The sequence below is a fragment of the Antechinus flavipes genome, chromosome 5 (assembly GCF_016432865.1).
Source record: "Antechinus flavipes isolate AdamAnt ecotype Samford, QLD, Australia chromosome 5, AdamAnt_v2, whole genome shotgun sequence".
NCBI classification, from domain to species: Eukaryota; Metazoa; Chordata; class Mammalia; order Dasyuromorphia; family Dasyuridae; genus Antechinus; species Antechinus flavipes.
The window spans coordinates 214800152-215338165 of record NC_067402.1 but is presented as its reverse complement, the minus strand read 5'-3'; the positions used below and the strand labels follow the sequence as shown (position 1 = coordinate 215338165).

Sequence of the window (538014 nt, the reverse complement as noted above, 5' to 3'; positions counted from 1 at the left end):
TGGGAATGGGCTTCAAGTATGTAGATTAATGAGAGTGGGATAAACAGGAAACATACATTTGAAAGACTATAAAAATCCTCTAAATTCAGATAGAAATAAAAGGGCAAGTGAAAAGGACTGGGGCATGTTAAATAACAGGAGGACAAGGAATCAGGAGAGATAAGAATAAGAAATGCACACAATCATAATAATAAAAATCAGGAATTCTATATGGACTGACTACAAAGCAGCCACTGGAAGCTTAAAGAGATCTCAAATGACTGACAGGTAGAATGTGGTGGGAATTTCATTCAGCTGCATCACCTCAAGGGGTTTTCAACACCTATCCTGATTGAATATCCTGCAGTGCTGCAATACATAGATCCCTAAGATTGGAATTGCAAATGCCTGAGTTCCAATCCAGACTAAGTCATTTCTAGCTAAAAATATCTTGTGATTTTAGAGGAATATGTAATAGTAAAAAAAGTTTATATGCTTTACATATTTTGAATTGTTATCAGTATGACAACAAATTTATCATAATTCTATACTCAGAATTTATAATCATATTAGCAGTTTAAAATAACTAATTCACAAAATATGAATAGATCACTAGTTTTTAGGATCAAAATAGCTGATGTTTTTAAATGTTAACACTGCTTCTGGGAAAGTCTCAAATATGGTGAGATAATTTTTTTCTCAGTGATTAGGCATAGTAATCTTCTGCCAGGAATCATTAACCTTTCTTAGATTCATTAATGATTTTATTATTTTTCATGAGTTTCTTGATCCTTGGAGCAACAACTTTCCTTTTGCTCTGGCTAGCTATATTTTAAGTCCAGGAATGAAAATGATTTTAAATAAGAGGGTAGTTATTATGGATAAAATAAAATAATGACAATAGCACTTTAAAGTCTACAATGAGCATTCCTCAGAACAGCCCTGTGAAGCAATGAAAGTTTATAAATGAGGAAACAAGTTTCCCTGAGAGGTTAGACAAACTTGCCTGTAATCACACACTAAGTAAGTTCTCTAGATTCTAAATTCAATATTTTTTCCTCTACCATCATCCACAATCAACAAAATCAATAGATGACCATTCTATAGAAACAATTCAGAAGAAAAATCTGCTTACTTTTTATAATTATTGGTAGCAGATAAATTTTTAACCAAAAGAAAAAAATGGAGGCAATTCAAATACAAAAGGCAAAATAGATAATCTTGATTACATGAAATTGAAAAAAAAAAAACTTCTACAAACAAAATGAATGCATCTAAAATAAAAGGGGAAATAGTCAACTTGGGAGAAAATATATCAAATATATTTGATAATATTTTTTTCTATCCAATATGTAGAGACAATTAAGAGTAACATGTAAAATCAAATCTAGGTCCCAATAGATAAAAAGCCAATGGACAGGAATAATCAGTTTCCGAAACAATTAAAGAGTATTGATGATCATATTAAAGAACTCTTCAAATCACTTATATTGCACATTCTGGAGCTTTTTCCCCAAAACCTTAAATTGCACTGACAAGCATGGTACTTAGGACATAGATTGCTACTATACTTACTCTTAGGATTTTAGAGATATTTCTGAGGGGTCAAGGGATATATTTTTTTTTTATTTTTCCCAATTCCTTGCCACTACAAAATAATCTGTTGCAGATATTTTTGTATGTGGGTCCTTTTCTAAGGGATATATTTATAATATGATGTCTCATTAGCCCCCATGATGTCTTCTCCCTATGCTCAGTTGCTATCAATTAGTGAGTAAACTTATTTAGTTTTTACAAAAAGATATCTATTAAAGTGGTATTGTATTAACAGTTATAAACCTCCCCCCGCCCAGAAAATTCTATTCCATACTCTTCTGCCAATATATTCCATGATTAAACTTGGCAAAAGAGTAATTACTAGCTCCTGATTACTATAAGTTCTTTCACTCCTTTACAAGAGTAAAGTTCTCTTTACATGACACAACTCTTCTTCTGGACCTCTTGTAGAGTCCAGAAGCTCCTTTTTCTTGTGGGGAGGTATGTTTTGTCTTTGTATACTAGTGAAGACATCATTTACCCTTTTCTAAGGGTGCTTCTAGAAGTAGATACTAATTGAAACCACAATATTTCTGTCCATCTAATATTCACAAAGTTCTCCTCTAATAGAGGAGAAAAGGTGAAAGAGATTCTCTTGTCCTTCCCAGAGGATTCATTCTTAGGGGTTGGTACAGAGACATCCACTATTAAACTTTTAAGACGTTCAAATGCCTGAATTTTGAATTAGTTTGTTATTTTATTTAAAATCTACAGGGTTAGATCAAGAATACATAACCAATCTAAATATACATGTTGTGCAATTTCATTTTAACACATCTGTTGATTTTCAAGAATTCATAAACAGATTGAATTTTTTGCTATTAGTATAATCTTTCATTGATTCATACACCAGTTTTATTGGATTTATTGAATTTAGTTTAAATCAAAGAGGATTTTTTGAAGTCCTCTTATCCAACCACTTCTATTGTTTTTTCCTATCTCCCTTTGCCTTACTTTACAAAATCTTACAAAACACATCCTTACTATGACACCTCAATTCTCTCCCAGCCCATCTTTCTGGTACTAAACACCTTCTCGTCTTCTCTCAACCTTGACCCATTAATCTCAATGCTATCCTCTTCTCATGAACCCCAAATTCTTTATCACATTCCCAATTATATCCAGCTAAGCTACAGCCTTGGGTTACTCTTACCATTATTCACATACATGCTGTTGTTAAAAAAAAAAAAAAAAAAAAAAAAAGGTCGAGAAAACCACACAACTGTTCTAAATAGATCCACCATAACATTATGTTACACAGCCTCAATGGGGCCGTCATTGATACTAGGCAATCCTACAAAACTTCTAATCATCTCACTATTTGACTCTTCACAGAAGTTCTTCCAAACCCTTTCATCCCACCTGAAACCCCTCAAGGCTATCATTTCTCCCACTTTCTCATCTGAGAACTCTATGTCAGATTTTATAGGGAAAAGATAGAACCTATTCACCATGAGCTCCTTCTCTAGCCTTTTTTTCTCATTTCCTGTCACTCAGATTTTTTTTTTTATATCACTTTAGCCTTCTCCCTGTTTTATATGATGAAATGGCTTTATATTTTATCTAAAATATCTCTGCTTGTTCAAGCAATCCCATTCCATCCCATCTTCTCCAAGGGATTTCCCCCTTTTGTTATCTCTATTCCTTCTCTTATTTTCAATTTCTTCATGTTCACTGGCTTATTTCTTACTGTCTACAAATATGTCCGTGTCTTTATCCTGAAACAACCAAAAAACAACAAAACATGATCAACAGGCATGATCACGGGCAAACTTATACTCTGACTCATCATGAATTCTTACCTTCCCATCTCTCAGTGAGACTGTTGAACCTTCCCTTGCAGGGCTGGAAATCTTTACTTATTCTTTCCCTCAGAGATTACTGATTGCCAGCATGCCTAATCCCGGACCTAAAGGTGTCTCTGGCAAATGTCTCATCAAGCAGTGTTTCTTGTTCAACAGACCACCTGGACATAATTGTGCAAGCAGCTCAAGCTTATAAATTAGAGTGTCAGACTGGTGAATATGGATAAAGTCTTATAGGATAGAAAAGTAGATCCTATGAAAACAGGACTTCAAGTGCCAGAGAATATTCAAAAGGTCCTTTGAAAGGACGAGGAAGGACATTGGCAAGGTCTAACCCTAGTACTTTGGAGAGGGCCAGAATATTTATGTCTTGCAGTCCTGGTGGGGAAGGCCACTGGATTTAGGAAGGGAAAAGAAGGAAAGTTGATTATTCCAGACTCTGAATCATGAAATACCAATCACTTGGTCAACCTGAAATCACCTTAGATCTGATCTTGATATTCGGTACCAAATGCTGCTGCTGCTACTTAGAAGTCACTCATCTCCCCTCTTTAGTCCAGACCCCATTAGATAAGGCCAGCTATATGCCTCTTATCAGCCTGAAGCAGTTCCAGAAGATGAGACCTTCATCTCTTTGCCACAGATGAATCTGGATCTGACTGTTTAAGGTGGCTCCTTGTGGAAAACTTGGGGAAATTCTTCTGTAGCTCTGGTACCAACAGCTGATCAAACATACTTCCCTTTTAATTCCCTTTATTGCATCTTTGTATTGTTACTTTTTCTACTTTAAGCCTATATTTTATATATAGATATATTTGTATACATCTTGTAATTTTATTAAGTGAGATGTTTTTAATATCAAAACTGGGTTTTATGAACGATCCCTGCTAAACAAAAAGGGGGATATGTTAGGGACTTTTCTTCTGAGAATTGCCATGTATGCCATGTCAGCTGGTAGGGTGGACCTAGGAGGTAAAAAGGGACTTGGCCTCTAAAGCAAGAGGTTGTGTCTTTGTGTTAAAGGTTCCTTGAGATGGCAAGGGGTGTGTCCTCTTGCTAGATCTTTTCTTAGGATGCAGCACTAACTCCAGGTGTCTCCCTTCTGTGGATCCATCTACACAGTGCTGAGTGGGCTAGGCACAGAGTAATCCCAGAGGGGAGTAAATATAAATAACCAGCTTTGAGTCTATAGGCAAAGGAGGTAGAGAGAAGTAGAAAGAGGCAGAGATGTAAAAAGATTCAGAGATGAAGAAAGAGAGATGCAGAGACATATATACACTTGTTCTTGCTTCCTTCTAACCCCTGCTGAAATTACCAATAAAGAAAGGCTGTTTGGCACCTTAACATCGGCCTATCTTCATGTGTTTCCAGGGGAAGACTGGTATGTATGGCCCTGGCAATCAGTAGCCTCAGTGGGAGCTTACACAACACAAAACAACCCAACTCTCACCTGTCCCTTCCAGTCCTGCCAATTGTCATTCTATATCTCTTCTTCCTTTTGTAGTTAATGCCTCAAAAAGTCCATCTACAATAGGTATATTGACTTTTTTCTCCTTTCATTACTTTCTTAACCTCTTATAATCCAATTTCTAACCTTATTCCATCAAAACTATACTCTCCAAAGTTACCACTGATCTCTTAGTCACCAAAATCACTGACCTTTAATACTATTGATCATTCTTTTCTATTTGATACTCTTTTCTCTCTAAATTTTTGGAATATCACTATTTTTCTCTTCTCCTGTCTATCTACTAGTCATTGTTAATCTCCTTTGTTGATCTTCTTCTAGATCATCCTCACTAACTATAAATGTTCCTCAGGGGTTTATCCTGGGTACTCTTCTCTTCTTTCTCCATTTTACTTCACTTGGTCATCCTAATAGTTCCCACGGATTAATCGTCATTTTGATACTGATAAGTCTCAAATCCACTTATCTTGCCTCATCTCAACTGCCTTTCAAACATCTCGAACTGGGTGTCCAGCTGACATCTTAAAATTAGAATATTCAGGTTACAATTCATCCTTTCTCCTGAATCTTCTCTATTATTATAGAAAATAACACCATGCTTCCAATCCCTCGGGCTGAAAACTAGGAGATATTCTAGAATCATCATCTCATTTTTTAAGCCAAAATCTATCTATTTCACCATTGTAACTTGTCTTAATATACACCTCCTTTTATACCCTGATATTGTCAGAATTCTAGTGTACTAGGCACTCTTCACCTCATGTCTGAATTGCAATAGCCTGCTGGATGCTCTTCCTACCTCAAGTGTATCTCCATCTTCATTCAGCAACTAAAGGGTGATTTTCCTAAAGTTCAACTCTAATCATTTCACCCCCCTACTCAATGAACACCAGTAGCTTCCTATTATCTTCAAAGGAAAAAAAAATAGCATTCAAAGCCCTTCATAATTTAATGCTTTCCTACCTTATTAGGCTGCTTTACACCTAACTCTCTGACATATATTCTTTGCTCAAGTACTACTGACTCATCTCTGAGCATTCTCTCCGATTTTTTCCCATACCCATCATGTTCCTCATCTTCTGTTCCCACTACTGATCTCCCAGGCTTCATTTGAGTTTCAATTAAAATCCCATATGCTATAAGAAGCCTTCCCCAATGCCTCTTAATTTCACTACCTTCTTTTCGTTAATCATTTCCTATTTATTCTATAAATAGCTTTCTATGTATTTGTGTGAGTATATGTGTGTGTGTGTGTGTGTGTGTGTGTGTATGTTTATATGTGGTCTCCCCTCATTAAATTATAGGCTCTTTGAGGACAAGAACTGTCTTTTGCCCTTTCTTTTATATTCTAGCACTTAGCACAGTATCTGATACAAAGTAAGCATTTAATAAATGTTTATTGATTGATTTATTACAAAGAAGCATGAAAAGAATTAAATGAACTGATACAAAACAAAATAAATTGAACTAGGAAAGTATATAGATATAGACATATATGGAGATATAAATTTTCAATGACAAATGATGAAAAAATATAAACTAAATGATTTAAAATCATAATGACAGTTTTGCCCCAAATAAATATAAAATAATATTTTTCTTTCTCCATGATTTTGTAGGTATGAAAGTACATAACTGTATAAAATTGTCTTTAACATCAGATTTTTTAATGATTGTTGATTCAAGCTTTAATGATCTTTTTCCCTTTCTCTTTTAAAATTCTTTATTGAAAAGGATCTTTCTCTGGAAAATTTAAGGACAGAGATATATGAGATAATGTAAATGATATAAAAATAAAAATAAATAATAAAAAAAGAAGAGGAAGTACTGCAGACATTACAAAAGACAACCCAGTTCACTGATCTCATATTTCATTGTGGGCCCATAGCATTTTTCTGTACTGACTATCTACATCTATCTCTATATCTTTCTATAACCATAAGCATACTGACATCTATATCTTTATATCATCTATATATCGAATTTCTATGCATAACTATCTATATCATCCATATCTTTATCTGTCATATCTATCAAACTATCTATCTCTTTCTTCCTTCCTTTCTTCCTCCCTTCCTCCCTCCCTCCTTCTTCCCCCCATGTCTCTCTTTCTATCTCTCTGTTTCCCCTGCCTAATGAATATCTTTACAGAGTTGCCTGTTCAAATATATCTCATAATATGAACAATAATAATATTTAGCCTCTTTTTTTTTTCCATTTCAGGATAGCTATGCTATCTACATTCTTTGAGTGATTATGGAGGTCTAATTTAGGAGAGTGTTTATTGTTCCAGGATTTGATACAATTCACACAATTATTATTACCAAACAAGATTATGAAGACCTGACCATCTATATAATCTGTCTTCAATGTAGATACTTCACTTTTCATTCTCTATGAGTGTCAGTCATTGTTACTAAGCTACCTTTTTCCCATTTATTAAATTGCTTGATAACCAGATAATAATCATTATCTCTATTGTTAAATCTAGTTATAATTTTATTTCATTTTATTTATTTTTATTATGTCCATTATTTTTAGAAATTTGTATTTGTTTAAAACTTAAATGCTACTGTATATAAAGTAATAACAATGTTTCAGGATGACTAGTTGAGAATGACTTTGCTATTCTCTGTAGTACAATCATCCACTACTACTCTGAAGGACTCATGATGAAAAATTTTATCCATACCCAGAGAAGGAAAAGATTATGTCTGAATACAGACTGAAACATTCTTTCTCTATATATCTTTCTCTCTCTCTTTTTTTTCTCTTGAAGGTTTCTACTTTCATTAGGGTGAGAAATACATGATTTTTTTTCACAACTTGACTTTTGTGGAAATGCTTTGCATAACTTCACAAGTAGTTTCTTAATTGTGTGTGGGAATAAGAAAGAGAACCTAGAACTCAAAAATGTTAGAAACAAATGTAATTTTTTTTTGTTTTGAATGTAAGTGGGTGAAAATATTAAATAAATAAAACCATTCCATAAAAAACTTAAATGCAAAAAAAAAAAAAAAAAAAAGGAAAACATAGGGGAAAAAAAAGAAAAACAAAAACATTGTCATGTGCCAAGCAGAACTAGGGAAAGATTCAAAATATATGATAATAAATTTCCATTTCAAGAAAACATACATGATTATAGAAGATGTTATATGTATGATTGTCCATTTTTTCTTTGCTTCCTTGTAGATTTTATTTTGTTCTCTGCTATTTTTTTTTTAATTTTATTCTCCCTCTCCCCCCATTCTTCTCTCCCAAGCAGGCTACAGTTAAACACATATGTATTTTTCTGTATGTATACATCCAAACACACACATATATGCTCACATCCACATACCTACATACATCTATATGCACACATACATATACATAGACATATATCTAAAACAATATTGATATTGTTTAAACACATATAATATAGATTTCTCTCTCGGTTGTATCTTTAAGTTTGTCTTTCTCTGAGATCAATGATTATTACCTCTACTTTTTTCCCCTAATAAATTCTACTGTAGAATTTAGAATAAACACTGTTATTGTGTTTGTGTCTCTTATTTCCTATTCCTTTTATCTCTTCTACTTTAGTTTTACTCCTTAAACTTGCCTTGCTGTTACCTCCCCTGCCCTTCCAAGATCTCTCCCTTATCTTCTCCCCCTAACCCTTTCCCTCCCTCTTTATCACATTTTCATTAAACTACACATCTTATCCCATTCCCATTAATCTAAACATTCTTCTGTACTATTTTCTATACTATTATAACTATTATCTAGTTATAATTTTAACATAGGAGTGTGAGACATTTTATTATAGCAGAATCCTTAAGGACATTTTACTCTCTTGATTCAAATTCAAATCAACAAAGAATAAATACAGAAAAATCATTTAGTGTCAATATATTTTAGTCAGTATGTGACTATAAAGTTATGATCTGTCAGAGAAGAGTTTTTTAATACCTTGACTGTTCCTTTTTCAAATTTTTATCAAGCTTTCTCTTGATATTCATGAAGCATACTATCTTTTTTTGTATAAATGAAAGAAAAGTAAACATCTAGATTAACATTCTCTTAGTACATTTTTTTTTTGGTAACCAAAAGGTCACAGCTTGTTTTCCCCAAGTTTTTGGCATTCTCCTGTCTTTTAGTTAAGTGGTGAATTGATCCTTCAAGGACTTAAAAATTATATTGTCTTCACAATGTATTGTCCTTTCCATATTTGTTTGCTTTGGTGCCTAGTTTTCATATTTTGGCTTGAATGTTTGATATTAGAACATAAATGTGGCTGTTCAGTGATAAAGAAGATAATTTGTTCTAAAACCCTTTAAAAATCTTATTTTTAGTCTGATTATTGTAAACATTTAATTTTAAACCTTAAAATATCATAAGGATGATTTGGCTTAGTCATATCACTTGCTAAACTTTCTACAAATATATTTTCCCCTTCACTGCTTATCAGGTTTATGACATATTTTTCAGTTTTTCACCATTTCTTCTTTAAGGTCTCATAAAGTAATATGCTAAAGCAGAGTTGTCATTGAATGTCATATATTTCTGCTTGTCAAGGAAAACAATTATTTGCTTACTGAATGATTGCTAGGCTCTTCTGAATTCCTTGTTGTGAGACTTGAAAAATTTGGAGGAATCACCAGAGTTTTCATAATAGAATCCCTTAGCTACCACATCCATAATTGCCATAATCCTGACAGGCAATTTACACAATCCAGCCCACTAGTAGACTGACTTCACAGTATAAGTGTTGTATCCTTCAAGAAAGGGAGCAAATCATCCATCAGGTACACTACTTCTCAAAGTTAACACTTTTTCTAGAAGTAGTTGGAAGAATATTTGTAGCAGCTACTTTAAGTAACTTGTTCTTCACTAAGATTAAAATGATAAAGGAAAATGTTTGGAGAGGGAATATTTAAAATTTTGTTCTTGCTACATTCTCTGAATAAATATCCTTTTTTAAAAGAAATCAGTTGAAATTTTAAAAAGCTGTCTCTAGGCAAAACATTGGAAAGTACCTGGTAAACTAATAATACTTGAATATTTTAATTATAACTCAGTCAATGTATTCCCCTAACCATAATTTCTTCATCTCCTAACTATGTACTTCCCTCTCCCACTGCCATACTACCCCTAACTCATCTATCAACTATTTTTATATCCACTATTTTATTTATCTCCTTAACCTAGCTATAAAATTATAAACTGACCATTTGGAAAATATGACAATGAGATCTGTTTATATGTTGAAGTTCCACTTTTTCCCTTGTGTACACAAGTAATAAAAATGCTAAGCCAGAAAAATCCTGGGGACTAAATTAATGTTTTGACATTTGCAATATGCTATTCTATTCTATCAATGTACCACAATTTATTTTGACATGCCCATATTATTGGACATTTAGGTTGTTTTCAGGATTTTTTGCTTTGTTTACAATTATATATAATTTTGCTACAAAATGTTCTAAGTAGATAGCTTTTTTTTTGTTTTTTTTCTGACAATATTTTCAATGTATATTCCTAACAATGGAATTAGTGGTCAATGCTGATATGTTTATTTTTATAACATATTTCGAATAATCTGAATATCATGAAGTATGGTATTTTCCATCAAGCAATTAAAAGTCAAGAAATGTTGAAAATGGAACTTTAATTAGATTTTTATTATTTTACCACTAATGATAACTAGAATACTTGAAAACTTATGAAGCATGTTCTGAGTCTGTGGAGGGTGAAATATAACTTCATTTGAATGAGAATTTAGGAATACAAATCTAAACATTACTTTTCTCTGCCTGTGCAAAATTCTGAAATGTCACTTTACATCTTTATGTATAAGATATGGTAAAATGGCACTTTATATGTTACCTTTCACATAGAATATATCTCAGAGTGCTATCATTTACATAACCTGTTTTTTTAAAAATCTATAGGTTCATGTTGTAAAGCTCTCTTAAAATTCTTACATAAAAAATTGGTAATAATGAGTGTGTAAGAATTATTCAGGGACAAATTGATGAATTTGACATTTTTTCCGATCTCCATAATCTCTTAAACCTGTGCAAAACATAAGATATGCAGCAAAAATAAAATAATTATAGCTTTTTTCATGGGCTAGAAGACCCAGAATCCAAAAGAAGATTTTTAAAATCCTGCAAAATTCAGGAACTGATGCTTATTGACCCGTGACTTACTCAGCATTCTTCCCCCTACCATACTACCAGTTTAAGGCTGCCATAGTAGACCCAAGGATGCAATACAGTTTTACAGTATACTACTTGGCACCCTAGTCCACACTCCCTCTTTCCAGCGACATGTAGAACCCAGTTCTAAGATAATGTGGAATGTTAGAGGGGATGTGGGAAAACAGGGACACTAATACATGGTTGGTGGAATTGTGAATACATCCAACCACTCTGGAGAGCAATTTGGAACTAAGCTCAAAAGTTATCAAGATGTACATACCCTTTGATCCAGCAGTGTTACTACTGGGCTTATATCCCAAAGAGATCATAAAGAAGGGAAAGGGATCTGTATGTGCAAGAATGTTTGTGGCAGCCCTCTTTGTAGTGGACAGAAACTGGAAACTGAGAGTATGCCCATCAATTGGAGAATGGCTGAATAAATTGTGGTATATGAATATTATGGAATATTATTTTTCAGTAAGAAATGACCAACAGGATGATTTCAAAAAGGCCTGGAGAGATTTACATGAACTGATGCTGAGTGAAATAAAGCAGGGCCAAAAGAACATTACATACTTCAACAATAATACTATATGATGACCAATTCTGATGGACCTGGCCATCCTCAGCAATGAGATGAACCAAATCAGTTCCAATGGAGCAATAATGAACTGAACCAGCTACACCCAGCAAAAGAACTCTGGGAGATGACTGAGAACCATTACATTGAATTCCCAATCCCTATATTTTTTCCCACCTGCATTTTTGATTTCCTTCACAGGCTAATTGTACAACATATCAGAGTCCAATTCTTTTTGTACAGCAAAATAACGGTTTGGACATGTATACTTATTGTGTATCTAATTTATACTTTAATATATTTAACATCTACTGGTCATCCTGCCATCTGGGGGAGGGGATGGGGGAAGGATGGGAAAAATTGGAACAAGAGGTTTGGCAGTTGTCAATGCTGTAAAGTTACCCATACATATAACCTGTAAATAAAAGGCTATTAAAAAAAAAAAAAGAACCCAGTTCTAGGGCTCAACAATCACCTTGGTCATAGCCTCTCAGAAACAAAAGTCTGCCAGGGACTGCAATCCAGAAGCACCTGAGCATTTTTGAACTGATAGTGCCAGAGAAAACTCTGGACCACTAATGCCAAGCCAGAGAACTGAAGAATAATAAGATTTATTAAGAAGGATATAATACTATCTATGTGGGGAGCTGTACAACATTACACCAAACCTGGGGGGCAGGGAGAGAACAATATCCAGCTGGGACTAGCTCTCAGCCCTCAAAAATCACTTGAGTAAAAGACCTAGCATGATGAACTATGAATTATCCACTGTGGGAGGATGCTTTGAGATCCAGCCCCTAAGGAAACCACAATCAGAGGAAAGATAGTCATGAAGTAAGTGATAAAAAATAAAGGAGAGAAAAGACAGAAAGTAACAAAGATTTCAGGAAGAAAAAGAAAATACAAAGACCTTAAACACAAAATGATAAATCAACAAGAAAAACAATGATACCAGAAGAATATATGACTACCAGATTTAGTAAATTAGTTCAAGCATCTGAATAAATGCTGCCCACCTATTCTTTATTCAAACTCTCCAAACTCGATGCATGTTGTTTTGCTCCGATTTAAAGAAACACAATATGACTTTGTAATGAAGATTTCAGAAGATTTTATTAAGGAAGGATATAAAGTATTGATAGACGTACTTTATATTAGGAAAAGAAGATGAATTGGTCACATGGCAAGGGCGAGAGATTACAAACAAGTTGACAGCTTAAATATTCCACTGATATCCTCATGATGTCTAGAGAAAGATGGAAGGTAGAGAATGAGCAAATGAAAATGTGTGTTGGTAAATCTCCTATTACAAACTGACAGAAGGATATGGACAAGATTATACAGGATTATAAATTGTGGTACATTTAGAATAAGAAAACTTGCTTACTATTTGTATGACAACAGATTTTTCTCTTTACATCTCTGAATGTCAGTTTCTTTTCATTCAAATTGGAATTATAATTCTTCCTAGGACTCTCCTATGTAAAACACTGGGTAAATCTTATAATGCTATAAGCAAAAATGATTATTAACTAGATCAGTCAATCAGCAAGCTATTGTTCTTTTTTTTTCACACTTATTTTTCCCCCCCAAGGCAATTGCAGTTAAGTGACTTGCCTACGGTCATACAGTCAAGCAGTGTTAAGTGACTGATTCTAGATTTGAACTCAGGTCCTAACTTTAATCTGGTGCTCTCTCTACTGTGCCGCATCACCTAGCTGTCCCAAAGCTACTGTTCTTAAGGAATTTACAACTTATTGAAAGACAACATGTACATATATAAATATTTGTTACAGGACAGGTCTCTCCCCTCTAACAAATATACTGGTTGTGACTTTGGGAAAGCTAGTTATTCTCTTTGTGACCTAGGTCAGAGGCATCAAACACACAACTCCTGGACAAAAAAGAGAAGTGGAATCAAGATGAGGGATGAGAGAGAGCCACATTCTGCTCCAAACAACTTTGAAATAATGTCTCAAATCAAATTTCAGGTTAGCATAGCCAACAAAAGGGTGGGGTGAGATAATTTTCCAGTCAAAGAAAACATAAGAAATTGACAAGAATAGTCTGTGGCACTGAGGGTTGAGGGGAAGTCTGTAGAGAGTCCTCACAGACCTCTGAGACAATAGCAGCAACAACAATAGCAGCTTTAGGAGTTCTCAAGTGACCAGAGACCAGAAAAATGTCCTTTCTGAGCATAATGACAATTGCTCAGAAAGAGATTACAAGGAACCCTTTGCTGGGCAGTTGGAATAGCTGGTGCTGAGTAGCATCTTTGTTGCCCATACACAGTTCTGGTTCAAAGTTCCTGGGTGGGCATGAATGCTAGTGGTACAGAATAAAAGTGGAAAGAAAGAAAGAAAGAAAGAAAGAAAGAAAGAAAGAAAGAAAGAAAGAAAGAAAGAAAGAAAGAAAGAAAGAGAAATAAAGAGAAAGAAAGAAGGAAGGAAGGAAGAGCGAGGGAGGGAGGTAAGAGAAGAAGGGAGGAAGGAATAGAATGGAGGGAAATATCCAATTAGTATTCATAGCTGCAAATATAAATGGGAAGAGGAACATGTTTTCCACTCAATAATGAGCATTCTCATATCTGGTCACACTGTACACATCCAAGTGATTCTGAATCACCAAAGTCATCATTAAAACCCTACCTCACCCTCAACAATTGATTCTTTATTCTTATCCCTCTTAAATCTCTTACAAAGTTTCAACCATATACTATCCATCCAATTCCATTTTGCCTTCAGGAATGTGTTTCATAAATAACAAAAGTCCCATCATCCTAAATATTTTCTTCTTCCATTCCTTCCATTTTTAGCTAGACTTGCCCTTGATGACATAGAATCTCCAGTCAGTCTTTACATTATGGATTATATTTTCACTTATTATCTTTGGTTCATTGGCCAAAGCAGGGAAGTTGGGTTACTTTTTATTCCCTATTGCCAACCAGATTTTCTTCCTACCCTCATTACTCAGTAACTTCTCCTTTGAGGATCATGCTATATACTCCCCAATCAAAATTTTGTAACTGCTGTCTGCAAAATCCTAGATCACTCTTCTTGCTTTCCCAATAAGTTTTATATGTGGTTCACAATTTTTCACTCCTCCCCAATTCTTGTCATCAAACTAAATGACTACAACATACATACTGAGTCTTTCTCAAGTACTCTCACCATGCTGTTCTTAAACCTATTCACTTTCCATGACCTTTTCCTCCTCCCTACCTCAGAGGTTATTCATCATCTTACTATCATACTCCAGTGTACCACTTGTACATACAAAAATTTCAAATCAAAAAAATATAAACATAATTTCTTGCCTTTTCACCTGTCCCTCTACCTTCCTTTACAAAACCCCACTCATTATCTGCACTATGAACTTTAATCCCTTAACTCCTCAATTCTCTTTTTTTTTTCAAGGTAAAAGCAGAAAGGAATTTTATTATGATGTCACTAGAAAGGGTGTCTCCCTCCCCACAAGCAAGTTAGACAAGGAAAGGCAAGGTCCAGTTAACAGACAAGAATTATAAAACGCCTGGGCTAACATTCCCTATAGGCTGGATCTTTGCCTGATTAGTTAGGACAAATGACTTCACATTCTAAGTCATAAATGAGGAAAACCTAGTCACATCTTTAGGATTACTTACTTATCTTATATGGGAGATTCAATGCTAAGATGATCCTATCTTAGTCTCACAAAAAAAAAAAAAATGTCCCTCTCCTTGTAAACCATGTGATCTCTGCAGAAAGAAACCTGGCCCTGGGCCAACATTCACTCAATTTTTACAACACTTTTTCCTTCTTGTAAAATAGCTTTCACAGTTCACTTCATTCAGGGAGCATTCACCATTGGGAGAAGAGGTAACTGCTCAATTCTCTTCCAGGCTAAGTGTACTAGCCAATCTCTCCTTTTCTTCATCTTAATCTTTTGGTGAATCATTTCAACTCCACATTGTTCTCTTTTGAGTCTCTAACTCCCTTATCATTTTAGCAGTTGTGTCCTGCTAATCCTCAGTTTTGGATTATAAATGCATTCTTTGATTATATACATATAATATTATACATATACAAGGATGAAAAAAATCATACAACTGTTTTGACTGTACCTACAACAAATTTTTGTTTCACAACCTCAAGTGGGCTTTCACTAGTGACAGACAATCTTATTATTCTGTGTTAGTCTATTCATTATCCCGCTCTTCATAGTGACTCTTCCAAAACTGTTTGTCCTTCCTCAAACCTATTTCTTCTTATATTTTATTAAAAAATATATATTTAAAACATTGATTGTGAGCTCCCTCTTTTCTTTTTTTTTCTCATCTCCTATCACTCAGATACTTCCCACCACTATCTTCCTCTTTATCCCTGTCACAATAAATTGTGATAAATTGGCTTTATTCATTACCTAGGCTAGCTTCTTTATCTACCTAAGTAATCCCATTCCATCATGTATCCTTCAACAGATTGCTCCTTCTATCATTCTCACTCTTTCACTCTTTTTTTTCAATCTTTCTCTCCTGGCTTCTTCTCTGCAACATCTTCACATTATCCTTCCATCCCCACTAAATGTGGTTCTATATCTCTCTTCTGTCCTTTGAAGCCAACCTCTTTGAAAAGGTCATCTATAAATGTTTCTACTTTCTCCCTTCTCACTCTCCATTAATTCCTTATAATCTGGCTTCCGATTTTATCATTCTACCAAAATTCCTCTCTCAAAAGATCTTTAATATGATCCAAAATATTTCTTGGTTGCCAAAATAATACCAATTCAATTAAACCTTTCCCAATCTTAATTATTCTCAAGTTTTTAAATAACTTTAAAACTATTACTCATCCTTTTCTCCTTTATACATTATTTTCTCTGGATTTTTTTTGAACAACACTGCTACCTATTTCACTACTCCTTTTCAGTCTTCTTTGCTGGATCCTTATTGAGGCCACACACACGTGTTTCTCACAGATTTCTGTCGTAGGTCCTCTTCCCTCCATTCCCCCTTTTTACCACTTCACTTGGCAATCTTATCTTCTCATGTGGATTGAATTGGCATCTCTTATGTTGATAATTCCTAAATCTACGTATTCTAATTTAATTTCTCTTCTGACATCTGATCTTGAATCTTTAACTGCCTTTCAGATATCTCAAACTGGATTTACAGTAAACATCTTACTTAATATGTACAAACTAAACTCATTCACTTTCCCCCTAAACCTCCCTTCCTCTTCATTTCTCTATTACTATTGAAAGCAGTAGCATTCTCTCAGCTCCTCATGCTCAAAACCTAGGGTATCCTTGACTCCTCAGAAACCCCACTTTCCCTACCCCAGTGTGTCACTTGTTGATTTTATCTTTGCAACTTCTTTTGTATACACCTCCTTCTCTCTTTTGACACTACCAACACTGTGTTTCAGGCCCTTACCACTTCATCCCTGAACATGTCTGATAGTTTGCTGGTGGGTTTATCTTAAGTATCCCTCTACTTCAATCCATCCAATCAATTCAGCTACCAAAGTAATTTTCCTACAATGTAGATCTGATCTTGCCTTTCTCTTATTTACTAAATTGTAGTTGCACCCAATAAACTCCAAGATCAAATACAAAATCATTTAATTGATATTCACTTGCTCTTCATCTACTTATATTTCATAACTTAGCTCCTTACTACCATTCCAGTCTTTTTACATTTTATTTCCTGCCACATAAACTTCAATCTAATGAATGTCTGAAGTTGGATTTGAATTCTATACTTCCTGATTCCTACATTCTATCAACCTAGCTGCATCTCTTAAATTATAATGTAATTCCATGAGGAAAAAAAATTGTAGCAATCAAAAGCAAAAAATAAACAAAAAAAGGTTGGTTTTTTTTTTTCAGGATTCCATCAAGCACATCAGGTGTGTTATACCTTATACCTCTACTCACCACAAAATATTCTATCAAAATAATATTCATATCTAATACATAAAACATTGATGAGGAAATTACAGTGAAATGTGATTTATTTATTGCACAGGCAAAATGTATTTCCCATCCTAAGTCTATATTATCCCAAACATTTCTTTTTACATAAGATTTAATAAAGGTCTCAATCTCTGTTTAGTCACTGATCATTTCTCACAGTGGTCCAAAGAACCCCAGTAACACAAGCCAATTTCACATGACAAATGAAGGTTCAAAATGAGATGCATTAAATTAAGAAAAAACAGGAATCAAATGAAAAAGCAGAAATATCTACTCTTGTTTTCCCTTTCATAGGACCAAGAAGTGGTAACTCAATACTTTGGATATAAAGTAAGGAAAACTATCTTTTTACTTTCTTCATGACGAGTTTGCAGTAATAATATAAGCATGGTGTTAGTTATTGATGTGCTCTGCATCATCTGATATTGAATCCTTTTGTTAGCATACTAACATGTAATTAACTAGCTGCATGCTTGGCAAAACTCCCTATGTTGAAGGAAATATGAGAGTGTTAGTACGTTAAATGCAGTTTTATAATGAGAAAGAAAAAGTCTATTATCCTGAAAAGATGCACAGAGAAGTTTGTCTGCATGTTAACTTGCCCTCTGTGAAGCACTGAAAAGAAAAGACTATTTTAGAGATATCTATCTCTCTTTTGTTCCTTTGTCTTGTACAAGCTCTCTCCATGTCCTTCTCTCATCTACTCCTCTTACACACTCTAGTTTTCCTTTAACACTCACTCAGCTACTGGTGCCTCCCTCTTCCTCAAATTATATTTTTTCTAGCTATCTTTTATTTATTTATTTATTTTTACTCTGAACATATTATATTGAACAAGAGACAATAGATCAAGAATTCTTAATTTTTTAAGGGGAGGGAGAGAGACAGAGACAGAGACAAAGTGAGACAGTCAGATGAAGAAACAGAAACAGAGAGAAGGGAAGGGACTAGGGAGAGGGAAGAGAGATATGAACAGCAGCTTATAAAAAAAAAGTTGTTTCTTGAATTGATTAAATGAATAATATTTGATGAAATGGGGTGAGTATATAAAAAACTAACTGATTAGCATAAAAAGACAACATTTTGGTAATTAATAAATAAAAATTCAAACATACTTGGAGTGCTTTAAGATCCTGAGTGTAATAAGAATGAATATGGTAATGAGTCAATTGCAGTTTAAGGGGTGACCACCTTTAACAGACTATATATTAGTGTGGTCAAGTAGAAAACATATACACATGTTTATATAACACACACATGTTTATATATTATATATGTTAGTGTACATAATACATATATGTGTGTATGTGTGTGTTTATATATCAACATACATATATACCAAAGTATATAAATAAACATGGTTGACTGGTTGTTTTATTTCATATTCAAGGTGAACCAATATGATATCAGTATGTTAGAGTCAAGTTACAGTGTATCCAGCTGTGACTGATCAGACTAATATGAGCTCATGATCTTCTGCCACAGGTCCAATACACATAGTTCCTATGAACATTTGTGATGAACATTTGTGATGTTGTGTGCATCTCATGTTTCTTTTTAGCTAATTCAATTCCATTTTGCTCATAGGGCATAGAAGCCTCTCTGATGGGGCATTATAGGTGAGGCAGGCAGTCTTGTAACAATGCACTCATGTCACTCAATCATTTCCAAAGTTTTCAGAAAAACCTTGAGAGTTTCCTTGTGTCACTTCTGATCTCCATGTAAGCACATGCCTTGCTTGAATTCTCAGTAAAATAGCCTTTTGGGCAAACATACATTTGGCATTGAAACAACATAGCCTACCCATTGGAGTTTTCCTCTCTGCAGTAATATTTCAAGGCACAATAGCTCTGTAGACCTTCCGTTTGTTAGCCAGTCTAATACCTCTCCTCTCCCATACTTTCCTTCAGAGCCTATGAGCTAATTCTGGCAATGTGTATGTCAATCTCATTATTCATGTGGACTTCCCTAGAAAGTATACTGCCAGGGTAAAAGAACTTATCCACAGCATTCAAAACTTCACCATTTACTATGCTCATTTGATGGTTCCATATATGGATGGGTGGTCGTGACTGATGAAGGATCTATGTTTTCTCAGTGTTAATTGTTAGGACAAAATAAGCACAAGCAGCAGAGAATTGACCTATACTTTGTTGCCTGTCAGCTTCAGAGGCTTCATTGATAATAGATATAGATATATATACACACACATGATACATCTATACATGTACATTTGCATGTTTGTAAATTTGGTTAAAGATCTGTTCTTTATCTACTCTTCCACCTAGTATTTAGTATTTAGTACCTTTAGTATTAATCAATATTGACAATGATTAATATTTAACAAAAAATGGTAGATGGGACTCTAGAATTAAGACTGAAGTTGAATTTTTAATAATCAATAGAGAAATAACCAATCATATTTTTAGATTATCTTAGAATTGGTAGTAATGAATATGAATATCATAAGCAGTCTAGCAGTAAGTTGAGGTAGGCTAATGGGTGACTGTCTCATTAGGCCACCTCTAAGAATGGTCAATATTTAAACCCTGCTTCATATAAATATTTAAGCTTGCCAGTGGAACAAATTGAAAGGAATGTAGTGAATTTTGTTGATTCACTTGTTGATTGCTTAAAAGCCACCAAAATTTCATTTAGTTCCTAGAATGTGTGAAACACTATGGTAGGTACTACAAGAAATCCAAGCATATAGTGTATGTTCATAGTAATTATACCTAAATAAATCTATTTTTATAATTTGACATTTTCATATACTGAATTTTTCTTGAAGTGAGACATAGCCATACCTCTGTAAATTAGCTTCAGGTTTATTAACCTGCTCATGTAACTCTAGATGACTTATAGTATAATCAAGTTTGTAAATTGACATTAAAGCATCTCAGACTTTAATCCCCAAATCTTGTTATTAAGCAGAATCAAATTCAATGGATTTTTGACAGAGTAGCTCTATTACTGCCACCAGAAGTGTTTTTCTATAAGAATTCTCATTGGGAAATAAGAAATTAACAGAAATGGGGCTATATAGAAATCAATTTAGACCACTTTGAACATCATGTCAGATTTTATTAAACATTTATAAAATGATCTGCATAAATAAGATTAAAAAACCTTGCTGTCAAACAAAAATATTACTATCCACAAATTTGATGTGATATAAAAAATTACAAGGCAGATTTCATTTCATTAATTCAAAAAAGTTTCAGTGCAATTACTCTTCTCTCTAAAACATCACTGGATTATAAGTCTGGTCAGTAAGTAACCTAAGAGCCATATAACTAAAAAGGGATAATAGTCTACTTTATAATAGCCCTCAGCTATCAACCAAAGAAACTTTTGAGTTGGATTTCCCAAAGGTATGAGTGATTGGATATTTCACAAATGAGAAGTTAATTAGTAAGAAGAATGTTCTGGAAATAACACTGAGGTATATTGCTTGTTAGAAATTATTGGGGAAAGTGGTCATACTGAAAGACATTGAGATCCATATCAGGAAGAGGAAACAAAAGAATAAGGTACTGATACTCAGTTGTGTGACCTTTATAACTGAGATCTGATCATTCTAAGACTTTTTATCCCACTCTCTCTGAATTGCAATCTAATGAAAACCTTCCCATTGATGCCATTTTTAGATTTACATGATTTTCTAAAATTGGGTAAGAATACTGTTGGGTGGATGAATAAAACCATATCCTTTGTGTCTTCTCTCTACAGACTATGGTTATTTCAGAAGTTTCTAATAGAGATCTTAATTATTCAAGTTGTTAGGGGAAGTTCTCCACAAATGCACTACATATAAGTATTTAAGTATAAAATAAATCCATTAGATGCTAAGCTTTTTATATTCCCCACTAAAATATTTGGCTTCAAGCCAAGTTTTCCAAACTTGGATCAGTGTAGCAAGTTTGCATCTCTAAAGTATCTTACTCCAGGATAACATCAAGGTGGTTGATCTTACTAAACAAAATGTTATAGAAGCTCATTTAGCACCTGGAACTAAATTCTCATTGTTCAGAAACTCCTGAAGTTACCTTAAAATTCAGTAAGTCTAACCTTTGGTTTCCTTTATAGTAATAACATCTTAATCATATTTAAACAAAACTTTTTATGCAATTTTAATTTAATGTCTTTCTCACATTCCAGATGGAAAAACTGAGGCCTAGAGAAGGGAAATGGCAATCAAGCAAAACACTACATTGTAATAAACTAGTAATGGAGAAACAGGTGTAGAACAATCTGGTACCTTTTTGTAACATGACTCATAATGGCATGAAGTTGCCCTATTGCAGAGAGTCTGTTTTGTTTTCCAATGAAGACATTTAATTACTAGAATTGCATTGGCAGAATTTTCTTGTAAGCTGGGCTCAGCTATCATTTATAGATCCTAGATATAGCTTTATACAGATGTCTACATTGCTGAACTGTGATGTCTGTCTTTCACCTACTTAAATTAAAAGATATATGAGGGTCAAACAATATGAATAGGCGGTTTTCAGAGGAAAGAAAATAAGTTATGAGGAGCCATGTGGGAAAAAGGCCCTAAAACACTAATAGTTAGAGAAATACAAATTAAAACAATTCTAAAATTCCACCCCATACCCATAGAATTGACAAAATTGGGGGAAATAAAGAAAAATGTCATGTTGGAGAGGCCACAGGAAAACTAGTACAAGCTGTAATTCCACTTTGATCTATCAATACTGCTACTAGATCTATAACCCAAAGACATTAAAGAGGGAAAAGATCCATATGTACAAAAGTTTAGCAACAATTTTCATGGTGGAAAAGAATCAGAAACTGAGAGAATATTTGTCTATTATATGAATGGGAAGACACTATTTTAAGAATGGTTTCAAAAAAATCTAGAAAGACTTGTATGAAGTGAGGCAGAATGAAGTGAGGAAAACCAGGAGTTATAAAATATCAAATTCTTCTAAAGACTGAGAACAAATCAAGAAGACTCTTGATGAAATATCATGAATAGCCCCTCCTTTGAATAGAGAGGCAATGGACTAAGAATAAAGATTGAGGTGTGTTTCTTTTTGGATGTAGCTAATGCTTTATTGTGTTTTGTTTAACTACATGTTTTCAATGGGTTTTGTCATTCTTGCTTTTCTTAAGGTGGAAGGGGGAGAGGGAAAGGAAAAGAATTTGGAGCTGAATATGACATTTAATTTTAAATAAAGTAAATTCTCTTAAAATTGTACTTACTACTTATAATTTTGATTAAAGATTTAATAATGGAGAAATGAGTGTAAAAGTAGCATTTTAATATGCAGAAAGAAGACTCCATCAGTTTTTTCTTTGCAGGTAAACAGTATTTTTCATCATAAGTCCTTTGAAATTATCTTAGAGTATGGCTGGGTATAGGGTATGTTCAGGGAAGGGACTACTGCCTATATGTGAAGACTGCCAATCCCTTTTCAGGGTTTCTTTCCACCTTTGAAATCCACCTGATCCACCCAATTCTTTTCTGAGGTTCTAAGAAACTATAATATGCACAGGGACCACATTCCAATAAACTGTTTTAGCAAATGGACTAAATCAAGTTGAGGATAACCAAGAGATATATAGTGAGTTTGGTGTATGTGTCTGTCTACTCCAAACATACAAAGGCTTTCTCTTACAGAATGGGTGGTTGAGAATAACTTGTTCCAATGATCATGAAATCTGCTGAAGGAGGCACTTTAGAGTGCTTAGAAGTTGGTTAGACACTGAAAATACCAAGGTCATCTATTGCATTCTGAGTCATCACCAGTCATCTTGACTTTATCTTGTCACTCTCCTGGAACATCTGAGGTTATCTCTAGTATGTCCTAATCACTGGACCCAGATGTCTCTAGAGGCTGAAGAGTGTTCATAAACCTGCTTCACTTAGATCAATTCATTTACACATCATAGCTTCACCTTCCTGATGCCTTCGATTCTCTCTGAGAATGAAAGGCAGACAACAGTATTGCACTGGATTCTGATGAATCTAGCACGCAGAGTGAGGATAACAACTTCATAAAATTCTTCCTTATTTAAAATCCAACTTGTGTATAAATAAAAACATCACCCATACTCTGAATGAGGCAAGCATTATTTTTAACATCACAAGTCTATGATCTGATGCAAAATGAAGTAAGAAGAACTAGAAACTCACTATGCACAGTAAAAGCAATATTGTAATTTTGATCAAGTGAGAAAGACCAATTGCTTTGATCAGATATAATGATGAAAGACAATTCTAACAGACAACCAAGAGAAAAAAAGTTAACTGCCTCCAGAGACAGAATAGATTAACTTCAAATGCAAATTCTTTGGCCCTCAGTTTCCTCATTTGTAAAATAGAAATAATGATACTTTCCTGAACTAACTCAGGATTGCTGTGAGCTTCAAGTGACAAAGAATATGAAATTGCTTTGAAAATATTAAGGACTATACCTAGGTAAGTCATTTTTACTATTACTATTACTATCATTATTGTTATCATTATAGTTTTTTTTTCTTTTTTAATTTTTAAAAATTATAATCTTTTATTTTCTCCAATTACATGTAAAGACAATTTTAATATTCTTTTCAAATTGTGATTTCCAAATTCTTTCTCTGTCCTCTACACTTTATTGAGAAGATAAGCAATTTCTGCTCTGTAAGGAATGACCAGCAGGATGAATATAGAGAGGTTTGGAGAGACCTACATGGACTGATGCTAAGTGAGATGAGCAGAACCAGGAGATCATTATACACTTCGACAACGATATTGTATGAGGATGTATTCTGATGGAAGTGGATTTCTATGACAAAGAGACCTAAATGAGTTTCAATGGATAAATGATGGACAGAAACAGCTACACCCAAAGAAGGAACACTGGGAAACGAATGTGAACTATTTCCATTTTTGATTTTCTTCCTGAGTTATTTTTACCTTCTGAATCCAATTCTCCCTGGGCAACAGGAGAACTGTTCGGTTCTGCAAATATGTATTGTATCTAGGATATACTGCAACATATTTAACATATATAGAACTGCTTGCCATCTTGGGGGAGGGTGGTGGAGGGAGGGAGGGGAAAAAACGAAACATAAGTGAGTGCAAGGGATAATGTTGTAAAAAATTACCCTGGCATGGATTCTGTCAATACAAAGTTATTATTAAATAAAATAAAATTTAAATTTAAAAAAAAAAGAGAAGATAAGCAATTTCATACAGATTATACTTGTCATAATCATAATTTTAAAAATCATTTAACTACTTAGACTGTATTTACATGTCATAACTCACTTTTTTCATTTTTTACTTTTTGCAACATGATTAATATGGAAAAATGTTTTGTATGAATTCACATGTATAATGGATATATTGTTTGCTTTCTCAGTGGGGGAAGTGAATAGAATATAAGAAAACACTTTTGAGCAAAGAAATAACAAATATGTTTTTTGCAATTCTGGCTTCTCAAGTGTTCCAGTGACAGGACCAGACAAGGCTTCATTCCCTCTTATTCCCCTAGTTCTGCCTCTCTTTTGAAAGTAAAAGAAATAGAAAGTAGTTGTGTGAATATTCAAAAGAGCCCATTTGCCCACCAAGAACAGAGGAAGGGAAAGGAAGAAATAAGAAACCCATTTTTGTAAACTGATCAGCCTGTTCCCTAATCTGTTGCTTCCACTGGCCTGCAAGATAATCTGGAATGAGCTGCTGACCCTGCTGTTTATCATTCCCTGAGCTTTGTTGTCTCTCTTAGATTTTTCAGAAAAAAATTGGTTCTGAGCAGTATCTTCATGGGTCCTTCATTTCTCTTTCATTCTATAAACAAATTTCAAGTGAATATTTAATGCAATCTATTTAGTCAAAACAGTAAAGATCTTTTTAATAATTTTCAAAACTTTAGTTTTGAACTTTAGTAGTGAATATAGTGGATCCAGGTTTAATATTCCTGGAAAATACTAGACTACTAGAATAATAACTAAATATGATGCCTGGGACTTTTCTTTTTCTTTATTAATTCATATAGCCTTTACCCATTATGCTAATACAAATAGTTCTGTTACCCACTTTATCACAAGGTGCTTATGCTATTGCAGTACTCCTTCCAAATTCAACTCTCTCCCCTTTCTTCTTTGTAGGAAAGAAAAAAAAAAGCAGCTATTCTATTTCATTTCCAATTTGTCCTTATATAGACTAAGAGTTTTATTATCTGCCCAGCCATATACTCTATTATTCTTAGTTTCCAAATCATCCCTCTCTTTTATTATTCTATTCTATCAATAAACTGACAGGAATGCCATTGGACCTACCAGTTCTAGATCATTTGACAGAATACACTCTACCAGGTGTTCTGGAGAAGTGTATTCTGTCAAATGATCTAGAACTTCTATTTAAAATTTCCCTTATAATCATATCTTTCCAGACCAAACTAGATTGTAACTGAAAGAAAAAATTAATTTATGTAAAAAAATCTCATGCAATGATAACTTATTTGAATTTAAACATGCGGCTTCATGTGACTCTGTCTCATAATAATGCATGTCTATTTCAATATGCTGATAGATTCCCCAGCAGTTACTGTTCTCTAATAAGATAATCGTGCAATCAATGTTAGCTTCTAATTTCTTAATAACAGAAGTTACTTTTACTTTATGGATTACAAAGATGCAGAGAGGGCTTTTTAAAAACTAGTTGAGTCTATCCAACAAAGATTAATATCCATTCCATCTGTTTCCTTAACATAGTTGGTGGGGCAATCAGTATAAGCCCTTTAGGATTTGAGAACACATAACAGAATGAAATCTTAGCAGTTTATTGGTCTAATTGTCTCATTTTACAAATGAGGAAAACAGATCTAGAGAAGTTGAGTAATTTGTTCAAGGTTACATAAAGAAATAAAAAGTAGCAGAGCTGAGATTTTAGTCAATATCTGACTCCAAATCTAAGGCTCTTTCTACTGAACAATGTAGCCTCCTAATTTTGGTTGGTTATGGTTCTTTGTTCTCAAAAAGGACCAAAATAATATCTCTATATTAGAGTCAAGTTACAATGTATCTGACTGGGTGATCAGACCAATACAAGTTCAGAATGCTCTACTGCATGTCAGACACAAATAGTCCATATGGACATTTGAGGTGGATTCTCTAACTGCCCATCTTAGTTTTTTTGAACCACTTCAATTTTGTTTTGCTCATAGAACACAACAACTTCTCTGTTGAGTGCATGCCATGCTGGGAGGTTCTGTGACAGTATTTCCCATGTCATTCAATTGATTCCAAAATTCTTCAGAGAGACCTTGAAAGTGTCTTTTTTTTTCCTGACCACCACATAAGCATTTGCCATGTATAAATTCTCCATAAAATAGTATTTTTGGCAAGTGTGTGTCTGATATTTGAACAATAAATAGCCAATCCAACCAAATTGTCTTCTCTGTGGTAGAGTTTGAATGCTTGGCAGTTTTTGTTCTTTTTTTTTTGAGATAGGACATCTATATCTAGTACCCTATCCTGCCTGATGATCTTCAGAATCTTTCCAAGAGAATTCAAAATGGAAGCAATTCAGTTTTCTGGCATGGTGCTAGTATACTGTCTAGAGTTCACAGGTATATAAAAATGAAATCAACCCAGTGACTCTGTAGACTTTCAGTTTGGTAGATTTCCTTCAGAATCTCATAAATATTGAGCTAGTTCTGGCAATGTGTGTATGTCAACCTCATTATCACTATTGAATATATATGTTCATCATCCATGAAAAATATACTGCCAGGGTAAGCAAACTTATCTACAACATTGAATACTTCTCTATTTGCTATATCCCACAGCATGCTTGGCCAAGTTCTGGGTAATGAACAAAGCTTTCACACTTCCCCATTCACCAATCAAGTGAAACAAAGCGGAGTGCTTCCCTGTGCTTTTTAACATGATGTTTTCAACCATATTGGCAAACATCTTTAATAAGGAAAAACATGGAGTCAAGGTCAGCTACTGCACTGATGGCAAATTCTTCAATTTGAAAAAGCTATAAGCCAAAGCTTAAGTGGAGAGGATGTTGGTGCATGACTTTTTATTTGAAGATGGTTGTGTAGCCTCCAAAGCTGAGGTGCATCAGGGTATGAATTGATTCTCTGCTGTTTTGTTTGTTTTGGCCTAACAATTAACAACAAGAAAACAAGTATTCCATCAATCAGCATCACATCATCTATATGCAGAAGTTGTTTCCTCCTAATTTTACAAATAAGAGAATTGAAACTGAGGGAGATTATAACCTCCTTGAGATTGCACATGTAGTAAGTAAAATGCAGAGAGGGTGTTAAAAACCATCTTCATATTCCAAATTCAACTTATCACTACAATAAGGTTCTCACAATTAGTACCCATAATTTAAACTGATACAAGTATTTCCCCTCTAAACATACAGACATATGTACACACAGAGACATACGTAGTTAATAGCATCCCTATTAATGTCCATGAAAGTACTGATATGATTGCCTAATGCCTCCAAATACCCTTTATAGATAGGACACGGAAAATTCAACTGCTACAGCTTTGACTTTTTACCCAAGACTTCTGGATCTACTGAAAGCTTTCACCAATACTTTTTCCTAAAATTCTATGTGAAATACACTTTGACAACGATATTGTATGAGGATGTATTCTGATGGAAGTGGATTTCTCTGACAAAGAGACTTAACTGAGTTTCATTGGAGAAATGATGGACAGAAACAGCTACACCCAAAGAAGGAATACTGGGAAATGAATGTGAACTATTTGCATTTTTGATTTTCTTCCCGAGTTATTTTTACCTTCTGAATCCAATTCTCCTTGTGCAACAAGAGAACTGTTCGGTTCTGCAAATATGTATTGTATCTAGGATATACTGCAACATATTTAACATATATAGGACTGCTTGCCATCCTGGGGGGGGGGGAGGAGGGAGGGAGGGGAAAAAACGAAACATAAGTGATTGCAAGGGATAATGTCGTGTAAAAATTATCCTGGCATGGATTCTGTCAATACAAAGTTATTATTAAATAAAATAAAATTTAAAAAAAAATTAAAAAAAAAATTCTATGTGAAAGCTCAAGGATATTTGTCCTGAATGAAAAATTGACACAGATACTTTTGAATATTCCTATTTACCATAATGATTACACAATGAGGAAAAGACCAAGGACCACATTGTAAGTACTTTAGCTAAACTAATTTTTCCATTCTCAAAATTTCCCTTCCCTACAATCATTCTACTCATTCTTACCACACATTCCTTTTCACCCCAATGTTGTGGCAGGCATGTAGGCTGTAGATAAAGCAAACAAAACCTTAACTGCTACAGTGCTTTCTATAATGTTTCTTCTATGTAGTTCTATACTTCTATCAATAATGTATACAAGGATTTGTTTGTTTCTTAAAACTTTGTAATTGATAGGTTGTCCACTATAAGGAATATTAATAATTGATATTGCTTACTATAGAATATGTACATGCATACTCATTTATACATAGTTATATTAATAATTAAGGCCTTTTAGTATCTTTATGTAATAAAAATTTATTCTCCTTACCCTATGAATTCTGAGCTAGTATTCCTGTTATAAGAGGGGAAGAGGATTGTAAATATCTCTATGAAATCATTGATTTCTCTCCCTGAGACAACAAAGCAAGGCCATTCTATAGGCATCAATCATGCAATTTTTAAAAAATAACTTTTTGTTAACCTTTTCTGGGTTTGTTTTTTACATCATCATAGTTATTTCAAGTATTCTTCTCATTTCTTTCCAGAAAGCCATACCATATGAAAAACTGTATTTTTTAAAGGTGAAAAAAACAATCAGCACAACTAATTGAAAAAGTCGAAAAACATGTGCAATATGTACTGTTTGTGGATTTCCTACTTCTAGTATGGAGTAGGTTGGGGTGTCTTCTCATATCTCTTCATTCAAGTTCTATTTAGCCTTTATAATTTTGTTACATTTATTTTTTTTTTATTTTGGTATGCTGCTATTCATTCCATTTACCTTGCCGTATTACTGTATATATTGTTTTCTTGGTTTTGTTTATTTTGAACAGTTTAATGGAGTTCTTAAAATAGCAAATAATATCTATTTTTTTAAAAGAATGTGTTATCTGTAATGAGGATAAAGTAGAACTCTGCCTAATTACATCAGGAATGAAGCAAGGATATCACCCATTATAATTCAATATTATACTAGAAATGCTAGCTATATCAATAAGAGAAGAAAAAGAAATTAAAAAGAATAAAAATAGGCAATAAGGAAACAAAAATATCACTTTTTAAAAATAATTTTATGGTATAGTTAGAAAATTCTAGAAAATCAGGTAAAAATAATTGGAATAATTGACAACTTCAGAAAAAGCTTCAGGATATATAGAACAAATCAACATCAACTATTAGCATTTCTGTATACTATCAACAAAGTTCAACAGAAAGAGAGAGAAATGCCATTTCAAATAGTTGCAGAAAAACATATTTGGGATTCTATGTGCCAAGACAAATCCAGGGAACTATATGAACATAATTACAACCATATAACTAAAGTCAGATGTAAACAATTGGGGAAATATTAATAGCTTATGAGTATGTTGTGCTAATAGAATAAAAATGACAATTCTACTTAAATTAATTTACTTACTGAGCACTATCTCAAACTTCCAAAAATAGTTTTTAGAGCTAGAAAAAATAGTGACAATATTTATCTGAAAGGACAAAATGTCAAAAATATGGAAATCAACAAAAATGCAAAAGAAGATGACCCAGCAGTAGATTTCATACTAGTTCTCAAACCAGATCTCAAACTTCAAACTGTATTGTATAGGAGTAATTGTCAAAATAATCTACTCCTGATTAAGAAATAGAGTGGTGATCCAGTAGAACAGCTTAGATTCAAAATACACAGGAATATATCACCATAGCAATTCAATGTTTGACAAACCCAAATAACTAAGCCTTTGGGACAAAAATTTAATATTTCCTGGGAATAGTGAGAAATAGTATAAGCCAGAATCTCAAACCATATACTAAGATAAAATCAAAGTGTGTACATAATTTAGACATAAAAAGTGATGTCATAAGAAAATTAGGTGAGCATAGAATAGTTTACCTACCAGGTTTATGGATAAGGAAGAATTTTTGACCATATAAGAGAGAGAAAGCATTATGATATGTAAAATGGATAATTTTGATCATATCAAATTAATTTTTCCACAAACAAAAGCAGTTCAACGAAAATTAGAAGGAAAGCAAAAAACTAGAAAAATATTTTATAGATCCATTCTTTGATAAAGTTGTTATTTTTCAAAAATGTAAATAAATGAGTCAAATTTATGAAAAAAAAATGCCATTTCCCAATCGATAAATTGTTTTTCCAATGAGATATTTTACATTTTTCCATTTTTCATTGTTTTGGTTTTGGTTTTTATATTTTGATTTCTCATAGTCATTAGCTTACATTTGCTTAATTTAATTTTAAAGGAATTATTTTGCTCAGTGAGCTTTTGAACACCCATTTGACCAATTTTGCTTTTTAAGGGTGTTCTTCTCTTCATTAGATTTTTGTATTTCCTTTTGTCCCAATCTCAATTCTCTCAATTTTTCTCTGACTTCCTTACTTGATTTTCAAAATCCCTTTTGCACTCTTTCATGGTCTGAGGTCAATTTTTATTTTTCTTGAAGTCTTTGGATGTAGGCGCTTTGACTTTTATGTCTTCTTATGAATATGTTTTGATATTCCTTGTTACCATATTAACTTTCTATGGTCAGAATCTTTTTTGCTGTTGTTGTTACCTGCTCATTTTCCTAACCTCTTACTTCATCTTTAACTCTTTTTTAAAAGTAGGACTCTTTTTCCAATGTGGAGGATGCACTGTCCCAAATTCAGGGATTTTGTGCTGTTTTCAGGGATTATTTTAGGTACTTGACTACAAGTTCTCTATTCTGCCCAGGAATTGTTAGGAGTGACCCTGCTCCATTGTAGCTATATGTAGTGTTCTAAAGCAATAGAGTCCTTCCTCAGAGCTAGTAAAGAGATTTCCTTTGAGTTGAGGCCTTCAGAAGTTGTCACCATCCATACCCATCCTGGTGTGCTAAGTCCTTTCACTCTACTGATAAATCTTTTCTGCTGACCTTCCAAATGTCTCTAGGATAATAGATCTAGCAACCACCAGTGCTGCTGCTGATTCAGAGGCTCAAGAACCTATTTTGTTGGTATTGAAGTCAGGCTGGGACTGTGCTGGTTCAGCCTGCATTAAAACTGCATACTGAGCTCTCACTCTGGTGTCCCAAACCTTTTTTTTTTTGACCTTCTAAATTATCTTTAGCTAGAAAATTGTTCTATTCCATCTTTTTGTGTGTTCAAATGCCCTAAAATCTATTTAAAGGAATTTAAAGGAGTTTAAGGGAGAGCACTGTGAGTTCTTGCCTTTACTCCACCATCTCAATTCTACCCTTACCCAATTGATAAATTGTTGAGGATTATGAATAGTTTTAAAAAGAAGAAATCAAAGCTATTTATAGTTATACAAAATTCTCTAAATCATTATTGATGAGAGAAATGCAAATTCAAACAAGTCTGAGGTGGTACCTCATAGTTATCATATTAGGTAATATGACAAAATGGAAATGACAAATGTTGAGGGGTTGTGGAAAAATTGGTATGCTAAAACACTATTGATGGAGTTATGAACTGATTCAACAATTTTGGAGAGTAATTTGGAAATATGCCCAAATGACTGAAAACTGTTCAAACCCTTTAGCTCAGCTATTATGTCTAAATACTTATAGCAGTTCTTTTTTTATGGTGGCAAAGATTTGGAAGACGAGGGAATATCCATTAATTGGAGAATAGTTGAACAAGTAGTGTCACATGATTGTGACAGAAATGAGTACAATAATAGAAATATTATATGATGATCTACTGTGAATGACTTAAGTAGCCTCAGCAATACAACAATCTGATTGGTTATTGTCCTTTTCAGAAAGGACCAAAATGACATCACTATATTAGATTAGGTTATATATCCATCTGTGGCTGATCAGACAAATTCATACTTGGAAGGCTCTAGCATTGGTTGGGCACAAATAGTCTAAATGGACGATTGGAGTGAAGATATCCAAATTTGCACATCACACATTTTTTTTTGAACTACTGCAATTCTGTTTTGCTTATAGAACACAGAACCTTCTTTGATGCATTACATGCTAGTTCTTTACCAATATCTTTCATCTCAAACAATTGAAACTTTGAGAGTATCCTTGTTTTGCTTCTTTTTTTTCCTAGTAATTAAAAAATTAATACACATTACTTTATGAATCATATTGAGAGAGAAAAATCAGAGCAAAATGGAAAAACCACGGGAGAAATAAAAAAACAGGGAAAAAAAAGAAGTGAACATGCTATGTATTGATTTACATTCAGTCTCTTTACTTCTTTTTCTGGATACAGATGGAATTTTCTGTCCAAAGTATATTGGGATTGCTTTGGATCATTTAACCACTGAGAAGAACCGAGGTTTTCATAGTTGATCATTGAACATTTTTGCTGTTATTGGTATACAATGTATTTCTGGTTCTGCTTGTTTTGCTCAGCATCAGTTCATGTAAATCTTTCCAGACCTTTCTAAATTCAGCTTGTTCATTTTTATAGAACAATAATATTCCATTATCTTTATATACCACAACTTGTTCAGCCATTCCCCAACTGATGGGCATTGACTCATTTTCCAATTCTTTATTACCACAAAAAGAACTGTTATAAACATTTTTGCACATGTGGGTCTTTCCCTCCTTTAAGATTTTCTTGGGATACAGACCCAGTAATGGCACTTTCGGATCAAAGGGTATGCCTTTTGGTCATAGTTCCAAATTGCTCTTCAGAATGGTTGGATCATTTTACAACTCCACCAACAATACATTAGTGTTCCAATTTTCCTACCTTCCCTCTAACATTTATCATTAACTTTTCTTGTCATCTTAGCCAATCTAAGAGGTATGAGGTGGTACTAAGAGATATAGTTGTTTTAATTTGCCCTTCTCTAATCAATACTGATTTAGAGCATTTTTTCATATAATTATAGATGATTTTAATTTTGTCATCTGAAAATTGTCTATTCATATCCTTCACCATTTATCAATTGAGGAATGACTTGCAAAATAAATTTGACATTGTTCTTTATATATTTTAGAAATGAGACTTTTATCAGAAACATTGGCTGTAAAGATTTTTTTTCCCGGTTTTGTACTTCCTTTTAATCTTGTTTCTGTTGTTTTTGTATGTGCAAACCATTTTTAATTTAATGTAATTGTATTGCTTCTTTTAACAATTATGTTAGCACTTGTCTTGCATGAGTTCTTTGTAAAATAGTTGGTTGCTAATGTACCTTTGACATTTGAATAATATGGCCAACCCAGTGGACTTGTGCTCTCTACAATAGAGTTTGAATGCTTGGCAGTTTAGATCAAGAAAGGACTCAGTGTCTGGTATCTTATCTTGCTAAATGATCTTCAGAATCTTCTTAGGACAATTCAGATGGAAGTGATTCAATTTTTTCAATTTTCTGGCATTGAAATCAACACAATGGCTCTATAGAACTTCAGTTTGGTAGGCAGTCTAATATTACCTCTTCTCTCCTATACTTTTCTTTGGATTCCCACAATCTCTAGCTCTGACAATATATACACCAATTTTGTCATCTATGTGAACATCTTTGAAAAAATATATTGCCAAGGTAAGTGAACTTACCCATTTCCTCATGTAAAGTCAGGGTTCACAAGTGGCTGAAGACTTTCTCTCTAGGTTTGGCCCCCATATCAGAAAGAGATCTGTCTCTTCTAGCCCCATGGATATGTACCCTCCAACAACAACAATAGAACAACAACAACAACAATAAAATAGGGTGTTTAATAAAACTCCACAGTATTTAAAATTCCCCATTTGTTGTAATTGATGGTTCTTCATATGCATGGTGTGGTAGTGGCTAGTGGGGAAGCTGTGTTTGGCCCAAATTATCAAAAGCATTAAAGGACAGATTTATTTATTCTTAGTTGCATCTTAGCTTCAGAAACTGCATTAAGGGCTTAATCTTCAAAAAAATCATGCACTGACTCTCTCTCTACTTTAGTATTGGTTTGTAGCCTTTTCAAATTAAATAACTCACCATCGGTGCAATAGCTGACCTTGATGCTTTTTTCATCCTTGTTGATGTCTAACAATATTGTTGAAAATATCATTCTAATGAAGTCCTGAATAAGTAAGTGGTTGGCAAAGAAAGCCTGGAATACTGCTATTATAATACAATGAATGGTATAATCAACTTTTCTTGCTAATCCTTTTATGGGTTAGTCTGCCAAACTCCTCTACGGATTTAGCCTGCCAGTTAATGGCATATTCCCACCTTTTCATATACTGTGAGTTCCACTGGGGAAATTGTCTTTTCCATTGTGAATTGTTAAAAACTCTTTCTAATGTTCTTCCTCTACTATTTCATATCTACTTCTCCTGGTATTTATTTTATCTTTCATTTTGTTTGTAATCTCTTATAAATAAAAGTATACTTTGATAAAAAGAATGGCATTATGAATTTTTCATGTGCCTTGTGCCTCATATTTGAGCTAGGAATTGCTATCCCAATTCCATCATTTGGTGTCCAACATCATCAATTCTAAGAAGCAAAGGAAAAAAACACAATCTTGCTTGAATTCATTGATAACTAGGAAAGTATGAAAACATCAACCATCATTCAGAATCTGTTCAAGTGCATCATCATGAAACTAGCATACAATACTGATGAACTTAAAACAACTAAATTTTGCCATAATTTGCTGTCATGATTAGCAGTATTAAAGACATTGGTGTGATCAACAAATGTGTACAGACCTCTGTTCTGCTCCTGGAATTTCTTATGGAATTGTTGGGCATTAAATACCATATCAACTGTTCCTTGGCCCTTTCTGAAGCAATTCTGGCTTTCAGGCAGATGACCATCTTGTAGTGAAGAATCACTCTATTAAGGAGAAACCTGGCAAGAATCTTACCAGCAACAAACCTATCCTCCCATAATTGCCATATAGATGGTCTTATGACAGATTATTTCCTTTACTTTTACAGAGATGGACAATGTAGGTGTTTTTTTTTCCCTGAGACAATTGAGGTTAAGTGACTTGCCCAGGGTCACACAGCTAGGAAGTGTTAAGTGTATGAGGCCAGATTTAAACTCAGGTCCTCCTGACTTCAGGGATGGTGTTCTATCTACTGTACCATCTACCTACACCTAATGGAGGTATTTTTTAACTCCTGAGGAATTATCTCTTCTTATCATAAAATCTAGAAAATGTCAGTCATCCTTTGTGTAAGCAGAGGACCCCCTGCCTTGTAAAATTCTTCAGGAATAGAATTAGTATCAAGTGTTTTACCACACAAGAGGAATTGAATGGCATTCAAAACCTCTTTATTCAATTGGAAGTTCAGCTAGAGAGTGGTTGATTTCATATCTGGGGTATACAGTCAATGTCTTTATCATTGATTGATGATGGTCTGTTGAGAAGACTATGGAAGTGTTCAGCCAATATATTTCCAGGATTATGTCCTTATCAATAATAAATGTAGATCCATCAGCACTGAATAGTTAAAATGCATCATAAGTCTTTGGTCCATAGTCTTCAGGCATTATAAAATTGCTTTATATTGTTGCTATCAGCATAAAACTTAAATTTCAATTGTCTTCTTACTGAACCAAAAATTCTGCCTCATTCTTAAGTTTCACTTGTACTTTTATTTTGATGGAGCTAAACTCTGCCTTCTTAGAGCTGGATGAACTATTCTGGTAAATCTTGTGGAGTTCTAATTTTTTGTTTACCAGTATCTGTAATTCCCCCAATTTTTGTGAAACCACTTTTGAAGTTTGTAAGTATTCTAACCTAGATGAGTAACTGTGATGCAGAAAACCAAATTTCTAAAAACTGTCTACTCCTTTTCTGCTCCATTGTTGTCAATCATGTGTTGGCTCAGCTTCCCTTTCAAGATAGCATCAAACTCTAAACGGTTGACATTAAGTTTTCAGGTAGTCATCATGTCATGATACTGTTGCTTTTTTTGAATACAAATATTTAACTTGGAGAGGATAGGTCTATGACCAGTCCAGCACTCTGCACCCCATATCACATTGTTCAATCTCACATCCTTTCTCTCTCTTCTCCTTACAATAACATAATCTATTAAATGTCAATATTTATTATGAGGATGCATCCATGAAGTTTTACTATTTAATTAAATGGAAGACAATATTGGTCATGAGGTCACAAGATGCACCAGGCCATAGTAGTAAGTGACCATTGCTGTTGCCATTCCCCTTTCCTTTATTCTCAAAGATCTCTTGCCATGTCTGGTAATCTCTGTTGACACTTACATTAAAATCATCCAAAATTGAAGGCTTGCCCTATTTTTGGCTTGTTGATTGAGCATTTTCAAATCTTCACAATTTTTTTCTCTTACATCATCATGATGGGATTGTATTCTCTGATGATAGTGGCTTGGTGTTTATCTACAAGTGGAAATTTCATTGTTATGAGCTCAATATTAACTCTTTTTGATAGACACACAAGCTTGTTGACTAGATTATTTTTTATTACAAAACTTGTGCCAGATTCATGCTGCTCTCCTTTACATGGTTCACTCCAGAAAAAAAAAAAAATATGTATCCAATCTCATCTTTTGTAGGTGGGCTTTTGTTTGCTAAACTTGTTTCATTCAGGGCTGGGATATGGACGCAAATTTGTTTGGATACAATATCTGCTGAGTTTTCTTACAACAAGAACTGTTCTTTCAGGTTCGCCGAATTTTGTACAAATGTGCTCACAATATATGTAACAATAGTGAATAGAATTATGTTTGTAAAAGTTTTTGTACATTTCTTGGCATGTGTTTCAACCATAGTTAAAATCCTCACTCAGTGTGGTAAACATGTCAGTAAAATAAACAGACAATTCTTAGGACACCTTTTCTAGTCCTTTCCTCACAACAGGAATACAATCCTTAAAAGACTGCTTAAGGCTGATTTAAGAAAATCCTGGAAAATCTTATATGAACTGATGCTAAGTGAAGTAGAATCAAGAGAACATGGTACACATGGCAACAACAAGATTATGTGATGATCAACCATGATGGATTTGACTTTTTTCAACAATTAGATGATTCAAGGCAATTCCAATAGACTTGTGATTAAAAAAAAAAAAAAAAGCCATCCACATCCAAAGAGAGGACTATGGAGATTGAATGTAGATCACAGCATGGTATTTTTACCTTTAGTTGTTGTTGTTGTTGTTTTGTTTTTTTTCTTCTCATTTTTTTTCTTTTTTGATCTGATTTTTTCTTGTGCAGCCTGATAAATGTGGAAATATGTTTAGAAGAATTGCACAGGTTTAATCTATATTGGCTTGCTTGTTGTCTAGGGGAAGGAGGAGGGAAGAAAGAAGAGAGAAAAATTTGGAACACAAAGTTTTGCAAAAGTGAATGTTGAAAACTGCATATTTTTTTTGAAAAATAACAAGCTGTTAGAAATTAAAAAGAAAAGACTTCTCAGACATCTAGAGGACTGCTGAATCTCACTGATACTTTCACTGAGAAGACACTATGTATGAAAGGCAATATATCTTCACTTGATGCTTCATCACTTGTCTATTGCTACAAAATTGTGAGATAGGTAAAAATGATAAAAATGGTATAGAATAATACTCCATTGCAATCATGTGCCTTAACTTCTTTAGCCTTTCCCTAATTGATAAGCATCACTTCAATTACCGATTCTTTGCCACCATGAAAAAGAATTGCTAGAAATATTTTATCCAAGTAAGTCTTTTTTTTTTTTAATTCGATCTGTTTGAAATATAGATATAGTAGTGGTATTGCCAGGTCAAAGGATATGGACAGTTTTACAGCCTTTTGGGCTTAGTTCTAGATTGTCCTCCAGAATGATTGGATAAGTTAACAACTCCAAAACAATTTATTATCTCTTCCAGGATTTGTCATTTCTGATATGTGTGATGTTTTACTTCCAAGTTATTTTAATTTTAATTTCTCTAATCAAAGCTTATAATGTTCGGGCTAGCTCTCTGGAGGGCCTCAGGATCAGTCAGAGTCAGATTCAGTCAAATTACTTGGTCTTTAGAAAGAGAAGTAAAGGAGGCAGGCAAGCTTCCACCAAACTCATCAAAGATGAATCCTGGACTCTGGAATCTGAAGCCTGAAGACTTCTCTGTCTGAGAGCACTATGTCCAAGAGAATTCTCCCTCTCCCAGCCCTTAAATCCTTCAGTACAATTATCTCACTACATCGCATTGAGCATGTGCAGCCATAAGAACCATGCTGTAATTCAAGTATAATCTTTTCAGAGTTCCAGCCTGCTCCAGTTCTTGTCCCATAACCTGAAGTATTTGGGTTTATCAAAAAGTAGATTATTATAGTCATTGATTATTGTGTTTTGTGTACCTAACTATTCCATTGATCAACAACACTATCTCTTAGCCAGTACCAAATGGTTTTGATAATGGCAGCCTTTATAGTAGAGCTTTAGATCTGGTATGGCTAGGCCACCATTCTTTGCATTTTTTTCATTAATTCCCTTGATATTCTTAAACTTTTCTTTTTCCAGATGAATTTTGTTATTTTTTTGTAGCTATATAAAATAATTTCTTGGCAGTTTGATTGTTATGGTGCTGAATAAGTAATTTAATTTAGATAGATTTGTCATTTTTATATTACCTCAATTTGCCATGTGCAATTGATGTTTCCAATTGTTTAGATCTGACTTTATTTTTATGAAAATGTTTTGTAATTGTATTCATATAACTCCTGGGTTTCTCTTGCCAAAATTTTATTTTATTTACCATTATTTTAAATGGAATTTCCCTTTCTATTTCTTGCTGCTGGGCTTTGCTGATAACATATAGAAATGGTGATGATTTATGTGGGTTTATTTTATACCCTGCAACTTTGCTATAGTTGTTAATTTTTTCAAGTAGTTTTCATGTAGTTGATTCTCTAGGATTCTCTAAGCATACCAGCATATCATGCAAAAAGTAATAGTTTATTTTCTCACTGCCTACTCTAATTCTTTTTATTTTATTTTATTTTTAATTTACTTTTAACACATTGTTTTGAATCATGTCAGAAGAAAAAAATCAAAATAAAAGGGAAAAAACATGGGAACAGGAAAAAAAAAGAAGTGAATATAGCATGTGTTGATTTACATTCAGTCTCCTGAGTTCTTTTTTCTGGGGTGCAGATGTCATTTTCCATCCAAAGTCTATTGGGATTGCTTTAGATCACTAAACCACTGAGAAAGAACTGTCTTTCATAGTTGATCATAGCATATTCTTGCTGTTATTATAAACAATGTATTCCTGGTTCTCTTGTTTTAGTTAGCATCAATTCATGTAAATCTTTATAGGACTTTCTAAAATCAGCTTGTTCATCATTTTTTATAGAACAATAATATTCTATTACCTTCCTATACCACATTCAGCTTTTCCCCAATTGATGGGCATCTTCTCATTTTCATTATTTAATTGGGAGTTTTCAATTTGTTCTTTTTCCTAGATTTTTAATTGCATGCCAAATTCATTGATTTCCTCTTTCTCTATTTTATTCATATAGTTCTTTAGAGATATAAAATTTTCCCCTAAGAACTGTTTTGGCTACATTCCATAGGTTTTGGTATATTGTCTTCTTATCATTCTCTTGCATGAAATTATGGATTGTTTCTGTGATTTTTTTTTGTTTGACCCACTCATTCTTTAGAATTAGATTATTTAATTTCTTTTAATTTATCTTTCCCTGGCCCTTTATTGAATACAAACTATATTCAGTTATATGTTAAACTATGAAAAAGAAGCATTTACTACTTCTGTCTTCCTACATTTGATTGTGAGATTTTTATGCCCAATTACAGGGTCAATTTTTGTGTAGGTGCCATGTACTGCCAAGAAAAAGGTGTATTCCTTTTTGTTCCTTTTAAATTTTCTCCACAAGTTCAGCATATCTAGGTTTTCTAGGATTCTATTAATTTCCCTGGTTTCTTTCTTGTTTATTCTGTGGTTAGATTTGTCTGATTATGACAAGGGAAGGTTGAGGTCCCTCACTAGAATAGTTTTGCTATTTCTTCTTACAACTGGCTTAAAATTTTCTGCAGGAATTTACCTGCTCTGCCACTGGATGCACACATATTTAGTATCATTATTATTTTATTATTTACGGCACCCTTTATCAAGATGAAGTTTCCTCCCATATCTCTTTTAACAGCATCTATTTTTGCTTTTTGCTTTATCTAAGATCAGAATTGCTACCCCTGCCTTTTTTATTTCAGCTGAAGCATAATAAATTCTGGTCCAGCCTTTTACTGTTAGTCTAAATGTGTCTCTCTGTGTCAAATGTATTTCTTGTAAACAAACAACATATTGTAGTATTCTGTTTTTTAATCCATTATGCTATTCACTTCCATTTTATGGGCAAGTTCATCCCATTCATATTCACAGTGATGATTACTAGCTCTGTATTTCCCTACATCTTATTTTCACCCTTATATACTTTTATTCTTTTTCCACCCTATCCTTATTGGTGTGTGTGTGTGTGTGTGTGTGTGTGTGTGTGTGTGTTTACCCATCCCACCCAATACCATATCTCCTATCACCTCTCCCCCTTCTCTTACTAGTATTTTTAACCACTCCATCCACTATCTTATCTTCTATCACCCCTTGAACTTTTGCCTTGACTTTTTCCTAGTGTTTTTGCTCTCCCTTCTATCTTGCTGCTGCTTCTTCTTTTCCTTTTTCTCCTCCTACTTCTCCATATAGTTAGATAAATGTTTATAACCAACTGAATAATTATTATTCATTCTTAGAGCCATAAGGGATGAGATCAAACTTCAAACAATGCTCATCCAACCTTCTTTCCCTAGATAATAATAGGTCTTTTGCACTTTTTCATGTGAACTAATTTCCCCATTACACCTCCCCTTTCCTCTTTTTTCAATACAGACCTTTTTCCACTCCTTATTGTCTTTTTTCTTTGATGTCATCACATCAGAGTTCATTCACAATCACACCCTCATTCAATGTGATGCCCTCCTCCGTCTGCCCCAGTGACAGATATAGTTCTCAATAGTTATAAATATCATTTTCCCACCTAGAGATGTAAACAATTTAATCTTTAAATAATATATATTTCCACTATTTACTTTTCTATACTTTTCTTGAGTTTGTAGATTAAATTTTCTTTTTAGTTCTGGTTTTCTCAATAGAAATGATTGAAAGTCTTTTACTTCATTGAATCTCCATTGCCCCCCTGAAAGATGATGCTGAATTTCACTGAGTAGTTAATTCTTGGTTATAACCCCAGGTTCTTTGCCTCCAGAATATGGTATTCCAGACCCTTTGATCCTTTATTGTAGAAACCGTCAAATGCTGGGTAATCTTGATTGTTGTTCCTTGATATTTAAATTGTTTTTTGCCTGACAGTTTGCAATATTTTTTTCTTTGAAATTCTAGTTGATAGCAATGTTCCTTGGGATTTTTCTTTTGGGATCTCTTTCCAAAAGTGACCAAAGGATCCTTTCAATCACTGTTTTCCCCTGTGTTTATAGAATATTGGAACAATTTTCCTTAATGATCTTTTGTAAAATGATATGCAGGCTCTTTTTTTGATCATGGCCTTCAGGCAAGTTAATAATTTTTAAGTTATTTCTTCCGGATCTAATTTCTAGATCAGCTATTTTGCCAGTGAGATATTTCACATTTTCTTCCACTTTTTCATTCTTTTTAGTGTGTTTGACTTAATCTTGATGTCTCACAAAGTCATTAGTTCCATTTGCTCTGTTCTACTTTTTAATGTGTGATTTTCTTCAGTTATCTTTTGTATCTCTTTTTTCCATTTGGTTAATTCTACTGTTTAAAGAGTTGTTTTCTTTAAACAATTTTTTTTTCTTTCTTTTCTAAGCTGTTGACTCCCTCATGTATAGTTCTCATTTCCTTTCTCATTTTTTTCTTCTCCATTTTTTGCCTTTTAAAATATTTTATGAGCTTTTCCAAGAAACCTCTTTTGGGCTTGAGATCAATTCATATCACTCTTTGTAATTTCCTCCGTGGATATTCTGCCCTCATCTGAGTTTGTATTTTGATCTATCCTTTCACCATTGTAGTTTTTCTATGATCAAGGTTCTTTTCTGGTTGATGCTCTTTTTTTTCTTTTCTTTTGGTATTTCTCTTTTTTTATTTTATTATCACCTCTACTTCTGGTGTGAAGGGGGTGCTGTCCCAAACTTTCTGTGCAACTCGGGGCCTTGGTTTATACTACAGGAGCCCCTTATGTTTGCAGAGGGTAGCTTTGCCTGCTGTTTTTAGGAAACCGTTTAGTTTCCCAGAGTTTTCCTTCTCAATTGGGACTAGAGGCTGCCCCACTGATCTGCTCCTCAACTGAGTCCCATCCGAAGGTATCGTTGCTGACTTGCTGTGATTAAGACCCTCTCACCAGCTTTCTCAGAGTCTATCTAAGTAAGACTGATCACTTTTTTCACCCAGTGAGACTGATCTTTCTTGAAATTTTTCAATCTATTTTGAGCAGAGAGTAGATTCATTCCATCACACTCTATTGAGAGGCTTGGTTTTATAGGATTTTTGAGGGAAAGCTCAAGCAGCTTCCTAGCTATATTCTGCTATCTTGATTCCACCCCTAGAACTTCAATTTCTTTTTTATTTTCTTAGTAATAAAGCCACGAACAAAGCAGTAATGTTTGAAAGACTCCTATTTCATTAAATATTGATTTCTCCCTCCAAAATATTATACTAAACTTTCCTAGGTAGGTGGTTTTCTATTGTAATCCTAGTTCCTTTGCCTTTCAGAATAATATATTCCAATCCCTTCGATTCTTTACCATGTAAGCCACGGATCTTGATTCTGACTGTGGCTCCACAATATTTATGCAATTTTTTTTCTTTCTGGCACTTTACAATATTTTCTCTTAAATCCTAGTCAAGGTGCTATGAAATTTGGCAATAGTATTTCCAAAAGTTGTCATTTTGGGATCTCTTCTGGGAGGTGATCAGAGGAGTCTTACAAATATCTATTGTACCCACTGGATCTAAGAAAACAGGACAATTTTTCTTTGGTAATTACTTGAAAAGTTATATCTAAGGTATTTCAATCATGGATTTAAGGTTTTCCCAATATTTAATTATTTCTCCTCAATCCATTTTCCAGGTCAGCTGTTTTTTCAATGAAATATTTCACATTTTCTTCTTGTTTCTTGAATTCTCATGAAATCATTAGGTTCCATTTTCCCAAGTCCACTTTTTAAAAATCATTTTCTTTAGTTAACTTCTGTACCTCTTTTTCCATTTCTTCAATTCTGTTTTTTAAGGAATTCTTTTCTTCAATGAAGTTTTATACTTCTTTTACAGTTTGGTCAATTCGGTTTCTTTCCCCAATTTTTTCCTCTACCACTCATGTTTTTCTTTAATTAACTCTTTTGGAATTCTTGCTGGCTTTCAGTACAATGAACATTTTTAAGATTTTGGTTGTTGGAGTTTTACATTATTCTCTTCTTCAAAGTTTGTGTCTTGGTCTTTCCTGCCACATAATAGCTTTGTATAGCAAGTTCTTTTCTTCTTCTTTTTTTTTTGTTTGGTTGTTTTTGCTCTTTTCCCCTGCCTATTTCTTGACTTTGAACTTTATATTAAAGTTGGGTTTTACTAAGCATGGGGTAAGGAGTCACTGTAACAAGCATCAAACATTTTTGTGCTATTGTTTTTAGAGCTAGTTCTGAATTTGTGCAACTTCCAAAATGGTGTTATATTTAGAGAAGTGTAGTTATTGCTCTTCTCTCTGGTCTTTAACCAGGAAGGGTCCCTCCTCTCTATAGCTGCAAGTGCTAGTACTCCTCTTCACCCTAGAACTTTAACCCAGAGCTGCTTATAGGCAAAAAAGTTGCAAATCAGCTTCAGCTGCATTCAGTGCCAGCCAATCTTCCCCTATAATTTCCTTCTGACCATTCTCTTTTTAGTCTTTGGTATGAGAGCTCCTAAAGCTGCTGCTGCTGGTGCTATCATGGCCTCTTCTAAGATCCACCCCTCATACTCCTATGCTCTGGGCCTGCATCCACCCCTATGTTACATATTTTTCTTGAGAACCTTCCAAGTTATCCTATGCTAAAAAAACAAAAACAAAAAATTTCCTTTCACATTTTTCTGGTTTTATCTGCTCCAAAGCTTGATTTGAATCATCATTTTAAAGTTGTTTGAAACGAAATGTTTGGAGTAGGTTCTGGCCTGCACTCCTCCATCTTGACTCTATCCTTCCAAATTTTAAGGACTTACATAATTTTTATCTATAGCACAACCAGTTAAGTCTTCAATAGCAATCACTATTCTGCCAATGTGATGTGTAAAAGCTGAAAAGATATTGCAAGAGTCAATTAATTCTTGTCCAGCAAATGTAAATTTAGTCACTTAGAATAGGTAGTCAGAATAAAGAATTCATGAAGAACTTTAAGCAATAGATATATTGTTCTTTAAAGTTAGTAATCAGGGATCCCATGATGAAATGATGGCCCAATTCTTTTTGAACCAAAAAACATCATGAGATCTGAAAGGCAAAGAATCAAATTGAAAAATGATTACAAATCATCCAAGAAATGTTGTTATCAGGCAGATTACATTCACAGAATAAATATTCTAGTCTTGAAAGTATTGTATGTTAAACTTTATCATTCACTCTGTGAGAAAAACAAATGTCATAATAATGTTTTATTTATAAAATGTTTTGCACTTTTCCAAATACTTTTATACTACTGAACTTGTTCAGTCTTCACAAAAACTTTGTTAGATAGGTAACACTAACATTACTGCTATTTTCAAGGAAAGGAAATTGAAGCTTACTTTAAGCGATCTATTTAAGATCATGGAATTAGCAACTGGCAAATTAGAATATCACTGCCTTCTAACTCCAAATCATTCTAAGTTCCACTGCCTCTCCACTATTAGTGTTATTCTCTTAAAGTCAGAAAGAAACAAATTTTCCATTCAAGAGAAACCTGTGTGACCTTCAGCAAGTCACTTGAACTCTGCTTGTCTGTTTTCTCATCTATAAAATGGGAATTATAACAATAACAATAACAATTTCTCAAGGCTGTGTGAAATTCAAATGAAATATTTGTAAAGCACTTAGAACCATTCATGGTACATAGCTGGTACTAAATAAATGTTGAAAATTATCTCTACTATTACTATATTTAGCCCACATTTGTTTTTTCACCTGTGGGGGGAACTACCAGTGTGGAAACTGGCTCAGCTTATGTGGAGAAACAATTAATCTGTCATATTCATAAAAACTTTCGTAGCCTGCTGAGACATTAATCGACTTTTCCATGGGACTTCAACTAGTATCCAAATCAGTTCTACTTAACTCTAATGTGATGCTGCTTCTCAAACATGTAAATGAAAAATCCTCTTGAGATTCAGACTTTTCTTCCCCTTCAAATCTTATGGAATCAAGAAGTTATGAACTTGTGCAAACTTAAATGTTTACATCATGCAATTAATAGTATTTTAAAATTTAAAGGGACTTTACAGTCTAGTTGGATCCTCTTTGTTTACATTTACAGATGAGTTTTAGAGAAGATGAATGATTTGGCAGAAATGACATAACCAATAAATCACAGAACCAAGACAAGAACCAAGGATTTTTGACTCCTAATTCAGTATTCACTCCATGAACTTTATTAGATTATTCAATGTAGTGCTTACTACATTGTTAATAAGTGGATATAAAGACAATGTAAAAAAATAAGAGAAAGAGTTTGAGATGGTAAAAGGGAGAGTGCTTCAAGATAGACATTGATCAGAACTCAAAACAGATTTTTGAGGAGGGACAGGATTAAAAAAAAGAGAGGAGAATAAACAAAAGCAAAAATAATGGAGGGGAATACATAGTTAATAATCATAATAGTGGATGTAAATAAGATTACCTAATCCATAAAATAGAAGCAGATAGTATAATTGATTAGAAACCAGAATCCTAACTATATGTTGTGTAAAAAAAAGACACTTGAAACATAAAGTTATACACGGAGTCAAAATAAAAGGCAGGAGCAGAATCTATTATGCTTCAGCTGAAATTTTAAAAATTGTAATGAAACAGGATCTGTAATCTTCAGGTGCTTTTATACCTTCCCTCTAACCCTAAATATTCCAAAATATCTCACCTTAAATAAAGAGTTGTTTTATAATGCTACGTGTGGTGTCTTCATTCCAGCCGATTGCTTTCACTGCTTGAGTAATCCTACTAAAATACTATTCCAAATATACCATTCATTTACTAATAAGGTAGAAACTCCTGATCCTGGTATTTGAGGTACTCCATTAACAGGTTCTAATTTATTTTTCTGGATCGAGTTTTTTTATTCTATTTGATAAACTACAAATTCCATTATAATTAGACTGCTCTTCATCCACTCTTCTTATTCTTATTCTACCCTACCTATTGCTTCTTTTAGTATCCATCTTCTTAAACTGTGGGTTATGACTGAATGTGGGAGTTGCAAAATTATGATTTATTTTATATATATACCCAACATCACATAAAAATTGCGGGGAGAGGAGGGAGAAAGGATCCTGAGTGGAAAAAATTTAAAAAGACTTATTATTAAATTTTAAGCTTTTGGATAGCAGGATATGTATTTTACATCCTTAATCTATATCACCGTACCTATAGGGAGTGATAATAAAATAAAAATAATAATAACAAATATCTAGCATTGATATAACAAACTAATGTTTGAAAAGCACATATTTTGTCACATTTGATCTTCATAACACCTCTGCATGTTAAGTGTTATCATTATCTTCATTTTAAAACTGAAAAAAGCAGGGCAGCTAGTTGGTGTAGTGGGTACAGCACCAGTCAGAAGGACTTGAATTCAAATTTGACCTCAGACATTTAACAATCCCTGGCTGAGTGACCCTGAGTAAATCACTTAATCCCAATTGCCCTCAGGGGAGAAAAAAAAAGATGAAAAATACTGAGACTGAGAGATTCCCAGTAGTGACTTACCCAGCATCATGAATCTAATAAATATTGAGGCTGGATTTGAACATTTCTTCCTGAGGCCAATGCACCTAATTGCTTAATAAATGTTCATCAAATTGAATAGATTAAACAATGCTTACTTTTTTTATAATGAATAAATCTCATGTCACAGATGACAAAAATAAGAGAAGACAAAAACACAAAAGAATTCTAAATGAGAATTCATAGAGATTCTCCGAGTTTAAACATTTTATTTTAAATAAAATAATTCCAAAGTTCCTATGCCTTTTCTCTAGTTATACAAAACCAGACTACTGCTGCATCTATTATCACTATAGTCTTGTTTCTTATGTTTTATATTTTAAAAAATCCTTTGGATCCCTCCAAATTATATATACATATAACTTATTCAATATTTGAATTTAGTAGAGGGAAAAAGACTTTTTATCCAGTGTATATAAATTGTAAAATCAGGCCACAGCAATCTTGCTCACAGCTGCGAGCTAGCTACAATCTCATTCACAGTGGGCTCCCACTACATGGTTGGTACTATTCTGTTTTCATTCTGGCTGAGAATGTTAGAGGTTTGAGACATTTGTCCCCACTATATACAGCCCAAGATCAATCCATTTCTCTTTTCTCTTCCCCACCTACCATTCAATCACACATGGGAACTAACATACATTTTCATGTTATTTCCTATTTATCTTTGCCTATTGTGATCGTATAAGATCTTGTCATAAATGTAGGTTCATAGAATTTTAGAATTGCCAGGAACCTTAGAGACCATCCAGTCCAACTTGGACATGAACAAGAATCTACTATTATCTTCCAAAGATGATCCTCCATTTTTTTATTTAAAAACTCTAGTAAGAATATACTGCCTCCAAAGGCTACTCATTACACTTCTGTATAACTTTAGGCAAGTCATTTAGTGTCCCTAGATCTCTGTTTTGTTATCTATAAAATAAGGGGTTTGGCTTTTGATGTTAATTTGAATTATCAACCTTTGAGCCTAGTTCATATATGTTCTTTAAAAATGATTATCTTGGATTTGGCCCAGCAGTGAGATATTTTGAGATTACTTAATATTCTAATGATACTTTTGGATATGTATCAAACGTAAATTTTTCAAAAATGCCATCTCTGCTTTTATCTGAAACACTGACAAAAATGTTAGCCAAGCATGGTTACATGCACCGTGATAGTGTAATTGCAACTACCCACAAGGCTGGGTCTGGCAAAATCCTTGAGTTCTGGAATTCTGGGCTGAAATAGACTATGCTAATTGAGTCCACACTAAATTCATTATAAATTTGATGAGCTATTAGGAACATATACTACTACCAAGGGGTCTATGGAGAAGCAAACCAATCCAAACTAGATATAGAGTAAGTCAAAGCTGGTCAGTGCATGAATATCTTGAAATTCCACCATGGACAAGATTGGCACATTGAACTTGAAGTGTTGCTAAAATCTTAAATGCATTAAAAACTAAATTTATTATCTTTTCCCCAAAACTATTACTCTTTCTTAACTTCTCTATAATTTTTCAGTGAAAAAAATTTTTAATGCCAACAAAATATATGGCATTTGGAATTCTATATTATAAAATAAGAATTTCCCCCATTTTTATATGCTTATATTCCTACTCTGAAGGCTCTAATTCAAACTACTCATTTTACAGATGAGAAAACTGAAGTCTAAGAACATTAAATGACATTCAAGATCACACAAGAAGGAAGCATCAGAGGTAGAATTAAAGTCCAGATCCTGATCATAAAGCAAGTGGTTCTTATCATTATGTAGGGCTGCCTCTATGATAATTTTCTCAGAGTGGATATTTTGTGCATTGGTATAGAATAGTCTTTGACTTTGTAGATGGCCTTCATAAGTTTCTGTGGCTAAAAAGGAAATCACATGGAAGCCAAATTCTATTTAGGAATCTCTCTGAATTTAGCTAGTAGACTGTAAGCATGAATGATAAATATTCATTTTCTTGGCTCCATCTTTGAAGGAGTTCCAGGTTTTTTACATGTTATTCTATACCAGGATAGACTGAGAAACCACAGTCACTTCTAAGTTTCATTGAAACAAGCACTGAAAACAGGTCTTTGAGTGAGAATTGTTAAATATAAAGGATAAAAATTAAGAAAATCTAACCAAATACACTCATTTCAAATGTAGAACATAACATAAAAATGGCAAATGTCAAAAACTTGAAGTGTTGAGATACTGTTAATATATTGAATAATGAAATGATAATTCAGAAGAGACATTGAAGAACATCTACACTAGAGAAAAGACTGGATTTCAATTCATCTATTCATCTAGACCTGTGTCACCTTGGGGAAACCATTCTATTTCTACAACTTTGTTACTTCTTGTGTAAAATGATAAAGTTCAAATAGGTGATCTCTAATGTCTATTCCAAGTCAAAATATATGACCTATGAATTTAATCTAATTTAGACCTAATCAACAATTTTCTTTATACTATATCTATAGTTTTCATTGAAGACTTCTTTTAAGATGAAATCTTCATAGAGCAGCTATAAACAAAATCCAACCTAATTAAGGATAATTATAAAGTCTTGCTCTTAGGTTAAAACACCAAAGTTTTAACTTATACAATAAAAACAAATATAAAAACACATAAAGCACATCATAAGTACAAGATAAAGAAGATCAGGTTACTCATATGCAAAGTCCTAGGGATATTACTCATTGAACACAGCCTCAATATGAGCTAAGTTAAAAGCTTTGAGATTGCTTTTAAAAATTAGTGCACCCTAATTTTAATTAAATTTTTAGTGGAAGATAAGGGGGAAAAAATACCAACAAGCATATCTGTGTCTGTCTTATATTGTCTGCATTTTTCTTTTGTCTTGGCAAATGCTGCTAACTTCTTTCTGTGCCCAATCAACCAAAGGAAAGAGTATATTTTTCTCAGAAACCTTAAGAATATTTGAAAAAAGTCACTTCTCTTCTTCTTCTTCTTCTTCTTCTTCTTCTTCTTCTTCTTCTTCTTCTTCTTCTTCTTTTTGAGTTAAGTGACTTTCCTAGGGTCATGCAGCCAGGAAGTGTTAAGTGATTGATTCTAGATTTGAACTCAGGTCCTCCTGCCTTCAAGGATGGTGCTCTATCCACTGCACACCTAGCTGCCTCTTCTCTTCTCTTCTCTTCTCTTCTCTTCTCTTCTCTTCTCTTCTCTTCTCTTCTCTTCTCTTTTCTTCTCTTTTCTTTTCATTGCTCTTCTCTTCTCTTCTCTGTACCTCTTTTCTCGTCTCTCTATCTCTGTCTTTCTCTTTCTCACTTTCTGTCTTCTCTGTGTGTGTCTTTCTGTCTCTGTCTCTTTCTGTATGTGTCTCTCTCTGTCTCTGTATCTTTTCTCTGTCTCTGTCTGTCTGTCTGTCTTTCTCTCTCCCACCCCCATTTCTAATTTGGGAAAAAAGAAAGGGGACAAGAAAGGAAGGAAATCTTTACTTCCATTATATTGGAATTTATGGCATTATGAACCAAAAACTAATTTTTTTGACTGAATTGTAAAAACTTTGCTGTAAATTCCCAAATTATGGTAACTATTAAAAAGTTTTAATAATCTTTAAAAGTTTGAAGATAAAGTTACATGCATATAATCTTGCATCTCTTCCAATACAATAGCAGTATGGAAGTATAGAGTATAGTTTAGTTTAGAATAATTCAGTGGGATTTAATTCTTTAGGTTAAGTGGATTGTTGGACTAGTATATGGCTGGAAATGAGATGAGAAGAACTCAAGTTGACAAAATCTAACAGTTTTTTTTTCCCCCAATCACATGCAAATATAGTTTCCAACATCCATTTTTGTAAGGTTTTGAGTTTCAATTTTTTTTTCTCCCTTCCTTCTCTCCCCTCTCCAAGACAGTAAACAATCTGATATAGGTTATATGTGTACAATTATTTTAAACATATTTCCACATTAGTCATGTTGTGAAAGAAAAATTAGAATCATGAGAAAGGAAAAACAAAAAAAAGTGAAAAGGCTTTTCTGAAATTAGTCTGCTCATCATTTCAATCTTTCAATTTTATTAATCTCTTTCTTGATTTTTAGAATTTCTGATTTGGTATTAATAGGGGGTTTTAATTTGTTTTTCCTCCTAGTTTTGTAGTTGTATGCCCAATTCATTGATCTACTCTATCGTATACATGTAAATATTTAGAGATTTACACATATAAATGTAAATTTATAGAATTTGCCCTAAGAACAGCTTTGGCTGCATCCCAAAAATTTTAGTATATTGCTCATTATTTTCATTCTGTTGAATGAAATTACTTGTTGTTTCTTTGATTTGTTGTTTGACCTATCCATTCTTTAGGGTTAGATTATTTAGTTTCCAATTGCTTTAGGTCTATTTTTCTACGACCCTTCATTACACATATTTTTCATTGCATTATGGTATGAAAGATATGCATTTAATATTTATGCTTTGTATATTTTATTGTGACATTTTTATGCCCTAATATATTTTGTGTAGGTACCATCTATCACTGAGAACAAGGTATATTCCTTATTATATCCATTCAATTTTCTCCAGAGGTCTATCATTTATTTTGTAGTTAGATTTATCTAGTTCTGAAAGAGGTAGGTTGAGATTTTCCCACTAGTTTAAAAGTTTAGTCTTCTTGTAACTTACTTAGCTTCTCTAACAATTTGGATGCTGTACTACCTGGTGTATATATATTTACTATTGATATTACTTCATTATCTATGGTACTCATTAGATCTATTTTTGCTTTTCTTTATCTGAGGTCAGGATCACTACCCTTTTATTCTTCTTCAGATGAAGCATTATATATTCTGCTCCAGCTTTTTACCTTTACTCTGTGAGTATCTCTACTTCAAATATGTTTCTTATAAAGAACATATTATAGCATTCTGACTTTTAATATACCCCACTTTCCACTTCTATTTTATGAGAGAGCTCATACCACTCACCTTTACAGTTATAATTGTATTTTTCTCCACCCAATTTTTCTCTGTTTATATTTTCTTTCTCCTTTCACCCTTTCCTTTCTTGTCAGTGTTTTGCTTCTGACCCCCACCTCCTTCAATCAGCCCTCCTTTCTATCAGACACACACATCCCTTTTTTCCTCTTTCCCTTCCTACTCCCCTATAGAGTAAGACAAATTTCTATACCAAATTAACTGTGTATATTATTTCATCTTTGAGCCAAATCTAAAGTGATTAATGTCTTAGCAATGTTTATCCCCCTCTCTTCTTTCCTCTATTGTCATAGCCCTTTTATGCCTCTTCATGAAATATAATTTAGACCATTTTACCTTCCCTTTCTTCTTCTCCCAATACAATCTTTTTCCATCCTCTAAATTTCTTTTTTTATGTTATCATATCAAAGTCAATTTATACATATACCTTCTGTCTATATAAATTTCTTCTAAGTACCCTAGTAAAGATACAGTTCTCACAAATTATAAATATCATCTTCTCATCTAGAGATATAAACAGATTAAGTTTCAAATAACATTTTTCTTTCCTATTTACCTTTTTATGTTTCTTTTGCATTTGAATTTTTTTCTTTGGTTCTGATCTTTTCATCAGAAATTATTGAAAATGCCCTAATCCTCCAAATATCCATAGATGTTCAATTTTTCTGGGTAGTTGATTTTGGTTGTAATCCAAGCTCCTTTGCTTCTCAGAATATCATATTCTAATTTCCCTCCTACTCTCATTTCCAGTCCTTTAATATGAGAGCTGCTAACTCCTGCGTCATCCTGACTTGTGGTGGCTTGATATCTGAATTGTTTGTTTCTGGCTGCTTGCAGTATTTTCTCCTTGACTTAATAATTCTGATATTTAGCCACAATACTGCTTGGAGTTTTCATCTTGGGTTGTCTTTCAGGAGATGATCAGTGAATTATTTCAATGACTATTTTACCCTCTGGTTTTAGGATATCAGGGCAATTTTCCTTGAGGATTTCTTGAAAGATATTGTCCAGGCTGTTTTTGGATTGTGGCTTTCAGGTAGTCCTGAAACTGTTTCCCAGGGTGATTGTTTTTGCAGTGAGATAATTTTTTTTGTTTATTTCTTCTTTATTTTTTAAAATTTTATTTGACTAATTATTGATGTCTCATTGAGTTATTAGCTTCTACTTTTCCAATTCTAATTTTTATTGAATTATTTTCTTTGGTTAGCTCTTTAATCTTCTTTTCCATTCAATCAATTCTCCTTTTAAACAAGTTGATTTTTCAGTGGATTTTTTTTTCCATTTAACCAAATTAATTTTTTAAAGAATTGTTTTCATTAGTGCATTTTTTCCCATTTCACCAAATCTATGTTGAAGGTATTTCTTCAATCAATGTCTGTGCTTCCTTTCCCAAGTTGTTTTAGATAACTCAACAGAGTTAGGTTCAATTAAGAAAAACATGAGTAATGAGTTCATTAGGTGAAAAAAAGAAAAAGTTCTACCACATTTAAAAAAAAATAAAACATGAACTAACTGGAAACAGTAATCCCTTGGGAAAATTGAGATGATTTTATCAGAATTTGTCTTGAAACTAAAATGTAACTTGGTCTCATTTTTAGTGAGATATGTTCTCTTATTAAGAAAATTGTGGAAAATCAGAAGCTGATGCAAAATCTGTGTGACCTTAAGCAAGTTACTTTACCATTGTTTACTTCAGTTTCCTATTATATAAAGGGGATAAATAACAATATCCATTTCTCATATTTATTTTAAGATTCACAACAAATGCAAGAAAGTGCTTATGGTACCTGGCACATGACAAATATTATATTAATGTTAGCAAATTGTAAATACTCTCTATTAGCCTTCAATGCAAATGATATAAAATGACAAAAAATAATAAAATGAATGATTTTCTATATGAGATTATTTGGAAATGTATTTAATTGAATCAAAGCTATCTGCATGGTAATAAGTTTGTTCATGTTTTAAACATATGATTATCAGGCATATTATTGTGTTTCTAAATTTTTTTCTTATATCATAAAATTTGAGGAACCAATGTATCAGAAATGCTATTAAAAACATAACTTCTCTTTTAATCTAGAAGCTGTTAGATTATTTTGAACTGATAGACAAATAGGGTAAAATTTTTAAAAAACTGTTAAATTATGAAATTTTATCTGTTAGTAAAATATAATTCCAATTGGTATGGTAAACTTTAGATTCAAATTTTTCAAATTTGCCTAAAGAGTAAATAGGCAGTACATACTGGAGACTTTACTGTAGTCATTTTCTCTTGTGTTTGAAGTCAATTATTGGGTATTTATGTATTCAAAATACAGTTTTTATTAATTTATAAATTAAGGTTAAATAAAATGTGCTTATATTTTTTTCATTGTTAATTATTATTAAAATATGAGAAGAAGAATACAAACTTAGTCCTAAACTGGGATTAGTGAAATTCTACTATTTGAGGTAAAATCTCATGGGACTATAACTTGATATTGTTTTAAATTTTGATTCTGGATATGGTTGTCTGAAGTGTCATTAAACCAATAATTCACCATTATAGGGAAATGCTATGTGCTGCTCAGTGGAAGTGCAGTCTGAGAGCTGAAATAGGTAGCTATGTTTGGGAATGTTGAGGGGATGACTTTGGTGTGGGCTAAGTTAGAATCATCTTGACTCAGTTTCCTCATATGTTATTTTCCTTTCTGAATAGGAAATCTTCCCACCTGTTTAATTCCAAATCTGGTTATAAAATCATAAATAATGTGGAATTTTGCTACATGATTGGCTATTAAATATGATTCCTGTTTGGAATAAAAATAGAGCTAAAAGAGTTTTCCTCCTATTGTGGCTTATGGTACTTTAAAATGCAAAAATCTTATATCTTAAAAACATCCCTCCTCCTTTCATAGCAAATTTGTATAATCAAGGAATGTGAATTTTGGAAGTATTTGTAGTTGCAACAATAAATGTATTAGCATATTAATATTTAAACATCTCTGAGTTACTATAATATATGTAAGTATGCAAGGATTGCAAAGATTCAAGTATAAAACCATTTACTGATTTCAATCTGAATTTGTTTGTCCTAAGCAACTAAGTATATGAGTATATAGTTTCACCATGCCCTTGCTTCTAGTTATATTTGTATGTATAAGATTAGGTTCTTGAAGTATCTCATTCTGATATGAAAATGTCATCAAAAATATGAAATTAAACAAAGATGTAAAAGTTTTCCAGTTAAATAAAGATATAAAAGTTCTCTAAATTAAATAGAGTAGTAAATGTTTGAAAGCATGATCAGACTATTTAGATTTTGGATATGCATATGTATACTCCTGGCTTACACATGTTTCTAATGAGATATGTAGACCTTGATATAATAAGTTCTCAAAACTAGACTAAGAATCAAATCAGAAAAGCAGCTCTATTAGGAGAAATTCCCTTTAAAACTTCTCTGAAAAGGAGACCTATTTCAGGATGTCCAATAGAAAATGTTTCCAGGAAACAGATGACTAAATATGACATTTGGGATTGAAAATGAAATGTTCTACTTAAACAGCCACTGGGATTGGATTACTTGGTTACAGTGAGAATTAAGGTTATTACTTTGATCTTTTGGTTCATCATATTTATGTTTCCTGAATTTTTTGGTGACTTTGGTGATAGATTAGTCTTCCCTTTCAAATTAATACATGGTAAACCCCTAAGAAGTTTAATCTGCAAGAACCTGAGAATTATTCAATAGATTCTATTTAATAAGGTTTACTGCTTTAAGGGATACATCAGATTATAATCCCTTTGATAAATTGTTTGACTCCCTTTTTTTAACCTGTGGGTTCAGAGCTCTTGAAATTGCTGCTGCTGTGGCTACTGATTCCATCACCCCAAAGCTCTACTGCTTCTTTACTGGTTTACAGCCTTCACAGGACTGCATTGCACTTACCCCAGTAGAATCTTTCCTGTTTGTCTTTTGTCTTGGGGCTGGGGAAGTTTTTCACCTCATCCTATTTTGTGTTTTCTGTCACTCCACAATTTGTTTTTAGTTAGTATCTAAAGTTGTTTGAAGAGGAACTTGGGAGAGCTCAAGTAAGTTCCTGCCTTTTCTCTGCCATTTCCATTTATCTAATGCTAAGCTTTTTTAGGAATAAAGAAGTTTAGGTTCTGACCAAAGACTGTTTTTGGAAAAAAAACATAAAATATTCTGGAACAGCTTGCTATTAATACTGTTTAGTTTTTTAATGCTTTGGCTAATCAGAAAGAAAAAATAGACTTTTGTTTAAGATTATCTAACTTGATTTTTTTTTCCTTATTATTGATTATAAGAAAGTTTTTGTGACTGCTATTCTGAGTTCTTATGCCTACTGAGGGGCCCTGGATCCAATTTGTTAGGCAATTGCTAATTTTGTTAATAATTGATATGCTCAGATTTCCCTTTTGGTGTTTCTTTTATCCCTGACAATTTACAGGCAAATGTTCAAAGAAATATTCCATCATTAACTGTGGTCCAGTAGTGGGTAGAATGGATAAAGGCTTAATAGTCCTGATATTAATATCCAGACAATAGCCAAAGGTTGACTAGTTGTCACTGGTAATGTTTCAGGGAGGGAATCAGCATTTATATAGTGCCTACTATGTTCCTGGCTCTGTGCTAAGGACTTTTATGAGCACTGGCCTATTTGATCCTCACAACATCTCTGTCAATGTAGATGTTATGTTATCATCCCATTTTACTGTTGAGGAAACCAAGACAAACAGAGGTTAAGTGTCTTGCCCAGGAAAACACAGCATGTAAATATCTGAGGCTAGATTTAAACTGATTCCAGGCCCAGAGCTTTATCTACTATGTCACCAGCTGCCTCTAATTGATAAAGAATTATGAGGACTTAGAAGCTACTAGCTAGAAAATAAAGAGAATAAGGAAATATGTTTTTAAACAAAACAAAAGAAAGGACAAAAAAGGAAGGAAAGATAAGAAATAAATGAAAGAAATTTGCTAGAATAGAGAAAAAGTTTACTAATCCCTCCCTACAAATGTGTGTATATATATATATATATATATATATATATATATATATACACACACACACACACACACACACATATTTATGCACACCTGTGTATTAACAAATATATGTGTGTGTGTGTGTGTGTGTGTGTGTGTGTGTATAGTAGTACATTGGGTGCATATACTTATGCACACACATACACGTGCGTAATACATATTTATACATATACAAATGTGTAGGCATAAATAGGCAGATAGTGAATATAGAGCATGGAGAAAAAAAGACCTGAGTTAAAATCTGGCCTTAGACACATCAGCTTTATGATACTGCATAACTGACTTAACCTTTGCCTCAATTTTCTCATCTGTAAAATGTTGATAATAGCACTTATCACCCAGAGTTGTTAGGAATAAATGTAATAACTATAAAGCACTTAACACAATGCTTGGGACATAGCAAGCTCAAAATAAGTATTAGCTTATTATATGTATTCATATAACCTGTACATATACATGTGTATGTATGTATGTATATTTTATATATATATATATGTACGTACCTATATATCTATGCAAATTATGTGATATATATATATATGCTTAATATATATGTCTAATCCATGCACATACACAAATGGACATCTGTGTATGTGCATGGATTAGACATATATATTAAGCATATATATATAAAATACATAATATACATACCCACATATATGCAGCTGACCTTTCAAGTTCTTCTTTGAGTTACTGTGCTGAATGTTTACAAAACATATCCTGACATTCTAGTTGTCCTCTTGTTTTCTAAGAAAATACTGTGTTCTTGGACAGTAGTTCCATGGAAAACAGTTGTTACTGTTCTTCTATCTGTTTTGAAAGTCTTGGACCTTAAGAAGTTACTTCATGTACAGTCTTATTTAAAAGAAAAAGATTAAAGAATTAAAGAAAACAAATTTAAAAATGAATAAATAGATAAATAAGCTAGATTTGGAAAAACAACTATCAAAAAATGAATGGGAAATACAATCCCATTCATTTTGGTAGTTGTTTTTCCAAATCTAGCTCATTTATCTATGTATTCATTTGCCTAGTAGCTCATTTATTTATTTGCTTTTCCAAAATACTCTCTCTGAGAGAGATTGCCTTCTGAACTCTTGGAAACAAACCAGAAACAAAGCTAGTCCAAAATCATATTTTTAATCATGATGGACAGGTGTTAAATAGTTTTTTTAAAACCACTTATTCTTTGAAAGGAATGGATAGAAAAACTACATCCTTAATTCAAGTCTGCTATTTTATCTTCTGAACAACTTTAAGGATCAATTTTAGATTAAAGACAGGAAAAACTGATTTTCTTAGTTGTAGAAAATTATTATTTGTTCTTGCAATTTTCATCTTCTTTAAAAGAAGTTTTCCTTCAGTCAGCAGAAATTATACAGAAATATAATTATATTTATTTCAGTGAAATAAAAAAGGGGGAAGTTAGAAAACATGGGGCTGCTTTTGAACTAAACAAAAATGTAAATTATTGTTATTCTTATAATTATTCACTTTCCAGTTAACTAAATGTCTTACTTTTCTAAGGTTTGGGCAGCAGCAAGAATGGCATAGGAGACAGCCACTCACTTTTGTAATAAAAGAGATTTGACTTGTCTTATTTCTGACACATATTAGCTTTGTACAAGCCACTTAACTACTCGATACTCCTGGAGAATTCTCAAAGTTACAAATTAGTTTCTGTTCTCCCTCAGGAAAGGAAAATTTTATATATACCATTTAAATCTCAGATTTATGATTTCTCACTCGGAAAAAAAAAAAAAAAGCCTTTTGAAGGAATCCTATCATTTAGTGACCTCAGAATTACAAGAAGGAAAACTATTACAAACTGTTTCCATTGCTTCCTATAATTTATTTTTTCCATCTCTCTTCCATTATCCTTTACTAGAATGATTTGGTTGGGTGCCTGAAGAACCTAGTGCGGACTACTAATTCTATCTGCAGGCAAAGAACTCTTTTGTTCACTCAAGATCCCAGGTGTCTCCTCTTCCAGCAGACAGCATAATTTTTGCTGATCTTAATGGTCTTGCTTTATTCACCTAGATGTCTAGAAGGTGCCGCAATACACCTGTCTCTCAAATTTATAGACCTTGCAGATCAGGATTGGGGTTTCTCTAGTTCTCTCTCTGCTTTGCCTAGGGGTTGCCTATGGACTAGCCCTCAGGTCACCGCTAAAATCCGGAAAAAAGTGGAAGCGAATGTCCTTAGTCCGTGGAAAGTCTGTATGTAAGATTTGAACTGGGCATGCTCAGTTACTCAGGACAGGTTTGGGGAGGTAGTAGGAAGGTTTTACACTGTAGCCCTGCTGGCCCATGAAGCCTCTCTTCCTTCCCTTTTCTCTCTACCTCCCTCCCGCCGCCTGCTGCCCTTCCTTTTTTCTACACACACACACACACACACACACACACACACACACACACACACACACACACACACAACCCAGGAGGCATACACAAGGGCATTCACCAGTCCTCCACCTCCCCTCCCAGTCTTTGCCTCCTCCTCCTCCTCCTACTTTGGCTGCGGCTGGCGAGGACACGTCAAGGGAAATAAATAAATAAATAAATCCATTCACCCTGTGACAGCGAAAAGAACCGGCTGCGGCGGGGGGGCACGCAAAGAGCCGAGCGCCCACTCACTCACCCCGAGCTAGAGACCAGGTAAAGTAAGTACACACCGGGTAAAACGGGGAGGAGGAGGAGGAGGAGAAAGAGGAGGAGAAGGAGAAAGGAGACTTTCGGTGCTCGCAGATGCCCTTAAAGAGAAGGGCTGCGCGCGTGTGTACTAGGAATGCCCATTGTGTGCACGTTGTGACATATATGCTACCAGAGTGCTGGGAGGGGAGTCCATATATAGACAAAAAGCTGAAGCTGCACCCAGAGGAGTATGCGAGTGTGTGTGTGTGTGTGTGTGTGTACGCTCACAGCCAGCACGGGGGTCTCAGCCTCAACATTGTTTCAATGGGCGCGCTTGTAATAGGAGGCAAGGGGGTGAGGGTGGAGGGGTGGCGTATAAAAGAACCGCCAGTCTTGGGTGTGCTCCCGTGGGCGCGTGTTTGGTGCAAGGATAGGGCCCCCATCTTGCTGGGGGATGGTGGTGGAGGTTGTGGGGGATTTTGCACCGGAGATTTCCTAGCCTTTTCTCCTCAAGACTCACGGTTTCGGCTCCTACTCGCCAGCTAGACTTTGTGTATCCCGTCTTTGCATCTCACAAGCATCTTATAACAGAAACCGGGACGTAGGCGGGCAAGGACGACGGCTCACGAGGATGGCGCCGGTGCGGCAAAGGGGAGGAGGGGTAGTGCTGGTGCTGGTGCTGGAGAGTTCATTTTCAGCAAAGACTCGAGTTGATTGGGGCTGAGAGAGAGTTTTGGATGGAATCTTTTCTTTGCCTCTACTAGAGAATGGGAATGGGGGATGGGGAGTTGGTGGATAGAAGGTGTGCGCCTGGGATGAAGGAGAATCGACCAATAGACTGAGGAGCCCGGAGAGAATGGGAAGAATGACTAGTGACACTGACCCCGGCGGCTGCCGCAGTAGCCTAGGAAGGCAAGAGTTGCTCCCGCCGGCTCCTCCCAATCAGGACCACGAGCTGCCATGGGGCCAGCTGCGCGGAGCTGGCTGCCCCCATCCTGGCCAGGTGGTTGTGCTTCTCACGTGCGAGTGTCCTCATCTCTCAGGCGATTGTCGCAAGGCCTATTGCCTCCGCCCCTTTTTCCCCCAGTCTGTCTCGTCTACTTCTCCGCCAACGAGGAGATTGGGTGCCTTGGCCGTGGTTGGCAAAGGCACAAGTAAGCCGAGTCATTCCGGTGGCCGCCTTTTTCCGTTAAGGCTGGGACGGGGATTTTGAGATTGCACTAAAGAGGGTGGGGAATGGAAGAGAGGGCAAATGAGGAAAGGTTTCTGGAAGGCTGTTCCCTCTCCCGCCTTCTTACACACACTATCTGCCTGCCTTCCTGGCTCTAGAGGCTGGGCTAGTCTGGGCCAAGGGCGGGAATGCGCAACGAGCAATGAGTTTAGCTGTAGGTTATTATCTCATGGACCCCTCCCTCGGGCTGGCCAATAGGAGACGGCCCATGGGAGTTAACGGGGAACTGATGATGAGGACATGAGAACAGAGGTTAAGAAAGAGGGAGACCGGGACATTGGATGCCCTTTTCTTGGCAGTCAGACTGGGGAACCTTATGGCTATCAGCCCGATCACCGAGTTCAGACGGCAGCAAACTTGTACGAGGCATGTTGGGATGGATTTGCTGTGTCATTGAGACCTCAAGCACTGGGGCAAATCGAGAGCAGGAATGAGAACACAAGTCTGTTTGATTCAGTGAGGCAACTAGTCCAATCCTCTGTCTCTAAGATACGACTGTGCCTAGCCATGTCAAACCCAAAGACTCGTTTGAAAACGGCTTCTGAAAAAGGAGATTCTGTAACCACCCTCAGCAACTTAATCCTAACTCGAAAGAGTAACGTTTCACAGGCTAATAATCTCAAATTATGCATCAATTCAATTCAACTAATATTAGCTACTATGGGTAAAACACTGCCCTATTTTTCTTATGCCAAGTGGGATCCTAGGGAATTTACATGAGTTTGATGAAACTTTACTAAATCTCCCTTTTACAATGAAGCTGAAACTGAAATATAGGAATCAACCATTATATTCAACTTAATCCTGAACAAAAACAGGAACAAAACACTTTGGGAGGAAGGAGAGGTAAATATTATATCCATTTTAAGGAGAAGTCAAGTTTTCAGTGCACAGGTAAGTCAGTGATGGATAAAAATAGGATTTAAATAAGGTTTCCTGATTGTTAATTCTACTAAATGAACCTGCCTCTTATGCTATTGAACTTTCAACCCAATTCTCCTTCATTTCAAAATGATACTTATCTCAAAAGTCAATGTGAGAAATAAGCAGTGGTAGTAATAACTAATATTTATATTTGCACTATTAAGAATTATGAATTTTTAAAAAATATATATTTGTCAAGTACACAGCATTATAGTGTTATAATTTCCATTTTACAGATAAAGAACCTGAGTTTTGGAGAGGGTTAAGTTACAGATGATCCATGGTCACATAAGGAGTTGTTAAAGGAGGAAACTACTATTTGAATCAAGATTTTTATGCCTAATTCAGCACTTTAGGAGAAAAAAAAACCTCAATTGGATCTTCCTTTTAACAAAGTTTATACAGGAATTAGTGCACAGAAGCTTTAGAATGCTGGAATTTTCAAGATATTAAGCCCATTTTTTTTTAACTTTTAGATGAAACAATTTATAGCAGGAGGCCCTTAGGAATTAATTGAAGCAACAAGACAGAAAATGTTCTGTTTTCTGTGTCTCAAGGGAACATGTACTGAGAAGTCATAAAAAGGATACTTTCCACTAATCTTTCTGTAATTCCTGACCTTCTGATGCAAATTTCACATCCTGAGATGCTGTAACCTCTAAAAACTTGGGAAGACTACTTTACTTTTCCCCCTTTCACCCTCACTTTAAGTGTGTCAGCAACTCACTGCATGACTGCCCTTCCTTTTCAAAGATGTGCTGAGTTGGAGCCAGAAGCTTCTTTGATTCAGGCTTGAAACTGAGTGAAAGTTTGGCCTAAGGACAGAGTTTGGAAGGCTCACCAGAAAGTCGTCTCCACCTTGTGCTTTGGGAATAAACATTGTCTAGCACACAGGCAAGAACTGTGCTCCTTGTATGTTGATTGATTAAATAAATGCCTAATTTGTACAAGGTAAGCTTGAAAAAAAGAATCATTATTTTGTGCCTAGTTTAACCTTTGTCGGAAAACTAAGAACTTTTGAAATCATGATTTTCTCATTAGCCATCACATGATGTTGTATTGTGCAGTAAAACATTCAATGAATATGCTTTCATTGATGTGGTTACCTAGGACACACTGCGCTTTCAGATATTGGATTACATTGGATCAAGCCAAAAAACTTACAGCTTTAAGCTTCTATGTAGTAACTAAACTTTCCTTATGCATAGGAACCCATCTAATGCCCTTGAACAACTACCAAGTTTCTGTCTTAAATAAATGACCACAGTTCTACTCAATCATAATAAAGAATGAATAGTCTAATAAATACTGTCATTCAGGCTGCCTAATTTAGTTTGCCACAAGCACTTCAAGGGTCTGTTAATTTCATTGGTGCCAGCAGTATGCCAATTGATGCTGATTGAAATCCCTCCACAGCCTAGCAGATGTTTTTCAAGAGTAGCTGTGTATAGCTGAACCATCTATTACCCTGTAGCTAATTTAGTAAGTAGGGCAGCTAGGTGGTACAGTGGATAGAGCTTTGGGCCTGCAGTCAAGAAGGCTCAATTTACTGAATTCAAATCTGATGTCAGACACTAACTGTGTGACCCTAAGCAAGTCATTTAACCTGTTTACCTCAGTAATCTCAACTGTAAAATGAGTTGAAGTTGGCAAACTACTTTATTATCTTTTCCAAGAAAATCCCCTATAGGGGACATGACTGAGAAATGATTGAACAACTTACTAAGGAACATCACCCCAGTTTATATTATCTATGAAGAATTGATATTCAGTCTCATTACTTGCTTTGGCTTGGTTAGATCTGATCAAGCTTGGAATCCTTTGTCCTGTCCTTAAATAACAATTGCATAAACAGTAAACATTTACATAGTTCTTTAAGCACTTTACAAATATTCATATATTAAAAAGTGCTTTTTCTAAGCATTTTACAGATATTCATCTGATCTTCTTTACCACTCTGTTAGTTGGTACAATTATTATCACCATTTCATAGATAAGGACACTCAGACCAAGCAAGTTAAGTGACTGGTGCAGGGTCACACACCTAGTAAATGTCTGACACCAGATTTGAATTCAGGAAGAGTCAAGATCAGAATGCTAACTACATTGTACTATCCAGCTCCCTGTCAAAAAAATCAGTTGCCTCTAGAATATAATGAAGTGCTTCACTGGAAGCAACGAAGAAGTAAAAATAATGTGAAAAATAAATTACGAATAATAGGTGAAAAAAATTAATTACAAGTCAATATAAATTAAACAGGTTCTGATGAAACCAAGTGAGATATGTATAGGTGCATTTGGGAAAAGTGAGGGAACAAATATTCATATTATCAGGAAAGTTAGCCATACAAACATTTTTGAAAATGACTTGTTTGATTTAATTCCAAAAATGCTTTCGCAAATGTTCCATTGGGCAATCGTTGAAATCCCAAAAAAGTTCCTGGAAGCCTTGCAGGGCATATGAGTGGCAGCTATGGGCAGCTGGTCTGATGAAATTTTGGCCAAAACTTTTGAGCAGTTATTTTAACCATCCCCAAAACAAAATGTGTATGTGTTGCAATGCTCTAAACTAGAAATTCCATTTTGGAAATGTCACGGTTTTTTGTTTTTCTTTAAGACCCTTTCCATGGAAAATAAAGGTCAGGTTTTGAATGTGCATATAAAGAAATCATTTGTTTTTTTTAAATGTGCATTTGAAAAACTGGTAGATTACAATGGTTATTTTCTTTTAAAGATTTTTGGATCTTAATAGCACAGTGGAATGAAATTTTCAAAACTGATTTCTACTCTGGGTACAGATCTCTGATGATAATTAATATATCTCATATCATATAATATTAATTACTATTAATTGCCATTAATATAAGTTAATGTAGTCTAGCAACATGGTATTGTGAATAGAAAGCCTAACTCTCAGGCAGAAAGACCTAGTTTCTTGTCCAGATTCTTTTATTATCTATGTGACCACATGTAAATCACTTAACTCTGCTAGGCTTCATGGAGCTCCTTCATAGTTAATTATTGTTAGGCTGTGTTCTGAATGATGGAGAGAGTTCCTATGTTTTTGGTGTATTTAAAGTATGAAAGAGGTAAGATTAATAAGAAGAGGCTAGATGAGAAGCAGCTAGGTGGTACAGCAGGTAGAGCATTAACTAAGGGGTCAAGGACCTGAGTTCAAATTTGACTTGGACACTTAATAGTTTTGTGACCTGGGTAGGTCACTTAATCCTAATTGCCTCTTCCATACCTTCTTCCCATTCCCCCCCCCCAAAGAGTTCAGATAAGATTATGTTTGTATAAGTTTTCTAAAATAAGCATTGTGGAAACAGAATATTTTTTATTAGATTATAAGCTCTTGGAAAACAAGGAATACTTAGCACAGTACTCACACAGAGAACATTTGTAATATAATAAATGTTTATTGAATTGAATTGAACTTTTAACAAAGTGATTTTTCAGACATTTTAAGATGCTAGAATTCTTTCTAGGAGAGACATTGTTTATTATTAATGACCAAATTAATGTTCAGAGTTATGAAATAAAAAAAAATCAGGCAATAAAAATGTTACACATATATGCATACGTATATATATATATATGTGTGTGTGTGTGTGTGTGTGTGTGTGTATAGTTATATTTATGTATATGGTCAAGATTAAACTCATTGTATTTGAGGATAAATCCCTTCCAAAGAAAAAACATTCTTTATGAAAAGGAGAAAAATGCCCATTTATTTTCTTTTTAACAGAATGAGAAATACCATATTGTAGGAAAAAGGTTCTTAGATTTGTTATAACACATGGGGCCTCAAGGTTCTAATTCAAAGAGTTGATAGTTACATGAACTTGGGCCAATTTCTTATCCAATTTGACCTTCAGTTTCCTCAGCTATAGAGCATGGATAATAATGCTCACTTGGCCTATATAATTTTATCAAATAAAATGTATATTATAGGCTTTATTTTAAAAAATGGCAACAGCATTGTATTCCTATAAGCAAATTTTTTGCCCATAATGCAGTGTTTTGCCCATAATAGATAATTAATACATATTAGTGGACTTGAAATCTTTGTCAAAGAAAAAAATTGTTTTTAGGCAGATTATAGTATTTTGCCTGAAAAGAATTATATATACATATATATGTAATACATTTGTAATATTTATGTATATGTAAATATGTAATATTTGGCAAAGCATAGAATAGCATTTTTATGTCAGGGCCCACCCCTGGTCAATAAGATGCCTTGGCAACAAGAAGAATCTTAACTACAAAAAAAGTCCAAGCACAAGAATTGCCTGATTTTGCACAAAGCACAGATTTTTTTAGAAAGGAGAATTCTCCCTTAGATTACAAAGGCAACCCTAGGAAGTCTTGTTTGGTTAATAGACCTGGAGAAAAGAATTATTACCTGTGAACTGGGATGGTCTGAGTGGCTTGGGAAATTAGACATACAAATCAGAGAAAGAATATGTATGAAAGAGTATCTAAAGAAAGGTGCTTTCTAATACTGGCTTGAAGGAAGGAGAATTTTAGGTCTTTCCTAAAGATGGAGAGAGAGCATCTGAGAAATGAAATACTCAAAAGGTACTTGAAATAAAGAGATATGTGAGTACATTACTAAATATGTGCAATACATTGAAATCTTTAACAAAGGTATGTTTCTGGTAAAACTCATACAACTTAGGGATGCTTTGAACTAGCTAGATGGTGCAATATATAGAGCATTTACATTAGAGTCAAGGAGACTTGAGTTTTAATTTAGTCTTAAAGACTTACTAAATATATGATTTTGGGCAAATCACTTAACCCCTGTTTATCTCAGTTTCCTTATCTGTTAAATGGAAATAATAGTAGTACCTACTTCCTAGGTTTGTTGGAAAGATTAAATGAATCGTAAAATGCTTAGTATAGTGCCTGGCACCATTTAAACTTAATTATTATCATTATTATTATTATTATACAATAATATTTTAGGTAATTCATTGTATAAGCATTTGTTTGAGCAGGTTTGTGGCTCTAGCCCTAATTTTTGAAGGTACCACACTGCAGTTTTCTCTTTCTTTTCCTTATTTTCCCCAGCCCTACTCTCTCTTCCATCCTCTTTTCCTTCTGTTCCATATTTCTTCCATTCTCTTCTATTACATTCCCATTGACTTTCTTTTTTCTTCATCTTTCTTCTATTTTACTTACCCATGTGTCTTTTTTTTTTTTACTGAGGCAATTGGAGTTAAGTGACTTGCCCAGGGTCACACAGCCAGGAAGTGTTAAATGTCTAAGGCCAAATTTGAACTCAGCTTCTCCTGACTTCGGGGCTAGTGCTTCATCCACTGCACCATCTACCTGCCTCTTACCCATGTGTCTTAATCTATAAATATGACCTGTTTGATCTTGGTGAAAATATTTTATATCTTCAAACTCCAGTTTCATTTTCTATAAATATGCTAGATCTTTAAGTTTTGTTGTAGGTTCTAAAACTGTAAAAAATTTTCTGGGGCAGGGAATTTTTCAGTTGTGAATCATTGTTTGCATTGGGTTACAATACAGGCTGGAACACTACTAGTGTATATACAAAGTTAACTATTGACTAAATGTGAATATAAGGACCTCACAGTTAAGAACAAAGTTCTGTGACACAGGATGAAATTCATTGACAAAAATTGTTGCTGCATTGGTATAGACACCCAAATACCTACTTAGCTCACAAAATTTTAAAATATTCCTCTAGGAATATTATCTTAACAAGGGAATTTATGAGACAAGAATTCTTAGTTCAAACTGGATTGTAATATAAACTGTGGACAGACACATTAAGTTGCAGCTGTAGACAGAATCCTGATAATCACACTCATAGTTAGCCTGTGAATGGTGACACAAATAATCCTCAAATTTAATTCAATTTAAATCAATTAATATTTTTATATATTTTTTTTCAGGCTTATTTTCAGATTTTTGTTGATCTAAAACTGAACAGTTTCCATGTTTCTGAAGAACGTGTCAAAACAATAGATAGAAGAGGATGAAGGATTCAGAGGAAAGGCAAGGACATTTAGCCACATTTTTTATAGACTACAGAAAAGTTTCAATGGATATTTGGTTACATATCCATAAGGAATGCCTGCCATTAATTAGACACATTAATAGTCCATTAAAGAAAATTTTCAGACATTTGTTTTAAACATAGTTGAAACCTCTTTGAATCATAACTGCTTGTTTAATTTATTATTATAACTTTTTACTAAGATTTTCCTTTTCTTAGTAAAATGCATATTAACAGACATTCAAATCAGGACTTATATATAAATTTGTTTCTGTCAAATGACATTAGTAACTTTAGTTTTCAAATGTCCTGAAAAGGGAAAAAAGTGACAGTTTCTTAATTATTCAAACTAATTAAAAATTAAATCTTTTTAACAGCAATTTAATTTATAAATTATATAATTAAAAATTATATTATAAATTAAACTAGAAAAGTTTATTTTAGTAAATCATATGTATTCATGATCAAAGCACTTATGTTTCCTTCACAACTTTTCCTTAGGAAGCAACATTCTTGACCGGTGTGGTGGTCTGCAAGACCTATTCCCAAGGTGGTTAAGACTATGGGATTGTTTGAGTTCAGGAATTCTGAGCTTTAGTGGGGATAAAGCTGATCAGGCCTCTACATTAACTCTGACACCCATAGATAATGAGTCCTTAAGAGTAAAGGGCCACTCTTTGTAGTGATTAGAAACTGGAAATTGAGTAGATATGATATATGAATGTCATAGAATATTATTGTTCTGTAAGAAATGATGAGCAGGAAGATTTCAGAGAGGCCTGGAGGGACTTATATGAACTTATGCTGAGTGAAATGAGCAGAACCAGGAGCTCATTATACACTTCAACAACAATACTATATAATGATCAATTCTGATGGTCATGGCTCTCTTCAACAATGAGATGAATCAAATCAGTTCCATTTGTTCAATAATGAATAGAATCAGCTACACCCAGTGAAAGAACTATGGGAAATGAGTGTGAACCACTACATAGCATTTCCAATCCCTCTGTTTTTGTCCACTTGCATTTTTGATTTCCTTCTCAGGTTAATTTTACATTATTTCAAAGTCTGATTCTTCTTGTGCAGCAAAATAATTGTATGGATATGTATACATATATTGTATTTAACATATATAACATATTTAACATGTATTGGTCTATCTGCTATGTGGGGGAGAAAATGGGGGAAGGAGGGGAAAAGTTGGAACAGAAGGTTTTGCAAGGGTCAATGCTGAAAAATTACCCATGCGTATATCTTGTAAATAAAAAGCTATAATTAAAAAAAAAAAAAAAAAAGAGTGGAGGGCCATCAGGATACCTATAGAAGGGCAAACTGGTCTAGTTTGGAAAAAATGAAACTGGTTAAAGTTTGTATACTATCAGTTTTGAGAGCGGTTAAAGCCTGGACAAGATATTGAGACCAGCTTTCAAATAAAACATAACAAAACAAAAACAGCATTCTTTACAACTTTATATTCTAGGAGCTAAATTAAGTTTAAGTTGTCTCCATCTTCCATCAATTATTATAGCCTTGTCTCTATGGGCAATATTTATGATCTACATAGAATGTCAGAGTAACTGAGTATGCTGTATAAAAATTATCAGAATGCCAGACTTTTTTCTCCTTTTTAGGACCCTAAAGATTTGAAGCAGGATGATCCTTTATAAAATTTTAGAGTTGAAAATGACCTAGAAGTCACCTACTCAAATGCTGTCATTATATAGATATAGGAACTCCCACTAAGAGAATTGAAATGTCTTTTTTGAAACAACTGAGTAGTTCTCTCTCTGGATACAAATGACATTTTCTATCCCAAATCTATTTAAATTGTCTTGGACACAAAGACACTGAAGAACTGAGTTTATCATAGTTGAAAATCATATAAGCTTGCTGTTATTGTGTACAATGTTCTACTCATTTCATTCAGCATTAGTTCATTTAAGTCTTTCCAATCTTTTCTGAAATCAGTTTGATCATAATTTCTTATAGAACAATAATATCCCATTACATTCATATACCATAACTTCTTCAGCCATTCTCCCATGGATATCTATTCATTTTCCATTTCTTTGCTATCACAAAAAGAACTGCTATAAACATTTTTTGCATATGTGGGTCCTTTTTCCTCTTTTATGATCTTTTTGGGATATAGACCCAGTACTGACACTGCTGAATCAAAAGATATGCACAAAAATACATATTTTACAAATATGCATATATACATCTATATGTTCATTATTGTGCTAAACCCTGCAGATAAAAATTAGAAAATAAAAAAGGATACCTGCTCTCAAGGTCTTACCTACCAAATGGGAAAAACAACACATTACAAGGAGTTTTTTAGATTACTAGGTCTCTTGAGTTTTCTCCATCAATATTTTAGAGGAGGTAGTCTAGGTGGGTTGATTTGACTGGCATGATGCTTCTTATCTCCCGAAGGGTGTTTTGATGTTTCAGCTTGGTTAGCTTGCCTATTTTTAAAAATATATATTTTGTTGCTTTCATTAACATTCTATTCTATTTCCACTATTGCCATAGTATACTGTTAGTGTAATTCTAACTTCTCAGTTTAAACAAACACATCTTGCAATAGTTTCCTATTATTTATATATAGAATATGCTTAGTCTATTTTCCAAACTTGTTTTTTAACTTCACTTTATCTTTGTAGCTTTATTTCATGCTGTTTCTTTCCACATAGCCTTTCACTGAAGGCAAAATACTGCTACTTGTTTTTTTCCCAAAGATTCCCTACATATTTCTGTCTTGTCTTTCCTCATATTGTTTCTTAATCACTGATTAGGCATTGCCTCAGTCAAATCTGTTAAAGACTAAGGTCTGTCACTGCATTCAGAGCCATCTTTAATCATCCAGATCTGTATTTTGTTATTGGATCCAGATATCTTTGGAGAAGAAAGTAAAGCTGGAAACTTTGCATAACCCTACTTTTACTTAAATCCAATTCACTTGCATGTCATGCCATTACCTCCTTGATATCATGGCCCTCTCTGAGAGCAAAGGACAAACAAAAACAATAATCTCTCAATATTTTCTTTGCCCATCTCTATTGCTGAAATTGTAGCTATTACTGGAGGCCCAACTCAAAAGCTGATACCTGGCAGATAGTAATACTTCAATATTTTATCTGTCTAATCAAATCTAAATATCTCTCATCTATCCATTAGTCATTCCAAAAATCATTATTTCCAAGAAATATTCCTTGATTTTTACAAGAAGCAATCTTTTTATCTTCAGTACTCTGATAACATTTCATTCCTCTTCTTTATACTTACCAAAGTCTTTTTAATTAATTAATAAGCATATAAATGAGTATATACAACACATATGTATATATATTTATACATGTTGTTCTATAATAAAATATTGTTCTAAGACAAAAAACACTGTATAAACCTTAGATCAGCAAGAAAGTTTAAGTTATTATTATAGGAATGCCTAATATTTGTTGAATTTAATTGAATTAAAATATGCTAGTCAAGAACAGATTAATACATTCTGTAGGAAATAAAATAAAAGCTTGACCCTTTCAAACAACAGCAACAGCAACAAAGAACAGAATTAAAAGGATGAGAGAAATGCCTACAGTGTTTTATTTTTTTTTAACACTTCATTGTGTATAATCCTCTTCTCAATAAGATTAATTCTATGAACTGTGAATGATCAGATTAATTCTGGTAACCCTCAAATCAGGCAGCTTAAAATAACAACTGAACTAGGAATGGGTTTAAATTAATCTGATTTTTGAGTATTGTTTGCCTCATTTGAAAACTTGATTAAAGTGCATCAAAAGGTAGCATCTGAATTAAAATTGAGAAGAAAGAAGACAAGTTGTGTTTTAGAAGCAAGGTGCTGCAGTAGAAAGAGCTTTATTATTGAAATCAGAAAACCTATTTTCAAATTCAGGTTCTTTCTCTTACTAGCTAAATGGCCATGAGTCAAGACATCAGCCTTAGTTTCTTAATATGTGAAATGGGGCAATAATTAAGTAGTATTTATCTCAAAACTCTGATGTGTAGATAATGAGGTTAATATGTAAATAAGTAACTTTTAACTGTACTATAAGTTAAACTATAAAAATAAGTATTAGCTGTAGCTCATCTATACACTGGCAACTCTTTTACCTCTAGAACACTTCATATTTCTCTCATGTTTTTTTTCTTTTTTTCTAATTTCTTTTCTTTTGGTATATATTTTATTCCATCTATAAGATTGTAAGCTCTTTAAGATAACAGTCATGAGTACATCTTGTTTATCTTTCTATCTTCCCTAGAACCATGCATAGTGGACAACACACTCCTATATACAAGTAAGGCAAATTGCTAACCTTGCAACTTCTTTGGGACCATGTGAACTTTGTAACCATCATTAATTTTTTTTTAAATTCTAATCAATACTATATTTGTTAGTCATCTATTTTGTTTATTCCACTGTCATCCATTTTACTTTAATGTGTGGGCTTTTAATTTAACCCAGTATATGTCTTTTCAAGTTGCCAGGCAGGAAAGTTTCATGGGTCTTGAAATTGTAACTCATTTTTCACTTTCAGAGATCTTCAGTTACTGATTTATCTAGAACTAATCTCAACTGATCCCAGAAATCCTTTGCATATTATTGCTAAATGTTTACAAGTTAATATATGATAATAGGACATGGCATTTCCTGATGTCATCTTTTTTTTAATTATTGACATTTAATTTTTAAATATATCCTATCCTTCCTAGTGATCATAGCTTCCCAAGAGCCTAGTTTTTTATGTTCACATCAATTATATTCTCAATTCTACTATGAACCCTATACCTTTGAAAAATTCATTCTTTATCTTTACATGGAGATATAGGGCTAATAATATCTATTTACTATCTATGAGTGGGGCAAAATGAACTTTTGGTCTTCTATATGTCAAGAAACATCTGTTCTTAATTCAACAGACATTTATTTAGTGCTTTCTATAAGTAGAGCACCATACTCAGGGCACTAAAGAAGATACAAAACTTAGCTTAAACAAAAATATCTGACTTTGTGGAGGTTATAGCAGGCAGCATCCTGAAGATATATCCAGCTGCTGGAGGATATTTACTTATTATATAAATAGATGACCTATGTTCAGATAGATGCTGCCTTAAATGCTTCCTACCTGTATGACCTTAGGCAAATAATTTAAGTAGATTTCAGTTTCTTTTCTTTTTTTCCTTCTTCTTCTTCTTCTTCTTCTTCTTCTTTTTTTTTTTTTTTTTTTACTGAGGCAATTGGGGTTAAGTGACTTGCCCAGGTTCATACAGCAAAAACGTATTAAGTGTCTGAGGTCAAATTTGAACTCAAGTCTTCCTGACTTCAGTGCTGGTACTCTATCTATTGTGCCACTTAGTTGCCCCTCAATTTCTTTATCTGTAAAGTTGGTGTGTGTTTTGGGGGTGGGGGAGGAGACTAAACAGAAAAGAAAAAAGTTAACCAAAGCTATCTGTTATTTTGATGGAGTAGATATAGTCCAGAGTCCAAATCAGGAAGGGATGCCCTGTAGATAGTTGAGTTCTTCAGGGTTTCTTCTTTATAAATGACATTGTTCTCATTGAATCGATCTCCAGAACATTTCGAGCATTTTGGAAAAGTTCTCTCATAACTCAGCATGTAATTTGGCCTGTCTACTCACAAAGGGAAAATCAAATGAATGAAAAATGTTTTTTTGCTCAGATTTTGACAAGCATTTGGATTGACATTTTGTGGAGCTTGTCCAAAAGTATGTATATCTGGAAAAGACAGTACAGATGGAAAAGGAGATGAGCCCAGAACAGGAAGAAGAGAGTTGCCGAGTTGCCTGAACTGCTGTCTGGAAATTGCAAAGTTCTTTTATTTTCCCCAAGCTTCTTATGAAAATCAAGGCCCATCTTTTCAATGCTAATATTTTATTGGTTTTACTGTATAGCAATGAAACATAAAATACCATTATCTCCAAAGAACTAGAGATGAGTATTATATAGAGATAAATGAAGAGGTGAAAGGAAATGTAAATATTCTGCAATATATATACATATATATGTATACACACACACACACACACACACACACACACACACACATTGAAGACTGCCAAAGAACAGGTATACATGGTGTCATCAAGGCTTTTCATGATGAGAAAGTGAATTTGTTACATGGAAAGACTTAAAAGTTGGAATATTTTAGCAATTTCAGGATAAATCAAGGAGGGTTTTCAGGATATTGATGGACTTTTCTCATAAACTTTGAGATGACTGGGCAAAAGTTGTATCAGATAGGTATGTACAATTGGTCAGCAATCTGCATATATAGAGGATAGTTCTAAATCAATGAAATAAAAAATACATTTGAATGCTGCCAGAATAGAGTGAACCTTGGATTGTAGAACTATTTTTTTGCAAGCAATATGGCCTGGTTTACTTATGAGGGTTATTTTGTTTAAAGGAAAAAAATATATAAAAAGCATTAAAATGAATATAAAATCAATCAATTGTATATGCTGTATAAATCTTTGGCTTTTAATGTTTTATTCATTATATAGCAAATATTTTCAAGTAAAGTCCTCATTAGATGCCTTATAATGGCATGGAGGTAACCATGAAGTTTCAAATTAATATATATATTTATATACAATAGCCAGTTAATAAATGTTTTTAAATTATTACATGAATGCTTGTAGAGTAGAAACCTCACCAGATCCTACAAATCTCTGCAAATTTTTTTGATAGAATATCATTATCAGTTAAAAACAGATCATGAATCCTTAATATACTACTATATTAAGTATTGAATTATATACCTGTATTAATAATTATGTGTATTATAAAATAACACAAAATAGAAATTAAAAAGGATGTGAATTAAGAGGAAATAATATTACATTTTAGAAAGCCAAGGAAAATGTAGACTTAGAGTGCTTTAGGAAAATCGCTTTGATAATAGTACAGAAGATGGTTTACAAAGGTTGGAATAGAGAGATGTCAGGAAATACAATGTAGAGACTATTACAAAAGTCCAACAAAAGATAGTGAAAGCCTGAAACAAGGTGGTTCTTCTTTGAGTAAAAACATGAACAGATTAGGAAATTTGGCAGTAGATATGATAAGATTGAACAACTAGTGGGTTGATAGTAAAGAACTGAACATGTCACTGAAGTTGTGAAGCTGAGTAAATGGAAGAATAGTTTGGAAGAGGGATAGTTTTGAGGAGGAAATAAATTTTATAATGAGTATTGCAAAACATTCATGTTTATTCATTCTGTGCCATAGGGAGTTAGGGTGCTTATTCACTAGTCACTGTTCTGGAAATAGAGCTGTAATTCAGAGGAATTTCTGCAACAGCCATATCAAGATGATCTGAGGAATAAGGTAAATGGCACTTACATAGCTGCTATTGTGGTTGTTGGAAAAGGTGGTAACTTCCTGAAATGTCTGGTGTGTGGTAAAAGAATGGTTGGTTAGTAATGTATAAAGGAAAGGGAAGCATTGTAAAGATGATGGTATTTATGTTTGTGTTGGAGATAAATCCCATCTATGATTTATTATCTTAGGTAGTTTGTATACATTCTTTTTTTATTCCCAGATTGGTTAATCAAACAGCTTCCCAGGAGTCCCCAGCTTCTGTTGCTCCAAGGGATTCAAGTAGAAGCCTTTCTATCTATTTTTTATAGAAACTTTTTTTTTTACTTTTTCAAATTTCCTTTTAAATCCACTTTTTTTGATGCAAAATTGTTGATACCATTTTCTTAGACTGTGAAACTATATTCATTATAGTTTCTTAATTATTTAATTTTTTTAAACTGAAATTTTATAATGTTGTAAACAAGGACTATTCAGTAGCACTAAGTTATAAAACTGAAATTATAGAATGACTAGTTTACCATTATATTAGAGAAAAGTTCTAGTCAACAGAAAATCATTGGAAAAAAATTTGAATTCCCAGGACAAGTTCAATGTGTGGGAAAAGGTCCAAATTATATTTTTATTTGTAATATCCTTTTAATTTTTTGCTTAACTTTGATTCCCTAACTTTCATGATAACTTTTTCTCACTACACAGTGTGTATGGCACATTTTCTAGATCTCTTCTCCTAGAGGATAAAAAAATATATACCTCATTATATGTAGATCTATACTATCCTCTTCAATCTAAATCTTGCCTGTCAGTTATATGACAATATTTTATTCTGGTTGGTACAGGCATCAGCAGCATTTCATCCTATAATTACTGGTAGATGTATCATTTAATTTCATTAAAGAACTATTTATTCAGATCTCTTATCCATACTCTTTTGTAGAATTTGGAGAGAATTTGTGCTGTGAAGGAGAAATAATCTTTGTTTGAAATGATATTGTGAATTTCCTGTATTGATCTTATTAAGTTAAAGTTGACTTCTCTTTTTGTGTAAAATTGGATTAAAGAAGGTTTACTAGCTGTATTCTATTTATGAAAACTAGCTTATGGTCTTCTAGTACTTTGTTACATATCCCAATACAGTCTATTAAGGCAATTATTAACTTCCTATTATATACTTTTTTGCTGTATTTAAGCATGTACACTTATTAAATACAATCCTGAGTTAGAGCCATCTTACTAACAACACACTACTTTTACTTAGTACTTTACAATTTATAAAATATTTTGTTACCTTTGTCTTATTTGATTTTCCTAACCATCATGTGAGGCAGGAATTGTGACCATTTTACATGTGAAGAATTGAAGCTTACTTAGATGACTCATACTTATGTCTATGTCTTGTCTGTGGCCACACAGCTTGTGATAAAAAGGACAAATTTATATGAGATTTTAAAGTTTAAAAAATCCTTTCCTCACTGAGTGGATGCCCATCAATTGGAGAATGGCTGAATAAATTGTGATATATGAATATTCTGGAATATTATTGTTCTGTAAGAAATGACCAGCAGGATGATTTCAGAAAGGCCTGGAGAGACTTACATGAACTGATGCTGAGTGAAATGAGCAGGACCAGAAGATCATTATATACTTCAACAACAATACTATATGATGATCAATTCTGATGGACGTGGCCCTCTTCAACAATGAGATGAACCAAATCAGTTCCAATAGAGCAGTAATGAACTGAACCAGCTACACCAGGGAAAGAACTCTGGGAGATGACTCTGAATCACTACATAGAATTCCCAATCCCTCTATTTTTGTCCACCTGCATTTTTGATTTCCTTCACAGGCTTATTGTACACTATTTCAAAGTCCAACTCTTTTTCTACAAAAAAATAACTGTTTGGACATGTATACATATTATACTTTAACATATTTAACATGTATTGGTCAACCTTCCATCTGGGGGAAGGGGCAGGGGGAAGGAGGGAAAAAGTTGGAACAAAAGGATTTGCTGAATCAATGTCAGTGCTGAAAAATTACCTATGCATATATCTTGTAAATAAAAAGTTATAATTAAAAAAATAAAAAAATCCTTTCCTCACAGCAAACATATTGTATAGTAGGCTCAGAATTGTTTTGCCCATTTTACAGATGGAGAGAATGAAGCTTGAAGATAAAAGCCTTACCTGACACTGTTAATAATCAAAATTAAGATTTAACTAAAATGACTGAACATCAAAAATATATCCTCTACTTAGTTTTGTTGATTCTACCTAGGCAACATTTCTCTCATCTATCCCTTCTCTCAATTACAAAGATGGTATCCTAGCTCAGGTCTTCATCATCTCTTAGTTGAACTATTCTAATATCCTCCTTATTGGTCTTATTGCTTCAAGTGTCTTCTTTCTTTTTAATCCATCCTCTGCACAACTGTCAAATAATCTTAAAAATCACTCTGTTTGGTTCTTCTCACATTTTATGTATTTTTTTGATGCAATCCTATATATGAACAAGCTTCCACAATACAACATATGTATCATATGGTCATACATATACTTCAAGAAAGAAAAACTCATTCTTAGCTTAGCATATCATAATGCAAAGAGAACTGGTCCAGAAGACAGGAATAACAACCTTTATATTCAACCTTTTGACATGTTATCAGTAAGATCTTTGGTAAGTCATTTAAAGTCTGAGTGTTTGTTAATTAGATAAATGCACATTAAAACATCTCTGAAGTTCTATCTTACACCTATCAGATTGGCTAATAAGACAGAAAAAGAAAATGATAAATGTTGAAGGGAATGTGGGAAAATTGGAATAGTAATACACTCTTGGTGTACTTGCGAAATGATCCAACCATTCTTGAGAGCAATTTAGAACTATAACCAAAAAGCTATAAAATTGTACATGCCCTTTTATCCAGCAATACCATTACTAGGTCTGTAAGTCAAGGAGATCATTAAAAATAGGGAAAGGACTCACATAGACAAAATATTTATAGTAGTTATTTTTGTGGTGGCAAGGAATAGGAATTGAAGGGATGCCTACCAATTAGGAAATGGCTGAAAAAGTTGTGGTATATGAATAATAGAATACTACTGTACTATAAGAAATGATGATTGGGTAGATTTCGGAAAAACCTGGGATGACTTACATGAACTGATGCTGAGTGAAGAGAACAGAATCAGGAGAGCACTGCACAGGAACAGCAACATTGTGTGATGATCAGCTGTAATAAATTTAGCCCTTCTCAGTAATACAGTGATCCAAAACAATTTCAAAGATCTATGATAGAAAATGTTATCCACATCCAGAAAAATAATTATGGCATCTGAATGCAGATAGAAACTTTTTTTTCTTTTGTTTTTGTGGTTTCTTCCTTTTGTTCTGATTCTTCTTTCACTATAAGATTCATATAGAAATGTATTTAAAATGATTTTACAGCTGTATCCTATATTGGATTACTTGCTGTCTTGGGGAATAGGGATGGGAAAGAAAATGGAGAGAAATTTGAAACACAAAATCTTACAAAAGTCAATGTTGAAAATTGTTTTCATAGGTAACTGGGAAAAAATAAAAAGTGAAAAAAAAAGTCTCTGCTTCTCTGCTTCCTAACTATTGGTTTGATAATACTGCTTTTTAACATTTTGCCAAGAAAACATCCAGGTCATTCATCTACAATTTATAAGCTCTATTCTCTTTCCATTTTTTTTTGAAATTTGGGACATCTGTCTTCCTCTAATCCTCTGTTAATTTTCAGTTTTCCAGCATCTCTCAAAGATCACTATCAGTAGTAATTTATCACATTTGTTTTCAAAATATAAAGATATGGGTCATCTGTTAAAGGTGATCAAATTTCTCAAAGATTGGTTAGATGCTCTCTAGTTCCTTAGTTAATTAAATTATAAACTCTCTATTAATAATATTTATTCTATCCTCTCTAATCCAAAGATCATTGATATTGGCTAAAAAAATAGAAGAAAGATTAAAAATTAAATAGTTCTTCTCTCTATCTTCAGTTTTTTTCATCTTTTCCATTTTGAGCCATCATCTTATCTCTTTTTTTAAATTATCCTCTTTCTCTCCAAATAACTAAAAATTTCAACACATGCTGACTTTAAGCACTTTTGTAACTCTTCTTGTAGAATTATGTCATCTGTTTAGCTTTTCTTATCTGTTCTTGATTCTATCTTGTGTTCATTTATTAAAATCTAAGTTGATTGATGAGTTTTCTGTGTATCCTTTTTAGTTTCTATAGATAACTCCTACATTTAGTTCCTTATTTAATCTTCCTTAACTCACCTCCCCACCGCATATCTTAGGAATTTCATTTTTGAGTTACCTACTTTTGATCTTCCTTCACACACAAATTCTTTTTACACTTTCCTGATCTCTACAAAAACAAAATTTTCACTTTAAAATTATTTGAGAATGTAAAGTACATAAGCATGCATTAACCAAGTGCAATTATACTAGTAGTCTTCCTGCTTTTATTTAAAGGAATTGACAATAGGGCCCCAGGGAAATTCTTTTCATATGATTTCAAAACTCTACCTAGGAACCTATTAAATGGGTAAATGGCACATGATAAGTAATCATTTAATATGCCAAAAAAGAAAGATTATATAAACTATTACCGATTCAAATAAAAATTTGTCTCAGCATACTCTAGTTTCATTTCTATCAGGAAGGCCTTTTGCTTCTTTGATGTAGAGGATATCTCTCTCTCCACTCCCAATAAACAGATTTTCAAGGGAGTCAAGATTTAAATATTAAAATTACTGTGTCACAATATTATTGAAAAATAGAAATATATGTCACAAGACAAAGAAAAATGAATAAATGCTAGATGAAATACAAAATCCCATTGACTCTCAAGGGAAAGATAGAATGATATGAAATTATGTTCAGATAAATGGGTATCAGAATTTTTGATTATGGAAGTAAAACACTTAAGGAAAATTGTGAGATTGAGGAAATGACCCTACCTGTTCATTACTGAAGAGGAGCTGCAGTCATGAAATTTTTAGAGATAGAGAAATTAGGAGGTTAGGATATTGAGAGGTATATCAACATGAAAACGCCTCCAATAGATGAGAAGGAAAGAAAAACAGTGAACCAAGCACTAAAATCCTTAAGAATGGAAAGATAATGACCTGGTTTTCCCAGAAAACGGCTACATGATTTGTCTGGGGATGAAAGATTTCCAGAGTTAAAGTCAATGGGAGAGAGGTTGCTGAGGGATGATGGCTAGGGATAAGCTCATAGTAGAAGAGGAAAGAGCATTTTACCTTTTCCTTTGGGGTCAATGTGAACGTATAGTTAGTTATCAAGATGATGGCCAGAGATGTAGCATTATGTATAGATGCATATATATGAAAGAAATCTGAGAGGAAGTGATCTAAAATCAAGGGAAGATTGTGCATTATTGAACAGAATTCCAAAGGGCATAGTAGAATAGTAAACAAACTTGGAATTGGACATGGAAAAGGTAAATTTAAGGAGGACAGGAAGAACTGATAGCCATTTATTCCTGGGCAGCTGGAAATTAAGTAGGATAGCGGAAGTAAAGGATGGTGAGAATTTGTTGTAGGTAGAATTAGCAATAGGTGAAGCAGAAAAAAAAATGGAAGGAAACAGAAAAGATGAATAGAAAGATGGAAAAGAAGGATCCATCAAGTAGTTTTATAATATACAGAAAAGTAGCTGGAGATCAACTACTTTCAAGACTGAAGTTAAACCAAAGCAAGATTTCATTCTGTAGAATATCTGATTTGTAAAAGACTTAGAAATTATCTAGTTCAACATGTCACTGAATAAGAACTCCCATTGTAGTCTACACAGCAAAAGGCTTTCTAGCCGGTGCCTAAAGTATTAAGGGACGCATTACTTTAATCTAGATAACATCCATTATTTGGATGTTATTCCTTTTACCAAATTCCTAGACTAAAGGTTTGAAATTATATAATTTAGACATTAGCAAATACAATAGTATAGGATACAAGAGTCAGACTTCTACATTTTATGAAAGAGATATTCTTGTCTGAGGCAGCTTGAATGCAAAAGCTCTTGACCTAACAAGAAAACACAACTAATGGCAACAGCAGTAAAAACAGTACTTTACATTAAGTGTAGCATTTTTGAAAAAAGCCCGATTGTGTCACCTTGAGTAGTCCACTTAAGCTCTCTACATCTTTGAAGTCCCATTGCAGAAATTTGAGTACAAATGAAATTAAATCCAAAATGTATTCTTCCAGGTTTGGAAGACAAACTTTATAATACTGTCACTCTCAATAAGTCACTACAGATATTTAGAATACACATACACACACACACACACACACACACACACGTATTGTATCCAACCCAAAAACTGATTTAGAAAATGTTCTTTTATACATTCTTTAAAAAAAATCATAATTGACAACTATTATATAGTATTCACATGAAGTTTTTTTTTTATTAATACTTGAGTCTGTTCTGTATTGTACCCTATCTCAATCAACCTATTAAAAAGCTTTTTATTAAATGTCTATCATGAGCCAGCCACTGTATTACTCATTAGTAGTAAATTTTTCTAAAAGGTTAAAAAATTATTTTAAAAAAATGTTTGAAATATTTGTATACTTTTTTTCAGACATTTACATTAAATCACTCACAGTGAATGGGTGAAGTGCCTTGCTTCCAATTTTAAAGTATTAGATGTTTGCATTTCTCCCTCCCTCCTTCTTGTTCCCTTTCTCTCTTATTTATCTGACACACACATACATATATGTATCTATGTATGTAAGTACATATGTATAATATATAAATTCAGTATAGCAAATACAAAATATATAGGTTTGTATATGCATATACAATATACATATAGGTAGACATAAGTGTATATGTGGTTGTGTACATACCTACATATATAGACATACATGCACATACATAATTGTGTATACACACATGTGCTCATGTATGCATGTATATATATGTATGCCTCTGTATATGTATATGTGTGTATATATATATGTATATGTACATATATATATATATGTGTGTATGTCTTCAAACATATACTCCTATGTGTTGTAGGTAGATATATTTGAAAATCATGGAATATCTTCTTCTAGACTTTACCCTTTTCTCTCAGTAATCTGTAGAAAATATGAAAAGTATCAGATTATTTTTTCTCTAAAAACACATTATACATTACATAGTAATATATGCTGAGTCTATATGTAGAAATAAGGAGTTTTTTTTAATTAGAATATGATTCATCCCCTCCACAGTTGGTGTCTTTCTTTTCTCCTTTTCTAAACCCTCTACAATTTGGCTTTTGATCTCTTTATTCACTTAGAACTATTTTCTCTAAAGTTACTAAAGATTTTTTTATTGCCAAATCTAACTGGCACCTTCCCCCAGTCCTCTTCCTTGACCTCTTTGCAACAATTTCTATTGTTTATCACTCTCTCCAATTTATTTTCTCTTTTCTGTATTTGCTTGGCAATTTTTTTCCTTATGTTCCTATGATTCTTTTCAATATTTTGCTTTCTAAACATTTTTATTATGAATTTAATAAATAAATTCCTTACATATTCCTTACATACAAAAGACTTTATATGAAATAATAAATTTCTCTTATGTGCAGCTTTTTAAATTAAATTGCACATGATAGTACTACACCTGAGTCTTTTCTGAATTTCTCTTTTGTGTACTTTTAAAATGTTTCATTAAAGCTTGTTTTATTTCTTCTTTTTTGAAATCCTCTCACCATCTACCTATTTCTTCTCATGCACAAATTTCCTCTTCATCTACCCCTCATTAATAAAAGCCCTACCTCGTAACAAAAAAATATATAGTTAAGCAAAACAATTTCCCACATTGGCCATATCTGAAAACTTATTTCTCATTCCTCACCTATAAATCCTCCATCTGTCTGCCAAGTTGTGGAAAGTAGGAGTTGGTGTAATCATATTGTTTATTTTGAAGTTTTTCAAAGTCTTCTTTTACATTATTATAGTTATTGGATATATGTTTTTTCTTGTTTTTGATCACTTCACTCAACATTAATTCATTTAAATCACCCTAGATTCTTCCAAACACCATCTCTTGCATCATTTTTTTAATGGCAACATGATACTCAATTAGATTCAAATACCATAATTTTTAAAGCTATTCCTTGATTGATGGGAACTTAATTTCCCATTCCTTGCCACTACAAAAAAATGCTACTGTAAATATTTTGGTATTGGGGCAACTAGTTGAGTGGTAGAGTGGTCTAGTGAATAGAGCACCAGGCCTGAAGTCAGGAGAACCTGGGTTCAAATCTGGTCTCAGACACTAAACAATTCCTGGCTGTGTGACCTTGGGCTAGTTACTTAACCCCAATTGCCTCAGCAATATATATATATAGCTGTGCATAGGGGATCTTTTCCTTTTTCTTTGACCTTTTTTTGTGGATATATGCCTAGAAGTTGTATTTCTGGGTCCAAGAGTTAATAGAATTTATTGATATTTTTTAAAGCATAGTCTATGTCTCATCTAATGCAAATATAACTTGAGGATCTGTTCTGAGCTCTCTTCTTTTTTCTTTGTAAATTAATTGACTTGGTGACCTCATCAGACTCTATCTTTATACAGATGATTCCCAGATTTATAAATCCATCCCTAGTCTGTAGCTTGAGCTTTTAGCTTTTATCACCAATTGCTTATTAGACATTTCAAATTGTATGACAGGTTCATCCCCATAAGTCTAAAACAGAACACATTAACTTTACTGCCATACTCATCACACTTCTGAATTTCTTTACTAATGGCAAGGTTTCTTTCATTTGTCTAGTTACTCAGGCTGACACCTTATTGTTGTCAGCTTCTCATTTTTGCTCAACCCATATATCAAACAATTTGCCAAATCTTCTTGCCTCCATCTTGAATTTTATCTATAATTCTTTACTTATTCCCTTTCATATATTCTATGACACAATTATATTGTCCTTAATAGACTAGTTCCAAATAAGTATTGCATCTCTCCTAGCTCTGTCTTATATTGTCCTTTTGTGTCTGAAACACCCGTATTTCCTTTTCACTTATGCCTCTTGGAATTTCTGTTTTCATTTAATAGTCAGCTGACAGCCTTCTCTGTGAAGCCTTTCCAAGTCCTCATATGTACTAGTATCTGCCTTCCTCAAACCATTGTTTTATTCATTTAAAACATACACACATACATGCATATATTTTGCATACTCTACATATTGCATGTGTATGTGTGTGTCTGTGTGAAACATAGATCAGTACTTATAACTTAATTTTCTATAATATCCTTTTTTCTCATATAATTTCTATTAAGTAAATTTGGGGATGATATAGTATTTGTGAACATGGTGTAGTGATTTAATTTTCCTTTGATTTTGTATACCTCAGAATGATATGATCACACAACTGTGATGATGTTTGATCTCCTCTAGTATATGAAAAAGTCTTTAAAAAGTCAAATGGCATGATTAAAATGAAATCAAGTAAATTTGTTATGTGAGCTATCTATTCATGAAGAAGATAATATTGGAAGTTCCTCGCTCTAATTACATGTGCAAACATTATTATCATTCTACTTATATGTTGCCAAGCTGCCAGTCTAAGTATGCCAGTATGGCCTTTCTTCCAGGCAGGAGGAAAAAAACAAATATACTACTGAATAAATGTAGAAAATTTTAAAGTTTACATACTTGAATTCAAATGAAAATAATATTTAAAAGGCAAAGTATGAATACCAATACATAAAATAAACCATAAAATTATAATAGTGTCCTGAGGTGAAAAATGGTTGCCTTGGCACTATATATGTACATGAGAGGAATATGGTTGTTTTATGTGACCTATGAAAATCAGGTGGTAGCTTTCCATTAAAATGTTAATATTTCTTTTTTAAGGTAACTATTTTAGCTGCTTATTTATGCCTACATTTATCTGGGTTTGTAGTTTTTTTTAACTTATGCTGTTCCTTATTGAAATAATTGTACACTGTTAATACTTGAAGAAAGGCTTGCTGCATTGATGAGTTTCCTGTTATCTTTTGCACATTCAGATGATCACAGTCTCATAGATTTGGAATTGTAAAGAATTTTGTAAGCCATTGAATCCAATTCATTTATTTTCCAGTTAAGGAATCTTATTTTTCAGATAATAAATCTGAAGCCAAGAAAGTTTGTGTGATTTGCTCAGAATCACACAGCTTGTAAACGTTTGAGACTGGCTTAGAACTCAAGTGTTCCTGATTCCAAATACAGCACTTTATTCACCAGGCCATTGAAGACTTCAGTGAACAATATAATTTCTGTTTAATATAATTTTTCTTAATAAAATTAAAGAAAATGTACTTATAATGTAATTAAGCTGATTAAACTATTTCTATATCATAATTGTCCCTAAGTATGTATTTCTTTATAGCAAATTTTCCTTATGAAGGTTTGAAAACAAACAAAATACAGATTTACAAGGTCATAACTACACTGGATCATCATTCCATTTTGAGGCTCCACGAGAAGTCCCCTCTTCCACAATAGTTCCATTTTTATAGACCTTAAAGTTATCTTACAATCCCTAAACAAAACAATATTTGAGAGATTCTATGGTGTAGTGCAATTCTTTGTTCTTTTGCTTTTGAAGTTTCTGGTATTAGATAATTCATTTAAAATCTTCATTTTCCTCATCTATGAATGGAGAAAATGTAATTTAAAAAAAAAAGAAAGAAAGAAAGACCATTTATCAACAAAATTTGGTCAAACTCTGCTTACATGTGCAAAGCAATATAGCAGAAACTAGAGATACAAAGATAATATTTTTTAAAGTACCTACCTTCAGGAATATTGTATTTGGAGTGGAACATCATCTTGGCAGGAAGTATCCAATGTAGAACTCTTGTGATCAGTTTCTAGTTCTGATAATATTTGTGATAACATTAGTAAAATTTTTATAAATGACTTGGGTAGTCATAAAGGGTACACATTTTGATATATATATATCTAATGTCACACAAAGCTGGGAAGGGCTGCTAAAAAAAGCAAGATAATTCAAAAGGATATTAAAAGAATTAGAACAGGTATTCTTAACTGGGGTACACAATTTTTAAAAAAATGTTTTGATGTTTTTCTTTCCATGTAATCATTTTTCTTTATAATTGTATGTATTTTATTTTAGAATGTTAGAAATTTATTTTAGAGAAGACACTGATAAGCTTCATCAGATTATTAAAAAGTTTATGTCACAAAAAAGGTTAAGAGTTTCTGAACTAGAGCATTAGACAGAATCAAATAAAATGAAATTTAATAGGGTCAAATATAAAGTCAAATTTGGGAATAAAAAATCATTTGGAGAGGTATTGTTAGATATTTTTCTGGGATTCTAGTGGATAATTACTTGTCATTAGAATGACATCCAAAAAAGCTAATACAATATCAGACTGCATTAAGGAGACAGCTTCCAGAAATACAGAAATGCTAAGCAAACTGTACTCAGACTTGATCAAGCCTCATCAGGATTATTCTGTTCAGTTCAAGAACATTAATAAATTGGAAAGTTTCTAGAAGAGAGCAAGCAGAATAATGGATTATAAATCTCTGATCAGAGGACTGGTTGAAGGAATAGGGTTGTTTAGTCTTAAAGAAGGCTCGAAGTATACATGGATAACTGTTTTCAAGTACTTGGATGATTGTCATATTCAGGATAGATTGAGGGCTGATTCTGGAGCAAAGGGTAGTTGCTGCAAAAAGTTAAATTTAAGACTGATATCAGAAAAAACAACAATTTAACAATTATAAATATTTGTCATTTATGTTAGATTTTTATGTTATGTTAGAGTATATCCTTTTTGTATATAACTTGGATATATGACTGCTGGTATACCTTTTCACTTTCTGATTCTATGATTACACATGTAGATAAAATAACTGATTTTTGTATAGTAGTATTGGGATCCCTGAAAGCATTTTAAGATCCATTTTAGGTGCAGAAAGCATGATGGATGTTATGTAATTCCTTACATACTTTCATGATTTTGTTTTTTTTTCTGTTAGGGCTCTAAGTTGGAAAGATTTCCATATTACATAGCTTGGAGATTATAAATATTGATTATGACATTATTTAGAACAAATTTTGATGTTAATATTTTACATATTAGTGTTATATCCACATTATTTGGGGCAAATTAGATCAGTAATAAGGGTCCAGATTCCTAAATTCTCAAATATATCTTAGGGTCTATATTCATAATATGAAGATTTGCCATGTATATTTGTTAAGCTTCTGATGTATAATTCTTGCCACCATGACATATTTTGTTGGGAATTTGGTAGGTGATAAATTTCTGCAGCCAGCAATGACATTTTGCACAATTTCTAACATTTCCTTGCATAATCTAAATTGAGTAATATCAGTTGTGAAGGCTTATGGAAAACTGTGTCAAAATTTGGTTGCCCAGAAAATTTTATCAACATTGTACATCAATTTCATGACAGCATTCTTGCCCAGGTTCTGGACTGTGGTCAATGCTCTTGGACTTTCCCAGTCACCAGTGAAATGACTTTTTATGCTTTTTAGCATGTTGTTTTTAGTCATGTTGGCAAATTCTTTCAGGGAGGAAAAATATAGTATCAAGGTCAGCTTCCACACTGATGGTGAATTCTTCAACTTGAAAAGCCAAGACTAAAGTGGAGGGACTGTTGATCCATGATTTTTTTGTTTGCAGATAAGTATGCACTCATTGCAGCCCCTGAAGCTGAAATGAAGCAAAGTATGGATCAGTTATCTGCTGCTTGTGCTAATTTTGGTTTAATAATTAACAATTGTACTCCATCAGGTAGCATCACAATATCCATATGTGGAATTATCAGTTACAGCAAATCGAAGAGTTTTGAATGCTATGGATAAATTCATTTACTAGGCAGTAAACTTTACAGGGATGTCCACATTGATAATGAGGTTGAAACACACATTACCAGAGCTAATTCAGTGTATGGGGGACTCCAAAGGAAAGTGTAGGAGAGGAGAGGTATTAGACTGACTACCAAACTGAAAGTTTGCAGAACCGTTGTGCTGAACTCATTATTGTATGCCTGTGAAACCTGGACAATGTACCAGCGCTATACTGGGAAACTGAATCATTTCCATTTGAATTGTCATAGGAAAGTTCTGAAGATAACCTGGCAGGATGAGATAACCAGACACCGAGTTCTTTCTCAAACTAAACTGCCAAGCATTCCAACTCAACTGCAGAGAGTACAACTCCACTGGGCTAGCCACATTGTTTGAATGCTAAATGTACACTTGTCAAAAAGACTATTTTATAGAGAACTATACAGGGCAAGTGCTTAAGTTGGAGGTCAGAAAAAGTGACACAAGGACACTCTCAAGGTCTCTCTTAAAATTTTTAGATTGGATTGGATGTCATGGAAGACACTGGCAAAGGACAACACAGAGAGGTGAGCCCATATCAGAGAAAGTGCTGTGCTTTATGAGCAAAACAGAATTAAAACATGAGGTGCACAATTAGACAATTTATCTCAAATGTTCATATGGATATTTGTATGTGATTTTTTTTTGTTGCTTTTCAGTCATGTCTGACTCTTTGTGACCCCATTTGAGGGCTTCTTTGTTTTTTGGTTTGTTTTGTTTTGCAAGACAATTCGGGTTAAGTGGCACACAGTTAGAAAATGATGTGTCTGAGGTCAGATTTGAACTCAGGTCCTCCAGACTCCAAGACGGGTGCTATATCCACTGCAGCATATAGCTGCCCTCTATCTGGACTCTTTGTGCTCAACCTGTGGCAGAGTATTCTGAGTTTGGAGTGGTCTGATCAATCAAAGTCAGACATACTATATCTTGACTCTAATATAGTAATGTCATTTTGGTTCTGTTCAAAAATGAAGGACAACAACCAACTAATATATTTCTTAAGGATATATCATCAGCTGACTTCCTGACATGTAGTCCTGACTTGCTACCACAAATTTCTGATTCTATAATAAGTTTGCATGACTTAGCTATTTGTTCAATGATTTAAAAAAAATACATTATTGGTTGAATTCATGTGAATGTCACTAATGGAGGGTCTTTTGATTCCACTCTTGGATTTTAATTATTTAATAAGCTGCTTCTGGAGATTAACCACTTTAATATCACTTGACAAACTCGTTAGTATGTACTTATTGTGATCCTTTACAGTTGCCCAGTGAAATATTATCTGCTTATGCTAATTTTTTTCTGTTTTTAACTTGATCAAATTGAAATAATATTTGTAAAAGGCACTGGATACAGTGCCTGATACATAATAGACGTAGTATAAGTGCTATTTACTTCTCTTTGCTTATTTCTCATGTGCTCTAAGAAAGTATTAATTTTTTTCTTGCTTTTTTATAAAATTTTATTCATTATAAATTTTTAATCATTCTATAATTGTCTTTTGGTAATGAACTCTACTTTTCATTAATATTATGTAGGTTTTAGTTATGGCCCATTTTATAGATTATAAAGTATATACTAAAATGGGTATTGTGTAGGTGTTAATTGGTTTACCCAGTTCTGCTCTATACACTTTGGTTTTGTAGGGTAACAAGTCTCTTGACATAGACTGCTTCAGCTTTCTCCTTTACAATTTTTTGCTTTGTGTTTCTTACCTGAAGAATGCCAAAGTATGTGTGCATTCATTTAATTGGTATATATCAAGAATTCATTGAATTAAAATCATATTTTACTCTTATTAAAGAAAGATTGCATAAAAAAGAGAAGATATGATTATTCTCTTTTGGTTGAGACTTAGAGTTTGATGTCATCCATTTACATCAAGTGATCAATAAAACATTTTGGTACAACTCCTTTAACTTGGAAGATGTTCTATTTAGGATAGGTGATGATAGGGCTAACTTGATTGTGTTTAAGAGAAGTGATGATGAATTTAATATCTATTTATGTGACATGGTAATAGTTTTAAAGCTAGGAAGAACCATAATAGATTTAACCTGTGCCTCAGAATATGCAACAATTTTTATCAATTATTCTTGATAATGTTTTAAAAGAAGAATTATTTTACACGTAGATATGTATATTATTTTATTAATGATACTTATGATAGTAATGTTTTTATAATCTACTAATCAGGACTGGGGTGAGGAAAATATTTTCTAAATCTTAAAGTGCTTTAGTAAATATGGTTCATTACTGAATGTCATTTGAACCATCACATAGAATTTCTAATTTAAACAAAACATACAGAGTTTGATTCTGGTAAAAAAGTTAATTTTATATAGTATAATTGGGAGGAAAAAGGTTGAATATAGCTACATAATGCTCATCTAAGGCATATTCACTTTTCAATTCAGGATTTAATTTGTTCATTTTTTTTTTATTGTTGCAAAGTCATATTGAATAGACCAGGAAAAAAGGTTTCATTCATTCCAAGATTAAACTGGTCTTGCAACACTAATTCCTTGTTCTTTTCTAAAGGGAAAAATAAAATAAAAAGATTTGAAATAAATATAATGTTGAGAAATGTCCATGTTTTCATGGGGTTGGTAACTTCAACTCAGCTTTCTTAATAAATCTGAAGAAAATATCAGTTCTGTTATTCTAAATACTATCTTCTAAGTTCTCATTAGGAATTAGGGTAAATATATGAGGCCACAAGAATTTAGCTCATCATGTCTCATTTAGATGAAATAAAAAATGCTTCTGTTTTATCATAAAATTATTAACTGTAGCACATATTTTAAAATAAAATATTATATTTATTTCTTGCAATTTTAAAGTATATTTAAATTTTATTACTATTACTAAAAATTTTAGAAAAAGTTTTTCCTGTAAATTGGTCTTGAAGCATTTTAAAGCATAATCTGAACACATGTGGTTGTTGAGTCACTTTATTCATCTCTGCCTCTTCAATTTGAGAGTTTTCTTGGCAAAGCTATTGGAGAGCTTTGCCAATTTCTTCATCTCATTTTATAGATGAGAAACTCAGGTAAATAGGGCAAATCATTTAGATTTGTCCAGTTAAGTTGAACTTGACCTTGAAGTTGAACTTGAACTCACGAAGATAAGTTTTGCTATTTTTAAGCTTAGTGGTCTATCCACTGCATTACCTAATTGCCCTCTAATATGAACACATACTATTCACTTATTCATTGAAAAAATATAGATTGCATACCTGTTCAATGCATTCTTCTAGAATGTTTGGGAAATACCAAGATGAAGAAAAGTACTACATAAAGTACTACAAATGAATTAGAATCCAGCTCTGTTATTCAAGATAAGACATATCCACAAATAATTAGGTTATAAGACAAAAGATAGTTTCCTATGAATTTTATAAAATAATATAAGAGAATATGGAAGAAAAAACTTTACCTGAGTGATAGTTAAGATCAAAAATACTTATTGGAGGAGTTGTTATTTGGCAGGAAATGTGTTAGGCTGTGAAGGAAAGTTAGAATCTCAAGCAGTTCACATGATGGATGGGAAGCTAATTTCATGTAGAACTAAGACCATAAACAAAGAAACAGAGCTGATAGAGTATAGGGTTTAGTGAAAGAAGCAAAAAGACTATGTTGCTTTTGATATGTAAAGACTGAAGATAGATGGACAGTGGGAGATAAGGCAGAAAATTATAAACACCTAACATCTTAGAATTTAAAGAGTTCTTAGCAATAACCAACTCAAACTCATTCATTTTACAGTTGACTTTTGTAAGGCATAAAAAGGTTAAATGTTTTGAGCTAATTAATGGTAGCACTATAATAGAACTCATGTCTCCTGAGCTTATGTTGATTTCTTTTCCAGACACTAATTAGCTGTGACCAGATAATATAAGGCCTTGGATGACAGACTTAGGAATTGCCTTTCTATTAAGGCAATTGGAAGCAAACCATTTTTGATCAGGGGGGTGGTCACAGTCAGAGTTGGATTTTGTTTATCTGACAGCAATGTATAAGATGAATTTTTGCATAAGAGAGATTGGAAATAGGAAGATCATTTAAAGAATATTACACTAGTCAAGGTAAGAGCTAATGAGTACAATCTAAATTTGAATATCTGCGAAGTAAATGGAAAGCAAGGAATGGGAACAAGATAAAGTTATCAGATAAGATCCGCAAAGACTTTGTGACTGTTTGGATTTGGATATCAAGAAAAAATGGAAAGGCAAATATAATTACAAATTTGCAAACCTATGTGAATGAGAAAAATTGGACTTTTACTGTGAATATAGAACTCAACAGGAGAAACTGTTTTTGTTTGCTTGTGAAAATATTGAATTTAGTGTAGAGCTTATTGGAGTAGCTATTTGAAAGAATGCTTAGAGATGAACACATTGTGTGTCCCAATCTGGTAATGTTTTATATTATTAAACATAAACACAGACTGTTGCTCCTAGAATCCCTTTAAACAATAAGAGCATATTTAAGGTTATTCAATACAACCAATTAAATTAGCCTTATTACAAATAACAAAGTTTCCCAGGCCTTCCACACCTAAGAAATTTCACTTAACATCTTTCACTTGTTTTTCTTAATATTTTTCTCTCTGCCTAGATCTTAAGTGAGAATTTCATACATGAAAAAAAAAAAAATAGAGTGTACCACCAGGAAATTTATCTTGTAATACTTAGAAATGTTATTTAACAAATTTGTGGGGTTTGTTTTTATCCTTAAGGAAAAAAGAGGTAATTCATAAGAATTACTTGATCTTTAAATGTAGAATATATAAATGTATTCCTGTTAATTGCTACTAGGTGAGTTAACTTTTAAAAATAAAATTTAGAAATGCACAGCTTGTAGTTTATTCTTGGCTATTATTTATACTCTGATATTTCTTAAACCATGTTTTATATATTAACCCATAGGAGTTTATGCATAATTGTTTGCATGAGTTTTATGATTCTATATCAAGCTCTTAATCTATACAGCTAATACATTGAATGAATTTATTTTACTTTACACTGTGGCTAGAAACTAAAGAAAATGCTTTCCATATAAGATACAAGCTTTGCTATTTTATATTTCTTATTATGTAATAATAATAACAGTAATAATAGATATGTTTATAAAACTTCAAGCTATTTTTACAGTATTATCCCATTTGATCTTTGTAACATTTGACACTGTTGATCTAATTTACACTTCAAATATTTTGATGACATGGAGCTGAGAAAGAAAACCAATAGAATATATCAAATAATTTGTATATAAGAAGTGATTTCATCAGGCTGAAAGTTTTACACTTGATTTAAAAAATTATCCCTGGAAACAGATCTTGCAGCTTTGGTGGCTTATTATGCTTAATATAAGGCAACAGTAAAATGTATTAACCAAAAAAAGGTAGTAATTTAGAATGCTTTAAAAAATATATGATCCAGAATGAAGGCATTTGAAGTTACCTTACACTCTCTTTGGGTCAGTTTTATATTCAAGTCTAAGCTAGGTGGCACAATGAATAAAGTAGTAGTCCTGGAGACCCTCTTCCTGAATTCAGATTCAACCAGTGACATTTACTAGCTGTGTGACCCTGGGCAAGTCATGTAATTCTGTTTGCCTCAGTTTCCTCATTTGTAAAATGCAAACCATTCTAGGATCTTTGCCAAAAAGACCCCCAAAGGAATGATAAAAAAATCAAACATGACTGAAAAAAATGAAAAAAAGAAAATAGAAGCTGGAGATATTCACAATAACAATGAGAAAGCTTAAGAGAAATATAATAAATTCCTTCAAATATCTTAAAGATTTTCAAATAGAAGTAGACTTCTAAACTAAAAGATCAGACATCACACTGATGGGTGAAAACTGCAAATTTGACTCAATATAAGGAAAGAAATTCTAACAAGTGTCCTTGTAAAAATAAAGCAATGTGCCTTAAGAGGTAATGTTTTCTCTCATATTGGATGTCTTCAAGTGGAGGATGAATTCACACCTTTTGAAAATATCATAGAATAACCTATAGGTTGCTTTGCCAGGAAAGAAAAGTAGGGGACATGTACCTTAGTGGAATCTGGAAAATAAATTTTTGCCAATTTTGAAGTGATGGATCCCTTTGATAATCTGGTAAAATATAGGAACTGTTTCTTAGAGTAATCTTTTGAAATGCATATAAGAAAATAAAACTGCTACAAAGACATAATTTTATTGAAACAATTATAATGTTTTCTGTTCTAGAGAGAGGACATATGCTTCAGATGAGGATTTGGAACACCTGAAATCTTTTGAATTTGCATTTAGATCTTATACCTCCTCTATATACAACTTTTTAAGTATGTTTCCTAAGCGTGACTAAAACAGGGACCCCTCAGATTTTTTCAAATAGTGGTTGAAGACATGCGACAATATAACCCAGAAAGTAGAGTTGAGGAGCAACTATTCTACCTAGGATGAAGATCCAGGGGATTTTTTTTTAAAGGGCAACTAGAATTCCTAGGTAGATACCTTCTCTCTGGTTTTAGCAGGGAAGTTATAGGAAAGAAGAAAAATGCTATACAAACTGGCAATCTAGCTTCTTGATTGAACTTTGAAAGTCCAAGGGAGACAGAGAAAATAAATAGAGTGGCTATAGGACTTAATCATTACTTTAAGAAAAGGGTAAGAAAGAAGCATGATGGTAAAAAAAAATATATATATATATATATATATATATATATATATATATATATATATATATATATATATATATATATAGTGGACAGGTAAGTACTGAGATAAGCTGGGAAGGCTTTTAGTTGCAATGGAACAGTGAAGACAAGAGACATAGCCACATCAGTGAAAAGACAAGGATGTCCATGCCTTTGCCAATGTAATAATTTCCCCAAGGTCCCTATAAAGAGGCCACATTTCTCTCTTCTCCCCAGGAAAGGGTTTCAGGGAGGATTTACCTTAGAGGAATAGAACTCAATGAAGTAGTAAGGATAATTGATCTGGGAGTTTGGAAAGCAGTAATTGTTGCTGAAAAACCTGATGAGAGCATCCCTCTTCCCCTGTTTGAAGTTTCCTATTATTAATTTAGGAAAGTGGGGCTATCCTAGTCTTACAGTTTGGTGTTTCAAAACCAGCCTTTAGACTGTTTTTATACAGCACAATTTAATAACTTTTTGGGATATGATTCAAAAATAATTTACAGATTGGCTGGACCAATTCACAGTTCTGCCAACAGTAGTACACTAATGATTCTTTTTTTCAAAAGAGTTATGTTTATTCTTTTTTTCAAAAGAGTTATGTTTGTTTGTTTGTGGGGCGAGTGGTGGAAGGTATTAAGGAATTGACAGATGAGAATAAGAAAGACCCTAAGGAAAACAACAAAATAAAAGATAGAATGGTTGGTACTTTTAAGAGAAGTTGGAGCAATGTCAAATAAATTCCTTGCCTTCGTTATTTTGGTGTTATCCCTTTTTTTCCTTTAGGGCTACTCTTTTTGAAACAAACCTAGATCTATTCCACTGTCTTAATGATGTTTTTCCTCTTTATTTCAGCTAGATATGTATTATTCACTTTCTTAGAAATCCTAACTATATCCATTTGGCATTAATCATATATTGTTATCTATTATAATAATGGTCTGTATACATAATTATCTGTGTAAATATTCTGATTTTCTGATTTCTAACGCTCCTCAAGGGCAGATAGTGTAGTTTCTATGTAAGTCCTTCTGCATTGATTTGCAAATGCAATAATGCTTACTGATTGAATGAAAAATTCTAAACTAGATTAGGGCCAACTATAGGTGACTTAAAGTTTTTCCTCTTTGGTCTCAGTGAAGATTAGGATGCATTTTTGTTCTTTGTTTCTTTGGTGTAATTCGTACATAAGTCAAGCTATTATTATGTGCAGAGTATATGAAAGGAGAAAAATGTCTACCTTTCCTTAAAATAATTTATTGTCTAATGGATTCATTTTAGGAAAGGCTTAATATTCTCATTGTGGATCTTGGGATCTACTAGAGCTCAGCTATAGGATAACATACCCATTGAAGACTTTATGCTGAAAAAATGAACAAGTCAATCTTATTTTTCCTATGCAGGTTTCTGCTCCTCTTCCTACCCACTAACAAAATTATGGAAAAGCTCCAACTTTATTTCTTTTATATAAGACTAGTCTGAATCAAAAGATAAGGGAAAAAATAGAACCAATACTCTCTAAATATATTACCCTCAGTTGTGTTTGCTATTGTTAAGATTTAATGCATACAAATTTAATTCACACTAGTGATGTTATATGCCCATGATAATGTTTTTCCTTAATAAACTTTTAAGTGAGAATGTAATCTTATGAGAAATTAGTTGAAGGTTGAACTAAGTCTGATATGAAAGTTAGATGATTAACTTCAGTGCTTTCATGATATTATAAGGGGGAAGGTCTTAAGTATTTTATCATAGAGTTAGTAATACAAAGTACATTTTTCTTCAAGGGCAAATGCTGCAAGAACATTTGCCTCTAAGTATATTTGATTTCTTTTCTAAACCTTCAAAACTTCTGTTACTCAAATAGCAGGCATTTTTAAAAAATCTCCTAAAAATCCAAGCTACTCTGATCTTTAAGACAAATTTGTAAATCCATTTCATTCAACTAGCCTAGGCTTGTAAAAAATACATTTTAGAAATGTTCTTCTATAGCCATTAACCTATTATATTGATTTTTTGGCTTTAAAAATATAAATATAGAATGATTTGAAAAGAGTTTCAAGATTCAGGGTGAAATGGAAAATGTTGGCAGAGTGTCTCCAAATACAATCAGTTTGGTTTCCTGGAGAGGTTTGACATGCCACAAGGTTATTTTTTCAACTCTTACCAGTAATTGGATTTATTTTCTTCTTGAATTTGGGCTCAATAGCTCAGGCAAAGAGATGAGCTGTTCTCTAGCTAGAATAGGCCTTTGGGAAGAAAAAAAACATTCCATGCTGTGCTTTTGTTTGTAGCAAAATGTCAAGCCTGCTACCAACTGAAGACAAACCTACAGTATTTTGAGATATCAAAATGGCAACAGATAGAAGCATCTTGCTGGAGAAAGAAAATTGAAGCTGGAAATAAGAAACCCCTATAGTGTAGTGTTATATTTAGTATGTAAGCTTCTGTGGAATTCATATTTTATGCTGGCCAGTATACACTAAGATATAGATTTTTTTCATCAGTTCTTCTTTTCCTCTTTCTCCTCCCCTCTCCCTCTTTCTCTCTTCCCTCTTTTCCTTCCTTTCTTCCTCCCTTCCTTCCTTCCTTCATTTCTTCCATGCTTCCTTCCTTCCTTTCTCCTTTGCTTCCTTCTTCCCTCTTCTTGCTTTATAATATGCAATATGATATAGTAGGAACAATATTGCCCTGGAAATCAAGATATCTGCCTTCTAATCCCAACTCTGAAATTAGCTACCTATATGGCCTTGGACAAAGAATTTCAACTCCTCTCTTTCTTTATCTGTAAAATTAGTTAATTGTTCTTGATAATATCTATTATGCCTTCTAGCATTGGTACTTTGTGATTCTAAGCATCTGAGTTAAATCTTTAAAAAATAGGTGAAGTTTTGATATGCAGAGAGTGTGCAATAAAGCATTTTTTCAGGTAATGATGAGAGGGGTTTGAGTAAAGGATAGAAGGTAATAAAATATGGGTTTTGTATAGGGACATCTATTTGTTGAAATCTATAGAAGAGATGTGATTTTTCAGAAATGACAATATGACTATGTCATTCTTCTGCTCATTAACCTCCAGTGGTAACCTTGTTTTCCCAGACAAGGATAAAACATCAACTCTGCTTGACATTTAAAGCTTGTAATAAAATAGTCCCAACTTTTCCACTTATTCTGCATCACTTCTGTTCTTGAACTCTACAATCATGCTGGCATTCTTGATTTTTATATTTATAACACTATATTTCCTCTCTTGTGCCTTCAGATTGGTTGCCTCCACTCTACTCCTATATTTCACTTCTTTTTTACTTTCATAACTTAGAATACTTAATTTCTTTTAAAACATCTCAAGAGCCATCTTCTAGATGAAATCTTTACCCCTTCCTTCCTGCTACTAGTTTACTTTTTCCAAATTTTCTATATTTATTTCATATGCATTTATATATTTATGTAGTCTTCCTGTTTGAGCTTCTTGAGGACAAGGATTGTTTTATTTTTGTTTTGGAATCTCAAATAACTAGTACAGTGCCTGGCCCATGATGCCATGTGCTTAATAAATGTTTTTGAATGATTAATGAAGGAGATAAGGCTGAATTTCAGTATTTGAAGTCAGTTTTCTTTTCAAAGTGTTTAACATGTATATTTAATATGTTTAACCATGAAATAAAGGAAAACAGAAAGGGTTCTATAAAGATTGTTTGCCCTGTTTTCATTATTATCTTTATGTTTACTAGTGGAGTTTTCTCAGTTGCTGATAGCAATAGGACTATTCCTTGGTCCAAAGTTGGATTTAGAACTCATTGATAGAACCTGAATAATGTATGAACTAGTGGTCTCACTTTGAGAATAGAGGCAATGAGAGAAAACACTTCCTCTGTATATCTGTGACAATAATGAGAGGTGAGTAGTGGAAAAAAAACAAAATATAACATGGATTCAAATACCACGCTACTTTAGACAACTTGTCTATCTTCTATGCATTCAATTCTATTCATTTGTAGAATGAAATGGTCGATTTAAATGAACATTAAGATTCTTTCCCGTTCAATAGATGCATGCACACAGATTGAAATGAGCATCTTTATTCTGAAAGTTTATATTAGAAAATATACTGATATTTTTGTTTATCAATAATATTGCCTAGCAATGGCTAAAGTAACAACAGAACTGGACTTCTGGACAGTTCAAAAGTAGATCTAAAGTTGTTTTCCACAAAAATTGATAATGTAAGATAAGATCACACGTATGTGGAACCAAGAAATTGGGCAAAGGACAGATGTGTTTTACTTTAGTTTTGAAAAATGGCATAAACTTTTTACATAATATTCTAGATATATTTTATTTCCAAAAGGGGAAGGCATTTCTTGTGTTAATCTTTGAATTTCTACAGGATTCTAGACTTCGCAAAATGGAAATCAAGTTCAGTTTTTGGAGGGCAGAATTCCCTGCTCTTTATCAGGCATATTTGAATTTATATAAAAAAATAAAGATGTGAACATGTAGAAAAAGCTCTAGACATAGAAGAACTGAGTTTGAATTGTGATTCTGTGACAATGCACAATTGGTTTTATTCTCCAGGCCATAGTTTCCTCATCAATAAAATTAAGTAGATGGACTCAGTGTCTTCATTCAGAAAAGGCTGTATTTATAAGGAAAAGAGTGGTTGAGGTAAAGTTGGAGAATATGAGTTCATATTTTCCCTGTGACACTACTACCTGTATAATTTTATAAAACTTTCTCTGCCTTTGGTTCTCTGTCATAAGAGGAGGCAGTTGGATAAGAAGTCCTATAACAGCTCTTGGTCTATTATTCTATGATAATTTCTAGATCTAAAGCTTTATGAGTCTAATATGTCATATGTATCTTAACATAATACAGATTAATCGGGATGACTAAAATCAGACTTAAGTTTAGTTAGGTCATTAAGTTATTAATGAGTCTTTCAATGGCAAGTTCTAGGTGACATCTGTAATATATGATAGCTACAACATACATTTAATTTTAGCAGTACTCTTAATGCTTAAAAAAATGGGGAATCTAATAGAAAAGATTACCTTTTCTTTAGGTGAAATTTTATACGGTATAAAAAGTTTTCATATGCATTACATCATTTTGAACTTTTGATCTCTCTCTCTGGGATGAGGAAAACAGATATGAAGAGGAAGTATGTTTTGTTAAAAGAGCCTTACAGCTAGAGTTAGCAGATTTGAATTTGAATTTTGGCTGTTAATTACTAGATTCATGATCTTAGACAAGTCGTTGTAACTGTTTCCTATTCTGAAAATAGAGATGGTCTCTAAGATTATTTTCTGCTGTAAATCCTATTATCTATAACCTTTAATTTCTTAATTAGAAAACTGAGATTTTGAAAGCTTCACAGATTTGCCTATAGTCACAAAGGCAATAAGTGGTAGAATATAGACTAGAATGCATAGTATTTACTCCAGAATTCTATCTGCTATATCAATCTTTTAGGTTGACCATGAGGTTCTCAAATTGTCTTTGGATAAATTTAGTGATCCATTATCCTGGGGCCCAATATGAAAAAAGTTCTAGATATTTCATAGACTGAGTCATTGTCTCAAATGAAGGCAGGTTGTCCAATTCAAATGACACCAGAAGTAGGATTAGTTGTCAAATGAAATTGTGGTTCCAGGTTTAGTGGTAGCCGAATTCTTCCCATATGCTGAACATAGAAATTTGGGCCACAGATATATGTGAAAGTTTGGCTTTGTTTTGTTTTTGTGGGATGAAGTATTGGAAATAATACTCAATTGAAAATACAGAGATCTCTCTTTTCTAGTTTTCTCCACCAGTGATGACTTCTGTGATTTGGGGGATAATTCTTAATCAATCTCAAAGGGTTTTTTCATCTATAAAATGAATATACCAATAATTCTTAGGATTGTCAGAAGGTTTAAAGTTTGAAAAGTATTATTATTTATTCATATGAATATGCATGTATTGCATAAGAACTCATTGCTATTGCCATAGGAATTTGCTCTTTAATTTCCTTCTTGCTTTTGTCTTTTCCATCCTTGGACTTTGTTCCCAAATGGCCTACAAGTTTCTGGTGGAACAATGGGAAATGTATTTGTGATCAGAAGATATAGATTTAAATCCTAGCACTACTGCTAATAGTCATTCCTTGCCTCAGCTTTCTTGTCTATAAAAATAAAAGGATTTAAATAGATGACCTTTTCCCCTAGAATTTTGTGAAATATTGGTCTAATGATGTTGAAGATAGTTATACTCAAGAAAGAAGATTATGGAGGACCACCTCTCCTCCGTAAGAACCCTCTCAAATCCTAGTTAATCATGCCTGCCCCTAGTGATCTAAGCATGATCAATTATTGTTTATACCAAATATTTTGATCTCATAATATTCAATGAATTTTGATATTATGTTAGGTAGTTTGGGGAATTCAAAGAAGACAAAGTATCTCCTCTCATGGAGCTTACAGTAGCACTTAAGCATAGTCACCTTCCTTATCTTGCACTCTGCATTGTAAGGCTCTTAAGAATAGTGACCAGGGGATCACAGAGTTTAGAATATTATAACAACAACAGCTCTGCACTTAGAGTCTGAAGCAAAGTCATTAAAAGGATTAGGCAAATTTAGCTTTTTACCTACGGCATATTTAAATTCTGCTTACAATAATCTCTTTCAGTTTTGCATCTATTCTTTGGTACCACTGGGAAAGTTCCATTAAGATGATTGGGGGTGGGGGCAGATTTTTACAGGTCTTCACCCGTACAAAATTAGCTAGAGGTGGTAATGATCAAATATCTCCTCTTCTATTTCCTGGTGCATCACTACGACAATCTTTAGCAAGACATTCAGTCTCTCTTGTTCTCAGTTTCCTTATCTCTAAAATGAGAATGATTTCAGTGGTTACTTCAAGCACCCCAAAAATGATTCATAATTTTAAATGATAACATTTCAGAGCTCCAATGGACACCTATATTTTACAGATGAAGAAACTGAGATCCAGAAAGAATAAAGGACATAATAATACTAATAAATCATGATAACTAAGATTTACATAATGTTTACTATTATTGTGTCAAGATATAAAGAGAAGTTGAGAAATGTTAATTTTTAATTGGAGAATTTATTAAAGTTGACTTTGGCCACACCGGATCAGTATCCAAATTGCATGGCCCGGATCAAAAGGTTTTTTATAAAATCTAAAGAAACCATTAAAAAAGTTAGCCTGCTTCCTTCTCTGATATATTTGCAACTGTTTGTTAAGGAGAAAAATCAAAGACGGGGGCAGGGAGACAATAGTCTTAGATGAAATTTCTGCTGCTAATATTATACAGAAGGGAAGAAGACAAAGGTCTTTTAGGTGTGCAAAAGAAGTTGGGTCATTTTAAGTTCTCAAATAAGCTTTTCTGGGGGAGTTGGGGCTATGGTTGTAACACTATGTGCCAGGCTAGTACAGTACAGAGCTCTTTACAATTATTAGCTTATTTGATCTCACAGCAATCCTGGGAGGGAAGCACTATTGTTATCCCCATTTTACAGTTGAGGAAACTGAGGCAAATAGAGGTTGTTTGCCCAGACCCACCTAGCTAGTAAATAAATGAGGTTGGATGTGAGCTCAGGTCTTCCTGATTCCAGGTGGTGTAGTCACTTGGCTGTCCAAATTTGTTTGAAGTCATAGCTGATAAGTGACAGACTTCAGACAAACCCAGGTTTCTTTACATTCAGTTCTGTAGATGATATCAATTCTTTTTTGAAACTCACCTAATTTTAAATTCAAAACAGGTTACCTAATTTTTTAATTAATAAGATACTTTAAAACATTCTTCAGTGGATTGGTTTAAAGATAAGATTAAAACTTAGAAAAGTAAAGGGAAATGATGAGACCAAGATTCATGGTAAGAGAACTATTTCAAAAGACCTTGATGCATAGGCTGAATAGGCTTTTGCTAAGTCTAAGATTCCACAAAGGTCAGGATGGATTTTCCTTAAAAGTTATTGAGACCATCCTTTGTATTTAATTGGCTCAAGAAACTGAGGCTAAAACTACTGGTGCCTTCTGGTGGCCAATTAAAAAAAAATGATTGCAAGAAGAATCAGGACCTCCTCTCTCAGGCTAACAATATTTCCAGCATAGCCAACAGTTTATCAGAGAAGCTGTGCCTACTTAAGTCAATGCTGCATTTTTGCTGAATATCTCTTCCATTATATGGTTAAGTTCTCTTTTTAACTCTTAGCTAATCTACAAGTTTCTAATTTTGTTCCACCTGAACCACCTGACTTGCCTAAGTGAAACTGGACCTATGACAAAGGTAGATAGAAAAATTATCAGTGGAAAGAAAAGATGAAGGATCATTAGATCTTGATGTTTTAGCAACCTACTCTTGTCCCATTTTGTTGTTTAGTTAGTGTGAACTTTCTTCATGACCCCATTTAAGGTTTTCTTGTGGCAAGGGCACTGGAGTAGTTGGTCAGTTCTTTCTCTAGTTCATTTTACAAATGTGGAAGCTAAGGCCATTATGGTCAAGTAACTTGCCTGAGGTCACACAACTGCTAAGTGCCTGAGGCTTGATTTGAATTCAAGTCTGATTCCTGGCCCAATATTCTATCCCTTTGCCATCTGGATTCCCTTACAATTCTTTACTTTCTCTTTATCCTTAGACCTTTGATCAGAGTGGATTAGCCAAAATAATTATTCTTGAGTTGTAGAGATAAGACTGGTGTAATATTACCTCATAAAAGTGAAATTAAAGTGGTTCTATATCTTTGACTTGGCTAATATACTTGGAACAATGTAACTCTTCCTTACTCTGTCCCATTGCTGGTTTTATTAAAAAATATGTAATGTGATAAGTTTTCCTTATTCTGGGCCTCAGGCTAGAATATTCTTTTCCCATTATTTATCATGGTCCTGGAGCTATTAACTTTTGCCATTAGAAATTACACATATACTAAAGGTGTTATGACTAGGATATATGTGCTCCAAATTCTCATTACATACTGATGACCTCCTCCTATAAATTGTGGATTTCTAGTTTTCAGCTTACTACTTGTTTTCCTTAATTGGAAAATTCTTTGTTATGTCCCAGTACAAAATGGACTGTCAGAATCAGAGATTTTGCTCCTTAACATTGACATTGCTTTTGTGAGTTATTTCCCCAATTTCTGTTGGAAATTTTATTGAAACAAATAAATCTATGTGTGTGTGTTTTTTAATAAAGAAATTCTGCTTTATCTAAACCATATAAATCATGAAATGCGTAAAACCAAAAGAACAATCTTAATAATTTTGCCATTGAAGAAAATTGAAATGACCTTTTAGGTCTATATACTGATTCCTTAGCTCTTGGCTTCCTTTTAAAATTCAGATCTGTCCATGGTTACTGCTTTTTGTAGTTGCTGCTTTCCTATCCTCCTTGAATCTGTCATCTGAAGATAACTTAAAAAATTGGTACCTAAGTACAGGATTAAATTCAGTAGGATGAAGAAACATGAATTGCAAGTTCTTTGGATACCTGATAGCAATTCTAGAATTTTTTCTTTGTATATCTATACTAACAAATGGGACCTTTCGGGGAAAACATGATCACTTGGTTAATAGTTGTGCTAGATATCCCTTCTCCTTTACCCATGGTAAAATATAGTATTTAATTCAGTAAATATTATCTAAGAGCTTATTATGTCCAAATATTTTATTAAGTATTGGGTTAAAGTCAGATATATATTATCTTCAAGTAGCTTACAGTCTAAAGGGGAAAGGATAAGATAACTATGAAATAAGATAGAATATAAGTGCCCAAGAAAAATCTAGACAAAAACATTTGAGAAGAAAGATCATTTTCAGAGTAAAGGGACAGGCAGATTATGAAAGGTTTTGAGAAAGAACCAGAACCCAAACTGAACCTTGAAGAAAATGATAGTTTTCAGCAAGTATTAAAGACAGAGAGAACATAATCTATTCTTAAGAACAATATGCTCAGATTTATGAAGATTAGAGAAGGCAGGTCAAGAATGGATTGTGGTAAGTAGCCCAATTTGAGTAAAACATACAGTACTGAAGTATAATAAACAAATGGGAGCAATGTGAGATGATAATGGACAAGTAGATTGCAATTAGATTATGGAGGGAAGTCCTTGAATGCCAAGACTAAAACCCATTTTTTCTTTAAGATTAAAGATTCCAATAGAGAGATTACATAATTAGGTAGTATGTAAAAAATGAAATGGACAGGTGGTAGATAGGAAAGAGGAAGACTGTTTAGGAGGCTAATGTAATTGAGCCAGAGGAAAAGAAAACCATAGTTTGTGTACTTCATTGGATGGAGTTCATGAACCATTAAGATTGATTTTAGAGAAGAAGGATGTAAAAGATATTGTATAAGTAAAATGGATAGGCCTTGACAATTAATTTAATCAAGCAATCAGTAAGCATTTTGTTGTATACTTTATTTGTGTTAGGTACAGTACAAGGTGCTGATAGCATGTGAAAAGTGAATTAAAATGGAGAATACAGAGATGATTCTAAAGTTTCAAGCTTGGGTGACTTGGAGGTAGGGGTTGTTATTTAGTGATAGAAAAATATTATAGATTGAAGTTTTTAAAAGGGGACTGCTTTTGTACATATTGAGTTGAAGGACATAAAATTCATTCATTTGAATAGGTCTAGCAGGGTATTTGTATTGTGAAGTTGGAGCCTTGGTAAGAGCTAGAGGCTGGAATAATTGAAGCTGATAAAATGAATAAAATGACTAAAAGTGTGAATTGTGGAGAAAGAGAAGGCCAAGGCTCTTGGGGGATGTCCAAATTTAAGAGCTGGGCAGAGGAAGAGGAGACAGTCAAAAAGATAAACCCCAATACTAAAGGGATTCTAAGTAAAGCAATAATTCATGATTATACTACATAGCAAATACTGAAACTTTCTTAATGAATAGAGAAAACTTATGCTTTAAACAAACAGTATAAAATTTCCAGGTAAAACAGACTGAAAATCCTTGATGTATTCTGATATTATTTTAAAAGAATAATTGAAATTGTACCAGAGAAATATTATCAGAAATATATTAGGAATATATTTCATTAATATTAGAAATGAAATTATAATAACAACTTTTTAACACTATGTTACTATGTTTACTATACTGTGTACTATACTATATGTACTATACTATGTTACTATACTATGTTTAATCCATGTTTTACCCTACACAGTCTCAGTAAGAACTGATCGGTTGAATGTAAGAGCAATGAAGTTGCCTGAATAACATTTCCATAGAGTGAGCTTGAACATAGATCCAAAAGATTCAGCATTTCTAACAAGATTACTGAAAAAAAAAAAAAGATTTATATGCTTTAGGAGTTTTCCAAGGATTATATTCATGTAGAACACTGATTTATATAGATCATTGGTAAATGTTTTGAAGGTTCCAAAATAAAAACCTTATTCAGGATTTTGATGTCTCCAAGATCTTGAACTTGAGTGTTATTTTGTTCTCTTTTGTTATAATAAAAAGTCATTTTCAAAAAATATTATACTGTGCTTTTCCTTTCATGATGTGACTTGCATATATACTTCATATTGGTGTGAAAAAAATTAGTAGGTTCTTGAAGATTTTACTATTACAGATCCCTATTGTCCTATGTTTGTTATCTAAAAATCAGTCTGGCTAAGTTTGCAAATAAATAATATTCAAAAGATTATTTACTAGATTCTGGGTTTTCAGCCTCGACTGTTCATGAAGATTATCGAGGCACAGAAAAATTGTGTGTGTGTGTGTGTGTGTGTGTGTGTGTGTGTGTGTGCGCGTGCGCGCGCATGCGTGTGTGGGTTATGTGTGTAAAAGGAATAACCACTCTAATGAAATAATGAATCTTTCAAACATTAAATTTATAACTTTTCTTGCATCTAATTATGGTCTATGCTTTGATACTCTGATGGATAATTGATCACACTGATGTCAATACTCCTTCTCCTAGTATAGAAGTTAATATATCTACACATCAACTGTATGGTTCATTCCTATCTTCTTCCATAAATGCTACATGGAAGATCTATTCAACAATCTCTGTTGTGACATCCATTATCTTATATCTTCATAGATATAAGAATCACCATGTCAGGTATATGTCATCTTTACCTCTGCCTTATAGAATCTCTTATTTGTTTTTCCTTTCAAAACATTCAGATGCTGCCCGCTAAATAGAGTAATTCAGGAGAGTGTTCTGGATCTTTCCTTTCACTTTTATTAGTACTTTTTCTTTAAAGTACTTTTTAAAATTGTGTACTATATATGAACTTAGTTTTCCACTTTTTGAATGTTGTTCCAGGAGAAAGGAATCTCCTTGAGTAGAAGATGCTGTTTTTTTCTCTTTCTATGAGATAAACCTAACTTTTCAAGAGGATGGGGATTTGTGATTCTTCCCAGTAGAATTTAGCTCTCAGTTCTGACTCCCTCCTCCTTTTTGAATTTCTCTTTCAAAAAGACAATTTGCTAAGTTATTAGTGATATGACCTTGGCCAAAAGGAATTAACTTTCCACAAAATCAGATACTTCTACATGCATCCTATGTGGAACATTTCCTCTTAGCATAGAATCTCTATGCAAATAAACAATACATAATACTAAGAACATAATGCATAATAAAACATTGAAATATCTACCAAGCTGCTATGAGCCAATTAAAACCCTGTGTGTTCCTCTACACATAGAATCATTTTAGAAATAGAAATTATCAAAAAACAAAACAAAACAAAACAACAACAACAACAACAACAACAACAACAACACAGTTCACTAAATCTGTGCTCCTGCAAAAGGACCAAACAGTGTATACATCACAAATTCTGGAATATATAGAATTTGAGAATCCATATAAATGTCTTCTATAGACTACATTCTGGAGAATGTATAGCCCAAGGAATCATAGGTGGGGACCTTGATATCTGATATGAAATGGAGTTTAAGGTGTTTTGGTTGTGGCTCCCTTGTCACTGGTAGGGACCACTGATTACTTCAGACTATAGCTAACTCAATTTTGAAATAAAATGAGAGGAACCAGTGACATGCAGCACTTCTACTGTCAAAATTGGCATTTCTTTTAAGCCTTGCCCTTTCCCACCCTCCCAGTCTCCTTGCATTTTCTGTATTTGCTTCAGGAAAGTTCAACAAAGTTCTTTCTTCTAGCAGGTTGGAAGCAGAGAGAGAAAGATACTCAATATATTTTCATCTCTAGGACTAACCATGAACATATCAGGAGCTTAAAATGTTAATTAAATTGAAGTGAACTGAAAGGCTTTGTCATGTCTTTCCGTATTTTGTACAAATGCATTATCTTTTCTTCATGGCTCCTACCAAATAACTTCTCTCTTTTCCTTTTAAAAAGTTTTTATTAAGTTTTCATTTTTATTTTAAACTTAATGATCACCAAACACAAATATTCCAAAATGCAAAGAACATTGAAGAAATAAACATTTATTAAATTAAATTAAATTTTGTAACAAATGATTCAACAAAACTCCTCTGTTTTTTCTGTTCTTTTTTGCTTTCTTTTGTACATTAAAAATGTTTACTTGATAATTTTTTTGGTATGTCTATCACTAAATATTAACTTTTATACCCCTAGTTGAATGTCTCCCTTATAGCAAATATGTGTAATCTAGCAAAATAATTAGTGCATTGAGTATGTCTGAGAATGTATATGCTATTCTATTCTTCTAGTTTATGTCTCTCCCTGCCTCCTTCTTTCATGATACATTTCTTTGGTGATATGTGTAGTACCTGGTGAATCTTACTGTCTATTCTTCCATTTTTGCTCTCTGCAGATGTTACCATGACAGCACTGAATGCTTTTAGCAAGCATACAGCTTCCTATTTTACATAATAATAATTAGAAGATCACTAGACAAAGATGTTTCTTTCAATGAGATTGTCAAGGAATCTTACATGATCATAATGTGTGCCTGTGAGATGCATTATTGAAGAAGAGTCCTTAAGGATGCATTTTGTTTTCCGGATTCAAATGCTTGTTGGGTCATCAATATACTAATTATTTCTCAAACTTCTTTTCTATAAACCTCTCTTTCTATCATCTTAAGAGCATTGTATACAAACCTGTTATAGCCCAGATCTGGTAATTCTGTTCTTATCAGTGATTAGGCTCTCTTACTAAAGAAACACTGGTAAGTTGGTTCCATTTTTATGGCAATCTTTTTTTATTTTAAATCTTTCATCTACAAATGATTTTTTTTTTCTGGCATAGAGAAACATATATAAAGACTTTCCCTTTTTGATTTCTTTGTTTCTTTGGTATATTTTGATCAGTGACACTCTTGATATGTTTGTATTACACATTAGTTTTATTTTTGCATGACTATGACTTTTTGGGGTTTTATGACAAATTTTTCATAGATTCATTTTCTACATTTTGAGGTTGTTTTGTGAAGTGACATTATCTATAATTCTCCATCATCTGTTTTCATAATGTTTTCTAAATAAGCTCCTCCTCTCTTCTGTAAGAACATGTATTTGCTTGTTAGTTCCGAGTCTATTCTTTTAATCTTATTATAATGTTTATTAAATCTATGCTATCACCTGTACATTAGCTTGCTCTGCCACTCATCTACTAGACCTTCTAGCTTCTACTTTCCTATCACAACTGTAGGATAAGGACCAGATTTTTCCTTGACTTTCTCATCTTGTCTTCTCCCTCCCCCACCCCATTTTTTTTGAAAGAGTGAAAAAGTTAAGTTTTAGTATCTTCATGCTCCTGTCATTCAGTAAAACACCATAATATTCTCATGTCTTCAATGAACTCAGGTACTTAACTGCTTTCCCCCTCCTCCACTTTATTGTGTTTTAGTTAGAGGTAATTTGTTTTCTATCCCATTTTATTATAAAAAAACAGAATGATCTCAGGGATGGGAGAAAATGTATAGAAGGATCAATACAGCAGGGCAATTGTGAGTCTAATGCTTCTTCTCCAAATAACCCCTAGCATTCCATCTGACCCATTGTTTTGCAAAGTTGACTGGTTTCAGCTTTCTTGAGTTTCAGATGACAGCTATTCTGTTAACTCTACTTGTGTCTTTTAATCATGCAGATTGAGTGTTTAAGGAGATAGTAAAGGGAAAATGACTTTTTCTTCCAGCCATATTGAAAATAGCACAGTATCTTTAATCAAATCATTAATCATTTAATCAAATGCTTAAGTCATATTGGGGAGAGCAGTTTTTTTGTTGCTGTTCAGTCATGTCCAGCTGTTAGTTATTTGTGACCCCATTTGGGGTTTTCTTGGCAAGGAAAATGGAGTGATCTGCTATTTCCTTCTCTAGCCCAAGTACACAGTCAGTAAGTGTCTGAGACCAGATTTAAAATCGGGAAGATGCGTCTTTCAAGTCTTTCAATGACTTTGAGCTCAGCACTCTATCCTCAATGCCACCTGCCTGTCCTTGGAATCAATTTGGCTGCTGAAATTTATGGCTGTATTACTTTCTCCCATAGTACGGAATCATAAAAGAGTTTACAATTAGCATCAAATATAAAAACAGTCAAATCACCAATGATGTTAATTACTACGCTGTTTCCCAAATCACTTATCTATTGTAGGTGAGACTTCCTTTGACTAGGTTATAACTTCTATTCTGAATACTGTTTAGACCATTTTCTCTATTCTTCTTTTCAAGAATTAATATGTCAATATGATAGATATGACTAGATATAAATATACTCATATATATACATATATATTCTATATATGCATGCAGTACATATATGTGATATGCTACTAGAACAGAAGAGTAAAAATACATATGTATATATGTGTGTATATAGATACATATATGTATATTTAGAAAATATGCAAATATATTTATATAAGAACGTGTATGTGTGTGTATGTATGATTTGATAACTAAAAATTACATTAAGACTTTTGGAAAACCCTGTAAACACACATAAATATATACATATCTGAATTTATAAACACATATTAGATTAAAATTTGGGGGACAAAGCTTCAGCTAGTCTGAATAATAACCAAGTGTTGACATCTACATTATATGTAATTTCCCTAGAGACTTTACTCCAAAATTACTAATTGCCTAAGCCTTTGAGAATGAACTAGCCCAGGGAGAGATCTAACTTTGCCTTTCTTTGCTCCTTACAAGAACTAAATAAAGTTCAACATTTTGCTGCAATTTTTTTTCTCCAACCAAGTATTATTATCTTAGATTTTCCAGAGTAGCTTCAAAACTTTAATAACAGGTTATCTATCAATGCAGTGACTATCGTAGCAACCTCAATAAGAGTCATGTATAAGAATAGAATAAGGGAGCAGAAGCAATTGAAGATTAGAGGCATAATATGAGAGACCTGTGCTTCTTTAGAGTTCAAACCTGAGATCTACATATACTTTTGAATTTTCCACTCCTTCCCAATACTGCTACCTTCCTTTTATTGATTTCCAAGTCTCTTTCCATATTTCCTTACTCCTACCCCTTACTCCTTTCAGGAGATATTGCTATACTTCATAAAACACCATTTTCCTGTTATTTTTATATCAGGTCTCTTTGCTCCAATGTTTGTTCATATTCAGTTAATACAATTCCCACCTAAGCCCTGGCATTCCCTTAGGTGAGAATTCTCCATATCTAACTACTCAGATCCAGAGAAAAATACTTTTCTCTTGCCATCTTTATGTCATAATTCAGTCAAACATTTGGAGTTCTTTTGGTTGCCAAATGGAATTGAAAAAACTGATAATACATTTTCCACTTAAAAGGCTCTATAATATAAGTGCACAGAATGCTTATAGTTCAATCTTTGCTTTGAAAATCTGTTCTTTGAGTCCTCATTTGGGGAAAAAAAGGTGTTGGTAGGTGGAATAGATGACTATTCTTCTGGTTTTAAATCCATACTAATATTAACTTACAAAAGAAATAGTTGTCCATATCTAACATATATAGGACTGCTTGCCATCTAGGGGAGGGGGTGGAGGGAAGGAGGGGAAAAATCGGAAGAGAAGCGAGTACAAGGGATAATGTTGTAAAAAAAATTATCCTGGCATGGATTCTGTCGATATAAAGTTATTATAAAATAAAATAAAATATTAAAAAAAAGAAATAGTTGTCATTAGATATTTCTTATATATGTCTCATCTTTCAGAATTGACAGTTGTATTAATTAGTCATATCAGAGCACTTGGAGTATTACACAACTTTTTTTCTCATTCTTGTTTTTCTCCTCTAACTTGGTGTTGATTTTTCACTTCTGCTCTCATTACTCATCTGGAACTGACTTTTGAATGAGTAAACATTTATTTACTCTCTTTAATATAAAGCCCATTTAATTTTTCTTTTATCATAATGGATTTTTTTTGCCTTGTCTTATACCTTCTGATGCTCTTCTTAAAGGGAAATATTCATGTAAAAGAAATGAATAGTTTTTTATTGATCTCTTCATTTTTACCTCTTTTGTTTTTAAGACTAAATCATATTTTTCCAATGTATTCCATCTTCCTTTATGCCTCACTTCAGATTGGAGACATCAATTACCTTGACATCATTTAGGAGATCTTGCCAATTTCTTAATAGAATTTCATTACTTCTTCAGTCTTTGCAACAGATGTTGTCATATAGAATGTGATGATCATGATAGTGATCTTTTTTTTGCTTATAATCATCATGAATATTTCAAGGAAAAATGGCTAAAAATTCTGGAAAATAATTTAATTCAACAGAAAAATTAATTCAAGTCATTTACTAAATGCTATTGTTGTTCCCAAAAACAAACCCCAAAATCTGAAATAGTTTTCGGAAAAAAATTGTTAGATCATCTGGAAGAAAGAACACCAGAAAGAAGGGGTAGCTTTCTTCCAGATTCTGGAAAGGATACACTATATAGAATTTTGACAAAAATATTATTACACATGAATCATATGAAGGAAATCCAAAACAAAAACTTGAATGAGCTCAAAATAAATCCTGGGTGTGGAAAGTCAAGACAAGAATATTTTGAGTAGATTCTGGACTGGAGAATCCACAATTCCTTATAACCATCTACAGCATTCCTAAAAAAACATTACTGAGGCTGGGACAAAATTTTGGAGGTAGATAGTCTCCTAGCAGGTAAAGTGAGGTCATACAATATTAAGAAGTGGTAAATAATCATCCATGCTACAGAGGTTTCAGTATTTGCTAATCAGTGTGAATGTGAAAAAGAAAATCAAGGAATTCTAGGAATTGAAAGAAAATATCAGGAATCTGTTCTTATCCATACCCGAAAAGAGTTTCTAATATAACTATATGGTCATCAACCTGTAATGGTCATTGAGCTTCCACTGGAAGACTGTCAAAAATAGGCCATTCTCCTAAGGATTCCTAAGTCCTAAGAATGGACCTTAGAGAATAGGTCCATTCTATTTTTACACTATTCTAGTTTGAAGAAGTTTTTCTTGACATCAAGACTAAATTTGTCTTTATAATTGTCATCTATTAAACCTGCTTTTCTCCTCTAGATTTAAGTTGAATGAACTAAGTTGGTCTTTCACACAAGAGCTATTCAGTTACTAGAAGAATGCTATCATGTTGTCTTCATCTTCTTGAGTTTCCTTTTCTCTTGGCCAAATGTTCCCAATTTCCTCAACAGTTCTCCATATGAAATGAGCTCAGATCATGACATTATTGTGGTTGATCTCATCTCTATAATCTCTAGCATGACAATAAACTTTATAAGATACATTATTCAGAACTGAACAGCAAAAATCCAAATGTGGTCTGCCTGGATAGAATACAGAGATCATCACCTTCTCCTATCTGAAAGCTATATCCTTCTTAATACTGCTTAAGATAACATGAGATTTTTGGGGGTGCTACATCCTGCTTCTGGTTTGTGTTTACACTAGAACAAACTTTCTCAAATCTTTTTTTTTTTTTTTTTTTGGTGGGGGAGACCAACTTCTCTCTAAGTATGTTTTGTCTTATACAGTATTATTTTTAAATCCCTAAAGTAAACTTTACATTCTATTGGGTGTCATATTATTAAATTCAGCCTAATTCTTTAGTCTAGCAAAAGATTTTCAAAATAGTCCCTACCCTAATTAATAACTACTTTTATATACATTTATATACATATGTCATAAATATACCTTTATATACTATATGTACTATGTAATATCCATGTGAAAACATATATGTATATATCACATACTCATCTGTGTACGTGTTCCAAGTAGCATATGTGTGTATACATATAGGTATGTATATGCATATACTTTTCTTTTCATATATAAATATATATATATATTCACATGCACACATATATTAAAGTTTCAAAGTGGCATCTAACTGAATCTTTAGGAAAGTTAGGAATTCTAAGAAAGGTGCGAGATACATGTTCAGGGAATCAGGAGATGATTTTTTGAAAATTCAAGCCAATAGGAAATAAATTAAATATGTACACAGAAGATAGAATATTGAATTTCTTCCTATCTTTAAGAAAATTGTACACTTCCACTTATTTCCCCAATTTTTTTATGTAGCCTGGCTTCATTTATAGTGAGAATATAAGTATCCTTTATCATAATAATAGCTAACATAAAGTGCTTTAAAGTTTGCAAAGCACTGTGTGTTTGTATGTGTGTGTGTAAAACCTTTGTCTTAAAGTCCTTTGGGATGAGATTTTTCTCATTGGTGGAGATTAATTATTCAATAATCTAAGTCTGTGAAAGTGGTGGAGTTGGCTGAACTCAAAAGAGAAGATAATCTATACCTGAATTCTTTCTGGGAGAAGCTGCTGAAGGCAAAAGCTCTGGGAACATGTGGAAAGTAGTTTTCTCTCACTGATTTGCTATAGAAGAGTCTTTGGAGAATTTCCTGTTTGGATGAGATTTGGGACTTTCTTTTTTGGTTGAGTTGAATACCTCATTTCCAGTGTCAGAGCTCATTTACTTTGTGAATTGCCTGGTATATTCTCATATGCATAACTTCTTTGATTTCTGATTTCTATAAGCTTGGATAAATTGATTTTTCTTCTTTGTTATTTGGTAGGTGTGTTCTTTATATAATTGTCATTTTGATGGAAAAGGAGTCAAGCCTGGAATATATGGCTTGGGGGATTCTTTTCCCATGAAGGGAGAGCAATCAGGAGCTCAGCTTGAATCTAAAAATTATTTCCTCTACATTTACAGTATTTATGGAGGGAAGGAGTAGAAAGATATATTTCTAGCCCAGTGTTCTCTTTCTCTGAGGAGAGCATAATGGTCTATCTTTGGCCATTTTTTGCTCAGAGAAAGGTTAGGAAAGAAGTTTCTAGAAGTAACCTATATTCAGTCCAGTAGAATAATATAGGAAAAGAAAAGCTCATTGACAATTATTATCACTAAAATAATGTAACAATTTAAATCTCCTTATCTTGTAGACAAACTTTTACTGATCTTTACTGAATAAAGTATTCAGTGGATAATTCTATAGGATAATGATTTATGCATAATAATTCTGCCTATGTCAGTTATTTTAAGGGCCCCTTCAATTTTTCATTTGAATGAAAATTGTAATTAAAATTTTTTATACTTGGATCTCTAGTTAGAAGATGTGGTGTTTTTCTTCTTTAAAATATAATGGTTCTCTGTGGGAGCAAGTTTCTTGGGGAAGTTTTCTGGAGGCAGCCTTAGTTTCAGTTAAAAGTAATAATCACTCCAAATAGCTGATAAAAGTTCAAATGTTTATTTCTTATCTCTTTCCTTGGACCTGGTTATCTCTCTGCTTGGTTCCAGAAGCTCTTGCAGATTGTCCCTTGCTTCCGCCTCTGCTTTCTTCAGCCTCCAGCCAACACAAAGGTGGAAGATAGAATGAATCTGACTTCGCCTCTGAGTGAGGGCTTCTCTCTGAACTCCCTTGCCGCTCACCTCTCAATCTTTTCAGCTGAACTAACTTGACTGGCTCAACGAAGCTCTATTTATGCTCCTTCTCTGAGAGTGGGATTGTGGGATCCGAGAGTGGGATTATGGGTTTCTTCTCAGAGTGCTCTCTGGCACCTAAGAGCTTCTTGCTTATATGAGCTCTGTAAAGGTGTGAACACAAGCATTGTTTCCATCAGTATTAGCGACTTATCACCTTGTAAGGATTAGCTCTAAGGTGTGAACCAATAAGTATTGTATCAATTCCATTGAGTTAACACTAGGATTCTAACAAAAAGGGATTTTGGAAATCACCTAATGTAGTACTCTTTTTTTTTTTTTTCAAATGAGAAAACTAAGGCTCAAAGAGGAAAAGTACTTGTTCAAAGCTACATAGCTAGTAAACAGCCTACTCAGTCAGGTTTTTTTTTTTTTTTTCACTTCAAATCTAGTGATCTTTCAATTCATATCACTGCTTATCCATTAAAATCGGTTTTAAAACAAAAATATGCTATGCAGTCTGTCTTCCATCTACCTTTCCCGTCTCATTTCATGTTATTTTTAAATTCACTTTTCATTTCAGTCAAATTGGCCTAGTTTTTATTTTTATACAATATCTATTTATATAAATGATCTTCCATCTTCCTTCTGCTTCTTAGAATCCTTCAATTATGTACCACCTCCTGTAGGAGGCATGTTTTGATTCCCTCTGGATGCAAGCATTTTCCCTATCAAAGATATTATATCTATAATGTAGGAACATACATACATGTGTGTATATGTGCATATGACATGTAAATATGTGTGTTGCACACCATTTACATGTGTACAGATTATATCGACTAGTATTGGGATCAATAAATTTTGTGTGTGAGTGTATATGTGTATTATGGGCCCATTTTAGCAATTGGCTAAATCTTATGAAATCTTAAAACAATATTTTTAAATGTATAAAATAAAATACATAGGATTACAAAAGAAACCAAATATATTAAAATATTGTTGTCAAAATGTTTAAAATAAATTCACAGATCTCAAATTAGAAAGTTAGATATAATAGAATGTAAGCTCTATAAAGGCAGGTACTAGAGATACACAAACACACATACACTGTGTGTGTGCACATATGTATGTATATGCATAGACAATGCAGGTATGTACACATACTCACATACACATATGCATATGTGTTCATATATATTTACATTGCTTAATCTTGTACATAATTGATGATTGAGAAATGCTTTTAGTTGAATTGAATAATATGCTCATTAACTGAATTATTTAGATTAGGAATTCTTATGTCACTAGAAGGTGACATATGACTCAATAAAATCTTAAAATGCTGTTTTATTTTGGACTGTATCTGTATAAATACCTAAACTTTTTAGGAAGTTATAGAAGAATGATATATTGATGTAGCCAAGAATTTTCAGGTCTTTATTAAAAATTGGCCATTTTATTTTATTACACCATACTGCAGCTTTTAAATAGCAAATCAAGAATTTAAATTACTCTAAAAAGAAGAAAAAAAAAAAAAGAAACACACCAGGAACCCAAATTTCAAATCAATTTAAAATGACTCTTGGTATCAAAAATGTGCTTGCCTTTGAGATTTTAAAAGTATCATAATGAATAACAGCTTTACAGTTTAAGATCTTTATCCTTTAGAAAGCCTTGAGGATGCTAGACAAATTGCCTAACTTGGTTTATGTGAAGGAAATATCAATGGGTAACATATTGTGACTATTGTACGCAGCTGCTTGCAGAATTCTAGGAGGAATTCAAGTTAGAGCGTCAGAAGGTAGCAGGTGTCTTTGAATGTATCTTAGGTATTTTGGTTATGTAGTCTTTTTAGGTCAGGATCTCTGGCTATGTATCTATCTGGTGAATGCCATGATACTGAATATTAATTTTAATTATTAATTATTATTAATGATTACAACTTGAGCATTTTATACTTAGTTCAAGTCAAAAGTGGTTTGCTTCAGATAATAAGGTAATCAGATCTTACTACATGTAATAAACAAATAGTGCTTTTTATTCCTAGGGCTTTTACTGACTCAGTGTTCAGACAGTCCCAGAAACATATATTCTTATACTGTTAGCTTTTTCACACATACACAAAATGGAGATAATAATAATTATATGTGGTCAAAGATCATAGTTAAAATCAAACACTTTATATCTATTGAATTTTAAAGAAAATAAAAAGGATCATAGGGACTCAATCATATACTGCCCACCTCCCCCTCCAAAAAAAAAAAAAATCCCGAGATACATCTGCTTGTCAATAATTTTATACATATATGGATATCAGGTTACAAAGTAATACAGATTTTTAACTTATCTGCATTTATACTTTTAAATGACTTCCAGCTTTTATATCTTTTTTTCTGTTAACATTTGAGTTGAATTATATATTTGCTGTTAATGTTGGAGTAAGAAGAATACTTCTATGTTTCAACTTCTGCTACCATTTTAATGGCATGCACTATTATTCTATTTGAGTCTGCAGTTGAAGAGGTAACAATTCAGTAAGCTATGTATGAACAAGTTTTATGACCCTAACACATTCTGATCTTGACTCATCTCTCTTTAGATATATGTTGATACTAGGTTATAATTCATTTTTTTGTTGTTGTTGTTTCAAAAGTTCAAGGCTAATTATAACACATTTAGATATCTGCCATCATTTTTTATTGAGTCTTTCATTTTATTTCTGGTATGGAATTCCTTATTCTATTCATTTCTAGTTGAAAAAAATGTGTTTCCTTGCATTTTTCTACTTTCTCAATGTTCTCAATGTTTTTGTTCCTTTTTCACCACTCTCTAGTTTTATTGACATGCTGGGCAAATAGAAATCAATATTATGGATTTCATGTTATCTAAGTATATAGCTACAGACCAGGGCTTCTTAATTATTTTTCTTTTAGATAGTCTGGTAAAGTATATGGACTCCTCAGAATAATGTTTTTTAAATGCAAAAAGTTTCATATACATATATATGTATGTGTGTATGTAGTGACAAAAGAAACTGATTATTTGAAAAAACAGTTATCAGAATACTAAAGAAGGGAAAGGGACCTGTATGTGCCAAAATGTTTGTGGCAGCCCTGTTTGTAGTGGCTAGAAACTGGAAAATGAATGGATGCCCATCAATTGGAGAATGGCTGGGTAAATTGTGGTATATGAATGTTATGGAATATTATTGTTCTGTAAGAAATGACCAGCAGGATGAATACAGAGAGGCTTGGAGAGACTTACATGAACTGATGCTAAGTGAAATGAGCAGAACCAGGAGATCATTATACACTTCGACAATGATATTGTATGAGGATATATTCTGATGGAAGTGGATTTCTTTGACAAAGAGACCTAACTCAGTTTCAATTGATAAATGATGGACAGAAGCAGCTACACCCAAAGAAAGAACACTGGGAAATGAATGTGAACTATTTGCATTTTTGTTTTTCTTCCCAGGTTATTTTTACCTTCTGAATCCAATTCTCTCTGTGCAACAAGAGAACTGTTCAGTTCTGCAAACATATATTGTATCTAGGATATACTGCAACATATCTAACATATATAGGACTGCTTGCCATCTAGGGGAGGGGATGGAGGGAGGGAGGAGAAAAATTGGAACAGAAGCAAGTGCAAGGGATAATGTTGTAAAAAAAATTACCCTGGCATGGATTCTGTCAATATAAAGTTATTATTAAATAAAATTAAAAAAAAAAAGAGAGAGAATAGAAAAAAAAAAAGAAAAGAAAAAAAAAGGAAAAAAAGTTATCAGAATAGATATATATTTTTTAATTCATAGATCCCAGGTTAAAAACTTGCAATAAAAGGTACTATTTGTCATGGTATAATACAATAGAATTCATATTGGTTTAAAATCACATGTTCTATGGGAAACCAATATTGATGAAGCTATTATTTCCCATTGACACTCCGGGCCCAAAATGGTTACACCACAAATTCAGGTAAACTGTTGATAGGGAGGGAAAGAAATTGGATTCACATAACTCAAAATAGGAAGTAAATTTGAGGACTTTTTTTTTTTCTTACTTGCTCTTATCTTTTTTTCCCTTTCTTTCTTCCTTGTAATATAGGCCATTCTGATGATCACAGATTTTCCTTCTCTTATACTTTGGTAAGTGTGTCCTTATTTTCTTTTGGAATGATAATTGGTATCAGCTTGAGCACTCTGTAAATACTGGAATGCTTCTTCACAGTTTCATTTTCTGACACATTTAAAGACTGCTTTGCATGCTACCAGTATTTAAATGGCTGAAAGTCTCTAAAAGTGCATTGCTATTCTTTAAATAGACTTGGATGCTACTCACACAAATAACAAGGGCTTCCATGTCACCTTCAGTTACCAAAATGTCTTTAGGCATGCCAAGTATTTGTACTTGTGAAAGTTTTTCAAGGATTTTGTCCCTTTTACCACATGACTGACAGGTACTCTGAAGGTTATTTGGCAGTTTCTATTGAAAGTAAGTCTTGCCATGTATGAACAGCTTTAATTAACCACTTTTCATTTTGGCAACCTGAGCTTGATATTTTGAACATGTTGTCTAAAAGAGGATATTCTGGTACTTAGACAAAGTTCCTTCTGGAACCCTTCAGTTGCATGCTGAGCAATCTGATGGGAAGGTAACTATGTTGTTCAAAAATAACTTGGGAATTGGGGACAGAAAAAAATAAGAAGGCAACACTAGTTTATACATGGGCCTGTGTATATTAGGCCAAATTCACCCAATCATTTAGGAGTTTCTCAAAAAAAGGGAAATTTAGATTCATTGATTCAGTCAATTGACATTTATTAAGCAACTTCTACGTACCAAGCACTGTGCTGTACTATGTATTGATATATTAAAACAACAACAACACAATCACCCCTGACTTTTAGGGACTTGTTACTCAGAGGAATAACATATACATTGATCTATATATAAAGTTATTTGTGAACATTTTTCTTTCTCCAATAGAATGTGAGATCAAGAACTGTTAATGATTTTGTTTGTATTGCTAAGTAGCTAGCATAGAGTCCAGCAAATAGTAAGTGTTTAATTAACATTTATTGGTTATTTTGATATACAAAGTAAATCCAAATAATTAGGAGTAATAACTAGAGTTGTTAGGGAAAGTATTTTGTAGAAGGTGGATCCTGAACGAACCATTAGAAAGAATTGGGGAGTTCCAGAAATAGTCTTGGATAGGGAGGGAATTCCAGGCATAGAAGGGGGAATACATGTGCAAAGAAATGGAGGTAGGAGAAGAAATGGCATGGGATGGAATAATGAACAGATTGAGTTGGCTATAAAGAAGGGTTTGTTATGGGGATTAATATGCAATAAGCCTGGAGGTAGTTTTGGATGAAACAGAGTATTTGTATTATCTTATATCTAATAGGAAGTAACTTAATCTTCCTAAGTAGGGGAATGTTATGGTTAACATGATGTTTAAGAATATTAATTTGGAGGCTGGGTGGAACTGAAGTAGAAAGCATGCCAAATTTAAATGAAATTGGGAATTATTTTAAAAATAAATAAAAATAGAGGCAGCTGGGTGGTACAGTGGGTAGAGTACCAGCCCTGAAGTCAGGAGGACCTGAGTTCAAATTTGATCTCAGACACTTAACACTTCCTAGCTGTATGATCCTGGGCAAGTCACTTAATCCCAATTGCCTCAGCAAAATAATAATAATAATAAAATAAATGAATAAATAGAAATACAATAAGACATAGATAATGCTGACATATGGTGTTCTAAGCCATTATTTATCTGATAATTCAGTGGCTCCATTTTTATTTGAGTTTAACACTACTGGTATATAGGATAGATTGAAAAGGATAGAGACTTGTGACAAGAATATATATTGAGAGGATATTTAAGATACTTACAAGGGTATATTTGGGGTACATTTGAAGTGAAAAACACGATGAGATCCTGAATCTGGATAGTGTGCATAGAAAGAAAGAAACAGATTAAAAGGTATTATAGAAATAGAATCAAGAAAATATAGCAGCTGATTATGTAAGGTATTAGAAGAGAGTAAAGTGTCAAGCTCTTTTAAATTGCTCTTTTAAAAAAAGGAAGTTAGAAAGAGGAAAAATAGATCATTTCCCTTTTACAGATGAAGAAACTAAGGCTCAATTTAATTGCTTGATTGTTTAATAACATATAGCTAGTAAGGAACATAGATAGATTTCAATCTCAAGGTCTTAACTCCAAATTCAATGCACTTTCCATTTCACCACATTGACTATACAATGCTTGGGGTAGCCAGGTGGCCCAGTGAATAGAATACCAGTCCTGAAGTCAGGACTACCTGAGTTCAAATGTGATCTCAAACACTTAACACTTCCTAGCTGTGTGACCTTAAGCAAGCCACTTAACCCCAACTGCCTCAGCAAAGAAAAAAGAAAAAACAAACATACTCTCTGAATACACAATGCTTATTGTAGTCTTATTCTAAATAAAGCAGAATACTAAGCATTTTGATTGTTAACTATGTGCCAACCACTGTAATTAAATATGTACTTGCCCTCAAGGAATTTATAGTATAATGAAGGAAATGCAATCTATATAAAAAAAACCCAATAACATAAATAGGAGATATGTATATAGATAGATGGATATGTGTGTGTGTGTATAAACATATATATATATATATATATAGAAAGAGAGAGAGAGAGAGAGAGAGATTTATAAAATGGGTGTGTGTGTGTGTGTGTGTGTGTGTGTGTGTGTGTGTGTATGAAATAGAAGGTAACCTTAGTGGGAAGAGTTTTAGGAATAAGAGGAATGGAAAGATCTCTCTACAACATGTGATATTTGAGGTGAGTCTTGAAGGAAGCCAGAGAGTCTAAAAAGTAGAGATGAAAAGGGAAATATGGAATACAACTAGTACAAAAGCATGGGAATAACAGATAAAATATCTTATGTGAGGAACAACAAGTAGACCAGTGAAGCTGTACTAAAGTGTGTGTGAAGGGCAATAAAAAAACAAGGAAACTGTCTAGATAGGAAGGGCCTGTCTGGAAAGAGTTTTAAACAAAGGACTTCCTGTTTGATCCTAGAGATTATAGGAGATACCAGTTCCATTGAATGAGGATAATCACATGGTCAAACCCACCTTTAGGGAAATCACTTTGGCAGCTTTGGGGAGAGAGGGACTGGAGGAGTGGGGGAGGTTAGATTGGAGCGAGGAGAGATCTGAGCCAAAGAAACCAATCAGAAGCTTATAGCAATAATCTATCTAGACAAGAGGTGATGAGGGTCTGAAATGGATGGTGGCTGTGTGAATGGAAAGAAGGGAATGTATAAAGGATGTTGTGAAACAAGGAAAAAAGAAAGAACATTTTAGAATGTGCTGATTTTATTTGAACAATATAATATACAATAAAAAAATATATGCTATACAATAGACACATACATATTTGCATACAAGTATGTATGTTGCATGTATGCATACATTATATACATGTAATATGCATGTATTGCACTGTAGACAAAACTGTCTTCTCTGTGTGTATATATACATATACATATATACCCATGTATCCTTTAATACTTTATAAAATTATGTTATCAAAGAATTGTTTTAAAATAAATCTCTATGATTATTATCAGTAAATGTTTCATTTGTACAACTATTTTATATATCTATAAACCTAGGGCAGCATAAAAATTTCTCAGGCTAAAAGGGGTTGCTAGTAGAAAAAAAATTAAGATTATATATTATATATATGGCATAGTCATAAACCATATTCTATCATAAATTAAGCATTTAAATAAATGTCCATTTTTTCTCTTTGGAAAATCCTGAAAGATATCATGTTGCCTTAGGGAGAGTAGTGTCATGCTCACAGTTGCAGAGAAAACAATTTTGGCAACAATGTTATTGAGCTTCTAGTTTACTAACTTTATGATCATGGGTAATCCACTTATCTCTCTCTCTGCCTCAGCTTCCTCACTTTTAAAATAAGGTGCCTATAGTCAGCAAGATCTATTATAGTTTATGAGAAAAATGAGAAATATATATATATATATATATATATATATATATATATATATATATTACAAGCATTAAAGTACTACATGAATCCAAACTATCATCAGCAATACCCACTCTAAGTAGCAAAACAGGCCCAAGGAAGATTCATTTTAAAGACAAACATTTAAATTTTAGTTAATGGGAATCAAATGTCCCAACTTAAAAAAAAAAAAACCCATAAACTCTGCTACCTTGGGTAAGTCACTCTCTGGGTCTCAGTCATCTGCAAAATGAGGGAGTTAGACTTAAAGGATTCTCAATTCCTTTATAATTCCAAATCTATGCTCTTAAGATTCCATAATCCGATAAATTTACTTTGAACTTTTTTTTTTTAGGAATAATTCTATTTTTAACACTAATAGAATGGGTTAGATAAATATTATCTCATACTTTGATTGCATGTGTCTGAAACATGTCTGTTTGCAGCAAGTAAAGTTTAATTGAATTTTATTTAGGTTTCAACAAAAAGGCCTTTTACATAGAACTAGGGAACAGATAATAGAAGGGAAAAGATGTATTAAACCTAATGGTGCTTTTGACTGGGAAATCATCTTGAATCAACATTGGGATAGACGACATGGTAGTGTTATGGAATGGCATGGCTTTTGCATTGAAGGATCTGGCACTTGTGTTTTATGGACAAACCTTTCCTATCCGGGTCTTATTTGTGTAGTGAAAGAATCAGGCTAGCGTTTTCTCAGCTTTCTTCCATCTGTAAATTCTAAGCATACAAGACGTTTGTCTGAGATCTTTTACCTTCCAGCTTCTTTGCATAGAAAAGCTAGTTATTTTCATTTTCATCTGTAAGTCAGTAAAGTTTTAGAGATTTTGCCCCAGGATGCTGATTTAGCATGAGGCAAATGTAAATAAATAATTTTAAAAATACACGTGCAGGAAACCTGTTGCTCTAATCGTAGCACATAACTTTAGACCACATCCTTTTCCTGTAATCTTCCTCCCACCTCTCTCATGCTTTTCTTTATTTTTTTTTTGTTTTAACCTGAGATTATATATGCGTGTGTGTATGCATATGTATATAATACATACGTATATGTATTTATATATATGTGTGTACATATGTATATGTATATATAAAAGTCCTAATGCTTTTGTTTTTTATAATTATTTCTTGTTATTACTTCCCTTTCAAAAGCATCTCCCTTGTAACAATAAAACAGTTAGAAAAAGCAGGAAGCAATATAACTATATCTTATAATCTATGCAACCACCTTTATTGAGAAAAGGGAATTATATTTCAACACCTCTCATTTCTCCTTCAGTCACCCCTTCGCATTCCCTTCTCCCTGTGATCTCCCTTAAGAGCATTGGACCTTAGTCACATTTTCATTTTCTCTTTGTGACATGACTATATTCCCTTTGTTAACAGAAACAAAACTGATAGTTGTAGGGCTTTTGTATGGCTTTGCCTGCCACAGCTCCCTAGCCATTACTTCATTTTGTTGTCTGAACTAGAGATTACATCCTACAGAATTTAACTCTTTCATCTCCATCATATTTTTCCTGCAGTCATTATTTGTGCAGTGTCCTCTCTGTGTATATATTGTCATTGTTGAGTGCCTGAAATTTCTATCACATTCAGCCAGGACACTACAACAATGCTTTGCTTCAATCCCTGGACATCTCCTCATCAGCTTCCTTGTCTCCAATGTACCTTTTTGGCTTTCCTATATTTCCAATTCTGGAACCACAATCAATACTTATATTGCTTCTGGAAAAGGGCTATCATTTTACTCCCTTCTGGATTTACTCACTGTTCCTATTACTTTCCAAATCCTTTTGTACCACCCCTTATATACTGACATTTTTTAAATTAGACTATAAGCTTCTTGAGTTTGGGAGTCATTGTTACTTTTTTATTTGTACCCAAGGTGTTTAATACAGTTTTAATACATGCTTTTTATCCATAATCTCATTTGTTCCTCACAACAACCCTGTATGATGAATATATATACATTTTTTCATTTTTAAATATTTTTTTTGTGGTGAGTCTTAAAAATGTTACTATTTCCATTTAACAGATGAGAACACTGAGACTGAGAATTTAGATGATTTATTCAAAGCCCCTCAGGCACTATGTGTAGCACCCTATCCACTAAGGTCATCTAGCCGATCCTCTCATGTCAGTTTACTTCCTTTGCCCACTTCCTGTTATCTTTTTATATTCCTATAATTACTCTTTCTTAAGATCATGTTTTCCTTTGTGCCTTTCCTCCTTCTCCAGTTAAGCCTGCCAATACAGAGCTCCAGGGAGTTGTGCCCCAATAGAAGTCATCACCTTTCAAGTCCCTCTGTACTTTCTCTAGGGTCCCCAAAGCCTAGCTACTAAGCTCTTCAGAAACAAACATATCTTTCCCCTTGTCTCATTAGTTAATACAAAGGCTAGCCATTTTTATACCTATTATGCTCCAAAGTAGCTCTGTTGACAGTTCTAGAAATGGTGGAATGTATGGTACAATAAGCATAGAGAACTTTAAATCAATCTAGCCCTATCTCCATTTTATAGGTGAATACTTTGAGACTCAGAGAGATTAATTATTGCTTAAGGTCACACAGGTCATGAATAATAGAGCTAATATTTAAATTCAAAGTGTATGTCTCTAAATTTAGGACATTTTGTCTAACGATTACCTTGTCTTTTCACAAAAATGAGGAGAAAAAGTGGGGTTTTGTTGGGAAATCCATAGGCAGACATTATCAGAGATATGTTTCTTTGCCCTAGATTATAATGAGTTACTTAATTAACTGAAAAGATAGGAATGAATACTACCATATAGCCATCAGGAGAGAAAAATAATAACATTATTTACATAAAACTTTATGTTACTGAATAATACTTCAGTTAGTCATTTAGGCAATCAGTTGATAAGAATTTATTGATACTTACTATTTCTACTTCATTGTGTGTGTGTGTGTGTGTGTGTGTGTGTGTGTGTGTGTGTGTATACACATACATATACACAGTTAATGTGCACACACACAGAGGCAATCTCTTTTTTCCCCCGCATACATACATATGCAGATGTGTGTGTATATATGTATACATACATATACATCTATCTATGTTTATGTCATATATAGATAGATGGATAGATAATAGATTTATCTGTATTATTATGTGTATTATCCATTATTAGTATTATCTATCCATCTATCTAGTTCTTGCCCCCAAGAAGTTTGTAATATTATAAGGAATTATATGTAAATAATTATATATATAAAACTATATATGTAAAATAACAATTATATGTAAATAACTATGTATATGTAGAAGATGTATACAGAGTCAATGAAGATAATGAAAGGAAAAGACTTTGGGGCAATGGGCAGAGAAATGCCTCATGCAGAAAGGGAGTTGAGCTTGAAGGAAGTCAGAAAACTGAGATGTAACAATGAGGAGGCAGAGCTTTGCCCACATGGCCAGTAGACATTACAAAGGCAAAGAGAGTTTTGAAGGAGGAACAACAAACAATCCAAGATAACTGAGTTACACATTATATGGAAGAGACTAAGATATACAAATAATGCAAAGATAGGAAGGAACCAGGTAAAGCTTTTAAATGTCACAGAGAGAAATTTGTATTTGATTCTGAAAGGAATTGGGACAGGCTAGAGTTCAGTAAGAGGTGGAGTGGGAGAAGACAGTGATAAGATTGGATCTATTCTTTAGGAAAATCTCCTTAAAAGCTTAATGTAGAATGGGTTGGAGACTTAAAGCAAGGAAATCTATCAAAAGGATATTGCAACAGCCCAGGCTAGTGGAAATAAAGATGTTAACTAGAATTATGTCTTTGTAAGCAAAGTATGTGTGTGTGTACATATTACATATATAAAACGTGTATGTACACAATATATACATATATGAACATTTTTATTGGCAAAATTGGAAGTATATTGTTTATGAGATGAGTGAGAATGAAGAGCTGAAAATGATATCGAGGCTGTGGAGGCTGACTGGGGAGGATGCCCTTCATAGTTGTAAAAATTTCTGAAGAAGGGGAAGTTTGAGAGGAATATGATTAATTTTGTTTCAACTTGTTGAATTCAGAGTACCTATAAGGAAATTTAGTTTGAGTTGCATGATTAGCTCAATAGAGAGACTATAATTGAATTTAAAGGCCAACAAATTATTGCACAATGATGATACTTGAACCAATGGGAGATAGATGGGAGATAATTGAGAAAGGGTGTCAAGTACAGAGCATAGAGAGACAAACATTTAGTGCGTGCAAGAATGAGGAACCAGAAAAGGAACTGAAAAGAAATGGTCAGACAGAGAACAATGTTCACAGTTCTATAATGTTAATGTCATGAAAACCTTGATAAGAGAGAGTATCCAGAAATTGATAGTGTCAAATGTTTAAAAGAAAAGATAGGGATTGAAAGAAGACCATAGATTAAGCTAGTCAATCGGCTCTTAATAATTGTTGAGAAGCCAGCTTGAGTAGAATAATGAGGTGGGAAATCAGATTGTAGAGTGTTATAAAGACAATGAAAAGAGAAAAGGTAGAATCACTGTTTAAAGATAGCTTTACCAATGATTTTGATAACAATAACAATAATTTAATATATAATGTTATATAATATATAATATAATGTTTATATATCAAAATATAATAATTATAACTAATAATAAAATAATAATAAAAGGTAGAAGTAGAGGATCATAATTAGTGGGGATAATTGGGTAAAGCTAGGGCTTTGTAAAGATGAAAAAGATATGGATATATTTCACTTCCATTTTCTCATTCTATAGCCCCGGAAGTATATATACTACAAAGAAGATTATCTTTACTTTACAGGTGAGGAAACTGATAGAACTGGCATTCATATTGAGATCATCAAATTTCTAGGCCAATGCTATTTTCACTCTATTGCCGGGTTATACCTTATAGCTACAGGCCCAAGCCCATGGAAGAGTTGTCTCATACAGATGGTCACCAGTTTCAGAAAGGTTTCTTAGCAGTAGAGCTATTATGGGAAATTTGAGTACTTCCCAAAACATGGGTTTATGAGTAATAATGACATTGCCAGTATGTAATAAACTCAGAAGCAAAGATTGTGGAGTATACAAATTTTAAACCATTAGAAAACAGCAACCTAGAATCTTTTGGGAATGGGGCGGGGAGGGGGGGACACTTGGAGTGGGAATATAACATATCCAATTATTTTTTGATAATTGTCATGTAACCAGGTAACAAGGATTGATGGGTTTGCTTGAAAGAATTTAGTAGAAGAAAGGTAACAACAGCAACAGATATTTTTAGATTGGAAATCTGATTCCATAAAGAATAACAAAAATAATATAGAATTTCAAAGCTAAAGAACAATTTAAAAGAATAGTATGTGTATGTGTGTGTATCTACGTAGATACCCATATACATATATGTATATATACATTAAAATATATATAAATATATATACAAAACAAAAGAGCACAGCTTTAAAAATATAATGCTGATAATTCTAAATTTCTATTTTTCCTGAAAATATTTATTTTAATATGTTGGTGTAATATAGCATTTGCAATGCACTTTATGTATATTTCATTTGTCATTCCAATTAATGTTTCCATATCATTTAATCTAGAGAACATTAAACTTTTATTTTTAATTTCCTATCTTTCCTTTTAAGGCAATCATGTAAAACTAAAGGACTACTAATCCATACTTAAAAGTATTTAAATATGCCCAGACATATTATTTTACAAAACAACCTATTACTATTATCTGTGTTCTATTGTCCAGCTTTTGAAACTGTAGTTTGCAATCCCACATGGGGTCTCATAACTGAACATGAGAGTCAAATAACTAAATGAGTTACAGCATAGAAGGCATATAATAAAATGTAATGGTTCCTAAAATAATTGACTCCTTTAGGCCATTATGATATTACTCTTTGATGTTATATATAAAATTATATATTTCTGAAATAGTTCCCAATTGCATTTTAATGTGGAAGTATAGGGGGCATGTTTTGATATCTCTGTTTTAAAAGACTTAAAAACATATATCCTAACATATATCTTTTAATTCTTTTTTTATCCAGATTCATCCAACTCATTTTTTATGCTTATTATATGATCACTTTAAAAGATAGGTTCTTAATTTGTTAGACTGTGAAACTCAGGTGTTTTTTATAGAATTTTTCTCTATTAAAAAAAATACCCTATTATTTCAGAGTATGAAGAAAAGACTTGCCCTTTACATATGGTGCTACATGTGATGTAGGTATGTGTATCATGACTAATTGCATTTTGAGCCTTTGGGCCTTTGTTTAATAGAACAAAAAGCCGAATGAATAATATAAATTACTCCGATATTGTTTGAAAAATTTGTGAAGGGGTTAATTTCTGTTAATGACAGTGATATGAAAGACCACAGAAGAAGTCAGCTCTCCTCCTACACCCTGGCAAAGTTCTAAAAAAGGACAACAAGGCAAACAGTGATTAAGAAAATCAAAGAGAAACCAAGATGAGCCCAGGACTTTACAAAAGGATGGAGAAGCTTGTGAATCCTGAGAAAAAAAATCCTATTTGGAAAGCCCAAATCTGATAATACATGTATGAATTGATGCAGAGTGAAGTGCTTAGAGTTAGAACAACAATTTATTTAATGAATACAGTCTTCTAAAGGAAAACCTCTATAAAAACCATCAAGACTAATCAATGATATAATGAGTTATGTTCCCAACACTAATGATGAAGCATGCTTTCTATTTTGTGTCAGGAAGATGATAGATTGTAGATTTAGAATGAAACATGCATTTTTAGAAATGACCAATATGTCCATTTGTTTTGCTTGCTTCTACTTATTTACTATAAGAGAAGATTTTCACTTAAGAGGCAAGGGAAATTGTGAAGGGAGCCAGGGTATAGTGATCAAAATGCTCTTTCCCCCAATAAAAGAAGGGAAAAAATACATCCATGAAACATTTGAAAACTATACAGTAGAGAATGGCAGGAAATTTGGAAGGAGCAGAGAAAAATAGGACATTATGATTTTTGTTAAATATGTTAAATTTGATAAATTTAATACATTTTTTTTAAAAAGCCCAATAAGTTGCATGCTGTGGAGATAGATTCATGGTTTTATATAATATTTATTTTATGTTCTTTACATTTGGGGAAAAGTTCATGTTTGTTGAAATTTGTTAAGTTCACAATAAAATAAAAGTTATAGGCACATAGCTATATAGTATAAGTAGATTTTTTAAAATATATGTATATATGTGTTCATGGAGGGATATTTGAAGATTTTTTAGAATGCACACTTGGTCATGAAATGGCATAAATCTGTACCCCCTAAAATGAGGAATGAAGATTCATTCTATAAAAAATTAAAAGGTTATTAGATTTCATAATAGTTAAACTGAGCTTTTTAAAGTGAGAAGGGTATTCAAGTGTTGAACCAACCACCTTTTTTCTTATTGGAACAGTCCCACAACCATTCCCATCTCTTATTCAGCTGAAAGAATGGATGTATGAATGGTTAAAGACAAAGAGAGAATACATATTCTAAGAGTGGGGTATCACAGGAATGGTATTGAATACTGGGGTGTTTTCACAGACTGAATAAGAGAGAGGAGATGATCACATCATGACTGCACCACCATACCAAGTATATGTATTTCCTGGAATTTTGTTGCCCTGGAGGAATATCTGTATCTCATATGTACAGATCTCTTAAAAAAGGAAATAGGGAAGGTTTGCAGGACTAGATATCTGTTTGAACCCCAAAAGTAGGTTTATCAAGAGATAGTATATAGTGTTCAACAAAGGACATTTCAATGTTTAGGATCTGCACTGACTCATAGAATTCTTAGAATGAGAAAGGTTCTATTGCATTTTGCCCTGAACCAATCTTATCTGTGACATGTTCTTCCTTCCTAGTGAGGCATTTTATGAATATATTGACAAATTTGTTGTTAGGTAATTTTTCAGGCATTTCTGATTCTTTGTGAGTCCATTTGGTTTTTTGGGGGGTTTTTTTGGTTTTTTTTTTTTTTAGCAGAGATATTGGTATAGTTTGCTGTTTCCATCTTCAGTTCATTTTGTAGATGAGGAAACTGAAAGAAACATGGTTTAAATGACTTTTCCAGTGTCATCTGAAGCCAGATTTGAACTTGAGAAGATGAGCCTTCCTGAATCCAGGCCATCACTAGCTGCCCTGTTATTGACACATGTAAAAATAAATGTAATCAGTATGGTGGAGGATTCAGAGACTATACTAAATGAGGATTGATGGGGAAATAGAGTGATTAACCTGGAGAAGGCATAAAAGGAAAATGATAATTATATTTAAACATTTGAAGAATTGTATTGGACATAATGAGTTTGAGATGGCTACAGGACATCTAGTTTGAGATATGCAAGAAACAATTGGAGATCTGTGACTGTAATTCAACAGAGAAACTGAACTGAGAACTATCAATATAGTGATGATAGTGGAATCCTCCTATGAAAAAGAAGCATTTGTTCTGCATAGACCCAGAGAGTATAATTAAGTACTATGGATGGAAGCTGCAAGAGACTGATTTTAACTTTATATGAGAAGTGCATTCCTAAAACATGAATGAGTGAGTTGTCTCAGAAGTGTGACTCAAGTTTTTTTTGTTTTGTTTGTTTTGTTTTTTCATTTGAGGTCTTCAGACAGAGGCTAGATTACTACTTGTCAGGGAGGTTGTGAAGGGGATTCTTGGTCATGTATGGTTGACTAAATGACACTTGAAATCCTTTCTGATTCTGAAATTCTGTGCTTTGGTTAATCTCTCATTTTGTGATTTATTATAAAGCAAAAAATAGACCCAACAAGGAAAATAAAGATATCTACCACTAAGAAAATATAATTTTTTTTAATATTAGCTTAACTTCTTCAAGAAACACACCTTGAACTTGAATTCACTAGCTGTTTTTTACCATGCTCCCCATTTTTCTTCATTCTTCTAATGTGTTTATCTTTATCATTTTCCCATATATTTGCATTGTTAGATATTTGCTAGTGTCACTCTGAATCATAGGACTTAAAGCTAAAAACAAAATTAGAGTATCTTGTTTAACCACCTTATTTTGTAATTAAACTGAGGCCCAAAGAGACAGCTGTCTATTTGACCAAAATCACATCAAGTCTTTTGTCTTCTCCTTTTCTCAGAGCAGCATGATGTAATGCAGAGGTATCAAAAACATGACCCATGTGATGCCCTAAACACCCCCACAGATGGCCCAACCCAGTTTTAAATGTAATTATAAAATATTTAGCAAAATTTTAAAAAATACAATAAGATAATAACAAGTAAAATTTCAAGATAATAACAATGTCATTTTTTAAGTCAATATGTATCCCCACTGGGATCCTCATACATGAGTCAATGGTTCTTGTTTCTGACTGAGTTTAACACCACTGAGGTAACAGATAGAAAACTGGTTTTGAAGCCAGAAAGACTTGGATTTTAATCCTGTCTCTGCCATACAATTAACCTCAATGCTCTGAGGAATTCTCTAATAATATAAGTTGTAAGAAGGTATTAACCTGCATTAGAAAAGGGAGTTGTGTCTCCTAAAAGTCCCCTAAAGTAAAGAAAGATTTCCTATTACAATATATTTTATACAGAGCTGCATTATTTTTTGTCAGGCATTTGCTAATAAGGTCCTGTTAAAATTAGCTTCATAGTTTTTTGTCTACCCTAATTATGGTATCATATATAATATATTCACTCAGTATAGAATGATTCAATGGATACATGCAGATAAATTCATGTGGCCTTTAAGATGTGTAGTTTGAAAACACTGGGAACACAATCATGATCTCATATAGGGCAAGTCATTGTCTCTTTAGGCCCTGGTTTCCTTGTCTGTAAAATGAATTCATCAAGTGTCCATTAGATGCCTGCTGATGGGCAAGGTACTACTGTACTGTGTGAGGAGAATACATATATAAACTTTTTCCACTTCTCATCCCCTAAGGAACTACTGGGGCGAGAGAATATGGACTTGGAGAAGGAAATGCAAAATATGAGTAAAATTAAAACTGAGCTACTATAAATAAAAATGAAATAGAAACCAACATTTTTAGAGGAGAAAAATTGAAGTGAATTGGGAGCTAGAACAGTAGTTAGGAAGACTTGGGTTCAAAAAATGTCTCATTTGCAAGCCATGTAACACTGGGATAGTCACTTAAAATTCCCTGGGCTTGTCATGTGTAAAATGAGGTGCTTGAACTGGATGACCTAAAAGGTAATACTATTTCTAAATCTGTGATGTTAGGTTTTGAATCAGGAGGCCCTGGATTCAAATGTTACATCTGGGACTTATTAACTTTGTGACTTTGGATAGGTCCTTAAGTTTTCCAAATCTCAACTTTCTTATCCATGAAATGTTAGAGGAGAGTGAGAGGAGAACAAGAATAGGAAAGGTCTCTTTTAAGGGGTGGTACATAGTGTTGTGGATAGAGTAAAGTCTGGAGGCAGGAAGACTTTCTCTTCAGTCCAATTGATCTCAGACACTCAGACAAGTCACTTAACCCTTTTTTTCTCATTTTTTTTTTATCTGTAAAGTGAAGTAAAGAAGGAAAAGGCAAATCATTCCAATATCTTTGCCAAAAAAAAAAACAAAAAAACAAAAAAACCAACCAAACAAACAAACAAAAAAACCCAAATGAGGTCATGAAGAGTCAGACATGACTGAAAAACTACTGAATAACAAGTTCAGGTGGGTTGTGAAAGGAGGCAGAAATTCCATGAAACAGATATAATGAAGGGATATATCTTTGGAATAGTGGACACTCTGTGCAAGCATGTGATGGCAGGAGACACAATGTTGGGTACAGAGAATAACAAGCAATCCTATTTAGCTAGACTTAGAATGTATAAAAAGGAATAAAGTGAATGAAATTTATTTGGAATGAGAATGAGTGTCATCCAGAAAAATTTGTCTTTTTATCTTAGAAGCATTTTTTTTAAAGAAGAGGAATGATATGATTAAATTTGTATTTTAAGAATATAATTTTGGCACCTTTCATGGAGAATGGATTTGAGATTGGAGAGATTAATTTGGAGATAATGCAATAGTCTAAATTTCAGGGGTCCTCAAACTTTTTAAATAGGGGACCAGTTCAGTATCCCTCAGACTGTTGGAGGGCCGGACTATAGTAAAAACAAAAACTTTGTTTTGTGGGCCTTTAAATAAAGAAACTTCAAAGCCCTGGGTGAGGGGGATAATCATCCTCAGCTGCCACATCTGGCCCGAGGGCTGTAGGTTGAGGACCCCTGAATGCATATATCATACTATGATATATGTTTTAAAATATTTACAGCAGCTTTCTCTCTCATAGAAAAGGAATTAAAATTATGGGGATGAGTGTCAATTGGAGAATGTATGAACAAGTTGTGGTATGGAAATACTTGTTTTAGTTCATAAATTAATAATAAAATGAATACATTTTTAATAATAGCTTTTTATTTTCAAAATACATGCAAAGATAGCTTTCAACATTCACCTTGCAAACCCTTGTCTTCCAATTTTTTTTCCTTCCCCTATGTTATCCCATATATATAACCCCATATATGTTAAACATATGCAATATTTCCATACATATTTCCACAATTATCATGCTGCACAAGAAAAATCAGATCAAAAAGAAAAGAAAGAGAAACAAAACAAAAAGCAACAAACAACAAAAAAAGGTGAAAATACTATGTTGTGATCCATGCTCAGTCCCCATAATCCCCTCTCTGAGAGCAGATGGTTCTCTCCATGATAAGTCTATTGGAAATGGCCTAAATCATCCCATTGTTGAAAAGAACCATGTCCATCAGAATTGATCATCACATAATCTTGTTGTTGCCATGTACAATGGTCTCCTGGTTCTACTCACATCATTTAGTATCACTTCATGTAAGTCTCTCCAGGTCTCTCTGAAGTCATCCTGCTAATCGTTTCTTATAGAATAATAATATTCCTTAACATTCATACACCAAAACTTATTCAGCCATTCTTCAACTGATAGGCATCCATTCACTCAGTTTCCAATTCTTTGCCACTACAAAAAGGGCTGCTACAAACATTTTTGCACATGGGGGTTCTTTTCCCTTTTTGATGATCTCTTTGTAACATAGACCCAGCAGTGTCTGTACTAGGCCTGTATTCCAAAGAGGTAATTATTAATATGAATACATTTAAGAAATATAATTTTCAAAAAATCTAGGTGAAAAGCTGTGAGGATCTGAATCAGGACAGTTGTCATATAAGGGAAAATAAGAGAGTAATGATGAATAGTATTGTAAAAGTGTGGATGTTAAGGTTTAGAATTTGATGAGATACAGGGAGAATCAAGAGTGACATTATGGCTAGATGCTGCGGTGAATAGAAGCATGACTATATATGAGAACTGAAGGAAAAGATTGAGCTTGAATCTGCCTCTCCTTTTAAAGCATCTCACCTCCCTGGTACTGTTATCAGGTAGGAGAGGAGTAAGATACCATCCAGATTTTGCTGTATCATACTTTCAAAGCTCTAAGTCATTTCACTATTGAGCCAGATACTTTTCCTCAGAAATATGCAGGGCTTAGCATCTATGGAATCAGCACTCTATGGAATATATTTACACATAGTTACTTATTGATTAAACAGAATTCTACTACATGCCTTCACATTATTCCTGTGTTCTTTTTCTATGAATAAGTCAAAGAAGAAAAAAAGAATACTAATGCTGAATGGCAAGTCTGCTAAAATAATTATATTTAACATTAATCCAATATCTAAGCCTTTTGGAGTGAAAGATTCACTTATCCAGATTAGCATAATTTGCCCATGCATTCCAACACGAATATCCATCCAAGGGAATTTGAAATAACATTTATAGAATTCTTGAATGAAAATTTTATATATTAAAATATAGTTCTGGAGTTGACATAGTAAAATAGCAGCCATTGTGTTAATTGTGGGGTTAACATAGTAAAATAGCAGCCATTGTGTTAGTCACTTTTTTGACTACTTCCCTTAAATGTCTCCTGGAGAAAATTTATAGAGACCTTTTTCTTGTGGTCAAAATCATCTCAAGAGTAAGTCATAGCACTATTTCTTTAGGAGTTGGAGGAGATGAGATGTTGCTCTTTGAATGAGTTCATTGCCCCAATCACTTCAAGGGTGACAACTGATGATGTGAAACAAGTGATGATCTGGTCAAAGTTTTGCTTATACCCCCAATCTATTTGCCTAAGAAAAGTCTTTTTGTCCTTTACCTAATTCAGTTTCAGACTTGTAAATCAGGAGATAGTTTTTAGACCAGTGAACATAATTTCTTAACATTTTTAATTTTGCTAAAAAGAAGGATTTTTAAAATATATATTACCATTCACAGAAGAAGGTAGGAAGGACTTAACAGGTATTTTCCTATTTGTACAGTAAATGTCTAAATTTAACCTTTACACTGAAATGAGTCAGGCAGCTCAGAGGATGTAGTTCCTTTTTTTTTTTTTAATGGAAATTTAGTGTAAACTCTCTATGTGTGAATACTGAAGCAAGAGTAGGTTCTGTGTATAGGTCACATGTGTTCTCCATTATAGAAGAAAGGGAAAGATGAGATCAGTACACCTTAGCCAAAATATCTCATTACTCTTGCATAGGATGTTTTAGCCACTTTTCTAGCGAACGGGTTACTAAAAAGTCACCACAATGATTTAATTCCATTAACTTTCCTTTTTAATTTCTTTTTTTATCCTTAAAATTTTATATCTTTTTATTAAAAATATAAAGCAGTCTTTGTTACTTGTTCTTTCAGTTTCAAATGTTCTCTCTATCCCTCCTTTCCCCACTCAATGAGAAAGCAAGAAAAACAATATTTATTACAAATATGTATAGTCATGAAAAACAATTTTTTTATTTGTCATCTTAATTTCACTAATTTTCAATAATTAGTCATTTCCCTTAAATTCTTATCATACTGAATCTCAGTAACACCTTCCTTACTTTTAAAAGTGAACCAAATCATATAATTTTTCTGGTACATATACCAATTCTTAACTCAAGAAGTGAAATCACAATTTGCTTGGTGTATTATTACTCCATTTTCATTCCAAGGTGCTTTTCACAGAATGCTTTGTAAAAAGGCATTTTCTCAGCTCATATTTGCATCTCATATAACTTTATAGCATTTGCTTAGATTTGCTGAAGAATACAAATTTATCTTTCTTATTAATAGGTGATTAGTTATTGGCACATTGGGTTTTATTGAGTTGGAATTGCCAGGACTTCTTTTTCCTTTGTACTTTATAGGAGAGAGTTGCTGAAATCAGTCATACAAATTTTTCTCTCCCTGTGATCACCAAAGTAGGTAGTCTTGTGGTAGTTCTGGCTAACAAGCCTTTGGTTCTCGTGACTTTTAGAGACAACTTTAGCTGCTGTGTACAGTTTAAATAATGGTTTTGTTAGTGAATATCTAAAGGTACATTAAGCTACATTCTGTCATTTAAATAGCACAAGGAAAGTTATTCCTGGTTGCCATAATAGTATCACATGCTCCATGTTTCCCTGGTCTGGATAAAACAGGCCCACAGTAGTCTGACCACTTATTCAGCTGACAAGGTATACATTCTTGTCTATTTTTCTAGACCATTAGTCACTCATTTTTAAGTGCAGTTCAGTCAAGTGTTGGCAGTTTGCTTCCAAAACAAACACATTGAATCTGAGGAAAGGAGAATAGGAACAGGTATTTAAAAATGCAAGTCCAGAATATGTATTCAGTTATTTTTAGCTTTATTACTAATGCTCACAACTGCCATGAAATGCCTAATCATAGATCAGACTTCTAATGAATATTTTGTCCAAAGAAATTAATTATTCCCAAAGCCCAAAGAATTATGAGAATTTGTAGGCATGATTTGATAATGCTGGAGGCTAAAGACAAGACTCTTTGCCTTTATAATTATTTTCTATTCTACTTGAGAAACAGATTGATAATGAATTGTAAATATTTTTTAATATTGATATATTTACTTAAAATATATCTTTGTTAAGTATTGCAATAAAATAAACTAAATCAATGAACTTATGTACCTATTTCTGTTATAAATGCAGTATTATCTTAGTCTTTTTTTCCCTTGTCAGAAATTTAAAAATTTTTTTTGTTATTGTTCATAACATTTCTCTGGAATATATTCATTTAGCATATTTCAAAAATACTTCTGTATAAGCAGAGTTTTATGCAAATGTCTTTATAATCATTCACTTGTGAGCTAGGAACATTATTAAACAACAATGCTTGTGAAATTAGATATCTTAGATTTTTATTTATAGGAAACTATTGTACATTTCATGAATAGAATTTCTTGTCACCATTGGGTTTTGAAGCTACAGGAGAATAATTCTTCTGCAGCTTTTCTGTGAAATCTATATTAATTCATGCTGGTTGCAGAAGTTTTAAAGATCATGTTTTTTGTTTGTTTTTTGTTTTTGTTTTTGTTTTTTGGTGGTGGTGTTTTTGTTTTTTAATTTAATCATAATTAGGGGCATTTAGATATTTTAACAGATTAATGGAGTGTTGGGTCTGGAATCAGAATGCCCTGAAGTCAAATCTGGTCCCAGGCACTCACTAGATGTGTGATTTTGGTCAAGTCAATCTGTTTGCTTTAATCCACTGGAAAAGGAATTAACAAGGGACTCTGATATCTTTGCCAAGATAACCCCTTGTGAGATCACAAAGAGTTGGACATGAGGAACAACAACAATTGGATAAGCGATTTGACATTTAGTTTGACCTTAAGAACTTGAGAAACCCAGATTCTTGCTTTCATGTTACTCTTCCTTCATGCTGTTTAACCTATTTAATAACCTATTAAATAATATTCTTTGAATCTGTAAACTTTTCCAGAATAGTTCTAGAATAGAAGCTTACATTTGTGCTATTGGCTTTCCATCAAAGTAAGTACAAATCTGGTTACTTTCTTTAGTAAGGGAGAGATTGCCCATTCTATCAGAAAATTTCCCAAAGAATTAAAAGAAAAATGCAGACACTGGCTTACATGTAGAAATTATTAGGAAGGAAATCTTGATGACTTTAGAAAATAAAAACAAGCATTTGTTAATGAAATCTTTCTGTACTTTAAATATATAATTGCCATGATCATGTGGAAAGGAAACTGGCTCTGGCCTCAGAGAACTTGGATACAGATTCTGCCTCAGACTTGTGTCATCTGGGGCCAGTCACTGAATCTTTCTGGACCTCAGAGGACATCTGGTTCAGCTTCTTTATTTCTAGATGAGTAAACTGAGATCCTAAGCTTATCGCTATTATATATTAAATTGTTCTTTATGACATGCATATTTCTTCATTTAATCCTAGCGATAATTCTAGAAAATGAATAGTGTAATAATATTTTTACCATTTCATGGATGAGAAAACCGAGACTCAGTGGGATTAAATTTGCACCTTACTAGTACATGGAGATGGGTGCTAGGTTCAGGTCTTCTGACTCAGAATCCAGTATTCTCCTCACCAAGTCTTCTTAAACTTCCCACTCATTAAATTTTTATGTGACCTTAGGTATAGGTATATAAAACAGGTATACAGATATAAAACATGTACTGTAGTAAATCATAATTTTATGACTCCCACATTCAGTTATGAGATTCCATATGGGGTCAGGAATCAGTTTAGGAAGCTGGGCTTTACATTGTTTTATGGAAATATGGCTAAAATGAGGGATTTTGACACTGGCAAACATTTATTCATTATGAATTGTATACTGGGTACTCTAATAGACACTGGAATTAAAAGTACAAGTAATGAGAAAATCCTTGAAAGGATTTTACATTCTAATGGGGAGGCAAGAGTGGTATATGAATATATAATATGTAATGTGTGTATATTATATCTCCTACTTATTTAACAGCCCAATGTATACACATACATTTACTTATTTATATGTATATTATTCTCTACATATTATTCCATACTCAGAACAAAAAGAAAAAATATATAATTTAATTAAGTAAATATATGTATTTATGTATTTATATGCATTATATATGTGTTCCTGTTGCCATCACATTAGAATGTAAACTATTTTCAAAGTTGGATTTGTAATTCCTGTCTCAGTACTTACTATTAGGGTGTGCACACACACACACAACACAACCCATGTTCATGTGCAAACATGTATATTATACATGTGTGTATAAACACATTGCATATTAAATATAATTGTGGGAATATGTAGATTAAATGAAAATAAATGTGTATATCTATAAATGTACATATATACACTTTACATATTGAATCTAATTAAAAGTCTGCATATATTAAAAAAAATAAATATGTATATATATATATATGGCATGTGTGTGTAGTAAACACAAAAATAGTTAAGAAGAGAGTGCACTACTGGTTAGGGGGGAATCCATATCAACTTTATGCACAGGGTGAAATTTGAGCTAAGTTTAGAAGGAAGATGATTCTTTGAGACAGAAGTGAAAAGGAAATTCATTTCAAGCATGAAGTTGGGGGGGTCAGGGTGGGGAGGGACAGTGCACATCTGTGCAGATGGTAGATAGTATTCTGTGTAGCTGGTAGAAGGCCAGTTTGTCTGGATTACAGAATGCAGGAGGGGAAGTGATGACCAATGAAACTGAAAGTTATAAATTGGGCAGGTTGTGTAGGTTTGAAAGCTAAACAGAGTTCATAGTTTTTTCCTAGAGGCATAGGACCCGTTGGAATTGATTGAGTAGGGATGTTGCATGATTAGATCTGAGCTTTAGGAAACTTATTTTGGAAGTAGTACGTAGGCTGCATTATAGAGGAAGAGAGACTTAAGATGGGGGAGAATCATTTAGGAGACAGCCCCAATAATATAAATTATTAAGTCATTAAATAAATATAAATCAGGTAAGTAAAGAACTTTATATTTGTTTATTTTGGGTGAAAGTAATATGATAGTAAAAACAGATAATAAAAATAAAAGGAGAAGAAAAAAAAAACAAAACTTAAACAGTAAATTAATTTAATGTTTTGACATTCTAGTATTGGTATTTTAGCACAAATCCAACCTTCAGTTTTTGCATCTCAGTTCTTCTGTACTCTTGTGGGATCTCACCTAGAAAAAAGGATGTGTGAAAGGAAGGACAAAGTGAGCCAGAACTTAAATCACAAGAACCCAGTAATGACCTTAGTGCTGGTGTCAAATCCTACAACTAAATCTTCTGGCATCCTGCCCTAAAGTCATTTAAATAACTGAAACAGAGAGTACGCGGTATAAGCAGAGAAAGACAAGTCCAGAGGAGATGACTAAGAGCAATCAACAATTCCAGATATGCTTTTTCCCTCAGCATTTTTGCACATCAGAAGAAATAACTTTTCTTCACTTCATTTTGTTTCAGTCTTTCTTATATAGGGTGTTATTTGATTTGTTTGTTTGTTTATTTTTTTTTCAGGCCTTTATCCTAGTGCAATGCTTTCCTATGAAGTACATTAAAGCTGAATCTTGGAACAGATCAGACTGCTTGTGCCTAGAGAGCTAATCTGTGAGTAGGTCCTTTTAGTTTATCACCATGATGTTCTTTTATCAAATTTTTCTGAATCCAGTTCTTTACTTAATTAGTGGCTTGCAAGTAAATGGCATTCTTGGCCTAGCTTAGGAAGTTGAGCCATGGTAATATAGGGTGATAAGGGCTGGGAAATCTATAAAAATCTAATTTTGTCATTTTTCTTATGATTGTTGTTAATAAACTTTTATTCATAAATAACTTTTTATACATAGAGATGATCCAATTATTTTTATACAAACCCTTCAATCCATAAATAATGTTCTGAGTCAATCAAGTCATACTTATATACCAATAAAGACTACATACAGTAACATTAATAAAAGTTACATAGCAAATTAATAGTGTTGCAACAAGTGTATTTTAAAAACCTATTAGAACACAAACTATATCCTACAATTTTCACCTTCTTATCTCAAAACTGATCTCAACCCCAGACAGGTTCAGAATTGTTTTGGCCTGACAGATATTTACAAATCAAAATCTGAGTTCAGCTGTCTTAAAAATAGCTCCAGATTGTGCCTCCAAAGATGGGGACTGGAACTATTCAACTAGATTGTAGTTAGCAAAAGCTTTTGGAGGGACCCCTTTGACTTCAGAAACCTTTTTCTAGAACATTTTTTAGTACATGTTAAAAAAATGTATTTGTTAATGTATATATAAATACTTATATATATATACATATATATAAATATGTAAGTTAACATATATACATATGTTAATACATGGCTATTACAAATTCTGGTGTTTCATTGAATCTGCTAACTCAGTGATATGGATATTCCATCAATTGGTTCAAATGTTTATTCATGTTCTCCCATGCAATCAAGCACCAAAAAAAAAAAAAAAAAAAATCTATCCAGAGTGACAGAGGCTTCATTCTAATCTTCTGTGCTTTATGGGAGTTTTATTATAGAACTTAGACTATCTATCCAATTTTCTATGCTCTTGATAATGGATAGCTTACCTCCTTTTCTGCATATTTTGATATTTTCAACCACATAGAATCACTGGGAAGAATTTTTTGGTTAATCTATATGTTTTTACACATTGGAACACTTTGGATTCCTTGAAAGCACTGTCTGGCTTTTTCCTTTTAGTTAGTCTTGGCTGTAACTCATTCTCCATAGAAACATATTGTCCATTTGCAGTTCCTATTCTAAATAATGATGTATTAACTTAATAAACTGACCAACCAAATACATTATATCTGGACTCTAGGCTTTGGGGTTTCAGTTAGGTATGGTTATTATTTATTTGTTTTTTCTACAGGATTGTTGTGTTTTGAGGCAAGAAAAAATTTGCACAATATTTTTTAATTTTTTAAAAATAATAGCTTTTTTTCCTCAAAATACATGCAAAGATAGTTTTTAACATTCACCCTTGCAAAACTTTGTGTTCCAAATTTTTCTCCTTCCCTCCCTCCCATCCCCTTGACCGCGAGTAATCCAGTATAGGTTAAACACCTGCATTCTTCTAAACATATTTCCACATTTATCATGCTACACAAGAAAAATCAGATCTAAAGGGGGAAAAATTAGGAAGAAAAAACAAGCAAATAAACAACAAAAAAGGTGAAAACACATTTAATCCCCATAGTCCTCTCTCTGGATGCAGATGGCTCTCTCCATCAAAAGTCTATTGAAATTGGCCGAATCACCTCATTGTTGAAAAGAACCAAGTCCATCACAATCGATCATCATATAATCTTGTTGTTGCTGTGTACGTTGTGCTCTTGATTCTGCTTACTTCATTTAGTATCAGTTCATGTAAATCTCTTTAGGCCTTTCTAAATTCATCCTGCAGATCATTTCTTATAGAACAATAATATTCCATAATATTCATAAACCATAACTTATTCAGCCATTCTCCAACTGATGAAAATCTACTCAGTTTCCAGTCCCCTGACACTACCAAAAGGGCTGCTACAGATATTTTTGCACATGGGAGTCCTATTCCCTTTTTTATGATTTCTTTGGGATACAGTAGAGATACTGCTGGATCAAAGGATAGGAACAATTTGATAGCTCTTTGGGCATAGTTCCAAATTTGTACAATATCTTTTGAAAATAGTAGAATTTGAAGTATCTCACTATGTCTAAGGAATTCTTTGAGTTCTTATGCTGAACATTCTCCATGATAATTACCAATACCTTTGGAATTTTTTATTTTAATGTCAGTAGTCAATAATGTTAATGTATACCAAATTTGACATATATATATATATGTGTGTGTGTGTGTGTGTGTGTGTGTGTATTCATGTATGCATATGTGTATATGTGTTTAATCATAATAGTAACAATAAATATCAACAACAGCTAACAATATATAGTACTTACTTTGTACTAAGGGAACTAGTTGGCCCAGTGCATAGAGTACTAGGTTTGGAATCAATAAAATATTTCCCTAAGTTCAAATCTGGTCTCAGACACTTACTAGCTGTGTGACCCTGGACAAGTCACTTAACCCAACTTACCTCAGTTTACTCGTGTAAAATAAACTTCAGGAGGAAATGGCAAACCACTTCAAGTATCTTTTCCAAGAAAACCTCAAATTGGATCACAAAGAGTGAGACATTCCTGTAAAATGACTGAACATGTTCCAAGCATTCTGCTAAGCACTGTGTAATTATTGCTTCTTTTGATTCTCTCAAGTAACCCCGGAGGTAGGTCTATTCCTATTTTACAAATGAAGAAATGGATACTGAGGGTAAGTGAGCTAACCAGAGCCACATAGTTAGCAAGAATCTGAGTTCAGACTTGAACTGAGAACTTCCTGATTTCTATTAGCCCCACTTGCCCCATCCCTAATATAGGTATTTATAGTTTGAGGACAATGATAACGTCCCTTTACAAGTACAGATCAAAGTCTTGCTCTACCCAAGGAGGTTGTGTATTCACAACATTCCCTAGATTAAATCACCCACCATCCTGGAATTTTTAGTGGCAATAAGCTTCTCCAAATAAGTTGGGTCAGTGTCTGGTTACAAAACATCGTGTCTGTTTTGGGGAGAAACTGAAAGTCTGTGATTTTTTGACATTGGAATGAGATTTAATGGCAGACACACACACAGAGAATGATAAACATCTGTGTTTAGGTTTAGGGCATCTTTTTCAGGAACAACTACAGATCATCATTTTCTTTGCTTAAAAATGGAGAGTTGCTTGAGGTACTGAGAATTTTAAGAGCCTGGTCCAGGAACACACAGAGAGAACAATAGAGTGAGAAACTGAATCCAGTTCTTCTTGCTTCCCAGACTAGTTCTTTCTTTTCACTAAGCAATGCTTGCTTGGTACATATAGGTGTGGTTATAAGATTTTATTTAAAAATAACGTGTGTGCACTTACATGTATATGCATATCTCTTCATTTATATTTACATATATAAACATGCATTCTTTTTTCTCTCTTTGTATGTATGCAAACATACTCTTTTGATATATTATGAGAAGAAAGGAGACAGAGACAGAGTCTGGTGGATATAGTCAAAGATACAGAGATAGAAACAGAGAGAGGGAGACTTGGAGAGGTGAAGTAAAAAGGAGATGGAATATGAGTATGAGAGAAGTACAGAATAACAGTGAATTACCATCAGGAAGATAGTTACTCTGGGACTTTGGACAAATAACAATGTCTTGTGTGTTTCGGGCATCTTTCTAAAATCATAAAATGCAGAGGACTTCCTGGTCTGTATTCATGGTACATAAGTTTCCTATACTAAAGAAATCAAAGGTTGAACTCAAAAAACAAACATAAAAACATGCATATGTATACATGTGTCCAGGTGTACATTTGTGTGCATATACATGTGCACCCCAAAGTACAAAGAAATGAATTGAGCAAAATCATATACTTCTTCAGTACTTATTCCCACCTACTTACTGATTACTCAGTTTCCTTCCAGGATAGATTGATGTCTTTTCCAAGGAAAAGAAGTGTACTTATTTCTAGATTGCTTAATGTTCAAGTTAATGTTTACTTTTCCCAGTGCTTAAATATAAAGTTTCAGCCTTCCCACATGCTTTTAAGTAAAATACGTTGATTTATATACTTCAACATCTTTTTTCCCTTCCTTCCTTCTTTCCTTCCTTCTTTCCTTCCTTCTTTCCTTCCTTCTTTCCTTCCTTCTTTCCTTCCTTCTTTCCTTCCTTCCTTCCTTCCTTCCTTCCTTCCTTCCTTCCTTCCTTTCTTTCTACCCTTGCTTCTTTCCTTCCTTCCTTCCTTCTTTCCTTTCTACCCTTCCTTCCTTTCTTCTTTCCTTCCTTCCTTCCTTTTTACCCTTCCTTCCTTCTTCCTTCCTTCATTCTTCCTTCCTTCCTTCCTTCCTTCCTTCCTTCCTTCCTTCCTTCCTTCCTTCCTTCTTTCCTTCCTTCCTTCCTACCCTTGCTTCTTTCCTTCCTTTTTGATAAGGCCCATGATGTCACTGGTCTGAGGAATTCCTGTTAAGATGTATCCCTCTCCTAGTGCAGATAGAAACTTGCAACCTTATAGAGTTTCTGGCATCAGGCACTGGCATATGGAAGGTTAAGTGATGTGCCTAAGGTCACCCAACCATTTTGTTTCAGAGGCAGGATTTCAATCTAGGCTTTCCTAATGAAGGTCTAATATATGATAGAGTGAAAAAAAAAATAGCAGTTAGCATAGTCCTTTTCAATTATTGCATAATTTTCGTTTAATTTTAATGTTTAAAATTCAGAGTAAAAATGATCTCATAGACTAATCATGTTGTATCAGCCTTTAAAGGCTCAGAGACATTATTGGGCTCAGGATATTTGAATTCATGTAATAACAAGCCATATTACAAAAAATTCTACTTTATTTCTAGAAACTTAAAACTATAAAAGTTGAAATATAAACTCTAAATAAATTGGAGAGATCGTTGTGATAATGACTTTGTTTTTTCTTTTTCTGAAGCAATTGGGGTTAAGTGACTTGCCCAGGGTCACACAGGAAGTGTTAAGTGTCTGAGGCCAGATTTGCACTCAGGTTTTCCTGACTTCAGGGCTGGTGCTCTATCCACTTTGCCACTTTGCTGACCCTTGATGATGACTTAAAAAAAAAAAAAAGTCCATTGGAAAGGCAAAAAATGCACTGCAGGGTAGCCTGTAAATAGAGGAGAACATATTATCTTTTTTTCCTGAGCCCAGCTGGATCCCTAGGAAAGGATAGCTCATTGATAAGGTTGGTGTCTGTGGGCAGATGGTAAAACAAAGAACAATGAAGCTCCTGGGCTCCACTTCCCAGGAAAAAACTTGGAAAAAAAAAGTCTGTTTTACCTAGAGAAAATACTGACTGTTGGAGAAAAAAGTAAATCTATGATTAAAATCTATCTCAAATGAAGTGACTTAAAGAAAAAAATACAGTGCTTTGGGACTGATTCCATGTGCCAATGTCTTGTAATTAATATAAAAGGTTATGATTTTATGTGGAGGAGTCTGTAGAATTTAACTGGACAATTTTGTTTTGTAGAAGTTTTATTTTTACTTTCTATATCTTCAATTAATTCTATTTTGGATGAGTTCTTATTTTCATAAAAAGAATATCAAACATTATCTTATATGAGTAGTGGTCTAGTCAGTAGATTTAATGTTCCCTTAAATACCATTACCACATTGCTTGTGCATTTCTAATGTTTTTTGTAATGTCTTTAGAACCGAAAGAACTAACCTCTTTTGATTTCACAAATGGTAATGAAAAATCCACAGCACATTAAGCTGCCTTTAATAGTCCCAGTGGCTATAGCAACAGACAGCCACACTATACTTAATCATGTTATTACAATATAACCCACAAGTAGGGAGATTTTCATGACAGTTATTAGAATATAATGTCACTCCTTCTGAATCAACTATTTATGATGAAAGTTTGTAGCAACATGCCCCCTTTTCTTCAAAGCTATGCTTTCAAATTACCTTTTCACTTCAAACCTACTAGTATTAGTTTTAGACATGCCTCCCTTTTTTGTGACCAGGTTTCTGGAGAGGAACAGAAATATAACCTCATGATATGACCTTAGTCCTTAAATAACAGACTACAATGAGGAAGTAGAGTTAGGAGGTTCTTTGCTGTTGGCTATCAGACTTAAAAACAAAAGTCCTGGATTCATCTTATCTCTGATGCTTTCCTGATATTTGACCCTGAGCAAAACATTTGATTTTCCTAATATCCTGATAAAAATGGGTTTAAAATCTATCCACCCATTTCACAATGTTATTGTGAAGAATGTGCTTTGTAAATGTTAGAGTGCTAGATAATTGTGAGATTTTGCTATTTTGCCAGTGTCCAGTAATCAATAGTGGAACTATAAGACTAGATTTAAAAGACTTAACTCTGATTAATACAGTGACTAAAAATGATTATGAGAACCAATAATAATACATGATACCAACCTCCTGACAGAGATGCGATAGATTTAAGATGCAGAATCAAATGTACATACACACACACACACACACACACACTCAATCATTTCAGTTGTGACCAACTCTTCAATTCTTCATGATTTCATTTGGGGTTTTTCTTGGCAAAGACACTGGAGTGGTTCATCATTTCCTTCTCCAGCTCATTTTACAAATGGAGAACTGAGGCAAACAGGGTCATGTAGCTAGTAAATGTCTGAGACCAGATTTGAAATAAAAAAAATTTAGTTTTCCTGAAACTCTAATAAAAAGTTTTTTATTGGTATTGTTGTTTACTCATCTGCATAATTTTGGGGGGGAATTTGGTTTTCTAATTGGAGGTTGAGGGAAAGATAATAGATTTTATTAAATTAAAAAAGCAGTTTACTTGAAAACATATAAGGCTATCAGGGTCATCTTCATGCATTTAAAGTAGACCTAAGGACCTTAGTTCAAATAGTTGGTTGCACTGGAAGATGAATTGAATTGGAAATCAAATTCCCTAGGTTCTAGTCCTTATTACTTACTTATTAGCTGTGTTACTTATGCTTTAGATTTGTCTTTCCTAATCCAGTAATACTAATATTGTACTAAATGATCTCCAGGTTCACTTTTTAGCTTTGAAAATCTGGTTCTCTTCCCACCTCCTGCCAAAAATGTATATAGTAAGGAGACTATATACTATGTAAATATAGGCTAGATTTGAATAAATGAAAAGGAATGGGGAAAACAATGCAGACAGGGAATAAAATTCTTTTTATTTTTATTTTTTTGCTTTTGCTCAAAAGAACGCTTCATCATCAAAGAGAGCCATCTGCAATCAGAGAGAGGACTGTGCAAACTATGAATTACAACATAATATTTTCACTCTTTTTGTTGTTGTTTGCTTGCATTTTATTTTCTTTCTCATTTTTCCTCTTTTTAAATCCAATTTTTCTTGTGCAGCATATCTGTTTAGAAGAATTTCACATGTTTAACATATATTGGTTTACTTGCCCTCTAGGGGAAGAGATGGGGGAAAGGAAGAGAAAATTTTTAGAATTCAAGGTTTTTCAAGGGTGAATGTTGAAAAATTATCCATGCATATGTTTTGAAATAAAAAAAAATTAATAAAAAATAAAAGAATACTTCATCACCTGGAAATAACACCAGAAACTTTTATCAACAAAAATTCTATTAGAGTGAAACCTAAGAAGAGTCTATGTGTTTATTTCTTTTTCAGAAATGCAAGAAAAATTTGGCCATTATGCTAATAATTTATAAATGGTATTTTTAGGGTAACATTGGATCTCATTAAATTCTCATTTATTCCATTTGCAAATCTGTGGATTAATAAAACAAAGATTTGTTAATTAACCAAGGTGAATGACATATGGCTTTCAAAATGAAAAATATGATGGAAAACAAACAAAGATATTCTTATTCGAGATTTCACTAATTTTTCAATTTTCTATCATGAAGGTGAATAATATAAACTAGATCTATGATTTTGTTTGGAGAACTTTTGGGCAAGGAACTCCATCAACGCAAATTTGCCACATTTTATGACAACAGTATTTGAAGTTTGTTGAGAACAATGAGAAGTTAAGCTTCTTGACCACAAACACAAACTAGGATATGAAGGAGATGGGACTTTAACCCAATTCTTAACTGGATTTGATGCTGACTTTCTATTCACTACAGCATGTTGTTTCACCTCTATCATGCAACAACAAAGGAAAAAACAGTGAATATTTGTGTCATTAATGCACATATTATATAACTTGTAAATATAGGTGGCTGTAAATGCCCCTTCAAAGGTGGCCTAAATTATGACCAAGTACCTTCAAAGCATGATCTAATAATCCCTCTTGAATTGAATCTGAAGGGATTGCCAGGAGGAACATAATGAGAGGTTGGAGCAAGACTGCCTCTGAGACTGACCTCTGAGAATGACAAAGTGTAAAAAGCTCCTTATCAAAAGAGTCCAAAAACCTTAGTTTTCAGCTCTATCATTATTAACTCTCAATGTGACTTTGAGCAAATTATTTACTATTGCTGAACTCAGTTTGAATTTCAAAATGAATTTCAGCAAAATGAATAACCTGGACTAGATTATCTTTAAAATTACTTTCTTTTCTAAAAATCTATGATTCAAAGAAGATAATCTTCTGAGTATGCCATGTCCTGGAAATTAAACTTATACTCAACATTATAAATCAAACAAGAGCACAGAAGAGCTGAATAAATCAAATACATAGGTATCACTTACCAGTAATAGTGTTCTGATGAACTTTGTAAAAAATAGACTAGTAAAATTTAGATTTTTGCTGATTTCAGACAAGTGTCTGTCCTGATATTGGCAAGATTCTTTTTGTTAGATGTAAGTCACTTTTTTTTTTTTTTTTTAGATTTTATAGCAACAGGTTGATAACATATCAGACAGTAGACATAAAAGCCAATTTGTTAATGTATAAAGGTAATTATATATTTATTTCCTTACAGAAAATATTAGTACAAACATTTGGTAAAGTCAGTGAATTCCTTTTCTCTCTCCATTTTTAGAAGTATTCAGTTTTATAAAATTTTACAGAGGCAATGAAGATTCTCTAGTACATGAATTACAGATGTTACCAAAAAAAGAGCAAACAGGATAATGCTCTTTGGCTTTCTACCTAAAGTGGCCTTGGTAATGTGAAGGGCATCATCTCAGAATCCATATTTATGAAATCACTTAAGGTTATTCAGGTGAATCTTATTAATCTTTTGTATTTTCTAAGTAAAGCATGTTTTGATGTTTATGCTGTGAAATGAAGATAATAATATTACCTACTTAACAGAGTTGTTGTTAGGATCAAGTAGGATAATATTTGTAAAGGTGCTTAGTTTCACATTTGACACATAGTAGGTACTATACAAATACTTATTCCTTTCCTCTTAATTGCCAGTAATTCACTGACTTTTTTTTTTAAAATGGTAATTTTTGTTAATGTAATAATGGTGGAAATGGATGATGAACAGAGTTGTTCAGCTACTCCTTTTTCCTTTTCCTCATTCCCAATAACTTGGTGCATAAAATTATTTCTCCATATAAATGTTCTTCTGATATGGAAAATTTAATCAAAGAATCTGTAATTCTCTGTCTCTCTGTCTCTGTCTCTGTCTCTCCCCCTCTCTCTTCCTCTCTCTCATTCTCTTCCTTCTGTGTTCTTAAACAATAACTAACAGTGCTCTGATAAATCAGACAACATTAGATCTTTTATTTTTTTCCCTCTTTTCTGGGAAACTCTTTGAATATGTGTAAAAAAGTGTTTGGCCTAGTGCCTGGAATATAGTAGGTTCTGTGTAAATGCTCCTTTCCTTTCCCCTTTCTCATTAGTGATACAATTTGGCTATAAGGAAGATAATTTTTAAGTCTGATAAGAATTAATGTTTTGTGTCACCCAAAGGTCAATAGAAAAGTCTACACTAGTTATGAATATGTGAAAAGATATTACTAATGAAGAACTGGACAGGAGAAGTAGCATAAAATATCAGAAAATATTACTAGAATTTTTAAAAAAGCAACTTTTGCCCAGGAATGTAATGACAATGAGTGATAATCAATTAATAAAAAGCTCATTTACTCTACTGGTATATAAAAGTATCGAGACTTCCAGAGCAAGCCCTTTAGATATAGGACAGACTTCCTATTTACTATTTTCAAGGATCATTAATAAAATTTATGCTGGAGGAAAAAGCACAGATACAAAATAGTCCGCATTATTGGTAGGTATGCCCATAAGAATGAGATTGCTATTCCATTCAAGTTCAAAGCATTAATAATGATGACAAAGCAGCATATCATCATTAAACAACTGAATTTAGAATCAGAGACTTAGATTCAAATCCAGGCTCTATATTTAGCACCTGTGTGACCTTGACAAGTGATTTAATCTCACTTCTTTTTAATTTCCTCTATATATTCAGCAACAAATGTTATAAATTCTTCAATTTATCTATATAACTCAGTCAAAATAGTTATCAATCCCATTTAAAGCATATACAGGCCAAATTTATAAAAATACCTTTCACAAAGTTATAAAATTCCAAAGAGGGACAATATTTTAATAGTCATATATTACAATCTTCTTATTTCACAGATGAGCAAACTACGGCCCATCAAACTTTAGGGACATGTTTGAGCTCACATCATTCAAAAAAAAAAAAAAGCTTAGGGAAGTAAAAAAGTTTTCTGATTCTAAACTTTTAGTTTTTGTTAAACCAATTTTGAGTCATAAATCAGAATTAAAAAGAAAATTATATTTGTATATATTAATTTCCCCAACATTTAATAAAACACTTTAGTCATAGAAGGGCCTTAATTTAATTCTCATTAACTGTGTAACTTACCTGAATGTCCCAAATAATTCCTTCAAAATTCTTCATTTTGGTTATGGAAATCTGATTGGAGAGGGATAATGGCAGGGCATAGATTTGTTCAGATTTGGATCTAAGAGTCCTTAATCCTAAAGACATGCTAAATTGTTGTCTTTCTTTGCACAAACTTGCTCTATTGACTCTAGCATTGTCTTCTGAGACTGGATGACAGCCTATTTGGCAGAGGTTTCTAAATGGGTCACATGCTTACTAATTACTTCTTCAGTTGATCAGTTGCATTAATGTTTCTCTTGTTAGCAAAAAGAGAAATGTCTCCAAATGGTGGGACATTTGTATTTTGGTGAGATAAAACTTAGTGCTTTCTATCTACATGGGGCAATTTGTTCATTGAGGAGGGGATTCTTTTTGTAAGGAAATTTAACCAAATATTTCCTCTTTCTATTTTTTTTTTTTTTATCTGTAGTTCTAACAACAGAAAGGAATCAGTCTCCTTTTCTGGCTTAGAGTTGAGGAAGTATTAGTTCAGGACATCAGGGGAAAATAAATCAGAAGTTCTTTCTTCAAGTAGGCTAGGAGTCCTAAGTTCCACCCTCTATCTCAAAGGCTATGTTTTAAAAAAAGAAGATGGATTCTGGGCTCATATCACTTTATGGATGTTGAGATGACTGTAGTCTTCATAGGAAAATCAAAGGTAAGTGAGTGATAAGTTTGGCAAGAAATATGAGAAACTTTTTGTTATATATATAGTTATATATAACTTTTTTGTTATTTTTTTCCTGAGTATATTTCCTCTGTTTCTACTTAACTTTTATGATTTTGACAATGGCAACCAAAGCTTCAATATACAAACCATCTCCTTTAGGTTTTTCTATTCTAAAATTCTCATATCTTTTATTCAGAGGGGTTCATTATTGCTGTTATTATAATTAATTTCTTAACCCCTTTTACCCTCACATAAAGACAAGGTGATTAATTTTCAAAATTTCATTTAAGATAGAAAAGAAGCATTAAACTTGGGAATAATACCTTATATAATTTAATCATATAACTCCTGGCTTGGTTATTAGAGCTCTGGGCCTGGAATTAGAAAAATTTAAGTTTAAATCCAGCCTTAGATACTAACTTTGTGACTTTAGATAAGCTGCCTAACCTCTGTTTTTCTAGACTATAAAAATTGGCAATAAGAGTACTTATCCCTCAGAGTTGTGAGAATCAAATGAGACAATATTTGTAAAAGTGTTCAACACATTGATTGACACATAATGGGCCATATATAAATATTTATTTTCTTCACCTTAATTGCCAGTAATTCACTGGTAAATAATAAATGAGAAAATTTTAACTCTTGCTAAATAATAGTAATGAGGATATGTGGTAAGCAGGTTTCTTTAATTATTTCTTTTTTTCTTTTTCCCTAAGGATTAGGTATTAATGAAGTCTTTCGATGTAAATGCTCCATCTCTGTCTTTGAAAATTTTATTCAAAGAATCTGTAAATATATCTATATCTAAGTAGATATAGATAGATAGATAGATAGATAGATAGATAGATAGATAGATATAAATTTTGGCCAACTCTGAACCCAGACACAATCCTTTGACATGACAGTATTAAATCTATTTTTCTTCTCTGAAAATGCTCCCTCTTCAATGGACTCCTTTCAAATACATCCAGACTTTAAAAGGCCTATGATAAATGTTTATAAAGACAAAGTTAATGTCTAATAAACAGACTTTCCCTGTGCCCAGACAGATAGCTTTCAGATCTCTAGGAGAAAGCCAAAGGGGGAATAGGTAGTGTATAACTGACCTGGATGGATGTAGTCCAGGGAGGTTTTGTTCATACAACATATGGACTGACATTCCTTATTCCTTTGACTCAGTGGGTAGATCAAGCCTCATTCTCCGGCTTGGTCTCTTTCTTTCTAGTGATTGCTTCTGATTATGCTTCTATTTTCTCAGCTGTATATGTTAGTTTCCATGGCCTTCCATTTTCCAGATCCATGCTCCTTTATCAAAGGTTCCTCTTCTCTTGCTTTCACACGGGATGATTTCTAAGGGCTACCTGGAGGCCTAGCTTATGATTATTAGTCATATTGAGTTGTTTCTCTTCTAAGTCACTTAAGGGGCCTATCAAATGTTTCTTATAAAAGATGAGGCTGCATTTTTAGTTTAATGCCTTGTTATCAGTTCTTTTTCTGTGATTAACAACTGAGCTTTCAAAGATCAATTGGAAGAAAGAGTATACAAACTACTTAGAAACATTTTTCTTTCATTCTGGTGGATTTTTGATGTTGCTATTATAAATTCACATTTTACATGTTTAGGTTGAAAGTCTTTCCAATTCCATGATATTTCATTCTCATTATTGTCTTCCCCATAAATCCTCCTATAATAATAATAACAATAATAATTCATAGGTAATACTGAGGTTCTCAGATTGGTCCTGACCATCCATCCCTTTCTCTTATCAGATGGTCAGATCACCTCTCTTTTCTTTGACAATGCCCTTATTTATGCTATTTTCTCAATTTATTAAGTATTTCTCAAGTGCCTACTTCATAGATGTAAGGTGATCAATAGGTGCTAGAGATATAAAGAAGAATTAAAAAAATAATACTGGTTTTTAGGGAGTGTATTAAGGAAAGGGAATATGCTGTATAGGAGGGATAGTATGGCATACAGTAGAAGGGATTGTGAATTAATTCTCAAATAAGGAATACCAAAGTTGAAATTGTGTCTCTGACACTGAGTTGCTTTGTGGTCACGAACAAGACATTTTAGCTTTCTGTTTCCTCATGTATGAAATGAGAATAATACTATGGATACTACCTGTCTTAAAGGATTATTGTGAGACCCAAATAATATCATGTAACATGTGAATAGGGTTTTCTATAGTTAAATAAGATAGTTTGGGAGAGAAGGCACTAATAGTTGAAGAAATCAGGAAAAGCTTTACCTTCATCTTGAAGAAAGATAAGAATCTAAGAAGTAGTGCTGAGAAGAAAATGCATTTTATGCATGAGAGCTGACTGGTACCAGGGTCCTGTGTCTGGAAATGGAGAGTCATGTGTGAGGAACAAAGAAAAGGCCATTGTGACCATTTGTTAGATAGATGCCAGAGATTAGGTGTTGTGGTCTGTGATCCTGGAATTGATTGAAGCTAATTGTTCTCCAAGGTATTCAGGCATATGAGGAAACTAGCCCTGAAAATTTAGTCTCATTAATGCATGCATACTCAACGGAGTTAACTAGCCACACACATGGTAAAGGTTATTGGGGAGAAAATGAATGAACTGTAATACATTTCACAATAAAGCAGTAAAAAGAATATTGGACTGGGCACTGGAAGATTTGAATTTTATTCCTGGCTCTGCAATTTTCTTTGTGACCTTAAGAAAGTTATGTCATTGCTGGAGGCTTAAAGTTTTCTCCATAATAAAAGGAAGAGTATGAACCCTAGGTCTCCCATATTGTTTAATTCTGTAATTCCAGAAATATCTGGGAGAGCATTCACATGTTAGGCAAATTGTTTGAAGAAATGTCTCTATAAGCTTCAGGGGGAAAAGATAAAGGGAGTGAATGATAAGGAGCCGACTGACTGAAGGAAATAATGGGACGCCCTACTTTGCCTAGGATATAATTTAAATTTGAGTTTGTCAAAGTGGTAGCATGAACTAATAGAACTTGCCAGGACAAGTCTTTCAAGAAGGTAAGTGTACCACCTTTCCCCTATCTGACAGGAAAGAGAATGAAGGGCATGAAGGCTCTTGAGAAATGTATGTAAGTTTGCTGCTGGCTAAAGGTTAATGATTGGCTTCTTTTGTCCTTAGCTTTGAGCAGCTGAGAAAAGTGGCAGTCTCTGGAGAACTCTCTTTGTTCAGGTAACTTTTGAATCCTATAGATGATATTCTTGTTAGGACTGAGTTGGGATTTGGGTGTTTGTTTAGTTTTACACTCCATCCATTTCAACTTTCTTACTGTCATAGGAAAAAAAGTCATTATTTTCCAGTTAATAGAGAAAAGGTATGTTTTCTTTTTCTTTTTTTTTTTTTTTGGGGGGGGGGGTGGGGGAGGTGGGGCGTTATTTTGTTTTTTTGTTTTGATTCCTAGAGGTAAGGCTTTGGTGGAAGGAAGATAACTGTGTGTCTGTTTAAGTAAGTTTTGGGATATCTGAATTAGCTAAAATCTTAGGTCCTATGATATGTGAATCTCAGAGTTAAGGATATGGTAACAGGAAGGAATCTGCAATTCTTGCCTAAGTTTCTGAGTTTCAGCTGTAGGACAAGCTGTTGTGTATATAAATAGTATAAAATTATTTTCTGAATTGCTTAATTGTCAAGTCTTGTTTGGGATGAGAACCAAAAAAGTTTTATCCCAGAACTTTCTGTACAGAGGATTGATTTTTTTCCCCTAACATTAAATATTTGCTTTGTATTTCATTCTGGTTAATAATTTCAAAAGTTTACCTAATTTGTTACATTTTAAATCATGTTTCTTATAATATTGAGTAAATAGTTTTGCTCAACAGTGATAAACAAAAACAAAAATAATTAGGTTTAAATATAATTTAGATAATTTGGTTTTATCCTATTAAAGAGTCACATCCATACAGTTATTCTGATCAGAGAGTAAAATTTTTTTATGTTATTAACATGGTTCTTTAATGACTGACTTGTAAACGTAATAGACAATAAGCTATATGTTTGTGTTATACATACTTAAATGTATGGAGGGAGAGAGAGAAAAAGTCAGAGAAGTTTGGTTTCTATTACCTTTAGAGGTTCTATAATATAAGTGAAGAGAATAAATTGCAAGATCTCCCAAATTCTTGAGTTCTGTAATTCTGGAAATATACCACAAAACATTTACAATACAAGCAAACTGCTTGAAGATATATTTTGGCTTCAGGGGGAAAAAAAGATAAAGGATAAAAATATGATAATCTAAGTTGACAGATGGAAATAATGGGAATTGCTACTCTAGAATGTAATTTTAGGTACTTTTATTAGATAGATGATCTATATAAAATATTATATATTTACATATATATGTATGTATATATATGTGTGTATATATGTATGTGTATGCACATATATGTATATGTATGCATATACACATATATGTAAATATAAAATATGCCTATTATTTAGAGCTATTAAGTCTCTTTACATGTGCTATCTTATTCTCTTCTGAATACACAATGCTTGTAGATACCTGTCTCCAAGGCATAGGTGAAATATACTCATCAATTGGCAAAGTTTATGAAAAGTTAAGCATGTTCCAAACTTGACTATTGTTACCTTGACTCATTCATCTAGGGCCCAAGGACAAAAATATCTTATTATGACTGAATTTAGCCTTGGGTAATAAAAGCAAGTAAAACATCAGAAACTTAATAGTCAAGTTAATTCCTTAGTGGTTCCACCCATGAATTTCCAGTTATATTTTTTTCAAGTTGAATTTAGCCAATAATGATTATTAATTCTTAAATTTATTGGGAAACAAATGTAGTTGTGTTTCTTAGGGAACTTCTCTATTCTTGTTAATGGAAAAATATATGTGGTCTTTTGGATTTTAGAATTATTTTAGAATTCATAAATTCATAAATTCAGAGCTAGATCTGTAGAATGAAAACTTGGGATTAAGTCTCGACTTTCCTACTTAGTAGCTGATTAAACATTGATAGATCATTTAAGGCCTTTTGAGCCTCATTTTTAAAATCTGCAAAATCAAAAAATTAGACTAAATGACCTTTAAGATCTAAGTTTATTTTAAAAATCTGACTTTTTTTGTACTTAGGGGAATTTGTGGATTTATTTTGCTTGATTATGCTGATTCATTTGAAAGCATTACATTGAGTAGTTCATTCATTTGCTTATTTATTTGATAGAGAATTGATAGGATAAAAAGGGTAGTAAGTGTTTAAAAAAAGGAAAGTACATCAATGAATCATTGAAATGTACAAAAGGGAACAGAAAATAGTTCTGCTGGAGAAACAGGAAAACTGGACACCTTTGTAATTAAATATTATTTGTATTAAACTTTGTAATGAAGTAATTTGTAAATATGTACTCAATATACTAAAAAATCCAAATAGTATAAGAATGATTCAGAATTTCATATGCAACTCTTTCACTGTTCTTTGCACATGGAAATGTTGGTATGTTAATGCTTGTCAGATTAAAATAGCAAAAAATAAAGATGTAATTTTTAAAATTATGAACCTAATGGTTTTAAACATGTAAGTACATTGTTGCTTTTTAATATACAACTAATGTAGTTTAAACTTTTCAATAGAATGCAGTGTCTGTAAGTTTATCCTTTAAACTATATATGACTGTGTATGTTACTATGAACTATGTTATCCAGCCTTTAATTTTAAGAAGGATTACACAAGACTGGATACAGTAATCTGGCCTATTCTGATTCTGTTGTTGATCAAAGCAAGTTGACATCTTATTTTACAAATTAAAAATTTCAATGGGGAAAAATGCAACAATTAATTGAAATTTTAAAAAATAGTACATATATATATATATATACACACACATACATACATACACACACACACATACATACACATATACACACAGAGGCACCTCATATTTGAGGTGTTGTTGAGCCCTTTTCAGAATTGCTCATCTACCTTTGAGGACTATCTGGCACTCTCACTCCAAGAAGCTATAACATGCACAGTGATTACCCCCTAGTAAACAGTTTGGTCAGAATGGCTAATAGATTGAAGGTAACATAGACGATTTCAGAAAGCTTGAGAGACTTACATGAACTGATGCTAAATGAAATGAATAAAACCAAAAGAACATTTTATACAGCTACAAGATTATGTGATGATCAATTGTGATGGACTTGTTTCTTTTCAACAATGAAATGATTCAGACCAGTTCCTATGGATTTGTGATGGAGAGCGCCATCTGCATACAAAGAGAGGACTATGGGGACATAGCATTTTCATCTTTTTTGTTGTTTGCTTGCTTGTTTTTTCTCTCATTTCTTTTCTCTTTTAGATCTAATTTTTCTTGTGCAGCATATGTGGAAATATGTATAGAAGAATTGCACATGTTTAACCTATATTGGATTACTTGCTATCTGGGAGGTGGGGAGGGAAAGAGAAAAAAATTTGGAACACAAGGTTTTGTAAGGTTGAATGTTGAAAACTATCTTTGCATCTATTTTGAAAATAAAAAAAAAAAACTACTATTAAAAAAAAAAGAAAGTGATGGCCCTCAAACCCATTAGTGATTTTGGGGGGATCCCACTTTTTATAACCCAATTTGAGGTTTTCTTGCCAAAGCTGCTGGACTGTTTGCCATTTACTTCTCCATCCATTTTATAGATGAGAAACTGAGGCAGTATGGCCATGAAATCACCATTGATATCATCTAAAATTTATGATCTATTTAATATTATTTGATAAGTACCTACTATGTGCTGAGCACTTTACAATGATTTTATTTCATACTAACAACAATGCTGTGGGGTAGATGCAATTATCTCTATTTTACAGTTAAAGAAATAAAGGTTAAATGACTTGGCCAGACTCACACAGCTAGCAAGTTTCTGAGGCTTGTTTAAGATTAAAGTCTCTCTGATTCCAAGCTCAGTGTTCTATCCACTATGCCACCTAAATGACAATAGAGTAAAGCAATAAATTTCAAACTACTCCTGAAGGAATGCATAAAAACATTGGGCTTTTCATCCTCATTAGTGTTGCACATTGGAAAAAATGCTCTGTTTGGCACTGAACACTTTGTTCCAGTTTCTACTGTTTGGAACTTCGATATTAGCAAATTACTTATTTTTTCAAATAAATGTAAAGATAATTTTCAACATTTATTTTTGTAAAATTTTGTGCTCTGAATGTTCCTCCCTCCCTAAATTTCCCTCTCTCCAAGACAGCAAGCAATATGATAATGGTTAAAGGTATACAATCCTTTTAAACAAATTTCCATATTTGTCATATTGTGCAAGAAAAGTCAGACCAAAAGGGAAAAAAAAAAAAAAAAAAAAAAAACTAGGAGAAAGAAAAAAGTAAACAAGCAAAAAGATGAAAATACTATCCTTCAATCCACAATCACTCTCCATAGTTCTCTCTGGATGTAGAAGGAATTTCCAAACCAAGTCTATTGGAATTGTATTGAATCACCACACTGTTGAGAAGAACTCACAATTGATAATCACATAATTTTGTTATTGTGTACAGTGTTCTCTTGGTTCTGCTCACTTAGCATCAGTTAAGGTGGGCTTTTGTAAGCTTTTCTTTCTTTATTTGGAGAGTCAATTGGAGTTAAATGACTTCCTAGGGTCATATAATTAGGAAGTGTTAAGTGTTTGAGGCCTAATTTGATTTCAGCTCCTCCTGACTTCAGAGCTTATTGCTCTATACACTGACTGCCCCATCTGAAATTAGCCTGCTCATCATTTCTCATAGAACAAAAATATTCCATTTTCTTTATATAACATAACTTATTCAGCCACTCCAAAATGAGGAACATCTACTCTATAAACTTTTGCACATATATGTCCTTTTCTCTTTTATTATCTCCTTGGGATAAAGACCAAGTAGTGACAATCCTGGGTCAAAAGTTATGCAGTTTTATAGCCTGTTAGCCATAATTACAAATTGTTCTCCAGAATGGTTGCATTAGTTCACAATTTCACTAACATGTATTAGTGTCCCAGTTTTCTCACATCCCCTCCAATATATATTATCATCTTTGTTGCTGCCATAAGAGCTCAAAATATTTGAGTCCTTTGATCTCAGAGGTGAGATGAATGAGGCTTGGAACTTCGATGTTAGCAAATAACTTTTTTTCTCTGAATTCTTTCCTCATCTGAAAAATGTTTTCTTCATTTAAATTTGTAAGGGACTGCCATGGCTAATTTGGTAAAAGGGTCAGGAAAAAAAAGAACTTTTTATGTGTAACACAGTGAAAAGCAGTTTGAAGAAGCCCAAACATTTTTGAAAGAAAAAAAAAAAAAAAAAAGCAGCTCCTTAGTTAAAAAGTACTTGAGAAGAGAAAAGATAGAGTAGTCTCTGAGAGTGTCAGAGAGAAAGGATGCCATTCACAAGAAAAGGTGCAGGCAGATTGGGAAGCTGCCCATAAATAATTTAAAAGTAAATCAGAGTAGGTTTGTGATGTTGACTGAGGTGCCATATTCATAAAGCAAATCTGTTCATCTCTAGTTCTAAACTATTTTTTCACACATCAACTTTTTTTCTTTCTTTTCTTTTCTCTTTTCTTTTTTCTTTTCTACTCTGAGATCCACTATCTCTTACTAGGGACTTCTCCCAGTTTCCAGGCTTTTGCTGACCATACAAAAGAATTGTTTGTGAAGATCCTCAACAGAATTCAATAACTTAATATTTGTAGAATAGAAAAAACAGCAATAAGATAATAGGGAATTATCTATTTCTTGCACAGATGGCTCCAAGGTTCCAGACACAGGGTTTACATTATAGATTGTTTTTACTTTTAACTAAACATAGTACCAGTAGAAGGATTATATTGGGTATCTATCTCAAAAGCCTAAGATGATAGAATAGTTAGACTTCTAGGTTTGAAGTTAGCAACAGGGAAATTGAAGAGAACTTCTAGGTGAAGTCATCTCTCCAATGATAGAGTGATGACTTTTCATTAGAATATAAATATTTCTTGCATTGAAGAATTAATTTCTAGGGTCATAGAGCTGACATGTAAGAGACAGGGCCTGAACCCAGAGTTTTCTGTATTTGCGGCTGACTTTCTATAGACTATTTCAAACTACCTCCTAGAGTTAGGAATATGTTGCTTCAAATAATGCCCCTGACACTCACACTTTGACTTTTGCCTCAGTTGCTTTTTCCGTGGCATGAAACTCCCTAGAACTAATCTATCAAACTATTGTAATGAGATCTATATCTATATGTCTAGATGTATATTTATATTTATACATGTGTCACAGTTTCTATGAGAAAAATATAATAGATTTTTCATCCAATCAGCACTTTAGAAATGGGGATCCTATCTATTACCTAAAGAAGTAAAACATTTTTATTCTGTTTTTTAAATGAATTATGAGGATACTAGTATCTTTATCTATAAAGAGAGATATCTATAAGGTAAGTTTCCTTATCTATAAAAAGCATAGAGATACTAGAATCCCTGGTTTAGCTCTGGAAGGGACTTTAAAAATCAGCAAATCCAACCCTCTCAATTTCACATTTCATATAATTAACCTTCTTAAAAATTAAGAGTTTTAGTTTCAAAGATGACATAAGCCTTCTTGTGTGTTTTCATTCTTCTAGGATAAAGCTTTTTAAGAGTAGAAACTTCCTTATTTAGGTTTTAGTATTGGATTGCAAGAAAGAATTCATCCAATACTTTCAAAGGAGTTATCTTATTCATATAGGCTTCTCTTTTGTTCCTTATCTCTGTCTTTCTTTTCTTCATACATTCTTGATCCCAAAATGAACAAAAATGAACAAAAATTGTACAGTTGTCACCTAATGCATTTTGTGAAATTTCTGTTCAACTGATCTGTTGCAATTTGGTTGCATGTTTCTTTTTTAATGCCATTATGTAAAAATCATTGCTAATTCAGTAGTGAGAGATAATATGCACAATAAAAGTAGATAAAATTATTGAAGGTAAAATTAAATACCAATGAATATTAATGTGATAGGAATTCTGTAAATTAAGGAGTCATGATATCATATGATACTACAAGAAATTCACATTGAAGTTCTTTATTCATAAGCCCAGTATTTTATATTGCATTTAATAACTATTTGGTTTACCATTACATATTTATTCTTATGAAAATGTTTTATTCTCAATGATTAGGTCAATAAAATGTCTGAGAATGAAAAATCAGAAAATTGAAGTGACTTTCTAAGGTCACACTGGAGGTTACCAACATGATGCATAAAATCACAGAATCTGCTGATTCTGAGGTATTAGGCACTTAGCATTAAACAGTGGACATACTAAAAAAAGAAATGTCATTCTCTTTATAGAAAATATTTCAAGATGGCCATGACTTCCTAACAAATACTGTGTTTATATGAAACCTAAACAAGAAACCTGTTCTATCAATTCAATAACACAATAGTAGTCAATTGAGTAAATAATTCAGGCAAAACAATTTGAGAATCTGCTAGAGAAACTGAACTGATTGCTTAATTTAGTTAAAGTAGGAAACGGAGTGTGTGTGTGCACACATGTCTGTATAAGTCTGCTTGTGCACATGTATTAACATACATGATTTAGGGGACATGCATTTAGTTTCTCCTGAGCTGCTTGAAGATAGGATACAGGATTCAATATATCTCATTATTTTGTTATGTTTCTTAGAGTTCCTATTACAATACTCTTCAACTGAAACTTTGGCAATTTTGGTGCCAGGGGCTAGCTTTAGGAAGTTCCTGGAGGAATATTCACCAAGTAAATATTCAAAACAATTCTTTTAGGAAGGAAAAATTCAGTTGAGAAGGTTTAGAAGGCCATAAGGTTGAGCGGGGGTGGGAGGTGGGAAGAAAGTGAGGAAAGAGATTCCAGGATGTCAATTAATTTTCTGTTTAAATTTTTTTTTTGTTAATTAGATACAAGGTTCTATTGTTTTTATGCTACTAAGGAAATCTAAAGATGGTTGTCTTTTAAATAAAGACTTCTTAAACTTTTTCCTCTTGTGACCTCTTTTCAACTGAGAAATTTTTATGTGACCTTAGTTGTAGTTCCACATTCAGTTATGAGACCCATATGGGGTCACAACACACACTTTAAGAAACATGAGTTACAATTCTGCTGAACATAGACTACAATGAATGTTTGGTTCATTAGTTATTTATACATAAAAGTATAATTCATTTTTATTTTTATATTCACAGTCCCTTACAATGCAATGTAAGGACTTAATAAATTCTTGCTGCAGGATTGATTAATTGATTTGATTAGGGTTTCGGTATAACAACTTATAAAACCTTAACAGAAGGTCAACTTTAAATGTGAATGTCTTTTAGGACATCAAACAATCAACATCCCTTTTATTTTGATATAAAATAGGCTTATATTCCTTGTGTGAGTTGCTGAATATTAAAATCATTTGAATTACAATACAACTCGGCCATACATATAATATCTAATAGTGACTGTTGCAGCATCTTTTCTGAAGGTGTCATAATTTATAAATATGCAAAAATTAAAGAATACACTTTAAAGTTAGTTTTTTATATTTGTCTAAAATTTTATAATTTTTATCATACAATATTTAATGTGCTCCAAAATTCAGACAAAACAGTCTTTTACAATGGTACAAGTCATTTATAATCAAGATGAGAGTCAGAAGATGTAGGCTTGACTATCATTTCTTTAACATAATAATTATGTGACATTAAACTTGACTTTTCTGTTCCTTGGTTTCCTTATCTATAAAATGGAGGTGATTCTCATGGAACTATGTGCCCTACAAGGTTGAGATTAGATTCTACTGATATTGTAAAGCTTTTCAGGCTTGTAAAGTAAGATATCAATATTGCTATTATTGTATGAACTTCTCATATAAATGGGGATAGTTTATTTTAAGCAGAGTTTAATATTGCTTTAGATTTCTTTTTGTTGTTGTTGTTTTGTTTTGTTGTTGTTTTCTTTTTAACCAGTCCTTAAAAGAAAGTTCAATTAAATATAATGAGAAGATGGAGTTTTGTTTTTTTTCCCTTGCATTAAATAATGCATGAAATGAAAGAGGCAGACTGATTTAACTAATAGAGAGCTGACCTCATAATCAAACAGTGCTGGCTTCAGTTCTTTCCTCTGAAACACACAGAGAGATTGACAGTTCTAGATATAAACACATGCACATATTTTTATTGTTGTGCAGATGTTTCAGTCACATCCAACTCTTCATGATCCCATTTGGGTTATTTGCTTGGCAACGATACTACAAATTCCACGTTTTTTAAAAAAAAAGAAAGAAAAAAGAAAAATACTGGGGGCAAAATATTCTCCACTAGTCAATAAAAACTCCTTATACTGTACTTTCAGCTGCTTTCAGCATGATATAAGGAACTTTAACACATTTTGTATCTATTTCTGATATTATATTTGTCATCTGCTTATTCTTATGTGAATATGATTTTTTGTGTGTGTGTATGTGTGTGTGTGTGTATGTGTGTGTGTGTGTGTGTGTGTGTGTGTGTGTGTGTGTGTGTAAGACCTAGTAAGACAGTTTCAAATGCTGGATCTCAGGTATATAGAAAGATGACCAATCATGGAATCAAGGGACCTGGGTAATACTATATTTGGAGCTGACTACCTTAGGAATCCTGCACAAATCATTTAATCCCTTCTAACTTTAATTTCTTCATCTTTCATTTCTTAGCTTGTAAAATGAGGTGGTTGGCTTAGATAGCCTAGAAGGTTCCTTCAAAATCTGGATCTATATTCCTAGGAACTCGGCAAGCTAGGTATGTGACTGTGAGATCTCAGTTTCCTCATCAGCATAATGGGAATAATAATAATAACACTGCCTACGTCATGGGTTTACTTTAGCTTGTAAAAACAAAGTTTTAGATAAATATAAATTCTTACTATTGCTTCTAATATATGAAAAAGATGTGGCATATTCTGATGTGATGAATTCAATTAATGGATCACGAATTAATGAATTTTTAAAAAATTAAAAGTATACTTTGGGGTTGGACAAATTTTGAATGCCATTGAGTTTACATCTTTACACAGCAATACTTAAAGGCTTAGAAACAATTTGCCTGTTGGACATATGTGTCACTTGTAACTTTGTAAAATTTATCTGGTGTCCACATTCACATAAACAGAAGATCTAGTAATACTGTTAAATACCTTGTCTATATTTATGACTTATTATAAAATAAATCCTGTAAACTGACCTTCAGGAGAAAGTGAAAAGAACTTCCTGAGAGTAGCTTCCTGCAATATTCATATTTGTGTTTCACTCAGGGAAAGCATGACTCATGACTTTTTGCTACTGAGCTGATTAAGCCTCAGTCTTAAAGAGGATGGCTCAAACATTACAAAGACTGATGTTCTCAATGCCCTATGTGCACCAGTAGCATTTTCCCCGATTTCTTGGGTTTCTAGGTGAAGATGATTTACTTGATTTCTCAATTAGGTTTTGTTGTAGTTATTTTTCACTAATGGTAGCAAAAAATACCATAAATGATTGTATATTGAGTGCTTCGAAATTTTGTCACAACTAATCCTATTAAATTCTACTTTGTTAGATAAAATGTTTTCTATGGATGTGAAGTTCAACTTGGGTTGAATTTGCACTTTTGATCTTTTAAGTTGTACCTGTTATAGTTTTAATTTAACTTTAAACTTAAATTTAAATTTAAACTTAACTATAAACATAGGTTTTGACCCTATAATTGTTTAAGGATCATAAAATCATTATAAGCAAACTATTTAATTACAGAACATATGCCTTAAAAAGGAAATCTTAGGGGGCAGAGGTAGAATGCTGGCCCTGAAGTCAGGAGGTCCTAAATTCAAATTTGGCCTCAGACTCGTAATACTACTCAGCTGTGTGACTGTGGGCAAGTCACTTAATCCCTATTGCCTCTGCAAAAACAAACAGGAAATCTTAGAAAATTAGACTCAACCTCTGATGAATGGGTTCATATTTCTTTGAATAGCAATAAAGTACTAATTTTCTTTTTGTTTTGTTTTATGGCTCTTTAATATAGCTTGAATTTATGTAACAAATTTTCTTCCTTCAAGGAGTTCTTAGATAGTTATCAGGGTAAAGATTATTGCCTTAACAATGTGGTTAGGGAGGTTTCAAGTTAGTAGAAAATCTAAAATGAAGCCTTAGATCTTCTGGCTCTTGAAATTTAGATTCTTCCATTTGGTACATGTATGAATTTAGAGGAGATGCCTAATCATTTTGAATTTCAGTTTACTAATTTTTAAAATGAGGAGCTTAGATTAATTTCCCCCCAAAGTTCTTCCAACTTTAAATTCTTTCATGCTATACTTTTCATAGTGTCGCATAAGAAAATGCTATATACTTCAATTATAGTAACTAGGAAGTATTTATTAAACTCTTAATAATTTTAATTAACTGTGTGCTAATGAGAAATACAAAGATAAAAGTAACATAGCACTTTTAAAAAGAGACTATAGTATAATGTGGGGGAGTAGATACATAAGGAAATTGCTATGATATGAGAAAATATGGGTAAGTTAAAAAAAAAATCCAGAGAAATTTGAGGAGAGACGTCAGTCAGTCATCAAGAATTTATTATGTATACACTTTGTGTCAGGAATCATGATAAGTGATAAAAATACAACAAATGAAGTAATCCTTACAGGGATAAACAGCTAAGAATATTAGTAAGAAAGGTATAGTTTAGCTGAGAAATGATGAAATATTGAAGTCAGATCATTGCAGTGGGAGTGGGAGAAAGGAGACAGAGCCCATAGCTATTGTAGAAGTATCTCCCAAAAGAATTCATAATTGAATGAATGTGGTCAAAGAGAAGGAAGAGTGAAAGACAACTAAATTTAGAGAATGGCAGACTAGACCAATTGCAATTCCATGAGAAGTAAAAAAGCAAAGGGAATTTAGAGATGAAACTAATGAGGTTAAGATGAGATAAATTTTTGAGGTGTGTTGAATTTGAAAAGCAAGAAGAATATTCAACTGGAGCTATCTAGCAGATGGGCAAAGAGAAATAAAGATTTGAAAAGAGATGAGAAGTTAAAGCAATTTGATAGTCAGCAAGATCCACATAAATATATGGAAGTAGGTTAAAAGGAATGCTTTTAGTAATATTAAGGATCATCCTTCTTTTAACAGCTGCAGAAGAGGAACGTAGAAAGGAGATTGAGAGTAGGTGGAGTTGCATTTGCGCATAGAGCATCAAGGAAGTCAAAGAACCAGAGGGTGCCAGAAGCAGAAGGAAGATAATAGCTTATGATTCTTTAGAGATACTAAGGAAAAATATATACAAAAGGTCATTGGATTTTATGATATGTAGATGTTATTTGTGACCTTGGAGATATGTTTCAATAGAATCAGGAAAGCCAGATTGCAAAGGAATGAGAAACCAGTGGGTGGTAAGGAAGTACAAATAAGGAGTGCTAATAGTTTACCAGATTTCATGAATAATCAGAAATTGACTACATAATAAATAAGAACATCTAGCACCATTTTCTCTTTGAGAATAAATCATTTTGGTTGTCAGCTCCAAGGATGCATCATTGCCTGTCATTTTTTACTGTCATCATTTACTGTTATAATTCCAAGTGCTTCAAGAAGTACTCTTGGAACATTAGGTTCTAAATGAGTGTCTCTTAAATTTGAATTGTCCTTTCTGATTTGAAGAGGATTTTCCTGGACATGAAAGAGAAAAACCTTTCTTCTAACCCATCCTCTTTAGGGAAATAGGTTGCTGTTGTTGACTGATACTTGGATCTTACATTTAAATAAAATTTTATAAACAGTTTGTTATCTGATTCTCAGAACTACCCAGGAAGGTGGGAGTAATGTTGTCTTTATTTTATGGAGGAGGTTATTGAGACTAAGGAGGTTATATGACTTGCCAATAATCACATACCTAGTCATTGTGTAAATTGCTCAAGGCCAGGAGCTGCTGTATTTTCTTTTCATATCTCTAATCTAACAATCGGTTGATATAACCATCTTTAATCTCAATTTTTAAAATTTTCTGATGCTAATCCAATCTTTCTCTCCATTATGCTACATTGCTTTTGAGAAGAAATGTTCTTTCTTGACCCTAGATATCTATAATCAGTTGCAAAGAAGTCTTATTTTGCTTTAAGTACAGTTCTCAGAACTGCCATAGATTTGTCTCCTATTGCCACATATTCCAAATATGTGGCCTTTTTCTCATAACTCTAGTTCAGCAGTTCTTCCTAGTGTTGCCACCACACCTAGGCTAAGTGAGGGTGGAGCTGAATGTTTTCAATCTAATGACTTCAATCTGCACTTTCTGCTGCTCCTAATGTATTTACAAAGAGCCAAACTACTCTGCATCTCTAAGTAGGTGAGCAATATCCTTAGATGTAATGTGGAGGGGTGGAGGGAGAAGGGAAGAGTACTCAAATTAGTCATAAAAGCTGACTTTGAATCCTAGTTCTTCTACATTCTAAATGTTTAACCACTGGCAAGCTGTTCATACTCTATCATTTTCCTTATCTATAAAATCCAGAGACTATCGGATGTTACTAAGAACCTTTACAATTTTGATAGTCTATGTACCAGCTAAAACTCAAGAAAACCTCTCTAATAAAACCTGTGCTAGACTAAAGGTACTCTCCTAGGTGCTAGAAAAAGAAAAAAAAATTAAAATAACAGGGTCCATGACCATTAGCCCTTTATAAGGTTATTCCAGAATTAAGTTCAAAGGCCAAATTTTAAACATATAAACACACACAACATTAAAAAATAAGACTAGATCCACCAAATTTTGTCATAAATACCTATAAAACAAGGAAAAGGAAAAACAAAAAAGAAACTTAGATTTTTAACAATGGAGGTGAATAGGAAGCAACATTGAACCCATCTTTCACTGCCTCCACCTAGACACATACTATTTTACACCAAGCACGAATCTCCTATAGAATCTCTTTTCCTACTGCTGCTGCTTCTGTGACATTATTTCTAATACTCACTACAGAGGAAAGTATCCTTGAAACCAGAAAGATACACATGGGCTTGGGTAAGTCATTTAATTTCGTATTTGTCTAGTCAACTATAAGGTTTTAAGTTATAGAAAAGATAACAATCTGCACTATTGGGAGATTACTCATTTGGGAGTTCAGTATAGTATATACCAATGAAATCATGGATCTAATTCTTATCTATCCTTCTTTTCTTCTTTCCTCTTCCCCACCTCCTTTGTTGTTTTAATCCTCCTGCTTTCTTTCTGCTCTATAGTAATATAATTGGAATTCCAAGGAATTTGAACTATATTTCATTCAGGACAGTCTCACTGAGGAGTCAAATGGCTCATTGCCTGGTTGTATTTAATATCTATTCTATAATATTTCTGTGATTAGGTAGTATGTGTTACTTCACTCCTTTTATTGAGTTGAATAAGATTTACTATTTTAAACTGAATTTAATAAGTAGATCTTATGACCTTATCATGGCCTTTAGATTATGATTTAATTTATAGTCCCAATCTCTGTTTTAGAATTGCATGAACAGCGAGTTCTTTGTAGAGGCCACCACTGTAAATGTTTTGTTGTGATAATTAAACTTGCATACTCTACCATAGTGATGACTAGAGGAAATGAGCTGCTATAAACTCATGGATAAAAGCTTTGGTGATTTCTCTGTAGATTTATGCATTCATGTAAGAAATATTTATTGAAGGTTTGATCCATATAAGGCTAGATGCAATGGGGAATCAAAGGTGAGTATAACATGAAGTCTTTAAAATGCTGAAAATTAATTTTAAAAATATTTTCATCATGAATTTATCAAACATGAGTACTTCAAAATACAAAGAGATGAGGAAGATTGTTTATGAAACCATAAACTTCCCTTTGTACCATTTTAAAGTGAATATAAAATTTAACACCATAGTGACAAAACTCCCAGCTTGTTTTAATTCCCTTCTCAATTTTTTTCTCTTCCGTGTTTTTTAATGTTTCAGAGATTTTATATTTTTTTCTCTTTACATAATTGTCATTGTACACCAACCCCAACTCACCTGTATATAAAAAAAAAAAAAAATCCTCCCTTATGACAAATTCATCTACCTGATGATCATCCCTCTCTCTTGATCTACCTGAGTTATAATACTGTCCTTATCTGAAAACATATATTTTCTGTACTTTTTGTCTCTCATCTCTTTGTTAGGAGAGAAATATGCTAATTATTGGTTTTCTGAAGTCATGATTAGTCCTTACATTCATCAGAGTTCTAAGGTCTTTCATAATTGCTTTCTTCTATTCCACAAGAGCCATTTCATAGATTGTTCTCCTAGTTTTACTTCCTTTTCTTTGTCTTAGTTCAAGTGTCTCTGAAAGAGTCAACTTTGCCTTTTCTTTTAGTGCAAGATATTCTATTACATTCATAGGATTGTAGATCTACATATGAAAAAGACCTCAGACAACATTTAATCCACTCATTTGACTAGTGAGGAAATAGAGTAACAAAAAGGTAATGCTGTTTTGTACATGGTCACACAGATGCTTAGCATCATGGGCAAAATTTGAACCCACACACTGATCTCAGAGAATTATGTTTTCTACAGTATTACACTGATGATTTATACAATAATTTGTTTATCAATTTCCCAATTATTGTATTTTTGCTATTTCTAGCTCTTTGTTACCATCAGATATGTGGAAAAATGCATATATGTATATATGTATAAGCCACACAGCTATAGCAACATATTACTTGTTGAAACATCTACATCTTACATCTTTTACTACAATAAGTTCCCAAAACATATGTGACTAAAAATGATATGTATTTTGCATTGCATACTTGTATGATGTTATATAAAATAATACATATAAAGCAATATATAAAGTATAATTATTTTCCATAGTGTTTCAACCCTACTTTCTATCCTGTTTCTCCCTTTTCTTTTTCTCTTTCTCCCCCTATTTCTTTATAGGATTAGATAAATTTCTATACCCAACTAGGATGATTGTTATTTCCTCTTAGCACCAAAACTGATGAGATCGGGGTTCATCGCCCTCACTTTCCCTCAGTTGCAATAGGTCTTTTGCGACTCTTCATGTGAACTAATTGTCCTTATACCTCCCCTTTCCTCTTTTTCCAGGACAGACCTTTTCCCATCCCTTAATCAGAATGGTCTAATATTATAACTGTTCTTCCCCTCTTTGCCTAGCCCAGAATCAGACCACTTTTTCTTATTCTTTATGTCTGTTTATGATCATCCCTCTCTCTTGATGTTTGGTTTCCTTAATACATTAATCTTCCCAAATCAACTAAAAAAAAAAACAAAAAAACCTTTCCTTCTCCCCCCCCCCCCCTATTTCCCTATTGTCTTAACATATTTAGATAGTAAATGTGTGTGTGTTCAGTACTCCTGCCATGTTCAGATAAGAGTAAGAGTCACGAGATACTCATTCCACCCTTCAATCTTTATAATCTGGGAGGGAAAGACCCTAAGGGTTTCTGGTAAAACAGTGGCTATTTGCACTCACACTGAACCTGCCTTCTTTCTTTCCATACTTTCCTCTTATTTTTCTCTCTTTTCTTCTTTCTGTCATTTCCCTCCTTCTTCTTTCTCTGTCCACACAGTGAACCATATTTTTACCTGCAGGAACTATGCCCTGGGAATATAAATTTTGATCACTGAAACCTCCAAAATAAAGAGATTCTGTTAGAATATGTGTCACCTTCATTATGATGTTAGCATTAAAATCCCTTCCTTAAGTTTCTCTTATGGTATTTGCCCTTCAGAGGTACTTCCTAGTTTTTTGTTTGGTTTTCTTTTGTTTTTTAACCAGGAATGATTAAAAGTCCTCTCTTCTTAATCTCTCCCTAGTAGAGTTATACTTAATTTTGTGGGATTGGGGGTTGTTTATTTATTTGGGTTTTGTTTCTGTTTCTGTATTTGCTTTTATTTTTTAACCTTTCAGTATATAGTATCCCATGGTTGCTTTTGTTGTTTTCTCTTTATCATGGTTGCTGCACAATTTTGTATGATGTTTAAAATTGATACTTGGTATTTATATCCATTCTTTCTTGATACTTGCAATATTTTGTTTTCCTAGTTTGATTTGAAACTATCTTGGCTAGTCATTTTCAAACATTTTCAATTTAGGATTTTTTCAGAAGGTAATTCTTGGATTCTTTGTATTTTCATATTGCCTTCTGGGTGTAATATATTTTTGCAGTTTTATGATTTCTTAAAATATAAATTCTTGTTTCTTTCATTTTTTAAGGTAATCAGATCTTAAACTTTTCTATGTTAGTTGCTTTTGATAATATATAATTGAAGTTCTATTTTTTCTGTTCTTTAATATCATTTTGTTATTTCTTGTTGCCTCAATGAATAGTTGAATCTATTTTTTAAAAATATTTTTTTAAATAGTCTATAACTTGAGTAGGTTTTCCACATTTTTCCTCCTAGGATGGTTATTATTCTTCCATTTATTTTTCTTCAATGGCTCTAATTTCATTTTTTTATCTCTTCATTTTTCCATTCACTCTTGGAATTATTTTGGTAAACTTTTTTTCTCTGAGATTCAGCTTATAATTATTATAGAATATTCTTTTCTTCTGAATTTAAGTTGTGAGCTCTTCTAAATATGTTTCTTTGTACTATTAGGTCTTGTCATCTTTTTAATCATATCTTCAGCCGAGGAGTTCTTGGAATGGTCAGGCTGTGCCACCATACATGCTCCATTGGGTGGATAGGCTTAAATCCGGTCTGTCTTGTTGCCTGAATGTTGTTCCTGCTGCCAGGAAGCAAGACACATTTCTTTAGTGGTTGACATTTCCCTCACAAAATTCCAGAGTGCTTAGAAGAGCAAGTACTGATCTATCCTTTTTGCAAAATAAGAAACTGAGACTCTGGGAGTTTGTATGGCTTGATTGACTTTATATAAGTAGTGTCCAAAATGAGAAATAAATGAATATTATATCCCAGATACAATCAAACCTAAGAACCTCATTATTTTTAGAAACTTGAAGAATAACAGATATATAAGTTGGATAAATAAGCAATAAATATAAAAGGAAGCTACATTTCATAAAATAAAGCTACATTTGGTACCAAAAGATTCGGAGGTTCAGCCCTTAATTATGTATGTTCCCATACATAGAAAGTACTGTTTGAATGTAGCAAGTTAATGGCTTATAAGGAAAGCATGTGGCAACATATGTCTAGTGTGTGCCCAGAATGTTTCTGTACTTCCCTGACAGATCTGGTCTTGCTAAAGCTTAAAGATGTTACTACACTAAGGGCAACTGAGCTAACTCTTCTTTCCTTTAAGATTGGTGCAATCTTAACTAAAGCATAAAAAATGAAGAAAAAGTGGAGACTTTGGTTTTTTTGTCTTGTGCTCTTTCTTTTAAGATTTTTAATACCAGGATGGACTCTTGTACATATGAAAGAAACAATAGAGATAATTTATTTCTTTTCTTCATTTCCTGAAATAGTCACTTGATTTATTAATTAGTCATTTGACCAGTCAAGAAGCATGTTCTACATCAACTATGTGCCAGGCATGTGGTAGATGTTAGAGATATAAATGCAAAGAAAGAAACTGTCCCAACTCTCAAGAAACTTATATTAAAATAGGAAAAAACCAAGGACATATCAACTAGTCGATAAATATTTAGAGTCTCTTAATTAGAAGATGTTTTGCAGTATACTGGAGATAAAAATAAAATAAATAAAAACTACCCCTACTCACAATTACATTCTAATAAGTGAGAATTATGCATAAAATGCATGGAATATAAACAGATAATGAATCAATATTAATATATGGGATTACATGTGGGAGAAATAAAAAATGTGGTTGTAATAATTGGTTGGGACCAGGAAATGAAGGTCTTGAAAAACCACAGTTCATATACTAGAAATAGATTAGAGCTACTGGAGTTTATTAAGGAGGAACGTGATGTGCTTTGATCTTTATTTAAGGAAAATCACTTGAGCAGCGATATTGAGGATGAACTATAGTGGGGAGAGATTTGAGTTATATTTAACTTTCAATTCATTATGCCTATCAATACCAAATTAATTCTAAATGATGAATTGATATTAGTACTATCACAACTTATCCTGCCCTTTTCTACCACTGAGCTATAATTTCCAAAATGATCTCTTCCATGATCTCAGGCTGTCCAAATCCTTCTCTTCCATGAAAACCAGGTTCAAAGGCAATGAGTTCTTTTCTAATCCTCCCTTCTATGCTCCCCTACCCCAGTTAAAAATGTTCTTTCCTCTCTGGAATCTCTTTTGTCCCTCACTTTTCCTATGGAATCTTTTTTGAAGTGGGGGAAAGGGAGCCATAGAGGAAAGGTGGAGAGTAACAGGGCAGAACCAATTTCATCATCAGTATAAAGAACTCTATAGCATAAAAACTCATTCTGCCAATTTGGTAAGTTATCTGTGGTTTACGAAGCAATCTTCAGTTACTGTGATGAAATTACTATTCTGGATGAAAACAAATTTTAATTGATGTCAGGCACAGTGGCAAAAAAGTGGCCTAGGTCATTCTCCATGGTTCAGTGATTTGTTCATGGTTGTATAGCAAATGTAAAAGGTAATAATTGAATTCAGATTTTCTTAACTCCAAGGCCACCCTGCTCTCCACTATATGATTCTTCCTCTTTGCTAGATTATATTTTAATTTTACTAAAATTATATGGGCATATCTAGCATGCTACTAGCAGATTTTAATCTGCTTGAGGAGGACTGCTGTATTCTTTAGGCCCAGTACAGTGCCACATACAAAACAGGCACTCAATCAATGATTAAGCTGAATTTTAGAAATATTTTAATTGTGAGATTCATGAAATTCCACACTTGGCTTTTTGACAAGACATTCCCACATTTTTCTAACATTAAAATACATTTAACATTTATTTAGCACTAAATTGCTGTAGTGTATACTGGTGCAAGGAGTGTTGTACATGGAAAATTAAGAAAAATACAGATCCAAATTGTCTCTGACACTTAGTTGCTATGTATTATATTCATACATTTACAGTCTTAAACTGTAGGATTTAAACCAGGCCAGGATTTAAACAAGGCCCTTTGATTTATATTCCCTTCTTTCTTATATGCCATAATTACTTTCACTGAGCTTGGTTTCTATATCTCTAAGATGGAATTTTTTTTAAGGTATGTTTTACCTAACTCCTGTGACTATTCAAATGAAACAATGTGTTTAAGGTGCTTCTTAAAACAAATATAGATGAGAGAAAGAGATGGAAAAATAGATATATAGAGATAGAGAGATAGATAAATAGACCTAGATATCTAGATCACAAACCATGGAATCATAAAATCACAAAATTTTATAATTGAAAAAGATGTTAGGGCATATCTAAGACAATACAGAAAAATGAAATAATTTGATTAAGATATCTAAATATCTTTATCTATCTCTATTGAAATAGATATCAATATAGAAATAAATTATTTTTATATGAAATTATATAGGTAATATTAGCATACTTTGGTGTGAAATATGAACTGATAGACAAATATGGAATGCCTAGCTGGTAGCTTTACAATTTATATTTTTGTATGAATTTACAAATAAGTTTTAAATTTATAAGCCTATTACGTATATATATATAATATAAGATATTTATATCTATATATAGCATATATGTGTATTAGTATCTTTAGACTGAAGAAATGAAATTTATATATAAAGTACCATAAATATTGAGCTACATTTTTACTCTGCCTTTTAAAATAATGTTAATGTAATTTACTGTGTATATAAGACAATTTAAAAACAGAGATAAACTTTTGTGTTTGGATGCAAACTTCCTTTAATTTGAAAAATATGAAAGTCTGTTCCAGTGTTTTTTAGTGCCTGATATAGGAGAACAGTGTTCAAAAATTGACTAAAACCAGATTAAGGATTTTGTAATTTGATTTTATAGTATCTAAATTTGGATGATTTGGAATGAAAAACAATTCTAGCTACTCTTGAGAAATTAAAATTCGGACTTTGGAAATGTCTTATAGATGAGTGTTAGGCACATAGACCTTTGTACTTATACAATGAAATTTCTCTATATCATTACTGCAAGCAAATTTTTTTCCCATTTAACTCATATTTTTAAACATTAACACAAAATTATTCAAATAATGACTGTTTTTTTTGTTGTTGTTGTTGTTGTTTATTGTTGAGTGGCTGGCATTTTCTCATGGAATATTTTTTTCCTAGGTGTCATACTATGAACAAGTCAACAATACAAAGGCAATGTAGAATCATAAAAATCTGAAACTAGGAAAAAAGTTATAGAATAACCACCTTAATTTTACTAACAAAGAAATAGATCCAGAGAAACCAAATAATTTGCTTAAGAGAAATTTGGCTAAAGTCTTGAGGCTTGAATTTCTTTTTGTTATTATGAGCTATTCAAACATCAAAAAACAAATGTTTCCCAAACAAATAAGAAAAGAAATAGCACTGCACATGAAACTGAGAATATCAATTTCTAAATCAATTAATTAATCACTATCAATTTATCTACACTTCCTGGCACAGAAAAAAAATGAAAAAGAATGAAATACTTGGAAAGAACTTATATATTTCCTGGAGAGACAGCAAGTACATAAATGATTATATGTAAAATAAAGTGAAGGCTAAAGACAAAATAAAAGTGGATTCTTTGATATACACTAACTATTCCAAAAAAAAAAAAAAAAAAAAAAAAAAGCTAAATTCTTGTTGACTGATTGAGGAGAATTCTGGGCAATCTTTCCAAAGAATTTATAGCCCATAGCAATGATTATCAAGATTAGTGTACTTAGGTAGTTTTACTTATTTCTTTCAATAAGGTATTAAACTTGAGAATGTTCAATGAGTCTCCTTTAAAACCCAACTGATGTTTCATTGCATTTCTTCTTTTTTACTCTCACAATGGCATCTGGTCTGACCCTGCTTTTTTCTAATTCTCTGTGCCCTTAGACTTTATATAGTATTTATTTTGAACTTCTCTATTGTACTTTTCATGTATATTAATTTTTATAGTTATCTGTGCTTGATGGTCCCATACTACTTAAGCTCTAAGTTTCATATGAAGTAGTAATATAGTACCAGAAATAATAATATGGAGTAGAAATATGAAATGAATTTGGGAGAGCATAATCATGAAATAATATTATAAAAATAGTATAATAGAGATTTGGTTCATAGCATAAAGAAATTACATCAGAGACATCCATCACAGGTAACAGAGATTTGCTATTACATAAATAGCTGGGCTCAAAATATAATAAGACTCATACCAAGTGAGCAATTTGCTTTTGGCAGGGCACAATTTTTTTTCTTCCACTAATTGTATTTATTTTTAATACACATTGCTTTATGAATCATGTTGGGATAGAAAAATCAGAGCAAAAGGGAAAAATCATGGAAAAGAAAAAAAAAAACCAGCAGAAGAAAAAAAAAAAGAAGTGAATTTAGCATGTGTTGATTTATATTCAATCTCCATAGTTCTTTTTCTGGATGCAAATGGCATTTTCTCTTCAAAGTCTATTGGGATTGTTTTGAATCACTGAACTTTGAGAAGAACTTGCTGTTATTATGTCCAGTGTATTTATTCCTGGTTCTGCTTGTTTTTCTTAGCATTCCAGGCTTTTCTAAAATCAGCCTGTTTGTCATTTTTTATAAAACAATAATACTCTTTTATCTTCATATATCACGACTTATTCAGCCATTCCCCAACTGATAGCATCTACTCAATTTCCAATTCTTTGTTAGCATAAAAAGAGCTTGCTACAAACATTTTTGCCCATGTGGATCCTTTTCTCTTTATGATTTCCTTGGAATACAGACCCAGTAGAGGCACTGCTGGGTCAAAGGGTATGAATAGTTTTATAACCCTTTGAGCATAGCTCCAGATTGCTCTTCAGGATGGGTTGGATCATTTTCACATTTCACAACTCCACCAACAATGCATAGTGTCCCAGTTTTCCCATATCCCCTCCAAAATTTATTATTATCTTTTCCTCTCATCTTAACCAATCTGAGAGGTGTAAAGTAGTGATTCAAAGTTGTTTCAATTTGCATTTCTCTAATCAATAGTGATTTAGAGCATTTTTTCATATGATTAAAGATGGCTGAAAATTGTTTGTTCCTATATTTTGGTCATTTATCAATTGAGGAATGACTTATATTCTTATAAATTTGACACAGTTCTTTACATATTTTAGAAATGAGACCTTTATCAGAACACTGGCTATAAAGATTTTTTCCCAGCTTTGTATTTCCCTTTAATCTTGTTTCTGTTAGTTTTGTATGTGCAAATCCTTTTTAATTTAATGTAACCAAAGTTGTCCATTTTACCTTTCAGAATATTCTCTACTTCTTCTTTGGTCATAAAATCCTCCCTTCTCCAAAGATCTACTAGATAAATTATCCCTTGATCTCCTAATTTGTTTATGGTATCACCCTTTGAATCATGTACCCATTTTGACTTTATTTTGGTAAGAGTACAGTTTTTTTTTTTAAGTCTTAGAGGAGCAGAGGCAGGATCTATATAGTGACAGGAAATGAAAGGTCAGAAAAGGATCCAGAAGGAACTAGATGAAATCCACTTAGCTGATGAGGTCCTATCTAGAGATATGCCAATCAAGACAGTCAGGGAAAGTTAACCTCTTTTTTGCAATTATGGTTGATAGAGTTCACATTATGACTATCTTTTTTGTTTTGTTTTGCTGAGGTAATTGGAGTTAAATGACTTGCCCAGAGTCACACAATTAGGAAGTGTTAAGTGTCTGAGATCAAATCTGAACTCAGGTGCTCCTGATGTCAGGTCTGGTGCTCTATTCACTGTGCCACTAAGCTGCCCCATATTAGGGCTATCTTAATTATGGTTTGGGGAAGCTGACCTTTTTGTGTACTGATAATAGGAGCAGGATGGACTTGTTTTGGCATTTCCTGACAAGGAAACAGAATAAGTTGCCTTTATGTTCACATGTCTTATGGGTAGGAAACTTCATTGGTGTCTTATCTAAGGTTCAGCTCATTTTTAGCACCATTTCAGCACTAGGCAATCTCTTTATACTTAAGAAATGTTTGTTGAGTGAGTGAACTAAGTAAAGAAAACTTCAACTACAGAGGGATGATCATAAAAGGAGAAAAAGAAAAAGTAAGAAAAAGTGATTTGGTTCTGATCTAGACAAAGAGAATAATGAAATGTAATTTACTGTGATTATTACTAAATAGTAATAATAATTTAAAAAAAGTTTCCAGATGTTTAGAAATAAGTAGGGTTTACTTTCTTAGATCCAGATCAATCATATTGTAAAATATTCCTTTTATGAATTTTAACTATTTTAACCCTGCCATCTTCCCTCCAAGTTTTGTTCTTTCTCAAACAAATAAAAGCATAGTGTTTCCTAGGTCTAATGTAGCCTAAAGGCAAGAGTTAGACTCAGTCATCTAGATAAAGTAATTGTAATTAGAGGTTAGTCCGCAAGGTTTTGATCAATATTATAAAATTAATTCAAATTTCTCAGACATCCCATTTTTATACCTTTCTTAGGAAGGTATAAAATCAAAAGGAATTCAAAGGAAGGGGCATGGACTAATAGATAAGAGTCAGCCAAAGATTGAATGAATCATCATTGTAAATGAAAATGCAAGGCATTTTAATATGGGATGTCTAAGAAATTTTAATATATTAAAATTAGCTGCTAAAATAATTTTAAAAGCATAACATAAACTGAAAACTAAAAATGTGTTTAACAACTAACAAGAAGTTAAAAGATAAACAATTACTTTTGTGTCAATACTTAAAGTATAATCATACAAATTAGATGAATGAACAACAGGTGATCTCCTTTCTGTGACTGCTGTATGTATTCCTTAGAATAACCCCACATTTCTAAGGTTAAAATACAAAATTAATCAATGTAATTATTTCAATTTCCAAACTCTACTAAAGGTAATCTTCCCCTCCCCTCTTTTCCTTGGTTATCCTTTTTCAGTTAACATTTACAAAATCAGAAAAAATAGAAAAAAAAAACATTAGAGACAAATTAAATCAACCTCATTATTTTCCGGAAGAAGAAAGTGACAACTAGAGTAGATAAGGTTATCTAGCTAAAATGTGGTAACGATATGTTTAGAGTTTAGGTATTTTGGTTTGATAGTTGAGTGATCACTTGTTCTTTTTCTTATGAAGAACTAGCATATATTATTAAACCTAAAGTTTATATTATTGCTATTTTGTGAACTATGCTTATTTGGTAGTCTTCTGTCAACCTTTTATTTCTGGAGTTCAGAAAGATAAACAATTAGCTCGTATCCATGCATTTTATTCCTCCTAAGAAGGCGGGGATGCATTGGAAGATGAAGTTGGGATGAGCATAGACAGCAGGAGTTAATAAAGACAAAAACCACAAGGATGGAGACTTCAATTAATGATCAGGTTATCATTGAATTAGGCTGTTTTTTCAGACCACTTATACTGGTTGTATTAGGTTTGGCTACTGGGCTGAGGGTTGACATAAGCCAGTCTAAGTAGACTCTATAGCACAACTGGAAAAGTTCTAAATCTGAGAAAGGATATTTTTAATGTGCAAATACTGCAAGGAATTTCTTTGTGCCCAATTTAAATATGGAATATTTATGGTTTGTCTCCTGATTTCCAGCTCTGTTGGTTAGTAAAAATCATTAATTGCCTCAGTTATTCTTAGGTAAAGCTATTTAAATATTGGAATTATTTTAAAAATAAATCATTAGTTTTTTATAATGTTATAAGTTGGAAGGTAAGTCAAATTTGGATTCATTTATGTGTCGAAAAAAAGAATATCTGTCATAGTTTAATTCCAATTACATAACCTGACTAGTTGTCATTGGGACTTAAATAATACACATGAGTTTGACAATGACTTTCCTTTCTATTTTGGAAAGGTCAAAACAGAGTAAAAAAGCTAAATGATGCTTCATGGGGAAAAATATTTTTTCTAGTCAAATTTTAGACCCCTTGCTAGGCAGTTTGAAAAACATGTGGTATCTAAAAGATATTTGGTAAACCCAATGTTAAATTCCACTATTCTTCAATTGAATTTCTGTATCTATAATTATTTTATATAGAATCAGATTTCAGCAACATAATTCTAATCTGTTCCTGAGAGGAGCAGACTTTTCTAAGTATTCAGAAGGTCACGTTAAGTGACAGGAAGAGGAAGAACATCTAGGAACTACTATAAAACCTTACAGAACTATAACAAAGATTGCATTATTGATATTAATAATCATTATTTATATAGTGGCTTAAAAGATAAAGAGAAAGCCACTGGACCACAATCCAGAAAACAGAACAAAATTGATCTGTGAAGAAAGAGACCAATGTCTCTTGTCAATAATTATATCTTCATAGAGCTCAGACCTATTTCCCTCTGAAGTTTCTTATTGCTAGCTTGTAAAAGCAGAATTAGTCTTGTCTTCTGAGCTGTTATTCCTGAGCTAACCCTCCTACAACAAAGCTTACTGTGATGTCTGGAAAAAAAGGAAGAGCCAAGTTTGGTCTTAAGACTCAGCATTTAACAAAGATGCCATGACATCATTGTGCCTATGCTGTGCCACAAGATCTTCTGAGACTTCCCTTTGTTTTCATGGGCATGCCTCTATGTGAGAACATAGGACAGTGACAAATCAGAGCATCTGGCTGTCCTGTATGACAAGTATACTAACAGTACCAGTTTGGATCCGGTCCACAGTCAGGGCCCTGGGGCATATAATTGTCAACCAACATTCTACCCTCTTGCTGCTTTGCCTTGAATTTTTATTTACAATGATGATTCATTCAATCTTTGGCTGGCCCTCTATTTATTAGTCCATGTCTCTTCCTTTGCATTCCTTTTGATTTGCTTAATTTATCTGCCTTTACTCAGTAAAATCATAATTTTTAAGGAGTTGAAATAGATTTGCAGAAAAAACAAAGTAAAACTAAAAACATTAATCACTTGTAATATATAAACCATTCATTCCACTTATTTCCTTGTTTTCCCTCTTCCTATAGGACCTCCCCCACTGCCCTTTTTAGGATAGAGTAGATTTCACTATTGTACAGTCTACTAGTCATAGCATAGCAACAGTAAAGCTGATGAGGAAGTTCATCTCTTAATCTAGCATTAACCCTGTCTACATAAAATGGAAAAGGGACATATACAATTAACTGACAATTGATTTAAGGAGAATAGTAGAAACTTTGGTAACTCTCATGATCGCAGGTACATGGGCAAATAGGAACAATGGATTACTTCTCAGGGATCTTAGTAACTCTCTTCGCCTGGGATTCTAGAACTTTATATCAGGGCACTTGGAATGTCCCTTTAATCCAGCCTGAAATGAATTATTTGAATGCTGCAGAAACTAAGACCCCAACTGTTCCAAATCTATTGCTGAGAGACAGGGGGTAAACATATCTCAGCTTCTACTGTATTATAATCTCTGTCCTTTACTTGTGAAATCCATCCTCAAAGTTTCACTTTTGCTTTCTGAAGCAGATTGGAAGGCCCAAGGGGTAACAAAAGATATATCTGAAAATCAGGTGTCATGGGCTGAGCCTAATTCAAACCAATCACTTGGATTGATAATGGAATATAATAAGACACTTATAGATCTTCAGTGATTAACAAAATATTTACTAGCCATACAAAAGAAAAATATTCAATAAATACGTTCAGTGAAGATACCACTTTAGTTCAGTTGAGCAAAGCTTCCTTGTGTTGGTCATACTGTTGATCTGAACCCAGAGAAATTTATGTCTCAGAAGGTTGTTGAAGCTATGCCAGTTCAAACTGAAGATAAACTAGCTACAGCTTAGTACATGTGGTATGAACCATCTTGGCAAGGAGTGATTTTCAAATTTGAGATAAGCAAAGAATCATTTAGATGGTAGAAATACAGAATGATCTAATGAAGGCTCCAAGATTAAATATTAATAAGAAATTCAGAAAACTCAGAAAAGATGCAATTATTTCTTACCTTTTTTTTCAGTTGGGTAACCAGGAAGTGAAATCAACATCCTAAAGTGGCTCATGACTACTCAAGTTTCAAGCAAAGTTTCATTGTCTTTTAAGGAAAAGACCTAGCTGAACCTGCATGCAATAAGGTCTTAGGAAAAAGCTAGCTCAGCATTCAGGGCATGGTCCTAGGAAATATTGTTCCTATTTTATCCCATCCCTTGGCTCTGGAGTCATAAAGATCTTCTAGAAGACTTATCACATAAGTAATTTATGGACTATTTTTCTAAACAATCCTGACCTTAGAATTTTAAGGACACGAGCATAGGCAGAATTTAAGAAGGAAAATTGAGACACAAAGACAAGGAAAGGACAACAATTCAGATGATCACTCTAAAAGTATAGTCTGAATATAGAAGAACAAAGATCAGAAATTCTAATCTTTAATTCCCCTCTTCTGAAAGAACAAATTTGGATCTAAACCATATTGTCCATATGATAGGTAATGTCAAATTTTTGCATTTATTCACAACGTAAAGAGGTGACAATGGTCCAGAGAATCATCAAGAACAGAGAAGCAATGAAAATGATGATTGTGTGTACAATCACTGATCTTTATTGTGGATCGAGGTCATAACCAAGATCCTATTACCCTCTGGAATCTAAACTTTGAAAATGTTGGGATTAATCGTAAATTACCATATATGACCAATCATAAAGAGTTCCTAGCTCTCTAGATACCTCTCTTGTCCCACCTTCTTCCAGAAGAGTATGGTAGACAAATACACCTGCTTTTGGTATCAGAGCAAGATGTCTCCCAATAATAATAGCCTCTCCTTCCAAATCTCCTCCAATTTTCCAATATCACTGAATATTGCTATAGGACCAATGTGAAAGGGCTCTGTTAATTGAAGTAACATGATGTTATTTAAATTACATAACACTGCAAAAGAGGGAGAGATCAGTATGAAAAGGACTTAATGTAAAAGATAAAATTTAAGTTAAAAATTTAAGAACAAGTGTTATAGTCATCTTTTGGCAGTTCAGTATAGTGGAACAAATGCTGGCTGATGTAGTCCACACATAGCACATTACTTCAACTTTCCTTCATCTCTCTGAATTAGAATTGACTTCTTACCCTACCACTTCAGTAAGTTAGTGTGATGTATCATTAAATGTACAAGAGACTACCACTTGAACTCCCTCTCTAAGGATGTGAGGCATAATTTTATTGTTCTAGTACCTGATTCCCCATCAATATATTTCCTATTTGGACAAAATCAATCACAGTGACACTATCAGTTCTCAGCAAGGAATTACCTCTTTTTTTAATCATCACAACTCCCACCCAAAACCTATCTGTCAGGTTTGATTACATGCTCTCATCTTTGTATTCTATGTTTTATGAGTAACTTCTCTTTTTGCCTCCTGCGCAACTTTTCCTAGTCTCTACTTTTACTCTTTTTACTTCTTTCTTCATATGGTCTTCTACCCCTTTTAAAGTTTCAGTGTTCCAGATCAGAGTCTACTAGTAAGCAATGAATCATTTCTATCATGACATTATACTCAAAAAACCAACCTTTTAGTCAGATTTGTTTCCAATAATCCCTATAAAATCCTTCAACTGTGTTAGCTATAGTGTAAAAATTCTGATAGCAGTGAAATTTACAAATAAGCTAATGGCTCACCGTACAATACAGCCATCTTTAACTCAGCCAGTTTTCTCCCTTCAGACAGGTTTTCTTATTATATTTATTTGGAAGGAAGTGTTTTGTCATTTTCTCAAAACATTCTTTCTCTCCTTTTTTAATCTGAGAAATTGTTTCTTTTCAAACTGATTTTTATTAGTGTTCCTTACATATTTTTTTCTATCTTTCATGAAGCTTTAAATTCAGTGTGGTTTCTTTACCAAAATAGATTTCAAATCTTTACCTCAGCAGATAGTGTTTATTTGTTGTTTTTGTTAGAAGATTAATCAAAGTGGAAAATTTGAAGAGTCTTTCTGATATTAAAATCATTAACTAGTCCTCAAATTAAAGACATACAGTTCATTGCCGGGCCTTTACTTAGAGGTTTTTCTTGCTGAGTAAAGACTCCTACAGCTTATAATCTGATGTCATATCCTTCAAGAATGCAGTCTCTTCTATACCATCATAATGGACATTTCAAGGAAAGCCTATTTAAAACTTAAAAGGGAATAAGTATTTATGAAATACCTATTGGGTATTAGGCTCTACTAAGTACTTTGCAAATATTATCTCATTTGATTTCATTAAAATATTGTATAAATGTGAGCTACTATTATTTCTTCATTTATTAAGTGCCTGCTATGTGCCAGATACTATGCTATGTGAACTATAAATATCATTTAATTTTATCGCATTAAAATACTATATAAATATGAGTTACTATTATTCATCATTAAGCACCTGCTGTGTTCCAGTTCTTTACAAATATCTCATTCTCATTTAAAATACTGCATAAATATATATGAACTACTATTATTTCATCATCTCTCAACACAGTAGACAAAAATGACATGTTCATATCTCTAATGATGAAGTTAGTGGAACAGGGACACACTTAAAACAGAACTTTACTGATTAAGACATATTTGAAGAATAGGCAATAGCCAGGTATCAATCAGATGTCATATAAAATGAAGTAAGGTTATTATAAACAGAGAACAGATATTAGACAAGATATGATAGGGTAGAAAGAACACTGGGACTATGAATTCAATTTGTGGTTGTGCTATTTACTGGCAATATAATAAACTGGAGCACACCCTCTTATTAACACTTCTCACATGTGCCACTCCCCAAAACTACTCCAGATTCAAGGATATGAATTAGGATATACTCAAATAATAGTTTTGAAATCCATACCAATGTGTTTAATTTTGCCTTTCCTCTGGAGGACACAAAACATTAAATAATGTAATGAAAAGAAAAAGTGGCCCTTTTCCCCACCATGAAATATATAACACAAATACACATGCACACATTTCTATACTTATCATACTACCAACTGGGGATGCATTTTAGAAAAAAAAGTTTGGGAGCAAGGAGGACACATTTACAAGCTCCACATTTGGCAATAAATAAATATACTATGACATATGCTAAAAACCCATATTTACCATGGAACATATGTGGAAGACACATATGAAGGATTTGTGTAGTCCAATCTGTGATGCTACAGGACTTTTGGTGGCCTCTGGTTATTTCCTTATTATTCTCTAATGAGTGTCATACTTTCATTCTTTCTTTAGGTTGGTCATTTCTTCTGGATTTATCTTTTGTTCTGGACATCTCTAAATCTCTAAGTTCTCAGACCTCAATTTTAGTGTTACAGCTCTTCAAGATCTTCTAAACCTATCTCTCCCTGTCCTCCTTTTCCTTCTCCCTCTTAACTAGGGGAGAAGGCAGATAGTTTTTCAATGCACAGCAAAAACTACAAACAACCATATCTAGGAAAGTGAAGCCAACAAAAACTTGGCAAAGTACTCTAGATTAATATGTTTTCTATTATTTTGACTGCTTGTCTTTGATAATAAATATGTATTCCCAGTTTTGTGACCTCTCTGACTTAGAGTTAGAAATTCCTTGAAAATGCTGTTTAGTCTCTTATATGGAATTCTATGCCCTATCCTTGACCCATTTTGAATAGCTTTGCCAAAAGAAAAAGAAAACCATAGGAACTTTGTAATGTTGGAAACAATTAATTTCAATCATCTCTGATTAATATGCAAATAAAACTGAATAGGAACAAAAGATATCATTTGCCTCTCACCTGCAGGTCTACATTTATTATGCATCCTTGACAATAAAAAACAAACAAACAAAAAACCCTAGCCTTCCCCCACTTCTCTCCAATCTGTGCAATACAGAATCTCTCTGTCATCTTTCAAAGATGAAATATTTAACTGTTTGGAACTCCTATTTATCTTTTTTTTGGCTTATTTTGTTTGTTTTAAATAGAGTTAAAAACTATTTTAATGCTTTAATTTGGCAAAAATAATTAAATCTATTCATGAAATTCAAAGGTCTTTCAAAACTATAAAATCTTATATAAAAGAAAAGTATCATTTTTTACCAAAACATGGTTTAGGCAGTCTGTAACTGTTAAGGTCTATGAAACTTTAGCAGCTGATTCACAAGACTGGCCCACTACACTTCTTGGCCAGAGAATTCCTATCTACCGTGTGTTGTGGAGACAGTATCAGAAACCATAGCTACAACCACTGATCAAAAGACAAACTTCCCTTGTGTCTATTTGGACAGGACTGCAGTTCATCTGGTACTGGAACATTTTCATTCAAATATACTTTCCCTAAGAAACACAATCACCCTCTCCCTTTCTCCCTCTTCCCTCTCTCTCTCTCTCTCTCTCTCTTTCTCTCTCTCTCTCTCTCTCTTTCTCTTTCTCTCTCTCTCTCTCTCTCTCCTCTCTCTCTCTCTCTCTCTCTCTCTCTCTCTCTCTCTCTCTCGCTCTCTGTGTCTCTGTGTCTGTCTGTCTGTCTGTCTTTCTCTCTCCCCCTCCCTCCCAGCCCCCCGTAGCTCCTCTTTCTCTCTCTGCATGTATGTGTATTCCCTCTTTGTCTTTTTGTTTGTGTCTGTGTCTGTGTCTGTGTGTATGTGCGCGCGTATGTGTACAAGTCCAAATGTCACTTAATTTATGAACCTCTTTGACTGGGAAGGTTGTAGTGATAGCAATAGGAAAGCTATTAGAGAAGGACAGAGAGAATATTGAATTCAGTTTTGGTCATGTTAAGTTTGAGATGTCTATGGTATATCCAGATCTCAGACATCCAATAAATGGTTGGGATATGACAATAGACGTTAGGCGAGAATTATTGATAATATAAGTTGTGATGTTTTTCAGAGGGTAAATGGGAATGGGGGTAATTCTAGAGTTACCATTAGTCAACATTTTTGTGCTGGATAAAGGAAAGAAACATTTTTATGACCTCTAAGGGCCCTTCAAACTAGTCATTCTGGGTGTTGTCTCACACACCTTAGAGAGTAAGATTAGAATTAATTTAATAAATCAGTAACATGTCCTGAAATAAAGTTTGTTAGTCATAGGATAGTCCAGGATAATATACAAAAGGGGAAAAATGTGCACAAATGTAAGTTCTTTATTAACTAGTTTAAAAAAAAACTCTGAAAAATAAAGGGATGATAATGAAAAACAAGTAGTACAATGCTATTTTTGGACACTGAATGATATCTAAATTTATTTTTTTAAGTAGGAAATAAGAAATAAATTCTATTATACTCTGTAGTAGGGAAATCCTTATTAGAAAGTCCTGCTATAAGTTCCTTAACATTTCTTTACATGTAGTTTGGATTCAACAAATATTAAATTAAATTAAATAAAATATTTTAAGAGATGAGTATCATAAAGAAATGACAATATACTAAGTATATTGAGAGAAGGGAGAGAAACTAACATTGATCAGAGAAAAGACATTAGATGGCCAGTTTACTAACAGTTTTAAATTGTGATATATCATTTTATATTATAAAAATTATTCTACTATTTTTAATATTCCCTTAAAATCAGGATTAAAAAGTTTGATTAACATTAGAAATTTGGTTAGCAAAGACTCCTAATAGCCAGGGATGATTAAAAATTAGAATTTCTTTCCTTTACGTGTCAGATCTTTTTATAGAGCAGAGGTTCTTTTGGGGTTCACAGCTCCCTTGAGCAGTTTTGTGAAGCCTATGGACACCTTCGTAGAAACATTTTTAAATTCACAAAAGAAAACATATAAGATTTGGAGAAAACCAAATGTATTGAAAAAGTACACAAAAATAAAATAAGTTCAAAGATCCTGCTACATTTTATTGTTCTCTCTTTTCTTTATTCTCTTTAAATTTTCATTTTGCCCTGTCCCTCTCTTAATTAGTTATAATGCTTGTAGTGAACCCTATTTAAACTTCTCTTTGATTAGTTGGTCAAAGCATTGTTCTATCATTAAGAAATACTAGCCTTAGAGTTTTTCAATAGATCTTTCTGGTTGTCTTCAGCTGTAACTGATAGCATCAGATCCTTTAAGAGTACCCTTCTAGGTACATTTGACCAATAGTTCTGTCAAGTAACAGCTGGTGGTGGGTGAAAAAAAATCCATTTTCTAATTCAAGGTGAGGGAAGGAGGGAAGCATGAAAGAAAAAAGATACAGGTGTGCTTTTAGAAATTAGGGCATCACATAAAATACATTGTTTTTGTTATTCTTGAGGTGTTTCTTTTGCTTGATGGACAGAAAAGTCTAGCTTTAGGAATGAGTAAATTACCTACAGTGAGTTGTATAGATCTTTCTAGTTGATTAGGAATGTTAGAAAAGTGAACTAAAGTTCCCTTTAATTAGGTCATAGAGGAAGCATGAATTGATCTCATGTGGAAAGTCACTTAGGAATCAATGAGAGAAAAGAAAACCAAATTGGTCCATTAATGGTAAGAAAGGCTGAAACTCAAGGATCAGTTGTTAGTTTCTGTGTTGGACTCCATATGGAGTAGTAGTGCTCTTTTTTTTTTAAATCTATACCCTATTCTTCAACCCCATGATCATTCACGACCCCCATCCCTTTGCCCAGTGTTTTTTTCAAATTTTCTTTCCAACTATGAAAGCTACTTTTTAGAGTTGCCACCACTGTCCATACAAAGCTACAGAGTAAATTGATGAAAAGTTGAAGATAAATGACAAAGGTTTCTCAATGTTTTATGTTTTTTTATTATAGACATATGTTTCCTTAGAAATTTGTTCCAAACTATTTAAAAGATTTTCCTCCAGAAAAATTTTGTTTTCCTAATTATTGTTGTTTTAAGTTAAATTCTTTTGACAGGAATTTTTAAGTGTATCCATTGTTGTTTTAAATACATCCATAACTTTAAATACATCCATAACTTTTAATCTTTCCCCAGTAAATTTTCTATAGTCTTTTGTAAGGTATTTATAATTTGTATTTATCTTATTCTACCTTTAGTAATATTTATTTTCCTATCTCTGCTGTGTATTATTTATAAGACTCTAAAAAAGACTAATAATAAGGCAAGTGTCGGGAAAAAAAATTGTGGTGTGTTTTTTGTTTTTAATATTTGTATACCTAGGGCCTAGTTCAGTACCTTGCAAATAGTAATTTCAGAGTCTAAATTCATTCAAAGCAGCACCAACATGATAAGAGTAAAGGAAGGATCTTGCCTGAGTTCTCCCCCTCCAACTACTTTTACATAATGACTCTAAACAAATTGACTCCAAAATGACTCCAGATACCTTTAAATAATGATTCTACACAAAATTTAAACAAAAAGAGGGAATGAATTTAAGATATGAAAGTTCTGGTTTATTTATTTACTTGTTTTGGTTCTTCAGTATTGGAGCTGTCACAAGTGGTTTGAAGGGCTATCTCATTTTATATATAGGACTTTCTAAGTTACTCTTAGAAAGATTAGTAAATTTAGATGGGAAAGGAGATTTTTGTTTTTCATATCACTGCTTCCTTCTCTATTTGCAAGGATATTAATAAAATATAAGGAATTAATAAATATTTAGGGGCAGCTGGATAGAACAGCAGTCTTGAAATCAGGAGGACCTGAATTCAAATGTGACCTCAGACACTTAACACTTCCTAGCTGTGTGACCTTGGACAAGTCACTTAACCCCAATTGCCTCAGCAGAAAAGAAAAGAAATATTTAATGGGAATTTGGGCAAGATACTTAACATCCCTTAGCCTCATTTTCCTCAACTGTAAAATTAGTACAATAATAGCACCTACAGCCTAAGATTGTTGTGAGTATCAAATAAAGTAACCTAAAGGGGAAAAAAATGAAAATCTTAACTTGCTACATAAATGTGATGATGATGATGAGGATGATGGTAGTGGTGGTGATGGTGATAATGATGATGATGATGACACATTTTACAGAGACTTAAGTATATCAGAGAATAAAACTATAAAATAGTTTAATGAGATGAAGATAATATCTGCTCATGAGTAATTTTATAAAGGCAGAATGGTATTCTAATCATATTAAACTTATTTTAAGCAAAAAAGAAGTGACAGCTATTTTAATCACTTTTATTTAAATATATACAATTTACTCCAAATTGTCTTGAATATTTGAAAGATTGTCAATGTTACCCTGATATATGAAAATATGAATTTAATGAACCAGATGAAACAAGTGATTATTCAAATTAAAAAGGAATTCCTCTGATTATGAGAAGTCACTTCAGGTTTCCTTTAGTGCAGCAACCTCCCTACTTACATTACATCCCCATTTTGATATTCCCTCCCCTCAATCTACATATGAAAGCACATTTAAAAATCTATTTTGTAAAGTAAAATTCAGTTATACTAATCTGTTGCTCTAAGGAGAGATTTCCTGGAATGATTTTTAAAAATTTAATGTAGATAGTAAAGGTCTATGGGAACTGTTATGCACTAAACAAGCCCCTTGTCTGGATCCCAATTGGGTTTAGGCAGTACTGCAGAGAGAGAGCCCTGGATTAACATAGCTCACACTGGAGGAAATAAATAATGTAGATCAAGGGTTCTTAAACTAGGTCTTTTATACACATAAATATATATACATACACATATGAAATATTGATATACACACTATATATTCAATATATATTGAAATATGCTTTAAAATATATACATGTGTTTATGTGTATATGTATGTATTTTAATATGTTATTTTCCTAATGATTGATTGTATTTGCTTTATTTTGCTTTATGCATTTGAAAACAATATTCAAAGAAGGGATCCATAGATTCCTTCAGATTCTCTAAAGTTACAGGACAAAAAGGTTAAAACTCCTGTTTGAAACCAGTGACTTCCAATATTTGGATTTAGGATACCAAGGATCCTTGAAGTTATTTAGAAGTAATCCTTTGTTCTAATCACTATTACATTAATCTTTAACTTCAATAAAATAGCCAGCAGGATTCAGTATAGCAAAGGTGATAATAAAGTAAATAGCAGCTTGAATTTATACAGCACAAAAACATTTGCAAAGCACTTAACATTTATTATTTTGCGTGGACCTGACAGCCACTGAGTCATTTATATTTTACAGCTATTATATATATATAACATTATAACTCTTTGGCAACCATTCCAACTGGTTGGATCAGTTTACAGTTTCACCAATAGTGTATCAGTCTTCCAATTTTTCCACATCCTTTCCAACATTTGTCTTTTCCCCCATTGTCATTTAGTCGATACCTCAAAGGTACTTCAGAGTTGTTTTCATTTGCATTTCTCTAATAAAGATTTAGAGCATTTTTTTTCATATGATTCTATTATAGCTTTGATTTCTTTTTACAAAAACTGCCTTTTATATCCTTTGACCATTTATCAATTGGATAATGATTCATATCTTATAAATTTGATTCATGTGGGTATGTGTGCATGTGTGTATCTATTTGGTATTTGAGATATGAGTCTTTTATCTGAGAAACTGACTATAAAATTTCTCTCCCCTTTCCCAATTTTCCATTTTCCTTCTAATGTTGGCTACATTGGGTTTGTTTATGCAATAAAATTTTAATATAATATAATCAAAATTATCCATTTTATATTCCACAATCCTTTTTTTTTTTCCTGATGCAATTTGGGATTGCCCAGGGCACACAGCTAGGAAGTGCTAAGTGTCTGAGGTCATATTTAAACTTAGGTCCTTCTGACTTCAGGGCTGGTGCTCTATTCACTGCACAACCTAGCTGCCCCAATCATTTCCCTTTTTTATATATAAATTCTTTTGTTATCCAAAAATCTGATTAATTAAAGTATATTTCTCTATGCCTAGGTCTTGTATCCATTTTGACCTTATCTTGGTAAATGGTATGAGATCGATGTTTTGTACCATGTTCCTGCTAAACTGTTTTCCAGTTTTCCCAACAATTTTTACCAAATAGGGAGCTTTTATCTCAAAAGCTTAAATATTTGCATTTGTTAAATGTGAGATTACTATAATTATTTACTACTATGTATTATAAATCTAATTCCACTGATCCATCATTCTGTTCCATAGCCACTATCAAAGAGTTTGGTTTCTATTGTCTTATAATACTGTTTAAGATCTGGTACTGCCAGATCTTCTTTATATCTCGCTCCCCCCCCCCCCAATACCATTAGTTCCTTTGATATTCTTGAACTTTTCTTTTTCCAAATGAATTGTGTTATTTTTTTCTAGATTAATAAAATAATTTTTCATAGTTTATTTGGGATGGCACTGAATAAGTTCATTAGTTTATATAAAATTGCCATTTTTATTGTAGACTTGGCCTACCTAAGAACAATTAGTTTTTCACCAATTTATTAAATTATTAATATTTAAATTTCATTTTATTTGTATAAAAAGTACATTGCCAATCTGTTCTTATAATATTGTATATTGTTTATAATTATTTTACACTTATCTTAAATGAAATATCTTACTATCGTTTCTTGCATGACTTTGTTGGTGACAGAGAAATGCTGATATTTTAAGTGAGTATATTTTAAATCCTGCTACTTTGCTAAATTATTGTTTCAACCAAATCTCTAGGATTTTCCCAGTATATCATCATACAGTCTGCCCAAAAGACAAAGTTTTATTTCCTCATTTCCCATTCTGATTCCTTTAGTTACTTTTCCTTCTCTTATTGCTATTGTACAATACTGAATAGTATTATTGATAATGAGCATCCTTGAATCGTTGATTTCTCAGTAAATTTTTATCTCATGGACTTTTATCAATGTATATTAATAGTATGATAGTTATCTTGTGTATGGTAGGAAGTCTGTGAAATTTGTTGATATTAAAAAGAAAGAGATTGCCATACTCAAAAAGATCAGAGGACACTTCTTTAAACTTTAAAGACCTTTGTTGCTTGCAACAGCATTCCCTAGTATATTCTATGAGAATATATTTTTGTACATACATAGGATGGCCTTAGAATTGATTGCCTTAGAATCATTTTTATATTGTTCTTTTCAATACAGGATTTCACAAAATAATAACTCATATGTCTATAGTATTTTAGAGATTATATATACTTATGGCTAGTATCTAAGAGCCAAAACTCAAAGTCATGACTCTTCTGACTATAAATTAAATGATCTCGGTGATTTTGTGTTACCTTTTTATGATACATTTGAATTGGGTTTATTTACCATTTACAGTTTATTTGCTGAAGTAGTATGATTTAAATCAGAGCCATTGTCTAAGTAAAAACATCACATGGGCCATAACTAAGAACAATGTAATAGTATGGCTCAGGTTTATTTGCTTCCTCCTTGCTGGGTTTCTCCTCTAGTAGGATAGTCATTCATTTAATTTTAAACTTAAATGGCAACTTCCAATAGATCTGACATTCAAAGTAACATTTTCATAGTATTTTAAAGGGAAAGCATTTTAGTGTTTTTATATAGAGCAATGGAAGCTAACCAAAATATTCATGGAAACAAAGACTCTGGAGCTAGTGACATAGATTATTTTAAGATTTGACTATTGAATGGCTAGTTGTTATCACGTTAACATAGTTAAATGTGTGGTTTTGAAAATGATACAAATGAAAACAGTATTTGTGCTTTTCCCTTAAAAAAAAAGTCTATAATTTTTATTATGTATCCTTACCACTTTTATTGATACTTATTTTTCTACTTGTTCTAAGAAATTTCTAAGGGTGTCAGATTTCTTTAAAATAAATTCATGTGATATAATTATTTTTCCCCCCCTGAGGCAATTGGGTTAAGTGACTTGTCCAGGGTCACACAGCTAGGAAGTGTTAAGTGTGTGGGCCAGATGAGAACTCAGATCCTCCTGACTTCAGGGTTGGTACTCTAATAATAATTACTTTTTAAGCAGATGACATCATATGTATAAACATTTATTTTTTCTTTTTTGTCAAAATTTTACTGTTAATTCAACAATCAAAAATATCTCAAGCTATAAAGAATAGAGAATAGTATAAGGAACTATGAACTGCCATATATAATTGCAGCAACTCTTTTGGAATCAATTTCTCAGCCCCCATTTCCCCTATAAGCCCAAGACCCCCAAATGTATTGAATTGCTTGTTTCAGAATATTAGAGATAATTCTAGTCTTCTAATACAATTGTTCATAAATCTCTATTTAGCGTACCCCCATATCAATCGAACAAATGACATTAACTTTTAGAAATGAATATTTACAGAGAAGTTACAGCAAAGTGCTGTCTTATAAAATATATAGGTTCAAACCATTACCTTAAAAACCTTCATTATCCTCTGTCCCTTGGGAAAATGGATTGAAAAGCATATATTCAGGAAACTTGTGCAGCTAAAAGGTACCTCTGGACCTGAAAGTAATTTTCTCATTGTTGAGTTCCTGCCAAGTTAACTTCTGGGTGTGGTGTACTGATGGACAAGCTGCTTTCTTTATTAGGTTAGTGCAGGTCATTGTGCCAGTAGGTTGGGTCAAGCAAGCTGCTCTTTCAAAGTTCACAGTTGTGTTTAAGTTGTCAAATCTAATGAACTTTTCTCAATACTCTTAAAAAAAATCTGTTTCCTTTAATTGATCTCCCTCTTTTTCTGGATTTTCTAGGGTTTTTGTAATAGTATTTATAATACTCCCAGTTTCCTTAATACTTGTCTAAAATCTATTTCAGTCTCCTTTGTTGGATCGATCTTCATCCAAGTCCCACCCATTAACTATGAATGTCCCTCAGCTGATCCTCTTATAACATTTTTTTCTTTCCTTTTTACCTTTTTGTGCTTCTCTCTCTCTCTCTCTGTCTCTCTTTCTCTCTCTGTTTCTTTGTATTTGTTTTGTATTTGAAAATCAAATTTTCTGTTCAGCTCTAGTCTTTTCATAAGAAATAAATGAAATTCAGTTATCCTTTTCTCTGAAAGATAATGCTTAATTTTGTTGGATAGCTGACTATTGACTGCAATCCAAGCAACTTTGTTCTTCAGAATATCATGTCTCAAGCTCTTTGATCCTTTAAATGAAAGCTACTAGGTCCTGGATAATCCTGATTGTGACTCCTTGATATTTGAATTGTTTGATCTTGTGGTGAAGAGAGCCATCTACATCTAGAGAGAGGACTGTAAGAACTGAATGTGGATCACAACATAACATTCTCACTCTTTTTGTTGTTATTTGCTTGCATTTTGTTTTCTTACTCATTTACTTTCTTTTTTGATCTGATTTCTCTTGTGCAACAAGAGAATTGTATAAATATGCTTATACATATTGGATTTAACATATATTTTAACATGTTTAACATATATTGAATTGCTTGCCATCTAGGGGAGAAAGTGGGGGAAGAAGGGGAAAATCTGAAACACAAGGTATATGCAAGGGTCAATGTTGAAAAATTATCTATACATATGTTTTGAACATTAAAAAAAAATTAAAACACCAAAAAAAAAAAAAAAGATATTTGAATTGTTTCTTTCTGACTGCTTGCAATATTTCCTTCTTGATATTATAATTCTGAAATATAACTCGCTGGAGTTTTCATTTTGCGGCATCCTTCAGGAGGTGATCTGTGAATCTTTCAATAACAATTTTATCCTCTAGTTCTGGGATATTGGGCCACTTTTCCTTGATGATTTCCTGAAAAATATTATCTAGGGTCTTTTTTTTAAAAAAAAAAATCATGGTTTTCAGGTATTGCAATAATTCTTAGATTATTTCTCCTGGATCTGTTTTCCAGGTCCGTCATTTTTCTGATGAGGCATTATTTTGTTTTCTCCTATCTTTTCTTTTTTTTTTGGTTTTGTTTGATTGATTCTTGATGTCTCATTGAGTCATTCACTTCCATTTGTTTAATTCCAATTTTTAGTGAATTATTTTCTTTAGTTTTTTTATCTCCTTTGTCAAGTGGGAAATTAAACTTTTAAATGAGTTGTTTTGTTAATTAGATTTTTTTTTTCCATTTCTTAAATTTTGTTTTTCAACAAGATGATTTCTTTTTCAATTTCATCAAATCATTTTGTAAGGAATTACATGCTTTTTCCACTTCACTAAATCTATTTTTAAGGAGTTTTCTTGAAATAATTTCTGTGTGAAGTGAGTGCAAGGGATAATGTTGTAAAAAATTACCCAAGCATGGGCTCTGTCAATAAAAAGTTATAATTATTTAAAAAAAAATTCTGTGTTTTCTTTTCCAAACTCTCCTGTAAAATTCTCATTTCTTTTCCCCATTTTTTCTCTAACTCTTTTAAAATCCTTTTTGAATTCTTCCAAGAAAGCTTTGTGAGATAGAAAACAACTCATCACCCTTTGAGGCTTCATCTGGAGACATTTTGCTTTTAGTGTCCTCAGGGTTTGAGGTCTGTTCTTGTGTCTCTCCATGAAAATTATTTGTGGTCAGATATCTTTTTGCTTTTTTGTTCATTTTTAAAGATTGAGGTCTGCTCTTAGGGCAAAGGGGAGATTGTCCCAAGCTTCCTCTTGATGACAGCTTCAAGCTGTCCTGGGCTGCTCACTTCCTTCCTGTGCTTGGTGGGCATGTACAAGTCCCACAATATTTGGGGGATTTAGAGGCTTACTATTTGCCTTTTGTAATTGTGTTGGATGTCTCACAGCTAGTTTGCTGATCCACTGGCTTCTGAGTCGGGACAGAGTTGCCAACACTGTTGTATTTTGGCTAAGAGCCTTCGGATAGATTTCCCTAATACATGAAACCACTCTGTCCTGTGTAACCTCCTCATGCCTGCACTCAGCTACACACTTAAAACAGATTTTTTCTAAAGTTCTTCCAAAATATCTTCTGCTGGAAATTTGTTACACTCCAAATATTTGTGAGTTCCAAGTTCACTCCAAAACCAGTTAGTTCAGAGATTTGATCTAGTGTTGATCTGAGGGAAGCCAGAAGAAGCTCAAAGACCTGTCTACTCTCTGCCATTTTGTTTCCATTCTTGACTCTCTTTTCTAATCACTATTATATCTCACTTGATGATACCATCAGCTCTAGTAAATTAATTATCATTATTATACATATGATTCCTTTTTTTATGCAACCATAACCATTCTTCTGACCTCTTGTCTTATGTCATTAAATAACTATTGGACTTTGTGAAGTAATATTTTGTTGAAATCTCAAACTCAAATTATTTAAGATAGAATTAATTATACCCTCTTAAAATCTCCCTTTTTAAAACTTCCCTATTACTATCAAAGGCATCTCTATCCTCCAACTTTCCATAAATTATAACCTCAGTATTTTAAGTCCTCACTCTCAATCACCTTACTTATCCAATATATTTCCAAGTCATGCATTCCTTCCTTTACAAATGGTCTTATATGCATCCATTTTTCTCCATTCATATAGCTGCCACCCTAGGTAGATCTTTATCATTTTATGTTTCAACTATTGCAGTAACATTTAAGTTGGTCTCTGCCTCAAGTTATTCTTCATTCCATTCCATTATCCATTCAGCTTTCAAAGTGATTTTCCTAAAGTGCCACCTGCCCATGTTACCTTCCCATTTCCATGCTCCCCATTAAACTCTAGTTGCAGGGGTCCTCAAACTACCCCTGGGCCAGATGCTGCAGCTGAGGACATTTATTCCCCTCACCCAGGGCTATGAAGTTTCTTTATTTAAAGGCCCACAAAACATAGTTTTTGTTTTTCTATAGTCCAGCCCTCCAACAGTTTGAGGGACAGTGAACTGGCCCCCTATTTAAAAAGTTTGAGGACCTCTGCTTCTAGTGACTTCTTAGCTTCATTCTCTGTTTGTCTTTAAATTTCCTTCACAGTTTGGTCCATTTCTACATTTCCAGACTTACTATGATTTTTCCCCTCAGCCTATTTTATTATATAGCCTTGTTCCTCACATATGGCACTCTGTCTCCTAACTCTATGTCTTTTCACTGGCTATCCCTCATGACTGTAAAATTCTTTTCTTCTTAACTTGACAAGTTCCCTGGCTTCTTTCCTTCTTCAAATCACACCATTGACAAGAGGACTTTCAAGAACCCTTATTCCTTTTTCTCCCCATTCCCACCCCTCAGTCCTGATGTCTTTCCTCCAAGACTGCTACCCATTTACACTATATACATCTAAGTATGTATGGTTGTTTTAGCATGGTGTTTTATTCACCTTCCACTACCCCTCACACTGTAATGTGAGCTCCTTGAGGGAAGGAAACTTATTTTTATTGTTTTGGTTTTTTTTTTGGATTCCTAAACCATTTAGCAGTGTCTGGCATATAGTTATCTCTCTACATAGGTATATATATATATATATATATATATATATATAATATATATATATATATATATATATATATATCTTTCTACCTGTACCCACATTTTAATTTTATCTTAATTATTAACATTTAAGTCTAGAAATCAACATAACAATAAGTTGAAAACTGTTTTATGTTGATGGCTGATCTGTGAGATATAAATACAGTGAAAACTTAACAATGGGCTATCACAAATATCTTTAACTTGCTTTTGTCATGCCCCTGGTCAGTACTGTTTCCATTAGGATATAAAACTTATCACTTAGACTTTTCAGATTGCTCATCATATTTTGATGAGTCCAAAAGGAAAGGGTTTGTTAATAACAGCTCTTGTGGACTACCTTACCTAAGATTAAGGAATTATATCCAAATTTAGCAGAGCTGGAGGTGACTAGTCCTGCTATCCTTCAGGATGGACCCATAGGTCCTAGGGCCTCACCTAAGTCCTCAAGCTAATCCTAATTATCAACAAGGAAAATCCAGTCAAACTGGGACAGAGGAAATACACACTCAAGTGGCATGAAACAAATGCTTATTATAACTAAAAGAAAATTTTTTTCCAAGCTTTCAATTATTTGTGTTCCTAATTCCATATGTCCCTCATATCCACCACCATGCACAAACACACATTATTATTTGGACTTTCATATCCATGAGTAAAGAAAATTTCAGGTGTGGATTTTACCAACTCAGATTAGCTTCTAAAACTGAGTTTTTTGGAGCTGTGAATTGTTATGACCATATTCACATAGCCAATATATGCCAGAAAGAGAATGTGAACTCTGGTCTTCTTGACTTTAACATAAGCCTTCAATTCTCTATATCATGTTACTTTTCTACCACATATATGTAGTGAAATCTTAACTATTGACTTGATCAAATCAGTTTGTTATATTTCAATAATGAGGCAATATATAGTTCAATAAATACTTATTAAGCATCAGAGTTTTAAAGTGTTATGGAAAAAAATGGAGTTTATAACATAATTTGAAAGCCTGTATTAAAGATTTTTTAATTATGTTATCTTTTTTTTTTTGTGGGTAATATAAAATAAACCAGATGGTAATATTTCTAAATCCTCACAATAGTTAAAATTTTTTTAAAAACCCAAAAAAGTAGTTACAACAACAATATACTTATGTATTTTCTCTCATGATAAGGTAGAGGTATATAAAAGGATATGAAAGATTTTATGACTTTGACATAAAAAAAAGTCATTCTACCTTTTAGTTCCTTTCCTTCTGACTTTACAGTTTTCATAATAAGAGAATTAAATTCAATGCATAAAAGGACTTGGAAGCTTTAAAATAATCTAGAAAAGACAAAGAGTAAAGTCTACTTTAATATTCCTGGGCATACTTTAATAGCTCAGAGAATTCAAATTCATAGGATTTATTTCCAGTGCTGCCACTAATTCATTGTGTGAACCTCGATAAATCACTTAACCTTGCTATGGCCTTAGTTTCCTATCTGAAAAATGAAAACAATAGCAATATTGACCGAGATTATTAGTGTGCTTAAACATTAATATTTATAACATAATTTGAAAGCCTTTATTAAAGATTTTTTAATTATGTTATCTTTTTTTTTGTGGGTAATATAAAATAAACCAGATGGTAATATTTCTAAATCCTCACAATAGTTAAAATTTAAAAAAAAACCCAAAAATTTAGTTTAAACTCATAAATGAGTAATAAAAGACAGTTTGTTTTTCTTTATAGTTGCACAAAAAAAATTTCCAGGTGAGGAGTTTAAACCTTAAATAACTATGCTTATATCCTGATCACAGTATAAAACCCATATAACATATACAATTGCTTTAAAGTTTCCACTGGCACATTTCTGGAAAAATGTAAAACTTTTTTTAGCCTCAAGCAATCAGAAATATGTATACTTACATATATAATAGCTATATAGAGAAAAGATTGTCTAAACAGGAGAGGTTTTTTGTTTTTGCTTTTTAAACTGGCTTAATCTATAATCAGCATCTATCTTTGTCATTCTCTTATTTTTTCATAAATTAATGATGTATTTTTCATATTCATACTCCATTCTCAATCTGCTGACTTCTCATTAAATCAGGAGGCTACTTTGCATATTGAAGGCAAAGGCCAAACAAATTTGTCTTTAAAAATAATAATTTTCTATTCTGTTTTCAGGGAAAAGCAATCTGCAAAAATGGAAGCTCTGTGAACATGAGGAAGATATAAATACCTCTTCACAATATTTCTTTATATGCTGTTGTATTGATGGTTGATTCTGGCAGTTGGTGATCACAGAATATTAATGATGCATTTGGCAAAAAGCATTCCTACCAGACTGATCGTGACTGACTGGAATCTGCAGTGCATGATACCAGGAGACACGATTTGTCTTCACTTACAGTTCTTCATTTGACCTTGTTGCTAGAGACGGCTTCCTTTTCACTTTTGTAGCATTTAGTAGGGATAGGTTTTGTCTTCCAAATATATTCCCATAGAGAGGAATTTAACATTTTTAAAAATTTTAATTTTTGCGTGTTATAAACTTGACAAACAATAATAAAGATGAGCATTACTAGTTATTTTCTCACTTGTAGCAAATTACCCATTTGATTTAAATTAGGTGCTTAAGCATTTACAATTTGCATATGAAAAATTTGGCTTTCTGATAATTTCAGACTCTGGCCGATGATTTTTATTGATGATTAATTGTGATTACAAATGATTAATTTTATTACAATTTTTTATTAACAGAAGTTTTAAAGTAAGTCATTTAACTGTAGAGGATACTGAGTAGTAACTCCATAATGCCACTACATTTAGTAATATTTGTTTTTATTTATTGTAGTTTTCATAGTTTGCTTTGATCTTTAAAATGTGGAAATGCATTTTCTTTTATCCATTTTGCCCTTTTTCCTTTGGTACACATTGCTTTCTTTCCAAATTAGCAATAAAGCCAACCTATTTCCATTTTTTTTTTTTTGTTTATCTGTGCTTTTCCTTGATCATGCCAGCAAAGTGTGGGCATAGAAGTATAATATTTAATTCCTTTTTTTGCATAGATGTTTGAAAGGATCATATAAGTCATCTGGAGGCTGAAAAGAAGTTCTCAAATGTAGAAAACACTGTGACACCTGCCTTTTCAGTTGGAGAAAATCCTTAGGGTTTCCTTATCATTCTAAGGGTTCTTCAACTTAAATATTTCAGGAAATATTGACTTTGATTCTGTATTAATTTCTATGTCTCTTTGCCCCATTCTCTACAGTGTTTAACCAAGTACAATTCATAATGAGGATTTGATATTTTTTTTATTTTTGAGAATTGAGATTGGAATTGTTAATCCACACCATTTCCTATACATAGACAGTGATTTGTATCTTGCAGCATTCTTTCTTTGCTTGATTGCTTCCAGGTGCTAGATTTGCCCTTCTCTTTTAACCAGTTTATGGAGTCTACTCAGACCTGGAGAGTCTGAAAAAACAAGAGTATGTTTTTTGAATCAATCCTTATTTTTCTTTCTTTCATTCTTTTTAAATGATTTAGGAAAAAAGATGATACTTTTTTGTTTAGTTGGAAAGAGAGAAGGAAACATGCTATGTGATCCTACAGTTTTAATATGTTTCCCCTATAAAGAAATATATCAAAAAATGTGACACATAATAGTAAGAAAAATTAATTTGACTCCCCTAAAAGCTAGAAGTATCAATTACTTTTCTTATGCAGCATAATCTAAAGAAATATTTTTATTAATAGGTTCACTGAATTTCAAAAAAAAGCAAAACAAAACAAACAAAAACATTTACGCTTCTATATCTAAAACACTGTTTTAGTTGCTAAGTGTATGAAGACAACACTAAAACCAGTATGCACCTTTAAAGAGATTACATTTCATTCAAAATATATGATATTTTAAAAATAAATGAATCCAAGGACAGGATATACTAGACAATTAATGTGTTCCCCACGTAATAGAGTTGTTCTATATACTGTAGGTAGTAGATGATGCTAGTTCTGAACTCATGGCTTGAGTTTAGAAAGTATACTTGAAGCCTTAGGGTAAATGGGATTTTATGGTGGGGAATATTAATAGAAGAAAAGAGGGTTAGAAGGAGAACCCTGGGGAATTTCCCCTTTAAGAAGAGAGGAAAAGGTTCAAGAACAAAGGAGGAAGAGATTGAACAGGTAAATTTGTAGTAAGAGAATTGACAGGGTATCTACAAAGATGGGAAGAAAGATTATTTTTGGAATGTTACTGGTCAACAGTGTTTAACTACTTTCATCTTTTCAAGTACAATATATTTATAATCCTCCTTTCTCAGGCATGTGAAACTTTTGTGAATAAAAATAAATTCTTTTAAAATCTCAACATCTATCTGTAAAATGAGGATAATAATCATTGCCTACTCTCCATAAATCATTGAAATACTTCACACTGAGTGATTTTAAATTTCCTGGTTAAAAGCATCATGAGTCATAAATACTACTATAGTTGCTATAATAATCATAATTTGCTGTAATAATCCTTTGTGGATGTGCGGCTCCTTTAAAAGCTTTTGCAGGAATAATGTTTACTTTCCTATCTTGTGCTACTAAAGAAGCTACTTTCATGTTTCATCATTGGGCAAATAAGCAAACTCTGATGTGGAAAATAATATTTGACCCCATATCCCTGAGGGTGACTTGAAGATTACTGGAAATACCTTGTACATATTTAGATGTATAACAACAACAAAAACTCCACTTGTTTCTATTATTATAGCAATTTGTTTAGCTTTACTGTTAGGCCTCTAAAGACAATCTCTGACAAAATAAATTGGCATTGACACATTTGAAGCATTAGGTTGCTCTTCCTGCCACAAGTAATAACATTCCCATTGATAAATCTCCACAAATGGAATGGGGAAAAAATTGGATGGGGGGAAGGGAGCAGGATATGAGAACTCAAAACTATCTGCAAGTTAAAAGAAGTTAACTGAGGGGTAGGAGGAAATGCAGGGATGAGGAGGAGGATTACTACATTCGACATTGGAGAAGCAATATTGATAATGAAAACTAAGGCAATTCAAATAAAATGTATCTTTCTTGATTTTTTTTTACTAAATGTCATTTACAGTGTATGTTTTAAAATCACACACCCATCCACGTATTGATAAGCTTTAAGATGTTTGTGAAACTAAATAGAATTCAAGCTATGTCCTTTTAGGAGAATCTACAGTTCTGTATATTTCTCCTGAAGAAAAGTATTTTTTTAATGTTCATATAGAAAATAAAACTGAGGTTGAATATCCCTAAACATATTAACAAAATCATTTTACTGCTTGACCTGAAGGATACAATTAGCTAAATAATATGTAGATTAATCAATTAAATAACATATAAATTATCCATTATTTATAAAAGGTGCTAAACTAAACTAAATTTGAAAGTATATTAACATTTACTTAATTTCATGTAATCATAAATGTCTAGATCTTGGTAAAAGATCTGGTCTGAAATGATTGAATATTTTCATTTAATAAAAATGGTCAAAATTTTAGTTTTGGAAAGTTTAATAATATACAATTCATCAGCATTGCTTTGTGCTTTTGTGCCTTTTCCAAAACATAAAAATATAATTTTTAGGTTAGTAAAGTACAATTTAAAATGAATATCTCCTTTTCTTTTGTAAATTTAGGATTAAGAAAATCTTAGTTTTATAACTGTTACTTTGATTCAGATATTTTTAATTTCTATTAAGTATTTCTTTTTTTTAAATTCAAAGTAAATCACTTAAATTTTATTAGGTTACCAGATTCAGAAACACAATTCTCAAATAAGTTTGCCATATGCCATTTCTGGTAACTGAAATGTTTAAATATTACAAGAGCAGAGTAATCAGTGTAAAATTCAGTATTATTAGGTAATACTATTTTTGTCTTTTAGTCTTTCTAATAAAAGAGTTATGGGAAATTAAAAGATAATTTTAAGATATTGTTTCTGATTTTTTTTATCATTGATATTGTTTTCCAGCTATTTGAATCATAGCAAAGGACACCAAAATGCCACCAGCAGCAAGTGGTCCCCCTCAGTATCCACCCCCAGATGGAGGATGGGGCTGGATTGTGGTGCTTGGAGCTTTCATTTCCATTGGATTTTCCTATGCATTTCCTAAAGCCATCACAGTGTTCTTCAAGGAAATTCAAGAGATATTCCACTCTTCCTACAGTGAAATAGCATGGATATCATCCATTATGCTTGCTGTTATGTATGGAGGAGGTAAGATTTTTTGGAACAAATAGCCTTCTTATTCAATTGGTAATATCCGTTTTATACTGTATTCCTTTGAAAGTCTAATTGTCTTAAACTGATTTGTTGTATTCTATGTTCTCTTAAAAACAAATTTGATTAGAACTAAATGTCATTAAGTACCACAGTAGGTGGAGTGTCAAGCCTGGAGTTCTGATGACCTGATTTTGAATTTGTCCTTACACACTTACTAGCTGTGTGATCCTGGTGGGCAAATCATTTCACTATATTTGTCTCAATTTCCTTATTTGTAAAATGAGCTGGAGAAGAAAATGGCAAACCACTCTAGTATTTTTTGCCAAGAAAAACCCCAAAATTGTGTCATGAAGACTCAGACATGACTGAAACAAGTGAAATTGTTGACAAGAACAAATATTATTTAGTACAGATGAGCAGTGCAATGGATAGAGCACTGGACCTGAAATTAAAAAGACTAAATTTCAATTCTGACCTCAGATGATTATTAGCTGTCACTTCAGACAAGTCATTTAATTTTTGCCTGAATAAAACTTGAAAAAAAATGGTAAACTACTTTAGTATCTTTGCCAAGAAAATCCTATGCATAGACAGTTGGTTCACAGGTATAAAGAGTCAGACATGACTGAATGCTTCAACAACAAAACTTTATTTTAACTTTGAAATCTCATTATATATATATATATATATATATATATATATTATATATTATATTATATATATATTAAGGAACTCTAGCCTGAAAAGTAGTTGTTTGGGAAGGGGGGATAATTAATAGATTATAATCAACTTATCATGCATACAGAGTTCTTTGTGAGGAGTGATAAAATTGGAGTGTTATAGGCCCCGTTTTGGTTTTTTATGTGTGTGTGTGATTGTGTCCATTTTGTGCATTAGTTGTCCCTGAAAATCTAATTCTATAAGGTCTCCTTTTCCAGAATTGGAGACTATAAACCATATTTCTATGTTCTGTTCCATAAAATGAGTACATTTTCTGATATACATATGTGCATGTGTGTGTACATATATATGTATATATATACATATATATGCACACACATATATATGTATGTATGTATTGATACATTTCACTGATCATATGTCAGAAAAACACAACACTGAGCATTAAGGCATTATCATATTGGTTTCTCTTAATGACCGTTTTCCCGTGAAACCAAAATATCTTCAAAAATGTTAAAGAATGTAGGCAAATATACATCTATATATGCATAGATGTGAATATATATGTAACTGTATATATACATATATGTGTTGTTGAGGCAATCAGGGTTAAGTGACATGCCCAGGGTCAAACAGCTAGTAAATGTCAAGTATCTGAGTCAGATTTAAACTAAGTCCTCCTAACAATAGGGCTTATTCTATAAGTCCTCTATTCACTGCTCTATTCACTGTGCAACTTAATTATTTTATATAGACTGATATAAGATCACTTAATTTCAGAATTAGAGTTCATTTATCCTAATAATAATGATATTAATAGTGCTTACTATATTTCTGATGCTATGCTATATACGTTATAATTGTCTAATTTAATCTTCACAGTAACCCTAGGAGGTAGGTGCTATTGTTTATCTGCATTTTTAAAGACTAAAGCAAGCAAAAGTAAGTTATTTGCACAATATAACATTGCAAATTAATATCTGAGGCTGGATTTGAACTTAGATCTGATTCCTATATTATCAGTCTATTTACTGACCTTCCTAGCTACCTTGAACTAGGACTTATTGAACAGAATAGAAATTAAAATTTCTATTACCAAATTGTAGGTGAGTAGCTGGTAACAAAGCTGGCATGAAGATACAGATTTGCTAATTTTATTACATTATGCAGGCTTTTACTCTCATATACTCTCTATATTGAAGGAAATCAGAAAGAATAAGGAGTAGGAGAGAGAATTCTAGTCAAGGAGGACCTGCACTGGATAGGCTAGGAGATAAAAGTATTAGTAGGGCAGTGTAATAAGTTGAAACATAAAGTATGAAGAAAAATAGTAGTGTAAGAAAAGTGAGAGGCAGTAAGGGTCAGGTTGTGAAGAACATTAATTGTCAAGTAGAGGACTTTTTCTACAGCTTATATAATGCTGTTGTCTGAAGCTATATTTGAACTCAGGCCTGGCAGTCTATCCCCAGTGCCCAGGAATATCTTTGTCAAATTGTAACAATTAAAAAGGTTCGAGAGATAAAGTTTCTTGATAATTTAATCATTTTATTGGTAAGGCCAGCACATTATTAATCAAGGATGATCACTTGTCCATCTGTCTTAGACCAAAGACAATTATGGTAGCTGTTCACAATTTATATATCCTTTGAAGAATAGGTGTTCAGTGAGGAACTGAGAGTGACATCATGTAATTCTCTGCACCAAGACCATCTAGCCTTGGACAATGTATTCAAAGACAATAATGGCCAACCCAAACCTGAGCAAAATACAATGGCTATTCCATTTGGATAGGGTCTGAACAAAAAAAGTTAGACTATTCTGATTATCCTTCCTGAAGGATATTATCCTATCCTGAATGTCCTTCCAGAGACCGAACTATTTTAAATAAAATCAGGACTTTAGACAAATGGAAAAACTCTGGATATCCCCAATCACTGTAATTATTTGTCTCAATATTATAATGGGGTAATTATGCTTTTCTTTCATAACTTCTACCATGAGATAGGCTAGGCTGAGTATGCCATATGTAGATGCACATAAAACTTATCAAAACATATCAAAATACTGCTGAACATACAAGATATGAATATATAATTAATCACATGCTAATTTTAACTTTCATAGTTTTTGCCATAGTTTTTCAATATCAGAGACCTTCATGTCAGAATTTTCCAAGAATATGGTAGTTTAGTTCAATATACACCTTTTGGTGAAATAAATGCTTAATCTCTTGCAGCTGGAGATTTTAATTTAAAAGCTGGGTCTTAAATATGTAGCTATTATTCCATACCATCACACAGTGACAAAGCCATGAACTTTAGATGTTAATAAGTACCGCTTCTATCACTTGCATCACAGTGATGTTTGGTCTGCTCCATTTAAGTACAGGGAAACCTGTGTGAAGATTTAAGTGTGTTGACCGAATTTCAGACTTTGGAGATCTAAAATGATGAGAAGATGAATATTTGTATCTTAGATGTGAAGTGAAGGTTTACCAGAGAGTAAATTAATTTGTTACATAGCAGTTCTTTTAATATTACTGAACAATGACATCCAGACTTGGGACATTACCAGCTCTCTCTCAACCCAAATATTAAACAAGAACAGAATTTTCTTTTTATTCTGGTTTACTCAACTATGATATGGGGTAATGACTCCTGAAATATTGATGTTTCATAAACCACCATAATTGACTAAACTCTAGAGAAATTTAGTAAAACTTGAATAGGATACATGTAATTTTGTGACTTTGGACATGGTTCCAGTCAAATAACTTTCCCTGAAACATAATAACTATATTCAATAATAAGCCTGTTATAAAATGCTCAGTCTAATATACGGACGTTAGACTTGTTACTCAATGCCAGTATTGCATCTCTGATGCTGTGCCATAATGGTTTCAGATAGCTTTAAAAACTGAGCAGTGGTTATGAATGAAGCACATTTTGATTGATTGTAGAATGAGTACTTTATTCTCTTACTATCTGAAAGACTTCCATTGATAGCAACATTTCATATTTTTGAGGCTGAAATAAGCCTGAAGCCGCCAAGGTGAGAAGGCATAGAGTTCTATGAAGGGTAATGAGTCTATCTAACAAGTAACTGAAAGCTTCTCTTCATCATAATGCTAATTAAGTTAACCTGAAGAACAGCTAAGATCTGACATGCTCATTAGGGCTTAGCATTCCACTTATTAATCACTGTGGCGAGGTCACCGGGTAAGATGGAGGTATATGCAAAGTCCTGGCCTATGCTTACAGGGGTAGAGCCCCTCACTGTAATTAGCTGGCATCTGTGTTTCAGTAGCAAGGTATCACCTTCTACTGTATGAATAAAAATGTATCTAATAAAAACCCTTAGTAAGGACAGAAAAGAATGCAAATTATGTTTATCACTTACTTCATAGTTAGAATAATGCCATTAAATTATAGCAGACCATCTGGCAATCCATATGGTCTCCTGGAGTTCTGGTTAATTTCAGCAAATAGGTCAAGCACGGTGATCACCCCATTAATAAAACACTAAGCAGAGGTGGAAATTTTTTTTTTTTTTTTAGCAGATTTCAAGTTCTTGCATTTTGTTGGGACAGACAGCAAGAGCAAGTACATGGCATTATCTTTTGCTTTAATGTTTGTTGTTAATTGATGGGATTGTTTGCTCTGGAAATGGACTGCTATGTAATTATTGAGTATAGGTATCAGGCTGCCAAGGGCAGTGTGAATTCCTCATGTTGTTCAGCAGGATCTCTGTTCTGACTTGGAAAAATCAGCCTCTCTGGAGATGAGAGGTAGCTTAGTCTCCATGGTAACCCATTCTTCTGCCTCTCTTGAGTAGTGCCTGCCAATTGTGCTAAATTAAGGGAGATGGTTTTGTGATGGGCTCTTCCACACAGGGGACTGAGCATGAGACCACCTAACTTATTTTCCTGGAGGCCAAGGAACAGGATGTTATAGGCGCAGGAGGTCAGTGTGAAAAGCACATGCTTTAGTATTCATTGTGTGTATTATTTTCATATCATAATGTGACCTTATATTCTAGATATAGAAAAGTGGTCATGACTGAAGTATTTTGCATAATGTTGCCTTCTTAGAAAAAAAATAATAACCTAATCTTATGTAACTCTTAAGCAGATTTCAGGCTTTTCTTATGCCATATTTTAGCTTTTTAAATGCCTACTTTAATATATTAGGCAATCTTTTTAATAAGCATGTGTGTTTGGATGTGCGTGTGTATATTTGGGCAAGATGTGACCTGAATTCTGGTCTTACTAAGAGAATTTCAATAAGCATATATTATATAACATGTACATATATACATGGCATCTCAGTTGTCAAATTTATTCTATTAAAGCATAAAATATCACTATTATTATGTATGTGAATGTGTTCATATGAACATGCAGGGATGCATACATGTATATATACATGCATACACATGTATGAGTGTGTCTGTCCAAAAAATTTTGGTGTAGTTTGTAAACAGTATAAAAAGGCCTTTATTTGCAAATTCTGTCTTAAGGAATTATAAATGATAATTTCCATATTTGTGTTATTTATCTTATATGTTTTGAATAATAAAATATTGAACACTAAATACTAATACTAAAATACAAAATACTAAGATAGAAAAGGGAGCTAAATGGTGTCATTCACATTACCAAACACTTAGAATTTTCAATTAAATGTCCTAAGATACTTGGTGGGAACAAATATGTACAGTATATTTTCAGTCATTTTGATAGCAGTATACTTGGGAGATTATGGAAGGAACCTGATGGTGTACATTGGAACCCTCTTCTTGTCTCCTTAGAAGTACTGGCATTAGCAAAGTAAATTATGAGAGACTTCATATCCTTGATTTCTTCTTAAATCCACTACAAATCCTGATCTCTATCTGGTCACTGGACCCAGATGGCTCTGGAGGAAAAAGTAAGGCAGATGACCTTGCCCAGCCCTCCCTCACTTAGGGAGACATAGGGAGGATCTAATTCAGATCAATATGTTAGTGGAAGACAAAGTCTTGTATTCACTTCTCACATGGGCTTATGCTATTTTCCTATGTGCTACACATTCAACCATTTCTAGACATCATGCAAATGTATGAATCTTGCAAAGATTGGTTGAGAACTACGATAACACAGTGTTATTTATTATAACAATTAAAAAAACAACTCAAGCACAAGCCCTGCCAGCAATAATGGCTTGTGCTATATCTGTATGTTAAAATAGTATAAACTCACAAATTGTTATCCATGCTGATGAAAGGATAAGAAGGGAGGACTAGATAGTAGAGTGTTAACCCAAAGTAGTATCTTCAAACCCCAGCCAAGTTATATAGCATGAACTCAGAATTTATTTTTGACCAAGATTGAATTAGCTCTTTGAAATAATCAGTAATCAATAATAATAATAATAAGTATTATTTAGCATTTGAAGTTTATAATATACTTAACAAATATTATCTCATTTTATCCTCACAAATACTTTGCCAGGAAGGTACTATTATTAATCTCATTTTTCAATTGAGGAAACCAAGGCAGTTAGAGGTTAAATGATGACATAGCTCTCATACCTATTAAGTGTTGAAGGTTGTATGTGAACTATCTTTGCAACGACAGGTATGGCATTCTACCCATACCACCTAGCTATTTTGTTCTTTATTTGAGACAGCATATGATAGTTGATTTTGGAGTCAGAAAGGACTGTGTTCAAATCCTGCCCCTGGACATAATAGCTATGTAACCTGGGACAAGAAAATTAATCTCTGTGTCCCAGAAAGCTCTTTGTTTCGCTAAGTTAAAGTTGAGTTGCTGATCCACACTAGTACAAGGAATTATCATAACATAGATGAAATTTCAACCTGGATTAAAACAATATTTTTGTCATTTTGAAGGTTTTGTTAATTTAGCATGCTGTTGTTTGTCCTTCGTTCTCAAATTGGACCATGACATCAGTAAGGTGGCATGCAAGTGAATTCAATTAAGTGAGGGTGGGCTGGGCAAGGTCATCTGCCTTACTTTCCCCTACAGAGCCCTCTGGGTCCAGTGACCAGATAGAGATCGGGACAACTGCAGATGGCCCTGGAGACCTTGGTCTTTTTAAGCTAAGGTATTCAACAAAGCAAGCATTTAGCATGCACAATTTTAAGGACTAGTAGCCATTAAATTCTATAGGTCATTACTTTTCACATGCACTTCATTATATTTTCTATATGATAAGTTTTCTTTTTGTCATTAACATTATTACACAGTTTTCATTATTAAATGAAATCTTATGCTCTGATTTGATTTCCTTTTGTTCAGATTAGAACTTTTATTATGGAAAAGGTTAGCTACAACATGGGACTTTAATTTTTAGAAGATTTAACCTGAACTTATGACTTACAGTCCTGAAATTATGGCCATCGGGGATTTCCCAAAAGCAAACATGTACCACGTAGTTAGGCAGTGTCTAATGATTATAATTTTCCATTTATTGGTATTCCACACCCAGTGGAATATGATTAATGATTAAGACAGAGCTCTCTTACTGCAGTCCAAATGTGGAACAATAAAAGTTCCTTAGTCACTAAGACCTAAAAATGAAGTTGAAGAAGAGGAAGGATGAAAGGATAAAGCTGCAAAGTAAAAAGATTTATGTGAAGGTCCTCACTTAATGAGAGGGGAAAGAATTATTATTAGGAGAATTCAAAGAAAAGAATATAATTGACTTAGATGGAAAAGAGGAAAAAATAGGAAAAAGTTGCATAAACAAATGAGAGTTCCTTTGACTTCTGTTTATCCTACAAGTGGATCAAGCATTGTGGTTCACAATCATGGTTCATGTGAAAGTTTAAGAGTGATCTACAGGCAAATAGTGTGTGTGTTCTCAAATAAATCTGGAGAAGATTCTTTTCAATAAAATAAAAAAATACTGGAACTTCAGAGTGAAACTTTCAATGATATTGCTGGTAAGATGGAATGATAGGGGCCATGGAAATCTATCAGCAAACATTTGTTAAGCACCTACTACATAAGTCATTGTGCTAGTACTGGGAAGACAAAAAGAGACAAAAGATGGTTTCTACCCTTATTAAATTCATATGAACCAAATAACAGATAGATGCTCGCTTTGCTTTTGCACAAGAACTGGAATACAGAAATTGTTTTGTTATAATGTGTGGCCACCTTCCTTCATGTGGCATGTTTCTGTCACCCTCAAACACAGTGCAAAAAAATCTAATAAACTTTTTTGAACTTTCCTGAATCCCCTGTTCCTTGTTGTCAGGGACAAACTTTTTTCCCCCCAATCAGACTATGTGAAGTGTTGAATTTTAATAACCTCATTTAGAGCGTCCTTGAACATGCACCAGTTATCATCAACTTTCCAAATGCCTCTTGGGCTTGAGGGAATATTTCACATTTAGTTTAAAATATATGTGAAACATCTACGTAGAACTAATTTGGTGTTTTCAGATAAAGAAAAATCAGTTGTAATGAAATGACACCGGAGTAATGAACTGTAAGCCTGGCTCATGACTCTGTATCATACAAAAAAAAGGTATATATATATATATGTATATGTATTTCTAGAGTACCCAGAATATTACTTAGAGTTGCTCCTTAAATCAAACCTAAGATGTCAGAGGGACTAGATAAAACACTTCAAAGGCAGCATAACCTTTGCTATTTAAAGATAACTCTGCTATTCATTCTAATACTACTTAACTCAAAGCTAGAGGCTATTCATGAGTGTTTTTGAAATAGCCTTCTCAACATAACAAAATCACTTGGGCTTCTGCACAATAAACATTTCAAAATATGCATGTGGGAGAAAGGGGGAAAATTCTTTCATTTGTATTTCTTTTTAAAAATGGAATAATTTAGAGAGCTGCTTTTTTAATGCTTCTAGACTTAACAGTAGCTTTTTCAATTTTCCTTTAAGCTGATTATTTTCACATAAACTTAATGGGCCAAGGTCTATTGAATGGGTGATTTAAAAAAAAGATTAAATGTATGAAAATAAGTTATACACACACGTGTGTATATATACATTTATGTATGTGTGTGTGTATATATATATGTATATATGTATATTTGTGTGAGTATATCTCAGTTTTTATTCTCTTTTCTAATGATACTTGTCATTCCTTGCCATTCTTTCTCCCTTGGGAATTATGGAAACACATTTCTCATAGAGGCCAAATTTCTACCTTGATTTTGATTTCAATATATGTCACTGTATATTTAAAACATGTTTGTTTACCATTGACTTTTCAGAAGAAAGTCTAAAGGAAACTGAGCTTCTTAGTGATATGTTTTCAAGTTGAACTCTATTCTTTGAATGATACTATAATATAAAGCAATTTGTTTCTGTGTAACTTTATATTTGCCTGGCTTATCATAGGAAATATTATTTTTAGTGCTGATATATTTTGCTTATTCTTGAAGACTAAAGACTAAACTGAAGTTGCTAATCCCTTTATGGTTAAACAAAAGTTTACACATAAATAAAGACACTATTCTTGTTCTGAAGCTTACTAAAAAGAGGAGAATAAACGAATAATGTGGCTGTACATTTGCACATGTCACCTTCCCTCCCAAAACTTTAACTTTACTTTGAGTAGAGAGGTTTGCAGCAGAGAGGTTATGGATCAGAGAAAAGAGGAAATATTTTATCTTTTAAAATTCTGCCTATCTAAGACAAATACCTACAAACATTTGGTATCAGTTGCCTCTGAACCTTGTTTCCAAGGTTTGTATTGATTATTTATAACTGTAAATTATATATACTTATATGTGTCCATAGCTTTTTATGAAAGAGTAATACACACACACACACACACACACATATATATGATTTTTGTGTTTGCCTAATTGCCTAGACCTCTACAGGTTTTTATATTTGATCATTTTTATATTTGGAAAATTAGAATTATCAACTGAAAATTAATTTTGGATTATATGTTGGCGTGATAGACTATCTTCAATGCTCTAAACACAGCAAGACATTTGGGGATTCCTATGATCCAGATAGATTTCATCCATTCTATTATTCTCTATTTATTCCTCCTTTTCTCACTCCCCAGGAAAGTTTTTCCAAACCTCTTTTCTCTTTTTCAAGTCTTGTACCATCACTCCCTTCCCACTCACAGCTAAGAATTTCTGCAAGAAAATGCCTATTTATGCTGAGTGCCCTCTTGTAACTCTACTTTTCACATCTGCTTGGTATTATCCATTGTCTTATTCAAGTCTTTTGTGAAGAGGTAGATCTCAACGAGAACAATCAATCAACATGAACTCTTAATTGTATTTCATACTCTTCTTTTTGTCCTCTTCCCTTTCTGCACTCTTCCCATTCCCTGTGTCTTTCTTTTCTCTCCCTACCTTCTGTCTTTCACCATTACCCTATTCTTAAATTTTTTTTCACTAGACCATACCATTACTTTTTACATCTCTTCTTTTTCTTAACTAAAGTCCTAGAAAAAAAGTTATTCATTCTTGTTACCTCTATTCTTCTATTATCACTCACTTTATGACCCTCTTTAATTTGGTTTTCAACTTTATCATTCATCTGAAGTTCATCCCTCCAGTTTCCAATTATGGCTTAACTGCTCAATATGATGCCTTTTGTTGTTTGTTTTGTTTTGATCCATATCCTGTTTGATCTCTCTGGAGCATTTGAAACTGCTAACCAGCCTTTTTTTCTGTATATAGTCTCCTGTTTAGGTTTTCATGATATTGCCCTTTGTTAAAGAAATCTGATTGTTCCTTCTTAATCTTTGCTGAATTATCACCTGTATTACATCCTGTAAATAAAAATCTACCCTAGTGTTCAGTACAGGTATCCCTTATCTTTTCCATAAACACTAGGTTACCTTATCATCTGTCATGGATTTAATGAACATCTCTACACAAATGATTCCCATGTCTATATTTAGCATTAGTGTCCCTTTTGAGTTCAAGTCCAATTGCCTAGCAGACATTTCCAGTGATCATCTCAAACTCATTATCTCCAAAAGAGAACTTATTTTCTTCTCCTCTTCTTTTTCCCACCAAACCATCTCTCTTCTGAACATTCCTGATTCTGTTAATGACCTCATCATCATCTTTTAATTGCCCAGGTTAAAAAAATTTCCCATTATCCTTGGCTAAGTTGTGCCATTTCTCCCTTTAAAGAATCATTCACATATGGCACTGATTTGCCAATCTCACTGCTGTCACAATTGTTTAGACACTCCCCTACCCCCTTCTCTCATCTGTGCCCTTTAGGGCACTTGTACACTTGCCTCATCTCACATCTTGTTCTTCTCCAATATAAACTCCATATAGTTGCCAAAGTCAAATTCCTAAAGTTTGGATATCACTGTTAGACTACTGTGCAATATCTTTTATTGATTCCTTATTTCTTTTAGAATCAATCAAATATGAATTACCTTCCTTAGTGCTTAAAAGTCTTCAGAATGGGGCTCAAACTATCTTTTCAACATTGTTATTTAGTACTCTTCACCTACTTTATGATCCATTCACATTTCACATTGTATTCCATCTTCTCTTTCCATGGTTTTGCACATATTGTTCCTCATGCCTGATGGAATGCTTACACCCTCACCTTGACATCTTAAAATCCTTTATTTCCAACAAAATTTTTCTTAAATGCCAATATCTCCCTTAATTCCCTCATGTTACTGTTCTCTTTCTAAAACTTTTATTGATATGTAGATACCTGATATGTACTTAGATATGTATCTTTCTGTCCTTAAGTAGGATGGATAGTCCTTGAGGGCAGGGACTATTTCCTCTTTCTCATTTAATCACTATGTGCCTAGCATATGGTAGATGCTTAATAAATGTATATTATTTCTTCCTTTTTTTTCCCTAACACTGAACAACCAAGCTGACAAGTCATCCAGAATTGCATTATTACCAGTTCTATTAACATTAATGATCTAGATGTTAATTGACAATTCATACAAGCAGTGATCTTGGTAGAAAAATTTTTATATGCTTGATAACTATATTTTCTAAGGGACAGATCTATTAGTATTAAAATCTCTGTATAATAGGGTGGTTTAGGGAATAAAGATATGGAAGGAAAATCTGTGGTTCCATGTAGATTCAACCTGCAAAGATCAATGTGACTAAGGGAGCATCTGGAACATCTTAGTGATACTGTCCCTAGTACAGGGGTGCAGAATGTCCAGCCAGTGGGCCATATAATGCCCATGGAAATCATTTACTAAGGCAACTGAAGGCGATGGTGAGCTGAAAACTAGGTACAACAACTTGCCACTGCTCGAGTTCTATAAGATGATAATTTTATATGATCTGTGAATGATGTTACAAATAGTCAAATGACCATTGACTGAAAAAAAGAGTCTCCACCTTTTCCCTAGTGCTACCTAAGCATGATTCCTGAATCTTCTTCCTTTTTATTGTCTCTGTAGTTCTGCATCATAGTGATTTTCTTTTCATCTCTTCCCTGAAAAACGAATGAAAGGAGCAATCAAACTGATTTTAGCTGCCCAAGCTACAATTCTGAAAAACCAGTCTAGTTTATCTTTGCTTCTAAATAGTAAATCATTTAATATAACAATAATATTATTTATATAGTGTTTTAAGGTTTGCAAAGCATTTTGTAATTTCTCCTTTGCTCTTCACAGTAATCTAAAAAGAATGTGCTATTATCATTCTTATTTTTTTCAATAGATAAAGAAATTGAGTTAGACAAAAGATAAGTAATTTACTCAGAATAATACAACTACTAAGTATGTGAGGATGCATTTGCACTCACATCTTTGTGATTTCACAACCTTTGTTCTATTCACTGCATCACCTACCTACCCCAACCGAATAAACAAGTGCTGTCACAGTTCACATACAAGACTGATAGTATATCTCAAACAGAATGGTGCTGCAGAATGTCCAGGGAAGGACAACTTTTACAATCAAGTAGGTTATGGGAACAGAAGTCACAATAATTGTAGTCAAAATCCATTAAGGCATGAAGGGTATTGATCATGGAATCATAGAACTCTTTCTTAAATATCCTAGAAAAGGGAAAGTAGTCATAGCAGGAGGCAGCACAACAATCAAAACATTGAAACTTTGAAAAAAAGGTGAATTTCGAACAAATAAAAGGTAATTGTTCTTTACATACATGACAGAAAGTGGGTGAATTCATTATCCCAAAAGGTGATTTAAGATATAAATAGAAAAACACCAAATTAGGCTATAAAAAACTTAAAGATGATGTAATTGTTCAATGAATTTATCTACTATATTCTATGTCGCTGTCTTTATTAACATATTATATGGAACATTCTCCTTCATGTACTTCTCATCTATAGATGTCTTTCCTATAATTCAAGATCTAAATGAGATGCCAAGATCTTTCACAAAAAACTTATTTTATCTTCCTAGTCAAAAATGACTTTCTTTCCTCATATTGCATCGCCTGTCTCTCTTTGAAGCATATAGTGAGTTAAGAAATCTTATTATTTGTGACCCTGTCAAGTAGGCAGAGCATTCTAGACAGTGGGTGTTTAGTTTTGTTTGAATGCATATTGATTTATAAAGCTTGTACATTCATACGTCAGCACAAATTGTGCAATGTGGGAAGTTTCACCGGGAAAAGAATTGCCTCATACGACTCAGTGAAGATCATGAATTGCACAACAAGTAGGGAACATTCTTTCTGGAGACCAGTTGTTACTAAAATATATTGAAACCATATTCATTTGTTTTCATCTCCTGTTTCATTATTTGCATCTCATTGTTTTTCCTGCTACTTTCCCTTTTTGACAACTGTTTTTCCTGTTCTTATTTCATGCTAATATAACAATTCCATTTTCCTTATTCCTAAGTAATTACATATATATATATATCTTTAGAAGCTCACATGGAGATCTTTAATCTCAGGGAATCTTTAATAAAGTTGCTTGAGAATCACTGATTTATAGTGCCACCTCACCTTGGTGAGAATTCAAATTTTTGTTCTAAATAAACTTAATAATATTAAAGAAGGGACTCTAGAGGCCTTGAAATGCAGAAGAGTGAGCTGTGTTTAAGTCTCACTAGAATACAGCTTTCTCCTAGATCTTTCTAACAGAGAGGATTAGTTTACAGTGGAATAGAGAGTATGGTAATGCAGTAAAATAGTGTTGTGTTTCACCTCTCACCTTAGCCAAAGAACATATCTGATGTCTTACCTGAAAGATAAGCTTTTCATCATATGTACAGTATTAGTTTACAGGAGCACATATGTATAAGAAAATAACATATAAGTGTTTACCCAGTCATACATCAGTATCAAAATCATTGTTGAAAACTCCTAAACTCAATTTTCTAATTAAAGTTAATGTGAAGTCTGCTGATTGGCTATGAGTGAATAAGTCATTTTAACTGAACTCTCTAACTTGATTAATTATTTTGCAGTTCATTCAAATAAGTAAACATATGTTATGTTTTATGAAATAAAACAGCTAAGAAAATAAAGTTTCTTGCATACTAAGTGAAGAGCATATATGAGATATTTGCCAAGCTACACCATGCAATATGTCTAACTTTTCATGAATTAAGCTGTGAGTTTATAGAGGACTTAATTATATAAAGCATTGGTGACTGATTAATAAATGGCAGTCAGAAAAATTACATCCAAATATACTTTAAGCTGAGAAAATGTGCTTGGCATTTTAGAAGTATTTTCTTTCAAAGTTGGAGGTATTGAAAAAAGACTACATATGGCTAACATTTAGCAATGACAGGGAGTTTGACAAGTGTGCCATTTTCTTTTGTGAAAATGCCTTCTCATTTATTTAAATCATTTCCTGCCTCAATTGACTTACTGTCTTCCAAAGAGATTCATGGATTGAAGTTTTATTTTTATGGATAGAAGGAAGCAAGTTTCCATTCCAATTTAGCACATTAACTAGATCCTAGAGGCTGTAACTGACTAACCTCCAAGAAACATCTAGTTTCCTAATAGAAGGGGAGAGTAAATTAGGTGCTTTCAATGGATTCATTTTCCTTCTTTTCTCAAGAAGTGCAATATCTGGTTTACCATCTTCCTCTCTACTCTTAAGTTCTTTCACTGTATTGAAGGACTTCAGATTACATATTGATGTTCCTTTTCTTACTAGTTCATCAATCTCTCTGTACCTTGTAGAATTTATATCTTCATTCTACCTTAGACCCACAGATGGAGTCACATATTTGATCTTGTACTACACATATTCAACTTTTCAAACTTTAATAGATTAAAACTAAGATTTGGGGGGCACACTGCATACAGCTGATTTTTTTTTGTAATTTTGTAGTTACTGTTCATTAATTACTTACTGATCATTAAAAAGCTATAATGATATTCTAATATATTTATGCATATATGCATATGTATATGTGTAAAATATAATTTTATTAGAAAAAAAAGTCAAACTTTTTTCCCTGAGGCAATTAGGGTTAAATGATTTGCTTAGAGTCACACAGTAAGTGTCTGAGGCCACATTTGAACTTGGGTCCTCCTGACTTCAGGGCTGGTGCTCTATCCACTATACCAACTAGCTGTCCCCCAAACTTTTAAAACTACGTAGTACCATCTTCCCACAGGTTCATATTCTTGTATTCAGTTTCTACATTTCCTTTAAAGATATATGACATTTTTATATTTCAGAGATTCTTCTACAGTCTCATAATTATTAGGAAGAAAAGTATTTACATGTTTGACATGTGCTAGGCATGGAGTTTAGACACTGAGAATAGAAATACAAAAAATGAAGCAAACCTTAGCTGAACATCAATTGTATTCTAATGGGGAAGACTATCATACTAGGTATCTAGAGAAGGTAGTTTTAGTCTGAGGAGTCCCAGAATTTGTTACAGTCTCACCTTCTCCAGTAGTGATGTTAACTTTGATTACTTTTCCTCAAAAGAGAGGTGGAAAGTGGAGAAGGAGGCAATTAAGTGGCAGTACATTTATCAAGGTACTTGGGTTTCCTGTTAGATGGCTGAATGGAATATGAAACATGGTTAGGGAATATTTAGGTCTAATGAGCTTAGTGAATTTATATATACTCAGGCAGCATAACTCAATTCCAGCTCAAACTGATTTGTCTAGTGGATTAAATGTTGGGGAAGGGCATGGTCTCTGGAGATCAAATCTAGAGGGTCACTGTTCTAGGTGAAGATGAAGTATTCAATTACAAGCCAAATGTAAAGGTCTCTGATATTACCTGATTTACTGATGGATGGATAAGTAAGACAGTGTCTTAGGTAGATGTTTTTGATGAGGTCAAGCGACTTGGCTCATATGAACTCAATCTTCAATCAATTTACATTTATTAAGCCTTGTACTATGTAGGCATTTTGCTAAGCAGTGGGGATAAAAAAGAAAGACAAAAATAATCCAAAACAAAACAATAAGAACAACCAACCACAGAACAGTTCCTGCTCTTAAAGATTATAAATACAAATAGGAGACAACATATAGATAAATAGGATTAAAATAGATTCATGCAGTGTATAAGAAACATAATTTTACAGAAAAAGATATAAGTGCTATATGAACCAGAAAGGCTTAGTGTAGAACAAAAACTTTGAGCTGATTCCTGAAGGAAAACAAGAAAATCAGGAGACAGAGATAAGGAAACAGAGGATTTCAGGAATGGAAGACAGCCTGCAAAAAGAATGATATAGCCATTATCTCTTAGGCCTCATTTTCCTGGAACAAGGCTGAGTAAATCTTCCCCTCAGATTTTGAGGGTTACTTCTAAAAGGATGGGATTTTCTCAAATGTCTTTGGTTTGATCCAACATTCCAAATGATCCTTCACTATTAATCAAAAGTGACTTATTGCATCACTTCTATTTAAACAGTTAACACCAGTTTGCTTTTAGAAAGGGTATTTACTTTGAAGCTTATCTTGAAAACAATGGGACAAACTCATTAACCTTGGGGCACAATTTCTGCTATATCGAATTGATCTCTGGGAAGAGTAGGTTCAGACTCAATGACTTATCTACCTATAATTGATCCTATTGTGTTAATATACAATTGAAACATCACTGACCTCATCTCAATTACACTTAGCTTGAATTCCAAAGGAATGTAGATGTGTTATTGGGGCATTTATGCTAAAGCCTGGCTAAAAACCCAGTGTGAACTCAACTACTTAATACTCCCAGATTACTTACTCTTCAAACCTTTTCAAATTCACTATATCAAAGTTTCCAACTTTACTTAAAGAACAAATTTGTGGGATCACCTACTGATGTTGCCTTACATAATTCTCTCACCAGAGTCAAAAGAAGAGGTACAAGCAAGATAAGAAAAATTCTAGATTAATCAGACTTTTGAGGGCACCTTCACTCCATATTCCCAGTTCCACAACTTCAATCAATTAAAGAGGCTTTGTCTATGATAATCCAATTATAGAATAACAGATCAAAACCAATTGTAGAATGCCTATAAATGCTCCAAAGTCTCTCTAAGGCAATCCCATTATATCCATTATAACTCTCCTATAAGTGAGTTTCCCAAGCTCTTACACGTGGGTAATTACGTTAGTAATACTCTTGCTATATTCAGAAGGGCTGGGATCATTGGCTTGCTCTCTGTTGCATGTAGGAATGGGAAGTGAAGGAGATATAGTGCTATGTAAGAGGAATAACAAATCGGTCAGTATCACTAGACCATAAAGTTCAGTATATGGAATGGAATAATTGTGAGAGGGCTAGAAAGATAGGAAGAGGCAATGCTGAGAAGAATTGTAGATGCTAGAGGGGCTTTTGTAGTTCATAAATGTAATAGAATCTAATCACTAGAGTCTGTTGAGCAGGAAGGCTAATTGACAAGAACTATACCTTGGAAAAATGACTTTCGTGGCTGTATGAAGAATGTTTTAGAGTAAAAAGAGATAAGAAGCATGGAGACTGTGTGCATAGGTGAAGAATTTACAGATTAAGCCCATATTGATCAGAGACTGTTAGCTAAAGTAGATCAAGCCTATAGGCCCCAGTCATGTGATTTTTAGATAAGTCCTGGACTGCATTCCATTGTCCAAAGAAGAGATTATATGGCCTAAAGAAGCTGTATATCACCTTGTCTACTGCATTCCACTGACCAAATAGGGGAATAAAGATTTATTCCAACACACATATAGACCAATCACAACATACTGCAGGGGTCCTCAAACTATTACCCTCAGGCCAGATGCAGCAGCTGAGGATGTTTATCCCCCTCACCCAGGGCTATGAAGTTTCTTTATTTAAAGGCCCACAAAACAAAGTTTTTGTTTTTACTATAGTCTGGCCCTCCAAAAGTCTGAGGGACAGTGAACTGGCCCCCTATTTTAAAAGTTTGAGGACCCCTGAATAGGGGGTGGGATTTTGGAGATTCTTTGTCTGAAATGTGTAAAAGCTGTGAACATTTTCAAGGGAGTGGCTCTCCTGCTGTGAATTTGGCTCACAGACCAGGATGGGGTCCACTTCTGGAGATTCTAATAATTCTGCTTTCTATGAGTGATCTCTGTATTAGTCAATTTGGGTAGTCAAATTGGGTATTGTCCCAATAAGACCAATTAAAAGCCTATTATAATAGTCCATGTGAGTGACAGAGAGAAACTAAACTAGATTGATGGCCGTGTGAGTGGAAGGAGGGAGATACATAAAAGAGATTCTGCGAAAGTAGGAATAACAAAATTTGGCAAATAATTGGTTATATAAGGTGAATTTGAGTAAAAATTAAGAAGATGACACCAAAGTTGAGAGTCTGGGTGACTGGAAGAATGAAGGTGATACCTTCAAGATAAGTTCAAAAGAGGGGAGAGTTGGAGGAAAAGCAAATGAGTTTTGAGTTTGAATTGCCTACCAGACATGTGGTTTGAGATGTCCATAAGGCGATTGGTGGTGCAGGTCTGAAGTTCAGGAAAAAGACCAGAATTTGGATATACTGATGTGTGATAATAAATTGATAATTGAATTGGATGAATTGGTGGATAATTGATGTACTGTCAATAATCATTGAAATATTATGGAATATAAGAAAACCAATATAGAACTAGAGTAGGAAAAAATGGGAAAAGAACAAAATTTTCAAATTATAGATTTATTTCAAACATGAGGAGATTCTGGAACGGATATTTATAGAGTTGGTTAATAAACAACTATAAAAAGAAAACATTGATTACAAAAAAAGCCAGTATGGCTTTCTCAAGAACAAGTCATACCATTCTAACTTCAGACCTTTTTTTTTTTTTTTTGAAAGGGTTCCTAAAGTAGAAGATTCAAAGTACATGACTGATATACCTTTCTGCATAATATCTTTTTTAGCCTTTCTGGATTATTTAAACATTTTCATTCTTTTTATGCTATTCTGCACTATTAAAAAATGTGCTCAGTTATTCTATTGCTCTCATTGGTATTGTTTGGCCACATTACTTATTCTTTGTTCTCTTAACCTTACCTCATCAATCCCTCCTTTAGCCTTTTAGACACTTCGGTTGTTTTCTCCCTGAACTACCTCCTACATGTGGTTATTGTTGTAATTTATTTTTGGAATGTTGACAGCTTATTTGGCTCTGTTCAAACCCTAACATCTTTCTTTTTAGCGAGTTGACAAAAATGGCCATATTGTGCCTAGTATGGTCTCAGCAGGCAATAGAAATTACACTGGACCAAACTAACCCTATCAGACTCAGGATTTGTTGCAAAGGCCTAACCATTTATTCAGTTTTCTAGATTCAGCAAAATCCCTTGTCATTTATATTTTGCCTTCCTTTCTCTTTCCATTTTTCTTCCCTCCTTCCCTATTTCCATTTTTTCTTCTTTTCCTACTTTCTTCTTTCCCTACTTTCTTCCATTTTTCATTTTAAAAATCAACTTCAAACATAATAATAGTTATTATTCAAAAGTAATGACTTGTTTGGAAATAGCTAACTAGCAGAGTGAGATTGTGCTTTTCACTCAGATATAACTGAAATGGCAAGAAGTTTGGAGGAAAGCAATGTAAGCAATGAATATCAATATTGCTAATTATGTGAGATTTAAAAAATTAATTTATTTTAAACTTAAATACAAAATAAGAAAAGAAAAAATCTTATATTCACAGCAAAACTTAAGAGAGGATTCAACATATAAAAGCAATAATTCCATTTCAGGAAAGCTTATGTAATAAATACTACATAATATGGTTAGAGCTATCCATCTTTTCTTTGCTTCTTGGTAGTTATTTTTTATTCTCTGTTGTACACTTTTTCCTTTGTTCTTTTTTCCTTTTCTTTCTTCCCCAATCCTCAAGAAGACTACAATTAAGTATAGATATGCATGTGTGTGTATAATTTGTATGTGTATATATACATAGATATCTATAATCATACACATATATATTCATGTATTTCTATGTAAGTCAGTACTATATTTCTTCATCCTCTATTTCTCTGAAAGTGTATAACATCTTCTAAATCCATCAACTCATCATTTCTTATATCACAGTAATATTACAATCTTATATTGTCTAATTATTTTAGTCTAAAACACTATATGGCTGACATTTGATATGATTTTTCTATTTTTTTCTCTTGATTAAATCTATTTTAGCTTTAACTTTGTCTGAGATCATAATTACTATCTCTGCTTTTCTCTTAATAAATTATGTATTTATTTATTAAGATAAGTAATATCTTAATAAATAATAAATTTAACTGTTGATCTTTATTTGATAGTTGTGTAAAATGTGAAAAATGTTGTGTTTGTTTGTGGTGAAAATCTAGAGAGCTTGAAATTGTTTAACCTACTCTGCTATTTTCCCAGAATCCTCTCAAGGAAGGTGATTAAGGAAAAAAAAAAAGATAGTTCTAAGCTGCTTTCTTACACCTGAACTAATATTTATAGGATATGTTTGAATATTAGATAGTTTTAAACTCAAGTAAGGATTAACTGTTACCTTCTGCCCCAGGATGCAGATAATCCTGTCTATGAGGTTAAAAATTATGTTCATTTTAATTGATTTCAACTCAATAAATATTAAGTACCCATTATTCGTAAAACTCTGTACCAGACACTGGGAACGCATAGATAAAATGACACTCCCTCAAAGAGCTATTAATCTACTAGAAGATACAGTTTTTATTTAGGGAAATATAAGTGTGCAAAGTCATTAAAAATACTTTTGAGATAGAGAAGGACATGTGGAATGATGAAAGACCTTATAATGGAGGTGATATTCAGAGTTTCTCTTCCAACCTATGCACAGTTTGAATGCAATTATTAGCACCCCTTTCCTCTAAATAGCATAAAAAGAGATGAGAACATAGAGCATTTTAAAAAGTTTTCTGCTCCTGAATAGGTCATATCTCAAGTTCATTTGATTAGAAACACAATCTTTAAATCTGATTATTGCAAATTTTCTCATTTTTCAAAGTTTTCAGATTTTATTTCAACTTTCAGACTTTATTTCCAATTTAAATTTTTTTTGTTTATACTCAAATTATTTTAAACAAAAACTCGGGATGATCTATTCAGGATTCTGCTAAATATTGTCTTCAATTCTCTATTTTATCATTAATATTTTGCATATAATTTGAATAATTGATTAGCCTGCTTTTCCCTATAAAGAAATGGATCTTTTAAATGTTATCTCCATGTAACAATTTCATTTAATCTATAGTGGCTTATGATGTAATAGGCATAGTTACTATTGAGGAAAATTATTTTTGAACTAATTATTTTTTGTGATGTTTTGCTTAAAAAAAAAAAAAAAAAGATCTGATCACCACAGTCCATTCCAACAAATTTATACTTCATTTATGTGATAAAAGCTTCCATAGCCTTTAAATTTAAGGTAGCATTCTAAAGTTAATTTTATGTTAAAGGAATTAGTTTTATTTTATTATTGATGAGGATGATAGTGGTGGTGGTGATAATTATGATAGGCATTTATATATAAACACTTTTCAAAGCACTTTACACAGGTTATTTCATATGATCCTGACAATAACCTTATGAAGTAGAAGTCATCATAATTACTTTTGCAAATGAGGAAACTAAATTCTGAGATAGGTATAGGGCCCTGGCTTTTATTGTTCTGGGAAGCTTGCCTCTGGTTTTTAAAATAAAATGGTAAGAAGATGAAAGGCTCTTGTCCTTTAAATATTTGACCACTTTATTTTGAACCATAGAATAAATTTTTCACCCGTCATTTATAATTCCCTTGCTAACATAAGGCATTCTTATATTATTCCCACACACACTATGAACCACATATTATGAATTAATTGCTCTTTACTCAGAGTACACATTGCACTGTCCCAAATCTGTGCATTTTCTGGGGAACCATCCTGTGCTTAAAATGTCATATCTCTTCTGTTCTTGAATCCCTATTCATCCTTTAAAGTAAAGACTTCTCTAATGCCTCTGGACAGAAATAATCTTCCCCTTAGACCTCACACACTTCACTCTATAACAATTGTTTTTGTAGTTGCTATTGATGTTTTGTTTTGTTTTGTCTAGTCACATTCTAAGTCACTTACCATGTAATTCTCTATCATAGATATCTATATCAGTCTTTTTTTTTCTTACTTGAATTAAATCACTATAAGGGCAAGAATTACATTTTAGCTAAACTTTGTATCCCTTCCAACAATTCAATTCAAATCTATAACTAATAAACACTAAATATGTTCCAGACATTCAACATTGTACTTTGTTGATAACAGGTTCTTTTTTTAAATTTTATTTTTCATTCATGGAATTAAACAAAATTTTCCATAACATAGTACAATAAAAAAGATGATTGCTCATGACACTACAAATCTACCTATTCCAACTTGCTATTCCCTACAAATATACAACAATGTTATCATGTAAATTTTTAACACACATTATCATGTACCTCTAAGTTAAAGGAGGGTAGATAGGGGACATGTGGTTTGTAAAATTTAAGGTGTTTTAGAAATATAAGCTATTATTACTATTCTTTAACAATAATAGCAACAATAATATTTGGTTTGTCTATGATGAAAATTAAATAGGAGAAAGCTTGGTCCTACTACTCTAAGGCTATTTCAAGTCCTCCTCCCAATTATCTGATTGGAGCCTAAATCAAGAACACTGTTTTCATTTTCCTTGAGGATTTGTTTATGAAAGATTATTTTTTAAAGTTAATTAATTTATTTTTAATATGCATTGCTTCATGAATCAAGTTGGGAGAGAAAAATCAGAACAAAAGAGAAAAACCAAAGGAGAGGGGAAAAAAAAAAAACAGAAAAAAGTGAACATAGCATGTGTTGATTTACATTCAATCTCCATGCTTCTTTTTCTGGATGCAAATGGCATTTTCTGTCTAGAGTCTATTAGGATTGCCTTGGATCACTGAACCACTGAGGAGATCAAATTCTATGAAAGATTATTTTTAAACCAAAGGTACAGATGTACATCCCTCCAGTCTCTATTAAAAAGTCTATTGAGGAAAAATAGTTGTATCATCCTTAGTGTTGGACAGAAGCACAGATCTCAAAGGATAAAACATTAGTTGAATTATTAGAAATGCAAAATAGGAAAAGTTGTCCCCTTTCTCCCCTCCTCTAGAGGCTCCTTTGTAAGACCAGACAATCTCCATAATACTCCACCTGTAATAAAATTATTTTTATTACATCTATTTTATATTATAAATACATATATATATATTAATATATATATATATTACATCTCTGTAATAAAAATCTGTTGATTCCTTATTTTTTATGGAGGTTTATGAAATCAGAAGTGTCTATGAGACTTGAGTCCTAGGACAGAGGCCCCCAACTAGAAAGTCGGGAATTACCTGTATCTTGAAGCCTTGCTCTTTTTCAAAGTCAGTTATCTTTGTAGTATATCTCCTGTTCTGGTCCACACCCTCCTCTTCTCAGTTTACTAGAATTCCTTGTGCTAAAGAGATAATCAAGTTAAGATGCATTCAATAATTGCCATACCCTACCCTCTCCCTCGGTTTCTACCATCAGTAATACCAAAGTTGTAGGAAAAGAAATTTTTCATGGAAAAATGGGAGAGAGATTTTATATTTGAGAATTTCAAGGAATGAATTAGCATATCTTTGTATTTTTCATTATGTAATTGCCACATTACCAACATTTCCTGTTCTTGTTTCCTTTTATCCTCACTCCAAAATAAGAAATTTGCTTTAAAATATATGTACATATGTATATGTATGAGTTACATGTAACTCATTATGTTTGCTACTGTATAACCCATTACTGTAGAGGCAGTAAGGTGGTATAGTTAGCAGACAAGTTGTGGAAGAGAGAGTGCTGAGTCTGGAGTCAGCAACAACTGAGTTCAAACTCAGTCTCTGGTACTTGATAGCTATGTGACTCTGGGCAATTCACTTACTCGGTTTTTATTTCAATTTCCTCATCTGTCAAATGAGCTAGAGAAGGAAATGGCAAATCCCTCCAGTATGAATGCCAATAAAACTTTAAATTGGATCTCAAAGAATCAGACATTACTTAAGTGATTGACCAATAAAAGGGGCTACAGTCAGGAAAACCTGAGTTTAAATTTGGCTTCAGACCCTTCTTAATGTATGCAGAAGTCACAACTTCTGTCTGCTTCAGTTTCCTCAACAATAAAATGGGATAATACTGGCCTCTACTTCATAGGGCTTTTATAAGAATCAAATGAGATTATTTTAGTACAGGGCTTACCATATTTGGCACATAAATGTTCTCTTCCTTTCCCTTCCTGAAGAAACCAAGAATAAACCTTAGCATTTCATAATTAATATTGACAGCATTCATTCATTCATTCACTCATTTGGTAAATGTATATGTATACACACATATGTATGGATGTGTATGTATGTATATATATATATATATATATATATATCCATGCATATGTGTGTTTATCTATCTGTCTATCTATCTATCCATCTTTCTATCTTTGCATGCCACTGTGTTAGATGCTATTTAACAAAGGAAGCACATTAGCAATGAGAGAAGGACTGCTATTTTGTATCATATTTTTATATATCTGCCAGCTACCTCTTTTCCTTGTGGTTTGACCTGATTTCTTTTTTTGACTTGGAAAAAAACATTTTATGATTTATAGTGCAGATAAAATTAAGTTGTACATTTAAGCTTATTTCTGGAAATTATCATACTTTTACCACATGTTAAAATTTTAGGATTTTTCAAAAGAGAAATAGAACATGTCTTTTATTTATTAGATTAAATGTTGAACTTAGGCTAAAATGAAAGTTAGCCTATTTAATCTATTTAAAAAGTCCCATGTAATGGATAGAGTACTATGGAGTCAGGAGGACCTGAGTTCAAATCCAGCCTTAGACACTTAACACTTAAGCACTTAATAGCTATGTGACCCTGGAAAAGTCATTTAATCCCAACTGTCTCAAAAGAAAATTTCTTACATCTTTCATAAAATCTTTAATTTACTCTCTCTCTCTCTCTCTCTCTCTCTCTCTCTCTCTCTCTCTCTTCTCTCTCTCTCTTTTTCTCTCTCTCTCTGTCTTCTCTCTCTCTCTCTTTTTATACTAAATACACAGACTCAAAGTGCTTAATTCTTGTGAGCATCTATTGGAAAATGAGTTACTTTAAATTGCAAGTATTCCTGAATGCCATATTTTCACTGAAATATCCCAAAGAATACATTCATAAATGTTTGACCCTCAGCAAGGTACTTTGCTTCAGTTTGCCTCAACTTCCTCATCTGAAAAATAAGGGCTGTCATGAGAATCAAATGAGATTAAAAATCATAAAGTGTTTATCACAGGCTTGCCATATAGTAAGCACTTATATAAATTTACCTGTTTTTATCTTATTATCACAAATAAAATGTACTTTAAAACAACCTCAGCAGAAGGAGTGGAAGATTATTTCTATATTGGAATCAGTAGTTTGTCCCCCTGTACCAACAGTTTAAATATAATACAGATACTTGAATTTTAGAGAGTTACAGCAGATAATAAGGAAAGTGTACCTAGCTTTCTTCTGTTGTTTCCTTAAAGAATATCTAGAAATTGAGGGAACAATGTGAGTTGGTATTGGGCAAAATATCCTGTGGGAGAGTTAATAAAAGCTGTATAATAAATTTGCAAATACCATTGAGTAGACTTCCCTCCTAATAACTGTAGCAATTTCCTCTTTTCCCTCCACTTAAGTCCAATAGAAGTCCAAACAACAGTATCTTAAATGAAGAACTGACGCTGGTAGTTTTACATAAGGGAAAGATGACACTTTTAGTAGGTAGGGAATTTGAAAGAGAAGTACATAAATAGTCAAATATCTAATGTTGTATAAGAATATCTTCAAGAATCATTTGACTAAAAAAGAGAATTCAGAAAAAAAATTATATAGGTAAGACAAGGCCTATATACCTTTTGGATGTCAATTTCATAAACCTGAATGTCCACTTATTTAGCTAAAATAATTATACTTTTAGAACCTAAAAGGCTTTTGATTTTTTAGCATATTTACACAAGCAAAATGAATTGCAATATTGTTCTCAAAATTTCATGTCCCATTAGCAAAATGGCATTTTTTTCTACCTTATTTATCCAGTTTGTCAGGTCATGGTCTTAATTTCCCATTTAAATTTCTGTGGAGACAAAAATCAAAAGAGGGGGTATTCATAAGAAATGTGTGAAAGGGCCAAAGCATTCTATTTTAGCAAAATTGTGATTTTGTGCTGTTAAAGAGTCATGTATAATATGTTCATTATGTCACATATTTCTGTGATATTTCTTAATATTCAGGTTGAAGTTTCCATTTCTATGATGCCAATAACATAGCACAATGTCACATCCTATATAATAACTAAATCTTTAAACATACACAGAATCTTATACATGATACAAAAAGGAAAGAAAAGGGAAAGGAAGCAAAATTGTCATTTACAACTCATGAATATACTGTGAATGCTATCTATGAGCTAGGCAATTTAGGTGGCAAACCGCTAAGGTATAAATAGTATGCCGCTTCTCAGGGTACTGGGTTGTCATTTTGATTTGAGGCATACTTAATCTCTACCTTGAAAATATAGTTTTTATATTGGAAGAAAATAGTTTTTTTCTACAAGGAAGCCTAAATTATATTCTTATACCAAGAATGTAAGAATTCTATCCTTCCTAAAGTTGGTGTATTTCACTATATCATTTTCATGTGCTCTGGCTGAAGTATATCAATATAGTTCCTCCAATGAAAGGTGGTTTCAGTAATGTATGATGTCTTAGCATCATTTATAACACAAATGATGAGGAGCCTGTGGCTTAATGGCCACTAATTTATTTTGAATTTATGATGCATTGCAGCCATTAGAAGTAAGCTGCTTTACATCCCTTTATAGGGAATATGAGTTTTGTCTGTGATGGGTTGTTTTATTTCTTGATGTCAAAATGGAAAAAAATCCCATTTTAAAAGCTTCCTCCTCCACTCTTTCACCCCACAAAAGCAAAAGTCTACAGTAAAGTGAGATTATGGCAATGTTCTACCAATTCTCCATATACCTTCCCATTTAATCTGTTTTCCCATGACTTACCTTATAGCACCACATAGGATATTTTAAAATTAAAGTTGTCACTATAGATGTAACTTTTTTTTAATTATCAATTTTATATATAACAGGAATAGAATTAGAGGAATTTTCCAAAGTAATTAAAATACTCTGCCCTTTAATTAATGTAGTCTATCATAAGAAAAAAATATATGTTAAACACTTCCAAAATAATGTCAAAGTAATAAATAAGTAAACAAAACATTTTCTCTATGTTGGTTATTGTACAAGGTACAGTGTGAGGTACAATGAAATACAGGGCATAGTCCCTGTCTTCAAGTATCTTACAGTTTGATTAGCTAGAGAGTAAATAAATATATAAATGTAGGTGCATGCATATATTATATATGTGTATATATACACATGTATATATGTATGTATTTAATTTATGTAAATATGTAAATATATGTTTGTATGTATATATATTATATACAATTTTAGTTTTATACAATTGAAGGCAATGATAAATGAACTGTCACAAAACACTACAGTGATTAATTGCCAAAGAAATGATACAGACAATAAGCGCTGCCAGAGGTATGATACAGATGGGAAGTGTTGCCAAAGGTCAGAGGGAGAGATCAAATCAGATTAGTATGACAGAGATGGCTGTAAGAGGAAATTTGAACTGGGTTTTGACTTCACCTAAGATTTAAAGAGGGCATTCTGGACTGAGAAAAAGGCAAAAGCAAAAACTTAATAGTGGAAATGCCCTAGGAGAGTGATTATGTCACTTTATTTTATGTCAAATATTGATAAGGAAAAGGAGCAATTTGACTAGAAAGATAAAAGAGATAATAGGCATGATTTCAGAGTACCTTGAATGATAATTTAAGGGGAAAGAAGATCAAAATTTGATCAAGAAAGATAAAGCATCCTTCCAAACCACTTTTATAATCGTTTCTCATTTGGATGAACTTCTTCCTCCTCTTCCAAGTTGAAAGCATAATAAAATAATTGCAGCCATTCTATCTTACTGTAACATGAAGTCATGACATTTCCCACACATTAGGTCCTAAGTTGTAAAATAATAAATCTTTAAAGAAGGAGCTTCTGTCCTATTAACTGTCTTCCTGCTCCGGTTGTCTATTAGTAGCTATTCAGGATGATTACAATTTCATATATAGATGGATTTACAAACGAACAAACCAAGGCACAAATCAGTGACTTGCTCAAGTCATGGCAAATGGTAATAGACCTCTACTTTTTGTTTACTCAATGGAGGCAATCCATTATTCATTCTCTCTGTCCTAGTAAAAATTGAAATATAATTCTTAGAATGTTAAGATACTAGAGGGCAAGGATCTGGTTACTTACTTGCATTTGTATTGTCCACTGCTTAGTATAATTCCTTTAATATAAGAAACAATAACTTTGTTTAGATTTTTTTTAATGTGCCATTTTTAGACACTTTTAAAATGTGTCTTTTCAGCAGAGTCTGACTCTTTATGACCTCATTTGGGGTCTTCTTGGAAAAGATACTGGAATGATTTATCATTTCTTTTTTCAAATCTTTTTAAAAAGGAGGAAACTGAGGCAAACAGGTTTAAGTGACTTGCTCATGGTTACCCTGCTAGTAAATGTCTGGTGCCATATTTGAACTCGGGAAGGTGACTCATTCAGGCCTGGCACTCTATCTACTATAGCCTTTAAAATGTGAACCTTTTTTGAAACTACAAAGGGGCTGTTTTATATTATGTAGCATTTGGCAAATCAAAAGTGAAGAAGTATGATTTATATTCATTGTTATTATTATTAGGACTATCCTCATAAGAAAAAAAACATAGAATGTTGCATAATAAAAAGTACACTGACCTGCATTCTCCTTCCAGCTCTGCCTCTAAACAGCTGTATGACTTTTAGATGTTGGTTCATTTAGATGGACTATCATTCAGTAATCCATAAAATAAGAATGGAATTAGGTGATTTTAAAATCCAAAATGGCAACTTAAGTTTTGGCTCTCTTCCATTTAGTCACTCTCTGGTAGGCACCTTATAGATTATAAAAATCAAGTTCAAGACCACAACCTAATTAATAACAAAGCTAGGACTAAAGAACTCAGTCTTCTTCTCTTTCCTTTTACCATTTACAACCTGTGTTTTGGTTGTTTCCTATTTTGTTATAATGATATAATGATAATAAGAATGAGAATAATAACTAGCATTTATCTAACATTTTAAGATTTGCAAAATGCTTTATAAACATCCCAGTTTAACTTCACAGCAACCTTGGGATAATAGATACTGTTATTATCCCCATAGTACAAATGGGGAGACTGAAGTGTCAGAGGTTATGCCTTGGCCAGCTAGAAAATATATGAAGCTGGATTTGAATTCAGATCTTTATGACTCCAGGTGCAGAACTCATATGACCTAGTTGCTTCTATATTATAAGTTATTATTATTCTCCCTAATAATAGTACACATGAGAATACAGATTAATACTAAATTATTACATGAGATACTTATCACCAACAATCAAATTTTGATTTAATCATTCAATCATTCAGTGATATTCAATCATTCCCTTAAAGAATCCAAAGCCTCAACCTTTTTATATTTATCATTTGAAGGAATTGCTATATGTACAGTATCAATGTATGGTATCATGTTGATACATCAAGGAACTAATCAGAAAGCAGACTTGCAATATGGAAGCAGGTAATTGCTAATGGTCTCATTTTGGAGTGAAAGTAGTACAAGAATGGAGATGAGACTTGATGGACATTTCTCTATTATTTTCAAAATTTAGCCTGATTGACTGGGGCTATTCTTCTCCCAGCTGGTACTCTGAAATACAGGCTAATTTTTTTCAATTATTAAAGTATATACAGTTTTTTACATGTGTATACTATCTTTTTTTCCTCTGAGGCAATTGGGGTTAAGTGACTTGCCCAAGGTCGCACAACTAAGAAGTGTTTAGTGTCTGAGATCAGATTTGAACTCAGGTCCTCCTGATTTCAGGGCTGCTACTCTATCCATTGTGCTACCTAGTTGACTCCACATAGTACCATTTTTAAGAAATCTGCCACCTTTTCATTTAAAATAAACTGCAATTGGGGGATTTAATGAAAAATAATTCATCATTGTCATTCACAACAAAAAATAATGTCATTTAGTTGTGTCTGCCCCTTCATCAGTCCATATGGGGTTTTCTTAGCAAAAATATTGAAGTGGTTTGCCATTTGACAGAGGAGGAAACTGAGGCAAACAGGATTAAGTGATTTGCCTAGGGTCACAGATTATTAAGTGTCTGAGGTCAGATTAAATAATAACTAGCATTTATTTGGTCCCTGCTATATGCTAAGCATTTACAATATTATTGCACTTGATCCTCATAACAACCTTGCTAGATAGGTGCTATTATTTCTCTCACTTTATTTATTCAAGATCATAGAATTAGCAAATATCTCAGTTTGGATTTGAGCTCAGATCTTCTCAATTCCAGGTCTAGTGCTCTATTTACTGTACCACATAATTCATTTTATAATAGAACAGTATACATACTTTGTTATACTGAATTGTTTCTGTATTTTCAAATCACAATTTCTATTCCTCTTTACAAATTTCTTGAGTCTTTAATTGAATATAGGTTGAAAGCAGAGAAAGGCAGAGACATGCAGACATATTATGTCTTTTTCAAAACTAGAAAACTCTGAACATCAAGAATCTTTCCCCAGCTAAATGCCCTAGGAACTAGACCATGAATCCTACTCCATCTTCTCCTCAGTCAGCCTCAGCAGGTTTGTTCATTTATTTAACAGACAAGATCCCCAGGCATCTCTGAAGCTCTCTTATTCTTGCAAAGACTCAGTGGCCTACCGACAGCCACTTTGTGCTAAACCATGTGCAGTGAGTTAATTATGGGGCAGCCAGGAGATTCCAGCCACACTCATTTTGCTATCAGCCATCACAGAGCTACCCTACCCCCATCCCTACTCTAGAAGTACTGAGTAGAAGACAGTTAGAAAGGAATATAGCAAAATGACCTAAGAGGTTAAAAAACCAAAGCGTGGGTTTGAAATGAAAACAGGGACTGACTATGGGAGTGAAAAAAATGTCAGGGGGAGCCAGCTGAGGAGGAAAAGGTAATGACAAAGGATGAAAATCTTAAAGTAAACTGGTAGATTATGGAGAACCACAGGTGGCTAATGATTATGCATTTCAGAGTATCATTATGAATTTGCTTGAACTATCTGGTCTGAAAGCAAAACTAAGTGGGAAAGAAATTTAACCTAAAAGAAAATTACATATGCTGTTTAATAAGATGAGTATAGCCCTGGCAATTAGATTACTTGCTCTTCTGTCAATTTTTTTTCTTTTTAGAAGTAAACTACAATAACTAATTATAGTTTACCAGGCAGTATTTTTTTTTCTGTCAACAGAAAAGGAAGCAGATTCTGGGGATGGGAGGTAGGACTGGAGAGGGGTCTTCCTTTCTCTTGTATAATATAGAGGATAGGGATTAGACTTGTGATTTCATTTGAACAGAGAATGGCAGTCAATCAATTTTCATAGGGATCTATCAAGCTACCAATAGGTAGCATATTCTCTACATTTTACAGTTTTAGCATTTCCTAGTATATTTAATGACTAAGGGATACTGGTTGGAACTATGCTTCGTTGGCTGTGTGAAGGAGGGGGATGATTAGGAGGATTAGGATTGAGGCTAGTAGGGCCAGTAAACCACCTAGTTTATTGGGGATTGAGAGGAGGATGGTGTGTGCAAATAGATACTTTTATCATTCTGATTTTATGAGAGGGGGGATATTTAGGGGTTTGGCAGGTGAGAAATTGTCTGGGTCTCTTAATAAGTCTGGTGAGAATAAGTATAGAAGAAAGAGCATGAGGAGAAGTAGGACTAGACCTAAGGCATCTTTAATGGTGTAGTATGGGTAGAATGGGATTTTGTCTGAGTTGGGGTTAATGCCTGAAGGGTTGTTGGAGCCTAACTTCCAAGGATTTAGGTCTTAGCTAGTATACTGTCCTATAGTTCATGCTGCCTCTCAATGTGCTATGTCTAAATAGAGAGAGATATGTGGGTGGTTTTTTTGTTTTATTTTTTCTTTTTCTATAAAATTATAAATGCAATTAATTTAATCCAGTTTCATTGAAAAGTTTCTCACTTTGATTATGTTCCATTACTTACCTCATACTGAAAGGATGCATAAAGATCTCTCCACCCACAAGAAATGACTTGTGTCTGCAATTAGTTAGGCATGCTGAAAATTGAAAGCATAGAAATTACACCCACAAAGAAGCAAGCCCTTGTTCAGAATGGAGTTTAATATGTAAAAGACTATGTTGGGAGTGGAATAATGCTTGATTGGCCACAGAACACATTATTAGAGGTGGGGGGTGGGGGGTTAGGGGGAGTGGGCAAACTTTGCAACTTTACTCAATTTATTTGTAATGCTCCACTAATAATCAACACTGCAATAATAAAAAGAGACTTTGTGAATTTTGGTAAAAAGATTTGACTAACTGAGCAATTAGAAGTTAGTATTACAGGGAAGAGAGGGAAAAAAAAGAACAAAAAAAGTATCTCAATATAAATTGAGGAATTGTTTGTACTTTTGCATACAAAAATATTTTAAGTAATGCATTAAATAAATAAATATCCCTTCTAAATTAGCCTCATATTGCTTTAAAAATTACTGATGATATTGGCAGATTATGATAATTCTTATTTAAATGCACTTTTCTTTACAATTTAGTTTACTTGAGTCAACTATCTATATAGTAAATCATACAGTAGTATAACATGAATATGATAAGAAGAGTCAATCATCAAAGTCATTTGGCTCCACTATAAGTGTGATATTTTAATAGAGTAATATTGGGCTAATAGTATGAAGAATAGACTATGAGGGCTCAGCTTTGCCACTTCCTCAATATCACCTTGGGACCTTCACATTTAACTTCTACATCACTCTACAATTATTGCTCTAGAAAACCAGGCTTTGGATCATAAGGTTTTACAAAGGTGCATGTTATTTTGGAAAAATAAAAAGCTATAAAAAATAAAATGAAAGGAAGAAAAAAGAAGAGATCCGATAAAAGGTCCCAACATTATCCCACTAGCCTTTTTTTTGGCCTTTAATTACTGAATGCATGTATTCTCAGATAATCTGAAACCCTAGAAAAACCGTAGTTAAAAAGGTCAAGGTCTCCTACTTCATCCTAGACCATCCCCACTCTTCCTGACCTTTGTCTTGCTACTAGGTTCAGATAACTCTGGAGGAGAGAGTGGGACTGCTGACTGCTCAGTTCTGCTTCACTTAATCCAATTCACTTGCTGGTCAATACACAATCTTTCTGATGTCAGTGGTCCTCTTCTAGAAGGAAGGATGGAAGGAGGAACAGCTACACTTAACTCATTAATTTTTGTGATAATGCGAGTCATGCTTTATAACTACAAAACCTTTTTATTTACAAGTATTAATATTAGTATTGCTTATGGCAAAGAATAATACTTGGCTGTGAGCATAGAAAGTTTAATAAGCACTGTGCTTAGGCTGTAAGTCATAGATGATTTGCTGATTTGTTCAGCGAAAGATTTTGCTCTCATTTTCTACAGAGATGAAGTCATAAATATGGACTTAAATCATTATTCAGTTGAGGAAACATACATTAAATGCCTCCCTTTTGCAAAAAATCTTAGAGGGAAAAAATGTAGCATAATAGTGCTGTACTTGGAATTAGGAGAATTTGAGATTAAATCACACTTCTAGCATTTGCTAGTTTATGATTCTGGGCAATACACTCAATCTCCAAAATTCTTTATATTTCTTTATATGTAAATATGTATATAGAATATGGAATATAGAATATATATGGAATCTTTTCTTGATTCCAGCTTCAAAACTTAGATCCTACGATGAAATATTTGCCAAAGTTAGGGTAAATAAAGGAAGAGGATATTTTCATACTTACCTATAAAATTGTTTCTGAGCTATATAATTTAAATATCTTTATAAGTAGAGAACCAAAATAGTTTTTTTAATCAAATAATTTGAGGTACTACACCATGAAATGAGGCTTTTTAACTCAAACATTTCTTTATATGAATAGGTACACCTTGTTTTTTGCCTTTTCTATTAATAAATATAAATGTTTTATCTTCTCTACCTATTTCTATTTATATGAGTATTATCAAGTATTAAGTCATTTAAAGTACTTTTAAAAGTCTATATCATTATTCAAATTATTGTTATTTATATAAAACACTAGGACATTCATACTTTATAGACATCTATATTTTGGGCTCAAGAGGGCTTTCACAAGTATATAAAAGGAAACATGTTTATAATCCATTTGGAATAATTTCTGGGTAAATAATTTTTTTATACCTTGATGCTTTGGTAAAGAAAAATAAATAGATGCATATATAAAAAGACAAAAATTAATGGAAGGATATAGACCTTTGGTTAATAGTCTCCTTACTGAATTCATTTAGGATTATAGTATCTTTATATTCTAGAGGTTTCTTTAAAGTGTTATTTTCTAACAATAAAGTAATCTAAACTCTGGTCATGCTGGTTTTCTAATGAGATTAAGTGGTGAATCAAGAAAGGTAGTCTGTGTTGTTCATGGCTGGAGAGAAATTTAATGCCATATACCGTTTAAAAGTCTGAAATTGTTCCAATTTTTGGTTACTTAAATAGCACCTTATCTTTAGTTTGAAAACAATAGTATGGACTGGGCAGGGACAAGGAACATACAAATAAAATGAAGCCACATGTTTATATTAACATTTTTCTCAAATAAAATTTCCTCAGTTTAGGTGTGAAATTCTATTGTTTGACCTTGTAACTGTTGCCTAGATAGTGTCTTAATAAGAATAGATTAATGAATAAAAAAAGAAATAAATCAATGAATTGTGGCAATGAAGGTTTTTAATTCCTATACTGCCTACCATTTGAATTACATAACCAAATGTTTAATAGCTCCTTTATCACATGTACTTTTTAAAATCTGATTTTGACTTTTACTTGATTCATATTTGATATGACCTTTGGATAATGTCTTGTTTCCAAGTTCACTTTTGCAGAGTTAAGATATTAGGATTTTTCATAATCTATAAAGGCTACAAATTCAATGAAAAGTCACTTAATTTCATGAGACCAGGGAAAATCAACTAAGAATTATTAAATTCTAAATAGTCAAGATTTAGTCACTCCTTTACTCTTTCATTTATACTTACAAACATCTCTCAACTTCTGATAATTGTTTGCTAGTTTCTAATGTTCAAACTGAAAATATTTAGCACTTAAGTTACACTTGGGGGTTTTCCAAATATTTTGGTATCTGCAATAGAACATGTGCAAATCTCAGATCATGTGCTGTTTCTATTTCTAGCAATTTGTAAAACAAAAGGGCATGTGCTGCTTTGATTAATTATGTACCATTACAAATCTATTTAAACAAATATCTTTTGTAAGTCTTTTGATTTGTTTGTGTAATATAGACTTTTCTTCTTCACAATTTACCATGAAGATAAGAAACACATACAATTAATGTTTCTCGATACATTGTAGTTTTGTTTTTTGTTTTTTTAATTCTATTTTACACGTTGACATGATATTTGCTCTTTTAAACCAAGAAGTCACAGCTGTTGGTAAAGATTAATATTTACCAACATATATAACCAACATATATAAAAATGTTATTTTTTTATAATAAACAGATAGAAAACTATGTCCTTAATTCCCCTGAACATAATTACTAGATATGAATTGGTCCAAGTTGTCTAAGACAGTATAGACAAATCCACAGACTTATTTTTATTACACTTTGTCTTTTCTTATATTTCCACTGCTTTGCCACCATTCCAACTTCCTTTACTTTCCCAAACACAATACGATTTTTCTTCAATGAGCAAATAAACTACTAGGACACTGTGTCTGGGCATGGCTCCAGTACTCATGAATCTAACCGGGGTCATGACATTGGTCATGTTATCTTGGGAATAGATGTCTAAGCATTTTCCTATAGCTCAAGATATGTTTCTCATTTATTAATGCACTATGCTAAATACTAACACTATAACTAAAGTGGAATTATTCATGACTTTTGTGAATTTACATTTTACTTGAGTTATAACATTTAGACAAATAAATAAATACAAGATAATTTGGGGAGTGTGTATTCTAGCAAATGTGACAGTAATATATATTCTCTCTTCTCCCTTCCTTGCTTTGAATCCTTTTGGCTATCTGTAAAAGGCTATGAAACCTCTCTTAAAATGTTGCTTTAAAGGGGATACAATAAAAATACACATTTCTACAAGGGAAACCAATTATGTTGAAATATAATTACTTATACACACACACACACACACACACACACACAACACACACACACACATATATAGTGTATATATGTATATGTATACAATGAACAATTTCATGGACTCCAGATTAAGAATCTCAGAACTTTAGGGATTGGGAAAACTTCATAGAAGGTATTGTATCTGTGCAAAATGAGACTCAAAGAAAGATAAAGATTTGGAGAGGTGTTGTTGAAAAGAAAGTGTATTCTCAGCATAGGGATATGTATGAGCAAAGTACAATTGCTCTAAAATATGAAGTATATGGAGGATGGTGATACACAGGCCATTTATGTTTTATCCTATAGACAGGAAGTCAAATGAGAAGTTATATCATTAGATCTGTTCATATTTTCACCGTATGTTATAAATGTGGCTTCGTGATGAAAATTAAACTCAATTCCAAATTGGGAAGTAAAAATAACTAACAATAGTAATAATAACTAATAGATTTTGGTAAAAGAATTTGGACAGTTCTCAAAGATACAAACTATCAATAGCTATAAGACAAACATTCCAAATTCCTCATAATAAGAGAAATACAAATTAAAACAACCAAAATATTAAAATAACTGATGTTCTATTTCATATCTAATTGACCAGGGTGACAAAAAAGGAAAATAAAAATTATTGAAGGGGATATGAGATGACAAACAGTTCATTGGGAACTGTGAATTGGTCTAGCTATTATGGAGAGCGATTTGGAAGTTAACCTCCCAAAAATTATGAAACTGACCCCATAATATCACTACTAGCATGCATCCTGATGTAAATAAATGATGTGAGAAAAATCTCTTTATTCCCTCCTAAATAATTACTTTTCTGGCTCTACAAAAGTCATTCACTCTCTCAACACTCTCAACAAGGCTCTTAGCTTTATGTCATAATTCTCCTACTCTCTTTTTTTGTAAACTCCAATCAAGAGTTGGTCCTTCTCTTTCCTTAGGCCTCTACATGTACATTTGATCCTGCTTCTTCTTTGGATTTACACAATTGACACTTTAAGTCCCTCAGCACTTTTCACCTAGATTATTACAGTGGTCTCTTAATTAGAATATTGGCCTCAATTTGTTGACCACTCTAATCTATCCTCTGCCAAAGTAATTTTGTTTTAATGCATATCTTAATCATGTTTACTTTTCCTACTTAATTAAATCTTGTGACTTCTTATTTCTTAGAATAAAATACAAACTCCTTTGCTTAGCTTTTAAAACACTACAAACCCAATTCGAAGTTATCTTTCCAGATTCAGTGGACAACCTTGATCCTTACTCTGCGTTTGAGGCAAACTGGATTTTTCTGGACTGGAGTCACAAGATACATTTGTTGTCTGTGTACTTTTGCACTGTCTATTCACAATGCCTCATTATTTCTATTTTACTGAGTCAGTCTCAATAGATGGCAGCTAGATTAAAAAAAGGCATAGGAAAGGAAAACAATGTGAGTGTTGTGAAAATGTGAAATTGGCTAAGGACTGAGAAAAGGCTATTGGATTAAAAGTTTTAAAAGGCCATTAATAACATTGGAAAAGGCAGTTTCAGGAGAGCAGAAGAAAATAGCAGTCCGCAGTTAAGGAGTATACTTTAGCAACTGGGACAGGTATATATTGCATATACTTGCATATTCACAAAAACACTTAAAAGCAAACATAGGTTACAAAAGAGTATGTTGATTGAGTTTGCAACTGCATTGTCCTCCACATAGAGGTGAGCACTGAGTAACTGAGTAGTTGGTGAAGTGGACTTATTAAAACACTGTAAGGGAATCTGAGTTGATAAAACATGTTACAAGCAGATTGGATGTGTCTAAATTAGTACATATTCTATTCTTTGTGTTTTATTTCAGCAAACTTTCCTGGCCAAAGATAAAAGACTGGAATCACATAAATATAGGCTATCTAAATTTGAGTTTAGATGGCAGAGGGAAAATTCAACAAAATCTAAGTCAATGGGAAAGTTTCTTACCTATGAGGCTGCTTTATCCTGTGAAAGCTGAATATAAAAATGGGACTAAATGAGTTTTCTCATATTTTTTTTTCCTAGTTTTAGTTAAGTTATAAAGTAGCAAGATGACTTCATTAGCATATTCCCTTCAATTTTAAACATGATTATGAAACTGATTGAAGAGCAGAGATTATAAAAAATTTTCACAAAAGCATTTTACTTTTACCCTTCATCAAGCTACTTTAGCCCATGTAAGCTAGGATCTTCAAAGAGAGAAGATCAGGTTTTTCTCAAGTTCTCTAACTCATAATGACTCTCATGCCAGAGCATAATTCTGAGCAAAATCTCTAAAACAAAGTTTGGTAATAAATCATGTGTAAGATGTGGCCTAATGGATAGATTAAAGAAAAGTATTCAATTATACAAAGTAGACCAGGCTTAATACAACTATTTCTTCTATCACACACACACACACACACACACACACACACACACACACACACACACGCTAAACTACAAGAATCATTAGATTGTAAGCTCCGTAAGAGCCAAGACTATTTTTTGTCCTTTTTATATCCCCAACTCTTTTTTCTTTTGTAAATAGCACCTTATTTTTTCCTATTAAATGTAAAGCTAGTTATCAACATTCATTTTGTAAGATTATGAATTCCAAATTTTTCTCCCTTCCTTTTTCCCTTCTCTCCTTCCCAACTCAGTAAGTAATTTGATAGGGTTTATACATGTGCAATCATGTTAAACACACTTTGCACATTATTCATATTGTGAAAGAAGAATCAGAACAAAAGGGAAAAGTCATGAGAAAGAAAAAATGAAAAACCAAAAAAATGAAAAGTTGGCTTTGAGCTACATTCAGCCTCTATAGTTCTTTCTCCTCATGTATCCACCATTTTCCAACATGAGTGTTTTGGAATTGTTTTGGACCATTTTAGTTCTGAGGAAAACTATATCTATCATAGTTGGTTTTCCTGATTCTGCTCATTTCACTCATTATTAGTTCATCATGTAAGTCTAGGTTTTTCTGAAATCCACCTGATCATAATCTAGTATAGCACAAAAATATTCCATTACGTTCATTTACCACAACTTGTTTAGATATTTCTCTATTTATCCATCCATCTGTTTGTCTCTCTGTTTGTCTGCCTGTCTATCTAGCCGTCCATCCATCTGTTTGTCTATCTCTAGAACAGGTCCTCTCCCCATTTTCCCCTTTTTGCCCAACAGCTTAGGTGCATTAAGTTCCTTTGTAAAATTTACCATATTCAAAGGAAAGAGTGAAAGTAGAAAAGAGTAATAATTATAGGAGAGGATGCATGAAAATACTTAAAGCAATGTTTTTTGTTTTTTTTTTTAATAACTTTTTTATTGACAGAATCCATGCCAAGGTAATTTTTTACAACATTATCCCTTGAACTCTCTTCTGTTTTGATTTTTCCCTTCCTTCCCTCCACCCCCTCCCCCAGATGGCAAGCAGTCCTATACATGTTAAATAGGTTACAGTATATCCTAGATACAATAAAGTATGCAGAACCGAACAGTTCTCTTGTTGCACAGGGAGAATTGGATTCAGAAGGTATAAATAACCCGGGAAAAAAAACAAAAATGCAAGCAGTTTATATTCATTTCCCAGTATCCTTTCTTTGGGTGTAGCTGCTTCTGTCCATCCTTAATCAATTGAAACTGAGTTAGATCTCTTTGTCGAAGAAATCCACTTCCATCAGAATACATCCTCATACAGTATTGTCGTTGAAGTATATAATGATCTCCTGGTTCTGCTCATTTCACTTAGCATCAGTTCATGTAAATCTCACCAGTCTCTCTGTATTCATGCTGCTGGTCATTTCTTACGGAACAATAATATTCCATAACATTCATATACCACAATTTGCTCAACCATTCTCCAATTGATGGGCACCCATTCATTTTCCAGTTTCTAGCCATACAAACAGGGCTGCTACAAACATTTTGGCACATACAAGTCCCTTTCTCTTCTTTAGTATTTCTTTGGGGTATAAGCTCAGTAGAAATACTGCTGGAGCAAAGGGTATGCACAGTTTGATAACTTTTTGAGCATAGTTCCAAATTGTTAAAGCAATGTTTTGCAAGTTAGTGTATATATCAGAACTGAGGAATAGAACCCTAACCAGAGAATGAAAGAGCCAGAAGTTTGGTATTTTCATATTTCATCAGGATCTATGCCTGAAGGAAGAAGAAAGGAATAAGCATTTCTATGATACTGCATATTATGCCAAATGGTTTTACAAATATTGCATTTAATCCTCACAACAACCCTGTGAAGTAATTACAATTATTATCTTCATTTTAACATTGAGATAATAGAGGCAATTAGAATTTGGACCAATCAAAATCATTCAGCTAGTTAGTATTTGAGACTGGATTTGAGTTCTGGTCTGTCTGATTTTTGGCTCCTTGCTTTATCTAGTACACCTGAAGTCATTTATTTCTCATTTGGTTCTTGCTCACAAATGGTTCTTTCAGACAACCAGTGTTCTTCTCACACAAAATTTGAGAGATAACAGGTTTATAGTGGATTGTATTCAAAGTCAGAAAAGCTGAGAGCAATTTTTTCCATGCCGCTTACTATCTGGATGATCTTGGGCAAACCATCCTATCTGATCTTCAATTCTATCTGTAAAATGAATATTAGATTAGGTTATCTTTCAAATCGCTTACTTAGAGCTCATAATCTTGTCAGATTTCATTGCTAAATTTCCATTCTCTTTTCCTATTGAGCTATCCTTCTGAAACCCTTTCCATATTTTGTCAAGGATCCTAAGGCTCATGTTGAGAAATTCTTTTAAGTTTTCTTTCTAGTTTCTCTTGCTACTATACATTACCTTAACTAGAAGCATAGCTTGATGATTTTTAAATCTCTTTTATCCAAAGAACTTTGAGAAAGTTCAGTCTTCTGACTGTACTCTGGTTCATAAATTCCTAGCCTGATAAACTAGAAGCAAATTGGGATTTAACTATGGGGTTATTTATTTATTTACCTCTTTATTCCTAAAAAAATTTTTTTTAAATATTGATATTTTTTTGATTACTTTATATATACCTATCTGTGTAGACCAAGATCAGTCACTTTTCTCCATTAAAATCATTTCTATAATATTTGCTTATGATTTTAATAAATTAATTCAAGAAGAATCATTTATATTCTAGAACAGAACTCATTGGCCCTGCTTTTATATTTAGGAGAAAATGAAAAAAAAAAAAAAGAAATAAAGAAAGGAAACACCTGTTTTGTTTCATTGTTTATTGAATGACTAAGAGAAAATTGCATTTGCATATGCACATATGTTTTGTGGACATTTTATGAAAATCAGAATATTTATTGAGTATTAACTATTGTGCAAAATACTGCTATGTGACTATAAACTCTATGAGATCATGACTTTGATTTTTTTTTTTTAGTTTTCCCACAATACTTAGCACTGTGTTGTTGTTCAGTCTTTTCAGTCATGTCAGATTCTTCCTGATACCATTTGGAATTTTCTTGGCAAAAATAGTGGAGTGGTTTGCCATTTCTTTTTCAAGCTCATTTTACAGATGAGGAAACTGAGGTGAATAGGATAAAATGACTTACTCATGGCCATATAGATACTAAGTTATCTGAGGCCAAATTTGAACTCAGAATGATGACTCTCCCTGACTTTAGGCTGGGGATTGTACCCACTGACCGACCTAGTTGTGCTACTTAGTACCTTGTTCTGCACACATAAGATGTTCAATGAGTACTTGATAAACTGAATTGAATGTCATACATAAGCATTTACCTTTGTGCTTTTGATAGCTATTATGTAGATGATGATGATGATGATAGTTATTGTATTTATAAATCATATTTAGATCCTTTGCATATTTGTTATGATTCTAGGGATTGTTGTGTTGTTGTTTTTTAAGCTATTGTCTTGGTGTTCTTGTAGATGTTTCTGGATAAGCACTAGTCTAATTACAATTATTTCCCCCCTTTTCATACTATTTTCTTCCAAACAATGGAAATGATGCTTAGGATAAGGCATATTTCTTATTGGTATACCACATAGAAAGAGATAACTAAGTTAGGGAATATAGATACCTTACTTAGAAAATTTTATTGAACATTTAAATACAATGGTAGAGGTGGTTTATTATTAGGAGGTAAAATGAAACCTTGATGCTCTCATAAATTTTCTCCTTTCGTCAATAGCAAATCATATGAAATTCAAAAAAAGAAAAAAAAAGCCATTGCACTCACTTTGTCCAACTAAACTCCCTTTAATTATTATGGCATTTATAAATACTTCTTTTTAAAGAAAGGCCAAACTAACAAAACACCTTACCTCACTCAAATTAAATTTTATAACAGCCCTATACTTTGATGCCAGATTGAACCTAATTATTTTTCATTTTCTAATTACCCCTGAACCATCCAAATCTGACTCCTACTAGCACCTGTTAAATGATTTTAAGTTTTAAAAGCACACAATACACATACACATACATAGAAACAGACATCTGGTATAAGATTTTTTAAATTTTGTGCTCATAGAATTATTAAATTGTAACTTTAAAGTCTGAAGAGACCTTAGAGTTCAGCTCTTCTAATTCAGTCAATTTACAGGTGAGAAAAAAGGTCTATCGAGATTATCAGCTTCACAGATATCCTGCCTTTAAACCATTCTTCTTCCTACTATGTCACAGTTATATGTTTGTATGCCTGTGTATATACATTATATGTATATGTTTATGTCATATTTCTCAATGTTTTAGATTCAATCCTATGGATATAGCACCCTAAAATGAAAAAAAAAAAAATACTCATTAAAGTTGAAGGGGAAAAGAAAGGACATGTAAAACTTGAGAGGTATACACATAAGCATAATAAATATATATCTACAAACACATAGATGTTTCTATAGTAAAGCAGAAATAAGTATGGGTTTAGAATAAAATATATACTATATTTATATGTGTTCATGTAGACATATATGTATGTTTGTGTGCATGTATATATATATGTGTGTGTGTATGTGTGTAAACAATATATTCATCATCATCATTGCTAACATTAATATAGTGCTTTCTATTATAGTCACTATTGAGTTATGCTATGTTGAATTCTATTTTGTTTTAGTAAACAAGATTTATTGGCACTGTCCAGTATTTGCTCCATAAATTTTCACTACTGTGACTTTATCCATAGTCTTATTCTAAATTATCTCACAGTGTAGAGTAGGATAGAATCAGTTTTTTGTTGTTGTTGTTGTTTTTTGTTTTCCATGCCATGCTGTTGATTTGATCTGTGAGTCAGGGCCAAGTAGAAAGACATGGGGCAAGCAAGCAGCAGAATTTTGAAACTAGGCAAAAAGACTGAAAACTAGGTTGTCAGTTGTGACAGAGGCAGAACAAGAATGAACACAAAAACAGAAAAAAAATCATGTGTCAAAAATTTAGCTAATAGGTCTAGGTAACAGATATAGGGCTTTAGCAATAGCAATAAAGACAATGCATGGATAGAGTTCTGGTCCTTGAGTCACATTTGAACTCAGGAAGATGAGTTTTCCTGACTCCAGGCCAGGACTCAGGCACTTACTAAATGTGTGACCCTTGGTAAGTCACTTAACCCTGTTTATCTCAATGTCCTCATCTATAAAATGAGCTAGAGAAGAAAATGGCAAACAACAAAGAAAACCTCAAAAAGAATCCCAGAGTTGAAGATCAGAACTGGTCCTGGAGTCAGAGGAACTGAGTTCAAATTTTATCCTAGGTACTTATTAGCTCTGTGATTCTGGAAAAGTCCCCAAATTGCAATTGCCCCTTAAAAAAAAAAAAAAGTCTAATATGGCTGAAAAATGACTAAGTAATAAAAAAAAAAAAAAAAAAGTCCCAAACAGTCTTTAGAGCCCTTTGAAACTCCCTATTGGATCAATGGTTCTCAAACTTTTGTTTTCAGTATCCCTTTATACTATTAAAAATTACTGAGGATCTATCCAAAGAATTTTTTGTTTAAATGGGTTATATTTTTATACACACACACACACACACACACACACACACACACACCGCATCAGAAATGAAAATTAATTTTGAATTTGTAGACTCTGAAATGGTTTCAGACACCCCAGGATTCTCTGGACAAGACTTTGAGGATCAGTGTTTTAGAGGAACCAATCTCAAAAAAGAGACCAGCCATAACACCAGCCCATAACCTTCATATAGAACATCTAAAAGATAACAGTAAAGTGATGAACAGTAGGGCAAAGAACTGGATAAGTTCTAATGGTGTTTACAGGCAAAAAATAAACATCTTATAAAATAAACATGGGTGATTAATCTTTAATGGGAAATTAATGTGGTTTTTTTTAAATGCAAAGAAACTGTGTCACACATTACAATGATGATGTGACAATGATATAAATAAACTGAAGTACTGTTCTGTTGTTCTAAGAACCTGGGTAAATAATGAAATGAGTTTAGGACTTATAAGTGGGGAACGTCTCTTTGACAACTGCATCTTAAAATTGTTAAATACCTCATGGAGTACTGAGCCATGGTCAATCAGCTGACTTTTAGTCAAAATGTGTGCTAGGTATTGGGGATAAGAACTCAGGTTCCTTACTTCCTAAAGAAGTATATAAATATAAAAATATATGCAGCATAAATATAATTTTATACTCATATTATGAGGAGAGTATTAGCATTTTGTTGATGAAGAAAAATTTCATTTAGAAGATATATATATTAGCTGCATTTTAAAGTAAGTGAGGAACTCTGAGGCTGGTGTAAGAAAAATGATCATTTCAAGTATGAGGAACAGCTAGTATAAAGGCATGAAGATGGAAGATAGAACATCCTATATGAAAGATGGAGAGGGGCTTTCAGTTGCAGTATGCAGGAGAGAGAATAGTATCCAATGAAACTTGAATTGTAGGGTTTGTATGATGCTGTGTAGGGCTATATAAAAAGTAACCAGAATATTTTAGATTTCATCTAAAGGAAGTTACTGGAATTTATTAAAAGTAGGGAGGGTAACTTGGTCAGATCTGCCTTCAGAAAAATTACTTTGACAATAGTCTGCAATATGGACTGAAATGAGGAGATATTTGAGAAGGGATAACCATTTAGGAAACAGTTGCAATAATTTAGATGTGAGGAGATGAAGGACTAAAGTAAAATGGTAGCTGTGTGGGTGAAGAGAGGGCCTCATAAGCTAGAAATGTTGTGAAAGTAGAATCAGGAATATTTGAAAATTATGTGTCTATATAGGGTGAGAGGTCTAGGGTAATACTGAGATTATGAATCAAAAGGTAAGCGAAGTTTAAAAGCAGGAAAGATTTTTTGGGGAGGGATAATGAGTTCAGATTTAGTATGCTAAACATAAGGTGTCCTTGAAACATTCAGGTGGAATATTCAGTAAAAAAAAAAAAAATTATGATATGGAATTGACACTCAGAGGAGACACTCAGGCTGGATATGTAGGTCCAGAAGTCATCCAAAAGGATGATGGTAAAACCTTATGTGAGCTTATAAGATTTCAAAAGGGAGAATACCAAGAGAGAAGAGGGACAAAGACAGAACCTTTGGGAACATGCAATTAGAGGGAATGATGCAGATGGGAACATTCAGAAAAGTTTGTCAAGAACAGTTAGAATAGTGTTAAGAAAATCCAAAAAAAGGAATGAGGATCCAGAAGGAGAGAGGGGAAGGTATTCAATATCAAATGTAGTATTGAGTCTGGGAAAAGAATGAAAAAAGATTTGGCAATTAACAATATCATTAGCAGATGAGGAGAGAAGTTTCAGATTAGTGAAGAATTAAAAGCCAGAAAACAGACTAGTGAGAGGGGAGGAAGAGTCAATCTGGAGTATAAAAAACTTTGTCAAGTAGTTCTCTAAGAAAGGGAAGAGAGATACAGTACAATAACTTCAAGATATTTGAAAGCAAAATCTGCACAGGGGAATTTTCCCACAAATTTAAAAGATCCATTTTGTCTTACAGTGATGTTTCTTACATATCAAAGAAAGTTTTACAACTAAATCCTGTCATGAGTCCAAACTTCCTTCTCTAGTAATGGGAGTGGGGTAAGGGAGCATGAATAGTTTATTCACAGTAAAAGTAAATTCCAAATATTGTCAAGCAAAATCATATCACATGGTATGAAGGACAGCTATTAAGACATTGGCAGTCCTTGGATAAAGATTCTACTTGCAAAGAAATATTGAAAAATATTTATTATATAATATTTAATCAAGAATTTTTTTTCTGTGACAGTTTTTAAAGATCCCTTGTAAATCATTATCAAGTATTTATTGGGTTTTTTTGCCCTATTTATATGTAGGTCATAAGTTAGAAAAATGAGTCATTCATAAAATGTTTTAAAGTTTACACAGCGCTGGGATTTTTTGTTTGTTTATTTTTGTTATTGTTGTTGTTGTTCTTAATTTTTTAGTAATGTTTCTAAGAAATGAGCAAGGAGTAAATAGTCATCTACTTGATGTAAATGAGAAAACTGAGTTTCAGTCATCTCATGGCTAGTAAATGTCAGAGACAGAATTCAAATTTGTGTTTCCTGACTCGAAGTCAAGGGTCTTTTCACTATATCTTGAACTAAATCTATTTTGGAAAATTGGTTCCTTAGTTATCAAATCCTTATTGAGTGTTCACTATGTACCCAGCACTACATAAAATATAGTTACTGTTGAGGAATATGCAATCTAATTCAGGCTAAGACTGCCAAAACTAACACAATTATATGAAGCAATTAGAGAGCAAATACATTCCAGACTTCATGTGATGTACTACAATTGCAAATAGAATTCCTATTTGTAGGAAAGGAGATTGGCATTCCTAGAATAGTTCAGAAGCCTACATAAATAACATTGAATTTGAAAATAGGATGGGCAGAATCTGCATAGATAACAGAGAGGAACAAGAACTGCCAAAGAAAATTTCCTGACAAGACCACACAAGAAGGAAAATGGAGGCATAAACATTCTGTTATGTATGTAACTGAAATAGAGTACAGAGTTCATGTTGAGGATTTGGTAAATAGATGCTTTGGAGCAATACTTGGGACAATTAGGGGTATGGGGTATCCCAGAATGAGAGTCAGAAAGACTCATTTTTTGTGAATTCAACTCTAACCACAGATACTTGCTAGCTGTGTGACACTGGACAAAACACTTAACCATTTTTGTTTCACTTTCCTTATCTGTAAAAAGAGAAAAACAAAACAAAACAAAACAAAAAAAAAAAAACAAAACAGGGGAAAACACACTCTAGGATCTTTTCCAAGAAAACCCCAAATGGGGTTGGACATGAAATGAACTGAAATGAGTAAACAAGCAACAACATGGGAAAAACATGGCTAAGCAGAAGACGTTGGACACTGTTGCAAAGTCAAAAAAGAGGTGAAAGATGACATGACAGGCCTAGTGTATAGAGAAAGATTAATCTGATAATAGATTCCAAAATAAATTAGAAAAAGGGGAATAGGAATTCAAGAGATAGACTAGAGGCTATTCCAATAATAAAATTGTAAAGTGATGAGCAGCTGAAGTGAGGCAAGGCTAAGAATATAAAATAAGGAAAATTTGCATAATATTTCACAAAGGTAAAGAGGTAGATCTCCACAACACAAACAAATAAACAAAACTGTATGAATGCTATTTACTAGGAATTTCAAAGACTTTATCAGTGGAGCTCCTTAATCTATCAGTATGAGCTCTGAGCTAATGAGTTGAAAAGATCTTAGGTATGGACCTCATACGAGACAGGATTTGAGAGGTAGCAAAGAGTAAAAGATGATTCCAAAGTTGACAGATTGAATAATGAGGAGGATCCTGGTGGTACAACGGAAAATAACACTGATTCTGGAATAAGAGGATCATGTTTAAATTCCACCTTGGACAATACTATCTGTGTGACATTGAGCAAATCCTTAATTTCCCTGGGCTTTAATTTATTTTTCTATAAAATAGAGGAGTTGTCCTATCCTAAATCCATGATCAATAGAAACAAGAAAGTTGGATATAATCCCAATAGGGTTATAAAGACTTTTAACAAATGATATGATTACTATAAGATCTAAGTTTGTGTTGTGTTGTATATTATTTGACATGACATGATATGATAGCACAACATAATATAATCTACAGATATGTCACATTATGGATAGAGACTTGACTTTGGAATCAGTAAAAGACTGATTTAAATTTTGTCTCAATTTTGACATACCACCTGTGTGATTGCTGAGTCAAACTCTCAGGGGCAGCCATTGGTAGCTTCTCTATCTTGGAATTCCCAGAACCAATGAAAACATTAGTTTTCAAATGAAGGTCAAACCCTTCATCTCTTAAATGTACATCAAGATAGTTAAATAGAAATATATACTCATAGGAACACATTTCATCACTCCGATAAATCTGTAATTTCAAATGTAGTTGCTATAAAGAAAAACTTCCCTAGTCAGGTAGTCACATTTTAGGGAAAGGAGGAGGAAGATGATGGAATAAAGATTATCAGGAATAATTGTACAAGTAGAAAAAAAAATGAAGAGGGTAGTGGTATGGAACAAGGAGAGAATATCAACAACAAGTAATGTCCATTGTTTCAGAAGGGTCAAGGAGCATGAAAACTAAGAAAATCTTGGGATATGGCTGTTTATATTTCACTGTTACCCTTCAAAAAAGCAGTTTCAGTTTATCAAGGGGTCAAAGAATAAACAAGTAAATAAGGTAATATATAAAGGAAAAATGGATTACTATAGGAGTTTAGCAGTGAAAGTGAGGAATTATATGGATAAATTGAAGAGAGAATAAGGTTATGGATAATTACTGGGTCTTTTTAGTTTTTTCTGTTTTTGGTGAGGGGAGTATTTTTTTTTTTAATTTTAGAACTTTTTGTTGTCATTTGGTCATTTTTCAATGACTGTTTTCTGACTCTCTGTGACTCCATTTGGGGTTTTGTGGGCAAACATACCAGAATGTTTTACCATTTCCTGTTCCAGCTAATTTTACAGATGAGGAAACTGAGACAGTGTTAATTGACTTGGCCAGGGATACACAGTTAAGTGAATGTCTGAGGCTAGATGTCTGAGGCTAGATTTACACTCAAGAAGATGTCTTCCTGACTCCAGGCCTCTATCCATTGTACCACCTAGCTGACCAATTTTAGAACAGAGCAAATCTATGCTTGTTTGTAGGCAGAGGAGTCAGTAGAAGGAGATAGACTGAACAAGAAAAAGAAAAAAAACAAGTAATCATTGACAGGATAGAAAATGGTCCTGGAGGAAATGAAAGAAGATGGGATCAGGATAGGAGGTTGGGGGGAAGGAGGAGGGAGATTTCCCAATATTAGCCTGAGTCTCTTTCTAAAGTTAAACGGAAATACCAGAATACACTTGACAAGAAAATGTAATTTAGGTTTCAAAACTAATTTTTTTTCCTTGATTGACTTGGTAAACTAAATTGTATCTTACTTTGTTTGGGAAGTGGGATATTTTCTGGCATTTTGATTCATAAGCAATATCAGATAGTCTTGTGGGCTTCTAGGCAGTAACCTATTAAACTTGTCTGAAGAAACTATAAAATTATTTTCATTTTTATTTATTGACTTGAAACTTGTCTCCTAACAGTATTCCTAGATAATATAAAGTGGAGATAGGGATCTATTACTTAAACATTCTTTAAATACTTAAAAACCATGAGAGCACAGCTATTTTAGCATCTTTGTTAGATTTATTATGCATAGACTTTTTTTTTTTAATTATAGACAAATAATGAGAGATACAAAATTCTTTTAGCATACACTAGGAATGAATCATTTAACTAACATGTAATTTCAAAAGACCATTTTTTTTTTTTAAATCACAGTTCTCATTTTATCAATTTGATTTAAATTGCATTAACAAGCACTGTAAAAAAGGGAAACAGGGCCAGGCCCTCAAACATTTGCTTAAATTGCTAATCCTAATTATTCAGGGCTAATGGGGAAAACCTAGACTGTGGATTATCAGTAATTCATTAACTATGTAAATTAAGTGTTGATTTATAGACTACATTCAAATTTACTAGTAAAATATTTAAACTGAAAGTACTTATAAATAGAATAATTAGCACATTTTAAATTATTTTTAAGATTCTTAAGAGGGAAAAAAAAAATAAGTACATAATCCTGATCCCAGGCAAAAGCATTCTGATTCATTTCTCTAGTATTAAAAAGGTATTTACTAGAGGTGTTTTTTAAAGCAAATTTAAGTAAATTCAAACCTGTTTGTGATGTATAGTGAAATGGAATAACTATTTTCAAATTTATCTCTATCATTAAGCTTCTGCCCTTTCTCTGCTCCTTTAATTATAACTTGATTATATATTTGGGTTTATACTTAAAAAATGCCTTACCCATATTGTCTCAGTTCTCATGATAGCACATAAAATAGGTAGTAAGTATTGCTTCAGTATCTAAACTGTGAATTCTTAACTTTTGTGTCACAGACTTCTTTGGGGAAGTTTCCCCCTTCTGGCAACATAGATGGATCCTTTTTGAGGACAATATTTTTTAAATACATAAAATAAACTATATAAGATTATGAAGAAAACCAGTTATATTGAAGTGCAGATATCCAAATAAAGATGTTCAAGGATCCTAGGTTAAGGAGACCTATAAAATGTTCTAGTATATTTTTCCAATGGGGATATTTTCTTCCCCTCATTATACCGTATACATGAACCCCTCCTCCAGGCCAAAGTAAAGGATTCCATGATTCCCTTTGAGAACACAAAAGCAACAAAGCACTAACAATAAATACTCTTGACTTGGTGACCAGTTCCATTATTGTTATTTCAGACTTGTCAATGAAAGAATGGATAAAAGAGTTTAAGTAATTTGCCAGTCCTAGAAGCCCCACTCAGTCCTCTTTCCTTTATACCAAGCTAGCAACCTAGAAACACGGATAACATGGACACTAAGGTTTTAAAAGCACTTATTTTATATTAATCACTGCTAAATCCTGGAAATACAAAGAGAAGTGAAAATAATATTTGCCCTCAAGGATCTAATAGTTTAATGAGAGAGAAAACAGTTAAACTATTATGTACAATGGATCTAGATACAGGATAAATTAGATATAATCTTAAAGGGGAGGTATTATAATTGTGTGGAGGAATCATTAAGACTTGAGAAAGAAGTGGAAATTTTGCTTAGATGTGAAGAAAGCCAGGTAAGTCAGAAAGTGGATATGAGAAGGATCATTCCATGATGATCAATTGTATCTTCATAAGGAATAGTAAAGAGACCAGTATCACTGGATTGTAAAATATATGTGAAGTGAGATGGAAGAAGAGTAAAAAGAAAGGAGGGAAATAGATTATGAAGAATTAAAAACAAACAAACAAACAAACAGAAAACCTGAATCTGGAGGTGACAGGGAATCACTGAAGTTTATGGAATAAGGGAATGAGGTTTAGGAAATTTAATATCTGAGTAGAGAAAGGACTGGGATGGGGCAAGACTTAACTAGTGAAACCAACAAGAATGACATGACAATAATTCAGACTTGAAGTGATGAAATTCTGGGCTTCAGTGGTAGCCATGTTAAGTGAGAGAAACAGAAAGAAATGAAAAAATGAAGCAAAAATGATACAACTTGACTAGATACTGTATTGGGAGGGTGAAAAGGAGCAATCTATACCTGGAATGGTGCTGGTATCCTAGATAGTAACAGAAAAGGAAGAAGAAGGGTGGAAAGAGGATGTGTTCAGTGTTAGACATAATGAGTTTGAGGTGTGTCCAAGACATCTAGTTCAAAATGTTAAATAGGTAGTTAGATGTAAGACTGGAAATCAGTAGAGCAATTAGGTCTGGGAAATAGATCTGACAATTATATGTTCATAGGAATGATAATTACCATGAGCCCCAGGACAGATACTAGAGAGAAACTCAGTGAGGGTGATGAAGAGAATAAAGATACAATAAGGACTCTGACCAAAAAACAAACAAACAAACAAAAACAAACAACAACAGCAACAAAACAGTTTGGAATAGTGTGGTGGAAACCTAGAGAAAAGACTATCAAAGAGAAAAGGATCATTGAGATTGTCAGAAGCTGCAGAGAAGTTAAGAAGGAAGGTTCAGAAAAGGCTATCTGATTTAACACGTTAGAGATCACTGGTAACTTTGGACAGAACAGTTTCATTTCAATGATAAGATCAGAAACCAGACAGCAGAAAAGTAAGACTAGATTGATTGACAGATCAAAGGGGGTTGGGGAGAAAAAGAAAGAAGGGGAGGGGAGGAAGTAGAAAAAAAGAAAGAAAAAGAAAAGACTAAGTGGGTACAATTGAAGAGAAATAAGAGACTAGAACTATGATTCTCTTGGTATGGGGAACTCCCATGAGAACTCCCTCTATCAGTACAAGTCATTGTTTTTTTCTGAAATTCATTTTTCCCCCCGAGGCAATTGCGGTTACGTAACTTGCCCAGAGATACCCAGCTAAAAAATGTTAGGTGTCTCAGGCCACATTTGAACGCAGATCCTTCTGACTTCAGGACTGGTTCTCTATCTACAGCACCACTTAGCCAGCCCCTGAAATTCTTAAAAGATGGGAAGAGTGGAACAATAATAATTGTCATAATAGTAAGGCATGATTTTTATTCTTTAGAAAATGACAAAACTAGAAGTTATAAAGTGGTCTTTAAAAAATGGAAGGGGAACTTATTTAATTTTTTTTTTAAACAAAACAAAGCTTTTTATCCAACTACTAATCAGATAAAGTACTGTCAGTAGGTCAGGTAAAGTACTGTCTTCCATTTCTATTCTCATCCCTTTGCTTTTAAAAATACATTATGGTGGCCTTGGTTCTGTGACACATGCTTTTAGTTTTGGTTTTTATGTTTCTTCTGATTAAAGATAAAAAAAGAATATGATGTTGTATATTCCTGTATATTTGGAAGCAGATGGGAAATGTTAACTTATTTTAGATGGAGTTAAATGTAAAATCTGATTTAGATATGTTCATAAAGGGATGCATACAGGTTCACAGCTGGAAGTTAGAGGTTCATATTCACTGAAATGTGAACAATGAAACTTATTAGATTTTGAAACAATGCACAACAAAGTTGTCTGAGATTCTTTACTTTTTTATGGGATTTCTAGTAGAAGCTGAAAAATGTATGGAACCCTAATACTTTTAGAAAATATTTTCTTCATTAGAAACATCATTTAGTTGATACATGCAATGATTTACAAACTCAAAATCAGAGCTAAAAGTGACCTTGGAAAATAAATAACTAGTCTAATATAAACCTAAATAAGAATGCTTTCAATAATGCAAATTCAAATCAATGAATTATAATAGGAAAAAAGTCACATCCTAGTCATTATCTCTTGGGAATCAAGTCCCTTTTGGGCACCAGTCTCTTTTGCTTCTCCTTCTACCTCTACTTCTAAGTCTCTTTTGCCAGATACTCAGCCACAACACTTTCTCTAATTATATGTATCTTATATTTGGATTTTACTAGATCTTTGCTTTCTCATCTTAGTTGGTCATCTCATCAGCTCTCATGGGTTTCATTATCTCTCTATGCTGATGATTTTCAAAATTAACTATCCTGCTTTTATTTTTCTGCTGACCTCCAGGGTCCCATCTCTAATTTTCAGATATCTTAGATTAGGTGAACATAGGTATCTTAAACTAAAAAATCCGTACAAAACTGAATCATTTTCTTTTCCCTTAAATCCTTTTCCAACCTAATTTACTTCTTATTGTTAATGGTACTACCATCCACCCAGAGCCCCAAATTTAGAACTAGTCTTCCTAGCACCTTATCCCTTATCTTAGACTCTTTATTCTGGTATCATTCATCCCCTTGCTGTTCCTTACGTAAAGATAATTCATCTCTCAGTACAGAGAATGATTTTTTTAATACATTAAAATTCAGTTGAATTAGCCTCTTTTTTTTTTTTTTGAGAACATCTTAAATGGGCATTATCACATGTCCTAATATCTATTGCTATAGGAAATATATTTTCATTCATTTATATTGATTATTTTTAAGGATAATTTTATTTAAAAACAAACAAACAAGGTTTGAAGTTGGTAAAGTGTTTTGTTCCCCCTTTTCTCCTCTATCTATTTCTATCTTTGGATACAAACATTCCCATTCAGATCCATTACTCTCCCAGGCATCCAGAGTTCTTGACTGCCCTCTGCTTGCCCAGCATTCATTCAACTTTAATTTGCCCTCTTTGGGTGCTCTTGATGAATAATTTATGCTTCAGTGACTCACTGCCTGATTGCTGACTCCATTTAAAAAGAAAAAAAAAAAAAAAAAAAACCTTGCAGTCATGTCCCATTTACTCATTGCCTTATTAGGTGACCACTGACCATTGTTAATGATTGGTAAGGATTTGATAGTATTCCTTCTAAAACAGGAGCATGCCCATGTATTGCATGTGCACATACACACCAGTTTACTTTTAGGAAGGGTATTTAATACGCTCTAGACCAGCTAGATAGTATAGTAGATAGAACACTGGGTCTCGAGTCAGAAAGACTTATTATTATGAGTTTAAATATAACTTTATATACTAACTAGTTGTGTGATCTTGAGCAAGTTACTTAATTGTGTTTGCCTCAGTTTCCTTCCCCTCAAAAGACCCTACACACATTCTCTACTATATTACAGAACACCTTTCATCCTTGAAATTCAATTTACCACTGTAATTCTCCCACATGCTGTCTCTGTAGTCCTCTTATGATTGACTGATTCTTCCTAAAATCTCCAGCTGACAGTTATCTTCCTTATCAATAAATCTGGTCAAGACTCCTCTGTTCTAAACCTTTAAATGGTCTTAATTTGGCAACAGTCTGCCAACACTTGACATTTCCTGTTTTGTTTTGTTTTTTAATGTAAAAAGAAATGTTTTATTGATGAACATTCTACTTTTGAGGTTTTATCTTACACCACCACCTTCTGTGTCCTCAATGTTCCAACCAAAAGGACTATTCACTTTTATCTATATATGTTTTATCTATATATATATTATATACTCTCCTGGCTCTGATTTTGCCCATATTAACAGTAGCGTTTCAAATAATCTACTCTCCAACTGTTGAATTCCTACCTAACATTTAAAGCAGTTACTCCCATTTCTAAGAAAATGTATCCAAACTCCTGGATTGGATAGTTTTCTTTAAGTCAATAATAGTCTTCTTTATGATATGACATAATACTCGATTTTTGCCATTAGATTTTATTTGTTACACTTACAAGTATGTGTGTGCATTTGTATTTCAATAAATATATACATATATATATATGCATGTGTGTATGTATTTTTTGTATACACATGTGTGTATGAGTTATGTCTTCTAATATTAAATTTCAAATTCCATAAGGACAGGGACTGTATTTTATTTTTATGTCTTGAATATAATGAGGTTCCCCAAAATCTAGAATATGAGAAATATTAAATGCTATTTTAACTGATATTGATAGTAATAGCTGTAAGTTCAATTAGATTTGGCCCCAAATGTTGTTTTTTTATTAGAGATTAGTGAAAATAAAGTTTTTTTTTTCCCCATTAGATTTCATAACTCCTTTAAAATCTGTGCCCAGACCCCTTTCTGGCTATTTTAAATTAAGAATCTTTGGTTTAGGTAAAGTCTTATGTATTAGGCTCTCCTGGGAGTTACCAGAAGGCATAGAAAACTTCAGAAGATTATGAAATAATGAAATCAGATAAAAAATTCAGAGATACCATTCTGAGTACCTGAAGCTCTCCCCAGTCTTTTGAATACACCCATATCAGTTGTCAGAAGACCATATAACAAAATTCTAAGTGTATTCAGACACTTTTAAAACTATAGTATCATAAATTCTCTACTCATATTTCCAGATTCATACTTTTACTGTTAGGGCCAACAAATATAGCACAATGCAGTTATTCTTTGGCCCTGGATATTCGATGGTAGATAGTCATGAAAAGCAACCATTAAGGCATCCAATTATGAAACTTAAGGGAGCTGACAAAAATGTTTTATGTGTGTCCCCTTACAAGGTAACATTTTCCAAAGGGATATATTTACCACATATTGTTCTCTCTAGTAAGTCCAAGGGAGAGTGGATAAGATTCATTTTGTGTTTGGGATGTGAAACTGTGATTTCCCAAGTGATTTTATTCATAATGAGGGACCTGATAAAGTTAAACTGTTTAATTTCTATATGGGAAAATGATTCATGTAACTAAGAACTTTATCATTATTTGGGTTGTTAAATTGAGTTTACATATAGATGACAGCATGGATATGAGTTGATTATGTTGGAATAATCTTCAAAAAAATGAAGAGGTGAATACATGGGCTCATTAAGAAAAGGGGACAGGGAGAGGTAGAATCAGGAAAATTTTCTTACATAAAAAAGGCTTGCAAGAAAACTTATACTGTGGAGAGAAAAAATGCTTTGTTTTGGTTTGGTTTTGCTTTGCTTTTCAGGATGGGAGAGGAGGGAATGGGCAATGCTTGAATTTTACTCTCATCTAAATTGGTTCACACATACAGAATTGTGTATAGAAATCTATCTTGGCTTTGGTGGAGTGAGACTGTTATTTTTGCACATCTCTCCCTCACTTAAATCCAATTCATTTTGAGTCATGACATCTCCTTTTTGATGTCTTGGTCCTCTTTGAAAATAAAAGACAAACAACAACCCTATAGAGAAATAGAGGGGAAGGGATTAAGAAAATGGTTGAAGGATAACAAAAGAGATGACAGATTAAGGAAAGCAACCATTAGAAGTAAAATAAATTTATGAGGATAAATAAAAGAGAAGAAAAATAGGATAGAAGGAAATTCACAATTAGTGACCATAACTGTGAATGTAAATGATATGAGTCCATCTACAAAACAGAAATGGATTGCAAAATGGATTAGAAACCAGAATCTAACAATATATTCTTTACAAGAGAAACATTTGAAACAGAAGGGCATATACAAAGTAAAAGTGAATGGTGGGAACAGAATTTAACATGTTTCAGAAAAATTAAAAGGTAGCAATCATGATCTCAGACAAAGCAAAAACAAAAATAAAACTAATTAAAAGAGATAATCAGGAAAACTACATTTTGCTAAAAGACACTCTAGATAATAAAGTGATTTTTTAAAAACACATTTTTTAAACAAAAGTCTCATTTCTTAAATACTAAGGAATTGAGTCAAATTTATAAAAATAAGAGGTATTCCCCAATTGATAAATGATAAAAATATATGAATAGGCAGTTTTCAAAAGAAATCAAAGCTATGTTTATATAAAATGCTCTAAATCATTGTTGATTAGAGAAATACAAATTAAAATAACTCTGAAGTAGCACCTCATATCTACCAGAAAAGATAAATGATGGAGGGAATGAACAAAAATAAGTACATTAATAAACTATTCAATCATTCTGGAGAACAATTTGAATCTATGTACACAGGTCTATTATACTGTGTATATCTGACTTGGCAATAGTAGCTCTACTAGGTCTCTACCCTAATAGAGCACAGTAAAAGGAAAAGAACTATATATACAAAAAAATATTTATGGCATCTCTCTTTGTGTTAGCAAAGAATTAGAAGTTGATGGGATGTTCATCAATTAGGTAATGACTAAACAAGTTGTGGCATATATTTATGATTGAGTGTTGAAATTACAAGACAAAGTGCTTTCAGGAGCAAAAAAAATATTATAAGAACTATATGAACTGATGTGAAGTGAGAAGACTGGGAGAACATTGTGAACAGTAGCAACAATCTTATAATGGTCAACTGTGAAAAACTTGGCTACTCTAATCAATACAATAGTTCAAGGCAATCCAAAGGATTTATCATGAAAAAATGATGAAATCTGAGTATAAAATAAAAATATAAATGTCTCCCCTTTTTGTTTTCTATTCCTGCAATGTGACTAACATGGAAATGTTTTGCATGATGTTACATATATAATTGATTTCATATTGCTTACTTCTTCCATTGGTGTGGATGAGGCAGAAAGAATTTCCTTTGTGCCTTTAGGAAGTCTTGTTTTATCACTAACAAAATTCCCTTATTCTTCGACCTTTTCGTCTTCTTGTCTTTCCATTTTATACATATGAAAACTATTCTCTCTTTAGAAAACATGTCCTTCACCACTTTTTCTAATAGCAGATGGACTATCTTGCTCATGCCCTCTAGCATTTTGGACTAAAGGAAGTCAGAATGTTTCTTGCTCATTATTGACATTTCTGTAATCTCACTCTCCTTTGATCACTAAATAATCTATCCTCTTGAAATTTACTATTTCAATTTACTCAGATAGGAGATGCTTAATAAATGCATGTTGAATTGGATTTAAGGATAAATACTAATTTCAAGAACTTTTACTTTTTAAAAAGGTGATAGTAACAAGATATTTTGAGATATGGTACTAAATTACATTTTATGAAGTAAACCATTTTCTTGAATATAAACAATGTTTTTTGAACTTTAAAAATAATATTTGAAAAAAATAATCTTTTTTTATCTTCTTTTTGCTTTAGGTCCAATAAGCAGCATTTTGGTGAATAAATATGGCAGTCGGCCAGTAATGATAGCAGGAGGTATACTATGTTCTTTGGGAATGATTTCTGCTTCTTTTTGTAATAGTGTAATACAACTTTACCTCTGTGTGGGATTTGTTGGAGGTAAGCCTATTTTTCAAGTTTTCTGTTTAGTTCACTTTACTTATATTCTATTCTCTGCAGTCTTAAAGTTGCTGCCAATTATTGTGTTTTCAGTTATTGTATTTATCCCTGGGAATTTTCCATTATTAATAATTTTATTCGAACTTGTTTTATTTTTATTATGGGAGCTGTCTTGGTAAGACTGTATATGGAATATTGGGAAGAGTCAGTAATTTCAAACCAGTAAACTATACTAGGAGGAAAATCATAAGTCTGTGATTTGATATGTCAGTCATTCAATCAATCATTCAGTCAATCAAGCATATAAGATTTATTAAGTATGTACTATGTTCCAGACAGTATTCTAGGATATAGGAGATACAAATATAAAAATGAAATAGTTGCTGCCTTCAGGGAACTTACATTCTTTCAAGGGAGATGACATTTATATAAATAACTGTGTAAAATATATCCCAAATTAACATCAGCTAATTTTCATAAGTAGGCACTAACAGTTGGACACATCAGGAAAGGCTTTGGGAAGAGGTAATATTTCATTTGAAATTTGAAAAAAAAAGAGGTATTGAAAGAGATAGAAGCTAGGATACTAAATATGGAATTGGGAAGACATTGACTTTAAATCCTGCCTCTGACACTTAAGGATCTTTGTGACCTTAGATGGTATAGAAGTATCTTTATACTTGAGCTTTCTCATCTATAAAACAAGGCACTTTTAATATATTACCCCCTGATAGCTTTCTCAGGTAGGTAGGTGATACAGTGGATAGAATGTCACTTCTAGAGTCAGAAATTTAGATCTTCGTGATGTCAAATCTGGTCTCAGAAACTTATCAGCTGTGTGACCCTGGTAGGTCACTTAACTATTTGCCTCAGTTTTCTCATTTGTAAAATGAGCTACAGAAGGAAATGGCAAATCATTCCTGTATCTCTGCCAAGGAGACTCCAAGTGGGGTCATGAAGAATCAGTGAGGACTAAAAAAACTAAACAACAACAACAAAAGCTGATTTTTCAGGTGTAAATTTATAATCTTATAATGTTGGGCTTGATATTAAACTGAAAAAGTTGAAGCCATTTTTCTTGGGCTTCTTTTCCCAGCCTCACCATCTCACATTTTACGTTCCAATTGGCACCAATGGCACAAACGCCATCTGGTCATTGTTTGGGACCTGATTGACTCAGGTTGAATGTAAATAGTCATTTCTGCTTTGGCCAAAAACTTTGAGGGTCTTCCCTTCCCAGATTCTAGATCTTTTTTGGACTAGGTGAAAGGGGAGATTCTTCTCCTTAATTGCTACCTAACCTTAATCACTGAATGGGTGTAGCCTCAGGCAAACTGAGATCTGTTGAAGACCTTAGCTTTAAAAGGCCAGTCTTCCATTGCATCCAGGGCCATCTGTAGGCATCCTGATCTGTATCTGGCCATCTCCAGATAGCTCTGGAGAGAAAAGTGAGACAGGTGATCTTGCAGAGCTCTCCCTCACTTAAATCCAATTGGCTTGCCATTATAGCATTGTTAAGTTGGGAAAGGACCCCAAAAGGTTGGGGTTGCAGACTAGTATTGTGAGGTGTCTCAAAAGAATTTGCAGGTTTGAACCCATCAAGGGGCAACGTTTATTGTGCTTGTAATGCCAATTGAAGCAGCTTAAGTTAAAAAAAAAATAGCAAAGAACCAGGGGCAAGAAGACAAATTCATAGAAAAAGTTGGAGAGACCAAAGCTTCCTGCTACTTATTTCCTAATTTTATGGCCTAGAGGTAGAACTGAGGAATTGGTCTATTTCCTATTGTCCTAGAAATTTGGTTTCACTGACCAGATTATCTATCTGACAGTCAACAATGTTTGTAGGACTGTCCTAAAACCAGAAGACTTTAGAATCAGAGAGGTTGTTAGAACAAAAGCATGCTAAGGTCTGGGAACCTTAAAATCATTGCTACTATTTCCCCTAGAAGCTGTACTCTATCTGTATCAACTCACTGATGTCATCGTCATCTTCAGGAATGAAGGACAAACAACAACTGATTTATTTCCCTACTATATTCTGGTGTATTCATATTGTATTAGGAAGAGGTGGCCTTTATTGCCAAAGGAAATCTTTCTGCAAGCACAAGTGATCCATTCCTTTCCATCTACTCCAACAGATCACTCCCTCATTATCCCCACTCTCTCATTTATCTTTCAATTTCTCCTTCTCTACTTGATGTTTCCATGCTATTTCTAAGTATGTCCATATATCCCCCATTTAAATAAATTTTAAAACAAACTAACAAAACTTCCTTTCCCATTAGCTAGCATCCTCTCTCTCTCTTTTCATGGCTAAATTTTTAGCCGTAGCCTTTTTTTCTGATATCCTATCTCACTTTAACTGCTTATTTGGTATCTTGAACTAGATGTCTTATAGACCTCTCAAATGTAATCTCATTATCTTTTCCTACAAACCAACTTTTCTGTTATTGTCTAGGGAATTATCATTCTCCTAGGAACTCAGACTTACATACTAGGTATCATCTTCAACTCTTCACTTGTTATGCCTGTTTCCCTACCTCAGTTTCCTTGAATTATTCTGCCTCAGTTTTCCTGAATTGTTCTGCCCCAGTCTTCCTGATGGCAACCCTCCTTCCTGGACATTAGGACTGGGAGCCCTGGCCACTGGTACAAAACTCAGATGGCTTATCTCAAGTATTTGGATATCTTCTGCCTCAGACATCCTTGCTTCTAGAATTTATGATCCTTGCTCCTTACCCTCAACTCATCAGAACTGAATTTATGGTCCTTTCCTGGAGTTCCTGCTCACCAGTGATCTACCCCACCCCCTTGCCTTTTTTCCCTCCTTGCTGGAGCCCTATAAGAGTCTCTGGAATCCTTGCTTGTTGTTGGATGCTTTGTGATAATAGTCGCATCCACCCGGCTGGCTAAGATAACTTGACCAGTCCAAACTCTCCCTTTAATAAAATATTAAAAACCTCTAATCTCTATCTTGCCTCAGTTTCTCCATTCCACACTCTACCTCATCTTCTATATCCAATCTGTTATAAAGATCTATCAATTTTACCTTTATTCCCCTTTTTCTTCCAACACTAGCACTGTCCTGTTTCAGATCCTCATCATCTCATGCTTATACTCTAGCAAAATCTTTCTCTCTGATCTTCCTGGCTCACATCTCTTCTCACTCCACCCACCATTTATGAACTATCAAAATGATCTTTCTAAAGTGTACATGTCACGTGTCATTTCCCCATTTATTAAACCCTAGTGTCTACTTATCACTTGACTGATCACATCTTTCTTTTTACTTTGATTTACTGCTTCTTTTCCAGGATTCTTGCCTATTCTTACTCTTTTCCACATATTTTACCATCCTTTGACTAGTTTTGCTCTTCTATGTACAAGACACATCATCTTCCACCTCTTGTATATTTTCACTGATGGTTCTTCTATACTTAGAATGCTCCCCCTCTTCCTCTCTAGTTTGGTTTCCTTCAGGTTTCAACTAAAATCCTACCTTGTTTAAGAAGGCTTTTTTCATGTATTTGAGATTAACTACAACTTATTCTATGCATATGTATATTTATTTATATCTATCTATCCACATATGTATGTGCGCGCACACACACGCACACACACACACACACACACACATATATTAGAGAGACAGTAAAGATATATATGTATATTGTGTGTGTGTGTGTGTGTGTGTGTGTGTGTGTGTATAGTGTGTCTGGCTATGGCTGATCAGGCCAATCACACTTCAGAAAGCTCCACCATAGGTTGGGTACAAATAGTCCAAATGAACAATTGGAAAGGAGATGACACTACATTTGCACATCTCACATTTTTTTGAACTACTGAAATTTGTAATGTCCAGGTTAGCTCTCTGGAGGGCCTCAGGACCAGTCAGATTCAGGATAAATCAAAGTCCTCGGTCTTTAGGAGGAGAAGTGAAGGGGGCAGGCAAGCTGCACACTCATCAAAGATAGATCCTGGACTCTGGAGTCTGGCGCCTGAAGCCTTCCCTGCCGAGCTTGCTGCAGCAGAGAGACTCTGACTCTCTCCCTCAGCCCCCCAATCCTTGCTTCTGATTACCTCACCACACCACACTCAGCAAGCACAATCATGAGGAGATCCATCACATCACCATATCATCTAAGTATATGTTTATAGAGCCATTATCTCATAGTGAGTAGGTACTTAGCCTTAAGTGCTCTGCAGTCTTAGATTCAGGTACACCTTTTCAGAGTTCCAGCCCCCTACAGAAATTTTGCTTCCTAGACCACAGCACCATCGTTGATATGGGCATCCCATGCTGGACAGTTCTTTACACTGTCTCCCATGTCATACAATTAATTCCAAAGTTCTTTATATATGTGTGTGTGTGTGTCTGTATGTGTGTACATATAGTGGATATATGTTGGAATCTTTACAAACTGCTAACTCATTAGAGTTGATAGATTATTGACCTGATCTTACAAGAAGATGTTTTGGGCAGAACCCGAAACAAGGTACTAAGTAGAACTAATTGATACAATGCTTGTGTTTGCACCTTTACTCATTGGAGTTCACACGTTTGGGAAATTTTAGGGTTTAGTATGAGATATCTGAATTCACACCTCCCTTGAAGCTCTTAGGGCCAGAGAGCACTATGGGAGAAAACCCATAATCCCATTCTCTCAGAAGAGTCATATATAAGCCAGTGAAGAGTAATTCATTTCAGAATATTTTCCACTTGGCTGGCTTATAGATATATACACAGTGTGAGTATATATATATATATATATATATATATATATATATATATATATATATATATATATATAATGTGTGTGTGTACACACACACACACACACACACACACACAGTATATGTGTGTAATATATATTGTCTACCTCATTAGATTATGAGTTCTTTGAGAGTAGGGATTGTTTTCCCCCCTCATATATAAGCAATAAATGTTTATTGATTTAGCTAACTTAAGTGTGTTTCTAAGAAACAGAGATGAGGAAGGCATATATTATAAATATGAGGGAAAGACTGTGTAGGATAACAGACTGAATATTACGTTGAGTTATAGCAAGAAGTCAACTTTGTCTGAACCATAAAGTGTGTGAAAGATCATAATTCAAAGACTGAAAATAAAGATTAGAAACATGTTCTTGTCAAGAAGGACTTTAAATGTCAAGCAGATGAACATGTACCCTAAATCCCAGGTATCTTCTTTAGACATTTACAAGTTAAATGCTTAGCATAGGTCACATAGTGATGTTAGAGGTAAGGTATGAAACCAGGTTTTCTTAACTCCAAGCTGTAACCTCTGACCTCTAAACCATGTTCCATTCAAAAGTTGTAGATGTAGTATTAAAACTCTCAATCAACTGAAAAAAAAATTGTCCAACTGTTGTTTATTTAGCATAATATACAATACACACATAAGCAATTTTTTTTTGCTTTGTTTTTTTTGTTTTTTTTGTTTTTTACTGAAAGTTGTTTATTCTTTAGTTAATTTTGTTGGAATATTGAATTTGGCTTCATGGTCAAGCAAGGATTTTCTATTTTCTCTTTTTTTTTTTCAATTTGCTCTTCATTCAGGCCACCTGCAGTTTTCAAATACATATTCATTAAAAAACAAATGTGTCCAAAGAATATATTTTCTGGAGAAACTTAAGTTTAACATTTAAATTATTGCTGACTAAATTCTGAATAAACAAATAAATTCTTTAGTCTTTGGAATTGCTCTGCAGACATTCTAGCTGCATGATTTTGTCACATTATTTCATTACAGAAATGATTTAAAATTTTTTAAAGCATTAGAAGGCTTTTTATTAGAAAGCAATTATTGCCTACATTTAAAAATAAGTTATTTTTATTATTTTTCACTTACCTGTGTTTCTCCACTTATTTTGTTTTTGTGGACTCAATTATCTAAGCTTGTAAATTTTGAAAGCCCTAACATATATATATTTATTATAATCTGATTGTCAGTTATGTAGAGCAATAGATAGACTTATGAACTTTGACTCAGGAATACCGGAATTCAAATTTAGCCTCAAACTAGCTTTGTGAAGACTGGGAAGAAACTTAACCATTGCCTGCCTCATTTTCCTCATCTATAGAAAGGGCATAACTATATTAATTACCTTTTAGATTATGAGGATAAAATGAGAAAATATTTGAGTTTTACAAATCTTAAAGCCTTGCTGTTTGTTCTAATTATCATTATCATTATGTAATTAATTAATATTATTAGTTACCAATCTGAATTGCATCAAGATTTTGATCCTGAGAATATAAAGAAGTTGCTTCACACAGCTACACAACATAATTACAAAATTCATTTGAAAGAATATCTAGGATATAAAATGAAATATATTTTTAAAGTATGAATGAAGGGGAGATAGTTTTTCTAGACCTCCAACAATAATATAAAGCAGTAATCACAAAAAAGCAATTTTTATACTAGATTTAAAAAAAAGAAAGTAGAATAATGGAATAGAAAAGGTAAGAAAAATGAAAAAATAGTTGAATTCAATAACTGGTATTTGGTAAACCTGTGTGTGTGTGTGTGTGTGTGTGTGTGTGGGTATACATACACATATATCAACATTTTATTTCTGTGCATATATACACATATATAGAAATATATCAATTAGAGACATATTGAGATATATCAAGGTAGAGATAAATAGATAGAAATTAAAAATTAATTCACTTTTAAGGAAGAGCCCAAACCAGCCATGATTTTGACTTCATTTCTTTCCAGACTCTGCTATTGTCTTTTTGGACTGCTTTCTCTTTCATATTCTAGCCTCTTTCTCACCCTAGAAGATACTTCTATCTTTGCATGTGATTGGTTAGTTTCTTCAAGAAACTCCATTTTAAGGAAAACATGTTCACTCCTTCAGTTCTCTCTGGGTTCTACTCTGTCAAATCCTAAAATAAATCAAACTCATAAGTGGAGGGAAAAAGCATCCTTCATCAAGATAAAAGAATAGAAACCTGCCATACTGGGGGATGTCCCACTAGGAGACCTACATAAGAAAAGTGCTTATACTTTTAGGAGAAAGAGAGGAGGGGAGCATATTATATAGGGAGGTCTGGTCATTAGCTGCCAGCTGGTCTTGGCAAAATATTGATCAAAACAACTGGAGATGGCCCTGTAATCACTGGAAGACCTTTTAGCCTTTTTAAGTTAAGATTTTAGCAGGTCCCAGTTTAATGGAGGCAACTTTCATTCATTCTGTGATTAAGATTGTTTAAAAACTATGATTAATAGCCTACTTGAGTCTTTTTCTTATGATATCTGAGAAACCATCAGGAAGTGATGAAAGCCAATAGATTTTGGATTTTTAAAATTATGATTAATTTTGAGGAGGACTTTTTAGTGATAAGTCCTGAGAGAGTCATTTAAAAGGATAATGCTTGATCCTCTCCAATATCTCCAGATTTCTGGAACTGGGAATATGCACAAGAATACCAAATGTATTCCAGATGATTTTCTGAGAAAGGGAGGCTATATCAGGTTTTTTTTTTAATTAAAGCTTTTTATTTTCAAAACATTTGCATGGATAATTTGTCAACATTGACCTTTGCAAAACCTTGTATTCCAAATCTGCCCCCCCCTTTCCCTCCACTCCCTACCCTAGATGGCAAATAATCCAATCTATGTTAAACATGTGCTATATGAGTTTTAAGGGAAGCATACTCTTATTACTGTGGGATTGTAACTCTTGGGCTGGAACCTTCAAATGAGGGGAGTCTCTGAAGAATGAGCCCCTACATAGTCCTCCGAAATTCTCTCCCACAACCTGGACAATGGTCCCTTTGCTCATATATCTCAACTACAGTACGTGTGCCAGCCTAGAAAAATCTCTAGTTTCCACTTTTCAAATTGTGAATTTGGTGAGTGATTCTAAATTGAATATACCTAAGCTGAAGCAAATGTATCATGACTTTGAGATGGCTCTTATTTAGGGACAACTGATGGAAAGATGAATTTCCTACTTTGGAGAGAATGATCAGTAACTTGAAGAGGAAAAGGCACCATAGATTGGCTAATCGTAAACCAGAGTTGACTGAGTCATTCTCTGTGGTTGTTCATAACCTCATTAATATGGTAAACCACCAAAGGAAGTAACCCCCTGGCTGGAATTATGGGCGGCAGGTCCTAAGGAGAAGAACACTGATGGCAATGTTTAGATCTTGGCTCAGGGAACAAAGCAGTATCTGAAGCCTGGCATAGGTGCCATAGTTTAGTCTGGCATAGGAGAATAGTGATCAGCCTTTGGCATTGGAACATTGCAGAGTTGCAGCATAGTGGGGCAGTGGAAATACTCAGCACCCTTTGGTCTTTGCGTTGATATAACAGCAAGAAATGAGATGGGGAATAACAGGAGCCCCAGTGACAATGAACAGTGTGGTAAGCTGTAACTTTGACTCTAATGTCAGCAGCAATGAAGGCTCTAACGGCAGTGGAGTAGGTAATAACCTGTACCCAGCAGAGTGTGTTTTGGCTTGGTTAGCAGCAAAGATCATCTTGACCTGTGATAAAGATTGGCTCTGTGGTGGACATTTCATCACCTGTGTTGTTCCCCTGGTGATTCTAGTGTTCTTGTTCATTCTTATTGCTTTGTCTCAGGGGACCTATTAAAACTATAAAGATTTGGAATCACCATATGGATCAGTATCAGTAAGATCCAAGATTCACTCTTTTTTCAGGGTTATGATAAAATTTGAGATTCAGAATATTATTCTCCTGTATATTATAACTTATTCAGGGAACTTCAAAATTACTTTTTAAAACTTTTTTCTTCTCTCTTTTTTTTTTTTTCATTTAATTAAATTCCTTTTTTAGCAACCTTCTTGAGCCATTTAAATGATAGAAACTCCTTGACAAAGAAGTATATTTCTTCCCTTCCCCTCAACCCCTCTCCTAGCTGGCAAGTAATTCAATATATGTTAAATATATATATGTATATATTTACAATATATAAATAATATAGTTTTTATATTCAAATATAAAGGAGTGAGATGGGATAGAAGTATCTCAAAGGCTCTATCCTACACAGATGACTAAGAGGGGGATATAGATAAATAGATAGATGGGTAGATAGATAGAAAGAAATATGTTAAAGACATCCTTAAGATTTAATTGGGCCAAAGATCTAAGACTCAAACCATTTGTATAGTTTTTGGTGCCCTAAGCACAAAAGAACCTTCCACAGTCCCTTACTTTGTTTCGAAAGCCAGGAGACTACCCTAGCCAACAAAAAGCTGGGGAGTTTTATCTAACTGAATCAATACTATGTTTTTGCTACCTATCTTTAAAGATTGATGTCCATAACCTGAAACTCTAGATTGACCTGAATTGTCTTACAATATCAGTCTTCTTTCTATATTTTTTGATGATATATAGATATGGAAGATTAATATGCTCTAACTTTATCTCTCAGTCTGTCTTTTTCTGAATATGTGTGTGTGTATACATTATATATGCAGATTGTATGTATGTATGGTTTTGCTATACATGTATATATAGATTTATGTGTATATAAACATATATATAATTTTGTTGAATGACAATCTCCTTTTCTATGATGTGTATTTGGGGATGTGTGTCTGTGTGTGTATTTGTGTGTTTTAATAAAAAAACTTGGTGGGAGGGCACTAGAGAAATGTAAGTGATGAAGAAACTAAAAAATATCAAATTTATTTTAAAAAATATTTCTTTAAATCGATATATTTTACTTATGCTTATGCCATTTATATATACCCAGAGATCATGCCCCATACATAAATTATGTAAACAGATGTTAATGCCCCCCTAATAATAATTCTGGAACTAAGACATTTGAATAATTAACTCACATATTTTTAATTCTCTAAAAAGAACCATAAAGCGATTACAAGACTTTTTTGTTTTTTTGGTTTTGCTGAGGCAGTTGGGATTAAATGACTTACCCAGAGTCACAAGACTAGGAAGTGTTAAGTGTCTGAGATCACATTTGAATTCAGATCCTCCTGACTTCAGGACTGGTATTCTAACCACTACCCCATCTAGGTGCTCCATGATTACAGGTTTTTAAAGAACATTTTATTTTAAAATCCAAAGTCCTTTACAATTAAGAACAATAATCACATAAAATCATACCAATATACACTAGTACCATAGTTAAGTTTAATGACACTTTAGAAATATATCAGATGCTACATAAAAACATGAGGAATTAGTTGTTCTCAGGTCCTTGAAGGCTGTGCCAACAGAACATAATAAACTCCAGTGAACTCTGATAAGCTGTAAGTGACAGGCTCTGGGTCTTTATCCCAGAAGCAGACTAATATTTTTAGAGAAACTCAGTGCCAGATGATAAGCCATCAAAAGATATTTTTCATTAAAATAATTCATGCACATATCTGAAATTTATAAGAACTATGATAAACATAAGGTTAATACCCATACTAAGGAAGTTAAGAATATTTTGCAGTATTAGAGAGCATTGGTATTGTTGTCCCTTTTAAAATTCATTCTAGGTAACATCATTCAAACATGAGTAAGAATTTGAATTCCTCTCTTTATATGAAATAGTAATATTATAAGATTTTGTGTGCATAGTATTGAATTTTCCCAATGTGTATCTAGTGATAAAAAAAACTTTTTAAAAGCCTATTTTAAAAATTCCCCTTTGACAAGGAGCATCAAAAATGATTATATGTGGGACCCAATTGTCTTATCCAATTTAAAGTTCTTCAAATTTCCAATTTTATGAAAATTATTTACCTTTAGTCTTATTTTGTTTTCTTCTAGGTCTGGGTTTAGCTTTCAACCTACAACCTGCCTTAACCATGATCGGCAAGTACTTTTACAAGAAAAGACCCATTGCTAATGGATTAGCTATGGCTGGAAGCCCTGTATTCTTAAGTACACTAGCACCTTTCAATCAGTTTCTTTTCAATCATTTTGGTTGGAAAGGGAGCTTCTTGATATTGGGGGGGCTCCTTTTGAACTGTTGTGTGGCTGGGTCACTCATGAGACCTGTTGGACCCAAACAAACTCCCCCTAAAAAAGATGTCGAGAAAGCAGCAGGAGATGCAAGTTTACAGAAAAAAAAGAAGAAATCAGCATGTGGAACTATCAATAAATATTTAGACCTGTCCCTTTTCAAACACAGAGGGTTCTTGATTTACTTATCAGGAAATGTTATTATGTTTGTTGGTTTTTTTGCACCAATTGTATTTCTGGCACCATATGCAAAACACAAGGGAATTGATGAATATTCTGCAGCCTTCTTGTTGTCCATCCTGGCTTTTGTAGACATGTTTGCTCGGCCTTCCATGGGTCTATTGGCAAACACCAAGCTGATCCGGCCTCGTATCCAATATTTCTTTAGTTTTGCAGTTTTGTATAATGGCATTTGTCATCTCTTGTGCCCTCTGGCAGAAAGCTATACAGGCCTGGTGGTCTATGCTGTATTTTTTGGCTTTTCCTTTGGTATGGTCAGTAGTGTACTCTTTGAAACCCTCATGGATCTTGTCGGTCCCACAAGGTTTTCCAGTGCAGTGGGACTTGTGACCATTGTGGAATGCTGTCCTGTTCTGATTGGACCTCCATTAGCAGGTAAGTTCATTTTTTGAAAACTTCAGAATAATGAGAAGGGAGATCCCTTCAACTTTCTCATTATACAGATGCACAAAATAAGTTTAAAAAACCCCGTAAATTGGTTAAAAACTCAAAAAAAGTTAAAAGCAGACCCAGGACTAGGATTATTCCTTCTCATTCCTAGTTCAGTACCTTATTATAGCCTATTCCATAGTTGTATTCTTCTAAAGAAGAGAAATTTGACATTTTTATCCATTGCTATAGCCTTGCAGAAAAGTTCAAAAAAATACTTTGGGTCTAAAAATGATCTTAGCAGTCCATGAATCATTTCAGTAACCTTTCCCTCACCAGCTACTGAATAATAAACACTGATAGCCTAAAGTTATCTGGTATTGTGATTAGTGAGTATTACATTTTAGATTTTATTAAAATTCTTATACACTATGATCACTTTTCATCCTAGCATAATTTCTTTTAGGATCTATCCCTAACTGTTCTTAATTATATGTCTGTTTAACTATATCACTACTCATTACTTTTTTGTTTTTTTTCATCTTATTTTCAAATTTCCTATGTTATTCAATAGATTTAAAAATGTATACATTAGGGAAAAAACCTTTTTGTCCATATGTTTCATTTTTGTACAATTAAAGTTTTCTCTTTTGTTTTTTTAAATTAACATCCATTGAATTCAATTGAAATTGAATGAATTATTAGAAACTACCAGTTTCATTTGGAATTGAAATTATTTTGATAAAGATTTTCATATGAAATTTATATATAATACATACACATGGATATGTGCACAATTTCAGTAGAGCTGAGTAAAACTTATTGACTTTTCCTTATTTGAGTTAACTTTAATACAAATTGGCATTTTAATCTTGAAATGTGCCTTTTAATCATAAGATATTCATTGAGGGGCAGGTAGATGGCTCAGTGGATAGAGTACCAACCCTTAAATCAGGAGAACCTGAGTTCAAATCCGGACTCAAACACTTAACACTTCCTAATTGTATGACCCTAGGCAAGTCCCTTAACCCCAGTTGCTTCAGGGGAGAAAAAAAAAAAAAAAAAGATATGTTCATTGAATTCTTTTTCAAAAGGTACCATCCATTTACATGTGAGTTTAAATTACTCTGGGGCTCAAAGCACATTTTATATATAATAGATAAAAGAATAAAAAAAGTTCCTAAAATATTTTTCATGTGATAAAGGCAAATGATTATATTAAGCTAAACAAAATCAAATAGTTATAAAAAGTAAATCCTCATGTTTACTTTGAAATATCAACATCTTGTTTTAAATTCATATTTTAATTCTATAGAGTATGTTATAGATGTTTATATATGAAGTTGGATGTTGTCATGTCATAATTAGATTCAGATACTTGTGCTATTTTTCCACACCAATCTGTCTTTGTCTCTTTGTCCCACTGTCCATGTTTTATTGGTATTGGAGAAGGAAAGATTTTTATCGCACTTATTGTATTGCTCATCTTATGTCCATAAGTCAGATGGGTTAATTTAAACTATGCGACAGCATACTTTTGTATTTTTTAATCTCTGATCCAATTGACATCAAACGATAAATTAAAAATGTGTAAGAAACCAGGAACATTAAATAAATTAGGTTATTCAGACTTTAATTTCTTTCTTCTAGTATTCTAAGCTGTAGAAATTCCAATTTCTCTAAGTAACATGACCCTGGTTAATTATAACCAATTGGCATAGCTCCCAAATGCTTATCATTAACCTTATCTATCCTTAACAATCACTCATATTCTTTATTAATTTTCTTCTTAATATGGGTTATATAACTCCCAAAATATCAGCCCCAAATGAAGTTAGTCTTGCTTCTTTTTTTGTTTCTTTTTTATGCAATGCCAAACAATTTATTTGACTCTAATGAAATGACTTTGTTGATTTAACATCATATAAGTAGTCTTATCATTCTGACTCAACAATGATGGAAATAGCAAAAAAAGACATTTCAGGAGTCTTTCAGTTGAGATCTATGAATCCTTAAGAGATTCATGAATAAATTTCAGGGAATCTATGAGTTTGGTTGGGAAAAAATATCTTCTTACTTTCCTTCCTCCCTCTCTTTCTTCCTTCCTCCCTTCCTCCCTCCCTTTTTTCTTCCCTCTCTTTCCTTCTCTCATTCTCCCCCTCCCTCCCTCTTTCCTTTCTGTTCGTTCGTTTGTTCGTTCTTTCCTTCCTATACCTCTTACAACCATGGTTCCTTGAGCCTTCTTTCAATTAGTACTGATGAGTCAAAATGTGAATACCAGAAAAGAAATGAGAGATTCTCCTATGGCAACTAAAATACTATCAGAAAGTAATCACAAATTGTTTTTTTCAGGTACAAAATCATAGATTCTTAACTTTTCTAAGAGAATTCAATGTTAATTCATCTATTTCTTGGAAAAGAAAAGATTTTTTAAAAATTAATTACAATGTGTCCAATAATTAATAGTTCAGACTTTATTTAGACTCTAGGAGAGTGGTCCTACTATCCACTAAAGTGGTTTGTAATTGGTAGAAAGTTCCCTTCCCAATAACCTTTACATCTTCCTAAAATACCTTCTTAGAAATTCCACCCATTCTGTCTAGTTTTGTCTCTATGGCCAAACAGAACAAGCTTTTTTACCATTTAACAAGACTGCCATTCAAAATTTAAATCTATGACTACTTCCCATGCTCTTTCCCTTCCCACCCTAACACCAAATATTCTAGTATTCTTATCTCCAGGCTGAACATCTTCAGTTCCCTCATCCAAATCTCATATAAGATGAACCTTTCATATCCTTAGGGGACTTCTTTTGAATAGGCTTCAGTTTTTAATCTCCTTCCTAAAATGAGGCACACAAAACTGATACCTTTGCTGATAATTTAGTCATTTCACTCTGGCCTTTTCACCATAATAGCATGACAATTCTGTATTTCATCTCAAAAAATGCAATTGCATGCGTTGGTTACTTATTTTATAATCTATATCTATTCTATTTATCTATCTATCGATCTATCTAATCAATATCTACATCATCTATACTTAGATGATATGAGAACCAGATGGCACAATAGAGTATCAGGAAGACCTTAATTTAAATCTAGTCTCAGACATTACTGGCAGTCACTAAATATGTTTGCCTCAGTTGATTCATCTGTAAAATAAGCTGGAGAAAGAAATGGCAAACCATTCCAATACTGTTCCCAAAAAATGGGGTCACAGAAAAGTGGACACAACTGAAAAAGACTTAACAATAACATCATCCATCTATCTTCAATGTACAAAAATCTATATGTATAAAATTATTGTCATCATTACCGCTGCTATTATTATTAGTGAATCCCTAAGAAACATTGAAAAAGGTAGTTCCAAAGAGGATACTACATTAGTTAAGCTATATTCCGTCAAAGTCCCCACCTCTTTTTAACCTGTATTTTATATATATAATATATGTGTAATATGTTCCATTAATATTGCACCTAAGGTTGGAAAACCAAATATTTTCTTCCAAGTTTTATTTGACTGGCCAGAATCATGCAAAGTAAATCTGAACTGTGTTAGTCTATCAGATCAAAATGCCACTTAACCTAGAGGGTAGGGATGGAGATTTCTTGAAAATCTTAAGATACTTAATATAGCATTTAAGAATCTTATTTAATAAAAACAAAAGGTTAGAAAGGGGGAGAGACTTTGAAAATACCTATATATAATAAATTTTATTTCCTATGAATATAATCTAATTTATGTAGAGTATATTTGCCCTGTTAATGAATATGTATGAATTAAAAGGATTTATACATTAAAGTATCATCCTTTTTTAGTATTAATTCACATGGGAAATATTCAATATAAAGAATGTTCCAAAAAGCATAGTGCAATTTTGAACTATTAAAGCTTTAAAACTACACTAAAACTTGTGGGATACCCTGCATTTATAACTGTAAAAAGTTTGGATTTTAAAATGTTACAATTTTCCAGTTGGCCTTTATCTAATCTCACACATATTCTTTGTATTTCAGGTAAACTGGTGGATGATACTGGAGAATATAAATACTTGTATTTTTGCTGTGGAGTGATTGTGACTATAGCTAGCATATGGCTGTTTGTTGGCAATGCTATCAACTATAAGATGTTGGCAAAGGAAAAAATGTTAGAAGAAGAAAAGCAGAAAACACTAAACTATGCTGATTCCAAGGAAGTGGAGCCTTTGACCAATCATGAAAATGATGAAGTTTCTGTCAAAGCTACCAAAGCACTTGATGATCCTTCAGAAAGAGAAACGAATATTTAATGAGAATTATCACTCAGATATCAGTGTTTCCAACTTCCCTTAAAATACAGGGCAGATATTTTTGTTGTAATACTCAGCCATACTTGTTGATAGAGATAGAATTTTGTCCAGTGACAAGATTCTACTTGGTTTGTTATCGAAGACTTTTTTTTTTTCTTTTTTGTGATTTTGGTGGTGGTGAGATTTTTTTGTTGTTATTGAGTTGCAAACATACGAATGAGTCCGGCCTTATTTATGACTCTGAACTCTGTGGGTAAGATATTAATTTAAAGTCTTCCAGTGACAAGTGAACTTGGTCACAAATATAGAAGTAAATTCTCATTACTACATTATCTGCTTCATGTGCTACGTGAAAATATTTGTCTGAACCCTCAGGATGATACTTATTCCTATGGATCTCTCTCCTCCACAATGTTTTTTTTTTGTTTTTTTTTTTAATGCATAACGTAAAAGAATAGGAATGATTAAGGGATGGGGGAGATTACTACAAAGAGTAGTGAGGATAAAACCAACCATAAATCTATGTACAACGCAACCAATAACATAATATTTGTAGGATTTTTGTTTGTTATTATAAAGTACAATATGCCCAGGGGGACAAAATGGATGTATTATTTTTGCTTTATCCTTTACAGTATAAATGTTAAAATCAGGAGATGAATTCAATAATTCTTTATTCTAAATGCAATTAATCATTAACTAAATAATAGTGTGTGTCTATGTATATGGGTGTGTGTATATACACACATATATCACATATATGTGTATACTAATCTTTGTGAAAAATTATGAAATTAACGTGCTAAAACAATTACTTTTGGGCCCATATGATTAATCCAAATGTTTTTAATGCCAGTTGATTATGACCTAAAAAAAATATCTTTTCATTTTTAATCATTAAAATGATCCAAATAATGGAATCAAAAAAGACAGGTAATCAAGGAAAGTGGGTAGGAATCAGCTAAAGTAATATATTTAAAATAGATTTAGGTCTATAATGGCAAGAAATAACAATTAAGGATTTCTGTTGAATATATTAATAATATCAGGTTAGAATTTAATTTTTATTTTCTGATGAGTCCATTGACATCATATAGTATAATCACCTGTCATTTGTGTTGACAGAACTTCCTTAAGGCCAAATTCTGACTTTTCCCCATAGCTCAAGGAATTTTCTGTTTTGAAGATGAGTAATCTGATTGGTCCTACACTGGGTCGAGTCCAGTAAATCTTCCCAGTGTCTCAGGCACAAAGGTAGCTATCTAAAATGCCTCAACATGATAGTACTGGAAAATTCAAATCCTGTAGCCATCAGACTCAGATAGCTTATGCAGGCAACTGAATAATAGAGTGTCAGGTTCTAACCATTTCAGTTGTCACATTTTGATTTTATAGATATCGCATGGAATATAAAGATGAGAACCTTGTGTTGTTGTTGTTCACATTTAGGGATTGGTTTCTCATCTTTGAATCCTTGTAAGATTTCTCAAAATCTATAACACTATTTTAAAGAAAATTAGATATTAAGCTTGTTGTTTAAAAGTCTCTAAAATTAAAAAAAAATAAATTAGGAAAACTATTAATAATCTGACCATTTCGGTTATAAATATTAACTTCTGTAGATCAGAAATTTAGTTTAATATTATAGTTAATAAAATATTTTATGCTTTCTTATTGGGATAAAATCACCTTACTGATGTCAAATAGTTTCCTCCCTTTTCTTTCTTGCACTTAGGGAATGTGATTATTCTGATAGACAATAGGAAAACACCTACATATAAATCCTTTTGAAATAGTGAACAGGAAGGATGTGATTCATAAAATATTTATGTACTGTTTATGCAAGATACTTTTACATCTTCTTTAGGAAGATATGTGAAATTTCACATTTAATTTAACTTTCACTTTTAAAAATAACATGTAAGAAGTGTTAGCATACAAAAGAATATATAAGTTAAGTAAAACAAGATGTGCCAATATCACAACTAAACAAATCAGGGAAAATTTGGCAAGTATGAAAGCGTATTTAAGTGAGTTGTGTCTGATCCTGATATTCAATTTAGCTATTTTCATATATTTATATTTTTATATTCTACTCTGATTTGTCATAACAGGTGCAGAATCACAAATTATCTTTCCCCTCTCTAGACTTAAACATCTATGCTGTAAACAAAAACCTCATTTGTTCTTAATCTCAGAAGATGTATGATTAAAATAATATGGATCTCAAGCCCCATGTATAGGAGCTAAAAACCCCAAGGTAGGCTATTCTTGTCTTTTCCATCATCTGGAAGTGGCCTCTGTTGCAATGACCTAAATTTTCATTGTTCCCTTTTTGTTTCCCTTTCCCCCATGAGAGGGAAAAGTTTTTATAATTTGCTCCTACTGATCAGTTTCTAGTTAAACCCACACACTGTCTTTAGTCATTAGTTTTTGGTTCCTACCATTGTTTTTGTTTTTAAACTTTTTCGAAAAATGAGAAATGGAATAGAACTATTGTCCATCTGATGGGCTGGCAAAAACACACTTGCACTGCACAACAGTACAAATATGCACATATAATCCCCATTCACAATTGTAATGGGGATTAAAACTGAACACACTTGAAATGGTGGTGTAGACATACCCACTGGGGCCAGACCTGTACTAGGATAGCCCAAAGTTATTCCATAAGGATTTGATTAACTTTATTTGATTTATAGTCTAATTATTTTATTAGAATCAGAGCAAGGTGAATGAAGAATGTAAGCCAGGGGTATTCATCACAATATGTCTCACAAGGGGACAAATGGAAGAGTTTTTGTGACTGAACCAATACATTGGTCATATTTCCCCCCTAGTTTGAAAGTTGTCAGTTTTTAACTCTGCAGAATAGTATGTGGAATGAATCTACTTTGAGTCCTATTTTAAAATTTATTCTGTCATTTTCTGATGCTAAGAATAAAAGGTCATAAACCAGAAAAATTGATGATTTCTGTTTATGCCATACCTCTTTGCATCACATAGGAGAATTATTTGATCTGGAACTTCCAGAGTTGCTATGGAAAAGTTTCTTTTTTTTTTTTTTTTTCTTTTCTTTTTTTTAGAAGCCTGGGGAAACTGTGAGAGAATTGAGTTCCTTATCTATATTTTCAGAAATAACACTTTTACTACACACAAACCTTCCCTTAAAGATATGTTGTCTTTTTCTTGCATAAAAATGGCACAAATGAACTACTGTCAACTGAATAGCAGGACAAGAAGTTTGTGTCTTTTTATAAGGTTGCACTGATCAATCCATTGGGCATACTGCTGCCCAATCCTTTTTGTGACCCACAGCACAAATTTGAGACAGATAGTCAAAATTATAGTTTGGAAAGAAATGTCTTTTCCCTCTGTCTGCTTATAGCTACTTGGTTCACAGACTTTACCTCAGTCTCATGTTCTTTCTGAGCCCAGGTATCCATATACCTGACTTTAAATTTCTTCAAAATAGTGATCTATTTAAGTTTATAATGCTAGAAGAATCACAGTTTCAACCCCTTTTACCTATGTATATCTGAAAAAGCAACATTGCTTTAGTGAAACTGTAAAATATCATGAGAATTTAAGTATAGGAAAAATTTAAGGCAATTTCCCTTTTTTTAAAAAAAATATAATTTCTTTAGGAAAGTCAAGAACAAAATATCAGAGCAGCTATAAGAAAAATCATATAAAAATTGATCATAGCATTGTGCTCACTGCATTAGACATTATAGCTGAGTACAAAGAGAATTTCAGCCTTATGTGGACCAAACCACAGGGCATCTAAACCTAGTGTTAAAATTGAATGAAAACTATTTAATTACACAACAAAGAATGATTAGCAAATATGTGCTCCAAATGCCCCACTATTCTGCTATAATTTATAGTATAATTTTTACTTAAAAGTTTGCTGGAAACTAGATTTGCTGCAACCCAAATATATCATTTCTAATTGTGAGCTTTTCTAGGAAATGCAAATGTTCCTGCCCTAATCTCTAAATAATGCTAACGATGAAAAAATTGTCATGTCATTTTTTATGTAACTCCTTTTCCCTCATTAATAACAATGACTTGTATTTATATAACCCAAACATCATATATATTTCCCTGGGGCTGGATTTAGAAGAAAATGTTATTAATTTTTATGATTATCTAATTTTCCATATTAATGGCAAATAGCTTATTAGCTGTTTGTTGTGATGCAAAAAAATAAAAACTATTCATTAAAGAATGTTATCTTCTATGCCAAGTTGTACTCTTAAGCTCTATGTTTGATACTCTTTCCAACAACAATCACAACAGAAAAAGAATATATTGTTTAGGCAGTTTAATTAATTTCTCTGGTATACATGAGTTTTCAATAGTTGCACATAATTTATCCCTTATACTACAGCTCAGTTTTCATGTTCTTTGGAATGTATATGTGTTTTGTTTTGTTTTGTTTTGTTTTAATTTGCTTCACTGAAATTGAAATTTTCATTTACTTTTATCTTGTTAACTTTATGTAAATGTTGGAGTTTAAACGATACCTTAGAAACTATTCAGTCCTGCATCCATCCTATAATTTTCACATGAGAAAGACTCAAGCTTAGATTTATGATGTGATTTGCCTAAAAGTAATATAGCTAACTTAATGAAAGACTCAGGACTACAACTCCCAATGCCAGAGTCTCTTTTCCTAATACCCCATCTTATTATCTATTTAAAAAGTGGCTTTGTCCCTCCTCACATGCTTTAAACTACTGCTAAAGTGTTTAAAATAATTTTCTACTGCTTGTCTATTCAAAGGATTTACTGTTGTTTCTATTACTGTATTCTCTTCAAACTAATATAGAATTTTAATACTTAGGGCCAGAAAATCACCTAGAAAAGCATATAATGCAGTGAATATTTTAATTCAGCAATTATTTATTAAGCACATGTTATATGCAGAATAATATATTAAGGAATAATTACATGTAGTAATTTCACTGAGACACGGGGTAGTTCAATTTTAATTCTATTTCATTCAGCAAATTTTTATTAAATTCTCAGTATATGTCAGCCACTGTGTTAAACTCTGGGGCTACCAAGACAAAAATGAAAGCAGGATTTGTTAAGAAAGTTGTTTTCTATTTGGTGATAACCATAAAATTGTGTGCTGAAGTAACATTTGTGCATTAAGTACAAAATTTCAAGTACCAAAGAGACAGTGGTATATCCACACAGTAACCTCTTCCCTCCCTTCTAATTTTCTTTCATCTTTCAGTTTTTTGTTTGTTTTTACATTCAGATGGAAATGGTCTCCTTCTTTGACAGTTCTTTGGACTGAGTTAGCTCTAATTGTTAGGAAATAATTCCTTATACTGAAGCTAAGTCAGTCTTTTTACTACTTCCACTCATTGTCTCCAGTTCTTTCTTCTACAGTTAAACAGAACAAGTCTTATCACTTGTCCCCAGGATAACCCTTCAAATCTTTGAAAACAGCTATCATTACCTTTAAAGTATTTCCAGAGGAAGAAAATATTTTCTAATATCCACAATTTTTCTAGTCATATGTACTATAGAATTCTTATAAATTCATAGAAAGAGATCTCCTCTAGTTAAATCACCTCTGTGGGGAGGGTCGGGGAGGGGAAAGAGGGAAGGGACTCTCACATGTGATAAAAACTCAGCTAATATTTAACAAGCTTTTGCATGAATATGCTTTTCTCTAAATATATGTTGTCACAAATCACGATTTTTTATATAGCTAAAATAAGTTTGTCTCAATGAACACATTCTCTCTCTGTATACACACATATTTTTCTTTACTATTAAAATGTGGAAGCCACAATTTTCAAAAAAGGGATTTACATTTGTGATAGTAACTTTTTTTTTGTTTTTCCATGACCAACATTCTCTTTCTACTTAAAAATCATAAATGTTGGCATTTAATGATAAATATTATTTTCATCACTTAGAGCTTCTTTAGAAGCAGTAACATTCTTAATATTCATAATATTTCATCCTGTTTGAGATGAACAAAATATAATCCTGGAAAGAAACTCTATTTGGTAAACTGATGACTCCCTTAGAAGAAGACATTTATTGTATTAATTCATATATAGGTTGTCACTAAATAAAGATTACACTCTTAGCATGAGTTCTTTAAAAGGGGAAAAAAATATTTAAGCATACTCTAAACAAAATATTGGTTCAAAGTCTCATTCATATTTTTATTTAAAAAAAGCAAGCAATCTATATTTAGACTAATGTAATTTCATTAAGTGAGCATTTTCCTTCAAATGGTGAATTAAGTATCCTGAGACAATCCCTAACCACAATCCTTAAACTATTTCTCTACTGCCTAGTTTTCTTTTTCTGCCTCATCTTCTCTTTATCTTATTATTATGTCTGTTTTTTTCTGTCATTCAGAGAACCAGATCAGTTAAGACAGTAGAAGCTCATCACCAAAGGTTTGCTTATAAAACAATGGGTATTTTTCAGTATAAGGAATAATTTTCCTATTTATGTGCAAGGAGCTGAGAATGCTTTAGAAATAAGAATTAGGACCAGTTTCTTTTCTTATGTTATGCAGTTATATAAAGACAGATAAAATGGTGAATGGAAGATGTTCTGATAAAAACAGAAGCCAAACTTTTTTTCTTTGGCTTTTTCAGTTCCCTCAGATAAAATGGATGGTATCCCTAAATAGATAGGTAAACTGGCCAGCAAAACTTACAACTATAGTGCATTTAATATATCAACAATTTTAATTTTTGGTTCACATTCAGAAATGTTGAACCTATAGTATGATATCCATAGGAAACTTACTCAAAGTAGGTAGCTCAGTCTATTCAAATATGTGTATTATATATGGAGATTGAGAACAATCAAACAAAATACGGTTATTAAAAATCTAGGTAATCTTCCAAAATAAATTAATACCTTATCTCTTAAGGAGTTGATGGGCTCTATTAGTTGTTATACTGAGATTTTCTAGTATACATTTAATTCCAAAGGAATAACCATTTTTTCCCAGATAAAGGGGAATCCCTGAGTTACAATCTGGATGTCTAGAGATAAGATAAAGTTACAACCTGTGTGTTATTTGAGAGTTCTCAAAAATTTCACATGGTGAGGTAATCCCAACAATCAGTCATTTAACTTCAGGCATCATAAGTTTATGTCTCTTAATTTCTTTATTTAGTATATTTTAGTGAAATATCTGCTTAAAGGATTCCAAATATGTTTTTAAAATATGATTTAAAACAAAATTAAAAATAGAAAAGAATGAGGATGATTTTGCTAAAAGTTTTAATAGGGGAAAAAATAGTCATGTTATTCCATGTATGAACTTGCTCAGTGAATAATGTTTACCATCAGGTTTAGGCTTGTTCTTAGATTCTAAGACTGAATGTAATAAAGGTGAAGTTGAGGGCTAAAGAAAAAAAAATAATAATTGTGAAAGAGGTCACTTAAATTAGCCTTAAATCTCCATTACTTACTAATTATTTGTCATTATCATGCCTGCCTTAATTTTCCAGTCTTTAACTTCCTTCTTAGGTCAAAGCCCAACTGATAATTTCCAAAGGTTAAAAAAAAAAAGTTGAATTTTAAGTTAGCTAGTCCTTATGGGACGGATATCTACTCCCAGCTTCCTGACAGGTTCTTTATAGTGAAGCTTCCCCACTTTGTCCTTGAGGTAGCTTGCTATAGAAGTAAGGGCATGAAGTCTAGGGTCACAAAATCTGAGTTCAAATGCTAACTGTACTACTTGCTGCCTGTGTAATTTCCTTATCTGTAAAATTGAAAGAATTAAACTAAGATTTCTTTGTTATTTCCAGCCCTTGGTCTATAATGATCTTTATCTTCCATGGAGAAAAATGTGATTGAAAAATCATTCCTTTTTTTGAGCAAAGTAGGAGAGTAGCTATCATTAGAAAGATTACTTTTACAATGTATTGTTCATTCTAATGACATATCTGCTTTGTTTAGAGATGCATTCAAGTTTGATTTAGTGAAAAGACTATTGAAGTTGGAGTACAAAAACATAGCCTCTAATCCCTGTTCTTCTTTGCACATAGTAGGTATTCTATGAATATTAGTTATTTTTATAATTATTGTTATCTAGTCTTGGACAAATTACATCATCTCTGTGATTTAGTCTCTGCTTTATAAAATGAAGAAAACAATTTAGACTATTTCTTTCAAGAATGGAATGCTGATATAAAAATTGACTTTATGGTTCTTAAATGATAGAATCATTTTTTTTTAATTATAGCTTTTTATTTACAAGATATATGCATGGGTAATTTTTCAGCATTGACAACTGCAAAACCTTTTCTTCCAATTTTTTCCCCTCCTTCCCCTCCCCCCCTCCCCCAGATGGCAGGTAGACCAATACATGTTAAATATGTTAAAGTATATGTTAAATACAATATATGTGTGTGTATATATATATATATATATATATACATACATACAGTTATTTTGCTGCACAGGAAGAATCGGACTTTGAAGTAATGTACAATTAACCTGTGAAGGAAATCAAAAATGCAGGCAAACAAAAATAGAGGGATTGGGAATGCTATGTAGTGGTTCGCATTCATTTCCCAGAGTTCTTTTGCTGGGTGTAGCTGGTTCTATTCATTATTGAACAAATAGAACTGATTTGGTTCATCTCATTGTTGAAGAGGGCCACATCCATCAGAATTGATCATCATATAGTATTGTTGTTGAAGTATATAAAGAAAATGATAAGAGTTCTTAACAAAAGTTGACCAAAAAATTCTTAACAAAAATATTTTTAATTAACATTTTATGTTCATATATTACCAAAAATGTGTGTGTGTATGTTATATAGATATGTATACATATATAATTATATGTATGTGTGTAAAACTAAAAGGTCTACCCTCAAGGTAAATAAATGAGGCATTACTTAATTCATTTTAAGTATAGTCTTTATGAGGCAAACATTTACAATTCAGTAAATAATTATGAAGGAACATATGAAGTTTTGTTCTTATGAACAAATGTTATGAAGTTTTGTTCTAGGGACAAGACATTGTGCTAGGCAATGGGAGAAAAAGATAAAAATAACAAAAACAAAACTCTCAGTTCTTAAGAATTTTGTAGTCTAATTTGGGAATATACAGATATTATACCAGATCAAATTTGAGAAGAGGAGACAAAATTATGTAATAATATGTAGTTACACATAGTGTGTGTTTGTGTATGTGTGTGTATGTGTGTGTGTGTGTGTGTGTATACACAGACTTATGTTGGAAAAAATTGTATTTGGGCTTAGATGTTTTCATTTCTCACTGATAATTTGTTAATATCATTCGTGCCTTAATTTTCACATTTTCCATGATTATACCAAATAGCAACCATTCTTGTATAGTGGCTCATCTACTTGGCTCAGAAAGACAGCACCCTTCTGTTCTGATTTATTAGAAAAAGGGAATTGCTAAAGACAGACATGAAACTGGTATTGAATAGTAGCATGTTAACCAGATGTGAGTGCAGAAGGGTGGCCTCAGAACCCTAAAACTAGTTATAAAGATTTACCTCCTGCCTTAACCTTTCATCCTAGGGAAGGTGAAAGGAACAATCCTTATCCATTATAATTTACCATAGGATTTAATCTGAAAGGGATCGTTTATTCACGTTTAAATAGAAATATCTCCTCAGCACAACAGAGAATGATTATTTTAAATCAAATCTTGTTAAACTATCTCCAGGAAAGGTCACCCTTCAACATTAAGGAACTCATGCCTCACTACCATTGACCCCAAGCTTTCTTCCATAAACATTTCCTGTCACATAGAAATGAATTGAAGGTCCCTAATTCATTATTATTTTACCACAAGAAACTCCTTAGCAATAACAGATATATAGCTAATATTTGTAGAAAAGAAAAAATAAATGGGGAGGGAAAGAGAAGATCAGATTTAGAATGTTCTTTCTAGTTATTTTTTTCTACGTTGAAGTATTCTTAAAGACTGTATCCAAGTAATTTAATCAAATAGAGATAACTTTTATTGCTGGAGTTTTTCCAACAACTTAATTACTCTTCATTGAGAAATTGATCATATGGTTATGTGATCAATTTCATTTGCATAAAATAGCCAGAAATACTGTTTTGCTAGGAAAGTGACCTAGAATTAATCAAGTTATGTAGATTCACCTGATCTGTCATGGATTTTTACCCTTTAAAATTCTTTTTTTTTTCCCAAATAAATGATCAGAGTTGATTATGTCTCCTTTACCTTCAAGGCCTATTGTAGTTTATGATAGAAATAAAAGCTCCCTTTTTGCTTCTACCTTCCTACAGCTGAATGTATTTTAAGTCCTCATTATTTGTATCATTGGGGAATATATTTTTATTTGTTTCTAGAATTTTTATATGTACATAGTAGGATCTGCATTTAGTAAATAAAACATGAAAATGATCTGCCAAAAAATGAGAAAATGAATTTTTATAATAACATATTTTATTATTTAACTAAAAGTATTGCCATTTTATTTCTATTAGGAATACACTTCATTCATAGAACTACAATGTCATATATCACTGGTCTCTTGTTATATATATAATTCTGTTCAACATGTCCTAAACTTCTCACTTGTATGTTGAAAAGAACATCGCCCATGATGATGTGGAAAGACTTGAGTCCTAGTCCTGATTCAACTTATTGGCTGTGTGACCTTGAACAAATTTCTGAATTTCTCTGAGGCTGTTCATCTGGAAAATGAGGTTAATAATATTTGCACTACTTATTTCACAAGGTTATTGAGAAGAGTATGTTATAAACTATAAAGTACTATCTAAATATATTGTTATATATTCCTAAGCAATCTTTTCCTTGAGCAATTATTGTAAGATTATTGTACCTTTGCTCACTGAACTTATCTTGCTGTACAACAATGTGTGAATATCACTGATATTTTAGAAAACCACATTTAACATAGCTACTGAAGTTTACTCTATGTTCACTTTGAAACTGTGTATGGTTTGGCCACTGTTAAGACTAAAGACAGACTGAATGTCTTTCAAGACTAGTGCAGCCTAGCTAAATTCAGAGATGTGTTCATCATTGGATGGTTGGCTATAAGAGGTATTCTTTTCTTCCAATACAAATCACAAAAAACAAGGCAAGAAAGTGTTATATCTGTGCTCATGAAGACAACATCCACATTGATGAAATCATGAGTCCCCAAAAATATGGGCAGAAAGTGTACGTTCTGCATGTAATTTGCAATGTCTTTTCAGATGCCTTTAGAAAATGTCAATAGTATTCTATTAATGCAGGCAGGAGGTACACTAGGGAAATTGTGTGGTCAATTTCCAAAGTAGGACATAGCTAGCATTTAGAAGACTTCCTCTACTTCTTAGTTTATACTCTACTTTGAAATTCCCTGTTTCTTTATCCTGTCAGCCAAATGTGCTATGCAAATATTGAAATATGAAGTGGCTATGCTTGATAATACATTTTGAATTACTGCTAATTTTATTTGCTAAATTTGGAGTGCTTTATTTTAGCTTACCATAGAGAAATTTTGACAATCATTTGACTAACTAAGGGTGCTACTCATTTTTCCCAAATCTTGACTTTAATAGTAAACTCCTGCAAAAATTTATTTTTGTAATGTACTAAGCCTATTGCCTTGTCTTTTTTGCATATTGTTAACACTGTATATGTTTTTTTTGCATACTATTATATTGTATTTCAATGATTTTTTTCCCTGATTGCTTATTAAATCCTATTGCAAGCCTGTATTGACTTAAAATGGCAAGTTTATGCATATATATTTATATACTAAGACAATTATCTTAGGTTATTCAATTAAAATGAAAATAATAAATAAAAATCCCACATTAAGTTTCTGAAATGAAGTCAGTACTGTCTTTTTCTCAAAGACCTTTAAATAGAAATTTTTGATATATCATTTAAGAATGCTTCATATAAGGATACTTCTCTTTTGTCTCAATCAGTCCAGCTCAGTATCAGAAAGATATTTCCATTTTCTGCATATACATACCCATATATTTATATGCATGCATATATATTAAATGCTCGATTTGGTCTCATGGTTTGGGTAAAAACAAAAATCTGGATTCATGAATTTTATAGAAAATTAGTACTCTGGAAGCTGCTACAAACAAGTGCTTTATTATTATGTATTGTAGCCAAAAATTAAATACACACACACACACACTATACTATATATGGCAGAAAAGTTCATCTCTGTGTACACAAGAAACTAACCCAGAATGAGGAAGAAGAGAAATATATAAGGGAAAAAAACAATCAAAATTGGGATTTAAGTACTAAAAACGAGTTTGTTGGGGGGGGGAGGGGCATTTCTAATTATACCCAGATATGGTGAAGTTCTCAGGGTTACTTATTCATACCAAGCTTGGGTGATCTTCAGATAGAAGATTCTTTTAGGACCAGAAACTAGGAAAGGGTCTGATTTACCTAATGCATCAATAGGAGTATGATTCCGATTCTTTCAGTCAGGAATTTTCTCCAATCAGGAGCTTTTGAACATTTCTTGCTTGAAATAGTTAAAGTAAGAAGAGTAGAAAATATAAAATTTTCTTTGCCTATATGCTTCATGGGATCACCTACCTTAAATGACTCCCTGATAGAGTCTATCATTATAACTGTAACATCAAAAGAATATATAGATTACAATTATAAAGTGTTTAAAAATATACACTTTGAGATAGAAGTGATTTTAGTAATAATCTAGTCTTGGTTACTATTAAACTTGAAAATACAAAAAAAAAATCATTGCATCATTCTCAAGAATATGGCATATATACCCTATATCTATTTATGTCAACTTTTTCATAAAATATAACGTTATTCACAAATAGGCAATTCATGAAGAAGATAAGTTGTTTGTTTGTTTTTTTCTTTTTTGCCGAGGCACTTGGGGTTAAGTGACTTGTTCAGGGTCACACAGCTAGGAAAGGTTATATGTCTGAGGGCAGATTTGAACTAGGATTCTCCTGACTTCAGGGCTGGTGCTCTACCCACTTTGCTACCTAGCTGCCCCAAGAAGGTAAATTGTACACCAAGTATCCCTCAGTGAATAACAGTGACTGTATACAAGTTTAGAATATATACTCAATTCACCATAGTAACATACACCTGTACCGAATTAATATAATTTATTTACCTAATCAATGTTTCTTAAGTCACTAGCATTTTAGGAAAATTAATTTGAAGTCTGTAACTTTAATATTATCTATATAGTTAATTTATTTCAGCAGTCCCTACTCTAAATTGAATATATTCCTAAACAATTGTAGAGTGCAATAAACTTAAGGTGAAAAAAAAAAAAAAAAAAAAAAAAAGAACATGTATTTGAGACTTGTAAGGAGTTAAGTGGCCCAGTGAATAGAGTGCCAGACCCGGAATCAGGAAGACTTCTTGAGTTCAAAACTGACTTCAGACACGAATTATGTGACCTGAGCAAGTTACTTAATCCTGTTTGCCTTAGCTTCCTCGTATATCAAATGAATTGGAGAAGGAAATGACAAGCTGTTTGAGTATCTTTGCCAAGAAAACCCCACATGTGGTCATGAAGAGTTGGACACTTCTAATAAATAACTTAAGAACAATTGTTATTTGTCCTAAGTGTGAAATGATGCTATCATGGTGATAGCATCTTTATTTATTTATTTCTCATTTGTGTTCAAGAATGCTAAAATATTGGTACCAGTTCTCTCATTCATGTGTAGAAATACTCATAAAGTGTTCCACTAAGAACATGGCTTATATTTTTTAGTAAACTTGTGCAATGGTCTAAAAATAGACTTAGCCTGAAATGTATAGCAGAAGATAAAAGAGACATGGTTTTCATGCTGGTTAAAATTATGGAGCATACTTCTGACTCAGTCATCTATCTGCATAAGGGTCCTTGACTCCCTACACATTAGACTATTTGTCAAATACCTTCAATCTTACCTGCTGCTGATTCTGGCTACAACTGCTGGATGTATGGATGTATGCAGAGTATTTTTGTTAAATTATTATTAGCCAGATCATTTCTATTTTGTTAAAAATTTTGAAACCAGAAGGAAAAATACTTTTATCCCTACCATTTTCAGGAGTTCATACTGCATACTCCAAATGTAATATTCAGTGTTTACCACATATTCTAGTACTTGATTACATAATACTCTTTTCTCCAATTATATTATAAAGTGATATGTTATCTCTTCAACTAGATGACAGTCAGATCTCAATTAGTGCATATATAATTAATCCCCTGAAGGTGTTACATTATTCTAGTTCGCACTACAGCTTTCATTGGACTGGAGCCAATTATTATATTATGTAATAATGACTTCAAAATATTCAGATTCGAATATATGCTACCACTTTATGGGAATTGTTATTGTACTAATGTAACTAATGGTTAAGTGCATAATTTATTTGAGGGCAACATTTTTTGTTTTCTTGTATATCTGATAGAACACTTGGCTTCTATGATGCCTTGAAGAATATTCTTCAGATAAGCTTTATCTTCCCTGGATACTCACTTGCTGAAGGGGATATCATTTCATAATTTTTGCACAAAGTTTTTCTTATGAAGACTAAACAATTATTTTTAAAATTGTAAATAATATATTTTGTATATAAATTTAAGATTTGTTAAGTAATACATATAATAACAAATTTAAAGCTGAAATGAATATTAGAAGTCATCAGATTTAAATCTTGAATACGAAGCTTCTTAGCCATGTGACCATGCACAAGTCTCAACCTCTCAATCTCAGTTTCCTTACCTGCAGAATTGAAATAATATTAATACTCAACTTAAAGCATTATTATAAGGATCAAATGAGATCATATTTGAACACTTTAAAAATTGTATAAATTAACATTAGATGTATATTCATTAATATAGTTACTAAAATATTTTGTTACATATATATGTATATATATATAATATATTATTATAACTATTTAAATACTAGTAATGATGGTGGTCAATGTCCAACCCCTTCATTTTATACATAAGGAAATATGTTCTTTTTAGCACATATTGATTAGGTGATATGCCTTGGATTACAAAGCTAGTGACTAAGGTGAGATATATGATAAATCAATTCAAAAACATTTAAAATTAGTGGCAACATGGTACATGAATCTCTGGCCTCAGGAAAGAGATAAACTGATATAGTTCCCCACAGGCAATTCTCCAATACTATAAAATAAATAAATTGCTATTCTACATTGGGTGAACTAGATTCATAACCAGGAAACTCCCTATATATTTGAAATCATATGTCTAGACTAAAAATAATATTGAAGATAATAATAATAACAAACAAATACAACACATCATCGTATATGGATCACTGTGACTATAGTGGAGTGTGAGAGAGACAAAAAATTTAGATTAAAAAATATCAGCTCTCAGGATAGAATTCAGTAAGTCTAGTTGGGGAAAAAAAGACATACACCAATCAATGATTCTAGTACAAAATAACAAATGAAAAATAATTTCAAAACATGAAAGCAAATTTATTAGAATTTGTGGGAGAAACAAGAGGGTTTCCTGAAAGATCAGGCAATTAAGTTGTTTGAAATATAAGTAAGAATTAAACAAGAATAATTTCTTCCCTCTCAACAGAGTATTCCTATACACTCCACTATAAGTTCTATTAAAGTTGGAACTTCATGGTATCTGCAGAAATAACTTCTTCCTCTCTTAGTCCACTAGCATGGTGTTATGCATAAGGTGAGTATTTAAAAGTACCAGAAAGGGAGAGAACCCAACAAAAATAATGAGAGTAAATCCCATTCCTAGACAGCAACACGGACAAAGAATAAAGAGAGTATGTTTTAAGGAGAGAAAATGTAGTCAATATTGAATTTTAAAAAGCAAAAAGTAGAAGTTAGAAAGCCTGTTAGGAGATTAAGGAAACTATCTAGGTGAGTAATTTTTAAAGTCTGTGCTAAAGTTGTGACCATTAAGATAGAAAGGAATGGATATGCATATGAGGGTTTTTTATGTATATGATAAATTTGATATCACACAAACTTGAAGGAAATTGAAAAGTCAAAGAAAATTCCAAACAACTACCATGCTAATAGTTAGATCTTTTCCTCTACCTACTGACTCAGCAAACTTCCCCAAAAGTGAAAAACATTTTTACCTTTTAGAAGACCACATTATAACATATTTTAAAGTCTCACACATAAAAAGACTAAGAGAAAGTGTCACCATAAAAAAAAAAAAAATTAGTCAGTTGGTGTAAGAGCTTTTGCTTTTGGAAATGCTTAAAGTAATGTGCCACTGGGGCATTTGAGTTGATGCAGACTGAACATAGATCTATGGATTTTATGATTAAGACATCATTATTGGAAAGTTTCAGTAAAGTATCTGTTATTGAATCTAGATTGCTGGGGAAAGAAGAGAGTGTATTGTGAGGAAGAGGAGGTATAAACAATTTGTCTAAATTTGACAGAGAACTTCCCACAAGGTGATTTGTAGAAATGGTTAAGTCCCTTTTCATTGTGCTAACTCCTTTTCTAATTCTTCTAACCCCAGTCCTAATTCCTATGGTGCTAACCCCACTCAACACATCAAAAAAAAAAAAAAAAAAAATCAAATCAAATCAAAACAAAAAATTTTAGAAACTTCTAAATTAAATTAATAGAAAATTACAACAGGGAAAAAGAAGGAAGTTCTCATGAGTGGAAAACAAAGTCACTGAGGAAATAAGTAAGGAAAGAAAACTTTTGTCTAAAATGAAGAAATGTCTCAAGTGAGAGAATGACAGACCTATCCAGAAATGAATAGTTTTGCATTAACTAAAACTTGAATCTCAGCAGTCACCATAAAATCCTGAAAGTAGTTGTAAAGCCTATTGAAAGAATTCAAGGAAAATATAAGAATAGAAAATTAGATTTTTTCATCAAAAAATCTGAAAAGCTCATTAATTAGAATTGAATCAGAGTAAAGCAGGGGACATGCCAGAAAAGAAAAATGATGGGGAAGATGGAACTAAAAATTTTCATTGAGGACAAAAATTACTCAAGTAAAGTCAAAAAGGCAGAACAATTGGAAGAACATTCTAACATTATAAAGTTTTATATATCTGGAAGTAACAGAGCAGAAAGATAATCTAAGAATCATTAGATTTTTAATATATGTCCTTATTAAATATAAGAGAGCATTAGATTTTTAATATATGATGAGCCAAAACAAATGAAATACATATTTTAAGGAATCATTGAAGAAAATTGGTTGAAAGCATCCAAAGAATAAAGAACCATAGAGTAAAGTACTAATTCATAGAAAAGAATAAAATTCTGTTCAATACCATAAGAGCAGAGTCCACATTTTTTGCCTTCCTTCAAGAATGTTATGATCAGAGCTTCCAGGTCAAAAAGGAAATTTAGAAATTAATCAGGAACACAGTTAATGTACCTGAGAAAAATATTCAGGATCACCTAGAACAAGTCATCAAAAACTATAAAAGAAGAAGAACCAACTGCATCAGTGGCTAATCAGCACTCTGATCCCTAAAAATAATTTATTCTGCAAAGAAATTTGCATAAATATATAAATGATTGATATTATTTCCCCAAATACAAGTGATTAAATTATGTGAATGTGAGTGGAGAAATAAAGACAATAAACACTTGAGAGGGGGGAAGATGTTCCGATTCCCTCAAAATTAAGGAAGTGAGAATTTTTAAAAATCTTTGGATATCACTACACATATTATATTAAAAGGGAAGATGAAACATGGGAAAACTGGTTATTGAAAGGAATATGGTAGATAAACATTTCACTTTATTACTGTTTTTGAAATGAGTTATAAATTGTCTTACCTATTCTCAAAAATCATTAGTACTTATACCAGAAAAGTTCCTACATATTTTACATTCTTTGATGCAGAATTGCCTTTACTTGGGTAAGCTCATAAGAGATAGCAAAAGTGGAAAAATCCAAATGTTCAAAAGTGTTTTAAAAAATCAATATTTATGATTCTAATAAAGTAGAAAAATATATACCCAGAAATTAGGTAATGACTATAGGAATTATGATGTATAAATATAAGGGAATATTACTATGATTTAAGGAATAGCAAATATGAAATATTCATAGAAACACAAGGAAGGTTAATACTACATAATAGAGGTTGAAGAAAGAAAAGCCAAAAGAGGAAAATACACAGTGGCTCTAATGGTCAGAATAGAGAGACAACGAAATTCTGATCATATTCAATGATTAACAGTACAATTTTAAAGAAATTAAAAATATTTTTCTCATTTCTATTACAGTTTTGTGTAACATACTTTCCCCTCTCTTTATTATGAATAAACAACATTCAGTTAATCAGCAAACATTTATTAAGTGCTCAAGATATACTCAGTAATACTGTGCTAAGCTTTAAGAGGATCAAAGATAAAACAAAAATAATTCCTGCAGTCAAGGAGACTATATTATAATGGGAGAGAGAATATATACATAAATCAATATATACAACATAAATACAGAACAAATGGAAAGCAGTCTTAGAGTGGAAGCCACTAGCAGCTAAAGGGAATGGAAAAGGCTTTCTGCAGTAAGTAGTATTTCTGTTGAGATAAGGGTTCCTTGAGATTCAGCTTAAGAGAAAGAATATTACAAACATAGAGGTTAGCCAATGAAAAGGAATGGAAGTGGAAAATGAAGCATTATATGCAAAGAGTAACAAGTTCCAACACTGCTGTATCATACATACCATTTATAGAGGAGAGTAATATGTTAAAAGATTTTTAATTCCTTCCTTGTTTCTATAAAAAGGAATGGAATGAGGGAGAGCTTCAAAATAAGCTCAGTTTAAAAATATTAGTTTTTAAGTTCCTTTCTATCCTACCCTATTATGTGATCCACTCATTCAGATAGCAATTTTTTATATTTAGAAAAATGCATCATACAAGTACTTATAGCAAATAAACTGAATTTAAAGACAACATGAAATCCTCTAAGTTAAACAATGCCATTCCACCACAAATGAAGAAGAATAGAGATCATGAGTTCATCAAGTTATAGTTGCAGCAATAAAAACAAAACAAACAAACAAACAAAAAACAACAAATAAAATTCTTTCAAGCTTCTCTCCAGTTGGCTATTTCTTTAAATGGGTCAGTGAACCAAACAAAGCTTTACTTATGATTCAGGAGTAGTATTGCCTTTAATTTGCAATTAGTTGCTGTTGGAATTTGTGATGGAAACTGTCCCAATTTCCATTGACTTTTTTTCCCTCAAAAGCTCAAAAATTCTAAGGCTTATCCTTATCCAATGACCAAACTTCTATCTTATATGATCTTTCAGTCTCTTCTCCAAGCTAGGAATTTAGATAGATCACACACAAACATACACACAGATCTCTCTCTCTCTCTCTCTCTCTCTCTCTCTCTCTCTCTCTCTCTCTCTCTCTCTCTCTCTCTCTCTCTCTTTTTCTCTCTCCCTCTACCTCCTCCCCTTTCTCTTTCTTGGTCTTCCTCTCCTTCCCTTTTTCTGTGTTTCTCTACTTTCCTTCCCCTCCACCCACCCTCCTTCTTTTCTTCCTTCCTCCCCTCCCTCTCCCTATTTCTGTCCCTCTTTTCTCTTTCTCCCTTTCTCCCTTTATTAGCCATTATCTTCTTCCCAAATCATCCTACAAATGGAAATAAGATCTTAAAATAAGAACTATCAATATAAACAGAGCAGATATTTGATAGAAGACATAATTGGGAATAATGGAGGCTTAATGTGTATTGAGATAACCTGTTGCTAATTCAACTTAAAATAATAAATCAATTAAAATAAAAATAATATAAGTTAAGAAATAAAAAAATCATGAAAATGATTATATTTTTAAAGAAATAAATTTAATAAAAAGAGTCACAATATTTTACATGTTTGTAAATCTCTCATGTCCACCTTAAAAGAAAATATGTATTCTCCAATTTGCTGGTTCAAAGAATCTGTTGCAAAATCTTTTTTTATTGAAATATGTGAAAAAAATCTATCCACCCACATATATGTTGTTGGAAGAGAGAGGTTTGTTATATAGGCTTTTCAGATAATTGTGACATTCTTCTTGTATACTACACCAAGCCTCAAAACATTTTTAAAAGATTAACTGCAATTATGCAGTTCTGGTTCTGGTGGTGCAGTAATGGTTCTGGAATATGGAACCATATCAATGAATTTTTCATACATTTACATTAGAATACACTCATTTCTTCTGCACTTTGAATGAATCTTTTATGTAAGCATAATTTTGGAATGTCATACATAGGTCATTTGAAAAAAAAATGGATTCACTGAGTCATGCAGCTCTTTTAAATGTTGACAGATTTCTTTATATGACAACCAAAAAACCATCCCGAAAACAACAATTGTATTCATTTACATCACCAGCAATCTCATCAAAAAATCCTATTAGGTATTGGGAAGCTGTCCAAATCACAGTAGTGGACACAGATTTGTAATTTTATTATTTAATTTTTACTTGAAAACTTAAATTTTATTATTGGCAATGAGTAGTTTTTTTTTTTTTGAACTTCCAATCTCACTTCATTCATTTTTTTTTTTTTTGAGAAAATGACTGCCAAACACCAAAATGTGAATAATTGTAGTTTTCTTTCAAGAAAAAATGGTATTTCATGAGGAAAACACACACACACAATAACAACAATAGCAACAAAAAACAATGAGTTCAACTGTTTTTCTTTGGGACAACCACTGTAGGAGAAGGAGAAGGGAAAACCTTCTTTGGGTATCTCTCTTTTTGTAATGTATTCGAGTTAAGATTTAAATGATTATTTTATTGCTTTATAGCAATAGACATTCTTATAGTGCAACTGGCCTTTATTCATTTATTTATTTGTTGTGAGTTCATAACAATTAAGATCTACTTGTACTTCTTTTTTCCACTGGCTTAATTTATGCTAAAACACCAGCAGTTTTAACCACCATTGCTTTTGCATCATCACTGCAAATGTCACCACTGTTGTTCCAGGATAAACTATGAGATTCAAAAAAGTTATTCAACATTTGAGTATTTCAGCACAACTTGTGTTTGTTGCCAAGTATTCACTTGGCAAGATCTTTTTTTAGTGTGCTTATACAGAATGAATATAAGCAAGAAGGAAAGTTCAGTCACATCTGTAGATTAGTTCATTTATAATTCAAAAGTATAATTTTACAGATAAGATTTTAACTCATTCTTCATGTCTGTAATTAAAACTTTAATTTATAGATCATATATATCATATCACACATATATATCACATATATATAGATCATATAGATCACAACCCTTGGAAACTTCCATTCATGAGAAGATGAGAGTGAAGAAGGGAAATAAAAACACCTTAGCATTATTATAGAAATAATTTTGGCCATTTGGATCATTTGAAAGTATTTGAGGACTCCACGTATGAATAGACCATACTTTGAGAACCATTCTTTTAGGGAAATCTCTTTGGCTAGATTGTGAAAGATAGATTGCAGTTGGGAAAGTATTAGAAGACTACTAAATTGTTTAAATAATACAGGGTAAGAGAAAGACTTGGAAACATGGAATATGTGGTATTAACAACTGAGAGTAGTTGAGGAATGATCTTATGATTTCAAACATTGCTATCTAGAAAAATACTGGACTCGCAAGAATAACAGGGGAATCTTAAAGGATGGATTTGTGGGGAAAAAATAATTCCTACTGTTTTAGATTTGTTGAGTTTGAGATGCCTACAGGACATTCAATTTAAAATACCGCATATGTGATTGGTGATAAAGGGCTGCTGTTCAGGGGAGTGATTAGGGCTGAATACAGTGTTTTGGTATTGATCTGCATGGGGCAGCTCGATGATGCAGTGAATAGAACACAATGGTCTGGAGTTAGGAAGACTTCTTCCTGAGATCAAATTCTGCTTGAGAAACTTAAGAAACTCTAGACAAGCCATTAAACCTTGTTTGCCTCAGTTTCCTCATCTGTAAAATGAACTAGAAAAGGAAATGACAAACCAGTGCAGTATCTTTACCAGGAAAACCCCAAATGAGCTCATTAAGAGTTGGATGCTTCTGCAATAACTGAACAACATTCACGGGCATCAACATGATAAATGAATCCATGAGAACTATTAAGATCACCTAATAAGATAAAGTATAGAGAGAAAAGAAAAGAGGATTCCAGATTTGAGGGACAGAAAAAAAAATGATTAAGGAGTTGGTCAATAGGCATTTAAGTGATGAACTAAGGGAGACCAAAGTCACGTTAAAAAAGAAAGAAGATGCTACCCAGGAGCCTGAAGAACTGGGAAATTGGTATATTTGGGAGAACATCAATGACTATTGAAGTTCCTGGATTTAATATGAAAAGGGAAATTATAAACCAAGCTGACAGAAAAATAGCTAGTAGAATCTGTGTTATTATTAAATATGTATTACATAAACCTTAAAGAAGGGGAGGCTAATGAATAATGATAGGAGGGGGGAATCTGGAATTAGTATTTTGACTCTTCCATCACAACTGTTGAGTTGGAGGAAAAAAGGGAAATTGTATCCACTTTCTATCCAGTACTAGAAAGTATGGCCATGGATACAATGTTATAAGAGAGAACTAGGTTTTAATGATATCAGAAAATGGAAAAGAGAAATAGCAGATGTGCTATAAGATGAGAAAATGTGTCTTAATCATGAGGCAGATCTTCCAAAAGGCACAGTGGAAGTTGTAGGCAGATCTGAAGCATGGTGGTAAAGGGGATGATATAGCTAGGAATGGGGAACCTAATGACTGGGATGAAGGGAGAGTTTCAGTCATGGGTCCAGAATAAGAAAGATCAGGAACATGTTTATTACTGAGGAAAGAGTCAAAGCAGAGCAATAGCAAGATTCACTAATGAAGACAGCTGGTTACAAACTTCAAGATGAATCCTTTGAGTTTTGACTTATTTCTTAACGACCTGAATTGATTATTGTGCTATGTCCTAGGAGGCATCTGGAAAAGGAAACAACCAAAATACTGTTATATTGTATAAACTGAAGTAAGTCTGAACATGCTATTGTCTTTGGGTATCTAGAAGAAGAGTGATGGGGGTGGAAGTGGTACCTGTAGGTATTTTCAGGCCATTAGTTAGCTTTTTGGAGGTCCTCCAAATGGGCCTTAGTTTCAGCAGAATAATCACCACAAGAATAGTGAGGAAGAAAGAATTTATTATCTCCTTCACAGTCTGTCTCCTTTGCCTGGGGCTGGGCTAGCTTTCTAGGGACCTTCTGCAGAAGACAGGAGAGCCACCAGGATGGTAGGAGATGGAATGTCTCTCTCTTCCAGTTCTTGTTGGCTCTTATATACCTTGTGGTAATGACATCATTACAGCATCCTGATTATATGTGAACTTCGAGAACCATTACATCACCATGCTAAAATACTAAGTATATATGTAAACTAAATAACCATTGTCTCATCAATTCTTCTGAGTTAACACTTTGTTTCAAGTACTCTTCTTCAAAGTTCTGGCTCTCTATAACTGGTAAACAAATATTAACCACCTTTAGCCCATAGGTCTTTCAGAAGCCCAAAAGTGAGGAGATAATTTCCCAAGCCATCTTCCAGTACAACTCTGATTATGGCCCCTCAGATGATATGGATGTTTTCTGAGAAGATAGGAAGATAGGAAGATAAGATATGTACGTGATTCCTTTAAGGCAAGTATGAATTCATGCTTCTAGGAAGCTTAAACAGCTATGGAGTGAGGATAGCTTGTTTAAAGAGGGTTTGTAAGAGTTCTGAAATCAGAGCCCCTAAAGTTTTTAAAGAGGCCATGGTCCTGCTCTAGCAGTTCAAACAAATAAGAAAGCATGAATTCCTAGCCCCAAACAGAAGATTACAGATATGTAGGATTCTCCAGAGAATGGATAAGCAGAAAGGAAGAGATATCAAATAAGATAAGAAGGCAGACCAGAAAGTGGAGCAACTGTCTCTTTTGGAGAGAGAAAGACAATATCAGTAAAATTAAAGGATAATATAAATTCTCAAGTATAGTGTTGGGTTATTCTTAAACTTTGTATCTTCTGAATAGGATAGGTGATTAAAACTATTTATTTTATCGCACCAAATCTGGTATGGTATTGAGGATGGGACTTTGAGGAAAAAGAAAAATGATAGTAATAGCCACTGGTAGTATGAGATAGGATTGTTTAATAGAATTAGTCTAGTTAAAATAGAGAAATTATAAGCAAGTAAAATAACTGGATATTAAATGACAAAATTCAATGCATAGATATGCATATATATTCAGAATGAAAAGATAAAAAAGTATAGATTTTTTTCCTTTATGCTAAAAATCCTTTCATTTTGCTTTGCTTTTATTGGAACAAGTAACTTTTTAAAAGGCTAAGAATTAAAATTTTCAACTTCTTCCTTATCAATGATCATTACTCTCCTGTTAATTAGATGCTAGAATGAAATCTTCTCCTTATTGTACTGTATACTAATTTGGAACTAATCTTACAATAACTAGTTTATTTTTTAGTAAAAATGGAATATAAAATATGAGAATATTCATTATCACAAAGTCTAACATTCAAATTTTGCTTTACTATTCATGCATAATTATCTACATTAAAATGTATTTAGGGCACTTTTCCCATTTCCCTCCTCACCAAATCTTTCTCTGTGAACATTGTATATTTAAATTAATATGAAACAGGCCATTTAAAGCCTGGAAATGTTATTTCTTTCATTTAAAATTATAATCAGTGATGAACATTTTAAATTTCAACTGGAAATATAATGAGATAACAATAATCACTATTCAAATAACGTCTTACAAAGATTTACTTCAAATTTTGCATTGCCTTTAGAGTCAGAATGCAAAACAATTCACTATTAGCTAGTGTTTCACTGTACAATCTGGGTCTCAGATCAATACATTTGCAATAGCCATTTTCCATGCTTTTTTTAAAAACCAAAAAAAGAAAAAAAAATCTAATGCCAAAAAGAATCTGGATTCAAAGCAATTACCTGAATAATTGAGACAATTATCCCAATAACTCAGTAATTTAAAGCCCAATTTCATTAGTGAAGTCAAATGATGAGTTGGGGCAGTTATCTGCCTAATTATAGAAAGCAGAAGGGGGAAAAAAGACCTTTCACTGAAAATAGGTTGGTAATTGAGACAAAAGTAACATTTTTGCTTTTACTATCTTAATAATTGCTTTAATTCTCTATCTAACTTTGCTACACATTTATCAAAGGTAGAAAGATATTTCCGGGACTTGGGCTGAAATCACCAGATAATTGTTTTTCTCTCAAAATTCATTTTGTTGAGAGGTAACATTTAAAACATCCAAAAACCGATCTCAAAGCAACACTTAGAGACTATGTTAAATCTTAAAGAGAATGGTTCAGTTCCCAGACAAGTTAGTGAAAGAGTTTTTTAATTCACAGACTCTCACAGATGTCAAAGTCCATCCTAAGATGTAGTATCCAGAATGTAATAGCACATTCTTATGCACTGATCAATCAATTCATTACTTAATTAGGCACCTTCATAGCACAGAGAATAGACCTTTGGACCTAGAGTCAGGAAGCTGAAAGTTCAAACTGTCCCATCCTAGGACTATTACTAACTATGGGACCTGGGCAAGTAATTTAAAGTTTATCTATATGTTTGGTTTAGGTGTTTTTGTTTGTTTGGTTTTTTAAGGCAGTCAGGGTTAAATGAACTCAGTTCCTCCTGACTTTTGTTCTCTATTTGTTTTCTCACCTATGAAATGACAATAATATCTCACAGGGTGAGAATTAAATGAAATAATATTTGTAAAGTATTTACTTAACACTGTTCCTGGCATATATGAAGTACTTAGTAAATGTTTGTTCTCTTCTTTTCCTCAGTGAAGCATCAGGGATGCATATACAAGGAAGAAAGATAGCCCTTGCCCTCTAGTAGCTTACATTCAAGTGGTAGGAAAGGAAACAGCTGAAAAGAAGAGCTGGAAAGGAAGATATTGAGCCTTTAGTCTTCTGGCTCTCATTTTGCACAGCTGGTTCTTCTTGAACATTTAAAGTATATTGAAATCCTCAGGTCTTTTTCATACAAACTGCTCTTATTGGCATCCATTCATTTATAAATATTATGTTAGTAGGAAAATAAATAGAAACGAATGGATGACCCTAATTAATTAATAGGATAACTAACATAGAAATAATTACAATATAGCACAGAAAGAAGTTAAATTTTAGGAGGTCATAATAAAAAAAAAAAACAAGCAGTTGTGATTTGGAAGAAGAGATTAGTATATGGATTAACTCATGGAGGAAATAGCATTTGTAGGAGTTCTTGGAAAATGTGAAATATTTCAATAATTGTAAGCTGAGTAGAAAACTTTATGGGAGAAAGAAATGCAATGAACAAAGCCATGAAAGAAGGAAATCACTTGATATTATAAGGAAAATAAATAAATTAACTTGGCTGAAGTGTAGAATATGAGAGAATTGGAAATGTCAGATGAGATTGCAAAAGTACAGAAGAAAGATTATGGAAAATTATACCATCCAAAGGAGTTTGGGACAATAGGAAGTTAATTAGTAATAATGAATGTAAATGGGTCACATTTATATGTTGCTTACTATGTGTCAGGTGCTTATCCTAAACACTTTGCAATTATTATCTCATTTGATCCTCACAACACTCCTAGGAGATGGGTACTATTATTATCTCTATGTTGCAGATGGGGAACCTGAAGTTAATGGACTTTCCTTGGGACATGAAGAGCTAGTTAACAGGTCAAATCAAATTTGAAATCAGTTCTTTGTGAGTCCTGAGTAATGCTCTATCCACTTTGATGAGTCACCTAAGTGCTTCTAAGTGAAGTGTTTTGCTTAGAAAATAATATTAATAATAACAGGAGCAGACTCGCATTTTAATGGCAAAAATCTTATTGTTATATAGTGTACATTGGCTAGAGAAATTTGAGAAAAGAGATTATTTATTCACACTCCACTGTCTCAGCTTTTAAGACTTCTAGGTCCTCTTTCCTTCCTTACTAAAGAGTAATGAAGATGGGAAATACTATGATTTTATAAGCTATATGAACCTGTGATCTTGACATGATCCAGGCAAAATTCAAGAATGAGGTTATCAAAGGGAGTTTTTGTGAGTGCTCAAGGAGTGAAACAGTGATCATCACAAGCCACTATAAGTTTACTTAGGACAGTCATGTCAAAATAACTTCATTTAACATTTTTGGGGTAGGATTTTTAGACTATCCTATAATTATATTCCAAGGTACCATGAACTATAAAACCTTCATTTAGAGGCTTAGTGTCTGACTGTTTATTAAACAATAATAAGAATTATCAGGCTTATCAAAAGAGTGTTGCACTTGGAGTGATGAATATTTTTCTCCCCAAATAACTGGTGAACATGTCTATAAACGTGGAGGACTTGTGATCTGCATTATTAAAGGGAAAACCCTCCCACATAAAACCACATGTTTAAAAAGTACTGACGTATATATTATAGCAATAAATCAGGCAAGTGCCAGAGACTTGTATCATTGTGGACAATTTCATGTGATGCTTGGTCATATCATGTTATTGTCCTCTTATTCAACATCAAAAGAAAAAAAATTATCATTTTGAAATTTGTGACTTAAGTGCAAATACCACTTGCAAAAGATAACGTAGAGAAATTTTACACAGTCCTTAACATGGTCTTCTAAAATTAGTCAACATATTCTTTGATACTCAGTGACTTTAGCTGATCATAGGAGAAGATAATAAAAACTCTTAGAAAAAAGGGCTTAGGAATTAGGAAAAAAGTGGCTAATATCTTGCATACTATTTTCTGACTTTCCTTTCATTGTGTATACAGCTGACAAGTAAGGGAATAAATATAAAGACTGGACCTACAATTTCATCAACATAGGAATCTTCTGAGAGGAAATTCTTACTAATTCAGTTCAGTCAACAAATATTTTATTTATTCAGAATTTATTTTGTGACAGACACAGAGCTGAGTGTTGGGAATACCAAAATAAGCAATATGAAAAGAAACAAACAAAAAAATCCCACAAAAATACAAACACAAAAACCAAAACGGTCTTAGTCTTCAAGATTTACATTCTAATGTGAAAGGAAACTGAAGGTTTAAGGGCACCCAGTGACTGCATATGATAAAATCTAAAGGAGTGCAGCCTGGGGGAAAATTAAGATTTGAAAAGTTCCACACTTTGTAATTTTTAATTTTAGAGAATTTCCTATAGTAGTGATGTCAAACTCACATAGAATCACGGGTTGCTATATCTTAAGGCTCTCTGTAGGTTACATATCAACTTAATTTTATTTAATTTTTTTAATAACAGCTTTTTATTTTTAAAATATATTCAAAGATAGTTTTCCACATTCACCCTTGCAAGACTTATTCCCTCCCTTAGATAGTACACAATAAAATATGTTAAATATGTGCAATTCTTCTGTACATATTTCCACAACTAATATGCTGCACGAGAAAAATCAGATCAAAAAGAAAAGAAAAATGAGAAACAAAAAGCAAGCAAACAACCAAAAAGGTGAAAATACTATGTTGTGATCTACATTCAGTAATCATAGTCCTGTTTCTGAATGCAGATGGCTCTCTCCATCACAATTGATTTAAATGTAAATAGTAAAATTATTTTTGTTTTATTGTATTTTTATTTATATATTTTGTTAAATATTTCCCAATTGCACTGTGATTTGTGCCACACTGTATGAGTGGAACCCTCTGACCTAAAAGATTGATAAATTAAGTTATTCAATACAGTAATATACAGTACAGTACAGTATATACAGCTCATGGTGAGGCTCATCCCTTGACAGTATATTATAGCAACCACTAAAACCATTTCAAAATAGATTGTCATTAGTATGCCATCTCCTGGATATAGTTGTTGTTTTTGTTGTTAATAATTTTACAATTGTTTCATTATTATATTGCTTGAATTGGCTTATCATTAGAATAGGAGAAAATAGAAAATATACATGACAGAAAAATCATGCCTTAATACTCTACCAATTTTTAAAGAATTCAAACCTCAATCCTACTAGATTATAAAAAGAATACTATCTTCGCTTTATTGAAAATGAGGAAAGCAAAGATCATCATATCTATCATTTCTTTTCTGGGATATAGCTTTTTGGTACCCTCATAATACAATGACTCTTTTGCAGTCTTCATTCTTATCCTAGATTTAAAACTCTGGATTAAACATTTTTGATTTTGTTCTTTCGAGTTCTACCCATATTATCTTTAGAAGAGAGAACAGAAATATGATTACAGTCAAATAGTTCTGCTTTGTATATATCATTTCAAAATTGCAACCCAAAGTCCCTTAACATCTCTGGACTTCAGTTTCATCGTTTGTAAATTGGGAATTATAATGTCTGTACATGGTTCAAATGTGTTATTAGTAGAAGGAACACTAACTTTGGAGTAAGGATTTTGGTTCAAATTACAACTCTGATATTTATCACCTCTTTGAATTTAGGGCAGTAACAACCTCATTGGGCTTCAGCTTTTTGATCTCTAAAACAAGTAAGTTGCAGTAAATATTTGAGGGCAATTCCAACACTACTTCAAAATATGAGCATTGAACCCATAAAATATTCTACAATTAAAACGTATTATAATAATTGAAAAAAAAATTGGATTTGGAACCAGAGGATCTTTGTTTGAGTTTTGTCTTGGTCACTTAATAGTTTAGAACAATTTATTTAGCCTCTAAGAAACTTGGTTCTTTTCATCTATAAAGTATGATCTTCGAGGTCTTGTCTAGTTCTAAATCTAGAATTTAATTGTTGTATAAGACATTTTTGTCTTTGTGTTATGAATTTTAGACTACTTTGTGATTTCCTTTTAGAGATGTGTCCTTATGTTGTTTGGGAAAACAATGAGATAAGCTCTGGAACTGGGTGTTGGGGGAGGGAAGGAGTGAGGAGAACCTAAAAGACTTCTACAGGATCAAAAGGATGAAAACTACAAAATCCTATCTATTTTAAAAAGCTGAAAATTACATAATAACTTGGACAGTCAGAAAGTGTTTGGGGAAAAAAAGTCCATCTGTCATTTGCAAGGAGAGAATGCTTATTATTAGATGTCCTACATTGTGCTGCTGTATATAAGAAATGAAAGTGGAGAAAGCTGACAACTGTGCTAGTTAAGCTTATCTTTTCCAAGTGTCCAGCACACTTTTCTAGGTTTTTCACCAAGGTTGACTTTGAAATATGTAACTACATAGGGCATTCCATTCACATGATTGCACTAAGAAGCAACTGTGCCAGGATAGGAGTCCTATCTGTGAGGAATGAATGCTAACATCTGGCGGTTGATATATATCATACATAAAGGCTCCAAGTTTTAGAATGTAGGATAGTTCTGAGAAAAAGGGGCTATATCTCATTAATATAATCCCTTTAGTATTATTAGAATATTATTTTGACACCACAACACAGAAACCTATTTAAAAAGTTTGACCCTTTAGGCATATAACATTTTAATAAGAATGGAAACTAACTTTGAAAAAAAAAAAAGGAAAGGGGAAAAAAAAAATAGATCATTTTCAGTACTGTTTAGCCCTGTGAGTCAGACCCAAGTCCTCCCTCATGAGTAATGCTGTCCTCTTTAATTTTTTTCTGGCAGATGGCTTGTTAATTTAAAGTCCCCAAAGTGATAGGTGTTTTATTATATGCAGCCCACTTGGCCAGGAAAAGTAAGACTGTAGCCTTCCACACCTTCCCTGATGAAGTTAATGAGTTCATACGAAATTTCTGAAACTTATTTTACTTTTTCAAAGGTTGCAGAACTGAGTTCTGAAAAAGCAAACATGGGTTTTTAGCTTCAATATTTCTTTGCTGTAGTTCAATAAGAAAAATTTGAGAAAGTGAAATAATCAGGTTTCTCTTCAATTTCTCAATCATTACCCTGATAAAATGAGAAACCCAAAAGACACATCAGGGATCTAGTTAGTCTAATCCCCTCACCTGATAAATAGATAAAGAAAATAAATCTAAATGGAAAAGTAACTTGGCCGAGAACATATTGTGATTCCAAGTGGAAGGATCACTCTAATATAGAACAGTTGCTTGGTTGAGACCTTTGTTACTTCTAACCTACATATTCACAAGAAATGCAACTAGATAAGCTCTAAACTTCATCCATGTCTAAATCTATAATCCCAAACTGGTATCACTATTTTCAGTCCCTTCTGATCATTACTTCCTCATTAATCTTACAGCATTACTTTCAAAACAAGCATAGTAGTCACCTCTCTATCCAATTCTCTTCAAAAAAAAAATCTTTCAAAGTCTTCTAACTCATAATTTACCCTATGAAGTCCATCTCCTTTGCTTGGCATTGAAGACTCTGATTAATATTCTAATTTACCTTTCCAGTTTAATCCTTATTTTCTATTATTTCATTTCTTAGATTGAATTTTTTTTTTTTTTTTTTTTTTTTTTTTTGAGGAGAGGGGAGCATTGCTCCCTTTGGCACTATGAAGATACTATGGATTCCTTCTCATCATAAGGTTTTCATATACATTTATAATTGAAGGAAATGCTAAATTCCAATTAGAGGTTAATTAAAAATTTTAAGTTAGGTATATATATATATATTGCATATATATGATATATGTATATCATATATATATTTAAGATCAGGAAAAAATATTTAAAATTAGACATGTGTGTGTATGTGTGTGTCTGTAAGAGAAAGTGTGTGTATACCTATATACATTTTTTTTCCTATCCTCAATGTAAATTTAAAAACATTCTGAAATTTATCCACAGATGCCTTAGTGATCATTGAACCACAGATTAAGAACTGTCCCATTAGATGAACCATTTCCTCTAGCCAAGTTCAATACAATTTAATTTAACTATTAATTTCCTACACTAATGATCCTATCCTTTGAAGACACATGTACTTTCTGACATTTCTTTGCTCATACTATATTTTCTCTCTAAAATTCTTTTTTCCCATTCCCATTTAATGAAATTCGATTTTTCAAGACCCAAACCAATACTTTTTTCAAAGCTTATTGACAGCCTGGATTTCTTCCCAAGAGTAGTGTCTGTTCATATCCTTAGAAGTTTTATCAATTGGGAAATGAATTATTCTTTTAAACTTGAATCAGTTCCTGATATATCTTGGAAATGAGATTTTTTATTAAGGAAAATTGTTGCAAAGATACCCACCCCAGTTGTCTCTCTTTAACCTTAGATTTATTATATTTATTTGTGCAGAGTCTTTATGATTTTATTAAAATAAAAAAGGTTTTAATTATCCATTTTATCTTCAGTGATATTCTCTATTCTTTTTTTGGTTAGGGACTTTTTTCCTGTCGGTAGATCTGATAGTCTCTGTCCATAGTTAGCTCTTCCTCTAAATTCTTACAATAATGATTATTAGTAATAATGATACCACAATAACTCTTCCCTTCCTCTCTTTTTTCTTCTTTCTTTCTCTCCCTCTCTGCCTTTTATTCTCTCTCCCCCTCTGTCTCTCTCTCTCTCTCCTTTTCCCTTCTCTTCTCCCCCATTCTGTTTCTTGGAGAACAATCAGGTCTAAGTAACTTGCTGTAGTTCACACTATTAGTAAGTGTCTGAGGACAGATTTGAATTTAAGTACTGTTGACTTCAGAACCAGTTCTCTATTCTCTGAATCACCTGTCTCCAGATGTTCTCTCTTAAAGGATTTTATAATCTCCATAGCATATAGCAAATTAAATAAATCAATATAAATTAGTTGTTATCTTGTATACATTTATTGCATAATGAAAAGAGCACTAGCTTCTAGAGACAGAGGATATGAGTTCAAATTCTGTTTCTGATACTTATAACCATGTCCCCTTGAGTAAATCATTTAACTTTACTGTTTTTAGTTTCCTCATCCACAAAATGTTTTGAGGTGGACTCATTGAATTCTGAGAACTCAGCAAACTCTAGGGTTATCAGTTCTGTTTTCTAGGACTATTGACTTTTTAATTATTCTACCAAAGAATAACTCAAGCAATCTGATGATAATTTCTAACTATTCAAAAGATTAGTTTTGAGTCGAGTTGCAATGAGGCAAATTTGGCTTTGATGTTGACAAAGACTTCTGAAATTGGAATGGACTTCCTTAAAAAGTAAATTGTTCTATCTCATTGGAAGTTGTCAAACAGAATTTGATATATTGTAGATAGTCCTTTCTCATGTGAGATGGGAATATTGATGAACACAGAATACCTTCTAATTCAAAAATGAAAATTCTCCCTATCTTGTAATGAAACAGTATTGCTATTATAGTTCCATGGTTTACTTCTGGCATAACATGAATTTTGAGAAAATGTGATGAACTTTTAATGAGACTTTGTAAAAACAATTTGCTGTATCAGGTTAAGTGTATTGGTTTAGAATTTGGAAAATGCATACATTATAAATATAAGCATCTTTCAAGAAGTCCACTTTCAAAAGCCTATACAAAGTAAAATTTTGCATTCCCAATTATGTTAATAATTGGCAATTTTCATTTGTGTCCAATTCTTCATGACTGCTTCTGAGGTGTTCTTGGTAAAGATGCTAGAGTGGTTAACCATTTCCTTTTCTAGATCATTTTACAGAGGAGAAAACAGGCAAACAAGCATAAGAAACTTCCTAGAGTCAGACAGTTAGGAGATACAGAGGCCAGTTTTGAATCCAGATCTTTCTCACTCCAGGTCTGGCATTCTATTCACTGAGCCACCTAGCTGACTTCTTCCCTGATTAGACTAGATAAATAAGTTACATGGCTTTATTTTTCCAATATGTATGGGACTGAAACATGGGGTTGGGAGGAAAAAGGTTGATGCTCTTGGATAAAAAATATTCAAAAATGTATTATGGTTTACTACTGGGTGTATATCCCAAAGTGATTTTTAAAATAATAGATTTTTATTTTTTTTAAATAAAGCTTTTTATTTTCAAAACACATGCATAGATAGTTTTCTTTTTTTTTAATTTATTTTCTTTCAGGCAGCTAATTGGTGCAGTGGATAGAGCCCTGACATCAGGAGGACCTGGGTTCAAATCTAGCTTCAGACATGTAACACTTCTTAGCTGTGTGATCCTGGGCCAGTCACTTAACCCCAATTGCCTCAGGGGAAAAAATCTTTTGAATTTATTTTAACACACATTGATTTATGAATCAGTTGGGCAGAGCAAAAGGGAAAAATCATGGGAGAAGAAAAAATCAGAAAAAGAAAGTAAACATAGCATGTGTTCATTTATATCCAGTCTTCTTAGTTTCATAGAAAGATTTCAACATTTACCCTTGTGTTCCAATTTTTTTTCCTTCCTTTCCTCCCTCCCCTAGATGGATTACATGGCAAGTAATCCAATATATGTTAAACATGTGCAATTCTTCTATACATATTTCCACAATTATCATGTTGCACAAGAAAAATCAGATCAAAAAGGGGAAAAATGAGAAAGAAAACAAAATGCATAGCCTTTTATTTTCAAAATATATGGAAAGATTGTAGAGGGCTGAAACTATTGAATTCAATGCACTGAGGTCAGGACTGCCGAGGGCTTGAGGCTAACTACTGATTGGACAGTACTCTATGGGCATATGCTTGGAAAATGGTCCTTTCCACTATCCATACTGGCTCAATGATTGGTGTATAGAGGATTGTAGGAGGGGCTAAGGGATGGAGTAAAGTGAGCTAGGGACACACTCTGGGCGGTAGACGAGGAGAAGGTGGTTGAGGAGAATCTGTTTCTATCCTGTTCAACCCTGAGTCTAAGACCAAGAATAAAGACTGAGAACTTTTGCTTATTCTGACTCTGGCTGATTCTGGGGTGTCCTGGGTGCTAGCGGGGTCATTAAAGAAAGATAATTTTCCAAAGAAATTTTTTTATGGAAAGGAACCTATATGTACACAAATATTTATAGCAGCTCTTTTTATAGTAGCAAAACTGGAACTATATAGGATTACTTTCAATTGAGGAATGGCTGACCAAGCAACTTTAATGGAACATTATTGTACTATTAAAAAAAAAAAAAAGATGAACAGGATAATTTTAAAAAAAAATCTGGAAAGACAGTAGAACTCATGCAAAGAGAAGTGAACAGGATGAGGAGAACAGAGTACACAATATCAACAATATTGTATGATGGCCAATTGTGAATAACACCTATTCTCCAGTGGTCATTATTTGTTATTGGCTAAAAAAATAGAGTAATGGATCAGTGGAATAGGTTAGGTTCTCATGATACAATTATCAACGACTATAGTAATCTAGTACTTGATAAACTCAAAGATTCTAGTTTCTGGAATAAGAACTCACTAGATGCAAAAAATTGCTGGGGAAATTAGAAAATTTGACCACTGACTAATACTTTACGTCCTATATCAAAATAAGTTTGAAAGAGATTCATGATTTAGACATAGTAATACTATAAGCAAATTAGGAGAACAAGGAATAGTTTATCTCTGAGATCTGTGAAGAAGGAAGGAATTTATGGCCAAAGAAGAACTAAAGAACATTATAAAATGCAAAATGTACAATTTTGATTATATTAAATTGAAAAGTTATTGTACAAATAAAACCAAATGCAGCCAAGATTAGAAGGGAAGCAGAAAATTGGGGTGGAGGTGGGAAAAGAATTACATCCAAGGTTTCTGATAAAGGTCTTATTTCTAAATATATATAGATAGTGTGACATATTTAATATGTATAGGCCTGCTTGCCATCTAGGGAAGGGGGTGGAGGGAGGGAGGGGAAAAGTCGGAACAGAAGTGAGTGCAAGGGATAATGTTGTAAAAAATTATCCAGGCATGAGCTGTCAATAAAAAGTTATACTTATTAAAAAATTTTTAAAAAGTAGGAAAAATATATATAGAGAAGTGAATGACAGCTATTATCAGCAATACAAAAATCTGAGATAATATTAAAGTATCCATCATGAAAAATTTTATCCACCTTCACAAAAGAATTGGTCGAATCTGAATGCAGAGCAAAGTACACAACTTTTCACTGTCTTTTTTTTCAACTAATTTTTTTGTTTCTTTAACAACATTACTAATATGGAATTATGTTTTGCACAATTACTATGTATAATCTATATCAAAAATCTTCCCTTCTCAATGAGGAGTGGAGGAAATTTAGAACTCAATTTTTTTTTTTAAATGTTAAAAATTCTTTTTATCTTCAGTTGGGACAATATTAAATATTTTAAAAGTATTATTGCCTAAAACATGGGTAGCATGCAATTCAGCAGTTATACTTTACAGAAAGTCTTCCCTTCTCCATTTCCTTTAGAAAATGCAAAATTGTAAATAAGTTTTCTTTGGGAGAAAACTATTCAGAAGTCTTGAATTTTCTTAAATGTTATTTAGAAAATATATATCCCTTCCTTCAATTTTTGAACAATTCTAGTTGAATTTAGAATTGAACAACCTATCTGAAAAAAGAACAAATTTTCAGCAATATTATGAATTCATTAAATCCAATAATTTGTGATTATTTCTTGGTCCTAGAACACTAAATTATAAATATCATAGGAAATGGTTCTCATATTATGTCCTTTCTAAATAGGGAACTTGAAAATATCCAGAAACAAAAGTTTACTTCATTTAAACCCTTTTCTAATGACCCAGTTGGAGCTAAAAAACAATGTTAAGGTAAAAGTGCTTTCTCATATAAAAATCAATTTGCTTCATAGCTTGTTTTGTGGATTATAGTTCTATCACTTAACTCATATGTGCTCACATGGCTTCCTAGTAAGGAACTGCAAAGAGAAATCTCCTGGGAGAAAATCATCAAATGTTGTATTTTTAATTGAGAAAGCACAGGCTGGAACTGAAGAGAGCAGTTTCACAATCTGTAATTATCCTTATCATGTTTTATTGTTTTGAGGAGTAAATAAGAGGAGCTATTTTAACAAGTTCAAAACTATCTTAACAGGAATTTTAAAGTTGGATGAAAATTTTAATTTAAATGATCCCCAAGTTACTTTGAAAAAAACAAATGAGGTCTTTACTGAGTAAATGAAATCAGTATAATCAAGAACAATGGATTAAAACTGAGTTCCTTATTGCAAAAACTCAACTAGTCCTTCCTTATTTCTTATTCTCATTCTCTCCGTGTTTCTCTCTGTCTCTTTCTGTCTCTGTGTCTCTTCCTCTCTGCCCCTGTCTCTTTGTAATCTCCTCCTTCTTTCTCTATCTTTCTTCTACATTTAATTCAATGTAAAAAATGTGTCTTCTGATTGATTAAAAAAAAAGTAACAATCTAATTTAAACATGGGGTCATTTTTTTACTAGATGCAGCCCATCAAATATCTTAATCCTGGCTAGGATCAGTATTTTAGGAGACTCATTAGGGCAAAACCGCATGAAACTTAACATGTTTAAATAATTTTTCCAAGATTACACAGATGGTAAAATAGAGAGACAAAGAGAAAGAGAGGGAGAGACAGAGACAGAGACAGAGAAACAGAGAAACAGAGACAGAGATAGAGGCAGAAACAGACAGAGACAGACAGACAGACAGAAAATCCAGGTTCACTGAATAATTGGTCTGAAAAACCTAGAATTTTTAAAAATCCAAACACATCCCCTCCTATATATCCATATTTATTAAAATGTGTTTATATAGGCTCTTTTTTTCCATTTCTTATAATCCAATAGGTATCAAGGATTTGAGGCTTCAAGACCTAGATTTACAGACCTTAAATACTGGAATTTTTTCATCTCTTTTAGCATGACACTAATAAATATATTTCTTATAAAACCTATGCAAAATTGGAAATTAAAAAGAGTGAGATAAAAATAAATAAGGCATTTGATTGTAGAGTCAATAGAATGTTACTGGAATTTATTGAGCAGTAGAAGTAGCAGGGTCAGACCTGTGCTCTAGGAAAAAAGCAATTTGACAGCTGAGTGGAGGATCGATTGAAGAGATTAGTGGCAGGAAGCTCAATTAGGAGGCTAGTGCAATAGTTCAGGTGACAGTTGATGAACATCTGAACTAGAGAGATGGCTGTATTAGGAGAGCTTTGGGGACAGATGTGAGAAGTGTTATGAAGATAGATAAAAAGAGATTTGGCAACTGATTTAATAAGGGAGTCAAAGAGTTTGAAAATGTGAAGATGATACTGAGATCATAAATAGGTTAGAGTAAGGATGATGTTACCCTCTATGCTCCAAGAGCAATTTGGGGGACTGGGAAATAATCTAATGACATTTGTGATTCAGATTTCAATTCTATCCAACCATGTTTATCCTATGTAATTCATTCTGCCTCAACAAAAAATGCAAAGGAATGAGGAAAAAAGGGGTCATAGTTATAGGTTAATATCCTAGACTGTAGATTCAAGTACCTATTACAGGTAGATGATGATCTGGGGATATTGAGAAGTAGGGCTGGGTAAGTTTTCCTTAAAACTTTCAAGGGACCCAGGTCATGGCTAGATTAAAATGATGTCCAGTAGCAATGACGAGGTGCAGTCATAAATACCAGGAATGTGTGGTAGCAGAATTGAGGCATATCGTGCCTCAAACAGTGATGGCTGAATTATGTTATGTAGTTATATTCAAGATTTAGATATGACCCTCCTTAACTCAATGTTATATCATAGCTTCCTCTCTGTGTTAACTAAAGTGTTGCTATCAATATTTTTGTAATATGTCTTTTTTCTCTGTGTTTGTCCATGTTTGATTATATGCAATATATACCATTGCAATCCAATGGTATCACGGGACAATGACTCTACATAACTTAGTGATTTTAGGGAGTAAAGTTTTAAAGTGTTTCACAAAAAGAGTTGGGCAAATTCACAAATCCACCATCAGTTAGTGTTACTTATCTCCTATAGCCAATTAAAAAAAAAAAACAAAACATTGTTTTTCTTCAATTGGTATTTTATCTAATAAAATAGATAGAAAGATGGTAGCTCAACATTGTTTTAATTTGCATTTCTTTTATAATTAGAAATTTAGACATATAGGTAATAACACTCTACACTCTTTTGGAAAACATTTATATCCTTCTGCAGTTTGACTGCTGGGAAATGGCTTTTATGTTTATATGTTTGTATCAACTTTCTGTGTTTCAGAACTTCAGCAGCAAAATTTATTTTATAGTTTTTTAATCAGTTATAATTGTTTTTCTTCTAATTAATTAGATTGTTTTTCTTGGCACAAAATCTTTTCAATTTTATATAATTAAATGATCAATTTTATAACATTTCTATTGTTTATATATCTCATGAATTACTTGAATATAGGGATAATTCCTGAATATTTTTAGTAGATGAACTCCCATGTATTTTATGTATCACAGTTACATGTAAAGAATCTTTTTTTGCTGAATTAAATTTGTACTTTACAAAGAGGCATAATATTTATGAGTTTATTCTATGTTCTGCTTCATTAAAACAGTATTGATTATTTTATTTATAATTTTAATTGACTCTCTAGGTTCTTCTAAGTTAATATAACCTATAAAAGACAATAATTTTAATTCTTATTTGCATTGTTTATTCCTTCAATTTCTTTAGCATTTTTATTATTAGAGCAATTAATGGTGGTAAAAATAGACATTATTGCTTTACTCCTGATTTCATCTTAGAGGCTTTAATATTTCTTCATTACAAACCATGTTGGTTTTGGTTTTAAATAATGCCTTTCAAATTAAGGAAAGATCTATTTAATTTTTTAAGATGAAGAATTTTAATAAAAATGGGTATTGAATTTTTGAAAAGAAAATAAGATGTAATTTTTGTTTTTTATGAATATAGCTTATTAAAAAATTAGTTTTCTTAATACTGAACCAACTTTGAATTTCTGGTATAAGCCTAACATGAGCATGGTACATATTTTTTGTTTTATGTAAACTTTCATCTAATAATTTCTTCAATATTCTTGTATAAATATTCATTAGAGATTTTTTTTAAAGATTTTTTTTTCTATGCTTTATTCCTATTTTGGTAACTCAAAGAAAGGATTGGAAAGAAGGTCATATTCCTTTATCTATACAAATAATGTATTATAATTGATTGATCTTTGAAAATCTGATATAATTCCTTCAGAATTAATCTGGACCTTGTCTATTTTTTTTCCTTCTTTGGAAATTAATTTCTAACTCATTAAATTGTCATTTTGATGTGAAGATTTTAAAAGTTCTTTATTTCTTATCTTATTTATGTGGATATGTAACATTTTTATAAATATGTTTTCATTTATTATTTTTGATAAGCAGATTTCTAATAATTTTCTTAATTTCTTTTCAGTTGTTAAGAATTCTATATTTTTATTTTTATAAGATCATAAGATCATAGATTGTAGAATTTCCTCTTTTTATTAAATTAGTGAACACTTTCTACTAGCTTTTTAATCAGCTTTTCATTTAATTAATTATTTTTTTCAAATTTGTTAATTTTTGTAATCTACATGCTTATGTTCAGTGCTTTATTTAATTTTATCCTTAATTATTTGATCTGTTCTTCATTCTCCTTTGTTGATGTATAAATTTAGCAATGTGAAACTTCCCTTACTGCTTTGGAAGTATCTAAAAGTTTTGCAGCATTATTTAATATAAAAGTATTGATTTTCTATTATTTTTCACCATATACTTTTTAGAATTATATGGTTATTTTCTATTTAATTTGGAAGCTTTTCTTCTTACTGAATATAATATTTATTTTATTATGATTATTAAAAGATGTCTTTAATAGTTCTATTTTGCTACATTTGTTTATTAGTTATTTATGTCATGGTATGGAATTTTTTACAAATGATTCATGAAAAGTTGTGAAAAGATATTAGATTAAAAACTTGAAGATAATTTAAGGGCCACTGAGCCCAACCTACTTTATATACAAGTTAAAAAAAAAAAAAAAAACTGAAGGATATAGATTGGCCCACAGTCATACATTTGGTGTCTGTGGGGTTTCAGTACTTCATAGTTTGAAATGTGATGTGCTTATAACTTTTCCCTCCTTAATATATTTGTCTGCTTTTTTTCTTTCTCCATCCCAAACTATTTTCCCATAGAAATGAATGTATTTCAATGCCAAATTGTACTTATTTGAGTTTACCTCTACTGTGATTACTACAAATAAGAATATGGTTTACAAAAGGCCTACTTTAACTCACTCCTTCCCTCGCATTTTTGGATATATTTCTTATGGTTCACCACAATTATGAGTACTATTAAGTACACTTTTCCCATTTATTATATAGTAGTCTTCGAGTACCTCCATTTTCCCTCTCTCTTAAAACAAATAAACAAAAACAAAATCACATTCTGGCTTTATTTTTGTCTTTCTTTAACCTCTACATAACTCTTGAATTTAGTACAATTCTTCAGAAATACTTTTCTTCTGTCTGTATCAGAATACATGCATTTTCTACCTATTAGAATTTAACAATGATTCTCGTTTTTACTGCACAATCAAACTTAATTTCAGAACGAAATGGTTAGTTCTTTTAAGGCATTTTTCTAAATGAGAAATGATATGGGGAAGCATTATTATTTCATAAATTATTACTACACTTTAAATTATAAAGTGAATTAAACTTCAACTAAACGTCCTTATAATTATGTTTATCAAACTATGTAACTAGTCTTGTGAACAAGTTTAAAAACATAGGTAGGCCAAACTAATATAACAAAAATGACAATTCTACTTAAATTAATGTAAACAAAAGTAGCCTACCTATCTAAAACTATATTATAAGGCAGCAATCATCATCAGTGCAAGGTGGATCTGACTAAGAAATAGGGTATTAGGTCAGTGGAATAGGTTAGTTATGTAAGACACAGTAGCAAATGGCTCTAGTAATTTACCATTTGATAAGCCCAAAGATTCCAGATTCTGGAATAAGAACTAAGTATTTGATAAAAACTATTGGGAATGCTGCAAAACAGTATGTCAGAAACTAACCAAAAACCAACATTTCACACCATACACCAAGATAAGGTCAAAATAGTGCATCATTTTAGACATGAAGGGTAATATTATAAGAAAATTAAAAGAGCAAGGAATAGTTAAGTTGTTACATCTATGGAGAGGGGTGGAATTTATGGCCAAACAAAATTTAGAAAACATTATGAAATGCAAAAATTAATAATTTTGATTATATTAAATTAAAAAGGTTTGCACAAATAAAACCAATGCAAACAACATAAAAAAGAAAGCAGAAAGCTAGGAAACCTTTTTTTTTTTTTTTTTTACAGCCAGTCTTTTTGATAAAGACTTCACTTATAAAAATATGGAGAGAACTGAGGTGTTTATAAGAATATGATCATTCCTGAAATGATAAATTCATCTTTCACATGAAGAAATTAAAGTTGCCTGTGGGCATATAAAAAAAGGTTTAAATCACTCTTGATTATAAAAATGCAAATTAAAACAACTCTGAGGTAACACCTCACATTCATCAGGTTGGCTAATATGACAGAAAAGGAAAATGATAAATGTTGGGAAAGTTGTGGTAAAATTAGAACATTAATGTATTGTTGGTAGAATTGTGAACTAATCCTATCATTCTGGAGAGCAATTTAGAATTCTTCCCAAAGAACAATCAAACTGGGCATACCCTTTGATCCAGTAATACCTTCACTATGTCTGTATCTTAAAGAGATCACACAAAAAGGAAAAGGAACTATATGTATTTATAGCGGCTCTTTTTGTAGTAGTAAATAAATTGAAATTGAGAGGATGTCCATCAATTAGAAAGTACTGAATAAATTGTGGTATATGAATGTAATGAAATACTATTTATCCATAAAAATGGTGAACAGGTTGATTTCAGAAAAGTCCGAAAAGACTTACATGAACTGATGCTGAGTGAAGTGAGCAGAGCTAGAAATACATTGTGCATTGAAATAGCAACATTATGTGATAATCAAATATGATAAATTTAGCTTTTCTCAGTGATCCAATACAATCCCAAAAGACTCATGATAGAAAATCCTATTCATATTCAGACAAAAAGTATGACATCTGAATGTCATATGACATACATCTGTATATCATAAGTGAAGCATATATTCACTTTTTTCTTGTGTTTTTTTCCCTTTTGTTCTAATTGTTTTTCCCAATACGATCAATCAATACTTTTATATTGACTAATGTGGAAATATTTTTAACATACTTTTACATGTATAGCCTATATCAGTTTGTTTTCCATTTTGAGGGAAAAGAGCACAGATAAAGAAGGAGAAAAAAATTGGAACTGAAAATTTTATAAAAGTGAATTCTGAAAACTATCTTTATATGTAATTGAGGAAAAAATTGTGAAACAGCTCACACCAGACAAAACAAAAAGAAAATAAATTTGAAGAGACTCAGTTGTAGCAACAACCTAAGAATATACTTTGTTTTCCCCATAAATAAGTTAAAAACTCCAAATAGTGAAACATGTATAAATGACAGGGAAGAGAAAATGTGAAAGTTCCCAACACAAGATGAATCTTATAGAAAAACAGAAACAAAAACAAGAACAACTTATCTGTTCATCCTTCTTGTTGCTCTCATTTCTATTCCCTGTTCCTCCTTTATTCCCACAGTAGCAACTATTCTTCCAGAATCCTTTCAACTCTTTAACTTTGGCAATTTTAGGAAAATACACTTTCAATGCAACATTCTTGGTAATCTCTTTGGAAGATCCAGTTCCCAAAATTGAATGAAGACTGCGTACTTCCCCCATCAGTTCTTTCCTTCCTTCCAAGACAGGTAAGCTGATTCAAGGAATTGCAATCTTCACAGCTTAGATAATTTTAGCTATTGACTCTTAGAATTAATGCTCATGTTAAACTCAAAGACCAAGCTAAGGTAAGGCTTCAGGAATTGGACTAGTCACTTGAAATTAAAAAAAAAAAAAAATAGAAAGGGAAATGTGGCATTGCGTTAGTTTATATTTCCTCCCCCATATCCCCAAATAATGGGAAGGATACATGATTGCTTTACAAAACAAAACTATAGAACTTGAAGATGGAATGCAAAGAGAAAAATCTAAAATATATAATTTCTAGAAAATATTATTAATGAGTAAACTCAATTCTATACTTCAAGAATTTTTGCAAAATAAACATAAAACAAAAAAAAAAAACTAGATAGAAATATTGAAGCACATAGCAAGATACAGATCAAAATGTATGCAAAATACTCATAGAAATAACCCCCAAGTTTAAATCACTTAAAATATCACAGTGGGATTTTACAGATACATTCCCAAGATAAAATTTGGCTAGTAGCTAGAAAGACACCCTTCAAATTCCATGTAGAACCAGTTAGAGTAGTACATAATTACACCAGTATTACAAGAAATCAATGGAAGGAAATGGAGCAATTGAAATATGATATTCCTGCAGAAAAAGCCATAGATCTATCAGGTATTTTATATTTTAACTAGTTAACCAAACCAAAATAAAGTTTGATATTTTTAGAAAAAATAACGAACAGACAATGGGGAAGGGAGGAAAAGTCCAAACCTATAATTTCACTGGTATAGAGAGTTTCTGATACAAATGTTGTCCCTCCGAATGCAGGAGGCAAGTATTCTAATCTATATCTCATAGTTGTAGAGATCAGAAGAATTGATTGGTTAAATGATTTGCTTAGAAACAAACATTGTCAAAGATTATATGTGAACCTGAGATCCCTGACCTCTTTTTCAACATACAATAAAATACTATGCTGTCTCATTTTGTCTCATCAAAAGGGATTGGGAGGCATCAGAAGTAAGTATAATGAGTATTAGTGAGTCAGTGAACTTGGGTTCAAATCTTGATTTGGAATCTCTGTCAAGTGATTTAATCTCCATGGGTTTTAGTTGTTTCTTCTATTTAAAAATAATATAAAGGATGGACTAAATTTTTTTCAAGTCCCTTTCAACTCTGGGCCTATGATCTTATACCATTTTTCTTGTGGCACAGGGGAGAATATATCCCTCTTGTTGAGGGAGAAATATGTTTGCATTTCTCTTCTTGTTATATCTTCTCAGTAAAACATTTTGTAAAATAAAATTTGTGTTATTTTAAATAATAGTAGGTTGTTAATCAATTACACTTATGATCCTGAACAGATATTAAGTAGAACTCATTAGATCACATTATATCCCTAAGAGGCTGAATGATTTAAAGATTGGAGAGATAGAAAGGAATCTTAAGAAGTCATCAAGTCTAAATTTTTTATTTTAAAGAGGAAGAAACTGAGGCTGAGAGAAGTTAATTGACTTGTCTAAAATCACATAGTTAGTGCCCAATCTGAGCTCAGATATTCCTGACTCCAAGACAAGAAATCTTTTTTCTCCTTCTCCTTTCCTCTTCTTCCCCCTCCTTTTCTCCTTACCCTTCTACTCCCCTTAACTTTCCTCTTCCTCCTCCTCCTCTCCTCTTCCTCCTCCTCCTCTTCTTTTTCTTCTTCTTCTTTCTTTCTTTTCTTTCTCTTCCTCCTCCTCCTCCTCCTCCTTTTCTTCCTCCTCCTCCTTCTCCTCCTCCTCCTCCTCCTCCTCCTCCTTTTGCTTTGCTCATAGAGCACATACATAGAGGCAGCACTACTAGGCTTTAAGGCCTGCTCTTGATTCACTCTGCATCCTAAAGACAATATTGCTATTTGATACTGGAATGGATCTGTCCATACCTTCTTCTGTGGCTACATTATTAAAACTTTCTAACAAAAATATCCTCCCTGACCACCATTTCTTATATGACAATTGTTCCTCTCATTAGATTGTAAGCTCTTTGAGGCCAGAAGTTATTTTTGAATTTTTATCCCAAGTGCTCAGGATAGTGGTTAGCTAATAGTAATTATATAATAAATGCTTTTCAATTCATCTGGTTTTGAATGAACTTCCAGTATTTTTTAATGTGTGTCCATAAGCAATTTCAATTATCCCTGCCAAAGCAAGCTACTAGTGATCTTGGAAGAGTGAATTAAAGTATCCATCTCATTATATTCATTTCTCCATTGTTGTTAATGGATTAAATTTTGGTGAGGAAGAGCTCGATAGCTTAAGTAGATATGAACTAACTTCTGAAAAGGGCAGACAGAGAACACAGGGTTGGGGGAAAATTATATACTATTTATGTGTGAATATCTGCTTAGTAAAAGGGCAGCTCAAGGTTTAGGTCATATGCTAATTCAAGTATACAGGCTTTTTATTTTTAAAGTCACTGACAAGCCTCATTACAATGGTTAGCAACTCTAAACTAATTTTAAATTGAGGTCATCTCTGAAATCATACTGTAGAATATTTATGATATATAATGGCTGAATAGAGCTATTTTCTTGATCAAAAAAAAAACTGATCTCTTGGAAAGATCCACAAGATGACCCAGGAATCTCATTGGCATGCAGTAAAAAAGACATAGACTGGGAGTAAGGCCTAACATTTAAGCTTTTTAAATGAAATACAAAGTTTTTGAGACCCAAAAGAGTTTTCAATTTTATTTTTGTATCTGCAGTATCTAGCTAAAAACTGGGCTTGTGTAAGTAAGGACTTTTGAAATTGAATTGAGGATCTGACAAAATATTTGCAGTACCACTTTTTTGTGGATGCAAATAATTAATCAATGAGCATGTATTAAGCACCTATTTTTTGTACAGATAATGAGTTATAGGAAGAGATTATAAAAACACAAACAATTCCCATTCTCAAGAAGCTTACATTTTTTCCCCCCTAGGAAACAATATCAACATGAATAAAAACATGCAAAAAAAAATTACAAGGCAATTTTAAGAGGGATACATAGGCAAAAGGTATGCTAAGGGAAAGTCTCATGTAAGAGGTAGTATATTAACTGAGCTCTGAAAGAAATGAAAGATCCTAAGAGCAGTAATAAATAGAACTAGGAAAATAGTATGCATAATGAATAAAGAATACAAATGGGGGTGGAGCCAAAATGTCCTAGTAAAGACAGGAAGCTGCCTAACTTTCCCAGGTTCCCTTGGAAAACCACATTAAACCAAGCCTCTGAACAGAATCTGATGGAATGAAATCCTTCTTCAGCTCAAGATAGATTGGAACAATTTCAAGAAAGGTCAGTCTCACTGGGGTGAAAAGGGTGTTCAACCCAGGTCGCATAGATTCTGGAAAAGCTAGTGAGAGGGTCTTGATCACAGCAAATCAGCAACTAAGATCCTCAGTCCTGGCTTAGTAGAGGAGTAAATGAGAGGGGACAACTTCCCATTGTCAGCTCAGAATGCAAACTATAGGAAACCAGACTATTTCCTGAAAAGAGCAGTCAAAGCTACCCCCTACAAACATAAGGGGCTGCTGTACTTAGGGCCAAAGATTAGAGTTGCAAAGGAAGCTTGGGACAGTGCCCCTGTACTCTAGGGGCAGAATTCAACCTTAATAATAATAATAATAAAAGGAAATGGCAAAAGAAAAAGAAAGAAAATGAGCAAGCAACAAAAAAGAACCTCGACCAAAAAAAGCTACTATGGTGACAGGGCAAACCAAAACAAAATCAGATAAGAACATAATGTCCATAGAAGAACTCTCAGAGAGAGTGATAAATTGGTCTTAAGCCCAAAGAGGCTTCTTGGAAGTGCTCATAAAAGACTTCAAAAGATAAATAAGACAAGTAGAAGGAAAAAATGAGAAAGGAAATTAGAGTTATGCATGAAAGAATCAACAGCTTAGAAAAAGAAAGAAAAAAATTGAAGAAAACAACTCCAACAGTAGAACTAACCAAATGGAAAAAGATATACAAAAATTAACTGCAGAAAATCATACATTAAAAACTAGAACAGGGCAAATGGAAGCTAGTGACTTTGTGAGACAGCAAGAATCAGTCAAATAAATGAACAAGAATGAAAAAATGGAAGAAAATGTTAAATACCTCATTGGAAAAACAGCTGACCTGGAAAAAATATCCAGAAGAGATAATTTAAAATATATTGGCCTACTTGAAGGCCAACATCAAAAAAGAACCTGGATAGCATTCTACAAGAAATCATTAAGAAAAATTGCCCAATATTTTAGAAACAGAAGGGAAATATTGATTGAAAGAATCCATTGATCACTTTCAGAAAGAAATCTTACAAAGAAAACCCCAAGGGACATTATTACAAAACTCCAGAACTACAATCTTAAGGAAAATATACTGCAAGCTACCAGACAAAAACAAAAAAAAATCAAATATCAATTAGCAACAGTCAAGATAACCCAGGATCTGACAGCTTCTACAATAAAGGATCAGAGGGTCCGGAATAACATAGTCCAGAAGGCCAAGGACCTGGGGTTACAACCAAGAATTAGCTACCCAGGTTGATCCAGCATCATCTTTCAGGGTAGGAGAGAAAGCTTCAATGAAATAAGAAGCTTTCAATCATTTATATTGAAAAAAACCAACAGAAATAAATAGAAATTTTAATTTACAATCACAAGACTTGAGAACCATAGAAAACATAAACAGAGAAAATATATATATATTATTTATTGGTTAAACTGTTTACATCTCTAGATGGGAAAATGATATCTGTAACTTTTGAGAACTGGATCTGTTCCTGGGACACTCAGAGGGGGGGCATTACATGGACTGAGGGTGTGGTTTGTGAATAGACTCCAATGTGATGACGTTAAAGAAAAAGACATTAAGGGGTGGGAAAAATCTGTACTGGAAAAACAGAAAAGGGGAGGTACAATGGGACAATTAGTTCACATGAAGAGGTGCAAAAGACCTATTACAATGGAGGGAAAAAGGGAGGGGAATGAGCATTGTCTGATCTCATCAGTTTTGGCTCTAAGAGAGAAGAACAATCATGTAGTTGTGCAGAGAAATTTATTTAATCCTATAAAAATAGGAGGAGAAAAGGGAAAAAAAAAAGAGAGGAACAGGATAGAAGGGAGGGTATATACTCTAGTAAAAAAGATAAGAGAAGAAAGGAGGGATGATAGAAGATAAGGTAGTGGGTGGGGTGGGTAAAAAAGCACTAATAAGAGAAGGGAGAGGGGTTATAGGAAATAAGGTAGTGAGTGGGTGAAAAGAGAACAAAAGTATATAAAGGGGACAAAATAGGATGGAGGGAAACACAAAGCTAGTAATCATAACTGTGAATGTGAATGGGATGAACTCTCCCATAAAATGGAAGCGAATAGCAGAGTGGATTAAAAAACAGAATCTGCAATATGTTGTTTACAAGAAATGTATTTGAGACATACAGAGTGAAAGTAAAAGGCTGAATCAGAATCTATTATGTTTTTCCTGAAGTAAACAAAGCAGAGATAGCAATTCTGATCTCAGATAAAGCAAAAGTAAAAATAGATCTTATTAAAAAAGATAAGCAAAGAAAGTATATATTGATAAGGAGTATTATAAATAATAAAGTAGTAACCATACTAAATGTGTATATACTAAGTGATAGAGCAGTCAAATTCCCAAAGAAGATTTTTAAGCCAGTAATAGGAAGAAATACACAGCAAAACTATGGGGGACCTCAACTTTCTCCTCTCAGAATCAGATACATCTAATCACAAAATAAACAAGAAAGAAACTAGAGAAGCTAATAGGATCCTAGAAAACCTAGATATAATAAACCTCTGCAGAAAACTGAATAAGGACAGAAAGGAATACACCATTTTCTTGGCAGCACATGGCAGCTACACAACAACTGACCTTATATTAGAGCATAAAAATCTCACAATCTGATGCAGAAAGGCAGAAATGGAAAATGTTTCCTTTTCAGACCACAGTGCAAAAAAAAATTCATTTTCGGTAAAGGGAGTGGAAAAGATAGACTAAAGACCAATTGGAAATTAAATAATCTAATTCTAAAGAATGAATAGGTCCAACAAACCATGGAAACAATCCATGATATCATTCAAGAGAATGACAATAATGAGACAACATACCAAAATCTATGGAATGCAGCCAAAGCAGTTCTTAGGGGAAATTTTATACCTCTAAATAGCCACATGAATATAATAGACAAAGAGGAGATCAGTGAATTAGGCATGCAACTAAAAAAGCTAAAAAAGGACAAATCAAAACTCCCAATTATATACCAAATTAGAAATTCCATAACTCAAATGAGAGATTAATAAAAATAGAAAGTAAGAAAACTATGAACTAATAACACTAAGAGTTGATTTTATGGAAAAAACCAGCAAAACAGGTAAATTTTTGGTTAATTTGATTAGAAAAAGGAAAGAAAAAACCAAATCACCAACATCAAAAATGAAAGAGGGTGAACTTACCACCAGTGGACAAAGAAATTAAGCAATAATAAGGAGTTATTTTGCCCGACTGTATGGCAGCAAGTCTGAAAATCTAACTGAAATAGATAAATATTTACAAAAATATAAATTGCACAGGTTAACAGAAAAGAAAATAAATTACTCAAATAGTTCCATTTTAGAAAAAGAAATTGAAGAATTTATTAATGAATTCCCTAATAAAAAAATCTTCATTCATAGGTGAATTCTAAAGAACAATTAATTCCAATGCTATGTAAACTATTTGGAAAAATAGGTCAAGAAGGAGTCTAGCAAGATTCCTTCGCTGACACAAATATAGCACTGATATCTAAACCAAGAAGAGTCAAAACAGAGAAAAAAATTACAAACCTGAATTTTGATGCATACATTTAAAATAAAACATTAGCAAAGAGATTTCAGCAACTTCTTAGCAGGATAATATACTATGAGCAAATGAAATTTATACCAAGAATGCAGAGTTGGTTCAGTATCAGGAAAACTATCACTATAATTGACTATATCAATAACAAAACAAACAGAAATCATATGATAATCTCAATAGATGGAGAAAAAGTTTTCAACAAAACATAGCATCCATTCCTATTTAAAAAAAAAAATTAGAGAACATAGGGATAAGGGAAGTTTTCATTAAAATAGTAGCAGTATCTATCTAAAACCTATTGCAAGCATTATTTTTAATGGTGAGAAGCTGAATCTATTCACAATAAGATCAGGGGGTAAAACAAGAATACCCATTATCATCTCTATTAGTCAACATTGTAATAAAAAATGTCGACTTTAGCAATAAGAAAAGAAAAACAAATTAAAAGAATTAGAATAAAAATGAAAAAATAAAACTATCACTCTTTGCACATGATATGATGATATATTTAGAGAATCCCTGAAAATCATCCAGAAACCTACTGGAAACAATTCACAGAATTAGCAAAGTTGCAAAATATAAAATTAACCCACAAAAATCATCAGTATTTCCATATATTACTGCCAAAGCTCATAATAAGAGATAGAAAGAGAAAATTCCATTTAAAATTACTGTAGACAGAGGCAGCTAGATGGCATAGTGGATAGAGCACCAGCCCTGAAGTCAGGAAGACCTGAGTTCAAATCTGGCCTCAGACATTTAACACTTCCTAGCTTGTGACCCTGGGGAAGTCACTTAACCCCAATTGCCTCAGCACAAAAAAAAAAAAAAAAAAAAAAAAAGTAAAGAAAAGAAAAAAGAAAAAAATATGGTAGACAAAATGAAATGCTTGAAGGTCTACCTGTCAAGGCAAGCCTAGGAACTATATGAACACACTTACAAAACATTTCTCTCTCAAATAAAATCAGATCCAAACAATGGGAACAATATCAATTGCTCATGGGTAGACTGAGCTCATATAATAAAAATGACAATTCTGATTTTTCTTAAAAATTGTGACAGATAAGGGAGGAAAAATTTTCTGATTTCTCTCATAAAGCAATGTTTGTTAAAAATAAATAAATAACATTAAAATAAAAAAAAAATACATGTAAAAAAAACTCTAAAAAGAAGCTACTTTTAATTATGGTAAGTCAATACTGGTCCCAATCAATTCCAGAATAACAGACAATCACAAGATTTCAGAACTAGAATAGACCACAGTTTTATTTTTGTACTGGTCCAATTGTTGGAAAATTTTTTCCTACAGTAAGTTTCAACTTGTATCTTTGCAGCTTTCACTTCCTGTCTCTAATCATGCTTTTTGATGCCATACACAATATATAAGTCCACCTTCACACAAATAGTTTTTCAACCACTTAATCCTTTGCTTCCAATAATCTTTTCTCCAGCATATATATCTCAAGTTTCTTTTTCAACACCTGACCCACTTGTGACATGGACTCAAAGTCATTCATTATTCCTGCTACCTTATTATAGACATACTCTAAATGATCAATACTTTTCTTAAATTGTGATATCTAGTACTTAACATAGTAATCCAAATGAAGTATGATGAGGTGAGAGCATGAAGGAACTATCACCTGGATGCTTTGCCAGTCTTCATGCAGTCCAAGATCACATCTACTTTTTTGGCTGTTACATTACACTGTTGACTTTTTAGTCTTTTAAAATCTCTAGAATGGTAAAGACAAAATGCTATTTAATCATGCTTTCCTGTCCTATACTAGGAAGGCATTTTTTTAAACCTGATTATGAAAGTTAACATTAATCTCCATTATTTTTCTTTGCATTTGATTCATCCCAGTTCTCTAGTATGTCAAAATCTATGTCAAAATCTAGGTGGACCTTGGATATCATCCAGTGTGTAGTTATTCCTCCCAGATTTGCTCATCTGTAAATTTGATAAACATGCTATCTCTATGTCTTTATTCAAGTCACTGATTAAAATGTTAAACAGAAAAACAGTAAGCACAGATTTTGCAGACACTGCCCTGGAGATTTTCAAAATAAACATTGAATTATTAGCAATAACTACTTTTTTTAGTCTGGTCATCCAGCAAATTTTGAATCCATCTATGAATGAACAAATGAATGAAAATAATTTATTATCTATTTACTGTATGTTACAGACAAAAATACAAATTTTATGTTCTAATTGAGGAAAGGATATAATTATAGAAGAGTGAAAATGGCAAGGTAAGGTTTTGGAATGGAAAGTAAAAAAACTGGTGAATGTCCACTAACATTATTTCTACTGTATTTCTGGAAGTTTTTATTTTACTATAGGTGAACAGCAAGAGATAGAAGTAGACAGAGGAGAATACAAATTAAAGCAATGTAGAAAATGTCTGGGTGAAAATCATCATGCACTCAGAAAGTGTTCAGAGTAGTGTTACTTAGCCTCTTAGTCAGTATGGTGGTCTAGAGGTCCAGTTTGTATACAGCCACTCACTTATTTATTAAGCACCTAGCACATACACTGTACTAAGCTCAAAAATACTAAACAAATAGAAACAAACAAAACCCAGAAAAGATTGGAACAGTCCCTTGATCTCATTGAGCTTACTTTTACAGAAGAAACATGTAGACAAGTGACAAAATGGTTAGAGCCCTGGATTTGGAGTCAGCAAGACAAGTTCAGATCTTGTTATGTCACCCTGCTAGTTTTGTGATCTAGGGCAGATAATCATACTAAAACTCAATTTCTTCACTTCTCTCTCTCTCCTTTTTTGTTTCTGTTTCTGTTTCTGTCTCTGTCTTTCTGTATCTGCCTCAGTAAAAGAATTAATAGTAGCACCCATCCCTCAGGCTGGTTGTGAAGATCAAATGATTTAAGATATAAAGTCTTTTGTAAATTTTAAAATCTATAAAAATGAGAGCTAACATCATTATTATTAGTAAACACATAATATGTACAAAATGACCATAAGGGAGTTGGATGGGGTGCATTAAAAATTGTGACAGATAAGAGAGGAAAAATCACATAGGAGATTATGCTTGATTTTAGCCTTGAAGGAAACCAGGGGTTTTGAGAAGCAGAAGTAAGGAGGGAGTGTATTCAAGGTATAGGAGAAAACCAGGGCCAAGGAAAAGATGCCTGGAGCATCATTGTAAAGATCAGAAAGGAGACTAGTATTACTGGGTAATAGAGTATGTGGAAAGGTTTTATATTAAGAAGATTTAAAAAATAGGTAGAAACCAGAATGTGCCAAATATAGGAACTTCTGTTTGATTCTAGAAACAAAGTGATAATGCAACTTACCTTTTTCTACTTTATAGGAGGGCAGAATGAAATTCATACATTGCCTAACAGTAATTGTATTGTTTGAGTATGAGAGGGTAATATGTTTAGATCTGTATTATAGGAAAATAATTGGAAGCAATGTGAAGAATGTATTAGAATGAAGGAAGTCTTGAATCAGGAAAATCAGAAAAGTAGATGTTCCAAAAGTACAGGTAAGAGGTGATGAGGATGGTGGATTGTGTCAATGCAGAGAAGGGGAAATGTGTAAAAAAGGTAAATGGCTTACATTTATTCTAGATATCTTTTTATTCTTTCTATAAGATTATTATGGTATACTTTTTAAAAGGTTTTATAAAAATCTAGATAAACTATGTACAGAACACTTTTTACCTATAACTTTTAAAATGATTTTTAAAAAGGCAACAAAATTGATTTGACTTGATGAAGTCATAATTGTTGTTTGTTGTTTCCTTTTTTTAATGTTTTTTAACCATTTCTGGAATTATGTGTTCTAGAATTTTCCCAGAAATTGAAGTTAAGCTCATTGACTTAAATTCATCAGAATCATTTCTTTTCCCTTTTTGAAAATTTGGGTCTCATTTGTTTTTCTCAAATCTTATGATACTTTTGCTTCTTCTATGACTTTTCAAACATCCTCTAATAGAGGGTATAAGTAATAACATGTACCAGTTCTTTCAGTAACTGAGTGGTAATCCACCAGGGATCAGGTAATTTGAATTTATCAAAGGCTCCTATGTGTTCTAATGTTTTATCTTTGCTATGAATTCCTCGTTAGTCATTTTGTCCCATCATTTCTAATGCAAAGGTCACTCTTGACAGGGAAGGCAGAAATAAAGCAAATTCAAAAACTAGACCCTGAGCAATGGTCATCTCTTTAGGGTCAATTATCACTATCCTATCATTATAAGAATCAATCCTATCTCTTTATTTAATCATTTTATTTATTCATCTCCTTTTCCTTAGTAGAGATTAAAAAACAAAATAAATTTTAAAAAATTAATTTTCCTTTGTTTGCCTCAACAGACTCAGTTCATTCTGAGTTTTCACATTCATTATATTACTGATGAGGTTTAGATTTGAGGTACCCAAATGAAAATGAGGTCTAGTGGCAGGTTTGGGATACAGGGAGTCAAATAGAGCTCCTCTGCAACCCTTTTGGATTCGGCGCAAGGGTAGGGAGTTAAATGAGGTCTAGTGAGTGGCTGCACAAGAGTCCCCTGTAAAGGAATTTATAGACTCGAAAACCTAGATTGATAAAAGAGGTTTATTATGGGGATGGGAAGTAAGATTTAAGTCTAGTTAGTAAAAGGTGTTAGGTAAAGAGAGGTTGGTACTGGAAATTATTCCAGTGGGCAGAGGCTCCTAGGGGTGCCAAGAGGGCTGACATGTTTGGAACCTCTGCAAAGAGAGGACTCCAGCTTGGCTTTTTTTATAATGAAAGATTTAGCTAAAGGGACCTATGGGTGGAGTCCCAAGTTGTCTCCTTGCTGGGTTTCAGCTAGGGCTAGAATTTGCTTGGTGGAGGTTGGAAAACCCTAACAGATCATTAGCCCAAGTTGGCTCAGGTCCGATATGGGCTGGGAGAAGCCCAGATCTCCTATTGGAATTCAAAGGGATGCTTTTGACCAAGATTTGTGAATCAAAGGAACTAGCTTCTTGAATTGATAATGCATCATCCAGGAAGGGTTGGGAATCATCTGAATCACAAAATCAATTTGAAAGGATCACAAATAAGTTTCTTAAAGGGACCATAACCTGCCTCATTACTTTTATAGTACCATGACATCTTGTTATATCCATTCCCTGTTATCTACTCTGCCTCACTTTCTATACACACATTATAAAAATCTCAGTTTGTTAATGAGTTCTCTATATATACACATTGGCTTGCAATGGAATTATTTCCCTTTATGTCTTCAGAATTTCATTCTTCAGAATCATTATTATTAATAATAATTATTACTTATTTCTCTTATAAAATATTACTTCATGGACTCTTTCATATGCTTCCTCTGAATCCTTTGAGATTTACTCTTCCAGAATCCAGCTTCTTAAACTGTGGGTTATGATCCCATATGGAGATTTTGTACCTAAATGTGGAGGTTAGAAAATTATGATTTATTATCAGTAAATGTTTGATATGTATACATAGTTTAGAAACCTACATATTCAGGCTCATGTAAAAATTTCTTAGGCAAAAAGGGATCATGAGTGGGAAAAGTTTTAAGAATTTTTGTTCTAGAGTCTCTATCAAAGACTTTAAGAGGGAGCAATATTTTCCCTTCAAAGTTTTCAACATTTTAGTTTTATCAATTAATTCCTCCTGATGGGTAAAAATCACATTCAAGACAAATTTTTTACTTGATACTGATGAGGTCTAGATTTGGGGTACCTAAATGAAAGTGAGGTCTAGTGGCAGGTTTGGGGTGCAGGGAGTCAAACAGAGCTCCTCTGCAACCCTTTGGATAAGGAATTAAATGAGGTCTAGTAGCAGTGTAAGAGTCCCCTGTAAAGGAATTTACAGACCCGAAAACCTAGATTGATAAAAGAGGTTTATTATGGAGTTTGGAAGTAAGGTTAAAGTCTAGTTAAGGAAATAGGTGAAGGTAGAGAGAAGAGAGCACTGGAAACAGTGTTCTAGTGGGCAGAGAGTCCTTGGTGCCAGTCATGGTGCTGGTATGTTTCGACCTTCTGCAAAGAGAGGATCCAGCTTGGCTCTTTTATAATGAGAGATTTAGCTAACGGGGCCCTTGGGTGGAATCCCAGGTTGGCTCAGATCCGATGCGGGTTGGGAGAGCCCAAGTTGGTTTAGATCCAGGTGGAGGCTGAGACAAGCCTGGGTCTCCTATTGGAATTCAAAGGGGATACTTCTGACCAGGATTTGTGAATCAAAGGTCCTAGCTTCTTGAATTCATAATGCATCAGCTAGGAGGGGTTGGGAATCAGAAAGGAATAAATCAATCTGAAAGGACTAGTTTCCTAAAGGGACCACAACCTGCATTAATACCACTTTTTGAAAGATGAAATAATTATTGTCATATTAATAAATAATTGGGTTCTCTGTTTTTGGCAAAGAACTCCAATAGACATTGGGATAATCCAAGTGCTATTATATTATATTATTTCTTTGTCATTTTTGTGATCTATTTACTGAATTCAAATTTATTTCCTCCTTCTCTCTAGGAGATCTGTAGCTTACTCCAATAATAAAATTGCTTCTGTTTTTCCTTACATTAATTTTCATTTAAACATTCTTTACCATGCTTATTCCTTTAAATGACCTTTTTTTTTTTTAACCACACATATGCATTCAATATAAAATATGACTCTAACCTCCTACCTCTTTCTTACCTTGGATTTTTTTTTTTTTGTTATTGTTTGTTTATTTACTTTCTTTCTTTTGTAAAAGGGAGATTGCAAATGAAATTCCAAAGGATTACAAATTATGCAATCCACTTCCCACATTTGGGGAAACCATAGCTCTGATCCAGCTTTCAATGGACAAGCCTTGCCCTGGGGAAACCACCTTAATCAAGGAATTATCCTTGCAAGGTAAATATGTACTTTGTTTATTTTCACAAAGTGTACAGGCTTAGATCCAAGTTCCAGTTCCAGGCTTTATTCCAATAAGTCATACCTATGGAATCAAATTCACCTCCTTTTATTTGGACTTCTAATTCTTGTTTCCTGCTTAAACTTTGGTCATTCATATTTAAGCCATTTCTTAAATTTTGTATTAAGCAGCCTATTGTATGTATTAGGTGCTATTCTTCTCTGTGCAATGAAATTATTGTCTAGTTTGGTATATATATACATAAAAGTTTTCTCTTTACACCATTCTTTTTACTTTAAAGTCCTTATTTAAATTTATAAGACACATGGCAATTAGATGGGCAATGACTAAAATACTGGACTTGGAATCAAAAAAGGCTAAGATCAAATTCATTTTGAGACACTTCTTATTTGTGTGACCCTAGGAAAGACACTTAACTTCTGTCTGGCTCTATTACCTCATCTATAAAGTAGAGATAATAGCACCTGCCTCCTAGGGTTTTTATGAGGAGAAAATGAGATGACATTTATAAAATACTTTGCAAACTTGAAAGTGCTATGTAAATCAGTAATCATCATCATTATCTTCTTTCTCTTCCTCTTCCTCCTCCTCACCATCATCAACCACAAATCTTTGTCAGATATATTCAACTCTTTCCAGTAGTTTGCTATATGTATATTCAATCCATGGTATAAAAACACAAATTTCATTTTTAGATGTCACTTTCTTAGTCATCTGTTAATTTCTTAAGTCAATTTTTTGTCATCTGCATCCCTTGATTTCAGTGAGAAGCAGTGAAGAAAACATAAGCTGTGCCCCTATGGTCTTTAGTATCTTTGCCAAGAATATTTGGCAATTCTTTCTGGGTTCCTTTTGTCAGTATAATTTGTGCCTACATAAAGCAGAAGTGAGTATTATTCATCTATTTTGATGTCTTGGGAAGTCTTCTATCATATCCTGAATATGTAACAAACTTCTTTAGTGTTGCTAACAGGTTGACAAGTAGCTTTCTCAATACTCCTGAGAAGAGTATCTTCAACCATTTTTCCTCTGAACTTTGCTTTTCTCTAAACTGTTAATTCTGTGACTACGTAAAACTTCCTTGAAGCATAAACAATTTCTTCCTCCTGAGAATATCCTTTTCTCTCTTTTTTTTAATTTCTCTCTTTTTTTAACTCCAACTATACTGTTGTTCTTTTCCTTTCCTTTCTATTCTTAGTGACATTATTTTACTCTCCAATCTCCTGAAGAGGGTAATTTTTACTCCAAAGTGATCTCTGTATCCATCATAGTTGTTATTGTTATTGTTTAAAGGCATTTCATAAATTGGAGGATATAGTAGAAATACTTTTGAGAACATTGACCACCTCTTTCAAGAACATGATCAATCTAAATTTGGAAACAGAAATCATTTGGTCATGCTGTAAATATAAAAATCACAATGTCTGTGTAAATCTTTGCACATTCTTCCTACAGTTCACCATTTTTTCTCTCCACTAATTCACTATAACAAATTATTTGACCTATCTTGGTTTACCACTTGCCTTTTCTTCCTTCTTGAGTACTTCATCTTTTGAAAACCCCCTCTTCCCCTAATATTACCTAACATTAGATACAAAAAATACCTAAATTAGATACATTTTTCTATCTCCTTCACCCTTCTCTCATCAAAGCCAGAAATAAAAATGGGATTTAAAGATTGTTAGTTTTCACATTTCTATCATTTTCTTCAAAATTTTCTCTCACCAAATCCAGTCTCTGCCTTTCACAAGTCCAAACCTCTTCAAATTAACTATACACATTTTCTTTTCCTTCTTTAACTAAAGTCACTCTTGTTTAATGACATTTTCTATTACTGTCTCTCACAGAAGCTGGAAGTATAAACATATAATAAAGTAAAATTTATACTGCTACTTAACAACTTATTTCCTTTATGTAGAGAAATGGAGAGCATCAGGGTCAGAATGAAATTTATACATTGTCTGACAGTTATCATATTATTTTTGTAGCTAACTTTTTGTTACTTATTTTCTTACTTCAGGATAGAAGGGATGTAGTAGAAATAGCAAAATTATTGTTATGAAAAAACCAGAGAACAATAATATTTTTAGGAATATAAGACTAGGAATCAAAAGGTCTGGTCTTGCTTCCTTTCTAACTGAGTAACCTTGGATATCATTAAACTTCTTTGATACTCACTTTTTTCATTCCTTTCCTGGCTTTGTTTATACGTTTTAGTACTTTCCCACTATGACTCAACTTCGGTTTCACCCTGAAAATTACCTCAGCACTTGTAGTTTCTCTCCCTGGAACATCATTCAATCCTCCACATGCAACCCCCTCTCTCTTTGCCCATTACTCCTTAGTGCCATATCCCACTTCTCTTATTAATGAGTTTCTCTAAGAAGTTCCATTTGGAGAAGATGCATAGGCTGGCAATGTTTCATTTACCTCCTGTATTTGTTTCTTATTTTCCAGACTTCATCACTTATCCTATAAATATAATATGGTCTTATAAACAGTGTGTTAGACATGTGAAAATTCAGAATGCATAAAAGTTGGCAAGGAAAGCTAAGGACAATAACCCAAAAAGGAGTTTTGGAAGCTACATTAGGAAAATTAGGAAGATCAAAGAAGGAATAGGACCTTTCTTGTGATGAATGGGACAATTGTAATTGATTTGTCAAAAAAGTGAATTTGTTAAATTTTTATTATTTCTGTGTAAATGATCTTTACATTATCAATGATGAAAAAAAGGGCTACCAGGAAGCAGATACTCAAAATAAGTAAGGGAATACTAAGAGAGCATCTTGTTGCTCTTGATGAATTCAAATCATCTGATCTAGAAAGACTTCATCCTAAAAAATATGGAAGATATAACTACTTAGGCAATGGCAGTGATATTTGAAAGACCACTGAAAATAGAGGAAGTACCACAAGACTGCAAAATTTTCAAAAGTCAACAACAAAAAAAGGTCTGAAACTATTGTCTAACAAGTTGAATTTGTATTTATGGGAAATCTCTAGAATATATCAATCAATAAATAATTGGTAAATAACCAGAAAGGGAGGAAACTTTAATAAATATTCAGCATGGTAACAGCATGCCAGACTAACCTCATTTTGAATTTTAAAAGGATTATTAACTAGTAGAGAAGGGATATGTTATATATACAATTTGTTTAAATTTTGAAAAAAAAATCTCATATTCATGGGGGAAAAATGGAGAAATACGAATTAGATGACGCTCTTCAGAAGGACTGAGAACTGGCCAGATGGGCACATTTGATGAGTAGGTTTTAATGATTCTGTGTCAACAATCTCATGTGGAGTACACTAAGAATCTCTATTTGGCCCTCTGCTATTTAATATTTCATCAATATTGTGGATTAAAAACAGATATAGAATACTTAATGTATTTACAGGTAACATAAAGGTTAGAGAAGTAGCTAACATACTAAATAATATCAAAAATTTAAAAATATTGTGATGTTAGAGCAATGGTTCCCTAAATGTTTTGTTCCACAAACTCCTTTGATAAAAATAAAATGTATTGTGAACCCTAAGGTAATTTGATATAGTGTTCATAAAAATTTTTTAGATTAAAAAAAACAATAGCTATAATGATAACTTTTACCTTCTTGATAAAATTAGCATTTTTAATATATAATTATGATAAAAATAAAATTTTATTCTACCTATAATTATGAAAATCCTACAATAATAAAAATTCCTTACATGGAGGTTTGGGAGCTCATGGCTCTGTCCTTCAATCATACAAATGGTCCAATCAAGAGGACAGAAGATAGATTACAGTAGACATTTCTTTCATGTATAGCTTAGACTAGATAGCCTTTGAGATCTCTTCCATTTTCTAGATTCTATTATTCTCTGATTCTATGTCAGTTGAGACAAGGCCCAATTAAATAAAAGTATTGTGTTAGGACTCCTTCAGATTAAAAATGTTTTAATTATTTTCAACACAGTGGGGCTAAAGATAACAAAGATCTTGATCGTGGAGGGCAAAGATTGATCTGAGCATCAGAATATGTTGTCTCTAGTTTTGATGCTGCCACAAGTTATAAATTAAAATAAACTCACTTAGGCTTTCTAGGCCTATTTTCTTATTGGCAAAATGAATGAGAGATATTAATATTTCTTGGATGTAAGATTTTGGGATTTGCAACATGTCATCTGTATCACATAAACATATTAGAAACAGCTGGTGGTATAGGGAATAGACTCACAGGTGTCCTTAAACTTTTAAAATAGGGGGCCAGTTCACTATCCCTCAGACTGTTGGAGGCCGGACTATAGGAAAAACAAAAACTTTGTTTTGTGGGTTTTTAAATAAAGAAATTTCATAGTCCTGGGTGAGCAGGATAATCGTTCTCAGCTGCCGCATCTGGTCCAAAGGCCATAGTTTGAGGATCTCTGGAATAGAGGTTTAGGCCTGGAGTCCTGAATCCAGATCTGGTCTCAGATACTTACTAGCTGTCCCAACATAAGTTGGGACAAGTTGTTTAACCTCAGTTTACCTAAGTTTCCTCAGCTGAAAAAAAAAAAGAATAAAGAATATTAATAGAATATATCTCAAAAATAATGTTAGGATCAAATAAGATAAAGCTTTTTACAAGAACTTAGCACAATGGCTGGCATATAGGAATTGGTATACCAATGTTTATTCACTTTCATTTCCTTTCCCTGATACCTTTATGCCTTTTTCAGGTTCTATAAGACATAACTACAAAACTAATTATTTTAATCATCACTATCATTATTATTCATAATAAAGACTCCCATTCACATAATTGTTCTATGATTTATAGGAAGCTTCTCTTGCAACAATTCATGCAATATTATTATTATCATATGTTAGTTGTTATTAAAAATAATTATGATATTAAGAGCTCATATTTATATAGATGGAAATCTCTCCTGTAATGATTATTATTTGAATTCTTTTTTAATTGTTCAGGTTGGGGAGGAGATATTCGGAAATAGCTGATGTTAGGAAAAATTGACCTCTTGTATATGATAATTTTCATTGTACATAAATAAATACTGTGGAGTAGAGTTAAGCAATGGAATGGTGTATAGAGCCAAGAAATGCAGTTGTAGAATTCTGGTAGGTGTTCATTGCTTCATTTCTCTCCACCCTTTCCCTGTTTAGGATAACAGAGAAGAAAATTATCTCTATATCATGTAATCCTAGAATGACTAAGATAAAAAAGTATCAACTCACTCTTCCAATCTGAGAAAGAAAAAATTTATTGTAGAAAGTCAAAGGTATATCCTACCCAACAACAGGATGTGTGTGTGTGTGTGTGTGTGTGTATGTGTGTTGATCAGAAGCCAAAGAATTTCTGGCAGAATGTCCTTTCTTTTCTTGGAACAGAAAGCAAACTACTAACTTTCAGAAGTTCAATAAAAACACTAAAAGCAATGTGTCAGAGAAGAGAGGCAAGTTTAAAAATTTAAGACCATGCCATTTGGAAGACTTTTTAAAAGCTGCCTTAGGATCAAATTCAATAGCTTTAAAGATATCTTTAAAATTGTGTAAGAAAAATCAGGAACTTGAGTGAGCTTCAAATGATGAGCTCACTTTCTGGCATTAACTCATTTAGATTTGCCCTTTTAAAAATTGTATTATTTATGTCCATCCACATGAATAAAGGTTGGACTGTCATCTTAAACATTCTTCCCAAAGTCCAATTTTATTTTTAACTTTTAAAAACTAAGATTTTAGTAGCTGAACTTGGTAATGTTGCAACAAGTTCATTAAATGTGGCAATATAAAGGTCAAAATAATAAGAAGTCTGCATCATGTGCTTTTTCAAATTAATTTGCCTAATTGGGCTATATAATTTTTTCTCAAATTTTTGCTCTCATAAAATGGCATTTAAATACTTAATATGAGTCCAAATATACAAAAAGATACATATATATGTGTATGTATATATATATATATATATATATATATATATTGCATGTATCTGTATATATATACACACATATACTCTCTCCTTTCTTCTCTCTTTCATTCTCTCTAGAGTGAAAGACAGACAGAGCTCTGAGACAAAGAGAAGTAGACAGAGATGATATTGGTTTGCTCTGCTGGCAGGATAGAATGATTAAACAACATAATAAGATGACATAATTATGGCTAATGTAAATTCCTCCGAGTTCAAAATATACAATCTTGAAGTACAGTCAGAGAGGTGTAGCTGAAGAATAGTTTCTCTGCAAATATCTGAGAATTTTAGTAGCCTGAGAACTGAAATCAAGTTATAATGGTGTAATATGGCAGCCCTATCTAATGCAATTTAAAATAGTATTAATATAGGAATAGACGATCCAGAAAGAGCGAGAAGATAGTAGACAATATTACTCTAAGCTCTGGCAAAGACACACATATATATGGGTTTGTTTGTTTGTTTGTTCTTTTTTTTTGAGCATGACACTTTGTAATTTTGCTCATGAATGTATTTGGAATAGGGGTTCTTAACCTGGGGTCCTTGGATTTTAGATGTTAACTTGGAAGAGGAAAAATAGCAGCAACAGCAGCAGTAGCAACACATCTTTATGCCTCATCATTCTTAATTTTAGTACTTTCCCTATGTTGATTGTCTACATTTCATTCCATAGATAGTTTACCCATAACTATTTGCATGTTATCTTCCCTATTACACAATGATTCTCTTGAAAACAGGTTCTGTCTTTTGCCTTTCTTTGTATTCCTGTCTTTTAACACATTCTGGCACCTACTTGATATTTAATAAATGTTGGTTGATTAACTTTCTGATCATTTTTTGATTTGCTATGTAATACTGTATATTTCATTTTATATATTTGTTAAAAATAAGGATTATAGATTTTACTGGACTGGTAAGGGGTGTATGTCAAAGAGAAAATGTTAAGATCCCTCTTACCCAGAGAAATGGAACAGGATGCTGAAAAGCCTGGAAACTGTGTTATACTGGACAAATGGAAGGAAATAGATATGTTTAATTTAAAGAAGAGAAGACTTGCAGGATATCTATTAGCTTTCTTTAAGTAAGTGAAGTAGTATCATGTTGATAAGGGATTAGACTTGTTCTATTTGATTCCAGAAATTCAACAAGTTATAGAGTCAGATTGGAACTGTTACAAGGAAGAAAATTTTAAATAATTAGCATTTCTCTAATTATACAAAACAGGAATGGCTTGCTTAAGAAAGTAAGATGTTCCCCATTCCTGTCAATCTTAAAGATTTCAGGTTGCTCAATGATTTTACAGTGGGAATTCCATTTCAGGTAAAGGTTGGTCTCTGAAGTACCTTCCAATTCTGAGATTTGGTGATCATAATTCAGATTCCTAAGTTTACACAGTAAAACTAAAGATTTAATGCTCCATCTTCTCTACTTCACAGACTTATTAACATTTTATTTCTAAAAACAGACCCATGCCTAGACTGTATCCTAAGATATTTGAAAGGAAAGTAATCTTTTGCCAATTATTGAAAATATTTTAAGAAAATTGCCATGCAGAAGAATTAATTCACTAGCTCTTAACAGAAAGGATAGATAAATAGAGTATAGTTAAGTATTATGGTATAGGATATTTTATGTCTTGGAAATGGCATGAATACAAGTATGGAAGCAGAGATGAGAAATATGTATTTAATATATCTTCTTTAGATCACCCTACTTGAAATGGATATTTGTGGATTCAGATGAATAGGAAATGTTACTGGAAAGCTATGTTTGAATCTTGGTCCAGAGGGACTACAATAAAAGGGGTTTATGCTTTACCCAATAAACAAGAGGAAAACTTTGAACTATTTTGAATAGGAAAGTGGCACAATAAAACAATATTTTCTAAAGTGAATTTCTAGTGCTTAGATTGAAATAGCAGAAGATGATAGAGGGAGAGATCAATCTTGATTGGTGATACCTTTCTAATTCTCAAGCCTGGATTGATAAATCACTATGATTTAATAATTTCTTTGGCAAAGTTCAGGTCTTTTCCTTAGCCTTTTTCTTTTGTTCTTTAACATGGTAAAATTAGTGCCATAAATCTTGGTTCTGGCAAAAGCATTATGAGCAAAAATATAGTTTAGTTTATAATATTATTAGTTTCTGACATCCTGACTCTGTGAAGCTGGACAAATCACTCAACCTGTCATTGCCAAAGTCAAATCTTTAAGATTTTAAATTTTAGAGAAGTTACCATTCTGGCCATGATAGAGGGAATTTCCTCATCAAGAATTTCTCTATATAAAAATGATTATGTCATTGCAAGTTCATCAGGACTTTTCAGAAAACAAGGGATTAAATTCATTGTGTATCATTTCATTTATGGCCAGAGAGCACTAAAACTTGGGCTGATTAGATTCTATCATGAGTCACTAACAAAAGCCAGCTGAGAAGCTGCATGGGCAGTTGGTGTTCGTGTCAAAACTCAGAGTTGCTAAGTTAAGTTGCTGTTGTTGTTACCAGGAAAGCTGGCTAAGCCCCTATTTACAGAGGGATCTGAGTAAATAGATAAGAAGGGAATAAATGAGAACATCCAATTTGCAAAGTCTAAGCCAAGTCAAACCATGGTAAGGCTAACAAAAAGGGAAAATTGGAACCTAAAGAAGTCTGAGTCAAGATCACCAGTAAACTGAAAAGCTCAGAAATGAAAAAGATAATTTTTCTGTTATAATAAATGTTTGTAAACCTGTTTTTATGTTCTATTTTGGGGCAGCAATCTTTACCTTCCTACAGGTTATAGAACTCACCCTCAAAATAAGTGAATTAATCAAGTGAGTATTTATTTTGCATCTCTGTGTCAAGCATTCTATTAGATTAGGAATAAAAAGATAATATGGCTCTTGTAGGATTTTTTTTTAATTATAAGAACATGAAAATATATATGAAAATAAAAAAATAAAAAAAAATATATATATATATATACAACAGATTGGCAATGAGGTTGAACTGCTGAGGCATTAGCTGCTGGGGAAGACTTTTTGCAGAGGTTCAAAAAAGTTCCAGAAATTCTAAGAGATAAGATTAAAGAGAAAATATATTACAGGCTTTGTTATCTAACAAGAACACATAAACACTAAAGAGAAAGTATCATATGTGAGAAACAAAAAAGACAAAACAAACAAAAACCAAAAAAACAAAGATGGTCAATATGGCTAGATCATAGAATTTAAGAAGAGTTATGTACAACAAGTCTAGAAATGAAGGTTAGACAATTTATAAAATATTTTGATTAACAAAAATGGAGGTTATATTTGATCATAGATGTTTCCAAGAACCACTGGAATTTATTGAATAAGAACATAATATAGGCATATATTTTACTTGTATTTTAGGACAATAAATTTAGTAGCTAAAAGAAGGAGGAATTGGAGCAGAGAAAGATTTGAATTAGGGAATCTGATTATGAAGTTACTGACATCATTTAGGTGAGATATGATGAAGATTTGAGGTGGAATTATGGCTGCATGAAGAATGTGATAGTGACAAATACAAGAGATATTGTGGAGGTAGAAATACCCAGATTTATCAATAGATACATTGGATTAGGGAAAATGAAAATTTAAGTATGAGACCAAGATTGAGAACCTCTATGAAGAAAGAATGGAGGTACTTTCACAGTAATAGACAAGGTAAGAAAAATGTGGGTCTAGTGGGAAAGATAATAAATTATGCTTTGAACATATTGAATTTGAGGTTTTTAGAGGATATCCAATTTAAAATGTCTAATAGAAGGTTGTTGGTGTGGTATTAGAATTTAGGAAATAAGAACTGGGTACATATCTCTGGATATTATTTGCATAGAGGTGATAATTTAATCTAAGTTGATGAGGTTGTTAAAGGAAAGAGTAGCAAATTATATTATAAGAAGTACCATGACGGAACTTTGACGAACACTTACTTAATTCATGGGAGGAGAGGGAAAGAAGGGGTGATTTCCTCCAAAAATTGAGGTGACATTGCCATAATATATTCATGTAGCACAAACTCACTAAGATAGGTTTACTGTGCATGCATTACATTAAAGTATTGGAATTAGAGAAGGTTAGCAATTTTTTCAATGGATAAGTTTTGCATATATGAGTCTGATCAAACACTCAGTAAGGGTTTTCATAATTTGGTTAAAAGATTTAAAAACCAACCTTTTAATCAGTGTAAGAGAGCAACTTGGTAGATGATTTTAAAAATGTTTCTTTTTAGCTTTCAAATTCATCCTATTATAAAATACATAAAGGCCATAGATTTAGAACTAGAAAGGTTAAGGGAAAAGGATCCACATACATATAGATATTTGTAGCAGTTCTTTTTGTAGTGGCAAGGCATGAGTAGATGCCCATCATTTAGAGAATGGCTGAATAAGTTATGGTATACAAATGTTATGGAATATTATTGTTCTATAAGAAAAAATATATATTGTTCTATAAGAAATGATCAGCAAGTCAGAAAAGTTTGCAAAGACCTATATGCACTGATGCTTAATAAAGTGAGCAGAGCAAAGAATATATTGTACACAGTAACAGCAAGTTTATGTAATGGTTAACTGTGATGGACTTGGCTCTTCTCAGCAATGCGGTGATTCCAGACAATGTCAATAGACTTGGGTTGGAAAATACTACCCATAACCAGAGAGAGAACTATGGAGACTGAATGGGGATCAAAGCACAGTATTTTCATGTGTTTGTTCACTTGTTCTTTCTTGTGGTTTTTTTCTTTTGGTCTGATTTTTCTTGTACAACCTGATAAATATGTTTAAACTATATCAGATTGTTTGCTGTCTTGGAGAGAGGGAAATGTGTTTAAAACATATTAGAAATATATTTAACCTATATTAGACTGTTTGCTGTCTTGGGGAGAGGGAAGATAAGGGAAGGAAAGAGGGAGAGAACAGTTTGGGACATAAAATCTTACAAAAATAAATGTTGAAAGCTATCTTTATGTGTATTTGGAAAAAATAAAATACTACTGAGAAAATAAAAGATTTGGAAAGGAAATTAGTAGTCCCCTATTTCAACTATATCAGAAGTGCAATGATTTGCAAAAGTTTTTAAGTGTCTGAGACAGAATTTAGTTCTAGGGCATCTAATTCAAAGAGCTTTCTGATTCACTGCAGCTTTCTCCTGTGAGGAAGATAAGTTTTTTTCTTGTGCTCTTTGCTTAGATATGGTTTCAGATTTTATTTGCCATAGCTGTCTAACTGCATTTCCAACATTTTGGAATTTCTTTCAAGTTCCTTACATGCCATCTTGTTAAAGAATCATACCTAGTTACATAATGAAGAGTCCTTGCTTTGGTCAGAAGGTCTTTATACATGTTTCATGCTACTTTTAAAATATTCTGGTAATTTTTTTTTTCCAGATTTAAAAAAAAAATCATATATAACAATTCAACATTCAAGATCTGGTTTTCACTGTATATATGTATTTCTTTTTGAATAGATGGCAGAAAATTGCAATCACTCTTCTTTTAAGTTCTCTTAGAATCTTGACTTCAAGTCAATGTGGTATAGCCGATTTGCTTGGAGGAATGGATTTTTATTCTTCACAATCATGTTCTCTCCCTATGGGAAAGAATCCACTTTCATGACCAATTAAATCCTGTTCTACAATACTTCTCATTCTTAGAAGTGGAGGGTTTTGTTTGTTTGTTTGTTTGGTTTTTTTTAAAGAAATACTTCCTGAGACCAAGCTTTTCATATAATTAATCCTGATTTGGTTTGGGGGCTAACAATCTGACTGGGACTTGATTAAAAGTGTTTATACAGTGGCCTGACTAGAAAAATCTTCCCTTAAGTAAAAAATGCTTATTGGAGCTTCTGAAGTATTCTCCTTTCATAGTGCTACATCAGAGTTACTCAACTGTGTTCTCCATGATTTGTTTTCATAGACATAAAGGTCAGAAGCAACTGCCTATCACAGTGAGGTTTAGTACACTTGTATTTTTTTCTTCCAAATTCAAGGAATGAAACAAATTTACTATAGTCCTGTGATACCAGAATTTGTTCTCTTATATAGAATAAATAATTTGAATAAGAAGTTGGAACTTTAATGTTTTTAATCCAAATATGAATGAAAGAAAACAAAAAATAAAACCCCTCCAAATAGGAAACATCAACAAGACATCATGTAGAAAAATGATGATTTTTTCATTTGTTTGAGTTTATTTGCAAGCAGTTAAACTAACTCAACAAGCATTTATTAAGTATACATTTTATGCTAGGGATAGAAAGAAAAACAAACACAGTCTCTGCTCCCAGGGTCTGCTGGGGAGACAATATGAAAACAGTTGTGTACAAACAAAATACACATAAGTTGGAAATAATCACAAATGGACAACATCAGATACTAGTAAAGACATAACAGAAGTTAAGCCTTAAAGGAAGTCAGGGAAACCTGGAGATGGAGAGAAGAAAACAGAAGATTCTAATCAGGTAGGCACATCTAGTGAATACACAAAGAATAATGAGATGGAATGTCTTTTGTGAGAATCAGTGTGTATATGGTGTCATTGGATCATAGAACACATGGAGGGAAACAAGGTGTCAAATGGGTCATTCTTACTATTAGAACATGCCTCCAGATTAGGTACTAATGACAACAAAAAGTGTTTCTATTCTACATCATCATTATCATTTTATCATTCTAGAAACATTAATATATAAGGGATACTACATATGGCATTAACTCCCTCCCTCCCCCCATCTCTCTTTCTTTCTCTCTCTTTCCCTCTCTCTCTCGCTCTCTCTCTCTCTCTCCTCTCTCTTGCTCTCCCTGTTTCTCCTTTCCTCCCTTCCTCTCTGTCTCTTTCTCTCCCCTTCTCCTCTATCTCTCTATCTTTGTCTCTGTCTCTTTCTCTTTCCCTTTCTCCCTCCCTCTCTCTCCGTCTGTCTCTTTCTCTCCTTCTCTCCTTCCTTCTCTTCTCTTTCCCTCTGTCTCTGCCTCTCTCTCTCCCTGTCTCTGTCTTTCTCTATCTCTCTGTCTCTCTCTCATCTAAAGGGGGTGGTGGAATACCACATAAAAGAAATTTTTGTAATAGACTTGAAGCAAGTCAGCAGATGGATAATGGAAAGATCTGAGAGTTCCATTTCTGTCCTATATAAAGGAAGGTATGGAAAAAGTTTGGTACTCTCCCTTGCAGCTCACTGGAAGGGACAGGAGACTGGGAGAAGTGCAATCAATAAAGGCTTGAGAGTTTAGAAGCCATAGATTTAGCTTGGGAGGGACATTTTGTTCCCTGGAGTTGAAATCAGGAAAATGAGCAGATGCTAGGTGGAGATTCTAACTGGTAACTTTTTTGCCTAAGGAGTTGTCAAAAACCAGATCTACTTTTTTTTTTTTTTTTTTTTTTTTTTTTTTTTTTTTTTTTTTTGGTGAATCCTATCAAGATGGGATTGGAGATTTTTAAAAATAATCCCTTCAGAATAAGTAGTGTGTCCTCCCTCCCCTCAAATCAAAGAATTGAGGCTTTCTTTAAAAAGAATCAGAATAGAATAGAGATTAAGAGTCTGCTTTGTTTACACAACCTCGAAGCTCCTTTCCTTTGACTTCTAATGCTAATTTTTTTCCTGATAAGAATGTTTCTCCCCCAATTTTCAGCACACAGATTTTATTCACTTATTCTATACTTGTAGTGCTGTGTATTAGTGTTATGATTACTAAACTTTCCCCTTCCCTAATTAATTGCTTACAACTGATCATGTTCATTTTGGAGCTAGAGAGTAAGGAAATAGATGGAGAAAATGGTACCTTTTTTGTCTAAGTAACAAAAGCAAAGTAGGAACTTCTCAAGACTAGGCTGACCTTATTGAAGAGGTTTATGTCTGTCCTACTGTCTGTTAAAACAGTATTCAGAGTTGTTCCTCCAGAGGAAAGGATTTTCCTGTTCAGTCCCTTCACAGCATGTATTTGCCATGTGTTAACTTCCATTTTTTAGACCATCAACTGCCTGAAGACAGGGACTAAATTTTCCTTTTATAACAGGCATTATCATAGTGAAATGCTTTGAATATATTAGGCTTAAGTCAAGGAGCATTTATTAAGACATACTTTGTGCAAGCACAGTGCTAAGCCCTCAATAAATAGCTTTTTGAATGACTGAATAATGAGTGGATGCATGTAAAGAGAAACTGTATTCCCTATGTGCTAAAGAGAATATTATTCTTTGAAGACTCCTTTTGCATGAATAGTTTCATTTACTTTGATTTTGTTCCATTTTTAATATCGTGCTAAGAATACAGACCATGCTAGTTCTTTAAGGTCTTCCTTTTGCCCTAGCACACTTTTAGCAAAAAATGGACTTTCATCATTAGTCAACTAATGAATAAAGGATCAACAATTATAGGAGCAGCTTGAACTCAGAAGAGAAAAGGTTATTTCTTTCATTCTAATGAAATCTATTTATATGAGAACAGACTATTATATTCTTTTCTGTGAAGGATATAATACTGAAATGTTAGTTGGATTACTTTTTTCTTTTTGTTCATTTAAACAATTTACTACTTTCTCATTATGCATTATTCATTCTGCTAGTGGTAGACTGGTTCTCTCCACAAAGTCCAGAATAATGGAGCTTCAGACACCTTTGATCTTTGCTATTAGCAAGATCATAACACCCTTTCCTAGGAATTTGTTGGGACCTATTTAAATGTGACTTTAATCAGCTTATTATCCAAATTCTCCTAAATTGAAAGGAACTCATTCTAAAAACTCCTTGTAGAAATACATCGAGGATGAACGGTTTCAAGCCAAAATCTCCAGAGGTATAAACATATTTAGATATCGTTGCAATGACCTGAGCATTAATAGCTGTAGTTGGTCCTGGTAATACTTCATATTCACTTAAAGTGAAATACTATTGATTGAATGGATATACAAATATACATACATATCCACACACACATATATGTATATTATTATAAGAGATATAATATATCAATGTTATTGATATATTATTATTATTATTATTATATTGAGCATCACATCAACAATGAGGAATTCGGGGAGGAGGATGTGGGAACAGTTTACATATAAGGATATTCAGAGGAACACATTATTCAGAGGGGGGCTCCCTCTGGGGGACTTACGAGAGACAATTAGTGAAACTTAAGCAGGATAAGAAGGTTAGAATATGTCCTTATTATTGGAGAGTGAGTACCCAGCATGATATTACAAATCCATCAAAGTGTTGAAATATTGTAAAAAACAAAAACAAAAGGTTAACATTTTAAAATAAAGAGCATTCTTGTTATTTAAGAGAGAAGGATTAAATGACATAATGCATCTGGAAGCAGTTTACCAAGCTGTATATAACTGTAATATTTCTCAACTTCTTAATGCCATCAACAAGAAAACCACAATGGAATGATGATTATAATTCCTTGACTTTATTCAATTATAAATGGAAAGCTGAACAATACCAGAAACTCAAGTGCTTTATGCTTATTATCTCATTCTGATGCTATTGTTAATCTCATAGGCACATTTCTTTTTTCTAATTTTCCCCTTTTTTTCCCTGGAGTTATTTATTTTGTTATTTGTGTCTCCCTATTCAATTTGTATACTATTTTTATGTTTCTGTTGTCTTGCAGTATTTGAAAAGGAAAAAAAAAATTGGAGGGGAGTGGAAATTCTTCAAATGTTTCTATTTTATTGAACTTCCTTTTCCCCACTTTATTTTTGTGGAGAAAGGGGATTTAGGCTCAGGTTTGCATGGTATACTTTATTTTTGCATCTTTCACTCCTTTCTCCCTTGGAACATATTCTACCACCACCACTATCATCTTTTCTTTTTGTGGGCATAGAATAGTCTTATTATATGAATTTCTCTTTCCTTTATATTTGAATCTTTTCCTCTTGGTCACCTGTAGAACTTTTTGTTTGTCAGAGGATTGATGATTGGTTGAATTTGAAATTTTAAGCCTAAACTGTTTTATTTATTGATTTTTGCTTGCTTTCTGTAAGCAATTTGTATTTCTTTTGATTAGTATTTTGTCTTCAGATTATCTAGGTGATTTTTATTTTCTGTATTTTTTTCTTGCATTATAGTATTCAGTTGTGACTTGAATTCTTTTTTGGAGATCTGTGATTACTAAGTTGTTTTATTATATTCTGTTTCCAAGATCAGCATGTTGTGCTTATATAGGACTTTTAAATGTAATTACTTTTTGCTTTTCTTTCTTCTTTTTTTTTCTTTCTAGATTTTCCTTCACTTTAATGTATTTTTCCCCTTAGGATTCTCCATATACAGGATTCATATGCTCGTGTGTATATTTATATGTATGTATACATACATGTGTGCATGCATACCATGTGTATACATATATAGATACACATATAAATGCACGTGTATACATATGAATATTTATTTCTTCACTGCTACACAGCCCAGAAATTTTTCTGTCATGGATTCTTTTTTTTTTTTACTTTTGCAATATAATTGGGATGAGTGACTTGCCCAGGGTCACACAGCTACTAAGTGTTAATGTTTGATGTCACATTTGAACTCAGCTCCTCCTGACTTCAGGGCCAGTGCGCCAACCATTGCACCATCTAGCAGTCCTTTACAGCTTCTATTTCTTATGAACCATTCAGAAATATCCTGCTCTGTGGTTCTATGACCTCTTGGGAATCCTTTGTCACTCTGCCAAATTAAATACTAATTCATTTTCCTTCTTTCTGCAAAGATATTTGGAATTATTTGTCTCCTGGAGGCTATCTTTCCTTTTGTTATGAATAACTTCCCTGTTGACCTACTTGTGATTAAAATTTTTAATTTATATATTTTTTAGCCTTCTGAGATCTTTGGTATTTTTTGTCTCTTTTCATTACATTCCTCTTTCATAGACTTTCTAACTACTGTCCCTAACATGTTTGGTTTGTCCAGTGCCTGGCATATCGTAGATAGTTAATAAATGTTTATTGGACCTTTGAATTCTAATGGATGACCCCCAAATATTGAACTTTAAAGTTGTCTCAGCCTTTTCTCATGTTAGGAAATTTATTTTCTTTATTAGCCTCAGTCCTTATCCCAAATGTTTTATGAGGGGACTGGACCAACTGCAACTGGATGATAGTTTCTCTTTCCTTCAAACCTGATGGAGTCTCTCACATGCATGCTGACTTCCTCTTCCTGTCCTCTTTATTTTTTAGTTTCTCTGCATTTATACTGCACATTGCTACCTCAGGTAAAGCCTACTTCTATTTTTTAATATCACAGATGCCTCAGTTTAGGGCTCAGGAGGGTGATGAGACAGTACTGATTCTTTGGTTTGTTGCCACAAAATAGTGGAGTGAGGGCATGGATACAAAGTTTATTGGCAGATATTTTAGCAAGGGAATTGCTGAGTATTTCCAAATACACAAGCCCATGAGTCTGGTTGTATAATACTACCAGAACAAAGGACTTTTGGGGGATTCCTAGCAATCCCTTTAGGAATTGCCTTTCTCTATTGTTAATACATCAGTCTTATTAGATTGGTTTTTTAGCCTGTGGAAATAGCCCAATTACTTTACCTTTTGCAATTAATTCTTATTTTGGAGAATTCTGTAAAGTGGTGGGGATCAGAGAAAGCATCTACTCTTTCATCTAGTTGGTCAGATGATTGGCAGATTGATACCCTTCATTCACGAATACTTTCTCCTCTCTTGATTTTAGTGACATTACTTCTGGTTGTTCTTTCAGTGCAAAGAACTGATCTAGACCACTTTTAGCTTTCTCTTTATACCTTTTTTCTTGGTGATCTTATCAGCTTTCATAGGCTTATTAATATCAACATACTTACAATTCAGATTTATATATCCATCAACAATCTCTTCCTTAAGCTACTCCCACATTAGCAATTGTCTAATGTCCATTTCAAACTAAATGTCCTAGATAAATCTGAAATTTAATAAGATCATTATGGTACTCATTGTCTTTTCCTTCAGAAATACTTCCTCTTGCAAATATCATTATTTTGTCCAAAAAAACCCCCACCATTCATCCAGTGCAGGTTAATACTTAATTTTGGTATTACCTTCTATTCCCCTTCCTCCTATATCCTAATATCGCCAAATATTATTTCTAACTACACATTCCTCACTTTAGACCCTTTATCTGGACTCAGGCAGAACCATTTTAGTTTTTGTTCTCATTATTTTTTAAATTGACTATTATATGGGTTTCCTTATTCATTTCTATTCCTCTTACTTCAATCTATCCTACACACAGATGCCAATATGCTGCTGTATAAACTCATTTATTCAAAAAACTCTAGTGGCTCCCTATTGCCTCTGAAAATCAAACATAAAATCCTTTGTTTAATTTTTAAGGCCTTGCGTAATCTGAAACTGTTCTATCTTTCTTTTTAAATTTATTATTTTTTTTTATTATAGCTTTTTATTTACAAGATATATGCATGGGTAATTTTTTCCCCTCCTTCCCCTCACCCCCACCCCTAGATGGCAGTTAAATCAATACATGTTAAATATGTTAAAGTATATGTTAAACATGATATATGTATATACATATCCATATAGTAATTTTGCTGCACGAGAAAAATCAGACCTAGAAATAAGGTAAAAATAACCTGAGAAGGAAATAAAAAATGCAAATGGACAAAAACAGAAGGAGTAGAAATGCAATGTTGTGGTTCACACTCATTTCCCATAGTTCTTTCCCTGGGTGTAGCTGGTTCTCTTCATTATTGAACAAATGGAACTGATTTGGTTTATCTCATTGTTGAAGAGAGCCACGTCCATCAGAACTGATCATCATATAGTATTGTTGTTGGAATGTATGATGATCTCCTGATCCTGCTCATTTCACTCAGCATCAATTCATGCAAGTCTCCCCAGGCCTTTCTGAAATCATCCTGCTGGTCATTTCTTACAGAACAAACAATAATATTCCATAACATTCATATACCACAACTTATTCAGCCATTCCCCAATTGATGGGCATCCAGTCAATTTCCAGTTTCTAGCCACACAAAAAGGGCTGTCACAAACATTTTTGTACATACAAGTCCCTTTCCCTTCTTTAAGATCTTTTTTGCATATAAACCCAGTAGTAACACTGCTGGATCAAAGGGTATAAACAATTTAATAACTTTTTTAGCATAGTTCCAAATTGTTCTCCAGAATGGTTGGATCCATTTACAATTCCACCAATAATGTATCAGTGTCCCAGTTTTCCCACATCCCCTCCAACATTCAGCATTATCTTTTCCTGTCATCCTAGCCAATCTGAGAGATGTGTAGTAGTATCTCAGAGTTGTCTTAATTTGTATTTCTCTGATTAATAATGATTTGGAGCATCTTTTCAAATGGATAGAAATAGTTTCCATTTCTTCATCCAAAAATTGTCTGTTCATATCCTTTGACCACTTATCAACTGGAGAATTTGATTCTTGATTTCTTATAAATTAGAGTTAATTCTCTATATATTTTGGAAATGAGTCCTTTATCAGAACCTTTGACTGTAAAAATGTTTTCCCAGCTTATTGCTTCCTTTCTAATCTTGTCTGCATTAGTTTTGTTTGTACAAAAACTTTTTAATTTGATGTAATCAAAATTTTCCATTTTGTGATCAATAATGATCTCTAGTTCTTCTTTGGTCATAAATTCCTTCCTCTTCTGCCGGTCTGAGAGGTAAACTATCCTATGTTCTAATTTATTTATAATTTCATTCTTTATGCCTAGATCATGAACCTATTTTGACCTTCTCTTGGTGTGCGGTGTTAAGTGTGGGTCAATGCCTAGTTTTTGCCATACTAATTTCCAATTTTCCCAGCAGGTTTTGTCAAACAGTAAATTCTTATCCCAAAAGCTGGGGTCTTTGGGTTTCTCAAAGACTAGATTGCTGTAGTTATTGACTATTTTGTCCTGTGAACCTAACCTATTCCACTGATCAACTAGTCTATTTCTTAGCCAATACCAAATGGTTTTGGTGACCTCTGCTTTATAATATAGTTTTAGATCAAGTATAGCTAGGCTACCTTCATTTGAGTTTTTTTCCCCATTAGTTCCCTCGAAAGTCTTGACCTTTTTTTTCCAGATGAATTTTGTTGTTATTTTTTCTAGATCATTAAAATAGTTTTTTGGGAGTCTGATTGGTATAGCACTAAATAAATAGATTAGTTTAGGTAGTATTTTCATTTTTATTATATTCGGTCAACCTATCCAAGAGCACTTAATATTTTTCCAGTTGGTTAGATCTCACTTTATTTGTGTGGAAAGCATTTTGTAGTTTTGCTCATATAGTTCCTGACTTTCCCTTGGCAGATAGATCCCCAAATATTTTATACTATTGGCAGTTATTTTAAATAGGATTTCTCTTTGTTTCTCTAGTTATTGAATTTTGTTACTGATATATAAGAACTGTAATGATTTATGTAGGTTTATTTTGTATCCTGCAATTTTGCTAACGGTATGGATTATTTCTAATAGCTTTTTAGTAGAATCTCTGGAATTCTCTAAGTATTCCAACATATCATCTGCAAAGAGTGACAATTTGGCTTTCTCATTACCTACTCTAATTCCTTTAATCTCTTTCTCAACTCTTATTACCAAAGCTAGCATTTCTAATATAATATTGAATAGTAATGGTGATAGTGGGCAACTTTGTTTCAGTCCTAATCTTATTGGGAAAAGTCCCAGTTTATCTCTATTACTATGATGCTTACTGACAGTTTTAAATAGATGTTACTGACTACTTTAAGGAAAAGTCCATTTATTCCTATACTCTCAAATGTTTTTAATAGGAATGGATGTTTGATTTTATAAAATGCTTTTTCTGTATCTATTGAGATGATCATATGGTTTTTGTTAATTTGGTTATTGATATAGTCAATTATGTTAATAGTTTTTCTAATGCTGAACCAGCCCTGCATTTCTGATGTAAATCCTACTTGGGGATGATTTTCTGTAGTCTTTTTGCTAATATTTTATTTAAGATTTTTGCATCAATATTCATTAGGGAGATTCATCTATAATTTTCTTTCTCTGTTTTCAACCTACTTGGTTTAGGTATCAGTACCATGTCTGTGTCATGAAAGGAGTTTGGTAGGACTCTTCCATTCCCTATTTTTTTCAAATAGTTTCTATAGCATTGGAGTTAATTGTTCTTTAAATATTTCATAGAATTTGCATGTAAATCCATCTGGTCCTAGGGATTTTTTCTTAGGGAGTTGATTAATAGCTTGTTCTATTTCTTTTTCTGAAATGGGACTATTTAAGCAATTTACTTCCTCCTCTGTTAATCTGGACAACCTATATTTTTTTGAATGTAGTCATCCATTTCACTTAGATTATCAAATTTATTGGCATAAAGTTGACCAAATTATTATTATCATAATTATTGTTCTAATTTCCTCTTCTGTTCTATCTTTCTAGCCTCATTTTACATGGCTCCCCCACTGCACTCCATGCTCTAGCCAAATCATCCTTCTCTCTTTTCCTCACATCTGATTTTCCATTTTCCATCTCAGTTCCTTTGCATTGGTTGCCCCCTGGACCTGCAATGTCCTAAAATCACTTTTGCCTCAAAATCTCACTCTGTCTTCAAGCTGAGGTTCAAGTACAGATTTCTTTTGTGTGAACTATTTCCTGATCTCAGTTGCTAGCGCTCTCCCTCTCCAAATGATAGAGGTTAAAGTGTACTGCAACTATTCTGAATTTTATTTTTGTTTATTCTCTCTGTGTGTATCTCTGTCTCTTTTTTTCTCTTTCTCTGTCTTTGTCTATCTCTGTCTCTTCCTTTCTCTCTCTCTCTCTCTTTCTATCTCTGTCTGTCTCTATCTCTCTCATCTCCTCTTTAAAATTTGAAAGTTGGACTAGTTGGACTCCAAATTTTTTTTTTTTTATAATTCTAGTCCTATGGATTGTTTCATTCATTGAATCCACATATACAGTGCCAGTCATTAGAAGGCACTAAATAAATTTGTTCATTCACTAATTGTTATTCTTCTAACTGCTTATAGTTACCCTCACCTCTTAGGATATGCAACTGTTCTTTTCTTTATTCTTGGAATCCTATTATCTTCTCAAATGGATCAAGTTTCATGTATCCCAGACTCTGGACCTAATTCTGGTACTAAGTACAGTGAACCTAAGAGACACAAGTTTATAGTTTTGAATCTTGTTTCTAGTAATATTTTGATTTTTATATATCCAGCTATTATATCTTTTCCTTCTTTCTATCTTGATTATGTCTTCCTAGAATATAAATTACATGAGTGTAGGGATCATCTCTTCTCTGACTACCATATTTATAATTTCTCCAGCCCCCTCCTCAGTTATGTCCCAGTTTTACAGGAATCAAACACTTATTTTATTATTGTTCCTCCAGGAGACTTTCTCGGATGTGCAAAAGAAGAGCTAGTATTTGGGGTTAACCATTTTAGTAAAAAGATGAGAATTTGGAAGCAGAAGCAAGTCACCACATGGCACATTTGTGGGGACTCTATTTTATTTTTATACGTTCAGGCAGGTAGAATCATAAAGCTATTATAGAGAATAATAGAGAATAGTTATCACCATCTCCTACCAGCTTGAGGAAAAAGGCCCAAATCTCCCTTTCTATAACAGAAAATATATCTTTCCAGGTCAATTAGTCTTGATCTAAATTATTGACCCATGTTGCAAATAATTTATATCAAAAGTCTGAGGATGTATTTATTAGCTATTAGGAAGCATCACCTGATTGCTCAGTTAATACTGCTGATCTTTCATCTCAGGTGAATGTTTGTTTTTTTTTTTTTTTTTTTCATTTCCAAGCAGCTCTTTACATAGGATTCACAGATTTCCTACAGTTAAAATTATGCATGGAAGTTTATTTATTTATGCCTTTAATTTATTTTATTTTTCCCCAGTTACATATTAAAACTTTTAAAAACTTTTTTTTTAAATTTTGAGTTCTAAATTCTATTTTCCCTCCCTCCTTCCTGTTCCCCCTGACTGAGATGATAACTGATCATCAGATATATGTTATTCATATATATATAAAATCATGTAAAATATTTTTTGATATCCTGGAGCAATTCAGAAAGATCTGCTCCTCAAAAAGTGTCAGGATTGAGACACTATTTCTCAATAGAACATACATCAGAAGGGCTTAGCTATGTATCAGCTCCTATTAGGCATTAGTATTGTTATGGGCCAGAACGCTGAACTTGAAACAAGGTACTAAGTGGAATTGATGAGACAACGGTTATCTAGTTCAGTATGATTGATTTAATCTTACAACAAATAATGGTTTCCTAAGTGATATAATGATTGGTTTATACTCAGTGTAGAACATATAAACTAGGAGCCTCAGCCAGAGAGATTCAGAGATTCGGAGACAGAGAGCCAGAGAAAACAAGCAGACTGGAGGCTGAAGCACAAGCCCCTGAATGCAGATTCATTCATCCCATCTCACACCCCCTATGTGGAAGGGCTGTCCTCCTTAGCTTCTCCACTGAAAAAGACTCCAGAAGACCTTTAAGAAAGCTAGCTGAAGCCCCAGGCAAGGAGACAAGACTTTGAAGGAGATAATAAAAGATCTGGACTTTAACACCTGGCTGCTCTTGTGGTGATTACTCAACTGAAAAGAAGGCTGCCTCCAGAGAGCCCAAGAAAACCAAATAAAAGAACATTATAAGTATTGTTCTATATAGGGACCAAAAATGGATATAATGATTTCTGTTGCTATGAAACCAGAATACTTGTCTCTAGTTCCCACTTGAGGCATGAAAGGTAATTTAAATAAGAATGTATTGATTCATAACAACAGTTAGTAAATTTTAAAAAAATTCTTTTTTTTTTCTCTTCCCACCCCTATCCTGTCCATTATTTATTACCCTGAACTATTTTACTTTTGACTTATTAACAATTTTCTCCCAGAGAGCCCCCAAAACAATGATGACATTGTTAGGACTATTATGAAACATTCTTCTCAAAGAAGTAGGAATTTGTGAACAATCCCTTGAACTAAGACTTTTCTAACACTCTGGTTTTAATGTGATCATTATTATTTTACCTCAATAACTTCATGAACTCATCTGAATGGAATACTTTTTTCTGAAGTCAAGGAAAGTGATCAACTGGGTGCCACATAATGGGTCACAGAACAAGATGTGAAAGGGTCCTGGGCGCACTAAGCTAAACTTCACTTTAATGGTCACCTCATTTACTGTTCACTGAAAAATAGATGATGGAAGAGCAAATCCATCCATACACTCCAAAGAGTAAATCCAATTTTCACCCACATCTGGACATTTGTGAATGATAGATTTATGTTTGTATAAAATATAGACTGAAAATAATTACCTCAATTTAGCTTGAAGAATCACAATAACCCATAATCTGTTTAATTTTTTTAAAAATCTCTTCATTAGCTCTTAATCTTTGCCATTCTCCTATATAACTAAAAGGCATAGTGAGTCTATGCTAATATAGACACAAGAGTTTTTCTAGGAAAGATGATTCAGATTTCCTTTGTTCTTCATGGGATCATAGTTCCAGAATAGGAAAGGATTTGGAGGCCATCTAGTCTAGGTTCTTCATGTTATAAATAAAGAAACTGAGACTCAGAGAAGTTTAGTGATTTTTTAAAGTCCATATGGTTAGTAAGTTACAGAAGCAGCTGCTCCCCTCTGATACTGACTCTTGGGTTCCCTGTTTTTCACTCATACATATATGGTTTTCCCTTTTTCCTCAAAATGAAGTGAGATTAGTTATCATCTAGTACTGATATTTATCCATCATTAAAACTAGCAAAGTAGTATTGATAACTTTAATTTTATATATATAATAAATTTTAATATTTTTAATGGACAGATTTGATCATGTCACTGATTTTAAAAAGCTCTGACTTTTTGCTTTTAAAATTTTTCATTCACCATTATTATTCAACATTGTACTAGAATTGTTGTCTTTAGCATTAAGATAAGAAAAATAAATTAAAGGAATTAAAATAGACAATGAGAAAATAAAACTATCACTCTTTGTAGATAATATAATGATATACTTAAAGAATCTTAGAAAATCATCCAAAAACCTACTTGAAAAAAATAATGATTTCAGTAAAGTTGCCCACACAAATAATTGATATTCTTATATATTATTGACAAAGCCCTGCAGCAAGAGATAGAGAAGTTTCATTTAAAATGAATGTAGACAAAATAAAATATTTGGGTGTCTACCTGCCAAGATAAACCCAGGAACTATAGGAACACAATTACAAAACACTTTTCACACAACTAAAGTCAGGTCTAAACAATTAGAAAAATATGAATTACTCATGGATAGGCTGATCTAATATAACAAAAATAACAATTCTGCCTAAGTTGGTCTATTTGTTCAGTGCCATACCAAGCAAACTGCCAAAATATTATTGTATAGAGCAAGAAAAAATAACAACAAAATTCATCTTGACAAAAGGTCAAGAATATCAAGGGAATTAATGAAAAAAATACAAAGGATGATGGCTTAGCAGTATGAGACCTAAAACTAAATTATAAAGCAGCAACCATCAAAACCATTTGGTACTGGCTAAGAAAAAGAATGGTGGATCAGTGAAATAGATTAAATACACATGAAACAAAAATCAAGGCCTATAGTAATTTAGTATTTGATAAACCTCCAAACTTTAGCTTCAGGTATAAGAACTCATATTTAATAAAAATTTCTGGGAAAACTGAAAAATAATACATCAGAACTTCAGCATAGGCTTACATCTCACACCCCATACCAAAATAAGATCAAAATAGGTACATTACTTGGGCATAAAGGTTGATACTATAAGTAAATTAGAAGAACAAGGGATAATTTACCTATTAGATCTCAGAGAAGGGAGGAATTTATGATCCAAGAAGAACTAGAGAACATTATGAAAAGCAAAATAATCAACTTGATTATATTAAATTAGAAAGATATTACATAAACAAAACCAATAGAAACAAGATTAAAAGGGAAGGACGAAGCCAGGGTAAAAATTTACAGCCAGTGTTTCTGATAAAAGTCTCATTTTTACAATATATAAAGAATTGTGTCAAATTTATGGTACAATAATTTCCTGTAAAGAGCAGGAACTCTGTATGATTAATTTAATACTACAACAAGATGTTAATTCAGTGGAATTGATAAGACAATGGTTATCTAGTTTAGTAAGTGAGTTCTTTAGTTCAGTATGATTGATTTAATCTTGACAACAAATAATGGTTCCCTAGTGATATAATGATTGGTTTATACTCAGTATACTGTAATGATGTAATTGTAATAGAGTATATAAACTGGGGACAAATTCAGTCAGAAAGAGAGAAGAGTTGGCCAGCCTCCTGGTAGCTCTCCTGCCTCCTGAATTTCCTCCACTGAAATCAAGACACATTCTGGAGGGCCTTCAGAAAGCTAGCCCGGCCCAGGTGAAGGAGACAGACCGTGAATGAGATAATATAGACTTTGGAGTTTATCCCTGACTATTCTGGTGGTGATCATTCTGCTGAAATGAAGGCTGGTCCCAGAAAGCTAACCACAACATTACACTTTCCCTAAATGATAAATGGTCAAAGGACACGAACAGACAATTTTCAAATGATGAAATTAAACTCATCTATGGTCACATGAAAAATGCTATATATATATATATATATATATATATATATATATATATATATATGTATATATATGTATATATATAAATATATATATATATATATAGAGAGAGAGAGAGAGAGAGCATCTACACATAGTAATTTATGGGTATATATATATATATATATATATATATATATATATATATATACCCATAAATTACTATTGAGTAAAGAAATGCAAATTAAAGCAACTTTGAGGTAGCATCTCCCACCTCTCAGATTGGCTAATATATATATATATATATATATATATATATATATATACCTATAAATTACTATTGAGTAAAGAAATGCAAATTAAAACAACTTTGAGGTAGCATCTCCCACCTCTCAGATTGGCTAAAATGACAGGAAAAGATAATGATAAATGGGGAAGGGATGTAGGCAAATTGGGACACTAATGCATTGTTGGTGAAGTTGTAAAATAACCCAATCATGCTGGAAAGCAATTTGGAATTACACTAAAAGGACTAAAAAATTTCATACCCAACAGTGCCATTACTGCATCTGTATCCCAAGGAAATCATAAAGAAGGGAAAAGGGATCTACCTGTGCAAAAATGTTTGCAGCAGCTCTTTTTGTGGTAACAAAGAATTGGAAAATGAGTAGATGCCCATTAATTGGGGAATGGCTAAACAAGTTGTAGTATACAAAGGTAATGAAATATTATTGTTCTATAAAAATTGATGAACAAGCTGAAAGTCCTGGAAAGATTTACATGAACTGATGCTGAGTGAAACAAGCAGAATCAGGAATACATTGAACACAATAACAGCAAGAATGTGTGATGATGAACTATGAAAGGTGTGACTCTTCTCAGAGGTTCAGTGATCCAAAGCAATTCCAATAAACTTTGGACACAAAATGCCATCTGAATCCAGAAAAAACCTAAGGAGACTGAATGTAAATCAACACATGCTATGTTCACTTTTTTTTTTTTTTTTATCTCTCCTATGCTTTTTTTCTTGTGTTCCAATTTTTCTCTCCCAACATGATTCACAAAGCAATGTTTATTAAAAATAACTAACTAAATAAAAAAAAAATCATCCAACTTCACCTTTTCTACATTATCTTATTGTGCATCATTGTTGTGCTCTCTTTTTCAGCCAAACAGGCCTGCTTGTTTTTCCCTGTATTTGTAATTTCCCCTTTCTCTCCTCATATTCCATTTCTGGAGTGTACCTCCTCTTCAATTAGCAAGAATCTCTCATTTTGTTCATGTTCACCTCAAACATTTCCTCTTTCAAGTAGTTTATCCTAATTGCTGAAGTTACTATAGCTTTTGCATTTAATTTTCAATGAAAATATTATTTCCCTTGAGGAAAGCTATAGCTCCTTGAGAACAGGGAGCTATTCTTATTACATACTAAGCACTTATTAAATGCCTAACAAATGATTGACTGTCTGAATAATAATTTTATCTTGTAATGAAAAAAGACAATTTCCACAGTAAAAATCTTACCTATATATGCATATAATAATCCTGTTCTTTACAAAGAACTTTTTAGGAATAATCTTATTTGGCTCTTATTTGTCAGCTAGCCCAATCCAAAACAAAGTCTATCATATATAAAGGAAATCTAACATCTTCTTATAGTATTTCTAATATCCTTCTTTATAATATTTTATACATATATATACATATGTATGTGTACATAGATATATGTATATGTGTATAATTTTTGTTTTGATAAAACCCTTTTCTTGGTCATAACAAATGAAAAAGGGGCTATTATTATCCTTCTTTTACAATGGAGCAAACTGAAGCAAACAGAAATTAGATGATTTGCCCAGGATCATACAAATAGTAAGCTTTTGAGAACAGATTTGAACTCAAAGCTTCCTGATTCTAAGTCCAAAGCTCTATCCACCTGGCTATCTGTGAAAGAATATTGGATTCGCATTCAAAAAAATTAAATTCAAGTTTTGCTTTTGGGACTTTCTACATAAGCAAGATTTTTTTGCCCTCTTAATTTCACTTCTTTCATCCACCAAAGTTTGAATAAAGAGCTCCGATTTAAAGAAATTGAAATAAAGTTTCAGAGAACTTGTGATTTCCTGAATGTCAAAGACACTGAATAGTAAAAATATGATGAACTCAGGTCTTCTTTATTTTATTTTTGAGTCACTTAGGATTAAATGATTTGCTCAAGTTCACCTAGCTACTAAGTGTCTGAGGCTTGATTTGAACTCAGATCTTTTTTTTTTTTAAATAACTTTTTATTGACAAAACATACGTATGGGTAATTTTTCAATATTGACCCTTGCAAATATTTCTGTTCCAACTTTTCCTCTTTCCCTCTACCCCCTCCCCTAGATGATAGGCAGCTCCATACATGTTAAACATGTTAAAGTATATGTTGAATACAATATATGTATACATATTTATACAGTTATTTTTGAATTCAATATTACCTGCCGTTTATTTTCTGTGTCACCTACCTGTTTTTCAAATTTTCCTTAAATACAAAAATCTTTCTATTCTTTTTTTAAATTTTATTAAAATTCCAACTATATTCTATTCAATTCTTTTAAAAGAGAAAGCTCTATTTTTTTCCTCTTTGTTCTATCTACATTTTCTTTTCTTCCCAAATATTTCAGGTTCCCCTTTACTTTGTTTCTTCCTCCTTTTCCTCCCTCCCCTTCTTGCCATTCTCTTTATTGTGATCCACTTTTGTGAGTCAATTGTCTGCTCAGAATGTCAGTATTTACCTGTGGTAGTGAGAAGAAAACTGAACCCCATAGATTTTTCTATTCCAGTGATCATCCAGCAGCTGATGGAACAGCTTCCTCCTGATTCCTCTCCTGGGCAGAACAAGCTATCTCTAGCAGAGAGATTATAGAACAGGCAACCACAGGCAGATCCTCTTTAAGTAGTGTTATAAATCTGAGGGAGTTAAAACCCTAAATGTGTTTTGCTTAATCTGATCATTTTATTGAGTGGCTATATATTCAGCTTGCTTCTATTGTAGAGATAATAGCATTTAAACAGTTCATATCATTTGTACCTGATGTTTTAAAAAGCACAAATCTTCCTCTCTCTTTTCCTAGAAAGCACCACCCACTATTTGCAGCTCCCCTGCTTAAACGTAGTATTCCATTACTTGCCTTGCTGAGAAATAGATTAGTGTTTACTTTGATGTATTGTCAACATCTCATGGTCAATAGTTCTATTCAAGGTGATAAGTTAAAGATCAGTATTTGCTTTGTTTAGGTAACTTGACAGACATTATGCATTTAGGAATCATTCCTGTGGTTCTTTAGCAAAAGATAATACTCCTCACCTTGCAGCTGTATGCAGTATTTACTAAACCAACTAGCCAATGACCACAACTGTGTTATTTTTGCATTAAAAATATGTTTTGAATAAAAACTGTTTGCATAAAAAAATTAGCCAAAACAGGCAACTTCTGTACTTCCATTGCCATTGTCCTATTAGTATTGTTAACATTGCCATTTGCAGACTAGAAATACTTCTACTGTGCCCACTGGTAGACCTGGATAAGACTTCTAAGGGTGGAACTTTTCAGAAATGATAAACACGATAAAGATTTATAGTAGTTTATATCTCATTTGCTATATATCAATATTATATATACATATATATGTTTGTATGTGTGTTCGAATGAATTTATTGCCTCATTTGATTTTCATAGATTTGTAGATTTGTGGCATTAGAAGGGAATTCAGAGTACAACAATTTCTTCTACGGACATATCTAACAAATGGTCTTTTAGTCTTTTCTTGAAGACTTACTATGAGGGGGAATCCAGGACCTCCCAGGGCAGTCCATTCCACTAATTATTAGGCCTATTTTATTCAAATTAGTTGGGTAATTTACATTACAATAAAATTTATGGCTCCCTTATTGAGGGGTGAGTCATTATTTAAGATTCCTTTCCCTTGAAGTGACTTGACCACCCTTCTTATTTCACTTTCAACTCCTACAATTTCTCTGGATCTCACCTTCTGCCCCGCTGTTTTACTATAATGTGGAAACTCCTCAGCCTCCTTCTAACTTTCTTTTATATTTTGTCTTTCCCAATTAGATTTTAAGCCGCTTGAGAGTAGGGACCATCTTATTTATTTATTTCTATAAATACATGCACACACACACACACATACATATGTATTCATGCATTCATCGATGTGTCTATCTGTTCATTCATTCATTCTTTCAGCCATTCCCAAAGCTTAACACAATGCACAAGAACTTTATAATTATTTAATAAATACTATATTTTCTAAATTTGCTTCATCTGCATGTTTACTTCTCAGTTCTCCTGAGTTCCTAATATAATCAGTCTAATACTCTTAAGAATAAAGTCATTAATATGTGACGTGTATATTCATACTCACATATACACATACATATACAATGTATTTTATTTTATTATATCACCAAAATTTCTCTCAGAATCTCTCCCATTTCCCCTTCCAGGGAATTATCATATAAAACAAATACTGTTTAAAAATAAAAAATAAAGAAAAGGAAAAAAAAACAGCAAATATTATCAGAGCCAAAAATTATGACAATTAATACTTTGGGGTCCAGGGCTAACTCTGTGAGTGGTTACCTCAAAATATAGTTCAAGAGCCTTCAACTGTGTTTACTATTAATACTCCTTAGGTAGACAGAATTAGTTCTCAGCAAGGCATGAAATACATTTGTAAGAACTATTCTTTGTAACTAAATTAATCTACTTATTCAGTGTCATACCAACCAAAATGCCAAGAAATTACTTTATAGAGCTAGAAAAAAATATCAAAATTGAGCTTAAAAAAAAAAAAAAAAGGTCAAGAATTTCAAGGGAATTAATGAAAAAAAAAATACAAATAAAGGTGACCTAGTTGTACCAGACCTAAAACTACATTATAAAGCAGTAATCTTTAAAATTAAGAAAGAGTAGTGGATAAGTGGAACCGGTTAGGTTCATAAGACACAATAGTCAATGACTACAGTAATCTAGTGTTTGATAAATTCAAAGACTCCAGTTTCTGGACTGGACTGGATAAGAACTCACTATTTGACAAAAATTGCTGGGAAAATTGGAAAATGGTCTGGTAAAAACTAAGTATTGACCAACACCTAATATCCTATACTAAAATAAGGTCAAAATGGGTTCATGATGCTATAAGCAAATTAGGAGAACAAGAGATAGTTTATTTCTCAGATTTATGAAGGAAGGATTTTATAATCAAAGAAGAACTAAAGAATATTATGAAATTATAAAATACAAAATGGATAATTTTGATTATATTTATTAAATTTAAAAGGTTTTTTTTTTTTTGTCCAAACAAAACCAATACAGCCAAGAATCAGAAAACTGGGAATTTTTTTTTTTTTTTTTTTTTTACATTCAAGGGTTCTGATAAAGGCTTCATTTCTAAAATATATAGAGAACTGACTCAAATTTATAACAATACAAGCCATTCTTCAATTCATAAATGATCAAACTATATGAACAGACAATTTTTAAAGAAATTAAAGCCATTTCTACTCATATAAAAAAAATGCTCTAAAATACTATTGTTTAGAAAAATGCAAATTAAGACACCTTTGAGGTATGGCTTCATCGTTCTCAGATTGGCTAAGATGACAGGAAACAATGATAAATGTTGGAGGAGATGTGAGAAAACTGGAACTTTGTTGGTGGAGTTGTGAATTGATCTAATCATTCTGGAGAGCAGTTTGGAATTATGCCCAAAGGGCTATCAAACTATGCAGATCCTTTGATACAGCAGTGGTTTTAACTGGGCCTGTATCTCAAAAAGATCATAAAAAAAAGGATAAAGTACCCACATGTGCAAAAATGTTTGTAAGAGCCCTTTATGTAGTGGCAAGGAACTAAAAACTGAGTGGATGCCCATGAGTTGAGAATGGCTGAATAAATTATGGTATATGAATGTTATGGAATATTATTGTTCTGTAAGAAATGATCAGCATCCTTATTTCAGAGAGGCCTGGGGAGATTTACATGAACTGGTGGTGAGTGAAATGAGCAGAACCGGGTCAATATTGAACACAGTAACAAGTTTATATGATGATCAATTCTGAAGGACAAGGCTCTTTTCAACAGCGAGGTGATTCAGGTCAGTTCCAATGATTTTGTGATGGAAAGAGACAGTTGTACCAGAGATAGGACTGTGGGAACTGAGTATGGATCACAACATTGTATTCTCACTCTTTTTATTGTTGTTTGCTAGCTTTTTTTTTTTTTTTGACTTTTTTTTTCCCTTTTTGATCTGATTTTGTGTGTGTGTGCGTGCAACAAGATGAATGTGGAAATATGTTTAGAAGAATTGCTTAACCTATATTAGATTACTTGCTATCCAGCAGAAGGAGGAAGTGAAGAAGGAGGGAGAAAAATTTAGAACACAAGGTTTTGCAAGGGTGAATGTTAAAAACTATTTTTACAAGTATTTTGAAAAATAAAAAATTATTATTAAAAAAAGAAAATATACTCTTTATGATCCAGCCTAGAGTTTTCTTGACAAAAATACTTGGAGTGGTTTACCATATCCTTTTCCATCTCATTTTACAGATGAGAAAACTGAGACTAACAGTTAAGTGACTTGCCCAGGGTCACGCAGCTAGCAAAATGCCTGAGACTGGATTTTAATTAAGAAAATGAGTCTTACTGACTCCAGATATGACACTCTATTCACTATATCACCTAGTAACTTTTAATGAATGGTATTTTTTGTTGGATGTGTTGCTCACCTATACTTCTTGGGTTTTTTTCTTCATAGCCAGATATTCCTCCATCCCTTCTAGCCTCAGTCTCAACTGCAGTCCTTAGCTGAGCATAATGCATGCTCTTCTTTCTGAAAGAGATTCTTATTCTGGGTCTGGCAGAGTAATGTGTTTGTATGTTAAATATATGTTTTATATATATATATAATACACATAGCACATAATAAATTTATCATTTACAATCATTTGATTGGGGACAAACTAGTACATTTTTCAAAACTTTGTCTGCCATAATCAGACTATGACCTTTTGCTCAATGCTCACTAAGCAGCTCTGGGATAAGAAGTTCCACAGTTGTTTGTTTTTAAACTCCTATGGATCTATGCTTAGAATAATTTATTGTGGCAATCTATACTCTGGGGGAAAATTCATGGTCAATGGTATCTTTTTCATATGCAAATGAGACAAATCGAATTTCAAATCCTTTACTAGGTACATACAGAATGATACATTTAAAAGAAACTGAAAATATTTTTTGAGAAGAATGTTATTTGGTCCACTTCTAGAAAGGAGCTCACAAAATATAAAAGCAGTCTTAGTGGGATCTCTCCTTACAAAAAATTGCCCTTAAGATACAGCAATTTCCCTAAGTTTGAAACAGATTTACCTCACTTATGTATTACACTAATATTTGTTGAATGTATAACTTTAAATAGTGAAAATATAGTTTATGTCTGAAATCCGGACTGGAAGAGCTAAAGATTAAACTGTACACATCCTTTAAACCTGTGTGGGGAGGATGAGAAATTGGGTTTCCACAGATATTGTCAAAACAGGATGAAGGCAGAGGTGAATTATTTTGTTAAGATATCTCCAAGCAATCACCATGTGAATCAAGGAACTGGCTAAACAACAAAGTTCCTGACAAAGGTGCCCAAGCTTAAAACATCCCAGACTCACTAAAGTCAATGTTTAAGGCTTTTGACATATGGAATGGGTGAAAAAGAGGATTGTAAATCCAACCTAATTATCATTTGGATTGTAAATCTGACCAATTATAACTCTGTAATCCAACCCAATTGTCATTTGGATGACAAATCTGACCAATTATAACTCTGTAATTCAACCCAGTTGTAATTTGGGTAACTCTAACTGATCTGACTAATCTGAACTTTGAAAGGAGAGGAATAAAACTCACAGTATAAAGCTTGATCCTGCTTAATATTTTGTGTCTCATCCATGAGCACACCCCCTTCTCATGAGAATCACTGAATAAAGAATTCTTCTCTTACTCATGGTTGTAACACTACTCCTGGACCAGTTTGCAATCGGAGAAGCAGTGGGCAGTGGCAGCTCATCTTGGGCTTATTTCCTAACATTGTTGCAATCCACAAAATCTTTTGATAATCAAGAAGTATAGCTTCTAGGAGAAATATAGCAGTAATCCTGAGGCCCCAGACTTAAGGAGTGTTATTTTTTCTAACAATCTTTTTGTCAATGATCCTAGTCTCCTGGTCTTAGGAAAACCATGAAATAGTCCCACAAACCATTGCTGACTGCCAGATAACAATCTGTTAGTCAGTACAAATGGTGAGATACATACCAGATCACTCTTCAGTTCTATAGCTGTCATAAAAATTAGCATATCAATGGTATGAAGAACCAGATTTCTGTTTGTCTTATAAGTTTATCTTCTTGCTCCTGGTTCTTTGCTGAATTCTTTTGGAACTTAACCCTCTTCAATTGGCATTACAATTATAATAAACTTTGCCTCTTGACTTGGAGATGGGTTGAAGTCTGCAAATTCTTTTGAGATATCTTGTGACACCTGTCTGTAATCCCAAACTTTGGGGATCTCCTTTTGAACCTCAACAATAAAACAGAAACTTCTTAAACTTTTGCCGCTTCTAACCCCTTGTTTCCAGAGAAATTTTTGTGTGACCTTGGGTATATAGTATGTAAAATAGATACACAAATCAAACATTTACTGATAATAAATCATAAAGAAATTTATTTTAAAGCAGTTTTTGGTATGCATATGATTTTTACCACTTATTAAAGACAAAAGCAAATTTGTATACAAATGAGATGGATGTACTCAATTATTTTTATATAAAGAATTAAATCTTGTTGAAACATTTGATAGATTTTACAAATTTTTCATGACCCCCACATTTAGTAAGTGATCCTATAAAAGGTTGTGACCCACAGTTTAAAAACTTTTACTTTAACCCAGTAATAATACTAATGAGCATATACTCAAAAAAGGTCAAAGATAGATGGAGAGAAAGAACTAAAATATACAAAAAACATTTGTATCAGTGCTTTGTTGTTCTTATAATAACTACCTCATTAACTGAAGCTCATGAATTAGTACATATCTTTGATAGATGTTGCAAATAGATTTAAAATCTTGCCTCAGACACTGATTAGCTGTGTGATCCTGGGAAAGTCACATATCTTTTCAAAACCTTGCTGTTCTAATCTGTAAAATAGAAATTATAATAGTATCTAAACTTTAAGATTGGGTCAATGGACTCCTCAATCATTTCCCAAGGATCCTGAATACAGAGTGAAAAAGGTTTTTTTTTTTTTTTTTTTTTTTTTTTTTTTTTGGGGGGGGGTTGTATTTTTTAAAAAAGTCAAATAAGGTCAATTAAATTACATAAAACAATTAATCAAAGTACAAGTTTAAATAATATAATTTCTAATTGGAGGAAAGGTTAGGGACTTTCCAAATTGGGAGAGGGAAGAAGGAATAAGTACAATTACTTGAAATAAGAAAATAGAGGTGTCCTGTTTCCCTTAATGTCTGCATTCAATCAAAAAAAACATGAAAAGAATAACTGATTGACCAGTATGCGACCATTTTTCAGATGTTATATGGGTTGCTTAAGATGTATAATTGTGAGAAAACTCCTTGCATCAATCTTCTGGTTTGATTGGAGGTCTGGCCAGAATAACCTAGTTCAGTGCAATAAAACTTTCTCATGATTTTCTTAAATAAATACAACTTTCTGTCAAGTCAAAAATTGGACTACACTCATAATGGAAAAGAAAGCAAAGTAAGGTAGATCTAGAATTAAGTAATAAATGTAGTCAGTGTGGCTCACCCATTCCACACAAAGGCAGCCTTTCTTTTATTCCCTATGGAACAGTTAAATCCTAAACAAAGTGAAATGTTCTTATTCTAACACATTCAAGTATCCCCATATTTGTTGTTATTGTTTCAATTATTGGAGGGAGAACATTTGTTTGACAGTGTTTTCTAAGGCGCTAACTCTTTTCCTTTGTTTTGCTAAAGGTTGGTCTCACTTAGGAAAAGAGGCTGCAGAAATATCCTAGAATAATTTACCTCATGATCTGAAAGGATAATTATGAACAGGAAGAAAAACAGTATTAAAAAGGAGTTGTTTAACAGATTAAGAGTCCAATATGTTCAAGTGAAAACATTTGTCATTTCCTTCCAATCTAAGCAAAGGTTTAATTATGTTATTGATTATTAAAATCTTTACTGAATCTTAAAGGTAATAATACACACTATATTTTTAACTCTATTTTGACTCTAGTGAATATATTGTTTTTAATTATAGAATTTATAAAGACATTTAGTTTGGTTGATATGATTTTGTATAATACAGAACACTTTCCAAATTTGATGAGCAAGGATTCACAATTTTGGATATTCTTTGTGTGATATGACAATTTCAATTTTTATTTCATTCTTGGTGCCACTGCAGCATCCTCCCCACCCTGTTCATTCACTGCCAACTACTGATTGTGCTGCCTCCAGACAGCCCAAGGCATACCTTCCTTCTCAAAAGATTAGCAGATGGTATTGCCATAGTATTTTACACAAAAGTTCTTTGCGATGCAAACAGAAAGACTGGGGAAAAGGCATAGAAAATTTGAGAGTTTGAGAGAAGGTTTTCATCCTTAAATTTGCCTTCCCACAGGGATTTCTACAATTGATGATACTTCCTGTAAATGAAAGAAATTGTATTTAATTATTGTGAGGAGTATCCTATTTCATTTACCTCCTTCAAACTTGTTTTATTAAACAACTGTGAAACATATAGGATTGTGTTATGAGGTTAAAAGCATAATGTCAGAGCAGCTAGGGGGGGTCAGTGGATAGAGCACCAGCCCTGAAGTCAGGAGAACCTGAGTTCAAATCTGCCCTTAGACACTTAACACTTCCTAGCTGTATGATCCTGCGCAAGTCATTTAACTCCAACTGCCTCAGCACCAAAAAAAAAAAAAAAAAAAAAAAAAGTTTAATGTTGTTATAATTTGTTTGCACATGGAAATTCACTTATAGACTTGGTAAAAAATTGGTTGGCAGGATTAAAATTAATCACGTTTTAGTCAGGTAAGAAATAAAATATACCTTTCATGGTTGAACTGTATTGTGAAAGTTCCGTGACTTCTGGAACAGGAATGGTCTAAATCAAGGGTTTTTAATCTTGTGTTATGAAACCCTCAGGCAGTCTATCAAAGCTAAGTGAACAAACACTTATTAAGTGCTCACTTTGTGCCAAGCACTGTGCTAAATGCTTCTTACAAATATCCTATTTCATCCTCACAACAACTCTGTGAGATAGATGCTATTATGATACCCATTTTTCCATTGGTTACAGAAATTGAGGAAGAGAGAAGTTAGGTGATTGCCCAACATTACATTACAGTAAGTGGAGTACAAATTTGAATTTGGATCCACCTGACAAATGGGACCAGTTGTCTATCCACTGAACATCCCAGTTATCCTATGGACATATTCTTGGAAGTATTTTTTTAATAGGTAAAATAATAATAGCTAAGATTATAAAGGAAAATATTTATATTGAAATATGATTATTAAATATTAACAAATAAATTCATAAACATCAGTTGAGACACCTGAATAGAAAGAAAAGGTATTTGTTTTCAAAAATGTGACTTGCTCTGATTTTGTGACATAGATTTAGTTCTTTGGTGTGCACTATGCTGAAGAGCTCCAGTTCTATTTCCAGAAAAGTCCAATATAGAATACTTTCCCCAGAGACCCAAAAAACAGATAGAAAATAAATACAAACCCACAGGGAAAAGCCACCTAGGTAACCGGACACCTGCTCTGCCATAATGAGATCTAACTAGCCTTCCAAAATATAAAGCTCACAAAATAAGAGCCAATCTATCATCCCACCAGCTTAGATCACAGTTGATTTTCTAATTGTCAATATTTCTGAAAGGAGAAGGAACAATGAATCTGTTAGGACTACTGATAGACATTGTTGCCTTCAAGTTCTCCAGATCAGAGAATAATAGAAAAAAACAGAGTAAGGGAATACCCAACCTTAGACGCATGGAATCTTAGCATCAAAGGGGATGCAGTGTGATTTAGAACAGAATATGAACTCCTACAATCTGGACATCATGCACTTATTAAGCCAACACATAAAATTCTGGACCTGGAATCAGGAAAACCTAACCCTCAGACTCTTACTAGCTGTGTGATTCTAGAGAAATCACTTAACTTCTGTTTTCATCAGTTTCCAAAACTATAAAAAAAAAAAAAAAAAAAAAAAAAAGATAATAGCACTTAACCTACCAGGCTCAAATGAGATAATACCAACAAAGCACTTAGCATTAGCACAGTGCCGGGCACAAATGATCTGGCACATAGCTTTCCTCTTCCTTCCCTCCCTCTCTCCCTCCCACCTTTTCTCCTTCCTTCTCTTCCTTCCTTCTCTCCTTCCTTCTCTCCTTCCTTCCTTCCTTCCTTCCTTCCTTCCTTCCTTCCTTCCTTCCTTCCTTCCTTCTTCCTTTCTTTCTTTCTTTCTTTCTTTCTTTCTTTCTTTCTTTCTTTCTTTCTTTCTTTCTTTCTTTCTTTCTTTCTTTCTTCATCTATATCTATCTACATTTAGACATTAGAGTTATACATGACCTTTATTGAAGAAATTAGAAATCAGAAATAAAAAGCTTTTTCTTTAAAATTTCATCCTATTGTTTTTGAACTAAATTTCTAGTATATCACTGTCTTTTTGCATCCTTTCATCTAACATTTTAATTATTCCTTCTAATTTCATGCAAAATGTAAATTTTTATGCATGACCTTCCCCCTTTTTATTTTTTATCAATCTCTTTTATTAACTTTAAAAAATTTTTGAATTTCAAATTATTATGAGAAGATTATACTTCCATTTACACTTGGAGTTTATCAGTTCTCTTTCTGGAGGAGAAACTTTTTAGAATTGTTTTGGGTCATTGTACTTATTATGACAGTTAAGTTTTCTACAGGTGATCTTCATAACAATATTGCTGTTACCATGTCCATTGATCCCTTGCTTCTGTTCCCTTCATTTTGCAACAGTTCATATAGTCTTCCCATGCTATTTCTCCCTAAAACCATCCATCCCCCTTGTCATTTCTTATAGAACAATAGAACTTGGTCACATTCATATATTATAGCTTTTTCCCCAATTGATGAGCATCTACTCAATTTCTAATACTTGATTACCATAAAAAAGTTGCTAAAAATATTTTTGTAAATATAGGATTTTGGTCTTTTTTCTTTTATTTCTTTGGGATGCAGAACAAGAAGTAGTATTGTTAGATCCTTTAGTTCCAGATTGTTCTCCTTAATAGTTAAATCAATTCAACACTCCAACAACAATTCATTAGAATACCAATTTACCTCATTTTCTCCAGCTTTTTTTTTATTTCTGATAGATGTGAGGTGGTACTTCTCAGTTGTTTTAATTTGTATTTGTGCAATAAAAGATGATTTATAGTATTTTTTTTGTATGATCAAAGATTGCTTTGATTTCTTTGTCGGAAACTTAACTATTTATATGATTTGACCATTTATCAATTGGGGAGTGATTCTAATTTTTTTTTTTTTGATAAATTTGATTCAATTTCAAACATATTTGAAAAATACAGCCTTCATCAGAGAAACCTACTTTAATTAAAAAAAAAACCTCATTGTCTGGGTTACCTTTTAGCAAAATATAGTTTCCCTAATTATGTCATTTAATTATATCTGCTTTTACTTTGTCCAAGATCCTTGTTGCTATTTCTGCTTTTTTTTTTTACTTCAATTGAAGCATATTAGATTCTGCTCCTTTGTTTTTTTGTTTTAAGTATGTCTCTTGTAAACAACAAATTGTTTCATTCATTTTTTAAAAAATCTGTTTCACTGTTTTTGTTTTACAGGTGAGCTACTCTCTTTTATCTTGACAGTTATGATTACCTAACTGCATTTTTTTCATGCCATTTTCTTTCATTTTTCCCTTGCTTTCTTTTTATTCTATCTCTTCTCAAGTATCTATTTTTCTTCTTAATCCCTGTCTTTCTCCTTAGTTAGTCCTTCCTTTTATTTTGTTTTCCTTTCTTCCACTCTCTCTCCCTTTTCCCCTTCCTTCCTTCCTTCCTTCCTTCCTTCCTTCCTTCCTTCCTTCCTTCCTTCCTCTCTCTCTCTCTCTCTCTCTCTCTCTCTCTCTCTCTCTCTCTCTTCCTATCTCTTCATCCTTTTTTCTTATCTCTTCATTTTTGGGAAGACTTTCACATATGCCTTCTGTCTACATAAATTCTTTTAAACTGCTTTAACAACGGTAAAGTTTTTAGGAGTTAAATGTATCACTTTCCCATATAGGAATGTCAATAGTTTAACTGTATTGAGTCCCTTTTGATAATGCTTTCATGAAGCTATAATATTCTTGGGAGTTTTCATTTTGGGATCTCTTTCAAGAAATGACGGATAGATTCTTTCAATTTCTATTTTACTCTCTGAATTGAAAATGTTGGGACAGTTTTTCTTGATTATTTCTTGAAATATGGTGTATACACTCTTATTTAATGATGACTTTCATGTAGCTCAGTGATTTTAAAAGTATTTATTTTTGATCTATTTTTCAAATAACTTTTTTTTCCTGATGAGATAGTTCAAATTTTCTTTTTTGCATTCTTTTGACATTATGTATTTTTTCTGGAGGTCCCATGGAGTCATTACTTTTTACTTGCCCAATTCTAATTTTTAAGGATTATTTTCTACACTGAGTTTTTAATGCCTTTACCCCTTCACCCGATTAGGTCAATTCTGTTTTTTAAGTTGTTATTTTTTTCATGTTTTTAATTAGTTTGTTTGTTTTGGTGCCTATTGTATCAGACCCTTAATTTTTCTTTCATGATTTCTTGCATCACTTTCATTTCTTTTCCTAGTTTTTCTCTTTATCCTTCTTATGTTTTTCAGGAATTCTTGCTGGTCTTGGGTCCAATAAGCATTTTTCTTTGAAGCTTTTTTGTAACAGCATCTTTTGAACTGAACATGGTATTTTCTGCCATTTTAGAAGCTTTTAATAAATGAGTTCTTTTTGCTGCTGTTGCTTTTTCCTTTTTCCCCAGTCTCTTTCTTGATCTAGAACTTTCTGTTAATGTTGGGCTCTGCTCACCTGCCAATAAGCACCATTTGTACCCAATATTAGCAAAGGTCCCCTATAATTTCAGATTGACCACTTGTTTGATTCCCTTTTACTGTCTCTGGACCGAGTACTCCAAAAGCTTCTGAGCTTCCTATGGTAGTCTCCAAGGTCCCCTGCTATTGTTGTTGTTATATTCACTTGTCACAAACCTGCCCTGACAACCTGCCTTATCCTGGAAAATTATCTCATCCCTACCTTTTTTTAGCTCTCCCCCTTCAAAATTTGATTTGAGGCATTATTTTAAGATTGTTTGGAAGGAAATTTTGACTGAGTACAATTGGCTTGGTACCTCTTCTTAGTTTTTGTTTTGCCTTCATTAAAGACATTAATAAAAAGATTTAACCATATAGGGTAAAGGACATCACTGTAGCATAACATAGGGGCCTCTCTCCAAAATTTCATCAGGCCAGAGATGTACTGGAGCAAGCATGCGATAACTGATCTTTAAATTTTCAGTAAAAACATTTACACCTCAGAAACTGACAAATACTACAAATAGGGTCTTGATGATTGATTTGTTACTTATCAAACTTGAAGAAAGTGATGAAGATAATGTCAATAACTGATGTTTAATTTAGATGTGTATTTATAGTTTGTTTTGTTTTGTATTTTCTCTCAGAGAATTAGATGTTAAACATTTACCAGCATATTCTTGCATCAACCTATTAATGACCTCTTTTTGGATATGGTCATTCAACCAGTTCTGAGTCTACTTAACTAAATCACATGTCTCACCATCTAGTCAATAATGATAATGTAAGAGACTTTTTAATAATGCCTTATCAAAATTTGAGTATTCTATGTTTATGTTATTCTCCCATGTAGGAATGTAGGAATTTCACAATCTGTTCTTTTTTAATTTCACCAAATATTTCCCAATTACATGTAAAAATATTTTTTTGAAATTTTGAGTTCCATATTGTCTCTTCTCCCTCACCATTCTTTGAGAAGGCAAACAATTTGATATTAATTCACAGTCTGTTCTTGCCCAAATAATGCTTGCTCTTTCCCTTTCTAAATGTTAATAAACTGACTCTTCAATAATATGCTCCAGAATTTGATCAGGAGTCTAAATCAAGTCAATAATTTGAAAACTTCAATTATTTCCCCATTCTCCTTTTTATTTATTTAAATAGGGGTAGAATATGGAAATAAGGATATATGATGTACTTCTCTTCCTGCTATACCTTCCTTAATTTTTCATGATTTTTCAAAGACAATCAGAAATGATTCAGCAATCAGATTAAATATTTGGGGATATAGTTTTAATATTTGGGGATATAGTTTTAATATTTGGGGATATAGTTTATTAAAGCTGATGACTTAAATTCATTGAAGTAAGCTAAGTGCTTTTTTATCTAGTAATTTATCTGAGATTTCAATTTTTATTAACTATTTTTTATTTCCATTCCAGAAGTTTTCTTTTTGTCAGAGAAAAACAGATATAATAACTCAGTTTTTATCTTATCTAACTGAGTAGATTCATTATCATTTTTGTATATTTTCTAAGTAATGGTCCTATTCTTTCTTTAATCTTCTATTGTTCCTCAACCCAAACAATTTTTTAAAAAGGTGTTGTGTGTTTTTTTGGAGGGGTATTTCTTGGAATTTATTGAAAATCTTGTTTGTTTTGAGCCTTGACTTTCCTTATTTCATTTTTTTCAGGACTGAGCAAATATATTTCCTCTTGTAATGAAGGACAATATGAATTTGAGGCAAAAACATGAAGGATTCATATTTATATGGTTCATAGCACTTTATAATATTTAGATGAAGTCTGCTAGGGTTAAGAGCAATATTTTCAGGTTTATTCCCCATTTAAATAGTAAAACATTAACAAAAGGTTCTCTTTAAAATAGAAGCTTCACTTTATTGCTTTCATTTCTGTTCTAGTTCCTTTTTCCTCCCTCATTTTATTATAGTCTCCCATCTCTTCAGTTTTCTACCTGGCTGGAATACTGAATGTTCTTCAAGATATAAAAATAATATTTAAATAGCATTGTATATGGCAACAGCAGAGATAGCAGAGAATTGTAGAATAGGTCATCACATGGACAAGAGAATATTTGTCATAATGTCAACAATTCTATTGATCATTTCTATATTATAGAAAGAATCTTTTCCTTCTCCCATGTGACCAATGCATTCTTTTCTTCATCATTTGACACTGTTGATTATTCAACAAAGGTTCGATCCTCTCCTTAGCTGCTATCAACACTGTTTTTTTCCTAGTTTTCCTTATTTTTTTCCTTATTTTTTTCTTTCTTGATCTACTTTATTTGTTTCTCTGCCTGCTCCTATTCACTAAGTATGGACATTACTTAAGGCTTTATTATCCATTCAATCAATGATTATTTATTAAGTTTCCCCTTTAAATTGGGATAGGATATGGAAATAAGGATATATGATATGCTATCATAAATGTCAAGTACTATGCTAGGTGTGAGGATAGAAATATAATCAATGATCCAATATTTACTTTTTAATAGGAATACAAAGAAATAAGTACTATGTAACTGTGGTGATTTTCAGTCCTTCATTTGTGTCATTCTGTGTGACCCCATAGACCCCACTATCCATACTGGAGTGGTTTGCCATTTCCTTTTCCAGTGGATTAAGGCAAACAGAAGTGAATTAACTTGCCCAGGATGACACAGCTAGGAAGTGTCTGAGGTCGCATTTGAACTCAGATCTTCCTCATTCTAGGCCCTGCACTCTATCCATTAGCCACCTAGCTGACTACCCTATAGAGAAAATGAATATAAATAATTATATCTCCTTTCCTCCTTTCCTTCTCTCCTCCTTCCTTCTCCCCCTGTCTTTCCTCTTTTCCTCTCTCTCCACTTCTTATATTCTCTCTCTCTCTTCTCTCTCTCTCTCTCTCTCTCTCTCTCTCTCTCTCTCTCTCTCTCAATAATTCACATTGATATGGCTTTAATTAAGAAGAAACTTCGTGGGTCTGAGATAAGAGCATTGAGCTTGAAGTATTAAACTTATAGTCATGATACTTGACTGGGCAACTTAACTGTCTATATGATTTTGGTCAGTTAGGCCCCTTGAGTTCTTTGGACTTTATTCTCCTCATATGTAAAAAGAGAGCATTGGACCATTTCTATACTGATAATCCTATAATTCCCTCTGTGTAGGGAACTTAGAAATCTACACCCCAAACCCCTATTTATTTCTTGAGTTTTAATTGTGAATTTGGATTTGGCCCAGACATTTCAAACTTTATGGGTCCAAAATGGAAAGGATCATCCACCCCATCCCTAGCTGTTCCTTCTTTTAATTTCCTAGTTCTGTTGATGACATTAATATTCTCCTAGCCCCCAACATAAACACAGAATGCCCATATTTGAAAATTTTAAGTCATTTTTATTCTTTCTCTCTTTTACTTGCATGAGTGATTGACAGTGGGGATGGGGGAGACAGTCTTTTCCATTCTTCTCACTTATTTTTAGGTCAAATCAAGTATTTCTTCAAGACTTGTACTCACTACATTCTTACTAGATGGGGAGGAGAATGGAAGTCATAGGAAAATGTATACTTTTAGTCTCACAGTTTGATGACAAATTATAATAGAGGCAGTATACCAGCATTTTAATAGAGTACGATTTTTCTCTTTATAATGCTGAGCCACATAATGTTCTTTTTGGCAAGTATTGGAGCATTATCATCTTTAATGTAACTTTGGATGGCAGTATGGATTTTGTATTAATGGAGATATTTGAAAGGTCATATAAACACCCATAAAGTATCTTCTACTCTAATGTGGTGAAGCATGTTACATTTTAAAAATAATCTCAGCTTTGGCTTTGTGGAAGTGGACTGAAGGTGGGGTGGGGGAGTGCAGCAAAAAATAAAAAAGTGTATCCTGTGTAAACATAAAATAAACAATTTTCCGCATATTTGCAACTGTAGAAAAACCTTTGAATAAAATTATAAATGCATTGAAGGAGACAGATGAACATAAACTTTTATGCTTTCTGTAGTTATTTAAAAAGTCAGTTTTAAAAATCATGCAATCGAGTAATAAGCTTAGCACATTAATATTCAGAATGCCAACTGACAGGAACACTTTACTTTTTCACTCTAAATTTATTATCATTGGTGTTTTAGAACTTACTGATAGTCAGCTATTAGAGTGAGAAAATATACAGCTTTAACCTACATTGGGAGATAAAAATGGAGATGGTACATAACAGATTTTAATAGCTGTATTAGCAGATTATCTGTACATAAATATGGATATACACATATAAATATATACCCCAAAACATACATGTTTATATATGTCTGTATATTGGATATGTATGTGCACATGTGTACATATTATATATTTATGGATATATTTCTGTAGCAATAAGCCAAATAAATAAAAAAGAATTAGAAGATGTGTTGCATACAACCCAATACTGGAGGCTTGCATTTTCAAAGTCATTTATCTTAGTTTACATTCTAGAATCCAAGGCTCAATAAACATGATTTGGATTTAGCATATTGCTTAATAAATTACACATGCATGTTTTTATATATTTATCTACATACATACATGTGTATATAAGCACTCTTTCTCTTTTCTTTATTGTAAATGAAATGTCTAAGCTTTATTGTAAAATTGAGCTTGATCACTAACCAGCTTCCATTATCAACCCTGCCATCCCCTCCACCCCACACAAACACACCTTCTATAGAGCTTCAGGATGTTTAATAATACTACTCCACTCTGCCCTAGCATATAATTGCTTGAAGGAAAAGATTGCATATACTACCTCTCTTTAATATGGCTGTAGGAATTCTAGACAAAGTCTCATTATCTATTTGTAATTACCTCAAGCAGGATGGACATCAATGATTCAGAGAAAAAACACTGCCACAAAAAACTTGTAGCTCCATGAAATTCCCCTAAATAAGTGGTTCTGCTATGCATTTTCTATGATGGCTTCTCTGTAAGAATAAATCTTTGGAAGTTTTTGGAATAAGTTGTGGAAACAATATGATCACCAACATCTTCCTATTTCTAAATAGGAAAATTGAATTAAACACTTCCTAAATTTATCATTGTTTGGAATAACCTTGACAATTTAGGAAGACTAAAAGTATCCACTAGTATGAAATAGGAAAAAATATACATATGTTCTACTGCATAACTGTCACAACCACTTCTTACAATGGTCTTGTGACTAAGTGTTCATTCTGTTAAGGTCATTGAGGGAATATAAGCTGTTGTCTCAAGAGAGTCATTGCCAACTTTTTAAAGAGAAAAAGTTAAGAAAATGATGGACTAATAGTGCGAGTCAGTACTGAAGATTTGTATTGGCACATTCTGACTTTTAAGGATCTGTTCTAGGAAGGCGTTGGAATAACATTGATCAAGTCAATTTAACAAATATTTCTTAAGTGTCTGCTTTGTATTAAGAATGAACTACTTGTTAGGGAATCTGATATTGAAACAAATTAATAAAAAGGCATTTGAGAAGGACTGAACTCTAAAGACTTAGAAGGATCTGGGATGACTTCACAAAATAAATATATCTGAGTTGAAATATGAAGGAAAATACATTTTTTTTGAGAGGCAAAAAATCCCAAATCAAAACAAAAAAGCTGATTGGAGGAAGAGTTATTCCTAGAACAATTTAAGCCAAATTGTATGAATAAGAGTTAGAATAATATGTTTGGGCAACAATTCTCTCTTCTGTTGTTCATCTTTATTTTTGAAGAAGAATACAAGGATGATGTTTTGACTGGCTTGTTAATTAGATTTAAGTGAGACAGAGTTGTAGAAAGTCCTAAGTCTCACTCTACCTGAGTTCAGTGGTGACAAAAGTCAAGACTATGATGCATTGGGTGACCTTGACCTTCCTAAATCAAAGCTGTTTCCCAAGTCTCATTTTATGTGAGATAACTCACATTCAATGATTGATTAAGGCCTATGCAAGAAGTAAAACACAGAAGTATTTAATTTACCATGACAAAATGTTAATCTAAGTATCCTAGCAACTATTTTTTGTTTCTGTTCTGTTTTGTTTCTGTTTTGTTAACTGTTAATTTGGATGGAACATAGTGAATGAAGGAGAATAATGTGAAATAAGTATAGAAAGGTTAATTAAGGTCAGATTTTGAAATTCCTTAAACAATGGTTTAAAGAGTTTATATTTTACCATGGACATATGTAGGTCCAGAGGCTTATGTACATGAAAGTGGTAGTGGGTAGCTCTGGACTAACTAAATTTAGACAACAAAACTTGGAGTCTGGATTCACTATGGAGTCAGTCTGATTCATGTTTACATGAACAAATACTTAATAGGATTCTCTCTCTCTCTCTCTCTCTCTCTTTCTCTTTCTCTCTTTCTCTCTTTTTGTCCCTCTCTTTCTCTCTCTCCTTTTTCCCTCCTTTTCTTTTCCCCTTTCCTTCTCCCCTCTCATCTCTCTTCTTCTCTTTCTCTCTCTTTTTTCCTCTCCCTTTCCAGTTCCCCTTCCCTCTGTCTGTCTCTTGTCTCTGTCTTTCTGACTCTGGCTATCTCTATGTCTTTCCTCTCCCATTCTTTTTTTTTCTCTCTTTTCCTCTCCATTTCCCCTCCCTCTCTCTCTATCTCTCTGTTCCTCTCCATCTCCCTCTCTGCCTCTCTTTCTCTCTCATTCTCTATCTCTCTCCCTGTCTTCTTCCCTCTCCCAGAAAATCAAAACCAAAACCAAATAAAATAATCTTTGTGGAAATTTGATCAGATATTTAATGTTCACCTCAGTTCTAGATTGTCTGAGCAACTCTAAAGTTCATATTTTGTAGAATATTAGGCATAAATCTTTAGTCTTTTCAGGTTAGGATGATACCTTTGTTAGTCAACTTTTCCTCATAGAAGCAATATAATTATGTGATGGGACTTCCACTTGACATACAGTACTGAGTCATCAACCAGGAGCTCTCCAATTCATGAAATAGCTGCCAAAGCTGATAATATCTCATCATCATTGTTGGGTCACTTTGCTTGGGAAAAGAAAAAACTAAGCAGAAACAATAGTCATGGGCTTAAAGTCCAGTCTTGGACTGGAAAAAGTAAGTTTCTTTTGCTGCTATGTGGTTATAATTTGGTGGGATGGGTTGGACTCTGATGGTGGGGTAGGATGAGATGAGTAGATTGCTATTATTGTTGTTCATCCTTGATTCTAAAGGAGGACCGATGACATCATGAAAGGTGATGTATTGACTTGCTGAGGAATTAGATTTATGTGAGTCAGAACTGTGTAAAGTAAACTCTCAGTCTCCTTCTCCCTGTAGGCATCAAAGTTCAGTGGCAAGACATAATCAAGATTACTGGGGATGGCCCAGGATGCAATGAATGAACTTGACAGGTAGAGGAATTAATGTAAAGGAGAGGAACTTGCTCACAATCCTCACCCTCTGCCATCACAGAAATTCCAAAGGAGTTGTTAGCAAAGCAATTTTTCTCAAAAGAGAGAAGACTATAGTCTATTTAGCAGGAAGTGTCTCTTGATTTACATTAATCGAATAAAATTAATAAGCCCAGGGATCAAGGGACCATTCTGGGAGTTGTGGTTTATAAATCTTTTAAATGTAATATATTTTTTTATTTTCTCCCAATTACATATTATAACAATTAAAAACTTTTTTTTTTTTAAGTTTTGAATTTCAAATTCTAGCCCTCCCTTCTTTCACCCCTTTCCTTGAGATGATAAGCCATCAGATACAGGTTTTACATAAACAATCATGTAAAACATTTTCATATTAATCATTTTGAATAAGGAAACGCAAATAAAAAAAGAAACGCAGAAAGAAAGTAAAAAAAAATGCTAAGCTTCAGTATCCATTCAAACAATATCATACTTTCTTAGGAGATAGTATACTTTATCATTAATTCTTTGAGATTGACTTGGAACTTTGTATTACTGAGAATAGCTAAGTTTTTCAGTTTTTCATTGCACCACATTGCTGTTACTATATACAATATTCTACTAATGTTCATTTTACTTTGCGTCAGTTCATATACATCTTTCCAGGTTTTTTTTTGAAATCATCTTACTTGTTATTTTTTATAACACAACATTTCATCACAAATCATATATCATAACTTCTTTAACCATTCGCAAGTGATGGGTATCCCTTCAATTTCCAATTTTTAGCCATCACAAAAAGAGCCACTATGAATTTTTTTTTGTACAAATAGGTCCTTGGGCCTATACAATTTATCCAATAGGGCAGTGGTTTACATACTCTTTAAGGGCATCTCTGGCTCTAAATCTGAATCCTCTGTTGCTTGTCTATTAGATTTAAAAGGTTAGAACCTCACTTCCATATTCTACTCTGTCTCCTTTCATATTCTTCAGTATAGTTTGGAATTAGGGAACATTGATTAGCTACTGTTTAAGCTCTGCCACTGGACTATGGGACATGTTTAAGTATGTATTCCATTAAAGCTTGGCATAGGGAAAAATGATAGAATAGGTTTTGAAATGGTGAAACTAATTATAGCTTAAAGGATATGGGGGTCTAAAAGAAATGTTCAAGTCTTATACCCTGACCCATGCTCCCTCAGAAGACTCAGGCCAGGAAAACAAATAATAAGTTGATAGGCAGGGTCAGTGCTTGAGTGCAGACAGCAGAATACTTTTTCCTTTTACTGGTTTTCATTATGATCTCCTTTGTATTATTTCTGAGACCAAAGAATGTCTTTTCCTTTCCATCTCATTATGTTCTCCATTTCCCAAAGCACTGGATTGATTAGATGATACTTGCTTAGGGCTAGTGAAGGGGAACCATTCCTATTCTCTTAGTTTTCCACATTTACACATCAATGTGAAGCCTCTGCTTCATAAGGATGATGAGAAGGTGGACAGTTATTTCCTTCCTTGTAGAACAATATTATGGTTAACTTAGAATCTGCCTAATTCAAAAACTGAACTCCCCAATCATGTATCAGTGTGTGTGTGTATGCATGTGTGTGTGTGTGTGTGTGTGTGTGTGTGTGTGTGTGTGTATGTGATAGGGGATAAGAGGAATGAATAATGAATTAGTGAAGAATGGATAGAAACTAAGAAGAATTAGATTCCAATACTATGGGGAACTATATAGTCCACTGGATAAAACTCTGGAGTCAAAAAGACCTGAAATCAAATCTAGCCTCATATACTTCCTACATGTATTACTCTGGACAAGTTAACTACTATCTGCCTCAGTTTCCTCAATTGAAAAATAGGGATAGTAGCATGTACCTCACAGCATTGTTGTGAGGATCAAATCAGATAATATTTGTAAAAATACTTAGCATAGAGCCTGGCACATAATAGGAGCTATATATATATATATATATATATATTATATATATATATATATATATATATATGAGTTTATTCCCTTTCCTTTCCCTATATACTCAGTCAAATTAGATGAAAATCAGACTCTTTTCAAAGGATTTCTCAACCCAGAGATCTTAAAATCCTCCAAGAGTAATTTCTTTTCTTTTGATTCCTATGACTAGAGGTCAATTAATCCAGAAAAAAGACTAGATGATAACCAGTTTCATTAGCATCATCAGATGGTCAATTTACAGGTGAATAGCAATTCTGAATAAAGTAAGATGCACACATACAGGGATTTACACTGGCTGACATTTCTTGAAGGGATAGGAGTCTATCATCAAGGATATTTGTCCATTTATCTTACTTGGGAGATTGAATAATAGAGAGAGAATGTCAGATGATTTGTAGTAGCAATTATTCACCTTGGGATGAACTTTAGGAGTTGCGAAAATCACATTTATTCCAGTGGGACAAAGCATTTTACTGAGGAAAGTTTTATCAGAATATCCTAGTGAAGCAGAAAATCTCTAAACTAGTGGAGTCCTCCTTCAAGATATAATCCATGGAATTTGCCCAGAGAGCTATAAAATCATTCATGTCTTTTGATCTAATAATGTCACTACTAGAAATGTATTTCAAAATAAATTTTTTTTAAAGATGATTTATGTGTACAAAAATATTTATAGTAGCTCTTTTCTCAGGGCAAAGAATTGGGAATTGAGAGGATGCCTATCATTTGGGGAATGGCTGAATAAATTGTGGTTGTGATGGAATACTGTTGTTTTATAAGAAATGCCAAGCAGGATGTTCTCAGAAAAACCTGGAAAGTCCTCCATGAGCTCAAGCAAAGTGAAATGTACTGTGTACAAAGTAATAGCAATGCTGTGGGATGATCAACTGTGAATGACTTTGCAGTTTACAGCAATGCAAAGATCCAAGATTACTCTGAAGGACTTATGCTGAAAAATGCTATCCATAACCAGAGAAAGAACAGTTTGTGTGTGGATACAGATTGAATCATACTTTTTAAAATTTTATTTTTCTTGATTTTGTGAGAGGGATGAAAGAGGGATAATCAAGATTTTCTTTCATAACGTAACTTTTATGGAAACGTTTTGTATAACTTCCTATGTGGGGGGAGGAGGAAGGAAGGGAACAAATCTGGAACTCAAAATTTTAAAAGAATTATAAAAAAATTGTTTTACACGTAACTGGGTTAAAAATAAAATAATAAATGAAAAAAAGATCGAATTTATTGAATAATAATAGTAATAATAGAAAATATAGACTGTGGATCTGTCTTTATTTATCCAACCCTATAGTTCCTATATTTCCTCTAATCTCACATACTACTTCCTCCATACCAAATAACTCTCTTATGGCCTCACCAGCAACTTTAAAATTAAATTTAAAAGATCCTCTTGTTTGGTGTTTAAAACTCTTCATAACTTGACCCTTCCTATTTTTCCATATATAGTTACTTCCTTGTTGTCTGCTCTAGTAGACTGTGAACTCCTTGAGAGCAATGTCTGATTTTTCCTTTTCTTGTGTCCCCAGTGCTTAGCACAATGCCTAACATACACATATTGTTAATTGTTGTTCTTGAAGAGAGCCATGACATCAAGGAAATGGTGCCATGATATGCAAGCAAATTGGCTTTCGGGGAGGGAGATCACCTGCATCACTTCCCCTCTCCAGAGCCATCTGAGTCCAGTGGCCAGATATAGGGTCTTCCTCAGATCTCAGTTTGACTGAGGTTGTACCCATTCAGTGATTAAGGCTGAGTAGCAGTTGAGGGAAAGAATCTCCTCTTTCATCCAGTCACAAAAACATTCTAAATTAGAAGCTTAAGAAAAGGTTATTAACTAAATGATTGACTGACCATTGCTCAGGGAAAGAAACACAGTCCAGAGGTTTAGGTTCCTCTAAGAATATGCATGTTTTTGCTGCCATCTAGTTGCGGCTGTGATTTTGAGAGGGAGGGAGTGTTCTTTGTCCTTTGTTTTCTAAGAGGATCAATCATATCATAGTGTGGTGTCTTGACTCTTGCATAAACTGGATTTAAGTAAGTGAGAGTTGCACAAAGTCCTCAGCTTCATTCTCTCCTCTGGAGTCATTGAAGTCTAGTGGCAAGACAAAAGTCAGAATACTGAGACACGATGGATGAACTCCGGGTCTTAGATGCCTCACCAAGTTCTGAGAGATCCATAGTGCTTGCTTCAACCAGCTCATGACCATTGGAACAAATTATTTTCATCTATCTATTCTGCTGCGGGATATCTTCACGTGCTTGTGGTAGATGGGTCTGTGTCCCAGCAATTACCTTCAACCTGGTTTAACCCATCTACCAATACGATTTACTAGGGTGTGATTATTGTACATACTAGAGCTTCTTGGAACCACAGGTGAGACTTGAGTGGCAGGTATACACCAAATGTGGATGAGAAACCATGAAGAAGTCTCAGCAGCTCTCACCCCGGAGTGCTAGTCCTCCATCTTTTCTTAAAAAAAATTTTTGATATTAAGCAAATAAAGACACTAAATTAATTACCTAGATCATTAAAGGAAAGAAGGAAACAAGCCTTTCTTAAGCACTACAATATTCCAGGAACTGTGCTGAATACTTTGCAAATATCATCTCATTTGATCCTCATGACAACCCTGGGAGAGGGATGCTTTTGTTGTTAGTTGAAGAAATTGAAGAGAACAAAGTTTAAATGACTTGTCCAATGCCCCACAGATGTAAGTGTAAGATGTAATTAAAATCCGAGGGCAGTTTTGAACTCAAGTCTTCCTAAGTCCAGGCCTAGTGCTCTGCATTTTATCCACTGGACCGCCTAATTAAGTGTGACAAGGTGTCAGGCACATGTAGAGTAATTGTTTAATTATTTTAAAGGCATGATGTTATTATGGAGGAATCTATACAACCTGACAAACATGTATGCCTATGTACACATGTGCATATATAAAATAGAGAAATGCACACACAAATATAAATGTGAACATAAATATGCATGCATACAAAACATTTATATATGTGTATATGTATATTTATAAAGAAAAATAGATGGAGAAACAGAGAGGGAGTGGGGGGGGGAAGAAATTCTAAGAAATTTTAGTTTCTATATTCCAGCCTTAAGTTCTTTTTGCTTCACTTTTACCTTAATGATATTTCCATAGGCAAAATAAATTTGAAATTCAAAGAAATTTCTTAGTACAAACTCTTTTTTTCCCTTTGGAGAACCATTATCATCTTTATAGCAGTATATGTGAAATCATCACCACTATTTTTCTGTGCATACCAGATATGATTTTGCCAAGTAGAATGAAATTAGAGGGAAAACCAATCCATGTATAATTTATTATACATTTTTTCATCCACTCATTCATTAATTTAACACACATGCACTCATCATATGCTAGGTACCACGTGAGACACAAAGATGTGCCATAAGTTGCCTCTGTTTTCCAACACTTTAAAATCTATAAGAGAAAGAAGATAAATAAAGGAATTCAATTCATTTCAATCCACATCAACAAATATTGAATGCCTGCTAGATGCATGGCACAAATAATTACAATTTTTTGCAAATGCTCAACAGTCTCTAATAAAGTGCCTAAAAAGTGGTTAGAAAAATCATTGAAAGTGTGATGGAAGGAAAAACATTTGATTTGAGCAATGAAGAATGCATACAAAGAAGAAATACATTCCAAGTGAAAGAACCATGTGTAAAGATGAGGAAATAAGAAAGTGTTCATCTGTATTAGGGAAAATGCTGATAGTCTGATTTGCTGCAATGTAACATAAACATATGCCATAGGTAGTGAGTGACACTTAGGTGGCTCAGTGGATATACCAGGCTTGGAGTCAGGAAAACCTAAGTCCAAATCTGGCCTTAAATACTTACTAGCTATGTAACTCTGGGAAAGTCACTTAACCCGGTTTACCGCAAGGATAATAAAAATAACAAAATAAAAAAAATAAAATGAATAATAATAATAAATGATCTGGAGAAGGAAATGGCAAGCCACTCTGTGTCTTTGCCAAGAAAACCCAAAAGGGGTTATGAAGTATCAGACAAAACTGAAAAATGGCTAAAACAATAAACCACACACATGAAAGGAGCAATAATAAAAATAAGAACTCACAGTTGTATTGTAGTTCGACACTGACAAAACCTTTTCTCAAAATTGCCCTATGATTTAAATAATGTGATTTTCCTTCTATTTCATAGAGGGGAAAATCTTATATGAATTGAATTAGAGTGACTTATCCAATATCACATATCACCAAATATTTGCTACCTCACCTCCATAATAGGAAAAATGGTATCAATTATTCCTATTCTAATTAGTTATGAAGAGAGTATGGAAGCTCTTTGAAGGTTTTAGTCATTATGCAAATATGTGGAAGTAATTTGATGTGGTATATATCAAACTTTTCACCTCAATTACTATCTGGTAACTGTTTCACATCCTACTTTCTCTCTGGTTGCCTGCACATTCACAGAAATTACCATATCTACATAAGAATGACTCTGATCCAGGGTATCTCATCCCTGAGGTTTACCTAATGAGTATCCCGGAAACATCATATTTTAAAAAGTTCCATTGATCCTGTATCCTGGTTTGTTTCTCCATTATACAGCAATCTTGACCTACTTCCTCATTTTTTTCTAGCTTTCCTTCATGTTTTAATTTTATCTACTGGGATGTAAATTCATTGAGAGTAGGGACTATATGGCTTTTAAAAAAAATTTCATATCTTTAAAACTGGCTGATTTCCTTATGTATAATGCACTTATTGGATAGCTTTTTTTTTTTTTTTTTTTTGCTACTTGTTAAGTTTTACATAATAGGTATTCAATTAATAGTTGCTGAATTTGTTGAATGAGTAAAGGATTACAATAACAAAAAACAATGCAAGATGGATATTTTCATGTTTTTATAATCACACAATAGCATTTAAGTTAGAAACAGTAATAACAACTTAACAGAATGGAAAGCACTCACTAGATCACTGATATGCTATTCTTTCAAATACTTTATGATATCCCATACAGAACAGGGTGGGGGAAGACAGAGATAGAGAGATAGAGAGAGATAGAGAGAGAGAGAGACAGATAGAGAGACCGAGAGACTGAGAGACAGAGAGGAAGAGAGAGAGAGAGAAAGAGAAAGAGAGATTTTAAAAAGGTATATTTGCAGCAAAATAATATGGAATAGATGTTGACCATAATAAGGAATTTGAAGAGGATATTATCCATGTGGAGGCTGGCAGAAAGGGAAAATAAGATTTTAAAAGCTCATCACTGGGACTTCTCTTAAGAAGATACAAGGTAAGCAATCCATAGAAAATAATTTCAATCTGATTCTTTCTTCCTATGGGTTTCTCTGCAATCATTAATCTAAATGTATTGATTATATAATTTACAATATTTTGGGGGAATTCTGCAAATTTGATTCTACGGAAACAACTGCATCATTCATAACTAGAAAAAAAAAGACAAAACAAAACTAACAGAAAGAAGAATGATAAAAAAAAAATCAGCTTCAGTGTCAGGAAGCTCTGGTTCAAATCCTATATCATTTAATATCTGATATAGAGAAACTCCTATTGTCCAGGACAACCAACTAAGAGTAGAATTGACAAAGCAGTTGTAATGTATATCAGGAGAAATTGTTTGTATCCTGTGATCCAGAGAAATTATTGTTCTTTATTTTTTGTTGTTGCTGTTATCATTGCTATTGTTTTGTTTTGCTTTGCTTTTTGTTTTGTATTTTTTAGTCACATCTAACTCTTCATATCCTCATTGTGGTTTTCCTGGCAAAGACTGAAATGGTTTGCTATTTCCTTCTCTAGCTCATTTTACAAATGGGGAAACTGAAGCAAATAGGATGAAATAACTTGCCCGGGATCATATAGTCAGTAAGTGTCTGAGGCCATATTTGAAAATGTGAGGATAATTCTTCCTGACTCTAGGTCCAGCTCTCTATCCATTGTGATGCCTAAGTTGAAAACAAAAAAAGAAAACCCAATCAAAGTTTTCTAGAGAATCTAAGACTTTCATATTTACATATAATTCCAGAATCAAATTCTGTAATATAAATCCAATTTCTTATTGGCTTGTCTCATTGCTTAAAAAATAAAATAAAACAAAAACTACCTCATAATTTGTATACATACATACATACATAAGAACTTTTATTTGAAATATATTTTAAGATTTTGCTACTAATATATATTGATAAATTTTTAAAAATTATATTCAAAGTAAAAAGATAAACAAGGAAAAAAAGTGATAATCCTTTTGGAATTTTCCATAAAACAGCAACTTATCACTGAAAGTTTATATAAAGAGAGGAATCTGGCCAAAACATTTTAAATCTATGAATTCCTTAGCAAGCATACTGCTATTACTATTAGAGCCCTATATGTCTTATTGTTGTTACATATGTAACATATAAATGGAGATTTGCGTCTGTGGACAGCATGGTAGAATATGACTGATAGATTTGTGAAATGAGAGCTCCCATCTGAACACTCTGAGCACAAGGACAGGCAGAGTTTTTATTTTGTAATATAACATTGAAATATGTCAAGTATGTGAACTGAGACTTACCGATATTTGTACCGAGAATAAAAGAAACATAAATTGCTAAGGCTCAGTAGCATGTCCATTCTATGAATAGAGATTGACTTTACTGGCAAGGGAAGCTAGTTGCTCAGTTTTCCTGTGACATCAAGCTGTTCCTTACCCTAGAACTAAAAAGGCTTGAAAACCAAGATATTTGAAATGTTTTCCCAAAGGTTTAAAATTAATATCAAACCCATTAAGTATCAGAAAACTATTTTAGACACTGCCTTTCTCTGCTTTGGGATAACACACTATCCCAAATAGTAAAAATTTTAGAGATACATTGTGAAATGGAAAATGGAAAAAAATAAAGTTTCAATATTAGACTATTCCTTTTCTAGTAGATGAAGAGCTTAAAAGAAGTTCATGAATACATGTAGGTATGCATAGATGCATATGTGTACATATACATTTACATACCTATCCATACACATAGTATGTGGGCATGTATATAGCCTAGTTCTAAAGTCAGAAAAATATTTTTTTTCTTGTTACAATCTATGCAAGGACATATAGTTAACAGTTTAAAAGTCACACAAAAAATTATTCATAGTTCTAAAGTCACAAAAGAGAATTTCTTTTTCTTCTTACAGTCAATCTATTCAAGGCCATATAGATTGTCTTCAGTTAAGAGTATTTTCATGAGGATGAGTAGTGCTTATTTTTTTTGGTTGATTTTCCATAAAATATATGGCTACAAATTTGATTTTTTTTTATACTTCTTCTAACTGATCTATTCACAGATTTCCCTCAAGTGCAGAAAGTAAAAGAGACAGAGAGAGACATAGAGACAGAAATATGCTTAATAAAGTTGAAATGTTAACTGGATAATTAGCAGACTTATAAAAAGTGTTTAATTCCCACCAAGTGTTGATTATAAACCTCTCCCATTATGATTATTTTATGTTTAGTAATCCCTTTTCTATGTGGGATAAATCCATTCTACACCTGATTTATCATTATATACTGAGTACCCTTTTTTTTAACTTATTCTCTCATTTTGGGGAAAAGATTAGATTAGAGATGAAAATTGAATTTGTCTTGTGAGTAAGTAATGTGGAACTGAGGAACTAATGCATATGAAAATCAGACTTCCCAATCAATGAAACATGTATACAACCACATGGCTTGGTACCTAACAGGAAGTAGTGAGTATCCTGAAATCTGTGAATCCCATTAAAGCTGACTCTAAAAATCAAATGAAGATGTTGGACCAGATGATCTTCATGGTCTCTCCAATTTTAAATCTGGAATCTTAATTATGATCACTTTAAATCTGGAATTTTAATTATGATCACTTTATTATCTTGCCATCTTCTTGCCAGTCTCTATCTATCTATCTATCTATCTATCTATCTATCTATCTATCTATCAATCAATGTTTATCAATCATTTCCTCCAGCACTTTTTCCCTACCCTCCTCTAATCTCTTACTTCAGTTTTGGAACTATAATAAAATCAGTAGTGAAACTGCTGCTAAAAAAATGTTTTAACCTGTTCTTTGAATTATATAGATTGATGAATGGACAAATTGGTGAGTGGCTAAACAAGCAAGTATTGAGTATTTGCCATATGTGAAACATTATCTTTACCACTGGGAATATAAACATAAAAGCAGAATTATTTCTTTTAATGAGAGAGAACACATATAGAAGGAATTAATATAAAATCAGATGGAAAGGCTTACTAGTCTTTATGGTGTTGTGACAAAACCAATGGTAATGCAGTTTCTTAAATGTTATTTCTATTGATAAAAACATGTCATTTCTGATATTGAGCTATTTAAGCGCACCAAGTTGTTGTCTGGTTCTTTAATAGTACTCTCTGAGAAGAGAGGGAAACGTCAGAGTTTTATCTCACCTACATGATATTTGTGCCAACTTAGTTGCCAAGATGATTGGTAGTTTGGGAGTATTATTATATGAAGGGCATTTATGCTTTGGGTCCTAGGCTGTTTCTACTGGATTCCAAGAGAAGGTAGTGATTTGAGCATCCTGTGATTCCACCTTTTGGTTCTCCTTCAAGATGTCAAATACCAAAATAATTCTTCCTGGCTACTATTGGCAAAAATTGTCTTTACTTTTTTTTTTTTTATCCATTTATACTATTTAACATTGCGATTGTCATATAAGCAAAGTGAATCTCAGAAAAATTAAGTGATTTGCCTTAGGTCAATTAATGTGTCAGAGAGGGAAATAAAGAATAATCATAACTGTAACTATGAACAAAGGGGATGAACTCTCCCATAAACTGGAAGCAGATAGCAAAGTGAATTAAAAGCCAGAATCCTACAATATATTGTTTACAAGAAACATATGTGAAGCAAAGAAATGCACACAGAATAAAGGTAAAAGGCTGAAGGAGAATATATTATTTTTCAGCTGAAGTAAAAAGAAAAAAAATATCAGGGATAATGATTCTGTTCTTAGACTAACCCCCCCCCCAAAAAAAAAAATCAAAACACAAAAATAGATCTAATTAAAAGAGATAAGGAAGTAAACTACATCTTGCTAGATGGTACCACACTGTTAATGAAATAATATCAATACTAAATACACATGCACCAAATGGGTATAGCAAACAAATTCTTAGAAGAGAAATTAAATGAGTTACAGAAAGAAAAGACAGCAAAATTATGTGTTAGTGGGAAATCTCAACCTCCTTTCTTAGAATTAGATAAATCTAACCATAAAATAAGTAAGAAAGAAGTTAAAGAGGTGAATAGAATTTTAGAAAAGTTAGATATGATACACCTCTGGAGAAAATTGAATGGGGTAAGAAAGGAATATACTTTTTGATGTACATAGCACCCCCCCAAAATTTTTTGATCATATATTATGTCATAAAAATCTCAGAATCAAATGTAGAAAGGCAGAAATGTTAGATGCATCTTTTTCCAGATAATAATGCAAGAATTTGAACAAGCTATTAATGAAGTTTTGAAAAAACCTCTCCAAGGCCAGATGAATTTACCAGAAAATTCTACTAAATGTCAAGAACAATCAATTTCAATACTACATGAATTAATTATGCATACATATATTAAAATATAGACAATTTCACAGATAGATATAGAAATGTATCTATATCTATGTGAGTATATGTGCATGTATATGTGTATGTGTATATATATATATGTATGTGTGTGTGTGTATTTGTATTTGTGTGAAAAATAGTGTCACAGAAATGAAGTATAGATCAATATCTCTTACTCTATACCAAGAGAAGATCAAAATGGATATAATTAGACATAAATGTTGATATTATAAGCAAATTAGAAAAGCAAAACATATGTTTACTGGTCAATTTCAGGAGAAGGGAAGAATTTATGACCAAGCAAGAATAGAGAGAATTATGCAATGAAAAATAGACAATTTTGATTACATTAAAATAAAAAAGGATTTATATAAAGCTAAAGCAACTAAGATTAGAAGGAAAGCAGAAAATTGGGAAACAATTTTTATAGCCAATGTTTTAAATAAAGGCTTCATTTCAAAAATATATAGAGAACTAAATAAAATTTATAAGAATACAAACCATTCCCAATTAATAAATGGTCAAATGATATAAGCAGACAATTTTCCAATGAAAGAATTAAAGCTTTTTATATGCATATGAAAAAAGTTCTCTTAATCACTATTGATTAGAAAAATGCAAATTAAAACATCTCTGAAGTACTACCTCATACCTATCAGATTAGCTATGATGACAGAAAAGGAAATGATAAATATTGAAGATATTGGAAAACTGGGACACATGAATTATTGGTGTAGTTGTGAACTAATGCAACTATCCTGGAGGACATTTTAGACCTATACTCTAAGAATTTTTAAAAAATGCATATCCTTTGATCCAGGAGCACCACTCTGTATCACAAAGACATCACAAAAAAAGGGAAAAGAATCAAAATGTACAAAAATATTTATAGCAGTTCTTCTTGTAGTGGTAAAGAATTGGAAATTAAGGAAATGCTCATCAGTTGAAGAAAAGCTGTTCAAATTATGGTATATTAATGTAATGGAATACTATTGTTCTATAAGAAATTATGAGGAGGCAGATTGTTAGAAAAACGTGGAAAGACTGATATGAACTGATTCTGAGGGAAGTCAGTAGAACCAGGAGAACACTCTACACTGTGCCAAAAACATTGTACAATGTTCAGCTATGATAGACTTCTCAGCAATGCAATTGATGATGTGTGCAGGTTGAATCCCCAAATTGATGTCACAAGGTGTTTCAAAAGAATTTGTAAATTTAAACCATCTCCAAATCAAGAGACAAATATTTTATTATACTCTTGGCAATGGGCTAAGTTGCAAAAGGGAATTCCATGATTAACAAGAGAAAAGAGAAAAATGTCTCCTAGTGGAACTCACCATTAACAAGGGGAAAAATAGGAGTAACCTAACACCATGAGGGCAGTTCCAAATGAATACACTATTGTGATGCTAGTAAAACAGGCTAAGTTCCTAATGAACTAGGTACTGTGATGTTTATTAAATAGGCTAAGTTCCTAAAAATACTTAAAGCTAAAGTATTTTTTAGCTAAAAAGCTGGGTACCAATAGGTTATTTTATAGGAGAAAAATAATCTTGGAGGTTGATATCCATAACTTAGCCTTCTGATTGGATACAGTAATTGTTATTGCAAGGAATTGGACAAGAAATTCAGCTAAGGTCTACTGCAACAAAGGTCCATGTAATTTCCACTGAAATTCAACAAAAGCCTTCTGTAAGTACCTCTCCCTATGGTCTACTTAGCTACCATGAGTCTGGGATTGTTTTGTTGGAGTCTAATTCACTCTATCACAATGGTCCAAGACAATTAAAAGAGATTTGTTATGGAAAAGCTAACCACATTCAGAGAAAGAACTATGGTGTCTTAATGCAAATTGAAACTTTTTTTTCATTTTTTCCTTTTTTTCCCTGTCTTCTATAAAGATTTCTTTTTTCTCCATTAGACAACTATGTTTTACATGATTGTATATGTAAAACCTACATTAGATTATTTGCTGTCTTATGGAGGAAGGAGGGAAGGAGATAAATTTGGAATTCAAAATCTTACAAATATGAATGCTGAAAACTATATTTAAATGGAATTGGAAAAAATACAAAATACTATTAAGTTAAAAAAGAAAAGAAGAAGGAAAAAAATCTGATTGGACATTGTGTGGAAAGGAGCCAAAGAATATGTAGTCCTTGTCTGAAAAGTATTAATCTGTCTCTTTCCATGCAAATTATGTTTAAAGGCCAAGATTTCCTCTGAAACTGGATAGTCTGCAAAGATCATGGCTAAAGGGGAATCCAGGTAAAATTTTGTTCTCCAATAGAGAGAAGGCCAATTTCATGAACGCTCCCTTACTATACTCACCTATTTACAAATGTAGTTATGCCAAAGTCAGTTTTCATGCAAATCTGTTTTCTCCTACGTTGAGAAGATGAACTTCAGTTTCCTTTGATTTGAAAGTCAGAACAACTACAAGATTGTTGCTTTTATCTCATCTCAATAATTTCCATATGTTAGGTTATTTGTCTTTTCAATGATAAAATGTTTATTATTTAATGATATCTGAACGTCCATTGTTATTGAAAACAACTGTGGCTATATATTATTATCACTGAATAACCTAAGAAATATACACCTCATATTTACTGTCGGCTATATTTGCTAATTTCTCAAAGTAAAGTGAATTATTTTGTGAAGAGTGTTGGTTTTATGTGTGAAGAAATCAGTTCTGCTTTGCTACTCAGATCCTTTTAAAATTGAATCTTAATTTATCACTTTACTCTCAGGGAGTGACTGAATTTCTAGTGTATACACATATACACACATACAAGCACACACACACACACACCCCCTAGATAATACACACACATAATAAACTGCCATCAACACAAACAAATAATCAACTAGAACAAATTAAAAACTGGAGGAACAAAACCTGATTTAAACACCTAGCATTTAACAAAGGAAAATCAAATTAAATAGCAAAGATTAAAAAAAAAAAAAGGTTGTCTTGCTCCCTTCCAATTCTATCTAATGTTTGTCTACCTTTGACTTCGCTTTCTCTTCTTAACAAGTTAAAATCAATAATATTTGATAGAGTTTTTGTTTTTTTTTCCCTGCAATTCACTTTCCCTTAGTGAATTGGGTACTGAAGATATTGGAAAATGCAACTTCTTAGGGTAAAAGTAACTACAGAGAGCCCACCCTTATTTTTCTGTGATTTAATAAGAGGAAATTCCTATTTTAAAATGCCTTCCCCACAAAGGATGACAAAAATCTTGAGTTGAGAAAAAAATTATTTTGCTTTCTCCAGAAAGTCATGGAAAGCAGCTTCATTTTAATGAGATCATAAAGGATATGGTTAAATCATAGAATTCAACAGTTCAACAAATATTGTTTAAACATACAAGGCAGAATTAAATAGTTTGTGCTCTCAAAAGTTTTACATTCTGAAAAAGCTTATTTTCTGCTAGATGAATGAATGAAAAGTATTTGCTAAAATGTTAAGAACATAAATAGTTGTGATATAGATCCTACTCTCAAGAAGTCTACATTGGGGAAGACAATGTACATGGAAATAATAAGCTACAAGTCAGGTAGAAAGGTCTTATGGTCTTTAAGGGGTAGATGAATTGCAGATTATAAGAATTAATATTATGAAAGATTTAACAAAGAAGATGCATTTAATAAGTACACATTATACCATGTTTGGAGAAACAAATAGAACTAAAAGAAAATCCTTGAATTCAGGAGCTTATATTCTAATGGATAAAAAACAAAAAACAAACAAACAAACAAACCAAAAAAAAAACACATAAAAAGGAGCTGAAAGGATCAGGAAAGGATGAAGGTAGCCAGCCCTCAGATGTGGTTTTGAAATCCAGAAAATTAGGACCAAATTAGGAATAGAAATAATATCAAAGTTTTTCTAAAAATCAAGATTCCAGTGGAAGAAGGGAGAGGTGAGATAGGACTTATGGAGAAATTTTCCAGGATGAACAAGCTACTACTAAAGTGATAGGCTTTTCCAGGCAAAGCAGCCCCAAATGTTAAGATAAATTCCAAATACTGCTTTAAATATTTTACTAGTTATTGGATCCCTTACAAGTCACTACATCTTAATTTTCACATGAATAAAAAGAGGATAAAAATGTCAAGAACATCTACATTAAAGAGTAATAATGAGGATGAAATGAGAAAATATCAGCAAAACATTGCATATTTTTGAATTATTACTATTCGTATTAGGTTATCAAAGTTCTATATTTGCAAATAATACAAATTATTACATGTAGCTAAATATAGTATTGAAACCTAATTTCAAAGTGTATTATAAAAGTATGTTAAATGTATATTAAAGCAACAAGGGGGTTTTCATTTTATATCTATTAGGTTCACATAGATAATATAAAAGGGAAAATGATAAATGTTGTCTCCAATATATATGTTTTTCCCTTCATTGGGGAGAGGGGGAGGAAATAATTTTTGTTAATTAAAAACCAAAATTTGCAACAGGAAAACAAAGCACACTAATTTGTTGTTACCAAAACTGTGAATTGATCTAACCATTCTGTAAATGTAATTTTGAACTATGCTCCCAAAGTTTGAACTTTTCTCCCCAAACTATGCTCCCACTTAATTGCATATCTTTTTACTCCTCAAAGGCACTCAAATGCCCAAGTGTAGCAAAATATTTGCAGCAGGTTTTAATAGTAAATATTATCCCCATAATAAAATCTATTCTTATTGTAATCTCCCACTAAACTCCTCTGTTAAAAGAATTTAGCCTAACTTATGACAAGGATTCATTAGGAATTTGGCACTCTTTAACATCTTCCACCTGGTAACTGTGAGTTCTACTAGAGAACTTATTTCTTTTTGTTAATTGCTAAAATCCCATACTATTAGCAGTATAACAAAATCTTTGCCTTTTGACTTGGAAATGGTCTAAGCTTACAAGTTCTTCTGATACTGATCCATAAGGCCAATATACTTCTGGGATCCAATACTCCCTTCCCTCATAATTTTGGCTATTTATCTATTGAGGAATAGCTCTTAAAAAAACACAATAAATTTTACTTAGTCCCCTATATATTTGAGTAATGTTTCCTTCAGATAAACTTGATATAAATTTTTTATATTATTTCATCATTTATGGTATCTTTTAGAAAATAGTTTCCCTGATTATTTCTTTCAATTAGGTATATTTTTACTTCAGCTTTGTCTACAATCATGAATGACACCCTTGTCTTCTTCACTTCAATTGAAGCATAATAGTGTCTGCTCCAACTCTTCGTTTCAATTCTGTATGTATCTTTCTGTTCCAAGTGTGTCTTATGTACAATAATATTGTGTAGGATTCTAGCTTTCAATCCATTGTACTATCTACTTTTATTCTATGGATTGGTCATTCCATTCACTATGTTATGATCGCTAACTTCACATTTCCTTCCATTCTACTTTCCTCTTTCTTTCCTTTTTTCTTTTTTCATTCAGTTCTTCAAAAGTCAGTCTTTCTTCAATTCTGGGAGAGGTATGGTCACTATTTGCCTGTTCTGCTCTCTGTTTTTTTCCCATAAAGGGCTCTTGTTCCTTTGCAGTTGCCAGCCCCAGGACTTTTCCTAGATCTGGAACTGTGACCTTCCTCCTTTGTGACGAATCACAAGTAGTCCTCTTCCTTCTGTATCTGTCACCCAGAACTGCTCATGGATAATAGACTTGTAAAGAAATACCAGTTGTCTTTGAAACCAGAAATCCTGTAATCTCTTTCTGACCAGTTTTCTGACCCTGTTATCCTTTCTGGGTTGAGAGCTCCTGAAGCTACTGCTATCAGAACACCTCCAAAGCTCTCTGCTGGTGTTCCTGTCTTCTCTAGGCCTTTGGCCACCCCAGTTGTCCAGAAGTCTCCTGTGGAGCTCATGAGTTGTTTTAGGCTGAAAAAATGCCTCCTTCTCACCTTTTGTGGGATCTACCACTCTGAAATATGATTTGAGGCATTATTTTAAAGCTTTTTAGAGTGGGATGTTGGGAGAGTTCAGCTGGATATTCCACTATCCTTCACCCCTCAATTTTTGTTGTTGTTTTTGTTGTTTTGTTTTATTCAAAATAAAATTATTTTTGCAAACCCCCACCCCCATCAAGTTAATCAATCAGAGACTTGGCTTAGGAGCTGCAAAAAGGAACTTAACTGCTTTCTCATGAGAAAGGAGACCCTCCCCACCCAGTGTTGACCAAAATAGGAGCAGTAAGGGAGTGCAAGGTAGGTTTATATAGATCCAAAAGCAGAGTTGACTCCCTACCCTACCCCACCCCCCTGCTCTTCAAAGTTCCTGGGAGAAAATTTTTCCAAGCAATAAAAAAGAGGCAAAATAAAGATATTTGCTCAATGAATAGGGAGACTTGTAGTCACTCTTCCCCATCCTAAATGCACCCAGGGATCTTCAACAATGCAAAGAACAAAAAGGTTCCGGTAGAGTATGGGCTAGCTCCCTGGAGGGCTCCAGGGTCAGCCAGGATCAGGATGAATTAAAGTTAAAACTGGTCTTTAGTGGGAGAAGTGAAGGAGGCAGCCAAGCAAAATCCTGGATCCTGGAGTCCAGAGTCACCAGCCTCTCTCCTCCTCTTCCTGCCGCCAAGTTCCTGTGGCCTCTCTCCCTCTGCCCTCCAATCCTTGCCTGTGATTATCTTAACACCAAACATTCAGCAAGCACCAATGGTGAGGAACCATTTAGACAAATATATGCTAATAATTAGAGTCTGTCCCACATGGAATAGGTAATTAGCCTTAAGTTCTTAATTTTCTGATTCAAGCATACCTTTTTGGAGTTTGAGCCCTCCAAAGGTTCCTTTTAAATCTCAGACCATCTCCCCAACACAAAACCCCTTCCTTGCCCCTAAGAAGCTTGCATTCTTACATCCTTTTAAGGGAGAAAACCTTTACTCTGACCATCCAGTGATGTCATTGTGGGGCTAATTAGTTTCATTTCTCCAATTTAATTTTTATAACTGTGGAAACCTAACAAATAATCATCCACTTCTTATATTTTTAAGAAAAATAATCTAGTTGAATATACTTTGCTATTACTGATGGTTGAGATTCAACATGGGTTTCACAGTGTGTTCAGTTTCCTGGGTAAGGCCTATAATCACTGTTTTTGAGGCATCTGAACCTCTCAATTTGTACCTTCAGTTGATGAATGTTTCTTTCATTTCCACTTTAGGCTTGGTTGATTATTTCCAAGTAGTTCCCTAAAACTGTGTTTGATTGTCTATAGCCTGGTTTCAACCTACATATTCATTCTTATGATTTACCATTCCTTTACCTAAAACTTCTAGTTCCCTAAACTTCTATGTGATTTTCTACTACCACACTTAAATTCCTGCATCACTATTATCTGAAATGTTTCTTTTTCCCATTTGCCTATCTTAATTCCACATGCCTTTTCAAGACCTCCAAGTTTTAGAGAATATTCTCCTCATCTTACAATGAAATAGTATTTCCCTCCCCAGTGGCATTTATCTATTGGCCTAGTTATAAACTATAAAGAAAATCTAATTCTTTTTCCATAGGGTAGCTCTTAAGTATTTGAAAATACTAATTATATCTTCCTTTATGAGCTCTATTTCTAGCTTCCTAGTTTACCTATATGTTATTAAATGGGGAGTAAAAAGGTGAAGAGAAGGAAGAAATTCCAGCACCTTATGACCCAATTTAGGAAACAAAAGCATTAAGAGTTTTATAGTTCATATTGCTTTTGTTATAACTCTTCCAGTTCTAGAGTTGTAGATTTATTTATTTATTTTTAAACTTCCAGGTGGGCAAGTTATTCTAAAGCAGGTAGAACAAGTTTTAACTTTGTTCCCTACTGAGTTCTGAGGCATAAAATGTGCCTGGAGTCAAAAACATACACCCACACCAAGAAAAAACGATGATGAACCAGCCATGAGTCAGGTCTATTTCCTCAAGAATTACAGGATCAGACAGAAAAAAAGAAAAAAAAGACACGGAATTCACATAGGAAAATGCTACTGCCTGACTCTCTTGGGCTAGTTTAAGCTCCAACTTTTTTTTTTCCTTTTTACTGTGTAAATCTTTATAGAACAAACTCTGACTTACACTTATACCTGATCGACCTAAAGCAAAATACCAAGGGTTGTTTTCAGTATCTTCTACAGCTTCAGATGATCTTCCTTCCCACTTACACTTTTCTGAGGCCTGAGGACTTATGTTATCCCTTAAAGGTCAAAACTAGTTGCTTTGTGATGGTCCCTAGAGGCATCAAACCCTCCACAAGATTCTTAAGTCTTTCCTATTTCTTTCCTCCAAATCAAAACTTAGATATTCTGTGTGCTGTTCTTTTGAAAATCTGTACTTTTCAAGGTGAAGAGTTCATCAGAATACCTGTAGCTACACATTAGCAGGGATTAGTTTAGATATTAGCACTGTGAGTGGATAACTTTGAAAATTCAGATCTTTCCAGAAATCCCTTAAGGAAGGAAGGAATCTAATGACAGCATTTTTAATAGACTTTTTTTTTTTTCTATTCTATAAGATCTTTCCTGCCTCCTCTATTTCCACTACTGAGATAATTTGTTTTGCTTGACAATGAACATTTGTTATAAGGTGTTTTTCCCCTCAAAGGGGCAAAGGTTAAAAGGAAAGAAAACAGATTTGGATAAGTAATGAATAATTAATTAATAAATAATTTAAGTCTTTCTATTTGTGACCTTAATTATTTTTTGCTTCAAAAAAGACTTTTGGAAAATCAAAATATTCAAAATTCAAGTGCAGCACACATATCTCTGGTCTGTTCCTTTTCATTAGTTTTTTTTTTTTTTTAATGCTGTCATCTATAACACCATGGAAAGTTACCTAAAACAAAATAAATGAAAAATACACAAATACCATAGGAATTGCTGTATCGTGTAATATATGTACTACTCACATATCTTTGGTTAGCATATCATTGTATAAAAGGAAATGCTGTAGTATGCATTATGCATTTCTAATTTATCCTGTGGAATTGGGTTCTTTTATTTAAATGGCCATAAATCTAAAGTGTATAATAGAACAATGCTTCTGCATGATGAGCAGCAACCCCATTCCAATTCCTCTGCAGTTTGTCTTTCACATGAACTCAGATCTAGGCTAAGAAACTGATAGGACGGTAGCATTTGCTTGTTTTTATCATTTTGCTTACTTAATGATAGATGTGAAGCATTCTCGTGGTATACAACTACAAACACACACACACACACTCACATATCTGTCTGTTTCATCAGCAAATATGATCCAAATGAGCAGATCCATCACCCTTTTATCCAGATTGGTAGCCATAAATAGACAGTCTAAAATAATTCCTTTAAAACAAAATTGTAGATAACATGATTTATCTTCTAATCTAGGCATAGGAACATTTTAAGAAACCCACAATGACAGAAAAGAAATATATATTTTTAAAAAAGCTAAAATACTGCAGTCATTTTTAAGGAGTTAGATTGCTAGAGATTCTATCCAAGTCCTCAAGCCTAATTCCCTATTTTTTTTTTTTTTTAACTGTAGTGATTTTAAAATCAAGAGACCTGATTTTAAATTTATTTATATCTACAGAAAAGATGGAAGGTAACCTCATAGGGAAAGACATTACTATTACATTTCCCACTCACTGAATGAGACTTTTCTTGTCAAAAGAAAAGCAGTTAAACTAACAAAGCAACCATGTCTGATGGCATTTCTTGCTTTCTGGGTCCACAGTTTCCCACCTTTCCAAGATAATAAGGGTGGTCTTGGACAACTCATTTCCTAAACTTTTATTTCCTCATATACATCACCCACTTCATAGGACATTTCTGGCAAAATCACCTTGTCAGCTTTAAAATGCTTTATAACTGTTATCCTTTTTACTTGGGATATTTTAAATAATGTGATGGTTTTGGAGAGCGTTGCTTAAGTCATTACACTTATTTAATTAAAAATAGTTTTATGAATGTCACTTTTCTTTTCATCAGTCATTTCCAGATGTATTATTCAGTGAACAAGCATTTATTTATCACATAATAAATATATGGCATTGTGCTGTTAGGAATATAAAGACTAGTAGAGTCCCTGGTCTCAAGGAGCTTCCATTTTTCCATGTTTTTTCAATATTATGGAAGACAACATATACATAACTAATTACTTTAAAATATATGTATGTGTGTTTATGTGTATATATATATATATATGTATACATATATATATATATATATACACACACATGCACATGTAGCATATGTTGTATGTGTAAGGGTCTGAAGAGGAAGCTTGCTCAGGCCAATCAAGAAGTACAGAGGCCTTGAAGCCTGAGATGCCCAGATGGGGCCTCATGAGCGGAAGCTCTGGCCGCATTGAGATTGCATCATCAACGGGAGACCTCTCCTTCTCTAATTGGCTATGTGTGACCTCATAGACCTGACATAAGCAGTGGGGACCAGGAAGTAGGTGGAGCTCATTAGGAGTTCAAGGAAGTTCACTATGAGTCAGTAGGGGGTCAGCTAGGGCAGGATGTAACACGTGGAATAAAGACCTTGCACTGAATGCAGTTGTCCCAGCGCGGTGAGGCCGTGGCCAGGGATCTCTGAAGACCTCTGATTGAGGTAAGATTGGTAAAGAACCACTGTGTGAGACAGTGGCCAGAGATTTTTCCAAAGGCCTGGGAATTAGGCGTGACTGGTAACAGTGATCTCTGAGTGGGAGTTTACATGTATGTGTGTGTGCATTCAAGGTAGATGGAAGATAATTTTTTTTTCCTTTAATTGACTTTATATTCCTTTTAAAAATTTATTAAAGTTTTTTATTTACAAAACATATGCATGGATAATTTTTCAACATTGACCCTTGCAAAACCTTCTGTTCCAAATTTTCCCCTCCTTTCCCTCACCCCCTCCCCTAGATGGCAGGTAAGTGTTAAATCCAGTATATGTCTACACATTTATACAGTTATCTTGCTGCACAGGAAAAATCGGATCAAGATGGAAGGAAAAGAAAAATTGAGAAAGAAAACAAAATGCAAGCAAATAACAACAGAGAGAATGAGAATGCTATGTTGTGTTTCACACTCTGTTCCCACAGGTCTCTCTCTGGGTGTAAATGGCTCTCTTCATCACTGAACAATTGGAACTGGTTTGAATCCTCTCATTGTTGAAGAGAGCCACATCCACCGTATAGCCTTGTTGTCATCTATAATGATCTCCCAGTTCTGCTCATTTCACTCAGCATCTGTTCATGTAAGTCTTTCCAGGCCTTTCTGGAATCATCCTGCTGGTCATTTCTTACAGAACAATAATATTCTATAATATTCATATACCACAATTTATTCAGCCATTCTCCAACTGATGGGCATCCACTCAGTTTCCAGTTTCTGGCCATTACAAAAAGGGCTGCCACAAACATTTTGGCACATGTGGGTCTCTTTCCCTCCTTTAAGATCTCTTTGGGATATAAGCCCAGTTTTAGAAGCGCTGCTGGGTCAAAGGGTATGCCCAGTTTGATAACGTTTTGAGCATACTTCCAAATTTCTCTTCAGAATGCAAATTCGTTTTTATGACAAAAATATGGTGCTGACGTCTAATCCAGGAAAAAAAGCAAAAACAGAAAAAGAAAATTATAGAGCAATTTCCCTATTAGATATTGATGCAAAAAATTTAAATAAAACATTAGCAAAGAAATTACAGTGATAATATTACAAAGACTATACACTCTGACCAAGTAAAAATTATATCAGGAATGCAGGATTGGTTCAATGCAAAAAGAACTTTCAGCATAATAGACCATATCAATAACAAAAAGAAAAAAAGCTTATGATTATCTCTATAGATACAGGAAAAAAAGACTTTTTTGTTAGTATTTGTTTTCTTTTTAAAATTTTTTTGACATTTACTTTCATAAGATTTTGATTTTCATTTTTTTTCTCCTTTCCTCTCCTAACCCCTCTCTAAGAGGGCAATCAATCTGATATCAATTATATAAGTACAATCATATTAAGCATATTTCCACGTTAGTAATGTAGTGAAAGAAGAATCAGAACAAAAGGAAAAAACATAAGAAAGGAAAAAAAAACAATAAAAAGTGAAAATAGTATGCTTCAATGTGCATTCAGGCTCGAGTTATTTTTCTGGATATGGATCGCATTTTCAATAATGACAAGAAGATCAATGGAAAACAACAACAGCACCTAGAAAATAGCACTAGATCTCAAACTATATTACAAATTGATAATCATCAAAACAGTCTGGTCCTGGCTAAGAAATAGAGTGGTGGATTAGTGGAATAAATTAGGTACACAATACATAGTCATAAATGACCATCAATTATAGTGGAACCACAGTCAGGATACACAATGGAAATGTCCTAGTATATGTCCCCTAAATCTTTCAATCAGGCTATCTGTAGATTTTTCCATATTCTCTAGGGGTGTGAGTAGAGAGATATGCAATTTAAGAAAAAGGCTCATCTCTCTGTATGCTTATTGAGTTTTATCCCATATACATACATACATATATATATATATATATATATATATATATATATATATATATATATATATATATATATAAATTATTCAAGAAATTGACTAAAGGAGCTTCTATTACTTCAGAATTCCAGAATCAAACAAATGTTCTCTTTCCCTGTTCCTCTCTCTCTTTCTTAAAATTTATTTTTAATTTCTTCTGGTGCAATCATAATCCATTTTATCTCCATGCAGTGAGGAATAACAGAGCTATAACTACTCTCCAACCATGTATATGCATGCATATATATTTCCACTGATTTAAAAAATTCCATCCCACTTTCCATTAGGACCCATAAATCTTTTATCCCAGTACACAATTAGTTATTCAGGTCATGACCTGGATTTGGTTGGCTTTCCAATTTTGTTTAAATCTTCTTTAAGAGGAAGACTAGGCATTGGATAAAGCAGTACAGTTGGAGAGAAAGCTAATTACTAAGGTGTGCCAAATAAAGCACAGTTATTTGAAATATCTGCTAGAGAGTGAGTTGGAATCATCACTCTTATTTCAGTTATAAAATCCAAGCTGGCAAGAGGCTGCCACAACACTAATGACAGCCAGTTGCCTAATTAGTTCAGCAGCACAGTGTTTCCAATTTATTAAAGTAAAAAGAGTCATAAGTTGCGAACCTGGGGCAGCAAATAGCTTCCAATTAAAAACCTGTTAAAAAGAATGGATAGCATTTAATAAAATAGAGGCCTAAGCAGATGTATTCAAATGTTGTTGTGTTTTATCCATGAACCCAAATATGCAAGTGATGTCCAGGGAATTTAAAAAATATTAAATTAAAGCTATGTACTACTAGCATGAAATAATAAATGAGCTCTCTTAAATTATAGTGTCTACTTCTGGATCAACAATGAAATATTGCTGGTGAATTTTTTTCCTGAATAAGCTAATAAGTGGTCTTCATCTCTTTAATATTCATATTTCATATTTATATAATTCATATTAATATAATTCCTATTTGCCATGTTTTATGAGGGGCAGGAAAAGATCACTGAGTTTGTAGTTTTCACCTGGATTATGTGGTTCAGTGGACAGAGTATTGGGCCTCAAGACAGGAAAAACCTCATTCAATTCTGGCCTTAGATTTATTTACCAGTTGTGTGATTCTGAAGAATGAAATGGTTAACCACTCTAGTATTTTTAACAAGAAAACCTAAAATGGGGTCACGAAGAGTCAGATGCCAATAAAGTGACTCTCCAATAAACAGAATAACAATGTAAAGAGATGAGGACTTTGATACTGCGTGTAATATTTAAAAGGAATTGGTTGTGCTTGTAGTTCTTCAGTAGTACAGAAACAGTAGAAACTTGGCAGTTGATTGGCAGGGATAATCAGTTGAAAAATGGAAGCTAAAAGTATGTGATGCTTATATGAGTTTTTTTCCATCTTCCACCTTTTTTCCTTTCTTGTTGTATCCTTGCACCATTGTTAAAAATTATCTCTCTTACCCATTGCCCAACTGAGAGTACACTTCTTGGAGTTTGCCCTAAACTTGGTTTGTGGTATGTGATTAAGATGCAAAAATTCCTACTTATATCTCTGATTTTCACTTCTCTCAAGGACAAGCATTTTCTGAAATAACTGATATCATCTACTTTAAAAACTTGTCCGTTATCTTAATTACTTATCTTTTTTTTGTGTGTGAGGTCTTTTGTGTTACATGACAATTTGGCTTTTTGTGAATTTCACTGATAGGAAGTAAGCTCTGTTTAAATACCCCCAAGTACAAGATATGTCACAAGCCTATACCCCTTAGGAAGGCTTTCTGATATATTTAAATGCATTCTACCAATTGACTTCAGTCCTAGAGAGTAATGGGGACAAAGATAGAAGCACTGACAGATATTGGAGTGATATGACAGAGTAATCTTAAGCCACCAAAATGTTCCTAAGGATTACTTAATAGTTAAGAGAAAAAAGGGACTTCTATGTGAATTTCATTTAAAGTTAATTGCTTTATCAGCTAAAATATCTTCTTTTCCCTCAGTAAAGTAGGAAGAAATAGTTTAAAATCAAATTCAAATGCTACTTGACTTTGACTCAAATTAGTGAAAAATGTTAACACTCATGGTTTTTGTATTTCATGAATTTTAGAAATTAATCTTGTTTACACAACAGATTGAAAAAAAATCTTTCTTTTGTTTTTTTATGTTTCAATCAAAGCCTGTTAAGTTAACTTTAGAAGCATTTTAAAAAAATCCAGGAAGGCACTGAATTTTTTAGGGAATCAGTAAGCCTTTCAAGATTGCCTAGGAGTTCAAGGGTTTCTTAACATTAGAATGATATTCAACAGTTTTTCAAATGAAGAACAAAACATTGCTTCAGTTCATCTTTAATAAGTGTAGACTTCTTTAGTGGAGACACAATTGAATCACATTTTATTTCAAGCAAATTGACCCCACTCCTTCCTCAAAACAAAACAAAACAAAACACACACAAAAAAACAGAAAAAAACATTTAATACTGTATTTAAAAAAAAATACCTCTCAGAAAATGTTAGTATTAACATAATTTCAACATTACCATAAATGTAGAGTTTCCATGAAAATTCCAACAATTTTGTTGCTCAGATTTTAGTTGCTCTATTAAGAATGTCTCTTTAAGGTTTTGGCTATCAGGATAAAACTTGAATATGAATTAGAAAACAATTTTCAATTTGACAGAATTTGAATTTATTTATAGAAATTAGAAAATAGAATTTATATTATCTGTATTGGGATAATTTGCTACTTTTGGAAAGCAAAAGATAATTATTTGGAAGAAGTGATTTCAAAAACATTTTATAGAAAATATTTTAGAGGTTTCTAGAGTTTCCCTTTATAACCCTCTTAACCTCTCTGAGTAAAGTAAAATAATCCAACTATCACTTGACTTAGGGTTTCATTTCAGCTCTTGTACCATAGTCAGACTTCAGAGGCAGTTGCATATTATTTAAAGACTTTCCTTAATAATGTATTAAGATTCTTATTATGATCATTATTTTCTGCACCATTTCCTGTGTAGAAAATTCTGGAAAGTCAAAGCTAATGTTTTGCTGAATTACTTCAGGCTACCTTAATTTGATGAAACACACACACACATACATATAGACATACTTATATAATACAAATATCTCTCTGTGTGCATAGGTAAAATATGTATGCATGTACACATATATATGTGTCTGTATATAAATAGGTGAGTATATATATATATTTTTATATACACACATTATATATGAATATATCTATGTCTCTATGTGTCTATTCATTTCTATAAGAGATCTTTTTTGTGGAGGTTTCTAGTGATTGAATTTTAATATCTAATACAATACTTCAGTGTTAGGATCATACATAGATTTAGAATTCAAAGTGAACTCAGAGATCAAAACTGGTTTTTCTTTGCATATATATATGTATATATATATATACATATATATATATATATTTCTGTCCTGTACATACTCTGATTATTACTTTCTTGATAGTCTTTTAAGTCCACATTCTTCTTAAGATGTTAGAGTAGTTTTACATCTGAATTTTGACCAAAGCTTTATAGAAGAATTACTCTTTGAAGCTATGAATTATAGTCTAGATAATACAAAATAATAAAATGAACAAAGAAAACAAACAAAAATCTTGGTGTTCTAAGGAGGGGAAATTGCTTTTGTTGTTGTAATTGTTAGTCAAAGGACTTCAATACTCCAATTAACCCAAATTTCTTCATTTATGAAATCACATTGTTGGAATAGATTATTTTTGATTCCTTCTGGCTTTTACTCTATGAGCCTGGGGGTAAACATTATCAATTCATAATAAGCATGTGGTCCATTACAATTTTTATGCATCTTTTTATTATGTATTTGTCAGTTTTATCATCAGACTCATAGTAATTTTATTCTCTCCTACTACTTACTAGAATTTTGGTGCTGGAAGAGACCTTGGATATAATCTAATCTAATACTCTCACATTATTCTCTTCTTTTTGTGAGAAAAGTATGCCCTTACTAATCTTTGATGTGTATTTTGTTTTCCATGAAGATTTCCTTCACATTAGATATGCCTTTCTGTTCACTCACTTAAGCATATAGTGATCTCTACTCTAATTCAAGATATCAGTACTTAGATCATGATCTAAGATATGAATTACAACCTTCTCATTCTTTGAAAGACTTGTCTGTATTCTATAAATCCACCATATGTAGATTTCTGTAGTATTTTACACTTCCTCTAGATCTTTTGAAATTTTATGAGTAATAATTAAACTGTACATCAGTTTTCTTTCATTTTCATTACCTGAACAAAAACTCTTATTTTCTAGTCATAATTTCTGATAATATATTTTTCATTGGTTTACCTGTGAAGTTCATTCTTAGTAATAATATGCCATAACCTACTCATGCCCTCTATTCGTCTCTTCACTGAACTTTGGTAAACTTAACAACTGATTGTTCCAAAACTGTGTAACATCACTCACAGCTATATAGCATTACCAGATCAAACTTTAGGATTTTGCAAACACTCACATGAATATAGCCTTTATGTTTTTGTTTTTGTTTTTAACAAAGTTAATGAGTTTCCATTCAGTTTTTTCATGGAAGTCATTAATAAAATATTAAACTTTAAAAAAAAATGACTGAGACCAACATTACTAAGGTCTATATTGATGAGAAGCCATAGAATACATGTGAAGGAATATATATGTAAAATCCTTCTCTTCTCTTTTATTGAAAAGGATTGGAAAGAATACTGAATCTACTATCCACAAGAAATATATCAGAATCAGTCATATGAATTTAACATCAAACAATAAAGTAAAATAAAAATCCTCCATAGTTTATTTTATAGCCTATGACTGTAGTTTAGCCTCCTAAAGGACCTCTAATTACAAATGCCTCACTTTGGATCAGTATTTCCTGTATTTCCAGTAGTGGGCAAGTATAAAGTTATTTCAAACCAACAGAATGGAGGTTTCTTGCTTTGTAACTAATTAGCATTAGCAAGTTCCAGTTTCGTAGCAACCCAGATTTGATGATGAACACCTGCCAGCCCAGATGGTTTAGGGAGGAATTTTTGAATTAAATAGAATAAAGTTCTGTTGAGTTGTCCAAGCTATTATTTAAAAGGAATTTTGCAAGAATTCTAAAAAGCTATCATCATGAAATCTTAACAATAAGTGGCTCCAAAATTTTCATGTTCAACTGCCATCACTTCTGGTGCCTCAGCTTTTTTTTTAATGACTCTAAATAATGCCCAACTCTTGCGTATCATTCTAGTTATACAAATTGACAAATGATATTGAATCTCACTGGCCATGGAAACATCAGCTGAGAGAAATCAACAGCATCTGTGCAATTATTAAGCACATGCTTTTATTTTCATATCTTCTTTTAAATAAATCCCATCCATGTTTCTGTCACTCTTAAGTTGACTAGTTCCTTAAAAAAAATGTTCTAATTAGGGAGATACTGAATTAACTATTTTAGTCCACTATGATACCTCTGTACTCCCTATATTGATAGTTTCTATAGTTCATTTGGTGCTTGTTATCTATCTATCTATATACTTATTTTAATGTATACTTTCTGGGAAGATACTGGACTTCCTTTCCCTAGGCTTTATTCATAATGGGCCCCTCAATAAAAGTCTACTATTGATGAAGACAATGGGAAAGTACAATGAAAAACAGATTGGCATACTGCTGATAGTCAAATCCTGCTCAGATATTCACTAGTTATATGATCATTGACCAGCCATTTAATCTTTTACATCTTTAATTTTTCTAATCTCTGAAATGAGAGGCCAAGTCTAGATGGTGTCTAACAGTCCTTCCTATCCTAAATAGTAAATTTTAGTCTATTTCTTATACTGTATAGTATCAAAATAATTTCATTTTAATTCCACAAATTTTAATTAGACCTTTTTTCTCAATTATGCAACTAATATATATATATATGTTGTATATATATATATATGCTGTATATATATATAGTGTGTGTATCAAATAAATGATAATAAACAATAAATTTCCAGATTTTTGGATTTCATATAACAAAAACCTAAACTGAGATTCCACTTTTATTACTGTAGGCCTAGGATTTAGTCATCTGAATATCAGGACAACAAATAATATGACATGGTAATAAAACACAGTAACAACAAGAACAGCAACAAGAACAAAAGTTTTTATTGAAGATCATAAAAATCAAAGCAGGAAGGTTATATAGATGTGTATTGGAGTCTGCTTATAAAGGCTTGGATTAGTCATAAACAAAGTCAATATGATTATTTACACCTTAAAAATTCACAATGCTATAAATTAAGGTTTGATTTCTTTTGTTAATTGACTAGACCTAGAAGAGTTATGGAGAAAATATTAATGATAGTTAAATTTTTAAATCTTTGGAGTATATATTTCTCTCCCCAAAGTTGATTGATAATTATTTTCCAGCATACCAAAGAAGCTCCTTTTCCTGTAGCTGGAGAAAACCTTGGTAGTATCTCTGTTAAATGGCAACTATATGAGAAATTTCCAGTATTATTGGATTAAACTGAATGGAGAATTCAATAAGCATTTGAATCTTTTTTATTAAAACTGTACCAAGGTATGCAAAATAGGCATTTGTTATAGACAAGTGATTTCTACTGGATGAGCAACTGCTGCATATATGATAATCTGCTGGCCAGGTTTAAAGAGAGAACATTCATACAGTTGGAACTGATATATTTCATTTATTCCACTTGTTTTTTCTTATAACATATTCTGAAGAACACCTGTCTCCTGAAGATTCTTTCTTTGCAATTGCCAGTAGCTCATCTTAGTTTCCTTAACTTAAGTTTCTTCCTATGTAAACAATAGCTTCCTCATCCCTTTTTCCTGAGCAAGCAGTACCTTATCCCAAAGATAGATGACCAAGAAAAGGTCGTAGACATACCTGATTATCAGTGTACAGATTCACTTTATCTTCTCACATAGCTGTCCTTTGGAAGCATTTACTCAGGATAATCCTACTTTCTTATCTCCTCTTCTTTCCTAGAGAGTAGTTTATTTTATCCAGGTGTCCTACTAATTTTATTCTATCTGTCTCAGTCTGAGGGAAAACTTCAAGAGCTATTTCGATTTCTGCAAAGTAAGATGATATAGAAGAACCAGCTCTCTATATAAAATGATCTGTAGACTTAAAAGGATTGTATAATGTGAATTGTTAATGTTAAAAAACAAGCACAGATATGTTTTCTAAGGTTGATATACATATTGCATAAAACCACGAGTTCAATACTAAGAGTAGATGAACAAACTTCTATATTATTCTATGAAAATACAAATATCTCCTAAAATCCTGACTTATTCTTAATGAATAAGTTAGTCTTTTTAAAACTTTGCTCTCAGAGTCATTGTTCATTGCCTTATTGTAGTGTAGAGATGAACCTGGGATTCACAAAGTCTATGCCATTAGAGGGCAGCTATCAGCAAGTCCCAGAAAAAGAGGAATTTCAATTATGACTCTAGCAACAATTTGACTTTGTTTTTTAACGATATATCTTAGCAATGACATGGCACTTCATCATCAGAAAACTGAACATTTGGTGATGTTTTCTTTTTGGTCATGACAAAAGTTACTTGCTTTTATATAATTCCATAGATGTAAAACTAGAAGGGATCTCAGAAGTTATATAGTTCAATCCTTCAGTTTTACAGATGAATAAACTGAGGTTTGGGAAGATTAAGTAATTTAGGAGTCACACAAATATAAATATTTAGAGGTTAGATTTCAACATAGGTCCACTGATTTTAGAATTTTTGCTCCAGAATGTTATGAGTTCTGCAGCACACAGTCAAAATTCCTTTTTTTCCTGTAGATTTTTCTTATCAATGTCTCTTTTGTTCTTCATTATAACCGAATTTAATTTTTAAAAAATTCTTCCAATTCTGTACTGATACCTTGATTTTTTATTTCCTTCTTTTTTTTCCTTTCAATTTCCCATGCGAAAGACAGACAGTAAAAGTTAGAACATAAAACCTATTTTCAATGACTTTATTTTTTCCACACTGCTGAATTCTAGTCATACATTTTTATTTGTATGATTTTTTTTTTGTTTTAGACTGTTACTTTATTTTGTTACCTTACTCAATTTGCTCTCCCAATTGCTTATATGCAGTTGATCTTTTATGCTCTGACAGTTTTGCTATGCATTTTTACTACTCCCATCTTCCACATTTGCAGCCTAGATGCTTGATCATTTTGTCATTCTTCTTTCTTACCATTTTGTGTCTTTGTTTTATTGGTGGTTCAAACAAGGCAATTTTATTTTCCAAATACTATTGTTCTATAGTTTAACTTGCTGTCAGGAAGACCTAAGTTCAAATCTGTTAGCTCAGATAATTATAACTAGAGACCCAATAACTAGAAGCAAAGCAGTTATTTATTTAAAAAAATTATTTACTTGTTTTTCAAATGGAGGAGAGAATAGCAGAGTCATTAAAGGTGGCTACCCAGATGAACTCTCTCAGCATTCATGTCCAAACAGCTTAAAAATAATGCCTCAGAACAAATTTTGCAATAGCATCCCAAAAAAGAATTGTGGTGAGGTATTTTTCTTGGACTGTGAAAGCATAAGAGATTGGCAGAAATCTGTGACATGAGGTTGGAGACATGTCCAGAACTCAACTGTCATGGCAACTGTGGTTTTAACAGAAATTCTCAGCTCAGAGACATTCTGGGTCCCAGTTCAAGGATAGAGAGAAGTGCTAGTTGTTGGTCACAAGGAAGCAGGGGTTCTAGTCACAGTTCAAGTGTCAAGAGGAATGCTAGAGCTTGGAACTTCATGAGATCTGGGGCTCTTTTGGCTAAAAGGAAAAGCACAGATCAGGAGATCAATGACCACACATCTTCATGGATCACACAGACTCAGAAACACTGAAAATTTGCAGAACTTGAGAATCAGCTTTGACAACAGCAGCACAAAAAAAGCTTTAAACTTGGAATAGTACCTCCCCATCCTCAGTTAAGCAGATTCTAAGCTGTTTTTTTTTTTTTAAATTTTCATTAGTATTTTATTTTCCAAATATGTGTAAAGATAGTTTTCAATATTTGTTTTTGTAAGATTTGGCATTTCAATTTTTTTCTCTTTCCCTCCTTCATCTCCCTTTCCCCAAGACAGCAAACAATCTGATATAGGTTAAATATGTGATATTCCTTTAAGCATATATCCATATTTGTCACATTATGCAAAAAAAAAAGACCAAAAGGTGAAAAAAAACAAACATGAGAAAGAAAACAAACAAACAAACAAAAGTGAAAATTATGCTTTGATCAATATTCAGGATCCATAATTCTCTCTTTGGATGCAAATGATATTTTCCATCTCAAGACTATTGGAATTGCTTTGAATCAATACATTGTTGAGAAGAGTCAAGTCCATCACTATTGATCATCACAAAATCTTATTGTTATTGAGTACAATATACTCTTAGTTCTACTCATTTCCCTCAGCATCAATTCATGTAAATCTTTGCAGGATTTTCTGAAATTGGTCTGCTCATCATTTCTTATAAAAATATTTCATTACATTCATATATCATAACTTCTTTAGCCATTCTCCAACTGACGGACATCCACTCAATTTCTAGTTCCTTGTCAGCACAAAAAGTACTTCTACAAACATCTTTGCATGTGTGGGTCCTTTCCCCTCTTTTATGATCTTTTTAGAATACAGACTAGTAGTGACAGTGCTGGATCAAAACTTATGCAGTTTTACACTCCTATGTTCCAAATTTTTCTCCAGAATGATTGGATCATTTCACAATTTCACCAACAATGCATTGTTGGTATCTTGGTATCCTGGTTTTCCTGCATTCTCTCCATCATTTAGCATTTTTAACTTTAATATGACGTTCAAAGTCAAAGAATAGGCTGGTAAAATAAGCAAACAACAATGAAAATTGACAATAAAATTTGCTACAGTGTGAGAAAAGATCAATACATAAACTCAGAAGAAGATAGAAATATCAAAAGTTACAGCTAAAGCCACAAAGAAAAATATCAATTGAACCCAATCCCAATAGGAATTACATGAAGAGTTAAAAATAGAGATAAAAGTGAACAAAATGAGAATTATTCAAGAAAATTGTGAATAGAGAATTAACAACTTGTAAAAGAGATACAAAAATCCACTGAAGACATGAGTTTCCTAAAAAGCAGATTTGGCCAAATGTGAAAGGAGGTACAAATCTCACTTAAGAAAAAATATTCCTGGGGGCAACTAGATGGTGTAGTGAATAGAGCACCAGCCCTGATGTCAGGAGAGCCTGAGTTCAAATCTGGCCTCAGACATTTTATACTTCCTAGCTGTGTGACCCTGAGCAAGTCATTTAACCTCAATTGCCTCAGCAAAAAAAAAAAAAAAAAAAAAAAAAAAAAAGAAAAGAAAAGAAAAGAAAAAAAAAAAGAAAAATGATTCCTTAAAAATTAGAATTGACCAAGTAAAAGCCAATAACTATATAAGAATTAAAGAAACAATAAAACAAAGTTGAACAAAAGAGGGGAAGGGGAAGAATGTTAAATATCAGAAGAAAAACAAAACAAAACAAGCAAACAAAACTGACCTGGAAAATACATAGAGGAAAGATAATTTATAAATTATTTGACTTTTTCAAAGTCATGATCAAGGAAAGAGAATTGACATCAAATTTCAAGAAATTATCAAGATAACTGTTCCAATGTCTTAGATCAAGATGTTAAAATAGAAACTGAAAGAATCCCCCAATCACTTCCTGAAAGAGGTCCCAAAATGAAAATTTTCAGAAATATTTTAATCAAATTCTAGAACTCCAGGTCAAAGGGAAAATACTTCAAACAGCCAGAAAGAAAAGATTTAAATATCATGGAGCCATAGTCTGGATCACACAAGGTTTAGTGGCTTTCATGTTAAAGGAGCACAGGACGTGGATTATGAAGCTGGAGGAAATGAGGAGGAAAAAAGATATTCCAATAAACTGCTGATGAAGTAATGAACTTGTCAAAATATTCTAGAGAACAACTTGGAACTGTGCTCAAAGGGTTAGCAAATGGGGCATAATCTTTGACCCAGCAATACCTACTAGATTTATATCCTAAAGACATTTTTTAAAATGGTAAATTACATATATGTACAAACATATGTGGCTGAACATATTGTTGCTTATGATTGTGATGGAGTGATTTTAAGCTTTATGAAATGAGGGGAGATGGTTTCAGAAAAAAGCAAAAACAAAAACATGGTAAGACCTATAGGAACTGATGCCAAATGAAATGAGAAGAACTGGAAGACCATTCATTGTGCACAATAATAGCAATACTGTAATGATGAACAAAATGAAAGGCTTGGCTACTCTGAAAGATAAAAAAAAATCCAAAAATAATTCCAAAGGATTAATGTTGAAAAATACTGGTCCATCTCCAGGGAGAGAAGTGATTACCTCTGAATGCAAATTGAAGTATAATTTTTTCACTTTTTCTTGTTTTTTTGGGAAATTATGACTCATATGGAAATATGTTTTGCATGATATCACAAGTATAATTGATATCATATTGCTTGTCTTCTCAGTAGATATGGGAAGAAGCGAGAGAATTTAGAACTCAAAATTTAAAATGAAAAAGATGCTAAAATAAATAGGTATTAAATGAATGAAAAATCTGGTTGCTTTCTAACTTTTCTTCAGCTCTAAGTCTGATGTATACATCTACTGCTGACAATATTTTTTGCATTAAACCATTCTATATCATTAATCAACCAATAAACAATTATGAAATACTTATTATATACCAGTCATGATGATAGGCATAGTGGATGCAAATAGAAAAATGAAACATTCACTGTCATCAAGGATCTTATGTTTTTGATAGTTTTTATCTTTTCTCATAAAATAATAATAATAATAATAAAAAGCTTCTAATAACTGATGCTTTTCTCTATCTTAGGGAGCAGTGCAAATCACCTAATACAATGCAAAATTTGAGATCAGAAAGGCATTGTTCCAAATTCCTTCCCTCAATGGGCTTATATTCTTTGATAATTTTTAATTTTCCCACAATGCCTGGTAGTAAATATACATTTCTCTACTTCTTAAGGAACAGTGTAAAGTAGTGAATATAATGTTGACCTAGGGGTCAGGGAGGTTTAGCTTCAAATACCATGTCTTATACTTATTAGTTTTCTGAACATGAGTCAATTTTCTTAAGCATTCGTTGTTTTAATTTTCTTACATACAAAATGAATTTATATTTCCTTTACTTATCTCACACAAGATTCAACTTGAATAAAAGTCACTTCAGAAGTATCAATCATTATTAATCATAACCTGTTTCCATTTAAATATCAACTCCTCCTTAAGTAACAATACTATTCTTGTGCTCAAATAAAAAAAAATGTTATTGCCTATCAACATCAGCTCAATAAAAATGTTGCATGTGTTTGTATAAATGCATACATATAAATGTGTATGTGTATGTGTGTGTATAAAGTTTGTCTAACTATAAATGTAAATCGGTATTATTTCTTGTTCATTATTATGAGAATTAGAAATGAGCTTTAAAAAATCATGTAGGAAAAATCTATGTAGTAGAGTAGATAGAATTCTGGACCTAGAGTCAGGAAAATCTGAATTCAAATTCAGTTTCAGATACATACTAGCTATTTTACTCTAGGTAAGTCATAAAACTTCTATCTGCCTCAGTTTCCTCACCTGTAAATAAGCAAGCATCTGCTTTTCATAGTTATTATGAGAACACAATGAGATAACATTTATAAAGTGTTTTGCAAACTTTAAAATATGCTATATTTATAGATTACTATTATTAATCCACTTCCAGCATCCTGAATGTTAGTTTTTTGTTGTTGCTCTATTCCTCTACTTATGTTTTGAAGTCTTTTCCTTCTAAGTAGTTAGAAAAAATGACCCTCAAAGCCTGTAGTTTTGGTTATGGGGGTGTAGGGATATTTCTGAGGTTAGAAGAGCAAAATCTTTTTTTTTTCTTTTTCTTTTTTTTTTAATTTTTATTTAATAATTACTTTATATTGACACTCGTTTCTGTTCCGATTTTTTTTTCCCTCCCTCCCTCCACCCCCTCCCCTAGATGGCAAGCAGTCCTTTATATGTTGGATATGTTGCAGTATATCCTAGATACAATATATGTTTGCAGAACCGAACAGTTCTCTTGTTGCATAGGGAGAAAGAGCAAAATCTTTGATAGAGAAGAGAATATAAAACTCTAAATAGGTAAAGAGATATTAAAAAGAGGAATATACTAATATTTTTTCTTCATTTTATTTTATTATATATCACATATTATATGTAATATGCTACATACAGTATATCATAATATGAAACATTATATCATTTCATATACCACATGATACATGTATTAATTATATTTATTATGTTACATATATTATATATGTACATATCAATTGGTAGATAAATTGCTAATTGAGAAAAGAAAAAGTAGGCAAAACAAAGTGGTTTGGGAAAAGGTAAACAATCCTAAAATCTGACCAGCAATCTGATATAGGCCCTTTATAAGATATGGCAATCAGTAAATTATTTTTAAAAATTACTAAGTGCCTACCTACTAAGTGCTAGGCACCATGGCCGATCAAAATGTTCATATTATTGATTGTTGTGGAAAGTATTTGGACCTTATGGTCCAAAGAACTCATGCTAACTTGAGTGTAAACTGAGATAGTTATAAAGATGTAAATCTGTTTCAAAATTGGCTCCAAAAGGATCTGAAATATAGTATATTTTTCAAGTCTTCTGACATTTTTGGAGAAATCCAGGGATGAATTGTTAATCTGGACCAGAAGGATGTAGGATTAGGAGAATCAGTATCATACAAGATGATAACCTATCCCTGGATAGTCATATGATACTGTTTAATAAAAACAGTATCAAAGGCAACAACCTTCCCCCCAATATACTTATATTAATACTAACATTTTAAAGAAATATGATTATCATAACTTAGGTTTTGTTTCATTTCTCATTGTTCTTCAAATGATTGAGAATAAATGAAAGAAGTGTAGAAAAAAGTGTAATTCTAATAAGAAGATATGAATTTTTACTTTAAGCTGTGCTACTATCTATATATTGTAAAGATTCCTGCCATTTTTAACCTATATATATATATATATTTTTTTTTAAAGAAGTTAGTGATTTTATTGGTACTTGTCTTACACAAGATTCAACTTGGATAAAAGTCACTTAGTGATTTATTGGTACTAGGAGCTTATGATGAGGAAATTCCATCAAAGAAGATTATTATCCTTTAAACTAGTTCTAAAGAGTTGTTGGGTGTCTTACAGATGAGGTACACAATCAGGGTCACACAGGCTTTGTGTGTAAGTAGGATTTGAACACAGGGTTTGTTCCTTACACAGGACTTGAATTTCTTATCTACTACATCATGCTGACCCTTTTTCATCTCTATAAAGAGGATGATACTTGTACTGACTACCACACAAGGCTTCTATGAAGGGAGTCTTTTGCTCACTGCAATCACTTTAATAGTTTTCCAAATTCAGATTTCATCAATACAGGTAATAATTTCTATGAACTGATATCTTTCAGTGAACCCATCCATGTTTTCTTATTCTATTCTTTGCTTTAATAAATTTTAATGACTCCCAATTACTTCCATAATCAAAAAAAATTCCTCTGTCATTCAAAGTCCTTCATAACTTAGCTCCGTTCTACCTTTCCAGTCTTCTTACACCTTTCTCCATAAGACATACTCTTCAATCTAGACATTGGCTTCTTGGCAGTTTCATGATCAAGTTCTGCTCTTGTCCATCCTCCACATCTCTGTTTATTGCCTTCCTTGGCTTTCTTTAAGTCCCAAATGAAACCCAATCTTTTTTTCCTCTAATTTCTTTTAATTATTGTCTTTTCCCTCTACTCATTTCCTTTTTATACTGAATATAACAAATTTGTGTGCATGAGTTACATTAGATTGTAGGCTTCTTGAAGAGAGGACATTGTCTTTTGCCTCTTTTTATTTCTTCAGGGCTTAGCAAAGCATCTGAAATGTTTATTAACTAACTTTAATCCTCCATTGAGTATCTGCCAAATGTAGAAAACTTTTCTTTAGATTTTTTAAATTTTAAAAATATTTTAAGGATACTATTATACCATTTAGCCTATGTATCATCTGCCTTCTGTTGTCAACAGATATATGTAAATTAAAATAACAATAGTAATAATAGCAAAACACCTATCACTATAAGCCACCAATAATATAATAGAAAGTGGTTGAAGCCAAATCATAGACACAATGGTTCTCTCTCTCTTTCTTTTTCTTTCTGTCTCTTCTTCTCCCTCCTTCTCTCTTTCTTTCCAATCTCTTTTCCAGTGTGAGAAGAGAAAAGGAAAAACAAATTATAAATACCTGAAGTCCAAGCAACTCATAATTTAATGTTAGATTGCAATATCATAAGAAAGTGCTTAAATATTCATTATATATGTGTAATCAGTTTTTATTCTATCCTCAGATGAGATTAGAAAGAATTACTTCTTCTGTTTCAAGGCAAAGTCTGAAACAAGGATTTAAAGAGGGCAGGAAACTAGGATTTAAGACAGTAGACTCATTAAAGGCATTGTCTAATTGATTTGCCCTTATTAACAAGAAACATTGAAGAGTTAAACTTCCAAGTTAGATAGAAATTCACAATGAAATATGTCTTGAGAATTGCTTCTAGAGAGGGCACAAGTGAATTGCTTTCCTGTTTTCCCCATTTTTGGAAGTTAATTTGTATGACTGATGAATATAAGTACGTATGTAGGCTTATACTTCTCCAGAACACTTAAGTTATAATCAATGAATAAGAGAGCTAAATCCAAAGTCAAGTAGACCACTCTAGTATCTTTGTGAAGAAAAACCTAAATGGGCTCATGAAGAGTTGAATATAACTGAACAAGAACAATAACTATAAACCTGCACATATGTCTGCCTTTGATTCCATCTTACACCAACCATATTGTAAACTTACTGATGATTGGGAACCAAGTCTTATGTTGTCTTGGATCTTCTTCATTGACTTGGCTTCAATGGTGGAGCTACAAGGAAATTTAGAGATGATCCAATCCAATTCTTTTATTTTATAGATGACAAAACTAGGGTTCAGGAAGGTGAAGTCTTTCCTGATCACATAAATAGTGAGTAGGGAGCTTCAGGTTCAAATGATATTACTTATCATTTCTTAACTTAGCTAAATATAGCTTTGTATCATATGGCCCAAAGTAGTATTCAATAAACATTTTCTTTTTTTGATGGATGAGTAAGAATGAAGTCTGTTTAAATCTAGATGAGCTAAGAAAAGAGAAAGTGGTTATCTTTATGGAGAAGGTTTTTCCATACCAATGAATTCACAGATTTGTTAGAGGAAAAAAAAAAACCAAGAAAAAACAAAAACATTCATTGAAACTCAAGTTACTCATTAATGATTAACATGATTAACATAATAACAATCTTCAAAATCTCTATATCCTGAATAGCTTTTCCAGTCATATAGATTTATAGTTCAAAAGATGAATTTTTATTAACCTGTTCATAATTTTTGCCCTAAGCTGCCTAGATTTTTGTTGCTATTGTTGCTTTAATTGGGAGGGGAGGGAGATAGGAACAATCAGGGAATCAACATTGTGATTTCATCATTATGGGGAATTACCCTTTTGGAAACTCACTCTGTTTATGCAGATAAAAAACTTTTCTGGAAAAATCTTTTGCTATTTTAGATCTTTAGAGTTTTGCCAAAGGCAATGTGGGGCTAAGTCTATCAACCCACAGCTTGAACATAACAGAGGTAGTGCTTTGAACATTAAGTCTTTTAATTTTAAGGTTGGCTCCCTACACCTTACTTCCTATGCCATACTTGGTAATCAAACAGATGAACTAGAATCAATTTGACTCATCCTCCAGGGTATCAATCTAGAGTATCTCTTGAAAACTGTAGGAGTGTCTGCTTTGAAGTGAATGATATTTGTTTGATAGCTGTCATTAAAAAAAATCTTTCAAATTTCATTCCAAATCCATTGATGAATCTAGGAAGAAGTGAATTAAATTTTTCTAGTATAATACCAACAACTGGGATGGAGAGGGAAATTGTAATTTGGAACCAAGAAATACTTTGGTATTACCTGAAAGACTGCAATGAGTTGGATGGAATATCATAGATACTTTTGAGAAAGAAAAAAATCCTTGGATGAAATGCAAAAGTTATTTATTTATTTTTAAGTTTTCCATTGAGTTAAATAAATAAAAGTATGCCTAAATACTTTTCTTCATCTTGCAATGCTCTATTATCCTTCATTTCAGAAAACTCACTGGTGTGGTTTCCTTTTTCTAAACCATTCCCTCCCTCCCTCCCTCCCTTCCTCCCTCCCTCCCTTCCTTCCTTCCTTCCTTCTTCCTTCCTTCCTTCCTTCCTTCCTTCCTTCCTTCCTTCCTTCTTTCCTTTTTTCTTTTCTGTCTTCTTTTCTTCCTTCCATCCTCCCTTCTTTCTTTCCTTTTTTTTTTTGTTTATACTTCTAGGATGCATTCATTAAAAAAAAAAATACAACTGTCCTTTACTGATACATTACTGATTACTAGAGAACTTAACTAAAATGTGGAAGAAATTCAACTCTCTAATCATTAATGAGTAAACCAAGAAAATATGATTATGTTACTCACTCCATCTTTATGTTTTGAGACATCTTATAAAATATTCATTTGACAAGGAGAAAAAAAATGACCTTGCAAACTCTAAAAATGACCCAAACATTAGTAGTGCTTATTTATAGCAAAGTCATAAATAACACAACAGAATAATATGAGGAATGCAGAGCTTTCACAAATTGGCTTTGGTGTTCAGGTGTCTTAGTGAGAAACGGATTAATTTTACAGTAGCTCAGGGATGGAGTAGAAGCTGCACAAACAATCCATTGCGTCAAAACTGTCCTTAGTAAACTATAATCCCCATTGCAAGGCCATCATACTTAATATTGTGGAATGTCACTCTGTGCTCACTGAGTTGCCAAAAAGTGCCAGCAGGGTTAGCACTGTATCAACCTTTCTCCCCCAGAAGTGGGAGAAAGGAGACAATTGAAAACCACTCTAAATAGAAGGCAGTAAGTAGGGGAGAGCAATTTTTATCCTAGACATCTGTTTGCACTTGAAAATGGGCATATCTGATTTGAAATGCTCATTCTTCTCCTCATGGCATTTAACTTCAACTTTTTAAAAAGTTTTTCAAAGGCATTAGATTCTTTCAATTCTCTGACATGGAATTTGTTTTTAAGCATATGGCAACTTTAGTGATCATGAGATGTGCCTTATAGGGCCCCTTGTTTCTCCATATCTTTCTATAAATCCAATACCCCACAAATCTTTATGGATGCTACTTCCTAGCTGTGTGTGTGTGTATGTGTGTATGTGTGTGTGTATGTGCATTTTCTTTTTTTCCTGAAGACACCTTCTTTTTTCTGAAGAGACTAAAAGAATGAAAAACTGGGATACACACACACACACACACACACACACACACACCCCTATGTACATATGTATATATTTCAGCAAAAAGATATTTTTTCTCAGTAAACATGAGTTTTTCTAGAATTGTTACAAAAATGAGCCACCTGTCTTTTCAAGGTATGAACTCACTTGTTAAAAAAAACAAAAAGACTAGGCCAGATGGTGAGGGTGAAGGGGAGTTGCCCCAAATCTTCCAACAATTTCAGGAATTCCTAATAGAGATTTCTTTGTACCTAAAACAAGAAAGGCCATGTGCTTGAATGGTGTTTTAATTTATTCAACTGAAAGTCTACAAGGACTGGTTGCAACGAAAAGGATTATAAGGAAGGTCGAAAAATAGAAAATTCTGTAAGGGTTAATGGGGCACTGTTGAAACACTGAGAAACAGTGCTGAGTGGACTATTTTTTTTAAGCATTTTATTTTTCCAAATACATGCAAAGATATTTTTCAACATTCATCTTTGCAAAACCTTGTTCCAAAATTTTCTCCTTCTCTCCTCCTCCCTCCCCAAGATAGTAAGCAATCTAATATAGGTTAGCCATTTCCATATTTCCATATTTGTCATATTCAACAAGAAAAGTCAGATCAAAAAGAAACAAAAAAAACCTCGAGAAAGAAAAAAAAATAAGTAAACAAACAGCAGAAATAACAAAGGTTAAAAAAATTCTATTTTTTGATACACATTCAGTTTCCATAGTTCTGTCTCTGAATGTGATTGGCATTTTCTATTCTAAGTCTATTGTAACTACTTTGAATTACCTCATTGTTGAAATGAGTCAAGTCCATCACAGATGATCATCACATAATTTTGTTATTATTATTATTATTATATACAATGGTTTCTTGGTTCTGCTCACTTCATTTAGCATCAGTTCATGTGAGTTTTCCAGACTTTTCTGAAATCAGCCTGCTCATCATTTTGCTGTTAAAAGGGCCACATCCATCAGAATTGAACAAAGTATAATCTTGCTATTGTCATGTATAGTGGTCTCTTGATTCTGCTCATCTCACTCAGCATCAGTTCATGTAAGTCTCCAGGCTTTTTTTGTTTTTGTTTTTGCTGAGGTAATTGGGGTTAAGTGACTTGCCCAGGGTCACACAGCTAGGAAGTGTTAAGTGTCTGAGACCAGACATGAACTCAGGTCCTCCTGACTTCAGGGCTGATGCTCTATCCACTGCACCACCTAGCTGCCCAAAGAATTTTTCCTATGAAGAGAAGGAAAAAAAGGGAACTCACTGTGGTCTCTGTCTTCTTCTTAAAGTATGAGGTAATATCCTCAATTGAGAGGATAGGGGGATCTACAGTGCCTTCATGGGTTATCTTGAGGCAAATGACCCTTCAATCGATATATCCTGTACACATCTTTCCCCTGATTATCACCCTTGCTAGCTTCCAATTACATCTCTGCCTGTATGTTGCATAAATTTTTAAAACTTTAAACATTTTGTAACATTTCATTATAGCTAATTGAGTATCTGGTGGAAGGCAAATAGATACAATGTTGCTATTTCATGAATAAAGTAGACAAGGAGTAATAGAATAGTTATAGGATATAACAGGATGAACACTGATTCTAAGACCATGAGTAGCCATGTCTCATGTTGTACTCAAAATTCATTTCCACATTACATGAATAAGCTTCTTTCCACTAACTATTGCATCACTGTTCTAATCAAATGCATCTGGTCTCTAAACATTAAATAGATATGTAGAGTTGATAAAAAAGAACTGATTTGGTTATTTAATAGTTATTTTCCCTATGCAGTTCATTTAGATTATCTCAGAGCACAGATTGTCACATTGAGCTAATGTGATTTAGGGATGTGGAGGAAAGACAATGTTGCAAAAGAATAGGGGGAAAACCCCAGTTACTACAATGCTGGATAGAGATAGGTTTTTATTAGTCTTTTCATAATTAATGATAACTGGTATAAAAGGCTTGGTGCAGCTTTCTGAATTTGATGAATTGATGAGCCAGATTCTAACCAGCCAAATGGCTACTTTGAAGACATGTGTGTTGGACTTGGACTTAAGTAAATAATCCTCCATGCAGAGAGATATTACAAATAAGTAAATAAAATATACTTGGAGGAAGACAGCGATAGTATCTACCACCTAGAATAATCAATGGCCAGTTAGGTGTTATAGTGGGTAGAGTTTGCATGTCTGAAATCAGGAAGACTTATCTGGAGTTCAAATCTGGCTTCAAACTACCTTTCTATCTATAGACTAGACTTAACTATCTATGTGACCCTGGGCAAGTCACTTTATCTTGTTTGTCTCAGTTTCCACATCTAAAAAATGAGCTGGAGAAGGAAATGGCCAAATACTCTGGTGTTTCTGCCAAAAAGCACCAAATATAGTCACAAATCAGACAAGATTGAAAAACTGGAAAACAAAAGAACAATCAACTAATACTCACATACCATCAATCGATTAATCTATCACATAATCACAGAATTTGAGATTTGGAATGAACCTCAGCAATCATCTCTCAGAAAGGGTATATTAAATAGCTGCTATGTAAATGAGAGACAGTTTTAAGTGCTGGGAATTTTGGTAAAAAAAAAAAAGGCAGTCTCTTCTCTTCAAGAGCTTGAATTATAGTATAGTGGGGGAATGCCACTTATTCATAGATAAGTAGATGTAAATTCTGTTGCTGTTGTTTTTCCTTTATTCTTGAAGAAGTCCATGAGTTCAAGGAGCTATTGCCAAGACAAGTAAGTGAATTGGATTTAATTTAGGAAGAGTTGTGCAAAGTCATTTACCTCACTTTCCCCTTCAGATAAAACAAATAGATTCTAATGGGGGCCTGGGAAACTAATAATTAGAGGAATCAGGAAAGTCCCTTTGAAAGACAGAACTAAAGTTGAAATCTAGAAGTAGCTAAAAGCTGGAGAGGGAATGTCAGGCTAGAGGACAGACTGAAAAAGCAAAGAGATGGGGAATGGAATTCAGTGTATAAGGAACAGCAGGGAAGGAAGTTTGGCTAGAAGGTAGGGAATGTGATGAGTATTGTGCAATCCTTCTGGAAAGAGTCCGGAGGCAGATGGTGATGGAGTTTAAACACTGAACAGAGGAAATTGGACTTTATCCTGGGGGCAATGCAGACTTGATGAAGCTTTTTGAGCTAGGGAGTGACATGGTCAAACCTTTGCTTTGAGAATATCGTTTGGGCAATTATGGAGAGGGAGAACCAAATTACATATCAGAGAAACATATTTTATTTGGCAAATGTACTGTCCTTTGCATCCACAGGGTCATTTCATAGGTCTCTGACAAGTAAACTGAAGAATAATGTAAGGAATACTGGGCGTAAAATCAAAGTGTCTGCCTTCAAGTTTATTAACTATTTTACACTGGAAAAGTCACTAGAACTCATTTTCTGTGTTTGTAAAATGAAAGTATCATATTAGATTCAGGGTTCTTAACTTTTTTTTTTTTTTTTTTTTTTTTTGGTATTCTTGGTCCCTTTGTCACTTTGGTGAAACCTTCTGAACCATTTTGCAGAGAATATTTTAAAAAGCAAATAAACTAAAATAAGTACAACTAAAAAGGAAACTGATGATAATGATGATCCTAACATTTATATAGTACCTAATATGTGCCAGGCACATAAGCATCATCATCATCATCATCATCATCATCATCATCATCAACACTAATATTTATATAGTGCTGACAGGTTTTATAAATGATTTCATTTGATACTCATAGCAACCCTGGGAATTATGAACTATTATAATTTCCATTTTATAAATAAAAAAAAATCTGAGAAAAACAAAAGTCTTATGATTTATCAAGGGCTACACAGCTATTAATTTTCTGAGGCCTTATTTGAATTCAATGCATGGAGTGCTGAGCTTAGAGTCAGATGACTCATCTTCCTGAATTCAAATCCAGCCTCTGACACAAGCTGTGGGATCCTGGGCAAGTCACTTTATCCTGTTTGCCTTAGTTTCCTCATCTGTAAAATGATCTGGAGAAGGAAATGGCAAAACATTCCAGTGTCTCTGTCAAGAAAACCCCAAATATGGTCACACATGGTCTCACAGGATCAGATATGACTGAAAAATGACTGAATAACAACTTCCTGATTCCAGGCCCAGATCTATATCTAATGAACCACTTAACCACCATTATATTGAAAAATCAGTAAAAAACAAAAAAAAAAAGTTCACAGATACCAGATTCAGAGCCCCTGGTAGATGGTCTATTATTGTTGTTGCAGTTGTACTTCTAAGACTTTATCCTCTAGAGCCAAAAAGACTTGAATTTAAATCCCAAGTCCATCAAGATGGTAGAGTAAATAGTAAATCATCTTATCTCACTCATATTCACACCCAAACGACCATCAAAGTAGCTCTCTAAAACAAATCCTAGAATAGCAGAACCATCAAAAAGGAGAGATTAACCAATTTTGGAGCCCAAGAAACTTGGAAGATTGGCAGAAGATTATGTCTCACTCAGTTAAAAGGGGAGTGCTATCTAGGATGGAAAGCATTCCATCAAGCTAGTAGCAAGTCCCACCTCAGAAAATCAGCAGTAGATTCTGAGCCTCATTGTAGGGTCAATATTAGGCTCTTCCCCCATTGCCATGTGTTTCAATATAGACTGGGAAAAAGGAAGAGTCTACCTCTGAGATCCCTGATCTGTTTCAGCTTAGCACTGGGCAAAGATTGAACCTGAAGGAGTCAAGACTTCTACATGCTTCAGTTTAGCCCCTAGAAAACAAGTAACCACTAACCCCTATGGTGCTTAAAAAACAGGCATCCACCAGCACTGGACCCTAGCCATGTACTTCATCATAGCATTGAGAAAATAGGCAACACCAACAATCAAACAACCACAAACTTCAGTGTAGCTCTGTGGAAAATATAGAAACACCCACCCTGACCTCAGCAAAAACCATATACTACCACTAGGTTACTGGCTCAACCCGAGATAAGGTGACAAAGCCATATTACCTTTAGCAACATCAGTCACTACCATCTCCTCTACATCTCCTTAGCATTGAAAAGGTTCTGAGGAAACCTCAGGGCAACATTAGTGCAGCACCAAGTAAACAACCATGCCTGCAGCCCACAGCATAAGAAACTGAGATAGCGTTCCTTTCATCCCCAAAACAAAAATCAAATATAAAAGAAAAGGAAAGGGCTAAAAAAATGAGAAAAACCAAACAAATAAAAAAGAAACAAACAAAAATCTAACCATAGAAAGTTATTATAGTGACAGGGAAGATCAAGATACAAACTCAGAAGAGGATAACAATGGAAAAACACCTAGGGGGAAATTGTTCTCCATCTTTCAAAAAAAAAAAAAGGGAAATGGTCTCGAGCTCACAAAGAACTTATGGAAGAACCCAAAAAAGAGTTTAAAATTCTATAAGAGAAGCAGAAGAAAAATTGGGAAAAGAAAGGAGAGTGATGCAAGAGAATTATGAAAAAAAAAGTCAACTTGGAAAAAAAAAACTGCTTAAGAAGTAGAATTAGCCAAATGGGAAAAGGAGATAGAGAAAATCTACTATAGAAAACAATTCCTTACAGAGTACAATTGGCCAAATGGAAAAGAAAATATAAGATCTAATTGAGAAAAACAGCTCTTTAAAAATTAGAATTGGATTAGAGGACACTAATGACTCAACGAGACATAAAAAATCAATAAAACAAATTCAATAGAATTTTTTAAACGGAAGAAAATTGGGAAAACAAAACAAAACAATCCTTTTCACCTCTCATCCCCCATTCCCTTCTTTAAAATAATCCTGAAAATAGATCTAGAAGAGAAAATATCAGAATCATTGAACTGCCTGAAAACCATATGGAAAAAAGAGGAACTGGATAGCATCTTTCAAGAAATTATCTAGAAAAACTGTCCCAATATGCTGGAACCATAGGGCAAAATAGGCATTGAAAGAATCCACTCTTTACCTCAAGAAAGAGATCCCAAAATAAAAATCTCAAGAAGCATTATAACTAAAAATCAGAACTACCAGGTCAAAAATATTGCAAGTAGCCAGAAAGAAACAAATCATGTCTTATTACAGCATGATAATTATGGAGATATGTATACAAGAATTTTGCATTTAACGTGAATTGGATTGCTTGCCTTCTAAGGAAAGGGGAAAGGGGGGGGGGGACATTTGAAACACTAGGTTTTCCAGGAGTGAATACAGAAAACTATTTATGTATATATTTTGAAAATAAAAAGCTTAAAAAAAGAAACCTCAAATATCAAGGAGTGACAATAAGGATAACACAATTCCTACAAATGTAACATTAAAAGACATCATGGAACCTAATATTCCAGAAAGCAAAGACTACAATCAGGATTGCTTATTTGCAAGAATAAACATAATTCATCAAGGGAAAAAAATGATCATTTAAGGAATTGGAGAAATTCCAAGTGTTCATGATAAGAATAGAATTAAATAAAATGTTTGATTTCCAGTATCCCAAGAGATAGACAAGAGAAGCATAAACAGGTAAAAAAGAGAAAAGAAAACATGTGGGATTCAAGAGAGCTAAATTATTTACAACTATTCATGAGAAAATGATGTTTGTAATCCTTAATTAATATATCACTAATAGTACAGTTAGAAGGAATACACACAGACAAAGAGTATGGGTGTAAGCTGAATTTTTGGGGAAAATAAGGGATGAAAAAATACGCTAGGTGAAGGAGGAAGGGAAAAGTAGAATGAAGTTAATTATTTCACATGAAGAGGCTCAAAAGATCTATTACAATGGAGAGGAAGATGAGAGGTTGGGTGATGGGCATGATTTGAACATTGCTCTAATAATATACATAATCAGTTGAATATAGAAATGTATGTTACCCAAAAGGGAAGTAAGAGTACAAGAGATTATTAAAGAAGTTGGGGTATGGGGGAGAACTGACAGATGGGAAGGTGGTAGACAGAAACAAAACACTTGTGAGGAGAGAAAGAATAAAAGGAGATATAGGACAAACAGGAGAGAAATAGGATAGAGGGAAATACACAGGTAATAATCATAACTTTGAATGTGAACAAAATGAACTCTTCCATGATATGGAAGCAAATAGCAGGGTCAATTAAAAACCTGAATACTACAATAGATTGTTTACAAGAAACATATTTGAAGCAGAGTAAAGGAAAGAGATTTGAGTAGAAACTATTATCCATCAATTGAAGCTAAAATAATAATAATAACAACAACAACAGCAAAACCACAGGATTAGCAATCTTGATCTTTGACAAAGTAAAAGCAAAAATGCACCTAATTAAAGGAGATAAGGAAAGCAACTACATCTTGCTAAAAGGAACCATAGCTATACAAGACATATAAGAAGTAAGTGGCATATCATCTATATTCTTAAAAGAAAACTTATGCAAGTTAATGAAGAAAAAAATTAGCAAAACTATACTTAGTGGGGGACCCCAGTTATCCCTTCTCAGAACTTGGTAAATCCAACAAAAAATAAACAAAAAAAAAAAAAGCTAAAGAGGTAAAAAGAGTAAATATTAGACAAATTAGATATGACACACCTTTGGAAATCAACTGAATGGAACAGAAAAAAATATATTTTTTTTCTCAGCAACACATGACATCTACATATACTCATATATTTGGTCATGTAATAGGGCATTAAAAACCTCAAAATCAAATGTAGAAGGGTATAAATATTAAATTGATTAAATTACATTCAGCTAAGTTAGTGAAAAGAGAGATTAAAAATTAATTGGAAACCAGATTATCTAATCCGAAAGGAGAAGTGGATCAAAGAACAAATCACAGAAATAATCAATAATTTCATTAAAGAGAATGACAACCATTAGACAAGATACAAAAAAAATATGGAATTCAGTCAAAGCAATAAATAGAAAGAAATTTAGTTCTCTGAACTCTTCCATCAATAGAGTGAAAAAGAACAGATCACTGAATTGGACATGCAACTCACAAAAAAGGGAACAAAAAAAAAATGAACAAGTTAGAAATTTTCTGTTAGGTATCACATTGGAAATGCTGAAAATCATGGGTGAGAGTAATAAGATTGAAATTAAAACAAACATGTGGCAGCCTTGTTTGTAGTGGCTAGAAGCTGGAAAATGAAAGGATGCCCATCAATTGGAGAATGGTTGAGTAAATTGTGGCATATGAATGTTATGGAATATTATTGTTCTGTAAGGAATGACTAGCAGGATGAATACAGAGAGGACTGGCGAGACTTACATGAACTGATGCTAAAAGAAACGAGCAGAACCAGGAGATCATTATATACCGCAACAATGATACTATTTGAGGATGTATTCTGATGGAAGTGGATCTCTTCGATAAAGAGAGCTTTAATTGATCAAAGATAGACAGAAGTAGCTACACCCAAAGAAAAAAACATTGGGAAATGAATATAAACTGCTTGCATTTTTGTTTTTCTTCCCGGGTTATTTATGCCTTCTGAATTCAGTTCTCCCTGTGCAACAAGAAAACTGTTCGGTTCTGCACACATATATTGTATCTAGGCTGTACTATAACCTATTCAACATGTAAAGGACTTCTTGCCATCTAGGGGAGGGAGTCGAGGGAGGGAGGGGAAAAATCGGAACAGAAGTGAATGCAAGAGATAATGCTGTAAAAAATCACCCTGGCATGGGTTCTATCAATAAAAAGTTATTTAAAAAAAAAAAAAAAAAAAAAAAAAAACTTAATACCAAAAATAAATAAATAAATAAATAAAAAATAAAATAAAATAAAATTCAAAAAAAAAAAAATTAAAACAAACAAACAAAAAAAAACTATTGAAAAAAATAAAAATATCTAGGAGTTGGTTTTATGGGGGGAAACACAATAAGAAAAAAAGAAGAAAGCCAAATATTCTAAATCAAAAATAAAAAAAGTTGAAATCACTACTTTTGAAAAAAAAACATTAGAAAATATTTTGCTCAATTATATGTCAATAAATCTGATAATCTTAGGAAAATCAAATATTTATGAAAATGTAAATTACTTAAATCAACAGATTAGAAAATGGAAAGCCTAAATAATCTAAATTAAATCACCGAAGAGTAGCCTTCTCTTCAGAAAGCCCACTCAGTGGTAGAATCTAGGATTTTGTCCTCATTAGTGCAAGACAATAACAATTAAATTAACTGAAAGTCAGGCACAATTTCTTCTATAAAATAAAATTTTACAGTTTAAAAGCCCCATATTTAATTATCAGTGCATTTCCCCTAGTGCCCAGGGGACACTTGTCACAAAGTGAGTGTTTAATAATTGAATGATTTTTTTTTCCAAATTCAGTTGTTACTAATCTTCACAAAAATTCTTTTTGCTCCCAATAGCAAACTTAGATATTTAAAATCTAATTTCACTGTTCATTTTCAACATAAGAAAAAAAGCAACTCAATAGACTTATTAATTGTGTTCTATATGAAATATACTCTATTAGGTCTCAAAACTACAAAAATAAAAAGTGGTATAACTTTTAGAAAAAAATTATTGTTATTTTTAACAATCACTCTCAATTTTCCCCATTTCCTAACTTCACCCTCTGATTTACTGTCAATTTATTCACTCTCAATATGTAAATAATTGTTTAAATCTTGTAGATTTTAGCTTTTAATGTTTGTCATAGGCTGTTCTTCTACAAACACAACCAGAACCTTGGTTGCACTCCTGTCACCTCACTTTTGTAGTGTCTTTCAAAATGTAATCCTATTTGCCAACTTTCCAATTGTTTATTTATCCTCCACATGGCTTTCAAATCAATACTTCTCCAATTCAGATCTATTCAAGTCATACTCTATATAAGCAACCTAAGTTGAAACACACCACTGTTCTTAGAGATAGTATGCCCTGTTTACTTTAGGTTATAATAGAAACTCCTCTTTTCAGCATTTATAGTCTCTAACAATCTGGTTTACCTCTGAATTTCCAAATTCATTTTCTATGACTCCCTGTAATGTGCTCTTGTCACACTTACCAACTTATTGTATCCTGTATACAAAAGTCTTCTGTTTGGATTCCTTCTCTCACTTTATATATTAACTCAAATAATGTTTATTTCATGGGGTTTTCCCCATGCTGTGAGATAGACTCCCCTCATCCCTGAGTGGCTTTGCATTGAATTTGTTTATATTTTGTATTTACTTAAGGTCATAGATCTAGAGATCAAAGAGAACTCAAAGGTTACCCCTTTATAGAGATAAGGAAACATTTTTATGTACAATGTACAATCTTCCCACTTCTACTCTTGGGAGAATGTAAACTCCTCAAGGGCCGGAATAATTTTCTTTGTTTTTTTTTTTTTTTTAATCATCATTGCCTTGGAAAATGTGTTTTACACAAAAAAACATTTCATAAATGAAAATTGAATTCAGTAGAAGGAAGATTAGAATTTGAGTAGGGGGTGATTGGATTCTTACACGAATAAATATGCTATTAGTAAAGGATTGCATACAGAGAGGAGGTTAAAAGAAATAGGATGAAAAATTCAAGGAGGGACAATCATTTGGCACTGTCTTTTCATTCATTCTATTTGTTCACTAATCATGCCACATAAATTGCATTTGCCTTAAAGAATTCAACTCTCTGGAGTATACGAATAACTCCTACTCTTTTTGAAAGTCACTACAGCTCTTCCCAGAGTCATACAATAATATGGCAGACACCACAAGGAAAACAGTTTCAAACTTCTGAAGAAAAGTAATAAAGACAAGGCTACCATTTGAAATAACAGCTGAATTTTGCTGCATTTACTAAGCTATGAAGCCAAGGGCAAGAGATCTGTGTCCTTGTAGGGTAAGCATTTTCAGTCATTACAAATTCCTCACTTAAAAAATAAGCATGAGAGAGCAGGGTTTTTTGGGGGAGGGAGTGAGGAAGGAGGGACAATGTATTAATCCAAGGTCAATCTGGAAAGCATCCAAATTGTTCTTGTCCCTTGTTGAAAGAGCAAGAATATTCCAGTTACAGAGGTCAATGAAAATGACCAGAGCTGGGGGTGTATTTATTCAAAAAACAGGTAGAGGTGGGTGAAAGGTATTAGTATATTGTCAATGGGTGGGGCAGGTTATGAAGCACTTTAGGTGTCAAACAAGATTTTATATTTAATCCGGGAAAGTGACAAAAAAAGCACATTAATATTTATTGAGTAGGGAGGTGACATACCTGATATTTAGAAAAATTTCATCGATGGCTCAATGGAGGATGGATTGGAGTGATAGCAGGTATACTGTATATATATTAATGATTGTAATAGTCCAAGAATGAATTGATAAAGCTTTGCACCAGGATAATATTGTCAGTGTCAGAGAAGAAAATTATGCATAATTGTGAGATGTTGTTTTATCTTGTCAACAGATTGACTATGGGAAGAGAGATATATTTATGAGTCAGGGATGATACCTACCTAATAAGCCTAAGCACTTGGGAGGATAATAGTGCCTTCAACAGTAATAAGAAAATTTGTAAAGAGGGAGGATTTGGGACAAAAAGAAATAGTTCAGTTTTGGATACATGAGTTTAAATATCTTCAAGACATCCAATTTGAGATAGCTAGGAGGTGAAAGACAAGAAGTAAACATACAAGTTAGGTTTGGATAAATAATTTGGAATATCATTAGTATGTGACCAAAGGCAGATTACCTGGACAGTTCCTCTGTTTGTGTATGTGTGTGTGTATGCATGTACACAATTTTATATTTTAATTCTAAGTTTGATTATACAAGGAAAAGAGGACTGGAATTCTCTAGAGATTACATAGAAGAGAAAAGAAGTGATGATTAAGGTCCAAGAATGCTCAAATCATTTGACCCACGAGGAAATTGACCAATCAATTATCAGAACTATGAGCTCCTAGACTGCTGTGGGAGAGGCTGCAGAGGATTTGTCTGTGGGCCATCATTGCAGGGCATCAATGATTTCACAACTTCAATGTTATTTTCTGCTGTGAAAAACAATTTATTGAAAATGAAGAAAAATGTAAATGACTCCTGTAAAGAAATTAAATTAATGTTAGGTACTAGAACACAGATGTTTTGTGTGCCATACCTATGCAACCATGTCATTAAATTCAAATCTCTAATTAACTGACATCTGTTTCTTGTTCAACTTTGAAATGATTCATTGAAACCATTTCAAGAAACAAGTACACTTGTGGGGGGAAAGAAATTGTACCTGACCTTTCCTCACTCCCCCATTCTTTCCTTCCAAAGTACTTTAGGTTGTGGACTGACAAGCTGGCTGGATGACTCAAACTGAATAAATGTTTGACATAACAATACATGGATGTCTTATTTCTTAGTTTCACTTCCTATGTCAATAAATGAATTGCTGGTAGACCAGAACCTCTTCTTAATAATATTAAGCTATGAATGATAGTTTGCTGAGACTTGAGTAAGATAAGGGAATTTTGATTTTAGAAGAAAATTGTGAGTGTCAAATTTTGAACTGCCCCCTGAGGCTTGATTTCTATTTATGAAAGAGTAGATGTATTTGGAAAACTTAGCTACTTTTCCTATTTATTCTGTTTTTTTTTTTTATCAGCTTGCCTATGGAGTCTTTTGTACAGCTCACTGCTGTTTGAATTCTTAAGTATATTTGAGGATTACTATCAAAATATTATGAAAAAATCTATGTTTTACATGTAAGAGAGGCTTTCCTAGTACCTTTAAAGTCACCTTGTTGTTGTTCAGTTTTTTTTCCATGTCTGATTTTTCTTTATTACTTTTGGGATTTTCTATTCTGTGGTTTGCTATTTCTTTCTCCAGCTCATTTGACAAATGAATTATACTGAGGCAAACAGGATTAAGTGACTTACTCAGAATCATACAACTAGTGAGTATCTGACTTGGAATTGGTACTCAGTATTCCAGCCTCCAGGTCAAGCACTCTATCCACTGCACCACCTAGCCTGCAAGTCACACTACATCTATTCAAAAACCCATCCATAATGGTGACTGTTTTGGCATCCAAAGATCTGGATGAGAAATGTATTTATCTAGATACATCTAGCTATCTAGAGATGAGAAATGTATAATCTCTCTCTGATGGAGAAACGAACTACTGCATTTTGGATTGAAAATGGTGGTGTTAAGTGAACCTGGGAAGTTTTTGAGCTAGTGGAATGGAATGTATGTCAGAAAGACAGAATTGAGGCAGACATAAGGAAGAAACTGAGGCAGGAATGGTCAGAATCCCATAAAAGATTTGTGACTTGTGACCTGGGATTAGAGAATAAGCATAAAAGACTGGATTCAAAATTATATTCTGTATTATAGAACAACATTTTTTTGGATTAATTCCCCCAGTACATAAATAGATGGATACAATGATAAGTAAACAAATAAAACTGGGAGGGGTTGAATAAAACTTTATACAATTTTAAGGATTAAAGAATCTCCAAAGTTTTTTTCTCTTTTTAATTCTTGCTCTCTTTAAACTAATGTGTACTGTGTATATTACTTGCTTTATCCTTAATCCACATCTTTATTCTGAATTCTTTCTCTTTCTATAAATATTGTTATAACTTACTCCCAAGACTTTGTACATTATCTTATATTGGTTTTATCCAGATAGAGCAGCTGCATTTGGAGTTCAGCAGGAATACATAGCATTTAATAGGACTGGGATCCTCAATGCTCATCTGGTGACCAGAAATTAGCTTTTATAATTCTTCTCTGTAATCTATGCTTTTAAAACTTTCTAAATATACAGAATAAAAAAAATGCAGATATATATATAGACAAATTTACTTCTAGTTAAAATTGTGAGCTAATGTCTTTGCCTACAGTATGCTGAGTCATTATGATTAGGTAATATCTAATCTCACCATTCCTAATGAGAGGGAGGGGATATAAAAAAGGAGAAATTTTATCACCAAAGGGGCAGCTCAAACTAAAGAAAGATATCATCTCCTCTGGGAGAATCAACCATGTCCGTTTTCTGTTGGAAAGGGGGAAGCTTTCCTTAGACTAACTTTGTCCCCTATAATCATTCCATTCCAGTTATATATATATATATATATATATATATATATATATATATATATATATGCAGATACAATGGATAACATTAATTAATCTTTATAGAATTATGGTTCAATATAAAGGATGATTCTTCCAATAGTAACTTTAACTAAAGATATCCTCTAGTGCTCTATGATGGTATGGAAATAATTCTGGTTTTTCAATCTGTTTTTTTATTCCCCAAAAGAATGTAAGCTCCTTGAGAACAGGGTCTGCTTTCTCTTTTTGACTGTTTTATATCCAGTACTTTGCACAGAATTGCCACTTAGTAAATGTCCACTTTATAATAAGTGATAACAGTATACGAGCTCTGGTAAGTCTGAATAATATATGAAAAATTAGGATAGGTGTTTGAGAATTTGTTTTCCATTTAAAAATTATTCCCAAGAAGTTCTAAAAGAATCAAAACCAGTTTGATTGCAGTGATGAATTTTTCAATCATGACAATTTTCCAAGAATAATCAAAACAAATTACAGGTAGGTGTTAGAGTTCAAATGTTGGAGTTTGTTCTCAGGGCACAGCCGGTTTAGAGGCTTAGAGCCCTTCGGATGTCTCCAAAGCCAAAGGTTCTGTCCTTCAGCCTCTGCCTCTGCCTCTGCCTTCTTCTGCCTCCAACAGAGATGGAAGATCTCTCTTATCTCCTTCTGGGGAGCCCAGCCACACTTGCCGCGGAGAGAGGGCTTCTGGCGTAGCTCCACTGAAGTCCGTCAAAAGTGTTCTCTGCAGCAGAGTCGTTTCTCTCGAGTCTAGCGTGATCAGCCAGCCAAGAGGAAAATATGTATTCTGGAATGGCTGTCTCGCCTTATATCTGAACCTTCTGAGAGAATGGGATATGGGTTTTCTCCCATAGTGCTCTCTGGCCCAAGAGCTTTAAGGTGTGGACTTTGAGTAAAGGTGGAACACAAGCCTTGTCTTGATTAGTTCTACTTAGTACCTTGTTTCAGGTTCTGGCCAAACAACTTCTTGTAAGATTAGATCAACTCTAATTACTTAGCAGTTAGTAAGGATTCCAACATCTCCCCCTTTCTTTTGTTTTAAAACATAGGGGGTTTCTGAGGGGGTACACATAAATCCATCAATATGGGCCAGAACTTTGTAACAGATATACATGGTATACATAAATCCATCAATATGGGAGGCATTATACATAATTTACATGAGCACATAGCAATATAACACAGGCTAGTAGTAATGTAACAAATAACAAGAATCAATTTGAAAATTTACACATGTCCATAGGTCCTAGAAACAGTCCAATAGGATTCCATTGTCCATTAGTTCATGTGCCAGGAATCTAATAATTCTTATGAGCACAATCAGCAACAGAACCACCCGATATTTCTTGGGTCTTCTCCTTTGTTTCAAGGGTCTGCTCCATCTTTCTGCGATGGACAAGGCGAATGCGGCTCGTAGGCACCCATCTGATTCCTTCTCCACCTGTAGAGATGCAAGCAAATCCTCTCCCCCAAGCAGTTAGTCTATCTGGTCCCTTCCATTCACCACTTTCTGGGTCTCTCCACATCACCTGGCGATTATCTAAAGATAGTGGAGCTGCTCGCACTGGACACTGCTCTTCTGGTGGGTTATAAAACCTGTCTGCTGGAGCCAGTGCATCTTTATCAAAGATTAAAAAATTAATGGTATAGAGAACTAAATTTAGAAGTTCTCTAGGGTTACCCGTGGCTCTTCTGTGTTGGCTGGCCTTCAACAGCAGCCCTGCTTAAAAAACCGAAGTACTCATTTTTAACCCCAATTGTTGTAAAACGTCTCTTCCCCACAGATTGATGGGGATTTTTTCAACTATAAAAGGAGTGAAAACTCCTGTTTTGCCTTCAAAAGTCCATCTCATAGGGGCAGCACTAACTTCAGCTGCTATTGATCCTCCTACTCCAGACATATAGGTATCTGCTTTAACCTTTAGCCAGTGACTGGGCCAACTGGCACCTCTAATAACTGTACGATCCGCACCTGTGTCTACCAATCCTTCCAATGGTAGGCCATTTATATAGATAGTGAGCATAGGTCGGTCAGCTGTTACAGCTGCTGTCCAGTATATTCCTGGATTTTGTGGTCTGGAGTCAGAACCTGGGTGACTATCACGAGGCTGCTTATTAGGATCCTGTATGAGTAAACCTGATGCTACTACGTCTCCTGGGTGATAAGTCACACATTGACTACCTGTATTAGTGACTGGGAATTATCTACACATTCCCCAGTTTCCCACATCAGTGTGTGGATGGACACTGTTTTGTACATACAAGGAGGTGAAATGGTCAAGCCTACTGTGCCTGGACGTAAGGGATCCATAGGCTGGAGAGGAAAGATTTCTCCTCTCCAGGGGGTATCTCAGTTGTCCCAGCTGCATACAGCTTATTCTCCCCAATTGTAATTCCCTTCTGCCATCAGGTTGCTTCCTGGCTGGTTGACTGTGTAATCCCCTTCTCCCATCATATGGCTTTCTGGTTGATTGGTCATGTCTGGGTACTTGTCCCTTGTTGAAAGAGCAAGAATATTCCAGTTACAGAGGTCAATGAAAATGACCAGAGCTGGGGGTGTATTTATTCAAAAAACAGGTAGAGGTGGGTGAAAGGTATTAGTATATTGTCAATGGGTGGGGCAGGTTATGAAGCACTTTAGGTGTCAAACAAGATTTTATATTTAATCCGGGAAAGTGACAAAAAAAGCACATTAATATTTATTGAGTAGGGAGGTGACATACCTGATATTTAGAAAAATTTCATCGATGGCTCAATGGAGGATGGATTGGAGTGATAGCAGGTATACTGTATATATATTAATGATTGTAATAGTCCAAGAATGAATTGATAAAGCTTTGCACCAGGATAATATTGTCAGTGTCAGAGAAGAAAATTATGCATAATTGTGAGATGTTGTTTTATCTTGTCAACAGATTGACTATGGGAAGAGAGATATATTTATGAGTCAGGGATGATACCTACCTAATAAGCCTAAGCACTTGGGAGGATAATAGTGCCTTCAACAGTAATAAGAAAATTTGTAAAGAGGGAGGATTTGGGACAAAAAGAAATAGTTCAGTTTTGGATACATGAGTTTAAATATCTTCAAGACATCCAATTTGAGATAGCTAGGAGGTGAAAGACAAGAAGTAAACATACAAGTTAGGTTTGGATAAATAATTTGGAATATCATTAGTATGTGACCAAAGGCAGATTACCTGGACAGTTCCTCTGTTTGTGTATGTGTGTGTGTATGCATGTACACAATTTTATATTTTAATTCTAAGTTTGATTATACAAGGAAAAGAGGACTGGAATTCTCTAGAGATTACATAGAAGAGAAAAGAAGTGATGATTAAGGTCCAAGAATGCTCAAATCATTTGACCCACGAGGAAATTGACCAATCAATTATCAGAACTATGAGCTCCTAGACTGCTGTGGGAGAGGCTGCAGAGGATTTGTCTGTGGGCCATCATTGCAGGGCATCAATGATTTCACAACTTCAATGTTATTTTCTGCTGTGAAAAACAATTTATTGAAAATGAAGAAAAATGTAAATGACTCCTGTAAAGAAATTAAATTAATGTTAGGTACTAGAACACAGATGTTTTGTGTGCCATACCTATGCAACCATGTCATTAAATTCAAATCTCTAATTAACTGACATCTGTTTCTTGTTCAACTTTGAAATGATTCATTGAAACCATTTCAAGAAACAAGTACACTTGTGGGGGGAAAGAAATTGTACCTGACCTTTCCTCACTCCCCCATTCTTTCCTTCCAAAGTACTTTAGGTTGTGGACTGACAAGCTGGCTGGATGACTCAAACTGAATAAATGTTTGACATAACAATACATGGATGTCTTATTTCTTAGTTTCACTTCCTATGTCAATAAATGAATTGCTGGTAGACCAGAACCTCTTCTTAATAATATTAAGCTATGAATGATAGTTTGCTGAGACTTGAGTAAGATAAGGGAATTTTGATTTTAGAAGAAAATTGTGAGTGTCAAATTTTGAACTGCCCCCTGAGGCTTGATTTCTATTTATGAAAGAGTAGATGTATTTGGAAAACTTAGCTACTTTTCCTATTTATTCTGTTTTTTTTTTTTATCAGCTTGCCTATGGAGTCTTTTGTACAGCTCACTGCTGTTTGAATTCTTAAGTATATTTGAGGATTACTATCAAAATATTATGAAAAAATCTATGTTTTACATGTAAGAGAGGCTTTCCTAGTACCTTTAAAGTCACCTTGTTGTTGTTCAGTTTTTTTTCCATGTCTGATTTTTCTTTATTACTTTTGGGATTTTCTATTCTGTGGTTTGCTATTTCTTTCTCCAGCTCATTTGACAAATGAATTATACTGAGGCAAACAGGATTAAGTGACTTACTCAGAATCATACAACTAGTGAGTATCTGACTTGGAATTGGTACTCAGTATTCCAGCCTCCAGGTCAAGCACTCTATCCACTGCACCACCTAGCCTGCAAGTCACACTACATCTATTCAAAAACCCATCCATAATGGTGACTGTTTTGGCATCCAAAGATCTGGATGAGAAATGTATTTATCTAGATACATCTAGCTATCTAGAGATGAGAAATGTATAATCTCTCTCTGATGGAGAAACGAACTACTGCATTTTGGATTGAAAATGGTGGTGTTAAGTGAACCTGGGAAGTTTTTGAGCTAGTGGAATGGAATGTATGTCAGAAAGACAGAATTGAGGCAGACATAAGGAAGAAACTGAGGCAGGAATGGTCAGAATCCCATAAAAGATTTGTGACTTGTGACCTGGGATTAGAGAATAAGCATAAAAGACTGGATTCAAAATTATATTCTGTATTATAGAACAACATTTTTTTGGATTAATTCCCCCAGTACATAAATAGATGGATACAATGATAAGTAAACAAATAAAACTGGGAGGGGTTGAATAAAACTTTATACAATTTTAAGGATTAAAGAATCTCCAAAGTTTTTTTCTCTTTTTAATTCTTGCTCTCTTTAAACTAATGTGTACTGTGTATATTACTTGCTTTATCCTTAATCCACATCTTTATTCTGAATTCTTTCTCTTTCTATAAATATTGTTATAACTTACTCCCAAGACTTTGTACATTATCTTATATTGGTTTTATCCAGATAGAGCAGCTGCATTTGGAGTTCAGCAGGAATACATAGCATTTAATAGGACTGGGATCCTCAATGCTCATCTGGTGACCAGAAATTAGCTTTTATAATTCTTCTCTGTAATCTATGCTTTTAAAACTTTCTAAATATACAGAATAAAAAAAAAATGCAGATATATATATATATATATATAGACAAATTTACTTCTAGTTAAAATTGTGAGCTAATGTCTTTGCCTACAGTATGCTGAGTCATTATGATTAGGTAATATCTAATCTCACCATTCCTAATGAGAGGGAGGGGATATAAAAAAGGAGAAATTTTATCACCAAAGGGGCAGCTCAAACTAAAGAAAGATATCATCTCCTCTGGGAGAATCAACCATGTCCGTTTTCTGTTGGAAAGGGGGAAGCTTTCCTTAGACTAACTTTGTCCCCTATAATCATTCCATTCCAGTTATATATATATATATATATATGTATATATATATATATATATATATATATATATATATATATGCAGATACAATGGATAACATTAATTAATCTTTATAGAATTATGGTTCAATATAAAGGATGATTCTTCCAATAGTAACTTTAACTAAAGATATCCTCTAGTGCTCTATGATGGTATGGAAATAATTCTAGTTTTTCAATCTGTTTTTTTATTCCCCAAAAGAATGTAAGCTCCTTGAGAACAGGGTCTGCTTTCTCTTTTTGACTGTTTTATATCCAGTACTTTGCACAGAATTGCCACTTAGTAAATGTCCACTTTATAATAAGTGATAACAGTATACGAGCTCTGGTAAGTCTGAATAATATATGAAAAATTAGGATAGGTGTTTGAGAATTTGTTTTCCATTTAAAAATTATTCCCAAGAAGTTCTAAAAGAATCAAAACCAGTTTGATTGCAGTGATGAATTTTTCAATCATGACAATTTTCCAAGAATAATCAAAACAAATTACAGGTAGGTCATAATTTCAACCAGATCTTTTCCTATATAGATGTGAACTGCTACTTTTTTATGATGGTGAAATGATAAAATTTTAGTTTCCATAAAACCATAAGGTAATTTTATTATAATGCAATCACTTTTCTTTTTCTTTTCCTTCCCCACTCAGTTCTTTTCTCTCTCTTTACAAAAAGACTTGGAAAAACATGGAATGGCAAAAAGATGGGGTAAATTGATGATTATGTATATGTCCTCTTACAGGTGATAAAATACTTTATTTCTTACTTTTTTGTCCTTGTCATGATTAGCAACAGCAACAACAATAAAAGTGCAAGTTATGATACAAAATGACACAATGGAGAGAACTCAAGGCCTATAGTCAGGAATACTCATTTTTCTGAGCTCAAAATTGGTTTCAGAAACTGTATGACCCGGGACATGTAACTTAACCCTGTTTGCACCAGTTTTCTCATCTGTAAAATGAGCTGGAGAAAGAAATGGCAAATTATTCCAGTATCTTTGCTAAGAAAACCCCAGAAAGGATTGTGAAGAGCCAGATAAGTAAGACAACAATGACCACCACCACAAAATGGTACAAAGGCAATTTATGTTTTAGGTACAATATAAAATTTCTTAGTGACATCATTTATATTTTCTCCATTAAATTCTTATTTGAGAGAACTACATTGGATGGAAATAACTTGGATAGGGACCTACCTTTAAACAGAATTACCTATAAATCACCTTAATGAGTTCAGTTTACAGACCCTATATAACTTGATCCTAAAGTAATTGATAGTTTTGATTGTTGTTGAGCTGCTATCAGTTATCTTTGAAATATTGAAGTGAATTCAAGAGATAGTACAAAGATGAAAAATATATATAAACAGGAAACTGAATAAGATCTGTAGGCTATTTTAGTAAATAAGATAATCTTTGTTTCTGAAAAAAAAATATAGGAAGTATTATTAAACTTTCAAATGTTCCCCAATGCTCTTTTCTGGTTCCTTTTCTTCTCTTTGTATTCTGTCTCTCTTCATTACCTTATTAATTCTCATGAGTTTAAATATTATTGCTATGTAGATAATTTACAGATTTGTAATTCAGCCCCCAATCTCTCCCCTGTGTTCTGTATTGTGTTACTAATTTCCCTTTTGGATATTTCAAACTAAATATTCTGGAGACTTCTCAAATTCAATGTGTCCAAACTATACTTCATTATCTTTCCTATAAAACTGAAATCTCTTCCAAAATATCCTAATTTCCAATAAAGGTATGATTACTCTTCAATTCTTCTAAATTCATATTCTTGGCATAATCCTCAACTCCCTTCATTCCACATATTCAAACATTTAATTTTTTTATTATTTTGACAATATTGTTCATATTTATCTTTTTCTTACCTACTGAAATAGTAACCAACCAATCAACTAATCAATCAACAAACATTTATTAGTGCCTACTATGCTCCAGATACTGTGCTAAGCATTAGTGATAAAAAAAAGGAGGCAAAAAACAAATCTTCTCATCAAAGTGAATACAATCTAACGGGAGATAAAACAACAACAACAAAATAGGTGTATTCAAATAATCAAATCTCATCTAGGTTATGTTAAATAAACTCTTAAGTTTCCCAGATGCCATTCCCTTCCTAGGCTAGTCCATCTTTTATGTGATCTGTATTTTTTTTTATTTTTATTTTGGGTCCCTAGACTGATAGATTGCAATCCCTCTAGCCTTTAATAGATTCCCTACTTAACTTGTGCCTGAAAAATTATTCTTTCAATGTTCCAAATCACTATTGATCAGAGAATGCAAATTAAGACAACTGTGAGATAACACTACATACCTGTCAGATTGGCTAAGATGACAGGAAAAAATAATGATGAGTGTTGGAGGGGATGTGGGAAAACTGGGACATCAATGAATTGTTGGTGGAGTTGTGAACGAATCCAAATCATTCTAGAGAGCAATTTGGAACTATGCTCAAAAAGTTATCAAATTCTGCATACCCTTTGATCCAGCAGTGTTATTACTGGGCTTATATCCCAAAGAAATACTAAAGAAGGGAAAGGGTGGTGGCTAGGAACTGGAAAATGAATGGATGCCCATCAATTGGAGAATGGTTGGGTAAATTGTGGTATATGAATGTTATGGAATATTATTGTTCTGTAAGAAATGACCAGCAAGAAGAATACAGGGAGGCTTGGGGAGGCTTACATGAACTGATGCTGAGTGAAATGAGCAGAACCAGGAGATCATTTTATACTTCAACATCAATATTGTATGAGGATGTGTTTTGATGGAAGTGGTTATCTTCAACAAAGAGAAGATCTAACTCAGTTCCAATTGATCAGTGATGGATAGAAGCAATTACACCCAGAGAAGGAACACTGGGAAATGAGTGTGAACTGTTTGTATTTTTGTTTTTCTTCCCAGGCTATTTTTATCTTCTGAATCCAATTCTCCCTGTGCAACAAGAGAACTGTTTGGTTCTGCACACATATATTGTGTCTAGTATATACTATAACATATTTAACATGTATAAGACTGCTTGTCATCTAGGGGAGGGCGTGGAGGGAGGGAGTGGAAAAGTCGGAACAGAAGTGAGTGCAAGGGATAATGTTGTAAAAAATTACCCAGGCATATGTTCTGTCAATAAAAACATAATAAAAAAAGTTAAAAAAAAAGAAAAATTAATCTTTCATCAACTAGCCTGTGAATGAGTCTCTCCAAATTTTACTTGTCAGATTTTCACAACGTGGACCATCATTAAACCATACTCTGAGCAGTTTCAGTTTGGTGGGATAGTTGATAACTTGTAATCTGTGAATACAACTTTCATCTATCATTGCAATAATAAAATATATGGGAAAATTCTATTTTTGCCTCTTCTGCATGCATAAAGGGTTGTTTTGTTTTGTTTTGTTTCAAACCTGGATCATATTAATTGTTAGGTCAGTGGAAGGTCTGCTCCAGCCCTTTATTTGAACTTCTATATGTATCTTTCTGTTTCTGGTGTGTTTCTTGTAAACAATAGTATTGGATTCTGATTTCTAAGATAATTTGTTATCTCCTTTCAATTTACGGGTAAGTTAAGCCTATTCACATTCATAATTCTGATTGCTAACTATGTATTTCTCTCCACCTTATTTTCTTACATTTATCCTTATCTTTTTTATTCTGTTGCCATCTTCATAATGTTTTGCTTCTGATCACTTCACTTTATCTTTACCTTTATTTGACATTTGTTGCTTCTCATTTTGACAACAATTATCTAGAGATCCCCTTGAGACTATCTTCCTCTTCTCCCTACTACATCCCCTGAGATAATTTTTATAACAAAGAATTAAAAAAAATAAATGAAAGAAATCTATATTGTTTCTAGTTTTTCTATTGCAAAAAGGTGTATATATAAATGTTTTACTTAATATGAAGCTTTCTTTTTGTCAACTTCTTTCTTAGGGTATTAGCCTGGCAGTAAAATCACTGAGTCAAAGCCTATAGGGATTTTAGCCATTTTTTCCCAAAATTCCAAATTGCCTTCTAGACTAGCTGTACTAATTTGTAGCTCTACTCACAGTGCATCAGTATGACTGTTTTCTTACAATGCCTTTAATATTGATTAGTCTTATCTTTTGTCTTCTTAGTAAACATACTGAGCATGAAGTAAAACAAGAGGCAATTTGATTATTAAGAGCTTTTGATATTTCAAGAACTGCAAACATGAATCATCAGTTATACAACTGTGGGTTTTGTTTTGTTTTTGAGCTGGGGAAAAGATTGTAATCTTTATAAGTACAATATAATTTTCCACAAGTAATGTAGGTCTTTCTCATCTTGAACTCAATTTGGACTCCAAACTATTATTTCATATACAGTTTTGGTCCTAAATAAGTATACTAATGTACTAAGTAAATGGAATATTCATGCACTTGCATATCTGTTCAGAAAGATTTTTTTCACTTAAAATATGGATTATAAGATTGCTCATTTTTGAGTAATTAAGGAGCTCATTAAGAAAACCTTGTTATATTCTGTATCTTAATATGATCAGTCTGATATTTTCTGATCAGTCTGATATTTATATATGAGCATTTGGAAGACTATTGGAAATATTTGTTTAATTAGGTCTTGGAACCATGTATCCTCCATGACAGTGGTGAATATTTTTGCTAAACATACTTATCTTGGCTTTATTCCTCAATTAATATTTATAATGAAGCAATTATAATTTCTGTCATTTCTTAAATAAATTTGTATGAATACACTATATGCTTAATACATTTCACTTTGGAAAAATATTCTTTAAAACTACATTTTGCTTTCTATATATATTGAGAGAAATGTTTAATTTTTAAAATCAGCAATAGATACTACAGCTTCTTGTATTCTCTGATGCTTTTAGTGAATTGTGTGCCTGTAAAAGCAGAGTGTTGCAAACATTTTTTTAACCTATTTGTTCCTGTCTCAAATCATTATCATTCTTACAGAGATTTCATAAGAATGAAAATTTGACATCCACATCAGTAGTTAATGATATCCTCTTGATATTTTAAAAATAGTTATATTGGTCATTTATCTATTTTTTAAACATTTCTTTCTCCCCTCCCCATTAGCGTAAGATTTTTTTGTCATTTTTTGTCTTGATAGTCTCAAATTTCAAACACATTTCCCTCCTCCATGCTTGGTTTTCCAGACATTAAACTTTATCATCAAGTCCAGAAGACTTGAACAAATATAGCATTTCCATTGCATTGTTGATGCAAAGAGATTGCTATAAATGTTCTAGCAAATCTATAATTATTATTTTAGTTCAGTTTTCATCTATGAATGTTTCTCAAGTGGTATGGTTTAATTGGATTTTGTTCCAAGCTTTCCAAGCACTATTTTTCACCTTTGCTACTTTTCAATGTTCTATGAGATAATACTTCTAATTTTTCTGTATTGTACTTTAGAGATGCTTTATATTTCAAGCTTGTACTTCTCAGATCTTTCATGTCTCTAATTGATAAGAACTAGTATTTATTGGCTAGTGATTTCTAGGATATATTTTCCTTTTTATTATGAAAATTGTTTTATATATATAATCAGCACTTTCAGTCTGATTTCTGTCCCTGTCATTCAGCTGAAATCATTCTCTCCGAAGATATCCATGAACTCTTAATAACAAATCTAATTGCTTTTTCTCAGTCTTCTTCCCTCTTGACCTTTTTTTGCAGATATTCAAACTGCTAAATACTGAAGAATACTCCTTTTTCCCTAGATTTTTTTGATGTTACTCTGTCTTGATTTTTCTTTTAACTAAATAACCCCTCCTCAGTCTCTTCAGATGGGATATTTATTTAGGTAATTCCCACTACCAATAAGTGTTATCCTAGGCCCTCACATTGACCCTCTTCTCTTCTTCTTTTATCATCTTCTCATTGAGATCTTATCAACTTTTGTAGAATTAACAAATCTGCAGATAATTCGCAAATCTAATCCAGCTCAAAACTCTCTCCCAACTTCTAGTCTCACATCTTCAACTGCCTCTTGGGCATCTCAAACTGGATATCCCAGAAATTATTTAGACTCAACATATACAAAAGTAAATTCTTACTCTTTCTTCACAAGCTTTTTTTCTACCTAATTTTCTTATTATTAATTGAGGGCACTAGATAATCAAACTCACAACCTATATGTCTTCCTCAAATTCTCATTTTCTTTCCCATATCATATCCAATTTGTTGCCAAGTTTTATCCCTTTTACTTTGTAATATCATTCATATTCATTCTTTTCTTCCTTTAACAGTATGAATATTCTAGTCATACAATGCTCATACACTTCATCGAACTGCTCAACACTTCATCTCTGAACCATTGCATTAGCCTTATGTTTGCTCTCCATGCCTCAATTCTCTTCCTATTCTAGTCCATCTTCCACTCAGCTATTAAATTCATCTGCCTTAAATATGTATGAACTTGTTATCCCAACTACCAACCCCATCACATTCTAGAAACTCATGGACTTCTTATCACCTTCAGATCAAATTATACATTCCCTATTTGATATTCAAAGTCCTTCATTCTCTCCTACCTCTTTAGATCTTTTACAACTTATTTTCCCCCATCTACTCTGTACTTTAGCCATACTAGCTTTACTATTTCATGCTCAAGGAATCTTATTTCCATATAATATTTCCATATAAACTGGCTGGAATTCTTTCCCTCATCATCTCCTTTTCTTAACCTTCCTGGCCTCCTTCACTTCCCAACTAAAACTAACCTTCTCTAAGAAACATTTATTGACTCACATTAATGCTAATGCCTAATCTCTGTTGATTATTTAAAATGTATCCTATTTATGTCTTATTTATACACAAATGTTTTCATGTTTCCTCTTCTATTAGACTGTGAGTTCATTGAAAACAGAAAACTAACTTTCTCCTTTTTTTCTTTTTCTGGCTTCCTTTGTTCCTTCCTTTGTTCTTTTGATCCTTTCATCATTAACATAGTACCTAGATCATAGTAGGCACTCACTAAGTGCATATTGTCTGAATAGCTGATATCTTTTAAACTTTTGAATTTTAAAGGAAATTATAATTAAAGTCACTATTGTTGTTTCTTCCATTTTCTCTTTTTGCCATAAATGTTTTAACTTTAAATCAATGCTTTTCATAGTTTCCCAACATTCTAATTTGATTAGTTTTGTTTTTTGACCCAATGATTTGACTTCCACATTGATAATGAGTCATCTCAATATTAGAAACATATAGAAAATTTACTTTATGTTGGTACTCATATTACCCCTAAAACTTCTTATTCTCTCCTTTAAGAAAACATTTAAGATAATGATATGATGATTCTTAGTAGTTTATAAGAAACAAAGGAAAGAAATATATATGACATTGAATCTCAAGTCTCAAGTTTCAAGTCTCAAGTCAGAAAGAACTGGCATCAAAATCTGCCTTTGACAGTGTGTAGCATTCTGATCCTAGGGAAACCACCCAAACTCTCTGATGTTCTTTCCTCTTTAAAGTGAGTATTTTGAGTTAGATGATGTTAAAGATTCATTCCAGGTATTTAGGTGGCACTGTGGTTAGACTCCCAGACTTGGAGTCAAAGACTCAGACACTGACTAGTTGTATGATTAAACAAATTATATTAACCCTATTTATTTCAGTGTCCTCAGTTATAAAATGATTTGGAGAAGGAAATGGCAAACCATTCCAGTATCTTTGTGAAGAAAATCCAAATGGGATCATGAGGACTCAAACACAACTAAAGGATAACAAAATAGAAAAGTTTATAATTCATTTGTTGAGTCCTAGAGAGCTCAAGGTAATTTGTATGTTAAGATGAAACTTTGAACTGGGATATTATGGAAAATCAATATTTATTTTGAAAGTCTTTAAATTAAATCACTGTCAAATAGATTTTTCCAATTTTCTTGGTCAATTTTTTCAAATTAAAAAAAAAAATTTAAGGAATATTTGTTCTATTTACAAAAATTTTCATTTCAGAGTACCAGCCAAAGGTCTCTAAGAGCATTCAATAGGGAGGTACAAAAAGAAATGAAATGAATATTAAATGATGAGTAGTGATCTGCACTTGCAGCAATGAAACCACAGATACTTATAAATATCCAACCAGAGGGGCAGCTTAGTGGTGCAGTGGAGAGAGCACTAGAGCACCAGTCCTGAAGTCAGGAGGACCTGAGTTCAAACATGGCCTCAGACACTTAATACCTCTTAGCTGTGTGACCCTGGGCAAGTCACTTAACCCCAATTGCCTCAGGGGAAAATATTGAACCAAAGATCTTTATAATCAAAGAATTATATCAAATTTGTGATGAAGGATATTCAGCTATCAAAATATTTAACAAGGTCAATACTTATGTTATTTGAAGGTCTCAAAGATACTTATCTTTTATAGTCTACAAAAACTAGTAAATGCTAAAATTATTATGTAATATAACAATGTGGCAGAGGAAAAATAAAATTGAATTTGTGATAAGGGTATCTATCTATTTATCTATCAATCTGTCTATCAGTATATACAAATTCATGTAAAACCAATCAAGAATTACAATGATTTTTGCAACTGGCAGAAGGTGAAAACAAATTTCAAAATTTTTTAGTGTGTGTGTGTTTGTGTGTATATATAAGTATACACACAGAGAGATAAAAGGATTGGATTTTCTAGACAATTTTATTGTATCCTGAAGAGTGAAATTTGGATGTGGGCTGGAGCTAGAGGTTCAATTTGGAAGAAGTTTGGTTTCTAACTTCCTAAAGGTAAAAGTAGGTAACATTGTAGTATCATTGCAAATGATACCAGAGTGAAATTTTAAGTTATAATATTAATTCAAGACAAGACATGGCACTGATAGTATGGTATAATTTGAAGGTACTTTTTAGATCCTCCTTCATACAAAAATATCCTATCCATTTTATGAGATTCATTCTTTTGATTCTTGAAAGCTTTCTAATTAAAAAAAAATTCTCATTGTTGAAATGTATGTACATAAATCTTATAGAAGCCAACTTTTAATTGATTTTATCAATTAAATTCTTATTAACTATTAGATTTTTAAAAATTATTCATTTCATTAAGGGGAATCTACATTTTTGTGTTATTCAAGAGTAATAATTTAACATCATTTGTAAAAGGGGATATCTGAAACATTTTTACCCAAATATAATCTTCTTTTTCCTTTGGACTCTGGGTTGGATGTCTTCCTGATTGGTAGCAAATATTTTATGAGCTTAGATCTCTCTGTTTTATGCCTCATTTGGAATTAATATAATGAAAAAGTGATCATTCAAAGTTATAAGTGGCACATCTTTCAAGAATTCTTATAAATGGCTTACCTGTCCACCATAGGAAAAATGATGTGGATGAAGAGTATTGTCCAGACTATAATATACAATTGAATGGACATCTACAGAGATCCGTCAATATCTATATTTTGGATAAATGCTTGTCCAAGAATTGAACAGGAGGAAGAAAGTGAATTAGATTGCTTTGGAGAAATTCTTATAATGATTTTAATTATTCCAAGCTTCTCACTGAAATAAACACCTATAATGTAGTCAACAACTAATGTTAATCAACAATTAATAAGTGATGATGAATCATAAATAAGACAGTCTTTGAAGATTAAGGTTAAATGTCATTCAAATGACAAATTGTGATATGAAACATTTTACCATCCAATAATAATGTTAAAAAAAAGGAGTACAAAGGATGCAATGAGAAAGATTTGACAGGAAAAGAAGGTGAAACAATCATATATTGAGGAATAATAACTAATGGACTGTTCATATGTCACTCTATCCTTGAAATATCAAGAAGTACAAGATGGATGTGCTCTTTGGGAAGAATTTATGGGAGCATATGGACAAGAGTTGAATTTGATCATCAGAGCAAGATTGTGACCTTGTTTTATTGTAGGCACATTCTTGAGCCCAGAGATCCATTTAGGCACAAAACATAATTGAGAGCAAAGGCTTTCAGGAATAGGCTAGAATCCAAATCATCTCTTTTTAGTTTATTCAGCATACTTTTAAGTAATGCCTTGTTTTATATTGCCAAATGATGTTATCAAGATTTGATTACAGAAAATCTAAAGCTTAGAACAGAGATGTGAAGAATAAGATAAAAAGTCTTTTTCTTGCCAAAAATTCTTAGATATATGAGGGAAAAGAAAAACACATTTTAATGACGGCCTCGTATTTAGTTTCTGTTTGTCATTTAGCTGACTCTTTCAAGAGGCCAAAATCAAAGTTGTAGGTATTGATGAGTTAATTTTGATAGAGAAATCAAAACTACTGCTGCACCCGAGTTTAACTTCTTAATTTTATATTCATAGTATATTTGACCCAAATCTATTTGACACTATTGAAATTTTTTTGATTACCACTTTAGCATCAGCTCCCCATTGTTGACAGAGAGTGTGAGATTCATTCTTTTGACTCTTGAAAGACTTTTAATGAGAAGAAATTCTCATTGTTGAAATGTATGTACATAAATCTTATAGAAACCAACTTTTAATTGATCTTGTCAATTAAATTCTTAATAACTATTAAATTAAAAAATAATTATCCATATCATTAAGGAGAATCTGCATTAGGCATTAAATTCTTTCAATGCTTGAGAAGTACAGAGCACACAATAGTTCACTATTATTCTTATTTATTGATTATTTTTAAAATAATTAAATATAGACAAGGGAATGGAATTGATCTGATAATGCAATATCTGAGCATTTGTATTAACCCAACTGATTCAATGAGATCATGAAATGGAAGGCCACATAACAGAGGCAATGTGATATTATTGTTTTGCCTTTTCAGACTTGAAGCTCTTCCATGTCTACCTTGTAAAAAAATGTGAGTTCGTGAATGGCTTATACTGTGAGAAACTTAATCATAGACTACAAAATTACAAGAGAATCATTTCAGCCTTACAGAGGAAGTATAAGGAAGTGATTATTCTTCATTTGTTCTGTAGTGATGATTGAGGAAGATGCAATAACTTGATGGAGTTAAAGGAATTATAAAAAGTAGCCCTGCCACAAGGTGATCTTTAAGAAAATAATGCTGGTAAGATCTTCTGGCATAATTGCTTTGGATTCATACTATCATATGATTTTTGATAGTTGGGGAAAAGATAACTATTGAGAAAAAAATCAAGCTCTTGAGTTGGAATTCTTACAAAGTGCTAAGTCATTAGAGTTGATAGAGACAATAATTATGTAATGTAGCATGGCTCAGTATGATTGATCTAATCATAGGAGGAGATGTTATGGGCCAGAAGAAACAAGGTACTAAGTGTAACTGATAGAAACAATGCTTGTATTCACACCTTTACTCATTGGAGTTCACAAGTATGGGAGATTCACAAAGTTAATATTGTAACTTTGTGAATTCACACCTCCCTTAAAGCTTTAAGGGCCAGAGACCACTCTGGGAGGAAACCCATAATCCCACTCTCTCGGATTAGGAGCATAAATAGAGTTTCAGTGAACCAGTGAAGGGAGTTCAGCTGAAAAGATTGAAAGGGGAGCCAGTCAAGTGAGTTACTTGAGAACATTGCCAGGGATCGGAGAGGAACACTCTGGGAGGAAGTCCACAAGCCCTCTCTCAGAGGCAAGAGAGATTCATTCCATTTTCCACTTGGTTGGCTGGAGCTGAAAGCCAAACCTTTGGATTTGGAGACATTTGGAGGGAGCTCTTGGAACCAAGGAAAGAGATAAGAAATAAAAAGGAGGAGATCATATATAAGAAGCAGACAGAGGCTCTCTCAGGAAGTTCAGCTGAATTAGATTGAGAGGGGAGCATCAAGTGAGTTCAGCCAGAAGCCCTTTCTTGGAGGCAAGAAAGATTCATTGCATTTTCCAACTGGCTGGCTGGAGGCTGAAGGACAAACCTTTGGATTTGGAGACATCCAGAGGGAGCTCTTGGAACCAAACAGTTAATCTATATAATTTTACTTCTATTTATCACTTTTGGGATTTCTCCTTATTACCTGGCAATTACATTGGAGCTGTTTGCACTGGATACTGCCTTGTTGGGTTAAAAGGCCTGTATTCTCCCTAACTGTAATCCTGATTGCTTTTCTGTTGGTTGATGACATCAGAGTACTGAATTTCTAAAGACTCTCTGGGTATAACCTCAGCTACTATCATGACCCATCTGTCTTTTGATTGATACCTTGGAGAGGTGCTGCCTCTCATTTCTCTGGGTCAATCTACATTCAGAGGCTCAGTGAAAGCCTTGGTTACATTTTGGACATGGGGTTTTGGGTTTTTTTCTCTCACCCTGTCTTCTCATTCTATCTCCATATCTACAATGAGCTCTCAAATGTCCAACTTTTCCACATTGAAAACAGTGACAATTTTCTCTAGAAGTCCCTTGGCAAGAGGAACCTTGTCTTTCCATGTTCATCATAGTCTGGGTATAAAAAGCATTTGTGCCCACTGTGGCACAGCGCCTTATAATCTCCTCTAAAGGAGCACCTTTGTCTAGTCCCCATATAATTCTTTTGCAAACCTCATTGGCATTTTCCTTAGCCAAATGTCTAGATATTATTTCTGTGGTAGCATTATCCCCAATGGTTCTTATTACAGCTGTTTGCAAATGTTCCACAAAATCAGCAAAAGGCTCATTGGGACCTTGCTCTATTTTTGTAAAAGCTTTACTTCCATTTTTCTGTCCAGGGAGAGAATTCTAAGCTTTTATTATAGCCTTAGAAATCTGCTCATTCACTGTTATGGGATAATAAATCTGTTCTGAATTCTCTCCATATTGACCTTCCCCATCTAGTTCGTCAAAAGTGATTTGTACATTAGCTCCTGTTTGCCTATTGCGTTGGGCTTGAATCCAATATAATTCATGAAACTCTGAAAGCCATAACAAATTTTGTCCAGGTCCTAGACATGTCCTAGCTATGGATTTCCAATCATTTGGGGTTAAGATTTCATAAGACAAATTATCTAGTAACATCTTCACATAAGATGATGTAGCCCCATAAAGAGTGCAACCCTTTTTCAAATCTTTAATTTTTTCCAAATTAAAAGGAGTGGATTTTCTCTCTTTTCGACCTGAAGAGTCAAGCTTTTCAATCACAGGATATGTATTTCTAAAATCAGATATGTCTTCTCCTTCATTTTTTGCCTTAATTAATGCCTTTTCTAATCTTGTCATATTCTGCTTTACAGGAGAAGCTGACTGTGTTTCTACCTCTCTCCCTTCCCCTTCTTCCTCCACCCATGAAGGGTTAATTGAGGGGGGAGGGTCATGAAATGTGGAATGATCTAATTCCTCCTGCTATGAAGTATCACACTCAGAATTGTACTTAACTCCATTCTGCTTTTCACCTAGTTTAGTTGACACTTCCCCTTCTTGGTGTTTCTTTTTCTTCATTCTAACACTTAAATAATTTCTTGTAGCCAATTGTATTAAATTGTATGTATTAATTATGTTGGAAATTCCAATATAATTGGGAATTGAGTCAGGTCCATTTTTATTATAAAATTGATGAAGATTCTCTCTTTCTAATTTCCATTCCATTGAGTTTGAATTAGATCTGTAGTATTCACCCAGTTTTTCTCCTATTAATTTCCACTCATCTAAATCCAATTCTTTTCCCATAGAGAACCAAGGACATATGTACTTAACAGTTTCTAAAAGTTCAGTGATCTGCTCCAAAATTATAATCAAACCTTGGCTTTCCATAACTTTGACAATGCTCTCTAAACATTTTCCTTGAACAGAAACAGAAGGCTGTTTTCTAAACATCTGGCCCATCTTAGCTGAAATTCTACTTTAACTCTTTTAACAAAATTTCTTTGTTGTACTCACCCTAATTTCTGGGTTGAAGAGTCTTTTCCACTGGAATCAGGATCAGAGGCTTTTCCACTGAAATCAGAATCAGAGCTTTTCCACTGGAATCAGCCAGTCCCACATTTGGATGCCAAAATGTGGTGTTTTTCTTCTTTAAAATATAATGGTTCTCGGGAGCAGGTTTCTTGGGGAGGTTCTCTGGAGGCAGCCTTAGTTTTCATTTTCAAGTAATAATTACTCCAAAATGCAGCCAGCTGATTACAATCCAAATGTTTATTTCTTATCTCTTTCCTTGGTTCCAAGAGCTCCCTCCAAATGTCTCCAAATCCAAAGGTTTGGCCTTCAGCCTCCAGTCAGCCAGGTGGAAAATTGAATGAATCTCTCTTGCCTCCGAGAGAGGGCTTGTGGACTTCCTCCCAGAGTGCTTCTCTCCGATCCCTGGCAATGTTCTGAAGTAACTCACTTGACTGGCTGGCTCCCCTCTCAGTCTTTTTAGCTGAACTCCCTTCACTGGCACACTGAAGCTCTATTTATGCTCCTAATTTGAGAGAGTGGGATTATAGGTTTTCTCCCAGAGTGCTCTCTGACCCTAAGAGCTTCAAGGGAGGTGTGAATTCACAAAGTTACAAAGTTAACTTTGTGAATCCCCCATACTTGTGACCTCCAATGAGTAAAGGTGTGAACACAAGCATTGTTTCTATCAGTTATACTTAGTACCTTGTTTCTTCTGGCCCATAATATCTCCTCCTAGGATTAGATCAATCATACTGAACCATGCTAAATTAGATAATTATTGTCTCTATCAACTCTAATGACTTAGCACTTTGTAAGGATTCCAACATTTGAGAAATAATTATTCCTCACCTTTTTTTTCTTTATATTACTTCCAAAGTGAAGAAATGGCATGAGTTGAAGGTGGTTGCTGGTGAATAGATTTGTCTTTTGCTTTCCTCTGTCATTTTCAAAATGGAGTCTTTTAGCCAAACAATTCAAATTAGTACACCTAGATAACTCAGAGATACCAGTGATAGAGTTGAGTGGATCTGGGGAGAAAGCAGTATCAGGAATTCCAATAAAGCAACATATCAAACAAAATTGCTGCACTCAGGGAGAACACTATAAGAAAAATAGTGATTAGAGGCCTTTCAGTGTGAGATGATTGAGCTATTTTTTGCCCATGTTTGTTTTTAAGATAAGGTCCTGGACACTGAGGTCCTGTCTTAAACTGAACTGCCAAGCATTCAAACTACTGCAGAGAGCACAACTAGGTCAGACACTATATTAGGAACTGACAAGCAAAGAAAAGATGAAATAGTCCCTGCCTTTGGGGAGCTTACATCTCATAGGGAGAAAATTGCATGTGACACATACATAGAAATACTAAGGACATAGAAACTACTAAGGACACCTCAATCTCTTAGAACCTCTAATTCCCTTTAAAACTCACTTTAAGTGCTAAATTTTGCATAAGGGCTTTCCTGATTGCCTGTGCCCACCAGTTATTTCTGTTATATATTCAAAATATTATTTTCTATCTACTTAGTATTTCTATGTATGTATCTCATGCAGTTTTCTCACTATAAGATGTAAGATCACTAAAGGCAGGGACTATTTCTTTTCTTTCCTTCTTCTTCCTCCCTTCTTTATCTTTTACATTGTCAATGCCTGTTATAGATAGAGGTAAGAAATAAATTGATTCTGGGTAAAAGAAATAGCAAAATCTCTGAATAATTAAATTTTTCTTTTAATTTCTACATAACACTAAACCCAGTACTCTGCTCATAGTTCATACTTAAGAAAGATGCAATCTGCATCCGGAGCAAGTCCTAATGAAGAGAAGTATTCATAGAATGATTTTACATATGTGTATACATGTGTGAGAGAGAGAAAGAGACAGAAACAAAGAGAGATAAAGAGACAAAGAGTCAAAATTAAACTGCATGTGACACAAACATAGAAATACTAAGAACATAGAAAATACTAAGGACACCTCAATCTCTTAGAACCTCTAATTCCCTTTAAAACTCACTTTAAGTGCTAAATTTTGCATAAGGGCTTTCCTGATTGCCTGTGCCCACCAGTTATTTCTGTTATGTATTCTAGTATCTATACCATATATGTATACTATATTTTTCTACTCATGTTGCAAGAATTGTTTTAATCCCTGGACTAAGTTTCCCCAAGAAGCTCTTAAAAAATGTAACCTGATGTCAAAATCTGGCATCTGGGAACAATTTTGCAAAAAATCTCAAACTGAGATGATCTATGTTTAAGACTTAAACTCCCCTGGAAAACTTGGAAAGTTAAAATTTCCAAAAAGCAATTGAATGATGCATTGTTGGGACTTCATAAGTTCCAACATATTATTAATTATTTTAATTTCAAGAAATGCCATGAAATGTTAATCAGCAGATAGATCATTAGAAAAGTAGGTAGTCTGACCATGCGGCAAAAGTAAAGGAGAAATATATAAATTCTCAAGAGATAAAGTGCTACCAATATGTTGGAATACCCAGGAGAGCTGTTGGAATACATGGGAGCCACTCCCACACAGTGGTTGGTTGCTGGAGAGCCAACCCAGAATGGATCTCTTCTTCTGAGAGGATGATACAAGGAGACTGAAAGGCAGTTGCTATTCTCTGACCTCCAGACTGAAAGGCTGTTGCATTGTCTCACCTCCCTCCTCTTCCCTCAGCCTCTAATTTATCTCATTCCCAGTCCGCAACACTTGTGTCAGCAAAGGCTGCCCTGCAACTCCTTCAGATGCTATGATAAACAGGTGTGGAGGCTCTTGGAGAATTGACTGTCCCTTAATACCTATAAGACATAAAAAAATCCTAAATATAAAAACATAAAATATAAGAAGGATGCATTGGGTACGTATATTCTAAAGAAACAAAATATAAAGAGGCCAATTTTAGTATTTACATTAGAAAAGCCAATATTAACATTATCATACAGAGAGATCATGGATCCCTTAAAATATCAAAGATTTACTTTAAATAACATTAGTAATATAATTTAGATTATACATGACTTTGCATCTTATGTCTTCTTTATTTCCCAAATAAGTGACTCTAATTAAGGCTGTCATTTGTATACAGATGTACACAAAATATACATTTGTGGTATATGTTGACAAAACTGTAGTATATCTTACTATATATACCTAACTTAATTAAAATGTAAAGTTGCATTTTATATCAGTTTAAGTTTCTAAAGGGTCTCAAGAGTTACCTTTGAATAATTTCAGAGAGGCCTGGAGAGATTTACATGAACTGATGCTAAGTGAAGTGAATAGAACCAAGTGAACATTGTATACAGAAACAAGATTTTATATATACACACACACACACACACACACACACATATATATACATATATATATATATATATATATATATATATATGTAGTCATACAATGATCAATTCTGATAGATGTGGTTCTTTTTAATAGTGAGGTGATTCAGGTCAATTCCAATGGACTTCTGATGAAGAGAACCATCTGCATCCAGGGAGAGGACTGTGGGAACTGAGTCTGGATCACAACATGGTATTTTGACTTTTTTGTTGTTGTTCGCTTGCATTTTGTTTTCTTTCTCATTTTTTCCTTTGTGATCTGATTTTTCTTGTGCAACATGATAATAGTGGAAATATGTGTAGAAGAATGCACGCATTTAAGATATATTGGAATACTTGCTATCTAGGAGAAGGGGTAGGAGGAAGAGAGGGACAAACATAATTTTGGAACACAAGGTTTTGCAGTGGTGAATGCTGAAAACTATCTATGCATGTATTTTGAAAATAAAAATTAAAAAAAAAGAATAACAGTATTATCTCTGATTTAGGTCAGAGGTCTCCAAAGCATGGCGAGACAGATAGATGATGACTTCTACACTATTCTCTAATTCCACAAAACCTGAAATTCCATAGCATTAGAACATCTTGCTCTCATTTTGTTTCTCTCTTAGCAAGATGAATTATTTTATAGATATTACTATGACAAGTATAACATTACTTTGGATAGTAAAAGGAAAAATCATTCTTCTTCAAGTCTTCAAACTTTCATATTTTCAGCATTACTTTAAGTTTTATATTGTATAATAACAATAACCAATTATTTGATGGTGGCAAAACTGAAAAGATTTTAAACATCGTATTTATAGGGATAATTCTTGTTTTTAATGTTACCTTCCTTTTTAAATGTTCTTCTACCACTCAAGTCATCTCATGCAAAATAATAATAATAATAATAATAACAGTTTTGTTTTTATTTTTAATGAAGGAACTCATCAAAATTGATTAACACTTCAACTTTGTCTACTTATGTAAGACTCTAAACCTGTACTATTATGCCAAGAGCGGAAGGAGATAGAATTTTCTAATACTTCTTTGAGAAATGTTGGCCATTTGAAGGGACAGCTTTTTCAGAGGATTAAAGGCTTAATATAGAATTAGAAGCAAAGAAAGAGAAAAAGAAATTTAAAAGTCCCTTATTCCAAAAATTTTCTATCTCATAAATGTCTGCTCGAAACTTCTTACCTTAAATAAGAAAAGTAATTGATCATCTTGTTCCCTTCCTTTCATTGCCCACCTGCCTAATTTTCCAATCTAACTTCAAACTGCTACACATATGATTTTATTATAAAGCATAAAATTATGTTTTTAATTCAAAATATATCTTTAAAATTTTTATTTTCAATTTATAAAATGAAACAAGCATTTCCATAACATAGTACCATTAAAAAAAAGATGATTGTACATAAAACTACAAATCTATTTACAACTTGCTATTCCTTTCAAACATATAAAAATTATGATACAAATTCCTTTCTACCTCTTTCTCTTCCCTTCTACTTTAAAATGGCTATCATTAGACTCTCTGTCACTCTTTGTCTCTGTCTCTTTCTCTCTCTCACACATGTATACACGTGTATACCTTATTTCTTAAACAGTAAATAACTGATAAGGTATTTTTCTTATTGATATTTGCTGAGTTTTATCACTAGCTTCTTTTGAAATGTATGTCTCTATTGATCTACATCCCTGTGTTCTCTTTAGATAGCCTTTTCAAGAAATATACAATCATGGATTAGTAAATTTGTACACAAGGAGAAGATATGACCTCATGGATCACTCATGAGAGTATTAAATGAAAATGAATAAGCAAGGAGGGAGTATTCATCTGAGAGGAGGTGCCAAAAATCTTAATAATAGGACTTTTAAAGATACAGATTCACAAGGCAAAAATAATTCTAATTATTTCGAATTCAAAATATTTCTACTCCTTATAAAGCCAAGAAGGACATTTTCTGGGAACTTGTGAGTAGTGCTTATTTGAACAAAAGCATCTGCTATTAGCTTATTCCCTTCTCTTCTAGTTCATGACCAATCTATGAGTTAGAGACATCTCAGAGAATAATCACAAAATAGTAGACTCTCTCCCTTCTCCTTTCCCCTGTGTGTGTAATATCTTGATTTTAGGGTTAATCCTAGTGAAGGTTCTGTTTATTTAGGATTATGCATCCTTTCTTTTTTTTTTTTCCTGACCCTAAAAGAACCAGGGGATACTATCCAATGGGTAAGGCAGGATTCATTTCAAATTTTACCTGAAGGCTAAAGGCTTATTGGAAGTCCATGTCACTGAAGAACACAATATAGACAGTAATGATAGTGAGTTCCTTTGAGAGATTTGGAGTGACTCCAGCAGTCTGAGCAGCTTCCAGTATAGAAAACCTTTTCACCAATGGATAACAGCTAGTTTTCTGTAAATTATAGACTTTGAGAACTGAATGAAGTACTAGTTTGTTAATTATATATCTATGACTTCTGTGGCATAGATATTATATTTTAGTGGCTGGACTTGAACCTAGATATTTGTGACTCTATTCACTATGGAGGCTCCTTTAAATGATAATATCTCATTACAATTACAGAGAACTTTAAATCTCATATTTGAACCTGAAAATAATCCTTTGTTTTAGGTAGAATATGCAGTAGAAGTAGAGGATAGATAGTGGAAATATTATTAATATTTTATTTATTAGGAAAATGAACTTTATAGTAGTAAAGTGAAGTATCTAGGGCCATGGCCCTACTAAGTATGAGAGTTGGAATTTGAATTCAGTTTTCCTAATTCCAGTATACTTCCCATTGCCACATGTTGGTTTTTAATCGGACAAGAATTGAAATTCTATATGATTAGTTAATGTTAACATCCTTATATCATTATCTATGCAAGAGGATATCCAAGCACACAATTATCAATATCAGTTGTGTTGCTCTCATTCTACCTCTTTTTATTGAATGTCTGTTCATATTTTTTACCTTGTTAATAAGCATAAGAGATAAAGGAAAAAAATTGGGTTTTGAATATTTGGCATTCTTCATAGATCTTGAATTGAAGTTGTGTTCTGTGTGTAATTTTTATTTTAGTGGAGTAAAGATTGCTAAAAGGAAGATTAATAGTTTTTTTTAATTGGTCTTAGAAATGGTTACTATCATGAAATAAATCTAGGAATGAAATCTAGGTTAATGTTTTTTTGAAAGGGAAAAGTATTTTATAATTCTGTATTTTAATTTAACTTCAACCAGTGGTATCAGGAAGAAAATATATAGAGGCTTCAGGAGCACAGGAGTCATGGGACAAAAGCAGTTTAACTAATTATTTAACAATAATTAAGTAAGTAACTAAGGAGATAAACTAAAGAGCACATCTAGGAAAGCCATGTGGTGATTACAAAGGGTGTTATGTTTTTTAGCTTGTTATCAGGTGAAATGTAATCCTAGGGTAAACAACTTGCAGGTGGCATGTACTATATTGTGCAAATAGTTAGGACATTGCTTTGGCAAGAATGAGACAGGAATGTACATAATACTCATAGGTGTGGAACACCTGTTTTATCTTTATAAATGCTCCCCTGATTCTCTCTTTAAGGTATTATGAAATACATGCAGATGCTATTTGGGTGACATTAAGGAGAAGAGGTTCCTATAAACTGGCCCGAGTAGTTACCAGAACATTTAGCTACACTTAAAAGATAGAGATTTTAAAATGGTCATGTAAATAACATTATTAAAAAGGGTCATCTGGATAAATAGGATGGAGCCAAGATGGCAAAGAGGAGACATACTTCTTTCTGAACTTCTACCTGGACCCTCAACTAATTACCAAAATCAGTCTCTGAATTAGTTCTAGACTGGCAGAATTCGTGAATATTGGGAGTGCAGCAAATTAACAGCAGAAGATTATTTTGAAGCTTGTCAGAAAAGGTCAGTTTCAGTTGGGCATGGAGGGAGGCCAGATGCAGAACACTAGCTCATGCTGTGCAGATGTAGGGTGGGGTGTGATCCTCATGGGGTGGTGCAGACTCTATGTGGTAGAGAATATATGGAGAGGACTCTATCACAGTGTTGGCTACTCTGCCCTGGTTACAAACTAGTAGATCACCAGAGAAATTATAAAACATCCAACACAAATTCACAAAAGGTAAAGAGTAAACCCCAAAACACCAGAAGTCTCATGGAATCTGGCCATGCCCACCCAGCACCGAGATTGAAGTCACCACAGACCCAGCACAGCCACAGCTGCTCCACTGCCACTTTATTGGTGCCTGCAGAAGAAGTTGGGAAAACCTTCCTTGTGCCAAAAGCAGATTCCAACTTTTTTTTTTTTTTTTTTTTTTTAATGAGTAAAACGGCAAAGTGAACTCTAACTATGGATAGCTTCTATGGTGAAAGAGAAGAAGAGATTTCAAACTCTGAGGAGATTAAAAGCAGATTGTCTCCAGATGAAGCCCCAAAAGGTAATATAACCTGGTCCCCATCACACAAGACTCTCTTAGAATAAATTAAAAAGGATCTCAAAAGAGAACTACCGTGTTTCCCCGATAATAAGACCTATCCCGAAAATAAGCCCTCCCCTTACTGTGTAAGATTCCTCTAAAATAAGCCCTCCCCTGAAAATAAGCCCTATTGAGATTGCTGCTGTAGTGAAGGTGATCCCCTGCGCTACACACTATATTACGGTACCCTCTGTATGCACCGTCCCTTCCCCCCCTTCCCGCTTCCCCCCTCTCCCCGGCGAAATGCACGCCGCGCTTCGAGCTGCATCCAATTAGAGCTGCAGCAGTGAGCGCGTCATCCTGTTCTTCCCAGTGATTTGCTTGCTGGTTCCATTGAGAGCAGTGCCAGGGAGGAGACCTGAGGCAGGATGAGGCAGGACAACATAAAAACCCGGTATATAAGCGAGAGTGAGGGGGCATGATGAAGGACAGAAGGAGCACTCAGGGAGCATTGCTGTCAATGTTCATTAAAATAAGCCCTCCCCTGAAAATAAGCCCTCTGGTGTTTTTCTGTCCAAAAAAATAATAAGACAGTGTCTTATTATCAGGGAAACATGGTAGAAGAAAAATGGGGAAGGGAAAGGAAAACTCTGCAAGAAGGTTTGGAAAAGGCATATAACTCATTAATAGATAGATTTGATAAAATGGAAAAAGAAAACAACTCACTGAAAAAACAGAATTTGTGAAATGAAAAAGGTAAATAATTCCCAGGAAAACAGAATTTGTGAAGTGGAAAAAGAAAATAACTCCTTAAAAAACAGAATTTGTGAAATGGAAAAAAAATTCCATAGAACAAAACAACTCATTTAAAAACTCAATTGGACAAATATGAAAAGAAGTTAAACAAAGTAGATAAAGAAAATAATCCAGTAAAAATCAGAATTAAACAAATGGAAATGAAGGACTCAATGAGATATCAACAATCAGTCAAGCAAAACCAAAAAAATGAAAAAAAAAATAGAAAAAAATGTAAAATCCCTGTTTGGGAAAACAACTGACCTGGAAAATAGATCTAGGAAAGACAATCTAAGAATCATTGGACTCCCTGAAAACCATGATGAAAAAAAAGAATCTACACACTATTTTTCAGGAAATCATCAAAGAGATGTCATAGAATCAAAAGGTAAAATAGCCATTGAAAGAATTCACCAAATACCTCCTGAAAAAGACCCCAAAAATAAAACTCCAAGGAATATCATGGCTAAATTTTATAACTATCCCACCAAGGAAAAAATATTACAAGCAACCAGAAAAAAACAATTCAAATACATGAGGAGCCACAATAAGGATCACCCAGGATCTAGAAGCTTTCATCTTAAAAGATCGACGTACCTGGGATCTGATATTTCAAAAGGCAAAAGAACTTGGAATGCAGCCAAGAATAAACTACCCTGCTAAACTGAGCATTTTCTTCCAGGAAGAAAATGGCCATTCAATGAAACAATTGAATTCTATCTATTTCTAATGAAAAGACCAGAGCTAAACAAAAAAATATGATCTCCAAATATAGGACTCAAAAGAAGCATAAAAAGAACTATATTTCTGTTATAGGTAAACAAAGAGTGTGCATGTATAATTTGATTTTACTGTTATAATATAAAAAAGGAACTAGAGGTGGAAATTACTAGAAAAAGTACAAGTTTCTAGTTTCTAGTACTAGTACTAGAAAAAGAGAAAAGTGGAAGTAAAATGAGGGAAATTACATCTTATGAAGAAGCAAAGGATATCTATTATATTTGAGGGGAAAAAAGGAGGGGGATGAACCTTGTGGATCTTACTCTTATCAAATTTGGCTCAAAGAGAAAATATTAGACATATTTAGTTTACAGGAAATTTCTCTCATCTTATTAAAGGAGGGGAAAAGTGAAAAGGGAAGGGATAGGCTAAATAGAAGGGAAAACAGAAATAGTAGGGGAAAGGTATAAGAGAGAGAGGAATTCTAAGGAGAAAGGGATTCTAAAGGGAGAGGGCTGCTTGAGACAAGTGGTGCTCAGAAGTTAAATACTGGGGAGGTGGGAAAGGGGAAAAGGAAAGGCAAAAGTATAATTTGGGGATAATAAGATGGCAGGGAATACAGATTCATAAATGTGAATGGTGTGAACTCTCCCATAAAACAGAAGCAGATACCACACTGGATTAAAAGCCAGAATTCCCCAATATATTGTTTACATGAAACACATTTAAAGCAGAGTGATACAGAGTAAAGGTAAAAGGATGGAGCAGAATCTATTATGCTTCAGGTGAAGTAAAAAAGCAGGGGTGGCCATCCTGGTCTCAGATCAAACAAAAGCAAAAACTGATCTAATTAAAAGACATAAGGAAGGAAATTATATCTTGCTAAAGGGTACCATCGATAATGAAGCAATATCAATAATAAATATGTATGCAACAAATGGTGTAGCATGGAAATTCCTAAAAAAGAAGTTGAGAGATGCAAGAAAAAGTAGACAGAAAAACTATAATAGTGGGAGATCTCAACCTTGCTCTCTCAAAACTAGATAAATCAAACAACAAAATAAATAAGAAAGAAGTTAAAGAGGTAAGTAGAATACTAGAAAAGTTGGGAATGATAGATCTTTGAAGAAAATTGAATGGAGACAGAAAGATGTACACTTTCTTCTGGGCAGTTCATGGAACCTATACAAAAATGGCCATATATTAGGACATAAAGACCTCAAAATCAAATGCAGAAAGGCAGAAATTTTAAATGCATTTTTTTCAGATCACAATGCAATAAAAACTATATTCAATAAAAAAATTTAGGGGGAAATATACCAAAAAATAATTGTAAATTAAACAATTTCATTCTAAAGAATGAATGGGTAAAACAACAAATCATAGACACAATTAATAATTTCATCCAAGAGAATGAATAATGAGACAACATATCAAAATTTATGGGATGCAGCCAAAGTGGTAATAGGGGAAATTTTAAATTTCTAGAGGCTTGCTTGAGATATAAAATATCATAGAAAAATAGAATATCAATGAATTGGGCTTGCAAGTAAAAAAGATAGAAAAAAAGCAAATTAAAAGCCTCTAATCAAATACTAAACTTGAAATTCTAAAAATAAAAGGAGAGATAAATAAAATTGAAAATAAAAAAATAATAAATAAAACAAAGAGTTGGTTTAAAAAAAAACAACAAAAGAGATAAACCTTTAGTAAATTTGATTAAAAAAAAGAAAGAGGAAAATCAAATTGTTAGTCTTAAAAATGAAAAGGGAGAACTTTCCACCAATTTGGAATTTGGTACCAAATTCCTTTTATGATACAGACATGGTACTGATACCTAAACCAGGTGGGATGAAAGCAGAGGAAAAAAACTATAGACCAATCTCCCTAATGAATATTGATGCAAGATCTTAAATAAAGTATTAGCAAAGAGATTACAGAAAATCATCCCCAGGATAATACACCATGATCAAGTAGGATTTATACCAGGAATGCAGGGCTGCTTCAATATTAGGAAAACTGTAAGCATAATTGATTATATCAATAACCAAATTAATAAAAACCATATGATTATCTCAATAGATGCAAAAAAAGTACTTGATAAAATCCAACACCCATTCCTATTAAAAACACTAGAGGAATAAATGGACTTTCCCTTAAAATAGTCAGTAGCGTTTATTTAAAACCATCAGTAAGCATCATATCTAATGGGGATAAAATGGAACCATTCCCAGTAAGAACAGGAGTGAAACAAGGTTGCCCACTATCACTATTATTATTCAATATTGTATTAGAAATGCTAGCTTTGGCAATAAGAGTTGAGAAAGAGATTAAAGGAATTAGAGTAGGTAATGAGGAAACCAAATTATCACTCTTTGAAGATGACATAATGGCATACTTAGACAACCCCAGAAATTCTACTAAAAAGCTATTAGAAATAATCCCCAACTTTAGCAAAGTTGCAGGACACAAAATAAACCCACATAAATCATGAACATTCTTATATATCACTAACGGAATCCAACAATTAGAGATACAAAGAGAATTTCCATTTAAAGTTAACTGCCGATAGTATAAAATATTTGGGAATCTATTTGCCAAGGGAAAGTCAGGAACTATATGAGCAAAACTACAAAACACTTTCCACACAAATAAAGTTAGATCTAACCAATTGGGAAAGTATTAAGTGCTCTTGGACAGGTCAAGCGAATATAATAAAAATGATAATACTACCTAAACTAATCTATTTATTTAGTACTATACCAATCAGACTCCCAAAAAACTATTTTAATGACCTAGAAAAAATAACAACAAAATTCATCTGGAAGAATAAAAGGTCAAGACTTTCAAGGGAAGTAATGAAAAAAAAATCAAATGAAGGTGGCCTAGCTGTACCAGGTCTAAAATTATATTATAAAGCAGCGATCACCAAAACCATTTTGTATGGGCTAAGAAATGGACTAGTTGATCAGTGGAATAGGTTGGTTCACAGACAAAATAGTCAATAACTTTAATAATCTAGTGTTTGACAAACCCAAAGACCCCAGCTTTTGGAATAAGAATTTACTGTTTGACAAAACCTGCTTGGAAAATTGGAAATTAGTATGGCAGAAACTAAGCATTGACCCATACATAATGCCATATACCAAGATAAAAGTCAAAATTTGTTCATGATCTAGGCATAAAAAATGAGATTATAAATAAATTAGAAGAACATAGGATAGTTTACCTCTCAGACCTTTGGAGGAGGAAGGAATTTGTGACCAAAGAAGAACTAGAGATCATTATTGATCACAAAATAGATAATTTTGATTATATTAAGTGAAAACGCTTTTGTACAAATAAAACTAATATAGATAAGATTAGAAGGGAAGCAATAAACTGGGAAAGCATTTTTACAGTTAAAAATTCTGATAAAGGCCTCATTTCTAAAATATATATAGAGAATTGACTTTAATTTATAAGAAATCAAGCCATTTTCCAATTGATAAGTAATCAAAGGATATGAACAGACAATTTTTGGATAAAGTAATAGAAACTATTTCTAGCCATATGAAAAGATACTCCAAATCATTATTAATCAAAGAAATGCAAATTAAGACAACTCTGAGATACCACTATCTGTTAGATTGGCTAGAATGACAAAAAACGATAATGCTGAATGTTGGAGGCGATGTGGGAAAACTGGAACAGTGATGCATTGTTGGTAAAATTGTGAACGAATCCAACATTGTGGAGAGCAACTTGGAACTATGCTCAAAAAGTTATCAAACTGTACATACCCTTTGATCCAGTAGTGTTACTAGTGGGCTTATGTCCCAAAGAGATATTAAAGAAGGGAAAGGTCTATATGTTCAAAAATGATTGCTGTGGCCCTTTTTGTAGTGGCTAGAAACTGGAAATTGAATGGATGTCCATCAATTGGAGATTGGCTGAATAAGTTGTGGTATATGAATGGTATAAAAGATAATTGTTCTTTAAGAAGTGATCAGCAGGATGATTTCAGAAAGGGTTGGAGAGACTTACATGAACTGATGCTGAATGAAATGAGCAGGACCAAGACTTCAACAATACTATATGATGATCAATTCTGATTGACATGGCTTTCTTCAACAATGAGATGAACTAAATCAGTTCCATTTGTTCAATAATTAAGAGAACTAGCTACACCCAGGGAAAAAACTATGGGAAATGAGTGTGAACCACAACATTGTATTTCTACTTCTTCTGTTTTTGTCCACTTGCATTTTTTATTTCTTTCTCAGGTTATTTTTACCTTATTTCTAAGTCTGATTTTTCTTGTGAAGCAAAATAACTATATGGCTATGTATACATATATAGCATTTAACATATACTTTAGCATATTTAACATGTATGAATCTACCTGCCATCTAGGGGAGGGGGTGTGGGGAAGAAGGGGAAAAGTTGGAACAGAAGGCTTTGCAAGGATCAATGCTGAAAAACTACCTATACATATATCTTGTAAATAACAAGCTATAATAAAAAAAGTAACTGCATTTTAGAAAAAGAGTTTGAACAATTCAGGCATGGACCCTTTAAAAAAAATCCCCAGGCCAGATGGATTTACAAGTGAATTCTAGCAAACATTTAAAGAATAATAAATTTTTATTTATGAGACTTGTAATGCTATAACTATTTGGGAAAAAGGTGAAGAGGTTCAAATTGAGCAATTGACAGATGCTTGATAATTGATCCATAGTAAATTGTCCTATCAGTGAATCAAAAACTCCCTTAAAAATAATTCTTTGAGGGGAAACACTGGCTAATTTAATTTGGCAAATTATACTTTTCCATTATTCCTTATTTCATTCCTTTGTTTCTTCCTTCCTCCTTTCCTTCCTTTTTTCCCCTCTGTTCTTTCATTCTCTTTCTCTATTGAATTTTATGTAAGTGGAAGAAACCATTGAGGTCAATTTTGATTCTTTTTTGTTTTAATCTTGGAATAGCTACCGTTTGACAATGAAATATGGAATACTTCAGTCTCCAAAAATTAACAATGTATCTAGCATGATAACATGCTGGATCAAGATTCAACATATAACCAACGGCCATCTTTGATGTAGTCAAAGAATTGTGTTAGAAAAAGAAGAGAAGATGGACACATAATGACAGTGAAAGATGACAAGTGGATATTCAGAGCATTCCATTGATATCCTTATAATGCCAGGAGAACATAACATCCTTGGTGTGTTAGATTAGACTTCCTGTGACAAACTTATTCACTTGGACAAGCACCTAAAAGAACAGACAAGTATAATTGGATTGATCTGCATCATTGGAAAAAACTTCTAAATCAATTATATCAAATATCTTTTTTTCATATGTGAGCATTTAAAAATAATAATAATAATAATAATAAAAAACTGGTTTTGCACTGATAATGCTCTCCATCTAATAAAAGTAAAAAGATCAGGAGAGGCTAATAGAATTTTATAATTTGAGTCACTATGGACACATAGAGTAATGAGTGGGAGTATATTTAAATGATATTTGGTAGGGTTGGACTAAGAAAAATGTGTCAAAATTGGAAAGAGGCAAGATTTTAATGCTTGTTGCCTTAGAATATAATTTGGTGTCTTGATTCATCATTCTTTCCTTATTCCTACTTTTTCCTTTTTGAATTGCAATCTTTTTTTTTTTCTTTTCTGCAGCAGTAGACCCCAGTCTACTCTGGGATCCAAAATACCTTATATTAGGTGAATGTGTCAGAAACACATTATATTTAGGAACTCCCCAACTATGGTTTCATTCCTTCCAACATGTACTCACTACCTTTCTCTTCCAACATGTATGTACCCAGTTCTTCTCTTCCCCCCTCCCTCATCTTTAACTCTGGAAAAAATTAAATCAGTACCATTATATCTACTGGAAAAAGACAAATCAATCAGCTACCCTTGATTCCATTCACCAGCACTGTGACTTCTCAAGTCAAAGCAACCCTGAGTCTAACAGAAAAAAAATCTAATCTCTCTTTTACATGACAACCCTTCAAATAGTTGGGAAAAAAAAAAGCTAATGTGTTCCTTCTGAGCCTTTTCCAAATTAAATAACTGAGCTCTCTACTTTTCCATACCATCTTTTTCACTCATGTCAGCAGTATTCGGATCATTTACTTCTGTGATTAAGTCAGTGCTACTAAGTAGCACTGGTATATAGTAGGCACTTAATAAGTGTTTCTTGAATGATTGATTCAATAAAATATACTATTTAGATACGAAGAAATACACCATTGATAGCACTATAGGAAGTCAGATTGCATGAAAGGGGCAGGCTGTGCACTGATGCACTTGTCTCATAAACCACACGGAGAAACAAACAGAGGCAGCTGTGATACCCAGGTCTTACACAAAGCCAAACCTCTATCTAACAATGAGTCATTTATTTACTGTTGTTTGGATTGCTCCTGTCACAACTCAGTTTGCTTGCTTTTTACCAGAGGATGTATTCCCTGCTGCTATCGTTTTCCTAGGTCTCTTTATAATGTTGATTGTTGCACAGACTGACAATCAGGTTATACTCCAGAGAATATCATACAGGATAAGTTCTCAGTCAGCAAATGATAGCAAAGAAATAAAAATATGTATGCACAAATATAAATATATGAACATAAAGTACACATATACATTGAAGACACACATGCTTGTATACACACATATGCATATATATATTTAAACTAAATACACATATATAACATGTGCATATCCATATGTAGATATATGTATGTGTATGTTTATCTTTCTCAAATAAAACAATTATAGCAATAATGACAAAAACAATAACAACAAAAAAACAAACTCATACCTTTCAAAGCCTCTGGGTAATAATAGTGAGAGAACTGGCACTTTCTCCGGATGATATGATCCTGAAAGTGTTTCTTAAGCTCAATAGCCTTGCCTGAGATACAACTCAAGTAGAATCTCAAGTATTTTCCTCTCAAAGAAACAGATTAAACAGGCTGAGCTTCAAGAGGCTTTAACATGTTCTTACAAGAAATACCACTTCAGGATCTTAACTGAATATCTATAATCAAAGCCAAAACAAACAAATAAACAAAAAATGAGAGGGAGTTCACTGTCCAGTATAAAATGGAGAAGAACTTGGTCTTTATTAGAAGAGCACTTTTATTTCATTATGCTGGACCATTTCTTCTCTAATTACAAAGAAGTTGTTGAAGCAATGAAGGAAAACAATTATAAAGAATTAAGAACTCTGATGAATATAAAGACCAATTATGACTACAAGGAATGATGATAAAACACATTCATGCTTCTTGCCTCCCAACAAAGAAGTGACAAATTCAAGATATAGGATGAACCATACTTTACATTGTTTTTGGAGTTGAGCAGTGTAGGAATATATATATATATATATATACACACACACACACACACATATATATGTTTGCTTATTAAAAGGCCAGCACCTTCCATTGTGATATGTTCTCTCTCTCTCTCTTTTTGCTCTATGTGCTTCACTGATACAACTTCTGAAAGCTCATTTCAGAGTTAGTACAATGGAAAAGAACATTGAATTTAAAGTCAGAGAACTAAGGTTTAGATCTTGAAATTTTGTCAATTACTGCTAATGTAACCTTAAGGTAATCACTTCACTTTTCTATAGCTCAGTTTCTTTAATAGCAAAATGAGAGTATAAAATTGTATTTGATCCCTTCCTGCTCCAAAAAAAGTTATTGTATGGTTTCATCATATATGATAACACATTACTGAGCAAAGCTTTTTTCAAGTAGTCTTCCCCCTGAAATAAATACAAAGGAAGTCCAGATTGTTATCTTCAAAGATTTTATGAATATCCTTCAAATATTAAGACAAGATATTTCCCAGTCTAACACATTTTTTCCTCCCTTCCTTTCCTTAATTGTCCTTTCTTGTTGAAAAGAATTATGGAAAGTGACCATGACAGAGGTTGTTCAGCTTTATAGTAATTGCTATCATCTCCATGATTGATCATAGAATCAAAAGAAAGAGATAATAAAAATAAGCTAATAAAACTTCCCACTTTGAATAAACTTCAATAAAGCTTTGAATAAAGCAATATAAAGTTCAAAAGACAAGTGATAAAATTTTCATAGATAAGTTTTTTTTTTTTTTTTTAAAGGCAGGACTAAAACTCCAGTATCTTGACTCCTGGTCTGGTATTTATTCTACTACAAAATATTTTAAATATATTACTCATATTTTTCTATAATGTTCTTGTTTTGTTTTCTGGTGCTCTCTGGGCAGCCTTCTTTTCAGTTCAGTAATCACTATGAGAATAGCTAGGTGTTTAAGTCCAAATCCTTTATTGTCTCCTTCTCCTGGTGCACAGCTAGCTTTCTTGTGGCCTTCAGAGGGGACTTGGTTTCAGTAGAGAAAATGCAGGAGGATAGGTCACCACTGGTGGTGTGAGATGAAGTGTATCTGAGTTCAAGGGTTTGTGCTTCAGCTTCCAGCCACCACAAAAGTGGACAATGGAATAAATCTGTCTCTGCCTTTTGGCTGAGTTTGTCTCAGGTTATATGCTCTACACTGAGTATAAACCAATCATTATATCACTAGGAAACCATTATTTGTTGTAAGATTAAATCAATCATACTGAACTTAGAGAGCTACTAATCACCATGCTAAACTAGATAACCATTGTGTCATCAATTTCACTGAATTAGTGTAATGGGCTGAGGCTTGAGTTGATAGACTGAGGTCCCAAGCACATGAGGCTAAATAGTAATTGGACCATACTCTATTAATATATAAGCTTGGAGAAAGAATGGCCCCCGCCCACTCTTTGTGCAAGTCCTGATGTGTTGTATAGGAAATGACGATTTTGGTGGGTGGAGGCAGGGGAGTGGAAAAGGAAGGGGGAGGAGAGACTTTTGGGATTGCCTTGCCATGGTTTGCTCAGCTCACATCTCTCTCTGTTAGCTGGCTTCCTGTCGCAACTGTCCATATTGCTATCGCAACCTTTCTTGCCTATATTTGCTATCGCAATCTTTATTCACCTCTTCACTTCAATAAATATTGAAGATTTTTCCCTTAACCTGAATTCCTGACTCTGGCTGATTTTAAATACGCGGTCATTACATTTGGCGCCCAAGTGTGGGAACCAAGGACCCTACTTTCATTGAAGAAGTCTCCAGTGACCAGGAACTTAGGTGAGTATAAGACAAACAGGGAACTTATTTTCTTAAAGACTAAAGCAGTAACTTTTTGGCTGAAATGGGACAGATCATAGGTAAAGATTCTCCATCCCCCACCCCAACCTTCCCAACCCCCGCCCCACCCAGGGGTGGTGCTATAGAAAGCCTGCGGAACCTGATAGAAGATCAAGGGCTATTTGTAACTTGGGAACAGGCAGCTAGATTTCTGGCTACATTAAAACGCACCTTCCCTTGGTTCTTAGAGGAAGAGCAAATCTCTCTAGATAACTGGGCATTGGTTGGTCAACAGCTCTCCGAATATAACATTGAAAATGGTCCTCAGTCAGTTCCCTTCGAGGCATTGTATTTATACAATACGATATAGTTGGCCTTAAAATACCGTATAAGTTCTAGGAGAAAAGGAAAAAGCTCTAGGAATAGCCAAATGGGGAAGCCTGAGATAAAGGAGGAAGACAAAGAACAGATTAATGACCATATCTCCACAGGCCATGGAGACTTCAAGTGAGGCTCAAGGGTGTGGTGAATCTGAGGCAGCTTCAGCCCCACGTTGGGCGCCAAATGTAATGACCACGTATTTAAAATCAGCCAGAGTCAGGAATTCAGGTTAAGGGAAAAATCTTCAATATTTATTGAAGTGAAAAGGTGAATAAAGATTGCAATAGCAAATATAGGCAAGAAAGGTTGCGATAGCAACATGGACAGTTGCGACAGGAAGCCAGCTAACAGAGAGAGATGTGAGCTGAGCAAACCGTGGCAAGGCAATCCCAAAAGTCTCTCCTCCCCCTTCCTTTTCCACTCCCCTGCCTCCACCCACCAAAATCGTCATTTCCTATACAACACATCAGGACTTGCACAAAGAGTGGGCGGGGGCCATTCTTTCTCCAAGCTTATATATTAATAGAGTATGGTCCAATTACTATTTAGCCTCATGTGCTTGGGACCTCAGTGCATCAACTCAAGCCTCAGCCCATTACAAATTAGCATCTTGTAAGAATCCTCATTTCAAGCTCAGAGTTCTGGCCCATAACATTTTTCTTTAAAAATAAATAAATAAACATATATATGTATATATATGCACACACCTACATACACACACCCACACACCCACACACACTCACACCCACACACACACACACACACACACATATATACACACACACACACACATATGGCAGAGATAGGTAGATAGGTAGGTAGGTAGATAAAATTGTTTTCATCTTTTTCTAGAAAATGTCCTCGATTGAAAGCAGGGAAGTTCAGTGACTTTGTTCAAGGTCACACAGCTATGTAGTATCAAAATTTGGACTAGAATTTCTGTTTTAAGTTTCTACACCATTATTTCTCACATTTCAAATCATTTCTCTTAAATGATTTCATCAATAGTACAGATCATTACCCACCTTTGCCTTCTCATTGTGTATAACTCTTCCAAATCTCCCCATAAATCCTCAATAAGGAATTCACCCAAAATTCTATGAGCTTTTCTTTAGATTTCTTGATGTTATATGGATTTCAGTGGACCATATGACTATTTATCAGTTATACCTTTATTTTGCTTTATGACTAAAGCATTACCCTTTCTGGTCATACATTTCTTCTATAACAACCTTTATGTCACTTCTGAGCAATTATTCATTAATAAAACGTTAAAGCTCATTTTGTCCTACTTTATTGCCTTTTGAGTGATTTACACCTTCAACTTTTCAAAAACTCTAGAAGCTTGATCAAAGCTCTTTTGTATTTATTTAACCATCACTGCTCTAGATTAAATGATCTTATAAAATCTTAGAGTTGGAAATAATTACCATTTACAAACTCTTTCATAATACATATTTACTCTTAAAAAGTCTAACTGATAATGAACTCGACTTCACCCAATAACTTTCAATGGCAGGAAAGTTATTAGTTTTTGTATGTAATTAATCCCATTTTTGCACAAATATAGTCGTTATTGTGTGCAATGTTCTCCTGGTTCTGTTAATTTAACTTTACCTCAGTTCATGCAAGTCTTTTCAGGTTTTTCTGAAATCTGTCTGTTTACCAGTAATATTCCACTACAATCACATAATACAACTTGTTCAGCCATTCCAATTGATGGACATCTATTCCATTTCCAACTCTTTACCACTACAAAAAGAGATGCTAATTTTTTTTGTTTTTTTATAAAAACGGGCCCCTTTCTTCTTCTTTTTTTTTAAAAAAAAATTCTCTTTGGGATGCAGACCTAGTAGTAGTATTGCTAGGTCAAGAGGTAAGCACAGTTTTATAGCCTTTTGGGCATAATTCTAAATCGTTTAAGTTGTATCAGTTCACAACAGTTTCCACCAGTAGCACATTAGTATCCCAATTTTCCCAAATACCCTCCAACATTTTCCTTTTCTGTGTTACATTAGGCAATGTGTTAGGTATGAAGTGATACCTCAGAATTATTTTTATTTTATTTTCTCTAATCAATAGTGATTTGGAGCATTTTTTTATATGAACATAGATAGATTTAATTTATTCATCTGAAAACTTCCTGTTCATATCCTTTGACCATTTGTTATTTGGGTAGTGGTTTATATTCTTATAAACTGAAATCGGTTTACTATATATTTAAGAAATGAGGCCTTTATCAGAGATGTTTGCTATAAAAAATGTTTTCCAGATTTCTACATTCCTTCTAATCTTGATTGCATTGATTTTGTTTGTGCAAAAATGTTTTAATTTATTATAATCAAAATTATCCATTTTATTTCTAATAATGCTCCCTATGTCTTTTTTGGTTGAAATTTTTCCCTTTTTTGTATTTCTGACAGGCAAACTATTCTTTGCTCAATATCAAACAAATGTTGAGAATAACAAAAATTGGGAAGAAAAAAGAGGGACAGAAGAAATCAATGCAATAGAAAATGGAGAAAAGGAAAAAAATTAAATAGCAAGTAATTTACTGATGTTTTTAGGAAAGATGGACAAGTTGTATATCAGTATATTTGTTAAGTATTAAATGTATGATTGTCTTACTCAAATCATTGATAAAAATAAATAAGCAAACACAAAACATTTGAGAATTAGCTATTCATCCTGGCATTCTTTCAGCAAAAGTACCATTCCAATTTGATAGTGAACTACGAAAGTATGAATGACTAGACATTGGGCCTGGCCATTCAACCAGTTACAAATTTACCTAATTATACTACTATCTCTTCACCTTGTCCATAAAAATGGCAAGAGATTTTTACACATACATTACCTGACCCTAGGAGAACCACATCTATAAAGATTCTCTCATCTACCAGTTTAGTATCTCTGCCCAGAAAGGAAAAGAAATTAGTCTATATGATTTGAGATTAGTAACTATCAGTATTTTATATTTTCTAAAGATTTCAGGAGTGTAAAAAAGAATCTAAAATATGTACCAGAAAGTAGCTATCAACCATTTCCAGGTGAAATAAAAATTATTTTTCACTTCTTTAATTAGTAAAAGCAGAGGTAAATATTGTCTGGCTTCATTTTAAAATTGCTTTACTTTTGCATACAGTATCTCTCAGATGCTGGATTGGCAATTCATGGTTGGTTAGCAACTGTAATTTAGCAAGATTTCTATTTTCCTCAGTGGATGATAACTTTCTGTTTTAATGATCCTTTTGGAAAAATTTGGAAAGCTTTGCTCCCAACCTGGCTGCCTATGCTAATGAGCCAGTAAGACAAAACACATAAAATGTGAAAAATGTTTGAGATGTAGTAGTTTGTAACCTAAAATACAGGGGATTTTTGCTCAAAGAATACAGATAGCTTTATGTTATGTGCATAATATAGTGTCAGGTATACCCACATGAGAGGAACATTGCTGTGTCAGCAATTAAATAGAAGTTTGTCTGCATACTCTTTTTACTTATTGCTTGCATTTATTTAGATTCAACCTTAGCCCAGTATTGAGTGTCAGTTACTGTGTACTAAAAATGCCATAATTCTTCTAAAAGAGTTTATGCAAAGAACTCACATAGGACAAGACATGGAAGTTAACAAATTAAAGTTATGTTTAAAAGGGAAATTTAGAAAACAAAGGGCCTCTGCTGATAATGTCTTTTCCAATCTACTTGGAGGCCACCAGCAAGAGTATGTTATATATTAGAATAAGAAATTTAAGATGTCTCATACAGTGTTGATCTTACTACAAGGCTTACCAATAGCATGAGAATTAATTTAGTGTACTTACATTAGCAGGGTGTCAAATATATTTGACTGACTTTCTAGGTGGTCCAGGATTTTGTCTTGCTTGGGGAAATGAAGCTACACATATAATTGCAACATTGGCAGTCCACTCCATGCAGGCAATATGCATGTCTTACAGGTACTAGGGGTTGTGCAGTTTTACAGACAAAGCTCCACACAAAGAAACTTAGGGCCTTTTATAAATCAATCAGTCTAGAGCAAACAAACTCTTATTACCTTAGACTATATCAATTATAAGTAGATTAGGTATGGAAAAAGACAGGTATAAGCAGAATCCTTTTGATCTATACTGAGGAATATTTTTGGTCACATTGGTTATCTTTATTTTCATTTCCCTCTTTCTTCTTGGGGAAGGTGCAACTTATAGTTTTTCAGATGGCAATCAGGGAAAGATAATTTTCTTCTTATTATTTTTAATCTGATTTATATTTTTACATAAATAGTGAATTCTCAGTGAAGAAACTTTTTTCAACAACATATATAGAAACTTATAGCTTTAGAAAAATCTTTTGTAGCTCTGAGAGTTTGTCAGTTAGTCCACAAGTATTTATTAAGTGCCTATTGTATATAAAGAAGCACACAAATATCTTTTTTTTACTCTAAGGCTAGTTCTTTATACACTATATTATGGACACATCTCATAAGTTTACTACTTTTAAATTCATTCAAATAAGTATAGAGATCAAATTCAATATAGTCCTAATTTGTTCTTCATTTGTTCACTTCAAGTTATCACAGATTTCTGTGCTCACTCTATGGATGATGGAAAGAAAAACACAACAGTTAAGCAATATACTATCCACCCAATTTCACCATTCTCATTTACAGAACCACAAAAATGTCCTAATAGCAAAAACAAAAACAAAAACAAAAAAACCAATAAAAAACACTAAGAAATAATTAATGCTGTTTGCTCCCTATTAACCATTTGTATTTAGATTTAAAAGCCCCCACGAACCTATAGGTGAGTTGCTAAGAGAGGAACTCTAGAAACAGAAAGAATTATGGTTTGTTTTCCTTTTAAGTGCAAGCAACTTAGGAGATTTTCATCTTCCAAAATCTAAACTTCAAAAGAGATACCCATCAATCTTGTTTCAATTTTCTTATGCTGCATCAATATTTAAGTTTACCATGAATATAACAAGAATGAGTCTAATTCCATTTCCCAACTATTCCACAATGGAACAGGAAGACATCTATGGAACAAGAAGATCCAATACTATATGGCTCTATTCCTTAACACTGAAATCCTGAGATTGATAACTAAGAACCAGTTAACAAAAAATCTTCTTATTATAAGGCAGCCTGTAAGCTTCAGTTAGTTACCCCTCTAGCATCCCATTATCTCTAATTATGCTCATTCTTTGGCAAAATCTTGGATGGGAGCTATGGAGCTCTTGGGAGAAATGCTTAAACTAATGTTTCTAAATTTGTGTAAAATTTGCATGATTTTAAGTCATTTGTGGAATCTTTCTAAACTGGGAGAATTATTCAGTGTGAAGACCAAAGTTTCACCACTATTCAAATCTTTACCTAATGAAAATAAATGAATTATAGACTTGATTAACATCTGTATATAGTGTGGTCACAAGTGGGGCAATGTGTCATAGTGGATAAAGAACCAGCCTGAATCAGGAAAATCTGAATTCAATACCAGTCTTTGACACATATTGGTTGTTTGACCCTTTGAAAATCTCTTTAACTTCTCAGTTCCCTATGCCACAACCTATATAATTGTTAGGTTGTATATCTTAAAGTCATTATGATCAGAGAAGGTATTCAATTTTATTGGTAGAGGGTATTTTTTTTTTTAATACAGGAGTTCCCTAGATCCATTCTCTATACATGTGTATAGCCTCAGCTTTCTCTGCTATAAAATGAAAGAGTTGGAATAAATGATTTGTAAGATCTCTTCTAACTCTTAAATGTACTTAGGCAAGGATCGAAAATCCACAACTTGTACCATCAATCACTATGAACACATAGTGTTTGTGTGTGTGTGTATGTGTGTGTATGTGTGTGTACATAAACACCTTTCTATTTCCTGAGAATAAGATATTAAGAACCACTCCCTTGAGGTTTGGATGCCTTTCTTATATCCAGGTAATTTGATAGTTTTAATTGCCTTGCAATTAAAATACTTGCTTGTCTGGTTCTACTTCTGCTTAGATTTTAGCCAGTTTTCTTCAGTTTTTTTTTTTTTATTGTTCCTTTAATATAGTGACTAAGCATAGATCCTAAGATTGACATTTAGAGTCAATGTTCTAAGTCTCAGAGGTCTGAAGATCTTTGTTCTCTCAGTCAGAATTTTGAATGGAGGCTCTTCCTACTTTGACAGAAATAAAGATAGGATTCTATAACCTGTCAAATCACTCAGAAACGTCTTGGGATTTGAAAATCTCATCAGCCCATGAATTTATATCTGATCAACCCTAGAAAAACACACTCACATGAATTAATATTTACTACATTCCATTTTCAAAATCTATATTCCATAGCTTTTAGGACACTTTGACACACACAAATTTAGAATCTACCTTCCAACCTTATATATTTCACTAATTGCCTACATCAGGAGATTGCATTTTCCACTCTATTATAGCCCCAGTGGTATTCAGTCACTGTAGACAAGTAAAAAATCATTTTTGTAATTTCTACTTTTGTTATCTATTGAGAAATTTTCTTTTAAGAATCAGGAACCTCTTGATGTGGCAGATTTGAGTGAAAACTAAAGATTAAGAAGTTAAATATCACAATAAATATGACCAGATGAAAATATGTGTTTATAGATCCTGCACAGTTTCTTTGAAAATACGTGAAATATTAACGTTGCTTTCAAAGACCTAGACAGAAATAAGAGGAGCATAGGACATATTCCCAAATTAATGTTAGTAGTTCAATATTATCCATACATAATATTTAAAAATTGTGTTCTTTAATTAGGATGGGAGCTCCCAATATTGAAACTTTATCCACCGTGGTATCTAGCAATCTGTCTATGATTTAGATAAATCCTAAAGGGTTTCCTAAGGGACAAAGAGATTAAATGAGTTGACCCACTAAGGAACATTGTTCATTTATTATGCTGATTTAATATATGGTAAATTATATGTATATTATTTTACCATTGGGAAAACAGATGAGAATTAGGATTACTTGTCAACCTATAGAAATACAAGTTGTATTTTGTGCATGCTAATTAACTTTTATCTGTCAAAGTTAATTTATGTTTAAGCCAATCTCAACCAACTTTGAATGATTACTTTTTAGCCTATAGAAATAGATAACATTGAACTGATGTTGAGCAAAGGGAACAAAATAATCCAAAATGCTTATGTCGATACTGTATCTTAAAGAGTTTCTCAAATAGAAAGCTACCATGTCTAATCATCACTTTATGACTTTATTAATGTCCTTGCCAATTTTGCATTCTTGAAGAGAATAAGGTTGTAGAAATCTTTTTCAAGAAAGCATTATTTTTCTACTGGGTACATCATCATTGTATAGAAAATAGAAATGTGTTCTGATTTTTAGCATTTCAATGATGACATTATGTGAGACTGGTAAGAGACAGACTCTCTTAATTAATTTACAATAGGCCAGTGACCAAAAACAAAGATAAGAGCTATTCTGAAGGATAGATGTATTTGAATTAATGGCAAGTTGTAATTGTCTTCTCAAAATACATCGTGCAACATTTAAATGCCAAATGTAAGCCTCAATTTATCTACTTCTTTGGGTTAACAGTCAGAAAATCATCTTTTGAAGAAAATTATCAATTCCACTTGTTTTCTCATATGTCTTCTTGGGAACTATAATCCAATAAAATATTTCCAATTGCCCCAAACAAACACAAAAACTAGAAATAAAACCTAAGTGTTTGCAAAATAGGAAACTTTGGTCAGAACCAGAATCAAGACTCGTTGGAAGCAGGGATGCTAGGAAGACAGTAGTTGATTTTGGAGAAGCTTTGTGGCAAAGTGGAAGGACAATTTTGAATAATAGGATCTGAATTTAAATACTGGCTGTGACAGTTTTATCTAAAGTGACAATTAGCCAATAACTTAACTGGGCCTTGGCTTTCTCTGCTATAAAATGGAGTTGGAACAGATTACTTCTAAGGTCTCTTCTAACTCTGTGTCACTCTAAGACATAGTTAGACAAGGGTAGAAAATTCACAACATGCACCATCAATCACCATAAACACATATTGAGTGAGTATATATTATATAGAAAGCATTATGCTGTTTTCAAAAAACTTATAAATTAAAAAAATTTAAATTTGTCCTTCAAAGAGTGTAAATGATTTGAGTTTAATAGTAACTGCAAGATGTAGGAATCATTATCTTTGCTTTACTGATGAAGAGGTCTTAAGTGATTTGTTTATGGTCACAAAACTAGAAAGTAATTAGAAGAGATAGTAAGCTTGATTTTTAAGTCAGATGGATTTGAATCATACTTGATATGCTTAGTACTTATCTAACATTGGATAAGTTACTTAGCCCCTCTACCCAGTATCCTATAAAATTGAGCGAGCCAGACTTAATTATTTCTATGATTCCTTCCATCTTTAATTATGGATTCTAGAATTGTGCAATTGGAGGTATTTTAGTTCATATCTGACTTCTGAGTGAAGCATTGTAGCCATACTGTAATGCTCTCTCTCTAAAAGAAATAGGGGTAAGTTCATAAGCTAATGGGGGAGGTAACATGCAAATAGATACAAATAAAGCAAACTATATGCAAATAAATTGTTCTTGTTTATCCTTCATTTTAGAAGAGGATCAGTGACACTATGGGGCATATAATATTATATAATATTACACTTTATTATATCTTAAAAGAACAAGGAATCTATTACATCTTGAGATAAGTATTCATTTCTGGACAATTCTGATTGTTGGGAGCATTTTCCTGTCAGCAAATTATTGTCTTGATTTGCAATAAATTAGACTGAAGTGAGGAAGAGTTCTATAGAATCATCAGCCTTACTCTTTTTTTCCAGAGTCATTGAAGTCCATTGACAGGATAAAATTCAAGATAACTGATGATCAACCAGATATAGTGATACAAGACAAATAGGGAATAATTAAAACAGAGAAAACCCACTGGTATTAATATAGTTTGTGGAAAGCTTCTTATAGAAGGTAGGATATTTATTAGTTGAAACAAAGAAAGCCAGGGAGGTTAATTGTCAGAATAGAGGAGGAAAGGTATTCCTCTTCCAGGGTAGAGTCAGACCCTTATATTATTGTTCTTGACTTAAGGCAGATCATTAGACCTTAACTATTGACCTCTTCTTTTGTTTGATGATCTATTCTGGGGTAGTTCTGAATTGTATGATAACTCAGAGAAATAACTTAGAGAACTTTGAAATTATGGCAACTCAATGATGAAGAATCTAAGTTCCTCCCTACTGAGGACTTTTAATTCCAGAGAAGATTGAGTGATGCTTTATCATAACTGAGCATTCATTTTATGTGCAAGAGGTGCTAGTGTCATGTGCTTCAGGCTGAGAGTGCCCAGTTTAGAAAAATAAATGTTTTAGGGAAGACAATGTTAATTTTCTTCAAGTGTTAGGGAGGGCTGGCATGGGGAACTGAGCTTAGTGCTGTTCTGCTTTATCTTGAACGATGATTTAGATTCATTTTAAATAAGCCCCTTAAACAATGACATCAGAAAAAGGAATGGACTACTTATGGGGTACAGAACTCTTTATCACTGGAGTATTTCAGATGGAACCCCAAATAACCTCTTGTCAGGAACTATAGAGAGCTTCATTATTTTTGTAAGGTTTCTTTTGTTTTCCTTCACAACTCTATCTATAATTTTATACCTTGAGAGTAATGGTTTTTTGTTCAATTTTTAAAAGGTATGCTTTCTTCTTTTTGGAAATAGTATTTCCCCAGTTCTCTGCTCACCTACCTATTTGTGGGAACAACAACAACAACAATTTATGTGGAGCTTTAAGATTCACAAAACATTCTAAAAATATTTTCTTATTTGGTCCTCATAACAGATTTAGAATATAGATACTTTTGAAGTAGAGGTTAAGTAACTTCACCAAGATCACTTAGCTAGAAAAATTTCTGAAAAGGGATTTGAACTCAGGTCTTTATGATGTAAAACCAAGCATTCTATCATTTTTCTACACAGAAACATGCTATTTATTGAGAAAATGCAATTGTCATATATAATTGTAATTTCATTTATTCAATCAGCAAATATTGTTAAACATCCTATTCTGAGAATATTGCAGTTATAGGTATTAGGGAGAGTTATAAAGAAAGTATAAGATAAAAGATAGCACTGAGTGATAAACATGTGGTTCAGAGATGTGTGAAAATTATTATCTTTATAACATTCAGAGGATAGATTCTTGTGGTCACATTCCTGGTGAGAATACATCTAGAATGTTGTGTTCAATTCTGTGTGCCATGTTTTAGGAAGAATATCAATAAAATTAGAGGTAATCCAAAGGAAGAAGATCAGACTGGTGAGGGGATTGAAAATCACAAGGAAGGAAATGATGATCAAAAAAAAAATCAAATTCACAAGTGTAAAATGGGGAGACATGGATAAATAGCAGGTGTCCTAAAAAAATTTTGGGTTCCAAATGGACTCCAAGCTCAATATAAGTCAGCAGTGACACCTGTCTTTCAAAATAAATCCAAATAGAAATGTTGCATACAAGCTGAATTTAAACAGCTGAAGATTTCCAGGAATTGGTAATTCCTTTCATTAGTCCTCATCTGCAGCGCTTTATTCAGTTTGGGGAACCATAGTTTAAGAATAAAAGGAATCTTCACTATATCTTAAAAGAACAAGGAATCAAGATGTAATACATCTTGAAACAAGTTTTCATTTCTGGACAATTCTGTTTGTTGGGAACATTTTCCTATCATCAAACTTAATTCTGCGTGTTTTAAATGCCTGTTGTTGCCCATAGTTCTACCTATGACTCCCTAAAGAATAAGTCTATGCCTTTTTCCAGATAACATCTCTTGAAGATAGTTATCATGTCTTCTGTGTCTCTTTCCTTCTTCAAATTAAAGATACTTTATTTCTTTAGGAGAATTTAAAGAGAACAAGTGATAAAAGGCCTTAAATGTAAGAAATTTGAGAAACATCTGAGGGAACTAGGTAAATTCAATTTTTTTTTAGGTTTTTGATAGTAAATTTTTATTAATTTTAAATACAAAATGAGAAAAGGGGGGAATTTCCATGTATATAGCAGAACATAAGAGAAGATTCAATACAAAATGATAAATGTCAATTTTAAGAAAACCTATATAATAAATACTACACATTGTTTTCAAAGATCCCTTCTAGTTTGCTTCCTTTTAGGTTTTCTTTTGTTCTCTGCTGCACACTTTTTAACTTTTTCTCCCTCTTTCTCATCACCCTGACCTAGGGAAGGCTATAATTAAATGCAAGAAGGCATATTCAGTTTAGAGAAGAGTTGTATATGGGTTGATCTAACTGCAACTGAAACTCTTTCCAACTCAAGTTTTGTGATTTTGTAATTGTGACCATTCTATGTTACCAGAGTCAAAAAAAAAAAAAAAAAAAAAAAAAGGACTGGACGATCAGGACTTTTTCACAGGATGCTATATTCAGAGCACAGTAACAGAATCTGTGGCTATTGTGTAGGGTAGAAGCACTTCAGCTTAACACATCATTAGGAAGAATGACTTGCTAAAAATAAGGAGTTACCAGATAGGAGTCTTGGACACTTGTATCTACTTAATTCAGTCTGCTTGCTCTGGACATTGTTTGACATGTTTCCCATGATTGGAAAATTTCATATTTATGACTCTAAATGCTGGAATTAGTTGAAGGAGCTGGTGATAATTACTAGAAAGATAGAACTATGTAGGGAAGTAATTATTGCCTTAAAGTTTTTGAAAGGCCTTCACAAGGGATCAAGTAATCATTTAGTATTTATTAAGCATCTACATTATGCCAGGCACCATTATAGGTGCTGAGGATGGAAAAAAAATAATCCTTACTGATTAGGAACTTACATTCTAAAATGAAAGAGATAAATATATTCAACAAATAAATATAAAGAGAATAGATACATACAAATACAAGGTAGTTTAGGAGAGAGGGAACTGGGGTCACCAAGAGCAGCTTGCTGTCCTTGAACTAGATCTTAAAAGATTGTAGAGGGCTGAAACTATTGAGTCAATGCACTGAGGTCAGGATTGCTGAGCACTTGAGGCTAACTACTGATTGGACAATTCTCTATAGGCATATGCTTGGAAAATGGTTCTTCCCACTATCCTGTGCTGGCTCAATGATTGGTATACAGAGGATTGTAGGAGGGACTAGGGGGTGGAGTAAGACTAGCTAGAGTGGCTTTGGCCCTAGCGAAGGAGAAGGTGGTCACAGAGATTCTGCTTCCATCCTGTTCAATCCTGCATCTAAGGACCAAGAATAAAGACTAAGACTTTTGCTTATCCTGACTCCAGCTGATTCTGGGGTATAATGGGTGCTAGCGTGGTCATCACAAAAAATGATAAGGATTCCATGAGTTGTAGTGATGAATGAATGCCTTATAACTGAGTAGGGGGATAACTATTGCCAAGATATGGAGATAAGAGAATAGGTTATGTTTGAGGAGCAGGGACAGGACCAGTTCACTGAAGGCAGGAGTGGGTATACTGTGACCAGAAAGATAGATTGAGTCTATGTTTAAATGGGTTTCAAAAACTCTGAACAGAAGCCATTATATATGTTTGATCCTAGAGGCAAGTGGGAATCCCTGGAATTTATTGATTAGAGGAGTTACATGAGCAAAATTGCATTTAAAGAAAATCACTTCGGCAATATGTGGGGGATTATAAAGGTACTAAATTGATTCTTTTGGACTCTAAGGATTAAAACTAGGCAAATTAGTGTAAATTATAGAGAGACAGATTTTGAGTCCAAGTAAGAAAGTAAATTCTTGTCAATTAGATCTTTCCAAAAGAGGGATGGCACATGGAACAATTGGTTCCATAGCACTGGAGGTTTCATCATGCTGAATACTGAGCATTTGTCCAGGATGTTTTAGAAAGGATTTCTGTTGGATTAGATTGGCCTCTAAATTATTAGATTATATAGCTTCAAAAGTCTTCTCCAATGTAGAGGTTTGGTTGTCTTGGTTCTATGTAACGTAATAATAATAATAAAAACAATTTACATTTATATAATATTTACTCTTTGCCAGACACTATGCCAAGTTCTTGGTAATTATAATTTCATTTGATCCTCATTACAATAGATGGGTGCCATTCATTAGCCTTATTTACAAATTGAGGCAAACAGAATTTAAATTGTTTTCCCAGGGTCACACAGCTAATAAACGTCTAAGGTTGCATTTTTTTTTTCAGATTTTCCTGACATAGCAATAGATATGAACAGTATTCTAAGGATTTATTCAACTTTAGGCTGCATGGAATGGAATAGAGTGGGATGAAAATTAGAATGGAGGAAAAAATCCAGCTAAATACATGACATGGCATCTTTTCCTAGTGAAAAAATACCAAAAACCTGAAAAGATAAAAAGCTGATGTTCAGGCCCATCTTTGACATTAATTTGTTGTGTAACTGTTGGCATGTTACTTAGTCTCTCTGGGTCTTTGTGTATTCATCCATTAAATGAGAAGTGTCAGATAGATGAACCTTTCTTATTTTAAAATCTCATAGTTTCTATATTGAAATTACTAATTATCATCAGGTAATTGTTGGAGTATCTTTAACAGGAAAGAATAAGATAAAATTTGTCTTTAATGGTCTTTGTATGGATTTAGGTTGAATTTCCAAATAAAAACCACAACAAATGTTTGTTGAACATCTACTATTTGTAAGCTCCTGTTTCAAAATCTAGGCAGGTAGGATATAAGAAAAATAGGATATAGTTTTTGCCTTTAAATAATATATAGTTTATCTTGTACCATAGGAGAAAAGAATCTCAGATTTAGAGCCAGAAGGAGCCAACAAGACAAATAGATAATAGCTAACATTTATAAAGTATTCTAAGTTATGCAGAATATTTTATTTTCTGCCTTGAGGCAGAATAAAGTGACTTGTCAAACAGACATTATGTGTCTGAATCTAGATTTGAATTCAGTTCTTTCTGATTCCAAGTCCAGCACTTTATTCATTCTGCCTAGTGATTGCTAAGATATATGCAGAATCAAGTATGATAGTAAATCGCTTATTTAAAGTGCCTAAAGTATTTCATTCAGAATGCTTTCTGAGTTGATCAGATAAATTCCTTTTGTAAGGATGGCTAAATATTAGAACAGGATTTGTTATACAATTACTTTCTGTTGGCAGTAGGTTAGCACTGTGGATAAAGTACTGGGCCAACATCAGAAAGACCTCTCTTTGCTTAAGTTTCTTCAACTGTAAAATATAGATAATGACAGCATCTATTTTTCGAATTTGTTGGATGATCAAATGAGGTAATACTTGTAAAAAGTGTTCAACATCGTGTTTCTCACATAGTAGGTATTATATGAATGCTTATTCCTTTATTCCTCCTTGAGAGATATACAGTAGGCGGGCAAATCTTTTTAGGAATGACATTAGGGCAAAATAATTTACAGAGAGGAGTCCATTCACACTTCTGCTTTTATTTATCCCCATGTTTTTCTCTGCACAATGACATTTTTGTTACTAGCAAAGGGGAATACAATCATTGTTCCATAGGAAATAATACTGTAATTGTTTGGTTATCAGTAGCTTTCCACACTAACATATTCACTTGACAACTGATTTATTTTCTCAAACTCTGTGCTTAGCTTTCATTTTTCCTCTTTATTTAATTATCCATTCATTTATTTATCTAAGTATCATCTATCTATCTATTTATTTTTGAAAGATCTCTCTCTCTCAGAATCCTAACAGGTCAATTTCAGGTCCAAAGGATTCCATTCCAAAAACAAATACAGTTTGAAGCTCAGAGAAGGATTGACCTAAAGAGGAAGGTCTTATTGACAGTCACCCCCACTCTGTGAGGAGACCTTTTTGACAGCTTTTAAAACATTTTCAAAAAGAAAGGTGCTTCAAATCATATTAGAATTGCATTTCTTCCTTAGTCAGACCCCAGGTAGAAATGTCCATCCATTTTATAGCTTCTTTAGCAAAATTATTGATGATACATTTAACTACTTTAGACAAATGGCCATAAGGGGAAAGTTGCATCTTTTATTAAAACAAAAACTTAAGATTTTGGTCAAAAGACAGCCCTCCCCCTTCAATATGGGTTATTTTAAATATTAGTATAATCTCTATGAAGGGTATTCTGCAGAAGCTTAAACTGGTTCTCAAGATCTTATTGTTAAAACTTGAATATTCACACTTTAGCAATAAGCAAATGCTAGAAATCAGGGCTTGATTTATTGTTTTGTTGATTGTACAGGTATAAGAAAGTAATGAAGAAATATTAATAATGAAGATTAAACTTAAAAATATGTGAAAAAAATTTCACCTCCAGAAAGTGGGTTGTTAAATATTTACCAGCAAAGCAATAACTTTGCTCTCTATTAGTAGAAGAAGAGGGAGAAGGGAATAAACATTTAAACAGAACTTATATGTCAGGAATTATACCAAGTGCTTTATAAATATGATCTTATTTGATCCTCACAATAACCAAAGCAAGGTTATTAATGTTGTTGAAGCATTTCAGTTGAGTCTTTATGGCTTCACTTGGGGTTTTCTTATTAAGGATACTTGAATAGTTTGTTATTTCTTTCTCCAGCCCGTTTTACACATAAGGAACTGAGGTGAACAGAGATGAGTGACTTAATCAGGATCATAGTAAGTTTCTGAAACTGGATTTGAATTCAGGAAGCTGAGTCTTCCTGATTCTAAGCCCAACCTAGGGAGTACTCTTTCCCCTGGTCACCTGGTAGTTGTCCTTAAGAATAAAATAATTATGTCAATTTTCTTTTAAACAGTAGCTATTATTGTGATGCTGTGAACTATGTATATTATATACATTTTTATTTAATTATGTATTTTGTGGCACTTGTTATTATTGTTCCATTATTTCAGTCCTGTTTGACTATTTGTGATCCCATTTGGGGATATCTTGGGAAAGATAATGGAATGATTTGTTATTTCTTGCTCCAGCTCATTATACATTTGAAGAAACTGAGGCAACAAGATTAAATGACTTTCCCAGGATCACACAGCTAGTAAGTGTCTAAGGCCAGATGTGAATTCAGATGCTACAGACTCCAGGCCTAGCACAATACACACTATGCTACCTTGTTGCCACCTAAAAGGTCTTATTATATTCATTTTTTAATTTACTAAGTTAACCGGTTTCTCCAGGGGTCATACAAGTAATAACTGCCTGAAATGATTTTTTTGGGAGGGACTTTGGGAACTTTGATATTTGAACTTGGGACCATCCTGACTCCAGACTTAGCACTCTATCCACTGCACCATAAGCTGTAGAGGTGAAGAAGTGACCTAAGAAAAAACCTTTGAAAAATGAATATAGCTTTAAAGTACTCTATTTTGGAGGTTTTTCTAACTGCCAAAGAATGATATAAAATGAATTTAGAAATAGAATATGTTTCAGTGATTCTCTCTCATCTGCTTCAATCCCCTGATTTTACAGGTAAGCTGCCGGTGACTTCCTTGAAACTCAGAATGTTTTTCTTGATCAACAGCAGCTTCGTAATCACATATCCAAGCCTAGGATTCAGATATTCTGATGTTCCCTGCATAGTGTTTCTGTTATACAAGACATGTTCTCAACAAAATCAGTTTTTTAAATGCAATAGATGGTGGTAAATATGACAACTTGTAGGGAGATCAGGTAAAAAAAGTGGAAGAAAACAATAATGGCAGAAATATCAAAATAACCTTGATTAAAAATGGGAATAAATATATAAATCCTTTCCTTATTATATTATATTTTATATATCTTCATTTGACATGTAATGTAGAATTAGGGCTAAAGTTAAATATATAGACAAAGAAAGTCACAGGTAGAGATACTGACCGAGAAAAAAAAATGGAGACAGAAATTTATGTTCATCTTAGACTTTTTTTTGAGACAATCTGGTTAAATGATTATTTGCTCAGTGTTACAAAACTAATAAGTATCTGAAGTTAGATTTGATCTCAGATATTCTTAATTACAGAACTGATGTTCTCTCCACTTTGCCACCTAGTTGCTCCTTCATTTTCTACTTTTGACACATATTCTCATCTAGGGCAAGCCTCTTAAAATCTCAGTTTCCTAGGAAACTCTCAGGTGTAAAGTGGTGAAGGAGTTCCTGAATTTGCATGAGGAACATTCCCCTGACTTCACTGAAAAAACTGACTATTCATCCATCCTGCTTCTCTCCTTTTCTCTTAAAATTCTTTGACATCATCTCCCATTTGCTCTTTCACTTCTTGTCTCTGATGTTAAGATGTCCCTCTCTTTGTCTTGGCCAAGAATTCTACAACTGTTCTGAATTCATCTCTTCCTATCTTCAGAAGATCCCCTTCTAAATGATCCCCACTTTCCATCTTTACTCTTCAATTATTGATCTACTAGCTCTTTCTCTATTTACACATACACACACACAAACCCCTTTTATTTTATTTTTTTTCTTCTCAATTAGGAGATGCAAAATTAGGTGTTAGGGCATTGAGAAAACATATATGCATGCATTCTCACACATGCACACACACACACACACACACACACACACATACACACCAGATAGCCCTTTTTCTTTCTTTCTTTTTTGTTTTTTGCCTTATTTCAGCTTGTTAAAACTAGCATCCGTTTTAATGCATACATTTTCATTCTGTTAAATACTGCATCTGAGGGAATTATTCTTACTGCTTATAAACACCTGACTCTATCTTTGTATTTCTTTGAATCACCTTTGTTCACAGGCTGAAAACATGATGCAGTTCTGGCATCTACACAGGACACAGTGACCTTTCCTAGTGCAAGACTAGGATCCCAACTCCACTCCTCACCCTGAACCCACCTTGTTGTTACAGAGGTTTCTCTTCCTAATTGGCTGCATAATCTTATGCTATTCATGTGTTTAATAACCACAATACTACAGGAAGAATTAGCTGTGAATGTGAAAATTTAAATCTGCTTCATCAGATCAGGAGCAGTTCACATTTACATATATTGTCTCCCTCAAAAGTGAAGAAACTCCTTGAGAGTAGGGATTTTTAAGATATTTTATTTTAACTGCCTAGATTTAATCTAATGCCTTTAGCAAAGGATTCCATCAGTTTTGTTGTTCTTGTTGTTGGTTGTGTAAATTATTTCCTCATCTTTTAGCAAACAGATTACAAAAAACAAAATTGCAATTTTGAATAAATGAAAAAAAATGAAAGTGACCCATAATAACACATATTTTCTCAGTTCCAGGCAGAAAAATGAACCACATTGCTACATAGTCATCAAATATCATCACTAAATCAGATGTTTGGTGCTTTTAAAAAAAATTCATAATCTGGATTGAGAAACCACTGTAAAAATAAAAGACATCAATAAAACAGTTTTTAAAAGTAACAGAAAAATGAAAATCATAAACACAATATAAATGTTACCTACTTTATTTAGAAAGTATTTGTGAAGCTTTGAACAGAATAGCATAATGGACAAAAGCTACATTTGGTATCAGAGTAATTGTGTCTGTCCAAGCACTGCTACTACTTAGGTGATCTTGGTCAAGTCAATTAATAAATAAACATTTATTAAGCAACTGCTACTCTACTCTACTGAGTTTTAAGGAAAGAAGTGACTCTCAAGGGATACTGTATTCCATATAAGAAAATAGTAAATAAATATTTAAATGTACATAGAATAATTGTATGGAGACTACTCGTCAAATCAATATGTGGGAACTAAATACAAAATAATCATCAAGGGAAGGCACCAGGGGCTAAGAATAAGCTTCTAACAGAATCTTGCTTCTTCCTTCTTCTGGTCATGTTTAATAAGTCCTTGACAGCTATGGTTCAAATAATAAATATTTTGAGATATCTGACGTTAACTTATTTCAAGTGAGTCAATAGACACTCATTCTAAGATAATGGCCGTGTGCTCATCTTAAAGCAGTTAACATATTGTGTAGTGCATGCAGTAAGACTTTATACCAACTGGAAAGGTAACTGAAAAGCCTTTTTCAAGGACAAACTAATGGTGTTCTTGAAACTATTAACTTGATAGACATTTCATTCCAGCTTCCCTCATTGTCTGTTACCACCTGCAACAGCATCTAAGTGCTCTTGAAATTTTCCAAACTCTGAAACATGAGTCCAAATGTTGAAAGATGCTATCAGAATCCAGATCTACTATAGGAAAAATTTTTGTGTCAGACCAATTAATTCAATATTTGAAGAATATCAGCTGGGTCCTTCTTCCATCTGTGAAGAATTAAATGCTTTTATACTTTTGTAGACAATTTTTATGAGTTGTTAGGGACAGAAAAAACAATTTACCTCATGGCCAAATGTTTTGTAGTGAGCATCTCTGAATTTAGGTTTTCCTTAGACAATAAGTAGACACTTCTTTGCTTAAGTTCTCTCTAGCTTCGTAGGAATTAACATAATTTAGTTGTAGACTTCAGGGACTCACTATTTACCATCATTTTCCAAAATGGTGTCAAAGGAAGCTTTAATTGCAAATTCTTTTTTTGAACCAATTTTAATATGGCAGGATTGGTATAATTAATCTCTGTAATTTACATAAATAGTTGGGCCTCACTTTTCCTTTTTAAAGTGACTCAATGACATCATGGGGGTGATTCTTGACTTGCAAATGAATTAGATTTAAGTGAAGCAGAGTTGTATAGTCATCAAACTCAATCTTCCAAAGTCATTGAATTCTAGTAGCAAGGCAAAAAGCAAGATATTGGTGATGACTTGGATACAGTGGATAATCCTGGTGTCTTCTATGTTGGACCAAACTCTAAGTGCCTCACAGCATCTGCTTCAATTGCTGTTATAGCTACAGGAAAAATGTTCTCATTCACCCATCCCACTGGGTTAAATTTTCATATGCTTGAGATAGACTTCTTCCTAATTCATTGAGTTATTGATACCTATCAGTTATCCTCAACCTGGTTTAGCCTGTCTTTCAAGATATACTTACCTAGGTATAACCATTGCTCATGCTATATCTCTTTGGAACCATAGATGAGAATTGAGTGACAGCTGAACATCAAAGGTAAATGAATAGCCTTGAAAAGGGCTGGACAAACTTACATGCCAAAAATGCTAGTCCTCAATGAATACTCCCCAGACTGGCACAACTAGGTGATATAGTGGATAGACCACCCACCCTGGAGTCAGGAATACCTGAATTCAAATCTAGCCTCAGTTACTTACTAGCTCTGTGCTTCTGGGGAAGTCACTTAACCTGGTTTATCTCAGTTTCCTCAACTGTTAAATGAACTGGAAAAAGAAATAGTAAACAACTTTTCTATCTCATTTATATAGTGAAGGAACTGGAATAGATTGCTTCTGCCTCTTTTGTCTATGATCCTATGTGCAAAAATTTACTGTGCAAGGCACTGGAAGAATTTTTTAATGTGAATTGATGTTCAAAAACTAAATGTCAGAACATTTCAAGTCTTCTATGACATAGAACTGGAATAAACCCTGGCTAAATTGTTCCAAATTTGGGTTAATGCCTGATCAAAATAAGCCAAAACTCCCAAGATAAGCAGCTGTGGTTAGTGAGGTATGTGTTTCTTCTCAAATATTTGTCAGAATTCAAAGCCAACCATTGTGCCCATTTTGCAAGCAATCTTGTCCTATTTTCTTGTTCACTTATTGCAGTGTAAAAGATGACAAGCTTACTTTGACAGGGTTTTAATTAGTTTCCATATGTGATCTGTTTGTGCTGTGTGCCTCCAAATTTTTCTTTGTATGTGGAAAAAAAGACCACTTAAGCTTTTTCAATTATTTACCTGTGAGTTCTAATGGACCCCAAACAGATGGCTTTGATGTTTTTTTTGTTTTTGTTTTTATTTGTTTCTGATATTTAAAACAACAACAGAATATCTCTTCCCTCCCCCCCCCCCCAGCCCCCCCTCCCCCGACTCCCTGTCCCCTAACTGCAGCCAGGAAATATTTGCTGTCATTCTCAGTCATTTACATATACTATTTTTGTCCTGAGCAATTGTATTAAAAGAAAAACAAAGATAGACAGGAGGTCAGCTGAAGGATTTTTTGGATGTTATACTCAATTATAAGCAATGACTGAAATGAATTTAAAATTGTCTTTCCTGAAGGGTGAATGTGTTCTCTTCCCTGATATCTGACAGAGAAGTACTTAAAGTATCTCTCCAATATAAACTGGGTTTCCATTTTAAGAAATGATGTTTGACTCTAGATTATATCCAGTTTTCATAAGAGCACTCTAAAAACAAACAATTCTGGCATGAAAAAATTGAATGTTTTCTTCCTAAATACAGTAGAGATTCTGCTGGTGAGGACACATTTTGGTGGGTGTTGAGGGATCAATTCTTAGTATATTTGGACGAGTCTTAGAAAACATCACCAATATTGCTATCCACTTCTTCCCTCAGAAAAGGAAACTGAGAATGTATCACTAACTACTGACTCATATTATCATCTCAATAACTACTTTCCAAGCTTGAAAGTATCTTTATGAAAATACCCTATGCGTGTTTCAATGGCATTGTTGATGAAGGCTTGAGAAGGGAACAGGCAGACTTTCAAAAATCGCATTCATAACATATTGCACTTATATAATCACATTGACCTAATGGTGAAAGAATAAGCAAATAAAATATCTTGCTGAGGCATTGACTCTGAAGTCAGAGAATCTGAGTTCAAATCTGGAGTGTAACACTGCTTTTTCTTGGTAGAGAAATCTTACTGAATTTTCTGAACTAGTAGTGTTGATGTGATTTGCTCAGGATTACACAAGTAGTAAGTATCAGAAACAGAATTTGTATACAGGTCTTCCTGATTTCAAACCCATCTCTCTATCCACTATATATATATTTCTCTATGTTCTTTTTTTTTTTTTTCTTTGATGGAGGCAATTGGGGTAAGTGATATGCCCGGAATTACACATCTAGGAAGTATTAATTGTCTTCGGCTGCATTTGAACTCAGATCCTCCTGACTTCAGAACCAGTGCACCATCCACTGTCCAATCTAGCTGGCTCATTTCTCTCCATTCTTTATATGTATTAGATGCTTAGTAAATATTTTTTGAATTAGTTAGTAATAATAATAACAATATTTAACATTTAGAGAGTACATAAAACTTTTCTATAGCACTGTATGCTCAGCACTGTGCCAAATTCCTTACAAATATTATCTCTTTGATCCACAAAATAATTTGCTGTTATTATCTTCATGAAGAAATCAAACCAATTGAACATTAATCAACTTGCTCAATCACTAAGACTAGATTGAAACTGACTTGAGGCTCTTTGTTCATAAAATCCATTTCTGTCCTTCACCATTATGCTTTGATTTGGAATTTGTGTTAAATCTCTTTAAGTTTAAATAATTACATTAAATTAAATTCATAAATGTGTTTCTCTGTGAACAAACTCACATTCACAAATCACACTTTTAGCATTGGAAAAAATAATCACACATTTTGGAATATATATATATATATACATATATATATATGTGTATATATATACATATATATATTATGGGGGGAGGAAGGGAAGTAAAGAGAAAGAAAAAGAGGGAGGGAGAGAGGGAGGGAGAGAGAAAGAGAATGTACTAGAAAAAATGCTGAGTTTAACAAACATGAACATATGCAGACACATATACATGTACACATATATATGTACATATGCATTCTTATATATTGATACATATACAAAAACAAATTTTTTAGATTTAATAAGTATATGTGCATGTATACACACACACACACACACACACACTTCTCAAATATACATACTTTTCAAACCTTAAAGCACTACATAAATATCATTAGATATAGCTGTACTGTTACTATATTGTGTTGTAAAGAAATGGTCATACCATAAAATAAAATATCAGATATATTCTGATGATTCTGAAAACCCTCTAAACTATAGCATTTTATTTTACACAAATATAGTTTTACTCATAAGCTTATGTTATATAATTCTAATTCATTCATGTATACCTTTTTCCTGTCTCTTTAATTTGTTTTATAAACTCTTTTTGGGCAGGATATGTGTCATCTGTTTCTTGGCAACAATAATTCAAGTAATTTCCTTTGTGTACAGAGAAAAGTGTTACTTAGACAAAGTCCCTGACTTCTTGCACCTTAGCATTTGATAGAGACAAACAATGCTTACATAAAAACATAAGGATAAGAAGGAAATCATGAGAAAGGAGAGGGGATAGGAAAATGGGACAAATAACATTTTTAACCAGAAGATCTGGGAATGCTTAATGATGAAGAGAGAATTTCAACAGTCTTTTACTTCTCTCCAGGCTATACTCCCAACTTCTTCTGTACTCCAGAAACATCTTCAAGCTAAAGCTCACTCTAATTTTGGGATTTACACATTGAAAGTAACCTTCACATCTGGTATTTCTCCCTCTGATTGGATTGCTTCTTTCAGAACCTGCATTTAACAAAGACCTGGCTAGGTTTTCCTTTTCAAGATTTTCTCTAAATGTTCATTTCCACATGCCCCTCATGAGATAGCTTCACCTTTTCCTCTTCTCACTCCATTTCCCTTCTACTCCATTAGAATGTAAGCTTCTTGAGGGCAGGAACTTGTTTTTCTTTCCCAGTGTTCAGTACAGGACTTGACTAAGTCTTGATAGATTGAATTTCAACAGATAAAGGTTAAGAAGAATCTGGTTTAAATGTAGGGGAGAACATCTGAACAAAGGCAGGGAGAGGGAAAAACATGAAATATGTACTCATAAAGGATTAAACTTGACTAAAACTTTCAGGAAAATATGTAAGGTACATCTAAGGCCTCATCAGATAAATAAAGTTTGGAATGTCAAGTTTTTATTTAGGGAGCAAAAACATTGAAGGGTTTTGAGCTGAGGAGTGATATTAATAAAATTGTTGCATGTGGAAGATAAATCTGGCAGCAGCATGAAGTATGGATTAGAATGGGCACTAGTATTGGTGGAAGGGACTAGTGCAATGGTCTCTGCAGGGGTTGATGAGGGCCTGAATTCAGTGGTAGCAGTAGAAATAGAAACGAGAAAACAGATGGAAGTGTGACTATTTCCTTGAACATAGTGGTCAGGAAGCATTTTTGATTGATTCTGAAAGGGCCTCTTGGCGAGGGAACTCAGAATTTCTCCATTTACAGAAGTTATTTACAATTTGCTGTTTTGGATGGAATAATGCAGTAGACAGAGGTTATGTTTAACTTCCTAAGCACCCTTCCTTCAGCCTCCAACACTTCAAACACCATGATACTAGGTTCACCTGCTTTGAACAACCTGTGGCTTCTCCCTGTCCCTGTCCCTGTCCCTCTGTTCCCCTTTGTGCCCTCTCTCTCTCCCCTTCTCCCTCTTTCTCTCCTTTTCTTTCTCTCTCCTTTCCCTTCCCTCCTCTATTTCTTCTTTTCTTTCTCTTCTTCCTTCTCCTTTCCTCTCCAACCTTTCTTCCCCACCCCTCTATCTGTCTATCTGTCTGTCTGTCTGAATCTCTTTCAAAGTTCATCAAATCCAGTTAACACTTGATTCCATAAGTCTCTAAAAAGATTGAAAGATTAATCCACCCTAAGAAGCATGGGTTATAGCAACTTAATATGTTGCCACTCCTAAGAAATTTACATTTTAAAAGAAAACTCTTAGAGATACAAATAATTATTCTGAAGAAATGACTAATGGTAGAATCAAATTGTTGTTTTAATCCTTTCTTTTGAAGAGAACCAATGACATCATGGGGTGATGTTTTGATTTATAAAGAATTGGATTTAAGTGAAGCAGAATTGAACAAAATCATTAGATTCACTCTCTCTTCCAGAATCATCCAAGTCCTACAATAACAAGACAAAAGTCAGGAAGACTAGCAATGGCCTGGGATGCAATGGGTGATCTTAGGGTCTTCCATGTCTGACCAAGAAGAAACTCCTGGTTCAGTCACCTTTATGTTCACTGGAACAAATTATTTCTTATCTGCCCATTCCTCTAGAGAAGGATGCACGTGTTTAAGGTAGAAAGTCCCCTTATTTACTAGGGACTTTTTTACCGATGGGTCTGAAGGCTTTCTATGACCTTCAACCTAGTTTAGCCTATGTGGTAAGCATGTTACAGCTTCTTGGATCGATAGAGAAGTGTTAGACTAGCATCACTTAAAAGAACTCAGAAAGTACTTAGTTCAGAGGCTCTAGTGTTCCCTGAACACTCTATCTTTAACTTCCCACATCTCCTTCCTTGACTTCCTGCTTCCTTTGTTACTTGGAACTGAGGGTTTTCATGTTATTGCCTGCTTCCCCAGCCCTTCCAATACACTTAACATCATGACAATAGTTGCACCTGCCTGGAGACTGCCTCTTTTCTCTTTCTTTTGTTTAAACCTCATCTTAATCCTGTCGGCACTTCATCCCTAAAGACTTTGCTAGGTGGAAATTTACATTTCAAAAGATGACTCTTGGAGATACCAAGAATTAATCTAAAGAAATGACTTCTGATTTAAGTACTAACTAGGGAACTAACTTACAGGGATGTTTTGTAGATACAAAGGATTTTCAGTTACTAATGAACATCAAACAATCACTATGTATTTATTAAGTATTTAGTATATTCCAAATATTGTTCTAGCCAGTCATACAAGGCAAGCATGAGAGAGAAAGAGAGAGATAAAGACAGACAGATAGAACAATAGACAAAGAGAGTGAGTGAGAGACAGAGAAAGAAAGAAAGGAAGAATAGAAAGGAAGAAAGAAAGCAAGAAAGGAAAGAAGGAAAGAAGGAATAAAGAAGTGTAATGTTCAGGCTAGCTTTCTGAAGGTCCTTCAGATAGGTCTTGGTCTCAGCAGGATAGACACCATGAGAATGGTCAAGAATAGAGTCTAGATTCTTTATTTTGGCCCAGTCTTCATATTAGTGCAGGAAGTAGATGAGCCACTCATGAGTATGATCAAAGATAGAATGTCTTTGGCTGACTGTGTCCTCAGTTTAAATACCTTTTTACAATTATATCTATTGTAGAACTATTACATCACCATGCTAAGTACTAAGTATATGTAAATTAGATAACCATTGTCTCATCAATTCCACTGAGTTAATACCTTGTTTCAAGCATACTTCTCCAGAGTTCCAGCTTTCTACAAAGAAGGAAAGAAAGAAAAAAAGGATAGAAGAAAGAAAGGAAGGAAAGAAGGAAGGAAGGAAGGAAATAGAGGAGAAAGTAAAGAAGGAAGGAAGAAAGAAAAGAAACATGGAGAAGTAACTCAGAAAGAGGAGTAAGATTTGGTTAGCTAACTATGCTGAGAGGAGAGAGAAAAGGTTCAGTCCTGGGTAAACTGTATTAGACTAGTAGTAGAAGGAAATGTGGGACTTGGATATCTTATAGCATTAACAAAATCATTTTATTCAAAAATAAAATGGAAAGAATCAAACACTGACCAATGCAAATCCCTTATTATAATCTCCAATTCCCCAGTGGATTTTACTTGTTATAATAGTGTGTTGACTCACATGACATTGGGAAGTGTCTCTCAAACCTGAGTACTCAAGATTTAGGAACTGAGATTTTATGTTATAGATAGATAATAGCGCCGATTCAAGCCTTAATCTCTGGACTTTCTTAGATAGTTTCAAGGGCAATATCATTGACTTTTAAGAAAATCAATTATATATATAGTGAATCTCCAGTGGTAGAAGATGGACTTCTTGTCATAATTCCTGGATTAATTAGAAGTAGTAGTGGCCCTTACCAAAGTGTATCCCTTAATAGCAAGAACCTAAAGGTTTTCTAGCAGATTTTTAATCACTTAAATAACTTTAGGACCATTACTAATAACCGTTTCTCCATGTTTGCAAGTTACCTGGTAAAGACAATATTAGAAGAGAAGATTGATATGGGTCAAAAACAGAAAGATTTTAAAAAGACAGGAAAAAATGTAACATATTGAACAGGTATAATATCATGATAACTACATACAGAGGATAATTAATACCATTAATTCCAATATTCAGTTTCACCCTTGGGAATAATAATATCCTAGATCTTAAATTTCTGATTCATGTGACAAGTAAGATTCAGGAGTTGGGGGGTAAGGCAGAGAAAATCATCAATGCTGGTTCAATATGTGACCCTCTTCAAAGCACAAATCTTCCACTTTTTTGCTAACAAAAGTATAAATTTATCTTCTTTTGGAAGATGATTAATTACTTTTAATTGGTCTGATCAGTTAGAGCCGCAATGAAAGGTAAGGGAGAAATGAAATCCTTAAAATTCACAATAATTGTTGTGGTACAATCAACTTACTGTTGATTAAGAAGCACGGGTCTAAGAACATGAGAACCACTGAAAAAATAATGATACTTCTGGGACAATCATCAGGTTTCAAGATCATATATTTTAAAGTACTTAATAGATCATAATCCTCTTGCATGCAACTTGTTCTGGGCCCTAAATCCATAACAACATTCACTTCATAACACTATCCCATTCAGTGATCTCTATTGCAGTAGAGGAAGTAATGCTAAATATTTTCCCTTTTATGTGTCACTACTGAAAAGCTATCCTTTTCTACAGAGACTGGTCAAGGACATCCTCACTTTGATTTGGAGGGATAATATGAGATAATTTCATTTTTTTAAATTTTAATAGCCTTTTATTTACAGGTTATATGTATGGGTAACTTTACAGCATTGACAATTGACAAACCTCTTGTTCCAATTTTTCCTCTCCTCCCCCCACTCCCTCCCCCAGATGGCAGGATGATCAGTAGATGTTAAATATATTAAAATATAAATTAGATGCACAATAAGTAAACATGACCAAACCATTATTTTGCTGTACAAAAAGAATCAGACTCTGAAATATTGTACAATTAGCCTGTGAAGGAAATCAAAAGTGCAGGTGGACAAAAATATAGGGATTGGGAATTCAATGTAATGGTTCTTAGTCATCTCCTAGAGTTCTTTTGCTGGTTCAGTTCATTACTGCTCCATTGGAACTGATTTGGTTCATCTCATTGCTGAGGATGGCCAGGTCCATCAGAATTGGTCATCATATAGTATTGTTGTTGAAGTATATAATGATCTCCTAGCCCTGCTCGTTTCACTCAGCATCAGTTCATGTAAGTCTCTCCAGGCCTTTCTGAAATCCTCTTGTTGGTCATTTCTTACCAAACAATAATATTCCATAATATTCATATACCACAATTTATTCAGCCAGTCTCCAATTGATGGGCATCCATTCACTTTCCAGTTTCTGGCCACTATAAAGAGGACTGCCACAAACATTCGTAGTTACTTATTCTCAAAAGATCATGATTTTCATACCCACAATACAATTACCTTAAGTGAGCATCACATTGTGACTTAGATTAAACTTTTCCATCTTTGTCTTAGCAAGAATGTCTCTTTCTCGAATACAGTACTCTAATTATCAAATAGCTTGTTGAAAAATTATATTTCAATCTGCATTAAAATTGAATTCTGAATTATAATCTTTCTCTGAGGTGGATAACATTTTTCATTTTGAGTCCTTTTGAATTATCTTGGATCATCATATTGACAAAAGTGAAGTCATTTCATAACTGATTATCATACAATAGTGCTGCTACTGTATACAATTGTTTTTCTGATTCTGCTCACTTCATTTCGCATTAATCCATATAAGGCTTTCTAGTATTTTTGAAACCATCTTGCTTATTATTTCTTGTAATACAATGGTACTTTATCATAACAGTATATCTTGTCAAAAAATTCCCAAATTACTTTCCAGAATAGTTAGATCAACACTAATATTTCATTAGTGTCTGAATTTTCCCATATCCCCTCCAAAATTGGTCAGTTTTCATTCTGTCATATTAGCCAATATGATGTGTGAGGTGACATCTTGGAGTTGTTTTAATTTGTATTTCTCTAAACAATAGTGATTTAGAACATTTCTTTTCAAATTTTTCATATGAATATAGGTAGCCTTGATTTTTTCATCGGAAAATTGTTTTTTCCTATGCTATGAGAATTTGTCAATGCAGAATGACCCATACTTTTTTTTAAATAAATTTTAATCAGTACTTTATATAGTTCAGAAATTATATCTTTATCAGAGAGAATTCTTTTAATTCCCCCCTCTCCCAGTTTTCTGCTTTTCTTCTGATAATTTTCTGCATTGATGTTGTTTATAGAAAACTTTATAATTTATTAAAGTCAAAAATATCCATTTTATATCTTGTGATTCCCTCTATCTCTTATTGGTTGTGAATTCTTCCTTTATCCAGAGATCTGACAAGAAAAATTAATGTTTCCTTAATTTGCTTATGATATCATACTTTATAGCTAAATCATGTACTCATTTTGACCATATCATTATGTATGGCATAACCTGTTAGTTTATATCTCATTTCTGACAAACTGTTTTACAATTTTTCCCAAGAGTTTTTGTCAAATAGTGAATTCTTGTCCCAAATGATGGTAGTTTTTTAGTCCGTCAAGAACTTAGATTTCTATGGTCATTTATGACTGTGTATTGTGTACTTAATTTATTTCACTAATCCAACACTTTATTTCTTAGCCAGGACCAGATTGTTTTCATGATTATCAATTTGTAATATAGTTTGAGATCTGGTGCTACTTTCTAGTTCTTGTTGTTGTTGTTTTCCATTGATCTTGATAAATATTGAAAATGCCATCCATATCTAGAGAAATAACTCTTGAATCTCAATGCACATTGAAGCATACTATATTTACTTTTTATTGTTTTTCCTTTCTTATGGTTTTTTCTTTTGTTCTAGTTCTTCTTTCACTATATTACTAATGTGGAAATATGCTTAATATGATTATACTTATATAACTGATATCAGATTGATTGTCCTGTTGGAGAATGGTTAGGGGAGGAAAGGATAAAAATGGAAATCAAAATCTTATGAAAGTAAATGTCAAAAACAAATTTCAAAAAGAAAGCAAATACTAACAAAAAAGCCTTTTCTGTATCTATGGAAATAATCATATGCTTTTTTTTTCTCTTTTGTTATTGATATGGTCAATTATGCTGAAAGTTCTTTTAGCATTGAACCAACCCTGCACTTCTGGTATAAATTTTACCTGGTCAGAGTACATGATCTTTGTGATATTATTACTGTAATTTGTTTGCTAGTATTTTATTTAAACTTTTTGCATCAATATCTAATAGGGAAATTGCTCTATAATTTTCTTTTTCTGTTTTTGCTTCTTTTCTGGGATTAGATGCCAGCACCATGTTTTTGTCATAAAACAAATTTGTATTCTGGAGATAAATTTGGAAATATGCTCAAAAAGTTATCAAACTGTGCATACCCTTTAACCCAACAGTGTTTCTATTGGGCTTAAATCCCAAAGAGATCTTAAAGGAGGGAAAGGGACCCATATGTGCAAAAATATTTGTAGCAGCCCTTATTGTATTGGCTGGAAACTGGAAACTGAATGGATGCCTATCAATGGGAGAATGGCTGAATAAATTATGCTATACGAATATTATGGAATACTATTGTTCTGTATGAAACAACCAGCAGGATGATTTCAGAGAAGCCTGGAAAGACTGACATGAACTTTTTGAGCATATTTCCAAGAAAGAGGTGAGAAGATATTTCAAACTAAACATGGGAAAAAGTAGTTGAAAAGTTCAGATAGGAGATGGAATGTCACGGGTGAAGAGTACCAAGAAGGTCAACTTGGCTGAATCATAAAAAAAGGGACTAATATATCATATGACTAGATAAATAGATTGGATCCATTATGTTAAGAATTTAAAAAGTTAAACAGAGGAATTTAATTGGAATCTTAATCATTCTTACCTTTTCATGCCCATTATTTCAAGTGTATTAAGCTTTTTACAAAACTTGATGCATATAGTTTTCATAGAAAAGCAGGACACATATATTAAAATGAACAAATAAAACACAAACCTCTGTTATTTGGAGTTCTGTCATGTATGCTTGTTATATTTGAAGGTTGGTAACAGAAATAATGGTTAGTCAAAAACTTACACCTTATTTAATAACACCACATCTGTTTCCCCCACAAAATCTAAAAAAAAAAGTAGCAAGAATTATTTATTCACATACTAATATAGCAGAGAAAAACAGAATATTGGCAATGTTTCTTTACTAAAGTCTTGTGTTGCTGTCTTATCCTGGGGTGGAGGTGACCCTGGGTAGTTGAAGGCTCTGTCAGCAGAGCATAAGCAGGACCTAGAAGTTGGAAAGATTTCAAGTTAAGTCCAGAGACAGACTCCGTGTTTATCCTCTGAGAATTAAGCAAATAATCTTATCACTGGGAAGGTGACTGCATTTTTTCTCAGCCACAAAAACTCACAAAGACTTTCTTCAAAGACATGGAAGACTTGCCACCAAGATGGGAAGTATCAAACTTATGAAATTGCAGATTCTTGAAGCAGCAATATTTTGGTATCTCAGTGGATAGGACTTGGAATTAGAAAAACCCATGTTCAAATCTTGCCTCAAAAACTTCCTAGCCTTATGAATCTGGACAAGGGCAATTCACTTAACCTCTCAGACTTTTTCCTTAAACTTAAAATGGGGATAATAGCAGTACTTAATTTACAGGGTTGTTGTGAGGATTAAACAAAATAACATTTGGAAGCACCTTTTATTATAAGTGCCAGGTATGACAATGATGATGGTGATGGAAACAACTAGTAGTATTGAATGAAGATTATAGCTTAAATATTGGTGAAAAGAAAAACATAGACTTTTTTTTATTTCATCTTAGCTTTTTGTTTTTAAATTAATAGTATTTTATTTTTCCAAATATGTGAAAAGATAGTTTTCAACATTCACCTTTGCAAAACCTTTTTGATTTTTTCTCTCTCTCCTATCTCTTCTCTGATAGATAACAAGCAATTCAATACTGATTAAGAATGTTCAATTCTCCTAGGCATATTTCCATATTCATTATGCTGCACAAGAAAAATCAGATCAAAAGGGGAAAAAACATGAGGCAAAAAAAGCAAAAAAAAAAAAAAAAAAAAACGCAACAAAAATAAGGTGAAAATACTATGCTTTGATCCACATACCATCTCTACAATTCTCTTTGGATATGGATGGCTCTTTCCATCACAAGTTTATTGGCATTAGCATATAATTTAAAAAATGATTAATTTATATTTGATACACTTGACTTTATACATCATGTTGGGAGAGAAAAATCCAATCAAAAGGGAAAAACAATGGGAGAGGAAAAAACCAGAAAAAAGAGCTTAACACAAAATGGTTAATTTCCATTCAATCTCCAGAGTTCCTTTTCTCCCCTTTATATACTTTTGTTATCTCTTTCCACCTTGTCCTTAGTTAGACTAGTAGTCCTAAGTAGGACTTAGTAGTAGTCCAAATTTTTTTTTTGACCCACCCTATCCACTACCTTATTGCTCATCACTCCTTCTCCTTCTCTTAATCTTTTTTTCTCCTATAGTTTCTGCCCTCCCTTATATCTTGCTCCTCCTTTTTCTTTTCTTTTTCTCCTCCTACTTTTTTATAGGGTTAGATAAATTCCTATATCCAACTGAATGATTAAGTTATAATCTCTTAGAGCAAAAATTGATGACATCAAGCTTCAGACAATCTCATGACTCTCCTTTCTTTCCATGGATTATAATAGGTCTTTTGTGTCTCTTTATGCAAATTAATTGTTTTCTTATACACCTCCTTTCCTCTTTTTTCCAGGACAGACTTTTTTCCATTCCTTAATGTCTTTTCCTTTAATATCATCAGAGTCCCTTCACAACTACAACATCTGTCCATGTGATGCTCCCATCTGTCTGCCCCAGTAACAGATAGTTTTCAAGAGTCATAGAAATTGTTTTTCTATGTAGCAATGTAAACCGTTAATTTTAAAATAATATATATTTTTCCCCTGTTTGTTTCAAGTAGACCGATTTAAAAAAAAATTCTCTTCTGGATCTATTTTCCTGGTCAGCTATTTTTCTAATGAGGTATTTCATGTCTCATTCCAATTTTTTCATTCTTTTTAGTTTGTTTGACTACTATGATGTCTCATAGAATAATTAGCTACTATTTACCCCATTATAGTTTTTAATGTTTAATTTTCTTCAATTAGCTTTTGTATTTCTTTTTCTATTTGGATAATACTACTTTTGAAGCTGAGTTTTCTTTAGTGGATTTTTTTTTTTTGGTGCTTGGCCAAATGTATTTTTAAAGGAATTGCCTTCCTTTTCCAAATTGTTGACTCTCTGTTGTATTCCTCTCCTTTCTTTTCTCATTTTTTTCTACTTATCTTATTTGCTTTTTAAAGTCTCTTATAAACATTTCCACGAAGCTTCTTTGGGCTTATATCACTCTTTGAGATTTCCTCTGTTGACATTCTGTCCTTATCTGAGTTTGTGTTTTGGTTTGCCCTGTTACTATAGTAGCTTTCTGTGGTCATAGTTCTTTTCTTTGTCTTGCTCATTTTCTTCTTCTTCTTCTTCTTCTTCTTCTTCTTCTTCTTCTTCTTCTTCTTCTTCTTCTTCTTCTTCTTCTTCTTCTTCTTCTTCTTCTTCTTTTTAACTTTTATGGTTGAACTCTGATCCTGGAGCAAAGGGGACACTGCCTCAAGCTTCCTGTGCAGCTCTGAACCTTATCATTGAGTACTGGAGTTCTTTGTGTTTGCTTTGCCTGCTCTTTTCAGGAAACTTGGATTCCCAGTTTGCCTTCTGAACTGGGACTGGAAGCTGCCCCACTGATCTGCTGTCCTACTGAGCCAGGACTAAGGGTCTCAGTTGCTGATTTGCTGTATTAAGACTCTTTCACCAGCTTTCCCAAGTCTGTCTGAGCTGGCTTAAATACCATTTTCACCCCAGTGAGACTGAACTTTCTTGAAGTTGTTCTAATTTATATTGAATTGGAGAGTGATTTCATTATGTCAGATTCTATTCAGAAGCTCTGTTTTATGTGATTTTTGAGGGAAAGTGGGAGAGCTTAAGCAGTTTCCTGGCTTCACTCTGACAACTTTCCTCCCCAGAAGATTTTTGCATATAATTTTAAACATCTATTTTATTCCAGTGGATTTTTGATATGTTAGTTTCCTCTTCAGATTCAGAGAGTCATTTGCATTTATACTAACAAAAAATAAAATATTAAATTTTAATATTAAATCAAAAGCCAAGAGTGTAGGGAATATTGCCTTTATTATGCCTAACATTATACATTAATTTCTTGGGCTGTGATAGATTTGATCATCACCGTTTAGAGTTCCAGGTTGGCCAAGCTCTGCTTGGATAAGGAGACTGAGAGCAGTGCCAATTATGCCTGCTCAAGCACCGAATAGTAGGTATAGAGTTCAGATGTCTTTATGGTTAGTAGGAAAAAGTCATTGAATAATGAACATAGGTAAAATGGCTGAGGTTAAGCATTGAATTGTAAATTCAAAGACAGAGACTAATTATCTCTTTTTACCAGGGTAATAAATTGAAGCCCAAAGTTAAGGCACTTAGCTGTTAACTAAGAGTTAGGGGGATAAATACCCTCCAATTTAGGGGTGGACAAAAGTATATTGAGAGTTTTCCCTGGGGATACCCACCTTTTTTTTCTCACAAGGTGGGTGTTTCTGGATGTGTTCAAAGGCTAGGTGATTTAACACCTGCTTAAGGCTTTGAAGGCCTAGTTTGATCCTAAGCCTTTGAATGGGCTCTGAAGTATATATTACGTTGAAGTGCAAATTCGAAGAAGTAGCTTAGGTGCTGCTGGGGCTTTTAGAGAGCTTAGCTTGATTAAAGTGCTCGATTTGCATTCCAGTGATGCAAGGTAAAGTCTTGTAGTTCTTAGTTATGATACTGTTTTCTGATTCTTCTAAATGACTACTAAGTATAACCAGTCTCTCCTTATGTTATCTTCTGCTGTCAGTCTGATGCATCTTTTCTTCAGATAACTGGATCACTCAGTTTGAAAATGAGAAGAACCCACTATCTGGTTCATCCCATATCTGAAAGGAATATTTATTGGAAGAAACCCAGCCAATGGTATGTTATAGTATGTATGCAAGGGTGAATGGAAGAGCAGAAATTTTCTATAAAATATCGGTAACAGTTTTAGAAAGTTTAGATTTATTAGGGCCACTGGAGAAGCAATCTGAGTCATGCTTTGGGAAAATTTATAGGAAGGGAGATAACATACATTAGCAGTCACATACATCAATATGTGATTTTTGTTGGTTTAGGAACTCTCAGTGTTGATACTCCCACTACTGATGCAGTTCATAATCTCTTTATAAATTATATCTTGAGATGTTTGAGATTGAAAGGTTAAGTGAGTCATCTTGGTCACATAGCTACTGTCAGAAGAGGGATTTTAAACTTATATCTTCTTGCCTCTGTCACACATGATTTACCCATTACATTGCCTCTACATTAAATTATATTTATATGAATAGAATATTAGAAGAAGTTTCAGAAAACTCTAGGACAAAAGTTTAGAATGGTATCATGAATGAATGTGCAGTCCTTGAAAATTGGCAACATTTTGGTCATTTAAAAATGTAAAGGAACATGAATTCATGTAAAAGAAGCTTCTATTGGCAAATGTCCTGAGTAAGACTTTTAGTTATTACTATTACCTGTTTTCAGATCTTGGAAAACAGCTTCTTTTCAACACCTCTTCCAACTTGTGTGAACAATCTGGTCACTTACCAAGTTAGTCCCTTAAAACTCACATATCTTTTTTTCAGATAAACTACTACACCTCCTCCATTTTGTACTTGTGAATTTGATTTGATTTTTTCTCCAAATGACTTGTTAAAGCAAGTTGAAAACAAATGAGAGTTAGAAAAATGAAAGAACATTGAAAATATATTTTCTATTAAAGGAGAAACACGAACATTTTTGCAGGGACTATGCTACTTTAGTAATTCTATCAGTGCCTAGTAACATTTGGGTTTACACAGTGTAGAAACTATTCTTCTCTATGACAGGAAAAGGTAAAAATTCTAACAGAATAACTCCCTATTCTTCCTTTATTAAACTTTAATGTGTTGTTAGATCATTGATCTCATTAATGTAGACATTCCATTTACTAATGCAAGCTGAAATCCATTTACTATTTCATATATATATATATATATATATATATATATATATATAAAACTCCTGTTCACTGGAGACCTATCCATAAAGCTCTTGATTTCATATAAGCACCAAGAAACCATATAGTTGTCTATAAGTTATATGACTACTTTACCTCCTTTTCTGGCCGTACATTCCTTTGTTTATGCAACTTCTCCTACACAATATTTGTTGGGCACATGTTGCAGCCTACTCATTCCAGCAACGCACTTCTAAAAAACAAGGGAAAAAAAGATTCTTGTAAAGTACAAGGGATATTTTATACTGGGTTGGTCAGCAGATATAAAGGTAGCAAAATCTGTCACACAGAAGGAAGGAAAAACAAAAGGTCATTGAAATCTGGAGCTATGTAATAGATAATATTCTCTCCCTGTAGAGCATAAAAAAGAAGTTTCAGTTAAGTGGCTCACTGGCCCTGAAGTCAGGAGAACTTGAGTTCAAATCTGTCCTCAGACACTTAACACTTTCTAGCTGTGTGACCCTGGGCAAATCACTTAATCCCAATTGCCTCACAAAACAAACAAACAAACAAACAAATAAATAAAATTTAAAAAAATAGTTTTTTATATTCTTGGGAAACATAAGTGGCTTTAGGAATAAAACCTGGACAGATGAAATTCAATATTATCTAGCAGAAGAAAAGTTGAGATGCTGGTGTTGATTGCTCCTCTCTGTTGAATATCTATGTGGTAGATGCTAATGTCACCTGAGTAGTAGGGGTATATTATTGCCTTCCTGGATTTTGGATTTTATATTTTGGATTGACTAATTCTCCTCAAAGTTGTCAAATCTAAAATTCATTTTTTATCATTTACATGGGCACAAATGGTATGATAATAAGGAACCCAGAAAGTACTATTGCTAAGAATAAATAATTATTGGACAAGAAAATGAAGATTTTATAAGCAAAGATAGTAGTTTTCTACTCCTGCCAGCTAAAATCCATTATAAGAGAAAGATAGGATTAGATCTATGGTTCATTGGTATAGGGAAATCCCAGTTGGAGATATTCTTATTATTAATGCAGATAATCATGCCTTCTTTGTAATTTATATTCCTAGAGATTTGCTTTGTGCACTAAGAGGTTAACGTTCTTATCTAAGTAACATGGTTAATGTGTGTCAGAGGCAAATCTCAAACTTATGTTTTCATGGTTGTGAGACCAGCTCTCTAACTACTAGATTACAACTGTCTCTCTTCAAAATGAATAACTTCCCAAGACTGGAACTATGTAAAATGTTTAGGTTACTTTAAAAAATCCTGACTGACTACTCTAGTTACATCATAATTAAGAAGCTAAGAAATATGGAATGACTAAATTGTACAGTAGTTATGTAATGGTTTTTGTATTATTAAATTGGTGTAATAAGACTTTATAAATATAATGGCATAGAGTAAGCAATATTTAAAAAACTAAACATTTATTTGATTAATAACATGTAATTAAGAAGATTAAATTGATAGGTAAATGGAGGGTCCTCTTACACATCTACATGATGTATCAGAGGAAAATTTAAATGCTATGGAGAGACTTTGGGACCATTAATAGCATGTAATAACATTTTATGATCAGCATAGTGAGTTTATGAAATGGATATAAGTTACATTTAAAATACTCTACTGAAGAAAATAATGCTATTTGTAGAGTCAAAAAGAAATGAACCAAATCTCACAAAATCTGTCTTCACAAACAAAACTATAGGATTTTCTTATAATTTAACTTTAAAGATATTTATTTGATCATGTGAAAATGCAATATTAAAATTGGTAGAAGTTTAATTTTAAATGAAAAATAAAAACCTTTTGATCATTTATATATGTCTATTATGACATTCAACTAATTATGATCTAAATGCCTTAGGATTGTCTTTAACTCTGCTTCTAGCTAGGAGAATCTTGATCTTTTGTTGTATCATGGATCCCTTTGACAATCTGGTGAAATCTGTGAACTACTTCCAGAATATTATTTGTTTTTTTTTTTGTCTTAATGAGCAATTGAATCAAATGCTAAACTTCATTTAGAGTTTAGTGAAAATGAATTTCTTTTTATTTTTTATTTATTCTTTTGTCCCCACACTTGTTCAAAGACTATTGAAATCTGCCCCTGAAATCCCTAAGGATCCAGGAATCATAGGTTAAGAAGCCTGTTCTAGAATAACTGGTATCACTATAAAGTCTTGTAAGCAAAGTAAATATGGTCAGCATGGAGAAATGTGATTGCCTATTTTCCTATAGAAAAGAAAGTTCCCTTACACAAAATAATGGGAAGCATCTGATGAACTTGCAAAATTAGGTCACCTTGTTGCTTATATTTTAACTTGGTACCATCCCAAATTTATTGTTCATCTTCTCATATGCATAGGGCATACTAATAAATGTTTAACTGACTTGGGGGTAGACTAGGGACAGGAATATATGCTTGATTCTTTTAAGTTCAATCTGCATTATAAAATTTTCTCCATCATTTCCTAAATCTAGAAGGAAAAAAATCAAGCTTCCCAACACAAGCAAAGCAAGCAAGCAGACCTTAGTTTGTAGAATCTGCCAGTTTCCAAGTAATAGCTTACATTGAAAATTTAGCAATTGTCTCTCATGTACTGGTTTCAAGTGGCTCTAGCACACCTTTGGACTTCACTTTGGTAGAGAACACAGCCGTAAGACCTGCCACATCCATGGTTTCATTCTCTTCTTGGATACATAAATAATATAAGTGCCTTGAATAAGCTAAGAAAATGCAGAGTTCTAAATTAATATTTAACAATATTTCTTGAAATCCTCCTTTGAGCAAAACAGTGATGTTTTGTGGAGCTGAGACAGAGTTGATGTGTTAACTGGGTAGTCAGATTTCCAAAATATAAGTACTTTTGAATTAAAGGTACTAACATTGTTTCAGACTATATATCCACCTCTGTGGGACATTTTTCAGGTAGCATATTGATGCGGTTGGAGGACAGTAGGCAACTTGTTGACTCAGTGGATACATGGAGTCAGATAGTTCAAATTCTTCCTTAGACACTAGCTGAGTGACATTAGACAGATCATTTAACCTCTATTTCCCCCTCTGTAAAATGATCTTTTCTACTTCTAAATTTATGATCCAGAACAGAGTAATCAGCAGGAAAAATAATTTTGTGGGGAATAGGGGAAAAAGGATTGTACTTTAAATCAGAGAATCAGGGTACAAGTTCTGGTTATGGCAATTAATATCTGTGAGGCAGTGGGCAAATCACTAACCTTCTCCCCACCTTTGGATCATAGTTTCTTCATGAATAACATGAAGGGGAAAGTATTTGTACTAGATCAGTTCTAAGATCCTCCAGCAACTATAAATCTATAATATTTTTATCTTTGAATGTTGAGGAATCTCAAAATCATCATAAAAGGATTATTGCAGAAATATGATATGTTTTGTGAGGAGAAAAGTTGGGTTGGTACTGGGAGAGGGCTGATAGTTCTCTGCAAATATTTAAAGGAATTGTAAGAAGAATATATATATATATATATATATATATATATATATATATATATATATATACATATATTTGTTCTTTTGGGGCATAGAGATTATTACTGCAGTGGAGAAAGTTTATGAGAAACAAATTTCAGATTAATGTAAATTCACATTTCCTCATACTCTGATTTATACTAAAATGCAGTTGGCTTTCTCAGAAAGTGGTGGTTTTCTCACTGGAAATCTTCAAGAGAATTCTGGTTGATCAGATATCATCTCATACAGTGATATTAAGCTCAAATACACATGGACACTACTAAACTGTGATAAAACAACAACAACAACAACAACAAAAAAAACTTTGGGGGCTTAATATTGATTTAACCTGAAATATATTATTATGTGTCTTTTACTGTATTTTTATTTATTTAGGCAAATATTTCTCAATTACATTTTTATCTGGTTTGGGTTGCTCTTGGGGGTATTCTGAATCATATGCTTGGCAACTTTAATATAATAGATTGTAATGTTCTCTCTAAAATGTAATGTTCTCTCTTGAGGTTTTCTTGGGGTCCCTGAAGGCAGCCTTCGTTTCAGTTCAGTAATCAACACAAGTACAGCCAGGTGTTAAAAGTCCAAATCTTTTATTGTCTCTTTTAAAATCTTGTCTCCTTTCCTGGGGCCCAGTTAGCTTTTTTAGAGGGCTATCTCTCTCCTTGATTTCGAGAGCTTAAGCTCCTGCTTCCAGTTTTTTGCCTTCTCTTCCAATCCAAAAGTCTATGCTTCAGCCTCCGGCCACCGCAAAGGTAGACAATGGAATGAATCTGTCTCAGCCTCCTAGAGCTTCTAATGTGCTTGTCTTTTCTGACCCTGAGAGCTTCAAGCTTATATGCTCAACACTGAGTACAAACCAATCATTATATCACTAGAAACCATTATTTGTTGTAGGATTAAATCAATGATAAACTAGATTTAACCATTATTTCCTCAATTCCACTTAGTACCTAGTATAAGTTCTGGCCCATAACATCTCCTTGTAGCATTAAATCAATCATACTGAACCATGCTAAATTAGATAACTATTGTCTCTATCAATTCCTCTGACTTAGTCTCTTGTAAGAATCCTTTATTTCAAGTTCAGAGTTCTGGCCCATAACAGTAGATTATACAACCATGCATATATATAAATAGATATATAGTTGTATATATAAATACTTACAAAATAAAATAAAAGTAACTATACAAACATATGTATAATTATTTTTCTTGTTTGGATACTTTTTGGATTAGATAGATGTTGAAATACCTTCTAAACTAGATATTGTGCTTCTGAAAAGAGGCAGACAAATGGATCCAGAACCAGTTAACACATTTTACAAGATTTATATGGGATAGATACTTATCTGAGACAGAAAGAAAAGAAAAAAAGCATTGTCCCTGCCCTCTAGGATCCCATATAATTGTGCATACAATATAATCGTATTCAAGATGTTCCCAAAATCTTAGTGTTGTTATAAGATTTTATATCTATAGAATAGAAATAATCTCAGAATAATGCTACCAGAAGGCAGGGAAAAAACAAAACTGAGAAAATAGGATTTGAACTGATTCTTTAGTGAAGCAAATGAAACTAATGAGAGAAGGGGCAGAAAATCTCAGACATAAGGAACTACCAACAAAATGGCATGGGAATGGGAGATGAAATCATGATCAAAGAATACCAGGAATACAGTACAAATGTATCATAAAGTGGGATAAAATGACTCCCTATTTGTGAAAACTGAATTAGTCTGGATATGGTAGAATCAGCCGAAGTCAGGATAAGCAAAAGTCCTTGGTCTTTAGGGATAGAAGTGAATTGGATGGACATAGGAATTCCACGACCTCCTTCTTTCTCATCTACCACCAAAGTGACTCTGGCTTGTCTTACTCCACCCCCTAATCCTTTCCACAATTCTCTGTATACACTAAAAGATTGAACCAGCACAAAATATTGGGAAGGGCCATTTTTCCAAGCATATGCTAATAGAGTATTGTCCAATTGGTAATTAGCCTTAAGTGCTTGTTTGTCTGACCTCAGTGCATCAACTCAGAGTTTCGGACCTTTACACCTATTATCCATGATTTTAAAGGTATGAGGTAATAAATGATAAAAATGGGGTGGATAGAGCCAAGGGGGCAAAGGAGAGGAAGATTCACAGCAGAGTACTTTCAATACCCCTCAAAACACCCAAATTGAATTTTAAAATAGTATAGCCAACAAAAAATTACAATGAGGCATTTGTCCAGTTCAAAACAACTTAGAATGTCAAAAGGAGAGATCTGTAACATTAGTACGGGGAGTGATCCAAAGCACAAGTGGCAACACCACCAGCTTTGACTCTTGGAGGTATTTGCAGCAACAGAGCAGCCGTGTCAGGAGCTCTCAGACCAGAAACAGTAAGGGAATTAGGCAACTGCTGAAGATAGCAGTGAATACTATTTGGCATACTGTGAAACTCTATTGCATAAACCCAGTTCCAGGTCATAGTTCTTACTCTGAGAAGAGAGCTAGCACTTGTAGCTGCAAGGAATCAGGCTCTCTTCTTGGGTAAAAATCAGAGGGCAAAACAAGAGATCAGTTACCACACCTCTGCAAATCTTACTATCTTGGAAGCCCCCAAAACTTACAAATCCTAAGAACTACCTATAGAAGTACAGAGGGAAAACAAAAATAAACAAACAAATAAAAAGTAAACAATGGTAAGAATCTATTTTGATCACAACTAAGATCAAGGAACAAATTCAGAAGTAGATAAGGATATGATAGCTACAAGTAAAGCCTCAAAGAAAAATGCAAAATTGATAACCTCCCAACAAAAATATCTGGAAGAGTTAAAAAAAAGAACAAAAAAAAGGAGGGGAAACTTAAAAACTCTAATAAGAGTGGTAGAGGAAAAAATGGTATAAGAAATGAGAATGATGAAAGAAAATTATGAAAAGTTATTTCATAACTTGATAGAAAAGACACAAAATCTTATTAAAGGAAAGAATTCCTGAAAAATTGTCATTAAGCAAGTCAAAGTTAATTGATATGAATAATATAAATATAAACTCTGGATTCTGAAATTCAAGATCCTTCACAATGTTTGCATAATTCATTACCTGAAAGTTTCCTTTGTACTTAGTGCATTGCATTAAATTGCATAGCTAGTCTTTCTTACAAAACAGTCAATGTTCCATTTCTGTATTTTCATCCAGACTACATACAAGTTTAGAATGTACATCGTCCTTATTTCTATCTGTAGAATCCCTTAGTGCAGTCCTTAATTTGTTTCAAGGTTCAGCTCAAATACTACCGTCTTATAGAACTCGTTCCTGACCCCATAGTAGTGTGTTAGCTCCCAAAATTATTCACATTCCCCTCAAATAATTATTTTTCATACAAACTTCTAAAATATAGTTATCCATAAACATGAAATTCCTTTCAATAGAATCTTTTCTTGCAAACAGGGACTGTTCAGCTTTTGTTTTGTACTTTTAGAATCTAGTTTTATGCCTAGAAAATGGGTGTTTAATAAATCATTTTTATAGTTATCTAACTGTGCATACCCTTTGACTCAGCCGCGTTTCTACCAGGCTTATATCCCAAAGAGATCTTAAAAGAGGGAAAGGCACCCACATGTGCAAAAATGTTTGTGATAGCCCTTTTTGTAGTGGCTAGAAACTGGAAACTGAATGGATGCCCATCAATTGGAGAATGGCTGAATAAATTATGGTATATGAATTTATGGAATATTATTGTTCTATAAAAAATGACCAGCAGGATGATTTCAGAAAGGCTTGGAGAGACTTACATGAACTGATGCTAAGTGAAATGAGAAGTACCAGGAGATCATTATACAACAATGTATTGTATAATACAATAAGACTATACAATGATTAATTCTGATGGATGTGGCTCTTTTCAATATTGAGATGATTCAAACCAATTTCACTTGTTCAGTGATGAAGAGAGTCATATGCACCCAGAGAGAGGACCATGGGAACTGAATTTGGACCACAGCATAGCATTCTCACTCTCTCTGGTGTTGTTTGCTTGCATTTTTTTTGCAGTTTTTTCTTCCTTCTTGATCTGATTTTTCTTGTGCAGCAAGATAATTGTATAAATATGTATACATATATTGGATTTAACATATATTTTAACATATTTAATGTTTTGGACTACTTGCTATCTAGGGATGGGGCTGAGGGGAAGGAAGGGAAAATTTGGAGCAAAAGGTATTGCAAGAGTCAATGTTGAAAAATTACCCATGCATATGTTTTGTAAATAAAAAGCTTTAATAAAAAATAAATGATTTTTATGGGTGTCTTATCTTCCACTATTTTTTAAGCTTCTTGTGGAAGATTCTGTCACATCTTTGTATCTCCAGTGCATAGTGAACTGGCCTGTTGTAAAAGGAGCTCAATACAATTTTTTGAATGAATAACACATTAGAACTATAAGGAACCTTGAAAATTACTTAATACAAGTAATTGATTTTTTTTTTTAATGAGTAAACTGAAACCTAGTGATCATACAGATAGGTAAAATCAAGATTACAAATCAGGATTACTAATATCTATGTCATGTCACTTTCTACTTAACTGTGCTCCTATATTTCAAATTGAACTTTACAAATTATACAAACTGACTTTCATATTCTTTGTGAAATATTTATCATGTATAAATTGATCATGAAAATAAATATGATTCAAATAGTCATATCTAAACAAATGGAAAAATATCAGTTGTTCTTTTATTAGATGAGCTAATGACCATTTTACCTAAATTAATCTACTTATTCAGTGCTGTACCAAACAAAGTATCAAGAATTATTTTATAGAGCTAGAAAAACAACACATTCTATGTGAAAGAATAAAAGATCAAGAATATCAAGAGAAGTATTTTTTAAAAATACAAAGAAAAGTAGCCTAGCTGAACCAGATCTAAAATTACATTATAAAGATCATCAAAACTAGTACTGGTTAAGAAATAGAGTAATAGATCAGTGGAGTAGACCAGGTACATGAAACACAATAGTAACTATAGTAATCTTCTATTTAATAAACCCAACATAAGAACATTCTATTTGACTGCTGGGAACTGCTAAGAAAACTAGCTATGAAAACTGCTGGGAAAACTAGAAATTAGTATGACAGAAAAAAAAATCTTATTTATAAGAATGAAAGTCATTTCCCATTTAATAAATGGTCAAAGGATATATAAATAGGCAATTTTCAGATGAAGACATTAAAGCTATATATAGTCATATAAAAATGTTCTAAGTCATTATTGAGTAAAAAATGCAAATTAAAACAACTCTGAGGTATCACATCACATCTATCAAATTGACTAATGTGATAGAAAAGAAAAATCATAAATGTTGAAGAGGATGTAGAAGAGTTGGAACACTAATGCACAGTTGGTGGAGTTTGTGAAATGATCCAGCCATTCCAAAGAGCAATTTGGAACTTTGCCCAAAGGGCGATAAAACTGTGCATAATCTTTGCTCCAGCACTATCATTACTGGGTCTGTATCTCAAAAAGATGATCAAAAAGGGAAAAGGAGCCACAGGTACAAAAATGTTTATAGTAGATCTATTTGTGTAGCAAAGAATCGAAAATTTAGGGACTTCTCATCAATTAGGGAATGGGAATAGCTGAATAAATTGTGGCATATGAATGTGATGAAAAAATATTGTTCTGTTAAGAAATGATGAGTGGTGAATTTCAGAAAAACTTGGAAAGACTTATATAAACAGATGCTGAATGAAGTGAACAAAAAGAGAACATTGTACAGCAACATTATATGATGATCAACTGATAGATTTTGCTCTTCTCAGCAATGGTCTAAGACAATTCTAAAAAACTCAGATGTCTTTTGGATGGAATTTGGATGTCTTTTCAGATGGAAAATGCTACAGACAGGCGTATGGAGTGTGCATACAGATTGAAGTACACAATTTTCACTCTTTTTTTCTTATCGTTTTTCCCTTTTTGTTCTGATTCTTCTTTCATAACATGACTAATGTGGAAATATATTTAAAATGAATGTACATGTGTAAGCTATATTACATTGCTTGCTATCTTGAAGAAGAAAGAAGGAAATTGGAAATCAAATTCTTATGTGAAGGTTGAAAACTATCTTTATACTTAATTGGAAAAAATAAGATACTATTAAGTGAAGGATATTAAAAACAATTAAAAATAAATGCAACTGTGCAGAAAAAAAGAAAATAGGTAGGACTATTCTTAGTCAGAAAATTAATTTTGCTGATGTCATCTATCATGTCTTTGAAAGCTGTGAATCTCTGATTCAAAATATATGTATCTTTTTGTTTCTATCTAAGTAGCATGCTACACTTTAGATGATCTAGTGAAACATTCTTTCATTGGTGAGATTATAAAAACTTCCTTTATATTGTTTTTTTTTAATAAAAAGTTCATATTTATTCTCTTATTCTCCACCATGGGAAAGCAGAAATGTAAACTGAAGTAACAGAAAGACAGTTGGTGATATAGTTCTGAGCCTGAAATCAGGAGGTATTGAATTCAAATTTGGCCTCAGATACTTATTAGCTGTATAACTTTGAGAAAATCATTTAAATATCTTTTTTGCCTCAGTTTCCTAATCTGGTTTATGGGTATTATAATAATAAGCACCTCCCTCAAAGGGTTATTATGAGAATCAAATGATTTAACTAGAAAACATTTGTCATAGAGCTTAGACATAGTAAACATTATGTAAATGCTAGCTACTATTATTACTGTTATCATTATTATTGATATCAATATCATATTATTATTATTATTATTATTATTATTATTTTAGCTGTATCCAAACCTTTGGAGCCCCATTTTTTTGTTCTGACAAAAATATTAAGCCTGGTTTGCTATTTCCTTTCCAGTTCATTTCACATGAGGCCCTGAGGCAAACAGGTTAAGTAATTTACCCAAGGTCACACAGTAAGTATATGAAGCCTATTTTGACCTATGCCACCTAGCAATATTATTATTGTTATTATTATTATTATTATTAGTGGTGATGGTTATGATAAAACTAAATAAAGCTTTGTATATACATTTTGTGAATTAGTCTCATTTTTGTTACATTATGGTTTAGTGGAAAATATTTGTATCAGTGCTCTTTGGGTTCTAATTCTGACAAACATCTATGATCTATTTATTGCACTTAATCTCTTTGGGCAAAGAACATTTAAGAAAATGTTGTATAGTTGAAAAGAATATTTTTTAACTGACAAGTATATATACATGGCCTTGATAAGCAATGAAGGACCCTTATATGAAGCATCAAATTGCTTTGAATTCCAGTACTGCTGGAAGAACAATTCTGGATTAATATTGAATTGTGTTTGTTTTTGTTTTTTAACAAAAGAAAATTTAATATTGTTTTGTGAGAAAACATCTGGTTTTGTCCTTACTACCTGGAGTGAATAGGGGTAATCATTTAATATTGAAGAATTAGATAAAAACCATCTTTGCTTTAATGGAATTACATTGTTAACCTTGAAGGTTAAGTCAATTTTTGATGAGCCTTTATTCCATCACCTTGTTTTTATAAAGGCATTTTGATTTAGATACATGGTAATTGCTAAAACCAAAAACTGCATTTTAGGGTAAGATTTTGTCTACACGTTTTTTCCCTCTTGTAATTGTTTTTTGTATATTTATTCATGCAAAAAACATATAAATATCAATAGTACACAATCCCTCTTTTACCAAGAGGTGAAGTGTATATTCAAAAGTATACAATATCCAAAATTCTCCTTTCAATTAAATAAAATGCCTTTTTCTAGGATTGTCCAGAATAGATAGAAATAGAGATGGACAGACAGAAACAGACAGAGAAGCAAGGGAGTGGGAAGAGCCAGACAAAATTTCTCAAAACAGTTGGGATTTGAGCAGAGTCTTGAATGGAATCTTGGTGAAAAGGTATGGATAGTATAGTGTGATGAATTGTTGTCAGTGAACAAGAAGGCAGATTTATGAATGATAATGCCATCTACTTCCATAGGTGGTTGTGAGGAGCAAATAAGATAATATTTGTAAATCGCTTGACAGAATTGTTAACACATAGTAAGCATTAAATAAATATTAACTATTGTTTGATAATGATGATCAACATTGCCAGCTTTGTTGGTTGACTTCTTTGTCCTGTTTCTTCATTCACTAATAAAATTCCTTAACTTATATGGCAATAAAGAATATGAAACAAATTAAATCATCCAGAAATTATGAGTTCAAAGATCCTTTACTGATTTGGCCCATATAGAAAACTACCAAGAAATAGATATTATATTTTCTATGTAAATTATTGTGTATATTTTTATGTTTATTTATTACTCAGCTTCATATTTCATACACTCTTCCAGTGCAGCCATCTCTTTGCTAGTCATCCTGCTAGTTTATGCATGTCCCTTGCCCTTTTTACCTACTGGCCTGGTACAGTAATTAAATCAATAAATATTATTAACTTTTACTTTATGATAGTGGTGTGCTAGTTGACTCAAAATTCCACTCATCTTTCATATGAGTTCCCAAATCAGAACTACCATTTTGACTACCCTTCCCTTACATGCACTTTCTCCATTTAATAGGATATATTCTCTTGGCTAGAAGAGGTTAGCCTACTTTTTTATTTGTATTCCTAAATTTTGGCACAGTGCTTGGCATAGATTAAGTGCTTAATCGTTTGCTCTTCATTAATTAAGTCCTTCATTCATTCATTCATATGATTAGCCTGAATGATTTCAGATTTTAAGATCAGGTACTCATTCTCTGTAGAGTTTTTCATGATCACAGTTTGTTGGATTTCTTTGTCCTAAAGTCTTACATTTATATAATCTGTTTACTTTCATTTGGTAGGAAGATTCTGATGATATTTCATTTGGCTAGAGTGTTTATCCACACAATCTGTTCAGTCCTAAATAATGACAGCCCTGCACATTGAGTTTTATTTGAACAGAAACTAGTCATTTGTAGTTTTGTTTGGTGCCAAATATAGATCACTCGTTGCATGAACACTGTTTTTCTTTCAGTACTCTAGCCAACCTGATAATTTTTTTCTTTTCCACCAACCTCACTTACATTTTTCATAAGAAATGGGATTATGGCAGTAGATAGTTAGCAATTCAACATGAATTGGAGCAACTTATTTAATAAAATATAAATATAGAGACTGTTCAGTAACTGTTTTATTGTTCACTTAATATAGCTTATTTTTATATCGCATGATTGTCATCAGCTTATCCAGCAATTCAGCAAGAAAAAAATCAAGAATTTTGATTGTTTGTTCTTGAATATGTCAAACAATAGTTTTATTATTGAGATTTCTGATGCTTATAAGATATGAGATATGAAAAACATATTTTAGCCTTAAGAAATCATCCATCCATTCATTCATTCCACAAGAATTTACTTAGTTCTAAATATATGCAATACTTGATTGCTATTGAAGAAAATTAAGAGCTAAATTATGCACAATTTCTACCTTAAGGAGATAACAATTGAAGAGGAATAATATCTACAATATAAATTATTATATGCTAAAGACCTAGGAAGTCAGAAAGATTGAGATTTACTTCCTGCTTCTGAAGCTTTCTAGTGTTCTGATTGGGGAAACTAGGTAGTGAAATAGACAGAGTGCTGGCCCTAGAGTCAGGAGGACCAGTATTCAAATTTGACTTCAGACACTTAACTGTGTGACTCTGGGCAAGTCATTTACCCCTCTTTGCCTCAGTCCTTTCTCTGCAAAATAAACTGAAGAAGAAAAAGACAAAGCACTTCAAAATCTTTGCTAGAAAACCCCTAATGGGGACTTGGAGAGTGGGATATAAATAAAATGATTCAGTGTTTCAGCTTCATTAAATTATGGACAAGTCACCAAACTAATCTCATCATTTTCCTAGGTCACTAGAAATATATGAAACAATTAAATTGCTGATCTGCCTTAATAGCAAAAAGTTTCCTTTTCAGAAGTTCCATCTAACAATATATACACATATTTAGACTCTCAAAAAGTATAAAGTAACACACACACACACACACACACACATACCTATAGTAAAAGTATATTGAATGAAGTTCCTATGCAGACATTGAAGGAGTGAGTAATATATCTCCTCACTTCTACCCCCAAGTATCAATGAATTAGCACAATTGAAGGACAGTACTTCAGGTATAGACAATAATGTAAGTGAAAACATAGCAGGAGGAAAGCAGGGGATATGCTGGGATATGGAGAGCAGACTATTATGAATGAAGGGTAGAATATCTAAAGGGTGAGTACCATAAAAATTGGCTAAGAGGGTGAGGTCGAATCCAATTAGAAAGGGCCTTAAAATCCTAATTCTCCATTCTCTCTATATTTGTTATCCACTGTATTTGTTAATCCACTGAATGTATGAGAAAACCAAGAGATACACAATCTTATGTATAAGGAGGAAATATTTAGAGACACACAAAGGAGAGGCTAATAGAGAAAGATATTCATTATAGGTCCATATGATTTAATAGAGTTAAACCACTAAATGTTTTTTAAAAACCCCACAAAATAAACACAAAATCAGCAGAACTCTGTGATGATGATGAATATATAAATTCTTTGTTTCCCTGAGGCAATTGGGGTTAAGTGACTTGCCCAGGGTCACACAGCTAGGAAGTATTACATATCTGAGACCAGATTTGAACTCAGGTCCTCCTGACTTCAGGGTTGGTACTCTATGCACTGTGCCACTTACCTGCCCCAAACATATAAATTCTTTCCAATAATTTCTTTTTCCCTACATTTTGCTTTTCACTCTTCAGTCTTGCTTTTATTTAAACTTTTCTTTTTCAATTGCATTATCTCCCATCTGAAGCTATTTTTTGTTTCCTCACTCTCTCCATTTCCTCCTTTGTATCTTAGTTCCTTTCAATCTCAGCTATTATCTGATAACTTGGTAACTGATTTAAAGATTCAACATTCTAAGTTGAAGTTCAAAAAATGTGAAAAAGCATTACATGGTATTGTATTGTGCTTATGATCAATGCATTATGAATTTCACAGTCAATGTCTCTTCAATTTGTTCAGGTTACCTGGTCATTCTGTTCTTTGTTGCATATAATACACATTGCAGGAGTGTAGGAAATTTACAACTGTATTAGATTTGAGTTGCTTCCCCATGTGGGCTTTTAGAGCTTTCTTCCTGAATCAATATTTTTCTTTGGATGTATATGTAGCTTTTTTTTTTAATGAAGCTTTTCTTGTACATATAAGCTGATTCTTTATGTTCTAAATGAATTAGGTCTAAATTTATGAATGCAAGAATGTAAATATATACTGAAACACTTCCCTAGTTCTACTTGTTTTATTTTTAGTCTTGAACTTATCAAAGGAATTGGTTCTTGGTGAATGAAGAGGATATTTTGATAGGATGATTACAAATATATGTGGCTTCCATAGGGGTATCAAGGATGCCATTACAGAAGGTTGTAAAATATGTTTTTTTCTTTTTTTTTGACCAGTAAATTTTTTCTAGCAATTCATAACAGAGCATTCTCTACAATCATGATTTTGGCACAGTGGCTAGATTTCTGCACCTGGAGTTAGGGAAGACTTAAATACAAGAATCTTACTAGTTATGTCAAGCTGGTCAAATCACTTAACTTCTGTTTGCCTCAGTTTCTTTCTTGGTAAAAAAAAAAAAGAGGGTAATAATAGTATTTGTATCCCAGTGTCATGAGGATCAAATGAGAAATTTGTAAAATATTTTTCATGGATCTTGGACCAGAATAGACATTAGACATTATATAGTTTCTTTTTCTTTCCTCCTCCTCCTCCTCCTCTTCCTCCTCTTCCTCCTCTTCCTCCTCCTCCTCCTCCTCCTCCTCCTCCTCCTCCTCCTCTTCCTCCTCCTCCTTCTCCTCCTCGTCCTCCTCCTCCTCCTCTTCTTCTTCTTCTTCTTCTTCTTCTTCTTCTTCTTCTTCTTCTTCTTCTTCTTCTTCTTCTTCCTTCTTCTTCTTCTTCTTCTTCTTCTTCTTCTTCTTCTTCTTCTTCTTCTTCTTCTTCTTCTTCTTCGTCTTCGTCTTCTTCGTCTTCTTCTTCTTCGTCTTCTTCCTTGTTCAATTCCTGTCAATTGTTATTGATTTTACCTGCTCCAGGCCTTCATCTTTTTATGTCTAGAGAAGTGCAATAGTTTGCAACTTGTTCTTCCTGATTCCTCTCTTCTCTTACATCTATTGCCCATTTAGCTGTCAATTTAATCTCCCTAAAATTAAGACTTTACTTCCCCAAATTAACTCTTTGATATATGGTTTCCTTGCTGTTCATCAGGCAGTGAAGTGCTACAACAGAGAAAGTACAGAACCTGAAATCCGTGGAATCTGAGTTCAAATACAGCCTCAGATTCTTACTAGCTGTGCGACTGGACAAATTGCTTAATCTCTCTCTTCCTCAGTTTCCTAAACTGTAAAATTGGAGATCATAATAACACTCATCTAAAAAATAGCAGTTAGCTCACAAGTTTGTCGTGATGATCAAATAAAACATTTATTAAGTGCTTAATTCATAGTAGGTGAAGTTTTTTGATTCAGGAAGGGGGAAGAGGAATATCAAGATCAGATAGAAGTTTTATGAAGATTAAATTGATAGGTAAATGGAGGGTCCTCTTACACATCTACATGATGTATCAGAGGAAAATTTAAATGCTATGGAGAGACTTTGGGACCATGCCTATAAGGAGCAATTTGTTTTTAATAAAACTCACAAGGTAATTATGATAGAGTTTATCTAATGCATTTTTTAAAGAAATCATTTGTAGTGAGTTTTAGGGTTGATCTGTTATATTCTGTTTTTTGTTTCATTCTACTTCTAGGGTGCTAAAGTAACCCCAGGGTTATTAAGGTAGAAGTAAGGAGCTTGGTAGAACTGAAGAATAATCATATATTTTATTATCCTTCATTACTATAAAGTCTTTCTCTTCTGTTTTAATAATTCTGGAACTTACAGACACACACACACAGACACACACATACAGATACATGCATGTACAGAGATAATTTGTTTTTCATGTTTTACCATTGATTTCTTTATTCATTAAATATTTGATGATTTCTGATTACTAGGAACTATATTACCATCTATCAAACTTATGAAGATAAGCTTTGCCCTTAAGGAGCTTTCAAGGGGTTTATTAGTCTTATAGCAATTAATTGTGACTGTTTCAATAGTATAAAAATGAATGAACATATAGTGAAAGAAAAAAACGTACTTTTTACTTTTTTTCCAGTTTTTACTAAAACTATAGCCAGTTTTAGATGACTACAAATATACCAATTTCTAAAGTATAGTTTTAAACCATACACACATTTGGTACTTCTGACCACACATATGATATATTTTTTGTCTCAGCAAGTCCGATGTCAAAAAAAAAATTCCAGAAGTTTGGAGGAGTCATTTGTGGAAAAGAAGTTCAAATTGTAGGGATCTTAAAATCATCTTCCACAGTCTCACAGGAGGCTTCTAAATTGTGTGGGAGAATGGACTTAGATTTATCTCTGTGACATTTACCAAGTTTTATCTTATCTTTTTTCCTTCCTTCCTTCCTTCCTTCCTTCCTTCCTTCCTTCCTTCCTTCCTTCCTTCCTTCCTTCCTTCCTTTCTTTCTTTTTTTCTTTCTTTCTTTCTTTCTTCCTTCCTTTTTTTTTTTTTTAAAGATTGGTATGTATCATGTGTAAAGAAGATAGGAATATATCTGTGGCAATATGTAGTTGAAATATATCCTAATTTATGAAATGGAATAATGAAATTATGTGATACTTTAGGTTTGTATAAGGAGTAGAATTCTATAATGAATACAACATTGAATTTGTATTTAGAATAATCTCAATGCCAATCTGG

At 33.0% G+C, this 538014-nt stretch overlaps 1 protein-coding gene across 5 annotated transcripts; it reads left to right on the top strand.

Annotated features, from left to right (window-relative positions):
- Window positions 1-60110: 60110 nt before the first annotated feature.
- On the top strand, window positions 60111-294884 carry SLC16A7 (solute carrier family 16 member 7). 5 transcript variants are annotated; one of them, XM_051962900.1, is made up of 7 exons: window positions 60111-60337; window positions 120500-120540; window positions 142892-142981; window positions 207669-207914; window positions 266989-267132; window positions 277925-278734; window positions 282748-294884. In XM_051962900.1, exons 4-7 carry the CDS (start codon window positions 207698-207700, stop codon window positions 283017-283019), a joined length of 1443 nt encoding a protein of 480 aa, XP_051818860.1. In that variant the 5' UTR covers window positions 60111-60337; window positions 120500-120540; window positions 142892-142981; window positions 207669-207697; the 3' UTR covers window positions 283020-294884. The 5 variants fall into 5 exon arrangements, with proteins under 5 accessions (XP_051818860.1, XP_051818859.1, XP_051818863.1 ...); XM_051962899.1 differs by having other exon boundaries at window positions 60111-60342; XM_051962903.1 differs by lacking the exon at window positions 282748-294884 and having other exon boundaries at window positions 60111-60342; window positions 277925-279213.
- Window positions 294885-538014: the final 243130 nt, after the last annotated feature.

What these genes read in the sequence shown, in the direction of transcription:
- SLC16A7 (XM_051962900.1), top strand. Translation starts at nt 207,698, where the DNA reads ATGCCACCAGCAGCAAGTGGTCCCCCTCAGTATCCACCCCCAGATGGA. An exon ending in TGCTGTTATGTATGGAGGAG is followed by an intron (nt 207,915 to 266,988) that starts GTAAGATTTTTT and finishes TTTTTGCTTTAG; the next exon opens with GTCCAATAAGCAGCATTTTG. An exon ending in GATTGGACCTCCATTAGCAG is followed by an intron (nt 278,735 to 282,747) that starts GTAAGTTCATTT and finishes TTTGTATTTCAG; the next exon opens with GTAAACTGGTGGATGATACT.